Source organism: Pseudophryne corroboree, chromosome 4 (genome assembly GCF_028390025.1).
Source record: "Pseudophryne corroboree isolate aPseCor3 chromosome 4, aPseCor3.hap2, whole genome shotgun sequence".
NCBI classification, from domain to species: Eukaryota; Metazoa; Chordata; class Amphibia; order Anura; family Myobatrachidae; genus Pseudophryne; species Pseudophryne corroboree.
In genome coordinates, this window is record NC_086447.1 from 371554431 (window position 1) to 372131146 (window position 576716).

At 46.8% G+C, this 576716-nt stretch overlaps 1 protein-coding gene and 1 long non-coding RNA gene across 7 annotated transcripts; one reads left to right on the forward strand and one right to left on the reverse strand.

Annotated features, from left to right (window-relative positions):
• Positions 1-21554: 21554 nt before the first annotated feature.
• On the reverse strand, positions 21555-86518 carry LOC134909584 (uncharacterized). The gene is made up of 4 exons (XR_010175977.1): positions 86440-86518; positions 32260-32370; positions 29586-29663; positions 21555-21671 (listed from the first exon to the last, which is right to left on the reverse strand). It is a non-coding gene; the product is annotated as an uncharacterized LOC134909584 (long non-coding RNA).
• On the forward strand, positions 86517-475633 carry CCDC150 (coiled-coil domain containing 150). Of its 6 annotated transcripts, XM_063916595.1 has the most exons (24): positions 86517-86722; positions 102654-102802; positions 170935-171143; positions 204757-204935; positions 228549-228665; positions 228756-228885; positions 229203-229246; positions 236669-236752; positions 269341-269457; positions 269548-269677; positions 276562-276605; positions 276761-276853; positions 293464-293571; positions 293685-293809; positions 342419-342512; positions 381666-381835; positions 381915-382038; positions 382360-382551; positions 396597-396665; positions 396802-396945; positions 397032-397118; positions 415342-415428; positions 448141-448309; positions 474762-475633. In XM_063916595.1, the coding sequence occupies exons 2-23, from the start codon at positions 102657-102659 to the stop codon at positions 448300-448302; spliced, it is 2655 nt and encodes an 884-aa protein (XP_063772665.1). In that variant the 5' UTR covers positions 86517-86722; positions 102654-102656; the 3' UTR covers positions 448303-448309; positions 474762-475633. The 6 variants fall into 6 exon arrangements, with proteins under 6 accessions (XP_063772665.1, XP_063772664.1, XP_063772666.1 ...); XM_063916594.1 differs by lacking the exon at positions 474762-475633 and having other exon boundaries at positions 448141-448447; XM_063916596.1 differs by lacking the exon at positions 474762-475633 and having other exon boundaries at positions 86517-86697; positions 448141-448447.
• The last annotated feature ends 101083 nt before the right edge of the window (positions 475634-576716 follow it).

Consider the following 576716-nt stretch of genomic DNA (forward strand, 5'->3'; position numbering starts at 1 on the left):
GCAGTTTCAGAGTAGCTCCACACTTACTCGGCATCTGCGATCAGTTCAGTGCTTGTCGTTCCTGGTTTGACGTCACAAACACACCCAGCGTTCGCCCAGACACTCCCCCGTTTCCCCGGCCACTCCTGCGTTTTTTCCGGAAACGGTAGCGTTTTTTCCCGCACGCCCATAAAACGGCCTGTTTCCGCCCAGTAACACCCATTTCCTGTCAATCACACTACGATCGCCGGAGCGATGAAAAAGCCGTGAGTAAAAATACTATCTCCATTGTAAAATTACTTGGCGCAGTCGCAGTGCGAATATTGCGCATGCGTACTAAGCGGAATTTCACTGCGATGCGATGAAAAATACAGAGCGAACGACTCGGAATGAGGGCCAATATGAAGCTACTACAAAACTGTTGCAACTGGGCAGATATTTGTAGTGGTCCAGCCACACACTACATAGATCTGCTCAGTCACTCACAATGCTGATCATTTCTCTGACAATTAATATGCAATATCCAGGATTAGAACCCACAACCTAGTACACTGGAAGCATGAACCTTACTGATGGAGAGATTTGCTCTTGCATAGGAAGTATTAGAATTCTAACTATATGAAGTTACTTGTAATTGTCAGAGAAATAACTTCATATAGTTAGAATTCTCATGCTTCCTTTGTAGGAGCAAATAGCTTCATCAGTAAGGTGTCTGCTTCCAGTGTATCTATAATAAAGAGAGTGTGATTTGTAAGGTGTAGTGACTAGTGGGGAAGTCGGCTACGGAAGAGATACCGGCTGCTGTCAATTAACTTAATTGATTAATGTCACTGAACACACAGAATCGGAGGAGAAGTGCCCCCCTTCAAAGCAGGAGCCCGGCGGCAGTTGACTCCGTTGCCTCCCAGAGTTCTGCCTCTGCATACACACTAGAAGACTTGAAAGATGTGAAAGATGAACAATGTGGAAGATGAGCAATTTCCCTTGAACTCCCTGACAAACGAGAATGAGTGCATGCACTGAACTTTTTTACAAATGCTCCGAATGATAAACAATCTAACTGGGATTGAGGGGATTAAGCTGCATGCATGGACGACTGGCAACCTGCTCTAAATGACCACGGGTGCACACATCGTTCATCATTTGCTGTGTACACACTAGAACGATCTGAATGATTTGATCGTTCATAGCCATCGTTGTCGCTCATATCTATGAAAGATATCTTCTAGTGTGTATGGGCCTTTAGAATGTTCTTAATTTGGCGGATGCTGAGGTCTTTTAGCAGGAAACCCATCCACAGAAGCAAAGCATCATACATTGTCTATGTTATGGCAGAAGCATCCCGGCAGTCAGGATGCCGGCGGTCATGTGGGCAGTACGGATGGTGTAATGGTTAGCATTACTGCCTCACAGCACTGAGATCATGGGTTCGATTCCCACCATGGCCCTAACTGTGTGGAGTTTGTATATTCTCCCCGTACTTGCGTGGGTTTCCTCCGGGTACTCCGGTTTCCTCCCACAATCCAAAAATATACTGGTAGGTTAATTGGCTCCCAACAAAATTAACACTAGTATGAATGTGTCTGTATACATGTGGTAGGGAATATAGATTGTAAGCTCCACTGGGGCAGGGACTGATGTGAATGGGCAAATATTCTCTGTACAGCGCTGCGGAATATGTGTGCGCTATATAAATAACTGGTAATAAATAAATAATAAATAATAAATAAATAAATGTGACCAACGCCAGAATCCCGACACCACTCAGTAGAACGGCATAGGAACACCAACAGCCAACATCCCAAAGGTAAGTATCAGGGTTCTCCTTAGGGTTAGGGCCTGGGAGGGGGCTGGTGGTTAAAGATAGGCACTAAGGGGGTGTTATCCCTAGCCACCAACCCCCAAGGGTTAGCCCTAGCTGCCATTACCAGAGGGTTAAGGTAGGGGACGGGGGAGGGTAAAATAGGATTTTAATTACCGGTAAATCCTTTTCTCGTAGTTCATAGAGGATACTGGGGTCCATGTGGTATAGACAGATCCACTAGGAACCATGGGCACTTTAAGAATTTAATAGTGTGGGCTGGCACCTCCCTCTATGCCCCTCCTACCAGACTCAGTCTAGGAAACTGTGCACGAGACAGACATACTTTGAGAGAAGGATAGATAAGGATAGTGGTGAGATTCCGAACCAGCACACACAAGAGGAAAGCCAAGCTAACCAAACTTGAAACAGGAAAAGCAACGGCTGAACCAACATTACTTAACCAAGACCAGTGTAGGAAGAACTAAGCACTTGGCGGGCGCCCAGTATCCTCTACGGACTACGAGAGAAGGACTTACCGGCAGGTAATTAAAATCCTATTCTCTCTTACGTCCTAGATGATACTGGGTTCCATTTAGTACCATGGGGATGTACCAAAGCTCCCAAACCGGGTGGGAGAGTGCTGAGGTTCCTGCAGGACTGATTGTCCAAACTGAAAGGCCTCAGAGGCCAAAGTATCGAACTTGTAGAACTTAGCAAACGTGTTTGAACCTGACCAAGTAGCTGCTCGGCAGAGCTGTAAAGCCGAGACACTTCGGGCAGACGCCCAGGAAGAACCCACTGACCTAGTAGAGTGGACCTGTACAGATTTAGGACATGGCAAATCTGCCGTGGAATAAGCATGCTCGATAGTAAGCCTGATCCAGCGTGCAACGGACTGCTTTGACGCAGGACACCCAATTTTATTGGGCTCATAAAGAACAAACAGCGAGTCCGATTTCCTGTGACAAGCTGTTTGCTTGACATACACGTTCAAAGCTCTCACAACATCCAAGGACTTTGAAGTAGCAGAGGTGTCGGTGACAACCAGAACCATAATAGGTTGGTTGATGTGAAACGCGACACCACTTTAGGAAGAAATTGCTGACGAGTTCCGAGTTCAGCTCTGTCCTCATGGAAAATTAAATAAGGACTTTTGTGAGACAAAGCCCCCACCTCTGACACATCTTGCTGAAGCCAAGGACAACAGTGTGACGGTCTTCCACTTAAGATATTTTACATCCACCTCCTGTTACGGTTCAAACCAGTTCGATTGGAGGACCTGCAGCACCAAATTGAGATCCCAAGTTGCCGTGGGAGGCACAAAGGGAGGTTGGATGTGCAGAACACCTTTCAAGAACGTCTGGACCTCAGGGAGAGAAGCCAATTGTTTCTGAAAGAAAATGGACAAGGCCGAAATCTGGACTTTTATGGAGCCCAGACGCAGGCCCACATCCACACCTGACTGCAGAAAAAGCAGGAAACGTCCCAGATGAAATTCCACCGCAGAATCATTTCTGCTCTCACACCAAGATACGTATTTCTTCCAAATACAATGGTAATGCTTAGATGTTACAACCTTCCTGGCTTGGATTATAGTCAAAATAACCTTGTTAGGGATCCCTCTCCTGGCTAGAATCAGCCGTTCAACTTCAATGCCGTCAAACGTAGCTGCGGTAAGTCCTGATAGATGAATGGGCCCTGTTGCAGAAGATCCTTGCGAAGAAGTAGAGGCCACGGATCTTCGCGGAGTATCTCCAGAAGGTCCGCGTACCAGGCCCTTCTTGGCCAGTCCGGGCAATGAGTATTGCTTGAACCTTTTCCCTTTTTATTTGCTTAAGAATTCTTAGGATCAGAGGAAGTGGAGGAAACATGTTCACCATCTGATAGACCCACGGAGTCGTCAGAGCGTCTACCGCCACTGCCTGTGGGTCTCTCTAGCTGGAACAATACTGCCTGAGCTTCTTGTTGAGACGAGAGGCCATCATGTCGATCTGTGGATATCCCCATCGACGTGTCAAGCACCTGAACACTTCCGGGTGAAGGCCCCACTCCCCCGGGTGCAGGTCGTGTCTGCTGAGGAAGTCTGCTTCCCAGTTGTCTACTCCCGGAATGAAGACCGCTGACAATGCCACAGCGTTTCTTTCTGCCCAGAGGAGAATTCTTGACACCTCTGACATTGCTGCTCTGCTTTTCGTTCTGCCTTGTCGGTTTTTGTACGTTACTGCCGTCACATTGTACGACTGGACCTGAGTGGCCCGATCTTGAAGAAGTTGTGAGGCCTGCAGAAGGGCATTGTATATGGCCCTGATTTCAAGAATGTTGGTTGGAAGGATGACTTACTGACATGACCATCTTCCTTGAAACTGCACCCCCAGAGTGACTGCTCCCCAACCCCTGAGGCTTGCGTCTGTGGTTAACAGAATCCAGTTCTGAATTTCGAACCTCCGACCCTCGATATGGTGAAGTCTGTAGCCACCACATAAGGGAGATCCTGGCTTTTGGCGACAGACGGATCCTCTGGTGCATGGGAAGATGCGATCCGGACCATTTGTCCAACAGATCGAGCTGGAAGGGTCTTGCGTGAAACCTTCCGTATTGAAGTGCCTCGTAAGAGGCCACCATTTTCCCCAGAAGGCGAATGCAAAGATGCACCGATATCCGGGTTGGCTTCAGGACATCCTGAACCATCGACTGGATTACCAATGCCTTTTCCAATGGAAGGAACACTTTCTGTGACTCCGTGTCCAGTATCATATCCAGGAATGGGAGCCTCCGTGTTGGCTCTAGGTGAGATTTCGGAAGGTTCAGAATCCACTAGAGATGAGCCTACCGGACTTTGCCTTCCGAGCCCGGATCCGAGTCAGGCTCGGATTTTCCCGCCTGACTCAGAAACCCGAACAAGGCAAAATGTCAACATCCCACTGTCGGATTCTCGCGGGATTTGGATTCCATATAAGGAGCCGCGCTCCTTGTGTCAAAGTGTCAAGTTGTGAAACTTTGGGTAAGAGCATAAGCAGTCCACTGACACCTAAATCCCTTCTTCCTGCTGTACCCAAGCTCCTGCAAGCCACACCACCAACTCCCTCAACGTCAACTTTCTCCCCAGTCAGGAACGTCCGTAATCCAGCAGGCCATGTCACTGTCAAGACTGAGGAGTCCTCTCCTAACCGGGATTCCTCCAGAGGATCCTGGAGTGGTATGCCTGCTGTTGCTGCCGCTGTTGTTGTTGTTGCTGCTGGGAGTCGACCGTCATCCCAGAGGGGAAGTCGGAAGACCACTTGTACTACTTCCAGTAAGCAATTGACTGTCCAACAGTCCTTTGTGAGGAAGATGAAATATGACAGCAGTCATCCTTTTGCAAAGCGGATAACTGAGGCCTTGACAGCTATGTTGGTGTTAGAGGTGCATCCGGTATCCACCATTAGTTCAGTGGGACTTAGAGAATTGATGGAGATAGTGTGACCCCGGTATCAAATCCATCTAGGTTATACTTCTCTAGGCAGGCGATACCGAGAATGTACACAGACGTCAAAAACAGAGTCACCAGTGTCCTACAAAATGCAGTTGTATCCAGTGTCCACTTAACCACGGACATGTGGTCAAGTGGAACAGGGCAGACTAAGGACTATATGACTGTAACAGCCCACTGGGTAGATGTATGGCCTCCCGCAGTAACAACAGCTGCTGAACCACTAGCAGCATCTCGCAAATGCCAACTCGTTCCTAGGCAGGCTACGCTATGTATCACCGCTTTCTATAAGAGGCACACAGCTGACAACCTCTTACGGAAACTGAGGAACATCATCGCAGAATGGCTCACCCCAATTGGACTCTCCTGGGGATTTGTGATATCGGACAACGCCACCAATATTGTGCGTGCATTACATCTGGGCAAATTCCAGCATGTCCCATGTTTTGCACATACAATTAATTTGGTGGTGCAGAATTTTTTGAAAAATTACAGGGGTGTGCAGGAGATGCTGTCGGTGGCCCGAAAAATTGCGGGCCACTTTAGGCATTCTGCCACTGCGTGCCGAAGACTGGAGCGCAAACACTCCTGAACCTGCCCCGCCATCAACTGAAGCAAGAGGTGGTAACAAGGTGGAATTCAACACTCTATATGCTTTAGAGGATGGAGGAGCAGCAAAAGGCCATTCAAGCCTATATATCCACCTACGATCTAGGCAAAGGAGGTGTAATGCAATTGACTCAAGCGCAGTGGAGAATAATTTCTGTCTTGTGCAAGGTTCTCCAACCCTTCGAACTTGCCACACGTGAAGTCAGTTCAGACACTGCCAGCTTGAGTCAGGTCATTCCCCTCATCAGGCTTTTGCAGAAGCAGCTGGATAAATTAAAGGAGGAGCTAAGACGGAGCGATTCTGCAAAGTATGTGGGACTTGTGGATGGAGCCCCTCATTTACTTTGCCAGGATTCAAGGGTGGTCAAATCTGTTGAAATCAGAGCACTTCATTTTGGCCACCGTGCTCGATCCTAGGTTTAAAGCCTACGATTGTATCTCTCTTTCCAGCAGACACAAGTGTGCAGAGGTGCAAAGACCTGCTGGTTAGTAAATTGTCAACTCAAGTGAAACGTGACCCGTCAACAGCTCCTCCTTCAATTTCTCCCCCCACTGGGGCTGCAAGGAAAAGGATAACATTTCCTAGCCCAGGCATTGATGCAGGGCGGTCAGGAGCGAAAGCGGACATCTAGTCCGGACTGAAGAACCTGCCAACGATTACTGACATGTCTACTGTCACTCCATATGATTCTGTCCCCATTGAAAGAATGGTGGAGGATTATATGAGTGACAGCATCCAAGTAGGCATGTCAGACAGTCCGTACATATACTGGCAGGAAAAAGAGGCAATTTGGAGGCCCTTGTACAAACTGGCTTTATTTTACCTAGGTTGCCCCCCCTCCAGTGTGTACTCCGAAAGTGTTTAGTGCAGCCGGTAACCTTGTCAGCAATCGGCGTAGGAGGTTACTTCCACTAAATGTGGAGAAGATGATGTTCATCAAAATGAATTATAAATTCCTCTTGGATAACCTTTACCAGAAATTGCCTCCAGAAAGTACACAGAGACCTGTGATGGTGGATTCCAGTGGGGACAAATTAATACTCAGTGAGGAGGATGTACACAGTGAAAGGGGTGAGGAATCGGAGGATGAAGATGAGGTCGACATCTTGCTTCTGTAGAGACAGTTCGTGCAAGGAGAGATTGATTGCTTCTTTTTGGTGAGGGCCCAAACAAACCAGTCATTTCAGCCAGTCGTGTGGCAGACCCTGTCGCCGAAATTATGGGTTTGTTTAAGTGTGCATGTCCTGTTTATACAATATAAGGGTGGGTGGGAGGGCCCAAGGACAATTCCATCTTGCACCTCTTTTTCTTATTTGCATCATGTGCTGTTTGGGGACTAGTTTTTTTAAGTGCCATCCTGTCTGACACTGCAGTGCCACTCCTAGATGGACCAGGTGTATGTGCCGTCCACCTGGGTCGCTTTGCCTAGTCATACAGCTACCTCATTGCGCCTCTTTTTCTTCTTTGCATCGTGCTGTTTGGGGCCTATTTTTTAAATCTGCCATCCTGCCTGTAACTGCAGTGCCACTCCTAGATGGGCCAGGTGTTTGTGCCGCACACTTGTGTCACTTAGCTTGGCCATCCAGCTACCCAATTGCACCTCTTTTCTTCTTTGCATCATGTGCTGTTTGGGGACTAGTTTTTGAATAGTGCCATCTTGTCTGCAACTGCAGTGCCACTTCTAGATGGGCCAGGTGTTTGTGTCGCTTAGCTTAGTCATACAGCCACCTTGGTTCAAATTTTAGGCCTAAAAACAATATTGTGAGGTGTTAAGAATGGACTGGAAATGAGTGGAAATGAATGTTATTGAGGTTAATAATACTGTAGGCGCAAAATTACCCCCAAATTCTGTGATTTTAGCTATATTTATGTTTTTTTCAAAACACATCCAGATCCAAAACATGAAAGGGTGGTTTTGGCAAAATCAAGCCAAAACCAAAACACAAAACACGAAAAGTGTCAGCCGCACATCTCTAGAATCCACCCGTGATCCTGGAGGAGTTTGGTTGAGAGACCAATGCTGTCCTTTCCCTGGACCGTGCTTTTATGAGGCGATCATCCAGGTACGGAATTATGTTCACTCCCTGTTTGCGGAGTAGAAACATCATCTCTGCCATCACCTTGGTGAACACCCTCGGTGCCGTGGAGAGACCAAAATTACAGGGCCTGGAACTGATAGTGACAGGCCTGCAGTGTAAACTGTAGATAAGCCTAATGAGGCGTCCGATCGGAATGTGAAGGTACGTATCCTTGATATCCAGAGACACTAGGAATTCCCCTTCCTCCAGACCTGAGATCACCGCTCTCAGAGACTCCATCTTGAATTTGAACACTCGTAAGTACGGGTTCAACGACTTGAGGTTCAAAATTGGTCTGACCGAACCGCCCTGTTTCGGTACTACAAACAAGTTGGAATAACACCCCTTGTTTTGCAGATGAGGTGGAACTTGAACAATGACTTGAGATCATTCCTTTTAGAGCATTAACCCACACCGGTTCAGCCCCGCTATTCTGTGAACCCTGAGTACCCAGTAGTGAGTGACACACTCCGCTGTACAAGAAACACACTCTTTGCCTGACATAATGTAAATGTGACAGTACACACACACACACACACACACACACACACACACACACACACACACACACACACACACACACAAAAAGGTTAAGCACAAGTAACTCACAAAGAGCCCTTCAGGGAGACACAGAGTTGTTTGGAGCCAGCCCCCACCACGCCCTTACCGCTAATGCCAAGCTTAGCCGGGTCGCAGACTAAGTACCCTGATAGGGGACTTAGTACACTAATAGTCGCTCCCCCCCTGCTATGACTCCCTGGTACTGCTGAGGTAATCTGGAGTCACACTGGACGAGCTGTGCATCCATGTCAGTCAGCGCCTGTGTCCACTGCAGAGGGAAAATGGCGCTGGTGAGCTGCTGAATCCTCTAATAGTGAAGCCCCGCCCCTTAAATGGCGTGCGGTCTTCCCACTTTTTTTTATACTGGCTGAGGTAATTTTTGTGCTTTAAAATGGAGCAGAACCGTTTTAAGGCTGTGTTTGCCAGTTTGGTTACTGTGTACAGTGTACTGAGACGCAGTTGTGTACTGTGTCTGGAGACGCATTCCGCCCCGTTTAGAAGCCGTGCATCTCCGTACCCTCATGCCACCATAATGGCCGGCGTCTTGCTAACTGGGGCGCCGGCTCAGTACTCACCACTCTTCATTCTTCTGGCTGTTAGGGGTGGTGGTGTGCTGCGGTAATGTATGCTCGCCGTGGTGGGGCTTGCAAATAATTCCCTCAGGAGCTCAGTGTCCTGTCAGCGGGGAATGGGACCATTAACCCTTCAAGAGTTTGGGCCGTTTTCCCCACCCTAAGTCCCACGAAGCAGGCAGGCTGGTGCCAACCAGCCTTGCCTGAAAATAACAAACAGAGAAAATAAATGCAGAAAGCTCTTCAGGAGCTTCCTTCAGAGTGACTGACTCCTCCGGGCACATTTTCTAAACTGAGTCTTGTCAAAGTCGAAAAATATAGCGACCTATGATGCCTTGTACTAACCCCATGCGCTTGCCCGCTGCACGTGCACATTCTCTCCCGTGCGTGCGCATATTCACAGTTGCGTGACGGCGCCTCCACGGTTGTGCGCTCAGGCGCGTGGTATGTGCATTTACGGTAGAGTTTGTGTGCGTCTGGTGGGCGACTCGATCATTACATATTTAATCCAAATAATGTATTTTATAGGTAATATTCCCTTTAATAATATCTGTAAGTATGATTAGTGTAACTGGTTCAGGGACAGAGAGATTCCTCTTTGCATGCTGGGAGGGCTCAGACAAAGGTTGGAGGGTAGTGTATGGTGTCCAGCTGTGGGGTATTGAAGGGGTGTTGTGCCTATGATAATTGGGAGGGATTCGCATAGTTCCTGCTCATGGTTATGCACAGAAGTAGAAAATAAGAATTTACTTACCGATAATTCTATTTCTCGGAGTCCGTAGTGGATGCTGGGGTTCCTGAAAGGACCATGGGGAATAGCGGCTCCGCAGGAGACAGGGCACAAAAAGTAAAGCTTTAGGATCAGGTGGTGTGCACTGGCTCCTCCCCCTATGACCCTCCTCCAAGCCTCAGTTAGGATACTGTGCCCGGACGAGCGTACACAATAAGGAAGGATTTATGAATCCCGGGTAAGACTCATACCAGCCACACCAATCACACTGTACAACCTGTGATCTGAACCCAGTTAACAGTATGATAACAGCGGAGCCTCTGAAAGATGGCTCACAACAATAATAACCCGATTTTTGTAACTATGTACAAGTATTGCAGATAATCCGCACTTGGGATGGGCGCCCAGCATCCACTACGGACTCCGAGAAATAGAATTATCGGTAAGTAAATTCTTATTTTCTCTATCGTCCTAGTGGATGCTGGGGTTCCTGAAAGGACCATGGGGATTATACCAAAGCTCCCAAACGGGCGGGAGAGTGCGGATGACTCTGCAGCACCGAATGAGAGAACTCCAGGTCCTCCTTAGCCAGGTTATCAAATTTGTAGGATTTTACAAACGTGTTTGCCCCTGACTAAATAGCCGCTCGGCAAAGTTGTAAAGCCGAGACCCCTCGGGCAGCCGCCCAAGATGAGCCCACCTTCCTTGTGGAATGGGCATTTACATATTTTGGCTGTGGCAGGCCAGCCACAGAATGTGCAAGCTGAATTGTATTACACATCCAACTAGCAAAAGTCTGCTTAGAAGCAAGAGCACCCAGTTTGTTGGGTGCATACAGGATAACAGCAAGTCAGTTTTCCTGACTCCAGCCGTCCTGGAACCTATATTTTCAGGGCCCTGACCACATCTAGCAACTTGGAGTCCTCCAAGTCCCTAGTAGGCGCAAGACACCACAATAAGCTGGTTCAGGTGAAACACTGACACCACCTTAGGGAGAGAACTGGGGACGAGTCCGCAGCTCTGCCCTGTCCGAATGGACAAACAGATATGGGCTTTTTTGAGAAAAAAAAAAAACCACCAATTTGACACTCGCCTGGTCCAGGCCAGGTCCAAGAGCATGTTTACTTTTCATGTGAGATGCTTCAAATCCACAGATTTGACTGGTTTTAAACCAATGTGTTTTGAGGAATCCCAGACTACGTTGAGATCCCACAGTGCCACTGGAGGCACAAAAGGGGGTTGTATATGCAATACTCCCTTGACAAACTTCTGGACTTCAGGAACTGAAGCCAATTCTTTCTGGAAGAAAAATCGACAGGGCCGAAATTTGAACCTTAATGGACCCCAATTTGAGGCCCATAGACACTCCTGTTTGCAGGAAATGCAGGAATCGACCGAGTTGAAATTTCTTCGTGGGGCCTTCCTGGCCTCACACCACGCAACATATTTTCGCCACATGTGGTGATAATGTTGTGCGGTCACCTCCTTTCTGGCTTTGACCAGGGTAGGAATGACCTCTTCCTGAATGCCTTTTCCCTTAGGATCCGGCGTTCCACCGCCATGCCGTCAAACGCAGCTGCGGTAAGTCTTGGAACAGACATGGTACTTGCTGAAACAAGTCCCTTCTTAGCGGCAGAGGCCATAAGTCCTCTGTGAGCATCTCTTGAAGTTCCGGGTACCAAGTCCTTCTTGGCCAATCCGGAGCCATGAGTATAGTTCTTACTCCTCTACGTCTTATAATTCTCAGTACCTTAGGTATGAAAAGCAGAGGATGGAACACATACACCGACTGGTACACCCACGGTGTTACCAGAACGTCCACAGCTATTGCCTGAGGGTCTCTTAACCTGGCGCAATACCTGTCCCGTTTTTTGTTCAGACGGGACGCCATCATGTCCACCTTTGGTAATTCCCAACGGTTTACAATCATGTGGAAAACTTCCCCATGAAGTTCCCACTCTGCCGGGTGGAGGTCGTGCCTACTGAGGAAGTCTGCTTCCCAGTTTCCATTCCCGGAATGAAACACTGCTGACAGTGCTATCACATGATTTTCCGCCCAGCGAAAAGACCTTGCAGTTTTTGCCACTGCCCTCCTGCTTCTTGTGCCGCCCTGTCTATTTACGTGAGCGACTGCCGTGATGTTTTATCCCACTGGATCAATACCGGCTGACCTTGAAGCAGAGGTCTTGCTAAGCTTAGAGCATTATAAATTTACCCTTAGCTATATTTATGTGGAGAAAAGTCTCCAGACTTGATCACACTCCCTGGAAATTTTTTCCTTGTGTGACTGCTCCCCAGCCTCTCGGGCTGGCCTCCGTGGTCACCAACATCCAAAACTGAATGCCGAATCTGCGGCCCTCTAGAAGATGAGCACTCTGTAACCACCACAGGAGAGACACCCTTGTCCTTGGATATAGGGTTATCCGCTGGTGCATCTGAAGATGCGATCCGGACCATTTGTCCAGCAGATCCCACTGAAAAGTTCTTGCATGAAATCTGCCGACTGGAATTGCTTCGAAGGAAGTCACCATTTTTTTTTTACCATGGCCCTTGTGCAATGATGCACTGATTTTAGGAGGTTCCTGACTAGCTCGGATAACTCCCTGGCTTTCTCTTCTGGGAGAAACACCTTTTTCTGGACTGTGTCCAGAATCATCCCTAAGCACAGGAGACTTGTTGTCGGGATCAGCTGCGATTTTGGAATATTTAGAATCCACCCCTACTGTTGTAACAGTATCCGAGATAGTGCTACTCCGACCTCCAACTGTTCCCTGGACTTTGCCCTTATCAGGAGATCGTCCAGTAAGGGATAATTAAGACGCCTTTTCTTCGAAGAAGAACCATCATTTCGGCCATTACCTTGGTAAAGACCCGGGGTGCCGTGGACAATCCAAACGGCAGCGTCTGAAACTGATAGTGACAGTTCTGTACCACGAACCTGAGGTACCCTTAGTGATAAGGGCAAATTTGGGACATGGAGGTAAGCATCCCTGATGTCTCGGGACACCATATAGTCCCCTTCTTCCCGGTTCGTTATCACTGCTCTGAGTGACTCCATCTTGATTTGAACCTTTGTAAGTGTTCAAATTTTTTTAGATTTAGAATAGGTCTCACCTAGCCTTCTGGCTTCAGTACCACAATATAGTGTGGAATAATACCCCTTTTCTTGTTGTAGGAGGGGTAATTTAATTATCACCTGCTGGGAATACAGCTCGTGAATTGTTTCCCATACTGCCTCCCTGTCGGAGGGAGACCTTGGTAAAGCAGACTTCAGGAGCCTGCGCAGGGGAAACGTCTCGACATTCCAATCTGTACCCCTGGGATACTACTTGTAGGGGGTTCACTACGGGTGGCCGGCGGTCGGGCTCCCGGCGACCAGCATCCCGGCGCCGGGAGCCCGACCGCCGGCTTACCGACAGCTTGGCGAGCGCAAATGAGCCCCTTGCGGGCTCGCTGCGCTCGCCACGCTACGGGCACGGTGGCGCGCTACGCGCGCCACACTATTTTATTCTCCCTCTATGGGGGTCGTGGACCCCCACGAGGGAAAATAAGTGTCGGTAAGCCGGCGGTCGGGCTCCCGGCGCCGGTATACTGAGCGCCGGGAGCCCGACCGCCGGCAAACAGAAGACCACCCCTTGTAGGATCCAGGGGTCCTGTACGGTCTCAGCGTCATGCTGAGAGCTTGTCAGAAGCGGTGGAACGCTTCTGTTCCTGGGAATGGGCTGCCTGCTGCAGTCTTCTTCCCTTTCCTCTATCCCTGGGCAGATATGACTCTTATAGGGACGAAAGGACTGAAGCTGAAAAGACGGTGTCTTTTTCTGCAGAGATGTGACTTAGGGTAAAAACGGTGGATTTTCCAGCAGTTGCCGTGGCCACCAGGTCCGATGGACCGACCCCAAATAACTCCTCTTCCTTTATACGGCAATACACCTTTGTGCCGTTTGGAATCTGCATCACCTGACCACTGTCGTGTCCATAAACATCTTCTGGCAGATATGGACATCGCACTTACTCTTGATGCCAGAGTGCAAATATCCCTCTGTGCATCTCGCATATATAGAAATGCATCCTTTAAATGCTCTATAGTCAATAAAATACTGTCCCTGTCAAGGGTATCAATATTTTTAGTCAGGGAATCCGACCAAGCCACCCCAGCTCTGCACATCCAGGCTGAGGCGATCGCTGGTCGCAGTATAACACCAGTATGTGTGTATATACTTTTTATGATATTTTCCAGCCTCCTGTCAGCTGGCTCCTTGAGGACGGCCCTATCTATAGACGGTACCGCCACTTGTTCTGATAAGCGTGTGAGCGCCTTATCCACCCTAAGGGGTGTTTCCCAACGCGCCCTAACTTCTGGCGGGAAAGGGTATACCGCCCATATTTTCTATCGGGGGGAACCCACGCATCATCACACACTTCATTTAATTTATCTGATTCAGGAAAAACTACGGTAGTTTTTTCACATCCCACATAATACCCTCTTTTGTGGTACTTGTAGTATCAGAAATATGTAACACCTCCTTCATTGCCCTTAACGTGTGGCCCTAATAAGGAATACGTTTGTTTATTCACCGTCGACACTGGATTCAGTGTCCCTGTCTGTGTCTGTGTCGACCGACTAAGGTAAACGGGCGTTTTAAAACCCCTGACGGTGTTTTTGAGACGTCTGGACCGGTACTAATTGTTTGTCGGCCGTCTCATGTCGTCAACCGACCTTGCCGCGTGTTGACATTATCACGTAATTCCCTAAATAAGCCATCCATTCCGGTGTCGACTCCCTAGAGAGTGACATCACCATTACAGGCAATTGCTCCGCCTCCTCACCAACATCGTCCTCATACATGTCGAGACACACATACCGACACACAGCACACACACAGGGAATGCTCTGATAGAGGACAGGACCTACTAGCCCTTTGGAGAGACAGAGGGAGAGTTTGCCAGCACACACCAAAAACGCTATAATTATATAGGGACAACCTTATATAAGTGTTTTCCCTTATAGCATCTTTTTTATATATTTTTAACGCCAAATTTGTGCCCCCCCTCTCTGTTTTAACCCTGTTTCTGTAGTGCAGTGCAGGGGAGAGCCTGGGAGCCTTCCCTCCAGCCTTTCTGTGAGGGAAAATGGCGCTGTGTGCTGAGGAGATAGGCCCCGCCCCTTTTTCGGCGGCCTCGTCTCCCGCTCTTAACGGATTCTGGCAGGGGTTAAATATCTCCATATAGCCCCCGGAGGCTATATGTGAGGTATTTTTAGCCAAAAATAGGTTTTCATTGCCTCCCAGGGCGCCCCCCTCCCAGCGCCCTGCACCCTCAGTGACTGCCGTGTGAAGTGTGCTGAGAGGAAATGGCGCACAGCTGCAGTGCTGTGCGCTACCTTAAGAAGACTGAGGAGTCTTCATGCCGCCGATTCTGGACCTTCTTCTTGTTTCAGCATCTGCAAGGGGGCCGGCGGCGAGGCTCCGGTGACCATCCAGGCTGTACCTGTGATCGTCCCTCTGGAGCTAATGTCCAGTAGCCAAAGAAGCCAATCCATCCTGCACGCAGGTGAGTTCACTTCTTCTCCCCTAAGTCCCTCGTTGCAGTGATCCTGTTGCCAGCAGGACTCACTGTAAAATAAAAAACCTAAGCTAAACTTTTCTAAGCAGCTCTTTAGGAGAGCCACCTAGATTGCACCCTTCTCGGCCGGGCACAAAAATCTAACTGAGGCTTGGAGGAGGGTCATAGGGGGAGGAGCCAGTGCACACCACCTGATCCTAAAGCTTTACTTTTTGTGCCCTGTCTCCTGCGGAGCCGCTATTCCCCATGGTCCTTTCAGGAACCCCAGCATCCACTAGGACGATAGAGAAAATAAGATTAATTGCATTCCGAATAAATTACACATAAGTGCAGGGTAGGTGAATGGAATTCAGTCATTTCTTTCCCACAGACTGAATACAATAGCCTTATTTACACTAAGCTTTGAGATTCTATGAAGAGGGCTTACACCTTTGTTTATGAATAGAACCAGGTTTCTCTCCAGAATAATGAGTGCTGAGTAGTCAATTGTCTCAACTGAAGGTGGGGTAAACAAAGCCCAGAGACAGAGTTTGTTTGGAAGATCCAAAACAATAGCTTTCCTCAATATAATCAGACAAAGAGGAATTTAGAATACTAACAAGTCCTAGCCATCGCCCACTTCTTGAACTAACCAATGATCCCAGGTGCAGTACATGTCCCACCCCCTAACCAATGGAAAGAGAGCACACAGTATCTATTGTAGTATGTCTTGAGTAAGTAAATAAATATAGCTTGCAATAGGCTTGGTGACACAAGACTCTGCAAGGTTTTCACACTGAAGGCTAGAGCCCTGGTCCAGGTTGCGCCGGCGAAGTCATTCCCACGTGTGTAAGTTTTTCTCTGTAACCAACTTATTCTCTGTTTGTATTTGCCATACTCTCTCTCTCTCTCTGTTATTGTTACGCTGTTGTATATTGTATATTTTCAGTTATTCTGTGTAGGTGTTTTATGTTAGTGCTGTAGTGTATAAGCTGTAACTGTTTTCCCCTTTTTACATACTAAAATCATCTAGATAAAGGTTTTGGAACCTTACAAGGTATTGTGTGTTTATCATTACAATGCTAAGGGTAATCAGAGTGTCTCAATCGATCAAGCAACTTTTACATAACGGAGGTTAATCAGCGTTACATTGTGTTGCATACAAGGTTTACTGTGTGTCATCCTGAGAGCGTCTGCGCCGCTCGTGTTCCTCTTGTGGGCACAGCGTCCGCTACGCTAGTAGCGTAGCATTACGGTACTCGGACCGCCTATAGCGTGCTCGATACCCAGCGTAAGCCATGAGCGAATGTACTGCTCGTGCGTCTCAACCACAGCCTAGCGTCTGCTACGCTAAGTGCGTACCCTTACGGTACCCCGTACGCCCATTGCGTACTGAGTCTCTTACCAGTATATAGAGAATGTTATAAGATAAATATTTAGCTTTATCAGTCTGGTAGGAGGGGCATAGAGGGAGGAGCCAGCCTACACTATTAAATTCTTAAAGTGCCCATGGCTCCTAGTGGACCCGTCTATACCCCATGGTACTAAATGGACCCCAGTATCCTCTAGGACGTAAGAGAAACATACTTACCCTCTCCGGTGTCAGGATCTTCAATGTCAGGATGCTGCTGTCGGCCATGTGACCAACGACATCCTGGTGGCCGGCAAGCCATACCGAACCCGGCAGAAGCTATTACCTCAGCCTCCTTCAAGTATAAATCACTAGGTGTGGCCATTTAAATTAAACAAGGTACAACATACAATGGGAGATTTTACATTCGTACAAACAGTTCCAGATTAAGGTCCACATGGGCCTGGAGCTTCCTCGGGGGGTACAGTATCTAACTGCACTATCTCTTCACACTACAGGGTCTATTCATGTGCAAAAGGAAAACGGAATTGTTTCGAATTCATGTATACTCACCTTTCTGGCAACACGATCTTGAATCCTGGGCTCCATTGGTTCTGTCTGCTCATGTGGTCCCCTCTGCAGTGCTTGGACTCAGCCAGCAGGTCCCCTTTGTGCATGCGCCAGCGGCTGAGGTTCCGGGAGGTTGCAGGGAGCTAGCACCGGGTGCTGGGCAGAGAGCAAGGAAGCGCTGAGCTTCCCTGCCATTTACGCACCGAAGTTCAGATTACTCCATCCTGAGACGGCGAGTCTGAACTCCATGGAGAAGCGGAAAGCTGAGCTTTCCATTCCTTCATGAATCGCACTCACCAAACAAAAGTGATGCGATACAGGCACAGAGCAGGGTTGCTGCTAAAGAAGTTGGGAACTTCTCTACGGTAACCCACTCTGTGAATGACCCAAAGTAGAGAAAAGCCCTGTTTTCCACAAAACAGGGCTTTTCTCTGCTTTAGGACTAGATCCCTACATCACTATGCTACCTCCCCACACTATATCACTGCACTGTATCACTGCAGTACTTCCTTACACTTTACTACTACACTACCCCCTACACTACATCTTTACAAGTCAGGTTATAATTAGTTCTAGAAAATTGAAGCTTGAAGATAACTGCCTTTCAGGGCAGATAAGTTGAATTATGTTTGTTTATGCGTTAACATCACACAGACCCCTGCACTATCACTTCATCTTAGCTTTATCTGGAGTAGTGGAAGAAGACAGTGCATTACTTGACATTGAGTGATCAGTGTTGTAGTGCTGGGTATGGCGGGATCATTTATGTAGGGCTAAGTGATGTAGCGCAGTAAAGTAGTGCTGGTTAAGGATACATCAGTTATGTAGTGCAGAGAGGTAGTTCCGGGTATGGTGGAGTCGGAGGAGGGGGGCAATGCAGAGAGTTAATGGTGGGTATGGGAGGAGTCAGGGAAGAATTGTAGAGGAGGAACTGATGGGTATGGAGGGAACATGGTAGTGCAACATGGTAGTGGTCATAGCCGGCCCTAACCAATATGATGCCCTAGGCAAGCTTTTGGTTGGTGCCCCCTAGCACCGCCGCTAGTTCCACCAATGACCCTGCACCACTTCCCCAGCACCATCATCCCTCACCCATAGCAGTCCTCATATTGGTGCTCCTACCCCCTGTATTTTAAATAAGAACAATGCGCACATTCGGTGCACAGCTGAAAAAGGGGCGTGTTCTTGCTGAGAAGGGGCATGGCCACACAATAGTACCCCCAATTCAGATTTCACCACAAAGTAATGCAACTTTATTCACATTTTATCATTCGATAGTGTCCCTTATTCACGTTACATCACACAGTAGTACCACTTTACCTTATATATGTTATTCCACACAGTAGTGCTCCTTATTCATATTACATTACACTGAATTGCTCGTTATTCACATTAGACCACACAGTAGTGCCCATTCTATGTTACGCCATACAGTAGAGCACCTTATACACATAATGCAACACATTAGTAATGCATTTATACACATACCACACATTAATGCCCCTAGACATATCACACACATTATTAATGTCCTTATAAACATAATTACACCTTATGCCAACCTTATTAATGCCCCTATACACATAATGCCCCTTACACATATGTTGAACACCCGCACACAGCACTCACATGGCTGCTAACACTGTGACCTCTGCCTCTGCTTGGCTACAGATGTGTCCTCATACATCTTGCCTCAATATGCCATGCAGCAGGAGATGCCTGGCATGAGTCAGCTGGAAGCTCTGCTAATGTCAGGCACCTTTTTTGATGAAAATGCATTACTATGTGGCTAGGATGCAAAAGCAGATTATGCTGATTAAAATTATATACAGCATGCCTATATTCTGTGTGCGTCTGTGGCTGTATCTGCATATGAATTGCTACGTTACCGTGATTTCCAGGAATATACTGTGATGTAGCATTTCGTATGCAGATACAGCCGCTGTCACACACAGAATATAGGCATGCCGCATATGATTTTAATCAGTAGAAGCTGCTTGTGCTCCTAGGCATACAAAATGCCCTAGGCATTTGCCTAGTTTGCCTATGCCTAGGACCGGCTCTGGTAGTGGTGGGTCAGGGAGTAGTGCAGATATGTAGTGGTGGGTATGGATGGGCTCTGCACACAGACTGGGTGGCAGGCTGTGACATGTCTCTACCTTTAGTTGCATGTAAGTAATATGTATGATAGGTGATGAGGTACACTTTAGTCAAACTGATACTGGTCACAGCCAATCAGTAGCTGCTCAAGTGTACAGACGCCCCCATCCCCCTTGATGTCATGCAGCTGGTCTTGGGAAGGCGGGTAAGGAATGGAGTGAAAAAGTCCATGTCTGTTCTCCGTAATGGCTAGTACATGTTAGTGAGGGCTGGCACTGCAGTCAAACTTCTACCTCCCACTTTATGACTACAATGGCATAAGAACAATGATGGCAACCACTAGTGACTGGACCTGCACAGTAGGTGGTGGAGCTCCGAAGGATTTACTCAGCTCTTTGCCTGGCCAGTCTTATAAAACAAAACAGAGCTACGGCATGTTGAATATAGAACAAATAAGCACAAAAAGCAAGCAGAGTTCATCAGGAGGGCAAGCCACTAGTAAACGGGGAATAATATAAATGATGTCTTCACCAACAAATATCTAACTTAAGACAGTAGAAGGCCACTCAGTAAAAAAAAAATAAAGGAGAGGAGATGTACTCATGAAAATTAATAAAGAGACTGACGGAAAGAAGCGAACAGGAATAGAGGTGTGGTGTGGAGAGGAGGCGAAAGAGAGGGGAAGTGTAAGTAAGGTGGGGGAGGAGTGGAGGAGGGAGAAAGAAAAAAGTGGTAAGGACTTCCTGGTAAGTAAAAAACACAGTAGAGCGACAATGTGCTTAATAGTCAGCTCGATGATGAGGTTAAATGGCATTTTGCAAGACAGCAATTGAGCCCAAATAGCAAATTTGTCAGGACGCTCATGTACACTGCCGGATATGTATTGAAGGTGATGGGTGTTCCAGATGAAGTTGTACAGAGTTGAGAGAGGGGGAGTAACAATTGGCAGTGCTAAAGACATGGTGAATTAGCTGTTGTGTACAGTGGGGATTCAAAGTTTGGGCACCCCAGGCAAAAATTAATTTTAATGTGCAAAAAGAAGCCAAGGAAAGATGGAAAAATCTCCAAAAGGCATCAAATTACAGATTAGACATTCTTATAACATGTCAAAAAAAGTTTGATTTTATTTCCATCATTTACACTTTCAAAAGAACAGAAAACAAAAAATGGCGTCTGTAAAAGTTTGGGCACCCTGCAAAGGGGGCAGTACAAGGTATTAACTCTGCAGGGTGCCCAAACTTTTGCAGACGCCATTTTTTGTTTTCTGTTCTTTTGAAAGTGTAAATGATGGAAATAAAATCAAACTTTTTTTGACATGTTATAAGAATGTCTAATCTGTAATTTGATGCCTTTTGGAGATTTTTCCATCTTTCCTTGGCTTCTTTTTGCACATTAAAATTAATTTTTGCCTAACTTGTGCCCAAACTTTCAATCCCTACTGTATATTTGTGTACTGTATATCAGGAATAGAACTAGGCATGAGGGAGTAAGAAGAGCATTGTGGCATGATGATACCATTGATTGTGGCAATAAGGCAGTGAACTGCTAGCCAAAATCTACAAACACAGAATTTGACTGCAGATAAGAACCACTTCGCCCATCTAGTCTGCCCCTTTTTTTTTTTAAATCCTTTTGGTAACCTCAATCCTTTTTGATCCTAAGTTCTTTGTAAGGATATTCATATGCTTATCCCAAGTATGTTTTATTTGCTCTACTGTGTTAGCTTCTAACTGGGAGGTTATTCCAATTGTCCACTACCCTTTCTGTGAAGTAATTTTTCCTCACATTTCCCCTGATCCTACCTCCCATCAATTTCCGTGCATGTCCTCGAATTCTAATGCGTCTCTTCCTTTGAAGACTATTTCCCTTCTGTACCTTGTTAAAACCTGTGGTATATTTGAAAGTTTCTATCATGTCCCCCCTTTCCCTTCTCTGCTCCAAACTATACATGTTAAGATCTTTTAATCTTTCCAGGTAAGTAGTGTGATGTAGGCCATGCAACATTTTAGTTGCTCTTCTTTGTATGCTTTCTAATGTATTTATATCGTTATGCAGATATGGTCTCCAGGACTGTACATACAGTAGTATTCTAGCAGAGGCTGTGCCAATGACCTATACAGTTTCATTATTACTTATTTTTTTCCCTGCTACTGATTCCTCTCCCAACCAAGCATCTAACTTACCTTTCTCATTGCTTTGTTGCATTGCTTCTCTGCCTTTAAGTCACTTGAAATAGTGACTCCTAAATCCCTTTCCACCTCAGTATTTTCAATTATAGTGCCTGTAGCGGGTAGGTTCCAGACGACCTATAGGAGGCAGAGGTATTGCAAACAAGAAAACTTTTATTTCCAGCTGACAGGCATGGCTACTGTAATAGCTTCTTACAATGGGTACCATCGACAGTTCAAAATAACAGTTCAGCTTACTTGAAGACAGCAGTGTAAACAGGCAGAGTATTCACAGCAGGTTTCAGGGTGCAGATTTCTCCAAGACAGAGACAGTTGCTAAAGGTGGAGCCTCTCCCACACATTCCCCCCTAAACTCATCTGGCCTGGTTTTTATACCTTAGCTGGTCCTAATTAAGGAAAGGGTGTAGATCCTCCCTGAGCTGCAGGTGATTAACCCGTTCCACACAATGTGGAAGAGAGCCACTCTGCCACAGTGCCCTTGATACTACTGTATTGTATTTAGCCTTTGGGTTTTGAGACCCAAGTGCATGATTTTGCATCTTTTAACATTAAACTCTAGTTGCCATGTTCTTGACTAGTCTTCAAGTCTACCTAGATCATCAATAATAAGAATTTACTTACCGATAATTCTATTTCTCGTAGTCCGTAGTGGATGCTGGGAACTCCGTAAGGACCATGGGGAATAGCGGCTCCGCAGGAGACAGGGCACAAAAGTAAAAGCTTTAGGACTACCTAGTGTGCACTGGCTCCTCCCCCTATGACCCTCCTCCAAGCCTCAGTTAGGATACTGTGCCCGGACGAGCGTACACAATAAGGAAGGATATTGAATCCCGGGTAAGACTCATACCAGCCACACCAATCACACCGTACAACCTGTGATCTGAACCCAGTTAACAGCATGATAACAGAGGAGCCTCTGAAAAGATGGCTCACAACAATAATAACCCGATTTAGTTAACAATAACTATGTACAAGTATTGCAGACAATCCGCACTTGGGATGGGCGCCCAGCATCCACTACGGACTACGAGAAATAGAATTATCGGTAAGTAAATTCTTATTTTCTCTGACGTCCTAGTGGATGCTGGGAACTCCGTAAGGACCATGGGGATTATACCAAAGCTCCCAAACGGGCGGGAGAGTGCGGATGACTCTGCAGCACCGAATGAGAGAACTCCAGGTCCTCCTCAGCCAGGGTATCAAATTTGTAGAATTTTACAAACGTATTTGCTCCTGACCAAGTAGCTGCTCGGCAAAGTTGTAAAGCCGAGACCCCTCGGGCAGCCGCCCAAGATGAGCCCACCTCCCTTGTGAAGTGGGCATTTACAGATTTTTGGCTGTGGCAGGCCTGCCACAGAATGTGCAAGCTGAATTGTACTACAAATCCAACGAGCAATAGTCTGCTTAGAAGCAGGAGCACCCAGCTTGTTGGGTGCATACAGGATAAACAGCGAGTCAGATTTTCTGACTCCAGCCGTCCTGGAAACATATATTTTCAGGGCCCTGACAACGTCTAGCAACTTGGAGTCCTCCAAGTCCCTAGTAGCCGCAGGTACCACCATAGGTTGGTTCAGGTGAAACGCTGAAACCACCTTAGGGAGAAACTGAGGACGAGTCCTCAATTCCGCCCTGTCCGAATGGAAAATCAGATAAGGGCTTTTACAGGATAAAGCCGCCAATTCTGACACGCGCCTGGCCCAGGCCAGGGCCAACAGCATGACCACCTTCCATGTGAGATATTTTAACTCCACAGATTTAAGTGGTTCAAACCAATGTGACTTTTGGAACCCAAAAACTACATTGAGATCCCAAGGTGCCACTGGAGGCACAAAAGGAGGCTGTATATACAGTACCCCTTTTACAAACGTCTGAACTTCAGGGACTGAAGCTAGTTCTTTTTGGAAGAAAATTGACAGGGCCGAAATTTGAACCTTAATGGACCCCAATTTCAGGCCCATAGACACTCCTGTTTGCAGGAAATGTAGGAATCGACCCAGTTGAAATTCCTCCGTCGACCTTACTGGCCTCGCACCACGCAACATATTTTCGCCAAATGCGGTGATAATGTTTTGCGGTTACATCCTTCCTGGCATTGATCAGGATAGGGATGACTTCATCCGGAATGCCTTTTTTCCTTCAGGATCCGGCGTTCAACCGCCATGCCGTCAAACGCAGCCGCGGTAAGTCTTGGAACAGACAGGGTCCTTGCTGGAGCAGGTCCCTTCTTAGAGGTAGAGGCCACGGATCCTCCGTGAGTATCTCTTGAAGTTCCGGTTACCAAGTCCTTCTTGGCCAATCCGGAGTCACAAATATAGTGCTTACTCCTCTCCATCTTATAATTCTCAGTACCTTGTGTATGAGAGGCAGAGGATGGAACACATACACTGACCGGTACACCCACGGTGTTACCAGAGTGTCTACAGCTATTGCCTGATCTGCTGAGGAAGTCTGCTTCCCAGTTGTCCATTCCCGGAATGAACACTGCTGACAGTGCTATCACATGATTTTCCGCCCAGCGAAGAATCCTTGCAGCTTCTGCCATTGCCCTCCTGCTTCTTGTGCCACCCTGTCTGTTTACGTGGGTGACTGCCGTGATGTTGTCCGACTGGATCAACACCGGCTGACCTTGAAGCAGAGGTCTTGCTAAGCTTAGAGCATTGTAAATGGCCCTTAGCTTCAGGATATTTATGTGAAGTGATGTCTCCAGGCTTGACCATAAGCCCTGGAAATTCCTTCCCTGTGTGACTGCTCCCTAGCCTCGCAGGCTGGCATCCGTGGTCACCAGGACCCAGTCCTGAATGCCGAATCTGCGGCCCTCTAGAAGATGAGCACTCTGCAACCACCACAGGAGGGACACCCTTGTCCTTGGTGACAGGGTTATCCGCTGATGCATCTGAAGATGCGACCCGGACCATTTGTCCAGCAGGTCCCACTGGAAAGTTCTTGCGTGGAATCTGCCGAATGGGATTGCTTCGTAGGAAGCCACCATTTTTCCCAGAACCCTTGTGCATTGATGCACTGAGACTTGGCTCGGTTTTAGGAGGTTCCTGACTAGCTCGGATAACTCCCTGGCTTTCTCCTCCGGGAGAAACACCTTTTTCTGGACTGTGTCCAAGATCATCCCTAGGAACAGAAGACGAGTCGTCGGAACCAGCTGCGATTTTGGAATATTGAGAATCCAACCGTGCTGCCGCAACACTACCTGAGATAGTGCTACACCGACCTCCAACTGTTCTGTGGATCTTACCCTTATCAGGAGATCGTCCAAGTAAGGGATAACTAAAACTCCCTTCCTTCGAAGGAGTATCATCATTTCGGCCGTTACCTTGGTAAAGACCCGGGGTGCCGTGGACCATCCAAACGGCAGCGTCTGAAACTGATAGTGACAGTTCTGTACCACAAACCTGAGGTACCCTTGGTGAGAAGGGTAAATTGGGACATGAAGGTAAGCATCCTTGATGTCCCGAGACATCATGTAGTCCCCTTCTTCCAGGTTCGCAATCACTGCTCTGAGTGACTCCAACTTGAATTTGAACCTCCGTATGTAAGTGTTCAAAGATTTTAGATTTAGAATCGGTCTCACCGAGCCGTCCGGCTTCGGTACCACAACAGTGTGGAATAATACCCCGTTTCCTGTTGCAGGAGGGGTACCTTGATTATCACCTGCTGGGAATACAGCTTGTGAATGGCTTCCAAAACTGCCTCCCTGTCAGAGGGAGACGTCGGTAAAGCCGACTTTAGGAAAACGGCGAGGGGGAGACGTCTCGAATTCCAATTTGTACCCCTGAGATATCACCTGAAGGATCCAGGGGTCTACTTGCGAGTGAGCCCACTGCGCGCTGAAATTCATTGAGACGGGCCCCCACCGTGCCTGATTCTGCTTGTAAAGCCCCAGCGTCATACTGAGGGCTTGGCAGAGGCGGGAGAGGGCTTCTGTTCCTGGGAACTGGCTGATTTCTGCAGCCTATTTTCCTCTCCCTCTGTCACGGGGCAGAAAAGAGGAACCTTTTGCCCGCTTGCCCACGAAAGGACTGCGCCTGATAATACGGCGTCTTCTTATGTTGAGAGGCGACCTGGGGTACAAACGTGGATTTCCCAGCTGTTGCCGTGGCCACCAGGTCTGAAAGACCGACCCCAAATAACTCCTCCCCTTAATAAGGTAATACTTCCAAATGCCGTTTGGAATCCGCATCACCTGACCACTGTCGTGTCCATAACCCTCTACTGGCAGAAATGGACAACGCACTTAGACTTGATGCCAGTCGGCAAATATTCCGCTGTGCATCACGCATATATAGAAATGCATCTTTTAAATGCTCTATAGGCAATAATATACTGTCCCTATCTAGGGTATCAATATTTTCAGTCAGGGAATCCGACCACGCCAACCCAGCACTGCACATCCAGGCTGAGGCGATTGTTGGTCGCAGTATAACACCAGTATGTGTGTAAATACATTTTAGGATACCCTCCTGCTTTCTATCAGCAGGATCCTTAAGGGCGGCCATCTCAGGAGAGGGTAGAGCCCTTGTTCTTAAAAGCGTGTGAGCGCTTTATCCACCCTAGGGGGTGTTTCCCAACGCACCCTAACCTCTGGCGGGAAAGGATATAATGCCAATAACATTTTAGAAATTATCAGTTGTTATCGGGGGAAACCCACGCATCATCACACACCTCATTTAATTTCTCAGATTCAGGAAAACTACAGGTAGTTTTTCCTCACCGAACATAATACCCCTTTTTGGTGGTACTCGTATTATCAGAAATGTGTAAAACATTTTTCATTGCCTCAATCATGTAACGTGTGGCCCTACTGGAAGTCACATTTGTCTCTTCACCGTCGACACTGGAGTCAGTATCCGTGTCGGCGTCTATATCTGCCATCTGAGGTAACGGGCGCTTTAGAGCCCCTGACGGCCTATGAGACGTCTGGACAGGCACAAGCTGAGTAGCCGGCTGTCTCATGTCAACCACTGTCTTTTATACAGAGGTGACACTGTCACGTAATTCCTTCCAACAGTTCATCCACTCAGGTGTCGACCCCCTAGGGGGTGACATCACTATTACAGGCAATCTGCTCCGTCTCCACATCATTTTTCTCCTCATACATGTCGACACAAACGTACCGACACACAGCACACACACAGGGAATGCTCTGATAGAGGACAGGACCCCACTAGCCCTTTGGGGAGACAGAGGGAGAGTTTGCCAGCACACACCAGAGCGCTATATATATACAGGGATAACCTTATATAAGTGTTTTTCCCCTTATAGCTGCTGTATTTTTAATACTGCGCGTAATTAGTGCCCCCCTCTCTTTTTTAACCCTTTCTGTAGTGTAGTGACTGCAGGGGAGAGCCAGGGAGCTTCCCTCCAACGGAGCTGTGAGGGAAAATGGCGCCAGTGTGCTGAGGAGATAGGCTCCGCCCCCTTCTCGGCGGCCTTATCTCCCGTTTTTCTGTGTATTCTGGCAGGGGTTAAATTCATCCATATAGCCCAGGAGCTATATGTGATGCATTTTTTGCCATCCAAGGTGTTTTTATTGCGTCTCAGGGCGCCCCCCCCAGCGCCCTGCACCCTCAGTGACCGGAGTGTGAAGTGTGCTGAGAGCAATGGCGCACAGCTGCAGTGCTGTGCGCTACCTTGTTGAAGACAGGACGTCTTCTGCCGCCGATTTTCCGGACCTCTTCTGTCTTCTGGCTCTGTAAGGGGGCCGGCGGCGCGGCTCTGGGACCCATCCATGGCTGGGCCTGTGATCGGTCCCTCTGGAGCTAATGTCCAGTAGCCTAAGAAGCCCAATCCACTCTGCACGCAGGTGAGTTCGCTTCTTCTCCCCTTAGTCCCTCGATGCAGTGAGCCTGTTGCCAGCAGGACTCACTGAAAATAAAAAACCTAACTTAAACTTTTTCACTAAGCAGCTCAGGAGAGCCACCTAGTGTGCACACTTCTCGTTCGGGCACAAAAATCTAACTGAGGCTTGGAGGAGGGTCATAGGGGGAGGAGCCAGTGCACACCAGGTAGTCCTAAAGCTTTTACTTTTGTGCCCAGTCTCCTGCGGAGCCGCTATTCCCCATGGTCCTTACGGAGTTCCCAGCATCCACTAGGACGTCAGAGAAAATATGTTTTACCCGTCCCTCTGTGCAGGGGTGGATTTAGGGGTCATGGCGCCTCTAGGCACAACAGTAACGGCTGCCCCCCTCTACCTAACTTTATTATTTTAATTGATTGGTTCTAAGCCCTCATTTTATGATTGCCAATTTAATATAATAATAATAATAATAATAATAATAATTATTAAAATAAAAAGCCATGAACTATGAAATTTTGTTTAATTTTTAATTATGTATGCATATTTACTAAGTAGGACAGCATACTGGGGCAGTCCTACCCATTTACACTTCACTCAAGATGCCGCATGGTACAGTAGAGTAGAAATATTTTGCAGTTACTTGCAAATTTTGGTCTGACAGTACTAAAACAAGCATCCAAGTACCGCCCCCTAGGCACGTGCCTAATCGGAAATGCACTACTGCCTGTGTGTCTACCTTGTTGTATATCTTTGAGTCATCTGCAAAAAGGCATACTTTCCTTTCAATTCCATTTGCAATGTCATCAAAGACATTAAAGAGCACTGGTCCAAGTATAGATCCCTGGGGTACTCCACTGGTAACATTTCCCTCCATAGAATGCACTCCATTTGCTACAACTGTATGTTTCTTATCCTACCACCAGGTTCTTAATTATTCAACTGTTTTAAAATCCAATTCCACACTTCTGACTTTATTTAGCAGTCTGCGATGTGGGACCATGTCAAATATTTTCATCAGAAAATCCAATAAGATTTGTTTGGCATGATTTCCCACCAGTAAAACCATGGTGTTTGGGATCATATAAGTTGTTTGATTTAAGATGTTTCCATTACTTTCCCTACTACTGATGTAAGGTTTACTGGTCTGTAGTTACTTCTTCCTTGCTTTCACTTTTGTGCAGTGGTACTACATTCACTCTTTTCCATTCCTCTGGAATTGCAACTGTAGCTAGTGATTGGTTGAATAATTCAGGTATTGGTGCTACCAACATATTCTTTAAGCTCTTTGAGTATCGTTGGATGTATTCCATCTGTCCCCATTGATTTATCTACTTTCATTTTTGGAGAGTTCTGCTAGGACCTTCTCCTCTGTAAATGTGCTTTTAGCTACCTTATTTTTATGAATGTCCTTGCAATTTAACCATGGACGCTTCCCCATGTGTAGTGAATACTGAGTAAAAATAATGATTTAGATGACCTGCTATTGAGTTGTCTCCCTCTAACAAACTCTCACTCTCTGTGTTAAGTCTTATTATTCCTCCATTTGATTTCTCCTTTCACTTATATACGAAAAAAAAACAAGTTTTGCCTCATTATCTACTGACTGGACCATTTTCTCCTTTGCATGCCTGATAACTTCTTAGACTCCTTCCTTCTGGCAAGATACACCTCTTTGTCATGATTATGAGTCTAATATACACTAATAAAAGAGTGAATCCCGCATCAGTTATAGATAAATGTCTCAGTTATTTTTATATTGGTTCTCTCTCACATTTTTGCATAGAATAGGCCAAACTATGTCAGCCACATTACTAAGGGCTTATCATGAGGCGCTACCCACTACTTAATTCTGACACAAAACTAATAATTGCAACAAATGTTTATCCATGTGTCAAGAATATAAGAATATAAAACGACACATAACTTCAGTAAATAAAGCACAACAATCTAATCAGAAAGAAATACAGGCGATTGTGTCAGAATCTTTAAATAGTGAAATGTGCTATGTGAATGCAATGATAACAATTCCCATTGAAAGCCCTAGGAATGAATTAGCTTAGACAAACAAGCATGACATATCAGCATGGCAGACAACTGGAGATGAACAAAGAAGACAAAAAAAAAAAAAAAACTATTCAATTTACCTATGCAACATAAACACTGCTATGCAATATAATCCTATTTCACTTTCATCCGATGGGAGTAGTGACTGTTGCATTTACCTATAAACTATAAACACTGCTATGCAATAGAATCCCATTTTACTTGCATCCGATGGGAGTAGTGACTGTTCAGTTTACCTGTTGATGAGAAGGAGTGATAAGGAGACAATTCACAATCGTGAACAGCTGACAATATAACTAATAATGCCCCTGTTAATAGACGCCTCCATTGGCTCCATAACTTGGTCGGACCATGCCCCGGATTTATGTCCCTTTTGATCCCGTTTCGGCCCCCTGGCCCATGGACTTGGCACCTAAATGAATCCCTTCTCCATGACAAGTACTGCAAGGGTGAATTAGATAAGATGCTGTCTGATTATTTCACCATTAATGACACTGAGGGGATCTCAAAAATTACTCTCTGGGAGGCACATAAATGCGTTCTTTGGGGCAAATTGCTCCAATTAGATTCTCGTGTGAAAAAGAACAGGTTGGCCCTAACCACCACATTGTTACATAAAATTAATTCCTTGGAGACTCTTCCCAAATCCTCCCCTGATCTGATAGACTTGACTGAGACCCGATCCCAGCTGAAGACACTTCTTAATAACAAAACCCAATTTTCTATGCGTAAATGCAGCAATAAATATTATCAGTGGGGTAATAAACCAGGCCATTTACTAGCTCAGGCACTCAGAACCCAGAGGGCGGCTTCCTTTATTCCCTCCATGAAAAACAGTGCAGGCTCTCTTCGTTTTAAATCTCCTGCGATAGCGGCTTGTTTCAAACATAGTTATTCCACTCTATATAATCTAGGTACTCCCTCTCCTGCCCACAACCCCCTTTCTAATATGTTGAAATACAAGCTATATCTGGAAAAAGTGGCATACCCTAAACTGGCCCCCTGTGATAGGGACTCTTTAGAAAAAACTTTTACTTTGCAAGAGGTGCAGCGTGTTATATCCTCTACGCCCTCGGGTAAAAGTCCAGGCCCGGATGGCTTTACAACAGTTTACTATAAAATATTTAAAGGTGTCCTTGCCCCCAGGCTTTTACAAGCCTTTAACTCTATTTCGGCTGATACCCATTTCTACAATTAATCCCTAGAAACCCAAATCACGGTAATTCCCAAACAGGGGAAGTACCCCTCAGTGTGCTCCAGTTGTAGACCCATTTCCCTGCTTAATGTGGACCTTAAACTTTTTGCAAAGTTGATGGCTCTTAGGCTGAATGAATTTCTCCCTTCCCTTATCCATAATGATCAAGTGAGGTTTGTCCCAGGCCGTGAGGCAAAGGACAATACCACAAAGATCCTTAGCCTTATCCACTTAGCTTCTAAGAGTCAGATCCCTACCATATTGTTATCCACAGATGCCGAAAGGGACTTTGATAGGGTCAATTGGGATTTCATGAGGCTGTACTGGAGCACATTGGGATGGGTCCACTGGCGCTCCATAGAGTGTTGTCTCTTTACACACGACCATCAGCTCGAGTTTGAGTTATTGGAGTTTTGTCTGATAATTTCCCTACAAGCAATGGGACATGGCAAGGATGCCCATTATCCCACCTATTTGTACTTTGTATTGAAGCATCGGCGAGGGCAATTAGGGCGAATGACCAACTTACAGCCCTCCAAGTGGGTGATACAAATTATAAATTAGCCTTATTCACCGATGACTTGCTGACAATTCTCACGGGACCCACCCACTCCCTCCCACACCTCATGTGTGCATTGTATACTTTCAGCTCGCTTTCTAATTTTAAGGTTAATTCGTCCAAATCATATGCCCTTAATATCTCTACTCCTTCCTCAATATTAGTTACTCTAAAAAGACCTATCCATTTATATGGAAAGACTCCCATATAACATATTTAGGAGTCCAACGCCCCAGCGACTTATCATGTTGACTGTCCCTGAATTTTTACCCTTTAATCCAATCAGTCAAAAAGGATTACTGTAGATGGCAACCCCACAGTATTTCCTGGCTGGTAGAACTAATGTGGTGAAGATGAACACCCTGCCCAAACTGCTCTATCTCCTCCAAACATTACCAATCCGGATCCCGGATGCTTGGTTCCGCTCCATACGATCCTTGATCCAGCAATTCATATGGTTCCGAAAAAAGCCCAGGATTAATAATAGGTCCATCTTGTTGTGCTCTCCTCGACAGGGCGGATTCAAACTCCCTGATGTAAAAAATTATTACCATGCAATTTTGCTGGGCAGGATCTTGAACTGGACCTGATATTGGGAAGTCAAACCGTGGGTGGTTTTGGAGGGCTTATATGTCCAACAATATCCTGAAATATTTCCGTGGCTCCCGACCTTACCCAAACTCCTAAGCCCTCACCCGACTGTCTCCCCTACACTTTCCTTTTGGAATGTCTCTTCAGATTTTGGCCCTCTCACCTCTTTTTTAGGTAACCCAAATTTTGTTCCCAGCCTCACATCCTTTTCTTACCGAAACTGGGCCCCGGAGGGACTTTTTAGAATGGGTCAGTTGGCACAACCATCTGGGGTTAAGCAATTTTTCAGATATACGGGCAAAATGGGATGCCCCACAAGCTGATTTTTGGAAGTACTTGCAAGTACGGCACTTCCTGTTTACATGTAATGCCCATCGACAGGCCTCTAGGGAACTGACTCCATTTGAAAATTTGGCCTTTCCTCTACTTGTTTCTACCAATTTCTTCATTACCACATCTACTCCCCTCAGTTTGGACCACAACGTACTCCTTTAGAGACCTTTTGTCCGCAGTGCATGAATTCTCGTGGCCTCATATCATCTCTCTATAGTCTCTTGACTTGCCACAATCAACCTACTAGGAATTTCCATGAATTGACCTGGGAGAGAGAGAGAGGGTAGATCTGATGCTGTAGGACTGGGAAAGCATCAAGCAAAGCACCGTTATATGCATACAAATCAAACAAAACACCTACAAACACATGTTCCATTGATGTTTTAGATTACAGTGGTAGCCAACCCTGGTCCTAGAGAGCTACCAATAGTTCATTTTTTTCCATGCCACCTGTGGATCTGTAGAATGTAACATAATGAATCAGTTAAGCACCACAGTTATTAAAATGGGACAGTAATGGCTACACCTATGCACCAGCTAGATGGTCTGGAAAATGTAAACTGTTAATAGCTCTTGAAGACCGGATGACTATCCCTGATTTAGAACCATTGATGGCCATCTCTAGCTCTAAAGAATACGTGAGTGCTGGCAGCAACGGGGTTACACCTTAGGCACCTTAAGGATAAAGAATAATACTTATTCTATGACTGATAACTTTCTAATAGTCAACTCACTAATTGTGAGAAGTCAGTAGGGATTGAACCTGTGTGTCTAAGGGACCATGGGGGTCATTCCAAGTTGTTCGCTCGTTATTTTTTTGTCGCAATGGAGCGATTAGTCGCTAATGCGCAATGTCCGCAGTGCGACTGCGCCAAGTAAATTTGCTATGCAGTTAGGTATTTTACTCACGGCATTACGAGGTTTTTTCTTCGTTCTGGTGATCGTAATGTGATTGACAGGAAGTGGGTGTTTCTGGGCGGAAACTGGCCGTTTTATGGGTGTGTGCGAAAAAACGCTACAGTTTCTGGGAAAAACGCGGGAGTGGCTGGAGAAACGGAGGAGTGTCTGGGCGAACGCTGGGTGTGTTTGTGACGTCAAACCAGGAATGAAACTGACTGAACTGAACGCAGATGCCGAGTAAGTGTGGAGCTAATCAGAAACTGCTAAGAAGTGTCTATTCGCAATTCTGCTAATCTTTCGTTCACAATTTTGATAAGCTAAGATTCACTCCCAGTAGGCGGCGGCTTAGCGTGTGCAAAGCTGCTAAAAGCAGCTTGCGAGCGAACAACTCGGAATGACCCCCCATGTTCCAATCTGCATTGTTTTGGAGAGCTCTGCTGCTATTGGTGATCTTAAACATTGGCTTCCCCACAAGTGTGGCCTCCTATCAGATATTAAAAAGCATGTAGGAATCATTATGGCATGGTTATTATATTTTAGCACTGAACATCTATTTACTGTCATTCTTTTTCTGGCACTGAGAAGACTATTGCAGGGTGAGATCATTTCCTTTTCCATGCAATTTTGGAAGCAACAGTCTGAGGCGTACCATAAGGCCAGTGGCGTAACTAGAAATTTTTGTCCCCCAAGCCAAAAAATCCTTTGGCGCCCCCCCCCCCCCCCCCATAACCCCCGTAATTGGCACTAGCAAAGGTAGAAAAATGCGCGCGCCGGCAAAAAGGGTGTGTGGCTTTGTCGAAATGGGCGTGGCTTTGCGTGGAGGGCGTGGCATTGCAGGAAAAGACTACCTTATACCCCAGTTTTGCAACCTGCACGCCCAGACGTTGGCCACCACAGGAAAGAAAAATAATCCTGATTCATGCCCCTTACATTATTTGTCATTTTTCCTCCTTATAGTAATGCCCAGTATACATTATTCCACATACTGCAATGGCCCTTAGACATTATTCCACACACAATAATGCACATGACACAATATGCACACACTGTAATGCCCCAGACACATTATGCCACACACCGTAATGCCTGTGACACATTATGACAGGAATCGCAATGCCCGTTATACATTATGCTACACACTGCAATGCCCCTGATACATTATAGCACATACAATGTCTGTGACACAGTATGACACACCACAATGATCCTGAGACATTATACCACATACCACAATGCCCGTGATATAGTATACAACACACCGTAATGCCTGATACATTATGACACACACCGCAATGTCCGTGATACATTATGCCACACACCGTAATGCCCATTACACATTAAGTTCTACAGTAAGGCTTCTAATTACTTTTAAATTACCTGCTCGTTGCCAGGGGTTTCATGCTCTTGGTTCCATGCACGGTGCCAGGGGTTTTCATGCTCAGGGTGTCATGCTCGTTGCCAGGGGTTTCATGCACTGGGTGTCATGCTCGTTGCTAGGGGGTAGTGCTTGTTGCTAGGGCCATGCTCCCAGTGCCACATATGCCCCCAGTGCCAGATATTCCCCCACAGTGCCAGGTATATGCCCCTAGTGCCAGATATTCCCCCCTAGTGCCAGGTACATGCCCCCAGTGCCACATATACCCCCCCCCCAGTGCCACATATGCCCCCTCAGTGCCTGCTCCCCCCAGTGCCAAATATTCCCCCACAGTGCCACATATGCCCCCTCAGTGCCTGCTCCCCCCAGTGCCAAATATTCCCCCACAGTGCCAGGTATATGCCCCCAGTGCCAGATATTCCCCCACAGTGCCAGGTATATGCCTCCAGTGCCAGATCTTCCCCCCACAGTGCCAGGTATATGCCCCCAGTGCCAGATCTGCCCCCACAGTGCCAGGTATATGCCCCCAGTGCCAGATCTGCCCCCACAGTGCCAGGTATATGCCTCCAGTGCCAGATCTTCCCCCCACAGTGCCAGGTATATGCCCCCAGTGCCAGATCTGCCCCCACAGTGCCAGGTATATGCCCCCAGTGCCAGATCTGCCCCCACAGTGCCAGGTATATGCCCCCAGTGCCAGATCTTCCCCCCACAGTGCCAGGTATATGCCCCCAGTGCCAGATCTGCCCCCACAGTGCCAGGTATATGCCCCCAGTGCCAGATCTTTCCCCCCCCCACAGTGCCAGGTATATGCCCCCAGTGCCAGATCTTCCCCCCACAGTGCCAGGTATATGCCCCCAGTGCCAGATCTGCCCCCACAGTGCCAGGTATATGCCCCCAGTGCCAGATCTCCCCCCCCCCACAGTGCCAGGTATATGCCCCCAGTGCCAGATCTTCCCCCCACAGTGCCAGGTATATGCCCCCAGTGCCAGATCTGCCCCCACAGTGCCAGGTATATGCCCCCAGTGCCAGATCTGCCCCCCACAGTGCCAGGTATATGTCCCAAGTGCCTGCTCCCCCGCCCCCCCCCCTTCCATGTGTTGGAGGGACACGGAGCGCATCGCGCGTCTCTCCTGTGTCCCTCCTGGCTCTCCCCCGCTGGTCTAATAAAGGAAGTGCCGGTTCGTGAGCCAATCAGAGCTCACGAACGGCACTTCCTTAGACCGGCCGGGGGAGAGCCAGGGAGGGACACAGGAGAGACGCGCGATGTGCGTTCCGTGTTCCTCCAACACAGCAGGGAGGGAGAGGAGACCGCAGATTGACATGCGGACGCTCATCCGCATGTCAATCTGTTCTAAGTCAGTGGCGTCCCCGCAGCCCCTCGCCCCCAAGCCACCGCGAGGACTGCGGGAGCAGTAGTTACGCCACTGCATAAGGCACAAGCCCATCTTAATAACTACTACTGACTCCTACTCCACCATCTCTACTTCCAAAAATGCGATACCAGGAATCTAGGTTTCTGCAGCGGGGTACACTGGTATTCCACAGGGAATAACATCGGGGGTGTAGAGTTGGATCTTGATCCGAGGCACCAACAGGCTAAAGCTTTGACTGTTCCCAGGATGCACTGCACTGCCTTCTCTATAGCCCTGCCTCCAGACACTGCAGCTCAGTTTGTAAGTTGGTGCCTGCAGTGCAGGTCACTAACAGGTGGGGCTGCGCTAGGCAGCCCTGAAAAGAGCTTTTTAGAAGACTTCAAGGGCCACTGCACTTTCTAAGTCTTTATGACATGCTGTGCTGCCGCTCCATCACCTCCCTCAGCGGCGCTGCATACTCCCGCAGCCTGGTTCCCGGGTACTTGCAGCGGAGATACACCATTTTTTTCAGGCACACCACCGCTGTCATTCTCCAGGATCGCGTGGCTGCACTAAAGGGAGGAGGTAAGAGAGCGTCCCCCAGGCGGGACCCGCCGGTAAATCGCAATCCGGTCACGGTCCCAGGAGATGGACCGCGCCGCTGGTGTGGACACTGTGTCACACAGGGACCCTACTATATCCACCAGGGCAAGGAGCACAGGTCGGATTTATTAAAATCCGTTTGTAAAAGGCTCCACAGTACCCGGTGGTGAAGTCCAGCAGAGGAGATAAGGCGCTGACCTGTAGCCCCTCCCCCAGCTCCAGGCACCATCTATTGCTGGTGTTCCCATCCTGGAGCTGCATCTCTCTCCCTGAAGAGATTTTGGCGCCATTACATAGCTGGGCTCATCTCCAGGACTGCTGGGCACTGTCTCCTATGTAAATCCGCCTGTATCATCAGCGCTGTGCATTTACAGACACTTAAGTATTCTACGTCATTTTAGACAGTGATAGTTAAGAACAAGTGTACTGCTATCTGAATATTTAGTACAAGTATTCTGTGATATACATCCAGTGTTTACTGTGCATTGTTATATCTGTATACATACATACCTATGTGTAATTACTAGTCCAGTGCAGTTTTATTGTTTATATGTAATAATTCCTGCATTGTACCTGTGACCGAGTGTGCCTGTAGCTGCTGTGTGGATTCCATTCTTGTGTATCACTGGTTTGCTATCACTATATTCTGTACCCTGGGGAACTAGATGCGTCAGGGTCTAATATAATATATAGTGCTACACAGGGTATACGGTTTGTATTTCTCACTGTGTTTTTCAGTCACCCCACACCACTTAAATCCTCTGTTTGTGCTCTGTATGTACTGTCACAAAACACAGGGGATTATTGTACTGTTACCTCCTAAGGCTACATCCCATATAATGTCTGCTGGGGTGGGACATCCGCAGATGCTCCTGCATCATGTAGTGCTATCATCACGGATTCACCAGTGGGGGAAGTGTTAGCTGCTGGTTCAGGCGCTGGGGGTCATACATCTCCCAGTCCGTCTGTGGCACCTGTGGTCAATCAGAGCCTACCTTAGGCAGCTTTTTCAAATATGTTGACTATGCTGGTAACGCATCTCACGCCCCCTGTGGGGTCTGCTGTGCCATTACAGCCACATATTGTCCCTGTAGTTAATCCGCCATGGGCGGATACCTTTTCTACCCAGTTACAGCAATTAAATCAGACTTTGGTTAGACAAAATTCCACCCCACATCCCTCTGGGGCCAAGGGGTCATCTAAGCTGGCCATTTCTTCCTCACAATCCACTAATATTTTGGATTATTCTTCCGATGAAGATGGGGAATATACTGATCTGTCAGACACTGATACAGTTGCTTCTGATGAGGAATCTACAACCAAGGTTGATGTTCCTTGTGGAGGCTATCAAGCTGATTCTCCAAATTGATGATGACATTGAGCCTCCTGTTACATCCAGTGGTTCCCAAACTGTGCGCCGCGGCTCCCTGGTGTGCCGCAGCGCTGTCACAGGGGTGCCGCAGCCTAGCAGCCACATCTTCATGTTTTTTTTTGTTTTTAGTGTGAGCGGCCAACGCTGGGGGTGTGTGGAGTGTGGACTGCAGTAACCTGAGCGCACGGGCAGTGTGAAGTTAGCCGGCGCCAGGGGGGAAAGGGGAGGAGAGTGTGTGCGGCAGGAGTAGCTGGGCTGAGTGAGTAGCGGGAGGGGGGGGAGGAGAGTGTGTGCGGCAGAAGCAGCCGGGCTGAGTGAGTAGCGTGAAGGGGGGGGGGGGGGGTTTGCGGGCGGCTGGAGCAGCCAGGCAGTAAGTAGCGGGGGGGGGGGGCAGTGCGGGCGGCAGGAGCGGCCACCAGTGTGTGGTTATCGGGGGGGAGTGTGGGCGACAGGAGCGGCCACCAGTGTGTGGTTATCGGGGGGGAGTGTGGGTGACAGGAGCGGCCACCAGTGTGTGGTTATCCGGGGGGGAGAGCGGGCGGCAGGAGCGGCCGTAGGGATGTACATCGATGGTCGATGTTTGGCAATCATCGATGTTTTCTCTCTCGATGTTGGTGGTTTTACCATTCGATTGTGTCATTCCGATGTTTGTCACCATCGAATGGTAATGATTCGATGGTTTGCTGTTTCTTTAATTCCTGACAGCTGCAGAGTCCCTGGCTCCTTCCTGGCTGCTGTGTGTCTGCTTCAGGGCATCTTGGGCTCGTTGAAGGCTGTCCCTGTCACTTTCTGTCTGCCTCAGACATGCCTGCTCTGATCCCTCCCCTCCCTAGCCTGCTGCTAGGCAACAGGGCACAAATCAAGCTCTGATTGGCTCTCTGAGGGAGTGAGAACCAATCAGAGTGCATCCCTCGCCCCTGCAGCTGCAGCAGCGAGCTACACAGCTCATGATGAGGTTGTCATTGTTGAGAAAAGTTAACCACTAGTAAAAACCCTCTGCTGGGAGTCGGGATTGGAAGACACTGTCCTCCTGAGTCCTAGCATGTCACACATGTCTGTGTGTGCTGTTGTGGTCCAGTCCAACTCTGGCAACTGTGAGACATCCTGCAGCGACTGCTCCACCTCCGACTCCTCCCACTGCTGACAGACGCTCTGTCTAACTCCACCCCCTCTCCGGCCGTGTGGTTATATTGCATATAACAGCATCAGTTACAATTCCGGGCCCTACCCCTAACCCCGCCCCCTGACAGCTTCGCTGAAGGGGTATTGCGCATGCGCAAATGTTTTTTTGCATATGCGCATATCATATGAATAGTTTTTTCCATCGAATACTTTTGTTGTGATGGTTAGTTACCATCGCATCAAAAGTTTTGATGGTGGAAGCCCAGCCATCATTTGATGGTTGGCTTCTGATGTCCATCCCTAAGCGGTCAGGCAGTGTGTATTTAGCCGACGCGGGGGAAAGAAAGAGTGCGGGATGTGTAAGAGTTGCTGGCGGCTGTGCCCAAAGTAAGCCAGCGGCTCGGGATGTCGCTTGTCATGTAGTCACCCGGCGGAGGTGGGATGTTTTGCTCGGCGCAGGGGGGGGGGGGGGGGGGGGTAAACGGTGACTGGAGTCACCTGACAGGGAAGGGATGGTGTTGTGCAGGATGTGCTTCGGTGAAGGGGGTGAGGGAAACTGTGACTGGAATCAGTGGAGGGTGCAGGTGCAAGCAGGCTGGAGTGACCAAGGAGTGCGCTGGGCAAGGATCCTGACGGCTGATTGAAGTCCTGGCCGCCGTGACATAGGAGCTGGCTGAAAAAGTGGCTGAAAAAGTGAGTAGTAAAATATTAATACATGATACTGTATGTGAGATGCTGCATAAGGAAATCTATAGGAGAGGGGAGGGGTGCCTGCTGTAAGTGACTTAGGGCCCTACACACTCGACGACCCGCCGCCAAGCTGCCCGACGGCCGGTACGGCCGTCAAGCGACCCGACGGCGGAGGGGGGGGGGGGTGACGGGGGGAGTGAAGTTTCTTCACTCCCCCTGCCACCCGGCTCCATAGCCCTGCATGCTAATATGGACGAGATTGTCCATATTGGCCTGCAGGTATGAACGAGCCGGCACCAACGATGAACGAGCGCTGAACGAGATGAACGAGAACGTTCATCTCGTTCAGTAAAATCTTTAAGTGTGTATGTAGGGCCCTTTATATGAGGACAAGCTGGTAAGCAGGTGGGGGGTGGGGGGGGGGCTGGTCTTGGTGCATGGATGCACAGGAACCTTTTTAGATTAATTTATTTGACTGCAAAAAGAATCTGTTATTTTATATAAAGCCTGTGTGTGTTTTTTGTTTTTTTAATGGATGTAGGTGACCAGTATTGCACTGCAAAAAGACATGGCGGTCATTCCGACCTGATCGCACGCTGCGGATTTTCGCAGCGCAGCGATCAGGTAATAACGGAGCAATGCGCAGGCGCGTCGTACGAGTACACAGCGGGTCATTGCACAGCGAAGGATTCTACGACGAATCTGTTCGCACGGAGATTGACAGGAAGAAGGCGTTTATGGGTGTCAACTGACCGTTTTCCAAGAGTGATTGGGCAAACGCAGGCGTGTCCAGGCATTTGCAGGGCGGGTGTCTGACGTCAATTCCGGGACTGAATTAAATCATCTAAATACTGATAGCATTGTTTTGACCCAACTACTTTAAAAAAGGGACAGTTCGGTAATTATTTTGGTGTAAGGGTGCCTTGAAAAAGTCAGGGAGACCCAAAGGGTGCCTTGGACTAAAAAAGTTTGGGAACCACTGTGTTACATCTAAGAAACCTGATAAGTTTAAACGTCAGAAGGTTGCTAAAGTAGTATTACCACATTCTGACCTTTGAATTGACATACATCAGGAATCCTGGTCATCTCCAGCAAAGAAGTTTTCCCTGTCTAAAAAGATGTTAGCTTGTTATCCTATCCCTGCGGAGTTGAGTAACAAGTGGGAAACTCCACCGCCGGTGAACTCTCGTGTCGCCCGTCTTGTGGTCTCATCTACTCTGCCTGTCACCACTGTCACCTCACTGAAGGAACCAACAGATAAGCTTGTGGAGGGATGCCTGAAGCCTATTTACACTCGTACCGGTGCTCTACATAGACCCACTATGGCTGCCTCTTGGGCAGCAAAAAGAATTGAAGCATGGGTTCAGGCAATGGAGGATGAGCTACCTCAGGATATTTGACACTGCCAGACAATATCTGTCATACATTACCACAGCCTCTCACTATATTCAGGAGGCGGCCACTGATGCAGGGGTCCATAGCGGCCAGGGCGTCTACTACGTCTATCCTGGCTCACCAGATTCTGTGGTTGAGGTCCTGGAAAGTGGACCTGGACTCTAAAAAGACCTTGGAGGTACTTCCTTTCAAGGGAGACATACTTTTTGGGGAGGATCTGAACAAGATTGTGACTGACTTGGCGACGGCCAAGACTAAGTTTTTCCCAAGTACTAATCCTTCTGCTCAGAAGGCTAAGAGTACCACATTTCGTTCCTTTCGGCCTCCAAGTAAAGCAAAAGAGACAGGCTCGTACTTCCAAAACCACTAAGCCCAAATCTAAACTTCTACAGTTCGCTCAGGCCTGGTTAAAGACCACTTCAGTCACCTGGGTGTGGAAAGTTGTCTCTCATGGGTATGCAATCTCTTTCAAGAGACGTCCCCCTCGCCAGTTCTGTTCAACGGTTATTCCTTCAGATCCATTGAAAGCGCAAGCTTTACACCTGGTTGTACAATCTCTCCTGGAAACAGGAGTGGTAGTGCCGGTACCTCTGTCCCAGAGAGACAGGGGATACTATATGATCCTGTTTCTAGTTCCGAAACTGAATGGGTCTTTCCAGTCTATCCTCAACCTCAAATCATTGAACAAATTTGTGAGAGTGTTCAAATTCTGTATGGAAACGCTGCACTCTATTGTACTGGCCGTGGAACCCGAGGACTATATGTTATCCCTGGACATACAGGATGTTTACCTGCACATACCTATTGCCACATCGCATCGGCAATATCTGCGGTTTGCTATTGGCAACCTTCATTTTCAGTTCCAGGCTCTGCCATTTGGACTGTCCACGGCACCTCGGATTTTCATCAAGGTCATGGCCATAATGATGGCTTTCCTCCGTCGTCAGGGAATTAGGATCTTGCTGTATCTGGACGATTTGTTGATTCTGGCGAACTCCCAAGATGTCCTCCTCAGTCAACTGGAGATGTCGGTCCAATTCCTACAAGCCTACGGGTGGCTCATCAATTGGAAGAGAAGTCCTCGCTAGTCCCTGCTCGGAGCATGGTTCCCCTAGGGGCGCTGCTGGACACACACAGCCAAAGACTGTTTCTGTCTCCAGAGAAGGTCCTGAAACTTCAGGAAAATATCAGATGCTTCCTCTCTCACCAGAGAGTGTCGATACACTCGGCGATGCAAGTACTAGGCATCATGGTGTCGGCCTTCAACATAGTGGAGTAAGCTCAATTTCATTCCTGTCCTCTGCAGAGGTTAATCCTTTCCAAATAGGATGGCCTGCCTCATTGGATCAGGTCTCAAATGATCTCCTTGACTCCGGAGGTTCGTCTGTCACTGAGCTGGTGGCTACAGGACCAACAGTTGAGCAGGGGCCATCACTTCTGGATCTCCAACTGGGTCCTCCTGACAACGGACGCCAGTCTGCGAGGTTGGGGTGCGGTGCTGGAGCAACACTCTCTCCAGGGTCGGTGGACCAGGGAGGAATCTCTCCTTCCGATAAATATTCTGGAATTGCGGGCAGTGTTCAATGCTCTGGTACAGAACAGGCCTGTGCAAGTACAGTCAGACAACGCCACCTTGGTTGCGTACATAAATCATCAAGGCAGCACTCGAAGCCAGATAGCAATGATGGAAGTGTCAAAAATTCTCCAACGGGTGGAACGCCATCTGCCAGCCATATCGGCAGTGTTCATTCCGGGGGTCCTCAACTGGGAAGTAGACTTCCTCAGTCATCAGGACGGGCACGCCGGAGAGTGGAGTCTTCATCCCGAAGTCTTTCAACTCCTAGTGGGGCCTACCAGATGTAGACCTGATGGCATATCGACACAATCACTAGGTTCCGGTCTTTGGAGCAAGGACCAGGGATCCTCAAGCAGCATTCGTGGATGCACTGGGAATTCCATGGAACTTTCGGCTGCCATACGTGTTCCCTCCAGTGTCACTCCTGCCCAGGGTAATAAGGAAGTTCAAGCAAGGAGGAATACTACTTCTAGTCGCTCCAGTGTGGCCCCAGGCGGCATTGGTTCTCAGACCTGCAGGATCTCTCGATAGAGTGTCCTCTTCTACTTCCTCAACGGCCAGACCTCCGCGTTTAAGGCCCTTGTGTCGACCCGACCTGATCAGACTGGCTTTGATGGTGTGGCTCTTGAAGCATCACTCCTGAGGGCAAAAGGAATCTCTGAGGCAGTCATTCAAACTATGTTGAAAGCCCGTAAACCAGCTTCGGCTCGGATTTATTACAGGGTCTGGAATTCTTACTTCACCTGGTGTGCTGCTAAGAATTATGATGCACATACTATCAAAACTTCCAGACTGTTGGCTTTTCTACAGCAAGGCCTAGACTTGGGCCTTCGTCTCGCCTCCCTCAAGGTTCATATATATGCCTTGTCGGTGTGGTTTCAGAGAAAAATTGCGTCTCTACCTGACATTCACACTTTCACTCAGGGTGTTCTACAGATTCAGCCTCCCTATGTCCCTACTGTGGCTCCATGGGATCTGTCTGTCTTCTTGAATGTCCTGCAAGAGTCTCCATTTGAACCTCTTGAGTCTGTGGACCTTAAATGCCTTACGCTTAAGGTCATATTTCTGTTGGCTATTGCCTCAGCTAGGAGGGTGTCGGACTTAGGCGCTTTGTCCTGTCGTCCACCCTTTCTGATTTTTCACGTGACCGGGCTGTTCTTCGAACTCGCCCAGGTTATTTGCCTAAGGTGGTATCATCTTTTCACCTTAACCAGGAGATTGTGGTTCCGGCCTTCACTTCTTCTGGTCTATCCTCCAAAGAAATTTTTTTGGATGTGGTACGGGCTCTCCGTGTTTATGTGGAAAGGACAGCCTCCTTCATGAGGTCGGATTCCCTTTTTGTACTTTTTGGTTTTCACAAACGTGGCTGGCCTGCGAATAAGCAAACCTTGGCCAGATGGATTAGAATGGTAATTGCACAAGCTTATGCGCAGGCTGGGCTCCCAGCTCCTGCTGCTATCAAGGCCCATTCTACTCGGTTGGTTGGACCTTCTTGGGTGGCCCGCCGTGGCGCTTCCGCAGAACAATTGTGCAAGGTGGCTACGTGGTCCTCTGTGAATACGTTCCTTAGGTTCTATGCTTTTGATACTTCCACCTCCCAAGATGCTTCCTTTGGACGCTGGGTTCTTGTGCCCACTATAGTGCGTCCCCTCCCATGAGGAACTGCTTTAGGACATCCCCGATGTTTCCCTGTGGAATACTAGTGTGCCCCGCTGCAGAAATGGAGATTTATGGTAGACTAACATTGTTAAATCTCCTTCTGCGAGGTACAATGAATTCCACAGGGCGCCCACCCTGATGCACTTAGCTCCTTTGGGTTTGTATGGCATTAGCCGCTAGTCCCTTTTCTAATCGTGAGAATGTGGTTCTATGTGACTAACATCTACCGTCTCCCTTACCTGCTACTGCATTGGACTGGTTAACAAAACTGAGCTCCAGTGTCTGGAGGCAGGGCTATAGAGGAGGCGGTGCAGTGCATCCTGAGAACAGTCAAAGCTTTAGCCTGTTGGTGCCTCGGATCAAGATCCAACTCTACACCCCCAATGTTATTCCCTGTGGAATCCAGTGTACCTCGCAGAAAGAGATTTAACAATGGTAAGTTTACCATAAATCTCCTTTTTATTACGATGACACGCTCCAATAAACACATTTAGGCTAGTAGACCGTGGTTTTATTGTCATGGAAACAAAGTAGCGCACCTACTATCTAACCTCCTGAAGGGGAAGTGGACTACTTCTCTGATCCCCTCTGTATGTAATGACTCTGATCAGTAATGTCATGACAGAAAAGGGGTCCTCTGTATTTTACACTCCTTCTGTGAGGGGTTGTATGCACTGAATATCATTGATGTAAATGACAATGCTATTCTTTAGTGCAACCTACACGCATCAGCCATAACTTTTAAAATCACTGACAGGTGAAGTGAATAACTTGTGATTATATTATTACAATGGCACCTATCAAGATGCGGGATATATTATGCAGTAAGTGAACAGTCAGTTCTTTAAGTTGATGTTTTGGAAACAGGAAAAATAGGCAAGAGTAAGGATATAACAAAGGCCAAATTCTGATGGCTAGATGACTGGGTCAGAGCAGGTGTTGTGAGGTGTTCTCTATGGTTGTTCAGAATGTCCATCGAAAATAAGCTGCTGGAGCCTTCACAGCTGTGTACAAAGACGCAGTCCCAGGTTCAGACCCCCCCCTTGCCCCCAGAAATGGTCACAACAGGTCTGCATTTTTGCGCCACAGCCCTGTTACATCCCACATACGCTCACTATCAGTCCTTACTGCGTCCGCTGTCGCTAATCAATTGTCGCACATGCACAGTGTGACTAAGGCATGCATAGTACATGCACGTGCACTTTTGTTTTCCTTGGATGCCAAAAAACACTTTTGTTCTAGAACTAAAGAAACTGGAAAGAGGTACCGTGTCATGGTCAAGCTCCTTCAGTTGTCACATGGATTTGAGAAGTCATCATCAAGGTTTATAAGAGACATGGCTTAGAAGTTCCAAAAATGATAAGGGTGCATTCAACACAAGCAATGGCATAATCCCAACTGTCCCAATTTTGGCGGGGCAGGCATGTTTTTGTGGGACTGGTCCACGGACGGGCTGCAGTGTTACGCTGTGAATGGGGGGCAGCTGGGAGACCTGTCTCACTTTCTGCTCTGCAAAGCAGTAGTGAATAGATGCTGTACACATGAGCACAGCGTCTATTCACTGAAAGAGAGGGGCTGTGGGCATGGCCACCAGCTCACACAGCACTGGGCATGCTCCAATAGTGTCGAAAAAAGTCACTGTGAAGCCACACTATCTTTTCCAGAGGCCACACCTCTTTTCAGGCTCACACACCTTCAGGGCACAGAAGAGACCAAGCATGGGGATGAAGAATGTTGGGAGGTATGCAATGGCAACTTCACTGGTAAGGAAAGCAAAAACGAGTTTTATGGTAAGAACTTACCTTTGTTAAAACTCTTTCTGCGAGGCACACTGGGCTCCACAAGGATAGACACTGGGGTGTAGAGTAGGATCTTGGTCCGAAGCACCAACAGGCTCAAAAGCTTTGACCTTCTTCCCAAGATGCAGAGCGCCGCCTCCTATATCACCCCGCCTCTGTGCACAGGAGCTCAGTTTTGTTAACCAGCCCAATGCAGTAGCAAGCAAAAGAGATGACAACTGCCAGTTGCCACAAACACCACACTCTCCCGACAGGAGAAGTGTCAGCGGCTAATGCCATACCAACCCAAAGAAGCGTCAGGGTGGGCGCCTTGTGGAGCCCAGTGTACCTCGCAGAAAAAGTTTTAACAAAGGTTAAGTTCTTACCATAAAACTCGTTTTCTGCTGCGGGTACACTGGGCTCCACAAGGATAGACATTGGGGATGTCCTAAAGCAGTTCCTTATGGGAGGGGACAAACTGTAGGGGGCACAAGAACCCGGCGTCCAAACGAAGCATCCTGGGAAGCGGCGGTATTGAAGGCATAGAACCTAATGAACGTGTTCACTGAGGACCACGTAGCCGCCTTGCACAATTGTACAAGGGTCGCACCATGTTGGGCCGCCCAAAAAGGCCCAACAGACAGAGTAGAATGGGCCGTAATGTGAGCAGGAGCTGACAGACCAGCCCTCACATAAGCATGTGCAATCACCATTCTAATCCATCTGGCCAAAGTCTGCTTGTGAGCAGGCCTGCCCCGTTTGTGAAATCCAAACAGAATAAAGAGAGAATCAGATTTCCTAACAGAAGCAGTTCTCTTCTCATAGATACGGAGAGCCCGTACCACATCCAAAGACCGCTCTTTGGGAGACAAATCAGGAGAGACAAAGGCTGGAACCACAATCTCCTGATTAAGGTGGAACGAAGAAACCACCTTAGGTAAATATCCGGGATGAGTACTAAGAACCGCCCGGTCACGGTGAAAAATCAGATATGGGGAACTACAAGACAAGGCACCCAAATCCGACACTCTTCTAGCAGAGGCAATAGCCAGCAAGAACACCACCTTAAGGGAAAGCCACTTAAGGTCAGCTGAACCAAGGGGTTCAAACGGAGGCTCCTGCAACGCCTCCAAAACCACCGACAAGTCCCAAGGAGCCACAGGCGGGACATAGGGAGGTTGGATATGCAACACACCCTGAGTGAAAGTATGAACATCAGGTAAAGTCGCAATTTTTCTCTGAAACCACACCGACCAGGCAGAAATATGAACCTTGAGGGAGGCCAAACGCAGGCCTAAATCCAGGCCCTGCTGCAGAAAAGCCAAAAGTTTGGCTGCACTAAACTTGGAAGAGTCATAATTGTTAGATGCGCACCAAACAAAGTAGGAATGCCAGACCCTATGGTAAATCTGAGCAGAAGCCGGTTTCCGGGCCCGCAACATAGTTTTAATGACCTCTTCAGAAAAACCGTTAGCCCTCAAGACGGAAGCTTCAAGAGCCACGCCATCAAAGACAACCGGGCTAGGTCCTGGTAGGCACAGGGGCCCTGAACGAGGAGGTCTGGGCGTTGTGGAAGTAAAATTGAACGCTCTGACGATAGGCCCTGCAGGTCTGAGAACCAGTGCCGTCTGGGCCACGCTGGAGCTATGAGAAGCAGAATTCCTCTTTCTTGCTTGAACTTCCGAAGTACCCTGGGCAGGAATGTCACCGGGGGGAACACGTATGGCAACCGAAACCTCCACGGCACCGCCAGCGCATCCACGAATGCTGCTCGAGGATCCCTTGTCCGTGTTCTGAAGACCGGAACTTTGTGATTGTGTCGAGATGCCATCAGATCTACGTCTGGAAGGCCCCACTTTTCTACTAGGAGTTGAAACACTTCTGGATGGAGGCCCCACTCGCTGGCATGCACGTCCTGACGACTGAGAAAGTCCACTTCCCAATTCAGGACTCCCGGAATGAAGACTGCCGATATGGCCGGTAGATGGCGTTCCGCCCAATGTAGAATCCGTGAGACTTCCTTCATTGCCAAACGGCTTTGAGTGCCGCCTTGATGATTTATGTAAGCCACTGTGGTGGCATTGTCCGACTATACTTGAACAGGACGGTTCTGAATTACATGCTGGGTGTCACGATCCGGGTATCTGGACGCCATTTCTTACCCATCAGATGCCTCCTAAGGCTGGCTCAGCGCTCCAGGACCGGATCCCATCTGTTATCCTGATGTGTACATTCCTGTATCCTCTCCTGTCACTCTGGGACGCTGTCACAGTAAACGCCATATTACACCTGGCATGGCGTCTCCCGCGGCCTCCGCCGCCGTCCCTGAACTTCTGCATGCAGAGTGTCTGAGTGGCGATTACATCAGCCGCGGCCTCCGCTGTGTCCGCGTGGTTGGATGTGCATCTGTCAGCCTGGCGCCTCCTGTCTCCGGTGGCCGGCGCCGCCATTACTGTTTTCATTACCACATGGATTACAAACCAAACTTCCCTCCAAGTGTCTGCATGGGCGCAGCCATCTTGGATTCTGTCAGCTGATCATTTCCACCAATCTGTTCTCAGTATTGATAATCTGCATAATTGCCTAGCCAATCCCTTCCTTGCTGCAGGTATAAATACACTGTGCCTGAGCAAGGAAGGCGTCAGTGCTTTGGTTGTCAAACCTAGTTCCTGTTTGTCTCTCTCCTGTGATTGTCTTCCAGGTTCCAGCTCCTGTCTAAAGACTTCCACCATAGAGACCCGCACCAGCATTCCACCTGCGGTGTAGCCTGACTCTCCGATCCATTGTGGATTCATCTGTTTCCAGCTACAACATTACCTGCTTCCAGCCCAGCTTCCAGCAGAGTACAGCTTCTCTTAAAGGGCCGGTGTCCTTTCTACACTTTACCACTCTCCACCGGTATTATAATTTCACCGCTCTCAAACTCCTAACTTCAGCTCATATTTCATCGCTCCCAAGTTCATTTATTATTTAACTGGTTCCAGCCAGTATCCACTCCGTGCCAACAACAGTCTGGTTCCAGCCAGTATCCACAGCAGCCGTTTTATCTACAGCAGCCCAGCTTTTCCTGGAACACCAGCTGGTACAATCCTGGGTTATCTCCATTGCTACAGTCAGGCCTGGTAAGGACTTTCCATCTAGAAGATTATAAGAACTATCTCACACTACCAGTGCCCTGTGGCTCCTACCACCCTGTAGTTCCCAGGAACTGTATTTATTCTTTGCTGACTTTTATGTTTCTTTTACTGCTACTGTGATGCATGGAGTTTGTCATAAATAAACATCATTGACTTTTATTCAAGTTGTCGTGGTCACGCCTTCGGGCGGTTCTTCTTCATGTTACTTACATGTCCAGGGGTCTGATACAACCTCCCAGGTTCCGGTACATCTCAGCCCCTACAACTGAGGCTGCCTCCCGTCAGCTCAGGCCCTCAGTTGTGACACTGGGCCAGGTTCAATGCATTGAAGACCGCCCGCAATTCCAGAATGTTGATCGAGAGGAGAGATTCCTCCTTGGTCCACCGACCCTGAAGGGAGTGTTGCTCCAGCACTGCGCCCCAACCTCTTAGACTGGCATCTGTCGTCAACAGGACCCAGTTGGATATCCAGAAGGGACGGCCCCTGTACAATCGTTGGTCCTGGAGCCACCAGTGCAGCGACAGACGGACCTCCGGAGTCAATGAGATCATGTGAGACCTGATTCGGTGGGGCAGGCCGTCCCACTTGGCTAGAATCAGCCTCTGGAGGGGGCGAGAATGAATTTGAGCATACTCCACCATGTCGAATGCTGATACCATGAGGCCCAGCACCTGCATTGCGGAATGTATCGATACTTGCGGACGAGAAAGGAAGCAACGAATCCTGTCCTGAAGCTTCAGGACTTTCTCCTGAGACAAGAACAACCGCTGGTTGAGAGTGTCCAATAGCGCCCCCAGGTGCACCATGCTCTGAGCAGGGACCAGGGAGGATTTCTTCCAGTTGATGAGCCACCCGTGGGCTTGTAGAAACGGGATAGTCATATCCAGATGACGCAGGAGAATATCTGGGGAATTTGCCAGGATTAACAAGTCGTCCAGATACGGCAGTATCCTGACCCCTTGACGGCAGAGTACCACCGTCATCACTGCCATAACTTTGGTGAAGACTCGCGGAGCCGTAGTTAAACCAAAAGGTAACGCCCGAAACTGGTAATGGAGGTTGCCAATCGCAAACCTCAGGTATTGCGGATGTGACACTGCTATAGGAATATACAGGTAAGCATCCTGTATGTCCAGGGAGACCATGTAATCTCCAGGTTCCAAGGCCAGAACTATAGAGCGAAGGGTTTCCATACGTAACTTGGAAACTTTCACAAACCTGTTCAATGCCTTGAGATTGAGAATGGGCCGAGAGGACCCGTTCGGTTTCAGGACTAGAAACAGCGTAGAATAGTACCCCCGGCCCCTCTTAGCAAGAGGCACCTGTACTACGACTCCTGTATCCAGGAGGGTCTGTACCACCGAATGTAGAGTGTTTGCCTTCACCTGATCCGAAGGGACGTCTGTCAGGCAAAATCGATGAGGGGGACGTTTTTGAAGGCTATGGCGTAACCTCGAGTGACGACTTCCCGTACCCAGGCATCTGAAGTGGTCTTCAACCATTCCTGGGTATACCCTAGAAGCCGGCCCCCCACCCTGGGATCCCCGAGGGGGAGGCCCGCCCCGTCATGCGGCAGGCTTATCCGTCTTGGACGCTGGCAGACGGGCATCCCAGGCTCTTTTGGGCTTCGGCTTACCAGGTTTGGAAGTGCGGGCCTGCTTGTTGTATGCCTGTGCTTTACCTGAAGGACGAAAGGGGCGAAAGGAGGTACCTTTAGCCTTCGACACAGAAGGAGCGGTACTTGGCAGACAGGCAGTTTTGGCGATAGCCAAGTCAGCCACTATCTTATTTAATTCTTCCCCAAACAGAATATCTCCCTTGCAAGGGAGTACCTCCAGGGTTTTTCTAGACTCCAGATCCAAAGACCAGGATCTCAGCCACAATATCCGGCGAGCCAGGCCTGATGTAGTAGAGGCCTTGGCTGCTAGAATACCGGCATCAGAAGCCGCCTCTTTAATATAGTGAGAAGCTGTGACAATATATGACAAGCATTGTCTAGCATGGTCAGAAGAGATTTCAGCTTCCAACTCCAGGGCCCATGCTTCAATAGCCCTTGCAGTGTTACTGCAATAGAGGGCCTTTGTGCAGCACCCGTGAGGGTGTAAATCGCTTTCAGACAACCCTCCACACTTTTATCCGTAGGCTCTTTTAGAGACGTGACGGTAGTGACAGGTAGAGCTGAGGAAACCACCATCCTAGCCACATGTGAGTCTATTGGAGGAGGCGTTTACCAATTTTTAGACAGCTCTGGTGCGAGGGGATAGCGAGCCAGCATCTTCTTTGAGGCACAAACTTCTTTCCCGGGTTTCCCCAGGGTTCCTGACGTATCTCCACTAGGTGGTCAGAGTGAGGTAAAACTTGTTTAACCACCTTCTGACGCTTGAACCTATCTGGTTTCTTAGGAGGGACGGATGGCTCGGGATCATCCGTAATCTGTAAAATCAACTTAATAGCCTCCAAAAGATCAGGAACATCCACATGTGAACTACCCTCCCCATCAGCAGTATCTGTGTCAGAAACTGTGGGGTCAGTGTAAGCGCCATCTTCATCAGACGAGGTGTCGGTGACAGCAGTGGATTGTGAGGATAAGAGCTCGCTAAGAGGACCCCTTGGTCTTAGGCGAGCGAGGGTCAGACTTTTTAGTAGTCAAGGACTGGTTCAACTTCTTCAATTGAGCAGACAAATTATCCGCCCACGGCAGGTTAGCTGCGGGGACCACACACACGGATGCACCGGCATAGGAGGTCCCATAAGGGGGTTAGTTTAGTAACTAGTGTATGTAGAAGCGTGGAGAAAGTAGCCCACGGTGGGTCATTATGTACCCCCGTTGCTACAATCCCACTGGGGGGCCAGGAGCCCCCAGCTGCTATATTTTCCTCATAGATATCTGTGGCTTCAGCAACACTGGCAGTGTGTTCAGCCCCAGAACCGTTACCCTCAGAAGCAGACATGATATAACTTGCAGTATCAGGTAACACAGTACAATTGGCAGCAGCACAATACCTCTTACCCAAACCCCTGCGCAGTGTAGTCAGCACTAGCAGAGATAAAAGAGAGATATGGTGACTAAAATCACAGAGAAAAATACGAATTAAAGTATATCTTTGTGAAAATCTTATATCAATATAAAACCTGACGCACCAAGCCCCCTCAGGTTATAGAATATAGGGATAGCAAGTTGAGTGAAAGACACGAAATGGACACCACTCAGCTAGCTAATGCACACACATATAGTCACAGTTTGTACAATGCAGAGGTTATTACTAACAATAATACTGCACTGGACTAGCTTATATATATAGCTGTATAGTCAATAGATATAACACTGCACAGTAAGAACTGGATGTATATCACAGGGTAATTGTACTAGAAAACCCTGACTAAATGCACTCTTTCTTAACTATCACTGTCTAAAAAATAAGATTTTACTTACCGATAAATCTATTTCTCGTAGTCCGTAGTGGATGCTGGGGACTCCGTCAGGACCATGGGGATTAGCGGCTCCGCAGGAGACAGGGCACAAAAAATAAGATTTTACTTACCGATAAATCTATTTCTCGTAGTCCGTAGTGGATGCTGGGGACTCCGTCAGGACCATGGGGAATAGCGGCTCCGCAGGAGACAGGGCACAAAAAGTAAGCTTTTAGGATCACATGGTGTGTACTGGCTCCTCCCCCTATGACCCTCCTCCAAGCCTCAGTTAGGTACTGTGCCCGGACGAGCGTACACAATAAGGAAGGATCTTGAATCCCGGGTAAGACTCATACCAGCCACACCAATCACACCGTACAACCTGTGATTTGAACCCAGTTAACAGTATGATAACAACGAAGGAGCCTCTGAAAAGATGGCCCACAACAATAACAACCCGATTTTTGTAACAATAATTATGTACAAGTAATGCAGACAATCCGCACTTGGGATGGGCGCCCAGCATCCACTACGGACTACGAGAAATAGATTTATCGGTAAGTAAAATCTTATTTTCTCTAACGTCCTAGTGGATGCTGGGGACTCCGTCAGGACCATGGGGATTATACCAAAGCTCCCAAACGGGCGGGAGAGTGCGGATGACTCTGCAGCACCGAATGAGAGAAACTCCAGGTCCTCCTCAGCCAGGGTATCAAATTTGTAGAATTTTACAAACGTGTTCCCCCCTGACCACGTAGCTGCTCGGCAAAGTTGTAAAGCCGAGACCCCTCGGGCAGCCGCCCAAGATGAGCCCACCTTCCTTGTGGAATGGGCATTTACAGATTTTGGCTGTGGCAGGCCTGCCACAGAATGTGCAAGCTGAATTGTACTACAAATCCAACGAGCAATAGTCTGCTTAGAAGCAGGAGCACCCAGCTTATTGGGTGCATACAATATAAACAGCAAGTCAGACTTTCTGACTCCAGCCGTCCTGGAATTATATATATATATATATATATATATATATATATATATATATATATTTTCAGGGCCCTGACAACGTCTAGCAACTTGGAGTCCTCCAAGTCCCTAGTAGCCGCAGGCACCACAATAGGTTGTTTCAGGTGAAACGCTGACACCACCTTAGGAAGAAACTGGGGACAAGTCCGCAGTTCTGCCCTGTCCGAATGGAAAATTAAATATGGGCTTTTGTAAGACAAAGCCGCCAATTCTGACAATCGCCTGGCCGAGGCCAGGGCCAACAGCATGGTCACTTTCCATGTGAGATATTTCAAATCCACAGATTTGAGCGGCTCAAACCAATATGATTTGAGGAATCCCAACACTACGTTGAGATCCCACGGTGCCACTGGAGGCACAAAAGGGGCTGTATATGCAATACTCCCTTGACAAACTTCTGGACTTCAGGAACCGAAGCCAATTCTTTCTGGAAGAAAATCTACAGGGCCGAAACTTGAACCTTAATGGACCCCCAATTTGAGGCTCATAGACACTCCTGTTTGCAGGAAGTGCAGAAATCGACCTAGTTGAAATTTCTTCGTGGGGCCTTCCTGGCCTCACCCACGCAACATATTTTCACCACATGTGGTGATAACGTTGTGCGGTCACCTCCTTCCTGGCTTTGACCAGGGTAGGTATGACCTCTTCCGAAATGCCTTTTCCCTTAGGATCCGGCGTTCAACCGCCATGCCGTCAAACGCAGCCGCGGTAAGTCTTGGAACAGACATGGTACTTGCTGAAGCAAGTCCCTTCTTAGCTCCCGAGGCCATTAGTCCTCTGTGAGCATCTCTTGAAGTTCCGGGTACCAAGTCCCTCTTGGCCAATCCGGAGCCACGAGTATAGTTCTTACTCCTCTACGTCTTATAATTCTCAATACCTTGGTTATGAGAAGCAGAGGAGGGAACACATACACCGACTGTTACACCCACGGTGTTACCAGGACGTCCACAGCTATCGCCTGAAGGTCTCGTGACCTGGCGCAATACCTGTCCCGTTTTTTGTTCGGGCGGGACGCCATCATGTCCACCTTTGGTCTTTCCCAACGGTTCACAATCATGCGGAAAACTTCCCGATGAAGTTCCCACTCTCCCGGGTGGAGGTCGTGCCTGCTGAGGAAGTCTGCTTCCCAGTCGTCCACTCCCGGAATGAACACTGCTGACAGTGCTATCACATGATTTTCCGCCTAGCGAAAAATCCTTGCAGTTTTGCCACTGCCCTCCTGCTTCTTGTGCCGCCCTTTCTGTTTACGTGGGCGACTGCCGTGATGTTATCCCACTGGATCAATACCGGCTGACCTTGAAGCAGAGGTCTTGCTAAGCTTAGAGCATTATAAATTTGCTCTTAGCTCCAGTATATTTATGTGGAGAGAATTCTCCAGACTTGATCACACTCCCTGGAAATTTTTTCCCTGTGTGACTGCTCCCCAGCCTCTCAGGCTGACCTCCGTGGTCACCAGCATCCAATCCTGAATGCCGAATCTGCGGCCCTCTAGAAGATGAGCACTCTGTAATCACCACAGGAGAGACACCCTTGTCCTTGGATATAGGGTTATCCGCTGATGCATCTGAAGATGCGATCCGGACCATTTGTCCAGCAGATCCCACTGAAGAGTTCTTGCGTGAAATCTGCCGAATGGAATCGCTTCGTAATAAGCCACCATTTTTACCAGGACTCTTGTGCAATGATGCACTGACACTTTTCCTGGTTTTAGGAGGATCCCGATTAGCTCGGATAACTCCCTGGCTTTCTCCTCTGGGAGAAACACCTTTTTCTGGACTGTGTCCAGAATCATCCCTAGGACCAGCAGACGTGTCGTCGGAACAACTGCGGTTTTGGAATATTTAGAATCCACCCGTGCTGTCGTAGAACTACTTGAGATAGTGCTACTCCGACCTCCAACTGTTCTCTGGACCTTGTTCTTATCAGGAGGTCGTCCATTTTCTTTGAAGACGAATCCTCATTTCGGTCATTACCTTGGTAAGGACCCGGGGTGCCTTGGACAATCCAACGGCATCGTCTGAAACTGATAGTGACAGTTCTGTACCACGAACCTGAGGTACCCTTGGTGAGAAAGGCAAATTTTGGGACATGGAGGTAAGCATCCCTGATGTCCCGGGACACCATATAGTCCCCTTCTTCCCGGTTCGCTATCACTGCTCTGAGTGACTGCATCTGGATTTGAACCTTTGTAAGTGTTCAAATATTTCAGATTTAGAATAGGTCTCACCTAGCCTTCTGGCTTCAGTACCACCATATAGTGTGGAATAATACCCCTTTCCTTGTTGTAGGAGGGGTAATTTTATTATCACCTGCTGGGAATACAGCTTGTGAATTGTTTTCAATACTGCCTCCCTGTCGGAGGGAGACATTGGTACAGCAGACTACAGGAACCTGCGAGGGGGAAACGTCTCGACATTCCAATCTGTACCCCTTGGATACTACTTGTAGGATCCAGGGGTCCTGTACGGTCCCAGCGTCATGCTGAGAACTTGGTAGAAGCGGTGGAGGGCTTCTGTTCCTGGGAATGGGCTGCCTGCTGCAGTCTTCTTCCCTTTCCTCTATCCCTGGGCAGATATGACTCTTATAGGGACGAAAGGACTGAGGCTGAAAAGACGGTGTCTTTTTCTGCAGAGATGTGACTTAGGGTAAAAAACGGTGGATTTTCCAGCAGTTGCCGTGGCCACCAGGTCCCATGGACCGACCCCAAATAATTCCTCCCCTTTATACGGCAATACATCTTTGTGCCGTTTGGAATCTGCATCACCTGACCACTGTCGTGTCCATAAACATCTTCTTGCAGATATGGACATCGCATTTACTCTTGATGCCAGAAAGCAAATATCCCTCTGCGCATCTCGCATATATAGAAATGTTATAGTCAATAAAATACTGTCCCTGTCAAGGGTATCAATATTTTTAGTCAGGGAATCCGACCAAGCCACCTCAGCTCTGCACATCCAGGCTGAGGCGATCGCTGGTCGCAGTATAACACCAGCATGTGTGTGTATACTTTTTAGGATATTTTCCAGCCTCCTATCAGCTGGCTCCTTAAGTACGGCCCTATCTGTAGATGGTACCGCCACTTGTTCTGATAAGCATGTGAGCGCCTTATCCACCCTAAGGGGTGTTTCCCAACGCGCTCTAACTTCTGGCGGGAAAGGGTATACCGCCAATAATTTTCTATCGGGGGAAACCCACGCATCTCACACACTTCATTTAATTTATCTGATTCAGGAAAAACTACAGGTAGTTTTTTCACATCCCACATAATACCCTTTTTTGTGGTACTTGTAGTATCAGAAATATGTAACACCTCCTTCATTGCCCTTAACGTGTGGCCCTAAAGGAAAATACGTTTGTTTCTTCACCGTCGACACTGAAATCAGTGTCCGTGTCTGGGTCTGTGTCGACCGACTGAGGTAAATGGGCGTTTTACAGCCCCTGACGGTGTTTGAGACGCCTGGACAGGTACTAATTTGTTCGCCGGCCGTCTCATGTCGTCAACCGGCTTGCAGCATGTTGACATTATCACGTAATTCCATAATTAAGCCATCCATTCCGGTGTCGACTCCCTAGAGAGTGACATCACCATTACAGGCAATTTGCTCCGCCTCCTCACCAACATTTTCCTCATACATGTCGACACACACGTACCGACATACAGCACACACATAGGGAATGCTCTGATAGAGGACAGGACCCACTAGCCCTTTGGGGAGACAGAGGGAGAGTTTGCCAGCACACACCAAAACGCTATAATTATACAGGGACAACCTTTATATAAGTGTTCCTCCCTTATAGCATTTTAATATATATTCATATCGCCAAATCAGTGCCCCCCCTCTCTGTTTTAACCCTGTTTCTGTAGTGCAGTGCAGGGGAGAGCATGGGAGCCTTCCCACCAGCATTTCTGTGAGGGAAAATGGCGCTGTGTGCTGAGGAGAATAGGCCCCGCCCCCTTTTCTGCGGGCTTCTTCTCCGGAGTCTGTGATATCTGGCAGGGGTTAAATACATCCATATAGCCTCAAGGGCTATATGTGATGTATTTTTCGCCATACAGGTATTATACATTGCTGCCCAGGGCGCCCCCCCCTGCGCCCTGCACCCTCCGTGACCGCTGTGTGAAGTGTGCTGACAACAATGGCGCACAGCTGCAGTGCTGTGCGCTACCTGATGAAGACTGAAAGTCTTCTGCCGCCTGGTTCCGGACCTCTTCAATCTTCAGCATCTGCAAGGGGGGTCGGCGGCGCGGCTCCGGGACGAACCCCAGGGCGAGACCTGTGTTCCGACTCCCTCTGGAGCTAATGGTGTCCAGTAGCCTAAGAAGCCAATCCATCCTGCACGCAGGTGAGTTCACTTCTCTCCCCTAAGTCCCTCGATGCAGTGAGCCTGTTGCCAGCAGGACTCACTGAAAATAAAGAACCTAAAAACTTTTTCTAAGCAACTCTTTAAGAGAGCCACCTAAATTGCACCCTGCTCGGACGGGCACAAAAACCTAACTGAGGCTTGGAGGAGGGTCATAGGGGGAGGAGCCAGTACACACCCTGTGATCCTAAAAGCTTACTTTTTGTGCCCTGTCTCCTGCGGAGCCGCTATTCCCCATGGTCCTGACGGAGTCCCCAGCATCCACTAGGACGTTAGAGATATAAAGCTTTAGGATCAGGTGGTGTGCACTGGCTCCTCCCCCTATGACCCTCCTCCAAGCCTCAGTTAGGATACTGTGCCCGGACGAGCGTACACAATAAGGAAGGATTTTGAATCCCGGGTAAGACTCATACCAGCCACACCAATCACACCGTACAACTTGTGATCTGAACCCAGTTAACAGTATGACAACGTAGGAGCCTCTGAACAGACGGCTCACAACAAGAACAACCCGATTTTTTTGTAACAATAACTATGTACAAGTATTGCAGACAATCCGCACTTGGGATGGGCGCCCAGCATCCACTACGGACTACGAGAAATAGATTTATCGGTAAGTAAAATCTTATTTTCTCTAACGTCCTAGTGGATGCTGGGGACTCCGTCAGGACCATGGGGATTATACCAAAGCTCCCAAACGGGCGGGAGAGTGCGGATGACTCTGCAGCACCGAATGAGAGAACTCCAGGTCCTCTTTAGCCAGGGTATCAAATTTGTAGAATTTTACAAACGTGTTCTCCCCCGACCACGTAGCTGCTCGGCAGAGTTGTAATGCCGAGACCCCTCGGGCAGCCGCCCAGGATGAGCCCACCTTCCTTGTGGAATGGGCCTTGACAGATTTAGGCTGTGGCAGGCCTGCCACAGAATGTGCAAGTTGAATTGTGCTACAAATCCAACGAGCAATAGTCTGCTTAGAAGCAGGAGCACCCAGCTTGTTGGGTGCATACAGTATAAACAGCGAGTCAGATTTTCTGACTCCAGCCGTCCTTGAAATATATATTTTCAATGCCCTGACAACGTCCAGCAACTTGGAATCCTCCAAATCGCTAGTAGCCGCAGGCACCACAATAGGCTGGTTCAGGTGAAACGCTGACACCACCTTAGGCAGAAAATGAGGACGCGTCCGCAGTTCTGCCCTGTCCGAATGGAAAATCAGATATGGGCTTTTATACGATAAAGCCGCCAATTCTGACACTCTCCTGGCTGAAGCCAGGGCCAGTAGCATGGTTACTTTCCATGTAAGATATTTCAAATCCGCCGATTTGAGTGGCTCAAACCAATGGGATTTGAGAAAATCCAAAACTACATTAAGGTCCCACGGAGCCACTGGGGGCACAACCGGGGGCTGTATATGTAGTACTCCTTTTACAAAAGTCTGGACTTCAGGAACTGAAGCCAATTCTTTCTGGAAGAAAATCGACAGGGCCGAAATTTGAACCTTAATGGACCCCAACTTGAGGCCCATAGACAATCCTGTTTGCAGGAAATGTAGGAATCGACCCAATTGAAATTCCTCCGTGGGGGCCTTCCTGGCCTCACACCACGCAACATATTTTCTCCAAATGCGGTGATAATGTTGTGCAGTCACCTCCTTCCTGGCTTTAACCAGTGTAGGAATGACCTCTTCTGGAATGCCTTTTTCCCTTAGAATTCGGCGTTCAACCGCCACGCCGTCAAACGCAGCCGCGGTAAGTCTTGGAATAGACACGGTCCCTGCTGAATCAGGTCCCGTCTTAGAGGTAGAGGCCACGGATTTTCCGTGAGCATCTCCTGAAGTTCCGGGTACCAAGTTCTTCTTGGCCAATCCGGAGCCACAAGTATCGTTCTTACTCCCCTTTGCCGTATAATTCTCAGTACTTTGGGTATGAGAGGCAGAAGAGGAAACACATACACTGACTGGAACACCCACGGTGTTACCAGAGCGTCCACAGCTATTGCCTGAGGGTCTCTTGACCTGGCGCAATACCTGTCCAGTTTTTTGTTGAGGCGAGACGCCATCATATCCACCTTTGGTTTTTCCCAACGGTTCACAATCATGTGGAAGACTTCTGGATGAAGTCCCCACTCTCCCGGGTATAGATCGTGTCTGCTGAGGAAGTCTGCTTCCCAGTTGTCCACTCCCGGAATGAACACTGCTGACAGTGCTATCACATGATCTTCCGCCCAGCGAAGAATCCTTGCAGCTTCTGCCATTGCTCTCCTGCTTCTTGTGCCGCCCTGTCTGTTTACGTGGGCGACTGCCGTGATGTTGTCCGACTGGATCAACACCGGCTGACCCTGAAGCAGGGGTTTTGCCAGGCTTAGAGCATTGTAAATCGCTCTTAGCTCCAGTATATTTATGTGAAGATACATCTCCAGGCTTGACCATACTCCCTGGAAGTTTCTTCCCTGTGTGACCGCTCCCCAGCCTCTCAGACTGGCATCCGTGGTCACCAGGACCCAGTCCTGTATGCCGAATCTGCGGCCTTCTAACAGATGAGCACTCTGCAACCACCACAGAAGAGACACCCTTGTCCGTGGCGATAAGGTTATCCGCTGATGCATCTGCAGATGCGATCCGGACCATTTGTCCAGCAGATCCCACTGAAAAGTTCGTGCGTGGAATCTGCCGAATGGGATTGCTTCGTAAGAAGCCACCATCTTTCCCAGGACTCTTGTGCATTGATGCACAGACACTTTTCCTGGTTTTAGGAGGTTCCTGACAAGTTCGGATAACTCCTTGGCTTTCTCCTCCGGAAGAAACACCTTTTTCTGAACCGTGTCCAGAATCATTCCCAGGAACAGCAGACGTGTTGTCGGGGTCAACTGAGATTTTGGAAAATTCAGAATCCACCCGTGTTGTTGCAGCACTACTTGGGTTAGTGCTACTCCGTCCTCCAGCTGTTCTCTGGACCTTGCCCTTATCAGGAGATCGTCCAAGTAAGGGATAATTAATACGCCTCTTCTTTGCAGAAGAATCATCATTTCGGCCATTACCTTGGTAAAGACCCGAGGTGCCGTGGACAATCCAAACGGCAGTGTCAGAGTCGGTTTAATTTGTGTCCCCGGAGGGGGCGCTAGTGGGTCAGTGGAGGTAGGTGGAATGAAGTGAGGAGGCAGTATTGGGTTTCTGCGCATGTGCACAATGTAGATTTATTAATAACAGAAAGTCCAGATAATAATGCAGCAGAAAGTAAAACAAACGAATGCAATGGAAATGACAATGGTAACGGCAATGGTAATGGCAATGATATAATATGGTTTGAAACTGAAAGTCTATGGCAGAGTTTGTAATGCAGAAATGGAACCAGAGTAATTAAAACGTGGAGCCAGCAGAGGTGGAATAATGGTAGCAAACCTGGTAGCAATGCAGGAGACTGGATGGTAATGTTCACTGTGCTGTTGGAAGTGCACAATCAGCATGCAGGCTGAATCACAGGTGAGATGACGGAATGCACCTGGAGAGGGAGTCTCTACTGCTGTAGGCTGGAGCACACTGCAGGTGTAGAAGGTGTGAAGCCAGAAAGGTATTGCTGGTGCTGGTACTTGTAGTTCCACGGAAGTAACAGGTACAGAAGAATATCCAGGAACACGGAGGATCAGGAGAATATCCAGGAACACGGAGGAACAGGAGAACAGGTCTAGACACACGGGTCGCAGGAGTGACACAAAGTTCAGGACAACCTCTGACTCACCCTGCAGCTCCTGATATACCCCCTGACCGGCAGGTATTGGCTGGAGTGAGACGAGGAGGTGCGGCCAAGCTCCGGATTGGCTGCCGCACTTACACTGGGGAAAACTGTCATGGCGGCGCCCATGACGCGGCCCGGCTGGGACGCGGCGCGCCCACACGCCCGTTGACTCCAGGGGCGCTCCCAGGCCTGAGATGGTATCCACGAGCAGGGTGACAGGTGACAGCAACATGCAGTGACCCCGGACGGAGTCCGCTCCGGCGGACAGACATAACAGCGGTAAGTCGATTCCTGACAGTACCCCCTCCCTTATGGGTGGGCACCGAACACCCACGTGGCTTGGAAGGATGAGACCTGTGGAAAACACGGACCAACCTGGGAGCGTGGACATCAGCAGAGTTCACCCAACTCCTCTCCTCAGGACCATAGCCGGCCCAGTCGATGAGATATTGCAGACGACCATACCGGTGACGGGAGTCCAGGATCTTCTCTATCTCGAACTCTATGCCCCGCTGAGTTGGAATGCTGGGGCCAGCTGGAAGAGCTCTTTGGAAGCGATTTAGGACTAATGGTCTGAGGAGAGAGACATGGAAAGCATTAGGAATACGCAATGAAGAGGGTAACTTGAGCTTGTAAGCCACAGGATTTAGAACTCTTTCGATGGAGAAAGGACCAATGAAGCGTGGTGCAAACTTCATCGAAGGCACTTTAAGACGAAGATTCCGGGTTGACAGCCAGACTTTATCCCCAGGTTTCAAGCTGGGAACTGCACGTCTCTTGCGGTCGGCAAAGAATTTGTACCGAGCAGAAGCCTTTTTGAATGAAGTATGAATCTTCCTCCAGATTGTTGAGAACTGACTGAGGACAGTAGTGGCAGCAGGAACATCGATGCTAGGAAGGTCTTGAAAATCAGGAACTCGTGGATGCTGCCCATAAACAGCGAAGAACGGAGTAGTTTCAGTAGCTGTGTGGTAGCGGAAATTGTGAGCGAATTCAGCCCACGGGAGCAAATCTACCCAGTCATCTTGGGAAGATGATATGTACAGTCTCAGGAAAGTTTCCAACTCCTGGTTTACCCTCTCTGTCTGCCCATTCGTCTGAGGATGATACGCTGACGAGAACTTGAGATGGACCTGCATGGCAGAACAGAGAGCTCTCCAAAACCTTGCCACAAACTGAACTCCACGGTCAGATATTATTTCAGTGGGTAGTCCATGTAAACGGAAAATCTCCCGTAGGAAGATTTGAGCCAGTTTTGGAGCGGAAGGAAGTCCTTGGAGTGGAACAAAATGAGCCATTTTGGTAAATCTGTCGACCACTACCCAGATGGTATTGAATCCTTGGGAGGAGGGAAGGTCAGAGATGAAATCCATAGACAGATGTGACCAAGGACGGCTGGGAATGGATAATGGCTGTAACTGACCTGCTGGAGACTGACGAGGAATTTTGTGCTGCACACATTTAGGGCAAGACGCCACAAAGTCTTTGATGTCGACTTTCATCTTCGGCCACCAGTATGTTTCAGAGAGAAATTTAAAAGTCTTTAGGACACCAGGATGCCCAGTAAATTTAGACTGATGAGCCCAAGACAACAACTTAGAACGGAGTTCAGGAGCAACAAAAGTCTTACCAGGAGGCGGAGCTGGAGAAACTTGTGAAGAAGCAAAGGCAACAGAATCCAGGATGGAGCGTGGTACTGGATCGGATATCTCGTCCTCAGATTCCATGGATCGAGACAAGGCATCTGCTTTGGTATTCTGAGAACCTGGGCGGAAATGGAGCTTGAAATTAAAACGGGAGAAGAACATAGCCCATCGGGACTGGCGAGGATTAAGGCACTGAGCTGCCTTCAAGTAGAGCAGGTTTTTATGATCCGTATAGATATTAAATGGAAACTTCGCCCCTTCCAGGAGATACCTCCATTCCTCAAGGGCCAGTTTAATCGCCAGAAGCTCTTGATCTCCGATGGAATAATTAACTTCTGCAGGAAGAAATTTACGGGAAAAGAATCCACAGGGATGAATCTTCCCGTCAGCTCCCATCTGAGAGAGAACAGCTCCCACTCCTACTGTGGAAGCATCCACCTCCAACTCGAATGGCTTATTAATATCGGGCTGTAACAAAACTGGAGCGGTAACAAAAGCCATCTTGATTTTTTGAAACGCAGCCAGGGCATCTTCTGACCAGTTGGAATGATCTGCCCCTTTCCGAGTTAAGCTAGTAATAGGAGCAATGAGAGTTGAAAAGCCTCGGATGAATTTCCTATAATAATTGGCAAAGCCCAGGAATCGTTGAATGGACTTGAGAGTGTTCGGAATGGACCAATTGGCAATAGCTTCCAATTTTGCCGGGTCCATCTGGAGATCCGATCCAGAAATGATATACCCCAGGAAGGGTATGGAGGTAACCTCAAAGGTACACTTAGATAATTTGCCGTAAAGACAATTCTCACGAAGACGTCGGAGGACTTCACGGACTTGGAGACGATGAGAAGGGAGGTCTTGAGAGAAGATGAGGATATCGTCCAGGTAAACAACGAGATACTTGTACAGAACGTCACGGAAAATTTCATTAACAAAGTGTTGAAACACTGCTGGAGCATTGCTCAACCCGAATGGCATTACCAGGTACTCGTAATGGCCATCCCGAGTATTGAAAGCTGTCTTCCATTCGTCACCGCTGCGGATTCTGATGAGATTATAGGCACCGCGGAGATCTAACTTGGTGAAGATGCGGGCTCCTTTGACTCTATCAAATAACTCGGTAATAAGAGGTAACGGGTAGCTGTTCTTAACGGTAATATCATTAAGTCCCCGGTAGTCAATACATGGACGTAGTCCTCCATCTTTCTTTTTAACAAAAAAGAAACCTGCCCCAGCAGGTGATGATGAGGGACGGATGAATCCTTTCTGTAGGTTTTCTTTGATGTATTCGCTCATCGCTTCGGTTTCAGGAACAGATAACGGGTAGGTGCGTCCCCTAGGTGGTTTTTTGCCAGGAATGAGGTCGATGGGGCAATCCCACTCTCTATGGGGCGGCAGGACATCAGCGGCCTTCTCGCTGAAGACGTCAGCGAAATCTTGATAGGCCATAGGAAGAGTAGACTGGGTCTTGATTTCAGAAGTCTTGACAGGAACAACTTGGGCTAAACAGGACTGACGGCAATGTGAACCCCAAGCAGTTAGTTGTAAGGTAGCCCAATCAATCTGTGGGTTATGTAGCTGGAGCCAGGGCATACCTAACACAATCTCCTGAGTTGCCTGAGGAATAACTAGAAATTTTATTAACTCAGAATGCAGGAACCCAACCCCCAGTATCACTGGCCGGGTTTGTTGAGTGATATACCCCTTAGAAATACGACTACCATCAACTGCCGTGATGTAGACTGGATATGGAAGTTCATAGACCGGCAGATGAAACTTGTCTACCGCAGCTTGAGTGATGAAATTCCCCGCTGCACCACAGTCTACCAACGCAGTTGCAGATTGGAGTCCAGCCGCCGTCTCTAAGGTCACAGGAAGAATGAAATCTTGGGTTGAAGGAGCTTGCTTGAAAGATCCCAACTTGACTCCTCCCCTACAAGTCAGGATCTGGCGTTTCCCGAACGCACTGGACAAGAATTTATTTGGTGACCTACTGCCGCACAATAAAGACACAGTCTCTCACGAAGTCTCCTTGACCGCTCCTCAGAGGTTAAGCGGGACCTATTAATTTGCATAGGCTCGTCAGAAGGTGGAGGCTGAAACTGTACAGGAGGTACCATTCTTGGTTTGCGACACTCAGCACGAGCACGCTCACTATTGCGTTCGCGGATGCGAGAGTCCAACTTGATACATAGGGAGATTAATTCTGGTAATTGCACAGGGATATCACGGGTTGCCAGTTCATCTTTTATCCGTTCCGAGAGTCCATGCCAGAAGGCTGCTACCAAGGCTTGGTTATTCCACTGAACCTCTGCGGCTAACGTCTGGAACTGGATGACGTATTGGCCCATACTGCGAGTCCCTTGACGGAGCTGGAGAAGATCTGCGGAGGCTGATGTTGCACGACCCGGTTCATCAAAGATGCGTCTGAAGATGGAAACAAACTCGGCATAGTTGTTCATCAACGGGTCGGCACGTTCCCACAGAGGAGACACCCAACTCAGGGCTGATCCGGAGAGCAGTGAAATAATATAAGCAACCTTGGATCTTGGCGTGGGAAAATTATGAGGTAAAAGTTCAAACTGGACTTCACACTGGTTGAGGAACCCACGGCATAACTTCGGACTGCCATCATACCTGCTAGGCACAGGCAGGTGCAAACGAGATACAGGAGCAGATGCAGCCGGATAAGAAGAACCCCCTACACTTGCATGTGCAGGGGTAACAGGAACTGGAGGTGCAGGCGCACTTAGCAGAGATTGTTGTAACGTATCAATCCGGGAGGACATCCCTTGCAGAAACTGGAAGATCTGCTGCTGCACAGCCTCTTGTCCATCCAAACGGGAGACCAGGTTTTGTAAGGCCCCTGACCCCACACTCTGACCACCGTCCGAGTCCATCGGTCCTGAACTTACTGTCAGAGTCGGTTTAATTTGTGTCCCCGGAGGGGGCGCTAGTGGGTCAGTGGAGGTAGGTGGAATGAAGTGAGGAGGCAGTATTGGGTTTCTGCGCATGTGCACAATGTAGATTTATTAATAACAGAAAGTCCAGATAATAATGCAGCAGAAAGTAAAACAAACGAATGCAATGGAAATGACAATGGTAACGGCAATGGTAATGGCAATGATATAATATGGTTTGAAACTGAAAGTCTATGGCAGAGTTTGTAATGCAGAAATGGAACCAGAGTAATTAAAACGTGGAGCCAGCAGAGGTGGAATAATGGTAGCAAACCTGGTAGCAATGCAGGAGACTGGATGGTAATGTTCACTGTGCTGTTGGAAGTGCACAATCAGCATGCAGGCTGAATCACAGGTGAGATGACGGAATGCACCTGGAGAGGGAGTCTCTACTGCTGTAGGCTGGAGCACACTGCAGGTGTAGAAGGTGTGAAGCCAGAAAGGTATTGCTGGTGCTGGTACTTGTAGTTCCACGGAAGTAACAGGTACAGAAGAATATCCAGGAACACGGAGGATCAGGAGAATATCCAGGAACACGGAGGAACAGGAGAACAGGTCTAGACACACGGGTCGCAGGAGTGACACAAAGTTCAGGACAACTTCTGACTCACCCTGCAGCTCCTGATATACCCCCTGACCGGCAGGTATTGGCTGGAGTGAGACGAGGAGGTGCGGCCAAGCTCCGGATTGGCTGCCGCACTTACACTGGGGAAAACTGTCATGGCGGCGCCCATGACGCGGCCCGGCTGGGACGCGGCGCGCCCACACGCCCGTTGACTCCAGGGGCGCTCCCAGGCCTGAGATGGTATCCACGAGCAGGGTGACAGCAACATGCAGTGACCCCGGACGGAGTCCGCTCCGGCGGACAGACATAACAGCGGTAAGTCGATTCCTGACAGGCAGCGTCTGAAACTGATAATGACAGTTTTGCACCACGAACCTGAGGTACCCTTGATGTGAAGGGCAAATTGGGACATGCAGGTAAGCATCTTTTATGTCCAGGGACACCATAAAGTCCCCTTCTTCCAAATTCGCTATCACTGCTCTGAGTGATTCCATCTTGAACTTGAATTTTTGTATGTACAGGTTCAAAGATTTCAGATTTAGAATAGGTCTTACCGAGCCGTCCGGCTTCGGTACCACAAATAGCGTGGAGTAATACCCCTTTTCCCGTTGTAGGAGGGGTACCTTGACTATCACCTGCTGAGAAAACAGCTTGTGAATGGCTTCCAATACCGTTGCCCTGTCTGAGGGAGACGTTGGCAAAGCAGACTTTAGGAACCGGCGAGGGGGAGACTTCTCGAATTCCAACCTGTAACCCTGAGATACTACCTGCAGGATCCAGGGGTCCACCTGTGAGCAAGCCCACTGCGCGCTGAAATTCTTGAGTCGACCCCCCACCGTTCCTGAGTCCGCTTGTAAAGCCCCAGCGTCATGCTGAGGGCTTTGCAGAACCCGCGGAGGGCTTCTGTTCCTGGGAAGGAGCTGCTTGCTGCCCTCTCTTACCCTTTCCTCTGCCTCGGGGCAGATATGACTGTCCTTTTGCCCGCTTCTTATAGGACCGAAAGGACTGCGGCTGAAAAGACGGTGTCTTTTTCTGTTGGGAGGGGGTCTGAGGTAAAAAGGTGGATTTCCCGGCAGTTGCCGTGGCCACCAAATCCGATAGACCGACGCCAAATAATTCCTCCCCTTTATACGGCAATACTTCCATATGCCGTTTGGAATCCGCATCACCTGACCACTGTCGTGTCCATAAACTTCTTCTGGCAGATATGGACATCGCACTTACTCTCGATGCCAGAGTGCAAATATCCCTCTGAGCATCTCGCATATAAAGAAAAGCATCCTTTAATTGCTCTAAAGTCTGTAAAATACTGTCCCTATCCAGGGTATCAATATTTTCAGTCAGGGAATCCGACCAGACCACCCCAGCACTGCACATCCAGGCTGAGGTGATGGCTGGTCGCAGTATAACACCAGTATGTGTGTATATACTTTTTAGGGTAGTTTCCAGCCTCCTATCAGCTGGAACCTTGAGGGCGGCCGTATCAGGAGACGGTAACGCCACTTGTTTTGATAAGCGTGTGAGCGCCTTATCCACCTTAGGGGGTGTTTCCCAGCGCGCCCTAACCTCTGACGGGAAAGGGTATAATGCCAATAACTTTTTTGAAATTAGCACTTTTCTATATGGGTTAACCCACGCTTCATCACATACATCATTCAATTCCTCTGATTCAGGAAAAACTACAGGTAGTTTTTTCACCCCCCACATAATACCCCTTTTTGTGGTACTTGTAGTATCAGAGATATGCAAAGCCTCCTTCATTGCCGTGATCATATAACGTGTGGCCCTACTGGAAAATACGTTTGTTTCTTCACCGTCGACACTAGATTCAGTGTCCGTGTCTGGGTCTGTGTCGACCGACTGAGGTAAAGGGCGTTTTACAGCCCCTGACGGTGTCTGAGACGCCTGGGCAGGTACTAACTGGTTTGCCGGCCGTCTCATGTCGTCAACTGATTTTTGTAATGTGCTGACATTATCACGTAATTCCATAAACAAAGCCATCCATTCCGGTGTCGACTCCCTGGGGGGTGACATCACCATTACCGGCAATTGCTCTGCCTCCACACCAACATCGTCCTCATACATGTCGACACACACGTACCGACACACAGCAGACACACAGGGAATGCTCTATTGAAGACAGGACCCCACTAGCCCTTTGGGGAGACAGAGGGAGAGTTTGCCAGCACACACCCAAGCGCTATAATATATATGGGAACAACCCTATATAAGTGTTGTATCCTTATAGCAGCTTAAATATAGTAATATCGCCAAAAAAAGTGCCCCCCCTCTCTGTTTTACCCTGTTTCTGTAGTGCAGTGCAGGGGAGAGTCCTGGGAGCCTTCCTCACAGCGGAGCTGAGCAGGAAAATGGCGCTGTGTGCTGAGGAGAATAAGCCCCGCCCCCTATTTCGGCGGGCTCTTCTCCGGAGTTTGTGAGATCTGGCAGGGGTTAAATACATCCATATAGCCTCAAGGGCTATATGTGATGTATTTTTTAGCCATAAAAAGGTATTATACATTGCTGCCCAGGGCGCCCCCCCAGCGCCCTGCACCCTCCGTGACCGCTGTGTTAAGTGTGCTGACAACAATGGCGCACAGCTGCAGTGCTGTGCGCTACCTCAGGAAGACTGAAAAGTCTTCTGCCGCCTGCTTCTGGACCTCTTCCATCTTCGGCATCTGCAAGGGGGGTCGGCGGCGCGGCTCCGGGACCGGACTCCATGGCTGGGCCTGTGTTCGATCCCTCTGGAGCTAATGGTGTCCAGTAGCCTAAGAAGCCAATCCATCCTGCACGCAGGTGAGTTGACTTCTCTCCCCTAAGTCCCTCGATGCAGTGAGCCTGTTGCCAGCAGGACTCACTGAAAATAAAAAACCTAAAAACTTTTTCTAAGCAGCTCTTTAGGAGAGCCACCTAGATTGCACCCTGCTCGGACGGGCACAAAAACCTAACTGAGGCTTGGAGGAGGGTCATAGGGGGAGGAGCCAGTGCACACCACCTGATCCTAAAGCTTTATTTTTGTGCCCTGTCTCCTGCGGAGCCGCTAATCCCCATGGTCCTGACGGAGTCCCCAGCATCCACTAGGACGTTAGAGAAAGGCAGGTAGAATACTTAAGTGTCATGTAAAGTCACAGCACTGACAACCAGGCGGCTTTACACAGGAGGATTTGCCCAAGCAGTCCCAGGAACAGTGAAGCTAAGAGATAATGGCGCCCAGACACTGACAGGGAGTGAGGGAAAGACAGATATGCAGCTCCAGGGCGGGAACATTTGCGAGAAATGGCGCCCTGGGGCTGGGGGAGGGGCTTCAGGTCTAAGCCTTATCCCCTCTGCTGGCAAAACCACCGGGTACTGCGGGCTACTTGTAAAAAGGTTTAGAGAGAAAACCTGACCTGCACCCATGCCCTGGTGATCTAGTGGGATCGCCTGTACTGCCACAGTGTCCACCGCCAGTGCGCATGGCCCGCCTCCCACCGGTCGCGCCGGATCGCGATAAAGTGCGGGTCCCGCGAGCGGGAACCACTTACCTCCTCCCAAAGTGCGCCCACGCGATGCCGGAGAGCCCTAGCCGTGTGTGACTAACTCTGAAGAAAACCGGAGCCTCCTGCTGTAGGTACCCGGCAACCAGGGCACGGGAGTGTACAGCGCCGCTGGGGGAGAGATGGAGCTGCAGCAGGCAATGTCTACTGACATCCAACATAATCTGTGCCTCTGCTGCAGCCCTTGTAGTCTTTTTTCCTCAGAAAAAGCTTTTTCTAGAGCTGCTGTAAGCAGCTCTTCCTGTTACATGCTTGCACTGCAAGCACCAACTACAAACTGGGCTCCTGTGTACGGAGGCGGGGTGATATAGGAGGCGGCGCTATGCATCTTGGGAAGAAGGTCAAAGCTTTTGAGCCTGTTGGTGCTTCGGATCCTACTCTACACCCCAATGTCTATCCTTGTGGAGCCCAGTGTACCCCGCAGCAGAAATCTTCAGTAACCATTTGTAAAGCAACAGGGTGGTCATCACACCACACTTTTGCTAAAGCACTATGGGTTTGATTTATGTTTGTAAGTAAAGCAAAACAAAAAATAAGATTTTACTCACCGGTAAATCTATTTCTCGTAGTCCGTAGTGGATGCTGGGAACTCCGTAAGGACCATGGGGAATAGCGGGCTCTGAAGGAGGCTGGGCACTCTAGAAAGATTTATGACTACCTGCTGTGCACTGGCTCCTCCCACTATGACCCTCCTCCAAGCCTCAGTTAGGACACTGTGCCCGGACGAGCTGACATAATAAGGAAGGATTTTGAATCCCGGGTAAGACTCATACCAGCCACACCAATCACACCGTACAACTCGTGATACTATATCCAGTTTGACAGTATGAAAACAACTGAGCCTCTCAACAGATGGCTCAACAATAACCCTTTAGTTAGCAATAACTATTTACAAGTATTGCAGACAATCCGCACTTGGGATGGGCGCCCAGCATCCACTACGGACTACGAGAAATAGATTTACCGGTGAGTAAAATCTTATTTTCTCTGACGTCCTAGTGGATGCTGGGAACTCCGTAAGGACCATGGGGATTATACCAAAGCTCCCAAACGGGCGGGAGAGTGCGGATGACTCTGCAGCACCGAATGAGAGAACTCAAGGTCCTCCTCAGCCAGGGTATCAAATTTGTAGAATTTTGCAAACGTGTTTGCCCCTGACCAAGTAACAGCTCGGCAAAGTTGTAAAGCCGAGACCCCTCGGGCAGCCGCCCAAGATGAGCCCACCTTCCCTGTGGAATGGGCTTTCACTGATTTAGGATGCGGCAGTCCAGCCGCAGAATGCGCCTGCTGAATCGTGTCACAGATCCAGCGAGCGATAGTCTGCTTAGAAGCAGGAGCACCCAGCCTGTTGGGTGCATAAAGGATAAATAGCGAGTCAATTTTCATGACTCTAGCCGTCCTGGAAACATAATTTTTCAAGGCCCTGACTACGTCCAGTAACTTGGAATCCTCCAAGTCCCTAGCAGCCGCAGGCACCACAATAGGTTGGTTCAAGTGAAAAACTGATACCACCTTAAGGAGAAACTGGGGACGAGTCCTCAATTCTGCCCTATCCATATGGAAAATCAGATAAGGACTTTTATATGACAAAGCCGCCAATTCTGATACACGCCTGGCCGAAACCAAGGCCAATAACATGACCACTTTCAACGTGAGATATTTTAGATCCACGGTTTTTAGTGTTTCAAACCAATGTGAAATTAAGAAACTCAACACCACGTTGAGATCCCAAGGTGCCACTGCAGGCACAACTGGGGGCTGAATATGCAGCACTCCTTATACAATGTCTGAACTTCAGGTACTGAAGCTAATTTTTTCTGGAAGAAAATCGACAGAGCCGAGATCTGTATCTTAACGGAGCCTAATTTTAGGCCCATAGACACTCCTGCTTGTAGGAAATGCAGAAATCGACCTAGTTGAAATTCCTCTGTTGGGGCCTTTTTTGGCCTCACACCAAGCAACATATTTCCGCCATATGCGGTGATAATGTTTTGCAGTAACATCTTTCCTGGCTTGAATCAGCGTAGGAATGACTTCCTCCGGAATGCCCTTTTCCTTTAGGATCCGGCGTTCAACCACCATGCCATCAAAACGTTGCCGCGGTAAGTCTTGGAACAGACAGGGCCCCTGCTGCAGCAGGTCCTGTCTGAGCGGCAGAGGCCATGGGTCCTCTGATATATAGTTTCTTGAAGTTCTGGGTACCAGGCTCTTCTTGGCCAATCCGGAACCACGAGTATCGTTCTTACTCCTCGCCTTCTTATTATTCTCAGTACCTTTGGTATGAGAGGCAGAGGGGGGAACACATAAACCGACTGGTACACCCACGGTGTTACCAGAGCGTCCACAGCTATCGCCTGAAGGTCCCTTGACCTGGCGCAATATCTTTTATAGCTTTTTGTTGAGGCGGGACGCCTTCATGTCCACCTGTGGCCTTTCCCAATGGTGTACAATCCTTTGGAAGACTTCTGGATGAAGTCCCCACACTCTCGGGTGGCAGTCGTGTCTGCTGAGAAGATCTGCTTCCCAGTTGTCCACTCCGGGAATGAACACTGCTGACAGTGCTAACACATGATTTTCCGCCCAGCGGAGAATCCTTGTGGCTTCTGCCATCGCCATCCTGCTTCTTGTGCCGCCCTGTTGGTTTACATGGGCGACTGCCGTGATGTTGCCTGATTGGATCAGGACCGGCTGGTTTTGAAGTAGAGGCCTTGCCTGACTCAGGGCATTGTAAATGGCCCTCTGTTCCAGAATATTTATGTAGGGAAGTCACCTGACTTGACCAAAGTCCCTGGAAGGTTCTTCCCTGTGTGACTGCCCCCCAGCCTCAAAGGCTGGCATCCATGGTCACTAGGACCTAGTCCTGTATGTCGAACCTGCGGCCCTCTTGAAGATGGGCACTCTGCAGCCACTACAGTAGAGATACCCTGGTCCTTGGAGACAAGGTTATCAGCCTAATGCATCTGAAGATGCGACCCGGACCACTTGTCTAACAGGTCCCCCTGAAAAGTTCTTGCATGGAAACTGCCGAATGGGATTGCTTCGTAGGAAGCTATCATTTTTCCCAGGACTCGCGTGCAATGATGCACCGATAACTGTTTTGGCTTCAGGAGGTCTCTGACTAGAGATGACAGCTCCTTGGCTTTCTCCTCCTGGAGAAACACTTATTTCTGGTCTGTGTCCAGAACCATCCCCAGGAACAGTAGACGTGTCGTAGGAACCAGCTGTGACTCTGGACTGTTTAGAATCCAACCGTGCTGTTGTAGCACTTTCCAAAATAGTGCTACCCCGACTAGCAACTGCTCCTTGGACCTCGCCCTTATGAGGAGATTGTCCAAGTACGGGATAATTAAAAGCTCCCCTTTTCGAAGGAGTATCATCATTCCGGCCATTACCATGGTAGCACCCTCGGTGCCATGTACAGTCCAAACGGCAGAGTCTGGACTTGGTAATGGTAATCCTGTACCACAATCTGAGGTACTCCTGGCGAGGATAGTAAATAGGGACATGCAGGTAAGCATCCTTGATGTCCCGGGATACCATGTAATCCCCCTCGTCCAGGCTTGCAATAACCGCCCTGAGCGATTCCATCTTGAACATGAATTTTCTTTGTATGTGTTCAAGGATTTTAAATATAAAATGGGTCACACCGAACCATGCGGTTTCGGTACCCCAAACCGTGTGGAATAGTAACCCCGTCCTTGTTGGAGTAGGGGCAACTTAAGTATTACCTGCTGGGAATACAGCTTATTAATTGCCTCTAGCACAGCCTCCCTGCCTGAGGGAGTTGTCGGCAAGGCATATTTGAGGAAACGGCGGGGGGAAGACATATCGAATTCCAGCTTGTACCCCTGAAATACTACTTGAATGAAACAGGGATCCACCTGTGAGTGAGCCCACTGATCGCTGAAATTTTTGAGACGGCCCCCCACCGTACCTGGCTACACCTGTGGAGCCCCCGCGTCATGCTGTGGACTCAGAGGAAACGAGAGAAGAATTATGATTCTGGGAACAGGCACTGGTGCAGCTTGTATATACAATATTGCGCCTAAATTTAGTGCCCCCCCTCTCTTTTTAACCCTTTGAGCCTGAAAACTACATGAGAGAGCCTGGGGAGCTTTCTTCCAGTTGCACTGTGAAGAGAAAATGGCGCCAGTGTGTCTGAGGGAGATAGCTCCGCCCCTTTTCCGCGGCCTATTCTCCCGCTTTTTTCTGGATTCTGGCAGGGGTATTTACCACATATATAGCCTCTGGGGCTATATATTGTGGTATTTTTGCCAGCCAAGGTGTTTTTATTGCTGCTCAGGGCGCCCCCCCCAAGCGCCCTGCACCCTCAGTGACCGGAGTGTGAAGTGTGCATGAGGAGCAATGGCGCACAGCTGCAGTGCTGTGCGCTACCTTGGTGAAGACTGATGTCTTCTGCCGCCAATTTTCCGGACCTCTTCTTGCTTCTGGCTCTGTAAGGGGGACGGCGGCGCGGCTCCGGGACCGAACACCAAGGACTGGGCCTGCGGTCGATCCCTCTGGAGCTAATGGTGTCCAGTAGCCTAAGAAGCCCAATCCGGCTGCAAGCAGGCGAGTTTGCTTCTTCTCCCCTTAGTCCCTCGCTGCAGTGAGCCTGTTGCCAGCAGGTCTCACTGAAAATAAAAAACCTAATTCTATACTTTCTATCTAGAGGCTCAGGAGAGCCCCTAGTATGCATCCAACCTCGGCCGGGCACAAGATCTAACTGAGGCTTGGAGGAGGGTCATAGTGGGAGGAGCCAGTGCACACCAGGTAGTCATAAATCTTTCTAGAGTGCCCAGCCTCCTTCAGAGCCCGCTATTCCCCATGGTCCTTACGGAGTTCCCAGCATCCACTAGGACGTCAGAGAAACAAAACTAGCAATAATAAGCTCGTCATGTTACATGCTGTGTTTGAAAAATGTTAGGAGCTGGTTGAATGGTACTTTGGGGTCTGTGTACTAAGCCCTGGAGAAAGATAGAGTGGACGGCAGTGTTTAAAGTGGTCCTGGAGACGTGGTTGAACTCACCCCCCCCCCTAAGAGACAATGTGCGTGCCGTACACGCGTGCTGCAAAAAAGGGACATGGTCTCAAAACAGAAAGGGGCGTGGTCACCCAACATGACCACAGCAGTAGCATCCCTTATTCAATGCCCTCAGTAGTAGTGCCCCTTATGCAATGCCCACTGTAGAGGTAGTGCCCACAGTTGTAGTGCCCCTTATGTAAAGCCCATAGTATTGGTGCCCCTTATACAGTGCCCCAGTAGCAGTGCCCCTTATGTCCCCAGGTGTGATGCCCCTTATTAAGTGCCCCCTATGTAATGCCCTCAGTAGTGCCCCCAGTAGATATGCCTCCAGTGGTAATGCGCCATGTAGTATTGCCCCCTGTAGTTATGCCCCAGTACAGATGCCCCCTGTAGTTATGCCCCAGTATAGATGCCCCCAGTACAGTTGACCTCAGTAGTTATGCCCCAGTAGAAGCTGCCCCCAGTACAGTTGCCCGCAATAGTTATGCCCCAGTATAGATACCCCCAGTAGAAGATGCCCCCAGTACAGTTGGCCCCTGTAGTTATGCCCCCAGTAGTTATTCCCCAGTATAGAAGCCCTCAGTAGTTGTCCCCAGTATAGAAGCCCTCAGTAGTTGTCCCCAGTACAGATGCCCCCAGTAGAAGATGCCCCCTAGTCACGCGGTTCACACACAAACCCCCCCCCCCCCCCAAAAAAAAAAACCCCCACAATACTCACCCGCCCCGCTCCTGCTTTCGGACCGCTGACCGCTGCCTGGCTGCCCACTCCTCGGATCTATGGGAGAGACGTTATGACGTCTCTCCCATAGCGCCGCACACAGTCGGAGCTCAGGAGCGAGCTCCGGCTGCCGCTGAGGGGAAGGTGCCGACGCCCGCTGGTAACAGAACCTCAGCGGGCGCCCGGCATCCCCATGCTGCTCCGGGCTCACATTCTGGGTTAGGTGAGCCGGAACTGCGTGCCAGGGAGCAGTTCGGCCCTGTTCCAGCTCACTTTAACCTCTGGTGGATGGAGATAAAGTAACAGCCAATCAGCTCCTAACTCCCATGTTACAGGCTATGGGGGTCATTCCGAGTTGTTCGCTCGCAAGCGGATTTTTGCAGATTTGCTCATGCTAAGCCGCCGCCTACTGGGAGTGAATCTTAGCATCTTAAAATTGCGAACGATGTATTCGCAATATTGCGATTACACACCTTGTAGCAGTTTCTGAGTAGCTCCAGACTTACTCGGCATCTGCGATCAGTTCAGTGCTTGTCGTTCCTGGTTTGACGTCACAAACACACCCAGCGTTCGCCCAGACACTCCCCCGTTTCTCCGGCCACTCCTGCGTTTTTTCCGGAAACGGTAGCGTTTTTTCCAACACGCCCATAAAACGGCCTGTTTCCGCCCAGTAACACCCATTTCCTGTCAATCACATTACGATCGCCAGAACGAAGAAAAAGCCGTGAGTAAAAATCCTAACTGCATAGCAAATTTACTTGGCGCAGTGCGGACATTGCGCATGCGCATTAAGCGGAAAATCGCTGCGATGCGAAGATTTTTACCGAGCGAACAACTCGGAATGACCCCCTATGTTTGAAAAATGACAGGAGCGGTTTGGCTGGTACTTTATCTCTCTCTATTTCATCTCTCTCTCTCTCCAAGGCTTAGTACATAGAGGATTGTTCAGTTATTTAATTGTATTTTCCCCGTCACTTTAAACGGGGTGGTATGCAACTGTTTGGGTGCCCATTGTTTTATTGCACTGGTCACACCCTGCAGTACCGGGTTTAGGGGGTGATTCAGACCTGATCGCACGCAGGTGTTTTTTTGCAGTGCTGCAATCAGGTAGTTGCCACCTACAGGGGAGGGGATAGTTGATGTGCAGGGATACGAACGCTTGTGTAGAGAGTCTCTGCACAGCTCAGGACTTACTCAGGCGCTGCGATGATCCGGCCAGGAGCTGACATCAGGAATCCTCCCTCCAAATGGCTGGACACGCCTGCGATTTTCCGGACACTCCCAAGAAACGGTCAGGTGACACCCACAAACAGCCTATTCCTGTCAATCTTCTTGCGATCGCTTTCTTCGTAAAATCCGTCGCTGTCCGGCGATGCCCATCGCCGGTTGCCGATGCATTGCGGTGCATACGCAGTTCAGACCCGATCGCACCGCTGCGAAAAAAAAGTTAGCGTGCGATCGGGTCTGAATGACCCCGTGCCCAGTAAAATGGCTAATCTCTACTAAAGTGCTGGGCGCAATGCGAAAAGTGCCATTTGGGTGCTCAAATCGGTAACTTTTTGCACATTTCTGCTTGCTAGTACAGGCGGCAGTGAGCAGAAATGATGTTAGCGCACCTGTTGACAGAAACAATTGAAAAGCTGGTGGTGAACGCGCATGGGTTTGGGGTGATAACAATTGAATTGCCCCCATATGCTAAAATGGCCAGATGTTATGTTGTCCTCAGTGATACATTCTGGATAAAAAATTATCCAGGCAAAGGAGCAATATATATTTGAGTAGCATTACATGTTTGGTGATGGTATTATTAGAAGCCCATTATTTTTTCACTGTTGGCAACATCACAATACTTAGGGCTGCCAAAAAGTCTGAAGCAGAAAGTGGAAATTTTTTGCCTACAATTTATTTTAGTTGATGGCTCAATGTCAGCCCAATATATCAACCTTGTTCTGATAGTACTTTAAACAGAACTTGGACACATAAAGACACCTATAAAAGCAATTCTGTACATTGTTTCGACTCCTACAGTGTTGCTTTTACTGTCTAAGCTTAGCTAACCTTGGGCTTAATTCAGAGTTGATCGCTGCAGCAAATTTGTTAGCAGATGGGCGAAACCATGGGGGTAATTCTGAGTTGATCGCAGCAGCAAGTTTGTTAGCAATTGGGCAAAACCATGTGCACTGCAGGGGGGGGGGGGGGCAGATATAACGTGCAGAGAGGGTTAGATTTGGGTGGGTTATTTTGTTTCTGTGCAGGGTAAATACTGGCTGCTTTATTTTAACACTGCAATTTAGATTTCAGTTTGAACACACCCCACCCAAATCTAACTCTCTCAGCACGTTACATCTGCCCCCCCCTGCAGTGCACATGGTTTTGCCCAACTGCTAACAAATTTGCTGCTGTGATCAAGTCAGAATTAGGCCCCATGTGCACTGCGGGGGGGGGGGCAGATATAACATGTGCAGAGAGAGTTAGATTTGGGTGGGGTGTGTTCAAACCGAAATCTACATTGCAGTGTAAAAATAAAGCAGCCAGTATTTACCCTGCACAGAAAAAAATAACCCACCCAAATCTAAAGGACCATACACACTAGACGATTTTTTTTACAGATATGGACAAAGTCGTCTAGTGTGTATGGCCCCCCCGATGGCCGATGCACGCACCCGTGCTCGTGAAGAGCAGGTCACGGGTCAGCCGGGCATGCAGCTTTATGTGAGCAATGTCACTTGTGACATCACTCATCACGGCATGTGTGTATGGAGCCGCGATGAGCGATGTCCACAATGTGACATTGCTCACCTCCCTATAGGTGGCTCCCTCCCCGCCAGAGGCTTCATATCTGAGCCGCAGACCGCTCAGCGCGTCTCCCCTCCAGCGGCTCCCTCCCTGCCATCGGCTTCATTGTAGCTGAGCCGCTGACGGGAACCGCTGGAGGGGAGCCGCTGACCGCTCAGAGTCTCCGTCCACTGCCCCACCAATGAAGTTATAAACCCACTGTGCCACCAACGTAATTAAAAATTAATTATAATGGGTTCTATATACGTATACATATATTTATATACATATATATATATATATATATATATATATATATATATATATATATTATTGAACCCATTATAATTAATTTTTTATTAAGTCGGTGTCATAGTGGAACTATAATTGGTGGGGCAGTGGGTGATAAAAAAACTTCATTGGTTCCCCCTTCTACAGCCCTGCCCACACACCCAGAAATGCCTCCCCAATTTTAAAATATGTAAATAAGGTGCCAATTCCAAAGACATCTTTCGTCTTTCAAATTGTTTGAAATATTGCTTAGTGTGTACACTCAATTTCGTTTGTCAGCGTTCTGGGAAGTTCAAGGGAAATTGCTCATCTTCCACATTGTTCATCTGTCACATTGGTCATGTCTTCTAGTGTGTAGGGCCCTTGACTCTCTGCAAATGTTATATCTGCCACACCTGCAGTGCACATGGGGGGTAATTCCAAGTTGATCGCAGCAGGATTTTTGTTAGCAATTGGGCAAAACCATGTGCACTGCAGGGGAGGCAGATATAACATGTGCAGAGAGAGTTAGATTTGGGTGGGGTGTGTTCAATCTGCAATCTAATTTGCAGTGTAAAAATAAAGCAGCCAGTATTTACCTTGCACAGAAACAAAATAACCCACCCAAATCTAACTCTTTCTGCACATGTTATATCTGCCTCCCCTGCAGTGCACATGGTTTTGCCCAATTGCTAAAAAAAATTCCTGCTGCGATCAACTTGGAATTGCCCCCATGGTTTTGCCCAACTGCTAACAAATTTGCTGCTACGATCAGATCTGAATTACCCCCTCTACCCCTTGACTTAACAATTAGCTAGGGTTGCCATGAAGCCCTTGCTTGAGGGAAATATTTTTTAGATTCAATATTTGTTACACATTTTTCTACATTCCATGTATTTCCATACTGAGATGTCAGACCCATTTGGCTAAAACAATTTAAAAGCCTTTTGCCCTTACACCCCTACCACATACTTGCCTACCTGACCCTCTCCATGAGGGAGAAAATGCTCTGTTCCTGGTCTTTCCTGGTAATGTATGATTGCCATCACCTGTGGTGAGCTAGTTAATTGATAAGAAAGGTGTTTCTCTAACGTCCTAAGTGGATGCTGGGGACTCCGTAAGGACCATGGGGATTAGCGGCTCCGCAGGAGACTGGGCACAACTATAAAGAAAGCTTTTAGACTACTGGTGTGCACTGGCTCCTCCCACTAAGACCCTCCTCCAGACCTCAGTTAGATTCTTGTGCCCGGCTGAGCTGGATGTACACTAGGGGCTCTCCTGAGCACCTAGAAAGAAAGTATATTTAGGTTTTTTATTTTCAGTGAGATCTGCTGGCAACAGACTCACTGCAGCGAGGGACTAAGGGGAGAAGAAGCGAACCTACCTAACAGGTGGTAGTTTGGGCTTCTTAGGCTACTGGACACCATTAGCTCCAGAGGGATCGACCGCAGGACCCGACCTTGGTGTTCGTTCCCGAAGCCGCGCCGCCGTCCCCCTTACAGAGCCAGAAGCACGAAGAAGGTCCGGAAAATCGGCGGCAGAAGACTTCGGTCTTCACCAAGGTAGCGCACAGCACTGCAGCTGTGCGCCATTGCTCCTCATGTACACCTCACACTTCGGTCACTGATGGGTGCAGGGCGCTGGGGGGGGGCGCCCTGAGGGCAATAAATAACACCTTGGCTGGCAAAATATACATCATATATAGTCTCAGAGGCTATATAGATGTAAAATTACCCCTTCCAGTATCACAGAAAAAGCGGGAGAAAGTCCGCCAAAAAGGGGGCGGGGCTTCTCCCTCAGCACACTGGCGCCATTTTTCCCTCACAGTTCCGCTGGAAGGAAGCTCCCTGGCTCTCCCCTGCAGTCTGAGAATACTACAGAAGGGTAAAAAAGAGAGGGGGGGCACTAAATTTAGGCGCAGTATAGATATATATATATATGTAATATATATAAAAAAGCAGCTATAGGGAAAACACTCATTGATAGTGGGATCCCAGTGTTATATAGCGCTCTGGTGTGTGCTGGCATACTCTCTCTCTGTCTCCCCAAAGGGCTTTGTGGGGTTCTGTCCTCTGTCAGAGCATTCCCTGTGTGTTTGCGGTGTGTCGGTACGGCTGTGTCGACATGTTTGATGAGGAGGCTTATGTGGAGGCGGAGCAGATGCCTGTAAATGTGATGTCACCCCCTGCGGGGTCGACACCTGAGTGGATGGTGCTGTGGAAGGAATTACGTGATAGTGTCGACTCCTTACATAAAAGGTTTGACGACATACCTAATGTGGGACAGCCGGCTTCTCAGCCTGTGCCTGCCCAGGCGTCTCAAAAACCATCAGGGGCTCTAAAACGCCCGCTACCTCAGATGGTTGACACAGATGTCGACACGGATACTGACTCCAGTGTCGACGACGAAGAGACTAATATAACTTCCAGTAGGGCCACACGTTACATGATTGAGGCAATGAAAAATGTGTTGCACATTTCTGATGTTACCCCCGGTACCACAAAAAAGGGTATAATGTTTGGAGAGAAAAAACTACCAGTAGCTTTTCCTCCATCTGAAGAGTTAAATGAAGTGTGTGAAGAAGCGTGGGCTTCCCCTGATAAAAAGATGGTAATTTCTAAGAGGTTACTAATGGCGTACCCTTTCCCGCCAGAGGATAGGTCACGCTGGGAAACATCCCCTAGGGTGGATAAAGCGCTCACACGCTTGTCAAAGAAGGTGGCACTACCGTCTCCGGATACGGCCGCCCTGAAGGAATCTGCTGACAGAAAGCAGGAGGCTATCCTGAAATCTATATATACACACACAGGTGTGATACTGAGACCGGCTATAGCTTCAGCCTGGATGTGCAGCGCTGCTGCTGCGTGATCAGATTCCCTGTCAGAAAATATAGATACCCTAGACAGGGACACTATTTTGCTAAACGTAGAGCATATAAAAGACGCACTTTTATACATGAGGGATGCACAGAGGGATATTTGCCGGCTGGCATCCAAAATTAGTGCAATGTCCATTTCTGCCAGGAGAGGGTTATGGACTCGGCAGTGGACAGGTGATGCAGATTCCAAACGACACATGGAAGTTCTGCCTTATAAGGGTGACGAATTGTTCGGGGATGGTCTCTCGGACCTCGTTTCCACAGCAACAGCTGGGAAGTCTACATTTTTACCCCATGTTCCCTCACAACCAAAGAAAGCACCGTATTATCAGGTACAGTCCTTTCGGCCCAATAGGGGCAAGCGGGTTAAAGGCGCGTCCTTTCTGCCCAGAGGCAGAGGTAGAGGGAAAAAGCTGCAGCATACAGCCAGTTCCCAGGAGCAAAAGTCCTCCCCCGCTTCCTCTAAGTCCACAGCATGACGCTGGGGCTCCACAGGCGGAGCCAGGTACGGTGGAGGCCCGTCTCAAAAATTTCAGCAATCAGTGGGCTCGCTCACGGGTGGATCCCTGGATCCTTCAAATAGTATCTCAGGGGTACAAACTGGACTTCGAGACGTCTCCCCCCCGCTGTTTCCTCAAATCTGCCTTGCCAACCACTCCCTCAGGCAGGGAGGCAGTGTTACAGGCAATTCAAAAGCTGTATTCACAACAAGTGATAGTAAAGGTGCCCCTACTTCAACAAGGAAGGGGTTACTATTCCACAATGTTTGTGGTACCGAAACCGGACGGTTCGGTGAGACCCATTTTAAATTTGAAATCCTTGAACACATATAAAAAAATTCAAGTTCAAGATGGAATCGCTCAGGGCGGTTATTGCAAGCCTGGACGAGGGAGATTACATGGTATCGCTGGACATCAAGGATGCTTACCTACATGTCCCCATTTACCATCCTCACCAGGAGTACCTCAGGTTTGTGGTACAAGATTGTCATTACCAATTCCAGACGTTGCCGTTCGGTCTCTCCACGGCTCCGAGGGTCTTTACCAAGGTAATGGCGGAAATGATGATACTCCTTCGAAGGAAGGGAGTTTTAATTATCCCGTACTTGGACGATCTCCTGATAAAGGCGAGGTCCAGAGAGCAGTTGTTGGTAGGGGTAGCACTATCTCGGGAAGTGCTACAACAGCACGGCTGGATTCTAAACATTCCAAAGTCACAGCTGGTCCCTACGACACGCCTGCTGTTCCTAGGGATGGTTCTGGACACAGAACAGAGAAAAGTGTTTCTCCCGGAGGAGAAGGCCAAGGAGCTGTCATCTCTAATCAGAGGCCTCCTAAAACCAAAACAGGTGTCGGTGCATCACTGCACGCGGATCCTGGGAAAAATGGTAGCTTCTTACGAAGCGATTCCATTCGGCAGGTTTCATGCAAGAACCTTTCAGTGGGACCTGTTGGACAAGTGGTCCGGATCGCATCTTCAGATGCATCGTCTGATAACCCTGTCTCCAAGGACAAGGGTGTCTCTGCTGTGGTGGCTGCAGAGTGCTCATCTTCAAGAGGGCCGCAGATTCGGCATACAGGACTGGGTCCTGGTGACCACGGATGCCAGCCTTCGAGGCTGGGGAGCAGTCACACAGGGAAGAAACTTCCAAGGACTATGGTCAAGTCAGGAGACTTCCCTGCACATAAATATTCTGGAACTAAGGGCCATTTACAATGCCCTAAGTCAGGCAAAACCCCTGCTTCAAAACCAGCCGGTACTGATCCAGTCAGACAACATCACGGCGGTCGCCCATGTAAATCGACAGGGCGGCACGAGAAGCAGGACGGCGATGGCAGAAGCCACAAGGATTCTCCGATGGGCGGAAAATCACGTGTTAGCACTGTCAGCAGTGTTCATTCCGGCAGTGGACAACTGGGAAGCAGACTTCCTCAGCAGGCACGACCTCCACCCGGGAGAGTGGGGACTTCATCCAGAAGTCTTTCAAATGATTGTAAACCAGTGGGAAAAACCACAGGTGGACATGATGGCGTCCCGCCTAAACAAAAAGCTAGAAAAATATTTCGCCAGGTCAAGAGACCCGCAGGCGATAGCTGTGGACGCTCTGGTAACACCGTGGGTGTACCGATCGGTTTATGCGTTCCCTCCTCTTCCTCTCATACCAAAGGTACTGAGGATAATAAGGAGAAGAGGAGTAAGAACTATACTCATTGTTCCGGATTGGCCAAGAAGAGCGTGGTATCCGGAACTTCAAGAAATTATGTCAGAGGACCCATGGCCTCTACCGCTCAGACAGGACCTGCTGCAGCAGGGGCCCTGTCTGTTCCAAGACTTACCGCGGCTGCGTTTGACGGCATGGCGGTTGAACACCGGATCCTGAAGGAAAAGGGCATTCCGGAGGAAGTCATTCCTACGCTGATAAAAGCTAGGAAAGAAGTAACCGCGAACCATTATCACCGCATATGGCGAAAATATGTTGTGTGGTGTGAGGCCAGGAAGGCCCCAACGGAAGAATTTCAGCTGGGCCGGTTCCTGCACTTCCTACAGTCAGGGGTGACTATGGGCCTTAAATTGGGTTCCATTAAGGTCCAGATTTCGGCTCTATCGATTTTCTTCCAGAGAGAATTGGCTTCACTACCTGAAGTTCAGACTTTTGTTAAGGGTGTGCTGCATATTCAGCCCCCTTTTGTACCTCCAGTGGCACCTTGGGATCTCAACGTGGTGGTGGATTTCCTAAAGTCACATTGGTTTGAGCCACTGAAAACCGTGGATTTGAAATATCTCACGTGGAAAGTGGTCATGTTGTTGGCCTTGGCTTCGGCCAGGAGTGTTTCAGAATTGGCGGCTTTGTCATGTAAAAGCCCTTATCTGATTTTCCATATGGATAGGGCAGAATTGAGGACTCGTCCCCAGTTTCTCCCCAAAGTGGTATCAGCTTTTCATCTGAACCAACCTATCGTGGTGCCTGCGGCTACAAATGACTTGGAGGCTTCCAAGTTGTTGGATGTAGTGAGGGCCCTAAAAATGTATGTTTCCAGGACAGCTGGAGTCAGGAAGACTGACTCGCTCTTTATCCTGTATGCGCCCAACAAGTTGGGTGCACCTGCTTCTAAGCAGACTATTGCTCGCTTGATCTGTAGTACGATTCAGCTTGCACATTCTGCGGCTGGACTGCCGCATCCTAAATCAGTGAAAGCCCATTCCACGAGGAAAGTGGGCTCTTCTTGGGCGGCTGCCCGAGGGGTCTCGGCTCTTCAACTTTGCCGAGCTGCTACTTGGTCAGGGGCAAACACGTTTGCAAAATTCTACAAATTTGATACCCTGGCTGAGGAGGACCTTGAGTTCTCTCATTCGGTGCTGCAGAGTCATCCGCACTCTCCCGCCCGTTTGGGAGCTTTGGTATAATCCCCATGGTCCTTACGGAGTCCCCAGCATCCACTTAGGACGTTAGAGAAAATAAGAATTTACTCACCGGTAATTCTATTTCTCATAGTCCGTAGTGGATGCTGGGCGCCCATCCCAAGTGCGGATTGTCTGCAATACTTGTATATAGTTATTGCTTAACTAAAGGGTTATTGTTGAGCTATCTGTTGAGAGGCTCAGTTGTTATCATGCTGTTAACTGGGTATTGTATCACGAGTTATACGGTGTGATTGGTGTGGCTGGTATGAGTCTTACCCGGGATTCAAAATCCTTCCTAATTGTGTCAGCTCTTCCGGGCACAGTATCCTAACTGAGGTCTGGAGGAGGGTCTTAGTGGGAGGAGCCAGTGCACACCAGTAGTCTAAAAGCTTTCTTTATAGTTGTGCCCAGTCTCCTGCGGAGCCGCTAATCCCCATGGTCCTTACGGAGTCCCCAGCATCCACTACGGACTATGAGAAATAGAATTACCGGTGAGTAAATTCTTATTTTCACCACAGGTGATGGCAATCATACATTACCAGGAAAGTCCAGGAACAGAGCATTTTCTCCGGGTCAGGTAGGCAAGTATGCCCTACCAGCATTTCCAGTTTTTATCACATGGATGCCTTTTATAAAAAGATACACTGTTGTTATATGGCATGTAATGTACTTCAAGCAAAAAACATCCCTGTTTTATTCCTGTGCTTGTTTTTAAGCATTTTCCCAGTATGGGTTCGGTATGGATGACCGGCGGACTGGATGCCGGCTGTCAATATCCTGCCCGCCAGAATGCTGGCAGCGGGGCGAGCGCTTATAGTCCCCTTGCCACGGATCTGTGGACACCCACGAGTGGGAATAGTACTGGTGTGTCGAAATTCTGTCTGTCGGGATTTCGGCGTTGGTATCCTGGATCCCAACCGCCGGCAAATTGACTGCATCCTATATACTACAGTATACTATAGTCAGTGAGCAGCAGTTTAGGATTGAATAGCAGAGCCTGTGCCATTACTGGGCAAGGATCACACACCGGAATAGCTGTCACAGTGAAACAAAACAAAACAAAATAAAAATTACGAATATAAGAGGACGTAGTTTGCATCGTTGCCTAGGAAACCCGTCTCTCTCTTCCTCTTCCCAGCACCGCCAGCCTGTGTGGAGACATCTGGCCAGTCGATTGGAGACCCAGAGGAAGCGCCGGCCAGGATTCCTCGCTCTGAGTTCCCAGGGTGCTTTTCGTGTTTGGCGCATGCGCGCGGAAGAAACGATGGTGGTGCCGGTGATGCCCGCTGAGTGCGGCGGCGGGATAGTTTGAAGAGAGAACGGCAGCCCCCTGTAACAGACTTGTGTATATAGATTGGTATGCAGTGTCCGGGTGGCTCGTAATGCTTTAATCATTTATGGCAAACACGATTACCCGTTTTTACGTCACATTATGATAACTCTTACCTGGCCCCTGTGCCAAAGTCCGCAGTGGTGTTTCATATCAGTGCTTTGTGGCGATAGTCGTCTGGCCATAGTGCTGGTGATGCTGTCATTCGCTATAATGTGAATGTTAAATATTCAGTCAAAGCTATTTATATACATAGCACACGCATATTACGCAGCCCTTTTCACAGAAGGGTGGTATTGCCCGACATTCGGCATACAGAAGACCACCCGGTATTTGATATGCTGGCTGGCTGTTGGGATCCCGGTGCTCAGTATACCGGTGCCGGAATCCCGACAGCCGGCATACCGACAATTATTCTCCTGGAGGGAGAATAAATAGCGTGGAGTGGACCGTGTCCGCAGTGGAAAAGGGGTTTTATTGTGTTACTGGTTTCATTATATAACCAGTAACCATTACTATTGTGAAGCCACGTCATTTCTATTTGTCTACAGAGTAGTTTAAAGCAGTGACGTGCGGTGAGGTCATTGGCTGGGGAGGCACTGAGATATAGATATATATATATATATCTATCTATGTTATATAGTGGTCGAACTGGAAATTTTGAAGTGGGGGAATGCAAAAGTCAAGGATGCAATTATTTCGGCGCGCGCGCTCCAGAAAAGGGGGCGTGGTTACCCAAGAAGGGGCGTGTCCAGTGTAGTAGAACCCCTTATACTATCTAGTACTGGTGCCCCTTTCACCTTATAGCACACGGTACGAGCCGAAATTCACATTGTAGCATACGGTACGAGCCGAAATTCACATTGTAGCACACTGAATGAGCCGAAATTCACATTGTAGCACACTGAATGAGCCAAAATTCACATTGTAGCACACTAAATGAGCCGAAATTCACATTGTAGCACACTGAATGAGCCGAAATTCACATTGTAGCACACTGAATGAGCCAACAGTCACATTATGCCACACTGAATGAGCCAAAATTCACATTGTAGCACACTAAATGAGCCGAAATTCACATTGTAGCACACTGAATGAGCCGAAATTCACATTGTAGCACACTGAATGAGCCGAAATTCACATTGTAGCACACTGAATGATCTGAAATTCACATTGTAGCACACTGAATGAGCCAAAATTCACATTGTAGCACACTGAATGAGCCAAAATTCACATTGTAGCACACTGAATGAGCCAAAATTCACATTGTAGCACACTGAATGAGCCAAAATTCACATTGTAGCACACTGAATGAGCCAAAATTCACATTGTAGCACACTGAATGAGCCGAAATTCACATGATAGCACACTGAATGAGCCGAAATTCACATTGTAGCACACTGAATGAGCCGAAATTCACATTGTAGCACACTGAATGAGCCGACATTCACATTGTAGCACACTGAATGAGCCAAAATTCACCTTGTAGCACACTGAATGAGCCAAAATTCACCTTGTAGCACACTGAATGAGCCGAAATTCACATTGTAGCACACTGAATGAGCCGAAATTCACATTGTAGCACACTGAATGATCTGAAATTCACATTGTAGCACACTGAATGAGCCGAAATTCACATTATAGCACACTGAATGAGCCAAAATTCAAATTATAGCACACTGAATGAGCCGAAATTCACATTATAGCACACTGAATGAGCCGAAATTCACATTATAGCACACTGAATGAGCTAAAATTGTGACAGCAGGGACAGCCAGAGTGACAGCAGAGACAGGGAGAGAGAGAGTGACGGCAGGGAGAGAGAGAGTGACGGCAGGGAGAGAGAGAGAGTGACGGCAGGGAGAGAGTGACGACAGGAGGAGAGAGAGTGTGACGACAGTGACAGCAGGGAGAGAGAGAGTGACAGTAGGGAAAGTAACGACAGGGAGAGAGGGTGACGGCAGGGGAACATTACCTGAATGTGGTCAGCGGAGGCACCCATGGGCAGCGGCGGTGATAAGGAGTCCTTTGGTGCGATGAGGTCCTTCTGACCGCCATTTGTTGCGGCTGGTGGCTGACGGCGGTGAGCAGCGGGCGGCTGGCGGCGGTGAGCGGCTGGCCAGGGGCGTAAGTTAATACCAGACGCCCGGAGGCGAAAAAGATCATATTGCTCCCCCCCCCACTCAGCACAGTTCAGGTATACACACAAAGACACATATACACGCATACACACACTTACATATATAAAAATACACACCCAGCCACATTTACAAACAGACAGACACACACACACACACACACACACACACACACACACACACACACACACACACACACACACACACACACACACATTATACCACTTATACACAAATAGCCACACATATATAGCCACATATCTACATACTCACAGTCACACACGCAGCCACATTTATACACACACACACACACACACACACACACACACACACACACGTCCCCACACTGACACTCTCCTCCGTTTGTTCCAGAATGAGCTGTCAGTGGGGCAGGAGCCGGGCTAGCGGGCGGGGCCTTTCATTTGAAAGTCGGGCGGTGGTGAGCTGTCAGTGGGGCGGGGGACGGGAGCCGGGCTGGCGGCGGCTGGGCCGCTGTGAGCTGCGGCGTTTCATGGGGGAGCCGGGCGGTGGTTAGCTGTCAGTGGGGCGGGGGGCGGGAGCCGGGCTGGCGGCGGCGGGCGGCTGGGCCGCTGTGAGCTGCGGCTTTTCATACGGGAGCCGGGCGGTTGTGAGCCGTGGGAGCCGGGGGCAGGTGATGAGTGGAGCGGGGATGGGACATGGGAGAGGGGAGGAGCTATGAGCTAGTAGGTGGTGTCACAGTGATGGGCATGCTTTCAGATACGCTGAAAGCACGCCCCTGCTGTTTAGCGGCACTTGGACAGGTGCCGCTTTCATTAGTTTTTTCAATGGGCTTTTACAGCCCTCTGCTTGTCCCCGCCCCCTGCTTCCGGCCGATCGCAATGGAGAGCGGGAGGGACCGTTCTCGTTGCCGCAAAATACATTTCATCAGCCATTTAAACGGAAAAATTATTTCTCTATCGTCCTTGTGGATGCTGGGGTTCCTGAAAGGACCATGGGGGATAGCGGCTCCGCAGGAGACAGGGCACAAAAAGTAAAGCTTTCCGATCAGGTGGTGTGCACTGGCTCCTCCCCCTATGACCCTCCTCCAGACTCCAGTTAGATTTTTGTGCCCGGCCGAGAAGGGTGCAATCTAGGTGGCTCTCCTAAAGAGCTGCTTAGAGAAAGTTTAGCTTAGGTTTTTTATTTTACAGTGAGTCCTGCTGGCAACAGGATCACTGCAACGAGGGACTTAGGGGAGAAGGAGTGAACTCACCTGCGTGCAGGATGGATTGGCTTCTTGGCTACTGGACATCAGCTCCAGAGGGACGATCACAGGTACAGCCTGGATGGTCACCGGAGCCGCGCCGCCGGCCCCCTTGCAGATGCTGAAGTAAGAAGAGGTCCAGAATCGGCGGCTGAAGACTCCTGCAGTCTTCTAAAGGTAGCGCACAGCACTGCAGCTGTGCGCCATTTTCCTCTCAGCACACTTCACACGGCAGTCACTGAGGGTGCAGGGCGCTGGGAGGGGGGCGCCCTGGGAGGCAAATGAAAACCTTTTTTGGCGAAAAATACCTCACATATAGCCCCCAGAGGCTATATGGAGATATTTAACCCCTGCCAAGATTCACTAAATAGCGGGAGACGAGCCCGCCGAAAAAGGGGCGGGGCCTATCTCCTCAGCACACAGCGCCATTTTCTCTCACAGAAAGCCTGGAGAGAAGGCTCCCAGGCTCTCCCCTGCACTGCACTACAGAAACAGGGTTAAAACAGAGAGGGGGGGCACTGATTTTGGCGATATTGAGATATATATAAAGATGCTATAAGGGAAAACACTTATATAAGGTTGTCCCTATATAATTATAGCGTTTTTGGTGTGTGCTGGCAAACTCTCCCTCTGTCTCCCCAAAGGGCTAGTGTGGGTCCTGTCCTCTGTCAGAGCATTCCCGGTGTGTGTGCTGTGTGTCGGTACGTGTGTGTCGACATGTATGAGGACGATGTTGGTGAGGAGGCGGAGAAATTGCCTGTAATGGTGATGTCACTCTCTAGGGAGTCGACACCGGAATGGATGGCTTATTTAGGGAATTACGTGAGAATGTCAACACGCTGCAAGGTCGGTTGACGACGTGAGACGGCCGACAAACTATTAGTACCGGTCCAGGCGTCTCAGAAACACCGTCAGGGGCGTTAAAAACGCCCATTTACCTCAGTCGGTCGACACAGACACAGACACGGACACTGAATCCAGTGTCGACGGTGAATAAACAAACGTATTTCTCATTAGGGCCACACGTTAAGGGCAATGAAGGAGGTGTTGCATATTTCTGATACTACAAGTACCACAAAAAAGGGTATTATGTGGGAGTGAAAAAACTACCTGTAGTTTTTCCTGAATCAGATAAAATAAAATGAAGTGTGTGATGATGCGTGGGGTTACCCCGATAGCAAATATTGGCGTTATACCCTTTCCCGCCAGAAATTAGGGCGCGTTGGGAAACACCCCTTAGGGTGATAAGGCGCTCACACGCTTATCAAGTGGCGTTACCGTCTCCAGATACGGCCGCCCTCAAGGAGCCAGCTGATAGGAAGCTGGAAAGATATCCTAAAAAGTATATACACACATACGGTGGTTATACTGCGACCAGCGATCGCCATCAGCCTGGAGATGCAGTGCTGGGTTGGCTTGGTCGGATTCCCTGACTGAAAATATTTTATTCATATAGAGCATTTAATAGGATGCATTCTATATATATGTACGTGAGATGCACAGAGGGATATTTGCTCTCTGGCATCAAGATAAGTACGTTGTCCATATCACCCAGAAGATGTCATGGACACGACAGTGGTCAGGTGATACAGATCCCATACGGCACATGGAAGTATTGCCGTATAAAGGGAAGGAGTTAGTTGGGGTCGGTCCATCGGACCTGGGGACCACGGCAACAGCTGGGAAATCCAACCTTTTTACCCCAAGTTACATCTCAGCTGAAAAAGACACCGTCTTTTCAGCCTCAATCCTTCCTTTCCCATGAGGGCATGCAGGCAAAAGGCCAGTCATATCTGCCCAGACATAGAGGTAAGGGAAGTAGACTGCAGCAGGCAGCCCCTTCCCAGGAAAAGAAGCCCTCCACCGCGTCTGCCAAGTCCTCAGCATGACGCTGGGGCCATGCAAGCGGACTCAAGGTGGGGGGGTAGTCTCAAGAGTCTCAGCGCGCAGTGGGATCACTCGCAGGTTGACCCCTAGATAGTACAAGTATTATCCCAGGGGTACAGATTGGAGAGTCGAGACATCTTCTCCTCGCAGGTTTCTGAAGTCTGCTTTACCAACGGCTCCCTCCGACAGGGAGGCAGCATTGGAAACAATTCACAAGCTGTATATCCAGCAGGTGATAATCAAAGTACCCCTCCTACAACAAGGAAAAGGGTATTATTTTTCCACACTATATTGTGGTACTGAAGCCAGACGGCTTGGTGAGACATAGTCTAAACTGAAATCTTTGAACACTTACATAAAAGGTTCAAATCGAGATGGAGTCACTCAGAGCAGTGATAGCGAACCGGAAAAAAGGGGACTATATGGTGTCCCTGGACATCAAGGATTACCTCCATGTCCAAATTTGCCCTTCTCAACAAGGGTACCTCTGGTTCGTGGTACAGAACTGTCAATATCAGTTTCAGACGATGCCGTTTGAATTATCCACGGCACCCCGGGCCTTTTACCAAGGTAATGGCCGAAAAGATGTTTCTTCAAAGAAAAAAGGCATCTAAATTATCCCTTACTTGGACGATATCCTGAAAAGGGCAAGTTCCAGAGAACAGTTGGAGGTCGGAAGAGCACTATCTAAAGTAGTTCTACGACAGCACGACTGGATTCTAAATATTCCAAGAATCGCAGCTGTTTTCCGACGATACGTCTGCTGTTCCTAGGAATGATTCTGGGCATAGTCCAGAAAAAGGTGTTCCTCCGGGAGGAAAAAGCCAAGGAGTTATTCGACCTAGTCAGAAACCTCCTAAAACCAGGCCAAGTATCAGTGCATCAATGCACAGGAGTCCTGGGAAAAATTGTGGCTTCTTACGAAGCGATTCCATTCGGCAGATCTCAGGGGATTTGCTGGACGAATGGTCCGGATCGCATTTTCAGATGCATCAGCGGATAATCCTGTCTCCAAGGACAAGGGTGTCTCTTCTGTGGGGGCTGCAGAGTGCTCATCTTTTAGAGGGCAGCACACTCAGCATTCAGGACTGTGTTCTGGGGACCACGGATACCAGCCTGAGAGGCTGGGGAGTAGTCACACAGGGAAAAAATTTCCAAGGAAGTGTGGTCAAGTCTGGAGACTTCTCTCCACATGAATATACTGGAGCTAAGGGCAATTTACAATGCTCTGAGCCTAGGAAGACTCCTGCTTCAAAGTCAACCGGTGCTGATCCAGTAGGACATCATCATGGCGGTCGCCCACGTTATCAGACGGGGCGACACAAGAAGCAGGAGGGCAATGACAGCAAGGATTCTTCGCTGGGCGGAAAATCATGTGATAACACTGTCAGCAGTGTTCATTCCGGGAGTGGGCAACTGGGAAGATTTCCTCAGCATAAATGAATTCCACCCGGAAAAGTGGAAACTTAATCTGGAAGTTTCCACATGATTGTAAACCGTTGGGAAAGACCAAAGGTGGTTATGATGGCGTCCCACCTGAAGCGCCAGGTCAAGAGACACTCAGGCAATAGCTGGGACGCTCTGGTAACACCGTCGGTGTACCAGTCGGTGTATGTGTTCCATCCTCTGCTTTTCATACCCAATGTATTGAAAATGATAGGAAGGAGAGGAGTAAGAACTATACTCGTGGCTCCGGTTTGGCCAAGAAGGACTTGGTTCCCGGAACTTCAAGAGATACTAAGAAGGGTCTTGATTCGGCAAGAACCGTGTCTGTTCCGGGACTTACCGCAGCTGCGTTGACGCCAAGGCGGGTGAACGCCGGATCCTAAGGGAAAGAGGCATTCCGGAAGAGGTCATCCCTACCCTGGTCAGAGCCAGGAAGGAGGTGACCGCACAACATTATCACCATTTAGGTGAAAATATGTGCCAGGGTGTGAGTCCAAGAAGGCTCCACGGAAGAATTTCAACTAGGTTAATTTCTACATTTCCTGCAAACAGGAGTGTCTATGGGTCTCAAATTGGGTCCATTAAGGTTCAAATTTCGGCCTGTTGATTTTCTTCCAGAAAGAAATTGGCTTCAGTTCCTGAAGTCCAGAAGTTGTTAAGGGAGTACTGCATATACAGCCCCTTTGATGTCTCCAGTGGCACTGGGCGATCTCAACGTAGTTTTGGGATTCCTAAAAAATCACATTGGTTTAAACAACTCAAATCTGTGGATTTGATATATCTCACATGGAAAATGACCATGCTGTTGGTCCTGGCCTCGGCCAGGCGAGTGTCAGAATTGGCGGCTTTATCTCACAAAGCCATATCTGATTGTCCATTCGGACAGAGCAAAGCTGCGGACTCGTCCCCAGTTTCTCCTTAAGGTGGTGTCAGCGTTTCACCTGAACCAGCTTATTGTGGTACCTGCGGCTACTAGGGACTTGGAGGACTCCAAGTTGCTGGATGTTATCAGGGCCCTGAAAATATAGTTTCCAGGTTGGCTGGAGTCAGGAAATCTGACTTGCTGTTTATCCTGTATGCACCCAACAATGCTGGGTGCTTCTGCTTCTAAGCAGTCGATTGCTCGTGGGATTGGTAGCACAATTCAACTTGCACATTCTGTGGCAGGCCTGCCACAGTCTAAATCTGTTAAGGCCCATTCCACAAGGAAGGTGGGCTCATCTTGGGCGGCTGCCCGAGGGGTCTCGGCATTACAACTTTGCCGAGCAGCTACGTGGTCGGGGGAGAACACGTTTGTAAAATTCTACAAATTTGATACCCTGACAAAAGAGGACCTGGAGTTCTCTCATTCGGTGCTGCAGAGTCATCCGCACTCTCCCGCCCGTTTGGGAGCTTTGGTATAATCCCCATGGTCCTTTCAGGAACCCCAGCATCCACAAGGACGATAGAGAAAATAAGAATTTACTTACCGATAATTCTATTTCTCGGAGTCCGTAGTGGATGCTGGGCGCCCATCCCAAGTGCGGATTATCTGCAATACTTGTACATAGTTATTGCTAACTAAATCGGGTTATTGTTGTTGTGAGCCATCTTTTCAGAGGCTCCGCTGTTATCATACTGTTAACTGGGTTCAGATCACAGGTTGTACAGTGTGATTGGTGTGGCTGGTATGAGTCTTACCCGGGATTCAAAATTCCTCCCTTATTGTGTACGCTCGTCCGGGCACAGTACCTAACTGGAGTCTGGAGGAGGGTCATAGGGGGAGGAGCCAGTGCACACCACCTGATCGGAAAGCTTTACTTTTTGTGCCCTGTCTCCTGCGGAGCCGCTATCCCCCATGGTCCTTTCAGGAACCCCAGCATCCACTACGGACTCCGAGAAATAGAATTATCGGTAAGTAAATTCTTATTTAACATAATATAAATAAAATACTTATGACACAGAATCTGTGTCATAAGTATCTTCTTTGTATTATTTTAATAATTAATCACAGGGGAGGCACTGCCTCCCCTGCCTCCCCTGACTGCACGTCCCTGGTTTAAAGAGCATATTTATAGTACAAACCATACACTGTTGTAAAGTGGCAAACATTTAAAAGCCAAAATCAACCTGGTTTTCCTTTTAATTGATTGCCACATTAAAACAGGCAGACTCGTTGGAATCACGCTGATGACTACATCTCGCAGGCTATTTAATTGTAAACCGTGTCATGCAATTCATAGTAATTTGAGTAAGTATGTATACTATACAGTTTTAGTATTCACTTTAGGGGGTAAATTTACTAAGATGGGAGTTCTATTTAAGATGGGATGTTGCCCATAGCAACCAATCAGATTCTACTTCTCATTTACCTAGCACCTTCTAAAAGATAATACCTGGAATCTAATTGGTTGCTATGGGCAACATCCCATCTTAAATAGAACTCCCATCTTAGTAAATTTACCCCTAGGATTTGGGCAGGGCAGGGCGCTGGACTGAGAGGGGCACAAGTGAGTGCACGTGCGGCTTTGCTGCGCGCGCCGGAAAAGGGGCGTGACCATGCAAAATAGGGTGTGTGGTCATTTTGTGTAATAAAAGTAGGCGGTTCAGCCCACAGACGTTAAAAATGTAATGCTTGTATCCTAATTCAACAAATGGTTTTAGTGGATTCAGGCCACAACTAATATATCATTTGATGTATATAACAGTCACTGTTCCGGTACCTCAATTTATATAATGATGATGAATTATCCAAACGTCAAATTAATTAAATCAAATACAGACACAGTTTAGCATGTTAACACTTGCAGTTTGTGTTAATGAAATTACACCTGTCATCTGATACCAGACTCCAAGGCATCCCAGCTGACCAGCCAGGGCTGAGGTGATGACTTGGGAAGTATTTCTCTTTCTGCTGCAGGGTACACTGGTCTCCACAGGGAATGACATTGGGGTGTAGAGTAGGATCTTGATACGAGGCACCAACAGGCTCAAATATTTGACTGTTCCCAGAATGCATAGCGCCGCCTCCTCTGTAACCCCGCCTCCGTGCACAGGAGCTCAGTTTTGGAGTTGGTGCCATGCAATAAGCAGGCATACAACAGGGGGGCTGCTCCAGCAGCCTTGAGAAGAAGCTTTTAATGAAAAATGAAGACTTCAAGGGCTGCAGCAGAGACACTGGCTGTGTTAGATGTCAGTCAGACATCTGCTGCAGCTCCATCACCTCCCCCAGCGGCGCTGTATACTCCTGCGCCCTGGTTGCCAGGTACTTACAGCTGTTCTCCTGGATCGCGTGGCCGCACTCAGGAAGGAGGTAAGTGGGTCCCCTCGGTGGGACCCGCTGTAAATCGCGATCCCACGCTGACGGCGGGGGCCGGCCGCGCGCGCTGATGTGGACACTGTGGCAGTACAGGGACCCCACTAGACCACCAGAGCAAGGGCACAGGTCGGTTTCCTCTCATAAACCGGTTTTATAAGCCCAATGTACCCGGTGGTGAAGTCCAGCAGGGGGATAAGGCTTTGACCTGTAGCCCCTCCCCCAGCCCCAAGGCGCCATTTAGAGTAAATGTTCCCACCCTGTAGTTGCATCTTTCCCTCACTCCCTGTCAGCATGTGGGCGCCATTAGGACAAGCTGAGCTGATCCTGGGACTGTTTGGGCAAATCCTCCTCTGTAAAGCTGCCTGCATGTCAGCGCTGTGCATTTTACAGGACACGTAAGTATTCTACATGTCTGCTGACAGTGTTAGTTAAGAAAGAATGCATTCAGTCAGGGTTATATAGTACAAGTACCCTGTGATATACATCCAGTCTTTACTGTGCATTGTTGTATCTACTGAGTGTATAGCTATACTTACTACTACTTTGTATTGCTAGTCCAGTGCAGTTTTATTGCATGTCATAATCTCCGCATTGTGTAATGTGACTGTGTGTGTGCATATAGCTGCTGTGTGACCTCCATTTCGTGTATCTTACTCAGATTGCTATCCCTATAGTCTATAACCTGAGGGGGCTAAGTGCGTCAGGTTTATCATTTAATATAGGTATATCACAAGATATACCCAGTGTGTATTTTTATCTGTGATTTTTTGTCACCATATACCTCTTGAATTCCCTGTTTGTGCTGTTACACTGCACAGGGGGTTCTTGTCAGGTATTGTGCTGCTGATATTGTACTGAGTTGCCCTGCATTGAGCTTTCGGATATGTCAGCTACAAGGGACAACAGAGCTGGGGCTGATCCCACATTGTGTGGTGGTGACGTTGCAAACGCATTTGAGGAAAATATAGCAGCTGAGGGTTCAGGTTCTGGGGGCTTCTTACCCCCCCCCCCCCCCCCCCAGTGGGATCGTAGCAATGGGGGTTCAAAATGACCCGCCTTGGGCTACTTTCTCCACGCTATTGAATACGCCGGTAACTAGATTAACGCCCCCTATGGGACCTCCTGTGCCGGTACTACCGCTTATGGTCCCCGCGGTTAACCCGCCTTGGGCAGATCAACTGTCTGCTCAGTTACAGCAATTGAAACAATCACTCTCTACTCAGAAGTCTAACCCTCGCCCGCCTAAGACCAAGAGGTCCTCTAAGCGGGCTATTACTTCCTCACAATTCACCAACGTCCCAAACACCTAGTCTGATGAAGAAGGCGTTTATACTGACCCCACAGATTCTGATCCTGACGCTTCTGATGGGGAAGTTGTTTCACAGGTGGATGTTCCTGACTAGTTGGAGGCTATCAGGCTCATTCTTCAGATTACTGATGACCCAGAGCCTGATGCTGCCCCTAAGAAACCGGACAGATTTAAACGTCAGAAAGTGGGTAAACAAGTTTTACCTCATTCTGATCATTTAGTTGACATACGTCAGGAGTCCTGGGAAAATCCAGGAAAGAAATTCACGCCTCACAAGAAGACGCTGGCTCACTATCCCCTCGCTGCGGAGCTAAGGAAAAATTGGGAAACACCCCCGCCAGTGGATTCGCAGGTGGTGCGGCTAGTGGTATCCTCGGCTCTGCCTGTAACTACCGTCACATCTTTAAAAGAACCAACGGATAAGCGTGTAGAGGCTTGTTTAAAGGTGACTTACACCTTAACAGGTGGGCACCGGCCCACCATTGCAGCGATATGGGCTGCAGAGGCTATTGAAGCGTGGGCTCAGGAGTTGGAAGCTGAGATGTCTTCCAACGCTTCTGATCATGCTAGACAATGCTTATCGTATATTGTCACAGCTTCTCATTACATTAAAGAGGCGGCTTCTGATGCCAGTATCCTGGCGGCCAAGGCTTCTACTACGTCCATACTGGCTCGCCGGATTCTATGGTTGCGGTCCTGTTCCGTGGAGGTACTCCCTTTTAAGGGAGACATCCTTTTCGGAGAAGACCTCAACAAGATTGTGGCTGACTTAGCTTCTGCTAAAACAGCTTGTCTACCTAGTACTGCTCCTTCGGTACTGAAGGCTAAGAGTACTTCCTTTCGCTCCTTTCGTCCTTCAGGGAAAACAAAGGGTCAGGCGTACCCGAAACAGGCTCACACTTCCAAACCCAATAGGGTCTCTCGATCTACTTCCACAGCGCCCAGATCTTGTTCAGGGCCCCTTGTTCAGGGCCCCTTGTTCAGGGCCCCTGTGTATATCAGGAGTTAGCCCGGTTGGCTTTGACGGCGTGGCTCTTGAAGCTTCCATCTTGAGGACCAAAGGATTTTCTGAGGCGGTCATTCAAACTATGTTTAAGGCCCGGAAACCGGCTTCTGCTCGGATTTACCATAGGGTCTGGAAATTCTTACTTTGCTTGGTGCGCATCTAACAATCATGACGCTTACAAGTTTAGTACGGCCGAACTTTTGGCCTTTCTACAATTGGGCCTGAATTTGGGCCTTCGTCTGGCCTCCATCAAGGTGCATATTTCTGCCTTTTCGGTTTGGTTCCAGAGGAAAATTGCGACGTAACCTGATGTACATACGTTCACTCAGGTTGTGTTGCGGATTCAACCTCCCTGTGTCCCGCCTGTGGCCTTTTGGGACTTGTCGGTGGTTTTGGAGGCCTTGCAAGGGTCTCCGTTTGAGCCTCTTGAATCTGCAGACCTTAAGTGGCTTTCTCTTAAGGCATTGGTTTCCAAACTTTTTTGAATCACTGCGCCCTAGACTATCAGAATTTTATTCACGGCACCCCTAGGCCAAAAATTTCTTATTGAGAAATTTAGAAAGAAATATTACATTAAGTAGATTGCGTTTCTGTGTCATCCTTAGGGTCAGTTATGTGGTGAGGGACAAGATTTGCTTCTGTTTGGCCACATATTGTATGACTGGCAGCCACCAGCACTGGTTTTGCCTATTATATTGACCATGAATAATTTGAATTGGTCCTCGACCACCAACCCAGGGCACCCCTGCAAGTGTCCCGAGGCACCCCAGGGAGCCACGGCACACAGTTTGGGAACCTCTGTCTTAAGGTGTTGTTTCTGCTGGCTATTGCCTCTGCTATAGACGGGTGTCGGATTTAGGTGCCTTATCTTGTAGATCACCATATCTGTATTTCACCGTGATTGCCCGGTTCTTAGAACACGTCCCGGGTATTTACCTAAGGTGTCTTCTTTCCACCTTAATCAGGAGATTGTGGTTCCGGCCTTTGCCTCTCTTGAATTGTCTTCCAAAGAGCGGGCTCTCCGTATCTACGTGAAGAGAACTGCCTCCATCAGGAAGTCGGATTCTCTCTTTCTCTGACGTCCTAGTGGATGCTGGGAACTCCGTAAGGACCATGGGGAATAGCGGCTCCGCAGGAGACTGGGCACAACTAAAGAAAGCTTTAGGACTACCTGGTGTGCACTGGCTCCTCCCTCTATGACCCTCCTCCAGACCTCAGTTAGAATTTTGTGCCCGGCCGAGCTGGATGCACACTAGGGGCTCTCCTGAGCTCTTAGAAAAGAAAAGTTATATTTAGGTTTTTTATTTTCAGTGAGATCTGCTGGCAACAGAATCACTGCTACGAGGGACTTAGGGGAGAGAAGCGGACCTACCTGCTTGCAGCTAGCTTGGGCTTCTTAGGCTACTGGACACCATTAGCTCCAGAGGGATCGAACACAGGCCCAGCCTCGGTCGTCCGGTCCCGGAGCCGCGCCGCCGTCCCCCTTGCAAAGCCAGAAGCAAGAAGATGTTCCTGAAAATCGGCGGCAGGCTTACAAGCAGACCCTAGCCAGATGGATTAGAATGGTGATTGCACATGCTTATGTACAGGCTGGCCTTCCAGCTCCTGCTACCATAAAGGCCCGTTCTACTCGGTCGTTTGGACCTTCTTGGGCGGCCCGCCGTGGTGCGACCCTTGAACAGTTGTGCAAGGCGGCTACGTGGTCCTCAGTGAACACGTTCATAAGGTTTTATGCCTTTGATACTTCAGCCTCCCAGGATGCTTCCTTTGGACACCGGGTTCTTGTGCCCGCTACAGTGCGTCCCCTCCCATAAGGAACTGCTTTAGGACATCTCCAATGTCATTCACTGTGGAGCCCAGTGTACCCCGCAGCAGAAAACGAGATTTATGGTAAGAACTTACCGTTGTTAAATCTCTTTCTGCGAGGTACACTAGGCTCCACGGGGCGCCCGCCCGGACGCACTTAGCTTCTTTGGGTTGGTATGGCATTAGCCGCTGACACTTTCTCCTGTCGTGAGAATGTGGTGTATGTGGCTACTAACAGTTGTCTCTTTTGCCTGCTACTGCATTGGGCTGGTGAACAAAAACTGAGCTCCTGTGCACGGAGGCGGGGTTATAGAGGAGGTGGCGCTATGCATTCTGGGAACAGTCAAAGCTTTGAGCCTGTTGGTGCCTCGGATCAAGATCCTACTCTACACCCCAATGTCATTCCCTGTGGAGCCCAGTGTACCTCGCAGAAAGAGATTTAACAACGGTAAGTTCTTACCATAAATCTCGTTGTATTATTTTCCGCACATAGGGGGTCATTCTGACCCGTTCACACGCAGCGGTTGTTCGCTGCAGTGCGAACAGGTCAGAACTGCGCATGCGTGCCGTTGCCCGGCGACAGATTTTTGCAAATGTATTGAAAATAAAAAACTAAGAAATCACATGTACATAAGTATTCACAGCCTTTGCTTAAAACTTTGTTGATGCACCTGTGGCAGCAATTACAGCCTCAAGTCTTTTTGAATATGATGCCACAGGCTTGGCACACCGATCTTTGGGCAGTTTCACCCATTCCTCTTTGCAGCACCTCTCAAGCTCCATCAGGTTGGATGGGAAGAGTCAGTGCACAACCATTTTCAATCGGATTCAGTCTGGGCTCTGGCTGGGCCACTCAAGGACATCCACAGAGTTGTCCTGAAGCCACTCCTTTGATATCTTGGCTGTGTGTTTAGGGTCGTTGTCCTGCTGAAAGATGAACCATCACCCCAGTCTGAGGTCAAGAGCGCTCTGGAGCAGGTTTTCATCCAGGATGTCTCTGTACATTGCTGCATTCATCTTTCCCTCTATCCTGACTAGTCTCCCAGTTCCTGCCGCTGAAAAACATCCCCACAGCCTGATGCTGCCACCACTATGCTTCACTGTAGGGATGTTAATGACCTGGTGATGAGCTGTGCCTGGTTTCCTCAAAACATGATGCCTGGCATTCATGCCAAAGAGTTCAATCTTTGTCTCATCAGACCAGAGAAGTTTGTTTCTTATGATCTGAGAGTCCTTCAGGTGGATTTTGGCAAACTCCAGGCGGGCTGTCATGTGCTTTTAGTAAGGTGTGGCTTCCGTCTGGTTACTCTATTGGTGGATTGCTGCAGAGATGGTTGTCCTTCTGGAAGGTTCTCCTATCTCCACAGAGGAATGCTGTAGCTCTGACAGTGACCATTGGGTTCTTGGTCACCTCCCTGACTAGGGCCCTTCTCCCCTTCCCCAGATTTGTGCCTCGAGACAATCCTGTCTCGGAGGTCTACAGACAATTCCTTTGACTTCATGCTTGGTTTGTGCATAGACATGCGCTGTCAAGTGTGGGACCTGTCCAAATCATGTAAAATAAACTGAATTTACCACAGGTGGACTCCAATTAAGCCGTAGGAACATTTCAAGGATGATCAGTGGAAACAGGATGCACCTGAGCTCATTTTTGAGCTTCATGGCAAAAGCTGTGAATACTTATGTACATGTGATTTTGGAATAAGGCTGTAACATAACAAAATGTGTAAAAAGTAAAGCGCTGTGAATACTTTCCGGATGCACTGTATATAAATATATGCATCATAAAAAAACTAGTATGTGAAAATAAGTGCGCATTTAATCTCTTTTAATCCATACACAGGAGATGGCACGGCCAGTGCTCCAACCTCTCCGTATACATCCTACTGTTCCCGAGACGTTCACTGTACTTGAGCAACGGTTGCGTATGGCAGAGGAACAAGCAGAAACACTAATCATTGACCTTGAGGCACTGGGTGTTACTTGTCACAGGTGAGAACTTAATGAGTTAGTGTAATTTATTCGGTGGCTATACACATGATCCAGGTTTTTCAGATTTTTAAAGTCTTTTACCCAAATAAAATGGAACAACATGGGTGGTCATTCCGAGTTGATCACTCATTAGCTGTTTTCTCTAACGTCCTAGTGGATGCTGGGGACTCCGTCAGGACCATGGGGATTAGCGGCTCCGCAGGAGACAGGGCACAAAAATAAAGGTTTAGGATCAGGTGGTGTGCACTGGCTCCTCCCCCTATGACCCTCCTCCAAGCCTCAGTTAGGTTTTTGTGCCCGTCCGAGCAGGGTGCAATCTAGGTGGCTCTCCTAAAGAGCTGCTTAGAAAAAGTTTTTAGGTTTTTTATTTTCAGTGAGTCCTGCTGGCAACAGGCTCACTGCATCAAGGGACTTAGGGGAGAGAAGTGAACTCACCTGCGTGCAGGATGGATTGGCTTCTTAGGCTACTGGACACCATTAGCTCCAGAGGGATCGAACACAGGCCCAGCCATGGAGTCCGGTCCCGGAGCCGCGCCGCCGACCCCCCTTGCAGATGCCGAAGATTGAAGAGGTCCAGAAACAGGCGGCAGAAGACTTTTCAGTCTTCATGAGGTAGCGCACAGCACTGCAGCTGTGCGCCATTGTTGTCAGCACACTTCACACAGCGGTCACTGAGGGTGCAGGGCGCTGGGGGGGGCGCCCTGGGCAGCAATGTATAATACCTTTTTTATGGCTAAAAATACATCACATATAGCCCTTGAGGCTATATGGATGTATTTAACCCCTGCCAGATCTCACAAACTCCGGGAGAAGAGCCCGCCGAAATAGGGGGCGGGGCTTATTCTCCTCAGCACACAGCGCCATTTTCCTGCTCAGCTCCGCTGTGAGGAAGGCTCCCAGGACTCTCCCCTGCACTGCACTACAGAAACAGGGTAAAACAGAGAGGGGGGGCACTTTTTTGGCGATATTACTATATTAAGCTGCTATAAGGATACAACACTTATATAGGGTTGTTCCCATATATATTATAGCGCTTGGGTGTGTGCTGGCAAACTCTCCCTCTGTCTCCCCAAAGGGCTAGTGGGGTCCTGTCTTCAATAGAGCATTCCCTGTGTGTCTGCTGTGTGTCGGTACGCGTGTGTCGACATGTATGAGGACGATGTTGGTGTGGAGGCAGAGCAATTGCCGGTAATGGTGATGTCACCCCCCAGGGAGTCGACACCGGAATGGATGGCTTTGTTTATGGAATTACGTGATAATGTCAGCACATTACAAAAATCAGTTGACGACATGAGACGGCCGGCAAACCAGTTAGTACCTGCCTAGGCGTCTCAGACACCGTCAGGGGCTGTAAAACGCCCTTTACCTCAGTCGGTCGACACAGACCCAGACACGGACACTGAATCTAGTGTCGACGGTGAAGAAACAAACGTATTTTCCAGTAGGGCCACACGTTATATGATCACGGCAATGAAGGAGACTTTACATATCTCTGATACTGCAAGTACCACAAAAAGGGGTATTATGTGGGGTGTGAAAAAACTACCTGTAGTTTTTCCTGAATCAGAGGAATTAAATGATGTATGTGATGAAGCGTGGGTTAACCCAGATAGAAAAGTGCTAATTTCAAAAAAGTTATTGGCATTATACCCTTTCCCGCCAGAGGTTAGGGCGCGCTGGGAAACACCCCCTAGGGTGGATAAGGCGCTCACACGCTTATCAAAACAAGTGGCGTTACCGTCTCCTGATACGGCCGCCCTCAAGGATCCAGCTGATAGGAGGCTGGAAACTACCTTAAAAAGTATATACACACATACTGGTGTTATACTGCGACCAGCCATCGCCTCAGCCTGGATGTGCAGTGCTGGGGTGGTCTGGTCGGATTCCCTGACTGAAAATATTGATACCCTGGATAGGGACAGTATTTTATTGACTTTAGAGCAATTAAAGGATGCTTTTCTTTATATGCGAGATGCTCAGAGGGATATTTGCACTCTGGCATCGAGAGTAAGTGCGATGTCCATATCTGCCAGAAGAAGTTTATGGACGCGACAGTGGTCAGGTGATGCGGATTCCAAACGGCATATGGAAGTATTGCCGTATAAAGGGGAGGAATTATTTGGCGTCGGTCTATCGGATCTGGTAACCACGGCAACTGCCGGAAAATCCACCTTTTTACCTCAGACCCCCTCCCAACAGAAAAAGACACCGTCTTTTCAGCCGCAGTCCTTTCGGTCCTATAAGAACAAGCGGGCAAAAGGACAGTCATATCTGCCCCGAGGCAGAGGAAAGGGTAAGAGAGGGCAGCAAGCAGCTCCTTCCCAGGAACAGAAGCCCGCCCCGGGTTCTGCAAAGCCCTCAGCATGACGCTGGGGCTTTACAAGCGGACTCAGGAGCGGTGGGGGGTCGACTCAAGAATTTCAGCGCGCAGTGGGCTTGCTCACAGGTGGACCCCTGGATCCTGCAGGTAGTATCTCAGGGTTACAGGTTGGAATTCGAGAAGTCTCCCCCTCGCCGGTTCCTAAAGTCTGCTTTGCCAACGTCTCCCTCAGACAGGGCGACGGTATTGGAAGCCATTCACAAGCTGTTTTCTCAGCAGGTGATAGTCAAGGTACCCCTCCTACAACAGGAAAAGGGGTATTACTCCACACTAATTGTGGTACCGAAGCCGGACGGCTCGGTAAGACCTATTCTAAATCTGAAATCTTTGAACCTGTACATACAAAAATTCAAGTTCAAGATGGAGTCACTCAGAGCAGTGATAGCGAATCTGGAAGAAGGGGACTTTATGGTGTCCCTGGACATAAAAGATGCTTATCTGCATGTCCCAATTTGCCCTTCACATCAAGGGTACCTCAGGTTCGTGGTGCAAAACTGTCATTATCAGTTTCAGACGCTGCCGTTTGGATTGTCCACGGCACCTCGGGTCTTTACCAAGGTAATGGCCGAAATGATGATTCTTCTGCGAAGAAGAGGCGTATTAATTATCCCTTACTTGGACGTTCTCCTGATAAGGGCAAGGTCCAGAGAACAGCTGGAGGACGGAGTAGCACTAACCCAAGTAGTGCTGCAACAACACGGGTGGATTCTGAATTTTCCAAAATCTCAGTTGACCCCGACAACACGTCTGCTGTTCCTGGGAATGATTCTGGACACGGTTCAGAAAAAGGTGTTTCTTCCGGAGGAGAAAGCCAAGGAGTTATCCGAACTTGTCAGGAACCTCCTAAAACCAGGAAAAGTGTCTGTGCATCAATGCACAAGAGTCCTGGGAAAGATGGTGGCTTCTTACGAAGCGATTCCATTCGGCAGATTCCACGCACGAACTTTTCAGTGGGATCTGCTGGACAAATGGTCCGGATCGCATCTGCAGATGCATCAGCGGATAACCTTATCGCCACGGACAAGGGTGTCTCTTCTGTGGTGGTTGCAGAGTGCTCATCTGTTAGAGGGACGCAGATTCGGCATACAGGACTGGGTCCTGGTGACCACGGATGCCAGTCTGAGAGGCTGGGGAGCGGTCACACAGGGAAGAAACTTCCAGGGAGTATGGTCAAACCTGGAGATATCTCTTCACATAAATATACTGGAGCTAAGAGCGATTTACAATGCTCTAAGCCTGGCAAAACCCCTGCTTCAGGGTCAGCCGGTGTTGATCCAGTCGGACAAGATCACGGCAGTCGCCCACGTAAACAGACAGGGCGGCACAAGAAGCAGAAGAGCAATGGCAGAAGCTGCAAGGATTCTTCGCTGGGCGGAAGATCATGTGATAGCACTGTCAGCAGTGTTCATTCCGGGAGTGGACAACTGGGAAGCAGACTTCCTCAGCAGACACGATCTACACCCGGGAGAGTGGGGACTTCATCCAGAAGTCTTCCACATGATTGTGAACCGTTGGGAAAAACCAAAGGTGGACATGATGGCGTCTCGCCTCAACAAAAAACTGGACAGGTATTGCGCCAGGTCAAGAGACCCTCAGGCAATAGCTGTGGACGCTCTGGTAACGCCGTGGGTGTTCCAGTCAGTGTATGTGTTTCCTCCTCTGCCTCTCATACAAAAAGTACTGAGAATCATACGGCAAAGGGGAGTAAGAACGATACTCGTGGCTCCGGATTGGCCAAGAAGAACTTGGTACCCGGAACTTCAGGAGATGCTCACGGAAGATCCGTGGCCTCTACCTCTAAGACGGGACCTGCTTCAGCAGGGACCGTGTCTATTCCAAGACTTACCGCGGCTGCGTTTGACGGCATGGCGGTTGAACGCCAAATTCTAAGGGAAAAAGGCATTCCGGAAGAGGTCATTCCTACACTGGTAAAAGCCAGGAAGGAGGTGACTGCACAACATTATCACCGCATTTGGAGAAAATATGTTGCGTGGTGTGAGGCCAGGAAGGCCCCCACGGAGGAATTTCAATTGGGTCGATTCCTACATTTCCTGCAAACAGGATTGTCTATGGGCCTCAAGTTGGGGTCCATTAAGGTTCAAATTTCGGCCCTGTCGATTTTCTTCCAAAAAGAATTGGCTTCAGTTCCTGAAGTCCAGACTTTTGTAAAAGGAGTACTACATATACAGCCCCCGGTTGTGCCCCCAGTGGCTCCGTGGGACCCTAATGTAGTTTTGGATTTTCTCAAATCCCATTGGTTTGAGCCACTCAAAACGGCGGATTTGAAATATCTTACATGGAAGGTAACCATGCTACTGGCCCTGGCTTCAGCCAGGAGAGTGTCAGAATTGGCGGCTTTATCGTATAAAAGCCCATATCTGATTTTCCATTCAGACAGGGCAGAACTGCGGACGCGTCCTCATTTTCTGCCTAAGGTGGTGTCAGCGTTTCACCTGAACCAGCCTATTGTAGTGCCTGCGGCTACTAGCGATTTGGAGGATTCCAAGTTGCTGGACGTTGTCAGGGCATTGAAAATATATATTTCAAGGACGGCTGGAGTCAGAAAATCTGACTCGCTGTTTATACTGTATGCACCCAACAAGCTGGGTGCTCCTGCTTCTAAGCAGACGATTGCTCGTTGGATTTGTAGCACAATTCAACTTGCACATTCTGTGGCAGGCCTGCCACAGCCTAAATCTGTCAAGGCCCATTCCACAAGGAAGGTGGGCTCATCCTGGGCGGCTGCCCGAGGGGTCTCGGCATTACAACTCTGCCGAGCAGCTACGTGGTCGGGGGAGAACACGTTTGTAAAATTCTACAAATTTGATACCCTGGCTAAAGAGGACCTGGAGTTCTCTCATTCGGTGCTGCAGAGTCATCCGCACTCTCCCGCCCGTTTGGGAGCTTTGGTATAATCCCCATGGTCCTGACGGAGTCCCCAGCATCCACTAGGACGTTAGAGAAAATAAGATTTTACTTACCGATAAATCTATTTCTCGTAGTCCGTAGTGGATGCTGGGCGCCCATCCCAAGTGCGGATTGTCTGCAATACTTGTACATAGTTATTGTTACAAAAAAATCGGGTTGTTCTTGTTGTGAGCCGTCTGTTCAGAGGCTCCTACGTTGTCATACTGTTAACTGGGTTCAGATCACAAGTTGTATGGTGTGATTGGTGTGGCTGGTATGAGTCTTACCCGGGATTCAATATCCTTCCTTATTGTGTACGCTCGTCCGGACACAGTATCCTAACTGAGGCTTGGAGGAGGGTCATAGGGGGAGGAGCCAGTGCACACCACCTGATCCTAAACCTTTATTTTTGTGCCCTGTCTCCTGCGGAGCCGCTAGTCCCCATGGTCCTGACGGAGTCCCCAGCATCCACTACGGACTACGAGAAATAGATTTATCGGTAAGTAAAATCTTATTTTTAGCAGCCATGCGAACGCATAGTCGCCGCCCACAGGGGAGTGTATTTTAGCTGTGCAAGTGTGCGAACGCTTGTGCAGCCGAGCAGTACAAAAACAGTTTGTGCAGTTTCTGAGTAGATCTGAACTTACTCAGCCGCTGCGATCACTTAAGCCTGTCCGGTCCCGGTCTTGACGTCAGACACCCGCCCTGCAAACGCTTGGACACGCCTGCGTTTTTCCAAACACTCCGAGAAAACGGTCAGTTGACACCCACAAACGCCTTCTTCCTGTCAGTCTCCTTGCGATCGGCTGTGCGAAAGGATTCTTCGTACAATCCATCGCCCAGACACGATCCGCTTTGTACCCGTGCAACGCTCCTGTGTATTGCGGTGCATACGCATGCGCAGTAGTGACCTGATCGCTGCTCTGCGAAAAGCTTCAGTGTGCGATCAGGTCGAAATGACCCCCATGTTCTGTGTTTAGATCAGTCTATTGAAATGATGGTTTCTAAGGTTATGGAAAAACTCTGGTGTTAAGCAGATTAATGCATGTTAAAGAGAACATATAGTATATCTAGTGTTCCTTCTAGAATTTGTGTCAGGCAGGATGCAGATGCGGCGGGGGCACTAAGTGGGCATGGTTGAAAAGGGGCATGGGAGGGGTGATGCAGTCCCCTTAACATCACTAAAGGGGGTAAGCCTCCGTCGTCGTTGTCACTATGGGCATACCTCCCACTTTTGCGCAGCGTAGCCCCGCCGAGAAAGGCGACGTGGCCTCAGGAAAGGGGCATGGCTTTGTGGTAGTGCCACGATTGCGAGCCACGCCCCCAATTTCATCACTGAGTGGGCATGCCCAGCGCTCTGTGAGCTATTGGCATGCCCTCTCCCTCTGTCTCCCCGTGAATAGACGTTGTGCGCCGCTGCTGCGAGTGCAGGAGCCTCCCAACTGCCCCCCCACACACACACAGCGGGACACTGCGGGCCGTGGGTGGGACATTCCCGCATTCCCAAAAATACGGGACTGTCCCGCGAAAAGCGGGAAAGTTGGGAGGTATGCTATGGGTGTGTGCCCAGCATCTACAGATGTGCTGGGCTTCCCCCAAGCTCTCCCTTTAACATGAATAGATGCCGTGCATGTGCACATAGCATCTATTTGCGCTGCAGTGTAGCCGCCGGCTGCTAAAGGCTCAGGGCGCACTTTGCCCTTTAAAAATCTCCTGCACAAGGAAATAGATGATGGGCTGTTTTGTGAGTACATGTATAAATCATTCATGACGCTTTCAGACACGTGACCTGGGAATTTGCTAGGTCTAGCAAGCCGGAAAATTCCTGGGTCTCAGCTCCGTGACCTGGGAGCAGTGAAGTCCCGGTCATTTGCTTTCATGCGCACAAAATTCCTGGGCTGATACATGTTTATGTGTAAAAACCCGGGATATTCGTGCTAGTGTGAAAGGGGTATTGGTGAAATCAGTGAAATTAAGTCTGGTTGTGGCAGTATGTATTTTAAATTTACAGCGGTTCATATCAAAATGTATCATATCAATCTATCTGTTCATCGCATATATGATTGATCAGTTGCTAATTGTAGCGAGACAAGTAATACTGTGTAATATAATCGTTTATACCGCTGATCCCTGCAAAAGAGGAGTCACTGTTATAACTGCTACTCGGTACAGGATGAGATTCAATTGCCACTCCCTCCCTCCCTCCCTCCCTCCCTCCCTCCCTCCCGTGATCACGGTGCCGGCAGCTATTCAATTGTTGTTGTCAGCATTTCAGCTCTGTAACCCCGGGGGGCGCCCAAATGGGACTTTCTCTAACGTCCTAGTAGATGCTGGGGACTCCGTAAGGACCATGGGGAATAGACGGGCTCCGCAGGAGACATGGGCACTTTAAGAAAGAATATAGATTCTGGTGTGCTCTGGCTCCTCCCTCTATGTCCCTCTTCCAGACCTCAGTTAGTTTGAATCTGTGCCCAGACGAGCTGGGTGTTGTTCAGTGAGCTCTCCTGAGCTTGCTGTAAGAAAGTATTTTGTTAGATTTTTTTTATTTTCAGGGAGCTCTGCTGGCAACAGACTCCCTGCATCGTGGGACTGAGGGGAGAGAAGCAGCCCTGCTCTCTGAAGATAGGTCCTGCTTCTTAGGCTACTGGACACAATTAGCTCCAGAGGGATCGTACACAGGATCTCACCTTCGTCGTCCGATCCCAGAGCCGCGCCGCCGTCCCCCTCGCAGAGCCGGAAGACAGAAGCCGGGTGAGCATAAGAAGCAAGAAGACTACGAAATCGGCGGCAGAAGACTCCAGTCTTCACTGAGGTAGCGCACAGCACTGCAGCTGTGCGCCATTGCTCCCACACACACCTTACATACTCCGGTCACTGTAAGGGTGCAGGGCACAGGGGGGGGGGGCGCCCTGGGCAGCAATTGGGACCTCGTTGGCAAAAGTTTAGCATATCTACAGTTGGGCACTGTATATATGTATGAGCCCCCGCCAAGAAAATGTATATTTAAGCGGGACAGAAGCCCGCCGTCGAGGGGGCGGGGCTTCTTCCTCAGCACTCGCCTGCGCCATGTTTTTTCTCCACAGCACCGCTGAAAGGAAGCTCCCCAGCCTCTCCCCTGCAGATACACGGTAGAAGAGGGTAAAAAGAGAGGGGGGGGGGCACATAATTAGGCGCAAAAATCAATATAAACAGCAGCTACTGGGTTAACATTAAGTTACTGTGTTATTCCTGGGTTAATAGCGCTGGGGTGTGTGCTGGCATACTCTCTCTCTGTCTCTCCAAAGGGCCTTGTGGGGGAATTGTCTTCAGATGAGCATTCCCTGAGTGTGTGGTGTGTCGGTACGTGTGTGTCGACATGTCTGAGGTAAAAGGCTCCCCTAAGGAGGAGATGGAGCAAATATGTGTGTGAGGGGTGTCTCCGTCGACAACGCCGACACCTGTTTGGATATGTGTAATTAAGTGCTAAGGTGAATTTATTGCACAAAAGATTAGAGAACAGACAGGGAATCTACCCATGTCTGTCCCGATGTCGCAGAGACCTTCAGAGTCTCTCAATGCTCACTATCCAAAATAATAGACACTGATATCGACACAGGGTCTGACTCCAGTGTCGACTACGATAATGCAAAGTTACAGCCAAAAGGGCAGGAAAGTATTCAATATATGATTATTGTAATAAAAGATGATTTGCATATCACTGATGACTCATCTGTCCCTGACACAAGGGTACATATGTTTAAGGGGAAGAAAGCTGAGGTAAATTTCCCTCCTCTCATGATGAAAAAGAGCGGGAATCTCCAGACAAGAGACTGCAGTTTCCCACAAAGAATTCTCAGGGAGTACCCTTTCCCTACTAGGGCCAGGATGCGATGGGAATCTTCCCCTAGGGTGTCACGTTTGCCCAAAAGGTAGCCATGACTTAACAGCTATCCTCAGGGATCCTGCAGATAGCGTGCACATTCTGGTACACTACTCAGACCGGCGATTGTGTCAGCATGGGTTTATAGCGCTGTAGCAGCGTGGACAGGTACCTTATCAGCAGAGATTGAGACCCTAGTATGTATAATTATATATATATATATATATATATATATATATATATATATATTATAAGGTCCAGAAAAGAACGGCACTGGAGACGGTCACATGCAGTGAAAAAAGATGTATTTTAAACAGGCTACAGCTGTTTCAGGGCTTCTGCCCTTTCCTCAGGCCAAATACATAAGAAGACAAACACACATAGATCACTTACCCCATTAAATACCCACGAGAGCACACCCGCCGCCGCGTCTCCTCCACGCCGTCCTGCTTCCGGGTATAGAGCCGCCAGGTCATTTCCGCCCAGCACGTAGCTCGTCGCCATGGTAACCCGGCGCTTGCTAGTCACTCAGGCGCAGCCGCTCTGACTCGGAAAGCCACAGACCGCTCCCCCTCGTAATCAGGCACTGGATGGATGCAGACTTCAAGGGTGCTCCCTATGTAAAAGATATAAACACAGACATTAAACCATAGTGCAAAATAAAAACAGTAAAAGCATGCATTATTTACGTGACACTTTCTAAGTATATATATAATATAATATATATATATATATATTAAAGATGCTGTCTTAAGATATATATATATATATTAAACATGCCCAAAGAGACATTAGTCTACTGGGTTCTAGAGTCAATGCTATGTCGATTTCTGCTTGACGTGTCCTGTAGAATATGCAATGGACAGGTGATGCCGACTTAAGAGGCATATGGAAGGCTGAGGATTGTGTGGAGAAGGGATCTCGGACCTGGTCTCCACAGCTATAGCTGGTAATTCTGATCTTTTGCCTTATATTCCTGCACAGCCTAGGAAAGCACGACATTATCAAATGCAGCCTTTCGAACACAAAGAAACAAGAAAGTCCGAGGTGCGTCCTTTCTTACCAGAGGCAGGGGCAGAGGAAAGAAGCTGCACAACACAGCTAGTTCCCAGGAACAGAAGTCCTCCCCGGCCTCTACAAAATCCACCGCATGTCGCTGGGGCTCCACAGGCGGAGCTAGACCCGGTGGGGGCACGTCTTCGTAATTTCAGCCACAAGTGGGTTCACTCCCTGTTGGATCCCTGGGCAATAGATATTGTGTCTCAGGGATACAAGCTGGACTCCGAGGAGATGCCCCCTCACCGACGGCCCTGCCGGCTTCCCCCCACGAGAGGGAAATAGTGTTAACTGCAATTCACAAATTGTATCTTCAACAGGTGGTGGTCAAGGTTCTCCTCCTTCAACAAGGAGGGTTTATTATTCGACCATGTTGCAGTCCCGAAACCGGACGGTTCGGTCAGACCCATATTGAATTTAAAATCCCTGAACATATACCTGAAAAGGTTCAAGTTCAAGATGGAATCGCTAAGAGCGGTCATCGCAAGCCTGAAAGGGGGAGATTTTATGGTGTCTCTGGACATAAAGGATGCATACCTTCATGTCCCCATTTATCCACCTCATCAGGCGTACCTCAGATTTGCGGTACAGGATTGTCATTACCAATTTCAGACGTTGCCGTTTGGTCTCTCCACGGCCCCGAGAATATTCACCAAGGTAATGGCGGAAATGATGGTGCTCCTGCGGAAGCAAGGTGTCACAATTATCCCGAACTTGGACAATCTCCTCATAAAAGCGAGATCAAGAGAGCAGTTGCTGAACAGCGTATCACTTTCTCTGGAAGTGTAACGGCAACACGGCTGGATTCTATATATTCCAAAGTCGCAGGTGGTTCCTACGGCTCATCTGCCTTTCCTAAGCATGATCCTAGACACAGAAAAGGGTTTATCTCCCGATAGAGAGAGCTCAGGAGCTCATGACACTGGTCAGGAATCTATTAAAACCAAAACAGGTGTCAGTGCATCACTGCACTCGAGTCCTGGGAAGGATGGTGGCATCATACGAGGCCATTCCCTTCGGCAGGTTCCATGCGAGGACCTTCCAATGGGACTTAATGGACAAGTGGTCCGGATCACAACTTCAGATGCATCGGTTAATCACCCTGTCCCCCAGGGCAAGGGTGTCACTCCTGTGGTGTCTGCAGAGTTCTCACCTTCTAGAGGGACGCAGTTTCGGAATTCAGGACTGGGTCCTGGTGACCACGGACGCTAGCCTCCGAGGGTGGGGAGCAGTCACACAGGGAAGAAATTTCCAAGGTCTGTGGTCAAGTCAAGAGGCTTGCCTTCACATCAACATCCTGGAACTAAGGGCCGTATACAACGCCTTCGCGACCAACCGGTTCTGATTCAGTCAGACAACATCACCGCAGTGGCTCAGGTGAACCGCCAAGGCGGCACAAGGAGCAGAGTGGCGATGGCAGAAGCTACCAGAATTCTTCGCTGGGCGGAGAATCACGTAAGCGCTCTGTCAGCAGTGTTCATCACGGGAGTGGACAACTGGGAAGCAGACTTCCTCAGCAGACATGACCTCCACCCGGGAGAGTGGGGACTTCATCAGGAAGTCTTCATACAGATCACATATCGGTGGGAACTGCCACAGGTGGACATGATGGCATCCCGCCTCAACAAAAAACGACAGAGGTATTGCGCCAGGTCAAGAGACCCTCAAGCAATAGCGGTAGACGCCCTGGTAACACCGTGGGTGTTCCAGTCGGTCTATGTATTTCCTCCTCTTTCTCTCATTCCCAAGGTGCTGAGGATAATAAGGAAAGGAGGAGTGAGAACAATCCTCATTGTTCCAGATTGGCCACGAAGGACCTGGTATCCAGATCTGCAAGAAATGCTCACAGAGGACCCGTGGCCTCTTCCTCTAAGACAGGACCTGTTGTAACAGGGGCCCTGTCTGTTCCAAGTCTTACCGCGACTGCGTTTGACGGCATGGCTGTTGAACGCTGGATCCTAGCAGAAAAGGGCATTCCGGACGAGGTCATTACTACGCTGATAAAGGCTAGGAAGGACATGACAGCTAAACAATATCACCGCATATGGCGAAAATATGTTTCTTGGTGTGAGGCCAGGAATGCTCCTACAGAGGAATTCCAGCTGGGCCGTTTCCTTCACTTCCTACAGGCAGGAGTGAATTTGGGCCTAAAATTGGGATCCATTAAGGTCCAGATTTCGGCCCTATCCATTTTCTTGCAAAAAGAGTTGGCTTCTCTACCAGAAGTTCAGACGTTTGTAAAGGGAGTGCTGCATATTCAGCCTCCTTTTGTGCCTTCAGTGGCACCTTGGGATCTTAACGTGGTGTTAAGTTTCCTGAAATCACACTGGTTTGAACCACTTAAAACGGTGGAGTTAAAATATCTCACGTGGAAGGTGGTCATGCTATTAGCCTTGGCTTCGGCTAGACGTGTGTCAGAATTAACGGCTTTGTCACATAAAAGCCCCTATCTGGTTTTCCATATGGATAGAGCAGAATTGCGGACCCGTCCACAATTTCTGCCAAAAGTGGTGTCATCTTTTCATATGAACCAACCTATTGTGGTGCCTGTGGCTACTCGTGACTTGGGGGATTCCGAGTTACTGGATGTGGTCAGGGCTTTGAAGGTTTATGTAGCAAGAACGGCTAGAGTCAGGAAAACGGAGTCGCTGTTTATCCAGTATGCATCCAACAAGCTGGGTGCTTCTGCTTCAAAGCAAACTATTGCTCGCTGGATCTGTAACACGATTCAGCAGGCTCATTCTGCGGCTGGATTGCCGCTGCCAAAATCAGTTAAAGCCCATTCCACTAGGAAGGTGGGCTCTTCTTGGGCGGCTGCCCGAGGGGTCTCGGCATTACAACTATGCCGAGCTGCTACTTGGTCAGGTTCAAACACTTTTGCAAAGTTCTACAAGTTTGATACCCTGGCTGATGAGGACCTATTGTTTGCTCAATCGGTGCTGCAGAGTCATCCGCACTCTCCCGCCCGTTTAGGAGCTTTGGTATAATCCCCATGGTCCTTACGGAGTCCCCAGCATCCACTAGGACGTTAGAGAAAATAAGATTTTACTTACCGGTAAATCTATTTCTCGTAGTCCGTAGTGGATGCTGGGCGCCCGTCCCAAGTGCGGACTTCTTCTGCAATACTTGTATATAGTTATTGCTGCAGTAAGGGCTATGTTATTGTTGCATCAGGGTTGAACTGATGCTCTGTTGTTGTTCATACTGTTGACTGGGTAAGTTTATCACAAGTTATACGGTGTGTTTGGTGTGGCTGGTATGAGTCTTGCCCTGGATTTCCAAAATCCTTTCCTTGTACTGTCAGCTCTTCCGGGCACAGTTTCTCTAACTGAGGTCTGGAGGAGGGACATAGAGGGAGGAGCCAGAGCACACCAGAATCTAAATTCTTTCTTAAAGGGCCCATGTCTCCTGCGGAGCCTGTCTATTCCCCATGGTCCTTACGGAGTCCCCAGCATCCACTACGGACTACGAGAAATAGATTTACCGGTAAGTAAAATCTTATTTTTCGTGTCGCGCTCAATAGTTTAGTCGGGTTTAGCCCTTTACGCGGCTTAACCCGACTGCTTTGGGCATGATCAGTGCAAAAATGGGTGATATTTGTATATCGCCTCCTACGATCTCCCAACACTTTAGACAGGAGATAGGGGGCGATAACATTTGAATCTTGTCCAAAGTTGTCAAGATGCTGAGACAAATTGATTAGATATAGTTAAACATCATTTCAGGAAGTAGTTGTGAAACTTTATTCCATTTGTTAATGCGTGTATTGTACATACAGCTGGTTCCCATACTCCAGATCACGGGCCGGATGTAATAGCTCCCGTGTTTGGCAACCGTGCGGGATGCCGGCCGAACTCAGACATTTTTTTAAAGGGACATTCATGTACAAGTCACGGTTTGCCCCTTTAAAAAAACATCAGAGTTCGGCCGGCATCCCGCACGGCTGCTGAACTCGGGCGCTGTTACATCCGGCCTCACATATAAATCTCTTTAGTTTTCAGTGTATTTCGTTACAGTAACCCGAATCTGAGGTGCAATGACTCCAATTTTATCCAGTGATGTTAAGGGTATATGGCTAACCTTGTCATATGAATAGCATTGCATCTGATTGATTTACGTATCAAGGTATAAACTGTCAGTACTACTACAGGTTGAGTATCCCATATCCAAATATTCCGAAATTCGGAATATTCCGAAATACGGAATTTTTTGAGCGAGAGTGAGATAGTGAAACCTTGGTCTTCTGATGGCTCAGTGTACACAAACATTGTTTAATACACAAAGTTATTGAAAATATTGTATTAAATAGCCTTCAGGCTGTGTGTATAAGGTGTATATGAAACATAAATGAATTGTGTGAATGTACACACACTTTGTTTAATGCACAAAGTTATTAAAAATATTGTATTAAATGACCTTCAGGCTGTGTCTATAAGGTGTATATGAAACAAATTAATTGTGTGAATGTACACACACTTTGTTTAATGCACAAAGTTATTAAAAATATTGGCTAAAATGATCTTCAGGCTGTGTGTATAAGGTGTATATGTAACATAAATACATTCTGTGCTTAGACTTAGGTCCCATCGCCATGATGTCTCATTATGGTATGCAATTATTCCAAAATACGGAATCCGATATCCAAAATACTTCTGGTCCCAAGCATTTTGGATAAGGGATACTCAACCTGTATATAAACTGTCAGCACTACTATATAAACTGTCAGTACTACTCATCTGACAGTAACAATAAAATGTCAGAGCTGTAATTTGGTTTGGGAATAGTTATATTCTCAAAGGGGATCAGTATGATATACCAACGGTCGGGATGCCGGCCGTCAGTATACCGACAACTGCATCCCACTCAAAGATTTGCCAAACAAATTTTAAGTTATCTGTCTTGTCTACTTTTTCTGTTAGAGCACTTTGAAATTGCTCTTGCGTCCTAGAGGATGCTGGGGTTCCATTTAGTACCATGGGGTATAGACAGGTCCCTTGGGAGCCATTGGCACTTTAAGAGCACAACATAAGAAATATGGAGACTGAGACTTAACTAGCGCTTCTTATTCTTGCTGATGCTTATTCACAGGCTTCCATCACTCGTATTAGAAGTATCATGTAAATAAATATAAAGTGCATATAGTGAAATACCGTTTTAATAGCATACATATATGACACACATTTATTTAAAAATATCAAAGGTCAGGTATTTGTGCAAATATCTGCAAGCAGCAAGGAATGACAAACTAATTACCAGATCATTCAGAACTGTTTTTAGGCAGTTCTAAAAGTGCATGGGAGATGGTATAGGGATTTCCGGATAATCCCACCATACATGGATCTTACTGGATACTGGTCTTTAAGTCCGTCCTCAGGCTTGTCAGAAGGTAACCGACGCGTTTTGGAGGATACACTGGAAAGGAATACAGACAGGGCACTATGACAACAAGCCCGCCCCCTACAGAAATTCCAGACGAGGATTGGAGTTTCCATGACGATAGGGACGCCCACAGCAAAGGACCATGGGACTTGTAGTTTTTTTATGTATAGGGTCCAGCTGGGCAATTAGGATTCCAATTGGTGCTGCATTTAAATAACAGCCAGAATGAGGAGGTCAGCATTCAGACTTTTTTGAACCTTGACAAAGACCCCAGCTCGGGGTGGAAACGCGTCGGTTACCTTCTGACAAGCCTGAGGACGGACTTAAAGACCAGTATCCAGTAAGATCCATGTATGGTGGGATTATCCGGAAATCCCTATACCATCTCCCATGCACTTTTAGAACTGCCTAAAAACAGTTCTGAATGATCTGGTAATTAGTTTGTCATTCCTTGCTGCTTGCAGATATTTGCACAAATACCTGACCTTTGATATTTTTAAATAAATGTGTGTCATATATGTATGCTATTAAAACGGTATTTCACTATATGCACTTTATATTTATTTACATGATACTTCTAATACGAGTGATGGAAGCCTGTGAATAAGCATCAGCAAGAATAAGAAGCGCTAGTTAAGTCTCAGTCTCCATATTTCTTATGTTGTGCACTTTGTTGGTGAGGGTTGAAGGAAACCTCTAGGAGTATTTGAGACAATACCAGCTGCTATAAGTATTGCGCACGAACTGTTCTCAAAATATTTTCTTAGTGGCACTTTAAGAGTTTAATAGTGTGCGCTGGCTCCTCCCTCTATGCCCCTCCTACCAGACTCAGTTTAGAAAATTTGTCCGGAGGAGCTGGTTACAGCTAGGGGAGCTCTTAGGAGTTTTTCTAGTTTTATTATTTTCTGAGTTAGTTAGGTACAGGCAGGCTGCTGGCAACCTCCTCCCTGCTTCGTGGGACTTAGCGGGGGAGTAGGAACCAACTCTAGAAGTTAATAGTTCTCACTCCCGCAGCACGGCCGCCACCCCCTAACAGAGCCAGAAGAAAGAAGAGTGGTGAGTATGACGCCGGCGGCCCGGGAAGCGGGCCGCCGACGGGAATGGCGGCACAAGGGTGGGAGCGCAGCTCTAACAGGCTGCACTCCGGAAGGCTCAGCGGCACTTGGTGTATGGCGCTGTGAGGGGCGTCATGAGGGGCGTCCTGGGCCAGCGTACATACCCTACACTGGTCAAATATGCTAACAGTGGCTAATCCCACTGTTAGCAGCACAAATACCTCAGGCCGGTATAATCTATTAAGTGCGGGAAGACGTGCCATTACAGGGGGCGTGACTTCTCCTCAGAGCGGATCCAGCACTTGCCAACACCATTTTCTCCTTGCAGATCACACAGATGAGACGCTGACAGGGAGCGCTGCCCTCCTCATAACTCCAGCATACCTCTGCGATACCAGGGTGTTTTAGACAGGGGAGGGTGGAGTGTTATAAGAACTGTTTATCCTATTAAGGTTAATCAGTAAGTGCCAACCGTTTATTCTATTAACTGCCTACTGGGACGCTGTGTGGCTGGCTCCTTATACTCTGTGACTCTCTGAAGGTACTCTGGGGCAACTTTGTCTGACATTTTCCTGTGTGTGTGCCTGTGTCTATATCTCACATTACCATGTCTAAGGACTCTGTGTCTTGCACTGCAGAGTGTGTATCTTCTCCTGAAGAGTCTTCCATGTACTCATGACTGCCATATTCCGAACCCCCATGGGTGGATTCTATAAGGGAAATTATATCCCAGATTTCTCTTACGTCCTAGAGGATGCTGGGGACTCCAAAAGGACCATGGGGTATAGACGGGATCTGCAGGAGACATGGGCACACTAAAATACTTTTTTACTGGGTGTGAACTGGCTCCTCCCACTATGCCCCTCCTCCAGACCTCAGTTTGATTCTGTGCCCAGGAGTGACTGGACACACACTAGGGGAGCTCTACTGAGTTTCTCTGGAAAGACTTTGTTAGGCTTTTTTATTTTCAGAGAGACCTGCTGGCTACAGGCTCCCTGCTTCGTGGGACTGAGGGGAGAGAAGTCAGACCTACTTCTTCTGAGTTAAGGGCTCTGCTTCTTAGGCTACTGGACACCATTAGCTCCAGAGGGTTCGATCACTTGGTGCGCCTAGCTGCTTGTTCCCGGAGCCGCGCCGTCACCCCCCCTCACAGAAGCCAGAAGTAAGAAGCCGGGTGAGTATTAGAAGAACAGCAGACTTCAGTGACTGCAGAAGACTTCAGTAACGGAGGTACAGCGCAGCGGTCGCGCTGCGCTCCTTGCTCCCACACACCAACGGCACTCACAGGGTGCAGGGCGCTAGGGGGGAGCGCCCTGGGCAGCAGGTTACTGTGGGTCATTTCACTGGCAAAAGAGGCATATTCGGTGCCTGGGCACCGTATACGATACCCCCGCCAGTATAAAAAATTTCAAATTTAAGCGGGACTACAGCGCGCCGGGAAGGGGCGGGGCTTAGCCGCACAGCTCACCAGCGCCATTGTATCTCTTCACAGCCGTTGCAGAGACGCTGGCCCGGACCTCCACTCTCCTTTCAAGTACTGGGGAGCAAAACTGAGGTGGGGCACAAGCAATTTGGTGCTATATATGTATATACACTGCCCAAAAAAAATAAAGGGAACACTAAAATAACACATCCTAGATCTGAATTAATGAAATATTCTTATTAAATACTTTGTTCTTTACATAGTTGAATGTGCTGACCACAAAATCACACAAATGATCAATGGAAATCAAATTTATTAACCCATGGAGGTCTGGATTTGGAGTCACCCTCAAAATTAAAGTGGAAAAACACACTACAGGCTGATCAAATTTTGATGTAATGTCCTTAAAACAAGTCAAAATGAGGCTCAGTAGTGTCTGTGGCCTCCTCGTGCCTGTATGACCTCTCTACAATGCCTGGGCATGCTCCTGATGAGGTGGCGGATGGTCTCCTGAGGGATTTCCTCCCAGACCTGGACTAAAGCATCCGCCAACTCCTGGACAGTCTGTGGTGCAACATGGAATTGGTGGATGGAGCGAGACATGATGTGCTCAATTGGATTCCGGTCTGGGGAACGGGCGGGCCAGTCCATAGCATCAATGCCTTCATCTTGCAGGAACTGCTGACACACTCCAGCCACATGAGGTCTAGCATTGTCTTGCATTAGGAGGAACCCAGGGCCAACCGCACCAGCATATGGTCTCACAAGGGGTCTGAGGATCTCATCTCGGTACATAATGGCAGTCAGGCTATCTCTGGCGAGCACATGGAGGGCTGTGCAGCCCCCCAAAGAAATGCCACCCCACACCATTACTGACCCACTGCCAAACCGGTCATGCTGGAGGATGTTGCAGGCAGCAGAACGTTCTCCTTGGCATCTCCAGACTCTGTCACGTCTGTCACATGTGCTCAGTGAGAACCTGTTTTCATCTGTGAAGAGCACAGGGCGCCAGTGGCGAATTTGCCAATCTTGGTGTTCTCTGGCAAATGGCAAATGTCCTGCACGGTGTTGGGCTGTAAGGACAACCCCCACCTGTGGGTGTCGGGCCCTCATACCACCCTCATGGAGTCTGTTTCTGATCGTTTGAGTAGACACATGCACATTTGTGGCTTGCTGGAGGTCATTTTGCAGTGCTCTGACAGTGCTCCTCCTGTTCCTCCTTGCACAAAGGCGGAGGTAGCGGTCCTGTTGCTGGGTTGTTGCCCTCCTACGGCCTCTTCCACGTCTCCTGATGTACTAGCCTGTCTCCTGGTAGCGCCTCCATGCTCTGGACACTACGCTGACAGACACAGCAAACCTTCTTGCCACAGCTCGCATTGATGTGCCATCCTGAATGAGCTGCACTACCTGAGCCACTTGTGTGGGTTGTAGGGAGGTCATACAGGCACGTGGAGGCCACACACACTACTGAGCCTCATTTTGACTTGTTTTAAGGACATTACATAAAAGTTGGATCAGCCTGTAGTGTGTTTTTCCACTTTAATTTTGAGGGTGACTCCAAATCCAGACCTCCATGGGTTAATAAATTTGATTTTCATTGATAATTTTTGAGTGATTTTGTTGTCGGCACAATCAACCATGTAAAGAACAAAGTATTTAATAAGAATATTTCATTCATTCAGATCTAGGATGTGTTATTTTAGTGTTCCCTTTATTTTTTTGAGCAGTGTATAATTACAGCGCAGCCATCATATATTATTTCTTTAGTAGTATATGGGCGCTGGGGTGTGAGCTGGCATACTCCCTCTGTGTTCTCTCTACAGGCTTCCCTGTGGGTCTGTCCCCTTTTGACCGGTGTGAGTGTGGGTGTGTCGGTACTGCGTGTCGACATGTCTGAGGCTGAGTGTTCCTCCCCGGAGGAAGTTACTGGGGGCGCAGAGAAAGATTTGGGAATGACTCTGTCGGCACAGCCGACTGCTGATTGGGTAAATATGTTGAGTACATTGAATGCAAATGTGGCATTATTGTCTAAAAGGCTGGATAAATCTGATTCTCAGACACAAACATGGAGAAAATCCATGGAGGACGATTTGTCTCAGGTACAGACCCCCTCAGGGTCACAAAAACGTTAATTTACCCAGATGGCAGATACAGATACCGACACAGACTCTGATTCCAGTGTCGACTTCAATGAGGCCAGTTTACATCCAAAAGTGGTTAAGAGTATTCAGTACATGATTGTGGCTATTAAAGATGTTTTACATATTTCTGAGGAACCTCCTGTTCCAGATAAGAGGGTTTGTTTATTTAAAGGGAAAAAGCCTGAGGTGAAGTTTCCCCCCTCTCATGAACTGAACGCTCTTTGTGAAAAGGCTTGGGAGTCGCCTGACAAAAGGTGTCAGATTCCCAAGAGAATTTTTATGGCATATCCTTTCCCTTCTGACGACAGGGAGAAATGGGAGTCGTCACCCAACGTGGACAAGGCTCTGTCCCGACTGTCCAAGAAGGTAGCGCTTCCGTCTCCTGACACGGCTGCCCTCAAGGATCCGGCGGATCGCAAGCAGGAGATGACATTGAAGGCCATTTTCGTTACTACTGGTGCATTACTCAGACCTGCTGTGGCATCGGCGTGGGTGAGTAGTGCTATTGCTAAGTGGGCTGATAATTTAGCTTCTGATATGGATACCCTTGATAAGGATAACATTCTTTTGACTCTTTGCTATATCAAGGACGCTGCAGATTACCTGAAGGATGCGGCGAGGGATATTGGCCTCTTTGGATCAAGGGCCAATGCCATGGTGGTCTCGGCCAGGAGGGCGCTGTGGATTCATCAATGGAATGCTGATGCCGACTCAAAGAAAGCTATGGAAGCTCTCCCTTTTAAAGGTAGTGTCTTGTTTTGGTGACGGCCTTGCTGACCTGGTGTCTACCGCTACTGCGGGTAAGTCATCTTTTCTTCCTTATGTTCCCGCACAACAGAAAAAGGCACCCCATTATCAGATGCTGTCCTTTCGGCCTAATAAATGCAAAAAAGGAAGGGGTTCGTCCTTCCTCGCTTCAAAAGGTAAAGGAAGAGGCAAAAGGTCGCCTGCTGTGTCTGGCGCCCACGACCAAAAGTCCTCCCCCGCCTCTACCAAGTCCACCGCATGACACTGGGGCTCCCCTACGTGAGTCCGTGCCGGTGGGGGGCCGTCTCCGAATCTTCAGTCAGGTCTGGTTTCAATCGGCCCTGGATCCTTGGGTCTTAGACATAGTGTCCCAAGGGTACAAACTGGAGTTTCAGGAGATACCCCCCCGCCGCTTTTTCAAATCGGCCTTGCCAGTTTCTCTTCCAGAAAGAGAAGTAGTAAACACTGCGATACAAAAGCTGTGTCAACAGAGGGTCATTGTCCCTGTTCCCCTGTCCCAAGGGTTCTATTCGAGCCTCTTTGTCGTGCCGAAGCCGGACGGTTCGGTCAGACCGATTCTGAACCTAAAATCCCTCAATCCATTCTTGAAAACTTTCAAGTTCAAGATGGAATCTCCTCGAGCTGTGATCTCCAGCTTAGAAGGGGGGGATTTTATGGCGTCAGTCGACATAAATGATGCCTACTTACACGTCCTGATATATCCTCCTCATCAGGCCTTCCTAAGATTTGCGGTGCAGGATTGTCATTACCAATTTCAGACGTTGCCGTTTGGGCTTTCCACGGCCCCGAGGGTCTTTACCAAGGTGATGGCGGAAATGATGGTACTCCTACGCAAGCAAGGTGTCACAATTATCCTGTACTTGGACGATCTCCTGATAAAGGCGAGATCAAAGGAACAGTTGCTTAGAAATGTGGAACGCTCCCTGTCGGTTCTGCGACATCACGGTTGGATTCTAAATTTGCCAAAGTCTCAGTTGATCCCGACAACTCGGCTGCCCTTCTTGGGCATGATCCTAGACACTGAACTACAGAGAATGTTTCTTACGCCGGACAAAACGCCGGACAAAGCTCTGGAAATACAGACCATGGTCAAGGAGCTTCTGAGACCGACAAGAGTGTCGATTCATCAATGCACTCGAGTGCTAGGGAAGATGGTTGCGGCTTACGAAGCCATTCCGTTTGGCAGGTTTCATGCCAGGGTGTTTCAGTGGGATCTGCTGAACAAATGGTCCGGGTCTCACCTGCACATGCACCGGAAAATAAGTCTATCTTCCAGGACCAGAATTTCTCTTACGTCCTAGAGGATGCTGGGGACTCCAAAAGGACCATGGGGTATAGACGGGATCCGCAGGAGCTTGGGCACACTAAAAAGACTTAATCTGGGTGTGAATTGGCTCCTCCCTCTATGCCCCTCCTCCAGACCTCATTTAGACTTTGTGCCCAGGAGTGACTGGCTGCACACTAGGGGAGCTCTACTGAGTTTCTCTAGAAAAGACTTTATGTTAGGTTTTTTATTTTCAGGGAGACCTGCTGGCTACAGGCTCCCTGCAGCGTGGGAGTGAGGGGAGAGAAGCAGACCTACTTCTTAGTTAAGGGCGCTGCTTCTCGGCTACTGGACACCATTAGCTCCAGAGGGTTCGATCACTTGGTGCGCCTAGCTGCTTGCTCCCGGAGCCACGCCGTCGCCCCCTCACAGAAGCCAGAAGACAGAAGTCGGGTGAGTATGAGAAGATCAGAAGACTTCAGGATGGCAGAAGACTTCAGTAAAGGTACAGCGCAGCGGTAACGCTGTGCTCCATGCTCCCACACACATCACCAACGGTTTTCACTGGGTGCAGGGCGCTGGGGGGGCGCCCTGGGCAGCATGTTACTGGAGTTTGTTGGGCGGCTTAAAGATTGTTGGTGCCTCGGCACCGTTTACAGACCCCCGCCGGCATCTTTTTTCAGATTTAAAATTGGCGGGCCGAAGAGCGCCGGGAATGGGGCGAAGCTTCGTCCTGCAGCTCACAGGCGCCATTTTCCCTACAACACGCGGCTGAGGGATAGACGCTCCCGGGACCTCCACGCTTCTCTCCCAAGTAACGGGGGGCATTTTCAGAGGGGGGCCGCAGTGTGGTGCTTAATATTAACATAAGGCAGCGCTGGGTACATATGTCGTTTCTTGCGATATATGGGCGCTGGGGTGTGAGCTGGCATACTCCCTCTGTGTCCTCTATCTGGGCTTTATTGTGGGCCTGTCACCAAGCTGGGACGTTCTATGTATTGTGGTGTGTCGGTACTACGTGTCTGCATGTCTGAGGCTGAAGGTTATTCACCGGAGGAGGTTATTGGGGGAGCGGATGCGGGGCTAGAGTTGGGACTGTCGACGCAGCCGACACCTGATTTGCTAGCATTGCTCAGTACGATAAATTCAAATGTATCTTCCTTATCAAAGAGGTTAGATAAGTTTGAGTCACAGACGCAGGTGTGGAAAAAGTCCATGGAAGAGGCTTTGTCTCAGGTACAGACCCCAACCGGGTCGCAAAAGAAGCCATTTACTCAAGTGGTAGATACTGATACCGACACGGACTCTGATTCCGAGGTCGATTTCACTGAGGCAGCTTTACATCCACGGTTAGTTAAGAGTATTCAGTACATGATTGTGGCTGTAAAAGGTGTTTTACACATTTCTGAGGAACCTGCGGTGCAGGAAACAAGGATTTGCTTGTTCAAGGGAAAAAAACCTGAGGTGAAGTGTCCCCCCTCTCATGAAATTAATACTCTTTGTGAAAAGGCTTGGGAGTCGCCGGATAAGAAATGGCAGATTCCCAAGAGGATTTACATGGCGTATCCTTTCCCCTCTGATGACAGGGAAAAATGGGAGGCATCTCCAAATGTTGACAAAGCTCTATCTCGTTTGTCTAAGAAAGTGGCACTTCCGTCTCCTGACACGGCAGCTCTCAAAGATCCGGCGGATCGCAAATTGGAGACGTCTCTGAAGTCCATTTTCGCTAATTCGGGTGCATTGCTCAGACCCCCTGTGGCGTCGGTATGGGTGAGTAGTGCTATTGCTAAATGGGCTGAGAATTTAGCTAACGATATGGATACTCTTGATAAAGATAATGTCCTTTTAACTCTCGGTTATATTAAGGACGCTACAGATTACATAAAGGACGCGGCGAGGGACGTCTGTCTCTTGGGTTCAAGAACCAATGCCATGTCGATATCAGCCAGGAGGGCGCTGTGGATCCATCAATGGAACGCTGATGCCGACTCCAAGAGGGCTATGGAAGCGCTACCCTTCAAAGGTACTGTCTTGTTTGGGGACGGCTTGGCTGACCTGGTCTCGACCGCGACTGCGGGTAAGTCCTCTTTTCTTCCTTATGTTCCCACACAACAGAAAAAGGCACCACATCAGCAAATGCAGTCCATTCGTCACAATAAATACAGGTGTGGAAAAGGTTCGTCCTGTCTCGCTTCAAAGGGTAGAGGAAGGGGAAGAAAACCTCCTGCAGGCTCAGGCGCCCAGGACCAAAAGTCCTCCCCTGCTGCTACCAAGTCCACCGCATGACGCTGGGGCTTCCCTGGGGGAGTCCGGACCGGTGGGGGGCCGTCTACGAATATTCAGTCAGGTCTGGATTCAATCAGGCCTGGATCCTTGGGTACTAGAGATCGTGTCTCAGGGATACAAACTGGAGTTTCAGGAGATGCCCCCTCACCGGTTCTTCGTTTCGGCATTACCAGTAGTTCTTCCGGACAGGGAGGTGGTGCTAGCAGCGATTCAAAAACTGTGTCTACAGAGGGTCATTATTCCCGTTCCCTCGTCCCAGCGGGGGGAGGGTTTCTACTCGAGCCTCTTTGTTGTGCCGAAACCGGACGGTTCGGTCAGACCAATTCTAAATCTAAAATCCCTCAATCCATACTTGAAAGTTTTCAAGTTCAAGATGGAATCCCTTCGAGCGGTGATTGCCAGCCTGGAATGGGGGGATTTTTATGGCGTCAGTCGACATCAAGGATGCCTACTTACATGTCCCGATATATCCTTCACATCAGGCCTTTCTCAGGTTTGCGATACAGGATTCTCATTACCAATTTCAGACGTTGCCGTTTGGGCTTTCCACGGCTCAGAGGATTTTCACCAAAGTCATGGCGGAAATGATGGTTCTCCTTCGCAAACAAGGGGTTACAATTATCCCGTACTTGGACGATCTCCTGATAAAGGCGAGGTCCAAGGAACGGTTGCTGAGAAAGTGTAGAGTTGTCACTGTCGGTTCTGCGACAGCATGGTCGGGTGCTCAATTTGCCAAAATCCCAGTTGATTCCGACCACTCTGCTTCCTTTTCTGGGCATGATTCTGGACACGGAATTACAGAAGGTATTTCTTCCAGAAGAAAAGGCTCTGGAACTGCAGACGATGGTCAGGGAACTTCTGAGGCCGACGAGTGTGTCGATCCATCAATGTACTCCGGTTCTGGGGAAGATGGTTGCGGCGTACGAAGCCATTCCATTCGGCAGGTTTCACGCCCGGGTGTTTCAGTGGGACTTGCTGAGCAAACGGTCCGGGTCTCACCTGCACATTCACCGGAAGATAAGTTTATCTCCCAGAGCCAGAATTTCTCTCCTGTGGTGGCTACAAGGTCATCACCTCCTAGGGGGACGCCGATTCGGTATCCAGGATTGGGTACTTCTAACAACAGATGCAAGTCTCCGGGGCTGGGGCGCAGTCACCCAAGGAAGAAACTACCAGGGGAAATGGTCGCTTCAGGAAGCCTGTCTCCACATAAATGTTCTCGAGTTAAGAGCCATTTACAACGGCCTGCTGCAAGCAAGAAGCCTTCTTCAGGGTCGACCTGTCCTGGTGCAGTCAGACAACATCACAGCGGTGGCGCATATAAACCGTCAAGGCGGAATGAGGAGCAGAGCGGCAATGGCGGAGTCCACAAGAATCCTTCGCTGGGCAGAACAACACGTGTGCGCCCTGTCAGCAGTCTTCCTACCGGGTGTGGACAACTGGGAAGCAGATTTCCTCAGCAGACACGATCTCCATCCGGGAGAGTGGGCTCTTCACCAAGAGGTATTTGCAGAGGTGACAAGACGCTGGGGAATTCCGTTGATCGACATGATGGCGTTTCGTCTCAAGAAGAAGCTCCCGAGGTATTGTTCCAGGTCAAGGGACACCCTAGCCACTGCAGTGGACTCCCTGGTGTCTCCGTGGGTGTTCCAGTCGGTGTATGTGTTCCCTCCACTTCCTCTCATTCCAAAGGTACTGGGGATCATTGGACGAGCAAGGGTTCAGGCGATTCTCGTCGTTCCGGACTGGCCAAGAAGGGCCTGGTACCCGGATCTTCAGGACTTACTGGTGGAAGATCCGTGGCCGCTTCCTCTTAAGACAGGATTTGTTGTTGCAGGGGCCATGCGTGTTTCCAGACTTACCGCGGCTGCGTTTGATGGCATGGAGGTTGAGCGCCAGATCTTAGCTCGTAAGGGTATTCCCAGGGAGGTCATTCCAACTCTCCTTAAGGCTAGGAAGGAGGTTATGGCGAAACATTATCACCGTATTTGGAGAAAGTATGTTTCCTGGTGCGAGTCTAAAATGGCTCTTGCGGAAGATTTTCACTTGGGTCGCTTTCTCCACTTTTTACAGGCAGGGGTAGATGCAGGCCTGAAATTGGGTTCCATCAAAGTGCAGATTTCGGCTTTGTCTATTTTCTTTCAAAAAGAGTTAGCTGCCCTCCCAGAGGTTCAGACTTTTGTGAAAGGAGTAATGCATATCAATCCTCCGTTTGTGCCTCCTGTAGCTCCATGGAACCTTGATGTGGTCTTACGGTTTCTCATGTCTTCCTGGTTTGAACCTTTGCGTAAGGTTGAGTTGAAGTTTCTCACTTGGAAGGTAGTTATGCTTTTGGCGCTGGCGTCTGCCAGGCGGGTGTCAGAGTTGGCGGCTTTATCTCATAAGAGCCCGTACTTGATTTTTCATTCGGATAGGGCGAAATTGAGGACTAGTCAACAATTTCTGCCGAAGGTGGTTTCTTCATTTCACATTAACTAACCTATTGTGGTTCCGGTGGCTACGGAAGCGGTGGCGATTCCAAAATCTCTGGATGTTGTAAGAGCGTTGAAGATCTACGTCACTAGGACAGCTGTTGCTAGGTTGTTTGTCTTGTATGCTGTCAACAAGATTGGTCATCCTGCTTCAAAACAGACTATTGCACGCTGGATTTGTAGTACGATCCAGCAGGTTCATTCTTCGGTCGGACTACCGGTGCCGAAGTCGGTGAAAGCCCATTCTACCAGGAAAGTGGGCTCATCTTGGGCGGCTGCCCGAGGCGTTTCGGCGTTACAACTTTGCCGAGCAGCTACTTGGTCGGGTTCTAACACGTTTGCTAAGTTCTATAAGTTTGATACCCTGGCCAATGAGGACCTGGCGTTTGCTCAGTCGGTGCTGCAGAGTCGTCCGCACTCTCCCGCCCGTTCTGGAGCTTTGGTATAATCCCCATGGTCCTTTTGGAGTCCCCAGCATCCTCTAGGACGTAAGAGAAAATAGGATTTTGGTACTTACCGATAAATCCTTTTCTCCTAGTCCGTAGAGGATGCTGGGCGTCCGTACCGGTGCGGACTATTACTTGCAGTGTTTTCTTGCTGGTTAAATTATTTTATACACGGGTTGTGTATTGTTTTGTTTCAGCTTGTTGCTGGTGTTAATGCATACTGTTATCTGGTTTAAAGTTACTCCGGTTGTACGGTATGTTTGTGGTGTGGGCCGGTCGGTTTGTAGCCCTTAGTTTAAACAAAAATGTTTTCCATGAAATGTCCGTCTCTCCTGGGCACAGTTCCTATAACTGAGGTCTGGAGGAGGGGCATAGAGGGAGGAGCCAGTTCACACCCAGATTGTCTTTTTAATGTGCCCAAGCTCCTGCGGATCCCGTCTATACCCCATTGTCCTTTTGGAGTCCCCAGCATCCTCTACGGACTAGGAGAAAAGGATTTATCAGTAAGTACCAAAATCCTATTTTCTCTCCTGTGGTGGCTGCAAAGTTCTCATCTTCTAGAGGAACGCAGATTCGGAATCCAGGATTAAGTCCTGCTGACCACAGATGCAAGTCTCCGAGGCTGGGGTGCAGTCACACAAGGAAGAAGTTTCCAGGGAAAATGGTCAAGCCAGGAATCTTGTCTCCACATAAATGTTCTAGAGTTAAGAGCCATTTACAACGGCCTTCTGCAAGCGAAGAACCTTCTTCAAGGTCTACCTGTCCTGATCCAGTCAGACAACATAACAGCGGTGGTGTACATAAACCGCCATGGCGGAACAAAGAGCAGGGCGGCAATGGCGGAGGCCACAAGAGTTCTCCGCTGGGCGGAACAGCAAGTGAGCGCTCTGTCAGCAGTTTTCCTTCCGGGCGTGGACAACTGGAAAGCAGACTTTCTCAGCAGACACGATCTCCATCCAGGAGAGTGGGCCCTTCATCCAGAGGTGTTTGCAGAAGTGACAAGGCGTTGGGGAATTCCTCAAATAGACATGATGGTGTCTCGCCTCAACAAGAAGCTTCCGAGGTATTGTTTCAGGTCAAGGGACCCCCAAGCCAGTGCAGTGGACGCCTTGGTAACTCCGTGGGTGTTTCAGTCGGTGTATGTGTTCTCGCCGCTTCCTCTCATTCCAAGAGTGCTGAGGATCATAAGACGAACAAGGTTTCAGGCAATACTCATCGTTCCAGATTGGCCACGGAGGGTCTGGTATCCGGATCTTCGGGAATTACTCATAGAAGATCCTTGGCCGCTTCCTCTAAGAGAGGACCTGTTACTGCAGGGGCCATGCGTGTTTCCAGACTTACCGCGGCTGCGTTTGACGGCGTGGAGGTTGAACGCCAAATCCTAGCTCGTAAAGGTATTCCCGGGGAAGTCATCCCCACTCTCCTTAAGGCTAGAAAGGAGGTCACGGCAAAACATTCTCACCGTATTTGGAGAAAATATGTGTCGTGGTGCGAAACCAAAGCAGCTCCTGCGGAGGAGTTTCACTTGGGTCGATTCCTCCATTTTTTGCAGGCAGGCGTGGATGCAGGCCTGAAATTGGGTTCCATCAAAGTGCAGATTTCGGCTTTATCTATTTTCTTTCAAAAAGAATTGGCCGCCCTTCCTGAGGTTCAGACTTACGTGAAGGGAGTACTGCATATCCAGCCTCCATTTGTAGCACCATGGGATCTTGAAGTGGTGTTACAGTTTCTTATGTCTCACTGGTTTGAACCTTTGCGAAAGGTTGAGTTAAAGTTTCTGACTTGGAAAGTGGTCATGCGTTTGGCCTTGGCATCTGTTAGGCGAGTGTCAGAATTGGCGGCTTTGTCTCACAAGAGCCCATATTTGATTTTTCATGTGGATAGAGCGGAATTGAGGACTCGTCAACAATTTCTGCCGAAGGTGGTTTCTTCATTTCACATAAATCAACCTATTGTGGTACCTGTGGCTACGGATGCTGTGGCAGTCCCAAAATCTCTTGATGTCGTAAGAGCTTTGAAAATTTATGTCGCCAGAACGGCTCTTGTTAGGAAAACGGAGGCTCCGTTTGTCCTGTATGCTTCCAACAAGATTGGAAATCCTGCTTCCAAGCCGACTATTGCACGCTGGATTTGTAATACGATTCAGCACGCTCATTCTTCGGCTGGGTTGCCGTTGCCGAAGTCAATAAAGGCCCATTCTACCAGGAAGGTGGGCTCTTCTTGGGCGGCTGCCCGAGGGTTCTCGGCACTTCAAGTTTGCCGAGCAGCTACGTAATTGGGTTCAAACACTTTTGCTAAGTTCTATAAGTTTGATACCCTGGTTGAGGAGGACCTCCTGTTTGCTCAATCGGTGCTGCAGAGTCGTCCGCACTCTCCCGCCCGGTCTGGAGCTTTGGTATAGACCCCATGGTCCTTTTGGAGTCCCCAGCATCCTCTAGGACGTAAGAGAAAATAGGATTTTAATACCTACCGGTAAATCCTTTTCTCCTAGTCCATAGAAGATGCTGGGCGCCCATCCCAGTGCGGACTGTTACTTGCAGTTTTATTGATACTTGTTGTTTTCGGTTACACGGAGGTTGTGTATCAGTTATATTCAGCTTGTTGCTGTTGTTAGTTCATACTGTTATCTGGTATTCCTGCTAATCCAGTTGTACGGTGTGTTTGTGGTGTGAGCTGGTATGTCTCTCGCCCTTAGTTTAACAAAAATCCTTTCCTCGAAATGTCCGTCTCCCCTGGGCACAGTTCCTATAACTGAAGTCTGGAGGAGGGGCATAGAGGGAGGAGCCAGTTCACACCCAGTAAAAGTCTTTGTGTGCCCATGTCTCCTGCGGATCCAGTCTATACCCCATGGTCCTTTTGGAGTCCCCAGCATCCTCTACGGGCTAGGAGAAAAGGATTTACCGGTAGGTATTAAAATCCTATTTTCATCTAGGATGTCACATAATGAGAATGAAAAGCAGGTATTAAAACAATCTGTAGTGGTTTTGAAGTGTTCAGCTCCCACTACCTCATCTAAGGCCCCCATTAGATACCCTAAAAAGCATGCTCTGGCCCATATAATGCAGGCTGACACGGACGCCAACTCTGATACAGGGAACGGTGATGGGGATATGCAGGAGGGAGATGCATCCCTTGCTAAGGGGGTGCAACTAATGATTGAGGCCATTAGGAACATTTTACACATTACTGAAAAAGTACCTGAGCAGGTAGAGGAGACTTACTTTACAGACAATAGGAATTCCTCCCTTACCTTCCCAGCTTCTAAGGAGTTAAACTCCTTGTTTGAAAAATCCTGGGAAAACCCAGAGTAAAAATTCCAAATCCCAAAAAGGGTTCTCATTGCTTTTCCCTTCACCGAAGAGGAAAGGAAAAAGTGGGAAAACCCGCCTATAGTAGACGCTTCCGTATCTAGGTTGTCTAAAAAGGTGGTTTTATCCGTCCCTTGTTCAACCGCTTTAAATGAGCTGACGGACCACAAGATTGAGACTAGGCTAAAATCACTATACACAGCTACAGGCGTGGCGTTAAGGCCCACTATTGCTTGTGCGTGGATTTCTAAGACCATAGTAAGGCGGTCAGGCATATTACTAGAGGAATTAGATACTATGGATAGGAGTGACATTGAATTGTTTTTGCGTCACATACAGGATTCCGCAGGTTTTATGGTGGAGGCCATGAAGGACCTTGGCCTACTTAATGCAAGGGCTTCTTCCATGGCTGTCTCAGCACGCAGAGGACTCTGGCTGCGCCAATGGTCTGCGGATGGGGAATCCAATTAAAGTGTGGAGAACCTACCCTTCACAGGTCATGCTCTGTTTGGGAACACATTGGATGCGTGGATCTCCACGGCAACTGCGGGTAAGTCGACCTTCCTTCCCTCAGCTACGCCACCGACTAGGAAGTCTTATCCTACGTATACAATGCAGTCCTTTCAGACCGCGAAAATTAAAGAGTTCAAATCCCCTTCCACTTTCTTTAGAGGCGGTCGGGGAAAATCCAGAAAACCTGCAACAGGTTCCCAGGAACAGAAGCCAGGTTCTGTTTCCTCTAAGTCTTCAGCATGACAGTGGACCTCCCAGCCTGGTAATCGGGCAGGTGGGAGCCAGACTAAAAGATTTCAGTCACATCTGGGCGTCTTTTTGCCTAGACCACTGGGTAAGAAATATTGTTGCCCAGGGGTACAGACTGGAGTTTCAGGAACTCCCACCTCACAGATTCTTCAAGTCAGGCTTGCCAGCTTTGCTGACAGAAAGTGCTATCCTACAGGAAGCCATTCAAAAATTGTTACACACAAGTGTCATTGTTCCAGTTCCACTTCACCTAAAAGGCATGGGGTATTACTCCAACCTATTTGTGGTGCCGAAACCGGCCGGTTCGGTAAGGCCAATTTTAAACCTAAAATCCTTAAACCCCTATTTGAGGGAATTCAAATTCAATATGGAGTCTCTGAGAGCGGTGATCTCAGGTCTGGAGGAGGGGGAATTCATGATATCCCTAGATATCAAGGATGCGTACCTTCACGTTCCGATCTGGCTTCCTCACCAGGCCTATCTAAGATTTGCGCTACTGGACTGTCACTATCCGTTCCAGGCACTGCCATTTGGCCTCTCCACAGCACCGAGGGTGTTCACCAAGTTCATGGCAGAGATGATGCTACTCTTCCGCAAGCGGGGAGTGAACATTGGCCCTCATTCCGAGTTGTTCGCTCGCAAGGCGATTTTAGCAGTATTGCACACGCTAAGCCGCCGCCTACTGGGAGTGAATCTTAGCTTCTTAAAATTGCGAACGATGTATTCGCAATATTGCGATTACACACCTCGTAGCAGTTTCAGAGTAGCTTCAGACTTACTCGGCATCTGCGATCAGTTCAGTGCTTGTCGTTCCTGGTTTGACGTCCCAAACACACCCAGCGTTCGCCCAGACACTCCTCCGTTTCTCCGGCCACTCCCGCGTTTTTCCCGGAAACGGTAGCGTTTTTATCCACACGCCCATAAAACGCCGTGTTTCCGCCCAGTAACACCCATTTCCTGTCAATCACACTACGATCGCCGGAGCGAAGAAAAAGCCGTGAGTAAAAATCCTATCTTCATAGCAAATTTACTTGGCGCAGTCGCAGTGCGGACATTGCGCATGCGCACTAAGCGGAAAATCGCTGCGATGCGATGAAATTTACCGAGCGAACAACTCGGAATGAGGGCCATTATTCCATATCTGGACGATCTGCTGATAAAGGCATCTTCCAGGGAGAAGCTGTTACAGAGCATTGCTCTCTCAACTCAACTACTCCAGGATCATGAGTGGATCCTGAACCTTCCAAAGTCACATTTGGAGCCGACAAGGCGTCTGTCCTTCCTGGGGATGATCCTCGACACGGAAGTGCAGAGGGTGTTTCTACCTGTGGAGAAAGCGTTAGTGATACAATCAATGGTCTGGGAGGTCCTGAAACCTGCCCGGGTATCGGTTCATCAGTGCATTCGCCTTCTGGGGAAGATGGAGGCTCTACAGTACGGAAGATTTCATGCACGGTCCTTCCAACTGGATGTCCTGGACAAATAATCGGGATCTCATCTTCACACGCACCAGCGGATTCGCCTGTCGCCGAAAGCCAGAATTTCGCTCCTCTGGAGGCTACAAACTTCTCACCTTCTCGGGGGCGAAGGTTCGGGATTCAGAATTGGATCCTTCTAACCACGGATGCAAGTCTCCAGAGGTTGGGGAGCAGTCACCCAAGGGAAAAATTTCCAAGGAAAGTGGTCGTCTGGAATCCATTCTTCCGATAAACATTCTGGAACTAAGAGCCATGTACAACGGCCTTCTGCAGGCGGCACATCTTCTACAAGATCAGGCCATTCAGGTTCAGTGGGACAATGTAACGGCAGTGTCCTAAATAAACCGACAGGGCGGAACGGCAATGTCAGAGGTAACAAGAATCATCCTCTGGGCAGAAAAGCACACAGTGGCACTGTCAGCAATCTTCAATCCGGGAGTGTACAACTGGGAAGCGCGGACTTCCTCAGCAGACACGATCTCCACCCGGAGGTGTTCGCAGGGGTGACAAGCTGATAGGGTGTCCCTCACGTAGATATGATGGCCTCTCGCCTCAACAAGAAGCTTCGGAGGTACTGTTCCAGGTCGAGAGACCCGCAAGCAGTGGCGGCGGACGCACTGGTGACTCCGTGGGTGTTCCACTCAGTGTATGTGTTCACTCCACTTTTGCTCATCCCAAGGATTCTCAAACTAATAAAAAGAACAAGAGTACAGGCGATCCTCATTGCTCCGGACTGGCCAAGAAGGGCTTGGTACGCGGATCTTCTGGATTTACTCCTGGAGGATCCGAGGCCTCTTCCTCTTCGTGAGGACCTTCTTCAACAGGGGCCGTTCGCTTATCAAGACTTACCGCGGCTATGTTTGACGGCATGGAGATTGAACGCCAGATCTTAGCTCGGAAGGGCATTCCGAATAAGGTAATTCCTACCCTGATACAGGCTAGGAAAGAAGTAACGTCTAAACATTACCATCGGATTTGGAAAAAGTATGTGTCTTGGTGTGAATCCAAGAAGTTTCCTACGGTGGAGTTTCAACTAGGATGGTTTATCCTCTTTCTGCAGGCAGGTGTGGATGTGGGCCTGCGCTTGGGCTCCATAAAAGTCCAGATTTCTCTTACATCCTAGAGGATGCTGGGGTCCATATTAGTACCATGGGGTATAGACGGGTCCACCAGGAGCCATTGGCACTTTAAGAGTTTAGTAGTGTGGGCTGGCTCCTCCTTTTATACCCCTCCTACCAGACTCCGTTTAGAAAATGTGCCCGGAGGAGCCGGTCACAGCTAGGGGAGCTCTACAGAGTTCTATTGGAAAAAGTTTTTTCTTTCTTTCAGAGTTTGTTATTTTACAGGGAGGCTGCTGGCGACAGCCTCCCTGCAGCGAGGGACTGAGAGGGGGGGGAGCAGTGTCCGCCCTGCGGGGTCTTGAGCCACTGCCCCCGCTGACTGGACATTGAGCTCCAGAGGGGTCCAATCGCGCCCCGCCACAGGGGAACGTTCGCCCCGGCAGTCAGCCGCCACCCCCTCAGGGTACTGCGTTGCGGTGCGGGGAGGGGCGCCCTGGGCCAGCTCCGGACCCTACACTGACCACTACAAGCCTATCGGGGTCTGTGGATCCAGGCCAGCACCAATCCTCCGGCCAGTATAATCTTTCAAAGAGCAGGAAGACAGCGCCATTGAGGGGGCGGAGCTTCTCAGAGCGGACCCAGCAGCGTTCAGCGCCATTTTTCCTCCTTGCACTCACTACCAAGTGGATCCAGGACCCCCTAGAACAATCTCCAGCTATCTGTACGGTACCAGGGGGTTGTAGAAGGGGGGGGGGGGGGGGGGGCTGTATAAAGGCTGTGTCACCTATTGAGGGACACAGTCAGCGCTGGTTAGGGACTCCCTATACCTCTAATAGCGCTGTGTGTGGGTTGGCTCCAATCTCTGTGTCTCTCTGCCATTCTTGGGGGAGAAACTCTGTCTACATAATACCCTGTGTGTTTGTGGGGTGTTTGGTGGGTGTGTGGCAACATGTCTAGGGACACTGTTTCATATGCTGCAGAGGATTTGTCTACCCAGGAAGACTCCATTCCATGTAATCAGGATTGCACAGTTTTAGCACAGATCCCAGCTAGAGAGCCAGAGTGGTTAGTCTTTCTGAGGGGGACTGTTTCTCAGATTTCTGATAGAGTTGCTAGGACTGCAGTCCTCTATGGTTGTATGGTCTGATACTGCATCCTCTGAGTCCCCTGCGGTACATTCTCACAAACGTGCACTTGCAATTTTGCAGGATGACACCGACTCTGATGCTGCAGACGGTGACGGGGATGTGTTGAGGGGGACAGCATCACTTGCCAAGGGGGTGCAGTTGATGATTGAGGCTGTTAGGGATGTTTTACATATTTCGGAGACAGCTCCGGAACAGGTGGAGGAGGCCTTATTCACAGATAATAAGAAGCCTCCCCCTCACTTTCCCGGCATCCAAAGAATTGAATGCTATCTTTGAAAAGGCATGGGAAACTCCGGAAAAGAAATTCCGGATTCCCAAGAGAGTCTTGGTGGCTTTTCCCTTCCCAGAGGAAGATAGGAAGAGATGGGAGTCCCCACCGATAGTCGACGCCTCTGTCTCCAGGCTGTCCAAACAGGTGGTGTTACCGGTCCCGGGATCTACCGCGTTAAAGGACCTGGCAGATCGCAAGGTGGATGCTACGCTGAAATCCATTTACACGGCTTCAGGGGCTATATTGCGGCCTTCTATAGCCTGCGCTTGGATTTCTAAAGCTATTGCCAGGTGGTCAATCACTCTGCAGGAGTGATAAAGGTGGACGTTGATTTATTTTTACGTAATATTCAGGGTTCTGCAGGGTTCCTGGTGGATTCCATGAAGGACCTGGGTTCCATGGCTGCGGGGATCTCCTCCATGTCCGTCTCGGCTCGCAGGGGTCTCTGGCTGCGCAACTGATCTGCGGACGCGGAATCCAGGAAGTGTGTGGAGGGCCTACCATACAAAGGTCAGGCTCTCTTTGGGGCTGCTGGGCTGCTTATCACTTCATTATCACATAATGCTTCTCAGGACCTGACACTCACATCTGTAGGGTTGGTACATAGTATATCAGCCATGTCCAATTTATCACCAAATAAATATATAATTATATATAATAATAAAAAATTATTAATTTATACATCTTTAATATTGCAAATTACAAGCAGATATGGCATAGGAGGATCAATATTGTGGATCCGCTTATATATAAAGACCATTTCAACAGCGATCATTAATTGGCTGAATATTAGTGTAGTGACCAGAGACATGCAGAAGGGAGTTGAAGGATAGTAAATCTACATTAGAGTTATTTTTAATTAATTCTAATCACCTCTATTTTATCAAGGTCCGCCGAGGTATAGGAGTTCACACTGTTTAGAAAATTAATTGAAGGGGACATTGTGGTATATCTCATTTATACATCGGGATCTGGATATTAATGAAGAAATCTGGAATTTGAATATCAATTACTTAAAATCAACAATTAGATTTGGAGTCACTTTACAAATACCGGGAATATGTCAGAGAAATATTAATTTTAGGTGTAGGTAAAGCTCTGTGCGAATAGGATATGAATTGACTGCATATTAAAGTAATCACAGAACACATGCTTTGAGGTCAGTGATGCCTCATACGGCCGTGTAGTATAATGCAATTAAGGATAGTCTAACACGGTCCAGAATATCACCTGGGAGTGACGGACTAGTATTGGATAAGAGGGCCATGTGATCTCAGAATCATATGTGATTGGCTCATTGTATAGGAATAAATGAATAAATATCTTGTCAGAAATCACAGTCGGGTTAAGCCTCGACAAAGCTATACGCGAAATGCGCGCATCGGCATTTCTCTCCGCTCTGATGTTTTTACATTAACTACCATATTTGTTATGTCTACGGGGGTTGGACTGCTGCACGGCAAACGGGAATGCCAGTTAATCGGACAAATGCCGATTCACTAGGTGCCGCTGTAGCATGTTCACCCTCATAGTCTCCAGTGTCTGAATCACTTTTCCTTTCAGCATATGTATAGAAAGGTGATACCTTGTTACATGGCTTATTCGGGAATGCCCGGACGTTTGTATGCTGATTGAACATATACCAAGGCAGCCTAAATTACCTCTGTGTGTTAACAGGCTATTATTTTCAAGGAGTGTGGGGGTCGGACTGCTGCACGGCAAACGGGAATGCCCGTTAATTGGACAAATGCCGATTTATTAGGTGCCGCTGCAGCATTTTCACCCTCATAGTCTCCGGTGTCCTGCATATCTCTTTCTTTAACACACACACAGAAGGCTGACAACTTGCTATACGGCAAACACGGGAATGCCCGTTTTGATGTATACTGATTGAATAGATGCCGATATAGCATACCTACCTGTGTGTCTCACAGTGTTATATTAATCCTTTTTTTTTTTTTTTTACAAACACACTAATACTAATTGAATGTGTCTCATTTATTCTATATTTCATAAACTATCAATGCCTTTGGAATCACTTAACCATTCATATACCTATGACAGCAAATAAGATCATACCAACAAGTTCATGGAATATTTGATAACTAGATCAAGATTACATCAACACATACTGGTATGTTCATTGATCTGTGTTCACGGGAGGCTGTCACATTGAGGGTACCTAATTTAACAGTAAAAACAAGGTACTAAATTAGAGCTGTTTAATAAGCCTTTCTATACCTACTACTCACTCCCTCTATTAGTATCTACAATCAGCCTCAAGAACGTAGGGCAGGAATTGACTGGAGTTTACTAGTGAATTCCAGTGCATATACTGCCGTTATATGCAGTAAATGTGACATGTGATTTCACTATAATTCCAATATTAGGCACAAGAGATTACTCCAGTTTGCATATGTAACATCAATATATAGATTTAATCAACTCCATTCGGACACAATCCATCTCTGAAAAGGTGCTGGAAGTGGCAGCAATTGCTGTATACACAGTATTTCAGGAATAAAATGATACATTTGTAATAATAAGAAATCTCCCACAGAATTGGTTCTTATATTCCATGACACTTGCTCAATAAATTACCAATTATCGATTAATATGTTTTGGAGACTCCACGTGGCTGGTGATATATTTGTGTAGACACTGGGAGTGATTACCCAGGAGAAATTGGTATAGTAAATTCAAGACACACAAATCAGTATTATCATTATTTTGTTTATTTCATACTTCCAAAGTTTCCCGTGACACATGCAGGCTGCTCACGGTAGACTATTGTACTCAGACAGAGAATATATAACAACATCTACATCATAGAGGACACTGGGAGCTGACAATTTGTGGTAGCCACGAATTGTGGTTTTACCAATTATTCAATAATTGATCTATTTACAGTACAAACAACAGATCCATTTGTCAATGGACTAGTATTTCAAGTACATTTCATTGGTAGCTTTTGCATCCATCAGAGTGGATACATTTTAAATCTTTTTCACTTTCTATCTTAGAGCACTTGATCTTTCTAATTTCTTTCTGTAATTTTAACCATATATTTCGCCACGCTGACCGAGCTACGGCCTTTAATGTGATAATAAAAGTTATATTTTAATTTATTATTCTTCTCAGTGCACCTCATTAGTACAACCCCATTCTCTTTTCCCCATAATATCTCTTTGGGGGAGGCCCTGGATGCGTGAATTGCCACGGCTACCGCTGGTAAGTCTCCTTTTCTCCCCTCAGCTTCACCGGCTACGAAGAAGCCTTTTTCATCAACCACGTCACAGTCCTTTTGGCCCGAGAGGCCTAGAAAGAATAAGCCTTCAAACACCTTCAGAAGTGGTCGTGCCAAAGGAAAGAAACCTGCTCCCGCAGGTTCCCAGACCCAGAAGCCCGCTTCTAATGCCCCCAAGTCCTCCGCATGACGGTGGAAGCTAGGTCTGGAGGAGGGTCAGGTGGGGGCAAGATTCCGTCAGTTCAGCCAAGACTGGGTGTCCTCGGGTCTGGACCTCTGGGTCCTGGATATAGTGTCCAGAGGGTACAGACTGGAATTTCGAGATCCCCCGCCTCACCGTTTCTTCTCATCATGCTTGCCATCCCTGCTGGCAGACAGGACAATTCTTCTGGAGGCCATCAGAAAATTGGTGGTGTCAGAGGTCATTGTTCCGGTCCCACTTCAGCAGTGGTTATTAATAATGGTTATTATTCGAACCTTTTTGTGGTACCAAAACCGGATGGTTCAGTACAGCCTATTCTAAATTTAAAGTCTTTGAACCCATATCTCAGGGAGTTCAAATTCAAGATGGAATCTCTGAGAGCTGTCATCTCGGGACTGACGGAGGGGGAGTTCCTGGTATCGCTGGACATCAAGGATGCTTACCTCCACATTCCCATTTGGTCGCCGCATCAGGCATATCTCAGGTTTGCACTGTTGGACGATCACTATCCGTTCCAAGCGCTGCCGTTTGGCCTCTCCACAGCACCAAGGTGATGGCGGTGATGATGGTTCTCCTCCGCAAGCAGGGGGTGAACATAATTCCATATCTGGACGATCTCCTGATCAAGGCGTCGTCCAGGGAGAGGTTGTTGCGATCCATTGCGCTCACAATGCAGCAGCTCAGGAAGCACGGTTTGATCCTGGACCTTCCGAAGTCTCATCTGGAGCCGACAAGGAGGCTGTCTTTCCTGGGAATGATCCTCGACACGGAAGTGCAGAGGGTTTTTCTCCCGGTGAAGAAAGCATTGGTGATTCAAACAATGGTCCGGGATGTCTTAAAGCCTACCCAGGTATCGGTTCATCAATGCATCCGCCTTCTGGGGAAGATGGTTGCCGCCTACGAGGCTCTGCAGTACGGCAGGTTTCATGCTCGACCTTTTCAGCTGGACCTATTGGACCAGTGGCCGGGCTCTCACCTACACATGCACAAGAGGATACGCCTGTCTCCGAAAGCCAGGATTTCACTCCTCTGGTGGCTACAACTTCCACACCTTCTGGAAGGCCGAAGGTTCGGAATTCAGGACTGGATCTTTTTAACCACAGATGCAAGTCTAAGACGTTGGGGAGCAGTCGCTCTGGGGGAAACCTTTCAGGGAAGGTGGTCGAATCAAGAATCCCTTCTCCCAATAAACATCCTGGAGCTAAGGGCCGTGTACAACGCCCTTCTGCAAGCAGCGCACCTTCTACAGGATCGGGCTGTTCAGGTGCAGTCGGACAACGTGACCACGGTGGCCTACATAAACAGACAAGGCAGAACGAAGAGCAGAGCTGCCATGTCAGAGGTGTCAAGAATTCTCCTCTGGGCAGAAAGACACGCGGTGGCAATGTCAGCAATCTTTATTCCGGGAGTAGACAACTGGGAAGCAGACTTCCTCAGCCGCCACAATCTCCATCCGGGAGAGTGTGGCCTCCACCCGGAGGTGTTCGAGGAGGTAACCGGTTGGTGGGGGGTTCCTCACATAGACATGATGGCCTCCTGCCTCAACAAGAAGATGGGGAGGTACTGTTCCAGGTCAAGAGACCCACAGGCAGTGGCGGTGGACGCACTGGTAACACCGTGGGTGTCCAAGTCAGTGTATGTGTTCACTCCACTTCCTCTGATACCAAAGGTTCTTCAGCTGGTCAGAAGAACAAAGGTTCTGGCAATCTTCATTGCTCCGGACTGGCCAAGGAGGGCTTGGTACGCGGGTCTGCTGGATCTTCTGTTAGAAGATCCAAGGCCCTTACCTCTTTGGGAGGATCTGCTACTGCAGGGGCTGTTCGCTTATCAAGACTTACCACGGCTACGTTTGACGGCATGGCGGTTGAGCGCCAGATCTTAGCTCGGAAAGGTATCCCGAGTGAGGTTATGCCTACCCTGATACAGGCTAGGAAGGGGGTAACGTCTAAACATTACCATCGTATTTGGAAAAAATATGTTTCTTGATGTGAATCCAAGAAATTTCCTGCGGTGGAGTTTCAACTTGGATGTTTGCTCCTTTTCCTGCAAGCAGGTGTAGATATGGGCCTGAGATTGGGCTCCATCAAGGTCCAAATCTCTGCTTTGTCCATCTTCTTCCAAAAGCAATTGGTTGTCCTCCCTGAGGTCCAGACCTTTTTGAAAGGGGTTCTGCACATCCAGCCTCCCTTTGTGGCGCCTACGGCTCCCTGGGATCTGGACGTGGTGCTGCAGTTCCTGCAATCTGCTTGGTTTGAGCCTCTGCTGGAGGCTGACATCAAGTTTCTCACGTGGAAGGCGGTCACTTTGTTGGCCTTGGCTTCTGCTCGACGCGTGTTGGAATTGGGGGCTCTATCTTCTAAGAGTCCCTATCTGATCTTCCATGAAGATGGGGCGGAACTTAGGACTCGTACACAGTTCCTGCCTAAGGTTGTATTGGCTTTCCATATCAACCAGCCTATTGTGGTGCCAGTGGTTGCTCACTCCTCAATTGCTTCAAAGGCCTTGGATTTTGTGAGGGCTTTGAAGATTTATGTGAAGAGGACAGCTCGTCATCGAAAGACTGACTCCCTGTTTGTCCTCTATGATCCCAAGAAAATTGGGTGTCCTGTTTCTAAGCAGTCGATTTCACGCTGGATCAGGTTCACCATCCAGCATGCATATTCTACGGCAGGATTGCCGTGTCCAAAATCTGTAAAGGCCAATTCTACTCGTAAAGTGGACTCTTGGCGGCTGCCCGGTGTGTCTCGGCTGTACAACTTTGCCGAGCTGCTACTTGGTCTGGATCGAACACGTTTGCCAAGTTTTACATGTTCGATACTTTGGCCTCTCATGACCTTGAGTTTGGTCAAGCAGTCTTGCAGGAGCCTCCGCGCTCTCCCTCCCGTACTGGGAGCTTTGGTACATCCCCATGGTACTAATATGGACCCCAGCATCCTCTAGGACCTAAGAGAAAATATGATTTTAATTACCTACCGGTAAATCCTTTTTGCGTAGTCCGTAGAGAATGCTGGGTCCCGCCCAGCGCTTCGATTTCGTGCATTGGTTTTTATAGTTCAGTACTGCCTGGTTCCTAGGTAAGTTCTGCGTTATTTTTCTGTTTCAGTACTGTTTCAGCTGTTGCTGAGTTGTTCCGTCATGTTGGCCGGATTTGCCTGTTGTGTGAGCTGGTATGAATCTCGCCACTATCTGTGTAATTCCTTCTCTCGAAGTATGACGTCTCCTCGGGCACAGTTTCTAGACTGAGTCTGGTAGGAGGGGCATAGAGTGAGGAGCCAGCCCACACTATTAAACTCTTAAAGTGCCAATGGCTCCTGGTGGACCCATCTATACCCCATGGTACTAATATGGACCCCAGCATCCTCTACGGACTACGAGAAAAGGATTTACCGGTAGGTAATTAAAATCCTATTTTTGGCCTTGTCCATTTTCTTCCAGAAACAATTGGCTGCTCTCCCTGAGGTTCAGACATTCTTGAAAGGGGTTCTGCATATCCAACCACCCTTTGTGCCTCCTACGGCACCTTGGGATCTTAATGTGGTGCTGCAGTTCCTGCAATCGGATTGGTTCGAGCCTTTACAGGAGGTTGATGTCAAGTTTCTTACTTGAAAGGCGGTCACACTGTTGACATTGACATCTGCTAGACGTGTGTCAGAATTGGGGGCATTGTCCTGCAAAAGCCCCTACTTGATTTTCCATGAACATAGAGCTGAGCTCAGGACGCATCAGCAATTTCTTCCAAAGGCTGTGTCGGCTTTTCATATCAACCAACCTATTGTGGTGTCAGTGGCTACTGACTCCTCAAAGTCCTTGGATGTTGTGAGGGCTTTGAAGATTTATGTGAAGAGAACTTCTCGTCACAGAAAGTCGGACGCTCTGTTTGTCCTTTATGATCCCAACAAGGTTGGGTGTCCTGCTTCTAAGCAGACGATTTCTCGCTGGATCAGGTTTACTATCCAGCATGCTTATTCTACGCAGGCTTGCCGTGTCCAAAATCTGTTAAGGCCCACTGTACTCTTAAAGTGGGTTCTTCCTGGGCGGTGTCTCTGCTTTACAACTTTGCCGAACAGCTACTTGGTCTGGGTCGAACACATTTGCTAAGTTCTACAAGTTCGATACTTTGGCCTCTGAGGACCTTCAGTTTAGTCAATCTGTTCTGCAGGAGCCTCAGCGCTCTCCCTCCCGTACTGGGAGCTTTGGTACATCCCCATGGTACTAAATGGAACCCCAGCATTCTCTAGGACGTAAGAGAAAATAGGATTTCTCTTACGTCCTAGAGGATGCTGGGGTCCATTTTAGTACCATGGGGTATAGACTGTTCCGCAGGACCCTCCGGCACTTTAAGACTTTTCAACAGTGTGAACTGGCTCCTCCCTCTATGCCCCTCCTCCAGACCTCAGTTTAGAAAATGTGCCCGGGAGTCTGGCTGCACATCAGTGAAGCTCTACTGAGTTTGACTGAAAAAAGACTTTAGGGGTCATTCCGACCCGATCGCACGCTGCACTTCTTCGCAGCCGTGCGATCGGGTCGGAACTGCGCATGCGCCGGCGCATGGCAGTCATCGTTGCTTAGCGATCGCCTCTGAGACAAAGGCGGTCGCTAGGCAGGACGGGGCTGAACGGCGGCGTTTTGCCTCCGTTTAGGGGGAGCGGTCCGGCCAACGCAGGCGTGGCCGGACTGTTCGGGGGCGGGCCGCGGTGGCTGCGTGAAGTGTCACGCAGCCGCTGCGGCCAGCTGGAGCGACGAGTAACTCCCGGCCATCCGCAGGATCTGCGCTGGCCGGAAGTTACTCCTCAAATACAAAGGCATCGCCTCTGTGCGATGCTTTTGTATTTGTGCAGGGGGGCCGGCACTGACATGCGGGGCGGGCTAGCCCTGTGCTGGGCGTCCCCCCGCATGTCTGAGTTAAGGATCGTAGCTGTGCTAAACTTAGCACAGCTACGATCAACTCGGAATGACCCCCTTTGTTAGGTTTTTTATTTTACAGGGAACCTGCTGGCAACAGCTTCCCTGCTTCGTGGGACTTAGGGGGAGGGGGAGTAGGAACCAACTTCTCAGTTAGTTTAATGACTCTGCTTCCGCTGACAGGACACCATTAGCTCCTGAAGGGTACTGAACACAACCCTTGCTTGGCTGCTGCTCACTCCCACAGCACTGCCGCCACCCCCTACACTGAGCCAGAAGTCAGAAGGCTGGTGAGTATTAACCGGAGACCTGCAGAGAGGGGCCCTCCGGTCATCATGGTGGCATAAAGGTACCAGCGCAGCGCGGGACGCTGCGCAGCAACATGTCTCTCAGCACAGGGTGCAGGGCGCGCGGGGAGGTGTGGGGGGGGGCGCTCTGAGGGACATGATAAATCCTTACTCTCACTGGCAAAATGTACATACATGTGAGCCGCTGATGTACACTACCCCCGCCAGTATAAATATTGCTGTTGCTGAACCGCGTCATTACAGGGGGCGAGGCTTCACCTCAGAATTGCTTGTAACACTCATTTGGCGCCATTTTCTCCTCACAGAGACGCCGGAGCGCTGATCCTACGGGCTGCTTCTCCTCACACATCGCTGATACAAGTACCAGGGTGTTATAGAAGGGGAGGGGAGCACATAATTTATTGAAGTCTGCGGGCTTCACATTGGATAAAATGTGCTGTTTTGGTATATATGTATATTCATTGTATGTAATACATATAGGGTGCATGGAGTGGACTGGCAATCCCCTCTGGGTCTCTCTGACAGAGTTTAGGTAGATCTGTCCCCAATAGCTCCCCTGTGTGTGTGAGTGGTGTGACTGTACACGTGTGTAACAGGTCTAGAGAAAGTTCTTCCCCAGAGGAAACCATTTTGGAGGCACAAGAGTGTTCTGAGCCTGTGTGTGTTTGAAAGCTGCAGAGTAATATGTAAATTCTCTGAGTCTTAACAACAGACAAAGCAAGACAGTCTGTGGAGGATGCTCTGTTTGCTGATTCCTCCACGTCACCCACTCGTGACTCCTCCTGTTCCCAGAAAAGGTCTCTGACCCAAATTATGCAAAGGGACACTGACACAGATTCCGACACTGAAGTCGACACTGGAGATTTGAGAGGGGTAGCTCCCAAACTGGCTAAGAGCATTCAATGTATGATAGTCACTATAAAAGAGGTGTTGGAATTTTCTGACACAACACCTCCACCTGAGGAAAAAGATTATTTTAAATTAAATAAAAAACAGGTGGTGACTTTTCCTCTGTCTAAGGATAGCGTACCCTTTCCCTGAAGAGGATAGGCGTAAGTGGGAGTCACCCCCAATGATAGACACCTCAGTCTCTAGGTTGTCAAAGAAAATAATTTTACCTGCCCCAGGGTCAGCTTCATTAAAATAACCTGCTGACCGCATATTAGAGACGACTTTAAAGTCCATCTATGTTGCTACGGGTACGTTACTCAGGCCCGCGATTGCTTCAACGTGGGTAGATAACGCAGTGGAAAAGTGGGCAGACAATTTAATTGTTAATATTGACACGGTCGATAAAGATGATATGCTGCAAATTTTAGGTCATATCAAAGATTCTGCAGGTTACTTGGTTGAGGCTATGAAGGACATAGGCTTACTGGGCTCAAGGGCCTCTACTATGGCGATTTCAGCCGCATGGCGCTCTGGATCTGCCAATGGAATGCTGATGCTGAATCCAAAAGAAATATTGGGTGCCCCCCTACAATGGTGAGGCCCTCTTTGGAAACTAGATGCCATGATATCAACTACTACATCTGGCAAGTCAGCATATCTGCCGTCTGCAGCTACACCGGCTAAAAAAAAAAAAAAGTGTATAATTTTCGTACTATGCAGTCCTTTTCGGCCCAACAAGTACAAAAAGGCTAAGAGTACCCCCTTTGTCACAGGAAAAGGGAGAGGAAAAGGTAGAAAATCTACAACACCGTCAAGCTCCCAGGAGCAGAAATCAGCAACTACTTCTGCAAAAGCTACAGCATGACGCTGGGGCTCCTCTGCAGGAGTGCGATCGGGTGGGGGCACGTCTTTTATATTTCAGCCAGGTCTGGCTTCACTCAGACCTGGATCCTTGGATATTACAGATAGTATCCCAAGGTTACAGGTTGGAATTTCAAGACCTTCCCCCATGCCGATTTTTTTCAAATCAGCCTTGCCAGTTTCTGTTCAGGACGGCACAAATGTCCTGAACGCAATACACAAATTATGTCAAGATAAAATAATTTCCTTGGTTCCTGCCGAACAAAGAAAGCAAGGTTTTTTATTCAAGCCTGTTTGTGGTGCCGAAGCCGGATGGCTCGATCAGACCGATTTTAAACCTAAAATCTCTGAATCTTTATTTGAAAAGGTTCAAATTCAAGATGGATTCCTTGAGAGCGGTGATTTACAGCTTGGAAGAAATGGAATTTCTGGTGTCGGTGGACATCAAGGATGCTTACTTGCATGTCCCCATTTACCCGCCACATCAAGCATACCTGCTGTTTGCTGTTCAGGATTGCCACTACCAATTCCAGACATTACCGTTCGGGCTTTTCACGGCTCCGAGAATATTCACCAAGGTGATGGCGGAGATGATGGTTCTCCTTCGCAAACAAGGAGTCAACATAATTCCATAATTGGACGATCTCCTCATAAAGGCGAAATCCAGGGACAAGCTACTCCAGAACGTAGCATTGTCCCCGAAGGTACATCAACTTTCCAAAATCGTAGTTCGAATCGACAATGAGATTATCATTTTTGGGAATGATACTGGACACCGAGATACAGAGAGTATTTCAACCGGTGGAAAAGGCTCAGGACATCCAGAGCATGGTCAAACAACGTTTGAGACCAGGAACAGTACCAATTCATCAGTGCATTCGACTGTTGGGGAAAATGGTAGCAGCTTACGAGGCACTACAATATGGCCGTTTCCATGCCAGGGTCTTCCAGTGGGACCTACTGGACAAGTGGTCAGGGTCGCATCTCCACATGCATCAAAGGATAATCTTGTCAGCGAAAGCCAGAATTTCGCTCCTGTGGTGGCTACAAATTTCTCACCTCCTGGAGGGACGCAGGTTCGGGATTCAGGCTTGGATCCTGGTGACCACGGATGCAAGTTTCCGAGGATGGGGAGCAGTCACGCAAGCGAAAGCTTCCAAGGAAGAGGGTCAAGTTAAGAAACTCGCCTTCACATAAACATTCTGGAGTGGAGAGCTGTGTACAACAGTCTTCATAAAACGGCACACCTTCTTTAAGGTCGTCCCATACAGATCCAGTCAGACAATGTAACGGCAGTAGCTTACATAAACCGTCGAGGTGGAACAAAAACAGAGCAACAATGGCAGAGGTGACAAAGATACTCCTCTGGGCAGAAAGATATTTCAAAAGCTCTGTCGGCAATTTTCATTCCGGGAGTGGACAACTGGGAAGCAGACTCCCTCAGCAGACACGATCTCCATCCAGGAGAATGGGGCCTCCACCAAGAAGTCTTTGCGGAGGTGGCAAGTTGTTGGTGTGTTCCTCAAGTGGATATAATGGCATCACACCGCAACAAGAAGATTCAGAAATATTGTTCCAGGTCAAAAGACCCACAAGCAATAGCGATAGATACACTGGTGATCCAGTGGGTGTTTCGGTCGGTGTATCTGTTCCCTCCACTTCCACTTACTCCAAAAGCTTTCAAGATCATCAGAAGAACAGGAGTTCGAGCAATACTCATAGCTCCGGACTAACCAAGGAGGGCTTGGTTTCCAGATCTTCAAGAGTTATTAATGGAAGATCCTCGGCCTCTTCCTCTTCGCGAGCACCTGTTTCAGCAGGGGCCGTTAGTTTATCAGGACTTACCGCGGTTGCGTTTGACCGCATGGCTGTTGAGCGCCAGATCCTAGCCCGTAAGGGTATTCCCAATGAAGTCATTCCCACACTTATTCTGGCCAGGAAAGGGGTAACGTCCAAACATTACCATCGTATTTGGAGGAAATATGTATCTTGGTGTGTAACCAAGAAGTCTCCTGCGGTGGAGTTTCAATTAGGACGACTTCTCCTATTTCTACAGGCAGGTGTGGATGCTAGACTGAGATTAGGATCTATCAAAGTTCAGATTTCGGCCTTGTTAGTTTTCTTTCAGAAACAATTGACTTCTCTTCCTGAGGTCCAGACGTTCGTGAAAGGGGTTCTGCGCATCCAACTTCCCTTTGTGCCTCCTGCGGCGCCATGGGATCTTAATGTGGTTTTGCAGTTCCTTAAATAAGACTGTTTTGAACCTCTACAAGAGGTGGAGTTAAAGTTCTCACTTGAAAAGTGGTCATGCTGTTGGCCTTGGCTTCAGGCAGACGAGTGTCTGAGTTAGAAGCTCTGTCACAGAGTCCTCATTTGATATTTCATGAAGATAGGGCTGAACTGAGAACACGTCAGCACTTTCTTCCGAAGGTTGTGTCTTCTTTTCATATCAACCAACCAATGGTGGTGCCAGTAGATTCTGACACCTCAGCCGTCTCAAGGTCCTTGGATGTCGTCAGAGCGCTGAGGACTTATGTTGCAAGAACGGCTCGGATAAGGAAAACAGTATCTCTGTTTGTCCTCCATGACCCCAACAAGAGTGCTAATTTTTCCTGCTGATTACGTTTATCTTTTTGCACATTGTTTTATGTGTTCAGGTTTTAACAGCTGTTGCTGTTGCGTTATGCATGCTGGTTGGCATGACTTATGTTAAAGGCCATGTTAGCCGACATGTTTATGGATGGTGTGAGCTGGTGTGAATCTCGCCACAAGTTTAATAGTAATTCCTCTCTCGAGAATGTCCGTCTCCTCGGGCACAGTTCCTATACTGAGGTCTGGAGGAGGGGCATAGAGGGAGGAGCCAGTTCACACTGTTGAAAAGTCTTAAAGTGCTGAAGGCTCCTGCAGAACAGTCTATACCCCATGGTACTAAAATGGACCCCAGCATCCTCTACCGACTACGAGAAAAGGATTTACCGTCAGGTAATTAAAATCCTATTTTTAATTACCTACTGGTAAATCCTTTTCTCGTAGTCCGTAGAGGATGCTGGGCGCCCGCCCAACGCTTCGTTTTCCTGCATTGTTACTTGGTTAAGTACTGCATTGTTACTTGGTTAAGTACTGTTGTTCGGCCGTTGTTGAATCGTTTCAAGCTAGTTAGCTTGACTTTCTGTTGTTATGTGTGAGCTGGTATGAATCTCACCACTATCTGTGTATTTCCTTCTCTCGAAGTATGTCCGTCTCCTCGGGCACAGTTTCTAGACTGAGTCTGGTAGGAGGGGCAAAGAGGGAGGACCCAGCCCACACTATTAAACTCTTAAAGTGCCCATGGCTCCCAAGGGACCCATCTATACCCCATGGTAATAAATGGAACCCCAGCATCCTCTTCGGACTACGAGAAAAGGATTTACCGGTAGGTAATTAAAATCCTATTTTTTTCATTTTTCACCTAAATAGGCCTGTTATATATCTGGTGGGGGACCTGAAAACATATTCACAGCATACACGGTACTTTATGAGGGGTAACTGCAAAAAAAATGGAGTTTGATATTCCATTTTCTGCAGCGGGGTACACTGGTATTCAACAGGGAATAACATCGGGGTGTATAGTTGGATCTTGTTCCGAGGCACCAACAGGCTAAAGCTTTGAGTTTCCAGGAAGCCTTGCACCGCCTCCTCTATATCCCTGCCTCCAGGCACTGGAGCTCAGTTTGTAAGTTGGTGCCTGCAGTGCAGGCAGCTAACAGGATGGGCTGCTCTAAGCAGCCCTGAAAAGAGCTTTTCTGAGAAGAAAGAAGACTTCAAGGGCCGCAGCACAGGCACTAGATGCTATATGTCACACTCCGCCAGCGGCGCTGTATACTCCCGCGCCCTGGTTGCCGGGTACTTACAGCGGAGGCTCTCCAGTTCCCATAAGGCACACATAACCGCTGCAGCTTTCCAGGATCGCGTGGCCGCATCATCGGGAGCAGGTAAGAGGGTCCCCCTGGCGGGATCCTCCAAAATCGTGATCCGGCGCGGTCTCCGGAGAAGGATTGTGCCGCTAGCGTGGACACTGTGGCCGTGCAGGGACCCCACTATATCCACCAAGACAAGGGGCACAGGTCAGATTGACCAAAATCCATTTACTATAGGCCCCGCAGTACCCGGTGGTGAAGTCCAGTAGAGGGGATAAGGCGCTGACCTGTAGCCCCTCCCACAGCCCCAGGCGCCATCTACAGCAGATGTTTCCGCCCTGGAGCTGCATCTCTCTCTCCCTCACTCCCTGTCAGTGTTTGGGCACCATTACACACAGCTGCGCTGATTCTGGGACTGCTGGGCACTATGTACTCTGTAAAGCCACCTGCCTCATCAGCGCTGTGCATTTACACTTAAGTATTCTACAGGTCGTTTAGACAGTGTTCGTTAAGAACAAGTGCATAACTATAGGGTTATTTCAGTACAAGTATCCTGTGATATACATCCAGTATTTACTGTGCATTGTTATATCTGTATACATATATATCTTTTATTAGTATTGCTTGTCCAGTGCAGTTTTATTGTTGTTTGTAATAGTCGCATGTACAATGCAGAAATTGTGTGTGCCAATAGCTGCTGTGTGGTTCCTATTCCGTGTATCTCACACATATTGTTATCCCTATATTCTGTACCCTGAGGGGGCTAAGTGCGTCAAGGTCATATACTGTATATATAGTGTTTCACAGGATATACTTCCTTGGTATTTTTCTCTGTGTATTTCAGTCACCATATACCACTTAAATCCTCTGTTTGTGTTCTGCATCTGCAGTCACACTCCACAGAGGGTTTTTGTATAGTACTTTGTCTGGCTAATTGTGCTGTTACTCCATAAGGCTACGTTTCCAAATAATGTCTGCTAAACAGAGAGGGAGATCCGTGGCGGATCCTGCGGCATGCAGTGCTGACGCCGCGGATGCACCTGAGGAAAATATTCCAGCTGCGGGTCCAGTACCCCTCAGTCAGCCTTCAGCTCCGGTGGCACACCAAAACCCACCTTGGGATGCTTTTTCTAATCTAACTACGCCAGTAACGAGACTTACGCCCCCTGTGGGACCTCCTGTGCCATTGCAGCCATACATTGTCCCTGCAGTTAATCCGCCATTGGCAGCTACTCTGTCAACTCAGTTACAGCAATTAAATCAGTATTTGGTTAGACAAAACCCTAACCCTCTCCCTCCTAGGCCCAAAGGTCATCTAAGCGGGCCATTACTTCCTCACAATCCACGCATGTTTCGGATACTTCATCCGATGAATATGGCGTATACACTGACCCCCTCAGACATTGATGCAGATGCTTCTGATGGGGAATCTATTTCGCAGGTGGATGTTCCTGACCTTTTGGAGGCTATCAAACTGAGATTGATGATGAATCTGAAACCCAGATACATCTAAGAAACCCGATAAGTTCAAACGTCAGAAGGTCACTAAATTAGTTTTGCCCCATTCTGACTATTTAGTTGACATACGCCAGGAATCCTGGGAGTCTCCAGGAAAGAAATTCTCCCTGTCTAAGAAGATGTTAGCTCATTACCCCCTCGCTGCAGAGTTAAGTAAAAGTTGGTAAACACCGCCACCGGTGGACTCACATATCGCGCGTCTGGTGGTGTCATCTACTCTGCCTGTCACTACCGTCACCTCTCTGAAGGAACCGACGGATAAGCATCTGGTGGGTTGCTTGAAGTCTATTTACACCCTTGCAGGTGCTGTGCATAGACTCACTATAGCGGCTTCTTGGGCTGTAAAGGCTATTGAAGCCTGGGCTCAAGAAATTGAAGCGGAGCTACCTTCTACTTTCTCTGATAATGCCAGACAGTGTCTTTCATAAATTATCACAGCCTCCAATTATATTCAGGAGGCGGCCTCTGATGCTGGTGTCCTGGCGGCCAAAGCATCTACTACGTCTATTCTGGCTCGCCGGATTCTGTGGTCGCGGTCCTGGTCTGTGGATCTGGACTCTAAACAGACCTTGGAGGTGATCCCTTTTAAGTGAAACTTCCTTTTTGGGGAAGATTTTAACAAGATTGTTGCTGACTTAGCGTCTGCTAAAACTGCATGTCTGCCAAGTACTAATCCTTCGGCTCCGAAGGCTAAAAGTAGCACCTTTTGTTCCTTTCAACCGCCAAATAAAGCAAAGGGTCAGGAGTACCCGAAACAGGCTCGCACTTCCAAAACCTCTAAGCCCAAACCTAAACGTTTCTGGGCTGCCCGTCAGGCTGCTTCCAAACCAGACAAGCGTGCTGCATGATGGGGTGGGCCTCCCCCTGGGGGATCCCAGGGTGGGAGGCCGACTTCTACGGTTTGCCCAGGTATGGTTACGGACCCCTTAAGACGCCTGGGTAAGGGAAGTCGTCACTCACGGATACGCCATTTCTTTCAAGAAACGTCCCCCTCGCCAGTTTTGCTCAACAAATATCCCTTTGGATCCGTTGTAAGCAAAAACTCTCCATTTAGTGGTACAATCCCTCCGAGACACAGGAGTGGTAGTGCTGGTGCCTCTGGCTCAGAAAGGCAGGGGGTACTATTCAATGTTGTTCCTTGTTCCGAAACCGAATGGTTCCTCCCGGCCCATTCTCAACCTCAAGTCTTTGAACAAATTTGTGAAGGTATCCAAGTTCTGTATGGAAACTCTTCGCTCTATTGTTCTGGCCTTGGGGCCCATGGACTATATGGTATCCCTGGATATACAGGATGCTTACCTACATATACCTATTGCCATATCGCATCAGCAGTACCTGCGGTTTGCTATTGGCAACCTACATTATTAATTCCAGGCCTTACCTTTTGGATTGGCCACAGCTCCGCAAATCTTCACCAAGGTTATGGCGGTTATGACTGCACTGCTTCACCGTCAGGGTATCAGGATCCTGCCGAATCTTGACGACTTGTTGATCCTGGCAAACTCCCCAGAGGTTCTCCGTCATTTTGAACTGAGGGTCCAATTCCTGCAAGCCCACAGGTGGCTCATCAACTGGAAGAAATCCTCCCTGGTCCCTGCTCAGAGCATGGTGCACCTGAGGGCATTGTTGGACTCCCACAACCAAAGGTTGTTCTTGCCTCCGGAGAAGTCCTGAAGCTTCAGGACAGGATAAGATACTTCTTTTCTCGCCCAAGTGTGTCGATACACTCGTCAATGCAAGTACTAGGCCTCATGGTGTCTGCTTTCGACATGGTAGAGTACGCTCAATTTCACTCTCGTCCTCTGCAAAAGCTAATCCTTGTCAAGTGGGGACGGCCTGCCTCACCGGATCAGATCTCACATGATCTCCTTGACTCCGGAAGTTCGTCTGTCACTGAGCTGGTGACTACAGGACCAACAATTGGGCAGGGGTTGTCCCTTCTGGATCCTCAACTGGGTCCTTTTAACGACGGATGCCAGTCTGCGGGGTTGGGGCGCGGTTTTGGAGCAACACTCTCTTCAGGGTTGGTGGACTAGGGAGAAATCTCTCCTCCCAATAAATATTCTAGAGTTGCGGTCAGTGTTCAATGTTGTGGAACTGGCCCTGCCTCTGGTACAGAACTATTCAAGTACAGTCGGAAAACGCCACCACAGTGGCGTACATAAATCATCGAGGCGGCACTCGAATCCGCATGGCGATGTTGGAAGTGTCAAAAATTCTTCGATGGGCGGAACGTCATCTGCCAGCCATATCGGCAGTGTTCATTCCGGGAGTCCTCATCTGGGAAGCGGACTTCCTCAGTCGTCAGGACGTACACGCCGGAGAGTGTAGCCTTCATCCAGAAGTATTTCAACTCCTAGTGGACAAGTGGGGCCTACCAGATATTGAGGACAAGGGATCCTCAAGCAGCGTTCGTGGACGTACTGGCAATTCTATGGAACTTTCGGTTGCCATACGTGTTCTCTCCAGTGTCACTCCTGCCCAGGGTATTTCGGAAGTTCAAGCAAGGAGGAGGAATACTACTTCTAATCGCTCCAGCGTGTCCCAGACGGCATTGGTTCTCAGACCTGCAGGGTCTCTCGATAGAGCATCCTCTTTTACTTCCTCAACGCCCAGACCACCTCGTTCAGGGCCCTTGTGTATACCAGGATTTGGCCCGACTGGCTTTGACAGCGTGGCTCTTGAAGCTTCAGTCCTGAGGGCCAAAGGTTTTTCTGAGGCGGTCATTCAGACGATGTTGAAAGCCCGCAAACCGGCTTCAGCTCGGATTTATTATAAGGTCTGGAATTCTTACTTCACCTAGTGTGTGGCTAAGAATTTTGATGCATACAAGTTCAGTACTGCCAAACTTTTGGTGTTTCTGCAACAGGACCATGACTCAGGCCTTCGTCTGGCCTCCCTCAAGGTTCATATATCTGCCTTTTCGGTGTGGTTTCAGAGGAAAATTGCGACTAAGCCTGACGTTCATACCTTCACTCAGGGTGTTTTACGGATTCAACCTCCCTATATTCCTCCTGTGGCTCCTTGGGATTTGTCGGTTGTTCTGGGTGCCCTACAAGAGTCTCCGTTTAAACCTCTTGAGTCTGTGGACCTTAAATGGCTTACGCTTGAGGTCTTGTTTTTGCTGGCTCTTGCCTCTGCTAGAAGGGTTTCAGACTTAGGTGCCTTATCCTGTAGGTCTCCCTTTCTGATTTTTCACTGTGACTGTGCGGTTCTTAGAACTCGCCCTGGTTATCTGCCTAAGGTGGTGTCATCTTTCCACCTTAACCAAGAGATTGTGGTTCCGGCCTTTATCTCTCCTGATTTGTCCTCCAAAGAGCTGTCTTTGGATGTGGTACGAGCTCTCCGTATCTATGTGAAGAGAACAACCTCTCTTAGGAGATCTGATTCTTACTTTGTCCTATTTGGTGTTCACAAACGTGGCTGGCCTGCGAATAAGCAGACCTTGGCTAGATGGATTAGAATGGTGATTGCACATGCTTATGTACAGGCTGGCCTTCCAGCTCCTGCTGCTATCAAGGCCCATTCTACTCGGTCTGTTGGACCTTCTTGGGTGGCCTGCCGTTACGAGTCCCTAGAACAATTGTGCAAGGCATCTACGTGGTCCTCCGTGAACACGTTCATCAGGTTCTATGCCTTTGATACTTCCGCCTCCCAGGATGCTTCCTTTGGACGCCGGGTTCTTGTGCCCGCACAGTGCGTCGCCTCCCTGTGGAATACCAGTGTACCCCGGTGCAGAAAAGGAGAATTATGGTAAGACTTACCGTTGTTAAATCTCTTTCTTCGAGGTACACTGGATTCCACAGGGAGCCCACTCTGACGCACTTAGCTTCTTTGGGTTTGTATGGCATTAGCCGCTGGTACCTTCTCCTGTCGTGAGAATGTGGTTCGCTGTGGCTATTAACTGTTATCGTCTTTTACGTGCTACTGCATTGGACTGGTTAACAAAACTGAGCTCCAGTGCCTGGAGGCGGGAATATAGAGGAGGCGATGCAAGGCATCCTGGGAACAGTCAAAGCTTTAGCCTGTTGGTCGCCTCGGATCAAGATCCAACTATACACCCCGATGTTATTCCCTGTGGAACCCAGTGTACCTCGCAGAAAGAGATTTAACAAAGGTAAGTCTTACCATAAGGCTCCTTTTTATATTTTTATATATATATATATATATATATATGTCTATCTGGGTAGTGACCGTAGCCCTGGGTGGGAGTGTAGCCTATTAGTCTCAATTCAATCCTATCCTCCGTGATAAGGGAATGTCAGCCACAGCTTCTAGCAGAAGTACAAAGCATCGCTGAATGTGTGTTTGTGTACCTTGGCCGGGGAGTTTGCTGCAGTTTCTATCATCAGTCAGAAGCACCCGTGTGTGGCTAGATGTTGTCTGATAGCTCCGGAGACACCACACCTCCCGTCAATCGATGTTACCTCGGAGCGCTGATGGAATACAGCTCTTGTGGACATGCAAGCAGCAGCCCTCACTTAAGTGGTCTCTTCTACTAAGACGTCTCCTGTATGTCCCTCATGGAGATCGAATGAAAATACAGTGCTGCTTACATGCTGCATTGCATTTCCGTCCATCTCTGAATCAGGCCCTTAGACCCATATTGGCTAGGAGTAATTAGACAATTATAAGATGTACAAAGCAACTCAGTGAGGACATTCAGTCAGCGTTGTTTTTTGGCTGAATTGTTGTATTTTGTAGATCATATCAAGGAGGCATCAGAATGTATTATAGAATCAGTCTTACATGTGGTCCTCTGCCTCTCCAGAACCTCCGCTTATACAAGCGGTGTGCAAAAAGTTTCCGGATGTGCAGTGCATAGGTAAAGTTCTTGTGAAATATCAAGGCACAGAACCGTATATGAGCACTTCCCTCACACCGAAGATGTTGGTATGTTCACTTCCTTCACAAATTTGTTATGGAGGCCACTGGAAAGCCATGATCTTCTACAACTGAAAGAGTGGTCTGCAACAGTAGGAGAGTTTTGACCAACTACAAGCTGCTTTTGTGTAGGAAACACTGTCCTGAAACACTGTGTTTGAGTGGTTTACAGAACTTCTGCATGGGAATCTGTCCCTGGAAGTCTAGGAGTGCTGCGGCTAGCCTATGTCCACCATCACAAATGGCAACGTTGCTGATGTTCATGCGGGACATAATTGAGGTGGACACCAGGGTGTCCTTGGCCCAGTTAGAGAAGTAGATAGGCATTTCATCGCCATCAATTCACTTAATCCACGAAAAACGTGGCCTGAGTAACGTTTCTGCACACTGGATGCCCCATCAGCTGACTTGAGAGCGGAAGCATGCTTCCGTGACTTTGCAATGTGACGTGTTGGGTAGATTTGATGGTGGTCGCTCGAACACTGTCTGGGAGATCATCAGTGGCGATTAAATCCTGGATATATAGTTTTTACCCCAAGATAAAATCCACAAAGAAATATAAGTAAGCGCTAGTGTACTGGCTATGAGACAATGATGATATTAATACTGACTGCAGCTTCACTTATTCGAGGTGCTGAGCCTCAAAAAAACACCAAAATGATAAAAAACCACAAAGAGAAGCGCTGTCACTAGAAGTATTAATATATTTTATTAAAATACCTTAATCACATTATTAAGAATTATAAGAAAACCTAAACATCCTGTGACTTTAAAAAATACTTTAGCAGCAAAACGTCAAACATTTATAAATGTAGCAATTCGTATTCCTCACTGAGGACCTCCTTTGGAACAATGTATCAATCTACCCTCTAAATGATATATAGTAACTCTTGTAGTTATAAGGAATTCCTTGAAATAAGCTCCACGCGTGGGCTAATTGAAACACTTGAGACCATATATTAGTTGAGGGTTTGTGAGTTCATCCGTGGTGCATGTAGGAATTATTCACATTGATATTCTCCGCTCAATTATTCGTGAGATCCCTATTAGCCCTTTATTCCCAATGATGCCGTCCAGAATTTGGCATGCTTTTCTTAAGGAAACTTATAGTAGCACAATAACAGATTAAGCATACACCGCTATTTGGAAGTCTGTTATTTTGTCACTTAATGTCCGTAGGGCGCCGGCTGCCCACTCTAGGATACTGCTATAAGATGAACAGGGCTTGTAGGTGATAATAGATGGAGCGCTCACAATCTCATTCAGAGCGGCATGAACATTCAAACACTATAATGCTCTCTCACCACATTCCATAAGGCTTCGTCAGGAACGTGCTGTTGGCTGTCAGGAGCTGAATCTCCGTTTGGTGCGGTCAGCCAAATGCCGAACAAGTGCTGGGTGAGACGCTGAGCGGCGGAGGCCGTCAGAGACGTGCTGCTGGAATCAGTCTCTGTGTGTAATGGTCAGCAGGATGCCGGGCAGAATGTCGAGCAGTGTACCGGACGGGATGCTTGACGCTTTTCTCAGCCTCAATCCTGGGGCTGTTTCCTCAGCTACATAAAACAGCCCAGTGGACCCCAGTTGGATGTGTGCCGCCACAGAAGTTACGACATGAGTGTAGTGTGGTCAAGCAGATGGTGGCTGTTTTTGTGGCCAAGACTGGTCATGTAGCTACAGTACCAATTGTGCAGCGTACAGTCATTGGGGACTGGTACACCAACCAATGCCTGCCGCAAGTGCTGGAAGCCATTTCCAAGTGCCTTTCAAGAACTTGTGCTAGTGGTGCTTTCTCCATAATGACAATGCACCTGCCCAGAAGTCCAGGAAAATGGTAGATTTTCTGCCTCATAAACACAACCAGGACATTGGTCATCCGCCTTACAGTCCAGAACTGGCCCCCTGCATCTTCTTTGTGTTGCTAAACCAAGTGCAAGATGACACCTCTGGCGAATACTTTAAAAAAAATTTTTAATGTTCACTTTGTTTATAAGTATAATACTTTTTGTACATCTGGAAACTTATTGCACAACCCTTGTATCTGTTGTTGACAGACACTTCCTTTGATCACCGTATTCGGAGGTTAAATGGAACAGTGGAGGCATTACCATTTGATTGGTTCTTTTTGGGACAGAGCTACAGTAGATAAGTTTATTTCTTAAGCTCATGCAGGAATGCGTTTATTTCTCTAACGTCCTAGAGGATGCTGGGGACTCCGTAAGGACCATGGGGATAGACGGGCTCCGCAGGAGACATGGACACTTTAAGAAAGACTTTGACTCTGGGTATGCACTGGCTCCTCCCTCTATGCCCCTCCTCCAGACCTCAGTTTGATACTGTGCCCAGTGGAGACTGGGTGCATTTCAGGAGCTCTCCTGAGTTTCCTGTAAAGAAAGCATTTTAGTTAGGTTTTTTATGTTCAAGGAGCCTGCTGACAACAGACTCCCTGCATGGAGGGACTGAGGAGAGAGAAACAGACCCACTTCTCTGAGTTTCAGGGCTCTGTTTCTTAGGCTACTGGACACCATTAGCTCCAGAGAGATCGGTACGCAGGTCTCACCCTAGCCGTACGTCCCAGAGCCGCGCCGCCGTCCTCCTCGCAGAGCCGGAAGATAGAAGCCGGGTGAGTATTGAGGAAAAGACATCAGAGGCGGCAGAAGACACCTTGATCTTCATAGAGGTAACGCACAGCACTGCAGCTGTGCGCCATTGCTCCCATTCACCTCACACACCTCGGTCACTGTAAGGGTGCAGGGCGCAGGGGGTGTGCCCCGGGCAGCAATATAAACCTTCCCTGTGGCATATGTATGTGTGTGTGTGTGTGTGTATATATATATATATATATATATATATATCAAGAAATAGTATATCTCTGTGGAGCGCACTTAATGACTGAAATAAATATATTTATGTATAATACAATTTAATATGGTTATATTGGTTTCTGACAAAAAGAGGATGACATCACACAAACACCCTTTAAACTTTAAAACATCTATTGCTCTTTATTGCTAAAATAATTAAATTTCAATACTGATAAAAAATGATGTACATTTTTACAATGTGTTATTGTTTATTACAGCCAAAAAATTGAATAGCAACTTTTCCAAACAATAAAAGATTTTTACACTCAACGCGTTTCGTCGTACAGTATGTCGACTTCTTCAGGAGTGTTTTTTTATGAAAAGGCAATTAATTCGTTTGAAACAGCTGTATTTTCACAAAATTATAATCCATATTTTACTAAGAATTATTATGTATAATTAACTTCCATAGTTTTGTAGTATTTAATGAATCTTCCTATTTGCGACCATCTGATGGTTAATATTAATCTTCCAAAGGCTTGTAATTAATTTGTCCAAATTTTTATTTAATTTACCTATAATACTTTCATATGTCCAAAAAATATATATGAGGATCCGGCAATGGGATAAATAATATTAAGCTTCTTTTATTTCCCAGCAGCTTTCCTTGTGTGTCCTGCTGGGAAATAAAAGAAGCTTAATATTATTTATCCCATTGCCGGATCCTCATATATATTTTTTGGACATATGAAAGTATTATAGGTAAATTAAATAAAAATTTGGACAAATTAATTACAAGCCTTTGGAAGATTAATATTAACCATCAGATGGTCGCAAATAGGAAGATTCATTAAATACTACAAAACTATGGAAGTTAATTATACATAATAATTCTTAGTAAAATATGGATTATAATTTTGTGAAAATACAGCTGTTTCAAACGAATTAATTGCCTTTTCATAAAAAACACTCCTGAAGAAGTCGACATACGACGAAACGCGTTGAGTGTAAAAATCTTTTATTGTTTGGAAAAGTTGTTATTCAATTTTTTGGCTGTAATGAACAATAACACATTGTAAAAGTGTACATCATTTTTTATCAGTATTGAAATTTAATTATTTTAGCAATAAAAAGCAATAGATGTTTTAAAGTTTAAAGGGTGTTTGTGTGATGTCATCCTCTTTTTATCAGAAACCAATATAACCATATTAAATTGTATTATACATAAATATATTTATTTCAGTCATTAAGTGCGCTCCACAGAGATATACTATTTCTTGATTTCTATTTTTGGTCTTGTTCGACAGGGGACCATCTCTGTGTAGAAGCTTGCCCCTTAATAAAATTATTGAGTACAATCAAAGGTATAGGTCCAATTTTAGAGCGCAAAAAGGATCTCTTATTCTCATATATATATATATATATATATATATATATATATACATGTACAGCTGGGCACTGTACATGTATATAAAGATCCCCCGCCATGTTATTGAGAAATTTGAGCGGGACAGAAGCCCGCCGCCGAGGGGGCGGGGCTTCTCCCTCAGCACTCACCAGCGCCATTTTTCTCCACAGCACCGCTGAGAGGAAGCTCCCCGGACTCTCCCCTGCTTAACACACGGTGAAAGAAGGGTTTTAAAGTAGAGGGGGGGGGGGCACATAATTGGCGCATATACATAACAAAAGCGCTTCTGGGTAAACATACTGTGTTTTTTCCTGGGTCATATAGCGCTGGGGTGTGTGCTGGCATACTCTCTCTCTGTCTCTCCAAAGGGCCTGGTGGGGAACCTGTCTTCAGAAAAGAGCTTCCCTGTGTGTGTGTGTGTGGTGTGTCGGTACGCGTGTGTCGACATGTCTGAGATTGAAGGCTCACCTAAGGAGGAGGGGGAGTGTATGAATGTTAGGTCTCCGTCGGCAGTGCCGACACCTGACTGGATGGATATGTGGAATGTTTTAAGTGCTAATGTTAATTTATTGCACAAAAGATTAGACAAAGCTGAAGCTGGGGTACAGTCAGGGAGTCAACCCATGCCTGCCCCAATGTCGCCTGGACCTTCGGGGTCTCAGAAGCGCCCACTATCCCAAATAGTTGACACAGATAACGACACGGATTCAGACTCCAGTGTCGACTACGATGATGCAAAATTACAGCCAAAGGTGGCTAAATGTATTCGATATATGATTATCGCAATAAAAGATGTTTTGCAGATCACTGAGGAACCCCCTGTCCCTGACACGAGGGTACACATGTATAAGGGAAAGAAACCTGAGGTCACCTTTCCCTCCTCACATGAGCTGAACGAATTATGCGAAAAAGCGTGGGAAACTCCAGACAAAAAACTGCAAATTCCCAAAAGGATTCTAATAGCGTATCCTTTCTCGTCGCAGGACAGAATCCGGTGGGAATCCTCCCCTAGGGTAGACAAAGCTTTGACGCGCTTTTCAAAAAAGATAGCGCTTCCATCCCATGATACGGCTACCCTCAAGGATCCTGCTGACCGCAAGCAGGAGGTTACCTTGAAGTCAATTTACACACATTCTGGTACGTTACTCAGACCGGCTATTGCGTCGGCCTGGGTTTGTAGTGCTGTAGCAGCATAGACAGATTCCTTATCAGCGGATATTGAGACCCTTGATAAGGATACCATTTTAATGACCCTAGGGCATATAAAATATGCTGTCTTATATATGAGGGATGCTCAAAGAGACATTAGTTTACTGGGTTCCAGGATAAACGCTATGTCTATTTCTGCTAGGCGTGTCTTATGGACCCAACAGTGGTCAGGTGATGCCGACTCCAAGAGACATATGGAGTTGTTGCCTTACAAGGGTGAGGAATTGTTTGGAGAGGGCCTCTCGGACCTCGTCTCCACGGCTACGGCAGGTAAATCGAATTTTTTGCCATATATTCCCTCACAATCTAAGAAAGCGCCTCATTATCAAATGCAGTCCTTTCGTTCCAATAAAAGCAAGAGAGTACGTAAATCGTCCTTTCTTGCCAGAGGTAAGGGCAGAGGGAAAAAGCTGCACAACACAGCTAGTTCCCAGGAACAGAAGTCCTCCCCGGCCTCTGCAAAATCCACCGCATGACCCTGGTGCTCCTCTGAGGGAGTCCGCTCCTGTGGGGGCATGTCTTCGACTGTTCAGCCACATCTGGGTTCACTCACAGGTGGATCCCTGGGCAATAGAAATTGTTTCCCAGGGTTACAAGCTGGAATTCGAAGAGGTGCCTCCTCGCCGGTTTTTCAAATCGGCCCTACCTACTTCCCTCCCTGGAAAGGGAGATAGTGTTACATGCGATTCGCAAATTGTGTCTTCAACAAGTGGTGGTAGAGGTTCCCCTGCTTCAAAGAGGGAAGGGGTACTACTCAACTCTGTTTGTGGTCCCGAAACCGGACGGTTCGGTCAGACCCATTTTGAATTTAAAATCCATGAACCTTTACTTAAAACGGTTCAAATTCAAGATGGAATCGCTCAGAGCGGTCATCGCCAGCCTGGAAGGGGGAGATTTTATGGTATCTCTAGACACAAAGGATGCATACCTGCATGTTCCCATATATCCTCCTCATCAGGCGTACCTCAGATTTGCGGTACAGGATTGTCATTACCAATTTCAGACGTTGCCGTTTGGGCTTTCCACGGTCCCGAGAATTTTCACCAAGGTAATGGCGGAAATGATGGTGCTCCTGCGCAAACAGGGTGTCACAATTATCCCGTACTTGGACGATCTCCTCATAAAAGCGAGATCACGGGAGAAGTTGCTGAACAGCGTATCACTTTCACTGAATGTGTTACAGCGACACGGCTGGATTATCAATATTCCAAAGTCGCAGCTGAATCCTACAACTTGTCTGCCCTTCTTGGGCATGATTCTGGACACAGACCAGAAGAGGGTTTTTCTTCCGATAGAAGAAGCGCAGGAACTCATGACTCTAGTCATGAACCTGTTGAAGCCAAAACAAGTGTCAATGCGTCATTGCACTCAAGTCCTGGGAAAAATGGTGGCGACATACGAAGCCATTCCCTACGGCAGATTCCATGCAAGGACCTTCCAATGGGACCTATTGGACAAATGGTCCGGGTCACATCTGCAAATGCATCAGCGGATCACCCTGTCCCCCAGGGCCAGAGTATCTCTCATGTGGTGGCTGAAAAGTGCTCACCTTCTAGAGGGCCGCAGGTTCGGCATTCAGGACTGGATCCTGGTGACCACGGACGCGAGCCTCCGAGGTTGGGGAGCAGTCACACAGGGAAGAAATTTCCAAGGCCTTTGGTCAAGTCAAGAGACATGTCTTCACATCAACATCCTGGAACTAAGGGCCATATACAACGCCCTACGTCAAGCGGAGATCTTACTTCGCGATCGACCAGCTCTGATCCAGTCAGACAACATCACCGCAGTAGCTCATGTAAACCGCCAAGGCGGCACAAGGAGCAGAGTGGCAATGGCGGAAGCCACCAGAATTCTTCGCTAGGCGGAGAATCATGTAAGCGCTCTGTCAGCAGTGTTCATTCCGGGAGTGGACAACTGGGAAGCAGACTTCCTCAGCAGACACGACCTGCATCCGGGAGAGTGGTGACTTCATCCAGAAGTTTTCGCGCAGATTGCAAGTCGGTGGGGATTGCCCCAAATAGACATGATGGCGTCCCGTCTCAACAAAAAGCTACAAAGGTATTGTGCCAGGTCAAGAGACCCTCAGGCGGTAGCTGTGGATGCCCTAGTGACACCGTGGGTGTTGAGGATAATAAGAAAAAGAGGAGTGAGAACAATACTCATTGTTCCGGATTGGCCACGAAGGACCTGGTATCCGGATCTGCAGGAAATGCTCACAGAAGATCCGTGGCCTCTTCCTCTAAGGCAGGACCTGTTACAACAAGGTCCCTGTCTGTTCCAAGACTTACCGCGGCTGCGTTTGACGGCATGGCGGTTGAACGCTGGATCCTAGCGGAAAAAGGTATTCTGGATGAGGTTATTCCTACGCTAATAAAGGCTAGGAAGGACGTGACATCTAAACATTATCACCAAATATGGAGAAAATATGTTTCTTGGTGTGAGGCCAGGAATTCTCCTACGGAAGAATTCCATCTAGGCCGTTTTCTTCACTTCCTACAAACTGGAGTGAATTTGGGCCTAAAATTAGGCTCCATTAAAGTTCAGATTTCGGCCTTATCCATTTTCTTTCAAAAGGAATTGGCCTCTTTACCTGAAGTACAGACTTTTGTGAAGGGAGTACTGCATATTCAGCCTCCTTTTGTACCTCCGGTGGCGCCTTGGGACCTTAACGTGGTGTTAAGTTTCCTTAAGTCACATTGGTTTGAACCACTTAAAACAGTGGAGTTGAAATATCTCACTTGGAAGGTGGTCTTGTTGTTAGCCTTGGCTTCGGCTAGGCGAGTTTTGGAATTGGCGGCTTTATCACATAAAAGCCCCTATCTGGTTTTCCATATGGATAGAGCGGAATTGCGGACCCGTCCTCAATTCCTACCTAAGGTGGTCTCATCCTTTTCATATGAACCAACCTATTGTCGTGCCTGTGGCTACACGTGACTTGGAGGATTCCGAGTTCCTGGATGTGGTCAGGGCTTGGAAAATTTACGTGGCCAGAACGGCTAGGATCAGAAAAACAGAAGCACTGTTTGTCCTATATGCAGCCAACAAGGTTGGCGGCCCTGCTTCAAAGCAGTCTATTGCTCGCTGGATCTGTAACACGATTCAGCAGGCGCATTCTACGGCAGGATTGCCGTTACCGAAATCGGTTAAGGTCCATTCCACCAGGAAGGTGGGCTCTTCTTGGGCGGCTGGCCGAGGGGTATCGGCACTACAGCTGTACCGAGCTGTTACTTGGTCGGGGTCAAACACCTTTGCAAAGTTCTATAAGTTTGATACCCTGGCTGAGGAGGACCTCCTGTTTGCTCAATCGGTGCTGCAGAGTCATCCACACTCTCCAGCCCATTTGGGAGCTTTGGAATAATCCCCATGGTCCTTACGGAGTCCCCAGCATCCTCTAGGACGTTAGAGAAAATAAGATTTTAAACCTACCGGTAAATCTTTTTCTCGTAGTCCGTAGAGGATGCTGGGCGCCCGTCCCAAGTGCGGACTACTTCTGCAAGACTTGTATATAGTTATTGCTTACATAAGGGTTATGTTATAGTTTCATCGGTTTTGGACCGTTGATATGTTGTTTTTTCATACTGTTAACTAGATAGTATATCACAAGTTATACGGTGTGATTGGTGTGGCTGGTATGAATCTTGCCCTTGGATTAACAAAAATCCTTTCCTCGTACTGTCCGTCTCCTCTGGGCACAGTTTCTCTAACCGAGGTCTGGAGGAGGGGCATAGAGGGAGGAGCCAGTGCACACCCAAAGTCAAAGTCTTTCTTAAAGTGCCCATGTCTCCTGCGGAGCCCGTATATCCCCATGGTCCTTACGGAGTCCCCAGCATCCTCTACGGACTACGAGAAAAAGATTTACCGGTAGGTTTAAAATCTTATTTTTCCAGTCAGTGACCCCAAGTTTGGAAGTCTACTGTTCCAGGCTAGTCATCTATGAGGAAGGTAGAGATTTTTCTGGTTTAGGCCACAGTTACTTCATCAGAGGAGGGGTGCTGGGACTCCAGGTCGACAACAAAAAGGTCGACACGCCTTAGGTCGACGCCAATTGGTCGACACACCTTAGGTCGACATGGACAAAGGGTCGACATGGACAAAAGGCCGACAGGAACAAGGTCGACATGGAAAAAGGTCGACATGAGTTTTTTATGTTTTTTTGGTGTCGTTTTCTTCGTAGAGTGCCCGGGAACCCCAATTAGTGCACCGCGTCCCCTCGCTCGCCATGCTTTGGGCATGGTGCCTTCGCTCGGCACAGATTACCGTTCCAATCGTAGTCCACGTGGATCGTTAAGTATGAAAAGGTTACAAAAAATAAAAAAATTGTGAAAAACTTATGTCGACCTTTTGTCCACGTCGACCTTTTGTCCATGTCGACCCAAGGTGTGTCGACCAATTGGCGTCGACCTAGAGTCCGGATACCAGAGGAGGTACCCAGAGGGGAAGACAGCCATGGCTGGGTAAACACTCAAGACCAAAGCCCTCCGAAAACGACGCCCACAATATTCTCCAAGGTGATAGCTGTCATGGTAGCTCTTTTGTGATCCATGTGGTCATCTCTACCTGACCGTGACAACAATTGAGTCACTTGGCTGGACAATAATAAATCACTCAAAGTCTCAAAGCTCACCAGATTGTCTTTCTTCTCCTGGGTTTATTATTTGACACCAGATGCCATAGTGTTTTAATTCCAGTGGTGAAGATTCAAATGCTCCAGTTCCAGGACAAGTCACTGTTGGCTCACATACACATCTCCATCCTACACTTCCATTTAACACTTTTTTTCTTTTTTTTTTAAATAAAATTTTATGTTGGTCGTTGAGGTACAGATTTTGTGCCTCTCTGCAAAAGTTCGACAATCTGTACTGTGGTGCTTAAAACTACAGAATCTTAGCATAAGGATGTCCAGTGCAGGAGTACTGGTGAAATAGTTAGCAGTCTCTCCATTGTCTAGACTTGTTGAGAGCATTGTGTATTTATGTGGACAGGATTTTGCCTTTCTTTAAGGCAGAATCTTTCCTAGTACTGTATAACTGTCCTGCTTCTTAAAGGAATGTCAATTCATAGGTGTAATCCTCTATGTCCGAAAAGGTTCTGATTCCTAATCAGGTCTTGGCTCATACGTTTCTTAAGCGGTAAGCCATTGGCCCTCATTCCGAGTTGTTCGCTCGGTATTTTTCATCGCATCGCAGTGAAAATCCGCTTAGTACGCATGCGCAATGTTCGCACTGCGACTGCGCCAAGTAACTTTACTATGATGAAAGTATTTTTACTCACGGCTTTTTCTTCGCTCCGGCGATCGTAATGTGATTGACAGGAAATGGGTGTTACTGGGCGGAAACACGGCGTTTCAGGGGCGTGTGGCTGAAAACGCTACCGTTTCCGGAAAAAACGCAGGAGTGGCCGGAGAAACGGTGGGAGTGCCTGGGCGAACGCTGGGTGTGTTTGTGACGTCAACCAGGAACGACAAGCACTGAAATGATCGCACAGGCAGAGTAAGTCTGGAGCTACTCTGAAACTGCTAAGTAGTTAGTAATCGCAATATTGCGAATACATCGGTCGCAATTTTAAGAAGCTAAGATTCACTCCCAGTAGGCGGCGGCTTAGCGTGTGTAACTCTGCTAAAATCGCCTTGCGACCGATCAACTCGGAATGAGGGCCATTGTCTTGGTGGAACAACTGTGATAGGCAGCTGTTTGGTCCTCTCACGCACACTGAGCATTCCCTCCCTTAAGTGGCAGCTTTTGAATATCCCATGGTACAGTAACATCTCCCGAAATAGATGAATGAGAAAATAGGAATTAAGGATTTACCATAAAATTTGTTTCTTTTAGTCTATATGGAGAATACTATGATCCTGCCTTTTTTTTTTTTTCTAGTTGGTGTTCTGTTTCTTGTTCATTACTAATACCTTATGGGTTCTGTTAAGAAACTGAATTTATCTAGTGGGGGGGGGGGGGGGGGGGTTATTGAGGGAAGGGGCTTTGATTAGCGAGTAGTCAGTGCTCTTTACACCTCAAGGTACAGCAGTGTCCACCAAATGGCCTCAGAAACAGATTTTACAGTATATCCAATGCTGGTTTTGGACACGACACTTTTTTTTGTTACTCGCTTCATCTGTTTCTGTCCTGTGGGTGTTGCTGAGTAAAGAATTTATTCCCATCAGGCTAGGTGATATAGAGGGAGAAGTGTTTCAGAGGCTATGTCCAGTGGGTTCTAGTAACCCTTAGAGCAGGGCTGGCCAAACCAGTCCTCGAGATCTACCAACAGTACACATTTTCCAGACCACCTAGCTGGTGCACAGGTGTAGTCATTCCTAATTAAGATGTGCTGCATTCATTCCTAACTGACAATTCTACAGATCTCCAGGAGGCCTGGAAAACATGAACTGTTGGTAGATCTCGAGGACCGGTTTGGCCAGCCCTGCCTTAGAGGATTAACAGAAATGGAGATTTATTTACAAAAATCTATTTTTTTCCCCTGCTTATAGTTTCTTTTTTCTTTTCTTCTTCTTCTCTCATTTGTTTTGTACTTGTTAAATTTGTAAGCACGAAATTGGAATACCAAAAGTCTGCAGAGGGTCTTCCCCCAATCAGTCCTGTAAGGGCCCGACCAGCATTCACTGGAGAAAGTATATTATGGAGTAACTGTGAGAATCTTGTCAGTCGGACGTGTCACATTGAAAGCATGCTGCAGACACTGAAAGCTGCTGTTTTGCAGCTACAGACAAGGCAGGAATTGGATACAAAGCACTGTGGTAAGAAATAGCTAGACCTAATCCTTTTTAATGATGGAACCTAGGCCCTTGTATGAGTGAAAATCCTCAGCTCCTGTAACTGTAATCAAATGGTCAGTGACTTGCTTCACTAATTATACAATGTGGAGAGACACCTACAGTATAAGGCAAGTCACCTGGAAGAATACTAGTTAGGTTCTGGTGAAATTATGCCCTTTAAGTACTTCTATCAATATTTGTAAGACTGATATAGATCTGATAAATTGCAGTCACTATAAGGAGAGACACCTACAGATGTGTCCTCATACATCTTGCCTCATTAAGCCATGCAGCAGCAGATACCTGACGTGAGTGAGCTGACATGTCCTGTGCACAAGGGCATAGCTACCATAGGTGCAGCTGCTGTGGGGCCCAGAGCTGAGAGGGGCCCACCTTCCCTGCCAAACTTACATGTGTTATATAAATTTTTCGCCATTGGATGGTACGTAGGGGTCCTTTCAAACTTTTTCCTTGGGGCTTGCAATATATCTAGATATGCCCCTGGACCTGCTCATTGTAGTGTGGTATAAAATGAACTGGAGGGCATTTTAATGTTATATAATATGAACCGGGGCACTGTAATAAGGCACAATATGAACGGGGAGCACTATATATTGTAATGTGAATTGGGGGTACTGTGCGGCATAATGTGTACTGGCAACTCTGAAATGTGACATATGGTTAACTTAAGCACTACTGCGATTCATAAAATAATATACTAGGGCACTACTATGGGGCATAACATTAAATAAGGCTCTACTATGGTTCAGAAAATTATTGGGCATAAAATTAACAACTGCTGCAGAGAAGTGTCTCTTTAGAAGCATTGGGACAGGGGCCCCTTCAAAATGTTGCTATGGGGCTCACAAAGTTCTGGCTCTGCCCCTGCCTGTGGAACTCGGTTAGCGTTGGGCATCTGTTTTTGCCGAAAATGCATCTTATTTGCTTCACCATGTGAAAAAGACACACAAGCAAACTCTGCTGATAAAAATGATATGCAGCATGCCTATGTTCTGTGTGGCCGTGGCTGTATCAGCCTACGAAATGCTGCGTTACATTTCATATATGCAAATACAGCCACAGTCGCATACAGAATATAGGCATGCAGCATATAATTTCAATCAGCATAAGCTGCTTGTGCTTCCTATTTGCATCATTTTGTGAATAAGACACATTTTAATGGAAAAAAAGTCACACGAAAAGACACTATCGGGTCACGGCATGGCGTGACTAGAAGGGCTGTTTAACGTGCAGGGAGGCAAGAAGTGAGTGGACACATCTGTATACGGCAAGTCACCTACAGGAATGTTAGTTTGGTTCTAGTGAAATTATGTCCTCTGGTTGGTTACTTCTATCAATCTCTGTAAGACTAATATAGTACTGATAAGTTGCAGTCACGTTGATAAACAACGAAGGGAGACCAGTAGTAACCTAGGGTGGGGTGTGTTCAAACTGAAATCTACATTGCAGTGTAAAAATAAAGCAGCCAGTATTTACCCTGCACAGAAACAAAATAACCCACCCAAATCTAACTCTCTCTGCACATGTTATATCTGGCCCACCTGCAGTGCACATGGTTTTGCCCATTAGCTAACAAATTTGCTGCTGCGATCAGATCTGAATTACTCCCTAGGGCCTTTTATGCCCACATGATCTCTACAGTGAATGGAAAACTGTATGCATTCCAAGCCTCCGTTTCAGATGATCACATGATCGTTTGTAAGAAAAGCCAATCTGGCCAAAACTGAACACAGCTATTGCAGTACCACTCTTGGCTATTGTGTGCACTGCGAGCACTACCATCTTTTTTTTTTTTTTTCCTTTTCCTTTATAGAAATTGTCACTTTCTCTTACGTCCTAGAGGATGCTGGGGTCCACATTAGTACCATGGGGTATAGACGGGTCCACCAGGAGCCATGGGCACTTTAAGAGTTTAATAGTGTGGGCTGGCTCCTCCCTCTATGCCCGTCCTAACAGACTCAGTTTAGAAAATGTGCCCGGAGGAGCCGGTCACAGCTAGGGGAGCTCCATAGGAGTTTTTCTAGTTTTCCTATTTTTATTAGAGTTAAGCACAGGGAGGCTGCTGGCAACAGCCTACCTGCTTCGTGGGACTTAGGAGGGGAGTAGTGTCCAACCCTCTGAGGTTAATGGCTACTAGCTCCGCTGACAGGACACTGAGCTCCTGAGGGTGCAGATCGCAAGCCTCCGAGGCGACCGCTCGCTTCCGCAACACTGCTGCCACCCCCTAACAGAGCCAGAACACGTCGGCTGGCTCCATAACTCTATGTCTCTCTGAAGGTACTGGGGGAAGCTATGTCTGACATTTTCCTCTGTGTGTGTGTGTGTATGTGTGTGTATGTTTTATATCTCACATTACCATGTCCAGAGACTGTCTTGTGCTGCAGAGTATGCATCTTCTCCAGAAGAGTCTATTCCATGTATTCAGGAATGCAATACACTGTCTCAGCCCTCTGAACCCGAACCCAAGTGGGTGGCTTCTGTTAAGGGTATGATATCCCAGATTTCATCTAGGATAGCTCATTATGAGACTGAAACACAGGTTTTAAAACAATCTGTAGAGGTGTTGTCGTATTCAGCTCCCACTACCTCATCTAAGTCCCCTGGTTTATGCCCCCAAAAGCGTGCTCTTGCCCAAGTAATGCAAGTCGACACGGATACCGACTCTGATACGGGTGACGGTGATGGGGACATACTGCGGGGGGGTGGCATTCCTTGCTAAAGGGGTACATCTAATGATTGAGACCATTAGGGATGTTTTACACATTACTGACAAAGTTCCTGAACAGGTCGAGCAGGCTTATTTTACTGACAATAAGAAAGTCTCCCTTACCTTTCCTGCATCTAGGGAATTAAACGCTATAGTTTAAAAATCCTGGGAAAACCCAGAGAAAATACTCCAGATCCCAAAGAGAGTTCTGGTTGCTTTTACTTTCCCTGAAGAGGATAGGAAAAAGTGGGAAAACCCCCCTATTGTAGACGCTTCTGTTTCTAGATTGTCTAAAAAGGTGGTTTTACCTGTCTCTGGGTCTACCGCTTTGAAAGAACCGTCAGACCGCAAAATTGAGACTACGCTCAAATCCATATACACTGCTCCAGGCGTGGCGCATAGGCCCACTATTTCTTGTGCATGGATTTCTAAAGCCATAGTAAAGTGGTCAGGCATGTTATTAGAGGATTTAGATACTGTGGATAGAAGTGACATTGAATTGTTTTTACATCCGGATTCTGCGGGTTTCATGGTGGAGGCCATGAAGGACCTTGGTAATCTGACTGCACGGACGTCTTCCATGGCTGTGTCGGCACGCAGGGGACTCTGGCTGCGCCAATGGTCTGCAGATGCGGAATCCAAGAAGAGTGTGGAGAACCTACCCTACACAGGTCAGGATCTCCACGGTAACCACGGGTAAGTCAGCCTTTCTTCCCTCAGCCACTCCGACGCCAAATAAATCCTTTTCTGCGTCTACAATGCAGTCCTTTCGGATCGCAAAGGTTAAGAAGTCCAAATACCCGGCCACCTTCTTCAGAGGTGGTTGAGGACAATCCAGAAAACCTGCACCGACAGGTTCCCAGGAACAGAAGCCCATCCCTGTTTCCTCAAAATCCTCAGCATGACTGTGGACATCCCAGCCTGGAGGTCAGGTAGGTGGGAGCACGTCTATGAAATTTCAGTCAGGACTGGGCGTCCTCAGGCCTGTACGCCTGGGTACAAGATATTGTATCTCAGGGGTACAGACTGGAGTTTCAAGAGCTCCCACCTCACAGATTTTTCAAGTCAGGCTTACCAGCTTTGCTGACAGAAAGATCTTACAAGAAGCCATTCAAAAATTAGAAAGGGCAAATGTCATTGTTCCAGTTCCATCTCACCTGGAAAACAAGGGTTACTATTCAAACCTCTTTGTGGTGCCGAAGCCAGACAGTTCGGTGAGACCAATATTGAACCTCAAATCGTTAAATCCATATTTGAGGAAGTTCAAGATGGAATCTCAGAGAGCACAATGACTGGCCTGGAGGAGGGGGAATTCCTGGTATCCTTGCATATCAAGGATGCATACCTTCACATTCCTATTTGCCCGCCACACCAGGCTTATCTAAGTTTGCACTGTTGAACTGTCACTATCAGTTCCCGGCGCTGCCATTCGGCCTATCCACGGCACCGAGGGTGTTCACCAAGGTAATGGCAGAGGTGATGCTTCTACTCCGCAAGCAGGGTGTGAACTTAATTCCATATCTAGACGATCTGCTGATAAAAGCATCATCCAGGGAGAGGTTGTTGCAGTCTATTGCTCTCACAACTCGACTGCTCCGGGATCATGGTTGGATCCTGAATCTTCCAAAGTCACATTTGGAACCGACGAGAAGACTGTCCTTCCTGGGGATGATTCTCGACACGGAAGTGCAGAGGGTGTTTCTGCCGGTGGAGAAAGTATTGGTGATCCAATCGATGGTACGGGATGTCCTGAAGCTAGCCCGAGTATCTGTTCATCAGTGCATTCGCCTTCTGGGGAAGATGGTTGTCTCCTACGAGGCTCTACAGTACGGAAGATTTCATGCACGGTCTTTCTAGCTGGATCTCCTGGACAAATGGTCAGGGTCTCATCTTCACATGCACCAGAGGATACGTCTGTCACCGAAAGCCAGAATCTCGCTCCTCTGGTGGCTGCAAACTTATCACCTACTGGATGGCCGCAGGTTTGGGATTCAGAATTGGATCCTACTAACCACGGATGCAAGTCTCAGAGGTTGGGGAGCAGTCACCCAGGGGGAAAACTTCCAAGGAAGGTGGTCAAGTCTGGAATCCAGCCTTCCAATAAACATTCTGGAACTAAGAGCAGTGTACAATGGTCTTCAACAGGAGGCTCATCTTCTAAAAGATCAGGCCATTCAAGTTCAGTCGGACAATGTAACGACAGTGTCCTACATAAACCGACAAGGCGGAACGAAGAGCAGAGCTGCGATGTCAGAGGTAACAAGAATCATCCTCTGGGCGGAAAAGCATGCGTTGGCGCTGTCAGCAATCTTCATTCCGGGAGTAGACAACTGGGAGGTGGACTTCCTCAGCTGACACGATCTCCATCCGGGAGAGTGGGGCCTCCACCCAGAGGTGTCTGCAGAGGTGACAAGTCATTGAGGCGTACCTCAAATAGACATGATGGCCTCATGCCTCAACCAGAAGCTTCTGAGGTATTGTTCCAGGTCGAGGGACCCACAGGCAGTGGCGGTGGACGCACTGGTAACTCCGTGGGTGTCCAAATCAGTGTATGTGTTTCCTCCACTTCCGCTCATCCCAAGGATTCTCAAAATAATCAAAAGAACATGAGTTCTGGCGATCCTCATTGCTCCAGACTAGCCAAGAAGGGCTTGGTACGCGGATCTTCTGGAGCTGCTACTACTAGAAGATCCGAGGCCTCTTCCTCTTTGCGAGGACCTTCTACAGCAGGGGCCGTTCGCTTATCAAGACTTACCACAGCTACGTTTGACGGCATGGAGGTTGAACGCCAGATCTTTGCTCGGAAAGGCTTTCCGAAAAAGGTTATTCCTACCCTGATAGGAAAGTAGTAACGTCTAAACATTACCATCGCATTTGGAAAAAGTATGTGTCTTGGTGTGAATCCAAGAAGTTTCCTACGGTGGAGTTTCAACTTGGGCGGTTTTTCCTCTTCCTGCAGGCAGGTGTGGATGTGGGCTTACGTTTGGGCTCCTTTAAAAGTCAAGATTTCGGCCTTGGCTTCCCACCCTGAGGTTCAGACCTTCTTGAAAGGGGTGATGCACATCCATCCTCCCTTTGTGCCTCCTACAGCACCTTGGGATCTTAACGTGGCGTTGTAGTTCCTGCAATCGGATTGGTTTGAATCTCTACAGGAGGTTGAGGTCAAGTTTCTCACTTGGAAGGTGGTCACATTGTTGGCATTAGCTTCGACTAGCCATGTGTCTGAATTGGGGGCATTGTCCTGCAAGAGCCTCTATTTGATTTTCCATGAAGATAGAGCTGAGCTCAGGACGCGTCAGCAGTTTCTTCCAAAGGTTGTGTCGGCTTTTCATATTAACCAACATATTGTGGTGCCAGTGGCTACTGACTCCTTAATTACCTCAAAGTCCTTGGATGTTGTGAGGGCTTTGAGGATTTATGTGAAGAGGACTTCACGTTACAGAAAGTCAGACTCTCTGTTTGTCCTCTATGATACCAACAAGATTGGGTGTCCTGCTTCTAAGCAGACAATTTCTCGTTGGATTAGGTTCACTATCCGGTATGCTTATGCTACGGCAAGCTTGCCGTGTCCAAAATCTGTTAAGGCCCACTCTACTTGTAAAGTGAGTTCTTCCTGGGCGGCTGCCCGGGGTGTCTCGGCTTTGCAACTTTGCCGAGCAGCTACTTGGTCAGGATCAAACACGTTTGCTAAGTTCTACAAGTTAGATACTTTGGCCTCTGAGGACCTAAAGTTTGGTCAATCTGTTCTGCAGGAGCCTCCCCGCTCTCCCTCCCGTACTGGGAGCTTTGGTACATCCCCATGGTACTAATGTGGACCACAGCATCCTCTAGGACGTGAGAGAAAATAGGATTTTAATTACCTACCGGTAAATCATTTTCTCGTAGTCCGTAGAGGATTCTGTGCTTCGGTTTCCTGCAGTTGTTCCTTGGTTCAGTACTGCCTTGTTACTAGGTTTCCTACTGTGTTGTTACTTGTTTAAGTACTGTGTTCAGCTGTTGCTGAGATTGTTCAGGCTGTTGAGCCTGGTTTGCCTTGTTATGTGTGAGCTGATATGAAGCTCACCACTATCTGTGTAATTTCTTCTCTCGAAGTATGTCCGTCTCCTCGGGCACAGTTTCTAGACTGAGTGTGGTAGGAGGGACATAGAGGGAGGAGCCAACCCACACTATTAAACTCTTAAAGTGCCGATGGCTCCTGGTGGACCCATCTATACCCCATGGTACTAATCTGGATCCCAGCATCAAAATACGTTCAGCGGTTCTCCAGATTAGCCCGAACAGATAGACAGGCGCCTACTAGGAACTATATTTTATATACTGTATCTAGAGATACAACAATGTGTATATATATATAACGGGTGGTCTTCTGTATGCCGACTGACGGGATCCCGGCGCACAGTATACCGGCGCCGGGATCCCGACAGCCGGCATACCGACACTTATTCTCCCTCGTGGGGGTCCACGACCACCCTGGAGGGAGAATAAAATAGTGTGGCGCGCATAGCGCGCCACCATGCCCGTAGCGTGGCGAGCGTAGCGTAGCGAGCCCGCAAGGGGCTCATTTGCTCTCGCCACACTGTCGGTAAGCCGGCGGTTGGGCTCCCGGCGCCGGTATGCTGGTCGCCGGGAGCCCGACCGCCGGCATATCGTAGTGAACCCATATATAACACGTATATTTATATTTCTGCAGCGTGGTACACTGGTATTCCACAAGGAATAACATCGAGGTGTAGAGCTGGATCTTGATCCGAGGCACCAACAGGCTAAAGCTTTGACTGTTCCCAGGATGCACTGCACCGCCTCCTCTATAGCCCCGCCTCCAGGCACTGGAGCTTATTTTGTAAGTTGGTGCCTGCAGTGTAGGCATCTAACAGAGAGGGCTGCGTTAGGCAGCCCTGAAAAGAGCTTTTCCGACAAGAAAGAAGAGTTCAATGGCCGCAGCATAGGCACTTGGTGCTATATGTTATGCTGACATATCGTGCTACGGATCCCTCACCTCCCCCAGCAACGCTGTATACTCCCGCGCCCTGGTTGCCGGGTACTTACAGCGGAGGCGCTCGGGTCTCATCATGCACACATACCGCCGCTGTTCTCCAGGATTGCGTGGCCGCAAGATAGGGAGGAGGTAAGAGGGTCCCCCAGATGGGACCCGCCGAAATCGCGATCCGGACGCAGTCTCCAGAGATGGACCGCGCCACTGGCGTGGACACTGTGGCCTTGCAGGGTCCCCACTATATCCACCAGGACAAGGAGCACAGGTCAGATTTACTAAAATCTGTTTCGTACAGGCTCCATAGTACCTGGTGGTAAAGTCCAGCCGAGGGGATAAGGCGCTGACCTGTAGCCCCTCCCCCAGCCCCAGGCGCCATCTACAGCAGATGTTCCCGCCCTGGAGCTGCATCTCTCTCTCTCCCTCACTCCCTGTCAGCGTTTGGGCGCCATTACACAGAGCTGCACTGATTCTGGGACTGCTGGGCACTGTTTCCTCTGTAAAGCCGCCTGCCTCATCAGCGCTGTGCATTTGCAGGACACTTAAGTATTCTACATGTCGTTTAGACAGTGTTAGTTAAGAACAAGTGCATAACTACAGGAATATTTAGTACAAGTATTCTGTGATATACATCCAGTATTTACTGTGCATTGTTATATCTGTATACATACATACTTAGCTTTACGTAGTATTGCTAGTCCGGTGAAGTTTTATTGTTGTTTGTAATAATTTCTGCATTGTACATGTGACTGTGTGTGCCTATAGCTGCTGTGTGGTTCCTATTCCATGTGATAATGCTGATTATCTTTACAGGAATGAAAGCTATACCTTAAACACACCTTAAATACACTTTAAACCTTTAGCCGCTGCGGCCGCTATACTTAATTCGCACTACGCACCTTTTACGCTATTAGCGTGAAAGGGTTCCATAGTGTACGGACTTTGCGCACACACGCCGCGCTGACGGTACAAAGTACTCACAGCGCATACACACCCATAAACCTTCTACAGCAATGCTATGCAATAATAGTACACTTTAAACCTTAGCAGGGCAATTCTATGCAATAATAGTACACTTTAAACCTTAGCAGGGCAATGAGGACACAACACCAATTGTGATTTTACCGCTGGGTTCCGACACCACAGTGGATTAATTCTGAATGGGGGTTAACAATACAAATTCTACACTACAATACAAAACAATATAACAGAATAATGGCTACAGTCAATGTACATACGTGAGTGGATTCGCTTGCGCAACCCGGCCGGTTCCCGGTCATCTGATAAATAACTTTGTGAGTCTTGTGTGTGGCCAGGCTGCAGCAGGCTTTACTTATACAATTCTTCAAAAAGCAATACAATGGTTACTGTAATCCCTTTGTCCATTGGACACAGGAATGCACCTTTACAGTACAGGAGAGGTCATAGGTTGATTTGAAAAGGTAGGCGATGTCTTTCTCAACTGCTCTTGTGGGTGGTCTCCTCTGAATTCCCGCCGCATACATAATATACAGTTTATATCTATATTCTGCACATAACTATCCGCAGGAACATGCGATCTTCCGCAGACCAACGCCGGAATGTTACCCTTAAAATACCCTACAGCTGCATACCAAATACCACCTTATAACCTTAGTCTGTCCCCTCTTATCCTGTAAAGGTGAATCCCTTTGTTCTGCAACCATTTAAACAGCTATAACTTTCTGATGTGGTGCAAGGAGACTATGTGTACATTGTGCACTATTTGGATTAAATATGTAATGTGTTCTGATGGCCCTCCATGTGTACACAAACTCTGCCGTAAATACCCATACCACGCGCCGATGCGCAGGACCGCGGGAGCGACCATACGCAAAGTGCGTACATGTGCACGCACTGCAGAACAAGTGCACGCGCAGTGGGCATGTGTGTGCAGTTTGTACGTGATGTGTGTTCTGTAATATTTTTCGACTTTGACAGTCCACCCTTTGGCAGTCACCAATAACTGCCACTATCTAATCACTAAACAGAAAAATATCAATACAATATCTACAGACGATTGGATGGTCGGAGGAGAGTTGTAGGCGGGAATTGTATGACCTAGTGGGATAGTAAAAAGCATGTATGTATGAATCCATGTCTGAGAGGCATGTATCATCGTGTCGTATATGTTTTAGATAAGCTTCGAGGTATTGCGAAGTATACATTAAATCCTTCTTATCCCGTATTAAGGGTCTGTAAGTGGGCCAACAAACACTACCGAGCTCTTTTTCGGCTTCTTGTTCCAACAAATGGGGTGCACATTTAGTTGATGATACATGGAGGCGGAACATATGTGAGTGCTAGTATATGTGGATATCACCTGTCGACTATGTGTGTCATTAACTGAAGGTTGTAGAGATGAAGATAAGACACATATCTAAAATACATTCACATAACATTTACATAAACATTCTTGGGTAGGGCTGATGCCTTTTCCGGATGGGTGTATCTGGGCAGAGGGGGAGAAAAAAGAAAAACGAGTGAAAGAAACAGGCCATGGAATTCATTTGCAATCCTTATCATAACATTGTCTCTATGGATGGGTCGTAAATTAAATCTGCTGCTATGACAATGCCCTCGCTCCTTAAACTCATCAAATTTGTGCCGTGCCGCGCCGCGTCAGAATTCGAACACACCTAAATATCAAGCCAATAATTATGACGACTCCTAGGATACAAAGGAGAAACTTCCCTACACTCATAATAACATTTTGAGCCCACTCTCCTAATCCTGAGAACCAATTTCGTGAGTTCAACCATGAGACCCAGCCGATCAGCTCATTACCCACAGCGGTCAGGGTAAGGTTGTGTCTCCTCCGGAACTCCCACTTCAACTGCAATATATCATCCATCTTTTGATCGATAATCTCTGTGGGGGTCGTCAGTGCTGTTTGTAATATACTGGGTTTGGGCAGAACTCTGAAGGACCTAGGCATGTGGAGTTTGAACTGTACTTGGGTCCATGTTTTGTACCACCTATGTGAACGCAAAAGATGAAGAGGAAACTGTAGAGAAACAGAATAGAGGTTGGTGACAGATGAGTTTGTAGAGGTGAAGAAGATTTTATAAAAATTTGACAACTGGATTGGGCACTACGGGGAAAGTGATTCTCTACTTGGTCTACTTTCCTTAAAAAAACATTTCTGTGTGTCTTATCTCTACTGGGACTATCCCAGCCATCAATCCAGTGTCCTGTCCATCCTAAGTTCATAGGGAACCCGGTATCTGTGAGATAATTTCCTCTACCTGTGATGGACATGCATCTAGAACAGTGAAATGTAACATTAGTAAATTGCATTTATTTCTCTGACGTCCTAGTGGATGCTGGGAACTCCGTAAGGACCATGGGGAATAGACGGGCTCCGCAGGAGACTGGGCACTCTAAAGAAAAGATTAGGTACTATCTGGTGTGCACTGGCTCCTCCCTCTATGCCCCTCCTCCAGACCCCAGTTAGAATCTGTGCCCGGCCAGAGATGGGTGCTCCTAGTGGGCTCTCCTGAGCTTACTAGTAAAGAAAGTATTTATTAGGTTTTTTATTTTCAGTGAGCTTCTGCTGGCAACAGACTCACTGCTACGTGGGACTAAGGGGAGAGAAGCAAACCTTCCTGCTTGCAGCTAGCTTGTGCTTCTTAGGCTACTGGACACCATTAGCTCCAGAGGGTTCGAACACAAGCACCTGTTCTCGATCGTCCGTTCCCGGAGCCGCGCCGCCGTCCCCCTCGCAGAGCCAGAAGAACAGAAGCTTGAAGACGACGAAATCGGCGGCTGAAGACTCCTGTCTTCATTAAGGTAGCGCACAGCACCGCAGCTGTGCGCCATTGCTCCCAGCACACTTACACACTCCGGTCACTGTAGGGTGCAGGGCGCTGGGGGGGAGCGCCCTGGGCTGCAATTTAAGTACCTTTTGGCATAAAAATACATATATACAGTCTGGCACTGTATATATATATATATATATATATATATATATATTTCTCTGACGTCCTAGTGGATGCTGGGACTCCGTAAGGACCATGGGGAATAGCGGCTCCGCAGGAGACAGGGCACAAAATAAAAGCTTAAGGATCAGGTGGTGTGCACTGGCTCCTCCCCCTATGACCCTCCTCCAAGCCTCAGTTAGATTTTTGTGCCCGGCCGAGAAGGGTGCAATCTAGGTGGCTCTCCTGAGCTGCTTAGAATAAAAGTTTAGTTTAGGTTTTTTTATTTTCAGTGAGTCCTGCTGGCAACAGGCTCACTGCATCGTGGGACTAAGGGGAGAAGAAACGGACTCACCTGAGTGCAGAGTGGATCGGGTTTCTTAGGCTACTGGACATTAGCTCCAGAGGGACGATCACAGGTTCAGCCTGGATGGGTCACCGGAGCCGCGCCGCCGTCCCCCTTACAGAGCCAGAAGAGACGAAGAGGTCCGGTGAAATCGGCGGCAGAAGACATCCTGTCTTCAGACTAAGGTAGCGCACAGCACCGCAGCTGTGCGCCATTGCTCTCAGCACACTTCACACTCCGGTCACTGAGGGTGCAGGGCGCTGGGGGGGAGCGCCCTGAGACGCAATATAACAGTATATACCTTAGGTGGCAAAAAGAATACATCACATATAGCTCCTGGGCTATATGGATGTATTTTAACCCCTGCCATTTTTACACAAAAAAGCGGGAGATAAGGACGTCGTGAAGGGGCGGAGCCTATCTCCTCAGCACACAAGTGCCATTTTCCCTCACAGCTCCGCTGGAAGGACGGCTCCCTGACTCTCCCCTGCAGTCCTGCTTCAGAATCAGGGTAAAAAAGAGAAGGGGGGGCATTTTTGGCAGCAAATAACGATAATAACAGCAGCTATAAGGGAATAACACTTATATAAGGTTATCCCTGTATATATATATAGCGCTGGGTGTGTGCTGGCAGACTCTCCCTCTGTCTCTCCAAAGGGCTAAGTGGGGTCCTGTCCTCTATCAGAGCATTCCCGGTGTGTGTGCTGTGTGTCGGTACGCGTGTGTCGACATGTATGAGGAGGAAAATGATGTGGAGGCGGAGCAGTTGCCTGTGTTGGTGATGTCACCCCCTAGGGAGTCGACACCTGACTGGATGATTGTATTTAAACAATTAAGTGATAATGTCAGCAATTTGCAAAAAACTGTTGACGACATGAGACAGCCGGCAAATCAATTAGTGCCTGTCCAGGCGTCTCAGACACCGTCAGGGGCGCTAAAACGCCCGTTACCTCAGTGGGTCGACACAGACCCTGACACAGATACTGAGTCTAGTGTCGACGGTGACGAGACAAACGTAATGTCCAGTAGGGCCACACGTTACATGATCACGGCAATGAAAGAGGCATTGAACCTTTCTGACACTACAAGTACCACAAAGAAGGGTATTATGTGGGGTGTGAAAAAACTACCAATAGTTTTTCCTGAGTCAGAGGAAATAAATGAGGTGTGTGATAAAGCGTGGGTTTCCCCCGATAAAAAAAAAAAAAAAAAATTATTAGCATTATATCCCTTCCCGCCAGAGGTTAGGGCGCGTTGGGAAACACCCCCTAGGGTAGATAAGGCGCTCACACGTTTATCTAAACAAGTAGCGTTACCGTCTCCTGATACGGCCACCCTCAAAGAACCAGCTGATAGAAGGCTGGAAAATATCCTAAAAAGTATATACACACATACTGGTGTTATACTGCGACCAGCAATCGCCTCAGCCTGGATGTGCAGTGCTGGAGTCGCATGGTCGGATTCCCTGACTGAGAATATTGATACCCTGGATAGGGACAATATTTTGTTAACTATAGAACATTTAAAGGATGCATTACTATATATGCGTGATGCACAGAGGGATATTTGCACCCTGGCATCAAGAGTAAGTGCTATGTCCATCTCTGCCAGAAGAGCGTTATGGACGCGACAGTGGTCAGGGGATGCGGATTCCAAACGGCACATGGAAATATTGCCGTATAAAGGGGAGGAGTTATTTGGGGCTGGTCTATCGGACCTGGTGGCCACGGCAACGGCTGGAAAATCCACCTTTTTACCCCAGGTCACTTCACATCAGCAGAAAAAGACACCGTCTTTTCAAACTCAGTCCTTTCGTTCCCATAAGTACAAGCGAGCAAAAGGCCACTCCTTTCTGCCCCGGGGCAGAGGAAGAGGAAAAAGACTGCACCATGCAGCCGCTTCCCAGGAGCAGAAGCCCTCCCCTGCTTCTGCCAAGTCTTCAGCATGACGCTGGGGCTTTACAAGCAGACTCAGATATGGTGGGGGCCCGTCTCAAGAATTTCAACGCGCAGTGGGCTCACTCGCAAGTGGATCCCTGGATTCTACAGGTAGTATCGCAGGGGTACAAACTGGAATTCGAGGCGTTTCCCCCTCGTCGGTTCCTGAAGTCTGCTTTACCAAAGTCTCCCTCCGACAGGGAGGCAGTTTTGGAAGCCATTCACAAGCTGTATTCCCAGCAGGTGATAATCAAGGTACCCCTCCTGCAACAAGGAAAGGGGTATTATTCCACGCTGTTTGTGGTACCGAAGCCGGACGGCTCGGTGAGACCAATTTTAAATCTGAAATCCTTGAACACTTACATAAAAAGGTTCAAATTCAAGATGGAGTCACTCAGAGCAGTGATGGCGAACCTGGAAGAAGGGGACTATATGGTGTCTCTGGACATCAAAGATGCTTATCTCCACGTCCCAATATACCCTTCTCACCAAGGGTACCTCAGGTTTGTAGTACAAAACTGTCATTATCAGTTTCAGACGCTGCCGTTTGGATTGTCCACGGCACCTCGGGTCTTTACCAAGGTAATGGCCGAAATGATGATTCTTCTACGAAGAAAAGGCATTTTAATTATCCCTTACTTGGACGATCTCCTGATAAGGGCAAGATCCAGGGAACAGTTAGAAGTCGGAGTAGCACTATCTCAGGTAGTGTTACGTCAGCACGGGTGGATTCTAAATATTCCAAAATCGCTGCTGATTCCAACGACACGTCTACTGTTCCTAGGAATGATTCTGGACACAGTCCAGAAGAAGGTGTTTCTCCCGGAGGAGAAGGCCAGGGAGTTATCCGAGCTAGTCAGGAACCTCCTAAAACCAGGCCAGGTCTCAGTGCATCAGTGCACGAGGGTCCTGGGAAAAATGGTGGCTTCTTACGAAGCGATTCCATTCGGAAGATTCCATGCAAGAACGTTTCAGTGGGATCTACTGGACAAATGGTCCGGATCGCATCTGCAGATGCATCAGCGGATAACCCTGTCGCCAAGGACAAGGGTGTCTCTCCTGTGGTGGCTGCAGAGTGCTCATCTACTAGAGGGCCGCAGATTTGGCATTCAGGATTGGATCCTGGTAACCACGGATGCCAGCCTGAGAGGCTGGGGAGCAGTCACACAGGGAAGGAATTTCCAGGGCTTGTGGTCAAGCATGGAAACCTCTCTTCATATAAACATTCTGGAACTAAGGGCCATTTACAATGCCCTAAGTCAAGCAAAACCTCTGCTTCAGGGTCAGGCGGTGTTGATCCAATCGGTCAACATCACGTCAGTCGCCCACGTAAACAGACAGGGCGGCACGAGAAGCAGGAGGGCAATGGCAGAAGCTGCAAGGATTCTTCGCTGGGCGGAAAATCATGTGATAGCACTGTCAGCAGTGTTCATTCCGGGAGTGGACAACTGGGAAGCAGACTTCCTCAGCAGACACGACCTTCACCCGGGAGAGTGGGGACTTCACCCAGAAGTCTTCCACCTGATTGTAAACCGTTGGGAAAAACCAAAGGTGGACATGATGGCGTCACGTCTAAACAAAAAACTGGACAGATATTGCGCCAGGTCAAGGGACCCTCAGGCAATAGCAGTGGACGCTCTGGTAACGCCGTGGGTGTACCAGTCAGTGTATGTGTTCCCTCCTCTGCCTCTCATACCAAAAGTACTGAGAATCATAAGAAGGAGAGGAGTAAGAACTATACTCGTGGTTCCGGATTGGCCAAGAAGGACTTGGTACCCGGAACTTCAAGAGATGCTCACGGACGAACCGTGGCCTCTACCTCTAAGAAAGGACCTGCTACTGCAGGGGCCTTGTCTGTTCCAAGACTTACCGCGGCTGCGTTTGACGGCATGGCGGTTGAACGCCGGATCCTGAGGGAAAAAGGCATTCCAGAAGAAGTCATCCCTACTCTGGTCAAAGCCAGGAAGGACGTAACCGCAAAACATTATCACCGCATTTGGCGTAAATATGTTGCGTGGTGTGAGGCCAAGAAGGCCCCTACAGAGGAATTTCAACTGGGTCGTTTCCTTCATTTCCTGCAAACAGGAGTGTCTATGGGCCTAAAATTAGGGTCCATTAAGGTTCAAATTTCGGCCCTGTCGATTTTCTTCCAGAAAGAACTGGCTTCAGTACCTGAAGTTCAGACATTTGTAAAAGGGGTGCTGCACATACAGCCTCCTTTTGTGCCTCCAGTGGCACCTTGGGATCTCAATGTGGTGTTGAGTTTTCTAAAGTCACATTGGTTTGAACCACTTTCCACTGTGGACTTAAAATATCTCACATGGAAGGTGTCGATGCTGTTAGCCTTGGCTTCAGCCAGGCGTGTGTCAGAATTGGCGGCTTTATCATATAAAAGCCCTTACTTAATTTTTCATTCTGACAGGGCGGAATTGAGGACTCGTCCTCAATTTCTACCTAAGGTGGTTTCTGCATTTCACATGAACCAACCTATTGTGGTACCTGCGGCTACCAGGGACTTAGAGGACTCTAAGTTGCTTGACGTTGTCAGGGCCTTGAAAATATGTTTCCAGGACGGCTGGAGTCAGAAAATCTGACTCGCTGTTTATCCTGTATGCACCCAACAAGCTGGGTGCTCCTGCTTCTAAGCAGACGATTGCTCGTTGGATTTGTAGTACAATTCAGCTTGCACATTCTGTGGCAGGATTGCCACAGCCAAAATCAGTAAAAGCCCATTCCACAAGGAAAGTGGGCTCATCTTGGGCGGCTACCCGAGGGGTCTCGGCTTTACAACTTTGCCGAGCAGCTACTTGGTCAGGGGCAAACACGTTTGCTAAATTCTACAAATTTGATACCCTGGCTGAGGAGGACCTGGAGTTCTCTCATTCGGTGCTGCAGAGTCATCCGCACTCTCCCGCCCGTTTGGGAGCTTTGGTATAATCCCCATGGTCCTTACGGAGTCCCAGCATCCACTAGGACGTCAGAGAAAATAAGATTTTACTTACCGATAAATCTATTTCTCGTAGTCCGTAGTGGATGCTGGGCGCCCATCCCTAGTGCGGATTGTCTGCAATACTTGTATATAGTTATTGTTACAAAAATTCGGGTTATTATTGTTGTGAGCCATCTTTTCAGAGGCTCCTTTGCGTTTATCATACTGTTAACTGGGTTCAGATCACAAGTTGTACGGTGTGATTGGTGTGGCTGGTATGAGTCTTACCCGGGATTCAATATCCTTCCTTATTATGTACGCTCGTCCGGGCACAGTATCCTAACTGAGACTTGGAGGAGGGTCATAGGGGGAGGAGCCAGTGCACACCACCTGATCCTTAAGCTTTTATTTTGTGCCCTGTCTCCTGCGGAGCCGCTATTCCCCATGGTCCTTACGGAGTCCCAGCATCCACTACGGACTACGAGAAATAGATTTATCGGTAAGTAAAATCTTATTATATATATATATGTAAAAACCCCCGCCATTTTTTCACACAGAAAGCGGGACAGAAGCACGCCGCTGAGGGGGCAGGGCCTTCTTCCTCAGGACACCAGCGACATTTTCTCTTCACAGCTCCGCTGGAAGCAGCTCCCCAGGCTCTCCCCTGCAGTATCCAGGTACAAGACGGGTTAAAAAGAGAGGGGGGGCACATAAATTTAGGCGCAAATAAGACATATAAAGCAGCTATTGGGTATATCACTTATTAGCAGTGAAAATCCCTGTTATATAGCGCTGTGGTGTGTGCTGGCATACTCTCTCTCTGTCTCCCCAAAGGACTTTGTGGGGTCCTGTCCTCAGTCTGAGCATTCCCTGTGTGTGTGCGGTGTGTCGGTACGGCTGTGTCGACATGTTTGATGAGGAAGGTTACGTGGTGGCGGAGCAAGGGCAGATAAGTGTGGTGTCGCCCCCGTCGGGGCCGACACCTGATTGGATGGATATATGGAAGGTCTTAAATGACAATGTAAACTCCTTACATAAAAGGTTTGATGACGCTGCAGCCTTGGGACAGCCGGGGTCTCAGCCCGCGCCTGCCCAGGCGACTCAGAAACCGTCAGGGGCTCATAAACGCCCTCTATTTCAGATGGTTGACACAGATGTCGACACGGAGTCCGACTCCAGTGTCGACGATGATGAGGCACATTTACAGTCTAAAATGACCAAGGCCATCCGATACATGATTTTTGCAATGAAAGATGTATTACACATTTCTGAGATTAACCCTGTTAATACCAAGAGGGTTTATATGTTTGGGGAGAAAAAGCAGCCAGTGACTTTTCCCCCATCTGATGAATTAAATGAATTGTGTGAAGAAGCGTGGAGTTCCCCTGATAAGAAATTAGTGATTTCTTAGAGGTTACTGATGGCGTACCCTTTCCCGCCAACGGACAGGTTACGTTGGGAAACATCCCCTAGGGTGGACAAGGCACTGACATGCTTATCTAAAAAGGTGTCCCTGCTGTCTCAGGATACGGCCGCCCTAAAGGAGCCTGCGGATAGAAAGCAGGAAGCTATCCTGAAGTCAGTGTATACACACTCTGGTACTCTACTGAGACCTGCTATTGCTTCAGCCTGGATGTGTAGTGCTGTAGCAGCGTGGACAGATACTCTGTTAGACTACATAGATTCCCTCGACAGAGATACTGTTTTGCTAACCCTGGGCCATATCAAAGACGTCGTCTTATATATGCGGGATGCTCAGAGGGACATTTGCCTGCTGGGCTCTAGAATTAATGCTATGTCCATTTCTGCCAGGAGGGTCTTATGGACTCTGCAATGGACAGGAGATGCTGATTCTAAAAAACACATGGAGGTTTTGCCTTATAAGGGTGAGGAATTGTTTGGGGACGGTCTGTCGGACCTCGTGTCTACAGCGACAGCTGGAAAGTCGACTTTCTTTCCTCAGGTTTCCTCACAGCCTAAGAAAGCACCGTATTATCAAATGCAGTCCTTTCGTTCCCAAAAACGCAAGAGGGTCAGGGGCGCATCCTTTCTTGGCAGGGGTAGAGGTAAGAAGCTGCACCATGCAGCCAGTTCCCAGGAACAAAAGTCCTCCCCTGCTTCCACTAAGTCCACCGCATGACGTTGGGGCTCCACAGGCGGAGCCAGGTGCGGTGGGGGCGCGTCTCCGAAACTTCAGCAACCAGTGGGTTTGCTCACAGGTGGATCTCTGGGCTGTACAAATTGTATCTCAGGGATACAAGCTGGAATTCGAAGCGACTCCCCCCCGCCGTTACCTCAAATCAGCCTTGCCAGCTTCCCCCATGGAAAGGGAGGTAGTACTGGCGGCAATTCACAAGCTGTACCTCCAGCAAGTGATTGTCAGGGTTCCCCTCCTTCAACAGGGAAGGGGTTACTATTCCACAATGTTTGTGGTACCGAAACCGGATGGTTCGGTGAGACCCATTCTGAATTTAAAATCCTTGAACACTTATATAAAGAAATTCAAGTTCAAAATGGAATCGCTCAGAGCGGTTATTGCAAGCCTGGAAGAGGGGGATTTTATGGTGTCGCTGGACATCAAAGATGCTTACTTGCATGTCCCCATTTACCCACCTCACCAGGAGTACCTCAGGTTTTTGGTACAGGACTGTCATTACCAGTTCCAGACGTTGCCGTTTGGCCTGTCCACGGCACCGAGAATATTTACCAAGGTAATGGCCGAAATGATGATACTCCTTCGGCAGAAGGGAGTTATAATTATCCCGTACTTGGACGATCTCCTCATAAAGGCGAGGTACAGGGAGCAGTTGTTGATCAGCGTAGCACTCTCTCAGGAAGTGTTGCAACAGCACGGCTGGATTCTGAATGTTCCAAAGTCGCAGCTGATTCCTACGACGCGTCTGCTTTTCCTGGGCATGATTCTGGACACAGAACAGAAGAAGGTGTTTCTCCCGGTGGAGAAGGCCCAGGAATTAGCATCTCTGGTCAGGGACCTCCTGAAACCAAAACAGGTATCTGTGCATCACTGCTCGCGAGTCCTGGGAAAGATGGTGGCTTCATACGAAGCCATTCCCTTCAGCAGGTTCCATGCGAGGATCTTTCAGTGGGATCTGTTGGACAAGTGGTCCGGATCGCATCTTCAGATGCATCAGCTGATCACCCTGTCCCCAAGGGCCAGGGTGTCTCTTCTGTGGTGGCTGCAGAGTGCTCACCTTCTCGAGGGCCGCAGGTTCGGCATACAGGACTGGGTCCTGGTGACCACGGATGCAAGCCTCCGAGGATGGGGGGCAGTCACTCAGGGAAGAAACTTCCAAGGGCTATGGTCAAGTCTGGAGACTTCTCTACACATAAATATACTGGAACTAAGGGGCATTTACAACGCCCTGAGTCAAGCAGAGCCCCTGCTTCGAAACCGGCCAGTACTGATTCAGTCAGACAACATCACGGCGGTCGCCCATGTAAACCGTCAGGGCGGCACAAGAAGCAGGATGGCAATGGTGGAAGCCACAAAGATTCTTCGGTGGGCGGAGAATCACGTGCAAGCACTGTCAGCAGTGTTCATTCCGGGAGTGGACAACTGGGAAGCAGACTTCCTCAGCAGACACGACCTCCACCCGGGAGAGTGGGGACTTCATCAAGAAGTCTTCACACAGATCGCAAAGCGATGGGAACTGCCACAGGTGGACATGATGGCGTCCTGCCTCAACAAAAAGCTAAAAATATATTGCGCCAGGTCAAGGGACCCTCAGGCGATAGCTGTGGACGCCCTAGTGACACCGTGGGTGTACCAGTCGGTATATGTGTTTCCTCCTCTTCCTCTCATACCCAAGGTACTGAGAATAGTAAGAAAGAGAGGAATAAGAACAATACTCATTGTTCCGGATTGGCCAAGAAGGACTTGGTACCCGGAACTGCAAGAAATGCGCACAGAGGACCCATGGCCTCTGCAACAAGGGCCCTGTCTGTTCCAAGACTTACCGCGGCTGCGTTTGACGGCATGGCGGTTGAACGCCGGATCCTAGCTGAAAAAGGCATTCCGGATGAAGTTATTCCTACGCTGATAAAGGCTAGGAAAGACGTGACAGCAAAGCATTATCACCGTATATGGCGAAAATATGTTTCTTGGTGTGAGGCCAGGAAGGCCCCTACAGAGGAATTCCAGCTGGGTCGTTTCCTGCACTTCCTACAGTCAGGGGTGACTATGGGCCTAAAATTGGGGTCCATAAAGGTCCAGATTTCGTCCCTATCCATTTTCTTTCAAAAAGAACTGGCTTCACTGCCTGAGGTTCAGACGTTTGTTAAGGGAGTGCTGCATATTCGGCCCCCTTTTGTGCCACCAGTGGCACCCTGGGATCTTAACGTTGTGTTGGATTTCCTGAAATCCCACTGGTTTGAGCCACTTAGGACCGTGGAACTAAAGTATCTCACGTGGAAAGTGGTCATGCTGTTGGCCTTAGCATCGGCTAGGCGTGTGTCGGAATTGGCGGCTTTGTCATGTAAAAGCCCATATCTGATCTTCCATATGGACAGGGCAGAATTGAGGACTCGTCCCCAATTTCTCCCAAAGGTGGTATCATCGTTTCATTTGAACCAACCTATTGTGGTGCCTGCGGCTCCTCGGGACTTGGAGGACTCCAAGTTACTGGACGTAGTCAGGGCTTTGAAAATATATGTTTCCAGAACGGCTGGAGTCAGGAAGACTGACTCGCTCTTTATCCTGCATGCACCCAACAAGCTGGGTGCTCCTGCTTCTAAGCAAACTATTGCGCGCTGGATCTGTAGCACGATTCAGCTAGCTCATTCTGCGGCTGGATTGCTGCATCCAAAATCAGTAAAAGCCTATTCCACAAGGAAGGTGGGCTCTTCTTGGGCGGCTGCCCGAGGGGTCTCGGCTTTACAGCTTTGCCGAGCGGCTACTTGGTCGGGTTCAAACACATTTGCAAAGTTCTACAAGTTTGATACCCTGGCTGAGGAGGACCTTGTGTTTGCTCATTCGGTGCTGCAGAGTCATCCGCACTCTCCCGCCCGTTTGGGAGCTTTGGTATAATCCCCATGGTCCTTACGGAGTTCCCAGCATCCACTAGGACGTCAGAGAAAATAAGAATTTACTCACCGGTAATTCTATTTCTCGTAGTCCGTAGTGGATGCTGGGCGCCCGTCCCAAGTGCGGACTTTCTCTAATACGTGTATATAGTTATTGCTTAAATAAGGGTTATTGTTGTGAGCCATCCGTTGAGTGAGGCTTAGTTGTTGTTCATACTGTTAACTGGGTAAGGTTATCACAAGTTGTACGGTGTGATTGGTGTGGCTGGTATGAGTCTTACCCTGGATTCAAATTTCCTTTCCTTGTAAAGTCAGCTCGTCCGGGCACAGTTTCCCTAACTGAGGTCTGGAGGAGGGGCATAGAGGGAGGAGCCAGTGCACACCAGATACAGGTTGAGTATCCCATATCCAAATATCCGAAATACGGAATATTCCGAAATACGGACTTTTTTGAGCGAGAGTGAGATAGTGAAACTTTTGTTTTCTGATGGCTCAGTGTACACAAACTTTGTTTAATACACACAGTTATTAAAAATATTGTATTAAATGACCTTCAGGCTGTGTGTATAAGGTGTATATGAAACATAAATGAATTGTGTGAATGTAGACACACTTTATTTAATGCACAAAGTTATAAAAAAATATTGGCTAAAATTACCTTCAGGCTGTGTGTATAAGGTGCATATAAAACATAAATGCATTCTGTGCTTAGATTTAGGTCCCATTGCCATGATATCTCATTATGGTATGCAATTATTCCAAAATACGGAAAAATCCGATATCCAAAATACCTCTGGTCCCAAGCATTTTGGATAAGGGATACTCAACCTGTAGTACCTAATCTTTTCTTTAGAGTGCCCAGTCTTCTGCGGAGCCCGTCTATTCCCCATGGTCCTTACGGAGTTCCCAGCATCCACTACGGACTACGAGAGATAGAATTACCGGTGATTAAATTCTTATTTTTGTTCTTCCCATTAGCCTAATCTGTGTTTTTTTTATATGGCTTATGATTCTTTACTATATGTCCCTTGGTCCAGTCTATGTGTTTAATAATGTGGCTTGTGTTTTCTGTCTAGGGTATCTATATTGACTATGTGTCCTACTACTCCTACAATCTCTGGCAAAATGCCCTTCCTTCCTACAAGTGTAACATATTATTGACAATTAGGGGTCTGGGGTTTGGACTGATGGGTCTTTCCTGTATGTGCCGGTATACTTACCGTCCTCAACCTCTCCACCTGTTGGTCTCTGCGCCTAACACTATTCTTGTGATGTTTAATAGCACACTATCTAAGATTAGCTACTGTGACCCCTCTCCAATTAGGCAAAGATGTTTGTACTCTGTCCCTTACTGTTTTATCGAGTCCGTCCATTAGCACAGAGACAGCCACCTCCCTGTAATTCGTATTGTTCCCTGTATCTGATACCCCAATGTATCTATCCATTATTTGCAGGGCCCGATGGAAATATTCAGATGTCATTTCATTTTCCCTCTGCTTTATGGAGAAAATTCTTCTCCACTTAACAGTTGTGGGGAAATACAACTCTAGTTGCCGGTTAATTTGCTCTAAGTTCTCCTGATTGTGTTTGTCAGTCATAAGACTATCCGACTCTAATCTACAATCAGTGATACATTTTTGGGTGTCAATATTAGGGGGTAGGCACGCTTTCAAAAATATCCGCTAATGTTGGTTTGTCGGTTCATACGCATTACCCAGATCTCTGATAAATTTCTGACATTTGGCTAAATGTTACAGAGGGTCGGGGAATTCTGAAATGATTGATCGCAGCTCATCTCTGGGCCACGGGCAATACATTGCATTATTCCTGGTGAGGACTACTCCCTGACTATCGGTTCCCCCATTGGGAGTTACTATTTCCAAGACAGGGTGTAATCCTACCATTCCGTTCCTAATCTGTTTACTGTGTGGTGTTGTCTCTGTGCAATGAACTGTCTCATACTTACCGGTAGCTGTGACCTCAACAGTTCTTTCGTTGGGGAATATTGTTTCTGCACTACCTGGTTGGACAGGCCCCACCTGATTGTCCTGCAAAGTGACTGCTTGGAGGAGAGCTGCGATTTGGTTGGATCCTTCATCTTCCTGTGACCTATAACCTGGAAAAGACTTCAAAACAGGATACATATTGCAAAAATTAGGGTTAATGCATTGTTTTTGCATACTGCTATCGCTTACGGATATACCATTGACTGTAGCCATCTCTTCCCCTTCGACCTGTGTCGACACTGGTGTGTTTGTGTTCTCATTCCCGCTAGGTTTTGAACCTGTTGTGCGAATCTGTTCTCTTTGCATATCCCCCTCCTGTTGCCATAATTTTAAACAATCATTATGTCTAATCCTTTGTTTTCTGGATTTTAGAAGACATATTTTACTGCTTACATTCTGCAGTACCTCTGGTACAAAGCTGCCCACCTTAGGGAATGGTTTCCTATCTTTGTCAGTCACACGTTCCCATTCAGACAAAAAGTCTTCAATACTTTTTCCTTTAAACTCCGCTGACCCCATGGGCCGCGGCTCTACAACCTGAACCCTGGTTAAACGTCCCTTACTTGAGCAACTGCCTCCCATAATTGTGGGCCTTTTCCCACAAACACCAAAATACTCAATATAAGGTAACGGTGAAAGTTCTCTGAGCGCTCTTCACCCGCCCACGTTGGCCAGTACTACCATACACTGTCGATAGCGAAGGCAATGTACCCAACTTAGGGCCCTATGTGACCTATATTTACTGGAAGTTTTTAGGAATAACTTACCCTTTCCAGTAAAGTATCGGCCGTTGGAGATTTTCCTGAGAGAGACCAGCGAAAACTCCCTATGCACTTTATTATATACAAATCACGCTTGCGTATGCTCTATACAGCGCTGATGATACAGCGATTTTACGCAAAAGCTCGTAAAAAGGATATCACGTTGCGCTATATATCGCACCCACAAACGCGCGGTCCAATCGCACAGCGTATAGGTACTTGTTACTTATCTGCCGTACGACCACTGGAATAGATTTTCAGGCTGCGAAACCTCAGCCGGAGCGTATAAAAAAAAAAAAACTATATGGGTCACACAGTTCATAATTCACAATTCCCTACCACGCTCCTGTGTAAGTCTCCTCACGACTTACGTATTAAACCTTATACTAACGTGAGTCAGCCGCCTCACGCCACCAAGTCTCCACTCACTTGATGTACCACACGATGAGATTCCGAATTCCGGGGTTCAAATTTCCATTCGCTCCTACGTTCACTCACTCAAATACACTTTGGTTTTTGTTTTGTTTTCTGTACAGAAAATTATCATTCATTCAGATAAGCAGTTTTACTCCCAGAGACAATACAGTAAATAAGAGTTTTATACTAAACTTTGTTTTTATACAAAATTTCTTTAGAAATTGGGTAGTTTGGTGCTATTGTAGCGTGGCTACTGTCCCACCTTTAAACTAAACGTACTATTGTGTAATTTGTACTTAGCGACCGTATTCTTACGCAATTTGCGTAAACGCGACCGTGCTTACGCCGCGTGTGCAGTTCCGTACTTTGTCCGAGACACGTGTACAAAACCGTACGTCCGCAATAGCACAAATCATACAATTTCTGTAAATGTGAGCAATATTAACTCTAATTGCTCACTTAACACGCCACACAGTTTCTTTCTGTATTAACCTTTATGCAGAACTGCGTTTGTGTCTTTACGCTTACTTACTCTAGCAATAATCAATAATTTAAATGATATGATTCAGATTGGATAGCTATCTTGCAGAACATACACTGATATAAATATACACACAATTATAATATTATATATATGTATCATTCACTGGTCTCCTATGAAACTCATTTACCCATTTAGTGCTTCTAATTTGCATATCAATGCTGTGTGCTTTTGGCTGCCTGTAAACGTGGTTTTCACTGCTAAGAAAAAGAAAAAGCATTTACACAGGTTAATTTGCATTTCAATGGCTATCTTATAGCAAGCAGAGTTAACTGAATCCTATAGGTAGAAGGGAAAAAAAACAAAAAAAACTTTGTTTTTTTTAATCTGTGTGTACTTCTTACATCAAGTATTCATCTCACTATTAACTTTCACTAAGCCCCATTGAAACTATTTGTAATTGACTATGGCATGGGTTAAATAAATGCATTGGTAACTCATTAATTGTTTCATGTGACCAAGGAAAGCTAATTATTCTTGAGCAGACTGAAAATCAGCCATTTAGAAAAATGACCTTCCCAAAATGGCCGCTGCTCCTCCCCCTTCCACGTCCATGAGGGTTACACAAAATGGTGGACAGGCCATGTGGTTAGTCCAAAATGGAGGACAGACCATGCGGCTTCCTTTGTCACAAAGAAATCACACACCATGCAAGCACCTGAAGTTATTTTAGGCCTGAGTTAAACATAAAAACTATATCAATGCTATGCAGCAACTTTTAAATGTACTTTTAACCCTACTTAACAGATAAGCAATCCAGTCTGAATCAAACACAATATGACTTATTTGAACCTTGTTTTGCAACAATGTGAGAGAGTATGCAAAGAGTATGGGTGCTGTGTACGCTTTTTGGCGCCCAGAAAAAAATTAACAGATTTTAAATCACTTTTTTCCTGCTTACCGTACGAGTTCTACCAGCATCTCTACAAACCATACAGAGCAGACTCCATCTAATCAGCAATTAAGTAGGGTTTTCAGTGTCTCCACCGACCAAGAAAAGGATACTTAGGATCCCTGTCCACCCTTATGCTGATAGATTAAGTCTGCTTGTGACCTATTAAGCAGTAAAAAAGTGGAAAACCGGATGATGCCCCCAATTGATAATGCTGATTATCTTTACAGGAATGAAAGCTATACCTTAAACACACCTTAAATACACTTTAAACCTCTAGCCGCTGCGGCCGCTATACTTAATTCACACTACGCACCTTTTACGCTATTAGCGTAAAAGGGTTCCGTAGTGTACGGACTTTGCGTACACACGCCGCGCTGACGGTACAAAGTACTCACAGCGCATACACACCCAGAGATACACTTTAAACCTTCTACAGCAATGCTATGCAATAATAGTACACTTTAAACCTTAGCAGGGCAATGAGGACACAACACCAATTGTGATTTTACCGCTGGGTTCCGACACCACAGTGGATTATTTCTGAAAGTGGGTTTACAATACAAATTCTACACTACAATACAAAACAATATAACAGAATAATGGCTACAGTCAATGTACATACGTGAGTGGATTCGCTTGCGCAACCCGGCTGGTCCCCGGTAATCTGATAGATAACTTTGTGAGTCTTGTGTGTGGCCAGGTTGCAGCAGGCTTTACTTATACAATTCTTCCAAAAGCAATACAATGGATACTGTAATCCCTTTGTCCATTGGACACAGGAATGCACCTTTACAGTACAGGAGAGGTCATAGGTTGATTTGAAAAGGTAGGCGATGTCTTTACCAACTGCTCTTGTGGGTGGTCTCCTCTGGATTCCCGCCGCATACATAATATACAGTAAATACAGTTTATATCTATATTCTGCTTCTGCACATAACTATCCGCAGGAACATGCGATCTTCCGCAGACCAACGCCGGAATGTTACCCTTAAAATACCCTACAGCTGCATACCAAATACCACCTTATAACCTTAGTCTGTCCCCTCTTATCCTGTAAAGGTGAATCCCTTTGTTCTGCAACTATTTAAACAGCTATAACATTCTGATGTGGTGCAAGGAGACTATGTGTACATTGTGCACTATTTGGATTAAATATGTAATGTGTTCTGATGGCCCTCCATGCGTACACAAACTCTGCCGTAAATACCCATACCACGCGCCGATGCGCAGGACCGCGGGAGCGACCATACGCAAAGTGCGTACATGTGCACGCACTGCAGAACAAGTGCACGCGCAGTGGGCATGTGTGTGCAGTTTGTACGTGATGTGTGTTCTGTAATATTTTTCAACTTTGACACATGTATCTCACACATATTGCTATCCCTATATTCTGTACCCTGAAGGTGGGGGCTGAGTGCGTCAGGATCCTATATATATATATATATATGGTTTTTCACAGGATATACTGTTTGGTATTTTTCTCTGTGTTTTTCAGTCACCTTTTATCACTTAAATTCTCTGTTTGTGATCTGCATTGCAATCACACTCCACAGGGTTTTTTTTGTCAGGTACTGTGTCTGGCTATATTGTACTGTTATGCCCTAGGGCTTCATTCGCCAATAATGTCTGCGTCACAGGCCGGGAGATCCGTGGCTGATCCTACATCATGCAGTGCTGACGCCGCAGATTTATCTGAGGAAATTATTCCAGCTGCGGGTCCAGGTATTGGGAGTTCTGTACTCCTCGGTCAGCCTGCAGCATAGGTGGCACACCAAGACCCACCTTGGGCTGCTTTTTCTAATATACTGACTACGGTAGTAATGAGACTTGCGCCCCCTGTGGGACCTCCTGTACCTGTACAATCACATATTGGGGGTCTTTCCGAGTTGATCGCTAGCTGCCGTTGTACGCAGCGCAGCGATCAGGCTAAAAAATTGCATTTCTGCGCATGCGTACGGGCCGCAGTGCACACGCGCAATGTACTTTCACACAAAACTATGCAGTTTCACACAAGGTCTAGCGACGCTTTTCAGTCGCAATGTTGATCGTTGAATGATCGACAGGAAGTGGGTATTTCTGGGTGGTAACTGGCCATTTTCCGGGAGTGTGCTAAAAAACGCAGGCGTGTCAGGCAAAAACGCAGGCGTGCCTAGGGAAACGGGGGAGTGGCTGGCCGAACGCAGGGCGTGTTTGTGACGTCAAACTAGGAACCAAGCAGACTGAATTGATCACAAGGAAGGAGTAGGTCTGCAGTTACTCTGAAACTGCTGGAAAAAATTTGAGCACTATTCTGCTAACCTTTCGTTCGCACTTCTGCTAAGCTTAGATACACTCCCAGAGGGCGGCGGCTTAGTGTTTGCACTGCTGCTAAAAGCAGCTAGCGAGCGATCAACTCGGAATGAGGGCCATTGACCCTGTTGTAAATCCACCATGGGTGGATACTCTGTCGACTCAGTTACAGCATTTAAATCAGACTTTGGTCAAACAAAAGCCTGACCCTCGCCCTCCTAGGACCAAAGGGTCATCTAAGCGGGCCATTTCTTCCTCACAATCCATGCATGTTTCGGATACTTCATCCGATGAAATTGGCATATATACTGACCCATCAGATGTTCCTGACCTCTTGGAGGCTATAAAACTGATTCTTCAGATTGATGATGAACCTGAACCTCCAGATACGTCTAAGAAACCTGATAAGTTCAAACGTCAGAATGTTACTAAATTAGTTTTGCCACATTCTGATAATTTAGTTGACATACATCAGGAATCCTGGGAGTCTCCAAGAAATAAATTCTCCCTGTCTAAAAAGATGTTAGCTCGTTATCCCCTTGCTGCAGAGTTAAGTAAAAATTGGGAAACACCGCTGCCAGTGGACTCACATGTCGCGCGTCTGGTGGTGTCTTCTACTCTGCCTGTCACTACCGTTATCTCTCTGAAGGAACTGACGGATAAGCGTGTGGAGGGTTGTTTGAAGTCTATTTACACTCTTGCGGGTGCCGTACATAGACCCACTATAGCAGCTTCCTGGGCTGCAAAAACTATTGAAGCCTGGGTTCAAGCTGTTGAAGTGGAGCTACCTCCGAATTTTTCTGATAATGCTAGACAGTGTCTTTCATATATTACCACAGCCTCTCATTACATTCAGGAGGCGGCCTCTGATGCCGGTGTGCTGGCGGCCAAAGTGTCTACTACGTCCATTCTGGCTCGCCAGATTCTGCGTTTGCTGTCCTGGTCTGTGGATCTGGACTCTAAAAAGACCTTGGAGGTGATCCCTTTTTGGGGAAGATCTGAACAAGATTGTTGCTGACTTAGCATCTGCTAAAACTGCATGTCTGCCGAGTACTAATCCTTCGGCTCCGAAGGCTAAGAGTACCTCCTTTCGACCTCCAAGTAAAGCAAAGGGTCAGGTGTACCCGAAAGAGGCTCGCACTTCCAAAACCTCTAAGCCCAAACCTAAACGTTCCTGGGCTGCCTGTCAGCCTTCTTCCAAACCAGACATGCCTGCTGCATGACGGAGTGGGCCTCCCCCTGGGGGATCCCAGGGTGGGAGGCCGACTTCTGCGGTTCACTCAGGTGTGGTTACAGACCACTTCAGACTCCTGGGTGAGGAAAGTTGTCACTTACGGATACGCCATCTCTTTTAAGAAATGTCCCCCTCGACAGTTTTGCTCGACAAATATCCCTTCGGATCCGTTGAAAGCTAGAATCCTACATTTAGTTGTACAATCCCTCCGAGACACAGGAGTGATAGTGCCGGTGCCTCTTGCTCAGAGAGGCAGGGGGTACTATTCAACGCTGTTCTTATTTCCGAAACCAAATGGATCCTCCAGGCCCATTCTCAACCTCAAGTTTTTGAACAAATTTGTGAAGGTATCCAAATTCCGTATAGGAAACTCTTCGCTCTATTGTTCTGGCCTTGGAACCCAAGGACTATATGGTATCCCTGGACATACAGGATGCTTACCTACATATACCTATTGCCATGTTGCATCAGCAATATCTGTGGTTTGCTATTGGCAATCTACATTATCAGTTCCAGCTCTCGCCTTTTGGACTGACCACGGCTCCGCGAATCTTCACCAGGGTCATGACGGCCCTTCTCCGCCGTCAGGGTGTCAGGATCCTACCATATCTGGACGAATTGTTGATCTTGGCAAACTCCCCAGGCGTTCTCCTCCTTCATCTGGAATGGACGGTCCAAATCCTGCAAGCCAACGGGTGGCTCATCAACTGGAAGAAGTCCTCACTGGTCCCTGCTCAGAGCATGGTGCACCTGGGGGCGTTACTGGACAAACACAACCAACGGTTGTTCTTGTCTCCGACGAAGGTCCTGAAACTTCAGGAAAGGATAAGATGCTTCCTGTCTCGCCCACGTGTGTCGATACACTCGACGATGCAAGTACTAGGCCTCATGGTGTCTGCTGTCGACATGGTAGCGTACGCTCAATTTTATTCTCGCCCTCCTACAGCGGTTAATCCTTTCCAAGTGGGACGGCCTGCCTCACCGGATCAGGTCTCACATGATTTCCTTGACTCCGGAAGTTCGTCTGTCTCTGAGCTGGTGGCTCCAGGACCAACAATTGAGCAGGGGTTGTCCCTTCTGGATTTCCAACTGGGTCCTCCCAACGACGGATGCCAGTCTGCGGGGTTGGGGCGCGGTGTTGGAGCAACACTCTCTTCAGGGTCAGTGGACTAGGGAGGAATTTCTCCTTCCGATAAACATTCTGGAGTTGCGGGCAGTGTTCAATGCTCTGAAATTGGCCCTGCCTCTGGTAGAGAGCAGGCCTGTTCAAGTACAGTCTGACAACGCCACCACAGTGGCGTACATAAATCATCAAGGCAGTACTCGAAGCCGCATGGCAATGTTGGAAGTGTCAAAGATTCTACTATGTGCGGAACGCCATCTGCCAGCCATATTGGCAGTGTTAATTCCGGGGGTCCTCAACTGGTAAACGGACTTCCTCCGTCATCAGTACGTACACGCTGGAGAGTGGATTCTTCATCCGGAAGTCTTTCAACTCCTAGTGCACAAGTGGGGCCTACCAGATGTAGATCTGATGGGATCCTCAAGCAGCGTTCGTGGCTGCGCTGGCAATTCCATGGAACTTTCGGTTGCCGTCTGTGTTCTCTCCAGTGTCACTCCTGCCCAGGGTAATAAGGAAGTTCAAGCAAGAAGGAGGAATATTACTTCTAATCGCTCCAGCGTGGTCCAGACAGCATTGGTTCTCAGACCTGAAGGGTCTCTCGATGGAGCGTCCTCTTCTTCTTCCGCAACGCCCAGACCTCCTCGTTCAGGGCCCTTGTGTCTACCAGGATCTGGCCTGACTGGCTTTGACGGCGTGGCTCCTGAAGCTTCAGTCCTGAGTGCAGCTAAGAATTTTGATGCATACAAATACAGTCCTGCCAAACGTTTGGCTTTTCTGCAACTGGGCCTGGACTTAGGCCTTCTTTTGGCCTCCCTCAAGATCCATATTTCAGCCTTGTCAGTATGGTTTCAGAGAAAAATTGTGTCGCTACCTGACGTTCATACTTTCACTCGGGGTGTTTTACGGATTCAACCTACCTATGTCCCTCCTGTGGCTCTTTGGGATTTGTCAGTTCTGGATGCGCTACAAGAGTCTCTGTTTGAACCTCTTGAGTCTGTGGACCTTAAATGGCTTACACTTAAGGTCCTTGCTTTCTATTGCCTCTGCTAGAAGGGTTTCAGACTTGGGTGCTTATCCTGTCGGTCACCCTTTCTAATTTTTCACCGTGACCGTGCTGTTCTTAGAACTCACCCTGGTTATCTGCCTAAGGTGGTGTCATCTTTCCACCTTAACCAAGAGATTGTGGTTCCGGCCTTTATGTCCTCTAAAGAACGGTCTTTGGATTTGGTATGGGCTCTCCTATATATGTGAAGAGAACCGCCTCTCTTAGGAGATCTGATTCTCTCTTTGTCCTTTTTGGTTTTCACAAACATGGCTGGCCTGCGAATAAGCAAACCTTGGCCAGATGGATTAGAATGGTGATTGCACAAGCTTATGCGCAGGCTGGACTTCCAGCTCCTGCTAATATTAAGGCCCATTCTACTCGGTCTGTTGGACCTTCTTGGGCGGCCCGCCATGGCGCGTCCCTAGAACAATTGTGCAAGGCGGCTACGTGATCCTCAGTGAACACGTTCATTAGGTTCTATGCCTTTGATACTTTTGCCTCCCAGGATGCTTCCTTTGGATGCCGGGTTCTTGTGCCCGCTGCAGTGCGTCCCTTCCCTTGAGGAACTGCTTTAGAAAAGGAGATTTATGGTAAGACTTACCATTGTTATCTATTTCTGCGAGGTACACTAGATTCCACAGGGCGCCCACTCTGATGCACTTAGCTTCTTTGGGTTTGTATGGCATTAGCTGCTGGTACCTTCTCCTGTCGTGAGAATGTGGTTCTCTGTGGCTACTAACTACTGTCGTCTGTTTTACCTGCTACTGCATTAGACTGGTTAACAAAATTGAGCTCCAGTACCTGGAGGCGGGGATATAGAGGAGGCGGTGCAGTGCATCCTGGGAACAGTCAAAGCTTTAGCCTGTTGGTGCCCCTGATCAAGATCCAGCTCTACACCCCCATGTTATTCCCTGTGGAATCCAGTGTACCTCGCAGAAAGAAATTTAACAAAGGTAAGTCTTACCATAAGGCTCCTTTTTATATATATATATATATATATCTGGGTAGTGACCGTAGCCCTGGGTGGGAGTGTAGCCTATTAGTCTCAATTCAATCCTATCCTATCCTGTTGTCTGATAGCTCCGGAGACACCACACCTCCCGTCAATCAATGTTACCTCGGAGCGCTGATGGAACACAGCTCTTGTGGACATGCAAGCAGCAGCCCTCACTTAAGTGGTCAGATTTTCCACTTGTGTGATATGCAAATGTAGACTATAAAAGATATTTTATTGTCACTAAAGAAAATGAAACCTTACTTGCTATGCTGTCCCATTCACAAAGTGTCACCCCTGACCAAGTATGGCCGCTGACTAAATGCAAATGAGTTTTAACCAATTACATGTTCAGCTGTCTAAGATATTATGCCTCTAGGTGAACTAGAACAACATATGCATGAAATGCAAGAAAAGCATGCTAAAGAACTCAAAAAGGCACAACTAGAAATCATGAGACTGCGTCAGTACTTTAACAGTACGACTAAGGCACGGGAAAAAGAAGAGGAAACAAAAGAGAGGTTGAGTGCTGCACTGGAGTTTGAATCAATGACTAAGGTACATGAAAATATATGTTAGACTGACAACTATGTGAGCATGCACACTGTATTTGTTAGGAATGGTTTGAAACGTAGGGCGGACCAACCCTCTGTGGGGATGCGGTCAAGATCCCGCCGGACGGAATCCCGGCGGTTGAAATACCGACGTCGGAATCCCGACCGGCACAATCCCGACATATTCTCCCTCCGTGGGTGTCCACGACACCCATAGAGGGAGAATAAATTAGTGTGCCGAGCGTGGCGAGTGAAGCGAGCCCGCAAGGGGCTGCGTTCCGCTCGCCACCCCTGTCGGGATTGTGTGGTCGGGATTCCGGCGTCGGTATTTCGACCGCCGGGATCCCGTCCAGCGGGATTTAGTACTGATCCCCCCCCCCCTGTGGGTGGGTTTATCTGAAGAGGCAGATTCTGTTTTTCAGTAATGTTAAATTAGTCATTATGGTTTCTTTTTCATTCACTAGGGGCCCCTGGAGTACTCTTGGGATATGGATGGGGCGTTAACAGGGATAGGCACATTTAAATATTGAAATGTGTAATCCTCCACCCTCTCCATGCTCCCATCATGCACCAGTGTTTTTTGTGCCTAGCCAGGGATGGCACGTTCTGGAACAGCTCCAGACTTACTTTTATGTTTTCTTCAAAATACTTTTATTTTTTCTCTATCGTCCTAGTGGATGCTGGGGTTCCTGAAAGGACCATGGGGAATAGCGGCTCCGCAGGAGACAGGGCACAAAAGTAAAGCTTTCCGATCAGGTGGTGTGCACTGGCTCCTCCCCCCACGACCCTCCTCCAGACTCCAGTTAGATTTTTGTGCCCGGCCGAGAAGGGTGCAATTCTAGGTGGCTCTCCTAAAGAGCTGCTTAGAGAAAGTTTAGCTTAGGTTTTTTATTTTACAGTGAGTCCTGCTGGCAACAGGATCACTGCAACGAGGGACAGAGGGGAGAAGAAGTGAACTCACCTGCGTGCAGGATGGATTGGCTTCTTGGCTACTGGACATCAGCTCCAGAGGGACGATCACAGGTACAGCCTGGATGGTCACCGGAGCCGCGCCGCCGGCCCCCTTGCAGATGCTGAAGTAAGAAGAGGTCCAGAATCGGCGGCTGAAGACCCTTGCAGTCTTCTAAAGGTAGCGCACAGCACTGCAGCTGTGCGCCATTTTCCTCTCAGCACACTTCACACGCAGTCACTGAGGGTGCAGGGCGCTGGGGGGGGGGCGCCCTGGGAGGCAAATGTAAACCTATATACTGGCTAAAAATACCTCACATATAGTCCCCAGAGGCTATATGGAGATATTTAACCCCTGCCAAACTTCACTAAAGAGCGGGAGACGAGCCCGCCGGAAAAGGGGCGGGGCCTATCTCCTCAGCACACAGCGCCATTTTCTCTCACAGAAAGGCTGGAGAGAAGGCTCCCAGGCTCTCCCCTGCACTGCACTACAGAAACAGGGTTTAAACAGAGAGGGGGGGCACTAATTGGCGATATAAATATATATATAAAGATGCTATTAGGGAGAAACACTTATATAAGGTTGTCCCTATGTAATTATAGCGTTTTTTTGGTGTGTGCTGGCAAACTCTCCCTCTGTCTCTCCAAAGGGCTAGTGGGTCCTGTCCTCTGTCAGAGCATTCCAGGTGTGTGTGCTGTGTGTCGGTACGTGTGTGTCGACATGTATGAGGACGATGTTGGAGGAGGCGGAGAAATTGCCTGTAAGGGTGATGTCACTCTCTAGGGAGTCGACACCGGAATGGATGGCTTATTTAGGGAATTACGTGAGAATGTCAACACGCTGCAAGGTCGGTTGACGACATGAGACGGCCGACAAACAATTAGTACCGGTCCAGGCGTCTCAGAAACACCGTCAGGGGTTTTTAAAAAAACGCCCATTTACCTCAGTCGGTCGACACAGACACACACGGACACTGAATCCAGTGTCGACGGTGAATAAACAAACGTATTCCTCATTAGGGCCACACGTTAAGGGCAATGAAGGAGGTGTTACATATTTCTGATACTACAAGTACCACAAAAGATGGGTATTATGTGGAAGTGAAAAAACTACCTGTAGTTTTTCCTGAATCAGATAAAATAAAATGAAGTGTGTGATGATGCGTGGGTTTACCCCGATAGCAAATATTGGCGTTATACCCTTTCCCGCCAGAAGTTAGGGCGCGTTGGGAAACACCCCTTAGGGTGGATAAGGCGCTCACACGCTTATCAAGTGGCGTTACCGTCTCCAGATACGGCCGCCCTCAAGGAGCCAGCTGATAGGCAGCTGGAAAAATATCCTAAAAAGTATATACACACATACGGTGGTTATACTGCGACCAGCGATCGCCATCAGCCTGGAGATGCAGTGCTGGGTTGGCTTGGTCGAATTCCCTGACTAAAAATATTTTATTGATATAGAGCATTTAATAGGATGCATTCTATATATATACTGTATGCGAGATGCACAGAGGGATAATTGCACTCTGGCATCAAGATAAGTGCGTTGTCCATATCTCCCAGAAGATGTCATGGACACGACAGTGGTCAGGTGATACAGATCCCATACGGCACATGGAAGTATTGCCGTATAAAGGGAAGGAGTTATTTGGGGTCGGTCCATCGGACCTGGGGGCCACGACTACAAAATCCAACCTTTTTACCCCAAGTTACATCTCAGCAGAAAAAGACACTGTCTTTTCAGCCTCAATCCTTCCGTTCCCATGTGGGCAAGCGGGCAAAAGGCCAGTCATATCTGCCCAGACATAGAGGAAAGGGAAGTAGACTGCAGCAGGCAGCCCCTTCCCAGGAAAAGAAGCCCTCCACCAGTGGGGGGGTGGTCTCAAGAGTCTCAGCGCGCAGTGGGATCACTCGCAAGTTGACCCCTAGATCGTACAAGTATTATCCCAGGGGTACAGATTGGAGAGTCGAGACAATTTTTCCTCGCAGGTTCCTGAAGCCTGCTTTACCAACGGCTCCCTCCGACAGGGAGGCAGTATTGGGAAAAAAATTCACAAGCTGTATTTCCAGCAGGTGATAATCAAAGTACCCCTCCTACAACAAGGAAAAGGGTATTAGTCTTCCACACTATATTGTGGTACTGAAGCCAGAAGGCTTGGTGAGACATAGTCTAAATCTGAAATCTTTGAACACTTACATAAAAAGGTTCAAATCAAGATGGAGTCACTCAAAGCAGTGATAGAGAACCGGAAAAAAGGGGACTATATGGTGTCCCTGGACATCAAGGATTACCTCCATGTCCAAATTTGCCCTTCTCAACAAGGGTACCTCTGGTTCGTGATACAGAACTGTCAATATCAGTTTCAGACGCTGCCGTTGAATTATCCACGGCACCCCGGGCCTTTACCAAGGTAATGGCCGAAAAGATGATTCTTAAAAGAAGAAAGGCGTCTTAATTATCCCTTACTTGGACGATATCCTGAAAGGGGCAAGTTTCCAGAGAACAGTTGGAGGTCGGAAAAGAACTATCTAAAGTAGTTCTACGACAGCACGAGTGGATTCTAAATATTCCAAAAATCGCAGCTGTTTTCCGATGATACGGCTGCTGTTCCTAGGAATGATTCTGGGCATAGTCCAGAAAGAGGTATTTCTCCTGGAGGGGAAAGCCAGGGAGTTATCCGACCTAGTCAGAAACCTCCTAAAACCAGGCCAAGTATCAGTGCATCAATGCACAGGAGTCCTGGGAAATATGGTGGCTTCTTACGAAGCGATTCCATTCGGCAGATCTCACGCAAAAACTTTTCAGGGGGATTTGCTGGACGAATGGTCCGGATCGCATCTTCAGATGCATCAGCGGATAACCCTGTCTCCAAGGACAAGGGTGTCTCTTCTGTGGGGGCTGCAGAGTGCTCATCTTCTAGAGGGCAGCACATTCAGCATTCAGGACTGTGTTCTGGTGACCACGGATGCCAGCCTGAGAGGCTGGGGAACAGTCACACAGGGAAGAAATTTCCAAGGAAGTGTGGTCAAGTCTGGAGATTTCTCTCCACATGAATATACTGGAGCTAAGGGCAATTTACGATGCTCTGAGCCTAGGAAGAACTCTGCTTCAAAGTCAACCGGTGCTGATCCAGTAGGACATCATCATGGCAGTCGCCCACGTAAACAGACGGGGCGGCACAAGAAGCAGGAGGGCAATGACAGCAAGAATTCTTCGCTGGGCGAAAGATCATGTGATAACACTGTCAGCAGTGTTCATTCCGGGAGTGGACAACTAGGAAGATTTCCTCAGCATGAATGAATTCCACCCGGAAAAGTGGGAACTTCATCTGGAAGTTTCCACATGTTTGTAAACCGTTGGGAAAGACCAAAGGTGGTTATGATGGCGTCTCACATGAAGCGCCAGGTCTAGAGACCCTCAGGCAATAGCTGGGACGCTCTGGTAACACCGTGGGTGTACCAGTCGGTGTATGTGTTCCCTCCTCTGCCTTTCATACCCAGTGTATGGAGAATGATAGGAAGGAGAGGAGTAAGAACTATACTCGTGGCTCCGGTTTGGCCAAGAAGAACTTGGTACCCGGAACTTCAAGAGATACTAGAAAGGATCTTGATTCAGCAAGAATCATGTCTGTTCCATGACTTACCGCAGCTGCGTTGACGCCAGGGCGGGTGAACGCCGGATCCTAAGGGAAAAAGGCATTCCGGAAGAGGTCATCCCTACCCTGGTCAGAGCCAGGAAGGAGGTGACCGCAAAACATTATCACCGTTTAGGTGAAAATATGTTCCATGGTGTGAGGCCAGGAAGGCTCCACGGAAGAATTTCAACTAGGTTAATTCCTACATTTCCTGCAAACAGGAGTGTATATGGGTCTCAAATTGGGGTCCATTAAGGTTCAAATTTCGACCGGTCGATTTTCTTCCAGAAAGAAATTGGCTTCAGTTCCTGAAGTCCAGAAGTTGTTAAGGGAGTACTGCATATACAACCCCCTTTTGATGTCTCCAGTGGCACTGGGCGATCTCAACGTAGTTTGGGATTCCTAAAATCACATTGGTTTAAACAACTCAAATCTGTGGATTTGATATATCTCACATGGAAAGTGACCATGCTGTTGGTCCTGGCCTCGGCCAGGCGAGTGTCAGAATTGGCGGCTTTATCTCATAAAGCCATATCTGATTGTCCATTCGGACAGAGCAAAGCTGTGGACTCGTCCCCAGTTTCTCCCTAAGGTGGTGTCAGCGTTTCACCTGAACCAGCTTATTGTGGTACCTGCGGCTACTAGGGACTTGGAGGACTCCAAGTTGCTGGATGTGGTCAGGGCCCTGACAATATAGTTCCAGGTCGGCTGGAGTCAGGAAATCTGACTTGCTGTTTATCCTGTGTGCACCCAACAAGCTGGGTGCTCCTGCTTCTAAGCAGACTATTGCTCGTTGGATTTGTAGTACAATTCAGCTTGCACATTCTGTGGCAGGCTTGCCACAGCAAAAAAATATGTAAATGCCCATTCCACAAGGAAGGTGGGCTCATCTTGGGCGGCTGCCCGAGGGGTCTCGGCATTACAACTCTGCCGAGCAGCTACGTGGTCAGGGGAGAACACGTTTGTAAAATTCTACAAATTTGATACCCTGGCAAAAGAGGACCTGGAGTTCTCTCATTCGGTGCTGCAGAGTCATCCGCACTCTCCCGCCCGTTTGGGAGCTTTGGTATAATCCCCATGGTCCTTTCAGGAACCCCAGCATCCACTAGGACGATAGAGAAAATAAGAATTTACTTACCGATAATTCTATTTCTCGGAGTCCGTAGTGGATGCTGGGCGCCCATCCCAAGTGCGGATTATCTGCAATACTTGTACATAGTTATTGCTAACTAAATCGGGTTAGTGTTATTGTGAGCCATCTTTTCAGAGGCTCCCCTGTTATCATACTGTTAACTGGGTTCAGATCACAGGTTGTACAGTGTGATTGGTGTGGCTGGTATGAGTCTTACCCGGGATTCAAAATTCCTCCCTTATTGTGTACGCTCGTCCGGGCACGGTGTCTAACTGGAGTCTGGAGGAGGGTCGTGGGGGGAGGAGCCAGTGCACACCACCTGATCGGAAAGCTTTACTTTTGTGCCCTGTCTCCTGCGGAGCCGCTATTCCCCATGGTCCTTTCAGGAACCCCAGCATCCACTACGGACTCCGAGAAATAGAATTATCGGTAAGTAAATTCTTATTTACAACACAGTCCCTTCCCAGCTTACTAAGAAGCTTGGGTCCGGGGCTGTGTGCTGCTGACATGCAGCAAAAGCTTGTTGGCGCTTAAAGAAGAAGCCCCGCCATAGACCTTTTATCAGCTTTAGCTGATGGAGATGGTCGGAGCTTACAGAGGAGCCCCGACATATACCTCCAGGCACAGGGACCTCCGTTTATTACTGTGCCGATTCATTGCCTGCGGTGCCACTTCAAAAGAGCTTCTGTAAACAGGGCAGCGCTGCTTCATGTGGGGCTGCAGTCTAGGCGGTGCTGTTCCACAGTGTTACTGACGGATGCGGCGCTGCTTCACGGTACATGTGTGCACATAGCTTGTGGCACTGTAGGGGTGTCAGTAGCGCTCACAGGACCGTGGTAATAACGAGTGGGCTAATAAAGCTGTTGCCCATTCCAGCAGATGCCCGATCCCCGCAGTGAGCGGCAAGGCGGCCATGGGATAGCTGGGTTCATACGCTCCCTGTGGTATTTTAAGGGCTATTAAGCCTAAGAGGCAATATATGTTTTGCAGTAACAGCATGCATGCATAGTAAAGGGCTTTTAAGACTAGGAGACAGTAAGAGACATGACACTACATACAGCATGTGTGATCACTGGCTCTGCTATGCAAAGGTTTAGAATATATGTAATAGCTGCTAATGCTGTTCCTGTCTCTGCAATACATGTTATGCAATGACATATCAACATATGTTTAAGCATTCATATGTATGTGTATTTAAAATGTACAGGCACATGGTGTGGAACTTCCTGCTTCTTGCAGGAACTTTGGGGTCGGTCCTACTAAACACGGCCACCGGAGGGGACAGGGGTGTTAGTAGGTTCAGTGAAGCACCAATTTATAACACATAGTTTTGTAACAGGGTGCGGTGCACTCGGCTTACACACACTTCAGTGATTTTTACTGAGTTGTGTGGACATTTGTTTCACTGTATTACTGTCTGTCTGTGTGCATGATGATTGGAAAAGCAAATGCAAAATCTTGAAAGCAGCTTGTCTGTGATAATTGTGATAATGTGTTACATGATGGAACTTCCACTTGCACAGTATGTCTGGCAAATTCGGGTCCAACTTAAGATCTCTGCCCTGATCCTCCTTGGGCTATGATGGCAGGTGTGATGGCTAATTTGGTGTCTATTTTGTCCGCGGCATGGAAGGACCGTGAGTCGGCAAAATCTGATGCAAGGTCAGTGCCATCTGAATAGCCAGAATGGCCTCAGTATATTATTGGAACTTTGCATGATTTACAAAAGTCCATGAATAGTCCAAAACCTCACAGTAGTCATCGTATGTCTAATAAATTACCTATTTCGTCGATTTTACAATCTGACGTTTTTATGCCAGACCTTGGTTTTCTGAAAAATAAGAAGAAAGTTGGCCAGGAACCAGATAGTGACGACATGCAGATTCCTGGTCAGTCATTGAGATTCTCATCAGGGCTGTACGCCAGGTGTTAGATTTCAGAGACGGAAGAGCTTCTGTAAAAAGATGAGGTTTCATTTGTTAATAGACAAGGGCAACTGTGTGTTGTTGTTTTTTTTGGTGTTTTTTTTTTTTCAGATTCTTTTAATACACAGTTGACAGAAGCATGGCAAGATCCAGATAACGGTTTTCAGTGCCAAAACGGTTTCTGTCTATTTACCCTTTTCTATACTCTATGATGGCTAAATGAGAAAATCTGCCACCAGTGGATTTTTCATTTTCCAAACTTCCTAAAAAATTAACAATTCCTGTTCCAGGTCCATGCTAAACATCAATGCGGTTTTTCAAAACTGGAAGCAGTTCTGCAGACCGTTTTCAGTCCATCTATACAGCAGCAGGTGTTGCTTAGACCTGCTTTATTTGGAGTTTGGGTTAACAAAGCTGTAGTAGCATGGGCAAAACAGCTCAGGTTAGGCCTACAACAGAGTCCTTCCTCTGACCAGTTTATTCTTTAACCGATCACAATTCTGTATTGGCTGAGTTTTTAGTTATGGCATCTATGGATGTTTGACAAATCAGTTTGCGGATTTCAGCTTCTACTATTGTGGCCGTAGAGTGCTTTGGTTGTGTTCTTGGCAGGCCGAGGCAGAGTCAAAGCGGGGAATAGAAGTGCTCTCTTATACTGGCAATATTTTATTTAGTCCTGAATTGGACAAATGGATTTCTAAAGGTGCGGGAGGAAAATCTCTTTCTCTAACGTCCTAGTGGATGCTGGGGACTCCGTAAGGACCATGGGGAATAGACAGGCTCCGCAGGAGACTGGGCACTCTAAAGAAAGATTAGGTACTATCTGGTGTGCACTGGCTCCTCCCTCTATGCCCCTCCTCCAGACCTCAGTTAGAATCTGTGCCCGGCCAGAGCTGGGTGCTCCTAGTGGGCTCTTCTGAGCCTGCTAGTAAAATAAAGTATTTGTTAGGTTTTTTATTTTCAGTGAGCTTCTGATGGCAACAGACTCACTGCAGCGAGGGACTGAGGGGAGAGAAGCAAACCTACCTGTCTACAGCTAGGTTGCGCTTCTTAGGCTACTGGACACCATTAGCTCCAGAGGGTTCGAACACAGGCATCTGTCCTCGATCGTCCGTTCCAGGAGCCGCGCCGCCGTCCCCCTCGCAGAGCGAGAAGAACAGAAGCTTGAAGACGGCGAAAACGGCGGCTGAAGACTCCTGTCTTCATTTAAGGTAGCGCACAGCACCACAGCTGTGCGCCATTGCTCCCAGCACACTTTCACACTCCGGTCACTGTAGGGTGCAGGGCGCTGGGGGGGAGCGCCCTGGGCAGCAATTGCAGTACCTTTTTGGCATAAAATACATATATACAGTCAGGCACTGTATATATGTAAAAACCCCCGCCATTTTTTCACACAGAAAGCGGGACAGAAGCCCGCCGCTGAGGGGGCGGGGCCTTCTTCCTCAGCACACCAGCGCCATTTTCTATTCACAGCTCCGCTGGAAAGAAGCTCCCCAGGCTCTCCCCTGCAGTATCCAGATACACAAAGGGTGAAAAGAGGGGGGGGGCACATAAATTTAGGCGCAAATTTGTATATACAGCAGCTACTGGGTAAACACTGAGTTGTAGTGTAATCCCTTGGTTATATAGCGCTGGGGTGTGTGCTGGCATGCTCTCTCTCTGTCTCTCCAAAGGGCCTTATGGGGGAACTGTCTTCAAATAGAGCATCCCCTGTGTGTGTGGTGTGTCGGTACGCGTGTGTCGACATGTCTGAGGTAAAAGGCTCCCCTAAGGAGGAGATAGAGAAAATATGTGTGTGAGAGGGTGTCTCCGTCGACAACGCCGACACCTGTTTGGATATGTGTAAGTGCTGAGGTGAATTTATTGCACAAAAGATTAGAGAACAGACAGGAAATCTACCCATGTCTGTCCCTATGTCACAGAGACCTTCAGAGTCTCACAATGCTCACTATCCAAAATAATAAACACTGATATCGACACGGAGTTTGACTCCAGTGTCGACTACGATAATGCAAAGTTACAGCCAAAATGGCTGAAAGGTATTCAATATATGATTATTGTAATAAAAGATGATTTGCATATCACTGATGTCTCATTTGTCCCTGACACAAGGGTACACATGTTAAGGGGAAGAAAGCTGAGGTAAAATTTCCCTCCTCTCATGAGGAAAAAGGGCGGGAATCTCCAGACAAGAAACTGCAGCTTCCCACAAGGAATTCTCAGGCAGTATCCTTTCCCGACTAGGGCCAGGATGTGATGGGAATCTTCCCCTAGGGTGTCACGTTTGCCCAGACGGTAGCACTAGCTGTTCTCAGGGATCCTGCAGATAGCGTGCACATTCTAGTACACAAGTGGGTTCACTCCCTGTTAGATCCCTGGGCGATCGATATTGTGTCTCAGGGATATAAGCTGGACTTTGAGAAGATGCCCCCTCACTGACGGCCCTGCCGGCTTCCCCCCACGAGAGGGAAACAGTGTTAACTGTAATTCACAAATTGTATCTTCAACAGGCGGTGGTCAAGATTCCCCTCCTTCAACAAGAAGGGGGTTATTATTCGACCATGTTGTAGTCCCGTAACCTGACGGTTCGGTCGGACCCATATTGAATTTAAAATCCCTGAACATATACCTGAAAAGGTTCAAGTTCAAGTTGGAATCGCTAAGAGCGGTTATTGCAAGCCTGAAAGGTGACTCTGGACATAAAGGATGCATACCTTCAGGTCCCCATTTATCCACCTCATCAGGCGTACCTCAGAATTACGGTACGGGATTGTCATTACCAATTTCAGAGGTTGCCGTTTGGTCTCTCCACGGCCTTGAGAATGTTCACCAAGGTAATGGCGGAAATGATGGTGCTCCTGCAGAAGCAAGGTGTCACTATTATCCCGTACTTGGAAGATCTCCTCATAAAAGCGAGATCAAGAGAGCAGTTGCTGAACAGCGTATCACTTTCTCTGGAAGTGTAACGGCAACACGGCTGGATTCTATATATTCCAAAGTCGCAGTGGGTTCTTACAGCTCATCTGCTTCTCCTAGGCATGATCCTAGACACAGACCAGAAATGGGTTATCTCCCGATAGAGAGAGCTCAGGAGCTCGTGACACTGGTCAGGAATCTATTAAAACCAAAACAGGGATCAGTGCATCACTGCACTCGAGTCCTGGGAAGGAGGGTGGCCTCATACGAGGCCATTCCCTTCGGCAGGTTCCATACGAGGTCCTTCCAATGGGACTTACTGGACAAATGGTCCGGATCACATCTTCAGATGCATCGGTTAATTACCCTATCCTCCAGAACCAGGGTGTCTCTCCTGTGGTGGCGGCAGAGTGCTCACCTTCTCGAAGGTCGCAGATTCGGCATTCAGGACTGGGTCCTGGTGACCACCGATGGAAGCCTCCGAGGGTGGGGGGCAGTCACACAGGGAAGAAATTTCCAGGGGCTGTGGTTAAGTCAGGTGACTTGCCTTCACATCAACTAAGGGCCATATACAACGCCCTAAGTCAAGCGGAGATCCTGATTCGCGACCAACCGGTTCTGATCCAGTCAGACCGCAGTGGCTCATGTAAACCGCCAAGGCGGCACAAGGAGCAGGGTGGCGATGGTAGAAGCCACCAGAATTCTTCGCTGGGCGGAGAATCACGTAAGCGCACTGTCAGCAGTGTTCATTCCGGGAGTGGACAACTGGGAAGCAGACTTCCTCAGCAGGCACGACCTCCACCCGGGAGAGTGGGGACTTCATCAGGAAGTCTTCACGCAGATTGCAAATTGGTGGGAACTGCCACAGGTGGACATAATGGTGTCCTGCCTCAACAAAAAGCTAAAAAGGTATTACGCCAGGTCAAGGGACCCTCAGGCGATAGCTGTGGACGCACTAGTAACACCGTGGTGTTCCAGTCGGTCTATGTGTTTCCTCCTCTTCCTCTCATACCAAAGGTGCTGAGAATTGTAAGAAAAAGAGGAGTGAGAACAATACTCATCGTTCCGGATTGGCCAAGAAGGACTTGGTACCCAGAACTACAAGAGATGATCACAGAGGACCCATGGCCTCTGCCTCTCAGACAGGACCTGTTGCAACAGGGGCCCTGTCTGTTCCAAGACTTACCGCGGCTGCGTTTGACGGCATGGCGGTTGAACGCCGGATCCTAACGGAAAAGGGCATCCCGGATGAAGTGATTCCTACGCTGATAAAAGCTAGGAAGGATGTAACAGCTAAGCATTATCACCGTATATGGCGAAGATATGTTGCTTGGTGTGAGGCCAGGATGGCCCCTACAGAGGAATTCCAGCTGGGTCGATTTCTGCACTTCCTACAGTCAGGTGTGACTATGGGCCTGAAATTAGGGTCCATAAAGGTCCAGATTTCGGCCCTATCCATTTTCTTTAAAAAAGAACTGGCTTCACTGCCTGAGGTTCAGACGTTTGTAAAGGGAGGGCTGCATATTTAGCCCCCATTTGTGCCACCAGTGGCACCTTGGGATCTTACCGTTGTGTTGGATTTCCTGAAATCCCACTGGTTTGAACTACTTAAGACCGTGGAACTAAAGTATCTCACGTGGAAAGTGGTCATGCTGTTGGCCTTAGCATCTGGGAGGCGTGTATCAGAATTGGCGGCTTTATCATGTAAAAGCCCTTATTTGATCTTCCATATGGACAGGGCAGAATTGCGGACTCGTCCCCAATTTCTCCCAAAGGTGGTATCATCGTTTCATTTGAACCAACCTATTGTGGTCCCTGCGGCTACTCGGGACTTGGAGGACTCCAAGTTGCTGGAAGTAGTCCGGGCTTTGAAAATATGTTTCCAGAACGGCTGGAGTCAGGAAGACTGACTCGCTGTTTATTCTGTATGCACCCAATAAGCTGGGTGCTCCTGCTTCAAAGCAAACTATTGCTCGCTGGATCTGTAGCTCGATTCAGCTGGCTCATTCTGCGGCTGGATTGCCGCATCCAAAATCAGTGAAAGCCCATTACACAAGGAAGGTGGGCTCTTCTTGGGCGGCTGCCCGAGGGGTCTCGGCTTTACAGCTTTGCCGAGCGGCTACTTGGTCGGGTTCAAACACTTTTGCAAAGTTCTACAAGTTTGATACCCTGGCTGAGGAGGACCTTGTGTTTGCTCATTCGGTGCTGCAGAGTCATCCGCACTCTCCCGCCCGTTTGGGAGCTTTGGTATAATCCCCATGGTCCTTACGGAGTCCCCAGCATCCACTAGGACGTTAGAGAAAATAAGAATTTACTCACCCATAATTCTATTTCTCGTAGTCCGTAGTTGATGCTGGGCGCCCGTCCCAAGTGCGGACTTTCTGCAATACGTGTATATAGTTATTGCTTAATAAAGGGGTTATTGTTATGAGCCATCCGTTGAGTGATGCTCAGTTGTTGTTGTTCATACTGTTAACTGGGTAAGGTTATCACGAGTTGTACAGTGTGATTGGTGTGGCTGGTATGAGTCTTACCCTGGATTCCAAAATCCTTTCCTTGTAATGTCAGCTCTTCCAGGCACAGTTTCCCTAACTGAGGTCTGGAGGAGGGGCATAGAGGGAGGAGCCAGTGCACACCAGATAGTACCTAATCTTTCTTTAGAGTGCCCAGTCTCCTGCGGAGCCCGTCTATTCCCCATGGTCCTTACGGAGTCCCCAGCATCCACTACGGACTACGAGAAATAGAATTACCGGTGAGTAAATTCTTATTTTTCCTACCGTTGGCTGCATCATTACCTAAAAGGAAGATACTCTGGACCAGTGTTCAGATCATTTAGACCTCAGTCCTTTAGAGGCCGGCCTCAACAACAACCGTACGAGGTAGAGGCCGTGGTTTTAAAAAAACACTAGCCGTCTTCAATAAACAAAGCCAGCTTACGAACCAAAGGCATAATGGGCTTCCAGCCCATCTCGGATCTTCTATTATAGGAGCACGTCTTTTAAAGGATTTCGTTTGGCGTGGTTTCAGACATCCAGACATGGGCGGATCCACAATTTACTGCTCAAAGTCTATCACAATGCGGTTTTCAAGACAGGGGCTGCCGATGTCCGTAGATAAGGAAGCATTTCTGCAGACCGCTATTCAATCTCTCATAAAGTTAGCAGTTGTGATTTGGGTACCAGTACACCAATAGTGTCAAGAATTTAATTCCAATCTTTTGTAGTACCGAGGCTGGATGGCTTGGTCAAACCAATATTGAACCTAGAAGGGATCAATCAGTACGTCACTTACTACAGATTCTAGATGGATTTGCTGCGGTCAGTGATTAATGGTGTAAAACCACAGGAATTCATGATTTCTCTGGATCTCAAAGACCAATTTTGCCACCACATCAGGCGTTCCTGAGGTTGCAATTTAACTGAACCATTATCAATTTCAGGCACTACCATTTGGCCTGTCCTCAACGCCTCGAGTATTCACAAAGGTCAAGTCAGTGATGATTGCTCATCTCAGATTCCTGGGACTGATAATAGTTCTGTACTTAGACGGTCTCCTCATCAAGGCTTCATCTCAACAAATGCTTCTTCAAAATGCCTTACTAAATGTCCTAGTTTAGCAGTTAGTGCTCAAACCGAGGCAATCTCGGTGCACTTCTGCATTCGACTGTTAGGAAAGATGGTGGCGTCTTTCAATGCAATCCAGTTCGGAAGATTCCACTCACATTCTTTTCACCTAGACTTTCTCGCACAGGGGTCAAGGTCTCATCTACAAATTCATCAGACAGTGCGCTTGTCTCCAAGGGCCAGAGTTTTCTCTACTCTGGTGGCTCCAAACAAGAATCTCACAGTAGGAAAGCGGCTCACAGTCTGAAATTGAAATTCTGACGAGGGATGCAAGTCTCTAAGGTTTGGGAGTAGTGGTCCTGCATTGTCAGTTTCAGGGTCTATGGTCAGACCAAGAAAGATTATTGACAATTAATTTCTTGGAACTCAGAGCAATTTTCAATGTTCTGCACCGGGCAGTCCACTTACTCCAGTCTCAAACTGTTCAGGTTCAGTCAGGCAATGCGATGGCTGTGGCATACGTCAACAAACAAAGATGGCCATGCGGAAAGGGCCGAACATCATGAAGTGATTCTATCAGCTGTGTTCATTCCAGGCGTAAACAACTGGTAAGCAGATTATCTCAGTCATCAGGATTTTCATCAAAGGACATGGGTATTGCATCCACAAGTGTTTCACATGTTAGTCCAGCGGTGGGGTTCCCCACAGGTGAATCTAATGGCATCTCGCCAAAATCATCAAACACAAGTATGTGTCCAGGAGAAGAGAACTAAAGGCGGAGGTAGTGGATGCTCTCACGATAGCTTGGCCGTACAGCCTGGTATCTATTTCATCCATTTTTGCCGCTTCCTCGGTTGCTAAAGCGGATCAAAAGAGAATCCACAACCGTCATACTAGTGGCGCCTCATTGCCCTCGGAGAGCTTGGTTCTCAGATCTCCGTGATTTATTCTCAGACGATCCGTGGCCGCTACTTCTTCATTCACACCTTCTGTAACGGTCCGTTTCGTCACCCCGATTTAGCGCAGTTGCGTTTGGCGGAGTGGCTGTTGAGACCGCACTCTTAAGGAAAGAGGGTATTCCAAAATTAGTTATACCAACCATGCTGCAAGCTAAAAAGCCGGTTACCGCAGCTCTCTATCATCACATTTGGCAAGCTTGTATAGTGTGGTGTGAAACACTGAAGTTTCGACATTTTCATTCAAGTTATCCCGTCTTTTACTGTTTTTACAAATGGGATTAGATGAAGACTACATTTAGCATCTCTAAAAGTGAAGGTATCCGCTTGTCAATTTTCTTACAGCGGTGTTTGGCTTTTTTGTCAGCAGTTCAGTTTCCTGCAACGTGTAATTAGAGTTCAACCTCCGTTTATACCACCTGCAGCTCCATGGAACTTAAATCTAGTTTTAGATTTTTTGCAGTCTTCAAATTTTTTTTTTTTAACTCTTACAACAAGTGTAGGTTAAGTTATAGCTTGGAAAACAGATTTTCTCTTAGCCTTAGCTTCTGCAGGGCGTGTTTCCAAATTGGGTGCGTTGTCATGCTGAGCACCATATCTGGTGTTTCCTGATGAGAAAGCAGAGCTTTGAAAAAATCCTGGTTTTCTACCAAAGGGGGTGTACGCTTTTCACATAAATCAGCCAATCAGGGTTCCTGTTTGATCAGAAGATTCAGGAACTCCAGCTACTTTGGATGTGATTCGCGCTGTTTGTATATATGTGGCACGAACATCAACAGTCCGTAAACCAGATATTTGTTCTCTCTGATGTAGTTAAGGTACGTTGGCCACCTTCCAAACAAACCTTGACTACAGAAATTAAGCTGAACATTCGTCAAGCTTATTTTCATGCTAGTCTACAATCGCCTGCATCTATTTTAGAACACTCCACGTGTTCAGTAGAAACGTCATGGGCAGCAGGTCGTGGGGTTTCCACAATGCAACTTTGCCATGCAGCTACATGGTCGCTGGTGCACACGTTTGTGCGCTTTTACAAGTTTAATACTTTTGCTGCATCAGCATCTAGCTTTGTCGTCTAGGATTACAGGTGCCAACCAGCTCTCCCGCCCAAGGGAGAAACTTTGGTATGTCCCAAGAGTACTCCAGTGGCCCCTAGTGGATGAAAAAGAAAATGGGATTTTGGTTCTTACCAAATAAATCCTTTTCTTTGAATCCATAGGGGACACTGGACGCCCTCCCAGAGCAGTTTCACCTGTCTCGTGGTAAGTTCTGTTTCTCTTATGATAAAATATTATAACCTGCGTGTTTCCATGTTCAGGTGATTGTTATCTATTGCCGTTTCAACTTCTAGTTGTTCGTTATGTTACATGTAATTCTCCACTGTTCAGTCTCTTTTGTCTCCTGTTCGGTACAGTAAAAACACTGGTGCATGATGGGAGTATGGAGAGGGTGGAGGGCTACACATTTAAATATTTCTCTAACGTCCTAGTGGATGCTGGGGACTCCGTAAGGACCATGGGGAATAGACGGGCTCCGCAGGAGACATGGGCACTTTAAGAAAGAATTTAGATTCTGGTGTGCTCTGGCTCCTCCCTCTATGTCCCTCCTCCAGACCTCAGTTTGAGACTGTGCCCGGACGAGCTGGGTGCGGTTCAGTGAGCTCTCCTGAGATTGCTGTGAGAAAGTATTTTGTTAGGTTTTTTATTTTCAGGGAGCTCTGCTGGCAACAGACTCCCTGCATCGTGGGACAGAGGGGAGAGAAGCAGCCCTACTCTCTGAAGCTAGGTCCTGCTTCTTAGGCTACTGGACACCATTAGCTCCAGAGGGATCGTACACAGGATCTCACCCTCGTCGTCCGATCCCAGAGCCGCGCCGCCGCCCCCCTCGCAGAGCCTGAAGACAGAAGCCGGGTGAGTATGAGAAACAAGAAGACTTCGAAATCGGCGGCAGAAGACTCCGTTCTTCACTGAGGTAACGCACAGCACTGCAGCTGTGTGCCATTGCTCCCACACACCTCACATACTCCGGTCACTGTTAGTGTGCAGGGCGCAGGGGGGGAGGGGGGTCGCGCCCTGGGCAGCATATGGACCTCTTTTGGCAAAAGTACACATATATACAGTTGGGCACTGTATATATGTACGAGCCCCCGCCAAGAAAATTTATATTTAAGCGGGACAGAAGCCCGCTGTCGAGGGGGCGGGGCTTCTTCCTCAGCACTCACCTGCGCCTTTTTTTCTCCACAGCTCCGCTGAGGGGAAGCTCCCCAGGCTCTACCCTGCAGATACACGGTAGAAGAGGGTAAAAAGAGAGGGGGGGCACATAATTAAGAGCAAAAATCAATATAAACAGCAGCTACTGGGTTAACATTAAGTTACTGTGTTATTCCTGGGTTTATAGCGCTGGGGTGTGTGCTGGCATACTCTCTCTCTGTCTCTCCAAAGGGCCTTGTGGGGGAATTGTCTTCAGATGAGCATTCCCTGAGTGTGTGGTGTGTCGGTACGTGTGTGTCGACATGTCTGAGGTAAAAGGCTCCCCTAAGGAGGAGATGGAGCAAATGTGTGTGTGAGTGGTGTCTCCGTCGTCAACGCTGACACCTTTTTGGATATGTGAAATTAAGTGCTAAGGAAAATTTATTGCACAAAAGATTAGAGAACAGACAGGGAATCTACCCATATCTGTCCCTATGTCGCAGAGACCTTCAGAGTCTCTCAATGCTCACTATCCAAAATAATAGACACTGATATCGACACGGAGTCTGACTCCAGTGTCGACTACGATAATGCAAAGTTACAGCCAAAATGGCAGGTATTCAATATATGATTATTGTAATAAAAAATGTTTTGCATATCACTGATGACTCATCTGTCCCTGACACAAGGGTACACATGTTTAAGGGGAAGAAAGCTGAGGTAAATTTCCCTCCTCTCATGAAGAAAAAGAGCGTGAATCTCCAGACAAGAGACTGCAGTTTCCCACAAAGAATTCTCAGGGAGTATCCTTTCCCTATTAGGGCCAGGATACGATGGGAATCTTCCCCTAGGGTGTCACGTTTGCCCAGAAGGTAGCGCTGACTTAACAGCTATCCTCAGGGATCCTGCAGATAACGTGCAGTAAAAGTACTTTGAAGTTCATTTACACACATTCTGGTACACTACTCAGACCGGGGATTGTGTCGGCATGGGTTTATAGCGCTGTAGCAGCGTGGACAGATACCTCATCAGCAGATATTGAGACCCTAGTATGTATGTGTATATATATATATATATATATATATATATAAAAGATGCTGTCTTAGATATATATATAAAACATGCCCAAAGAGACATTAGTCTACTGGTTTCTATGTCGATTTCTGCTTGACGTGTCCTGTGGAACATGCAATGGACAGGTGATGCCGACTTGAGGCATTTGGAAGGTTTACCTTACAAGGCTGAGGATTATGTGGAGAAGGGATCTCGGACCTGGTCTCCACAGCTATAGCTGGTAATTCTGATCTTTTGCCTTCTATTCCAGCACAGCCTAGGAAAGCACGACATTATCAAATGCAGTCCTTTCGATCACAAAGAAACAAGAAAGTCCGAGGTGCGTCCTTTCTTGCCAGAGGCAGGGGCAGAGGAAAGAAGCTGCACAACACAGCTAGTTCCCAGGAACAGAAGTCCTCCCCGGCCTCTTCAAAATCCACCGCATGTCGCTGGGGCTCCACAGGCGGAGCTAGGCCCGGTGGGGGCATGTCTTCGAAATTTCAGCCACAAGTGGGTTCACTCCCTGTTGGATCCCTGGGCAATAGATATTGTGTCTCAGGGATACAAGCTGGACTTCGAGGAGATGCCCCCTCACCGACGGCCCTGCCGGCTTCCCCCCACGAGAGGGAAATAGTGTTATCAAATTGTATCTTCCACAGGTGGTGGTCAAGGTTCCCCTCCTTCAACAAGGAGGGGGTTATTAAGAAAGCAAATTAATCAACACCCAAGGCGCAAATACACTTATGCAGCTTATTGAGCAAATGAGGGCCACCTAACCCTCGTATGTGACGACAGTAAACAAAAAAACCCCTCAAATAATAGCGCTCAGTGTGGTTTCATATGAAATAGCTGGAAAAATACTTATAGTCCATATGTATAAAATAGAGTTCAATCCCAGGGTGACTCCTCCTGTTGTTATCTAGGGACGATCAGATCTTCCACTCCATACGATGTATCAACCATATATGTGAACAAAAGTAAAAATATGCGTCATGGTGTAGTACGTCTTTAAATGCTGAATATACACAATGCAACCAGGAAACCAACTGTCAAAGAAGATGGATGGCGTACCCCACTCACAGTTATTATGAATGTTCTTCACACATAAAGGTATCTTTCATTCCACCCAATGGTTATAAGTAAGGTATATAGTACAATGCGTACCGTTACTCACTCAGAACGGAATGCGAATCCTCACGTAGCGGTTTCTTTATATATGGCTCCAAGAATATCCACAGAAGTGTAATACTTTAAAAACACTTTAATATCCACAGAAGTGTAATACTTTTTTTTTTTTTTTGTTTACTAAGGAGGGGGTTATTATTCGACCATGTTGTAGTCCCGAAACCGGACGGTTCGGTCAGACCCATATTGAATTTAAAATCCCTGAACATATACTTGAAAAGGTTCAAATTCAAGATGGAATCGCTGAGAGCGGTCGTCGCAAGCCTGGAAGGGGGGGATTTTATGGTGTCTCTGGACATAAAGGATGCATACCTTCACGTCTTCATTTATCCACCTCATCAGGCGTACCTCAGATTTGTGGTACAGGATTGTCATTACCAATTCAGATGTTGCCGTTTGGTCTCCACGGCACCGAGAATATTTACCAAGGTAATGGCGGAAATGAGGGTACTCCTGCGGAAGCAAGGGGTCGCAATTATCCCATACTTGGACGATCTCCTCATAAAAGCGGGATCAAGAGAGCAGTTGCTGATCAGCGTAGCACTTTCTCTGGAAGTGTAACGGCAACACGGCTGGATTCTAAATATTCCAAAGTCGCTGTTGGTTCCTACGGCTCGTCTGCCTTTCCTAGGCATGATTCTAGACACAGACCAGTAAAGGGTTTATCTCCCGATAGAGAGAGCTCAGGAGCTCATGACACTGGTCAGGAACCTATGAAAACCAAAACAGGTGTCAGTGCATCACTGCACTCGAGTCCTGGGAAGGATGGTGGCATCATACGAGGCCATTCCCTTCGGCAGGTTCCATGCGAGGACCTTTCAATGGGACTTACTGGACAAGTGGTCCGGATCACATCTTCAGATGCATCGGTTAATCACCCTATCCCCCAGGGCCAGGGTGTCTCTCCTGTCTCTCCTGTGGTGGCTGCAGAGTGCTCACCTTCTGGAGGGCCGCAGATTCGGCATTCAGGACTGGGTCCTGGTGACCACGGATGCAAGCCTCCGAGGGTGGGGAGCAGTCACACGGGGAAGAAATTTCCAAGGTCTGTGGTCAAGTCAGGAGACTTGCCTTAACATCAACATCCTGGAACTAAGGGCCGTATACAACGCCCTACGTCAAGCGGAGACCCTGCTTCGCGACCAACCGGTTCTGATTCAGTCAGACACCATCACCGCAGTGGCTCATGTAAACCGACAAGGCGGCACAAGGAGCAGGGTAGCGATGGCTGAAGCCACCAGAATTCTTCGCTGGGAGTAAAATCACGTAAGCGCACTGTCAGCAGTGGACATCTGGGAAGCAGACTTCCTCAGCAGACACGACCTCCACCCGGGAGAGTGGGGACTTCATCAGGAAGTCTTCGCACAGACTGCAAGTCGGTGGGAACTGCCACAGGTGGACATGATGGCATCCCGCCTCAACAAAAAACTACAGAGGTATTGCGCCAGGTCAAGAGACCCTCAGGTGATAGCTGTAGACGCCCTGGTGACACCGTGGGTGTTCCAGTCGGTCTATGTATTTCCTCCTCTTCCTCTCATACCCAAGGTGCTGAGAATAATAAGAAAAAGAGGAGTGAGAACGATACTCATTGTTCCATATTGGCCACGATGGACTTGGTATCCAGATATGCAAGAAATGCTCACAGAGGACTCGTGGCCTCTTCCTCTAAGACAGGACTTGTTGCAACAGGTGCCCTGTCTGTTCCAAGACTTACCGCGGCTGCGTTTGACGGCATGGCGGTTGAACGCCAGATCCTAGCAGAGAAAGGCATTCCGGATGAGGTCATTCCTACGCTGATAAAGGCTAGGAAGGACGTGGCAGCTCAACATTATCACCGTATATGGCGAAAATATGTTGCTTGGTGTGAGGCCAGGAATGCCCCTACGGAGGAATTCCAGCTGGGCTGTTTCCATCACTTCCTACAGTCAGGAGTGATTGGGGTCCATTAAGGTCCAGATTTCGGCCCTATCCATTTTCTTTCAAAAGGAGTTGACTTCTCTACCTGAATTTCAGACGTTTGTAAAGGGAGTGCTGCATATTCAGCCCCCTTTTGTGCCTCCAGTGGCACCTTGGGATCTTAACGTGGTGTTGAGTTTCCTGAAATTCCACTTGTTTGAACCACTCAAAACGGTGGAGTTGAAATATCTCATGTGGAAGGTTGTCATGCTATTAGCCTTGGCTTCGGCTAGGCGTGTGTCAGAGTTGGCGGCTTTGTCACATAAAAGCCCCTATCTGGTTTTCTATGCGGATAGAGCAGAATTGCAGACCCGTCCACAATTTCTGACGAAAGTGGTTCATCCTTTCATATAAACCAACCTATTGTGGTGCCTGTGGCTACTACGGACTTGGAGGATTCCGAGTTGCTTGATGTAGTCAGGGGTTTGAAGGTTTATGTAGCCAGAACGGCTAGGGTCAGGAAAACAGAGTCTTTGTTTATCCTGTATGCTTCCAACAAGCTTGGTGCTCCTGCTTCAAAGCAGACTATTGCTCGCTGGATCTGTAACACGATTCAGCAGGCTCATTCGGCGGCTGGATTGCCGCTGCCAAGATCAGTTAAGGCCCATTCCACTAGGAAGGTGAGCTCTTCTTGGGCGGCTGCCGAGGGGTCTCGGCATTACAACTTTGCCGAGCGGCTACTTGGTCAGGTTCAAACACTTTTGCAAAGTTCTACAAGTTTGATACCCTGGCCGAGGAGGACCTTGTGTTTGCTCAATCGGTGCTGCCGAGTCATCCGCACTCTCCCGCCCGTTTGGGAGCTTTGGTATAATCCCCATGGTCCTTACGGAGTCCCCAGCATCCACTAGGACGTTAGAGAAAATAAGATTTTACTTACCGGTAAATCTATTTCTCGTAGTCCGTAATTGATGCTGGGCGCCCGTCCCAAGTGTGGACTTTTTCTGCAATGCTTGTATATAGTTATTGCTTAAATAAGGGCTATGTTATGGTTGCATCAGGGTTGACCTGTTGCTCTGTTGTTGTTCATACTGTTGACTGGGTATGTTTATCACAAGTTATACGGTGTGGCTGGTATGAGCCTTGCCCTGGATTTCCAAAATCCTTTCCTTGTACTGTCAGCTCTTTCGGGCACAGTTTCTCTAACTGAGGTCTGGAGGAGGGACATAGAGGGAGGAGCCAGAGCACACCAGAATCTAAATTCTTTCTTAAAGTGCCCATGTCTCCTGCGGAGCCCGTCTATTCCCCATGGTCCTTACGGAGTCCCCAGCATCCACTACGGACTACGAGAAATAGATTTACCGGTAAGTAAAATCTTATTTTAAATGTGCCTATCCCTGCTAATGCCCGGTCCATATCCCAAAAGTACTCCAGTGTCCTCTATGGATTCAAAGAAAAGGATTTATCTGGTAAGCACCAAAATCCCATTTTTATGTTCCTTTAACTCAGTGTCTTGGGGACTGGGAGTGCATTTTATGGAACTAAGGGGCAGTGAAAAAGTTTGGGAACTACTGGCCTATGATAAGTTTACGTGTTGTGTCCTGTATATGAACCATTTATGTTTGTTATAAACTAAAAGGGAAAATGCACACAAAGCAGGCCAACTTGTGTCCTTTTGACTCTGCACAGTCACATATCTATCTATCTATCTATCTATCTATCTATCTATCTATCTGTCTGTCTGTCTGTCTGTCTGTCTGTCTGTCTGTCTGTCTGTCTGTCTATCTATCTATCTATCTATCTATCTATATAACTTTTTTTATTTATGTACTTTTATATTTTACTTAGACAGATGTGGCGATCATACTACAATATAAGCAGTTACAATCCTCAGCTGTACAAAACATATCAGTATAGATTTTAGAAAATATAGCATCCCCAAAATAGTAGAGAAAATGTTTAAAACGTCTTATTCAAACAGTTGTATAAATTTGAAAACGATTAATGTTTCACTATAAATATCACCATGACAAAGAAAGCTACCCCATGTGTGTATTTCCCTTGGTGCATATATTATGAAAATTATCCTCAAAAGAATGTGTAGTTATTAATATTATTGCAGTGCTTTTCACTAACACATGGTGCTGTTGGTGGCAATGGAAAGTCTCTTTCTGAAAACGATAGCTGATCATTTTATTAATTGAATTATAATTCTTTCTCCCCAGTTACAAGAGAAGCTATCAGAAGAGAATTCTCTGCGGACTTTGCTTGAGGAGGAGCGGGATGTTCTGTTGCTTACATTGCAGGACCTGACAAAAGCTATTGAAAAGGAGCGAAAACATGTAAGCAGTATATGCTGTTTTATTATCCTGGATCCGTAAGATATACACAGTCAGTAATAACACCTATTTCTATCTGTGAATGCATTACAGATACAGGAGCTACAGCTGCACTGCCAGACTGTGTACAGAGAAGGACAGGAAGTGAGGGATAAATTACAGGAGGTAGAACCAAGGTGTCAGAAACTGGAAATAAAGAATGAGGAGCTTCAATCTGACTTGGGTATACAGGAAAAGTAGAACATGTGTTGTATGCAACGTGTTAATTACATTAAAAGTAGAGTAATGCGTTATCTTTGGTTCCATAGTTGGCAATGGTGACTGTGCACCTAAAGTTTAAAGTTTTCTTCAGGACTTGTTTTCGTCTAATTCACTCTTCCAACGTATTCACTCTGTATCTCTTGTTAGAATACCTCTTGGTTGTCTTTTGCAATTTCCTATTTCCTTTTTTTTTTTTTTCTCGTACCCCTGTCCCCTCTATATGAGCATTGGAATCCTGTGTAGTGTTCTGTCTGATGTGCATGTATTGTTATTTCACAGAGGCAAAAGACTCACTTGTAAGCCAGCTGCAGGAGGAAGTTAAGGTATGAAACAAGGGCATCAGTGACATAGTGGTGGGATAATTTTGCTACTATTACCTTGTTGATGAGAATATGTATGGTGACAGTTGAGCATTACAGACAGCAGTCACTGCAGTGTGTATATTATATTTAATGTGGTTGGGCACATACACAAATAATGCAAATTGAATGTACACTATTACCAGTGGAACATAATCCACTGAGTTTAGGTAGATTATACTGCTTGAAATTGCACCATTTGATATAAAAAAACAACAGTCTTTTATTGTTTTTTTGTGATAACATTAGAAAGTCACAACGAAGTTTCAGTCTTCTAATGAGCGTGACTCTGCATTACTTTTAGATTATAAAAACCCTAATATTTTTAGTGTTACACAATTGGTAATTTTAAATAATGGGGGTGCAACCACAGATCACGTATGATGCAAACACAAAAGAAAAAGAAAGTGATCTGTTTGGGGTGCACTTTGAGTTTAAAATATAACGTTTATTAGTATCCTTAAAAGTGGATGGTATTCTGTATCACACTAGACAAAACAACATTTATGCGAAATATTGGTAAAAACATTGAGCACGGTAGGCATTGAATGACTAACACATTCAGTGTAGGTGCATTCGTATTATCAATCTAATTACAGCACAACACAAACTAATAGAATCCTCACTGATATAAGAGTGTAAATAGGGGATCAATACTATTAGTCATCCTCACATCTGCTATGCAGCACCATCGGCACTCTTCAATATACTCCCACTCACGGGGATCTGCTAGCTGTACCGCATTGTATCATAAGGCAGAAGGGAACCTCTCAATATCAGAGCATAGGACCCATGCTCTTTGCCTAAGGGATCACTAGTTCTACAGGATATCTCTAACACACATTGGCATTATTGAACCAAGCATTTTACTGTACGAGAGACATCTGAAGATGCCGAGTACTTATATTTTTGGTTCATGAGAGGTTATGAAATTATAAAAGAACTATAGTACAGAAAAATAATTACTGTACTTCTCTCCCCCTTTTCTCTGACGTCCTAGTGGATGCTGGGAACTCCGTAAGGACCATGGGGAATAGCGGGCTCCGCAGGAGACTGGGCACTCTAAAAGAAAGATTAGGTACTATCTGGTGTGCACTGACTCCTCCCTCTATGCCCCTCCTCCAGACCTCAGTTAGAATCTGTGCCCGGCCCGAGCTGGTTGCACACTAGGGGCTCTCCTGAGCTCCTAGAAAAGAAAGTATTTGTTAGGTTTTTTATTTTCAGGGAGATCTGCTGGCAACAGACTCACTGCTACGAGGGACTAAGGGGAGAAGAAGCGAACCTACCTGCTTGCAGCTAGCTTGGGCTTCTTAGGCTACTGGACACCATTAGCTCCAGAGGGATCGAACACAGGCCCAGCCTCGGTCGTCTGGTCCCGGAGCCGCGCCGCCGTCCCCCTTACAGAGCCAGAAGCAAGAAGAACGTCCTGGAAATCGGCGGCTGAAGACTTCGGTCTTCATTAAGGTAGCGCACAGCACTGCAGCTGTGCGCCATTGCTCCCTATGCACACCACATACTCCGGTCACTGATGGGTGCAGGGCGCTGGGGGGGCGCCCTGGGCTGCAATTAGAGTACCTTAACTTTGGCAAACAACACATAATATAGCCTAATAAGCTATATATGTGTAAAAATCCCCTGCCATAATACAATTATAAGAGCGGGAGAAGTCTGCCGAAAAAGGGGCGGGGCTATCTCCCTCAGCACACTGGCGCCATTTTCTTTTCACAGTGCAGCTGGAAGACAGCTCCCCAGGCTCTCCCCTGCAGTTTCCAGGCTCAAAGGGTTAAAAAGAGAGGGGGGGCACTAAATTTAGGCGCAAACTATATAAAAAGCAGCTATAGGGATAAATCACTTTCTATTAGTGTAAATCCCTGATTAAATAGCGCTGTGGTGTGTGCTGGCATACTCTCTCTCTCTCTGTCTCCCCAAAGGACTTTGTGGGGTCCTGTCCTCAGCCAGAGCATTCCCTGTGTGTGTGCGGTGTGTCGGTACGGCTGTGTCGACTTGTTTGATGAGAAGGCTTATGTAGAGGCGGAGCAGGTGCCGATAAATGTGATGTCACCCCCTGCGGGGCCGACACCAGAGTGGGTGGATATGTGGAAGGTATTAACCGACAGTGTCAACTCCTTACATAAAAGGCTGGATGACGTAACAGCCATGGGACAGCCGGCTTCTCAGCCCGCGCCTGCCCAGGCGTCTCAAAGGCCATCAGGGGCTCAAAAACGTCCGCTACCTCAGATGGCAGACACAGATGTCGACACGGAGTCTGACTCCAGTGTCGACGAGGTTGAGACATATACACAATCCACTAGAGGCATCCGTTGCATGATTTCGGCAATGAAAAATGTGTTACACATTTCTGACATTAACCCAAGTACCACTAAAAAGGGGTTTTATGTTTGGGGAGAAAAAGCAGCCAGTGTTTTGTTCCCCCATCAGATGAATTGAATGAAGTGTGTGAAGAAGCGTGGGTTTCCCCCGATAAGAAACTGGTAATTTCTAAAAAGTTACTGATGGCGTACCCTTTCCCGCCAGAGGATAGGTCACGTTGGGAGATATCCCCTAGGGTGGATAAGGCGCTCACACGTTTGTCAAAAAAGGTGGCACTGCCGTCTCAGGATACGGCCACCTTGAAGGAGCCTGCTGATAGAAAGCAGGAGGAAATCCTGAAGTCTGTATATACACACTCGGGTACTATACTGAGACCTGCAATTGCCTCAGCATGGAGGTGTAGTGCTGCTGCAGCGTGGGATGATACCCTGTCAGATAATAGTGTTACCCTCGACAGGGATACTATTTTGCTAACCATAGAGCATATTAAAGACGTCGTCTTATATATGAGGGATGCACAGAGGGATATTTGCCGGCTGGCATCCAGAATTAATGCAATGTCCATTTCTGCCAGGAGGGTATTATGGACCCGGCAGTGGACAGGTGATGCTGATTCTAAAAGGCACATGGAGATTCTGCCTTATAAGGGTGAGGAATTGTTTGGGGATGGTCTCTCGGACCTCGTATCCACAGCAACAGCTGGGAAGTCAACATTTTTACCTCAGGTTCCCTCACAGCCTAAGAAAGCACCGTATTATCAGGTACAGTCCTTTCGGCCTCAGAAAAGCAAGCGGGTCAAAGGCGCTTCCTTTCTGCCAGAGGCAAGGGAAGAAGGAAAAAGGCTGCACCAGACAGCCTGTTCCCAGGATCAAAAATCTTCCCCTGCTTCCTCTAAGTCCACCGCATGACGCTGGGGCTCCACAGGCTGAGCCAGGTGCGGTGTGGGCGCGTCTCCGGAACTTCAGCGACCAGTGGGCTCGCTCACAGATGGATCCCTGGGTTCTGCAAGTAGTATCACAGGGATACAAGCTGGAGTTCGAGGCGATTCCCCCTCGCCGTTACCTCAAATCAGCCTTGCCTGCTGCCCTCAGAGAAAGGGAGGTAGTACTGGCGGCAATTCACAAGCTGTATCTTTAGCAGGTGATAATCAAGGTACCCCTCCTTCAACAGGGACGGGGTTACTATTCCACAATGTTGTGGTACCGAAACCAGACGGTTCGGTGAGACCCATTCTAAATTTAAAATCCTTGAACATTTATATAAAAAAGTTCAAGTTCAAAGTACCTCAAGGGTGTGGTACAGGACTGTCATTACCAATTCCAGACGTTGCCGTCTGGTCTGTCCACGGCACCGAGGGTATTTACCAAGGTAATGGCCGAAATGATGATGCTCCTTCCGAAAGAAGGGATGCATGATTATTCCGTACTTGGACGATCGCCTTATAAAGGCGAGGTCCAAAGAGCAGTTGCTAGTCGGTGTGGCACTATCTCAGGAAGTGCTGCATCAGCACGGCTGGATTCTGAATATCCCTAAGTCGCAGCTGATTCCTGCGACGCGTCTGCTGTTCTTGGGCATGATTCTGGACACAGAACAGAAGAAGATATTTCTCCCGTAGGAGAAGGCCCAGGAATTATCATCTGGTCAGGGTCCTCCTGAAACCAAAGCAGGTGTTGGTGCATCACTGCACGCGAGTCCTGGGAAAGATGGTAGCTTCTTACGAAGCAAGTCCCTTCGGCAGATTCCATGCGAGGATCTTCCAGTGGGATCTGTTGGACAAGTGGTCCGGATCGCATCTCCAGATGCATCGGTTAATCACCCTGTCCCCGAGGGCCAGGGTGTCTCTGCTGTGGTGGCTGCAGAGTGCTCATCTGCTCGAAGGCCGCAGATTCGGCATACAGGACTGGGTCCTGGTGACCACGGATGCAAGCCTCCGAGGTTGGGGGGCAGTCACCCAGGGAAGAAACTTCCAAGGACAATGGTCAAGTCAGGAAACTTCCCTACACTTAAATATTCTGGAACTAAGGGACATTTACAACGCCCTGAGTCAAGCAGAACCCCTGCTTCAAAACCAACCGGTCAGTCAGACAACATCACAGCGGTCGCCCATGTAAACCGCCAGGGCGGCACAAGAAGCAGGGTGGCAATGGCAGAAGCCACAAGGATTCTTTGATGGCGGAGAATCACGTGATAGCACTGTCAGCAGTGTTCATTCCGGGAGTGGACAACTGGGAAGCAGATTTCCTCAGCAGGCACGACCTCCACCTGGGAGAGTGGGGACTTCATCCAGAAGTCTTATAGCTGATTGTGAACCGTTGGGAACGGCCACAGGTGGACATGATGGCGTCCCGCCTCAACAAAAAGCTAAAAAGATATTGCGCCAGGTCAAGGGACCCTCAGGCGATAGCTGTGGACGCTCTAGTGACACCGTGGGTGTACCAGTCGGTTTATGTGTTCCCTCCTCTTCCTCTCATACCCAAGGTACTGAGAATAATAAGAAGGAGAGGAGTAAGAACTATACTCATTGTTCCGGATTGGCCAAGAAGAGCTTGGTACCCAGAACTTCAAGAAATGATCTCAGAGGACCCTTGGCCTCTGCCGCTCAGACAGGACCTGCTACTGCAGGGGCCCTGTCTGTTCCAAGACTTACCGCGGCTGCGTTTGACGGCATGGCGGTTGAACACCGGATCCTAAAGGAAAAGGGCATTCCGGAGGAAGTCATTCCTACGCTGATTAAGCTAGGAAGGATGTGACCGCAAAACATTATCACCGCATATGGCGGAAATATGTTGCTTGGTGTGAGGCCTGGAAGGCCCCAACGGAGGAATTTCAGCTGGGTCGATTTCTGCACTTCCTACAGTCAGGGGTGACTATGGGCCTCAAATTGGGTTCCATTAAGGTCCAGATTTTGGCTCTGTCGATTTTCTTCCAAAACGAACTGGCTTCACTGCCTGAAGTTCAGACTGTTGTTAAAGGAGTGCTGCATATTCGGCCCCCTTTTGTGCCTCCAGTGGCACCTTGGGATCTCAACGTGGTGTTGGATTTCCTAAAGTCGCATTGGTTGAGCCACTTAAAACCGTGGAGCAAAAATATTTCACGCAGAAAGTGGTCATGCTGTTGGCCTTGGCTTCGGCCAGGCGTGTATCAGAATTGGCGGTTTTGTCATGTAAAAGCCCTTATCTGATTTTTCATATGGATAGGGCGGAATTGAGGACTCGTTCCCAATTTCTTCCTAAGGTGGTATCAGCGTTTCATTTGAACCAACCTATTGTGGTGCCTGCGGCTACTCGGGACTTGGAGGATTCCAAGTTGCTAAACGTAGTCAGGGCCCTGAAAATCTATGTTTCCAGGATGGCTAGAGTCAGGAAAACTGACTCGCTATTTATCCTGTATGCACCCAACAAGCTGGGTGCTCCTGCTTCAAAGCAGACTATTGCTCGCTGGATCTATAGCACGATTCAACTTGCACTTTCTGCGGCTGGACTGCCGCATCCTAAATCAGTAAAAGCCCATTCCACGAGGAAGGTGGGCTCTTCTTGGGCGGCTGCCCGACGGGTCTCGGCTTTACAGCTTTGCCGAGCTGCTACTTGGTCGGGTTCAAACACATTTGCAAAATTCTACAAGTTTGATACCCTGGCTGAGGAGGACCTTGAGTTTGCTCATTCGGTGCTGCAGAGTCATCCGCACTCTCCCGCCCGTTTGGGAGCTTTGGTATAATCCCCATGGTCCTTACGGAGTTCCCAGCATCCACTAGGACGTCAGAGAAAATAAGAATTTACTCACCGGTAATTCTATTTCTCGTAGTCCGTAGTGGATGCTGGGCGCCCATCCCAAGTGCGGATTGTCTGCAATACTTGTATATAGTTATTGCCTAACTAAAGGGTTATTGTTATGAGCCATCTTTTCGTGAGGCTCAGTTGTTATTCATACTGTTAACTGGGTATAGTATCACGAGTTGTACGGTGTGATTGGTGTGGCTGGTATGAGTCTTACCCGGGATTCCAAATCCTTTCCTTATTGTGTCAGCTCTTCCGGGCACAGTTTCCCTAACTGAGGTCTGGAGGAGGGGCATAGAGGGAGGAGCCAGTGCACACCAGATAGTACCTAATCTTTCTTTTAGAGTGCCCAGTCTCCTGCGGAGCCCGCTATTCCCCATGGTCCTTACGGAGTTCCCAGCATCCACTACGGACTACGAGAAATAGAATTACCGGTGAGTAAATTCTTATTTTTTGCCAGATATTACCAGCAGTGATACCATTTATTGTGTAAAATATTTACAATATAAAATAGAGGCTGACTGCCAAGAATTACAGCTGAGCTCAAAACAGCAACATGTGTTGCGAATTTTTCATATATTGAATAGCACAGATTGAAACAATATTTAACAAGTGTTAGTAATTGTATACATAACCAGTAGACACAATAGAGACACTAAAGGCCCGTACACACTGGTCGATGTATCGGCCGTTCTCTTGAACGGCCGATACATCGCGGGACCGTCGGCCAGTGTGTACGGGCGATACGTCTGTGAACTCCGTCGTTCACAGACGTATCGCGTCGGCCGCGCAGCACAGCCGACAGCCAATATATCTAACAATATATTGGCCCGTCGCTGTGTGTGTACGGGGCGGTCGTCCGACCGCCCGTACACATGCTGCGGCGGCCGGCGGTGATTGTCAGGTGAACTGGGCGGGCGCGAGCGCCCGCCCAGTTCATGACGTCAGTCCCCCGACGGATCGGGCTGTGTGTATGCACAGCACACTGCCCGATCCGTACATAGATATATCTGCAGATCAATTGATCTGCAGATATATCTAATAGTGTGTACCCACCTTAAGGCTTTTTTAAACACTTTCTTTATTAATTTTTCTCTGTAACTCTCACATTGTCTTTATCTCTTCACGACTATATATGTTTTATACCAATATTTCGCATAAATGTTGTTTTGTCTAGTGTGATATATCATCCACTTTTAAGGATACTAATAAACGTTATATTTTTAACTCAAAGTGCACCCCAAACAGATCACTTTCTTTTTTCTTTTGTGTTTACTTTTAGATTATCCAGCAAAAGTGTGATGCAGAACTTGCTGAGGTGCGTAAGGATTCTGTTGCTCTGCAGGAAGGAGCAGAAACAGTTCAGGTAAAAAAAAACGAAAAGCTCTTACTAGTTGCACCAGTTTAAAAGGTCCTTTTCACTATCATAGTACAAGTATAATTAATTATAGATAAGTGCTTTTTTATGTCTTTTTCTGCTGCGGGGTACACTGGGCTCCACAAGGAATGGACAATGGGGTGTAGAGTAGGATCTTGATCCGAGGCACCAACAGGCTCAAAGCTTTGACTGTTCCCAGAATGCATAGCGCCGCCTTCTATATCACCCCGCCTCCCTGCACAGGATCTCAGTTTTGTAGTTGGTGTTGCAGTAGCAGGCACTTAACAGAGGAGCTGCTCCAGGCAGCCCTAAGAAGAGCTTTTTTTCTGAGGAAAAAAGTGAAGACTTCAAGGGCAGCAGCAGTGTTACATGTCAGTGGACATTCATGGCTGCAGCTCCGGCTCTCCCCAGCGGCGCTGTACACTCCCGAGCCCTGGTTGCCGGGTAACTACAGCTGGAGGCTCCGGTTTTCTTCTTGTCAGGCACACACGACGGGGGCTCTCCGGGATCGCGTGGCCGCGCTTCGGGAGGTGGTAAGTGGGTCCCGCTTGCGGGACCCGGTCTTTAAAGCGATCCGGCACGGTCAGTGGGAGGCAGGCCGCGCGCGCTGGCGGTGGACACTGTGGCAGTACAGGCGATCCCACTAGATCACCAGGGCATGGGACAGGTCAGGTTTTCTCTATAAACCGTTTTATTAGAGCCCGCAGTACCCGGTGGTTTTGCCAGCAGGGGGATAGAGCTTGGACCTGAAGCCCCTCCCCCAGCCCCAGGGTGCCATTTTCTGCAAATGTTCCTGCCCTGGAGCTGCATATCTGTCTCTCCTTCACTACCTTGCAGTGTCTGCGGCGCCATTATCCCTCAGCTCACTGTTCCTGGGAATGCTTGGGCAAATCCTCCTATGTAAAGCCGCCTGGTTGTCAGTGCTGTGACTTTACAAGACACTTAAGTATTCTACCTGCCTTTTTTAGTCAGTGTTAGTTAAGAAAGAGTGCATTTAGTCAGGGTTTCCTAGTACAATTACCCTGTGATATACATCCAGTTCTTACTGTGTACTGTTATATCTATTGTTATATAGCTGTGTAAGCTAGTCCAGTGCAGTATTCTTGTTAGTAATAACCTCTGCATTGTACAAACTGACTATTTGTGTGTGCATTTGATAGCTGAGTGGTGTCCATTTCGTGTCTTTCACTCAACCTGCTATCCCTATATTCTATAACCTGAGGGGGCTTGGTGCATCAGGTTTTATCTAATATAGGATTTTCACAAAGATATACTGTATTAAGTATTTTTCTCTGTGATTTAGTCACCATATCTCTCCTTTATCTCTGCTGGTGCTGACTACACTGCGCAGGGGTTTGGGCTAGAGGTATCGTGCTGCTGACAAATTGTACTGTGTTACCTCATACTGCAAGTTATATCATGTCTGCTTCTGAGGGTAACGGTTCTGGGGCTGAACACACTGCCGGTGTTGCTGAAGCCGCAGATACCTATGAGGAGAATATAGCAGCTTTGGGCTCTGGTTCTGGGGGCTCCTTGCCCCCCAGTGGGACGGTGGCAACGGGGGCAAATAATGACCCGCCTTGGGCCGCTTTTTCCACGCTTCTGCATACGCTAGTTCATAAACTAACACCCCCTATGGGACCCCCAATGCCGGTACAACCGTTTGTGGTCCCTGCAGCTAACCCGCCGTGGGTGGACGATTTATCTGCTCAAATTAAGAAGTTGAACCAGTCCCTGACTAATAAAAAGTCTGACAGTCGCTCGCCTACGTCCAAGGGGTCCTCTAAGCGAGCGCTTGTCTCCTCACAATTCACTGCTGTCACTGACATCTCGACGGATGAAGACGGCACTTACACTGACCCCACAGGTTCTGACTCAGATACGGCTGATGGGGAGGGTGGTTCACATGTGGATGTTCCTGATCTCTTGGAGGCTATTAAGTTAATTTTACAGATTAAGGATGATCCCGAACCATCCGTTCCTCCTAAGAAACAAGATAGGTTCAAGCGTCAGAAGGTAATTAATCAAGTTTTACCTCACTCTGACCACCTAATTGATATACGTCAGGAACCCTGGGAAAACCCGGGTACGAAGTTTGTGCCTCAAAAGAAGATGCTGGCTCGCTATCCCCTCGCGCCGGAGCTGTCTAAGAATTGGGAAACGCCTCATCCAGTGGACTCACATGTGGCTAGGATGGTGGTTTCCTCAGCTCTACCGGTCACCACCGTCACGTCTCTAAAAGAGCCTACGGATAAACGTGTGGAGGGTTGTCTGAAAGCGATTTACACCCTCACGGGTGCTGCACAAAGGCCCACTATTGCAGCTACTTGGGCTGCAGAGGCCATTGAAGCATGGACTTTGGAGTTAATGTTGAAATCTCCTCTGACCATGTTAGACAATGCTTGTCTTATATTGTCACAGCTTCTCGTTATATTAAAGAGGCGGCTTCTGATGCTGGTATCCTGGCAGCCAAGGCCTCTACTACATCAGTCCTGGCTCGCCGGATATTGTGGCTGAGATCCTGGTCTGTGGATCTGGACTCTAGAAAAACCCTGGAGGTACTCCCTTTTAAGGGAGATATTCTGTTTGGGGAGGATTTAAATAAGATTGTGGCTGACTTGGCTACTGCCAAAACTGCCTGTCTGCCAAGTACTGCTCCTTCTGTGTCGAAGGCTAAAGGTACTTCCTTTCGCCCCTTTCGTCCTTCAGGCAAAGCAAAAGGTCAGGCGTACAACAAGCAGGCCCGCACTTCCAAACCGGGTAAGCCTAAGCCCAAAAGAGCCTGGGTGGCCCGTCAGCCAGCTTCCAAGACAGATAAGCCGGCCGCATGACGGGGCGGGCCTCCCTCTGGGGGATCCCAGGGTGGGGGGCTGGCTTCTAGGGTATACCCAGGAATGGTTGAAGACCACTTCAGATGCCTGGGTACGGGAAGTCGTCACACGAGGTTACGCCATATCCTTCAAAAAATGACCCCTCATCGATTTTGCCAGACAGATGTCCCGTTGGACAAGACAAAGGCAAACACTCTACATTCGGTGGTACAGACCCTCCTGGATACAGGAGTCGTAGTACAGGTGCTTCTTGCACAGAGGGGCCGGGGGTACTATTCTCCTCTGTTTCTAGTCCCGAAACCGAATGGGTCCTCCCGGCCCATTCTCAACCTCAAGGCATTGAACAGGTTTGTGAAGTTTTCCAAGTTCCGGATGGAAACCCTTCGCTCTATAGTTCTGGCCTTGGAACCTGGGGACTTCATGGTCTCCCTGGATATACAGGATGCTTACCTGCATGTTCCTATAGCAGTGTCTCATCAGCAATACCTGAGATTTGCGATTGGCAACTGCCATTACCAGTTTCGGGCGTTACTTTTTGGTTTAACAACGGCTCCGCGAGTCTTTTTAAAAGTCATGGCGGTGATGACGGTGGTACTCCGCCGTCAAGGGGACAGGATACTGCTGTATTTGGACGACTTGTTAATCCTGGCAAATTCCGCAGAACTTCTCCTGCGTCATCTTGATGTGACGGTCCGGTTTCTGCAAGCCCACGGGTGGCTCATCAACTGGAAGAAGTCATCCCTGATCCCTGCTCAGAGTATGGTGCATCTGGGATCACTATTGGACAACCAGCGGTTGTTCCTGTCTCAGGAGAAAGTCCTGAAACTTCAGGACAGGATTCGTTGCTTCCTATCTCGTCCGCAAGTGTCGATACATTCGGCGATGCAGGTGCTGGGCCTCATGGTGTCATCATTCGACATGGTGGAGTACGCTCAATTTCATTCTCGCCCTGTCCAGAGGCTGATTCTAGCCAAATGGGACGGCCTGCCTCACCGGATCAGGTCTCAAATGATCTCATTGACTCCGGAGGTCCGTCTGTCGCTGCTCTGGTGGCTCCGGGACCAACAACTGTGCAGGGGCCGTCCGTTCTTGATATCCGACTGGGTCCTGTTGACGACAGATGCCAGTCTAAGAGGTTGGGCCGCTGTGCTGGAGCAACACTCCCTTCAGGGGCGGTGGACCAAAAAGGAGTCCCTCCTCTCGATCAATATTCTGGAGTTGCGGCCGGTCTTCAATGCCTTGAACCTAGCCCAGCATTTAATTCAGAACCGTCCTGTTCAAGTACAGTCGGACAACGCCACCACAGTGGCTTACATAAATCATCAAGGCGGCACTCGAAGTCGCCTAGCAATGAAGGAAGTCTCACGGATTCTACAGTGGGCAGAACGCCATCTACCGGCCATATCGGCAATATTCATTCCGGGAGTCCTGAATTGGGAAGCGGACTTTCTCAGTCGTCAGGATGTGCATGCCGGCGACTGGGGCCTCCATCTAGAAGTTTTTCAACTCCTAGTGGAAAGGTGGGGCCTTCCAGACAAAGATCTGATGGCGTCTCGACACAATCACAAGGTTCCGGTCTTCTGAGCAAGGACAAGGGATCTTCAAGCAGCATTCGTGGATGCGCTGGCGGTGCCGTGGAGGTTTCGGCTGCCGTACGTGTTCCCTCCGTTGTCACTCCTGCCCAGGGTAATTCGGAAGTTCAAGCAAGAAAGAGGAATTCTGCTTCTCATAGCTCCAGCGTGGCCCAGACGGCACTGGTTGTCAGACCTGCAAGGCCTATCGTCAGAGCGTCCATTTCTACTTCCACAACGCCCAGACCTCCTCGTTCAGGGCCCCTGTGTCTACCAGGACCTAGCCCGGCTGTCTTTGACGGCGTGGCTCTTGAAGCTTCCTTCTTAAGGGCTAAAGGGTTTTCTGAGGCGGTCATTCAAACTATGTTGTGGGCCCGTAAACCTGCTTCAGCTCGGTTATACTATAGGGTTCTGGCATTCTTACTTTGTTTGGTGCGCATCTAACGATTATGACGCTTCCAAGTTTAGTATAGCCCAGTTGTTGGCTTTTCTTCAGCAGGGCCTGGACTTAGGCCTGCATCTGGCCTCCCTCAAGGTTCAAATATCTGCCTTGTCGGTGTGGTTTCAGAGAAAAATTGCGACCTTACCTGATGTGCATACCTTTACTCAGGGCGTGTTGCGTATCCAACCTCCCTATGTCCCGCCTGTGGCTCCTTGGGACTTGTCGGTGGTTTTGGAGGCGTTACAAGAGTCTCCGTTTGAACCCCTTAGTTCAGCTGATCTTAAATGGCTTTCCCTTAAGGTGGTGTTTCTGTTGGCTATTGCTTCAGCTAGAAGAATGTCGGATTTGGGTGCCTTGTCCTGTAGTTCCCCATATCTGATATTTCACCGTGACCGGGCGGTTCTTAGGACTCGTCCCGGCTATCTACCTAAGGTGGTTTCTTCGTTCCACCTTAATCAGGAGATTGTAGTTCCGGCACTTGTTTCTCCTGATCTGTCTTCCAAAGAGCGGTCTTTGGATGTGGTACGGGCTCTCCGTATCTATGTGAAGAGAACTGCTTCTATTAGGAAATCGGATTCTCTTTTTGTTGTGTTTGGGTTTCACAAACGTGGTTGGCCTGCTCACAAGCAAACTCTGGCCAGATGGATTAGAATGGTGATTGCACATGCTTATGTGAAGGCTGGTCTCTCTGCTCCTGATCACATTAAGGCCCATTCTACTCGGTCTGTTGGACCTTCTTGGGCGGCCCAACGTGGTGCGACCCTTGAACAATTGTGCAAGGCGGCTACGTGGTCCTCTGTGTACACGTTCATAAGGTTCTATGCCTTCGACACTGCCGCTTCCCAGGATGCTTCCTTTGGACGCAGGGTTCTTGTGCCCGCTACAGTGCGTCCCCTCCCATAAGGAACTGCTTTAGGACTTCCCCATTGTCCAATCCTTGTGGAGCCCAGTGTACCCCGCAGCAGAAAACGAGTTTTATGGTAAGAACTTACCTTTGTTAAAACTCTTTCTGCGAAGTACACTGGGCTCCACAATGCGCCCACCCTGACGCACTTAGCTTCTTTGGGTTGGTATGGCATTAGCCGCTGACACGTCTCCTGTCGCGAGAATGCGGTGTTGTGGCTACTAACCGTTGTCGTCTCTTTTCCTGCTACTGCATTGGACTGGTTAACTAAAAACTGAGATCCTGTGCAGGGAGGCGGGGTGATATAGGAGGCGGCGCTATGCATTCTGGGAACAGTCAAAGGCTTGAGCCTGTTGGTGCCTCAGATCAAGATCCTACTTTCCACCCCATTGTCCATTCCTTGTGGAGCCCAGTGTACCTCGCAGAAAGAGTTTTAACAAAGGTAAGTGCTTACCATAAAACTTTTTTTTTTTTTTTACTCTGGGTTATCTGTAATAAATTTCAAGTAAATCTGTATCCATACAGTATTTCTCCACTTTTGTTTTGTGATTGAATAGCTGCAGCCAACATCTACGGGTGGTATTCATGTGACCGCCGGTCAGCTGACCGACAGTCACATGACCTCCTCCACCAGCCCGACGGGTCACTATGCCGATGGTCGGCATGCCGACCAACAGGGACTATTTCCACTCGTGGGTGTCCACGACACCCATAGAGTGGGAATAGAACCCGTGGCGACCGCAGGTCGCCACCGAGCCCGCAAGGGGCTTGCTGCACTCACCCCTCCCCGCCGGGATCCCGGCGTCGGTAAGCTGACCGGCGGTCAGGAGACCGCCGGTCAGCAGTACTACACCCACATCTACAACTATTGCATCCACCACAAACCATGTTCTGTATCTTAATTTCTTTTTCATCCACTAGGGGTCACTGGAGTACTCTTGGTATATGGACTGGGCGTAGCCGGAAATGGCACATATTTAAATATTTAAATTAGTAACTGGCCATCCCCTCCATAATCCCATAGAGCCTTCAGTATTTTTCTGTGCCTCTAGCGGAAGGTACTGTGGACTGAATGTCCTGCGATTCTTCAAGCAAGATTATATTTGTTTTTTTCTACCTGATCCCTTCCCAACTTATCAGAGAAGTTCGGATTAGGGATCATTGGTGCTGCATTAGCAGCAGATGGTCTGCCGGCGCTCATACAAAGGGCCCCGCCATTGACCAAAATCAGCGCAGCTGATTGCAGCCACGGGCTGCACAAGGACGCAGGACGGCGCTTACAGGAAAGTCCCGTCATGGCCTCCGCAGGTGGTGCAGGTACTGAGCGGTAGGCAGCTCTCACTGCCGCCGCTCACTTACTTACTTTTTCTGTCTATTGCGGGCGGTCAGCTCACGCTGCCGCCCAGTATGGGGGGACTGTATGTGTTTATATACTATAACTGTAAACGTTCCCCTGCTGCCTGCCACTAGATACACCTTGCTGCCACTATAATGCTCCACTGGGTTTGCAGAGGGAGCCAGCGAGCGAACCCCGGCACTTCCGCAGGGCCGCTCGACCTTCCCCGGATCCCTTCATTGTCAGCACCCGGCGCCGCGGGGCGCTTGCAGTAACTAGCGAGCAGTTCCCGCCACTACCGCCGGAACGCTCGCCTCTCTCCGGCGTCCGCGCAATCCGTCCTCCTCCCTACGGCTCTGGTGGGGTGAGCGGCCGAGATGACCTCAGCTGCTGCCGCGGCCCGCACTGGCGGCCGCTCACCAATCTCCGGCGTGCAGTCCTTCACACGGCCGCGGTAAGACTCGCACTCCCCGTCTCCCGTCTGCTGAACAACGGGGGGGGGGGGGGGGGGGAGCAGTAAAAGAAGAAAGTGGGGGAAGTCGGCAGCCAGAATAAAGGCTGCACCTGCAAATAATACTCTTCTGCAGGAGAGAGAGGGGGGAGGAAACCTGCAGGGAGGCCCCAATAACTAAGCTGCGTTTAGGCAGCAAAATAATCAGGATTTTAAGCCTGTGGCCAATATCAGAGTCTCTGTTACTTATACAATATACCTGTCGGTGTGTATCTGTGTATGTATATATATGATATATATATGTATATGTATTTGTGTGTTTACACACTGATGGTATACAGATATGTATCTGCATATACATGTATTAATATATATCTATATGTTCATGGTTAAATATATATATATATATATATATATATATATGGAACTTGGTGTATCGGCAATCTTGCAATAAGCAAGCACATGGCCGGACACCATTTTAACATTACTTCCTGGTTCTTCCCAGGAAGTTGCTGCCCTACAACACTCGGCCTCTAGAGGAGCCGGGGTGTTAGGAATTTTATTTTCTTGGTTTTGTACAGCACAAGATGAACACGTGTGCTGTAATGTAGATTTATACACACTTTATTTACGTGGTAATAAGTCACGGTACTGGTCTATCCTTCTGTACTTGCTTGTCCGTGTACATAAGGAGTAAGTCTTAGGGTGTGTACACACGGTGAGATCCTTGCTATGTTCGATTTTTACTTGCGATTTCCCTTGAACTCCCCGGAGCCCAGATAGGACAGATTTTGACTAACTTTTCTTAAGATATGGACTATGTGTGCTTACGATTTTGGCTTATGTGAGATTTTGGCTTATGTGAGATGTCATTGACATGTGGGATGAACTAGATAGTACACCGATCTAGCAAGGATTGACTTGCCTGCACAGTCTATCTTTTCTTGCGATGCCGACCTGGCGAGGCCGCGCATCGGGATCGCAAGGTGACTTTCACCTTGCGATTTGCACTAACTTTTCTTGCGATTTTGACTATATAGTCAAAATCTCAAGAAAAAATCTCACCGTGTGTACACACCCTAAGACATAGCAGCTTTGCTGCAGAGTCCGTCGGACAAATAAGACTGCACATACGCACTATTGCCATTCCTCGTTGGGGGAGGCTGGCGTATATACTGACTGTGAACAATTGTTATTATTGTTTTATAATTTGACAGTTTCAGAGATACCCGTTGCAGTGTGTCCTACAGTATACAGCAGTAGGGGTGTTGTTTAACCTGGTTTGGGCCCGGTTTCGGCTTAACAGGGCAGTGGTTGCATGGCAAAACAGTTCACGTTTGCCCTACAAGAAGAACACCTTACGCTTCTCGCTGATCACACTTGTGAATCTGCTCAATATCTAGGTACAGTTTCTGTGGACGTCAGCCAGTTTAGTTCTCGCTTTTCAGTTTCACTAGTGCGGCACGACGTGCTTTTTCGCTACGTGCTTAACAGGACGGTGTCCGTTTCTAAACGAGAATAGAAACATTACCTTACGCTGCCCACAGGTTTCGTCCTGTCTTGGACAAATTCCTGAATAAATATACTCAGGATATAGTCTTTACATCTCGGTCCTTTCGGGCCCGTGCTACAGAAACAGCCACAGGCGGGTCAGGTGGCAGTGAACGTGGTTTTCGTTAACCTCTAATTGACTGATTGTCGTCAATATACGGTTAAAGTGCTGCTACCTACTTCCAGGCATCTTTAACCAGGGTTTCAGTGGCGTTTACAGCTAAGCCACTGAAAAGCCAGGGCTAGAATGAGTTTCCAGGCCATCGCCGATCGTCAGTTGTGGGCATCCACAGTTGGGGGATCCGCAATTTTGGGTTCGCAGTTTACCAGACAAAGGTTGATTGCTTTCCACCATTGCAATTTGCAAGACGGGTCTGCCTGGGTCAGAAGATAAAATCGCGGTTCTGCACACCGCCATACAAGCTCTAGTAGATTGAGCACTTTGACTGCAGTCAACAACAGAGTCACGGTCATTATTCCAGTTTGGGGTAGTTCCAAAGCTGGCTGAATCTGTCAGTCCGATACTGACCCTTCAGGTCAATCAGGGCGTCGCTTACTACACATTCATGAATACCTGCAGTTGGTGACTACAGGTTGAAATCCACAGTGATTCTGGATTTCAACAAGAATAAGTACTTAGACGCATCAGGCCTACTTAAGTTTGCAGTAAAAACCATTCTCGCTTTCAAGCGCTAACGTTTTGGCTTCGTATGGCGTCTAGGGTTGTCACAAGTAATGGCTATCGTGATAGCTCATCCCTGGAAGTGATAACAGTTCCGTGTTTTGCAGATCTGCTCATTAAAGCTCCGTCTCAAAACTTCGTCATGCAACGGCCCTTACTAACGTACAATAGCGTCGTTCAGCACGGTTAGATTGTTAACCTAGAGATATCAAGCCTCATTCCGTAACAACGGACTCATGCATAGGGATAATTCCGTGATTACACGGATTTACCTGCCTGAACATACCACACAAACTGTTCGTCATCACGTACAGTTCGTACGCAAGCCACGGACAGTCTTGATCCGTTTGGCCTTTTGCCTATTGGAAAGGAGAGTGACGTCTTTCGACTCACTCTACTTCGCAAGGAGTCACTCAGGTCATTTTCACCTGGAAGTTCTTGCACGCTCCTACATGTTCATCAAATAGTACGGTTGTCTCTAAGGGCCAGAGTTTCACTACTCTAGTGGCTCCAAGTACATAATTTTACCGCAGGGACAATGTTCGGCGTCTGGAATTGGATAATTCTAAATATGAACGCGAGTCTCAGAGGTTGGGGACCTGGGGTCCCAACTGATCAACTTCACAAATCACGGAAGATTTCGGTCAAACGCGCTGCGGCAAGCGGGCCACATGCTCCGTTCTCAGACTGTCCAAGTGCGGTCAGACAACACAACGGCGATCGCATATATCACCGATCAAGGACGGAATCGAAGTCGCATGACCATGCGGCAAGTTGCTCGATGTTCATTCTGGGAGTGAACAGCTGGAAGGCAGCTTATTCCAGGACACTGAGCATTGAATTCTTAAGTGTTCCAGATGTTGGTCCAGCGGTGGAGTTACCCACAGGGGTATCTATTGGCATCTCGCAAAAACAAATAAAAAAAAAACATCCAAGTATGTGTCCATCCCAGTATGTGTCCAGTACAAGAGCTCCGAAGGCAGCAGCTGTGGATGCTCTCACGATCGCGTGGCTGTACAGCGTTGTGAATCTGTTACAACATTTACGCTGCTTCCTCGGGTACTAAAATGGATCATACAAGACTCCATGACAGTCATACTAGTGGCGCCACATTGGCCTCAGAGGCCATGATTCTCGGATCTCCGCGAACTACTCGCAGCCGATCCTTCACCGCTCTCGCCACGTCCGGACCTGTCCCACTAGGGTCAGTTCTTTTACCCCGATTTAGCGCGGCAGCGTTTGACGGGGTGGCTGTTCAAAGCGCTCTCTTAAGAACGGATGGCATTCCAGAATCTGGTATACAAACCATGTTAGGGGCTGGGAAGCCAGTACGGCAGCTCATTATCACAAGGTTTAGCGTGCCTCTATAGGTTGGTGTGACGCTCAGAAGTTTCCAACATCATTTTCAAGTTGAAGAGAGAGTAGAGGTAATGGTGGCGCTGGCAGGCCTGTGTGTGTGTGCACCCTGGGATTAGCTGCCACCTGGTAAGGAGGTAGCCGGCCTCCTCAAGAGCAAAACAATTAAGAATAAATTACCAGGTGGGCGCTCAATACCAATTGATGGACACAATAATAAAAAAAACAATTTATTACATACATTAACAACATATAACACATAAAAATAAACTAAAAAATAAATATAACACATAAAAATAAAGACCACAATGCAGTATTCATATAAAACTGAGGAACATTGTTCCAAATAGAGGTTTCCGGAACCTCAGTTTTATATGAATACTGCATTGTGGTCTTTATTTTTATGTGTTATATTTATTTTTTAGTTTATTTTTATGTGTTATATGTTGTTAATGTATGTAATAAATTGTTTTTTTTATTATTGTGTCCATCAATTGGTATTGAGCGCCCACCTGGTAATTTATTCTTAATCATTTTCAATTTATCCCGTCTTTTAATATTTTTACAGACTGGGTTTGGTGAAGGATTATATTCTACACTCAAGGTGCAGGCCTCTGCATGTCAATTTACCTGCAAAGGTGTTTGGCTCCTTTGCCGATTGTACACACTTTCCTGCACGGTGTCCTCAGACGACCTCCATTTATACCACCTACAGCGCCATGGGACGTGATCTAGTTTTAGGTTTTTATTTACAGTCTTCATTTGTTGAATTCTTACAACAAGTGGATGTTACGTTTATCAATTGGTAAACACTTTTCTCTAACGTCCTAGTGGATGCTGGGGACTCCGTCAGGACTATGGGGAATAGCGGCTCCGCAGGAGACAGGGCACAAAAAGTAAGCTTTTAGGATCACATGGTGTGTACTGGCTCCTCCCCCTATGACCCTCCTCCAAGCCTCAGTTAGGTTTTTGTGCCCGTCCGAGCAGGGTGCAATCTAGGTGGCTCTCATAAAGAGCTGCTTAGAAAAAGTTTTTTAGGTTTCTTATTTTCAGTGAGTCCTGCTGGCAACAGGCTCACTGCTACGAGGGACTTAGGGGAGAGAAGTGAACTCACCTGCGTGCAGGATGGATTTGCTTCTTAGGCTACTGGACACCATTAGCTCCAGAGGGATCGAACACAGGCCCAGCCATGGAGTCCGGTCCCGGAGCCGTGCCGCCGACCCCCCTTGCAGATGCCGAAGTTGAAGAGGTCCAGAGGTCCGGAAACAGGCGGCAGAAGACTTTCAGTCTTCATAAGGTAGCGCACAGCACTGCAGCTGTGCGCCATTGTTGTCGGCACACTTCACACCAGCGGTCACTGAGGGTGCAGGGCGCTGGGGGGGGCGCCCTGGGCAGCAATGTATAATACCTTTTTCTATGGCTAAAATACATCACATATAGCCCTTGAGGCTATATGGATGTATTTAACCCCTGCCATATATCGCAAACTCCGGGAGAAGAGCCCGCCGTTTTAGGGGGCGGGGCCTATTCTCCTCAGCACACAGCGCCATTTTCCTGCTCAGCTCCGCTGTGAGGAAGGCTCCCAGGACTCTCCCCTGCACTGCACTACAGAAACAGGGTAAAACAGAGAAGGGGGGCATATTTTGGCAATATTTTTATATATTAAGCGCATATAACAGAAACAACACCTTTTAGGGTTGTTTATATACATTTTTATAGCGCTTTGGTGTGTGCTGGCAAACTCTCCCTCTGTCTCCCCAAAGGGCTAGTGGGGTCCTGTCTTCGATAAGAGCATTCCCTGTGTGTCTGCTGTGTGTCGGTACGTGTGTGTCGACATGTATGAGGACGATGTTGGTGTGGAGGCGGAGCAATTGCCGGTAATGGTGATGTCACCCCCTAGGGAGTAGACACCGGAATGGATGGCTTTAATTATGGAATTACGTGATAATGTTAGCACGCTGCAAAAGTCAGTTGACGACATGAGACGGCCGGAAAACCAGTTAGTACCTGTCCAGGCGTCTCAGGCACCGTCAGGGGCTGTAAAACGTCCCTTACCTCAGTCAGTCGACACAGGTACCGACACAGATGAATTTAGTGTCGACGGTGAAGAAAGAAACGTATTTTCCAATAGGGCCACACGTTATATGATCACGGCAATGAAGGAGGCTTTGCATATCTCTGATACTGCAGGTACCTCAAAGGGGGGTATTATGTGGGGTGTGAAAAAACTACCTGTAGCTTTTCCAGAATCAGAGGAATTGAATGACGTGTGTGATGAAGCGTGGGTTAACCCCGATAGAAAACTGCTAATTTCAAAGAAGTTATTGGCATTATACCCTTTCCCACCAGAGGTTAGGGCGCGCTGGGAAACACCCCCTAGGGTGGATAAGGCGCTCACACGCTTATCAAAACAAGTGGCGTTACCGTCTCCTGATACGGCCGCCCTCAAGGATCCAGCTGATAGGAGGCTGGAAACTACCCTGAAGAGTATATACACACATACTGGTGTTATACTGCGACCAGCAATAGCCTCAGCCTGGATGTGCAGTGCTGGGGTGGTGTGGTCGGATTCCCTGACTGAAAATATTGATACCCTGGATAGGGACAGTATTTTATTGACTATAGAGCAATTAAAGGATGCTTTTCTTTATATGCGAGATGCTCAGAGGGATATTTGCACTCTGGCATCGAGAGTAAGTGCGATGTCCATATCTGCCAGAAGAAGTTTATGGACGCGACAGTGGTCAGGTGATGCGGATTCCAAACGGCATATGGAAGTATTGCCGTATAAAGGAGAGGAATTATTTGGGGTCGGTCTATCGGATCTGGTGGCCACGGCAACAGCCGGAAAATCCACTTTTTTACCTCAGGTCACCTCCCAACAGAAAAAGACACCGTCTTTTCAGCCGCAGTCCTTTCGTTCCTATAAGAACAAGCGGGCAAAAGGACAGTCATATTTGCCCAGAGGCAAAGGAAGGGGTAGGAGGGTGCAGCAAGCAACTACTTCCCACGAACAGAAGCCCTCCCCGGCTTCTACAAAGCCCTCAGCATGACGCTGGGGCTGTGCAAGCGGACTCAGGGGCGGTGGGGGGTCGACTAAAGATTTTCAGCACACAGTGGGCGCGCTCACAGGTGGACCCTTGGATCCTGCAGGTAGTATCTCAGGGTTACAAGTTGGAATTCGAAAAGTCTCCCCCTCGCCGGTTCCTAAAGTCTGCTTTACCAACGTCTCCCTCAGAAAGGGCGATGGTATTGGAAGCCATTCACAAGCTGTATTCTCAGCAGGTGATAGTCAAGGTACCCCTCCTACAACAGGGAAAGGGGTATTATTCCACACTATTTGTGGTACCGAAGCCGGACGGTTCGATAAGACCTATTCTAAATCTGAAATCCTTGAACCTGTACATACAGAAATTCAAGTTCAAGATGGAGTCACTCAGAGCAGTGATAGCGAATCTGGAAGAAGGGGACTTCATGGTGTCCCTGGACATAAAAGATGCTTATCTGCATGTCCCAATTTACCCTTCACACCAAGGGTATCTCAGGTTCGTGATACAAAACTGTCATTATCAGTTTCAAACGCTGCCGTTTGGTTTGTCCACGGCACCTCGGGTCTTTACCAAGGTAATGGCCGAAATGATGGTTCTTCTACGAAGAAAAGGCGTATTAATTATCCCTTACTTGGACGATCTCCTGATAAGGGCAAGGTCCAGAGAACAGCTGGAAGTCGGAGTAGCACTAACCCAAGTAGTGCTTCAACAACACGGGTGGATTCTGAATCTTCCAAAATCTCAATTGACCCCGACGACACGTCTGCTGTTCCTGGGAATGATTCTGGACACTGTTCAGAAAAAGGTGTTTCTCCCGGAGGAGAAAGCAAGGGAGTTATCCGAACTTGTCAGGAACCTCCTAAAACCAGGAAATGTGTCAGTACATCAATGCACAAGAGTCCTGGGAAAGATGGTGGCTTCTTACGAAGCAATTCCATTCGGCAGATTCCACGCACGAATATTTCAGTGGGATCTGCTGGACAAATGGTCCGGATCGCATCTGCACATGCATCAGCGGATAACACTGTCACCAAGAACAATGACAGAAGCTGCAAGGATTCTTCGCTGGGCGGAAAATCATGTCATAGCACTGTCAGCGGTGTTCATTCCGGGAGTGGACAACTGGGAAGCAGACTTCCTCAGCAGACACGACCTCCACCCGGGAGAGCGGGGACTTCATCCAGAAGTCTTCCACATGATTGTGAACCGTTGGGAAAAACCAAAGGTGGACATGATGGCGTCCCGCCTCAACAAGAAACTGGACAGATATTGCGCCAGGTCAAGAGACCCTCAGGCAATAGCTGTGGACGCTCTGGTAACACCGTGGGTGTACCAGTCCGTGTATGTGTTTCCTCCTCTGCCTCTCATACCAAAGGTACTGAGAATTATACGGCTACGGGGAGTAAGAACAATACTCGTGGCTCCGGATTGGCCGAGACGGAACTTGGTACCCGGAACTTCAAGAGATGCTCACGGAAGAGCCGTGGCCTCTACCGTTAAGAAGGGATCTGCTTCAGCAGGGACCTTGTATGTTCCAAGACTTACCGCGACTGCGTTTGACGGCATGGCGGTTGAACGCCGGATTCTAAAAGAAAAGGGCATTCCAGAGGAAGTTATTCCTACCTTGATTAAAGCCAGGAAGGAAGTGACCGCACAACATTATCACCGCATTGGAGAAAATATGTTGCGTGGTGTGAGGCCAAGAAGGCCCCAACGGAGGAATTTCAATTGGGTCGATTCCTACATTTCCTGCAGGCAGGATTGTCTATGGGCCTCAAATTGGGGTCTATTAAGGTTCAAATTTCGGCCTTATCGATTTTCTTCCAGAAAGAATTGGCTTCAGTGCCTGAAGTACAAACCTTTGTCAAAGGTGTACTACATATACAGCCCCCGATTGTGCCTCCAGTGGCACCGTGGGATCTCAACGTAGTTTTGGATTTTCTCAAATCCCATTGGTTTGAGCCGCTCAAATCGGTAGATTTGAAGTATCTTACATGGAAAGTAACCATGCTACTGGCCCTGGCTTCAGCCAGGAGAGTATCAGAGTTGGCGGCTTTATCGTACAAAAGCCCATATCTGATTTTCCATTCGGACAGGGCAGAACTGCGGACGCGTCCTCAGTTTCTGCCTAAGGTGGTTTCGGCTTTTCACTTGAACCAGCCTATTGTGGTGCCTGCGGTTACTAGCGACTTGGAGGACTCCAAGTTGCTGGACGTTGTCAGAGCATTGAAAATATATATTTCAAGGACGGCTGGAGTCAGAAAATCTGACTCGCTGTTTATCCTGTATGCACCCAACAAGATGGGTGCTCCTGCGTCTAAGCAGACGATTGCTCGTTGGATCTGTAGCACAATCCAACTTGCACATTCTGTGGCAGGCCTGCCACAGCCTAAATCTGTAAATGCCCACTCCACAAGGAAGGTGGGCTCATCTTGGGCGGCTGCCCGAGGGGTCTCGGCATTACAACTTTGCCGAGCAGCTACGTGGTCAGGGGAGAACACGTTTGTAAAATTTTACAAATTTGATACTCTGGCTAAGGAGGACCTGGAGTTCTCTCATTCGGTGCTGCAGAGTCATCCGCACTCTCCCGCCCGTTTGGGAGCTTTGGTATAATCCCCATGGTCCTGACGGAGTCCCCAGCATCCACTAGGACGTTAGAGAAAATAAGAATTTACTTACCGATAATTCTATTTCTCATAGTCCGTAGTGGATGCTGGGCGCCCATCCCAAGTGCGGATTGTCTGCAATACTTGTACATAGTTATTGTTACAAAAATCGGGTTATTATTGTTGTGAGCCATCTTTTCAGAGGCTTCTTCGTTGTTATCATACTGTTAACTGGGTTCAAATCACAAGTTGTACGGTGTGATTGGTGTGGCTGGTATGAGTCTTACCCGGGATTCAAGATCCTTCCTTATTGTGTACGCTCGTCCGGGCACAGTACCTAACTGAGGCTTGGAGGAGGGTCATAGGGGGAGGAGCCAGTACACACCATGTGATCCTAAAAGCTTACTTTTTGTGCCCTGTCTCCTGCGGAGCCGCTATTCCCCATGGTCCTGACGGAGTCCCCAGCATCCACTACGGACTATGAGAAATAGAATTATCGGTAAGTAAATTCTTATTTTCTCTTAGCCTTAGCCTCTCAGCAAGGCGTGTTTTAACATAGGGTGGCTTGCATGACAAGGCCCCAATCTGGTGTTTTATGGTCATAGGGCGGAACTTCGCACAAATTCCGTGTTCCAGTTAAAGATCGTATAATGTCACGCATCAATTAATTAATGTAGTTCCTCGGTTATCAATATGTTCGAGAACTTAAGTTACTTTGAATGTGGTACACGCACTACGCGTTTATGTAACCCAAACAGTTGTACGTAGAACAGACACATTGTTCTCTATGGGTGGTCTTCTGTATGCCGGCGGTCGGGCTCCCGGCGCTCAGTATACCGGCGCCGGGAGCCCGACAGCCGGCATACCGACACTTATTTTCCCTCGTGGGGGTCCACGACCCCCATAGAGGGAGAATAAAATAGTGTAGCGCGCCACCGTGCCCGTAGCGTGGCGAGCGCAGCGAGCCCGCAAGGAGCTCATTTGCGCTCGCCACGCTGTCGGTAAGCCGGCGGTCGGGCTCCCGGCGCCGGGATACTGGTCGCCGGAAGCCCGACCGCCGGCCAGCCGTAGTGAACCCTTCTCTATAATGTAGTGAAGATGGCTTTACAAGCTTCCAAGCAGCCCTTATGTCATACGTCAGGCTTAGCTTCATAATAAGCTACAACGCCTACATCAGGGTCAGACCATTCCAAACGTTCTAGTGAACGTCATAAGCGGGCTTCAACCGCCTACATCAGTGTCAGACCATTCCATACGTTCTTTGGGAACGTCAGGAGCAGCAGGTCGTGGAGTTTCTACGAAACGGCGTAGACGAGCTGCTACATGGTCATCAGTACATGACCATCAGTGCGCATGTTGGTGCGCTTTTACAGGTTGGCTACGTTTGCGGCATCAGCATTTAGCTTTGGCCGTGTAGTGTTACAGGTGCCAAACAGCTCTCCCACCCAACGGGAAACTTTGGTACGTCCCAAGAGTACTCCAGTGACCCCTAGTGGATGAAAAAGAAAATAGGATTTTGGTACTTACCAGGTAAATCCTTTTCTTTGAATCCATAGGGGGCACTGGACGCCCACCCAGAGCAGTTTACCTGTCTTGTGGTAAGGTCTGTGGATCTTATGGTAACACTTTATCACCAATGCATTCGATGTTATGGTATCAACTGATTGTTATCAGTTCCGTTATGTGTCAACTTTAGGGTTGACCATTATATTATAATGTTATAGGTTCATATAATGTTATATGTAATTCTCTATGGTTCATCCTCTCTATCACTCCTGTTCGGCCCAGTAAAAATACTGAAGGCTCTATGGGATTATGGAGGGGATGGCCAGTTACTAATTTAAATATTTAAATATGTGCCATTTCCGGCTACGCCCAGTCCATATCCCAAGAGTACTCCAGTGCCCCCTATGGATTCAAAGAAAAGGATTTACCTGGTAAGTACCAAAATCCTATTATTCATGGCGAGAACAGGATAATGTAGTTGTCCTCATTTTTGTGAAGTTTTTTTTTTCCTCCTAACACACATACAGTTAGTTTGTTCTGATTATCATGCTATAAGATTTTGCATGGCAGATTGACTGACTATATAGCCTATCATAATTGTTCTTAATGGCTGAATCCAGTATAATCATATGAAACTTCCTAGTTCATGCGATGAAGCCATATATGCACCACTGTACATAATTGCGCTGGATTTTCCATCCTTTCCAGTTGATCTTGATATGACTGTATCGGATTTAGATTGTATATGGTGGAAAGCAGAGTTCGTCTTGTTTAATTAATGCTTCTTTTTTGTCTGCCTTGTACTTGGCTAGTTACAATTCTTTACATCAGGGGTGGGGAACCTTTTATCTACCAAGGGCTATTTGAATAATTATAAAATGCTTCAGGGGCCATACAAAAATTATCAACTTAAAAATGAGCCTTCTCCCTGTAGTTATGCCCCAAGTCAGTAGTTATACCCCCAGTAGTAATGCCCCCAGTCAGTAGTTATGCCCCCAGTCAGTTGTTATGCCCCAGTAGATATGCCCACAGTACATATGCCCCCAGTCAGTTGTTATGCCCCATTAGATATGCCCCCAGTCAGTTGTTATGCCCCATTAGATATGCCCCCAGTCAGTTGTTATGCCCCATTAGATATGCCTCCTGTAGTTATGCCGCATTAGATATGCTCCCTAGTAGTGCCGTTCACACACAAATATTAAAATAAAAAACCACAATACTCACCAGCCCCGCTCCTGCTTCCGCACCGTTGCCCTCCGCCTGGCCGCCCGCTCCTCGGAACTATCGGAGAGACGTCATGACATCTCTCCCATAGCGCCGCACATGTACATTGCCTGAGCCGGAAGTCAGAGCCAAGGAGTGAGCTCCTGCCTCCGGCTGCTGCTGAGGAGAAGGAACCTGGTGCCCACTGGTAACAAAATCTCAGCAGGCGCCTGGCATCTCCCTCGGTTAGGTGAGCCTGGCCGGGCCGGATCAAGTGCCTTTGCGGGCCTTATACGGCCCGCAGGCCTGAGGTAACCCACCCCTGCTTTACATTATGACAACTGAGATGCTACCTTGCTTACTGATGCCAAATCCTTTGCAGTCAGCCTAATTTGGTGAAAAAAGAAACATATAGAAAAAGAGAAAAAAAATAATGCAGCATAATTTTTTGGAACATATTTTGTGAATGTCTTTTTTTATTCAACGTTAGATGAGATTTGTTGTTAAGTCATTATTTGTAATGATTCCAGAAAGTTACTGTCATGGTTGTCCGGTAAAATGTTGAACCATAACATATTTGGTGTTTGTATTTATAAGTGGGGTTACTTAAACCTATTTATTAATATTATACCTTTACAACTTTAGAGCATTTTAATGCAAACATCTTTAGGGTAATGTGCTGTTGCCATATAAAGCTGATTTAATTCCAACTATGGGTGCATAATCTGTGATAAGTGGCTGCCTGAGCCGCGATAACACATGGGATCCGGGACTTATCCCCGATCCCATGTGTTTTCACACGATCGCAGGTACGTTTTCAGGCGATAGAAATGGACCCTAATTGGATACCACGATAATGACCATTGGTCAAAATTCACGATATTGAGCCGTTTCGATCCGCTGAAAATTGGAAAACCCTCCATAACCTCAATAATCATTTTATAGTGCAAACAAAAGGTAAGATTGCACTGCAGTAAAAGTGGTGACAAATTTTCTTTAGCTACATTCGTGAAAGAGTGTGAAGTCTGTGTACTGAAGGTGATACAAAATTGCAGACTGCCTAAATAAAGGCCTCCATACATCTGCAACGCATTTTCGCAATTTCCCGATCCCCCAACGCCTGGGTCGGGGAATTGGAAATATTCAACAAGTTTAAAATTTTTGATTCTCTTACTGAAAACGGTTATGATCAGCAAATCAGGAATTTTTAACATGAAGAATTTTCCCGACGGATTGCCAATCATCGATGGCCCTCGATCGGCAGTTCTAGGTGTATCAGAGCAATAGCAAGCAGGTGTATGGGTGCCTTAACTGTATGCTATATATTTAGTGTAGAACATTCAACGAGGATACTTATACAAGAAGTGTAAGATATTGCCACCTCTTCTGTAGACTTAACTATTTTTACTACAGAAAAGCTGTTTATTGAACTCTTAAAATTATTTGTAGATAAATCAATGTGTCCATATAGTTTGTAAGGGTGTACTACTGCTGACCGGCGGTCTCCTGACCGCCGGTCAGCTTACTGACGCCAGAATCCCGGCAGCATACCGACGCCGGGATCCCGGCGGGGAGGGGCGAGTGCAGCAAGCCCCTTGTTGGCGACCTGTGGTCGCCACGGGTTCTATTCCCACTCTATGGGTGTCGTGGACACCCACGAGTGGAAATAGTCCCTGTTGGTCGGCATGCCGACCATCGGGATAGTGACCCATCGGGCTGGTGGAGGAGGTCATGTGACTGTCGGTCAGCTGACCGGCGGTCACATGTATACCACCCGTTTGTAATATACAGGTGTTGCAACCGTTCGTTATTCCAGGTGTTTGGAGAAAAACAAGTGTAGTTCCACTACACAAAGGCCAAATATTTACAAAGTAACTCTGTATCTAGAACAAACAATGTTGTTTTGAAAGAGGTGCAAATACATGTTTGTTTTTTTCCATGCAGGGTAAATACTGGCTGTTTTTGCATGTCGTCCACAAATGTTAGCTTTATTTGTACACTGTAATTTAGATTTGATTTTGGAAATGCCGATCCCAAATCATAAGGTCCATGCAAACGGTGAGATTCGGGCTGACTGTGTTTTCGATACTGGCTTTTTCCGATTTTTGCTAAGTGTAAATTTTGACTATCTTTTCTACGAGATGCACAGTCTATCTAGGCTTGCGATGCCGACCGTGCATCGGCATTGCATCTGGATCGCAAGGTGACTTTCACCTTGCGATCTGCACTAACTTTCCTTACGATTTTGACTATATAGTCATAATCGTAAGAAAAAATCTCACTGTGTGTACACACCTTAACTCTTTCTGCACACGTTACATCTGCCCCACCTGCAGTGCAGCATGGTTTTACCAAGGAGCACAGTTACTTACCGTTTTTGCTTTGTTCTCAAGTAAGATCAGCCCCTCAGTGTTTTATTTTTTATCTTTAAGATTCAGTAAGGTAGTTGATACAGTTAGTATTTGATTAGGTTCTTGCCACAATAAATTAATTCAGGGACTGAAAATCCTTGGATTGTAAAATAGATTAAGCTTTTGCTAAAGAACTGGAGACAGAACACAGTAGTGAATGGTGGATATAGTTGTGTGTACAGTACTAGGAGGATTCTGAAAAACTTAATAAATGTTTTATTTTCTCTTACGTCCTAGAGGATACTGGGGTCCACATTAGTACCATGGGGTATAGACAGGTCCACTAGGAGCCTTGGGCAATTTAAGAAATCAATAGTGTGCACTGGCTCCTCCCTCTATGCCCCTCCTACCAGACTCAGTTTAGAAAATGTGCCCGGAGGAGCCGGTCACGCTTAGGGAAGCTCCTGAAGAGTTTGCTGCATTTATTTTCTGTTTGTTGTTTTCAGGCAGGACTGATTGGCACCAGACTGCCTGCTTTGTGGGACTTAGTTGGGAGAACGGCCCAACTTCCTAAAGAGGTAATGGTCCCATTTCTCCGCTAACAGGACACTGAGCTCCTGAGGGAGTCATTCGCAAGCCCCAACACGGCGAGCGTACCCTCCCGCAGCACGCCGCCACTCCTAACAGAGCCGGAAGATAGAAGAGTGGTGAGTACAGCGCCGGCGTCCCGGTTAGTGGGTTGCCGGCGGGAATGGTGGCACAAGGGTAGGAGCGCAGCTTGCACTCCAGGGGGCTCAGAGGACATACACAGCCGTGTGTCCCACTGTGAGGGGTGCGCTGAGCCACCAATGCATACCCACACTGTCTATCATACCTAACAAGGGTTTTAACCCTCTGTTAGGCATAAAAATTACCTCAGGCCAGTATAAAAAAGCGGGAAGCCGAGCGCCATTAAGGGGGCGGGGTTTCACTATGAGCAGATCCAGCAGCTCATCAGCGCCATTTTCCCTCTGCAGCTTACACTGACAGGTATCACAGGGAAGCGCAGCTCCTCCACAAAGACTCCACGTCTCCTCAGCGGTACCAGGGGGTCTTAGAAGGGGGGGGGGGGGGGGGGGGGAGTGTTGTAGTATACTAAGCCCTATTAAGGGACTTAATGTGGCGACCCAGCTAAGTTTTACTTGGCTACAAGGGCGCTGGGGGACTGGCTCCAATTTCTGTGTCTCCCTGAGGGCTCTGTGTGGGTTAAACTGTGTTTTCACCTTCTGTCTGTGGGTGTGTGTGTGACCCTTCACGTTACCATGTCCAGGGACTGTTTCCTTCCCCGGAGACTCACTACCCTGTACTCAGGATAGTGCACATTCTCAGGCTAGTGGGGCTGAACCCCCATGGTTAGCTTCCGTTAAACGGATGATATCTAATATTTCTACTAAATTATCCCATAATGAGAAAGAGACGCAATTCTTAAGACAGTCTATGGATGACCTGATGAATAGAGATTCAGTTCCCATACCAGCGTCTTAAACCCCCACCATTTGCCCACAAAAGCGTACTCTGGCGCAGCTCATGCAGGATGATACTGATGACGATACATCAGATCCAGAGGAGGGTGAAGTGGATGCGAGTGGGGGGGATGCGGCCCTGTCACAAGCAATACAGGCCCTGATAGAGGCTATCAGAAATGTCCTGCACATTCCTGACAAGACGGCGGAGATAGAGGAGGAATCTTATTTTAATGTAAAAAAAAAATCCTCAGCTACTTTTCCTGAATCAAAGGAACTAATGGCCCAGTTTGAAGAAACTTGGGCTAACCCTGACAAAAAATTTCAGAACCCTAAAAGATTAATTACATCCTTTCCCTTTCCTCTGGAAGATAGAAATGGGAAAACCCGCCGATTGAGGACGCATCAGTATCTAGGTTGTCACGTAAGATAGTCTTACCTGTTCCTGGGGCAGCATCCTTAAAGGACACAGCTGACCGCAAGATTGAGAACACTCTCAAATCGTTATACACTGCTGCTGGGGTGGCCCAGAGTCCCACTATTGCTTGCGCACGGATCACTAAAGCCATTGCAAAGTGGTCAAGTAACCTAATTGACGAATTGGATACCCTACCCAGGGGGGAGATAGTTTTACTCCTGCAGCATATTTAAGACTCTGCTAACTTTATGGTGGAGGCCATAAAGGAAATTGGTTTGCTCAACGCACGCACCACTGCCATGGCAGTGTCAGCACACAAGAGCTTGTGACTATTCCAGTGGACTGCGGATTCCAGGAAAGGCGTGGAAAACCTACCATTCACAGGTGAGGCCTTTTTTTGGAGATGAACTGGATAAGTGGGTATCCAAGGCTACGGCGGGTAAGTCTACGTACCTTCCTTCAGTCGGACAATGTGACTTCAGTAACGTACATAAACCGACAGGGCGGAACGAAGAGCAGAGCAGCAATGTCAGAGGTAACAAGAATTCTCCTCTGGGCAGAAAGACACTTGGTGGCGCTGTCTGCAATCTTCATTCCGGACGTAGACAACTGGGAAGTGGACTTCCTCAGCAGACACGACCTCCACCCGGGAGTGTTGGGGCCTTCACCCAAAGGTGTTCAAGTCCTTAACACGTGGGTGGGGAATTCCACCGATAGACATGATGGCCTCTCGTCTTAACAAGACGCTAAAGCGGTATTGTTCCAGGTCGAAGGACCCGCAAGCAGTGGTGGTAGACAAAGACTCCATGCGTCTACCAAATGGTTTACGTGTTTCCACCTCTTCCACTGATCCCAAGAATTCTCAAACAAATAAAAAGGGAAAAGGTTCAAGCAATTCTCATTGCTCCAGATTGACCAAGAAGGCCCTGGTACGCGGATCTACTGGAGATGCTCCTGGAGGACCTGTGGCCTCTACCTCTGCAAGAGGATCTTCTACAACAGGGGCCGTTTGTCTATCAAGACTTCCCGCGGCTACGTTTGACAGCATGGAAGTTGAGTGTCAGATTTTAGCCTGGAAAGGCATTCCGAACAAGGTTATTCCAACTCTGATCCATGCCGGGAAAGGGGTAACGTCTAAACATTACCACCGTATTTGGAAAAAATGTCTCGTGGTGTGAAAGCAGGAAACTTCCTGCAGTGGAATTTCAACTGGGACGTTTTCTCCTTTTTCTACAGTCAGGTGTGGATGTGGGCCTACGTTTGTGCTCCTTGAAGGTCCAGATTTCGGCCTTACCCATTTTCTTCCAGAAACAATTGGCTTCCCTCCCTGAGGTTCAGACGTTCCTGAAGGGGGTTCTGCACATCCAACCGCTCTTTGTGCCTCCCACGGCACCTTGGGATCTGAACGTGGTGTTGCAGTTCCTACAGTCGGAATGGTCTGAGCCTTTACAGGAGGTTGACGTAAAGTTTCTAACGTGGAAGACCGTTACACTATTGGCCTTAGCTTCTGCAAGGCGTGTGTTCGAACTGGGGGCGTTATCTCACAATACCCCCTATTTGATTTTTCATGAAGATAGAGCTGAACTCAGAACTCGTCAGCAATTTCTTCCTAAGGTGGTGTCTGCATTTCATATCAACCAACCTATTGTGGTTCCGGTGCTTACTGACACCTCTGCTACCTCAAAGTCCTTGTATGTTGTGAGGGCTTTGAAGATCTACGTGAAGCGGACAGCTCGTCACAGGAAATCTGACTCGCTGTTTGTTCTCTATGATCCCAAGAAAATTGGGTGTCCTGCTTCAAAGCAGTCTATTGTTCGCTGGATCAGGCTTACTATCCAGCATGCTTATTCATCAGCAGGATTGCCGGTTCCTAAAGTACAAGCCCACTTTACTAGGTCAGTGGGTTCTTCTTGGGCGGCTGCCCAGGGTGTCTCGGTTTTACAACTCTGCCGAGCAGCTACTTGGTCGGGTTCGAACCTGTTTGCTAAGTTCTACAAGTTCGATACTTTGGCCTCTGAGGGCCTTCAGTTTGGTCAATCAGTTCTGTAGGAACCTCTGCACTCTCCCACCCGGTTTGGGAGCTTCGGTACATCCCCATGTGGACCCCAGTATCCTCTAGGACTTTAAAATCCTATTTTCTCTAATTACATACCGGTAAATCCTTTTCTCGTAGTCCGCCCAGTGCTTCGTTTTTCCTGCACTGTTACTTTGTTAAGTAATGTTGGTTCAGCTGTTGCTGTTCCTGTTCAAGTGGGTTAGTATGGCTTTCCCCTTGTTTGTGTGTGCTGATTCGGAATCTCACCACTGTTCTGTTACATCCTTCCTCAGGATATGTCTGTCTCCTCTGGCACAGTTTCTAGACTGAGTCTGGTAGGAGGGGCATAGAGGGAGGAGCCAGTGCACACTATTGATTTCTTAAAGTGCCCAAGGCTCCTAGTGGACCCATCTATACCCCATGGTACTAATGTGGATCCCAGTATCCTCTACGGACTACGAGAAAAGGATTTACTGGTAGGTAATTAAAATAGTATTGTTGGTACACACTTTTTATATCCTTGCACGTAGTAGTATTTTGACTGACACAGTACACCAGGGGTGGTGAACCTTTAGCCCTCTAGCTGTTGTTGAACTACACAAACCAGCATGCCCTGCTACAGTTTTGCTATTTGGCCATGCTAAAACTGTTGCAGGGCATGCAGGGATGTGTAGTTCAACAACAGCTGGAAGGCCGCAGTTCATTACACTATTAGGTGTTGTCTCTGTATATTGTTTATTTGTAGATTTTGGCATCATGATTTCAGTGAGGAAAGGACTGTTATGTATAATGCAAGTGTTCTGTTCTCATTCAAAACAGTTTTTTGTTCGTTTGCACACTTTATATGCTTTGTACCAAGGAATATCAATATTTGTGGAGACCGGTGCACCATTAGTATCAGATTTGATATCAGAATTAGAAAAAGAAGATAAAATGCTCTGTTATAATTAAAACTATCTTGCAAATTTCTTATTTTATATTGAAGTTTTATTAATGAATTGTTCTGAGAAACTGGTTGCTGATAATAAGTTGTTTCTGTAATCCATAAGAGAACTAACAAGTTTCAGAAAGTTCTCATCCTATATAAAAAAAGGATAACAGGTTTAGTCTCATATCTGAAGTGCTAGGTACCAGAAGTATTTTTTATTTTCTAAAATTTTTCTGTATTTTGGAATATTTGCATATCATAATGAAATATCTTGGCCAGGGGCTTAACTACCTATGGGCCAGCGGTGCCTGGCACACAGCGCAAAAGCACTGTGGGCGCAGGACCGCCGCCAGAACCTGTGGGGCCGCGACTACCACCGCTAGCTGCAGCGCTGGCAGCAGTGACTGGTGAGGTACGCCTGGCCCCTTCTCCCGCAATTACCGCGATGGTTGTGTGTATGTTGTTCCCTTAGTGATTAGCGCTACGCTACCTTGCCGCGACCACCAGCGCTGCAGCTGCCCGCTTCCCACACCCGGCTGCAGCTCCTCCAGCTGCCCAAAGCCCCGCCTACTTACCTCCTTGAGACACGCCCCCCCATATGTCTGTCTGCTGTATGTAGATTACAGCAGCAGGCAGTAAGAGAGTGCTTCCCATGCGATCAGATCACCGTCCCCCCGCGCTGCCAGTCTTGCTGTGTGTGGAGAGGGATTTCCAGGGGACAGAACAGAAGCTGGCAGCTGAAGTAAGTAGTGCAATACACACTCTCTCTCTCTTTGCATACACACACACAAACACTCTTTGCGCACATATACACACACTCACTCCTTTACCTAGCTAGCATAATGTGTATAAGGGGCTTTTCTATGGTGTAACACAAATAAGGTGACAGACGGACGCTGCTGCGCTGTGTAATGTGACTGACGTATGCTGCTGCACTGTGTAATGTGACCGACGGACGCTACGCAATGTGACTGACGGACCCTGCTGTGCACTGTAATGTGACTGAAGGACGCTGCTGCACTGTGTAATGTGACTGACGGACACTACTGTACGGTGTAATGTGACCGTCGGACATTACTGTACGGTGTAATGTGACCGATGAAGGCTACTGTGCAGTGTAATGTGACCGATGAATGCTACTGTGCGGTGTAATGTGACCGACGGACGCTACTGTGCTGTGTAATGTGACCGACGGACGCTACTGTATGGTGTAATGTGAACAACGGACGCTGCTGCGCTATGTAATGTGACTGACGGATGCTACTGTGCTGTGTAATGTGACCGACGGACACTACTGTACGGTGTAATGTGATCGACCCGACTCTACTGTGCAGTGTAATGTGACCGACGGAAGCTACTGTGCGGTGTAACGCGACCAACGGATGCTACTCTGTGGTGTAATGTGACCGACAGATGCTACTGTGTGGTGTAATGTGATCGTTGGACGCTACTGTGCGGTGTAATGTGATCAATGGATGCTAAGTTGCGGTGTAAAGTGACCGTTGGATGCTACTGTGTGGTGTAATGTGACCGTTGGACGCTACTGTGTGGTGTAATGTGACCGTTGGACGCTACTGTGTGGTGTAATGTGACCGACGGATGCTAATGTGCATTGTAATGTGATAGACGGATTCTACTGTCTGGCGTAATATGAATTGGTACAATTCTATGGCGATGCCCCGTCCCCATAAAGCCACGTCCCTAAATATTTGGTGCACGCCTGCGGCACGCACTGCCCTATTTTAATTAGGGGGGGGGGCACCAATTCTCTCTTTGGCACAGGGCACCAAAGGCCTAGTTACCGCTCTGGCCTGCCTTATGTGTAAAAAAAAGGGGGATTGCCTGCCATAATGTGTAAAAAGGGGGACTCTACCTGCTTAATGTGTAAAAAGGGGGACTCTGCTGCTGTAATGTGTAAAAAGGAGATCTTTGGCCATGCACCTTCCCCATGAAACAACGTCCCTATATTTGTGGCGTACACTGGCCTTGTTTTGTATATGGTGGGGGGCGATGCTGTTTCTTGCACACAGCGCTAAAATGTCTAGTTACGGCACTGATCTTGGGGATGGTACCCAAGTCTAATCATGAAATTCATTTATGTGTGTTATACACCTTATACACAGTTTGTGTACACTTTGTTATACACAGTTTGTGTACACTTGTATGATACAAAGTTTGTGTACATTGAACTATCAGAGAGCAAAGGCATCATTATCAGTCGCACTCAAAATATGTCTCAATTTTCTCGCAATTTTCACTTTGTAATCTTACAGAAAGGACAACATTTACTTCACATATAAATAGCAGTCAGATTAATCCAGCAAATTATTAACCTATTTGGTCTTTCATTAATTATACCTACAGGTGCACCTTCCCTTGTAGAGCACAAACAATATCATAAATACATACGTACATTCAATAAAACAATTCAAAATTGTAATTGTAATGTGCATAATTCAAAGAGCTCCTCTTCCCTGATGACGTTTGGACTACCTAGACAAAACACATAGCAAACCAAGTTGCACCAGCCTCTCACAAGCACAGGACACCTGACAGTTCTGCATCAGATTGCTATAACAAATACATGCTGAGTCTGACATATTCAAAAATCTGATATCCAAATGTTGTTGTTCTCTTTAGTGTAACATAATAAAGGTAATCATTCATTACAGTTTAGTCTTGTTATTTATGTGTCCATTTTCACATTGTACAGCACCATTGGTGACTTTTTGCACTGAATTTTCTTTTTGTGGAATCCTGCTTTGCATGTCCCAATTAATCTCCCTACCAAATTTGTTGATATTCTAGTTGTTAGATGAAAGGTACTGACTGCTTTGAATAGGGGACATTTAATTATGGCCATCCTGTGTATATGTAAACAGATGCTTGTAAATGAAGGCAGCATAACTTTAGGATCTAATTGAAGAGTGCATGCCATATAATCAATTACCATGTAAAAAACAAGAAGGCAGAACATCAATACGCCTATGGAATACAATGCATAATGTAGAAATCCAAATAACACATGGCATTGTATAGACAACACATTGTATTAGGGCAGTGGTTCCCAAACTGTGTGCCGTGGCACCCTGGTGTGCCTCAGGGGAATTGGAGGGGTGCCTTGTATTGGGGGTCCACGATCAAATACATTTATTCATGGTCAATGTAATAAGCAAAACCAGTGCTGGTTGCTGCCAATTATAAAATATTAGGACAAACAGAAGCGAATCCTGTCCCTCATCACACAACTGACCCTAAGGATTACATAATTTAGAAGCATGATTACCTTGATTTAATATCTTTTTTTCAAAATTTCCCAGTAAGATTCTTTTGGACTATGGGTGCCGTGATTCTGAAACTCTAGGGCGTCGTGATAAAAAAAAAAAAAAAGTCATCCTGAAGTGATACAGTGGCACAATGGCACTGCGGTGTGGTACATGCACCTTTTTCAAGGGCTCTTGTATGTGCTTATAGTGTGTACAGTTTCTATATTCTCCCTGCATGGTTTCTTCCCACATTCCAAAAACGTACTGGTAGGTTGCTAGGATTCTGACAACAAATGAAGCCTAGTTTATATGTATGCCCATGTAATAGGGAATATGGACTAACTAATGACTACCTTTTCTCTATAAAGAAAAAACGAATACAGGAACTGCGCAATCTATTCTGTTGTGGATATTTAATCTCACATAAAATGTAATCTTTACATACACACATACATATAATACTTGATACCGGCCAGCATCACATACAATGTTAATACATAAAACCAATTAATAGATAATTATGCTCAATAATATCTAATAATATTCAACTCCAAAATATATTACTTTCGTTCTGAGTCGCTCAAGACCACATTTAGCACCTCTGTTCTGAATATGCTGTTTATATTTCCCTTCTATATATATAAACATGCAATGTTAGTGAGGTTACTGCAGTTAGTAAAACCAATCAAGCAAGGATAGATTGTCCAACGTTGATAATTAGTAGCAAAAAGACATGCAAAAAGTCTCTTATTCCAGATGTTAATAATTCAGCATAGCATGCATTGATAGGGATCCTTATTGCCAGATGAACCTTCTTTTCACATTAATAGGGACTACAAAACGTCACAAACGTCCATCAATTAGAAGCACTTTCCATAATATAAAGGCTCCTGCTGTTTAGCCAAGCAGATCATGCGTGATTTTAGCCTCTTATATAACAGTTTGTGTCATTCATATAGTCCAAAATATATTATACTGTGCCTGTATGGTGTCTTTGAACAACCCCTCCTGGCTGGATCAGCCTTCTCTGGAGCCTCCGGGTATTTTTCAAAGGCGCACTTTTTCTCTCCCAGCCAACGATGGAGCTGTCACTCCTGCGGCCGGCTCGCTGATATCTTTTGCTGCTGGATCCTGTATGTGGAAGTGATGACAGACACATTTCCCCGCCTATAATTACGTCAGCGGCTTCCTCAGTGTCTAATACTCCCACTTTCATTCATCTGGTTTAAATACGCAATCGCGCCAATCGTGCATGCGCAGAACTACTGCGGGTCAAGCCTCATTTTGATTATAGATTTCAGCATATAGACGTCTCCGTTTTTGTACTCAATTCTGTTTTGTATATACACTGTATGTTTATTAGTATGATTTCGCTTATATATTCTACTCTATTTGGAGCCTATGGATAATTATTAGATTCATTAAAATAATATAAATACACAACAGTATTCTAATACATATTTATATATCTTACTCATCATTGGCATCGCTCAATATTCCCACAAACTACCTACTACCGCCATCTAGTGGTTAAAAATGATATCCTATTTTTGTGAATTCCAAACCATCTCTACTGGATATATGTATACTCTAATTTATACTTATCTATACTCGGCATTTAGCCACCTATATCATCAATTTCATATATATTTATTCTTATCAATTACCCCCCTCTTGATAGAGAACAACTAATAGTTATAAATTATTCTTACACATTTTTAACATTTACATATAGAGCCACGAGAATCCTACATATATACCCCTTGATACGGTATTATCCCCATCTACACCCCATTAAGTTCCACCATATCATTAAGACCTGACTGTACTAATGTATCCAATCTAAAGATCCAGAGGCTAAAATCACGCATGATCTGCTTGGCTAAACAGCAGGAGCCTTTATATTATGGAAAGTGCTTCTAATTGATGGACGTGTGTGACGTTTTGTAGACCCTATTAATGTGAAAAGAAGGTTCATCTGGCAATAATGATCCTTATCAATGCATGCTATGCTGAATTATTAACATCTGGAATAAGACTTTTTGCATGTCTTTTTGCTACTAATTATCAACGTTGGACAATCTATCCTTGCTTGATTGGTTTTACTAACTGCAGTAACCTCACTAACATTGCATGTTTATATATATAGAAGGGAAATATAAACAGCATATTCAGAACAGAGGTGCTAAATGTGGTCTTGAGCGACTCAGAATGAAAGTAATATATTTTGGAGTTAAATATTATTAGATATTATTGAGCATAATTATCTATTAATTGTTTTTTTTGTATTAACATTTTATGTGATGCTGGCCGGTATCAAGTATTATATGTATGTGTGTATGTAAAGATTAAATTTTATGTGAGATTAAATATCCACAACAGAATAGATTGTGCAGTTCCTGTTTTCGTTTTTTCTTGGTTACTATATAAAGGGTTAAAACCAAAAACCCTTGGGGATTGCAGCATCTATCTGTAATCAATCACAGCGCCAGGAGTGTGTGGTTTTGGATTGTTTTCTCTATAAAGCTCTGCATAATATGTGTGCGTTATATATTTTACTGTTAATAAATAATGACGTCCTCCCCAGTTACAAGAGAAGCTATCACAAGACGCTGATCTGCGGGCCGTGCTTGAGAAGGAGCGGGATGTTCTGTTGCTTATGTTGCAGGACCTGACAAAAGCTATTGAAAAGGAGAGAAAACATGTAAGCAGTATATGCTGTTTTATTATCCTAGATCCGTAAGATATACACAGTCAGTAATAACACCTATTTCTATCTGTGAATGCATTACAGGTACAGGAGCTACAGCTGCACTGCCAGACTGTGTACAGAGAAGGACAGGAAGTGAGGGATAAATTACAGGAGGTAGAACCAAGGTGTCAGAAACTGGAAATGAAGAATAAGCAGCTCCAGTCTGACTTGGGTATGCAGGAAAAGTAGAACAAGTGTTGTATGCAACGTGTTGAATACATTAAAAGCAGAGTATTAATCTGTTATCTTTGGTTCCTTAGTTCGCATTGGTGACTGTGCACCCAAATGTTAAAAAAACAAAAAAGATTCTTCCGGACTTGTGTTCCATTTTTCTTGCCCTTTTACCTGTCCCCACAATATGAGCCTAGTTCATGAAGTTTATAAACACAGTTTATACATCTACCCCAGGTCTTGTCAAAATTCTGAGGACATCCATAACAAGTGCATGTTGCTCTGGGTCTCTTACATGCGGAATGGCTGTTTTCTCACATACACATGTATATGTGTATGTATATTTACAAATGAAAAAGAGTATATGTGGATCCTTACGGTTTATATGGTAGAGTCTGACATGAGTAAAGTTTGCTTTACTAAGCATACCCAGTGCTCAGTATTAGTGCTGAGGAAGCCTGAGTCCTGTGAGGTGTTGAAGACACACACGTGCAGATTGTGGTCATTGGCTGAAAGTATTAATTTGCTTTATAAAAGCTTACAGTCTGATTTGGGGTTAGATGTTTGGTTGGCTTCAGGCATTTTTCTCAAACAACCAAACTGCTCAGTCTATTTGCCAAATGAGGAAGGAAGAAATAGGAGGGAAATACCCTCTGCATGCAGATGATAGTGCTGGACACTCAAACAGATGCAGGACATCTGCATACTGCAAGTGCTATATTCTGTGTTCTCTGTGGAAAAGTGACCGGTTATCTTTAAAGACAAATATTTTCTCTGTATGGTCATTTATTCAATGTATTATTTTTTCAAAGCTTTTTCTTTTTTTAATGGGGGTGATTCTGAATTGTGCATAACAAAAACAAACACTTTCATCTTAGAACTTTTCTCTAACGTCCTAGAGGATGCTGGGACTCCGTAAGGACCATGCTGGGACTCCGTAAGGACCATGGGGATAGACGGGCTCCGCAGGAGACATGGGCACTTTAAGAAAGACCTCCCTCTATGCCCCTCCTCCAGACCTCAGTTTGATACTGTGCCCAGTAGAGACTGGGTGCATTTCAGGGAGCTCTCCTGAGTTTCCTGTAAAGAAAGTATTTTAGTTAGGTTTTTTATGTTCAGGGAGCCTGCTGGCAACAGACTCCCTGCATTGAGGGACTGAGGAGAGAAAAACAGACCCACTTCTCTGAGTTTCAGGGCTCTGTTTCTTAGGCTACTGGACACCATTAACTCCAGAGGGATCGGTACGCAGGTCTCACCCTCGCCGTCCGTCCCAGAGCCACGCCGCCGTCCTCCTCGCAGAGCCGGAAGATAGAAGCCGGGTGAGTATGAGAGGAAAAGGCTTCAGAGGCGGCAGAAGACAGCATGATCTTCATAGAGGTAACGCACAGCAGTGAAGCTGTGCGCCATTGCTCCCATTCACCTCACACACATCGGTCACTGTAAGGGTGCAGGGCGCAGGGGGGGGGCGTCCTGGGCAGCAATATAAACCTCTCCTGTGGCAAATGTACATATATACATGTACAGCTGGGCACTGTACATGTATATAAAGAGCCCCCGCCATGTTTTTAACAATTTTGAGCGGGACAGAAGCCCGCCGCCGAGGGGGCGGGGCTTCTCCCTCAGCACTCACCAGCGCCATTTTTCTCCACAGCACCGCTGAGAGAAAGCTCCCCGGGCTCTCCCCTGCTTGATACCACGGTGAAAGAGGGTTTTGAAGTAGAGGGGGGGGCGGGCACATAATTGGCGTATATACATACTTGAAAAGCGCTACTGGGTAAACATTCTGTGTTTTTTCCTGGGTCATATAGCGCTGGGGTGTGTGCTGGCATACTCTCTCTTTGTCTATCCAAAGGGCCTGGTGGGGAACCTGTCTTCAGAAAAGAGCTTCCCTGTGTGTGTGTGGTGTGTCGGTACGTGTGTGTCAACATGTCTGAGGTTGAAGGCTCACCTAAGGAGGAGGGGGAGTGTATGAATGTAAGGTCTCCTTCGGCAGTGCCGACACCTGACTGGATGGATATATGGGAATGTTTTAAGTGCTAATGTTAATTTATTGCACAAAAGATTAGACAAGGCTGAAGCTAGGGTACAGTCAGGGAGTCAACCCATGTCTGTCCCAATGTCGCCGGGACCTTCGGGGTCTCAGAAGCGCCCACTATCCCAAATAGTAGACACAGATACCGACACGGATTCAGACTCCAGTGTCGACTACGATGATGCAAAATTACAGCCAAAAGTGGCTAAATGTATTCGATATATGATTATTGCAATAAAAGATGTTTTGCATATCACAGAGTAACCCCCTGTCCCTGACACGAGGGTACACATGTATAAGGGAAAGAAACCTGAGGTCACCTTTCCCTCCTCACATGAGCTGAACGAATTATGCGAAAAAGCGTGGGAAACTCCAGACAAAAAACTGCAAATTCCCAAAAGGATTCTTATAGCGTATCCTTTCCCGCCAAAGGACAGAATACGGTGGGAATCCTCCCCTAGGGTAGACCAGGCTTTAACACGCATATCAAAAAAGATAGCGCTTCCATCCCAAGATACGGCTACCCTCAAGGATCCTGCTGACTGCAAGCAGGAGGTTACCTTGAAGTCCATTTACACACATTCTGGTACGTTACTCAGACCGGCAATTGCGTCGGCCTGGGTTTGTAGTGCTGTAGCAGCATGGACAGAGTCCATATCAGCGGATATTGAGACCCTTGATAAGGATACCATTTTAATGACCCTAGGGCATATAAAAGATGCTGTCTTATATATGAGGGATGCTCAAAGAGACATTAGTTTACTGGGTTCCAGAATAAACGCTATGTCTATTTCTGCTAGGCGAGTCTTATGGACCCGACAGTGGACAGGTGATGCCGACTCAAAGAGACATATGGAGTTTTTGCCTTACAAGGGTGAGGAATTGTTTGGAGAGGGCCTCTCGGACCTCGTCTCCACAGCTACGGAAGGTAAATCAAATTTTTTGCCTTATATACCCTCACAATCTAAGAAAGCGCCTCATTATCAAATGCAGTCCTTTCGTTCAAATAAAAGCAAAAGAGTACGTGGATCGTCCTTTCTTGCCAGAGGTAAGGGTAGGGGGAAAAAGCTGCACAACACAGCTAGTTCCCAGGAACAGAAGTCCTCCCCGGCCTCTGCAAAATCCACCGCATGACGCTGGGGCTCCCCTGAGGGAGTCCGCTCCAGTGGGGGCACGTCTTCGACTTTTCAGCCACATCTGGGTTCACTCACAGGTGGATCCCTGGGCAATAGAAATTGTTTCCCAGGGATACAAGCTGGAATTCGAAGAGGTGCCTCCTCGCCGGTTTTTCAAATCGGCACTACCGACTTCTTCCCTGGAAAGGGAGATAGTGTTACATGCGATTCACAGATTGTGTCTTCAACAAGTGGTGGTCGAGGTTCCCCTGCTTCAAAGAGGGAAGGGGTACTACTCAACTCTGTTTGTGGTCCCGAAACCGGACGGTTCGGTCAGACCCATTTTGAATTTAAAATCCCTGAACCTTTACTTAAAACGGTTCAAAGTCAAAATGGAATCGCTCAGAGCGGTCATCGCCAGCCTGGAAGGGGGGGATTTTATGGTATCTCTGGACATAAAAAATGCATACCTGCATGTTCCCATATATCCTCCTCATCAGGCGTACCTGAGATTTGCGGTACAGGATTGTCATTACCAATTTCAGACGTTGCCGTTTGGGCTTTCCATGGCCCCGAGAATTTTCACCAAGGTAATGGCGGAAATGATGGTGCTCCTGCGCAAACAGGGTGTCACAATTATCCCGTACTTGGACGATCTCCTCATAAAAGCGAGATCACGGGAGAAGTTGCTGAACAGCGTATCACTTTCACTGAAGGTGTTACAGCGACACGGCTGGATTCTCAATATTCCAAAGTCGCAGCTGAATCCTACGACTCGTCTGCCCTTCTTGGGCATGATTCTGGACACAGACCAGAAAAGGGTTTTTCTTCCGATAGAAAAAGCGCAGGAACTCATGACTCTAGTCAAGAACCTGTTGAAGCCAAAACAAGTGTCAGTACATCATTGCACTCAAGTCCTGGGAAAAATGGTGGCGACGTACGAAGCCATTCCCTTCGGCAGGTTACATGCAAGGACTTTCCAATGGGACCACCTATTGGACAAATGGTCCGGGTCACATCTGCAAATGCATCAGCGGTTCACCCTGTCCCACAGGGACAGGGTATCTCTCCTGTGGTGGCTGCAGAGTGCTCACCTTCTAGAGGGCCGCAGGTTCGGCATTCAGGATTGGATCCTGGTGACCACGGACGCGAGTCTCCGAGGTTGGGGAGCAGTCACACAGGGAAGAAATTTCCAAGGCCTTTGGTCAAGTCAAGAGACTTGTCTTCACATCAACATCCTGGAACTAAGGGCCATATACAACGCCCTACGTCAAGCGGAGATTTTACCTCGTGACCGACCAGTTCTGATCCAGTCAGACATCGTCACCGCAGTAGCTCATGTAAACCGCCAGGGCGGCACAAGGAGCAGAGTGGCGATGGCGGAAGCCACCAGAATTCTTCGCTGGGCGGAGAATCATGTTAGCGCACTGTCAGCAGTGTTCATTCCGGGAGTGGACAACTGGGAAGCAGACTTCCTCAGCAGACACGATCTGCATCCGGGAGAGTGGGGACTTCTTCAGGAAGTCTTTGCACAGATTGAAAGTCGGTGGGGACTGCCCCAAATAGACATGATGGCGTCCAGTCTCAACAAAAAGCTACAAAGGTATTGCGCCAGGTCAAGAGATCCTCAGGCAGTAGCTGTGGACGCCCTAGTGACACCGTGGGTGTTCCAGTCGGTCTATGTATTTCCTCCTCTTCCTCTCATACCCAAGGTGTTGAGAATAATAAGAAAAAGAGGAGTGAGAACAATACTCATTGTTCCGAATTGGCCATGAAGGACCTGGTATCCGGATCTGCAGGAAATGCTCACAGAAGATCTGTGGCCTCTTCCTCTAAGACAAGACCTGTTGCAACAGGGTCCCTGTCTGTTCCAAGACTTACCGCGGCTGCGTTTGACGGCATGGCGGTTGAGCCCCAGATCCTAGCGGAAAAAAGTATTCCGGATGAGGTCATTCCTACGCTAATAAAGGCTAGGAAGGACGTGACATCTAAACATTATCACCGAATATGGCGAAAATATGTTTCTTGGTGTGAGGCCAGGAATGCTCCTACGGAAGAATTCCATCTAGGCCGTTTTCTTCACTTCCTACAAACTGGAGTGAATTTGGGCCTAAAATTAGGCTCCATTAAAGTTCAGATTTCGGCCTTATCAATTTTCTTTCAAAAGGAATTGGCCTCTCTACCTGAAGTACAGACTTTTGTGAAGGGAGTACTGCATATTCAGCCTCCTTTTGTACCTCCGGTGGCGCCTTGGGACCTTAACGTGGTGTTAAGTTTCCTTAAGTCACATTGGTTTGAACCACTTAGAACAGTGCAGTTGAAATATCTCACTTGGAAGGTGGTCATGTTGTTAGCCTTGGCTTCGGCTAGGCGAGTTTCGGAATTAGCGGCTTTTATCACATAAAAGCCCCTATCTGGTTTTCCATATGGATAAAGCGGAATTGTGGACCCGTCCTCAATTCCTACCTAAGATGGTCTCATCCTTTCATATGAACCAACCTATTGTCGTGCCTGTGGCTACACGTGACTTGGAGGATTCCGAGTCCCTTGATGTGGTCAGGGCTTTGAAAATTGACGTGGCCAGAACGGCTAGGATCAGAAAAACAGAAGCACTGTTTGTCCTGTATGCAGCCAACAAGGTTGGTGGCCCTGCTTCAAAGCAGACTATTGCTTGCTGGATCTGGAACACGATTCAGCAGGCGCATTCTACGGCAGGATTGCCGTTACCAAAATCGGTTAAGGCCCATTCCACTAGGAAGGTGGGCATGTCTTGGGCGGCTGCCCGAGGGGTCTCGGCACTACAGCTGTGCCGAGCTGCTACTTGGTCGGGGTCAAACACCTTTGCAAAGTTCTACAAGTTTGATACCCTGGCTGAGGAGGACCTCCTGTTTGCTCATTCGGTGCTGCAGAGTCATCCGCACTCTCCCGCCCGTTTGGGAGCTTTGGCATAATCCCCATGGTCCTTACGGAGTCCCAGCATCCTCTAGGACGTTAGAGAATATAAGATTTTAAACCTCCCGGTAAATATTTTTCTCGTAGTCCGTAGAGGATGCTGGGCGCCCGTCCCAAGTGCGGACTACTTCTGCAAGACTTGTATATAGTTTTGCTTACATAATGGTTATGTTATAGTTTTCATCGGTCTTGGACTGATGCTATGTTGTTTTCATACTGTTAACTGGTTAGTATATCACAAGTTATACGGTGTGATTGGTGTGGCTGGTATGAATCTTGCCCTTGGATTAACAAAAATCCTTTCCTCGTACTGTCCGTCTCCTCTGGGCACAGTTTCTCTAACGGAGGTCTGGAGGAGGGGCATAGAGGGAGGAGCCAGTGCACACCCAGATCCAAAGTCTTTCTTAAAGTGCCCATGTCTCCTGCGGAGCCCGTCTATCCCCATGGTCCTTACAGGGTCCCAGCATGGTCCTTACGGAGTCCCAGCATCCTCTATGGACTACGAGAAAAAGATTTACCGGTAGGTTTAAATTCTTATTTTCAAATAAAAAAAGAATGTTACATATGTGTTTCACTTCATACTATTACCATGTGCTATTGCAAAAGTTGATTTTTTTTTTTTATACAGTAAATTCCTGAGACAAGCCCCACTACTTAGTGGTAGGAGAGATTTTTCTTTGTCAGGCGAGTCAGCGACATGAAGCAACCCTGTGGTACTTAGGGAAACAGATACGATTTTCAGTAGTGTAGTGTGCTCTCTTATGTGTGTATCTTGTTATTTGACAGAGGCAAAAGACTTGCATGTAAGCCAGCTGCAGGACGAAATTAAGGTAAGATAGAGGGTCAGTGACCTAGTGGCGGATAGTGTTGATACTATGCTACCTTTCTGATAAGAATATGTACTGTATGGTGACAATGGGCATTACAGACAGCAGTAACTGAAGATGGTTCAGTCTTCTCATGACTGTGATTCATTTACTTTTAGATTATCCAGCAGAAGTGTGAGGCAGAGCAGGCAGAACTCGCTGAGGTCCGTGGGGATTCTGTTGCTCTGCGGGAAGCAGCAGAAAAAGTTCAGGTAAAATAAACACCCCCGTAAACCATTGTCCTGTATGTTATTATTAATGGAGAGAACAGGAACATTTTATTTGTCATTCTTTCTCTCACACATACTGTATACGCTTGTTTGTCATGATTGCTATACTAGGGGAAAAGGCATCTTAGATTTAACCATTACTGTATGTAGCCTAACAAAATTGGACCAAATGGTTGAATCCAGTATAGTCATATGGCACTTCCTTCCTTGTTCAGGCGATGAGGCCATACAGTATATATGCTCTATTGTACGTCAATGGATTTTTATTTTTCATCCTGTCCAATTGATTTTGATCTGACTGCATGGATTTAGATTGTATATGATGGAAGGCAGAGTGACCATGGCCACTCTGATGTTGGTGTCATGGACCAATCCACAGATTCCTGTTTCTCTTGCCTAATTTATTGTAATCTCCTTGCTATTTGTCCTAGTGTTACCTTTGTACCATACCAGCTTGTCTTTGATTACATCTTCACTCAGTTACCATGCACTAAGTTCGACTTGTTTAATTTGGCATCATTTCTGTCTGCTTTGTACTTGGCTTGTTACAATTCTTTACATTGTGACAACTAAGCTGTTACCTGACTTACTGAGGCCAAAAACATTGCAGTTTGCTGAATATGATTAAGGTTTACCAAGCATACTGGCCACATTAGTCCATATATGACCATGTTATGTGGCAGCAAGATGACCACAGTCCACTGAACTGTGCCTGTGGTTTATACTCTGATTGCCTTAGTGCTGAATTCTAGGTCTGTCGTACAGTATGTCCACTTGAAAAAGTCCAGGAGCATTTTAAAGAATGGGAAGCAGCCAAACTTGAACTTTATACAGGTTTAGCCGATGTGCACCCAACGTGGACAACAATTGAATAGCCACTGTGGCCATCCAATACGTTTGGGCACCCACAAAACAACTGAATCGGTACCCTAGAGTCCATCCATAATTTGACCATGTATCACAATATTAGAAGTTTTTTATTAGATAACCTGTTGTTTGGATTATATACCACCTGTATAAGCCGACTTTTAGATGCTATAATTGGCTGGAAAGTAACGTGACCACTGAGTAGTAAGAATATCAGGTCGGGTCCAGAGAGATGGCAGCAGTTCTTGATAAAGAGGACAGTGCTTCTTGAAACGCTTTGAGGCCGCTAAAAGGAGTATCCGGGATGCCAGGGAGAAAACACGCTGAACTATACTCCATCTGACCAATGTCTACAGCACGGGACTTGGAGTATATGAAATAAATGGGTTTCTCTACAAATATAGGGCCAAGTTCTGATCTGATCATAGCTGTGCTAAATTTAGCACATCTACGATCATTTTCTCAGACATGCAGGGGACGCCCAGCACAGGGATAGTCTGCCCCAGATGTCTGGCTCTGCCCCCCTCTGCACTGGTGCAAAAGCATCGCAATGCTTTTGCACCCGGCGAGTAGCTCCCTGCCTGCGCAGCTCCTGCGCTCTGGTAGGGAGCTACCCATCGCATCCCGGGTCGCAGTGGCTGCGTGTGACGTCATGCAGCTGCCGTGGCCCATAACCCCCAATGGTCCAGGCACACCTCCTTTGTCCAGACCGCGCCCTTCCAACGGCACTCTAACGCCATTGCCCCTCCCGCCCCGTGACCGCCTGTGTCTGTCAATCAGACAGAGGTGATCGCAGCCCAGAGATGCTTTTAGCATCTCACTGGGCTCTCGGGGTGCGCGTGCGGACTCCACGAAAAAAAATTTAGACTGCGATCGCTGCCGCGATGCAGTATGAATTACACCCATAGTTTGAGGATATCTGAGACCCTGCTTGATTACATACCAATAAAGAAAACAGGATTTTGACACCTACCGGTAAATCCTTTTCTCCTAGTCCGTAGAGGATGCTGGGGTCCACTTCATGACCATGGGGTATAGACGGTACCGCAGGAGCCATGGACACTCTTAAGACTTTTCAATGGGTGTGAACTAGCTCCTCCCTCTATGCCCCTCATCAAGACCTCAGTTATAGGAACTGTGCCCAGGGAGACGGACATTTAGAGGAAAGGATTTACTTTAATACTAGTGGTGAGATTCATACCAGCTCACACCTCAACCATGCCTCACAACATGGCATTCAACAGAACACACGCCAACAGGCATGAACCAATGACAGCAACATGCTGAAACTAAATTAACACAACTTGTGTAACTCTAATAACAAAACTGCAGGTAAAGTACGCACTGGGATAGGTGGCCAGCATCCTCTACGGACTAGAAGAAAAGAATTTACCGGTAGGTATCAAAATCCTGTTTTCTCATACGTCCTAGAGGATGCTGGGGTCCACTTCATGACCATGGGGTTTATACCAAAGCTCTAGTACGGGCGGGAGAGTGCGGATGACCCTGCAGCACCGATTGACCAAACTTAAGGTCTTCATCGGCCAAGGTGTCAAACTTGTAGAATTTTGCAAATGTGTTTGACCCCGACCAAGTAGCTGCTCGGCAAAGTTGCAATGCCGAGACCCCCCCGGGCAGCCGCCCAGGATGAGCCAACCTTCCTAGTGGAATGGGCCTTCACCGACGTCGGCAACAGCAATTCAGCCGTAGTATGAGCGTGCTGAATCGTACCTCTGATCCAACACTCAATAGTCTGCTTGGAAGCAGGACACCCAATCTTGTTGGGAGCATACAGGACAAACAAAGACTCTGTTTTCCGTATTCGAGCTGTTTTAGCGACATAAATCTTCAAAGCCCTAACCACATCTAGAGACTTTGACTCAGTGAACGTGTCAGTAGCCACTGGCACCACAGTAGGTTGGTTTATGTGGAAAGATGAAACCACCTTTGGAAGAAAATGTTGACGACTTCTCAACTCTGCCCCATCTTCATGGAAGATCAGGTAAAGGCTCTTGTGAGACAAGGCCCCTAATACAGACACCCGCCGTGCGGATGCCAATGCCAAAAGCATCACCACTTTCCAAGTAAGAAACTTCAACTCTATCTCTTGTAGCGGCTTAAACCAATCCGATTGAAGGAACTGCAACACCACGTTAAGGTCCCATGGTGCCACTGGAGGCACAAATGGAGGCTAGATGTGCAGAACCCCTTTCACGAAGGTCTGAACCTCTGGAAGAGAGGCCAATTGTTTTTGGAAGAACACTGACAAGGCTGAAATCTGGACCTTGATTGACCCCAATTGGAGGCCCGCCTCCACACCAGCCTGCAGAAAATGGAGAAAACGTCCCATCTGAAACTCTTCCGTAGGAGCCTTCTTGGATTCACACCAAGATGCACATTTTCTCCAAATACAGTGGTAATGTTTCAACGTTACTCCTTTCCTGGCCTGAATAAGGGTGGGGATGACTTCCTTGGGAATCCCCTTTCGGGCTAGGATCCGGCGCTCAACAGCCATGCCGTCAACCGTAGCCGCGGTAAGTCTTCATGCACGCACGGCCCCTGCTGCATGAGCAACTCCTGAAGATCTGGGTACCAAGCCCTCCTTGGCCAGTCAGGGCAATGAAGATTGCTCGAACCCTTGTTCTTCTTATGATCCTGAGAACTTTTGGGATCAGCCGAAGTGGAGGGAAGACATACACTGACCGGAATATCCACTGGGTCACTAGCGCAACCACTGCTACTGCTTGAGGGTCTCTCGACCTGGAACAATATTTCTGAAGCTTCTTGTTGAGACGAGATGCCATCATGTCTACTTGAGGAACTCCCCAAAGACTTGTCACCTCTGTGAAGACTTCTTGGTGGAGGCCCCACTCTCCTGGATGGAGATCGTGTCTGCTTCCCAATTGTCTACTCCCGGAATGAAAATTGCAGACAGAGCCTTTACATGTCTTTCTGCCCAGAGGAGGATCTTCGTCACCTCTGCCATTGCCGCTCTGCTTTTCATTCCGCCCTGCCTGTTTATGTGCGCGACTGCTATTACATTGTCCGACTGGATCTGCACGGGACGATCTTGAAGAAGATGTACCGCTTGTTGAAGGCCATTGTAAATGGCTCTCAATTCCAGCACGTTTATGTGAAAGCAGGCTTCCTGACTTGACCATTTTCCTTGGAAGCTTTCCCCCTGAGTGACAGCTCCCTAGCCTCGGAGACTTGCATCCGTGGTTACCAAGACCCAGTCCCGGATCCCGAACCTGCGGCCCTCTAGTAGGTGAGAACTGTGTAGCCACCACAGGAGCGAAACCCTGGCTTTTGACGACAGGATTATCTTCCGGTGCATGTGTAGGTGGGATCCCGACCACTTGTCCAACAGGTCCCACTGGAATACTCTCACATGGAACCTGCCAAACTGTATGGCCTTGTAGGCTGCCACAATCTTCCCCAACAATCAAATGCACTGATGGATCGACACACTTGATGGTTTTAATATCCGTTTTACCAATTTCTGGATTTCCAGAGACTTTTCCACCGGAAGAAATACTCTCTGAACTTCTGTGTCCAGAAACATCCCGAGAAAAGACAATCTTGTCGTCGGTTCCAACTGTGACTTTGGATAATTTATGATCCAACCGTGTTGTTGGAGTATTGACATGGAGAGTGTGATGTTTTGTAACAACTGTTCCCTGGATCTCGCTTTTATCAGGAGATCGTCCAGATAAGGATTATATTGACTCCTTTTTGACGAAGGAGGACCATCCTCTCCATCACCTTGGTGAATACCCTCGGTGCCGTGGAGAGTCCGAACGGCAACGTCTGAAACTGGTAACGGCAATCCTGTACTGCGAATCTCAGATAAGCTTGGTGAGGAGGATAAATGGGAACATGCAAGTAAGCATCCTTTATGTCTACTGACACCATGAAGTCCCCCTCCTCCAGACTGGAAATCACTACCCTCAGGGATTCCATCTTGAACTTGAACCTTTTCAGGTAGAGATTCAGATTTTTCAGGTTTAAAATCTGTCTGACCGAGCCGTCCGGCTTCGGAACTACAAAGCGGCTTTAATAAAAACCTTCTCCTTGTTGTGACAAGGGTACCAGGACAATGACCTGATCCTGACATAATTTTTGAATTGCCGTTGTTACTGCCTCTCTTTCTGGAATAGAAGCTGGCAAGGTTGATTTGAAAAATCGGCATGGGGGACGTCTTGAAACTCTAGTTTGTACCCATGGGACACTATTTGTAAGACCCATGGGTCCAGGACAGATTGAATCCAGATTTAACTGAAAAGTTTCAGACGTGCTCCCACCCGAGCGGACTCCCGCAAGGGTGCCCCAGCGTCATGCTGCGGATTTGGCAGAAGCAGGGGTGGACTTCTGCTCCTGCGATCCGGGAGACGCTGCAGATTTCTTTCCTTTTCCCATTCCCCTACCTGCAAAAAAGGGGTAACCTTTGGCCTTTTTGTATTTGTTGGCCAAAAGAACTGCATGTGAGAGTGATGTGTCTTTTTCGCTGGTGTAAGAGCATAAGGCAAGAATGTCGACTTACCAGCGGTAGCCGCCAAGACTAACGCATCCAGCCCATCCCCAAACAAGGCCTCACCTTTATACGGGAAAGCCTCCATATTTCTTTTGGAATCTGCATCAGCATTCCACTGGCGAATCCACAACGCCCTCCGAGCCGATACTGCCATGGTAGCGGTTCTTGATCCCAAGAGACCAATATATTTCATGGTTTCTAGTACGTACGCAGCAGCGTCTTTGATATGACCTAACGTTAGGAGTATCTCGTCTCGATCTATTGTGTCAATGTCTAATGACAAGTTTTCGGACCACTTCTCAATAGCACTACTCACCCACGCACAGACAATGGTAGGCCTGAGTAGTGTCCCATTGGCCACATCAGTAGATCACCTCACTCACTTGCGCCTGTCTGCTCCTTAAGTGAAGCCATTCCAGGCGCAGGGAGAAACACCTTTTCTCTTTTATGACAGGGCCCTGTCTAAAATGCGGGGTGACTCCCACCTTTTGGAAAAAGGTAAGCTGCCTGAATTCCTTTTGGGAATCTGAAATTTCTTTTCAGGTTAAATCAGACTCCCTCCAAGAGACTGTTACTGAGGTGGAGGGAAAATCACTTTACTTCTTTACTAAAGTAAACCCTCTCCTTGTGGTAAAAGAGGGGCTTCGTAACTTCTAACACCACCTTTATAGCTAAAACATGTTTCTCTAACGTCCTAAGTGGATGCTGGGAACTCCGTAAGGACCATGGGGAATAGCGGCTCCGCAGGAGACTGGGCACATCTAAAGAAAGCTTTAGGACTATCTGGTGTGCACTGGCTCCTCCCCCTATGACCCTCCTCCAAGCCTCAGTTAGATCTTTGTGCCCGAACGAGAAGGGTGCACACTAGGGGCTCTCCTGAGCTTCTTAGTGAAAGTTTTAGTTTAGGTTTTTTATTTTCAGTGAGACCTGCTGGCAACAGGCTCACTGCATCGAGGGACTAAGGGGAGAAGAAGCGAACTCACCTGCGTGCAGAGTGGATTGGGCTTCTTAGGCTACTGGACATTAGCTCCAGAGGGACGATCACAGGCCCAGCCTGGATGGGTCCCAGAGCCGCGCCGCCGGCCCCCTTACAGAGCCAGAAGGCAGAAGAGGTCCGGAAAATCGGCGGCAGAAGACGTCCTGTCTTCAACAAGGTAGCGCACAGCACTGCAGCTGTGCGCCATTGCTCTCAGCACACTTCACACTCCGGTCACTGAGGGTGCAGGGCGCTGGGGGGGGGCGCCCTGAGACGCAATAAAAAACACCTTGGATGGCAAAAAATGCATCACATATAGCTCCTGGGCTATATGGATGCATTTAACCCCTGCCAGAATACATAGAAAAACGGGAGATAAGGCCGCCGATAAGGGGGCGGAGCCTATCTCCTCAGCACACTGGCGCCATTTTCCCTCACAGCTCCGTTGGAGGGAAGCTCCCTGTCTCTCCCCTGCAGTCACTACACTACAGAAAGGGTTAAAAAAGAGAGGGGGGGCACTAATTCCGCGCAGTATTAAAGATACAGCAGCTATAAGGGGAAAAACACTTATATAAGGTTATCCCTGTATATATATAGCGCTCTGGTGTGTGCTGGCAAACTCTCCCTCTGTCTCCCCAAAGGGCTAGTGGGGTCCTGTCCTCTATCAGAGCATTCCCTGTGTGTGTGCTGTATGTCGGTACGTTTGTGTCGACATGTATGAGGAGAAAAATGATGTGGAGACGGAGCAGATTGCCTGTAATAGTGATGTCACCCCCTAGGGGGTCGACACCTGAGTGGATGAACTGTTGGAAGGAATTACGTGACAGTGTCAGCTCTGTATAAAAGACAGTGGTTGACATGAGACAGCCGGCTACTCAGCTTGTGTCTGTCCAGACGTCTCATAGGCCGTCAGGGGCTCTAAAGCGCCCGTTACCTCAGATGGCAGATATAGACGCCGACACGGATACTGACTTCAGTGTCGACGGTGAAGAGACAAATGTGACTTCCAGTAGGGCCACACGTTACATGATTGAGGCAATGAAAAATGTTTTACACATTTCTGATAATACGAGTACCACCAAAAAGGGGTATTATGTTCGGTGAGGAAAAACTACCTGTAGTTTTCCTGAATCTGAGAAATTAAATGAGGTGTGTGATGATGCGTGGGTTTCCCCCGATAACAACTGATAATTTCTAAAATGTTATTGGCATTATATCCTTTCCCGCCAGAGGTTAGGGTGCGTTGGGAAACACCCCCTAGGGTGGATAAAGCGCTCACACGCTTGTAAGGGCTCTACCCTCTCCTGAGATGGCCGCCCTTAAGGATCCTGCTGATGGAAAGCAGGAGGGTATCCTAAAATGTATTTACACACATACTGGTGTTATACTGCGACCAGCAATCGCCTCAGCCTGGATGTGCAGTGCTGGGTTGGCGTGGTCGGATTCCCTGACTGAAAATATTGATACCCTAGATAGGGACAGTATATTTTTGCCTATAGAGCATTTAAAAGATGCAATTCTATATATGCGTGATGCACAGCGGAATATTTGCCGACTGGCATCAAGTCTAAGTGCGTTGTCCATTTCTACCAGTAGAGGGTTATGGACACGTCAGTGGTCAGGTGATGCGTATTCCAAACGGCATTTGGAAGTATTGCCTTATTAAGGGGAGGAGTTATTTGGGGTCGGTCTTTCAGACCTGGTGGCCACGGCAACAGCTGGGAAATCCACGTTTGTACCCCAGGTCGCCTCTCAACATGAGAAGACGCCGTATTATCAGGCGCAGTCTTTTCGTGGACAAGCGGGCAAAAGGTTCCTCATTTCTGCCCCGTGACAGAGGGAGAGGAAAAAGGCTGCAGAAATCAGCCAGTTCCCAGGAACAGGAACCCTCTCCCGCCTCTGCCAAGCCCTCAGTATGACGCTGGGGCTTTACAAGCAGAATCAGGCACGGTGGGGGGCCCGTCTCAATGAATTTCAGCGCGCAGTGGGCTCACTCGCAAGTAGACCCCTGGATCCTTCAGGTGATATCTCAGGGGTACAAATTAGAATTCGAGACGTCTCCCCCTCGCCGTTTCCTAAAGTCGGCTTTACCGATGTCTCCTTCTGACAGGGAGACAGTTTTGGAAGCCATTCACAAGCTGTATTCCCAGCAGGTGATAATCAAGGTACCCCTCCTGCAACAGGGAACGGGGTATTATTCCACACTGTTGTGGTACCGAAGCCGGACGGCTCGGTGAGACCGATTCTAAATCTAAAATCTTTGAACACTTACATACAGAGGTTCAAATTCAAGATTGAGTCACTCAGAGCAGTGATTGCGAACCTGGAAGAAGGGGACTACATGATGTCTCGGGACATCAAGGATGCTTACCTTCATGTCAAAATTTACCCTTCTCACCAAGGGTACCTCAGGTTTATGGTACAGAACTGTCACTATCAGTTCAGACGCTGCCGTATGAATGGTCCACGGCACCCCGGGTCTTTACCAAGGTAATGGCCGAAATGATGATATTCCTTCGAAGGAAGGGAATTTTAGTTATCCCTTACTTGGACGATTCCCTGATAAGGGTAAGATCCAGCGAACAGTTGGAGGTCGGTGTAGCACTATCTCAGGTAGTGTTGCGGCAGCACGATTGGATTCTCAATATTCCAAAATCGCAGCTGGTTCCGACGACTCGTCTTCTGTTCCTAGGGATGATCCTGGACACAGTCCAGAAAAAGGTGTTTCTCCCGGAGGAGAAAGCCAGGGAGTTATCCGAGCTAGTCAGGAACCTCCTAAAACCGAGCCAAGTCTCAGTGCATCAATGCACAAGGGTTCTGGGTAAAATGGTGGCTTCCTACGAAGCAATCCCATTCGGCAGATTCCACGCAAGAACTTTCCAGTGGGACCTGCTGGACAAATGGTCCGGGTCGCATCTTCAGATGCATCAGCGGATAACCCTGTCACCAAGGACAAGGGTGTCCCTCCTGTGGTGGTTGCAGAGTGCTCATCTTCTAGAGGGCCGCAGATTCGGCATTCAGGACTGGGTCCTGGTGACCACGGATGCCAGCCTACGAGGCTGGGGAGCAGTCACACATGGAAGGAATATCCAGGGCTTATGGTCAAGCCTGGAGACATCACTTCACATAAATATCCTGAAGCTAAGGGCCATTTACAATGCTCTAAGCTTAGCAAGACCTCTGCTTCAAGGTCAGCCGGTGTTGATCCAGTCGGACAACATCACGGCAGTCACCCACGTAAACAGACAGGGTGGCACAAGAAGCAGGAGGGCAATGGCAGAAGCTGCAAGGATTCTTCGCTGGGCGGAAAATCATGTGATAGCACTGTCAGCAGTATTCATTCCGGGAGTGGACAACTGGGAAGCAGACTTCCTCAGCACGACCTCCACCCGGGAGAGTGGGGACTTCACCCAGAAGTCTTCCACATGATTATAAACCGTTGGGAAAAACTCGACAGGTATTGCGCCAGGTCAAGGGACCCTCAGGCAATAGCTGTAGACGCTCTGGTAACACCGTGGGTGTACCAGTCAGTGTATGTGTTCCCTCCTCTGCCTCTCATACCCAAGGTACTGAGATTGATAAGATGGAGAGGAGTAAGCACTATATTCGTGGCTCCGGATTGGCCAAGAAGGACTTGGTAACCGGAACTTCAAGAGATGCTCACGGAGGATCCGTGGCCTCTACCTCTAAGAAGGGACCAGCTCCAGCAAGGACCCTGTCTGTTCCAAGACTTACCGCGGCTGCGTTTGACGGCATGGCGGTTGAACGCCGGATCCTGAAGGAAAAAAGGCATTCCGGATGAAGTCATCCCTATCCTGATCAAAGCCAGGAAGGATGTAACCGCAAAACATTATCACCGCATTTGGCGAAAATATGTTGCGTGGTGCGAGGCCAGTAAGGCCCGACGGAGGAAATTCAACTGGGTTGATTCCTACATTTCCTGCAAACAGGAGTGTCTATGGGCCTGAAATTGGGGTCCATTAAGGTTCAAATTTCGGCCCTGTCAATTTTCTTCCAAAAAGAACTAGCTTCAGTCCCTGAAGTTCAGACGTTTGTAAAAGGGGTACTGGATATACAGCCTCCTTTTGTGCCTCCAGTGGCACTTTGGGATCTCAATGTAGTTTTTGGGTTCCAAAAGTCACATTGGTTTGAACCACTTAAATCTGTGGAGTTAAAATATCTCACATGGAAAGTGGTCATGCTGTTGGCCCTGGCCTGGGCCAGGCGCGTGTCAGAATTGGCGGCTTTATCCTGTAAAAGCCCTTATCTGATTTTCCATTCGGACAGGGCGGAATTGAGGACTCGTCCTCAGTTTCTCCCTAAGGTGGTTTCAGCGTTTCACCTGAACCAACCTATTGTGGTGCCTGCGGCTACTAGGGACTTGGAGGACTCCAAGTTGTAGACGTTGTCAGGGCCCTGAAAATATATGTTTCCAGGACGGCTGGAGTCAGGAAATCTGACTCGCTGTTTATCCTGTATGCACCCAACAAGCTGGGTGCTCCTGCTTCTAAGCAGACTATTGCTTGTTGGATTTGTAGTACAATTCAGCTTGCACATTCTGTGGCAGGCCTGCCACAGCCAAAAATCTGTAAATGCCCACTCCACAAGGAAGGTGGGCTCATCTTGGGCGGATGCCCGAGGGGTCTCGGCTTTACAACTTTGCCGAGCAGCTACTTGGTCAGGAGCAAATACGTTTGTAAAATTCTACAAAATTGATACCCTGGCTGAGGAGGACCTGGAGTTCTCTCATTTGGTGCTGCAGAGTCATCCGCACTCTCCCGCCCGTTTGGGAGCTTTGGTATAATCCCCATGGTCCTTACGGAGTCCCCAGCATCCACTTAGGACGTTAGAGAAAATAAGAATTTACTTACCGATAATTCTATTTCTCGTAGTCCGTAGTGGATGCTGGGCGCCCATCCCAAGTACGGATTGTCTGCAATACTGGTACATAGTTATTGTTACCAAAAAATCGGGTTATTACTGTAGTGAGCCATCTTTTCTAGAGGCTCCTCTGTTATCATGCTGTTAACTGGGTTCAGATCACAAGTTGTACAGTGTGATTGGTGTGGCTGGTATGAGTCTTACCCGGGATTCAAAATCCTTCCTTATTGTGTACGCTCGTCCGGGCACAGTATCCTAACTGAGGCTTGGGAGAGGGTCATAGGGGGGGGAGCCAGTGCACACCAGATAGTCCTAAAGCTTTCTTTAGATGTGCCCAGTCTCCTGCGGAGCCGCTATTCCCCATTGTCCTTACGGAGTCCCCAGCATCCACTACGGACTACGAGAAATAGAATTATCGGTAAGTAAATTCTTATTTTTGAATGCTTTTTTGCTAATTTAGGACCTATTCCCCTGGAATCACTAGTGTCGACACAGGAAAAGGAGTCTGTGTCGGTATCAGTTTGTACTTGCAAATTTGTATGTGACCCAGAGCGGTCCCTGTGGATGAAAGGCAGAACTATTATAAATCACATCTTCAACAGATTATATTCAGTTTTCTGTATGAGATTCAGTAGTGATTCACACTATCATGTAAACTTTCACCCAGTCAGGCTCTTAGTGTCATATTACACCTCTGTGTCTCTAACCTGTTTTCCACAGAGGAAGAGATTCCCTGCCACAGACATGTCACACACGTGCTCAACCACACCACAGACACCCCGGGACTTATAGGGGACAGACCCATAGTAAAATCTGTCAGAGGGACACAGGATTTGCCAGCTCACAACCCAGCGCCAGTAACACAATGTCTGTGAACACAAAATGCCCACTGACATGCACCGCTTTTATAATGCTAATCACACAATTATATAGCACCAAATTCACTGTTTTGCACCCTGGAGGAGGACCAGCGTTGTCTCTGCAGCCTGAGGAGAGCGAGAAAATGGCGCTGAGCAGTGTGCTGGCTGACTGAGGAGGAAGCTCCACTCTTCAATGGCGTGTTTCTCCTCAGCTTTTAAGAGGTAATTTTTTATACTGGCGGGGGTTGGACTGTGCCTCAGCAACTTATGCCCCTTATTTATGCCAGTTTCCATAGGTTTCATGCTGCCCAGGGCGCCCCCCCCCCCCCCGCGCCCTGCCCCCTGCAGTGCCTGTGTATGTGTGGGCAACATGGCGCGCTGCGCTCCCCCTAGCAGCGCTGTACCTCAGCCGTCACTTTACTTGATAGAAGACCTGTCTTCTTCTACTCATTTGACTAGTGGGTCTGTGAGGGGGGTGACGGCATGCTGTGGGAGTGAGCATCTAGACACGGCTAGTGTTCAGTACCCTTCAGGAGCTAATGGTGTCCTGTCAGCCAGAAGCAGAGCCATAAAACTCTTCAGGAAGTTGGTTCCTACTTCTGCCCCCTCAGTCCCACGAAGCAGGGAGACTGTTGCCAGCAGTTCTCCCTGAAAATAAAAAACCTAACATAAGTCTTTTCAGAGAAACTCAGTAGTGCTCCTCAGAGTGCATCCAGTCTGCCTGGGCACATTTCTAAAACTGAGGTCTGGAGGAGGAGCTAGTTCACACCCATTGAAAAGTCTTAAGAGTGCCCATGGCTCCTGCGGAACCGTCTATATCCCATGGTCATGAAGTGGACCCCAGCATCCTCAAGGACGTATGAGAAACATAGATTGGAATGCAAGACAAAAAGATAATGTGTGTCTTTACACCAGTGAGAACTAGGATGTTACTATACACAAACACGTGAAGGATCTAAAGAAACCATTATCTGAACGCAAGATTGAATACTAATGTGAGTGTCAGTCCATTTGTTGGCATGTGGAACAATAGATAATTCCTGGATAAGAACCAGTAAATGCAGATTTATGGATTCATATTATCTCATCAAGAAAATAGTTTATGTAGTTGCACTGATAGCGCTAGTGGCTTTTCTCATTGTTTTAATAAAGGCAATAGATTTAGGGTAGAACTGAAAATACAATACGGTTTCTGAATAAGGAACTGATGTAAAAAAATAGCCTAGATTTCTATCTGCTCCTTGAAAAGGGGCAATGCCACCCCACCCCCTGTTTAGAGAGACTTGATAACCTTAAGGCCCATACACATTAGACGATGTCGCTCTGTGAGCGACATCGTCTAACGTCTCCCCCTCCCGGGCCGGCCGGTCGGCGGCCACCTGTACGCACTGAGCGATATGACCGCTCATATCGCTCAGTGACGTCACGCCCCCACCAGCCCTGCATGAAGGTCGTGGACGACAGTCCACATCCTTCATGCATGCCCTACCGACAGCGACGATCGTTGCCGACCCACGGGGCCGCGCATCGATCGTCGCTGGCGGCATACACACTTAACGATATAATGAGCGACGTCGCTCAAGGAGGGGGGAAATGAGCGACGTCGCTCATTATATCGTTAAGTGTGTATGGACCTTTACAGTAGGACTGCATTGCATACCAGGTCTCTAGAAACTAGAGTGTCGAAGTCCCTTATTTATTTATTTATTTATTTATTTTTGATGGGTGGGGGTGGTTGTAGCTTGAAAGATAAACATGTTGAGCACTATACAGGTTGAGTATCCCTTATCCAAAATGCTTGGGACCAGAGGTATTTTGGATATCGGATTTTTCCGTATTTTGGAATAATTGCATACCATAATGAGATATCATGGCAATGGGACCTAAATCTAAGCACAGAATGCATTTATGTTTCATTTACACCTTATACACACAGCCTGAAGGTAATTTTAGCCAATATTTTTTATAACTTTGTGCATTAAACAAAGTGTGTCTACATTCACACAATTCATTTATGTTTCATATACACCTTATATACACAGTCTGAAGGTCATTTAATACAATATTTTTAATAACTGTGTGTATTAAACAAAGTTTGTGTACATTGAGCCATCAGAAAACAAAAGTTTCACTATCTCACTCTCGCTCAAAAAAGTCTGTATTTCGGAATATTCCGTATTTCGGATATTTGGATATGGGATACTCAACCTGTACCGGTAACTGAGCATCTGCAAAAGACTTGATCCAGTGGTCTCTGAAGCATAACAGAGACCACTGCCGCAGAAGAGACTAGGTGGGGTATGTGATCCTTTCCAGACCTATGTTCCTCTGCGAGAGCTCCTCTGGAGGGAGTGCTCTGTCCCATTGTAAATTACCTCTCCAACCTGCATGTTTGCCAAATTACTGGAGTCCTCAGCCATTAGAGTTTTTGTGTATTAACAGAAAGCACTTAACTTTCTTTCCTGTGACTTGTGAGATTGTTTTGGCATGAGAAAACCACTCAACCAACGGTAATACCTCCGTGGGCTTTTGGAATTTTGTATCTTCTTCCTGGAAACACATTGGAAACACCCAGGCCTGCATCAACTATCGCATCACACAAGTGTTCTGAGGCTTTCTTGGAATGATACATCAACTCGGCACTGGATATCCCTGCTTGCAGACCTTCACAGAGGTGTTACGTCCAGTGGATAATAGCTGTATAAAGTGAATAAAATAAGTTTTCCCAGTATGGATGAAAGAGAAACAATGGGGGGTATCCAATTAGATCCGATCTGTTTTCGGCGGGTGTAAACGTCAGATATCACAATTAATAACCGATCGCAGGAAATTGGATACCCCCTCTTCCCTTCTCACCAATGTATTTATCTTTTGAGATTCGCATCACAAGATATTACTTTTCACTTTACGTGATTATTTAATAACTAGCTGGATTACCCGGCGTTGCCCGGGATTTTAAGAATGAAATAACATAGTATAAAAAAGCATGCTTAATGTTATACACATCAATAAAATAAAAACCCAATGTGCTGCTGGGGGACCGTGCAACTTCCACTATATAACTCTCAGTGTGTGGGTTCGTGCTACCTCCATTCCCCTCCTCACATCATGTCACTGCCCCTGTCACATGCAGCCCTGTTATCACTGACGTATCATGCATGTCCTGACATAGTCTGTGCTGCTGGCCCACCCCTAGGGGTGCTAGTGCTGTGTTACCCACACAGTGTTTGTTCCCAGAGTGTAAGTAATATGTGTAGCAAGTTTGGTGTAAATTGCTCCAGGCATTCCAGAGTTATGCTGTCTGCTGAAAAACTCTGTGCTGCTACCTGAACCCTAGGGATGTCTTACCCCCACAGTGTTTGTTCCCAGCTTGTAAGTCATATGTGCGCCAAGTTTGTTGTAAATTGGTCTAGGCATTCTGAAGTTATGCTGTCTCCTGAAATACTCTTGTGCTGCTGTCCCACCCCTAGGGGTGTCTAACCCCCACAGAGTTTGTTCTCGGATTGTAAATGAGATGTGTACCAAGTTTGGTGTAAATTGCTCCAGGCTTTCCACAGTAATGCTGTCTGCTGACATACTCTGTGCTGCTGTCCCACCCCTAGGGATGTTAGGGGTGTCTGACTCCCACATTGTTTGTTTCCCGAGTGTATGTCATATGTGTACCCAGTTTGTTGTAAATTGGTCTAGCCATTCAGGATTTATGCTGTCTCCTGAAATACTTTGTGCCGCTGTCCCACCCCTAGGTGTGCTAAGGGTGTCTAACCCCCACAGAGTTTGTTCCCAGATTGTAAGTGAGATGTGTACCAAGTTTGGTGTATATTGCTCCAGGCCTTCCATAGTTTGGCTGTCTCCTGAAATACTCTGTGCTGCTGTCCCACCCCTAGGGGTGCTCAGGTGTCTGACCACCATAGTGTTTGTTTCCCGAGTGTAAGTCATATGTGTACCAAGTTTGTTGTAAATTGCTGCAGGCATTCCAGAGTTATGCTGTCTGCTGAAATACTCAGTGCTGCTGCCTCATCCCTAAGGGTGCTAGGGGTGTCTTCCTCTCACAGTGCTTGTTGCCAGATTGTAAGGCATATGTGTACCTATTTTTGAGTACATTGTTCCTGCAATTCCGGAGTTATGCTGTCTCCTGATATACTCTGTGCTGCTGTCTGCCCCCTAAGAGGTGCTAGGGATTTCAAATTGTTTTGGTTGCCTCCGCCATGTTTTAATACGCTTGTATGTGAAATTTCACGATCTTCGCTTGTAAACTGTGGCTTTATATAGAAAGACAGAAGGACAGATTTTAATTTTTATATATTAGATTCATTTCGTTATAATTTCCCCCTCCTAATCTATTACACTGCGCAAACCAGTTATTTTAACAAATACTAGTTTATTTTCGCCTCACACATATATATATATATATATATATATATATATATATATATATATAAAAAAATAAGTTTCTCTTTTTATGTGTCTCTTGCAGGCTTTAAACAAGCAACTGGAGGATCAGTGCTCAGAACTAACTGTGAACATGCAAAAACTTAATAATGACAATATCCGTCTTATGACAGATCACCAACAAGAGCTCAAGGTACATATCTCTTTCAAAGCTCTACTTTTTCCCTATACTCTACCATGTTACCTTTCACACTGGCCCAAATGTTCCTGCAATTATTTGATTCCTCTGTCTACACTCCCTAACAGGTAGTGAAAGACACTATGGCGCAAAAGCTGCAGGTAAAAGAACATTTGCTGAGCGCAGTCCAGGCAAGCCTGACTGGGAAACTGCAGGGTTTGCAGAGTCATCGCACACAGCTAGAGAGTGAACTGTGAGTTACTCATCAACTATAGGTTTAGAATACAATACTTTGTACAATATTTCTCTATCGTCCTAGTGGATGCTGGGGTTCCTGAAAGGACCATGGGGAATAGCGGCTCCGCAGGAGACAGGGCACAAAAAGTAAAGCTTTTCCAGATCAGGTGGTGTGCACTGGCTCCTCCCCCTATGACCCTCCTCCAGACTCCAGTTAGATTTTTGTGCCCGGCCGAGAAGGGTGCAATCTAGGTGGCTCTCCTAAAGAGCTGCTTAGAAAAAGTTTAGCTAGGTTTTTTATTTTACAGTGATTCCTGCTGGCAACAGGATCACTGCAGCGAGGGACTGAGGGGAGAAGGAGTCAACTCACCTGCGTGCAGGATGGATTGGCTTCTTGGCTACTGGACATCAAGCTCCAGAGGGACGATCACAGGTACAGCCTGGATGGTCACCGGAGCCGCGCCGCCGGCCCCCTTGCAGATGCTGAAGTCAGAAGAGGTCCAGAATCGGCGGCTGAAGACTCCTGCAGTCTTCTAAAGGTAGCGCACAGCACTGCAGCTGTGCGCCATTTTCCTCTCAGCACACTTCACACGGCAGTCACTGAGGGTGCAGGGCGCTGGGAGGGGGGCGCCCTGGGAGGCAAATGTAACCTATATAAAGGCTAAAAATACCTCACATATAGCCCCCAGAGGCTATATGGAGATATTTAACCCCTGCCTGATTTCTCTAAATAGCGGGAGACGAGCCCGCCAGAAAAGGGGCGGGGCCTATCTCCTCAGCACACGGCGCCATTTCCTCTCACAGCTCCGCTGGTCAGGACGGCTCCCAAGTCTCTCCCCTGCACTGCACTACAGAAACAGGGTAAAACAGAGAGGGGGGGCAAATTTATGGCGATATTTTGATATAACAAAGCAGCTATAAGGGAGCACTTATTATAAGGCTTTCCCTGATATATATATATAGCGCTTTTGGTGTGTGCTGGCAAACTCTCCCTCTGTCTCCCCAAAGGGCTAGTGGGTCCTGTCTTCGTTAGGAGCATTCCCTGTGTGTCTGCTGTGTGTCGGTACGTGTGTGTCGACATGTATGAGGACGATATTGGCGTGGAGGCGGAGCAATTGCCAAATATGAGGATGTCACCCCCTAGGGAGTCGACACCAGAATGGATGCCTTTATTTATGGAACTACGGGATAGTGTCAACACGCTAAAGCAGTCGTTTGACGACATGAGACGGCCGGACAATCAATTAGTGCCTGTCCAGGCGACTCAAACACCGTCAGGGGCTGTGAAACGCCCTTTGCCTCAGTCGGTCGACACAGACCCAGACACAGGCGATGACTCCAGTGGTGACGGTGACGAATCAACCGTATTTTCCAGTAGGGCCACACGTTATATGATTTTGGCAATGAAGGAGGCGTTACATTTAGCTGATACTACAGGTACCACTAAACAGGGTATTATGTGGGGTGTGAAAAAACTACCTATAGTTTTTCCTGAATCAGAAGAACTAAATGACGTGTGTAATGAAGCGTGGGTTGCCCCTGATAAAAAGCTGATAATTTCAAAGAAATTACTGGCATTATACCCTTTCCCGCCAGAGGTTAGGGAGCGCTGGGAAACACCTCCTAGGGTGGACAAGGCGCTAACACGCTTATCTAAACAAGTGGCGTTACCCTCTCCTGAGACGGCCGCACTTAAAGATCCATCAGATAGGAGGATGGAAAATATCCAAAAAAGTATATACACACATGCAGGTGTTATACTACGACCAGCTATAGCGACTGCCTGGATGTGCAGTGCTGGGGTAGTTTGGTCAGAGTCCCTGATTGAAAATATTGATACCCTGGACAGGGACAATATTTTACTGTCGTTAGAACAAATAAAGGATGCATTTCTTTATATGCGTGATGCACAGAGGGATATCTGCACACTGGCATCACGGGTAAGTGCTATGTCCATTTCGGCCAGAAGAGCTTTATGGACGCGACAGTGGACAGGCGATGCGGATTCAAAACGGCATATGGAAGTTTTGCAGTATAAAGGGGAGGAGTTATTTGGAGTCGGTCTATCAGATTTGGTGACCACGGCTACAGCCGGGAAATCCACCTTTCTACCTCAAGTCACTCCCCAACAGAAAAAGGCACCGACCTTTCAACCGCAGCCCTTTCGTTCCTTTAAAAATAAGAGAGCAAAGGGCTATTCATATCTGCCACGAGGCAGAGGTCGAGGGAAGAGACAGCAACAGGCAGCTCCTTCCCAGGATCAGAAGCCCTCCCCGGCTTCTACAAAAGCCTCAGCATGACGCTGGGGCTTCTCAAGCGGACTCGGGGACGGTGGGGGGTCGTCTCAAAAATTACAGCGCGCAGTGGGCTCACTCGCAAGTAGATCCCTGGATCCTGCAGATAATATCTCAGGGGTACAGGTTGGAATTAGAGACAGATCCACCTCGCCGTTTCCTGAAGTCTGCTTTACCAACGTCCCCCTCCGAAAGGGAGACGGATTTGGAAGCCATTCACAAGCTGTACTCTCAGCAGGTGATAGTCAAGGTACCTCTTCTGCAACAAGGGAAGGGGTATTATTCCACTCTTTTTGTGGTACCGAAGCCGGATGGCTCGGTAAGGCCTATTCTAAATCTGAAGTCCTTGAACCTGTACATAAAGAAGTTCAAGTTCAAGATGGAGTCACTCAGAGCAGTGATAGCGAACCTGGAAGAGGGGGACTTTATGGTATCCTTGGACATCAAGGATGCGTATCTCCACGTTCCAATTTACCCCTCACACCAGGGGTACCTCAGGTTCGTTGTACAAAACTGTCACTATCAGTTTCAGACGCTGACGTTCGGATTGTCCACGGCACCTCGGGTCTTTACAAAGGTAATGGCCGAGATGATGATTCTTCTTCGAAGAAAAGGCGTATTAATTATCCCATACTTGGACGATCTCCTAATAAGGGCAAGGTCCAGAGAACAGCTAGAGATGGGATTAGCACTGTCTCAAGAAGTGCTAAAACAGCACGGGTGGATTCTGAATATTCCAAAATCCCAGTTAATGCCGACAACTCGTCTGCTGTTCCTAGGGATGATTCTGGACACGGTTCAGAAAAAGGTTTTTCTCCCGGAGGAAAAAGCCAAGGAGTTATCCGAGCTTGTCAGGAACCTCCTAAAACCAGGAAAGGTGTCTGTACATCAATGCACAAGAGTCCTGGGAAAAATGGTGGCTTCTTACGAAGCAATTCCATTCGGCAGATTCCACGCAAGAATTTTCCAAAGGGATCTGTTGGACAAATGGTCAGGGTCGCATCTTCAGATGCACCTGCGGATAACCCTGTCTCCAAGGACAAGGGTGTCTCTTCTGTGGTGGTTGCAGAGTGCTCATCTATTGGAGGGCCGCAGATTCGGCATACAGGATTGGATCCTGGTGACCACGGACGCCAGCCTGAGAGGCTGGGGAGCAGTCACACAAGGAAGAAACTTCCAGGGAGTATGGACGAGCCTGGAAACGTCTCTTCACATAAACATTCTGGAACTAAGAGCAATCTACAATGCTCTAAGCCAGGCAGAACCTCTGCTTCAGGGAAAACCGGTGTTGATCCAGTCGTACAACATCACGGCAGTCGCCCATGTGAACAGACAGGGCGGCACAAGAAGCAGGAGTGCAATGGCAGAAGCTGCAAGGATTCTTCGCTGGGCAGAGAATCATGTGATAGCACTGTCAGCAGTGTTCATCCCGGGAGTGGACAACTGGGAAGCAGACTTCCTCAGCAGACACGATCTTCACCCGGGAGAGTGGGGACTTCATCCAGAAGTCTTCCACATGCTGGTAACCCGTTGGGAAAGACCAATGGTGGACATGATGGCGTCTCGCCTCAACAAAAAACTGGACAGGTATTGCGCCAGGTCAAGAGATCCGCAGGCAATAGCTGTGGACGCGCTGGTAACGCCTTGGGTGTACCAGTCGGTGTATGTGTTTCCTCCTCTGCCTCTCATACCAAAAGTATTGAGAATTATACGGCAAAAAGGCGTAAGAACGATACTAGTGGTTCCGGATTGGCCAAGAAGGACTTGGTACCCGGAACTTCAAGAGATGATCACGGAAGATCCGTGGCCTCTACCTCTAAGGAGGGACTTGCTTCAGCAGGGTCCCTGTCTGTTTCAAGACTTACCGCGGCTGCGTTTGACGGCATGGCGGTTGAACGCCAGATCCTAAAGGAAAAAGGCATGCCGGAAGAAGTCATTCCTACTTTGATTAAAGCAAGGAAGGAAGTAACCGTGCAACATTATCACCGAATTTGGCGAAAATATGTTGCGTGGTGCGAAGATCGGAGTGCTCCGACGGAGGAATTTCAACTGGGTCGATTCCTACATTTCCTGCAATCAGGATTGTCTATGGGTCTCAAATTGGGATCTATTAAGGTTCAAATTTCGGCCCTGTCGATTTTCTTTCAAAAAGAATTGGCTTCAGTCCCTGAAGTCCAGACCTTTGTTAAGGGAGTGCTGCATATACAGCCTCCTGTGGTGCCTCCAGTGGCACCGTGGGATCTCAATGTGGTTTTGGACTTTCTAAAATCTCATTGGTTTGAACCACTAAAAAAGGTGGATTTGAAATATCTCACATGGAAAGTGACCATGCTTCTAGCCCTGGCTTCGGCCAGGAGAGTGTCAGAACTGGCAGCTTTATCTTACAGAAGCCCATATCTGATTTTCCATTCGGACAGGGCAGAACTGCGGACTCGTCCGCATTTTCTCCCTAAGGTGGTGTCAGCATTTCATCTGAACCAGCCTATTGTAGTGCCTGCGGCTACAAGTGACTTGGAGGACTCCAAGTTACTGGACGTTGTCAGAGCATTAAAAATATATATTGCAAGGACAGCTGGAGTCAGAAAATCTGACTCGTTGTTTATATTGTATGCACCCAACAAGATGGGTGCTCCTGCGTCTAAGCAGACGATTGCTCGTTGGATCTGTAGCACAATCCAACTTGCACATTCTGTGGCAGGCCTGCCACAGCCTAAATCTGTAAAGGCCCACTCCACAAGGAAGGTGGGCTCATCTTGGGCGGCTGCCCGTGGGGTCTCGGCATTACAACTTTGCCGAGCAGCTACGTGGTCAGGGGAGAACACGTTTGTAAAATTTTACAAATTTGATACTCTGGCTAAGGAGGACCTGGAGTTCTCTCATTCGGTGCTGCAGAGTCATCCGCACTCTCCCGCCCGTTTGGGAGCTTTGGTATAATCCCCATGGTCCTTTCAGGAACCCCAGCATCCACTAGGACGATAGAGAAAATAAGATTTTACTTACCGATAAATCTATTTCTCGGAGTCCGTAGTGGATGCTGGGCGCCCATCCCAAGTGCGGATTATCTGCAATAATTGTACATAGTTATTGTTAACTAATTCGGGTTATTGTTGAAGGAAGCCATCTTTCAGAGGCTCCGCTGTTATCATACTGTTAACTGGGTTTAGATCACAAGTTGTACGGTGTGATTGGTGTGGCTGGTATGAGTCTTACCCGGGATTCAAAATCCTCCCTTATTGTGTACGCTCGTCCGGGCACAGTACCTAACTGGAGTCTGGAGGAGGGTCATAGGGGGAGGAGCCAGTGCACACCACCTGATCTGGAAAAGCTTTACTTTTTGTGCCCTGTCTCCTGCGGAGCCGCTATTCCCCATGGTCCTTTCAGGAACCCCAGCATCCACTACGGACTCCGAGAAATAGATTTATCGGTAAGTAAAATCTTATTTTTAGGCTGTAGCATATTTGTCTTACTGATCTATTTGCAGTTCCTGTAATGAAGGTTAAATCTGACCTTTCTTCTTTATGGCCTGCACTGAGTTAACAGCAAATTAATAGTGTAATATCCAGACAATCTGTGTAATGAATCTGCTTTGAGGACATAATTACATATAATGATTTAAATTCACAGAGGTAATTTTAAGGTGTATTTTGGAAAAGAAAGTCCACTTTTCTCCTGAGGTAGAGTGATACAGGTAATGGGATATCCTGTATGCTGAGAGGAATACTCAATGTATAATTGCTTTGAGGACCTTCTTGCTTTGTTGTCCTCCTACTGAAACAATGGCAAGGAAGAAGGCTGCACTTCCAAGGAAGGAAGCAAAAAGAAAGAGATTAATGCCAAAAATGGTTCACACTTTAGTATCAAGAATCATCACCCACTGGCATTGGAAACAATACTGACAAGTCAGAAAGCCTTGAGTTAGCTGAGGGCCAAACCTTTTTCCAAAGCCCCCTTTTTTGTCCTTCGTATAGGACTAGGGAATCCAATCCTGGGCCGTTCTTTCAATCCCGGGTATTTTGGAACTGAAAAAATGGCCAATCCCGGGATACCCGGGATTGGCATTTAACTATGTGGCCGCCCCCTCACCCCGCCCCTCCTGCTCCGCACACATAACTAACCGTATATCACAGGTGGGAAACTCCACGTTCTCTCCCCCAACAGCAGCTGACGGCGCAGTGTGACCTCATGCTGCGCCGGGGGAGCCGGAAGGAGGAAGCCGGGCAGCATCTGAGCGTCCTGTGGACGCTCAACACTGATCCCTCAATCCCCGGGATTGGACCTGCCAATACCGGGATTGAATCCCGGCCGTTTTTGGCCCTATATCCAGGGATCCCGCCAATCCCGGGATTGGCCTCCCATTATAGGACACTCACCCAACAATACTTGCAGTCTTTTCTGTTTTGCATCTTTGGTGGGCCTTGTCGAGCAGGAGAGAGAAGGGGTCATTTTATTTCCCCCAATGCCCTGCCTCCCAGGGGTGGAACGTAACCAACCAGCTCTGTTATTCTTCAGCATCTGAGAATTGGATTTTATTTTAATGCAAAAATAAAAATAAAATTTCTTCTTCAGGGTTCATAGCCATCCTCAAGGAAGACGCTGGGTATGATGGTGGAGACCAGGATCGGGGCACAAACAGTTAAGATTTTTGCTCCCAAGATGCACTGGTCCTTCTCCCCTCATACACATCTCAGGCTCTTCAGTTTAGTTTTGTTGCCAGCAGGAGCTGCACCCCAAGCTTTCTTTTATTCTTTCATTTTATTTTACTTTTCTTCTACTGAGCAGACATCGGTAGGCAGTCCCTTGTGCGCCTGCACTGCTGCTCCTACACCCCCACCAGCGACGAAACACCAGCTCCGGCAAGGTACTTTCGTTGGACGCAGGACACCTTCACTAGCAGGTGCACCCATACATCCCAGGACTGCGGCCGGACAACGAGAGCAGGTAAGGCGGGCTCCTGCTTTCAGGACCCACATGCTGGCAGTCCGCACTTCCGGTTCTGGGAGATGGACTGGAGATGCTGATGTGTACCTGGGTTCTGGCAGCAGACTACACTAGACCACCAGGGCACAACTATGTTGGCGCTTGGAACCATTTTAACAGGCTAGGGTACTGGTGGCTTAAATCAGCAAGGAGAGGTAAGCGCTTCTCCAGTGGCCCCTTCCCAAGCCCAGGGCGCAATTTAACAGCAATTTTCCCACCTCTGAGCTGCTCCGCCTCCACCCTCCTTCCTCTGTGAGACAACAGGTAGCCATTTCTCTGCATAGGTCTCCGGGAACACTGGGTCCAGTCTCCCTGTATACCTCTCTCAGAATAAGGTTATACAGTGCTATTTCCTACCAACCACTGCAGTTGAGTAGTTGATTATAGTGCGCACTGCAGTTTTATATTCTGCATTGTATGTGACTTATGCTAGTTCTGCTGTTTGACTTCCTTCTGTCAGTTATTTCTTTCCACTCACTTTCTCAATTGTAACCCTTGAATGCTGGTGTGTATATGATTTACTGGGCTCCACATTTCACTGAAGTTGTGGTGCTTTTATTTCTGTATATTGTACATTTGCACGCTGCTTATCGCCATATTGTGTTATAACTCCTTGCAGTTATGTCTAACAATGGCAAGGGAACTAAACAGGTTCTGGCACCTACTTTAGTATCTTGTAGATCCTGCTCACAAGATGGTCAGTGTGCTTCTTGTTACTGCTCTGCCGGCCTGTCAGCTCCTTCATTACCAGCACAAGAACCCCCATGGGCTTCTTTTTCACAATTTCTCGCTAAAATTGCAGACTGCATTGCAGCCCCGGCAATAGATCCCCCTACGGATGTGCCACTACAGGTCTCACAACAGGTACCTCAGACTGTCCTAGCTGCACCAGTCTTTCCCCCTTGGATGAACATGTTCTCTGCTTCTGTGCAGAGTTTGGCTGCCTTTTCTGCAGCATTTCACCAGTTGTTGCAATACTAGTGCTAAGCGTACTGTGCCATCCTCAGTCTACGGCCTTATCAGATTTTGAGGAATCTTTGGTCGAGGCAGACAATACAGTTCTCTCTAATGACTCCCCCTCAGGGGAGGATGACTACCAATCACAATTTAATCTATCTGCTGTTAAGGTTGATTAACATACAGGACAGAAAAAGCAATACCTTTTACACTAAAATTCGAGCAGCTGTGGCTGCTGGATGTAATCTTTAACATACGTACTTTTTACTAACTTAGCGTACACACACACCAACACGCTGAAAGCACAATGCAGCTACACGTGTGGCTGAAATACACTTTAAACCTTAGCAGGAAAGAGACACGACACCAATTGTATTTAAAATGCTGGGATCCAACCCACCAACATATAATTGCAAAAAGGGGGTTACAATAACAATACAATCACAATAAGAGAAAAGAGGCTACAATCAATGGTACAAACGTTTGTTTCGCCAGCACCATACGGTCCCGGTGCTCAGTCAATCAAGCAAGATGACCTTCAGAGAGAGAGAGAGACCGGCCAGGCAGCTTGGCTTTTTATACATTTGGCTAAAACATAATACAATAGAAACTGTAATCTCTTCACCTATAGGTCAAAGGGCTGGTCATTTACAGTACAGGAGGGGTCATAGGTTGGTTTGAATAGGTGGGCGATGCCTGGTTCAGGTGCACTTGCAGTTGGTCTCCACTGGGTTCCCTCCGAATATCAGAGTACAGTAAATACAGTATAATAGTAATATTCTGTTCCTGCGCATATCTATGCGCAGGAGCGTGCTATTTTCTGCAAACTGCTACCGGATTGTTGCCCTTAAAATACCCTACAGTTAGATACCAAACACCACCTCCTAACCTAATGCTGTCCCTTCATATCCTGTAAAGGTGAATCCCTTTGTTGTTGTACCTTTTAAACAAGTATAACTTGCTGGTGTGGTGCATGTGGGCTATGTGTAAATTTTGCACTATGTGGATTAAATATGAGATATGTCTTTGTGGCTTTTCCATGCGAATACAAATGCTACCGTAATTACTCATACCACGCGTTAATACGCACTACCGCGTGAGCGGTCATACGCAACTTGCGATTATGCGCACGCACGGCAGAACAAGTACGCGCACAGAGGCCATCTGTGTGGTGTTTCTACGTGATGTGTGTACCATAATATTTTCCGACTTCGACAGTCCAGCCTATGGCAGTCATCAATAACTGCCACTCTTAACTAATAAACTGAAAATATTATTTATACAATATACTGTATACAAAGTTTGGATGATCGGGGGAGAGTTGTAGGTGGGAAATGTATAGCCTAGTGGGATAGTAAAAAGCATGTATGTATGAATCAATGTCTGAGGGGCATGTATCATCGTGCCGTATATGTTCTAAGTAAGCTTCGAGGTATTGCGAAGTATACATTAAATCCTTCTCATCCCGTATTAAGGGTCTGTAAATGGGCAAACAAACACTACCGAGCTCCTTTCGGGTAAGGGCTTTTGATCCTCACCTTTTCGGCTTGTAGTACCAACAAATGGGGAGCACATGTAATTGATGATACAAGGAGGGGGAATATAATAAGATTTTACTCACCGGTAAATCTATTTCTCGTAGTCCGTAGTGGATGCTGGGGACTCCGTAAGGACCATGGGGAATAGACGGGCTCCGCAGGAGACTGGGCACTCTAAAGAAAGATTTAGGACTATCTGGTGTGCACTGGCTCCTCCCCCTATGACCCTCCTCCAAGCCTCAGTTAGGAACTGTGCCCGGAAGAGCTGACACAATAAGGAAGGATTTTGAATCCCGGGTAAGACTCATACCAGCCACACCAATCACACCATATAACACGTGATAGGAACCCCGGTTAACAGTATGATAACAATTGGAGCCTCTGAAGAGATGGCTCACAACAAAACCCGATTTTTGTAACAATAACTATGTACAAGTATTGCAGACAATCCGCACTTGGGATGGGCGCCCAGCATCCACTACGGACTACGAGAAATAGATTTACCGGTGAGTAAAATCTTATTTTCTCTGACGTCCTAGTGGATGCTGGGGACTCCGTAAGGACCATGGGGATTATACCAAAGCTCCCAAACGGGCGGGAGAGTGCGGATGACTCTGCAGCACCGAATGAGAGAACTCCAGGTCCTCCTCAGCCAGGGAATCAAATTTGTAGAATTTAGCAAACGTGTTTGCCCCTGACCAAGTAGCTGCTCTGCAAAGTTGTAAAGCCGAGACCCCTCGGGCAGCCGCCCAAGATGAGCCCACCTTCCTTGTGGAATGGGCTTTTATTGATTTAGGCTGCGGTAATCCTACTGCAGAATGCGCCAGCTGAATAGTGCTACAAATCCAGCGCGCAATAGACTGCTTAGAAGCAGGAGCACCCAGCTTGTTGGGTACATACAGGATAAACAGCGAGTCAGTTTTTCTGACTCCAGCCGTCCTGGAAACATAAATTTTCAGGGCCCTGACTACGTCCAGCAACTTGGAATCCTCCAAGTCCCTAGTAGCCGCAGGCACCACAATAGGTTGGTTCAAGTGAAAAGCTGAGACCACCTTCGGGAGAAACTGAGGACGAGTCCTCAATTCTGCCCTATCCATCTGGAAAATCAGATAAGGGCTTTTTCAAGACAAAGCCGCCAATTCTGAAACCCGCCTGGCCGAAGCCAGGGCCAACAGTACGACCACTTTCCACGTGAGATATTTTAATTCCACAGTCTTAAGTGGTTCGAACCAATGTGATTTCAGGAATGCCAAAACCACATTGAGATCCCAAGGTGCCACTGGGGGCACAAAAGGAGGCTGAATATGCAGAACTCCTTTGACAAAAGTCTGAACTTCAGGCAGTGAAGCCAGTTCTTTCTGGAAGAAAATCGACAGAGCCGAAATCTGGACCTTGATGGACCCCAATTTGAGGCCCAACGTCACCCCTGCTTGCAGGAAGTGTAGGAATCGACCCAGTTGAAATTCCTCCTTCGGGGCCTTCATGGCCTCACCCCAAGCAACATATTTCCGCCAAATGCGGTAATAATGACTTGCGGTGACATCCTTCCTGGCTTTGATCAGGGTAGGGATGACTTCCTCCGGAATACCCTTTTCCTTTAGGATCCGGTGTTCAACCGCCATGCCGTCAAACGCAGCCGCGGTAAGTCTTGGAACAGACAGGGTCCCTGCTGCAGCAGGTCTTGTCTGAGCGGCAGAGGCCAAGGGTCCTCTGCCAGCATCTCTTGAAGTTCCGGGTACCAAGCTCTTTTTCGCCAATCCGGAACCACGAGTATGGTTTTCACTCCTCGCATTCTTATTATTCTCAGTACCTTGGGTATGAGAGGTAGAGGAGGAAACACATAAACCGACTGGTACACCCACGGTGTCACTAGAGCGTCCACAGCGATCGCCTGAGGGTCCCTTGACCTGGCGCAATATCTTTTCAACTTTTTGTTAAGGCGGGACGCCATCATGTCCACCCGTGGTCATTCCCAACGGTTTACCCGCATTTGGAATACTTCTGGAAGAAGTCCCCATTCTCCCGGGTGTAGGTCGCCCATCGGAGAATCCTTGTGGCTTCTGCCATCGCCATCCTGCTTCTTGTGCCGCCCTGTCTGTTTACATGGGCGACCGCCGTGATATTGTCTGATTGGATCAGTACCGGCTGGTTTTGAAGCAGGGGCCTTGCTTGGCATAGGGCATTGTAAATGGCCCTTAGCTCCAGAATATTTATGTGAAGCGAAATCTCCTTGGAAATTTCTTCCCTGTGTGACTGCACCCCAGCCCCGAAGGCTGGCCTCCGTGGTCACCAGGACCCAGTCCTGTATTCCGAATCTGCGGCCCTCTAGTAGATGAGCCCTCTGCAGCCACCACAGCAGCGACAACCTGTTTCTTGCCGACAGGGTTATCCGCTGTTGTATCTGTAGATGGGACCCGGACCATTTGTCCCACAGGTCCCACTGGAACGTCCTTACGTGGAACCTTCCGAATGGAATTATGCTTCGTACGAAGCTACCATTTTTTCCAGGACTCGTGTGCTTCCACTGGAAGAAACACTCTTTTCTGGTCTGTGTCCAGAATCCTTCCCAGGAACAGAAGACGTGTCGTCGGGACCAGCTGTGAATTTGGAATATTGATAATCCAGTCGTGCTGTTGTAGCACTTCCCGAGAGAGTGCTACCCCCACTACCAACTGTTCTTTGGACCTCGCCTTTATCAGGAGATCGTCCAAGTACGGGATAATAAAAACTTCATTCTTGCGAAGGAGTATCATCATTTCGGCCATTACCTTGGTAAAGACCTTCGGTGCCGTGGACAACTCCAACGGCAGCGTCTGGAACTGATAGTGACAGTCCTGTACCACACATCTGAGGTACTCCTGGTGAGGAGGGTAAATGGGGACATGCAGGTACGCATCCTTGATGTCCAGGGAGACCCTGTAATCCCCCTCGTCCAGGCTCGTAATAACCGCCCTGAGCTATTCCATCTTGAACTTGAATCTTCTGATATAAAAGTTCAAGTATTTTAATTTTAAGATGGGTCTCACCGAACCGTTCTGTTTCGGTACCACAACCATTGTGGAATAGTAACCCCTTCCTTGCTGAAGGAGGGGCACCTTGACAATCACTTGTTGTGATTATAGTGTTGAATAGCCACCAACACCGCCTCCCTGGCAGAGGGAGGTGCCGGTAAGGCAGATTTTAGGAAACGGCGGGGGGAAGAACGTCTCGAACTCCAGCCTGTACCCCTGAGATACTACTTGAAGGACCCAGGGATCCATGTGAGAGAGCACACTGGGCGCTGAAATTTCTGAGACGGGCCCCCACCGTACCTGGGTCCGCCTGAGCAACCCCAGCGTCATGCTGTGGACTTACCGGACGCAGGAAGGACTTCTGCTCTTGGGAACTAGCTGTGTGCTGCAGCTTTTTCCTCTACCTTTGCCTCTCGGCAGAAAGGATGAGCCTCTAGCCCTCTTGCTTTTCTGGGTCCGAAAGGACTGTACTTGATGATACGGTGCTTTCTTTTGTTGTGGGGTAGCCTGTGGCAAAAAAGTCGATTTCCCAGCAGTAGCTGTGGAAACGAGGTCTGAAAGACCATCCCTAAACAGTTTTACCCCCTTATAGGGCAAAACTTCCATGTGCCGATTCGAGTCGGCATCGCCTGACCATTGCCGAGTCCATAACCCCCGTCTGGCGGCAATGGACCTAGCGCTTATTTTTGATGCCAGCCGGCAAATATCCCTCTGTGCATCACGCATGTATAAGACCACGTCTTTTATATGCTCTATTGTCAGCAAAATATTGTCCCTATCCATAGTAATTTTCCGACAGGGAATCTGACCACGCAGCGGGAGCACTGCACATCCATGCCGAAGCAATGGCTGGTCGCAATATAATGCCCGAGTGTGTGACTATATCTTTCAGGGTAACCCCCTGCTTTTTATCAGCAGGTTCCTTCAGGGCGGCCGTATCCGGAGACGGTAGTGCCACCTTTTCTGATAAGCATGTAAGCGCTGTATCTACCCTATGGGGTGTTTCCCAACGTGACCTATCCTCTGGCGGGAAAGGGTACGCTGCCAATTACCGTTTAGAAATTATCAATTTCTTACCGGGGGAAGACCACGCTTCCTCACACACCTCATTTAATTTCTCAGATGCAGGAAAAACTACTGGTAGTTTTCTCTCACCAAACATAATACCCTTTTATGTGGTACCTGGGGTATTATCATAAATGTGTAATACATTTTTCATTGCCTCAATCATGTAACGGGTGGACCTATTTGGAGGGTACACTAGTCTCATCGTCGTCGACACTGGAGTCGGTATCCGTGTCGACATCTGTTTCTGCCATCTGAGGTAGCGGGCGTTTTTAGAGCCCCCCATGACATTTGAGACGCTGGAACAGGCACAAGCTGAGTAGCCGGCTGTTCTGTGTCGTCGACCTTTTGTGTAAGGAGTTGACACTTTCACATAATCCTTCCATAAGTCCAACCACACCGGTGTCGATCCCGCAGGGGGTGACATCACATTTACAGGCATTCGCTCCGCCTCCACATCATTATCCTCCTCATACATGTCGACACAGCCGTACCGACACACAGCACACACACAGGGAATGCTCTGACAGAGGACAGGACCCCACAAAGCCCTTTGGGGAGACAGAGGGAGAGTATGCCAGCACACACCAGGGCGCTATATATCACAGGGATATCACATATAAGAGTGTTTTCCCTTATAGCTGCCTATATATATTGTATACTGCGCCTAAATTGTGCCCCCCCTCTCTTTTTAACCCTTTCTGTAGTATTGACTGCAGGGGAGAGCCAGGGAGCTTCCCTCCAACGGAGCTGTGAGGGAAAAATGGCGCCAGTGTGCTGAAGGAGATAGCTCCGCCCCTTTTTCGCTGACTTTCTCCCGCATTTTTATGGATTCTGGCAGCGGTTAAAAAGCACCTATATAGCCTCTGGGGCTATATATGGTGTCAGTTTGCCAGCCAAGGTGTCAGTATTGCTGCTCAGGGCGCCCCCCCCCCCCCCCCCCCAGCGCCCTGCACCCATCAGTGACCGAAGTGTGGTGTGCATGAGGAGCAATGGCGCACAGCTGCAGTGCTGTGCGCTACCTTGGAGAAGACAGAAGTCTTCAGCCGCCGATTTTCCGGACCACCTTCTTGCTTCTGGCTCTGTAAGGGGGACGGCGGCGCGGCTCCGGGAACGGACGACGAGGTCGGGTCCTGTGTTCGATCCCTCTGGAGCTAATGGTGTCCAGTAGCCTAAGAAGCCCAAGCTACCACCACTTAGGTAGGTTCGCTTCTTCTCCCCTTAGTCCCTCGATGCAGTGAGCCTGTTGCCAGCAGGTCTCACTGAAAATAAAAAACCTAACAAACACTTTCTTCCTAGGAGCTCAGGAGAGCCCCTAGTGTGCATCCAGCTCAGCCGGGCACAGAAATCTAACTGAGGCTTGGAGGAGGGTCATAGGGGGAGGAGCCAGTGCAAACCAGATAGTCCTAAATCTTTCTTTAGAGTGCCCAGTCTCCTGCGGAGCCCGTCTATTCCCCATGGTCCTTACGGAGTCCCCAGCATCCACTAGGACGTCAGAGAAATGTGAGTGCTACTATATGTGGATAACACTTGTCGACTATGTGTGCCATTAACTGGAGGTTGTAGAGATGAAGATAAGACACATATATAAAAATACATTCACATAAACATTTGAGTAGGGTTGACGTCTTTTCCGGTTGGATGTTTCTGGGTAAAGGGGGAAACAGAGAAAAATGGTGTAAGAAAACAGGCCATGAAATTCGAAACCAGCAATTTGAAACTCTGTCATATACCACAAGCGCTAAGATCAATTATCACCATAACGTCCCTTTAAGACTGAGTGATGAATCCTTTCCTCTCAGACGTCTCTCCCATTCAGGTAGACAACATAGGATTCCCAAATGTCGATGTCATAAAAAAGAAGTAGACAACCAATGTGTAGTACGTAATATCACAACCTATTATTGTACGTATGCTGTCTTTAGATGGATGAAGTTAATTCAGAGCGTACCCCACTCACACTAAAAGTGGAAGTATGAAACGTATCAAGGTTTCTTTTATGATGGTGCCCTTTATTCATTCATATCACAGCCAATGTATTGAAGATAGGGTCACACTTAAAACTCTAGGTTAATTATGATGATTCTCTGTGGCAAGTGATGCGTACCCCAACACTCACGCTCTATAGGTGGGCTGTAAGCATGTAAAGGTATCTTTCTCTCCTTTAGGGATAGTCCAAAGAAAATGCGTACCAAAACTCACAGTATGGGGAGCTGTATGACTCCTATCAAGGTATCTTTCAATTTTCGTATGTAGATAACCACTGGAAACTTCACAAACAAAGGCATATGCACAGTACTTATAGTCAGTAAATCACAGTGTCTCACAACAAGCTTGCTGCCCGTTTTCCAGGTAGCCATGAAATTCATTTGCAATCCTTATCATAACACTGTTTATACAGATGGGTCATAAATCAAATCTGCTGCTGTAACAACGCCCCCGCTCCTTAGACTCTTCAAATTTGTGCTATGCTTGCGCCGCGTTAAAATTCGAACACACCTGAATATCAGACCAATAATTATGATGACTCCCAGGATACAAAGGAGAAACTTTCCCACACTCATAATAACATTCTGTGCCCACTCTCCTAACCCTGAGAACCATTTGCGTGGGTTCAACCATGAGACCCAGCCGGTCAGTTCATTATCCACAGCCATCAAGGTAAAGTTGTGCTTACTCCTGAACTCCAACTTCAACTGTAAGATCTCATTCATTTTTTGATCGATGATCTCCGTGGGGTCTTCAGTGCTATTCGTAATATACGTATAGCACTTCACGCCATATTGAGTTGCCAGGGTAACACAGTACCCACCTGTCACAGCTGTAACGTAATTAAGGACCATCCTGTGCTTAATCAGTTCCTTCTTGTAGGCTTGTAACTCCCTTCCCTGAAGGTGTCATCATACATCTCGGTGATATTATCTATCAAGTTCGTTAGCGCATGGATGTACCTATAATTTATAGTTCCTCTGGCAGTACAGGTGATATCTAATGCGAGAAGGAACTGAATCCCGGTGGTTTCGTGGATCAAATCAGAGGCTGCGTGCTCTGCCCTATCTATGAGGTGTCTCTTGATGATGTGTTCATAATGGGTATGAGTATAAGGAGCCTGAGCGTTGCGGTGAACATCTTTCATTTTGTCGTGGGTTATGGTCATGACCTCTGGTAGTACTCTCCCAATATAAAACAATCCCTCAGAGCTCGGAGTAAGCCACTTGTACGCTTTCCTCCCACATATAAAATAGGCATCGTCTGGGAGACTATAGGGGACAAAATGTAACAACACCATATTGCAAATCTTCCATGTAAAGAAACCAATCCCTAGTTCTCTCATTTGTTCAGTTCAAGTATCTGGCTGGATGACATGGGCACAATACCCCTGCGATACCTTTCCAACCCACATGGTTTTACTTCCACGTGTATACCGGTACCGAAAATACTTCCCACTGTTGGCTATCTTGCGTACAAGTTCAGAATCGATAGGTATCCTATCAGCTCTGTGCGAAAAGGTCATTGTCTGGTTATTCCACGTCACTTCCCAATTTCCTGGTTTTCGGAAATTGTAAATATTTAAACGCACTAGTGATCTATCTACATGATACTGGTGGAGCTTCAAGCTAGGGGGCCTAGATATATTGAATTTCTTGTCCACCGGTCTCTCACCCCGTAATTCGAGTACCTCATCTATCGTTAAAGGGTACGGCACTAATCCTGACTTACTCTGTCCTTGTGGTACCTGTGAGCACACCCAGCATTCTGTCTGGCTTAAGACCTTACCGACTAGTGAGTGGTAATCACTCAACGGATGTCGGTCCATGTTGATATTAATGTTGGACTGACATCTCTTGATGCACCCATCTTCGACTATATTCTCGCAATACCTACAAATACAATATTCATCAGACAATAACCCCTCACATTGCCTCCGAGCTCCGTGACTACCAGAGCACTTACTGATACCAGCCTTTACTAGAGTGATGTGCTGCTTCTGAGATCCTACAAATCCGTACTCGCCATCAGAACCCATTTCAGATCCTTGCTCGACGTCTCTGGGACCCTCACCAAAACGGATTGTCCTGATCAAAAACAGAATTACCAGAAAAACCCGAAACGCAGTCTCTTTAGGTAGATCCATTTCGTTAAGGGAAAAAGAAGGAAAATAAGAAGGGGGAAAGAGAGAAAAATGCAGTGGGAGGTGAAAAAAAAAGAAAAATGGTACGACAACTGTCTTTGATTCTGTTGTTCTCCGCGCTTAGGTGCCGTTTCAACAGTCCTGCCTCTCAGCTCTCCCGGAATAAACACTCTAGTGATACGAGGTTCTCTTCACCTTGCTCTTTGTCACGAGTTTTCTCCGGGTCAGCGACTATCTTGCAGTGGGACGAGTGGACCCAAGTCTCTCTTTCAGCGACCTTTAGTGCTGTTGTGCTGGTTAACAAAACTTGATACGGTCCTTCCCACCTGTCTATGAGGCAACCTGAGCATAAAAAATTTCGAATCATCACATAATCCCCAGGCTCAATGTCATGACAATTACTGTTCGGTAGGTCAGGAATCACCAGCTTTAGATCTCTTTGTTGATTTCTCATCTGCTGGCTCATCCTAACCAAGTATTGCACAGTTATTTCGTTATTGCATTTAAAATCATCCTGGGGGTCTATCATTACATGGGGTTGTCGACCAAAAAGAATTTCAAAGGGTGATAAGTTAAGCGGTGACCTGGGAGTGGTTCTGATGCTGTACAACACTAGTGGTAATGCTTCTGGCCACAACAATCCAGTTTCAGCCATTACTTTGCTCAGCTTATTCTTAATAGGGCTGTTCATTCTCTCTACTTTCGCACTCGCCTGTGGTCGGTACGGAGTGTGCAGCTTGCTATTAATTCCTATCAGTTTGCACATGACCTGAAAGACTTCACCTGTAAAATGGGTGCGCCTATCACTTTCAATCATTCTAGGGATACCATATCTGCACACAAATTCCTGCACGATTTTCTTTGCAGTGAACACAGCAGTATTTGTGGCAGCGGTGAATGCTTCTACCCAGTTGGAAAACACATCAGTACATACTAATACATATTTTAAATTCCTACAGGGTGGTAACTGTATGAAGTCGATTTATATTACCTGAAACGGTCCGTCTGTAGGAGGAATATGGGATGGCTCCGTTGACATTGCCTTGCCAATATTCTTCCTTAAGCAAGTAAGACATGTCATTGCTTTCCTACCTGCATGAGAAGAGAATCCTGGTGCACTCCAGTAGGCTCTTACCAGCTTGCACATATCCTCCTTGCCCAGATGAGTCAGACCGTGTGCCGCCTCAGCTAGACTTGCAAGATATGTTCTGGGGGCCACTGGCTTACCATGTCCATCTGTCCAAAGTCCTGAGGAGTCTTGGCCATATCCCTTCGCCTTCCAAACTGCCTTTTCCAGTAGGGAACACAAATTTTGCATTTCAATTAACTGTTGCATGTTAACTGTTTCAAATGTCATCAGTGATGTGATGTTCGTTTGTATGGTTGTGCTTGCTGCTGATTTAGCAGCTTCGTCTGCCCGGCTGTTACCAAGTGAGATTGGGTCTTGGTTGTAAGTGTGTGCTTTACACTTGATAACAGCCACTCTGTCTGGTTTCTGTATTGCTGTCAGAAGCCTTTTGATGTGGGATGAATGCGCTACAGGTGTGCCAACTGCCGTCATGAAATTTCTGAGGCACCACAGGGCCCCAAAATCATGCACCAGTCTAAAAGGTGTACCTAGAGTCCGTGTATATATTAGCTTACTTACCTTTGGCCAACTCACATGCTCTGGTCAGGGCGACCAGCTCAGCGACTTGTGCTAAGTGTGGTGGGCCAGGGGGTTCAGCTTCTATGATACCTTCGTCATCTACAACTGCATATCCGGTGCACAGGTCTCCCGAATCCATCTGTCTGTGGCAACTACCGTCAGTGTAGAAGGTAAAGTCTACTCCTTCCAGTGGGTTGTCACTAATGTCAGGTCTTGCTGTGAAAATTTGGTTCAGGTATTCCATACAATCATGCGTATCAGTATCTGCACTAAATCCTCCTTCACCATCGTTCTCATCCTCCACCCTTTGTGCATGACCAGGCACACTTGGCAAGTATGTTGCAGGATTTAGTGAGCTGCATCTCTTAATGGTGATGTTTACCGGGGCCATCAGTGATCATTCCCACTTTGTAAACCGAGTCGATGAGACATGTCTGGTTTGGGTGGAGTTTAGCAAGGCTGATACTGCATGAGGTGTATGGATGGTCAAGTCGTGTCCTAACACTACGTCCTCGCTTTTACTTACCAGCAAAGCTATCGCTGCAACACTTCGCAAGCAAGTGGGTAGAGACCGTGCTTCAGTGTCCAACTGTGCACTGTAGTAGGCTACCGGTCTGCTGGCATCACCATGTCTCTGTGTTAAAACTCCTGCCGTGCACCCAGCACTTTCAATACCGTACAATTCAAAGGGCTTCTCATAATCTGGCATTCCCAACGCAGGTGCCTGTGATAAACACTGTTTAAGTCTCTCAAACGCCAGTTCGGACTAATCTGTGTGAGAGACCCGTTCTGGTTTGTTCGAAGAGACCATCTCCTGTAAAGGTAGTGCCAGTATGGAGAACCCTGGAATCCAATTCTGACAGTACCCACACATTCCTAGTACAGTGCAGATCTGTTGCTGAGTTTGTGGCAGAGTCACGTCGCGAATCGCCTATATCCTATCAGCGGTCAGGTGCCTAAGTCCTTGTGTCAAGCAGTGTCCCAAGTATTTAACCCTGGTCCGGCACAACTGCAGCTTATCCCTTGAAACCTTGTGTCCTGTCTGGGAAAGATGAAACAGAAGCTGTTTAGTATCTGCCAAGGACGACTCGAGTGAGTCAGAACACAACAGCAAGTCATCAACATATTGTATTAGCACTGATCCACTCTCAGGTTGAAAGAATTGCAAACAGTCATGCAAGGCCTGGGAGAAAATACTCGGGCTGTCAATGAATCCTTGGGGGAGACGAGTCCAGGTGTACTGTACTCCCTTGTAAGTAAAGGCAAAGAGGTATTGGCTGTCAGGGTGAAGAGGGACAGAAAAGAAAGCAGAACAGAGGTCAATGACAGTGAAGAATTTTGAGGTAGAGGGAATCTGCATGAGGATGACATCTGGATTGGGCACTACGGGGAATTGGCTCTCAACTATTTTGTTTATCCCCCTTAGATCCTGCACTAGCCTGTAACCCCTCCCCCCACTCTTTTTCACAGGGAAGATGGGACTATTGGCGGTGCTGGACGTCCTGACTAGGATGCCCTGCTGTAGCAGCCGCTCTATGACTGGGTACACTCCTCATTCTACCTCTGGCTTCAGAGGATACTGAGGGATTTTTGGAGCTATCCTGCCATCTTTTACTTATACTGCTACTGGAGCTACATTCGCCATTAATCCAGTGTCCTGTCCATCTTTGGTCCATAGGGAACCCGGTATTTGTGAGATCATTTCCTCTACCTGCGATGGACACGTGTCTATAACAGTAGAGTGCGACATTAGCCTTTGAGGGGTGTCTAATATATCTTGCACTTCTTGAGCATGGCTCTCGGGTATATCTAAGAACACACCCTCAGGAGTACAGTATATGACACACCGCATTTTACACAACAAATCTATGCCGAGTAGATTAGTTGGAGCCGATGCAGCCAGCAGAAAGGAATGTTTTGTCTGCAAGGGCCCTATCGTAATCTCTGCAGGTCTACTCAAAGGGTATTGTTGCACCGTTCCTGTTACTCCCATTGCCGAAATCGCTTTACCCGTGGTTTTTACACCTGCTGTGGAATTCAACACTGACCTGGCCGCCCCTGTATCTACAAGAAAAGGTAATGGTACACCAGCTACATCAACCATGACCTCAGGTTCACTACCAAGGCTAGCAATCAACTTCACTGGCTGCAGACTACAGGTGTGGCCCAACCCCTATTGTGTAGTGGGACCCTCCTGCAGCGCATTGGCAGCTACAATATGTGAGGGGGGTAGCTGTGAGTTTTCGGAGGCCTGCCAGTCTCTCCTGGGTGGGTACCTCCTTGTTTCCCCTCTATGTGGCTCGTAATCTCTTCTATGTGGTCCCTGATCCCAATTATGTGAATTGTAGTGTGGTTCGTATTCAGGTCTAGGGGGTCTGTATACGTTATGTGTCCTACTACTCCTGCAATCCTGGGCAAAATGTCCTTCCTTTTTACAAATGTAACATATTCTCTGCCTTTTCTAAACATCAGGGGTCTGGGGTTTTGGCTGATGGGGTTTTGCTGTAAGAGCCTGTATACTTACCGTCATCAGCTTATCTCCTTGCGACTCCCTGTGCTTACTGATGTTACGATCATGCTCGATAGCGGACTCTCTCAGCGCAGCCACCGAGATACCTACTCCAATTTGGCAGAGAGGTTTGCACTCTGGTCCTCAGTGCCTCCTTTAATCCATCCATTAGTACAGAGACAGCTACCTCCCTGTGGTGTGCATTCTCTTTAATATCCTCGATCCCAGTGTATCTTGCTATTTCCTGCAGTGCTCTATGGAAATATTCGGATGCCATTTCACCTTCCTTTTGTCTTATGGAGAAGATTTTACTCCATTTAACAACAGTAGGGAAATACACTCCTGATTGCAGGTTGATTTGCCGTATATTCTCCTGATTGTACTCATCAGTGAGAGGTACCTCTGCATCTAATTTACAATCCGTTATGAATTTTGGGATGTCAATATTTGAGGGTAAACTCGCTCTGAGCACTGTCCGACAATCCTTGTTTGTGGGCTCATGGGCGTTACCTTATTCTTTAATGAATTTCTGGCATACGACTAGATCTTTTCTGGGATCGGGGAATTCTGACATAATTGACCTTAACTCTGCTCGGAGCCAAGGACAATGCATGGCAATGTTCCTGATGGGAGTTACTCCCTGACTGTCAGTTTTCCCATTGGTGACTGCAATCACCCTGACAGGATTTAGTTCAACGATATCATTTTGGTTTGATTCTATAATATGAGGAGCTATTGTCTCTGCATAGTGTATGGTACCGTACTTACCGATGGACCAAACCTCACTCACCCCTCCGCTGGGGGGTATTGCTACTACTCTTTGTGGTTGGGCCGTGCCCACCTGGGTGTCCTGTATGGTGGCTGCTAGAGAGAGTGCCGATATCGTGCTGGGCTTATCCTCCTCCTCACAATCCTGGGGAAAATTTAAAATGGGATACAACTGGCAAGGGTTAGGGTTAACACATTGATTAATAACTTTTCTATCCTTTACCAATGCACCATTGTTTGTAGCCAATTTCTCCCCATTGACATATGGTGGCGGTGGTGCGCTCGCAATCGCTTTCCTGCTAGGTGTGGAACTCTTTTGCACCTCCCCCTCTTGTTGCCACAGATTTAAATAATCGGTATGTCTGATCCTTTTGTTTTCTAGATTTAATCAGACATATTCTAATCCTTATGTTCTGCAATACCTCTGGTTCAAAAGTACCCATCCCAGGGAATGGTGCCCTATCTTCAGCAGTCATACGCACCCATTCATTGCAAAAAGCCTCCGCGTGTGGACCATATTTCTCACACATAATAAACCTTGCTGACCCTTTTGGCCGCACTTCTCCTGCCTGAACCCTGGCTAAACGTCTCTCGCTTGAGCAACTGGCTTCCATATTTGTGGGCCTTTTCCCACAAACACGAAAATACACAATACAAGCAGACGGTGAAAGTTACTCGAGCACCTTTTACGCGCTCTCGACCACGCTGGCCAGTACTACGATACACTGTTGATAGTGGATCGCGATGTACCCAACTTAGGGCTCCTATCAGACCTTACAGCACGGCAATTTCTCATATGTCCTAGAGGATGCTGGGGATGCTTCAAGAACCATGGGGTATAGACGGGATCCGCAGGAGACATGGGCACACTGTAAGACTTTGAATGCGTGTGAACTGGCTCCTCCCTCTATGCCCCTCCTCCAGACTCCAGTTAGATTCTGTGCCCAGTGAGACTGGCTGCACACTGAGGAGCTCTCCAGAGTTTCTCAGAAAAATACTTTTATTAGGTTTATTATGTTCAGGGAGACCTGCTGGCAACAGGCTCCTTGCATCGTGGGACTGAGGGGAGAGAAGCAGACCTACTTCTCTGAGTTCAAGGGTTCTGCTTCTTAGGCTACTGGACACAATTAGCTCCAGAGGGTTCGATCACTTGGTGCGCCTAGCTGCTTGTTCCCGGATCTGCGCTGTCACCCCCCTCACAGAGCCAGAAGACAGAAGCCGGGTGAGTATGAGAAGATCAGAAGACTTTAGTGACGGCAGAAGACTGCGGTTGAGGTACCGTGCAGCGGCCACTCTGGAGGAGGGGGATTTTATGGTGTCGGTCGACATAAAGGATGCCTACTTGCAAGTCCCCATATATCCTCCACATCAGGCTTACCTGAGGTTTGCTGTTCAGGATTGTCATTACCAATTTCAGACGTTGCCATTTGGTCTGTCCACGGCTCCGAGGATTTTCACCAAAGTGATGGCGGAAATGATGGTTCTCCTGCGCAAGCAGGGTATCACAATTATCCTGTACTTGGACGATCTCCTCATAAAGGCGAGATCCAAGGAGCAGTTGCTGAAAAATGTTGCCTTTTCACTGACGATTCTGCAAAAGCATGGTCTGCTCCTAAATTTGCTAAAATCACAGTTGGATCCGACGACATGCCTGTCGTTCCTGGGTATGATTCTGGATACAGAATTACAGAGAGTTTTTCTTCCAGTGGAAAAAGCTCTGGAAATACAGAACATGGTAAAACCGATTCTGAAACCAGCAAAGGTGTCAGTTCTTCAATGCACTCAGTTGCTGGGGAAGATGGTGGCGGACTACGAGGCCATTCCGTATGGCAGGTTCCATGCCAGGGTGTTTCAGTGAAACCTGTTGGACCAGTGGTCCGGGTCTCACCTGGACATGCACCGGAAAATAATTCAATCTCCCAGGACCAGAATCTCCCTTCTGTGGTGGCTGCACAGTTCTCACCTTCTGGAGGGACGCAGGTTCGGGATTCAGGATTGGATCCTGGTGACCACAGATGCAAGCCTCCGAGGCTGGGGAGCAGTCACACACGGAAGAAACTTTCAGGGAAAGTGGTCGAGCCAGGAAGCTTGTCTACACATAAACATTCTGGAATTAAGGGCCATTTACAACGGCATCCTGCAAGCAGAACATCTTCGAGGTCTGCCTGTCTTGATTCAGTCAGACAACATGACAGCGGTGGCGTACATAAACCGCCAGGGCGGAACAAGGAGCAGGGCGGCGATGGCCGAGGCCACGAAGATTCTTCGCTGGGCGGAAGACATGCCAGCGCTCTCAGCAGTCTTCATTCCAGGAGTGGACAACTGGGAAGCAGACTTCCTCAGCAGACACGATCTCCATCCAGGAGAGTGGGGTCTTCATCAAGAAAACTTTGCAGAAGTGACAAGTCGTTGGGGAGTTCCTCAAGTAGACATGATGGCGTCTCGCCTCAACAAGAAACTTCAGAGATATTGTTCCAGGTCAAGGGACCCTCAAGCGATAGCGGTGGACGCCCTAGTGACACCGTGGGTGTTTCAGTTGGTATACAGATGTAGCCACCTTTATCTTGACTGGCTGAGGCGTTTGTCCCGATCGAGCATACGCAGCGTAGGGAGGCGCGCCTAGTCACAGAGAGGCGTACCTAATCGCACGGAGGCAGACAGAGCGTTTGGCGTTACCTTTACGTGTAGTACCTGCGATCATCCACCAGATGTCGCCTTTTACAATCACCACTGCGCATGCGTGTGGTCTCCCGTAAAATACAATACTGAAATATATAATAAGGACTACTTTACTAAGCTTCTCATTACGCTGCATACAGTAAATACTCATTACGCTGCATTATTTAATACAGTAAATACTCATTATGCTGCATTATTTAATACAGTATATACGGTACAGACGCAAATAGTACAGCATACAGTATATGATCCATCTACAGTACTTTATGAATATGTGAGCGTCCAAGTCCCGCAGACAAAACAACATAAAACCAGTAGTTTACACTGTCGCAAATGGACGTGTTAGAAGTTCACTATTGCCTCTTGAGATTAGGAATTTTGTACAGTATGTTAGCGTCCTAATCCCATAGCCATTACAGCATAATCAAAACCAATGGATTTATTCATCTGTCTGCGGCGAAGTGGTGAAGTGTTCCGCTTCCTATACTCAGAGTCCCGAGTTAGATTTCTAAAGTACGAATGCATGTTAGTTTTTTCCAGACACTTTATTATTTTTTTATTCACATAAACCAGGGCAAAGCTGCAGGAGCGGTTCTGTTAAGGTTCTATGCACCGTACAGTACACAGACTCAATTGAAATGGCTACCACCTATGACTCCTTGCTCCACGGAGGCCCTAGGCTACGGAGCAAGTAACAGTCCAGATTGTGCAGGCTATGGGGCAATGCTGAAGGAGCGTCACAATCCCCTAGATAAAATACACAGGGGCGATAGGACTAAGCGAGGTATATGCACATAACGATACACTGCAAAGTTCCCCATGGTTTTAATTATGCCTTTTCTTTGAACACAGTATTTTCGACTGCCTCGCCCTACACCCATCCCACTTTCCCCTTCCCCCCTGGGAGCCTGCAATGTACATGCAGTAGACAGGGAGGGAGTTCCGATCAGGTTACAAGACGTGCAACAGTATACTACTGTATGTAGGAAAATCCCCCGCCCACTGATTTATGTGAAACCTGTGTGCACCCTTCCATTGAATGTATAACAAAGAAAAAAAATAATAATAAAGTGAATGTTACAGGAACACATTAAAAAAAGGTTGGCACTTCCTTCCCATTGGTGTTGGTTTATGCCTTAGGGGACTCGGACGCAAATACTTGTATTTGAAAAGCACGTATTTTCCACTGCCTCTCCCTACCCCCATTGCCCTTCCCCCCCTGGGAGCCTGCACAGGTCATGCAGTGGACAGGGAGGGAGTTCAGATCAGGTACAATACACAAATGCCGACAATCTACAGTACTGTGTTGCTCAGTTAGTTGCGTCGGAATACACTAGTTTATACTCATTACCGCTGTGTATTTGTATATAGCGGAATGAATCGCTGCTGCAGATTTACTTTGATTTATGTGAAACCTGTGTGCACCCTTTCATTGAATGTATAACAAAGAAAAACAATAATAAAGTGAATGTCACGGGAACATATAAAAAAAAAAAGGTTGGCACTTTGGGACTCAAAGCTGGGACTCTCAGTGTGGGATGTAAGAGCCTTCATCGCTAGGTTGGTATGGAAGAGGAGACAATTAGCTACCAGAGGGTACCAACTCCAAGTTTCTGTGACCCCCACAAGGCTCATGGCAAGCGTCGGAACCCATGGTGGGTCTGAATTAACGGGCCCATTATAGTCTATGGAAAAATGAGTCCACTTTGCGTACTGATATCTCTGGTTCTGGGTGTCCCAGAGACTCGGGACTGGTACCATTTAAAAGAGGAGACTCTTGGCTTTCAGGGCAGACCAACTACTAGTTTATGTGACACTGGAAAGGGAAACAGTAAGCAACCGTATATCGGGTCCCCTCCAGTTGTCCGCCTAGCTTGCACAGGATGCAGGGTTTCTGGCTAGCTAGGAAATACTGTACAGAAATGCTAAGCATGGTAATTTGACATCCAGGAACATAGGGAGGAGTTTATCTCTCTCCATTATACTTAGAAAAATTACACTTGCCACTGTACGTTACAAGCTGTTCGTGCTAATTAGTACAATAGTAGAACATACTGTACAGAGATACTAAGTACAGTGATTTGGCATCCACAAACTTAGGGAGGAGCTTTAATCTCTCTCCATTGTAATCTTTCTAAGCATAATGGAGAGAGATAAAAGCTCCTCCCTAAATTCCTGGATGTTAAATTGCCATCCAGAGTATCGCTGTACTCTATGTTCTACTAGTGTACTAATTAGCACGAACAGCTTGTAACATACAGTGGCAAGTTTAATATTTCTATGTATAATGGAGAGAGATAAAAGCTCCCCAGTAAGTTCCTGGATGCCACATCACTGAACTTAGTATCTCTGTACAGTATTTTCTGTTAGGGTACTAATTAGCTGTTCGTGCTAATTAGTACCCTAATAGAACATACTGTACAGAGATACTAAGGACGGTGATTTGGTATCCAGGAACTTACTGAGGAGCTTTTATCTCTCTCCATTATACATAGAAAGATTAAACTTGCCGCTGTATGTTACAAGCTGTTCGTGCTAATTAGTACCCTAATAGAACATACTGTACAGAGATACTACAGACAGTGATTTGGCATCCAGGAACTTAGGGAGGAGCTTTTATCTCTCTCCAATATACTTAGAAAGATTACAGCGGAGAGAGATAAAAGCTCCTCCCTAAGGTTCCTGGATGCCAAATCACTGTCTGTAGTATATCTATACAGTATGTTCTACTAGTGTACTAATTAGCACGAGCAGCTTGTAACGTACAGTGGCAGTTTTGATCTTTCTATGTATAATGTAGAGAGATAAAAGCTCCTCCCTCAGTTCCTGGTTGCCAAATCACCATCCTTAGTCTCTCTGTATAGTATTTTCTATTAGGGTACTAATTAGCACGAACAGCTAATTAGTACCCTAATAGAAAATACTGTACAGAGATACTAAGTACAGTGATGTGGCATCCAGGAACTTACTGAGGAGCTTTTATCTCTCTCCATTATACATAGAAAGATTAATCTTGCCACTGTACGTTACAAGCTGTTCGTGCTAATTAGTACACTAGTAGAACATACTGTACAGAGATACTACATACAGTGATTTGGCATCCAGGAACCTTAGGGAGGAGCTTTTATCTCTCTCCATTATGCTTAGAAAGATTACAATGGAGAGAGAATAAAGCTCCTCCCTAAGTTCGTGGATGCCAAATCACTGTACTTAGTATCTCTGTACAGTATGTTCTACTAGTGTACTAATTAGCACGAACAGCTTGTAACGTACAGTGGCAAGATTAATCTTTCTATGTATAATGGAGAGAGATAAAAGCTCCTCAGTAAGTTCCTGGATGCCACATCACTATACTTAGTATCTCTGTACAGTATTTTCTATTAGGGTACTAATTAGCTGTTCGTGCTAATTAGTACCCTAATAGAAAATACTATACAGAGATACTAAGGACGGTGATTTGGCAACCAGGAACCTAGGGAGGAGCTTTTATCTCTCTATATTATACATAGAAAGATTAAACTTGCCACTGTAGGTTACAAGCTGTTCGTGCTATTTAGTACACTAGTAGAACATAGAGTACAGCGATACTCTGGACAACAATTTGGCATCCAGGAATTTAGGGAGGAGCTTTTATCTCTCTCCATTATACTTAGATAGATTACATTGGAGAGATTAAAGCTCCTCCCTAAGTTCGTGGATGCCAAATCACTGTACTTAGTATCTCTGTACAGTATGTTCTACTAGTGTACTAATTAGCACGAACAGCTTGTAACGTACAGTGACAGTTTTGATCTTTCTATGTATAATGTAGAGAGATAAAAGCTCCTCCCTCAGTTCCTGGTTGCCAAATCACCATCCTTAGTTTCTCTGTATAGTATTTTCTATTAGGGTACTAATTAGCACGAACAGCTAATTAGTACCCTAATAGAAAATACTTTACAGAGATACTAAGTACAGTGATGTGGCATCCAGGAACTTACTGAGGAGCTTTTATCTCTCTCCATTATACATAGAAAGATTAATCTTGCCACTGTACGTTACAAGCTGTTCGTGCTAATTAGTACACTAGTAGAACATACTGTACAGAGATACTAAGTACAGTGATTTGGCATCCAGGAACCTTAGGGAGGAGCTTTTATCTCTCTCCATTATGCTTAGAAAGATTACAATGGAGAGATTAAAGCTCCTCCCTAAGTTCGTGGATGCCAAATCACTGTACTTAGTATCTCTGTACAGTATGTTCTACTAGTGTACTAATTAGCACGAACAGCTTGTAACGTACAGTGGCAATTTTAATCTTTCTATGTATAATATAGAGAGATAAAAGCTCCTCCCTAAGTTCCTGGTTGCCAAATCACCATCCTTAGTATCTTTGCATAGTATTTTCTATTAGGGTACTAATTAGCACGAACAGCTTGTAACGTACAGTGGCAATTTTAATCTTACTATGTATAATATAGAGAGATAAAAGCTCCTCCCTAAGTTCCTGGTTGCCAAATCACCATCCTTAGTATCTCTGCATAGTATTTTCTATTAGGGTACTAATTAGCACAAACAGCTAATTGGTACCCTAATAGAACATACTGTACAGAGATACTAAGTATGGTGATTTTGTATCCAGGAACTTATTGAGGAGCTTTTATCTCTCTCCATTATACATAGAAAGATTAAACTTGCTGCTGTACGTTACAAGCTGTTCGTGCTAATTAGTACCCTAATAGAACATACTGTACAGAGATACGAAGTATGGTGATTTGGCATCCAGTTAAAAGCTGTTCGTGCTAATTAGTATACTAGTAGAACATACTGTACAGAGATACTAAGAATGGTGATTTGGCATCTGGGAACTTCCAGAGGAGCTTTTATCTCTCTCCATTTTACATAGAAAGATTAAACTTTCCGCTGTACTTTACAAGCTGTCCGTGCTAATTAGTACCCTAATTGAAAATACTATACAGAGATACTAAAGACGGTTATTTGGCACCCAGGAATTTAGGGAGGAGCTTTTATCTCTCTCCATTATACTTAGAAAGATTACAATGGAGAGAGATAAAAGCTCCTCCCTAAGTTCGTGGATGCCAAATCACTGTCCTTAGTATCTCTGTACAGTATGTTCTACTAGTGTACTAATTAGCACAAACAGCTTGTAACGTACAGTGGCAAGTGTAATTTTTCTAAGTATAATGGAGTGAGATAAAAACTCCTCCCTATGTTCCTGGATGTCAAATTACCATGCTTAGCATTTCTGTACAGTATTTCCTATCTAGCCAGAAACCCTGTATCCTGTGCAAGCTAGGCGGACAACTGGAGGGGACCCGAAACACGGTTGCTTCCCGTTTCCTTTTCCAGTGTCACATAAACTAGTGGTTGGTCTGCCCCAAAAGCCAAGAGTCTCCTCTTTTGTATGGTACCAGTCCTGAGTCTCTGGGACACCCAGAACCAGAGATATCAGTACGCAAAGTGGACCCATTTTCCCATAGACTATAATGGGACCGTTAATTCAGACCCACCATAGGTTCCGACGCTTGCCATGAGCCTTGTGGGGGTCACAGAAACTTGGGGTTGGTACCCTCCGGTAGCTAATTGTCTCCCCTTCCATACCAACCTAGTGATGAAGGCTCCCACCTCCCATGCTGAGAGTCACAAAGTGCCAACCTTTTTTTTTCTATGTTCCCGTGACATTCACTTTATTATTTTTTTTCTTTGTTGTACATTCAATGAAAGGGTGCACACAGGTTTCACATAAATCAAAGTAAATCTGCAGCAGCGATTCATTCCGCTATATACAAATACACAGCGGTAATGAGTATAAATTAGTGTATTCCAACGCAACTAACTGAGCAACACAGTACTGTAGATCGTCAGCATTTGTGTATTGTACCTGATCTGAACTCCCTCCCTGTCCACTGCATGACCTGTGCAGGCTCCCAGGGGGGAAGGGCGATGGGGGTAGGGAGAGGCGGTGGAAAACACTGTGCTTTTGAAATACAAGTATTAACGTCCGAGTCCCCTAAGGCATAAACCAACACCAATGGGAAGGAAGTGCCAACCTTTTTTTAATGTGTTCCTGTAACATTCACTTTATTATTATTACAGGTTGAGTCTCCCTTATCCAAAATGCTTGGGACCAGTGGTATTTTGGATATGGGATTTTTCCGTATTTTGGAATAATTGCATACCATAATGAGATATCATGGTGATGGGACCTAAATCTAAGCACAGAATGCATTTATGTTACATATACACCTTATACACACAGCCTGAAGGTCATTTTAGCCAATATTTTTTATAACTTTATGCATTAAACAAAGTGTGTCTACATTCACACAATTCATTTATGTTTCATATACACCTTATACACACAGCCTAAAGGTCATTTAATACAATATTTTTAATAACTTTGTGTATTAAACAAAGTTTGTGTACATTGAGCCATCAAAAAACCAAGGTTTCACTATCTCACTCTCACTCAAAAAAGTCCGTATTTCGGAATATTCCGTATTTCAGAATATTTGGATATGGGATACTCAACCTGTATTTTTCTTTGTTATACATTCAATGGAAGGGTGCACACAGGTTTCACATAAATCAGAGTGGGCGGTGGATTTTCCTACATACAGTAGTATACTGTTGCACATGTCTTGTAACCTGATCGGAACTCCCTCCCTGTCTACTGCATGTACTTTGCAGGCTCCCAGGGGGGGAAGGGGAAAGTGGGATGGGGGTAGGGTGAGGCAGTGGAAAATACCGTGTTCAAAGAAAAGGCATAATCAAAACCATGGGGAACTTTGCGGTGTATCGTTATGCGCAAAGACCTCACTTATCCCTATCACCCCTGTGTATTTTAGCTAGGGGATTCTGACGCTCCTTCTGCATTGCCCCGTGACCTACCAAATCTGTGCTGTTACTTGCTCCATAGCCGAGGGCCTCCATTGGGCGAGGAGACACAGGCGGTAGCCATTTCAATTGAGTCTGCCCTGCTATAGAATTGTATGTATACCATATGGTGCATAGACCCTAAACAGTACAACTGCTCCTGCAGCTTTGCCCTAGTTTACGTGAATAACTCCCTCCCTGTCTACTGCATGACCTGTGCAGGATCCCAGGGGGGGAAGGGCGATGGGCAAGCGGGAGGCGGTGGAAAATACTGTGCTTTTGAAATGCAAGTACTGTATGAGTCTGAGTCCCCAGTAGCCTCCTGCTAGCCTATTGCCCTTCCCCCCTGGGAGCCTGCACAGATCATGCAGTAGACAGGGAGGGAATTCAGGTCATGTGCAATACACAAACGCCGAATATCTACTGTATAGTACTGTTTTGCTCACAGTAGCGTCAGAATACACTCATTTCTACTCATTCCCGCTGTTTAGTTGCATTTAGCGTAAAGAATCGCTCCTGCAGATGTACTCTGATTTATATGTAACTTGTGTGCACCTTTCCATTGACTGTCTTACAATGTAGATAAAATAATACAGTGTATTATTACAATTAAAAAAAAAAAAAGAAGGCACATCACGTCTCGAACCCTGGACCCCCAGCGTGGGAGGTGGGAGCCTTCACCCCTAGCCCACGACGCCTCATGAGAGACTCCCAATTTCATGTGTGAAAGTACTGCAAACAGCGCCCGGCCCCCACCCCATTGGTGTTGGTTTATGCCTTAGAGGACTCGGACGCTCGCATTTGTAAAGCACGGTATTTTCCACCGCCTCCTGCTAGCCTATTGCCCTTCCCCCCTGGGAGCCTGCACAGATCATGCAGTAGACAGGGAGGGAATTCAGGTCATGTGCAATACACAAACGCCGAATATCTACTGTATAGTACTGTTTTGCTCACTTAGTAGCGTCAGAATACACTCATTTCTACTCATTGCCGTTGTGCAGTTGCATTTAGCGTAAAGAATCGCTCCTGCAGATGTACTTTGATTTATGTGAAACCTGTGTGCATCCTTCCATTGGATGTATTAGAGAGAAAAACATTTTTTTTAAATGAATGTCACGGGAACACATAAAAAAAATGGTTGGCATTTCCTTCCCATTGGTGTTGGTTTACAGTATGCCGTAGTGGACTCGGACGCTCATGTAATTGCATTTCAAAGGCACAGTACAGTATTTCCCATCGTCTCCCCCTACCCCCATCGCCCTTCCCCCCTGGGAGCCTGCACAGGGAGGGAATTCAGGTCATGTGCAATACACAAACGCTGAAGATCTACAGTACTGTTTTGCTCAGTTAGTAGCGTCAGAATACCCTCATTTCATTCCCGCTGTTTAGTTGCATTTAGCGTAAAGAATCGCTCCTGCAGATGTACTCTGATTTATATGTAACTTGTGTGCACCTTTCCATTGACTGTCTTACAATGTAGATAAAATAATACAGTGTATTATTACAATAAAAAAAAAAAAAAAAAGGCACATCACGTCTCGAACCCAGGACCCCCAGCGTGGGAGGTGGGAGCCTTCACCCCTAGCCCACGACGCCTCATGAGAGACTCCCAATTTCATGTGTGAAAGTACTGCAAACAGCGCCCGGCCCCCACCCCATTGGTGTTGGTTTATGCCTTAGAGGACTCGGACGCTCGCATTTGTAAAGCACGGTATTTTCCACCGCCTCCTGCTAGCTACTGTAGCCCTCCATTCCCAGACGCTCATGTATTTTAAAAGCACGGTGTTTATACATTGTCCTGTACATTCTTCCTTTTACACAATTACTGTAGTTGCGTCTCCATACACATACAGTACTCCATACTTTTTCCACCGCCTCCCGTTACGCCTACAGTATTGCCAGAGCTGTAGATCAATCCGCCGCTATACTGTACGATCGAAAGTACTGGATTAGTGGAGCATTAGCCACACAGTGGTGGAGATGTGTAATGCATGATGAGTATCTAGATCGCCTCAACGCGCCTACCTGTGATTAAACTCAGCTATCGCCTTAGCGTGACTAAACGCCCGTCTCGGCGGAGAAACAGTCAAGATAAAGGTGGCTACATCTGTATGTGTTCCCTCCACTTCCACTCATTCCCAAAAAATTATAAGAAAAACAAGGGTTCAGGTGATACTCATTGTTCCGGATTGGCCAAGAAGGGCCTGGTATCCGGATCTTCAAGAGTTGCTCATAGAAGATCCCTGGCCTCTTCGGGAGGACCTATTGCAACAGGGGCCGTGCGTGTATCAGGACTTACCACGGCTGCGTTTGACGGCGTGGCGGTTGAACGCCAAATCCTAGCCCGAAAGGGTATTCCCAGTGAAGTGCTTCCCACACTTCAGGCTAGGAAAGAAGTAACGGCAAAGCATTACCACCGTATTTGGACAAAATATGTGTCTTGGTGTGAATCCAAGAAGGCTCCTACGGAAGAGTTTCACCTGGGGCGTTTGCTCCATTTTTTACAAGCAGGTATGGATGTGGGCCTAAAATTAGGCTCCATTAAAGTACAGATTTCGGCCTTGTCGATCTTTTTTTCAGAAAGAATTGGCCTCCCTTCCAGAAGTTCAGACCTTCGTGAAAGGCGTTCTACACATCCAACTTCCATTTGTGCCTCCTGTGGCACCGTGGGATCTTAATGTGGTGTTGCAGTTCCTGGAATCACATTGGTTTGATCCTTTGCGCAAGGTTGAGTTAAAATTCATTACTTGGAAAGTAGTCATGTTGTTGGCCTTGGCGTCCGCAAGGCGAGTGTCTGAGTTGGCGGCTTTGTCTCACAAAAGCCCCTATTTAAATTTCAATGCTGATAGACCGGAGTTGAGAACTCGTCAGCAATTTCTACCAAAAGTGTTTTCATCTTTTCACGTGAACCAGCCTATTGTGGTGCCAGTGGCTACTGATGCCTTGGCAGATTCAAAGTCTCTCGATGTGGTCAGAGCTTTGAAGGTCTATGTCGCCAGAACGGCTCAGATTAGGAAAACAGAGGCTCTGTTTGTCCTGTGGGCTCCCAACAAGATTGGGGCTACTGCTACTAAGCAGACTATTGCGCGCTGGATTTGTAATATGATTCAGCAGGCTCATTCTACGGCAGGATTGCCGTTACCGAAATCGGTGAAAGCCCATTCTACCAGAAAGGTGGGCTCATCCTGGGCGGCTACCCGTGGAGTCTCGTGTTACAACTTTGCCGAGCTGCTACTTGGTCGGGTTTAAACACCTTTGCGAAGTTTTACAAGTTTGATACCCTGGCTGAGGAGGACCTCTTGTTTGGTCAATCGGTGCCGCAGAGTCAGCCGCACTCTCCCGCCCGTTCTAGAGCTTTGGTATAAACCCCATGGTTCTTGAAGCATCCCCAGCATCCTCTAGGACGTATGAGAAAATAGGATTTTAATACCTACCGGTAAATTCTTTTCTCTTAGTCCGTAGAGGATGCTGGGCGCCAGTCCCAGTGCGGGCTGTATCTGCAGTTTGGTTATAGTTACGCTCATGTTGCGTTGAGTTCAGTCAATCTGTGACTGTTGTTGGTCATGCCGTTGCATGCGTTGTTGTTGAATGCCATGTTGTACGGCGTGTTGGAGGTGTGAGCTGGTATGTATCTCACCTTAGTTTAAAATAAATAAATCCTTTTCCTCGAAATGTCCGTCTCCCTGGGCACAGTTCCTATAACTGAAGTCTGGAGGAGGGGCATAGAGGGAGGAGCCAGTTCACACCTATTCAAAGTCTTATAGTGTGCCCATGTCTCCTGCGGATCCCGTATATACCCCATGGTTCTTGAAGCATCCCCAGCATCCTCTACGGACTAAGAGAAAAGGATTTACCGGTAGGTATTAAAATCCTATTTTCTTTCGTTGGAATTTCTGTTGGAATATTTTCCTGAGAGAGGCAGCGAAAAACTCCTTTTCGGTATCTTTCCACTGGAATTTTTGTAGGGTGAAAAATATAATACTTCAATAACTATTGCTCACCCTTTCCAGTGGAAGCCCACCAGGGAGATTTCCCGACGTTATCAAAGAAAAACCCCTTGTTTACACAATCACGCCTGTGTATGCTTTCCACAGCGCATATGATACAATAGTATCACGTTGTGCTGTGTAGAACACACGGGCGTGCGGTTCAATCGCACAGCGTATAGATACTTGTTATCTATCCGCCCTACGATCGCTGTTAACTGAAACACCTAGACTACCTAGATTTGGGCCACCTAGATCACCTAGACCACTTCAGACCACCTAGATCACCTAGACAATACATAGGGTTGTGAACCCTTACGCCGCTGAGCCTCTACTAACTCAGTGTTTCCACGGGACCCTGATTTCTCCTTGGGGTTCAATACATCCACTCCTACTTTCACTCACTCAAATACACTGTTTTTCTTTTCTATACAGAAAATATCACTCCTTTTGACTAGTAGTTTTATCCCAGAGGTAATACAGTTTAAACAAAGTATTAAGGTAACCTGCTTTTGAAATCGGATAGTTATGTGCTATTGTATTAAATGTATACTATCCCGCCTTTAATTGAACAGCTATCGTGTGATTTGTACTTTGCGTCCGCAATCCTATGCAACCTTGCGTAAACACGCGACCATGCGTGCCTTTCCTGTACTTTGTCCGTACCACGTGTACAAACGTGCTTCCGCAATTCAACAAACCACACAGTCTCTATAAATGTGAGCAATAAAAGCTACTATCGCTCACAAACACACCCCACAGTTTTTCTGTATAAACCTTTAACGACTAGGCCAGAACTGCGTTTTGGTTTTATAATTATACACTTATTTCAAATTTATCTATATAGCAAACAAATGTATCCGATTTCACACAGGTCTAAAATGACTAGTAACCTATGGCAACAATATGTGAGAGAGTATGCAAAGTATCAGTACACTCTGTGTATGCCTTTTGGTGCCCAAAAAATTTGACACAGTTTTTAAATAGCCTTTTTTTCTGTTTACACATGGATTTTTAAATAGCTTTTTTTTCCTGTTTCTTCCGGGTTCTATAAGCACTTCTGTAGACTAGACAGAGCCGACGTGATCTAATAAAGCACAAAAGAGAGTTTTACAACACCCTAGCAACCAGGAAAAGGTTTCACTTAAAGATGCGTCTCCACCCTTTGCTAATAGATCAAAGTCTGCTATGGTCTGCCAGTCTATGAATGTGTGAAAACCTGCCGAGCCACCAATTGTGGCTCGGCAGGACAGAAAAAGCAATACCTTTTACACGGAAATTCGAGCAGCTGTGGCTGCTGCATGTAATCTTTAACATACGTACTTTTCTCTAACGTCCTAGAGGATGCTGGAGACTCCGTAAGGACCATGGGGAATAGACGGGCTCCGCAGGAGATAGGGCACTTTAAGAAAGACTTTAGGATTCTGGGTGTGCACTGGCTCCTCCCTCTATGCCCCTCCTCCAGACCTCAGTTTTAGACTGTGCCCAGAGGAGAATGGGTGCACTGCAGGGAGCTCTCCTGAGTTTCCTGCTTAGAAAGCATTTTTGTTAGGATTTTTCTCTTTTTCAGGGAGCACTGCTGGCAACAGGCTCCCTGCATCGAGGGACTGAGGAGAGAGGAGCAGACCTACTTAAATGTTAGGCTCTGCTTCCGCGGCTACTGGACACCATTAGCTCCAGAGGGAATGAACACAGGTTCGTCCTGGGCGTTCACCCCAGAGCCGCGCCGCTGTTCTCCTCACAGAGCCAGAAGAAACGAAGACAGAAGACGTCTCAGGCGGCAGAAGCCTTCGGTGCTTCACAGAGGTAAGGCGCAGCACTGCAGCTGTGCGTCATTGCTCCGCTACACCTCACACACTCCGGTCACTGTAAGGGTGCAGGGCGCAGGTGGGGAGCCCTGGGCAGCAATAAAACACCTCTCCTATGGCAAAAGTGTATATACATGTACAGGTGGGCACTGTACATGTATATAAAAGAGCCCCCGCCATTTTTTAATAAGTTTGAGCGGGATAGAAGCCCGCCGCCGAGGGGGCGGGGCTTCACTCTCAGCACTCACCAGCGCCATTTTCTATACACAGCACCGCTGAGAGGAAGCTCCCCGGACTCTCCCCTGCTTGACACACGGTGAAAGGGGGTTTTAAAGTAGAGGGGGGGGGGGGGACCATCATTGGCGTTTATACACTACAGCAGCGCTACTGGGTAAACATTCTGTGTTTTTCTCCAGGGACATATAGCGCTGGGGTGTGTGCTGGCATACTCGCTCTCTGTCTCTCTAAAGGGCCTCAGGGGGAACCTGTCTTCAGAAAAGAGATTCCCTGTGTGTGTGAAGTGTGTCGGTACGTGTGTGTCGACATATTTGACGAGGAAGGCTCACCTAAGGAGGAGGGGGGGTGCATGATGGTCAGGTCGCCGTCGGCAATGCCGACACCGGACTGGGTGGATATGTGGAATGTCTTGAATGCAAATGTTAATTTACTGCATAAACGATTAGACAAGGCTGAAGCTAGGGATCAGTCAGGTAGTCAGACCATGCCTGTCCCTGTGGCACCAGGACCTTCGGGGTCTCAAAAACGCACCATATCCCAGATCACTGACACAGATACCGACACAGAGACTGACTCTAGTGTCGACTATGAGGATGCAAAATTACAGCCAAAGGTGGCGAAAGGTATTCGTTACATGATTATGGCCATTAAAGAGGCTTTGCATATCACTGAGGAACCCCCTGTCCCTGACACGAGGGTACACATGTATAAAGGGAAAAAGCCTGAGGTCACTTTTCCGTCCTCATTTGAACTAAGCGACTTGTGCGAAAAGGCTTGGGAATCTCCAGATAGGAGACTACATGCCTTCTCAGGATACAGCTTCCCTCAAGGATCCTGCTGATCGTAAGCAGGAGGTTACCATGAAGCACATTTACACACATCCCGGTACTATCGTTAGACCGGCTATGGCATCGGCCTGGGTGTGTAGTGCTATTGCAGCATGGACAGATTCCTTATCTACGGAACTTGAAACCCTAGATAAGGATTCCATTCTAATGACCCTAGAGCATATCAAAGATGCTGCTTTTATATATGAGGGATGCTCAAAGAGACATTTGCTTACTAAGCTCCAGAATAAATGCTATGTCTATTTCTGCTAGGCGACTCCTGTGGACCCGACAGTGGACGGGGGATGCCGACTCAAAGCGGCATATGGAGTCGTTGCCTTACAAGGGGGAGGAGTTGTTTGGAGAAGGCCTCTCGGACCTTGTCTCTACTGCTACGGCCGGTAAATCGAATTTCTTACCTTATGTCCCCCCGCAGCATACTAAAAAGGCACCTCATTATCAAATGCAGTCCTTTCGTTCCAATAAAAGCAAGAAGGTACGGGGATCGTCCTTCCTTGCCAGAGGAAAAGGCAAGGGAAAAAAGCTGCATGCAGCTAGTTCCCAGAGCAGAAGTCCTCCCCTACATCTGCAAAGTCCACCGCTTGACGCTGGAGCTTCCCAGGGGGAGTCAGCTCAAGTGGGGGGCGCGTCTTCGATTTTTCAGCCAGGTCTGGGTTCACTCACAGGTGGATCCCTGGGCTATGGAGATTGTTTCTCAGGGATACAGGCTAGAATTCGAAGACGTGCCTCCTCGCCGGTTTTTCAAATCGGCTCTGCCAGCTTCCCCGTCAGAGAGGGAGTTAGTGTTGACTGCAGTTCAAAAATTGTATTTTCAACAGGTGATAGTCAAAGTTCCTCTTCTCCAGCAAGGAAAGGGGTATTACTCAACCCTGTTTGTGGTCCCGAAACCGGACGGTTTGGTCAGGCCCATTTTGAATCTAAAATCCCTGAACTTGTACTTGAAAAAGTTCAAGTTCAAGATGGAATCGCTCAGAGCGGTAATCGCCAGCCTGGAGGGGGGGGGGATTGGATGGTGTCCCTGGACATAAAGGATGCATACCTTCATGTTCCGATTTTCCCTCCTCATCAGGCGTTCCTGAGATTTGCAGTACAGGACTGTCATTACCAATTTCAGACGTTGCCGTTTGGGCTTTCCACAGCCCCGATAATTTTCACCAAGGTAATGGCGGAAATGATGGTGCTCCTGCGCAAGCAGGGGGTCACAATTATCCCATACTTGGACGATCTCCTCATAAAGGCGAGATCTTGGGAGAAGTTGCTGGACAGCGTGTCGCTGTCGGTGAGGATGTGGCAGGGGCACGGCTGGATTCTCAATTTACCGAAGTCCCAGCTAGTCCCTACAACGCGCCTGACCTTTCTGGGTCTGATTCTAGACACAGACCAGAAAAAGGTTTTTCTTCCTATGGAAAAGGCTCAGAAGCTCATGGCCCTGGTCAGGAACCTATTAAAGCTAAAAACGGTTTCAGTGCATCATTGCACACGTGTCCTGGGGAAGATGGTGGCATCGTACGAGGCCAACCCCTTCGGCAGGTTCCATGCGAGGACCTTTCTCAGGGTATCTCTCCTGTGGTGGCTGCACAGTGCTCACCTCCTAGAGGGCCGCTGGTTCGGAATTCAGGACTGGATCCTGGTGACCACGGACGCAAGCCTCCGAGGTTGGGAAGCGGTCACACTGGGAAGAAATTTCCAAGGTCTCTGGTCAAATCTGGAGACTGGTCTCCACATCAACGTCCTGGAGTTGAGGGCCATATACAACGCCCTACGCCAAGCGGAGGCATTGCTTCGGGACAAACCGGTTCTGATTCAGTCAGACAATGTCACGGCAGTGGCTCATGTATACCGCCAAGGCGGCACAAGGAGCAGAGTGGCCATGGCAGAAGCGACCAGGATTCTTCGCTGGGCGGAAGGACATGTTAGCGCCCTATCAGCAGTATTCATCCCGGGGGTGGACAACTGGGAAGCGGACTTCCTCAGCAGACACTACCTGCACCCGGGAGAGTGGGGACTTCATCCAGAAGTCTTCGCACAGATCGTGGGTCGGTGGGGACTGCCTCAGATAGACATGATGGTGTCCCGTCTCAACAAAAAGCTAAAGCGGTATTGCGCCAGGTCCAGGGACCCTCAGGCGGTAGCGGTAGACGCTCTAGCGACACCTTGGGTGTTCAGATCGGTCTATGTGTTCCCTCATCTACATCTCATACCCAAGGTGTTGAGAATAATAAGGCTAAAAGGAGTCAGAACGATCCTCATTGTTCCGGATTGGCCACGAAGGACTTGGTATCCGGATCTGCAAGAGTTGCTCAGAGAAGATCCGTGGCCTCTGCCCCTAAGGCAGGATCTGCAGCAGGGGCCCTGTCTGTTCCAAGACTTACCGCGGCTGCGTTTGACGGCATGGTGGTTGAACGTCGGATCCTAGCGGAAAAAGGTATTCCGGAGGAGGTCATTCCTACCCTGATCAAGGCTAGGAAGGACGTGACATCGAAACATTATCACCGTATATGGCGAAAATGTGTCTTGGTGTGAGGCCAGAACTGCTCCTACGGAGGAGTTCCATTTGGGCCGTCTGCTTCACTTCCTGCAAACGGGAGTGAATTTGGGCCTAAAATTAGGGTCCATAAAGGTCCAAATTTCGGCCTTATCCATTTTCTCCCAAAAAGAATTGGCTTCTCTTCCTGAAGTACAGACATTTGTGAAGGGGGTACTGCATATTCAGCCTCCCTTTGTACCTCCGGTGGCACCTTGGGATCTTAACGTGGTATTAAGTTTCCTCAAGTCACCTTGGTTTGAACCACTCAAAACGGTGGAATTGAAATATCTCACTTGGAAAGTGGTTATGTTATTGGCCTTGGCTTCTGCAAGGCGTGTTTCTGAATTGGCGGCTTTGTCGTATAAAAGCCCCTACCTGGTTTTTCATGTGGATAGGGCAGAATTGAGGACTCGTCCTCAATTTCTGCCAAAGGTGGTCTCATCTTTTCATATGAACCAACCTACTGTCGTGCCTGTGGCTACGCGGGACTTGGGGGATTCCGAGTCCCTGGATGTGGTCAGGGCTTTGAAGATTTCTGTGTCCAGAACAGCTAGGATCAGGAAGACTGAAGCTCTGTTTGTTCTGTATGCAGCCAACAAGGTTGGCGCTCCTGCTTCAAAGCAGACTATTGCTCACTGGATCTGTAACACGATTCAGCAGGCGCATTCTACGGCAGGATTACCATTGCCTAAATCGGTTAAGGCCCATTCCACTAGGAAGGTGGGCTCTTCTTGGGCGGCTGCCCGAGGGGTCTCGGCATTACAGTTGTGCCGAGCAGCTACTTGGTCGGAGTCAAACACCTTTGCAAAGTTCTATAAGTTTGATACCCTGGCTGAGGAGGACCTCCTGTTTGCTCTATCGGTGCTGCAGAGTCATCCGCACTCTCCCGCCCGTTTGGGAGCTTTGGTATAGTCCCCATGGTCCTTACGGAGTCCCCAGCATCCTCTAGGACGTTAGAGAAAATACGATTTTACTTACCGGTAAATCTATTTCTCGTAGTCCGTAGAGGATGCTGGGCGCCCGTCCCAAGTGCGGACTTCTGCAAGACTTGTATATAGTTATTGCTTACATAAGGGTTATGTTATAGTTTCATCGGTTCGAACTGAGTCTATGTTGTTGTTCATGCTGTTAACTGGATAGTTTATCACAGGTTATGCGGTGTGATTGGTGTGGCTGGTATGAATCTTGCCCTTAGGTTAACTAAAATCCTTTCCTCGTACTGTCCGTCTCCTCTGGGCACAGTTTCCCTAACTGAGGTCTGGAGGAGGGGCATAGAGGGAGGAGCCAGTGCACACCCAGAATCCTAAAGTCTTTCTTAAAGTGCCCTATCTCCTGCGGAGCCAGTCTATTCCCCATGGTCCTTACGGAGTCCCCAGCATCCTCTACGGACTACGAGAAATAGATTTACCGGTAAGTAAAATCTTATTTTTACTACACGTGTGGCTGAAATACACTTTAAATCTTAGCAGGAAAGAGACATGACACCAATTGTATTTAAAATGCTGGGATACGACCCACCAACATATAATTGCAAAAAGGGGGTTACAATAACAATACAATCACAAAAAGAGAAAAGAGGCTACAATCAATGGTACATACGTTTGTTTCGCCAGTGCCACACGGTCCCGGTGCTCAGTCAATCAAGCAAGATGACCTTCAGAGAGAGAGAGAGAGAGACCGGCCAGGCAGCTTAGCTTTTTATACATTTGGCTAAAATATAATACAATAGAAACTGTAATCTCTTCACCTATAGGTCAAAGGGCTGGTCATTTACAGTACAGGAGGGGTCATAGGTTGGTTTGAATAGGTGGGCGATGCCTGGTCCAGGTGCACTTGCAGTTGGTGTCCACTGGGTTCCCTCCGAATATCAGAGTACAGTAAATACAGTATAATAGTAATATTCTGTTCCTGCGCATATCTATGCGCAGGAGCGTGCTATCTTCTGCAAACTGCTACCGGAATGTTGCCCTTAAAATACCCTACAGTTAGATTCCAAACACCACCTCCTAACCTAATGCTGTCCCCTCATATCCTGTAAAGGTGAATCCCTTTGTTATTGTACCTTTTAAACAAGTACAACTTGCTGGTTTGGTGCATGTGGGCTATGTGTACATTTTGCACTATGTGGATTAAATATAAGATATGTCTTTGTGGCTTTTCCGTGCGAATACAAATGCTACCGTAATTACTCATACGACGCATTAATACGCACTACCGCGTGAGCGGTCATACGCAACTTGCGATTATGCGCACGCACGGCAGAACAAGTACGTGCGTATTTTCCGACTTCGACACTGCATTGGCAAGAGCAGTTAAGTTTACTTTCCAACTGGAGAACGAGGAACCAGCTTCTAAGGCAAAGGCTCTACTATGTAAGCGTCAAAAAGTAGTTCTGGCAGAATTTCCATACTCGGATCGCTTTACTGAGGTCATGGCTGAAGCTTGGAAAACTCCCAGTAAGAAGTTCCATGTTGCTGAAAGGCTGTCCTCTACCATCTACTGATTGTACTAAGTGGGGAACTCCTCCAGCTGTGGATTCTCACATCACTCGTTTGGGTGAAGAGCTCTACCTTACCTATCCCAACTGCATCCTCCCTTTAAGAACACTAAGGATAGGCAGGTAGATGCATGTCTCAAATCCATGTCTCTCACTGGAGCTATTTCTCATCTGGCTACTGCCTGGGTGGCCAATACTATTGAGAGCTGGTCGGATGCCTTAGAGAACAGCCTCCCTTCAGATGCCTCACCAGAACAACTATCTTTTATTGACAACATTAGGGACACTGCATTTTATATAGGCGAAGTAGCTCTGGATACTGCTCTACTAACCTCCAAAGCTTTGGCTTCATCAGTGGGGGCTCGCAGGATCCTTTGGCTTCGCTCCTGGAATGCTGACGCAGACTACAAGAAAGCCCTTGAAGCGCTCCCCTATTCATGGGAACGTCTTTTTGGAACTGAGCTGGAAAAGATTGTCACTACGCTTGCAGCATTTAAAACAACTTTCCAAACCCTCAACCTCCTTTTCCCGACCTAAGGCTTCCTCCTTTCGGTCCTTTCGCCCCCAGGGCAAAGCCAGGGATCAAGCCTTTCCTCGGCTGTCACAATCCACCAAGGCCTCTAAGCCCAAAACAAAGCAGGCATGTGCTACTAGTTGTCCAGCTACCAAGCCAAAGGATAAGCCCTCAGCCTGACAGGACGGGCCTCCTCCTGGGAGATCCCAGGGTGGGAGTCCAACGTCTTAAGTGCACACAATTGGCGTCAGGTCACAACAGACGCCGGGGTGCAGGATACGTCCTTTCTTTTATGAGACAACCTCCCTGTCAGTATTTTCCCACAAGCTCTCCCGCAGACCTCAATAAAGCTAAGGTGTTCCAGGCGGCTATTCACTCCCTACTGCAATCCGGAGTGAATGTTCCAGTTCCAACATCACAATGGAGGAAGAGTTTTACTCAACCCTTTTCTTGGTTCAGAAACCCAATCGGTCCCATCAGCCCATTCTCAACCTCAAATTTTTCAGAGTGCCCAGGTTTTGTATGGAAACCCTCTGTTCCATTGTGCTAGCTATGCAGCCTGGGGACTTTATGGTCTCTCTGGATATTTAGGATACTTACCTACATGTGCCTCTAGCGTCCTCTCAACAGCAGTACCTTCGGTTTGCTGCTCTGGACCAGCATTTCCAATTTTAAGCTGTGCCTTTTGGACTTTGCACTGCTCCAAGAGTCTTTACCAAACTCATGGCTGTCATGGTGGCTCAGCGTTGTTGTCAGGGGATCAGAATATTCCCTTATTTGTATGACCTGCTACTCTTTGTGCCCTCTCCGGATGTCCTTAGCCACCATCTACAACTTACTATTGCCTTCCTGCAGAGACACGGTTGGCTAATCAACTGGCAAAAGTCTTCTCTGATCCCTTCTCAGAGGATGGTACATCTGGGAAGCTATTTTAGATGCTCAAGTACAGAGAATCTTCCTCCCGCAGGACAAGATTGCTGCTCTGCAACTACGGGTGCGCAAATTGCTCCACAGTAGCAGGGTGTCCGTTTACACAGCAGTGCAGACATTGGGTTTGATGGTTTCCGCGTTCAACATGGTGGAATACACTCAATTCCACTCCAGGCCCCTACAACGCTTGGTCCTGTCCTAGTAGAACGGACACTCGGAGTAGATAAAGTTCCAAACAATGATCCTCTCTGCAGAAGTTCGGACATCCCTCTGGTCATTCTGGATCCTGGAATGGGTTTGTCTCACCATGGATGCAAGTCTTAGAGGGTTGGGAGCAGCAACCAGATCCCACTCCTTTAAAGGGTATGCGTTCAATTAGCCGGCTGTCGGGATCCTGGCGGTCAGGATACAGACACCAAAATCCCGCCTGCCAGTATTCCGGCAAAACAGGACTATTCCCACTTATGGGTGTCCACGACGCCCTTAGAGTGTGAAAAGATCCTGTTGCGACCCACCGAGCCCACAGCATGGCGAGTGCCGCGAGCCTGCAAGGCGACTCTTTGTGCTCGCCCTGCTGCCAGTATTCTGTTGGACGGGATGCCGCTGTCGAGATATGCTGTAGCCAGCAGGTAAATCAATCAGGGCCGCTGGACTCCAGCAGAAAAGGATTTACCGATAAATGTTCAGGAGATTCGGGCTGTCTACCAAACCCTCACTCTGGCACAGGACATACTTCAGGATTGTCCGGTTCAAGTCCAGTCAGACAATGCCACGGCAGTGGCTTATCTCAATCATTGGGCAGGTACTCGCAGTGCAGCGGCAATGACAGAAGTAGCACGGATTCTCCAATGGGCAGAACTCCCATCTTCAGGCAATCTCTGCAGTCTTCATCCCGGAAATGCACGTCGGTAGGACGTGCATGCCGGAGAGTGGTCTCTGCATCCCGACGTCTTTCATCTTCTTGTAGACAAATGGGATCTCCCAGACGTGGATCTCATGGCCTCACAGCACAACTACAAACTTTCCCTATACGGGTCCAGAACAAGGGACTGTGACGCAGCCTTTGTGGATGCGCTGGCAATTAAATGGACCTTCCATCTAGCATACCAATTCTCTCCTTCCCAGGGTGCTGCGCAAATTCAAACAGGAAGGCACCATTGGTTCACGGTTCTCCACATTCTCTCCATACATGCCCCCTTTCCACTCTCTCTGCGACCAGGCTTCTTGTCTCAAGGTCCTTGTCTGCACCCGGACTTGGCCCACCTGTCTTTGATGGCGTGGCTCTTGAGTCATCTCTCTTATGATCTAAACGTTTCTCCAGTTCAGTTGTGCAGACAGTGATCTGGGCCTGTATCTATTACAGAGTGTGGCATACTTACTTCCAGTGGTGTGCTCGACGTCACTATGATTCATTTGTTTTTCGGACTTTCAGGCAAGTTTGGACCTTGGACTTGGCCTTACTACTTTTTAAGGTACAGGTCTCTGCTCAATCTGTTTGGTTCCAAATGCGGATATCGGATTTGCCGGATATTTGTACCATCCTACAGGGAGTTCTGAGGATCCAACCTCCCTTTGTGCCTCCGGTTGCTCCGTGGGATCTATCCATAGTTCTCCATGCTTTGCAGCAGTCTGCGTTTTTCAGTTGACCTCAAATAGTTAATGGCAGAGACTCTTCTTGTCTATCTTTGTGGACCATACTAGCTCCATCAGGAAATCGGATTCCCTCTTTGTTCTATATGGATTCCACAAGCGGGTCTGACCAGCTAACAAACCAACTTTGGCAAGATGGCCTTGCAAAACTATCTCACAGGCTTACACACAGACTGATGTCCCTGTACTGGATTCCGTCTCTGATCATTCTACTCGATCTGTAGGACCTTTCGTGGGCAGCCCATTGTGGCACATCTGCTGAATAGCTATGCATGGCAGCCATGCGGTCTTCTGTCCGCACATTTCTTAGGGCCTGTGCCTTTGATACCTTTGCCTCTCAAGAAGCCCCTTTTGGATACAGCATTCTCTCAGCTTAGGAGCATCCCCTCCCTATTTCTACTGCTTTGCGACATCCCAGCGTCTTCCCTGTGGATGGCTATGAAACCTGAAGAAGAAAATAAGAGTTATGATAAAACTTACCTTGGTTAACTCTTTTTCTTTGAGGTTCATAGCATCCACAGGGCTCCCACTCTGTTGCACCTAGCTTCAAAGGGTTAATCTTCTTAGTCGCATGTTCCCGTCACCTGGTTGTGAGAGCATGTTTTCTGTGTGTACCATTCTTCCTTCTCTCCTCTTCAGCTTCTTCTTTTGGCTTGTTAACTAAACTGAAGAGCCTGAGCTGTGGGCGGGGTATGAAGTGAGAAGGACCAGTTCTTCTTGGGAGCAAAAAGCTTAACTGTTTGGTGCCCTGATTCTGGTCTCCACCATCATACCCAGCGTCTTCCCTGTGAATGCTATGAACCTTGAAGAAAAAGATTTAACCAAGGTAAGTTTTACCATAACTCTTATTTTCTCTTTTATGTCGGGTATCCAAATAGCTGCAAAGAAACATCGGGAGCGGAAAATTTTTTTTTTCCAGATGTCTCTATGATCTTCCGAAAACACACAGGTTCGGTGAAACCTGTGTGATTTTTTGTCGCTGGCCGCATATGTGAAAACGGGTCTCTTGTCGGGGATTTGGTTTTGCCTGCCTGAGGCAGCTGAAACACAATCCCAGATAAGCCGCAGCCCCCGATGGCTTATCGTGGCTACGTTTAGCCCCTGGCAAAACAATTACCCTTGATAATTTGCCGCAGGTAATTGGATACCCCCTTGGTTTCATTGTCTTCTACAGAGCTCAGAGCCAGAAGCAAGTTCAGAAACTGGAGGCAGAGCTTTCAGGGTACCAGATGAAGCTGCAGACAGCAGAGTCTCAACAACTTGCAAAGGTGATTTGTAGTCAACGTTTTGCTATTGTTTATCAGTGGTGCTGCATGTGTATAACCTATTGTCTTCTTTTCATAGGGGGCACAGGCTTTATGCTGGATATAGGCTGTGAGTCTGGGCAACAATAGTTATCTCTTCTTTCCCAGCAGCACAGGCTTCTACTCCCCTATACCCCACCCCCAGACAGACCGTTTATAGTTTGGCGCTAGCAGGAGTGTACACTCTCTTATTGGGCTGCTTTTAAGCAGCCTCTGTTCTTCTTTCCTTTTATTTAATTTTTTGTTGATTTTTACTGAGTGAACATCGCTAGGTGTCCTACAGGACACCCATGCTGCTACTTCACCGACGCCGGTGGCTGCAACACTGGCAACTGGGTCAGCGTCTTCGGCCGGGCTCCACAGCACACACCAGGAGCCGCAGCCAGACACTTAGTGGGACAGATAAGAGTGGCTCCCTGCTTGCAGTGAGCCACATTGTAGCGGCTAAGAAGGGAGACCACCGGCAGGGCTGACAGTGGGCGTCCAGGTCACCTCCACCTCCACTAGACTACATGGCAGTTAGGCATTAATGTGGCAGCCTTTTGCACTGGGCTCCACTTCAGGGGGAGGTAGGATCACCCTGTAAGTTCCTCCTCACCCCTTGACGTTTTCCATCAGTGCAGGCATCCCACCACAGTGTGACTCCTCCCTTTTCTCCTCTCCCTCACAGAAAAGCTGAGTGGCCATTTTACTCAGTGCCTCACTCTTAGTGGGCAGGTTATACAGTTAGCTCCTTTCTTCTGTTTGGGATTTGGATTGTTGATCAATTACTGCCCATTATTGCCTTGCTTTGATTGTTTCTGTATGCATGTTGAGGCCGCACATCGTTCATCGTTGGTGCCTACAATGATAGCACTACTTCATATCTTTAGTAATAGGGTATGCAGTCCGGGCCCCCTCCTCCTTTTTCCTCTATATGTGTGTATATATTGTACACTTGAAGGTGAGGCACCTTCACTCTGGCATTGGCACCCCTCCCATTTACCCTCAGATGTTTGAATTAGCAAAAGATTTCTGCAATGCAGATCACACATTTATAAGGGCTCTATTGGAAGGTAAGACCTTGATAAATTTATATAAGTGATAGTATTAGAGATGTTAGGGATCCATGTTATGAAGTCACCTGGTCGTGGTACATGGGCCCACATATTTGCGCAAATGTGTACTAAGAACTTCACTTATACTCCATGTTAATTGTGAGGGTTTTTCTAAATTATTTTTATTATCGGTGTTCTTAGTGCTAGGAGCGTGCATCATCTTTTCTCTTCCTCCAGCATATTATTACTGTGCAGATAGATAATTGTTATGGGGTTCATTATTATATACCCTATTCTGCAGAGCTCAATTCATTTGTGGTGTGTTAACATTCATTGCACTATGGGGGTCATTCCGAGTTGATCGCTCGCTGTCGATTTTTGCAGTTCAGCGATCAGGTAAAAAAAATGGCAAAACTGCACATGTGTATGCATTGCAATGCGCACGCGCATCGTACAGGTACAAAGAGCATTGTTGCTGTGCGCTGTTCTGTAAATGCCAAATTGCTTTCTATCAAATATTTAAAATGCCCAGTCTAATATATACTGCGGACCCCAGGCGCCTCTTATTACCATATATGATAAAAGTGCGCTGTACGTCGCAAAACACTACATCCCTTAAGAGAAAACAATACACCCACACATTGTCTGAGTTCCAAAGCTCATTGATGTATATATTTGTTATTAAAAGGATATGTATTCAATATATCACAATGTACAGTATATATATATATATATATATATATAGTTACATGGTTACAATTTATACAGTAAGCAGTTAATACAAACTAAATCAAATACATACAGTTACAGGCCAGCGATACAATTACCATATTTTGTTCAATGCTTTCTACGCTCCAGTTCCTCCATCTTTAGCTCTCAACTCCAGCTAGCAGAAGCAAAATATTACCAACACTCCATCTCGCTCAGGACCCAGGGGAAAAAGGACAGAGACTTCTGTGTGTCTCATCAGCAATGTACTATGTAGTTTGGGGGAGTGCACAGACTAGTCTAGGGGAGGCAACTTTCTCATTCATGATGAGTCACTGGTCAATTCATATGCAAACGAGGTTCAGCCTTGATGGACAAATTACCCGAGATAGCCACTGGTCAAGCATGCTGTCTTCCAGGAAATCCATTGTTCTAATAAGAGTGACTTTAGCTTTCATACATTTAATCATATCTACTTGTTGCAATGAGCTACAGCTTAATAACAGGCATGAAATTGCTATACACATTAATCTGGTTGCTTTAATACCAAACACGACATGTCTATCTTGCTTTGTTCCAATAATACACATACATGACGTTACTCCATTAAATACATTTAAAACATTATGATGTCTGGCGCTTGATATGTTCAAATTATGGGGCAGATGTATTAACCTGGAGAAGTCATAAGGAAGTGATAAACCAGTGATCTGTGCAAGGTGATAAAGGCACCAGCCAATCAGCTCCAATATGTAAATTAACAGTTAGGATCTGATTGGCTGGTGCCTTTATCACCTTGCACACATCACTGGTTTATCACTTACTTATGCCTTCTCCAGGTTAATACATCTGCCCCTATGTGCTGTATGAAATGTGTCGAATCTATCTCTGTGGCATGTCTGTGTAAATGCGTATGGTACCGTATATTGCTGTGCTCGCTGCGCGTATTTGCAAGCATAGCGACTCATATGTGTGGAGTCTGTATGTTCTCTCTATGTAATATTTTTGACTTAGACAGTCCACCCTTTGGCAGTAAACAATAACTGCCATCAATTACTAACATAAGAAAAAAATATTTCAGACAATAATCGGTGACCTATACACACGTATGTATTCATTTTGCAAATCAGACATTTGACTATATTTGGGGAAGACAGGGAGGAGGACGAGACATCCTCTATATGCACTCGGCGGTCACGGGACCACTGGTTGGGTGTGGGACAACATTCAACCTATAGAGTATGCTGGAACAGTGCTTTGGCCTATAATGTCTGATCTGGGCGAACATTTCACACATACATGTACCCACATCCTTGTACACTGATGTTCGGATTCGATTGAGGTTCTGCTGGGTAGATGAAGAAGACACAAACAAATCGTGAAAGTGACATATAAAATTTTCAAGATTTACATATTCCTATAATTTTTTGAACATTGTTTCCATTTCTGGAATGTATGCTAGGTCTGTTTAGTGTCCTTCCTAAATAACATAAACCTTCGGCGTTCGGGGGGAGCCACTCATAAAGCTTTCTTCTACATATATTAATGAGCTCTTTATCTGCAATGTGTGAATAGCCATTGTCTGATTGTTCCGGATTACCTCCCAATTTCCTGAAATTGTTGAGATTTAAACATTCCAAGGATTTATCTATGGTACTGGTGGATCTTAAGGCTAGGGGGTCTAGTTATATTATATTCTTTGTCCACCGGTCCCCTCCCCCTTCCGTGTAATTCAAGTACCTCAGCTAAAAAAAAAATATGGCACTAATCCTGCATCTTTTCGTCTTAGAGGTACCTGTGAGCACATCCAACATTCCGTTTGGTTTAAGACCTTTACCCACTAGTGAGTGGTAATCACTCAAGGGATGTCTGTCACCTTATTGCTAGACTGACATCTCTGGATGCTCTCATCTTCAAATATGGGGTCACAATAACTACAAAATATTGTATTCCTCAGACAATAGCCTATCACGTTACCTCCGAACTCCGTAACTACTAGACCTTTGATTTTCTCTGGCTTTAACAAACTGATCGGCTAATCTTGGGATCCTATAAGGAAATCACTCCTTCCTCCAGAACCAGTTCCAGTCCCACACTCGACTTCTTATGAAAAACCTCGCAAAAATAGAATGTCCTGAAAAAAAATGTTTGTCAGCGGGAAAGAGAGAAAAGAGAAATAGAACAAAACAACTCTTGTCCACAGCAAATCAATTACGACGACTGGTCTTTCTGTGATCCTGTAGCATGCTCAGGTAGTGTTCAACAGTGCCGCCTCTCAGTCTTCACGGAACAGACTCTCTGGTGATACTTTTGCGATCTCACTCCATTTACGAGTTCCTTCCAGACTACCGACTTTCCTGCAATGGGAATCGTGGACCCAAATCGTTCTCTCGGCTACTTTCACTGGGATAGTGCTGCCAACAAAACTTAGTACGGTCCTTCCCACCTGTCTATTAGGCAAGCTGAGCGTAAGAACAATCACACAGCCTCTTGGTTCACAATCAAGACAGCTAGTATTTGGCATACCAGCAATCAACAGTTTCAAGTTCTTTTGTCAAGTTCTCAAATGCTGGCTCATCTCGATAAAGTACTGTACTATCACCTCATTGGTGTATTTCTGATCATTGTGCGGATCAATCATGACATGAGGTTGTCTTCCAAAAAAAAAGGACACAAAAACCAAAACAAAAATTTCGAAGAGGGTGATTCGTTAAGTGAAGATCTGGGAGTGGTTCCGATGCTACATAATACTAGTGGCAGTATCTATGATCACAGTAGTCCAATTCCAAGCTTTGCTCCTACTTCTAGGGGTACCATTATCTACACACAAATTTCTGTGCAATTTTTCTTTGCGGTAAACATAGCAGCATCCGTGGCGGCAGGAAATGCCTCTACCCAGTTTGAGAAAACATCAGTGCACACCAATACATAACATTAATTTCTCTATCGTCCTAAGTGGATGCTGGGGTTCCTGAAAGGACCATGGGGGATAGCGGCTCCGCAGGAGACAGGGCACAAAAGTAAAGCTTTTACAGGTCAGGTGGTGTGTACTGGCTCCTCCCCCCATGACCCTCCTCCAGACTCCAGTTAGATTTTTGTGCCCGGCCGAGAAGGGTGCAATTCTAGGTGGCTCTCATAAAGAGCTGCTTAGAGAGTTTAGCTTAGGTTTTTTATTTTACAGTGATTCCTGCTGGCAACAGGATCACTGCAACGAGGGACAGAGGGGAGAAGAAGTGAACTCACCTGCGTGCAGGATGGATTGGCTTCTTGGCTACTGGACATGAAGCTCCAGAGGGACGATCACAGGTACAGCCTGGATGGTCACCGGAGCCACGCCGCCGGCCCCCTCACAGATGCTGAAGCAAGAAGAGGTCCAGAATCGGCGGCTGAAGACTCCTGCAGTCTTCTTAAGGTAGCGCACAGCACTGCAGCTGTGCGCCATTTTCCTCTCAGCACACTTCACACGGCAGTCACTGAGGGTGCAGGGCGCTGGGAGGGGAGCGCCCTGGGAGGCAAATGAAAACCTATTTGGCTAAAAAATACCTCACATATAGCCCCAGAGGCTATATGGAGATATTTACCCCTGCCTAAATGTACTAAATAGCGGGAGACGAGCCCGCCGGAAAAGGGGCGGGGCCTATCTCCTCAGCACACGGCGCCATTTTCTGTCACAGCTCCGCTGGTCAGGAAGGCTCCCAGGTCTCTCCCCTGCACTGCACTACAGAAACAGGGTATAACAGAGAGGGGGGGCAAAATAAATGGCAATATATCAATATAAAAGCAGCTATAAGGGAGCACTTAATCATAAGGCTATCCCTGTCATATATAGCGCTTTTTGGTGTGTGCTGGCAGACTCTCCCTCTGTCTCCCCAAAGGGCTAGTGGGTCCTGTCTTCGTATAGAGCATTCCCTGTGTGTCTGCTGTGTGTCGGTACGTGTGTGTCGACATGTATGAGGACGTTATTGGTGTGGAGGCGGAGCAATTGCCAAATATGAGGATGTCACCTCCTAGGGGGTCGACACCAGAATGGATGCCTTTATTTGTGGAATTACGGGATAGCGTCAACTCGCTTAAGCAGTCGTTTGCCGACATGAGGCGGCCGGACACTCAATTAGTGCCTGTCCAGGCGCCTCAAACACCGTCAGGGGCTGTTAAACGCCCCTTGCCTCAGTCGGTCGACACAGACCCAGACACAGGCACTGATTCCGGTGGTGATGGTGACGAATCAACCGTATTTTCCAGTAGGGCCACACGTTATATGATTTTGGCAATAAAGGAGATGTTACATTTAGCTGATACTACAGGTACCACTAAACAGGGTATTATGTGGGGTGTGAAAAAACTACCAGTAGTTTTTACCGAATCAGAAGAATTAAATGACGTGTGTGATGAAGCGTGGGGTGCCCCGATAAAAAACTGCTAATTTCAAAGAAGTTATTGGCTTTATACCCTTTCCCGCCAGAGGTTAGGGAGCGCTGGGAAACACCTCCTAGGGTGGACAAAGCGCTAACACGCTTATCAAAACAAGTGGCGTTACCCTCTCCTGAGACGGCCGCACTTAAAGATCCATCAGATAGGAGGATGGAAAATATCCAAAAAGGTATATACACACATGCAGGTGTTATACTACGACCAGCTATTGCGACTGCCTGGATGTGCAGTGCTGGGGTAGTTTGGTCAGAGTCCCTGATCGAAAATATTGATACCCTGGACGGGGACAATATTTTACTGTCGTTAGAACAAATAAAGGATGCATTTCTTTATATGCGTGATGCACAGAGAGATATCTGCACACTGGCATCACGGGTAAGTGCTATGTCCATTTCGGCCAGAAGAGCTTTATGGACACGACAGTGGACAGGCGATGCGTAGAGGAGTTATTTGGGGTCGGTCTATCGGATTTGGTGGCCACGGCTACGGCCGGGAAATCCACCTTTCTACCTCAAGTCACTCCCCAACAGAAAAAGGCACCGACTTTTCAACCGCAGCCTTTTCGTTCCTTTAAAAATAAGAGAGCAAAGGGCTATTCATATCTGCCACGAGGCAGAGGACGAGGGAAGAGACAGCAACATGCAGCTCCTTCCCAGGAACAGAAGCCCTCCCCGGCTTCTACAAAAGCCTCAGCATGACGCTGGGGCTTCGCAAGCGGACTTGGGGGCGGTAGGCGGTCGTCTCAAAAATTACAGCGCGCAGTGGGCTCACTCGCAGGTAAATCCCTGGATCCTGCAGATAATATCTCAGGGGTACAGGTTGAAATTAGAGACAGAGCCACCTCGCCGTTTCCTGAAGTCGGCTTTACCAACGTCCCCCTCAGAAAGGGAGACGGTTTTGGAAGCCATTCACAAGCTGTATTCTCAGCAGGTGATAGTCAAGGTACCTCTTCTACAACAAGGGAAGGGGTATTATTCCACTCTTTTGGTGGTACCGAAGCCGGATGGCTCGGTAAGGCCTATTCTAAATCTGAAGTCCTTGAACCTGTACATAAAGAGGTTCAAGTTCAAGATGGAGTCACTCAGAGCAGTGATAGCGAACCTGGAAGAAGGGGACTTTATGGTATCCTTGGACATCAAGGATGCGTATCTCCACGTCCCAATTACCCCTCACACCAGGGGTACCTCAGGTTCGTTGTACAAAACTGTCACTATCAGTTTCAGACGCTGCCGTTTGGTTTGTCCACGGCACCTCGGGTCTTTACAAAGGTAATGGCCGAGATAATATTTCTTCTTCGAAGAAAAGGCGTATTAATTATCCCATACTTGGACGATCTCTTAATAAGGACAAGGTCCAGAGAACAGCTAGAGATGGGTTTAGCACTATCTCAAGAGGTGCTAAAGCAGCACGGATGGATTCTGAATATTCCAAAATCCCAATTAATGCCGACAACTCGTCTGCTGTTCCTGGGGATGATTCTGGACACAGTTCAGAAAAAGGTTTTTCTTCCCGAAGAAAAAGCCAAGGAGTTATCTGACCTGGTCAGGAACCTCCTAAAACCAGGAAAGGTGTCTGTACATCAATGCACAAGAGTCCTGGGAAAAAATGGTAGCTTCTTACGAAGCAATCCCTTTCGGCAGATTCCATGCAAAGGGATCTGTTGGACAAATGGTCAGGGTCGCATCTTCAGATGCACCTGCGGATAACCCTGTCGCCGAGGACAAGGGTATCCCTTCTGTGGTGGTTGCAGGAGGCTCATCTATTGGAGGGCCGCAGATTCGGCATGCAGGATTGGATCCTGGTGACCACGGATGCCAGCCTGAGAGGCTGGGGAGCAGTCACACAGGGAAGAAATTTCCAGGGAGTGTGGTCGAGCCTGAAAAAGTCTCTTCACATAAGCATTCTGGAACTAAGAGCAATCTACAATGCTCTAAGCCAGGCGGAACCTCTGCTTCAAGGAAGACCGGTGTTGATCCAGTCGGACAACATCACGGCAGTCGCCCATGTAAACAGACAGGGCGGCACAAGAAACAGAATGGCAGAAGCTGCCAGGATCCTTCGCTGGGCGGAGAATCACGTGATAGCACTGTCAGCAGTATTCATCCCGGGCGTGGACAACTGGGAAGCAGACTTCCTCAGCAGACACGACCTTCACCCGGGAGAGTGGGTACTTCATCCAGAAGTTTTCCACATGCTATTAAACCGTTGGGTAAAACCAATGGTGGACATGATGGCGTCTTGCCTCAACAAGACACTGGACAGTTATTGCGCCAGGTCAAGAGATCCGCAGGCAATAGCTGTGGACGCGTTGGTAACACTTTGGGTGTACCAGTCCGTATATGTGTTTCCTCCTCTGCCTCTCATACCAAAGGTATTGAGGATTATACGGCAAAGAGGAGTAAGACTAGTGGCTCCGGATTGGCCAAGAAGGACTTGGTACCCGGAACTTCAAGAGATGGTCACGGACGATCCGTGGCCTCTACTTCTGAGAAGGGACTTGCTTCAGCAGGGTCCTTGTCTTTTTCAAGACTTACCGCGGCTGCGTTTGACGGCATGGCGTTTGAATGCCAGATCCTAAAAGGAAAAGGCATTCCGGAAGAAGTCATTCCTACCTTGATAAAGGCAAGGAAGGAAGTCACCGCGAAGCATTATCGCCGTATTTGGCGAAAATATGTTGCGTGGTGCGAGCAGCGGAGTGCTCCGATGGAGGAATTTCAACTGGGTCGTTTTCCTACATTTCCTGCAATCAGGATTGTCTATGGGTCTCAAATTGGGATCTATTAAGGTTCAAATTTCGGCCCTATCAATATTCTTCCAAAAAGAATTGGCCTCAGTCCCTGAGGTCCAGATTTTTATCAAAGGAGTACTGCATATACAGCCTCCTGTGGTGCCTAAGGTGGCACCGTGGGATCTAAATGTAGTTTTTAGATTTCCTCAAATCCAATTGGTTTGAACCACTAAAGAATGTGGATTTGAAATATCTCACATGGAAAGTGACTATGTTACTGGCCCTGGCTTCGCCCGGGAGAGTATCTGAACTGGCGGCTTTGTTTTATAAAAGCCCTTATTTAATTTTCCATTCGACATAGGGCAGAGCTGCGGACGCGTCCGCATTTTCTCCCTAAGGTGGTATCAGCGTTTCACCTGAACCAGCCTATTGTAGTGCCTGCGGCTACAGATGACTTGAAGGACTCCAAGTTGTTGGACGTTGTCAGAGCCTTAAAAATATACATTTAAAGGACGGCTGGAGTCAGAAAATCTGACTCGCTGTTTATACTGTATGCACCCAACAAGTTGGGTGCACCTGCTTCTAAGCAGTCGATTGCTCGTTGGATTTGTAACAAAATTCAACTTGTACATTCTGTGGCAGGCCTGCCACAGCCTAAATCTGTTAAGGCCCATTCCGCAAGGAAGGTGGGCTCATCTTGGGCGGCTGCCCGAGGGGTCTCGGCATTGCAACTCTGCCGAGCAGCTACGTGGTCAGGGGAGAACACGTTTGTAAATTTTTACAAATTTGATACCCTGGCAAAGGAGGACCTGGAGTTCTCTCATTCGGTGCTGCAGAGTCATCCGCACTCTCCCGCCCGTTTGGGAGCTTTGGTATAATCCCCATGGTCCTTTCAGGAACCCCAGCATCCACTTAGGACGATAGAGAAAATAAGAATTTACTTACCGATAATTCTATTTCTCGGAGTCCGTAGTGGATGCTGGGCGCCCATCCCAAGTGCGGATTATCTGCAATACTTGTACATAGTTATTGTTAACTAATTCGGGTTATTGTTTAGGAAGCCATCTTTCAGAGGCTCCTCTGTTATCATACTGTTAACTGGGTTTAGATCACAAGTTGTACGGTGTGATTGGTGTGGCTGGTATGAGTCTTACCCGGGATTCAAAATCCTCCCTTATTGTGTACGCTCGTCCGGGCACAGTACCTAACTGGAGTCTGGAGGAGGGTCATGGGGGGAGGAGCCAGTACACACCACCTGACCTGTAAAAGCTTTACTTTTGTGCCCTGTCTCCTGCGGAGCCGCTATCCCCCATGGTCCTTTCAGGAACCCCAGCATCCACTACGGACTCCGAGAAATAGAATTATCGGTAAGTAAATTCTTATTTCCTAAAGGGTGTTAACTGTACGAAACTGTTGTGTGTTTGCAATGTAGAGTACCATGAGCATAACTCAAAAAAGAAAAAAGAGAGAAAAAAAAGCATCTCTAGAGGAGAGAAAGAAAATGAAAAAGAAAAATGTCAGGTTTGCCATTCACCAACAGGCATATCAGTGTCTATACAAAATTTCCCTTCACCAGTATTCTCATCCTTCCTCCACCCTTTGTGCATGACAAGGCACACTGCAGTAATACTGGTTTTATCGTGCTGGTGAGATATACTGGGTTCGGGCAGAACTCTGAAGGACCAATTAGGCATGTAGTGTTTGAACTGTAATCTGGTCCATGTATTGTACCACCCTGTGTGAACGCAAAAGATGAAGAGGAAACTGTGGAGAAACAGAATAGAGGTTGGTGACAGATGAGTTTGTAGAGGTGGAGAAGATTTTATTAAAATTTGACTACTGGATTGGGCACTACGGGGAAGTGATTCTCTACTTGGTCTACGACCCTTAAAAAAATTCTGTGTTTGTTGTATCGCTATTGGGACTATCCCAGCCATCAATCCAGTGTCCTGTCCATCCTAAGTTCATAGACAACCCGGTATCTGTGAGATAATTTCCTCTACCTGTCATGGACATGAATCTAGAACAGTGAAATGTAACATTAGTCTTCGTGGGTGTCTAACATACTTTGTACTTCCTGAGCGGGAGCACATTATATGTATATCATATCTAACAAAGCTCCTGTTAAGTTAATCAGGGGCCATTTCTGCTAGGAAAAAGAAGCAAAAGTTTAGAGGCCCCATCCTAACCCCAGCAAGTTTTGTCAAAGGGTAATGTTGCATTTATTTTGTTCTACCCATTAGCCGAATCTTTGTTTTCTATATGGCTTGTGATTCCTTACTATATGTCCCTTGGTCCCGTCTATGTGTTTAATAATGTGGCTTGTGTTTTCTGTCTAGGGGTCTAGATTGACTATGTGTCCTACTACTCCTACAATCTCTGGCAAAATGCCCTTCCTTCCTACAAGTGTAACATATTATTGACCGTAACTTACCATTAGGGATCTGGGGTTTGGACTGATGGGTCTTTCCTGTATGTGCCTGTATACTTACTGTCCTCAACCTCTCCTCCTGTTCTCTGCGCCTAGCAATATTCTTGTGATGTTCAATAGCGCACTCTCTAAGATTAACTACTGTGACCCCTTTCCAATTTGGCAAAGAAGTCTGCACCCAGACCCTCAATGCCTTATTGAGCCCGCCCGTTAACACAGAGACAGCCAGCTCCCATTTGCCGAATTAGTGTTTACCAGTGATCTTATCCAGTCGGAGATTTTTCTATTACTGCAAAAGACAAAAAAAATGTTTAACAAGCTTCTAGGTCATGCGAAGTATTCATTCAATCCTTCTCATCCCATATTAAGGGTCTGTACATGGTCCAACAAACATTTCCGAGCTCATCTTGACTAGGGGCATTACTAGGAATGAATACTTCTTATATGGTAACTAAAAGAAATACCCAGGGGTTACCCTGTCTCTGTCCGCTTTCCTACTGGCAAATACTAATGTGCGGACAGATTTTTCTCCATTTCTGATGTTACTTTCTTGATTTCTCTTATGTCATAGAGGATGCTGGGGACTCCGTAAGGACCATGGGGGGGGTATAGACGGGCTCCGCAGGAGACATGGGCACTATAAAGAACTTTTAGTATGGGTGTGCACTGGCTCCTCCCTCTATGCCCCTCCTCCAGACCTCAGTTAGATTTTGTGCCCAGACGAGATAAGGTGCATTACAGAGGAGCTCTCCAGAGTTTCTCTGAAAAATAATTTTGTTAGGTTTTTTATTTTTAGGGAGCACTGCTGGCAACAGGCTCCCTGCATCGTGGGACTGAGGAGAGAGAAGCAGACCTACTTAAATGATAGGCTCTGCTACTTAGGCTACTGGACACCATTAGCTCCAGAGGGAGTCGGAACGCAGGTCTCACCCCGCCGTTCGTCCCAGAGCCGCGCCGCCGTCCTCCTCGCAGAGCCGGAAGATAGAAGCCGGGTGAGTATAAGAAGAAAAGAAAACTTCAAGGCGGCAGAAGACTTCAGATCTTCACTGAGGTAAGCGTGCAGCGGTAACGCTGCGCGCCATTGCTCCCACACGCTACACACACAGAACGGGCACTGATGGGTGCAGGGCCCAGGGCGGGCAGCAATAAACTTCTGGTCTGGCAAAAAAGGGTACATTAGGCTGCGGAGGCAGTAAATGAAGAGATCCCCCGCCATTTTTTGAATATTGCAGCGGGACCAAAGCCCGCCGCTGGAGGGGGCGGAGCTTGATCCCTCAGCACCAACAGCGCCATTTTCTTCACAGAACGCTGCAGATAAGCTGGCTCCCCGGACTCTCCCCTGCTGAACTCGGTGACAGAGGGCTAAAAAGAGGGGGGGCATGTTTAAGGCGCAGTGAGTGTATAACATTGATTATATATATAAAAAGAGCTATCTGGGTTTTCTCTGACGTCCTAGTGGATGCTGGGAACTCCGTAAGGACCATGGGGAATAGCGGCTCCGCAGGAGACTGGGCACAACTAAAGAAAGCTTTAGGTCACCTGGTGTGCACTGGCTCCTCCCACTATGACCCTCCTCCAAGCCTCAGTTAGATTTTGTGCCCGGCCGAGGTTGGATGCACACTAGGGGCTCTCCTGAGCTTCTAGAAAGAAAGTATAGAATTAGGTTTTTTATTTTCAGTGAGACCTGCTGGCAACAGGCTCACTGCAGCGAGGGACTAAGGGGAGAAGAAGCGAACCTGCCTGCTTGCAGCCAGCTTGGGCTTCTTAGGCTACTGGACACCATTAGCTCCAGAGGGATCGACCGCAGGCCCAGCCTTGGTGTTCGGTCCCGGAGCCGCGCCGCCGTCCCCCTTACAGAGCCAGAAGCAAGAAGAGGTCCGGAAAATCGGCAGCAGAAGACATCAGTCTTCACCAAGGTAGCGCACAGCACTGCAGCTGTGCGCCATTGCTCCTCATACACACTTCACACTCCGGTCACTGAGGGTGCAGGGCGCTTGGGGGGGGCGCCCTGAGCAGCAATAAAAACACCTTGGCTGGCAAAAATACCACAATATATAGCCCCAGAGGCTATATATGTGGTAAATACCCCTGCCAGAATCCAGAAAAAAGCGGGAGAAAAGTCCGCGAAAAAGGGGCGGAGCTATCTCCCTCAGACACACTGGCGCCATTTTCTCTTCACAGTGCAGCTGGAAGAAAGCTCCCCAGGCTCTCCCCTGTAGTTTTCAGGCTCAAAGGGTTAAAAAGAGAGGGGGGGCACTAAATTTAGGCGCAATATTATATATACAAGCAGCTATTGGGGAAATTTCACTCAGTTATAGTGTTAATCCCCACATTATATAGCGCTCTGGTGTGTGCTGGCATACTCTCTCTCTGTCTCCCCAAAGGGCTTTGTGGGGTCCTGTCCTCAGTCAGAGCATTCCCTGTGTGTGCGGTGTGTCGGTACGGCTGTGTCGACATGTTTAATGAGGAGGCTTATATGGTGACGGAGCAGATGCCGATAAATGTGATGTCGCCCCCTGTGGGGCCGACACCAGAGTGGATGGTTAGGTGAAAGGTATAAACCGACAGTGTCAACTCCTTACATAAAAGGGTGGATGGCGTAACAGCTGTGGGACAGCCGGCTTCTCAGTCCGCGCCTGCCCAGGCGTCTCAAAGGCCATCAGGGGCTCAAAAACGCCCGCTCACTCAGATGGCAGACACAGATGTCGACACAGAGTCTGACTCCAGTGTCGACAAGGTTGAGACATATACACAATCCACTAGGAACATCCGTGACTTGATCCCGGCAATAAAAAAAATGTGTTACACATTTCTGACATTAACCCTCTAAAAATGGGTTTTTATGTTGGGGAGAAAAAGCAGGCAGTGTTTTGTTCCCCCATCAGATGAATGAATGAAGTGTGTGAAAAGCGTGGGTTCCCCTCGATAAGAAACTGGTAATTTCTAAAAAGTTACTGATGGCGTACCCTTTCCCGCCAGAGGATAAGTTACGCTGGGAGATATCCCCTAGGGTGGATAAGGCGCTCACACGGTTGTCAAAAAAGGTGACACTGCCGTTTTAGGAACGGCTACTTTGAAGGTACCTGTTGATAAAAAGCAGGAGGCTATCCTGAAGTCTGTATTTACACACTCAGGTACTAGACTGAAACCTGCAGATCGTGCTGCTGCAGCGTGGTCGGTGACCCTGTCAAACATAAGAACATATTAAAGACGTCGTCTTATATATGAGGGATGCACAGAGGGATATTTTGCCGGCTGGCATCCAAAATGAATGTAATGTCCATTCTGTCAGGAGGGTATTAGAGACCTGTCACTGGACAGGTGATGCTGACTTTAAAAGGCGCATAGAGATTCTGCCTTATAAGGGTGAGGAATTATTTGGGGATGGTCTCTGGGACCTCGTATCCACAGCAACAGCTGGGAAGAAATATTTTTACCTCAGGTTTCCTCACAGACTAAGAAAGCACTGTATTATCAGGTACAGTCCTTTCGGCTTCAGAAAAGCAAGCGGGTCAAAGGCGCTTCCTTTCTGTACAGAGACATGGGAAGAGGGAAAAAGCTGCACCAGTCAGCCTGTTCCCAGAATCAAAATTCTTCTCTCGCTTCCTCTGAGTCCACAGCATGACGCGGGTGCTCCACAGATGTAGCCAGGTACGGTGGGGGGCCGTCTCAAAAATTTCAGCGATCAGTGGGCTCGCTCACAGGTGGATCCCTGTTTCATTCAAGTAGTATTTCAGGCGTACAAGCTGGAATTCGAGATGTCTCCCCCCCGCCGTTTCCTCAAATATGCCTTGCCGACAACTCCCTCAGGCAGGGAGGCTGCGCTAGAGGCAATTAATAAGCTGTATTCCCAGCAGGTAATACTCAAGGTGCCCCTACTTCAACAAGGATGGGGTTACTATTCCACACGGTTTGGGGTACCGAAACCGCATGGTTCGGTGTGACCCATTTTATATTTAAAATCCTTGAACACATACATAAAAAAATTCAAGTTCAAGATGGAATCGCTCAGGGCGGTTATTGCAAGCCTGGACGAGGGGGATTACATGGGATCCCGGGACATCAAGGATGCTTACCTGCATGTCCCCATTTACCATCCTCGCCAGGAGTACCTCAGATTTGTGGTACAGTATTACCATTACCAAGTCCAGACACTGCCGTTTGGACTGTACATGGCACCGAGGGTGTTTACCAAGGTAATGGCCGAAATGATGATACTCCTTCAAAAAAAGGGAGTTTTAATTATCCCGTACTTGGACAATCTCCTTATAAGGGCAAGGTCCAAGGAGCAGTTGCTAGTCGGGGTAGCACTATTTTGGAAAGTGCTACAACAGCACGGTTGGATTCTAAACAGTCCAAAGTCACAGCTGGTTCCTACGACACGTCTACTGTTCCTGGGGATGGTTCTGGACACAGAACAGAAATAAGTGTTTCTCCCGGAGGAGAAAGCCAATGAGCTGTCATCTCTAGTCAGAGACCTCCTGAAGCCAAAACAGGTATCGGTGCATCATTGCACGCGAGTCCTGGGAAAAATGGTAGCTTCCTACGAAGCAATCCCATTCGGTAGGTTCCATGCAAGAACTTTTCAGTGGGACCTGTTGGACAAGTGGTCCGGATCACATCTTCAGATGCATCGGCTGATAACCCTGTCTTCAAGGACCAGGGTATCTCTACTGTGGTGGCTGCAGAGTGCCCATCTTCAAGAGGGCCGCAGGTTCGGCATACAGGACTAGGTCCTAGTGACCATGGATGCCAGCCTTTGAGGCTGGGGGGCAGTCACACAGGGAAGAAACTTCCAGGGACTTTGGTCAAGTCAGGTGACTTCCCTACACATAAATATTCTGGAACAGAGGGCCATTTACAATGCCCTGAGTCAGGCAAGGCCTCTGCTTTAAAACCAGCCGGTACTGATCCAATCAGACAACATCACGGCAGTCGCCCATGTAAACCAACGGGGCGGCACAAGAAGCAGGATGGCGATGGCAGAAGCCACAAGGATTCTCCGATGGGCGGAAAATCATGTGTTAACACTGTCAGCAGTGTTCATTCCCGGAGTGGACGACTGGGAAGAAGATCTTCTCAGCAGACACGACCTCCACCCGGGAGAGTGGGGATTTCATCCAGAAGTCCAAAGGATTGTACACCATTGGGAAAGGCCACAGGTGGACATGATGGCGTCCCGCCTCAACAAAAAGCTATAAAAGATATTGCGCCAGGTCAAGGGACCATCAGGCGATAGCTGTGGACGCTCTGGTAACTCCGTGGGTGTACCAGTCGGTTTATGTGTTCCCCCCCTCTGCCTCTCATACAAAAGGTACTGAGAATAATAGGAAGGCGAGGAGTAAGAACGATACTCGTGGTTCCGGATTGGCCAAGAAGAGCTTGGTACCCAGAACTTCAAGAAATTATATCAGAGGACCCATGGCTTCTGCCGCTCAGACAGGACCTGCGGCAGCAGGGGCCCTGTCTGTTCCAAGACTTACCGCGGCTACGTTTTGACGGCATGGCGGTTGAACGCCGGATCCTAAAGGAAAAGGGCATTCCGGAGGAAGTCATTCCTACGCTGATTCAAGCCAGGAAAGATGTAACTGCAAAACATTATCACCGCATATGGCAAAAATATGTTGCTTGGTGTGAGGCCAAAAAAGGCCCCAACAGAGGAATTTCAACTAGGTCGATTTCTGCATTTCCTACAAGCAGGAGTGTCTATGGGCCTAAAATTAGGCTCCATTAAGGTACAGATCTCGGCTCTGTCGATTTTCTTCCAGAAAGAACTAGCTTCAGTACCTGAAGTTCAGACATTGTAAAAGGAGTGCTGCATATTCAGCCCCCGGTTGTGCCTCCAGTGGCACCTTGGGTTCTCAACGTGGTGTTGAGTTTCTTAAAATCACATTGGTGTGAGCCACTAAAAACCGTGGATCTAAAATATCTCACGCGGAAAGTGGTCATGTTATTGGCCTTGGCTTCGGCCAGGCGTGTATCAGAATTGGGGGCTTTGTCATATAAAAGTCCTTATCTGATTTTCCATATGGATAGGGCAGAATTGAGGAATCGTCCCCAGTTTCTCCCTAAGGTGGTATCAGCTTTTCACTTGAACCAACCTATTGTAGTGCCTGTGGCTACTAGGGACTTGGAGGATTCCAGGTTACTGGACGTAGTCAGGGCCTTGAAAAATTATGTTTCCAGGACGGCTAGAGTCAGGAGAACTGACTCGCTGTTTATCCTGTATGCACCCAGCAAACTGGGTGCTCCTGCTTCTAAGCAGACTATTGCTCGCTGGATTTGTAGCACAATTCAGCTGGCGCATTCTGCGGCTGGACTACCGCAGCCAAAATCTGTAAAAGCCCATTCCACAAGGAAGGTGGGCTCATCTTGGGCAGCTGCCCGAGGGGTCTCGGCTTTCCAACTTTGCCGAGCTGCAACTTGGTCAGGGGCAAACACGTTTGCTAAATTCTACAAAATTGATACCCTGGCTGAGGAGGACCTGGAGTTCTCTCATTCGGTGCTGCAGAGTCATCCGCACTCTCCCGCCCGTTTGGGAGCTTTGGTATAATCCCCATGGTCCTTACGGAGTTCCCAGCATCCACTAGGACGTCAGAGAAAATAAGATTTTACTCACCGGTAAATCTATTTCTCGTAGTCCGTAGTGGATGCTGGGCGCCCATCCCAAGTGCGGATTGTCTGCAATACTTGTATATAGTTATTGCCTAACTAAAGGGTTATTGTTGAGCCATCTGTTGAGAGGCTCAGTTATATTCATACTGTTAACTGGGTATAGTATCACGAGTTATACGGTGTGATTGGTGTGGCTGGTATGAGTCTTACCCGGGATTCAAAATCCTTCCTTATTATGTCAGCTCGTCCGGGCACAGTGTCCTAACTGAGGCTTGGAGGAGGGTCATAGTGGGAGGAGCCAGTGCACACCAGGTGACCTAAAGCTTTCTTTAGTTGTGCCCAGTCTCCTGCGGAGCCGCTATTCCCCATGGTCCTTACGGAGTTCCCAGCATCCACTACGGACTACGAGAAATAGATTTACCGGTGAGTAAAATCTTATTTACTCTAACGTCCTAGTGGATGCTGGGGACTCCGTAAGGACCATGGGGAATAGACGGGCTCCGCAGGAGACAGGGCACTTTAAGAAAGAATTTGGATTCTGGTGTGTTCTGGCTCCTCCCTCTATGTCCCTCCCCCAGTTTGAATCTGTGCCCGGACGAGCTGGGTGCTACTTAGTGAGCTCTCCTGAGCTTGCTAAAAAGAAAGTATTTTGTTAGGTTTTTTATTTTCAGAGAGATCTGCTGGCAACAGGCTCTCTGCTACGTGGGACTGAGGGGAGAGAAGCAGCCCTACTCACTGAAGATAGGTCCTGCTTCTTAGGCTACTGGACACCATTAGCTCCAGAGGGATCGTACACAGGATCGCACCCTTGGTCGTCCGATCCCATCGCACCCTTGGTCGTCCGATCCCGGAGCCGCGCCGCCGTCCCCCTCGTAGAGCCAGAAGACTGAAGCCGGTGTCAGAAGCAAGAAGACGTTGAAACCGGCGGCAGAAGACTCCAGTCTTCACATGAGGTAGCGCACAGCACTGCAGCTGTGCGCCATTGCTCCCACACTAAACCCACATACTCCGGTCACTGTAGGGTGCAGGGCGCAGGGGGGGGGCGCCCTTGGCAGCAATTAGGAACCTCTTGGCAAAAAGCAGCATATATACAGTTGGGCACTGTATATATGCATGAGCCCCCGCCATTATTTTACACACAAACGCGGGACAGAAGCCCGCCGCTGAGGGGGCGGGGCTTCTTCCTCAGCACTCGCCAGCGCCATTTTCTCTCCACAGCTCCACTGAGAGGAAGCTCCCCAGGCTCTCCCCTGCAGAATCACGGTAGAAGAGGGTAAAAAGAGAGGGGGGGCACATAAATTTGGCGCAAAAACAATATATACAGCAGCTATTGGGTTAACACTAAGTTACTGTGTGACTCCTGGGACATATAGCGCTGGGGTGTGTGCTGGCATACTCTCTCTCTGTCTCTCCAAAAGGCCTTGTGGGGGAACTGTCTTCAAAAAGAGCATCCCCTGTGTGTGTGGTGTGTCGGTACGCTTGTGTCGGGATGTTTGACGAGGAAGGCTATGTGGAAGCAGAGCGGGAGCAAATGAATGTGGGGTCGCCGCCGACACCCGATTGGATGGATATGTGGAAGGTTTTAAATGATAATGTCACTTCCTTGCATAAAAGGTTGGATAAAGCTGAAGCCTTGGGACAGCCGGGGTCTCAGCCCATGCCTGATCCTATGTCGCAGAGGCCGTCAGGGTCTCCGAAGCGCCCACTATCCCAAATTGTTGACACAGATGTCGACACGGATTCTGACTTCAGTGTCGATGGCGATGATGCAAAATTACAGTCTAAAATGGCTAAAGCCATCTGTTACATGATTATAGCAATGAAGGATGTGTTGCACATCACAGAGGAAACCCCAGTCCCTGACAAGAGGGTTTATATGTATGGGGAAAAAAGGCAAGAGGTGACCTTTCCCCCTTCACATGAGTTAAATGAGTTATGTGAAAAGGCTTGGGAATCTCCAGATAGAAAACTGCAGATTTCCAAACTGATGCTTATGGCGTATCCTTTTCCGCCAACGGACAGGTTACGCTGGGAATCCTCCCCTAGGGTAGACAAAGCTTTAACACGCTTGTCCAAGAGGGCAGCCCTACCGTCACAGGATACGGCCACCCTAAAAGATGCTGCGGATAGAAAGCAGGAGGGTATCCTGAAGTCCATTTATACACATTCAGGTACCCTACTAAGGCCGGCGATTGCGTCTGCCTGGATGTGTAGTGCTGTAGCAGCATGGACAGATACCTTATCTGAGGAACTTGATACCTTGGACAAGGATACTATAGTGCTGACCCTGGGGCATATAAAAGACGCTGTCCTATGCTCAAAGAGACATTAGCCTGCTGGGCTCTAGAATAAATGCAATGTCGATTTCTGCCAGAAGGGTCCTGTGGACTCGGCAATGGACAGGCGATGCCGACTCAAAAAGGCACATGGAGGTTTTACCTTACAAGGGTGAGGAATTGTTTGGGGACGGTCTCTCGGACCTGGTCTCCACAGCTACGGCTGGAAAGTCCAATTTTTTGCCATATATTTCCTCACAACCTAAGAAAGCATCGTATTATCAAATGCAGTCCTTTCGATCGCAAAAAGGCAAGAAAGTATGAGGTGCGTCCTTTCTTGCCAGAGGCAGGGGTAGAGGAAAGAAGCTGCACAATACAGCTAGTTCCCAGGAACAGAAGTCCTCCCCGGCTTCCAATAAATCCACCGCATGACGCTGGGGCTCCACAGGCGGAGCTAGGCCCGGTGGGGGCGCGTCTCCGAAATTTCAGCCACAAGTGGGTTCACTCCCAGGTGGATCCCTGGGCTATAGAGATTGTGTCTCAGGGATACAAGCTGGAATTCGAAGAGTTGCCCCCTCACCGTTACCTCAAATCGGCCCTGCCAGCTTCCCCCTTAGAGAGGGAAATAGTGTTAGCTGCAATTCACAAATTGTATCTTCAGCAGGTGGTGGTAAAAGTTCCCCTCCTTCAACAGGGAAGGGGTTACTATTCGACCATGTTTGTGGTACCGAAACCGGACGGTTCGGTCAGACCCATATTGAATTTAAAATCCCTGAACATATACCTGAAAAGGTTCAAGTTCAAGATGGAATCGCTCAGAGCGGTCATCGCAAGCCTGGAAGGGGGGGATTTGGCCATAAAGGATGCTTACCTTCATGTCCCCATTTATCCACCTCATCGGGCGTACCTCAGATTTGTGATACAGGACTATCATTACCAATTCCAGACGTTGCCGTTTGGTCTCTCCACGGCACCGAGAATATTTACCAAGGTAATGGCGAAGATGATGGTGCTCCTGCGGAAGCAAGGGGTCACAATTATCCCATACTTGGACGCTCGCCTCATAAAGGCGAAGTCCAGAGAGCAGTTGCTGATCAGCGTAGCACGCTCTCGGGAGGTGTTACAACAGCACGGCTGGATTCTAATTATTCCAAAGTCGCAGCTGATTCCTACGACTCGTCTGCCCTTCCTGGGCATGATTCTGGACACAGACCAGAAGAGGGTTTATCTCCCGATGGAGAAGGCTCAGGAGCTCATGACACTGGTCAGAGACCTATTAAAACCAGAACAGGTGTCGGTGCATCACTGTACGCGAGTCCTGGGAAAGATGGTGGCATCATACGAGGCCATTCCATTCGTCAGGTTCCATGCGAGGACCTTTCAATGGGATCTGTTGGACAAGTGGTCCGGATCACATCTACAGATGCATCGGCTGATCACCCTATCCCCCAGGGCCAGGGTGTCTCTCCTGTGGTGGCTGCAGAGTGCTCACCTTCTCGAGGGCCGCAGATTCGGCATTCAGGACTGGGTCCTGGTGACCACGGATGCAAGCCTCCGAGGGTGGGGGGCAGTCACACAGGGAAAAAACTTCCAAGGTCTGTGGTCAAGTCAGGAGACTTGCCTTCACATCAATATCCTGGAACTAAGGGCCATACACAACGCCCTACGTCAAGCGGAGTCCCTGCTTCGCGACCAACCGGTTCTGATTCAGTCAGACAACATCACCGCAGTGGCTCATGTAAACCGCCAAGGCGGCACAAGGAGCAGGGTGGCGATGGCGGAAGCCACCAGAATTCTTCGCTGGGCGGAGAATCACGTAAGAGCACTGTCAGCAGTGTTCATTCCGGGAGTGGACAACTGGGAAGCAGACTTCCTCAGCAGGCACGACCTCCACCCGGGAGAGTGAGGACTTCATCAAGAAGTCTTCACGCAGATTGCAAGTCGGTGGGAACTGCCACAGGTGGATATGATGGCAACCCGCCTCAACAAAAAGCTACAGAGGTATTGCGCCAGGTCAAGAGACCCTCAGGCGATAGCTGTAGACGCACTAGTGACACCGTGGGTGTTCCAGTCAGTCTATGTATTCCCTCCTCTTCCTCTCATACCCAAGGTGCTGAGAATCCTAAGAAAAAGAGGAGTGAGAACAATACTCATTGTTCCGGATTGGCCAAGAAGGACTTGGTATCCAGATCTGCAAGAAATGCTCACAGAGGACCCGTGGCCTCTGCCTCTAAGACAGGACTTGTTGCAACAGGGGCCCTGTCTGTTCCAAGACTTACCGCGGCTTCGTTTGATGGCATGGCGGTTGAACGCCGGATCCTAGCAGAAAAAGGCATTCCGGATGAGGTCATTCCTACGCTGATAAAGGCTAGGAAGGAAGTGACGGCTAAACATTATCACCGTATATGGCGAAAATATGTTGCTTGGTGTGAGGCCAGGAATGCCCCTACGGAGGAATTCCAGCTGGGCCGTTTCCTTCACTTCCTACAGTCGGGAGTGACTTTGGGCCTGAAATTGGGTTCCATTAAGGTCCAGATTTCAGCCCTATCCATTTTCTTTCAAAAAGAACTGGCTTCTCTTCCTGAAGTTCAGACGTTTGTAAAGGGAGTGCTGCATATTCAGCCCCCTTTTGTGCCTCCAGTGGCACCTTGGGATCTTAATGTGGTGTTGAGTTTCCTGAAGTCACACTGGTTTGAGCCACTCAAAACGGTGGAGTTAAAATATCTCACGTGGAAGGTGGTCATGCTATTAGCCTTGGCTTCGGCTAGGCGTGTGTCAGAATTGGCGGCTTTGTCACATAAAAGCCCCTATCTGGTTTTCCATATGGACAGGGCAGAGTTGCGGACCCGTCCACAATTTCTGCCAAAAGTGGTGTCATCTTTTCATATGAACCAACCTATTGTGGTGCCTGTGGCTACTCGTGACTTGGAGGATTCCGAGTTACTAGATGTGGTCAGAGCTTTGAAGGTTTATGTAGCCAGAACGGCTAGAGTCAGGAAAACTGAATCGCTGTTTATCCTGTATGCATCCAACAAGCTGGGTGCTCCTGCTTCAAAGCAAACTATTGCTCGCTGGATCTGTAACACGATTCAGCTGGCTCATTCTGCGGCTGGATTGCCGCTTCCAAAATCAGTAAAAGCCCACTCCACAAGGAAGGTGGGCTCTTCTTGGGCGGCTGCCCGAGGGGTCTCGGCATTACAGCTTTGCCGAGCGGCTACTTGGTCAGGTTCAAACACTTTTGCAAAGTCTACAAGTTTGATACCCTGGCTGAGGAGGACCTTGTGTTTGCTCAATCGGTGCTGCAGAGTCATCCGCACTCTCCCGCCCGTTTGGGAGCTTTGGTATAATCCCCATGGTCCTCACGAAGTCCCCAGCATCCACTAGGACGTTAGAGAAAATAAGATTTTACTTACCGGTAAATCTATTTCTCGTAGTCCGTAGTGGATGCTGGGCGCCCGTCCCAAGTGCGGACTTCTTCTGCAATGCTTGTATATAGTTATTGCTTAAATAGGGTTATGTTTGGTTGCCTCAGGGTTGATCTGATGCTCCGTTGTTGTTAATACTGTTAACTGGGTAAATTTATCACGAGTGATACGGTATGATTGGTGTGACTGGTATGAGTCTTACCCTGGATTCCAAAATCCTTTCCTTGTACTGTCAGCTCTTCCGGGCACAGTTTCTCTAACTGAGGTCTGGGGGAGGGACATAGAGGGAGGAGCCAGAACACACCAGAATCCAAATTCTTTCTTAAAGTGCCATGTCTCCTGCGGAGCCCGTCTATTCCCCATGGTCCTTACGGAGTCCCCAGCATCCACTACGGACTACGAGAAATAGATTTACCGGTAATTAAAATCTTATTATTCCAGTGTCAGTTTGGCGCTGGGTTTGTGCTCGCATACTCTCTCTCTGTCTCTCCAAAGGGCCTTGTTGGGGAATTGTTCCCTTATAGATGTATCCCTGTGTGTGTGGGGGTGTCGGTACGTGTGTTTCGGCATGTCTGAAGCGGGAAGGCTCGTCCAAGGAGGAGGTGGAGCAGATGTGTCGTGTGTCTTCGTCGGCAACGCCGACTCATGATTGCATGGACATGTGGCATATGTTAAATGCGAGCGTGGCCTCATTACATAAAAGACTGGACAAAGCAGAGTCCAGGGAGAAAGCAGGGAGTCAATCCACGGATTGGACTGGGTCACAGGGCCCTTCTGGGTCTCAAAAACGTCCCCTATCCCAAATAGTGGACACTGGTACCGACACGGATTCTGACTCCAGTGTCGACTACGATGATGCAAAATGACACCCAAGGGTGGCAAAAAGTATTCAGTGTATGATTATTGCAATAAAAGATGTTTTGCATATCACTGATGACCCCTCTGTCCCTGATACGAGGGTGCGCATGTATAAGGAAAAGAAACCTGAGGTAACCTTTCCCCCATCTCATGAGCTTAACGAGTTATTTGAAAAAGCTTGGGAAACTCCAGATAAAAAACTGCAGATTCACAAAAGGGTTCTTATGGCGTATCCTTTCCCTGCACAGGACAGGGTACGTTGGGAATCCTCTCCCAGGGTGGACAAGGCTTTAACGCGCCTGTCCAAGAAGGTGGCGCTGCCGTCTCCGGACACGGCAGACCTCAAGGATCCTGCTGATCACAGACAGGAGACTACTTTAAAGTCTATTTATGCGCATACGGGTGCTTTGCTCAGACTGGCAATAGCATCGGCATGGGTATGTAGCGCAGTTGCAGCATGGACAGATACCTTGTCAGCTGACCTTGATACCCTAGACAGGGATACCATTTTATTAACCTTAGCCCACATTAAAGACGCAGTCTTAGATATGAGGGACGCACAAAGAGACGTTAGGCTGCTGGGTTCCAGAGCCAATGCCATGGCTATTTCTGCGAGACGAGCTCTATGGACCGCCAATGGACGGGTGATGCAGACTCGAAGAAGCATATGGAGGTTTTACCTTACAAGGGTGAAGTGTTGTTTGGGGAGGGGCTCGCGGACCTGGTTGCCACAGCTACCGTGGGTAAATCTACCTTTTTACCTTTTGTTCCCCAACAGCAAAAGAAAACTCCACAGTATCAGATGCAGTCCTTTCGGTCGCATAAGTCCAGAAGAGGTCGGGGGTCCTCTTTCCTTGCCAGAGGTGAGGGTAGAGGAAAGAGAACACCTGTTTCGGCGAGTTCCCAGGAGCAGAAGTCCTCCCCGGCTTCTACAAAATCCACCGCATGACGCTGGGGCTCCCCTAAGGGAGTCCGCACCAGTGGGTCGCGCCTTCGACTTTTCAGCCAGATCTGGATTCTTTCAGACGTGGATCCTTGGGTGATGGAAATTGTTTCCCAAGGCTACAAGCTGGAATTGGAAGAGGTGTCCCCTCGCCGATTTTTCAAGTCAGCCTTGCCAGCTTCACCCCCGGGGAGAGGGAAGTAGTGTTAGCTGCAATTCAAAAGCTGTGTCAACAGCACGTGGTGGTCAAGGTTCCCCTAGTCCAACAGGGAAAAGGGTATTATTCAACCCTGTTTGTGGTACCAAAGCCGGATGGTTCGGTCAGACCCATTTTAAATTCAAAATCCCTAAACCTGTACTTGAAAAAGATCAAATTCAAGATTGAATCTCTCCGAGCTGTAATATCCAGCCTGGAAGGGGGGGATTTGATGGTGTCACTGGACATAAAGGATGCATACCTTCATGTCCCCATATACCCCCCTCATCAAGAGTACCTGAGATTCGCTGTACAGGACTTTCATTACCAGTTTCAGACGTTGCCGTTTGGGCTTTCCACGGCCCCGAGGATTTTCACCAAGGTATTGGCAGAGATGATGGTGCTCCTGCGCAGGCAGGGAGTCACAATTATCCCATACTTGGACGATCTCTGATAAAGGCGAGATCGAGAGAACAGTTGCTGAAGAGCGTGTCGCTCTCCCTAAAAGTGCTGCAACAGCACGGTTGGATTCTGAATCTGCCAAAGTCACAATTGGTTCCAACGACTTGGCTATCATTCCTAGGCATGATTCTGGACACGGAACAAAAGAGGGTATTTCTCCCATTGGAAAAAGCTCAGGATCTCCAGAACATGGTCAGAGACCTGCTAAAACCAAAAAGAGTGTCTGTTCATCAATGCACTCGAGTTCTAGGGAAAATGGTGGCAGGCTACGAGGCCATCCCCTTCGGCAGGTTTCATGCGAGGACTTTTCAGTGGGACCTCACGTAAGCGCTCTGTCAGCTGTCTTCATTCCGGGAGTGGACAACTGGGAAGCAGACACGATCTCCATCCGGGAGAGTGGGGACTTCATCAAGAAGTTTTTGCAGAGATAACAAGTCTGTGGGGAATTCCTCAAATAGACATGATGGCGTCACACCTCAACAAAAAGCTTTGGAGGTATTGTGCCAGGTCTCGGGACCCTCAGGCAGTAGCAGTAGACACCCTGGTGACACCATGGGTGTTTCAGTCGGTCTATGTATTTCCTCCTCTTCCTCTCATCTCAAAAATATTGTGCATCATAAGACAAAGAAGAGTGCAGACAATACTCATTGTCCCAGATTGGCCTCAAAGGGCCTGGTACTCAGATCTTCAGGAAATGCTCACAGAAGATCCGTGGCCTCTTCCTCTCAGGGAGGACCTGTTACAGCAGGGGCCCTGCGTGTTCCGAGACTTACCGCGGTTACGTTTGACGGCATGGCGGTTGAACACCGAATCCTAGCTGGGAAAGGTATTCCGGAGGAAGTTATCCCTACTCTGATAAAGGCTAGGAAGGAGGTGACGGCAAAGCATTATCACCGTATCTGGAGGAAGTATGTATCTTGGTGTGAAGCCAAGAATGCTCCTACGGAAGATTTCCATCTGGGCCGGTTTCTCCACTTTCTACAGACAGGAGTGGATATGGGCCTGAAGTTAGGCTCCATTAAGGTACAGATTTCGGACCTATCTATATTCTTTGAGGTCCAGACGTTTGTGAAGGGAGTGCTGCACATCCAGCCCTCCTTTGTGCCCCCAGTGGCACCGTGGGACCTTAACGTGGTGTTAAGTTTCCTGAAATCTCACTGGTTTGAAAAGCTTCAAACAGTGAAATTAAAATTTCTCACATGGAAGGTGGTCATGTTATTGGCCTTGGCATCTGCAAGGTGGGTGTCCGAATTGGCGGCCTTGTCCCACAAGAGCCCCTATTTGATTTTCCATGTGGACAGAGCAGAGTTGAGGACACGTCCTAAATTTTTGCCTAAGGTGGTTTCTTAATTTCATATGAACCAACATATTGTGGTGCCTGTGGCTACGGGGGACTGGGAGGACTCCAAGTCCCTGGATGTAGTCAGGGCCTTAAAGATTTATGTAGCCAGGATGGCTAGGGTTAGGAAAATAGAGGCTCTGTTTGTCCTGTATGCAGCCAACAAGGCTGGCGCTCCTGCTTCTAAGCAGACTATTGCTCGCTGGATCTGTAACACGATTCAGCAGGCTCATTCGACGGCTGGATTGCCGTTACCAAATTCGGTAAAGGCCCATTCCACTAGGAAGGTAGGCTCTTCTTGGGCGGCTGCCCGAGGCGTCTCGGCATTACAGCTTTGCCGAGCAGCTACTTGGTCGGGTTCAAACACTTTTGCTAAATTCTACAAGTTTGATACCCTGGCTGATGAGGACCTTGCGTTTGCTCAGTCGGTGCTGCAGAGTCATCCGCGCACTCCCGCCCGGTTGGGAGCTTTGGTATAATCCCCATGGTCCTTACGAAGTCCCCAGCATCCTCTAGGACGTAAGAGAAAATAAGATTTTAAACCTACCGGTAAAATTTTTTTCTCCTAGTCCATAGAGGATGCTGGGCGCCCGTCCCAGTGCGGACTGCATCTGCAAGACTTGTATATAGTTGTTGCTTTCATAAGGGTTATGTTACAGTTGGAATCGGTCTTTGACTGATACTATTTTTGTTCATACTGTTAACTGGTTGTGTGTATTCCAGGTTATATGGTATGATGGGTGTGGGCTGGTTTGAATCTTGCCCTTATATTAACAAAATCCTTTCCTCATATTGTCCATCTCCTCTGGGCACAGTTATCTAACTGAGGTCTGGAGGAGGGGCATAGAGGGAGGAGCCAGTGCACACCCATACTAAAAGTTCTTTATAGGGCCCATGTCTCCTGCGGAGCCCGTCTATCCCCCCCCCCCCCATGGTCCTTACGGAGTCCCCAGCATCCTCTACGGACTAGGAGAAAAAGATTTACCGATAGGTTTAAAATCGTATTTTTTATTTTATTTTTGGGTTTTACTGTATATGTACACGAATGATACCATACTTACCAGTTCCACTGGTCTCAGCCACTTCCCCCGCAGGCTACTGCTCTTCTTTTACCGGTTGGATAGTACTCTGAGTGCATGAGAAATGGCTGAAACCAATCAGGTCGCCTTCTCCTCCTAAATAAAACTTCAACATTCTTTAGTACATGTATAGGTTACAGTCATATTTTTCATATTTTTATTATTTTCTATAGTTTGTATGCTGGCCGTAACTGCTTCCACATCTACATATGGCGGTGTACTTGCTTTCTCTTTTTCTTCCTACTTGTTTATTGTTGCTACAAGTTCAAACAGTTCTTATATTTCCATTCTTGTCTAATATGACTTTGGTTAGACATACCACCTGCAATACCTTAGGATCAAACTCACCAACCCCTCTTGCTGCCACAGGTTTAAACAATTTGTATGTCTGACCCTTTGTTTTCTAGATTTTATCAAGCATATTCTACTACCTACATTCTGCAGTACCTCTGGTTCAAAGCTGCCCATCCTAGGGAATGATGCCCTATCTTTTTCAGTCATACGTACCCATTCGTCACATTAAACTTCAGCGTGTGGACCATATTTCCCACACATAATTAACCTCACTGACCCCTTGGGCCGCGGCTTTCCAGCCTGAACCCTGGCTACCATACATCTCTTACTTGAGTAACTGGTTCCCATAATTGTGGGCCTTTTGCCACAAACACCAAAATACTCAATGCAAGCAGACGGTGAAAGTTCTCTGAACGCTCTTCACCCACTCTCGCCCACGTTGGCCAGTACTACGATACACTGTTGACAGTGAAGGCAATGTACCCAAACTAGGGCCCCTAACTGGCTTCTATTCACTGGAAGTTTTTAGGAGTGACTTACCTTTTCCAGTGAATATCTACCGTTGGAGATTTTCCTGAGAGAGACCAGCGAAAACTCCCTATGCTGGCTGTGAAAAATAAGATATAAAAAGACTGTTTGCTTATATAAATAAAATAACAATTTATTGTACCATTAAAAAAAACAGGAATCGATTCTTATTACCTAATATTATTAGCACTTGCAGTCATAGTCTCTCCCTGGATGAGATCTAATATAAATCCACTCTCCTCTAGGATGTATATTGTTCTTTACGAGGAAGCTGGATTACACTGTTGCCAGCAAAACGCGTTGAGCCTATTCACCCACCTGGACACCACTCTCCGACGTTACTTATTGGGACTTTGACATCTTTGGCAACAATTGGACACTTTCCAATTACTGGGAATTTCTACAAACAAGGACCTGATCCACATATACAGCAAGCAATGGACTCTTCCTAAAGCTGATGCCATCATATACACCTACTGTGGAACTGGTAATTATCTTGTGTTACAGTGAGTGCCATCTGGAGACTGTCCTAGCCGTAAAGAACAATATACGTCTTAGAGGAGAGTGGATTTATATTAGATATCATTCAGGGAGAGACTATGACTGCAAGTGCTAATAATATTAGGTAATAGGAATCGATTCCTGTTTTTTAATGGTACAATAAATTGTTTTTATTTATATTAGCAAACCGTCTTTTTATATCTTATTTTTCACAGCCAGCGCTGGTACTTTGTGGGTTTTTTTCACTTTAGTATATTGGGGTACTTGACCATCCCCTTACCAGCTGCTGCTGACTGCGCACTTACACACTCCTCTATTTTTGAAAACTCCCTTTGCACTTATACACAAATCACGCTTGCGTATGCTCTACACGGCGCTAATGATACTGCAGTTTGCGCAAAAAGTTCGCACAAGGGTATCAAGTTGCGTCACAACCCACAAACGCTAGGTCCAATCGCACAGCGTATATAGGTACTTGTTATGTATCCGCTCTACGACCACGAGTCGAATATACAAACTGCGACCCTTCAGCCGGAGTGTAACAAAAAAAACTATATGGGTCACAATTCACAATTCCCTACCACGCTCCTGTGCAAGTCTCCTCACGACTTGCGTACTTTACTATCTATACTAACGTGAGTCAGCCGCCACACGCCGCCAAGCCTCCACTCACTTGGTGTAACAACGACGGGATCCCGAATTCCAGGGTTCAAATCCACTCACTCCGCTTTCAGCTCACACATATGCACAGTGTTTTTCTGTACAGAAAATTTCGACTCTTTCTGATTGGCAGCTTTACCCCAGAGGCAGTACAGTTTAAACAAAAGTCTTATACTAAGCTGCTTTTGAAATCGGATAGTTATGTGCTATTGTATTTAAGGTATACTACCCCACCTTTTAATTGAACAAACTATTGTGTAATTTGTACTTAGCGTCCGCACTCTTACGCAACTTTGCGTAAACACGCGACCGTGCGTGCCTTTTACGCTGCGTGCGCGGTCCTGTACTTTGTCTGGGCCACGTGTACAAAACGTGCGTCCGCAATAAAACAAATCACACAGTTTCTATAAATGTGAACAATACTAACTATAATCGCTCACTTAACACAACCCACACTTGTTCTGTATAACCCTTTACGACTGGGCCAGAACTGCGTTTTATAGTAACATAGTAACATAGTATCTGAGGTTGAAAAAAGACAATTGTCCATCGAGTTCAACCTATTTGTGGTCTCCTATGCATGATGATTTGACTAAAATTTCTGACTGATGCTGCTGTCAGCCGTTGCATTTTATCCCTATTTATAGTAACTATAATGCATGACTATGCACCATACCCCTGGATATCCTTATCCATTAGGAATTTATCTAACCCATTCTTAAAGGTGTTGACAGATTCCGCCATTACAACTCCCTCGGGTAGGGAATTCCAAACACGTATTGTCCTTACCGTGAAAAAGCCTTTACGCCGTATTGTGCGGAATCTCCTTTCCTCTAACCTGAGCGAGTGTCCACGAGTCCTCTGTGTTGATCTAACCAAAAACAGGTCCCGCACAAGCTCTGTGTATTGTCCCCTTATATATTTGTAGATGTTGATCATATCCCCTCTTAGTCTCCGCTTTTCCAATGTAAACATGCCTAGTCTTTCAAGCCTTTCCTTGTATTCCATCGTCTCCATGCCCTTAAATAGTTTGGTCGCCCTCCTCTGTACCTTTTCAAGCTCCAGGATATCCTTTTTGTAGTACGGTGCCCAGAATTGTACACAGTATTCAAGGTGTGGCCTCACTAGTGATTTATATAACGGGAGTATAATACTCTCGTCCCTAGCATCAATACCCCGTTTTATGCATGCTAATATCTTATTAGCCTTCTTTGCTGCAGTCCTACTTTGGGTACTACTGCTTAGCTTGCTATCTATGAGGACACCTAAGTACTTTTCCAGTACAGAATCCCCTAATTTTACCCCATTTAGTAGGTAGGTGTAGTTTTTGTTCTTGTTACCACAATGCATTACCTTACACTTGTCTGTGTTGAAGCGCATTCTCCATTTGGCTGCCCATGCTTCTAATTTAACTAAGTCGTTCTGAAGAGACTCGGCATCCTCCTCTGTATTTATAGCCTTACACAATTTGGTATCATCTGCAAAAATTGACACCATGCTCTCTAGACCTTCTGTTAGGTCGTTAATGAAAATATTGAACAATAGCGGTCCTAATACTGAGCCTTGCGGCACACCACTTAGCACTTCAGTCCAAGTTGAAAAAGATCCATTAGCCACAACGCGCTGCTCCCTATTATCTAACCAGTTTTTGACCCAAGTGCATATTGTGCTTCCTAGCCCTGATTCTTGTAGCTTGTAGATAAGTCTCATGTGTGGTACAGTATCGAACGCTTTGGCAAAGTCTAAAAAGATTACATCCACGTCTTTACCCTGATCTAGGTTTGCGCTTACTGTTTCATAAAAGCCAAGTAAGTTGGTTTGACAGGATCTGTCCTTCATAAACCCATGTTGATTCCTTTTAATGACCTTATTGGTTTCAAGGAACTTCTGAATACTATCTCTTAGAATACCTTCCAATACTTTCCCCACTATAGATGTAAGACTAACTGGTCTATAATTACCTTGTTCAGCTTAACTTCCCTTTTTGAATATAGGCACTACTTCCGCTATACGCCAGTCTTTGGGAACCATACCTGATATAACTGAATCCTTAAAGATCAAAGATAGCGGTTTTGCCAGTTCAGAGTGAAGCTCCATTAGAACCCTTGGATGAATGCCATCGGGCCCTGGTGATTTATTAATCTTTAAATGTTTTAATCGGTCACAGACTACTTCCTCGCTTAAATAAGTACCTATCAGTGTCATATTCTCATTATTGAGATTGTGTGTCAGTCCCTGAATTGGGTCCTCTCTAGTGAATACTGTTGAAAAAAACTCATTTAGTGTGTCCGCTATGTCATTATCATTTTTGCTTAAGACTCCCAACTTGTCTTTTAAAGGGCCTATACTCTCCTTCTTTAATCTCTTGCTATTAATGTATTTAAAGATTTTTTTGGGATACGCTTTGCTTTCCTTTGCTACTAGTTTTTCAGTTTCTACTTTAGCCGCTCTTATTTCCTTTTTGCAAATTTTGTTACATTCCTTATAGTGCTGAAATGACTCTGCTTCCCCATCAGATTTGTATTTTTTAAATGCTCGCCTTTTCTTGCCCATAAGTTCCTTAATCTTTTTGTTAAGCCACATCGGTTTATGATTTTTATTCCTTTTTTTGCTACTCATAGGAATACATTTGAGTGTATTTTTAGCTAGCAGGAATTTTAGTACCTCCCATTTCTCCGTAGTATTTTTTCCTAAAAACAAACCTTCCCATTCAATATCCCTGAAAAATACTCTCATCTTTTCAAAATTTGCTTTGCTAAAGTTTTAAGTCCTAGTTGAGCCAGTATAGGGCTGTTTATAGAAACTGATATTGAATGTGACCATATTGTGGTCGCTGTTTCCTATGGGTTCCCCTACTATAATACCTGATACCAAATCCCCATTGTTTGTTAATACCAGGTCTAAGATTGCAGATATGTTTTTATAATTACTCCCTTAAATACATTTACTTCAAATTTATATAGCAAACAAATGTATCCGATTTCACACAGCTCTATAATGACTAATAACCTATAATTTAAATGCTATGATTCAGATTGGATAGCTGATATAAATATACACATAATTACAATAATATTATATATATGTATCATTTACTGGCCTCCTATGAGACACCTTACCTCTTCACTGCCTCTAATTTGCATATCAAAGATATTTGCTGTTCACTACTAAAAAAAAAAAAAAAGTAGATACACAGGTTAATTTGCATTTCAGTGGCTAATCTCCACAAGTCTAGGAAGAAAAAAAAGAGAAAAAAACCCAAAACTCTTTTTTTTTTTTTTTTCACAGACAAGAAGGAAAAAAAAAACATTCACTTATCTCACCATTTACTCTCACTAGGCCCAATTGAAAATATTTGTAATTGACTATGGCATGGGCTAAATAAATTCATTGGTAACTCATAAATGGTGCTGAATGTGACAAAGGAAACTGATTGTTCTGAGCACACTGAAAATCAGCTATTTAGAAAGTGACCTTCCTAAATTGGCCACTGCTCCTCCCCCTTCCACATCCATGAGGTTTACACAAGATGGTGGACAGGCCATGTGGCTAGGCCAAAATGGAGGACAAACCATGCGGCTCCTTTGTCACAAAGAAATCACACTCCACACAGGCACCAAGGTTACTTTAGGCCTGAGTTTTTAAAAAAAATATACAAAATTTCTCAGCATGCTAACACAGCTATATCATGGCTATGTAGCAACTTTTAAATCTGCTTAACAGATAAACAATCCAATCTGAATCAAACACAATATGACTTATTTGAACTTTGTTTTGCAACAAAAATACGCTGTAGCATCTTAAATATTTTGAGAAACACATTGTCCCTTGAATTTCATATCAGCGACTTACTGGTAACACAACAGAACACACGGATGTGATGTGTCAGTGTCACGATGCGTCCACCGTTAGCTGATCGACCACAGCGTCACGTTTGTAATATACAGTGCACCATTAAGAACGTGATATCCCGGACGAGCGCCCATCTGTAAATGCCAAATTGCTTTCTAACAAATATTTAAAATGCCCGCTCTAATATATACTGCGGACGCCAGGCGCATCTTATTACCATATACGATAAAAGTGCGCTGTACGTCGCAAAACACATCCCTTAAGAGAAAACAATACACCCACACATTGTCTGAGTTCCAAAGCTCATTGATGTATATATTTGTTATTAAAAGGATATGTATTCAATATATCACAATGTACAGTATATATATATATATATATATAGTTACATGGTTACAATTTATACAGTAAGCAGTTAATACAAACTAAATCAAATACATACAGTTACAGGCCAGCGATACAATTACCATATTTTGCTCAATGCTTTCTACGCTCAAGTTCCTACATCTTTAGCTCTCAACTCCAGCTAACAGAAGCAAAATATTACCAACACTCCATCTCGCTCAGGACCCAGGGGAAAAAGGACAGAGACTTCTGTGTGTCTCATCAGCAATGTACTATGTAGTTTGGGGGAGTGCACAGACTAGTCAAGGGGAGGGAACTTTCTCATTCATGATGAGTCACTGGTCAATTCATATGCAAACGAGGTTCAGCCTTGATGGACAAATTACAGGAGATAGCCACTGGTCAAGCATGCTGTCTTCCAGGAAATCCATTGTTCTAATAAGAGTGACTTTAGCTTTCGTACATTTAATCATATCTACTTGTTGCAATGAGCTACAACTTAATAACAGGCATGAAATTGATATACACATTAATCTGGTTGCTTTAATACCAAACACGACATGTCTATCTTGCTTTGTTCCAATAATACACATACATGACGTTACTCCATTAAATACATTTAAAACATTATGATGTCTGGCGCTTGATATGTTCAAATTATGTGCTGTATGAAATATGTGTAGAATCTATCTCTGTGGCATGTCTGTGTAAATGCGTAGGGTAGTGTATATTGCTGTGCTCGCTGCGCGTATTTGCAAGCATAGCGACTCGTGTGGAGTCTGTATGTTCTCTCTATGTAATATTTTTGACTTTGACAGTTCCTAGCGACGATTCCATTTGCACAGCCGATCGCAAGGAGATTGACAGGAAGAGGGCGTTTATTGGTGTCAACTGACCGTTTTCTGGGAGTGGTAGGGAAAACGCAGGTGTGACAGGGCATTTACAGGGCGGGTATCTGACATCAATTCCGGGACCTCCGACGCTGGAATCAACTCACAGGATAAGTAACTACAGGGCTGGTCTTGTTTTTGCTGCACATGCGATCACACACTTGCAAAGAGAAAATACACTCCCTCTTGGGCGGTGACTATGCATTTGCACGGCTGCTAAAAGTAGCTAGCGAGCGAACAACTCAGAATGAGGGCCTATGCCTTAGTTGCACACCACTGTTTGCATAACTTTTTGTGAGGGGACTGCCTTGGATTTCTGTACCATGTCTTCGAAGAGCAAAGCTCCTAGGGAGGTTGGCGCTTCGGTGTTGCATAACTGCAGGGATTGTACCACTGTACTTTCTCCCCAGGCTATTGTCTCTAGTGCAGAATATCAAGGAGGCAGACACCTGTCTTGGTGAGGCAGCAATAGACACTGGTAACCTAACCTCGAAATTGTTGGTTTCTTCCATGTCAGCTGGGAGAGCCTTCTGGCTTTATTCCTGGGGCTTTGACACAGACTCTAAAAAGGCCCTTGAGGCTCTGCCTTATTTAAAGGATTTTCTCTTTGGTCCAGAATTGAACCAGATTGTGGCCATGGTGGCAGCATCCAAGACGGCCTTCCTCCTTCTTCGGTAGCCCCTAGATCGCATACGTGTAATTTTTACTCCTTTTGTCTGCAGGAGAAAATCAGAGGCCAGCCTTTTTCTGGGTTCCAGGGTTCCTCATCCAATGGCTCCATGCCCCGACGTAAACAGTCCTGGTCTACCAGACACCCTGCCACAAGCTATCTGACAAGCTGTCAGCATGATGGGGTGGGCCTCAACCTGGGGGAGGCCATTGTGTTTTTCTCCGAAACCTAGATGAAGACCATGTCGGACACCTGGGTACGAGGTGTAGTCTTCCAAGGCTATGCTTTAACCTTTCGGGAGTTTCCTCTGACCCAGTTTTTTTCCCACAGACCTTCTAATAGATCCAGGAAAAGCAGTATCACTACCTCTAGCTTGCAAAGTAATTATTCCAGTTCCCCTGTCTCAGAGAGGCTCAGGTTTCTATGCTAACCTTGTCTTGGTACAGAAGACGGAAGGGCCCTACACATTAGGCGATCCAACGCCCGATACCGCAGACGGGCCACCCGACGGCGGCTTGGAGGTGAAGTGGGGTGTGAAGTTTCTTCACTCCCCCTCCCCGTCACCCGTCTCCATATGCGTGCATGCTGATATGGGCGAGATTGTCCATATTGGCCTGCATGCACAAGCGACCTGGCACCAACGATGAACGAGCACAGGGCCGTTCATCTTGGGGCCTACACACTGACCGATATGAACGAGTTCTCGTTCATTAATGAACGAGGTCGTTCATATCGATCAGTGAAATCGCTAAGTGTGTAGGGCCTAGAACAGTTCATTTCGACCAATCCTTAACCTGAAAGCACTCAACAAGTACTTGAGAGTCTCCAAGTTCCATATGGAGCCTCTACATTCCATCTTACTGACTCTGGAGCCGGGGATTTCATGGTCTCTTTGGCTCTCTAGTCTCCACCTTCAACATGGTGGTTTGTGCTCAATTTCACTCCCAGCCACTTCAGTTGGAAGTTCTGGCCGAGTGGAACAAATCCCATCTGCAGCTCAAGATACAAACAATCATCTTTTCTCGGGAGGTCTGACACTCCCTCTTGTGGTGGCTCCAGGGGTCCCATTTAGACAAGGGCCATCCCTTTTGGATTCAGGGATTGGTTTGCCTCACCATTGACGCAAGTCTTTGCGGGTGGGGGGCAATAATGTGTCAACAGACATAAACCATCAGTATGGCAGTAGTGGCGTCTTGAAGGAGGTCAGTTGCATTCTCAATTGGGCAGAGCGCCATCTTCCAGGGCTTAGTAATCGGATCTCCTAGGCCTCTCCATTGAAGCTCCAATGCTTATTCCTCTACTGTAAGATCATCTGTCTCAGGGCCAGTGCTTCCATCCGGACCTATACCTTCTCGCTTTAATGGGGTGGCTCGTGAGATATCCATCCTAAGGGCTTAATGCCTGTAAACCACCTTCTTCCAGGATTTATCTCCAGGTTTGGTGGACTTACGTCACCTGGTGTTTGGCTAGAGCATGGGTCTTCAACCTGCGGCCCTTCAGCTGCTGTGAACTACACATCCCAACATGTCCTGCCTCCATTTTAGCATGCCTTAATAGCAAAACTATTGCACGGCATACTGGGATGTGTAGTTCCACACAGCTGGAGGGCCACAGGTTGAAGACCCATGGGCAAGAGATTTTAACACCAGATCGTTTTGACTCTCGGGAGTTTTTTCCTTTCTGCAGACGGGTGTGGATTTAGGTCTTCTTCTTTGAAGATGTAGGTTTCAGCCCTTCTAGAGACAGATTGCGCTGTTGCCTAATGTACAGACTTTCCCACAGGGTGTCCTCCACGTGCAGCTCCTGTTTGTTCCCTTGGAGTATCCATAGAACTTGATTTAGATTTTTAGGGCTCTTCAGTCGTCACCTTTAAGCCATTGTACACTGTGGCCATTTGTTAGCTTACTTGGAAGATTGTCTTCCTGCTTGCCATAGCGTCGGCCCAGCGGGTGTCGGACTTGAGCACATTGTCTTGTTGCTCTCCATTTCTGTTCTTTCACTCCAACCAGTCTGTTCTTCGGACACAATTAAGCTATTTCCCTAAGGTAGTTTCTCGGTTTTAGATCAACCAAGAGATAGTAGTCACTGCCTTTTAAGCCTCCTTGGATGTGGTGCGGGCTCTATGTAGATTGAACAAGGTATCTCCATAAGACAGCGTCGTCTTTTGTCTTTTATGACTTTTAGAAACGGGGCTGGCCGGTTACTAAGCAGACTTTGGCCAGTTGGCTCAGTTTGACTATCAAGGTCGATGGAAACTTCTTGGGCAGCTTGACGTGGTGCTCTGCGGAGTAGATTTCTAAAGCGGCCATATGGTCCTCTGCCCATACTCAAATTCTACTCCTTTGACACCTCCTCTGCAAGAGGCGGCTTTTGTGCGAAGGGTTCCCAGCACAGCTCAGAAGCGTCTCCTCCCTCGGTGAATAGCTTTGGGATGTCTCAACATAAAGCCTGTGTCACTTATGGAAAGAAAAAGAGATTTGTGTCCTTGCCTGTTAAATCCTTTTCTTCAAATCTATAGGGGACAAAGGGCGCCCACCGTGAGGCACTTCCCTTGTAGGGTTTTGCTCTGCTTTCAGTCTGTGTGTTTGGTCCTTAGTGTATGCTGGTCTTCCTTCTCCTTCTTCTTACTCCTGCATTGGATTTGCTAACTTAACTGACTGCCTATGGCTGGGGGTGGGGTATAGGAGATAAGGAGCCTGGGCTGCTGGGAAAGAAATGTTAACTATTTGGAGCCCAGATTTCTCCCCACAGCCTACACACAGTATAAAACATGTGTTCCCTATGAATTCAAAGAAAAAGATTAAACAGGTAAGAACATTAAATACATTTTCTCTTTCTCTTATAAACAGATAAATCTACTTCAGAGGTCCATGGAAGTTGCTCACCAAGATAACCAGAAGCTGGCATGTGCATTGGAAAAGGCTCTTCAGATAAATACTGCTTTACAGAATGATATGGGTGAACTAGCAAAGGAGGTGCAAAACAAAGTGGCCGAGGAAAAGCAGCTACTTATGATCAGGTAAAATCTTTGAGCTGTTGGCAGAATCTCACACAGACTACAAGATCACACTGAGTATTCATATGAGTAATGTTTGCAGGGCACAGGCTGAAGAAGATATCAGGATAAAGGCACAGCTATCAGAAGAGCATCTTGCGTCTCTAACAAAACACCAGTTACAATGTAGTGAAGCAAAGAAAGCTGCACAAAAGGAGGTGGCAGAGGTACATAGCTTATTATAACACAATTTTCCTGTTCCAGGAATATTTTTGTGTTTTTATAAAGACAATATGCATACCCTATAATCTTTTTTTTTTTTTTCTTTTTTTTTTGCCATTTCCATGTCAAGGAGTTAGACTGTTAAAGGACAGAATAAGAAATCAGATTGAAAAGTATGGCACATTAATTGGTAGATAAACTGATAGCTGGATTCATTGTTACCATTCTACATGTAACAGGACTGCACCACAATTGTTGCAGTTATTATTTGTAATTATCAATAAATGATCTAATCTTTTGCTTCCATCCTGTCCTATTCTATACAGCTGAAGAAAGCATTAGCATGTGCTAGTGTAAAGTCAGCTGCGATCTCAAGAGCAAACAGAGAGCTGAGAAGCAGAGAATCACTGCTAGAGAAGGAGACTTTGCATCAAAAAGACCTGATATGTGGGTTTAAAACACAGCTCAGATCTTGCATACAGAACAAAGAGACCAAAAAACAAGCTGAAAGAACACAGGCATGTCACTTACCTTTAAATAAACATTAAAAAAAGATACTCCATTGCAGAATTTTTCTCAAAGGTGTCATTGAGGGATTGGGTGTAGGGCCTTTCTCCAGGAGGTTAGAAAGTGTGAGGTGATCAACAGTTAGCCGCCCACAGGTAATACAAAAATGACTTAATCTCGTGTCCATCTCATAAACCCTCCACATGGCTACATCTCCTCATTATTAGCTGTTACATTGCAAGTGCCTTGGTATCGACTGAAATATTCACCTTTGTCTCACCAAGGAACCAATCTTAACATGCGCAAATGTCCACATTGTAAAGAAATTGTCGCTTCTGCCATTCCTGCCCTCCAGATACTGATTCGTTTTTTACTGCTTTTTTCCTCAATACCTGAGGTCCTTGTTTACAGTAGATTGCCACTCTCTTCTTTTACTTGTTAAACAGTCTTCAGTAACACTTTTGTTCAGCATACATCACAGAAACTGACCTCTGTAATGTAGCCAGTAACATCTTTGCAGCAAACTCAAAAGATGAATCTTTCTTCTTTAAACACTCCCATTTCTACAAAGAAACCGGTCTCTCTTTTTCCTGTATAATAATAGTAATACAGATGTGTCCACTTACACCTATCCACAATTGCGCTATATAGCGTTGATTAGCATGCCACTGACTTTGCGACTTAGCCATGCCAAACACTAATACTCGGTACCCAGTATACTCTAATCACAGTAAGACACCATGCACCGTTGTGCTTAATCTGTGACTTTATACAAATTCCTTTGTAAGAAAATATACTAATCCTAAGCACCTAGTGTACTGTGGGCTATTCAGAGGTGAACGTGGACACAGCCGCAACTGTGTCTATTGGCAGTCGGCTGTCTGCAAATTAATCCAGCTATCAAGCTCCTCCCTGGTGTACATCCATGCATATGACTGTGCAAGGCCTGAGATGCCCACTGAGCGTCTGTACACCGTAATACCGCATGCTGCATCTTTAGATGCCACCGTCAGTCGCAACTTGCACCTGTCCTATGGCAGGTGGTGATTTGCCGTCTGAGTATGGTCTCCAGAGTAAACTATTGCGCACCTGTGTACACAAACATTTCAGTGACCTGCCTGTGACACTCCCACAGCACACCCAGAAGACAGTCCATCTGTGTGTCTGTTTAGTCACCGACCAGGAATGACAAGACATCTCTGTTACCGTGCATCTCAATCGCAACTGCGCCTTTGTGCTTACACACTGTGCAAAGCATGCGCCGTAGGAGTTGTTAGGAACTCGCGTAGTAGCAGAACGTCGTTCAACTTCGTGAACAGTGGCATTATGTACTACTCCCAATCAGGCTCTATATGCAAACTAAGACACACTGAGGAAAAAGAGCACATCACAGGAATCATGCCAGGCGTCGCATGAGGACACATCCATAATACCGATAATAACATGAGCTAATCTGTGACCCATCCCAATTCTCTCTTTTACATAAGGGCTGAATTAACGAGTTTTAAAATTGCGTATGATATATGGTGCTCCAGCCAATCAGCTCCGAATTCTTCTATGTTTGAAAAATGACAGTTGGGAGATATTGGTTGGAGCACCATTTATCGTATGCAATGAATTTTAAAACTTGTTGCGTATGATAACTGGCTGAAGGCAAGGAGTAAGACTTTTGTACGGTCTGAATTCTTCCATCCATACATAATTGGATGTAGAAAAAAAAAATTATATTTATTTATTATATTGATTTATATCTCATTGTATGTTTAATATACAAGTTACATTCACACCCTTTTTGTAATTATATATAGAATACACTTCATTGTTTGTATGTTATTCATCCATTAAATATGATGTTTGCTAGTTGACTGTGTTTGGTAATATATACCAACTCTTATTCTAGTCCTTACTTTCACTTAGAAGTAACTCAGCCATCAAGATGCAAAACCATGTTGTGCTGAAGGGGTCTAATTTAAGATGTGGGGACAGATTTAAAGTTGTGATGGGGGCGTATCCTAGCTCAAATCTAAGTTGCATAGTAAGCTGCTGATTATTTGTTTGCTACATTGAAAAGCAGGCTGTATTTGTATTCCTCTTATGGGGACACTGGAGACATCGGGGTTTAGTTTGTGCTGGGAGGAGCCAGGGCACTTTCAAAATTTTCTAACTCTGGCTCCTTCCCTTTATTAAGATTGATTGCTGTACTATTCAGTTTTTCTCTAGCATCCATAAGGGATATTGGGGACACATTAGTACGATGGGGTATTGACGGGGTCCAAAGGAACTTTAAATTTCTTCACTGGGTAAGCTGGCTCCTCCTCTCTATGTCCCCTCCCACAGGCAGTTTAGATAAAGTGCCCTCAGGAGAGGATGCACATCTCTGCAGCTCCAGAGAGTTTTCTTCAATTTCTTTTGAACTTTTATTATTTTCGGTATGCTGTTTGGTCAACAGCATACCTGCACCGTGGGAGTTAGGGGTGGGATGGTCACCGGCCTTGTGAGGTTCAGAGCCGCTTCTCCGCTGCAGGACCACTGTACTGAGAGGATGTGTGTTCAGCGGGGCACTGCGCCTTGGCTGTCGCAATCGCAGCATGCCGCACACCCCTATCAATGCCTGAAGGTGTTGTCTGTGGTGAGTACAAACCGGGGCCCCCCGGTTCAAAGTGCGACTGAACGCGGGCGCGTCATACGGATCCCTCCTGGGGGGGACCTGCAAGAGCCCCCGTGTAGACTAGCTTCAGATAGCTTAAACTAGCACTTGTGTGATGTTTTAAGCCTAACAATAGACATTGCCAGTATAAATAATCACTGTACCTCCGGCGCCATTAGAGGGGGCGGAGCTACCTCAGAGTGGGACCAGAGGCATTTTGGAGCCTTCCTCTGCTTAATGTAGCAGCAGCCAACGCACACAGCGCTTCCTGCCTCACAGGACACCTTAGAAAACTGGTACAGGGTGTAGCAAATGGGGAGAGCCGCTATTGTACAAGACCTGTGTCCTCTACAGGACAGGAATTATTAGTGTTTACTGTGATATATTTAGCTGTCAGCCTCTCTGGGGCTGTGCAGCTTAGGGGTGTGCTAGTGTCTTCTCTGCGTGTCTCTTCTCACATGCAGTAAGGGCAGGCTTGAAAAGTATTACTGTCTGTGTATGTTTATGTCATTGTGCTTACTGTAAACATGGGTAAACACAAGCTGTGCAGTGTATGCCGCACCAGATTCTCTCCATTATCATCTGATTCTGTTTCATGTGAACAATGCAGCCAATATTCACAGATCAGTGAAGGGGCTGGGGGAGAGGGTCCAGAACCCTCCTGGCTAGGATCTCTTAAAACTATGATGTCTGATATGTCATCATAGCTCACTGCTAATGTTCAGAAAACTCAGCTACTACAACAAGCTGTTACAGACTTAGCTGCTAGGGCAGATGTTACACTGCCCCCCCTTCCCCCCTCTCATGCAGGACCACAGAAGCATGCTTTACCTGCTCTACTCTCTGATTCAGATGAGGATATACAGGAGGATGGGGAGGACTTGGATCCCTTTAGTGGGGATTCCGATTCTGCTCAGTGTATTGAACCCCTAATTCTGACTATACGGGACGTGTTAAAGCTCCCTCTAGAGGACGCTGCGTCACAGCAGTCATTTTTCTTTACACAAAACAAGCCTAATGTCACTTTCCCTGAGTCTACAGTTAGATGACCTATTCAAGTTGGCCTGGAAAAATCCAGACAAAAACTTCCAAGTGTCAAAAAAGTTTTTGCGCACTTTCCCATTTGCTCCTGAAGATAGAAAATTTTGTGAGGAACCCCCGGGAGTTGATGTATCAGTCTCTCGACTGTCCAAAAAGGTTGTGCTGCCTGCCCCGGCCTCCTTTACCATAAAGGATCCTGGGGACAGAAAAATAGAGGCTACACTCAAATATATTTACATGGCAGCAGGTGTATCGCAAAGGCCAGTCATTGCGGGTTGCTGGATGACCCATGCCATTCATTTGTAGGCTACTCAAATTCAGCTATGCCTCTGGTCACTGAGATGGGCAATATTAATGCTAGGACTTCTGCCATGGCAGTGTCAGCGCACAGGGCTTTGTGGTTGCGTCTGTGGGTAGCGGACGCAGAGTCAAAGCGCAATGTGGAATCCCTCCCCTTTTCTGGGGAATGGCTGTTTGGGGTTGAGTTGTATACATGGATTTCCAAAGTCACTGCTGGGAAATCCACGTTTCTCCCCTCTGGGGCACCGCCGGCGAGACGCTCCTACCCGGGCCCATCTGTTCAAACCTTTCGGTCTAACCGATTTCGATCTAGGGCCAGAGGTGCCTCCAATGTGGTTATAGGCACCAGAGGTAAGACAAGAAAGCCTGCAAACACTGGTTCTCAGGAACTGTCCACTAGTTCTGCTTCCACTATGGCCTCAGCATGACAGTGCCTACCCCGAGGGGATCTCGAGGTGGGAGCTCGACTGCGTCACTTCAGCCGAGTCTGGGAGGTTTCCTGCCAGGAAACCTGGGTCAGGGATCTCATTTCTAAGGGCTACAAGCTGGAGTTCGACGGTGCTCCTCCCCAACGATTTTTCAAATCAAGCTTACCAGCTTTGGAGGTTACGCAGGTTACGTTACGACAGGCCATTCAAAAGTTGGTCCAGTCCCACGTCATTGTCCCAGTACCAATACCACAACGAGGCAAGGGTTATTACTCCAACCTGTTTGTGGTACCGAAGCCGGACGGTTCAGTAAGACCCGTTTTGAATCTAAAGTCCTTGAATCCATACTTGAAGGTGATCAAATTCAAAATGGAACCCTTGCGAGCAGTGATTGCAGGCCTGGAAGAACAGGAATTCATGGTTTCCTTGGATATCAAGGACTCCTATCCATATTCCAATTTGGCCACCTCATCAGGCTTATCTGAGGTTTGCCCTACTGGACGATCACTAACAGTTCCAGGCACTGCCCTTCGGCCTGTCCACAGCTCCGAGGGTATTCACAAAGGTGATGGGTTAGATGATGTTCCAGCTCCGGGTCCAGGGTGTCAATGTTGTCCCTTACCTGGACGATCCAGGGAGCTTTTATTGTTCCATATCGACCGCACTAGACCAATGTCTGTCGCACCATGGGTGGATCCTCAATTTACAGAAGTTCCACCTGGATCCAACTCAGTGGCTCCTGTTTCTGGGGATGTTGCTGGATACTATGGCCCAGAAAGTGTTCCTAACGGAGGACAAAGCAAGAACACTTCAGGAGATGGTCTGCATGGTGCTCCGACCTACTTGAGTGTCCATACATCTTTGCATAAGATTGTTGGGAAAAATGGTAGCCTCCTACGAGGCGATCCAATATGGGAGGTTCCATGCCAGAACATTTTAGTTGGATCTCCTGAGCAAGTAGTCCGGATCACGTTTACAGATGCACCGGATGATTCGGCTGTCCCCTCAGGCCAGGATTTCCCTCCTGTGGGGGCTGCAGTCCTCCAAACTACTGGAAATCAGGATTGGACCCTCCTCACGACGGATGCGAGGATGGAGTGCTGTAACCCAAGGGGCACAGTTCCAGGGCAGGTGGTCAGCCCTCGAAGCCCTCCTTCCGATCAACATTCTGTAACTTCGGGCGATTTACAATTATCTGCTTAGTGCTCTCCTCTGCTCACGAATAATGTGATCCAGGTTCAGTCGGACAACGCCACAGCGGTGGCGTACATCAGTCGGCAAGGAAGGACAAAAAGCAGAGCCTGCATACGAGAAGTGTCAAAGATACTCCTCTGGGCGGAAAGAAATACAATAGCAATGTCATCAATCTTCATTCCGGGTGGGGACAACTGGGAAGTGGACTTCCTAAGTCATCACGATCTCCACCCGGGAGAGTGGGGACTCCACTATTAGGTGTTCCAGCAAATCATCCACCGGTGGGGCTGCCCACAGATTGACATGATGGCTTCTCGACTCAACAAGAAGCTTCCCTGGTATTGCTCACGAACCAGGGATCCTCAGGCGAGGGCAGTGGATGCACTGACGTCGCCTTATCGGCTGGTCTACCAAGGAGTCCAGGCAATTCTGATTGCCCTGGATTGGCCTCGGAGGGTGTGGTACGGGGATCTTCTGGACATGTCCGTCGAAGACCTTTGGCCACTACCACTAAGAAGCGATCTTCTTCAACAAGGGCTGTTCGTCTACCCGGACTTACAGCGATTTCGTTTGATGGCATGGAGGTTGAGCAGAACATCCTAACTAACAAGGGCCTTTCCAAGAAGGTCATTGCTACCATGGTTCAGGCCAGGAAACCTGTGACGTCAAAACACTATCATCATATCTGGAGAAGATCTGTCTCTCGGTGCGAGGAACACACGTATCCGCCTGCGGAGTTCCACTTGGGACGTTTCCTGCAAGCTGGCGTGGATAAGGGCTGACGTCTGGGTTCCATTAAGGTCCAGATTTCAGCTCTCTCAATTTTCTTCCAGAAGAAATTGGCAGTGTTGCCAGAAGTTCAGACCTTCTTACAAGGGGTACTTCACATATAACCTCCTTTTGTGCCGCCTACGGCACCCTGGGATTTGAATGTAGTGTTGGAATTTCTACAGTCCTCCTGGTGTGAACCACTGATGACTGTAGAAGACAAGTACCTCACGTGGAAAACGGTGATGGTATTGTCCCTGTCTTCTGCTCGGCATGTCTCAGAATTGGGGGCCTTATCGTGTAAAAGTTCCTACCTGGTCTTTTACGAGGACAGAGCGGAGCTCAGGACTAGACAGCCGTTCCTGCCGAAGGTCGTCTCTGCGTTCCACTTGAATCAACCTATTGTGGTTCCGTAAAGTTCTGGCACTTCTGCTCCTCTGGAGGCATTGGATGCTGTGCGAGCCTTGAAGATTTATGTCAAGCGTACAGCTCGGATCAGAAAGACGGATTCTTTGTTCTTGCTCTATGATGCACAAAAAAAGGGTTGGCCTGCTTCGAAGCAGTCCATTGCTCGTTGGCTTAGGCTTACTATCTAACAGGCCTATGTGTCGGCAGCCTTACCTGTTCCTAAGTCTCTGAAGGCCCACTCTACATGATCAGTGGGCTCTTCCTGGGTGGCTGCCCGTGGAATCTCGGTCTTGCAATTATGCCAAGGTGCTACCTGGTCGGGGAAGAACACCTTTGTGAAGTTTTACAAGTTTAATACCCTGGCCAAAGAGGATTCCCAGTGTGGGCAGGCGGTGCTGCAGCAGTCTCTGCACATTCCCGCCCATTCTGGAAGCTTTGGGACGTCCCCATCGTACTAATGCGTCCCCAATATCCCTTATGGATGCTAGAGAAAATAGGATTTTAATACCTACTGGTAAATCCTTTTCTCGTAGTCCATAAGGGATATTGGGCTCCTGCCTCAGTGTGTTGACTTTTCTTCATGTTGTCTCTTATTTGGTTACCTGTTCAGCTGTTGCTGTTGATGTTCCCAGCCGTTGCTGGTTGTTTTATGTTCGTTGTGTGCCGGTATATAAATCTCACCACTCTTTGTTATCATGTTTCCTTCTCATATATGTCCTTTCTCCTTCGGGCACTGTTTTACCTATAACTGCCTGTGGGAAGGGGCATAGAGGGGAGGAGCCAGCACACCCAGTGAAGAAATTTAAAGTGCACTGGCTCCTTTGGACCCCGTCTATATCCCATCGTACGAATGTGTCCCCAATATCCCTTATGGACTAGGAGAAAAGGATTTACCGGTAGGTATTAAAATCCTATTTCTCATACGTCCTAGAGGATGCTGGGGTCACATCAAGAACCATGGGGTATAGATGGGATCCGCAGGAGACATGGGCACTTTAAGACTTTCAAAGGGTGTGAACTGGCTCCTCCCTCTATGCCCCTCCTCCAGACTCCAGTTTAGAATTGTGCCCAGTGAGACTGGATGCACTCTGAGGAGCTCTACTGAGTTTCTCTGAAAAGACTTATGTTAGGTTTTTTATTTTCAGGGAGAACTGCTGGCAACAGACTCCCTGCTTCGTGGGACTTAGGGGAGAGAAGTCAGACCTACTTCTGTGAGTTTAAAGGCTCTGCTTCTTTGGCTACAGGACACCATTATATCCTGAGGGTCTGATCGCTAGGTACGCCTAGATGCTCGTTCCCAGAGCCGGCCGTCACACCCCTTGCAGAGCCAGAAGTCAGAAGACAGGTGAGTAAAAGAAGCAAAGAAGACTTCAGTGACGGCTTCTGAGGTACCGCACAGCGATCGCACACTGTGCGCCATGCTCCCACACACAGTGGCACTACAGGGTGCAGGGCGTGGGGGGGCGCCCTGGGCAGCATATAGACCTCCATATGAGACTGGCAACAGGGGACATAGTGCCAGGGCACTGTCCTAGCCCCCGCCAGTATAAAGATTTGTTTAAAAATAGCGGGACTGAAACGCGCCATTACGGGGCCGGAGCTTAGCCCTCACAGCTCACACAGCCCAGCGCCATTTTCTCTACACAGGCTGCAGAGACGCTGTTCCTTCCTCTCACTGCTAAACAAGTATCAGGGTGCAAAACGGTGGGGGGCACAGTTATTTTGGTGCAGTATAAGTTTATTATAAAAGCGCTGCAGGTCTGGGACATTCTGTAGTGTTTCAGAACCGGGATTGAGCGCTGGGGTGTGGGCTGGCAAACTCCCTCTGTGTCTCTCTGACAGGCCTTACTGTGGGTCTGGCCCCTATTTGCCCAGTGTGTCTGTGGGTGTTTGGTACACGTGTGTCGGCATGTCTGAGGCTGAGTGCTCTTTCCAGGAGGAGACTGTATTAGGGACACAATCGGCTGTGGGAGTGACCCTGTCTGCACCGCCGACCCCTGATTGGGTAAATGTGTTGAAGCTTTGAATGCTAATGTGGCTATGATAAATAAGAGATTGGATAAATCTGAATCTCAGAACCAGGCATGGAAGAAATCTGTGGAGGATTTGTTGTTACAAGTCCAGACCCCTCGGGGTCACAAAAACGTTAATTTGCCCAGCTGGCAGACACGGCTACCGACACGGACACTGACTCCAGTGTCGACTATAGTGATGCCAGATTAGATCCAAAACTGGCAAAGAGCATTCAGTACATGATTGTGGCGATCTGCGTGGGTGAGTAGTGCTATCGAAAAATGGGCAGATAACTTGTCATCTGATATAGATACCCTGGATAGGGATAGCATTCTTTTGACACTAGGTTATATCAGGGACGCTGCAGTCTACCTAAAGGAAGCTGCGAGGGATAATGTCCTTTTGGGATCAAAGGCCAATGCCATGGCAGTCTCAGCTAGGAGAGCATTGTGTATTCATCAATGGAATGCTGATGCTGACTCTAAGAAAAATATGGAGTCTCTACCGTATAAAGGTGGTGTCTTGTTTGGTGACGGCCTCGCTGATTTGGTATCTACGGCTACCGCGAGTAAGTCATCGTTTTTACCTTATGTTCCTGCACAACAAAAGAAAGCACACCACTATCAGATGCAGTCCTTTCGGCCCAATAAATACAGAAAAGGCAGAGGTTCTTCCTTCCTTCCTTGCTACTAGAGGAAGGGGAAAGGGCAAAAGATCACCGGCCGTGGCTGGTTCCCAGGAGCAGAAGTCCTCTCCGGCTTCTGCCAAATCTACCGCATGACGCTGGGTCTCCTCTGAGGGAGTCCGCACCGGTGGGGGCACGTCTCAAACTCTTCAGTCAGTTCTGGGCTCGTTCGGCCCTAGACCCATGGTTTTAGAAATAGTGTCCCAGGGGTACAAACTAGAGTTTCAAGATGTTCCCCCTCGCCGATTTTTCAAATCGGTCTTACCAGCTTCTCTTCCGGACAGGGAGGTGGTATGCGACGCAATACAAAAATTGTGTCAAAATCAAGTAATTATCAGGGTTCCCCCGTCGCAACAGGGAGAAGGCTTTTATTCGAGCCTGTTCGTGGTCCCGAAGCCAGACGGCTCAGTCAGACCAATCCTGAACCTCAAATCCCTCAATTTCTACCTGAGAAAATTCAAATTCAAGATGGAATCTCTCCGGGCAGTGATCTCCAGTCTGGAGGAGGGGTATTTTATGGTGTCGGTAGACATAAAGGATGCCTACTTACATGTTCCCATTTATCCTTCGCATCAGGCTTATCTGAGGTTTGCAGTTCAGGATTGTCATTTCAATTTCAGACGTTGCCGTTTGGTCTGTCCACGGCTCCGAGGGTTTTCACCAAAGTAATGGCAGAAATTATGGTTCTCCTGCGCAAGCAAGGAGTCACAATTATCCCGTACTTGGACGATCTCCTGATAAAGGCGAGATCCGGGTACAAATTACTGCAGAACATTACGCTCTCCCTGACAATTCTGCAACTACATGGTTGGCTCCTAAACTTGCCAAAATCACAGTTGGTTCCGACGACACGGCTGTCGTTTTTGGGAATGATTCTGGACACAAAATTACAGAGAGTTTTTTTTCCAGTGGAAAAGGCTCTGGAAATTCAGAACCTGGTCCAAACAAATTCTGAAACCAGCAAGAGTGTTTATCCATCAATGCACTCGGTTGCTGGGGAAGATGGTGGCGGCCTACGAGGCCATTCAGTTTGGCAGATTGCATGCCAGAGTGTTTCAGTGGGACCTGTTGGACAAGTGCTCCGGATCCCACCTGCACATGCACCAAAGAATAATCCTGTCTTCCAAGACCAGAATCTCACTCCTGTGGTGGCTGCACAGCTCTCACCTCCTAGAGGGGCGCAGGTTCGGGATCCAGGACTGGATCCTAGTAACCACGGATGCGAGTCTCCGAGGCTGGGGAGCAGTCACACAGGGGGAAAACTTCCAGGGAAGGATGGTCAAGCCAGGAAATTTGTCTACACATAAACGTTCTGGAGTTAAGGGCCATTTACACCGACCTTCTTCAAGCGGAACATCTTCTTCGCAATCTACCCGTCTTGGTCCAGTCGGACAATATAACAGCAGTAGCATACATAAACCCGCCAGGGCGGAACAAAGAGCAGAGCGGCAATGGCAGAGGCCACAAAAGTTCTCCGCTGGGCGGGAAGGCATACAAGCGCTCTGTCATCGATCTTCATTCCAGGAGTGGACAGCTGGGAAGCAGACTTCCTCAGCAGACACGATCTCCATCCAGGAGAGTGGGGTCTTCATCAAGAGGTCTTTGCAGAAGTGACAAGTCTTTGGGGAATTCCTCAAATAGACATGATGGCGTCTCGCCTCAACAAGAAACTTCAGAGATATTGTTCCAGGTCGAGGGACCCTCAAGCTATAGCAGTGGACGCCCTAGTGACACCGTGGGTGTTTCAGTCGGTGTATGTGTTCCCTCCGCTGCCACTCATTCCAAAAGTGTTAAAGATCATAAGAAGAACAAAGGTTCAAGTGATCCTCATTGTTCCAGACTGGCCAAGGAGGGCTAGGTATCCAGACCTTCAGGAATTACTCATAGGAGATCCCTAGCCTCTTCCTCTAAGAGAGGATCTGTTACAACAGGGGCCGTGCGTGTACCAAGACTTACCGCGGCTACGTTTGACGGCTTGGTTGAACGCCAGATCCTAGCCCGAAAGTGTATTCCCAGTGAAGTCATTCCCACACTTCTTCAGGCCAGGAAAGGAGTAACGTCTGGACATTACCACCGTTTTTGGAGAAAATGTGTGTCTTGGTGGGAATCCAAGAAGGCTCCTACGGAAGAATTCCAGTTAGGACGTTTTCTCCATTTTCTACAAGCTGGTGTGGATGCGAGCCTAAAGTTGGGCTCAATTAAAGTACAAATTTCAGCACTATCAGTTTTCTTTCAAAAACAATTGGCCTCCCTTCCAGAAGTTCAGACTTTCGTGAAAGGCGTGTTGCACATCCAACCTCCCTTTGTGGCCCCAGTGCACCATGGGATCTTAACGTGGTGTTGCAGTTCCTTCAATCTCATTGGTTTGATGCTTTACAGGAGGTGGAGTTGAAATTCGTCACTTGGAAAGTAGTCATGCTGTTGGCCTTGGCATCCGCAAGGCGGGTGTCTGAATTAGCGGCTTTGTCTCACAAGAGCCCTTATTTGATCTTCCATAAAGTTAGAGCGGAGTGGTTTCGTCGTTCCACATGAACCCAACCTATTGTGGTGCCAGTGGCTACTGACACCTTTGTGGAATCGAAGTTTCTCGATGTGGTCAGAGCTTTGAAAATTTATGTCACCAGAACGGCTCAGATTAGGAAAACGGAGGCTCTGTTTGTCCTGTATGCTTCCAACAAGAATGGGGCTCCTGCTTCAAAGCAAACTATTGCGCGCTGGATCTGTAATACGATTCAGCATGCTTATTCTACGTCTGGTTTGCCGATACCGAAATCGCTGAAGGCCCATTCTACCAGAAAGGTGGGCTCGTCCTGGGCGGCTGCCCGGGGGGTCTCGGCATTACAACTTTGCCGAGCAGCTACGTGGTCGGGTTCAAACAAGTTTTACAAGTTTGATACCCTGGCCGATGAGGACCTCTGGTTTGGTCAATTGGTGCTGCAGAGTCATCCGCACTCTCCCGCCCGTTCTAGAGCTTTGGTATAACCCCATGGTTCTTGATGTGACCCCAGCATCCTCTAGGACGTATGAGAAAATAGGATTTTAATACCTACCGGTAAATCCTTTTCTCTTAGTCCGTAGAGGATGCTGGGTGCCCGTCCCAGTGCGTACTGTATCTGCAGTTCTTAGTTATGATTTCACACATGATGTGTTACGTTTATAGTCAGCCTGTTGCTGACGTTGTTCATGCCGTTGACTTGCGTTATGTTGAATGCCACGTTGTACGGCGTGCTTGAGGTGTGAGCTGGTATGTATCTCACCTTAGTTTAACAATAAATCCTTTTCCTCGAAATGTCCGTCTCCCTGGGCACAGTTCCTAAAACTGGAGTCTGGAGGAGGGGCATAGAGGGAGGAGCCAGTTCACACCCTTTGAAAGTCTTAAAGTGCCCATGTCTCCTGCGGATCCCGTCTATACCCCATGGTTCTTGATGTGACCCCAGCATCCTCTACGGACTATGAGAAAAGGATTTACCGGTAGGTATTAAAATCCTATTTTTAGTTAGTGCCAGGAGCCAGGCGCATTTTTCTGAGCTACCTCACAGCCTTTTTAAATTTTATTTTATAGTTTATTTTTATAAAATTGAAATGGACATCGGGTTATACAGTGGTGGTCTAGAACAGGCTGTTAAGAAACCTATGACTGTTTTTACACAGCCTATCTCCTCTTGGTGGGCTGTGCCACATCTGTCAGTGGTGGATCCAGGGGGGGTATCAGGGCAATCACCTCTCGTAACACACACTCCCCTTCTCCAGATTAGCACTTTGGGTGGCCTCCCTCTCCACCCTGGTGCCTCCTCTCTTTCCTGGACCCAACCCAACCCAGCACACAGCAATGTTTTCTGGACTGGGGAAAGAGGCTGCTGCCGCTTATCCTCAGCAGTCTCCTCTCTCCCTGTATGATGTACCGCTGCATGGTGCTGCACACAGCACAAGAGCGTTTCTCTCCCTTGAGTACAGCTTTCCAGTGTCGTCTTCTCTTTGAGTATAATACATGCATTTAGTATTTCTATCTCGGTTAACAGCTGGATCTTATGGTCCTCATATATGTGCCTGCAAAATGTATATAAAGAGAATGCAGTTTTTCCTTGCATGATTTCACGTATGGGTGACCAATCTTGGGTTGTGAACTAATGTTTCCCATCTGTTTTCTATTACTGCTTAGTGTATTATCAAGATTCTGATATACTTTTCTTGCTATTACATTTGGCCCTTCACTGTACATTCTTTGTTTTCTTCTGATTTCATTAGTATTGTGCAGGTGTGAGGAGTTGCTTACCAGTAAGGGTACCTCCACTGACCCAGCTGCAGGTTGCCAAGAGTACAAGGTGCACCAACCTCTTGGATGCTGATGATGACATATGTCAAATATATAAATCAGTAAAGGTAGTTTCTGCCAAAGGTAGATGGAGCTTGGTCATTTGGATGTAAAGTTCCTAGGCTCCTATCATTGATTTGTATTCCCCAGCATATCCAGTGTCCCCCAGTAAGATGAATTGTCTTGTGTGACCGATCTCTCCCTCTGTAAATTATTTTTAGAGGTGAAACTGATTCAGTGATTTCAAATATGTTGTTTAGGCATTAGAGGTTGAGCTGGAACGCATGCAGAAAATGAAGGATGAATATGAAAAGAGCAATAATGAGCAGGTGAGACTGGCTCCAACAGTTTAGCATAAATTAAAATGTAATAATTAAGGTAGCTAGAGGGTAAAACGAACATAATTTACAGATGTGTAAGTGCGTAATAGAACATGCAGTGCTCATGTCTCCCTTTCTGCTGTAGTGTAAGCGTATTGAACGGTTTATGAGTGAAGTTAGCAGCTTGCGCAAAGAGATAGCGGCAGCAGCATCCCAGAGAGAGAACACCTTGCAGAACCAGTTGGAGAAGGAGATGAAGTTCAGGCAGGAGCTGGAGGAAAGATACATGGTAATAGATCAATCATATAATGTAATCCTAGGCAGATTTTTTTCCCCATAACTTTACATGTGTAAGATTTTCCATCTGTTTCTCAGGATCTGGAAAACAGAGTTAAGACGTTCCAGTATGAGAAGACAGTCACAGACAGGAAACTAAGAGAAGCTAGTGTGGAGTCTGAAGAAGTGAGAATTAATTAATGTACTAAATTGTGGCTTAGATTACAGTATATGAAGTACAGGTTGAGTATCCCTTATCCAAAATGCTTGGGACCAGAAGTATTTCGGATATCGGATTTTTACGTATTTTGGAATAATTGCATACAATAATGAGATTTCATAGTGATGGGACCCAAGTCTAAGCACAGAATGCATTTATGTTTCATATACAACTTATACACACAGCCTGAAGGTAATTTTAGATATTATTTTTAATAACTTTTCTCATACGTCCTAGAGGATGCTGGGGTCACCATTAGAACCATGGGGTATAGACGGGATCCGCAGGAGACATGGGCACTTTAAGAATTTCAAAGGGTGTGAACTGGCTCCTCCCTCTATGCCCCTCCTCCAGACTCCAGTTTTAGAATTGTGCCCAGTGAGACTGGACACACTACAGGGGAGCTCTACTGAGTTTCTATGAAAAAGACTTATGTTAGGTTTTTTATTTTCAGGGAGGCTGCTGGCAACAGTCTCCCTGCTTCGTGGGACTTAGGGGAGAGAAGTATGACCAACTTCTAGTGAGTTCAATGGCTCTGCTTCTGGCTGACAGGACACCATTAGCTCCTGAGGGTGCTGATCGCTGGGTACGCCGAGATGCTCACTCCCACAGCCTGCCGCCACCCCTTTACAGAGTCAGAAGACAGGTGAGTAGCAGAAGAAAAGAAGACTTCTTCAGTGACTGCATTCTGAGGTACCGCGCAGCGAGCGGAACACTGCACGCCATGCTCCCACACACACAGCACTGCGGGGGGGCGCACCCTGGGCAGCAAAAATCCTCAATTTCCACTGGCAAGAGGGGACATTAGTGCCAAGGCACTGTCCTAACCCCCGCCAGTATAATTATTTATTAAAATAAGCGGGACAGAAGCGCGCCTTTAAGGGGGCGGAGCTTCTTCCTCACAGCTCACTCTCAGCTCGGCGCCATTTCCTCTCCACAGGGCTGCAGAGACGCTGGTCCTTCCTCACACTGCTGGCAAGTATCAGGGTGCAAAACGGGGGGGGGCACAGTATAATTTGGTGCAATATATTTGATATTTAAAGCGCTACAGGTCTGGGGCATTTTTTAGTGTTTTCAGACCCGTTAATTTGGCGCTGGGTTGTGAGCTGCAAATCCCCTCTGTGTCTCTCTGACAGACTTTTCTGTAAGTCTGTCCCCTATATGCCCGAAATTGGTCTCTAGGTCGACAATGTTTAGGTCGACCACTATTGGTCGATATTACCTAGGTCGACAGGGTTTCTAGGTCGACATGTTCTAGGTCAAAAGGTCGACATGAGTTTTTCAATTTTTTTCTTTTTTTGAACTTTTTCATACTTAACGATCCACGCGGACTATGATTGGGAATAGTAACCTGTGCTGAGCGCAGCGAGGCACCTTGCCCGAAGCATGGCGAGCGGACACGGTTCACTAATTGGGGTTCCTGGTCACTGTACGGAGAAAACGACACCCAAAAAAAATTGAAAACTCATGTTGACCTTTTGACCTGTTGACCTAGCAACCCTGTCGACCTAGTTAATGTCGACCAAACATGGTCGACCTAGACACTGTCGACCCTATGAACCACCAAAACACTGTTGTGCAAAAGTTACTTTAAATGGTTTTCAGAAACCTAAGCATCTGTTTTGGCCGCATTTGTTAAAAAAGAACTTGTATATTAAAAAGAAATAACCTTCTCAATCATACATGTTAACAATTAAATATTGGTTACTGACAGATCGGAAGAGTATTGTCTATAGTTAGAAAAATTATGAGCATAAAAAACCATGCTCAAGTGTGCGTTTAGGTACAGTCTTCTGTTTTTGTCATTTACATTTATGTGTAATAAATAAAGAACTCTAGAATAGATCAGGTTGCTCCACATTTATATTAGTCTTTTATCAGAAAGAACCCCTTGCTAGTTGGTAAGTTTTGGTGTTAAACTAATATATGTGATAAAATATTCTTGCAGCTGATTAGCTGTTAATTAATGACAGGCACAGTACAAATTAGCTAGTGTTATATCTTCATACATTTCTAATAAATGACTTAATGCATATTCCGGAATCCTGTATTAATTGAACAGTAGGGATATTATCAACCCCTGATGCTGTGTACACACGCTGCTATATTTCTTTCAATTTTCACTATATAGTCAAAATCGTAAGAAAATATAGTGTATATTGCACCGTGTGTATAGTCCTTGTGATGCCGATGCGCGGTCCCGCGGGATTGGCATCGCAAGGAAAAATAGTATTAAAATATGGCATATGCTCTCTTCAGCATGTGTAGAGATACTAGATAAAGGATTGTAGTTTTTTTTATTCACGTTATTGGTTATTCTGCGAGCGGTATCTCTTAAACATAAGGGCTAAAATTCTCTTAAAATGGATACATATTGTAAATATTTGTTGTGTCTGAGTTATGTTACATTAGTAACTTGTGTCAAAGTCAGAAAAATATCACGATGCACACTGCCATATTTGCACCTCATATGTGTCCCTGCTGCGCATGCGTGCGCTCTCCCGTGCGTGCGCATACTCGCTGTTGCGGGCACCCGCAGGCGCACGGTATGCGCATTTACGGTAGAGATTGTATGCGTCTAGCGGGCGACTCTTTCGTTACATATTTTCACCATATAATGTATTTTGTAGATTATGGTCCCTTTGATAGAATCTGAAAGTTTGGTTAATGTAGAATGTTCATGGACGGAGAAATCCCTCTTTGTTTGATACGAAGGGTCAGACAGGATTAATACAGTGGTGTTTAGTATCCATCGGAAGAGTATTTAATTAGCAATATTCCGGTGTTGGTTTGAAACAGATTAATCGCTCGTGCGAATAGTTATGGACATAAGAAGTTTATGTCCATTTACTATTATTTGCACTTACTTATCCATGCGGCGGGAAACCTAGTTTCCCACCCACCTGAGCAGTTGGAAATTGTCACAGCCCACCTGCATGAATCAACCTATGACCTTTTGTTATAATGCGAGGAGGAATTCCTGTGTCCAATGAACAATGAGATTGTAGGGACCATTGAATTGTATTGTGTGTGGGGCATAAATAGACAAGCCGATCACATCCAGCTCTCACTCTTCAACGGTTCTCATTGCTGATAATCGGGAGCTGGATGTCCAGAGGCGCATGCGATCGTTCCCCTTTGTGCGTAAGTTATTCTCCGCAATCATATTGTCTTTCTTGTTATTGTGGGCCATATCTCTCTCTCTCTCTTCTCTTTCTCTCTCGTTTCTCTTATATAGTTATTGTACTGATATTGTATTTCACGTGTAGTTTTCTGGTTAGTTAGTCTATGTTATAATGTAGTGTATGACTTGTATTGTATTATTCTTTTTGCAAGTATAACATATTCATAAGGCGTTAGACCCTAAGCCCGGTAGTTGTGTGTTCATTATAGTGTTAAGTATTCTCAGAGCGTCGGTGACGCTCGAACAGCTTTTAAGTTAATAAGGTTACACTGTGTTGCATCTACACCCTATCTCTACACTAAGGTTTTACTGCATATTACATTGTTTATGGTTTAGATATAAAGGTTTAACATTGTGAGCGTCTGCGCCGCTGGTGATCTCCTCGTGGTCCCGAGCGTCCGCTACGCTATAGCGAACCATTACGTTAGTCAGCAGCCAATAGCGTGCCTGCCTGTGATCTCTTGGCCGTGAGCGAACGTGACGCTTGAGCGTCTCGACCACGGCTAAGCGATTGTTACGCAACGTGCGTACCCTTACGGTACTCCATACGTCAATAGCGTACAGTGTTCTTAGGCCTCTTAAAGGGTTTTAAATAAGATAAATATTTAGCTTTATCAATTGGCGGCTCGTCCGTCCTTCACATATCTCTGCTAGGTAATTTCAGCAGACATTATCCATCAGCAAAGGGCGGGAGAAGATCATATTCTTCACAGTGCTGACGGGATAAGCGTCTGCTTTGCTTAGTAAAGGGTGCTGAGGGAATCCGGAACCGGAGGTAAGAACAACACGCTAGTGTCTTTTAAAACTGTTTATTTCTGTCTTGCGTACGCACGCACATATCTGCATTTCTTTTTCATTCGTGTATTTTCATATATCACTCTCCTGTTTGCCATTTTATAATTGATAAAACGTGCTAAGAGAGATTTGTCGCTATTTCATAGTAAGTGTAAAAGTAATATATTAAGGGATAAAGTGTAAAGCACACACGCAGCTCTACCTAAAGGTACAAGGAGAGATTGGTGTGAGGTTCAGTAGAGGATCGAGGATCATCTACATTGATAAACGTGTACATTGTGTTACGGTGGACATTGGTTTTGTGTACACGTGTCTCTAACAAAGGGCTGAGACTCGCGTACGCAAAGGCCGACGCACGCAGCGTAAATTACGCAACGGAGCGTCTGGGTACGCCCACGTAACTCAAGTCACACGATAGTGTTGATTTTCAACAGGCGATAAATAGCGCAACAGGCGATAAATAGCGCAAATCTATTTTATTATCCGAAATTTAAATTAACAGATCCTTCTCCAAATTCACAACACATCTGGGTTAAAGAAAATTTCTGCGCAGAAATAGAAATAGAAACAAAAGTGTACATGTGGTGAGTGAGTGTTTGCAATTATATAAGTTTTACAATTTTGGGGATTGAACCACAGAAATCATCGAGTTCTCGTGAAAGTACATACGTGTAAGTGACATGCACGGTGGCTAGGGAGGCATCCCTTGTTAAACATATAAAGAGCATTAGAGTGTAGCAGACCAGGAGGTCATACTGTAATAGACCAGGAGGTCAGACCAGGAGGTCGCATAACAGACCAGGAGGTCCAGGTACAGCAGACAAGGAAGTCCGCTATAGAGTCAAGTAGCCCAACACCAAGAAGGGTTGGAGCGGAACCCATATAGGCCATAAAGCTCAGGCTGAAGGAATTCGCAGCTGCTGAATGTCGATTCCACTGGTCGCTCCGTACATAAGATTAGTTGCTTATGTACTGAACGATTGTACCGCACGTAATTGTGTGCATTAGTTAGTCTGACCAGTACCATTTGTGTACGAACCCGGTCATAAACACTATTTGTACATTCTGACGTGATTTGTGTAATTTTTTATTTTTAAAAGGGAAGTTCGCTGGTCACTCAGGAATTATCCAACAACCCCACAGTTACTGGAAAGGGTTAATGCTCTGCGGATCACACCCACATGTTCCAGTAAACAAAGGTTCATAGGGGCCCTAGGTCGAGTACGCCAGCGCTAAAGCAGTGTGTGGGCGTATTGGTCGGCGTGGGCGCGTAAGTGGGGTACTCGGTAAACCGCCACCGTCAGCCTATCGTGAACATTTTGGTTTTTTGTAAGGGTTCGCTGAAGACCCTGATATAAAAGTCAGAGGTAGAGCAAGCAACACCTGCAAATTATGGGGGCCAGTTGTTCAGGAAGGGGGCGATCAACCTCGGTTCGGGTTGATTTAGTGAACCGACCAATCGGGTCGGCAAGGTACGTAATGTGTGAAAAATACGGCTCACACACAGAAGTTTTATGTGATGAATGGGAAAGAATGACAATGCATGACGGGGAGAAATTCCCAAGAGTAGGCAGCTTTAGCCCAGAAGTGTTACAAAATCTAAGGAGAAGGATATGTCTCATTAAATCAACAAAGAGACGAATCCAACATTATGATTATTTGCAGCTATGGCAACAGGAGGGTGAAATACAGAGAGGATTGGCTCAGGCGGCGGGATCTAATCCTATCAGGAAACTGGTAGCCACGGCCCCGCCGCCACCATACATATCAGGAGAGAAATTGGTTGCGGAGAATGACGCATCAGGGGGTAACAAACAGGCACTTAGCAACTGTATAAATGTTAAGGATAATGTTAATAAGTTAACCAATGCAAGTATTAACCCTTGCAAGTTGTACCCTGTTTTGAACTTTCCCCAGGAGTGTGATCAAGAGGACGAATCGGCAACAATATCGGCGCTCTCTCTAGCAGCCACTATATCAGAAACAACAGTAGGCACGGCCCAACCCATAAGATTAGTAACAAAGCCCCCTAGCGGAGGGACAGGTGAGGTCGTATCAACGGGTAAGTACGGCACCATACACTATGCTGAAACCATTTCACCACAGACTGTAGAATCTACACAGAATGATGTTGTTAAACTTGCTCCCGTGAGGGTAATAGCAGTTCCAAATGGGAAAACAGACACTACAGGAGTCACTCCTATCAGGAACATTGCCATGTACAGCCCGTTTTCCCGAATGGAATTAAGAACCATAGTGTCTGAATTCCCTGATCCTAGAAAAGACTTAGTTGCTAGCCAGAAATACATCAGAGACCTAGGGAACACTTTAGAGCCCAATAACAAAGACTGGCAGGTATTGCTGAGGGCATGTTTACCCTCCAATGTCGACGCAGCTCAATTTTTAGCTGACTGTGGACTGGATCAGGATGTACCTCTTACAGATGTGTACAACAAAGACAATGTAAAAAGAATAAATTTACAGTTAAAGGAGTATTTCCCAGCTGTAGCCAAATGGAATAGAATTTTTTCCATTAAACAAAAAGAGTCAGAAACAGCTGCTGATTATTTTCACCGGGCATTATTAGAAATGGCAAAATACACTGGCATAGAGGACATTAGGACCAATGCAAATCATCAAGAAGTAGCAGTATCTGTGCTAATGGATGGTTTAAAAGAGGCATTAAAGACAAGGGTACAGACCACGCAACCATGTTGGCGAGGTCTGTCGGTGGCTACTTTGAGAGAGGCTGCTATTGATCACGACCGGAATATCACCAGACACAGGGAGTCACAAGGTGATAAGTTAATGGCCGTAAGTATACAGGCCCTGACCACAAAGCAGCCTTTGTATAGATCACCAAACCCTGTGGGTAAGTCAAATGTGGTAACATGTTATTTTTGTCATAAACAGGGACACATAGCACGAGACTGTAGAGCGAAAAATTCACAAAGATCATACCAACCCCCTAGACAACGACATGACACACGAGATTGGGATCAGGGTCCACAGAGACGGAGTTATGAGCCACATACAGGGGAAACAAAAAGATATCCCCCAAAAGGAGACTGGCAAACTTCTGGCAGTTCCCATTTAACCCCTTCACAAGTAGTTGCTGCCAGCGGGATTCAGGGAGGTCACCATACCCAATAGGGGTGTGGCCATACCTGTAATCTGCAGCCAGTAAAATTGATTGCAAATCTTGGAAGTGAACCCGAAATTGCAATAAATGTAGCTGGTAAATCATTAAACTTTCTTGTAGATACGGGGGCGGCCAAATCAGTGATAAATTCGACAGTGGGCATGAGAACCACTGGTAAGACAATTCCAGCCATAGGAGTAACAGGAGTAGTCCAGCACTACCCTGTTAGCAAACCAGCCGAGATTACAATAGGGCCTTTACATACCAAGCATTCCTTTTTGCTGGCTGCATCGGCACCGACTAATCTCCTGGGAAGAGACTTATTGTGTAAAATGGGGTGCGTCATTTATTGTACTCCTGAAGGTGTATTCTTGGACATACCTGAGAATCACGCTCAGGAAGTGCGAGACATGTTAGACTCCCCATCAAAATTAATGTCACATACCATTATGACAAATAGGACTCCATCCCAAGTAGAAGAAATGACATCCCAGATACCAGAGTCACTTTGGACTAAAGATGGACAGGACACTGGATTAATGGCAAACGTAGCTCCGGTAGTTGTACAAGTAAAAGATGGTAGGATAGCTCCAAAAATCCCACAATACCCTCTGAAGCCAGAGGTGGAGTTAGGAGTGTATCCCGTAATAGAGCGCTTGCTACAACAGGGCATTCTGGTAAGAACGTCCAGCACTGCCAATAGTCCCATCTTCCCTGTGAAAAAGAGTGGGGGGAGGGGTTACCGGCTAGTGCAGGATCTAAGGGGGATTAACAAAATAGTTGAGAGTCAGTTCCCCGTAGTGCCAAATCCAGCTGTCATCCTTATGCAAATCCCTCCCACTGCGAAATTTTTCACTGTTATTGACCTCTGCTCCGCTTTCTTTTCGGTACCTCTGCACCCTGACAGCCAATATTTGTTTGCATTTACATACAGAGGAGTCCAATACACATTACCACAAGGTTTCATAGACAGTCCAAGTATATTTTCCCAGGCTTTGCATGATTGTTTACAGTCTTTCCAACCAGAGAGTGGATCAGCATTAATACAGTACGTGGATGATCTACTACTGTGTTCTGATTCAGTGGAAGCATCCCTGAAGGATACGAAACAGCTCCTGTTTCATCTTTCAGACACAGGACACAAGGTTTCCAAAGACAAGTTACAATTATGCCAAACTAAAGTAAAATACTTGGGACACTGTCTAACACAAGGGCTGAGACACCTGACCGCTGATAGAATTCAAGCAATTAGAGACATGACTCTGCCACAAACCCAGCAACAGATCAGAACATTTTTAGGAATGTGTGGATATTGCCGTAACTGGATCCCAGGGTTTTCCATTCTAGCGTTACCTTTGCAGGAGATGGTCTCCTCAAACAAACCTGATCGGATTTCGCATACAGACGAGTCCGAGATGGCATTTGAGAGACTTAAACAGTGCCTAACGCAGGCACCAGCATTAGGTATGCCAGACTATGGGAAACCCTTTGAGCTGTACGGAACAGAAAGTGCTGGTTGCGCAGCAGGCGTCTTAACCCAAAATCACGGTGATGCCAGCAGGCCAGTAGCATACTACAGCGCTCAGCTAGATACGGTAGTGCGATCCCTCCCCACATGCTTGCGAAGCGTTGCTGCGATAGCATTGCTAGTAACGAAAAGCGAAGATGTAGTGCTAGGTCACAACCTCACAATTCATACACCACATGCAGTGTCAGCCTTGCTAAATTCTGCCCAAACCAGGCACGTCTCATCAGCGCGGTTTACAAGATGGGAATTGGCACTAATGGCCCCCGTAAACATCACCATAAGGAGATGCAGTGCATTAAATCCTGCAACATATCTCCCAGGTGTGCCTGGACAGGCACAAAGGGTGGAGGATGAGAGTGGTGGGGAAGGAGAATTTAATACAAAGGAGGACACACATGATTGTATGGAATATTTGACCCAAAATTTTACCGCAAGGCCTGACATCAGTGACAACCCACTGGAAGATGTAGATCTAACTTTCTACATGGACGGTAGTTGTCACAGACAGTCAGACTCGGGAGACTTGTGTACTGGATACGCAGTCGTAGATGACCAAGGCACCATAGAAGCAGAACCGCTAGGCCCACCTCACTCAGCCCAGGTTGCTGAACTGGTCGCCCTAACCAGAGCATGTGAATTGGCTAAGGGCAAATCAGCCAATATCTACACCGACTCTAGATACGCATTCGGGGTAGTCCATGATTTCGGAGCCCTATGGCGCCTCAGAAATTTCATGACGGCAGCTGGTACACCGGTAGCGCATGCAGCTCACATCAAAAGGCTTCTAACAGCGATACAGGAACCCGACAAAGTGGCTGTTATCAAGTGTAAAGCACACACATATAGCCAAGACCCAGTATCACTTGGTAACAGCCGAGCAGACGAAGCAGCTAAGTTAGCAGCTGGTACCCCCAGACAGACAGACACCACACAATTGATGGTATTTAATACCATCAACACACAGAAGCTGTGTGAGATGCAAAATTTGTGTTCCACACAGGAAAAGGCAGTCTGGAAGGCAAAGGGATATGGCCAGGAGTCCTCAGGACTCTTGACGGATGGACAAGGTAAACCAGTGGCCCCCAGAGCATATCTTCCATGTTTAGCTGAGGCAGCTCACGGGCTGACTCATCTGGGCAAGGAAGGAATGTGCAAGTTGGTAAGAGCATATTGGTGCGCCCCAGGATTTTCATCTCATGCAGGTAAGAGAGCAATGTCATGCCTTACATGCTTGAGAAAGAATATCGGAAAGGCAATACCAACAGAACCATCTCATATCCCACCTACAGGCGGTCCTTTTCAGGTAATACAGATTGACTTTATTCAATTACCCCCTTGTCGAAATTTGAAATATGTACTTGTTTGTATAGATGTTTTTTCAAATTGGGTCGAAGCATTTCCTGCGGCCACAAATACTGCTATGTTTACTGCTAAGAAAATTGTGCAGGAATTTGTATGTAGATATGGTATCCCTAGAATAATTGAAAGTGGTAGGGGTACCCATTTTACAGGGGATGTCTTCCAAGGAATGTGTAAGTTGATGGGAATTGATAGCAAGCTGCACACTCCATACCGTCCACAGGCGAGTGCGAAGGTGGAAAGAGTGAACAGCACTATTAAAAATAAACTGAGCAAAGTTATGGCAGAGACAGGATTGACATGGCCAGAAGCTTTACCCATTGTACTGTACAGCATCAGAACCACTCCCAGGTCCCCTCTTAATCTGTCTCCCTTTGAAATCTTGTTTGGTCGACAACCGCATGTTATGATTAACCCTCAGGATGATTTGAAGTGTAACAATGAAGTGACTGTAAAATACTTGATTAACATGAGTAAACAGTTAAGGAATCAAAATGATAATTTGAAGTTGGTGATTCCTGATTTACCAGATAGTAATTGTCATGACATTGAACCTGGGGATTATGTAATGATACAGAATTTTCTACGCTCAGGTTGCCTTATTGACAGATGGGAAGGACCATACCAAGTCTTATTGACTAGCACTACAGCATTGAAGGTTGCCGAGAGAGAGACTTGGGTTCATTCGTCCCGTTGTAAGAAGGTTGCTGATCCAGAGAGGTCCCGTGATAAGGAACAGACGGTAGAGGAAGTTGTATCACTGGAGTGTCTGTTCCAGGAGGACTGAGGCGGCACCTGAGCATTGAAAATCACAAGATCAAAAGCAGTTGTCGATTCCCTGTTCCCTTTTATTGTTTTTCTCCACTTCCCATCCCCTCTCCCTCAAATAATTTTTTCCCCCTTCTCATTCTTCTTCGTTTCCTCCTAAGATGGACTTGCCTCAAGAGACTGTGATCCGGATTTTCCTGTTGACCATGATGTTGACCAGAGCAGTCTGTTCCGGCGAGAATACCATGGAGGTCGAGAGAGGTTCTGGAATGGGTTCTGATGACAGAGATGGAGGCGTAGTTTCCCAAGAACAACATAATCACCAAGCAAAGGCGAGTATCAGAAAACGATCCGATAGCATTGACCATAGAAGGAATTGTGAAGGATTGTTAGCTGAAGAAAACTGTATCTGTAGGCTCTGTGACAATGTGGTTGAGGATGGGTGCATCAAGAAATGCCAATCCAGTTTTAATATCCACATGGACCGGCATCCCTTGAGTGACTATCACTCCTTAGTGGGTACTGTGTTAAATCAAACAGATTGTTGGGTATGCTCCCAAGTACCTCAAGGCCATAGTAAATCAGGACTAGTACCATTTCCTTTAACGATAGGTGAGGTACTTGAGCTAAGTGGTGGGAGGCCGGTGGACAGGAGGTTTAATATCTCCAGTCCTCCTAGTTTGAAGCTCCACCAATATCATGTGGATAGATCCCTAATATGTTTTAACATTTCCAATCCCCGAAAGCCGGGAAATTGGAAAGTGTCATGGAGTAACCAAACCATGACCTTTTCATATAGAGCAGATAGAATGCCGACAGATACAGAGCTTATACGCCACATAGCCAGTAGAGGAAAATCTTTCCGATATAGGTATACCCTAGGAAGTAGGATTACGAGAGTTGGAGAGGTATCACCAGGATACTGTGCACATATCGTACAAGCTGATACGTGTACTAGACAGATGGGAGAATTAGGGTTAGGAGATTTCACATGGAAAATGTGTAATATGGTTATGTCCTACTCCGTCCCATATGTTCTCCCCGATGATGCATATTTCATATGCGGGAGGAAGGCGTATAAGTGGCTTGCCCCAAACTCTGAAGGATTGTGTTATATTGGAAAAGTACTGCCTGAAGTAATGACTGTATCACATGCCAAAATGAAAGATATACACCGTGTTGCCCAAGCTCCTTATACTCATACCCACTACGAGCACGTAGTTAAACGGCACCTGATAGAAAGAACAGAGCATCCGGCCTCTGACATGATCCATGAATCCACCGGGATTCAGTTTCTAATTGCGTTAGACATCACTCGCACCGCCAGAGGAGTGTTGAATTATAAATACATATCTGCGCTCGCAAATTTGTTAGACAATATCACAGAAATGTATGATGACACGTTTAGGTATACTGGAAGAGAACTTCAAGCTTATAAAACAGAACTGGTTCAGCATAGAATGGTTCTCAATTATCTCACGGCAGTAACAGGTGGATATTGTGTCACACTGGCAACACAGTACGACGTGAAATGCTGCACATATATAACGAATAGTACCGAGGACCCGGTCGAGGTCATAGACCAAAAGATGGACGATATTCTCCAATTGAAGTGGGAATTTCGCAGGAGACACAATCTCACCCTTGCTGCTGTGAGTAATGAGCTGACTAGTTGGGTGTCATGGTTGAACCCGCAAAATTGGTTCTCTGGTTTAGGAGAATGGGCTCAGGGAGTCATAATGGATGTAGGGAAGTTTCTCCTATGTATCTTAGGTGTTATCATAACGATTGGCTTGATATTTAGATGCGGTCAGGCTTTAACGAAGTGTAAACGAAGTACCAGGGTGATGAGTCTAAGGAGTGAGGAAATTGTAATTCCAATGGATTTGATTTATGACCCAACTGTAGAAACAATGATGTGATGAAAATGCGATTTCTACGGTCCGTTTCTTTCACCTGTTTTTCTGGTTTTTCCAAGGTAAAAAGACCTACTTTTGACGAGGAATTTGATGATCCTGTATACAGACAACTGATGGATTAAAGAAGAAGTTTTGACAACCTTACACACAGAGATTTGATGAACTATGCCATAGACCCCCAGTTTCCCTAGAAATTTTAAAATCACGCTAGCCCAACACTTTTGTAAGCCTATGGACATTGACAAAGCTTTTTGCTTGCACCTTTTGGGCAAAAGCACAAAGAAGACAGCATTCAACAGACACCGAACAAGACTTCAACCGACAAATGTTCATTAACCTGACATAGAATACCACTGCATTTACCGTAATTATGTCTTTTCTTCATCTCTACAACCTTCAGGTAATTACACACATAGTCGATAGGGAATACAGGCACAGATATCAGCAATCACATATTCCCCCATTCATGTATCATCAACTAAAATGTGCTCCCCATTTTGTTACAACCACAGCCGAAAAGAGCTCGGTAAAGTTTGACAGCCCATCCACAGACCCGTACCACGGGATAAGAAGGAATTCAAATGTATACTTCGCAATACCTCGAAGCTTGATTTAAAACACGTACGGCACGATGATACATGACCCCCAAACACGGATTCATACACACATGCTTCTGCTATCTCACTAGGACATACCCTTTTCCTACCTTCTCCTCTCCTCCCCTACCCAACCATGGAAATGTATTTACACTTGACATATATTTTTCTCTTTTTGAAATGTTTTAGGAAGTGGCAGTTATTGTTGACTGCCAAAGGGTGGACTGTCAAAGTCAGAAAAATATCACGATGCACACTGCCATATTTGCACCTCATATGTGTCCCTGCTGCGCATGCGTGCGCTCTCCCGTGCGTGCGCATACTCGCTGTTGCGGGCACCCGCAGGCGCACGCTATGCGCATTTACGGTAGAGATTGTATGCGTCTAGCGGGCGACTCTTTCGTTACATATTTTCACCATATAATGTATTTTGTAGATTATGGTCCCTTTGATAGAATCTGAAAGTTTGGTTAATGTAGAATGTTCATGGACGGAGAAATCCCTCTTTGTTTGATACGAAGGGTCAGACAGGAGTAATACAGTGGTGTTTAGTATCCATCGGAAGAGTATTTAATTAGCAATATTCCGGTGTTGGTTTGAAACAGATTAATCGCTCGTGCGAATAGTTATGGACATAAGAAGTTTATGTCCATTTACTATTATTTGCACTTACTTATCCATGCGGCGGGAAACCTAGTTTCCCACCCACCTGAGCAGTTGGAAATTGTCACAGCCCACCTGTATGAATCAACCTATGACCTTTTGTTATAATGCGAGGAGGAATTCCTGTGTCCAATGAACAATGAGATTGTAGGGACCATTGAATTGTATTGTGTGTGGGGCATAAATAGACAAGCCGATCACATCCAGCTCTCACTCTTCAACGGTTCTCATTGCTGATAATGGGGAGCTGGATGTCCAGAGGCGCATGCGATCGTTCCCCTTTGTGCGTAAGTTATTCTCCGCAATCATATTGTCTTTCTTGTTATTGTGGGCCATATCTCTCTCTCTCTCTCTCTTCTCTTTCTCTCTCGTTTCTCTTATATAGTTATTGTACTGATATTGTATTTCACGTGTAGTTTTCTGGTTAGTTAGTCTATGTTATAATGTAGTGTATGACTTGTATTGTATTATTCTTTTTGCAAGTATAACATATTCATAAGGCGTTAGACCCTAAGCCCGGTAGTTGTGTGTTCATTATAGTGTTAAGTATTCTCAGAGCGTCGGTGACGCTCGAACAGCTTTTAAGTTAATAAGGTTACACTGTGTTGCATCTACACCCTATCTCTACACTAAGGTTTTACTGCATATTACATTGTTTATGGTTTAGATATAAAGGTTTAACATTGTGAGCGTCTGCGCCGCTGGTGATCTCCTCGTGGTCCCGAGCGTCCGCTACGCTATAGCGAACCATTACGTTAGTCAGCAGCCAATAGCGTGCCTGCCTGTGATCTCTTGGCCGTGAGCGAACGTGACGCTTGAGCGTCTCGACCACGGCTAAGCGATTGTTACGCAACGTGCGTACCCTTACGGTACTCCATACGTCAATAGCGTACAGTGTTCTTAGGCCTCTTAAAGGGTTTTAAATAAGATAAATATTTAGCTTTATCACTTGTTACACATAATGATACAGTGTATGGTTATTACATGTATTACGTAACAGCATAGGGTAAGTGATCTGCTGACAACCAGTTAATGACTGGCTGTTTATGTTGTGTGTTACCAAGAGTAAATACAGTATCTGCAATCATAAATTTCTAGTGTTTAGCGGAGATCCAATTTTTATGATGGTCAATATAATTTTATTTCTGATCTAAAATACTAATTCCATACAGAGGAATATGCTGGATATAGTTTATATATTAAATGTAACATGATTCGGACACAACAAATCTTTATACTTTGTATCCATTTTAAGAGTATCCTTAACCCTGAGGTTTAAGAAATGCTTCACAGAAAAACCACTGATTGTTCTGCACATGCTGAAGAAAGAATATGTCATATCATACAGGTTGAGTATCCCATATCCAAATATTCCGAAATACGGAATATTCCGAAATACGGACTTTTTTGAGTGAGACTGAGATAGTGAAACCTTTGGTTTCTGTTGGCTCAATGTACACAAACTTTGTTTAATACACAAAGTTATTAAAAATATTGTATTAAATGACCTTCAGGCTGTGTGTATAAGGTGTATATGAAACATAAATGAATTGTGTGAATGTCCACACACTTTGTTTAATGTACAAAGTTATAAAAAATATTGGCTAAAATTACCTTCAGGCTGTGTGTATAAGGTGTATATGAAACATAAATGAATTGTGTGAATGTCCACACACTTTGTTTAATGCACAAAGTTATAAAAAATATTGTCTAAAATTACCTTCAGGCTGTGTGCATAAGGTGTATATGAAACATAAATGAATTGTGTGAATGTAGACACAACTTTGTTTAATGCACAAAGTTATAAAAAATATTGGCTAAAATTACCTTCAGGCTGTGTGTATAAGGTGTATATGAAACATAAATGCATTCTGTGCTTAGATTTAGGTCCCATCACCATGATATCTCATTATGGTATGCAATTATTCCAAAATACGGAAAAATCCCATATCCAAAATACCTCTGGTCCCGAGCATTTTGGATAAGGGAGACTCAACCTGTAATAGGAAATACATACGGGTGTCACTACAATGACAGCGGAATCCCGGTAGCGAGTCGGCCCGCTACGCTCGCTATGCTATTGGCCCAGTGGCGAGCTTTGCTCACAACAGGTAATATTCTCACTCAGGCGGTTGCGTGGATCCACACCCCGAGTGGAATATGGGGCTGCGGTCAGCATTTTCCCACCTGTCGGGATTCCAGCGTCTGTATCATGGAAGCCGGGATCCCGACAGGCAGTATATTAACCGCATCCCCTTAAAACTGTATAACAAGTATACTTGAACACTTGATTATACTAGGTCAGTGGTTCTCAAACTCGGTCCTCAGGACCCCACACAGTGCATGTTTTGCAGGTAACCCAGGAAATGCACAGGTGTATTAATTGCTCACTGACACATTTTAAAAGGTCCACAGATGGAGCTAATTATTTCACTTGTGATTCTGCGAGGAGACCTGCAAAACATGCACTGTGTGGGGTCCTGAGGACCGAGTTTGAGAACCTTTGTACTAGCTAATAACTCGTTGAGAAGAAATTTAATCTTCTGACTAATGGCCCAAGTGAACAAATCAATCTAAGGGGTTAATAATATCCCTATTGTTCAATTAATATAGGACTCCAGAATGTATATTTAGTCCGCTACAGCACAGGTTCTCAAACTTGGTCCTCAGGACCCTACACAGTGCATGTTTTGCAGCTCTCCTCACAGAATTGCAAGTGAAATAAAGATGGCACCTAAACACAGTTGAACATTATCATTAATTTTCATGTCATTTTTCTAACTATAGACATTATTCTTACTATATGTAATTTTTAATTGATATTTTACTGTTTACCTGAATGTTTTGAGCATCTGAAGATTTCTTTTTAATATACTTTACAAATAAAAGTTATATATTAACCATTTGCCCAAAGCAGTTGCTTCTCTTTCCAAATGCAATTAGCTCTTTTTTGGTCTGTGGCAGCATTCCTTATCAAGTAATCTATAACTGTAATACAAATGGTTGGTATTGAAGGGGTTAGCACGGAGCTTGTATCATATCAGTAACAATGTCTCTGTGCTATAGGCACTCTGACTCTCCTGCTGTATATTATATGATCTTGTGCAAATATCCTCTCCAGGGAGGGAGCTTTATGAAGCAGTGTTTTGGCATGTTATAAAGCTTTCACCAAGTTGCATTACAAGAGGTAATGTCATTCTTCTGCTTTTCTACTTTCTCAGACTACATCATAGCCCACAGTCCTTACCTGTTGTGGTACAACAATACACTGGTATAATCTGAATGAGTTTCTGCTGTTGTCAGTAGAGACATTATCTTGACATAAGTTTATAGCTGTAGAAAGACACATATTGGAGCTGGTCCAGAGTTGTACATAAGACAGACACTACTGCACTCACATTGCATGTATGTCATTAAATGAGGGTCTTCACCTCTATTTTGAGTCTTATGCATCTATGCGACACCACCGCTTCTATCTGTTTTTTTAGCTGTCATTATTATCAGCACTCACCAGAACCAGACCTATCCTTGGTGCAAGAGATCCAGCAGAAAACAAGTGTAACTCCATGTACGAACAACTCTGCATAGCCCGCAGTTCTGCCTACATGCTTTCGGCATGCCCTCACTAGTTTATTCTACTCATGATCGCCCTGTCGCCCATTTAGCCACAAGTGAAGATGTGTTGAGTTGTTTAAGACTCTTCCGTGGAGATGTGCACTCGGCTACAGAATGTGCACATTGTTAAATACCACAAAATGCAAAATGGACTTGTGTACAACTCTACACCATCCCTTTGTGTATGCTACAAAAGTTAATAACCTACTCCTGTTCTTTATGTTAGGAAACACAATGAATCCTAGCAATGGCGTCTCGGCATGCTGCTACCGGAAAGTCCAAGCAATATAGATTGTAAGCTTGTGAGCAGGGCCTTCCACCTCTATGTCTGTCTGTTTTTACCCAGTTTTGTTCTATTACTGTTGTTCTAATGGTAAAGCGCAACGAAATATGCTGCGCTATATAAGAAACTGTTAATAATAAATAAATATTGCTTGCTCTTACGTTGCCAAATTAATAATTAGCATCCAGATACGCAATGATAGTTTTAAACCCTGAATTTTAAAATGGAAAGATCAAATAAAGATAATGCAACTGCTTAGATTTTACATATACCATGCTGGGCCACAGGGACTGTATAATACATGCACAAGAGGTTTTTACTGTTCATTGACTTGCAGATAAGTCTTACCCTTCAGGAAGCTCAGAGCTGGTGTCATTCTGCTGAGCCGCAGTTGGAGCTGTTGAAGAATAGAAGAGGCAAGGAGGTGAGAAACCTGCGTCTTCTCTAGTATAGTGTACGATGACTTACATCTCTCTGTGTATGCCAGACAGTGTTGTGTTACCACCAGTGGCTGACAGAAAGAGGAGAGGCTCATTCTGCAGGAACATTATAGCCTTCTCCTTTTCATTGGCTGGATTATACTACTGACCCTTAAGGCATATGTACTTCATTCAGTGTTGTATTTTATTGCCACTTTAGCTGAGAACGTGTTCTCAGATACTGTGCAAAATATGCAGTTGCTGCAGCGCCCTCTGCAGGTCAGTCAGTTATCAAATTTCTAAGTAGCCCTGTGTTCACGCAGCTTGGCTGTAGGAAGAAAGACCCCGGAGCCACTGTTATTGCGCATGGGATCGCAGACACAGCTGAGACATGCTTTAAACCGGTCATGACACACTTGGTTTTTGCCTCCATTGCCCATTACTTCCCGTAAATGGTCCTGACTGTCAATCACTTTGCAAATTATTAATATTACTACTATTGTTATTTTTTATTTATGTAGCACCACAAGGGTTCTGTAGCACATAAACGAGTGAGCAAAACAAGAAAACTGACAGTACAAAACAATGCAGGACAAGGACATGGTTTCTAAACATTTCTGCATCAGTGATCATAGCACTCACATATGCAGCAGGGCAACCGCAACCAAGGGTCAGGTGCCGTTGTAGGCAGTATGGAGTAGATGATAGTGAAAGTAAGTGACGGACAAGCACATGAGTGAAGAGGGCCCTGCTCATAAGAGCAAGGAACAGTGCGTTAGGATAAGATATGGATGGCATTGACGAAAAAGTTGATCTTAAGAGTCCTTTTTAAGAGAGGTGGAGTCTGATATGGAGAGGTAGAGATTTCCAGAGATAGGGAGCAGCAAAGACAAAAACTTGGGCAGGAGTGGAAGGAAGTAATCAGTAGTCAGGAGAGGCAGCATGCATATGTGGAATGAAGTGGGTGGGTGGCAGTGTGAAGGGAGATTAGAAAATAGGTGAGAGTTTGTGAGTGCAAGAAGCTTAAATGGGGGTCTGAAGGGGAAGGAGAGCCAGTATAGTGCTTGTGTGTGTGGTGTGGGGTGGGGGGGTTTGGCGGTAGTAAGTTTGGAAAAGGAGATGAGCCGGGCAGCAGCATTGAAGACAGATTGGAGTGGAGAGTGTTGGAAGTTTGGGAGGCCAGATAGTAGGAGGTCACAGTAGTCCAATCAGGGTGAGAAAGGGTCTGATCCATTGGCGTATCTATAATGGGTGCAAGGTGCGCATTGCCCACGGGCACCTAGAGGTCCACACTGCACCCCCTGCACCCATATAAATTTACTTGTCCCTCTGACGTCCTGTGGTGGCCGGCACTACAGACAGAAAACACTGGGAAAATGGTGCTGCAACCATTTTCACGATGATTTGCGCTTGCGCAGTAGAGATGTCATGGGAAGAAAATGCAGGCGCTATGTTTCCAGAGACTTGCGCATGCGCAGTAAACTCTGGCATAGATCCCGCGTCTCTTGCTCTGCCAGAGACCGCCCTTGGTCCTATTAGTTAGTATTTCTGAGATGGAACCGGCAGGACTGCGAATGGTACTGAATGTGTGGTTTGAAGGAGAGGGAAGAATCAAGGATAACTCCAAGACAGCCGATTTGTGGCTAGAGGAGATGGTAGTGCTCTCAATAGATGATGAAACAGCGGGAGTTCAGGCTATGCAGGAGGGTGAGATGATCAGCTCAGTCTTAGACATGTTAAGTTTAAGAAAACAGTGGGACATCAAGGAAAAATCCTCTCTGCGACTGGCATTGCAAGACCATTGCGGCACATGCGCAGTGCGACTCCGTGTGCACAGTCAGTCCGCTCAACTGTGAAGACATTGCTTTACGAACTCTGAATCCGGCCATATTTACCCCCATTTAAATATAAGCATACCAATTGCAGACTACCTATTAACTTGTTAAGGTATTGGCCTTCTGGTACATTACATTATCAGGGATCAGGGTGTTGATCATAAGTGTTTTCAGCATCTGGATTTTTTTTTTCTTAGATTTGTTTTTGGGACTGTACATCTGCCCACACAACCGCACAAGGGCAGATGCTACCCGCCAAATATGATCTTTGTTTAATGTAGCCAACCAACTGGGCGATCGGACTATACAAATCTGTTGCAAATGTAGGCGCTGGACAGGGCCACGGACCACATTAGATGCTGCTCTGTTAGAGCCGCGATCATCAACCAATTACATTTCTCGAACGTCCTAGTGGATGCTGGGGACTCCGTAAGGACCATGGGAATAGATGGGCTCCACAGGAGACATGGGCACTTTAAGAAAATTTAGATTCTGGTGTGCTCTGGCTCCTCCCTCTATGTCCCTCCTCCAGACCTCAGTTTGAATCTGTGCCCGGACGAGCTGGGTGCTGTTCAGTGAGCTCTCCTGAGCTTGCTATAAGAGAGCATTTTGTTAGGTTTTTTATTTTCAGGGAGATCTGCTGGCAACAGACTCCCTGCATCGTGGGACTGAGGGGAGAGAAGCAGCCCTACTCTCTACAGATAGGTCCTGCTTCTTAGGCTACTGGACACCATTAGCTCCAGAGGGATCGTACACAGGATCTCACCCTCGTCGTCCGATCCCAGAGCCGCGCCGCCGTCCCCCTCGCAGAGCCGGAAGACAGAAGCCGGGTGAGCATAAGAAGCAAGAAGACTTCGAAATCGGCAGCAGAAGACTCCAGTCTTCACTGAGGTAGCGCACAGCACTGCAGCTGTGTGCCATTGCTCCCACACACACACCTCACATACTCCGGTCACTGTAAGGGTGCAGGGGGGGGGGGCGCCCTGGGCAGCAATTGGGACCTCTTTGGCAAAAGTTTAGCATATATACAGTTGGGCACTGTATATATGTATGAGCCCCCGCCAAGAAAATGTATATTTCTCTGACGTCCTAGTGGATGCTGGGAACTCCGTAAGGACCAGGGGGAATAGACGGGCTCCGCAGGAGACTGGGCACTCTAAAAAAAAGATTAGGTACTATCTGGTGTGCACTGGCTCCTCCCTCTATGCCCCTCCTCCAGACCTCAGTTAGAATCTGTGCCCGGCCAGAGCTGGGTGCTCCTAGTGGGCTCTCCTGAGCTTACTAGAAAAGAAAGTATTTTAGGTTTTTTATTTTCAGTGAGTTTCTGCTGGCAACAGACTCACTGCTATGTGGGACTAAGGGGAGAGAAGCAAACCTAACTGCTTGCAGCTAGCTTGTGCTTCTTAGGCTACTGGACACCATTAGCTCCAGAGGGTTCGAACACAGGCACCTGTCCTCGATCGTCCGTTCCCGGACCCGCGCCGCCGTCCCCCTCGCAGAGCCAGAAGAACAGAAGCTGGAAGACGTCGAAATCGGCGGCTGAAGACTCCTGTCTTCATTGAGGTAGCGCACAGCACCGCAGCTGTGCGCCATTGCTCCCAGCACACTTACACACTTCGGTCACTGTAGGGTGCAGGGCGCTGGGGGGGAGCGCCCTGGGCTGCAATTGAGATACCTTTGGCACAAAATCATACATACATACAGTCTAGCACTGTATATATGTAAAAACCCTCGCCATTATTATACACTGAAAGCGGGACAGAAGCCCGCCATTGAGGGTGCGGGGCCTTCTTCCTCAGCACACCAGCGCCATTTTCCCTTCACAGCTCCGCTGGAAGCACGCTCCCCAGGCTCTCCCCTGCAGTATCCAGGTACAAGACGGGTTAAAAAGAGAGGGGGGGCACATAAATTTAGGCGCAAATCGATACAGACAAGCAGCTATTGGGAAAATCACTTATTAGCAGTGTAAATCCCTGTGTTATATAGCGCTGTGGTGTGTGCTGGCATACTCTGTCTCCCCAAAGGACTTTGTGGGGTCCTGTCCTCAGTCTGAGCATTCCCTGTGTGTGTGTGCGGTGTGTCGGTACGGCTGTGTCGACATGTTTGATGAGGAAGGTTACGTGGAGGTGGAGCAAGGGCAGATAAGTGTGGTATCGCCCCCGTCGGGGCCGACACCAGATTGGATGGATATGTGGAAGGTCTTAAATGACAATGTAAACTCCTTACATAAAAGGTTTGTTGACGCTGCAGCCTTGGGACAGCCGGGGTCTCAGCCCGCCCCTGCCCAGGCGACTCAGAAACCGCCTGGGGCTCATAAACGCCCTCTAGCTCAGATGGTTGACACTGATGCCGACACGGAGTCCGACTCCAGTGTCGACGATGATGAGGCACATTTACAGTCTAAAATGACTAAGGCCATCCGATACATGATTATTGCAATGAAAGATGTATTACACATTTCTGAGAGTAACCCGGTTAATACCAAAAGGGTTTATATGTTTGGGGAGAAAAAGCAGCAAGTGACTTTTCCCCCATCTGATGAATTAAATGAATTGTGTGAAGAAGCGTGGAGTTCCCCTGATAAGAAACTAGTGATTTCTAAGAGGTTACTGATGGCGTACCCTTTCCCGCCAACGGACAGGTTACGTTGGGAAACATCCCCTAGGGTGGACAAGGCCCTGACACGCTTATCTAAAAAGGTGGCCCTGCCGTCTCAGGATACGGCCGCCCTAAAGGAGCCTGCGGATAGAAAGCAGGAAGTTATCCTGAAGTCGGTGTATACTCACTCTGGAAGTCTACTGAGACCTGCTATTGCTTCAGCCTGGATGTGTAGTGCTGTAGCAGCGTGGACAGATACTCTGTTAGACGACATAGATTCCCTCGACAGAGATACTGTTTTGCTAACCTGGGCCATATCAAAGACGTCGTCCTATATATGCGAGATGCTCAGAGGGACATTTGCCTGCTGGGATCTAGAATTAATGCTATGTCCATTTCTGCCAGGAGGGTCTTATGGACTCGGCATTGGACAGGAGATGCTGATTCTAAAAAACACATGGAGGTTTTGCCTTATAAGGGCGAGGAATTGTTTGGGGACGGTCTGTCGGACCTCATGTCTACAGCGACAGCTGGAAAGTCCACTTTCTTGCCTCAGGTTTCCTCACAGCCTAAGAAAGCACCGTATTATCAAATGCAGTCCTTTCGTTCCCAAAAAGGCAAGAGGGTCAGGGGTGCATCCTTTCTTGCCAGAGGCAGGGGTAGAGGTAAGAAGCTGCCAGTTCCCAGGAACAAAAGTCCTCACCTGCTAAGTCCACCGCATGACGTTGGGGCGCCACAGGCGGAGCCAGGTGCGGTGGGGGCGCGTCTCCGAAACTTCAGCAGCCAGTGGGTTCACTCACAGGTGGATCTCTGGGCTATACAAATTGTATCTAAGGGATACAAACTGGAATTCGAAGCGACTCCCCCCCGCCGTTACCTCAAATCAGCCTTGCCAGCTTCCCCCATGGAAAGGGAGGTAGTGCTGGCGGCAATTCACAAGCTGTACCTCCAGCAAGTGATTGTCAGGGTCCCCCTCCTTCAACAGGGAAGGGGTTACTATTCCACAATGTTTGTGGTACCGAAACCGGCCGGTTCGGTGAGACCCATTCTGAATTTAAAGTCCTTGAATACTTATATAAAGAAATTCAAGTTCAAAATGGAATCGCTCAGAGCGGTGATTGCAAGCCTGGAAGAGGGGGATTTTATGGTGTCGCTGGACATCAAAGATGCTTACTTGCATGTCCCCATTTACCCACCTCACCAGGAGTACCTCAGATTTGTGGTACAGGACTGTCATTACCAATTCCAGACGTTGCCGTTTGGCCTGTCCACGGCACCGAGAATATTTACCAAGGTAATGGCCGAAATGATGATATTCCTTCGGCAGAAGGGAGTTATAATTATCCCGTACTTGGACGATCTCCTCATAAAGGCGAGGTCCAGGGAGCAGTTGTTGATCAGCGTAACACTCTCTCAGGAAGTGTTACTACAGCACGGTTGGATTCTAAATGTTCCAAAGTCGCAGCTGATTCCTACGACGCGTCTGCTTTTCCTGGGCATGACACTGGACACAGAACAGAAGAAGGTGTTTCTCCCGGTGGAGAAGGCCCAGGAATTAGCATCTCTGGTCAGGGACCTCCTGAAACCAAAACAGGTATCGGTGCATCACTGCACGCGAGTCCTGGGAAAGATGGTGGCTTCATACGAAGCCATTCCCTTCGGCAGGTTCCATGCGAGGATCTTTCAGTGGGATCTGTTGGACAAGTGGTCCGGATCGCATCTTCAGGAAAGAGCGGGATGCATTGAAGAATTTGAAGGAGCAGACTTCCATTGTAATAAAACCGGCCGATAAGGGGGGTGGAATTGTCATTTTGAATCAGAGAGATTACGAAGAAGAAATCATGAGGCAACTGGGAGATGAATATACGTACAAGAAGCTAAGAGGAAATCCATCAGAACAGATAAAGAAAAAACTAACCACTTTCCTGGACAAGTATCGACAACGGGATGTCATCACGGAGAAAAATCACAAATATATGTTGATTCAGAATCCCTCGATACCGGTGTTCTACATCCTACCGAAGCTTCATAAGAACCCGCACAAACCACCCGGAAGACCTATAGTAGCGGGAACCGAATCTTTGATGTCCAATCTGTCACAATTCATAGACCACCAGTTGCAACCTTTAGTTATAAAAACACCTTCATATCTAAGAGATTCGACGGATCTGATTAGAAAATTGGAAGGCATTGAGTGGAACACAGAGTACCTCCTGGTGACGGCGGATGTTTCATCGCTGTATACCATCATCAAACACACTGATGGTCTGGAGTCAGTGTCCTACTTCGTATCTAAAGAACAAAATCTCAATTCACTACAAGATTTTCTTCTGGAGGGAATAGAACTCATACTCAGGAATAATTTCTTCTTCTATAATCAATCCTATTACCTACAAGTCAATGGCACGGCAATGGGGACCAGGTTCGCCCCAAGCTACGCAAATTTGTTCATGGCCAAATGGGAACAGGAAGTCATGGACGTTTGGGGAGGCGAGGGGGCGGGCCTGGTCACCTGGGTTCGTTACATAGACGACATCTTTTTTGTATGGCATGGTACGGATACATCTCTACAGGAGTTTTGCCAGTCTCTGAACAGTAATAACAAAAATATCCTTCTCACGTTTGATATCAGTGAAAGGTCGGTACATTTTCTAGATCTTGAGATCTTCATAGAAGGTGGAACCCTGCATACACGTACGTACTCGAAACCTACGGATTGTAATTCGTTTATACCCTCAAATAGCAACCACCACAAAAACTGGCTAGCGTCCGTACCGAAGAGCCAGTTTCACCGGATTAGAAAAAATTGCTCCAGATTAGAAGACTACCAAAAACAAGGGATCCATCTCAAGAAGCAATTTACAGATAAGGGATACGCAGCTGGAACATTAGAAATCCCTTTCCAAGAGTATCAGACCAGTAATAGAGAAGACCTTCTTATACCAAAAAAGGACTTGGAGAATCCCTCAGAAGAAATGGGAATACCATTTATAACAAAGTACAGTAGTCAACATAAACAAATGGAATCCATCATTAAAAGACACTGGAACATCTTATTACGTGATCCAGTACTGAAAGGAACATTGAGGGAAAAGCCCAGGTTCATATATAGAAAGGCAGACAATCGGGGGCGTGGTCTGGGTGCTGAAGGAGACTGACGTACCTGGTATGAGCTCCTGAATAGCATAGCCCAAACTGCTTATCCTGCAGCCTCCTGCAACTTTTCACCCACCCTATCAAACTGCTGCCCTCCGTGCACCCCCGGCTGTGACCCCTGAAGTGCTGCGGAATCGGGGAGCAGTTTTAACTGCTCCTGCGGATTGCGGCCTGCGGGGCTAGGAGAAGCCGGGACCTCGAGTCAGGCCTTAGGCCGGAAGCGGCTCCGGCACCCGCTGCACGGGCCGCCGACGTTAGCTGGAGCTTCGTTCTTTCCGCGGCCGCTAGCCGCCGGCCGCGATTAGAGGTGTCCCCCTGTCCCCGGCCCCGACAGATACATACCCGCCCGACGGGGACTCATAAACCCGGCAAGAGAGGCAGCGCCGGCAGGCGCCCGGCGGCCATATTGGATCTCCTGAGACGCTGAGATCTCACTGCGGCCAGACTGTGGAACGGGGCTGCGGTCCCTAGGCTGCAATCTGAGGCACCTAAGTGTGAGGGAAGGTAGGGAGGCCCATGAGGCTTGAAGTACAACACAATTAATTGTAGCACTCCCTCCACCCATACATCAATACAGCCATCCATCCATCCACATATCAAATCTGTGTTGGCTGATAACTTGCTTGGCGGCCTGGGGTCACGCAGTTATACCCCCATCGGGCCATATCAGATATACTACCTCTACAAGCGAACGAATGGGTTCCTAACCTTGTGCACGTTCGCCTGATGCCACCCTAAGACCACGTGGGGGCTTTTGCACGGCGACGACCCTCATGCTTCACAGTGCCGAGGATATGTGAAAGGGTAATTATACACTGCTTTATTTAAAGACCGATCTCATGGTGAGAGGGATAAAGAAAAAAAAGGCCAAGACCAAGCCGGACGCGATACCGCTCCCCGCGAACCGACGCTCATCAGATCTACGCCAATTCCTAACTTCCCCTACCTCATCCCCCGCTGCTTCTTCTACTGTTCCGACCTCCCCGAGTTTACACGATCCGGCGGACAACATGACCTCTCCTGGGACTCCGGTGCCCCCACAGGCCCTCTCTCTGTCTGCGGAGATAAGCGAGATATTGTCTCATGTACGGACACTTCCTACGAAACAAGATTTTTCAGCCTTGGAGACTCGCCTACTTTCCACCATAACTCAGGAAGTGACAGCGCTCCGACAAGATATGTCTCAAATCGCGACAAGAGTGGATGTCCTGGAACGCCACGAATCATCTACAGTGGACTCTCTGACCAAATTCCGGGAAGTGCTATTTCACCAGCAGGACGATATCTCCTTCCTAAAATCACGTATTGAGGATATGGATAATCGCGGCCGGCGAAATAATATTAGAGTCAGGGGCCTGCCTGAGAGCGTCCAGCAAACAGACCTTGTAGCCGCATTATCTAAGATATTTGGGGAACTTATTGACCTGGATCCGAACAAGGACATTATATTCGATAGAGCTCACAGAGCCCTCCGTCCTCGAGGCTTACCCTCCGACAGACCACGGGACGTGATTTGTAGGCTCCATTATTATGCCCAAAAAGAGGAAATAATGAGGGCGGTCCGTCAACTGGTCAGCATTGACTTTCAAGGCGACAAGATTCAGATATTTCCCGACCTTGCCTGGTCGACCTTACAACAACGTCGCGCCTTGAAACCTCTTACAGACTCTCTCAGGAAACTCGAGCTGAAATACAGATGGGGTTTTCCTTTCTCCCTCCAGGTCTCTCATGGCGGAAAAATCGCAAGTCTCTCTAGACCGTCGGACCTACAGGCTTTCTTCACGATCCTGGGAATCCCTCCGGTTCCGGTGCCAGACTGGGACGCCTTTCATCACCTTCCAGACCTGCCTGTTGTACTCCCTCCAGACGACGCGTGGCAGCAAGTTCGTTCCCCACGGATGCGGGGATCTACTCCTGGCCCACGTCCTTCAAAGCCTCCCTGAATGAGAAGCCTCGTCCCGAATGGCCGTATATTTGCCTGTTACTTATGTTATACATTGAGACTTTTTCTCTCTTAATAGTACTATGAGTCGCTCACGAATGAGATCGGTTCTTTGTTTCTTGTTTTTTTTTTGTTTTTTTTTTTTGCTTTTTGATTTTTGTTTTTATAGATGGATGATAGTGTGCAGATGTTATAGTTCCATGGAACCCGGTTTGACAATTTGAGGATTGTCTGTACACTCTTATACAAATTGATATGCTTATATATCTATATACTTTTATTTTTCATGTTCCACATGTGCCTAATGCACACCTCGGTAATATTGTATATTAATCTAGTTTCTATCTTGGGAGTGGTCGTTGTCCTGAGCCCCCCGCAAGACCCCACTATGCTGCATCCCCTGTTTCTTTGGATCGGGAGTCGGCAGGATTCCGCTCCTGTCCTTCTTGCAGCAGTTCTTTTGGTAGTAATACCGCTTCTGGTTAATATCAAAGTATTTTTTGGCGGGGATTTCCACGCCACAGCTTTCTTTTTCTCTTTCCTTGCTTTTCTTTCTTTCCTATCTCCCCCCCCTGCTATTCTTCCCTCACCCTTTCCAGAGTCTGCCGAAGAGAAGACTAATGTGAAGCGATTAGATGTGTGTGATAATGGGGGTGAATGATCTACACGTAACTACCCTTAACGTCAAAGGGCTGAATGTTCCTGAAAAAAGGTCTAAACTTCTCAAATGGCTTAGAGATGAGAAAATTGACGTTGCTTTTATTCAGGAAACACACTTCAAGATAGGGCATGTGCCGTCCCTAAAATGTCACTATTACCCGCACGTTTTCCTATCTAACAATTCTGCTGGCAAGACATTAGGCGTAGCCATATTGCTTGCGCGCCACCTGCCTGTCCTCAATGTTGCCTCCCACAGAATAGCTGAGGGTAGGGGGTTGCTGGTGAAATGCGACATATACGGCCAACGTTTCTCTTTTTTAAATATATATGCCCCTAACGCTAAACAACCCTCCTTTATATCCTCAGTTCTAGAAGACGCGGAACCTCTTTTGGAGGGGGTGGTCGTGATGGGAGGTGATCTGAATTGGACCCTGGATCCCCGCCAGGACAATTCTAAAAAGATTTCCTACAGGTCGGAGGGGGAGCATAGGGGGATGAGACGTGCCCTGCTCGACCACCAGCTGATCGACACATGGAGATTGACACACCCTTCTGATATAGATTACACCTATTTCTCACACCCACACCAGACTTATTCCAGGATTGATTACTTATTTTTGAGTCACCGACACTTACACCTTCTGTCTGATGCCTCTATAGGACAGATTGTATGGTCCGATCATGCCCCAGTTAATCTCACCCTACGCTTACCCCCCAACACACATCGCCAATGGTCCTGGCGTTTTAACGACACTTTCCTACAAGACGCAGACTGTAAGTCCCGAATTGACAACGCTTTGGACTCTTACATTAGTACCAACGACTTAGATGACATTTCCAAAGTCTCAGTATGGGAAGCTCATAAATGTGTCATTAGGGGGGTTTGTGTTCAAATAGGATCCTTCCGCAAAAAGCAGAGAGAGAAACTTCGAGAAGATTTACTGTCCAAGATACAATCTCTCGAGCTTCTACATAAAAAATCCCAAACCCCACAACACTACGCTGATCTCGAAACTGCTAGGGCGGCTCTGAATAAGTTACTCTCTGATAGAGTCAAGTTTTCCTATCGAAAATGCCGTAGCAGATACTATCAATGGGGCAATAAGCCTGGAAAACTATTGGCCAAAGCACTTAGAGAACAACGTGCCCTTACTTTTATTCATACAATTAAGAACGAGCATGGCCAACCCCAACACCAGACACCCCACATAGCCAGGGCCTTCAGGACATATTATTCCACTCTGTATAACCTCTCCGGCCCAACCGGAAGAATTGACAGGTCGTCCCATCAAAAAGCCATAGCTGACTACTTACGGTCCTTACATTTCCCCACATTAACCACAACAGAAGTGGAAGATCTAGATGCCCCGTTTTCTGCTGAGGAGGTTCAACAAGCTATTGAATCCTCTCCTAATGGCAAGAGTCCCGGCCCCGATGGATATACTATTGCCTACTACAAAGCTTTTAAAGAGAAATTAATTCCTATACTCACAAGAGCCTTTAACACCATATCAGATCAATCACCCTTCTCCCCACAATCTCTCGAAGCCCATATTGCAGTTCTACCCAAAGAGGGTAAGGATCCCAGCCTTTGCTCCAGTTACCGACCAATCTCATTATTAAATATAGATATAAAACTTTTCGCCAAATTGATTGCAAACCGCCTTAAACTTTTGTTACCTGGCTTGATACATGGAGATCAAACTGGATTTGTTTTAGGCCGAGAAGCTAGGGACAATACTTCTAAAGTGCTCAGCATGGTTCACTATGCCGGCCAGCTTTCATCCCCATCGATCCTACTGTCGACTGATGCAGAAAAAGCTTTTGACAGAGTTGACTGGGATTTTTTGACCGGTATATTGAGACATCTAGGACTTGGTAATGTCTGTCTTCACAGAATCTTGTCCCTCTATGCCTCCCCGTCCGCCAAAATTAGGCTTAATGGCTCCCTTTCTGACCCCTTTCCAATTCTCAACGGTACGCGACAGGGATGCCCGCTATCTCCATTGCTCTTCGTCCTTTGTATGGAAACATTAGCCCGAAGTATTAGGGCTAACCCATGTATTTCGGGCCTGCTGGTAAGGGGGTCCGAATACAAACTGGCATTATATGCCGATGATCTACTCGCAATAATCACGAACCCGGTCACCTCTTTACCAAACTTAATGGCAGAGTTTGAGAAGTTTGGAGCTCTCTCTAACTTCAAAATAAATTATTCCAAATCCATTGCCATGAATTTAACTACTCCTCCTGCTATAGTTGAAAGCCTGAAACAAGCCTTCCCCTTCACCTGGCACGATCACAAATTAAAATATTTGGGGGTGTTACTGACCAACGATTTATCAAAAGTGTTCTCCCTAAACTTTAAACCCTTATTGACTAGGCTTCGCCTAGACTTCCTGAAATGGAAGAAATTGAGACTGTCCTGGTTCGGGAGGATCAATGTAGTTAAAATGAACGCCCTCCCTAGGATTTTATTCTTTCTCCAGTCCCTTCCGATATACATCCCCCTGCTCTGGCTTCGTGACGTCCAGAGGCTTATCCGTACATTTGTATGGGGTAGTAATACACCCAGGTTCAAACACGACATTTTGTTCAGGAGAAAACATCAAGGGGGGCAACAACTCCCACACATCCCTAACTACTACCACGCGGTACACCTGAATAGGATTCTGGAATGGACGCGTGCCAAAGACCGCAAACAATGGGTCCTCCTAGAGGAAGGTTGTCTCCCGCATTATATTGAAATTGCACCTTGGCTCCCTACCCTCCCGAAAGTATCTCACCCCACGGTCTCCCCCACGCTCAAATTATGGACCAAACTGAGATCCCAGAGTCACATATCCTCCAAATGGTCCCCCTTAACCTCCTTTCTCTATAACTCCGAATTTGCCCCTGGCTTCCAAGGGACTGCTTTCGCCCCATGGGCAGAAGCCGGGATCTTTAGAGTCGGTCAGCTGGTGAGCTCGGGTAGGGTGCGCTCCTTTTCAGATGTTCAATCCTCTTGGAACCTACACAGTGCTGAGTTTTGGAGGTTCTTGCAGGTCCACCATTTCATATCATCTCCTAAGAACTTCTCTGACGTAACTAGGGAACTCACCGGGTTTGAGAAACTATGCACCTCCCCCAAATCACCTACGCATACTATTTCACAAATCTATACGATGATTATGGAAAACTTTTTCCCACAATCTCCTACCTTCCTGACTTCCTGGGAGAAGGAATTGTCAGGGCTACCTACACAGATTAACTGGGATTCTGTGTTTAAGAACGCTCAGGCAAGTTCTTTATGCATCTCGACATTAGAGACCCTCTATAAACTTATATATAGGTGGTACAGGACCCCTCGTGTTCTCAATAAAATGTTCCCCTCTCTTTCGAATCTATGTTGGAGATGCAAAAATGCCCCAGGGAGTTTTATACATATTTGGTGGGATTGCCCTCTTATAACTCCATTCTGGACAGGAGTACTTAAATGCACCGAACAGATATTGGGAGATGAGATTCCGAAAGACCCAGATTTCTGGCTCCTTAATCACACCTCCGCAGGGTCACACTCCTACAAATATTCCCTGCTAAGACACCTTAGCAACGCAGCTAAAGCGGTGATTCCAATCCTTTGGAGATCCACCTCCCCACCCTCGATTAAAATGTGGTTCGCAAAGATTGATCACTTTTTAGACATGGAAGACCTTGTCTCCTTCTCATCTGGGAAAACAGTTGACTTCATAGCTATCTGGTTTCCCTGGTATGACTTCAAGGACACACCGATGTATCGGTCCTATATTACGATATAACCCCCTTCATATTTATAAACATGCTCATATTCATGCTTGTATTATTATTCATATCCATACTCATATTCCGACAATGATGTCTCTATGGTATGGTCCAGACTCATAATTGGTGGGGGAGGCCCCTCCATCCCCCAATTGGTCTGCCCTTACTTGCAGACACTTACACCTGACTCTGCCTACCCTAATTTTCCCTTACTTCTCCTCTCTTCCTCATCTCTTCTCTCTCTTGTTTCTCTTTCCCATTCATCAATGCTGTTTTGATAATATGTTTTCTTTTATAAGTTTTTAATGCAGTCAGTAATGCAGACAGATATTTTTCTACTAAGGGCGCTTTATGTGTAGTGTACTGCCGAATATATGTCACGCGATATTTTTGTATGCCCTACTTTTGTTTTTGAAAATATTTCTGTAATGTTTTTGACTGCTGCTTTAACTAATAACTAATAAAAACAGTTTACACAAAAAAAGAAAGGCAGACAATCTCAAAAATCACTTAGTAAAGAGTGTGATAAATGAAAAAAGAAAACCGGGTACGATTATGACGAAGGGATTCCACAGATGTGGCACTTGTAGCATGTGCAGGAACTGTAAGAGTTCTGTATCCAAGATTACGGAATACACCTCAGCGTCTAATGGAAGAGTAGGACATATCAAGCATTTCATCACCTGCAATAGTAATAATGTAGTATATCTCCTTACCTGTTCATGCAATAAGCAATACATTGGAAGGACAGGGAGAAAGTTAAAAGAACGGATGGCTGAGCACGTTCGTAATATTAAGAAAGGAGTAACCACACACGGTGTTTCAGCCCACTTTAAGGAGTTCCATCAATGTCAACCCACAGACTTGATCGCCTTTTGTGGGATTCATATCATAAAGGGAAACTGGAGGAAGAATAGTATGGAGGAGGACCTAGCCAAGAAAGAAATGCGGAGCATTTTTGAAATGGGCACCCTATATCCAGCAGGTCTCAACCTGGATTTCGAGACCAAATGGTTCTTGTGACTCTTTTAACCAAAAGAATCAAAAATAATAGGACTAGGCTTGAGTATACTCTAGGTAGGGGGTTTAAATATGCATTCATCAAAACATTCAATCCATGCATTTTTTTGTAAGATAACACCTTTTTTTTTTTTTTTTTCAAAATGTTTTTATTTTAAATTTTTTTTTCCCTTTAAAACATTTTCAATACAATGCCAACAAAGCATTAAGTGGGATAATACTTAAGAGAACAATACAGTAGAAAATGATTGTAATACAAATTGTCGTATCCAAATTATAAAGACCGCATATTATCAAAACTTTTTGTAATCGATCAAGAAAAGAAGAGTAGAGGAAAATTTATTCTTCCAATGAGAAAGAGTAGAGAGAAAGAAGAGAGAAGAGAAGAAGGAATAGAAGAGTAGGAAACGGCAAATGAACGTTTGTATGATGTAAAGAGAGGAAGGTGGGAAAGGGATCGCCTGTAGCCCTGTGACAAAAAAAAAAGGGGGGGGGGGGGGAAGGGGCACTAAGGAAATGGGTGTTAACTCAATCGAATGGGAGGTTCAGATAGAAATACTGCCGTTTCATACCATAGAGTTGTACGAAAACAGTTATGAATCTGAGTTTTTGTTGAAATGTTTAAAGTGTCAATAAAAGAGTCCCAAATCTCAAAAAATTTCTCTATGCGTTGTTCTTTATGTAATGAAGTTTCCATCCAATCCATTTTGAATACATGAAAGAGTTTATCTTTAAACATTTGTAAGGAAGGAGGGGATGGATGTATCCATTGTTGTAATATGCATTTTTTTGCCACAGCTGATAAAATCAACAGTAGTTTGCGACAACCCGGAGATATTCTAGAAGTGGTTGTCAATATGCCAAAAACGGCCCATTCAGGGGACAATGGTAGAAAATTAACCAAGTCTGAAATAGCGAATTGTTTTATTTGAAGCCAGAATTTTTTGATATAAATACAATCCCACAGACAGTGATAAAGAGTAGCTTCAGGTCGAGTGCATTTTGGACATGTCGAAGTGGAAGACATCCCCACTAACTGACAACGAGAAGGTGATAGGTATCCTCTATAAAAGATTTTAAAAAACATTTCCTGGTACATAATGGTTGGAAGGGTACGATTGGAATATAAAAGCGCTTTTAGAATGGTTGCTTCACTAAGATCAGGAAAGTGTCTCTGCCATCTGGTGATGCCTGTATCGTAGTGGCCTTCATAATATGGTGTCCGCAATATTTTATAGAACCTTGAAATAGCTCCTTTAGTGTTAGATGTAGATCGAAGGGAGATATCCAATTGGTTCCTCCAGTCCATGGGAGAAAGATAAGAGGTCACTTTAGAAACATAATGCTGTGCTTGCAAAAAGGCTAAATTGTGAATTTTTAAGAAAGAAAATTTAGATTGAGCCTGAGAAAAAGTAAGAGTACGTTGTATGGTTGTATCAGTAAGTTGATGAATTGTGGTAAGCCCCTGTTGGGCCCACAAAGAAAAGGGGCCAGATGCCAAACCATGTTGAAAGTTTACATTGCCAAGCCAAGGAAGAAACAAAGAGTACGAGGCGTTAAGTTTCCATTTATTACGAATTGTATGCCAAACTGACCACGCTGACATTAAGAGAGGGTTGTCTAGTACTCCTGCTGGTATGTCGGATTTATGGAGGTGTAAAAAACAAACTAAATCTATATTGGTTAGGAAGGACTGTTCTACTAAATAATTGGAATATAATTCAGAATGTGAGATCCAATCCTTAATATGCCTGCATACAGCAGCATAATTATAGATTTCCATATTTGGAAAATTAATACCTCCTTCTGATTTAGTTCTTTGTAGCAATCGGAGACTAAGGCGAGGTTTCATTTTTTTCCAAATAAATTGTCTGAAAGCTGCATCAATTCGTTTAAGATCCGTCTTGGTAAACACGAGTGTTAGAACCTGAATAGGATACAGCAGCTTCGGGAAGGTAATCATCTTTATAAGGTTGGCTCTTCCTAGAAAAGATAGCTTTAAATGTTGCCACCCATCCAATTCTTTAAGGACTGTATCAATAGTACTTTTAATATTAATGGTATATAAATCATAAATATTTCTAGGGAGGCGAATCCCTAAGTAAGAGATGTAAGCATCTGCCCATTTCAGATCACCAACCGATAATGTATTTCTACGAAAGGAAGCGCTTAGGGCCATGATGGTAGATTTGGAGTGATTTATGGTAAAACCTGATATCCTACCAAAATCTTCTAGTTTAGAGAGAAGGGGCATTAAACATTCGTGTGGATTAGAGATAAACAGGAGAAGGTCATCTGCAAAAGCAGCTATCTTGATTTCTGTATTGTCATAGGACATACCTCGGAAAAGGGGCCAGGATTGGAGAACTCTTAACAAAGGATCTAATGCAAGATTGAAAAGTAAGGGGGATAAAGGGCATCCCTGTCGAGTTCCCCTAAACATTTGAATAGGATCGCCTAAAAGTCCATTGATTAATAATTTTGTCTTGGGGGAGCTATATAGATTTTTGAGTAGATTAATAAAGGAAGAACCAAACCCTCGTTGTTGTAATATAGCATATAAATGTGGCCATAAAACTTTATCAAAAGCTTTTTCGGAATCTAAACTCAACAATATATTAGTGGAGTGGCCTTGAGTTGTTGAAGAATATAAAGCCGCTATTGCCATGCGGACATTGCGAACCATGTTCCTGCCATGAGTAAATCCAGATTGGTGGGGTGTCAGGAGAGAAGGAAGGATTGTTTGCAAGCGAAAAGCCAAAATTTTAGAAAGAATTTTGTAATCCTGATTCAGGAGAGTAATGGGTCTATATGAGGCTACTAAATCCGGGTTTTTATTGGGTTTCAATAATAATATGGTATAGGAATCATTAAATGTAGGGTAATTAAGTTTTCCCTCCTGAATCTGTTTGAAAACATGAGTCATGGAAGGAATAATATCATCTTTTAGTATCTTATAATAGTTCCCATTAAATCCGTCAGGACCCGGTGACTTGTTGAGATGTAGGCTATCAATGGCAAACCTAACATCTTCCTCTGTTATGTCACTAGAAAGGAATTCTTTCTGTTGAGCTGTTAAATATGGTAAGTTGGCTTCTTTAAAAAAGGAGTCTGACAAAAGGGGGTCGACTGGTGCGTCTTCATAAAGAGAAGTAAAATATGAATGAAATATATTGTTAATGTCAGCAGGTTTAGCGGCCATTACATTAGAGTTTGGATCTAGGATTTTTATAATGAATTGTTTCTTCCGTTGTCGACTTGCCATGTAAGCCAGAATTTTTCCCGACTTACCCCCCCAGCGGTAATAAGTATTTTTAGAGTAATCCAATTTGATTTGAGCCTCCTTTAAAAGGAAAGATTCCAAAATTTGTTTATGATGTAAATAATTAGATTTATTATCTGCTGTTGAAAATCGCAAATAGTGACGGTAAGCTTCCTTCAGTCTATTTTTCAAAGAAAGTAATGTCTCCCTGTGGGTCCGGTTACGTTTGGCTATGTAAGATATCACGTGCCCTCTCATCACCGCCTTTGAGGCCTCCCAGAATAAAACAGGATCGTTCCAATGTTCTAAGTTATCGTCTACATATTCCCTCCACTTGGTTTTCAAATACAATTGAAAATCGTCATTCTGGGAGAGGAAAGATGGGAAGCGCCAAAGGCGTGAGGAATGCCAAGGAGTATGTCTAGTTAGGTCAAAAAGTATGGGGGCATGATCCGATATAATGATAGGATCTATTATAGTATTACAGACTCGCTGGAATAGGGTATCCGCTACTAGTATATAGTCTATTCTGGTAAATACATCATGAACCTTAGAATGAAATGTGAAGTCCTTGCAAGAAGGATTATGCAGTCTCCATTGATCAACCACATCATGGTTGGAACAGAGAAAATCAATCCCACTTACACGATTGGAAGGGATGGGGGAGGCATGGGCGGAGTGATCCAATAGGGGATTATGTAAGCAATTAAAATCGCCACCAATTATTAGATTAGGGTTATCATATTTCATAAGAAGATTTGATAGTTTTTTATAAAAGGTTAAATTAGACGTGTTGGGAGCATAAATATTTAAAATCGTAAATTTCTCACCATGAACTGAAAGATGTACCAGCAAAAACCGCCCCTCCCTATCAGCCACTACATTATCAATAGTATATTGAAGATGTTTACTAAATAAAATTGCCACACCACGTTTCTTTTTATCGAAAGAGGCTGAGACACATTCCTGAATCCATGTCGCTTTAAGGGTCGTATGGGGACCACGCAGCCAGTGCGTCTCCTGTAATAAAGTGATATCAGGGGTTAATCGTTTGAGATGAGATAATACCCGACGTCGTTTGCATATGGAATTCAATCCAGCTACATTCCATGACAGAAACCGGATAGAAGTCGATGATAGTTGGGGGGCTAAATTAGAAATGTCAGCATGGGCCGTCATCCAATTCCACACCTACCAAAGGAGAATGTAAACAGTGTATCTTTGATTCGGGTGCCCGTCACATCCCAGCGAGTGAGACCGGCGTTCTGAATGTAAGTTGAAGATGGTAACTGCATGGGGAAAATGGAAAGGGGCCACAGGCGATTCAGGAGAATGGGAGAAAGGGAAAAAGAAGAAGATAAGAAAGAAAATAAAGAGCACCAAAAATAACACATGAACAAACTGTAATGCATCATAAAAATAGTAAGCATGTAACTACTGCAATAATTCCGACAACTTATTAATAATAGACCAACCCCTCCTTCACAAAGAGGGTAAGAAACTACTATTTTGCCGGGAGACCCGGATAAATCGTAAATAGCCGAGATGGTAATCCATCGATTCATCCATTTGGAGGTGGATTTTTAGAGGAACCTTGCAATGGAATCTTTAGGTGATCTCTAGCTTGGTCAGGATTATCAAAAGTAAGGGTCCTCCCATCAGTGAAGACCCGCAGTTTAGCTGGGTAAAGAAGGGCGAATTTAACATTCTCAGTGAACAAATGTTTGCATATTGGGGTGAATTCTTTTCTCCTCTGAGCCACAGAGGCCGAAAAGTCTTGAAATATCAGCACTTTAAAGTTTCGTACTTCAAGAGTGCGTTTTTTCCTGTATGCCATGAGTATGTTCTCTTTATCTCTAAAATTAAGAAATTTGGCAATAACAGGACGGGGGCGTATTTGGGATGAGGGGGGACCTCTATCAGGGCCAATTCGATGCGCCCTTTCAATAATCACTGTTCCCGAGGTACTAGGAACATTAAGGATTTGAATTATATCAACACTGAGTAAATCAAAAAGATCTGAACCTGATATTGATTCTGGGATTCCTATAAATCTGAGATTGCTCCGCCTATCTCTGTTTTCAAGTTCATCAATCTTTGAGGTCAGGAAAGCTACTTGTTGATAGTGGGAATCATCAGAATTTTGCAGAGATACAATAGCATCCACTGCCGTACTAACACGTTGTTCCACTTCCACTAATCGTTTGGTATGTGATTCTAAATGGAACAGGACCGTATTCAAACTTGTTTGGATTGCATCCAATTTTTTCTCCAGAGTTGGGTTTAAAGGTACGGAGCTTTCCACAGGGAGAGAGGGTATAATGGGTGAGGAGGAAAGATCTTGGGAGGCTGAGGGAGGTGAGCGGTTGGGTTGGGGTGCATTTGCCTTTTCCCTAACAGAAGGGGTTTTGGATTGAGATTTCCCGTTCTTGACCATAGTATCAGTTGGATATTTGTCTACAAACTTGTCCATACTACGGGACAATAACCAGATTAGCTAGAGATTCTGTACCACCTATGGATGTAGATCTTTGAGGCAGCTACATATCTATAAATATATATCTAGAATCAAGATTGAATTCAATCACTGAATCTGTAAAAATTAATCTGCACTTATTGGATTGTACGCAAATTATCAGGATCAGTACCTTTGGGTCATTTATAGCAACACAGTTATTCAGCAGTAGTTCTGCAAGGTTTAAAACCAATGGGGGGGAAGAAAAGGAAAAAAAAAAAAAAAAAAAGGGGGGGGGGGAAAGGGTGAGGGGGGGAATAAACCTCTAAAACAATATCCAATGAGACTTATACCAATATATAATTGGAAGTAGATGTAGTGTATAGAGGATTATGATCCTAGAATCAGCGTAATTTGTATTGAATACCAGTAATGTAGGGTATATTATTTATCCATAAACCACGTCACTTTTGCGGGGAGTTAAGTGACATACGATGGTAACGTCTGTCTTCTGTGATCAGTGCTATTTATCGTATTGGGAGAGTAGCATATAGCACATATGACTAGAAATTACAGTAATGACTGCTTCACTAATTAACAGTAACCAAAACAATATAGATATGAAACGATATAGTATATGAATATGTCACTATGTGCAGAATTTTAGTCAAAGGCGTTTGTCACCACTTTAACCTTTGTTATGATAAATTATTTGGAAACAACCTCCTTACAATCACCAATTACAGCATGTTTTCTAATACATGCCAGATTAGATGGATAATGCTGGCTTTTATGACTGAACACCACCAGATGGCAGTGTGTGCTTTCTGTAGCAAGGTTGAGTGACGTAGTATTAATTTATGGAACAGTGAGCTGTAGTGGGTCTCGAAAATATTTGCAATAATATAATTATTACATACAGTAGTTTTACAGTCACACTAAGCCATAAGTTCCTTGGGTAAAAGCAGGTTGTGTTCTGGCTTGAGGTATAGAGTGGAGATGAGAATATATAGCAGAAGTATAGACGAGAAGAGGGCTAGAAATAGAGAGAAAGTGAAAGGGAGAGATGGGTAATCAATACCAGATTAATCAATACGTGGGTATTAGAGGCAGTATCGCTCCGTTCGTCACCGATTCTGGTATCGATGGTTCCGATGGATGAGTGATGGGTAGAGGAGATTAAGGAGAAACTCTGCAGTAAAGGTGGGATCCGTCTTCTTAGGGCTGGATTCTTAATTGCCAAGACAGGAGATCCTCGCATAGGGGTCTGAGTCCACCGCAATTAGGGTTCGATGGTTGGTATTGATTGCAGGCTCACCATCCATCCACAAGTCATCACCCGGGTTCTCAGCAGCAGACATACATCCGAGATCTGGGTGTCAGCAGGGGCGGGCAGCACGCCGATCAGTTCTAGTTGACACAATCACCAGTCCAGTAGGCAGCCCCGCCAGCACTTCACACACTACACCAGCAGGTAAGTTCAGCGGGTAGCCGGGCAAAGCTGTGTTCCTGGGGGGTATGCCCGTTGTTACCGGAGCGCTGCTGCGTTATCTTCATACGGGGGAATAGGAGGCATGCATCCGACGCGTCTCTGAGGTCTTGTGCAGGGCTTAGTGATCCTCCGTCCCCTCTCTCCGCCCGACAGTAGTAGGTTGTATAGCCGCCACTATGGTTACGGGGAGTGGGCTCCAAGGGCAGTCGTCTCCGGCAGTGCCCGCCAGACCGCGCCAACCAACCAGGTCCCGGTCACTGCTCACTCGGCTCCGCTACTGAACGGGAGGTAGTCACAGGATTCCGCTGCTTTCCCTGATATTTAACCAGGGTCTCCCGCAAGGCTGCTCAGAGCCACATCGAACAATGGCTGTTCCTCGCCACGAGGCACGTAGAGGCCCCGACTGTGTGGGCTGGATTCCAGTGGAAATGTTTCTCCGCTGTCCCCGATATATGGCTTGTTGCGTACAGCCAGTCCTCCCACGGCTCTCAGTATGGATTATATTTGTTAATCAGCCGTTTTAAGGAAGGATGGTGGAGGATTCTGTACAGGGGAGACGGAGAGAGGACTAAAACGCGGCCATCTCGATGCTCCGCCCACCGGAAGTCAAGATAACACCTTTTAAAGAATTATCGGGGTATTTTATGCTCCATTTATGATAGACTTTTCCAACAATGGACTACAAGGGTCAGGTGTTACCTATACCCAAATTTAGTCTAGTGTAGTCATGTTTTACATTATGACTCACTGGAAATATCCAAGTTCTCCATATTAAGATAATTCCATAACATATACTTTTTTTTTTTTTAAGAAAGTCCATTTATCCCTGACTCCATTTCACCCTGATGCCTGGTCATTTTCATTCGTATTTTTCCTTACATGTACCTACCCTGGAAAGGGGATTTTTACATGTTTATATAAAAAAAGAAGAAATCTTCAAGACCCACCTAATAACATTAGATAGTACACTATACATCTTTTTGTGTTAAATGTTTGCAATTCATAAGGCCAGTTAAGTGTGCTTATATATTTAAGCACATTTCATTGATATGCTTTATGTTTACCTGCGCTCCATTACATTTGGAACGCAGGAAATAAGAAGCATCACGGTAAGATCAGGATGGTGACGGGTCACGCGACCACAATGCGGGATGACGTCACCATCGAACGGGACGTTACACCGCATAACCATAGTAACCAGGCAGCACGGGCACCGCACTGTTTAGCGGTACCATGACAACCACGTCTTAGAGCGTGATCATGGTAAGCCGCTCACTGTAGCGTCGCCTCGGATCATATGCCAGGTCACTTCCGCCGGATGTCCGGCGGAAGTAACGTGCGTTCCAGGAGAAATGGAACGCGGAACACACTATCTTCCGTTTAGAACTCTCTTCAACTCTATTTTTTAATCTATTTTTTAATCTTTGTGATAATAAAGTATTTTATTTCTGTAGTATATTTACTATGGGATCTATTCATACAATAAGGAGTTTGTAAAGGCCTCACATTAATTTATGTAACAAGACCCGCCCAGGAAGGGGCGGAGGTTAGATACCATGCCAGGTATAAATAGATGGGCATGGCACACTTCACATGCACCTTGACAAAGACTGATAGTAGAAACGCGTTGGTGGGAGCATGTGACAAGTTGGATCACCACAGCAACCAGTTTTTCCAACCAGAAAGCGGTGAGATTTCCCAGGATAACATCTTGTCTTACTGTCTGACTGTGCTGTATTGAGATATTTGATTTCTGGTTTCCTTGTGGGGATCCTACTTTTGTTTTATCTATGGAAATAAATTTTTAATTGTTTTATAAATAAATCCATTACGAATCCTCATACGTCTCCACATTTGCATGCTTTTTGTCGAGCAAATTACAAAGTGAGGAGACATTTGAGGACGACAGGACGACTTACCTATAAAGAAACCGCTACATGGAAGAACGGCATCTTTTGAAGTAAGCCTGAATGTGAGCGGCCAATTTTAAAGATTATGTGTATTGTTGGAACATATAAAGTTCATAAATCAAGAATCTAAAGAAACCTTTATAAGCATGTTTGGAAATAATTTTAAGTAAGCATACATGTGAGGAGCCCCTATCACCTTGCACACCGAGGTGAACCTGTATGGCTAGAACACCACTTCCCATAGACGTTTCATTATAAAGGAATCCGGGAAGAAGCATTTTCTATTTTCACATCTGGGATGTTTTTTCTGAACTAGTGTGTACCAATTATGTTTTTTTACATGTTACCATTTGGTTTTGGACACTAACGAAAAACCCAATTGAGAGGTCCTTGGACTCTGGACTTTTACCCATAAGGACATTGCCTAGTTTCAGCTGTGTCTAGGTAATTCTCATTTTTTCTCGTTGAATTGTTTGCGCCACCAGTTGGTCCCCATCCCATTGTTTTGTATTGTATATATCCTTTAGGTGTGTGTGGTGACACATCAGGGTAAGGAACCACTAAAGGCTGCAACAGAGTGCGCAGGTTTTTTACCTTAAACCCAATTGCATTCCCTTCGGCAGGTTCCATGCTAGGATCTTTCAGTGGGATCTGTTGGACAAGTGGTCCGGATCGCATCTTCAGATGCATCGGCTGATCACCCTGTCCCCAAGGGCCAGGGTGTCTCTTCTGTGGTGGCTGCAGAGTGCTCACCTTCTCGAGGGCCGCAGGTTCGGCATACAGGACTGGGTCCTGGTGACCACGGATGCAAGCCTCCGAGGGTGGGGGGCAGTCACTCAGGGAAGAAACTTCCAAGGGCTGTGGTTAAGTCTGGAGACTTCTCTACACATAAATATACTGGAACTAAGGGCCATTTACAACGCCCTGAGTCAAGCAGAACCTTTGCTTCAAAACCGGCCAGTGCTGATTCAGTCAGACAACATCACGGCGGTCGCCCATGTAAACCGCCAGGGCGGCACAAGAAGCAGGATGGCAATGGCGGAAGCCACAAGGATTCTTCGATGGGCGGAGAATCACGTGCAAGCACTATCAGCAGTGTTCATTCCGGGAGTGGACAACTGGGAAGCAGACTTCCTCAGCAGACACGACCTCCACCCGGGAGAGTGGGGACTTCATCAAGAAGTTTTCCAACTAATTGCAAACCGATGGGAACTGCCACAGGTGGACATGATGGCGTCCCGCCTCAACAAAAAGCTAAAACGTTATGCGCCAGGTCAAGGGACCCTCAGGCGATAGCTGTGGACGCCCTAGTGACACCGTGGGTGTACCAGTCGGTATATGTGTTTCCTCCTCTTCCTCTCATACCAAAGGTGCTGAGAATAGTAACAAAGAGAGGAATAAGAACAATACTCATTGTTCCGGACTGGCCAAGAAGGACTTGGTACCCGGAACTGCAAGAAATGCGCACAGAGGACCCATGGCCGCTGACTCTCAGACAGGACTTGTTGCAACAAGGGCTCTGTCTGTTCCAAGACTTACCGTGGCTGCGTTTGACGGCATGGCGGTTGAACGCCGGATCCGAGCGGAAAAAGGCATTCCAGATGAAGTTATTCCTACGCTGATAAAAGCTAGGAAAGATGTGACAGCAAAACATTATCACCGTATATGGCGGAAGTATGTTGCTTGGTGTGAGGCCAGGAAGGCCCCTACGGAGGAATTCCAGCTGGGTCGATTCCTGCACTTCCTACAGTCAGGGGTGACTATGGGCCTAAAATTGGGGTCCATAAAGGTCCAGATTTCGGCCCTATCCATTTTCTTTCAAAGAGAACTGGCTTCACTGCCTGAGGTTCAGACTTTTGTAAAGGGAGTGCTGCATATCCAGCCCCCTTTTGTGCCACCAGTGGCACCCTGGGATCTTAACGTTGTGTTGGATTTCCTGAAATCACACTGGTTTGAGCCACTTAAAACCGTGGAACTAAAATATCTCACGTGGAAAGTGGTCATGCTGTTGGCCTTGGCATCGGCTAGGCGGGTGTCGGAATTGGCGGCTTTGTCATGTAAAAGCCCATATCTGATCTTCCATATGAACAGGGCAGAATTGAGGACTCGTCCCTAATTTCTCCCAAAGGTGGTGTCATCGTTTCATTTGAACCAACCTATTGTGGTGCCTGCGGCTACTAGGGACTTGGGGGACTCCAAGTTGCTGGACGTAGTCAGGGCTTTGAAGATATATGTTTTGTTTCCAGAACGGCTGGAGTCAGGAAGACTGACTCGCTGTTTATCTTGCATGCACCCAACAAGCTGGGTGTTCCTGCTTCAAAGCAAACTATTGCTCGCTGGATCTGTAGCACGATTCAGCAGGCTCATTCTGCGGCTGGATTGCCGCATCCAAAATCGGTAAAAGCCCGTTCCACGAGGAAGGTGGGCTCTTCTTGGGCGGCTGCCCGAGGGGTCTCTGCATTACAGCTTTGCCGAGCTGCTACTTGGTCGGGTTCAAACACAGTTGCAAAGTTCTACAAGTTTGATACCCTGGCTGAGGAGGACCTTGTGTTTGCTCATTCGGTGCTGCAGAGTCATCCGCACTCTCCCGCCCGTTTGGGAGCTTTGGTATAATCCCCATGGTCCTTACGGAGTTCCCAGCATCCACTAGGACGTCAGAGAAAATAAGAATTTACTCACCGGTAATTCTATTTCTCGTAGTCCGTAGTGGATGCTGGGCGCCCGTCCCAAGTGCGGACTCTCTGCAATACGTGTATATAGTTATTGCTTAACTAAGGGTTATTGTTATGAGCCATCCGTTTAGTGAGGCTCAGTTGTTGTTCATACTGTTAACTGGGTAAGGTTATCACAAGTTGTACGGTGTGATTGGTGTGGCTGGTATGAGTCTTACCCTGGATTCAAAATTTCCTTTCCTTGTAATGTCAGCTCTTCCGGGCACAGTTTCCCTAACTGAGGTCTGGAGGAGGGGCATAGAGGGAGGAGCCAGTGCACACCAGATAGTACCTAATCTTTTTTTAGAGTGCCCAGTCCCCTGCGGAGCCCGTCTATTCCCCCTGGTCCTTACGGAGTTCCCAGCATCCACTACGGACTACGAGAAATAGAATTACCGGTGAGTAAATTCTTATTTTAAGCGGGACAGAAGCCCGCCATCGAGGGGGCGGGGCTTCTTCCTCAGCACTCACCAGCGCCATGTTTTTCTCCACAGCACCGCTGAGAGGAAGCTCCCCAGGCTCTCCCCTGCAGATACGCAGTAGAAGAGGGTAAAAAGAGAGGGGGGGCACATAATTAGGCGCAAAAATCATTATAAACAGCAGCTACTGGGTTAACATTAAGTTACTGTGTTATTCCTGGGTTAATGGCGCTGGGGTGTGTGCTGGCATACTCTCTCTCTGTCTCTCCAAAGGGCCTTGTGGGGGAATTGTCTTCAGATGAGCATTCCCTGAGTGTGTGGTGTGTCGGTACGTGTGCGTCGACATGTCTTAGGTAAAAGGGCTCCCCTAAGGAGGAGATGGAGCAAATATGTGTGTGAGGGGTGTCTCCGTCGACAACGCCGACACCTGTTTGGAAATGTGTAATTAAGTGCTAAGGTGAATTTATTGCACAAAAGATTAGAGAACAGACAGGGAATCTACCCATGTCTGTCCCTATGTCGCAGAGACCTTCAGAGTCTCTCAATGCTCACTATCCAAAATAATAGACACTGATATCGACACGGAGTCTGACTCCAGTGTCGACTACGATAATGCAAAGTTACAGCCAAAATGGCAGGAAAGTATTCAATATATGATTATTGTAATAAAAAATGTTTTGCAGATCACTGATGACTCATCTGTCCCTGACACAAGGGTACACATGTTTAAGGGGAAGAAAGCTGAGGTAAATTTCCCTCCTCTCATGATGAAAAAGAGCGGGAATCTCCAGATAAGAGACTGCAGTTTCCCACAAAGAATTCTCAGGGAGTATCCTTCCCCTACTAGGGCCAGGATACGATGGGAATCTTCCCCTAGGGTGTCACGTTTGCCCAAAAGGTAGCCCTGACAGCTATCATCAGGGATCCTGCAGATAGCGTGCACATTATGGTACACTACTCAGACCGGCAATTGTGTCGGCATGGGTTTATAGCGCTGTAGCAGCGTGGACAGGTACCTTATCAGCAGAGATTGAGACCCTAGTATGTATATATATATATATATGTATATATATAGATATATATATATATATTAAAGATGCTGTCTTAAGATATATATATATATATATATATATAAAACATGCGCAAAAAGGCATTAGTCTACTGGGTTCTAGAGTCAACGCTATGTCAATTTCTGCTTGACGTGTCCTGTAGATATGCAATGGACAGCAGATGCCGACTTAAGAGGCATATGGAAGGCTGAGGATTGTGTGGAGAAGGGATCTCGGACCTGATCTCCACAGCTATGGCTGGTAATTCTGATCTTTTGCCTTATATTCCTGCACAGCCTAGGAAAGCACGACATTATCAAATGCAGCCTTTCGATCACAAAGAAACAAGAAAGTCCGAGGTACGTCCTTTCTTGCCAGAGGCAGGGGCAGAGGAAAGAAGCTGCACAACACAGCTAGTTCCCAGGAACAGAAGTCCTCCCCGGCCTCTACAAAATCCACCGCATGTCGCTGGGGCTCCACAGGCAGAGCTAGGCCCGGTGGGGGCACGTCTTCGTAATTTCAGCCACTAGTGGGTTCACTCCCTGTTGGATCCCTGGGCAATAGATATTGTGTCTCAGGGATACAAGCTGGACTTTGAGGAGATGCCCCCTCACCGACGGCCCTGCCGGCTTCCCCCCACGGGAGGGAAATAGTGTTAACTGCAATTCGCAAATTGTATCTTCAACAGGTGGTGGTCAAGGTACCCTTATTATTATTCGACCATGTTGTAGTCCCGAAACCGGACGGTTCGGTCAGACCCATATTGAATTTAAAATCCCTGAACATATACCTGAAAGGGTTCAAGTTCAAGATGGAATCGCTAAGAGCGGTCATAGCAAGCCTGAAAGGGGGAAATTTTATGGTGTCTCTGGACATAAAGGATGCATACCTTCATGTCCCCGTTTATCCACCTCGTCAGGCGTACCTCAGATTTGTGGTACAGGATTGTCATTACCAATTTCAGACGTTGCCGTTTGGTCTCTCCACGGCCCCGAGATTCTTCACCAAGGTAATGGCGGAAATGATGGTGCTCCTGCGGAAGCAAGGTGTCACAATTATCCCGTACTGGGACGATCTCCTCATAAAAGCGAGATCAAGAGAGCAGTTGCTGAACAGCGTATCACTTTCTCTGGAAGTGTAACGGCAACACGGCTGGATTCTAAATATTCCAAAGTCGCAGTTGGTTCCTACGGCTCATCTGCCTTTCCTAGGCATGATTCTAGACAAAAGGGTTTATCTCCCGATAGAGAGAGCTCAGGAGCTCATGACACTGGTCAGGAACCTATTAAAACCAAAACAGGTGTCAGTGCATCACTGCACTCGAGTCCTGGGAAGGATGGTGGCATCATACAAGGCCATTCCCTTCGGTAGGTTCCATGCGAGGTCCTTTCAATGGGACTTACTGGACAAGTGGTCCGGATCACATCTTCAGATGCATCGGTTAATCACCCTATCCCCCAGAGCTAGGGTGTCTCTTCTGTGGTGGCTGCAGATTGCTCATCTTTTCGAGGGCCGCATATTCGGCATTCAGGACTGGATCCTGGTGACCACGGATGCAAGCCTCCGAGGGTGGGGAGCAGTCACACAGGGAAAAAAGTTCCAAGCTCTGTGGGTAAGTCAGGAGACTTGCCTTCACATCAACATCCTGGAACTAAGGGCCGTATACAACGCCCTACGTCAAGCGGAGACCCTGCTTCGCGACCAACCGGTTCTGATTCAGTCAGAAGCCACCAGAATTCTTCGCTGGGCGGAGAATCACGTAAGCGCACTGTCAGCAGTGTTCATCCCGGGAGTGGACAACTGGGAAGCAGACTTCCTCAGCAGGCACGACCTCCACCCGGGAGAGTGGGGACTTCATCAAGAAGTCTTCACGCAGATTGCAAGTCGGTGGGAACTGCCACAGGTGGATATGATGGCATCCCGCCTTAACAAAAAGCTACAGAGGTATTGCGCCAGGTCATGAGGCTCTCAGGCGATAGCTGTGGACGCACTGGTGACACCGTGGGTGTTCCAGTCGGTCTATTTATTTCCTCCTCTTCCTCTCATACCCAAGGTGCTGAGGATAATAAGAAAAAGAGGAGTGAGAACAATCCTCATTGTTCCAGATTGGCCACGAAGGACCTGGTATCCAGATCTGCAAGAAATGCTCACAGAGGACCCGTGGCCTCTTCCTCTAAGACAGGACCTGTTGCAACAGGGGCCCTGTCTGTTCCAAGACTTACCGCGGCTGCGTTTGACGGCATGGCGGTTGAACGCCGGATCCTAGCAGAAAAGGCCATTCCGGACGAGGTAATTCCTACGCTGATAAAGGCTAGGAAGGACGTGACAGCTAAACATTATCACCGTATATGGCGAAAATATGTTTCTTGGTGTGAGGCCAGGAATGCTCCTTCACTTCCTACAGTCAGAAGTGAATTTGGGCCTAAAATTGGGTTCCATTAAGGTCCAGATTTCGGCCCTATCCATTTTTTTTTCAAATAGAGTTGGCTTCTCTACCAGAAGTTCAGACGTTTGTGAGGGAGTGCTGCATATTCAGCCTCCTTTTGTGCCTCCAGTGGCACCTTGGGATCTTAACGTGGTGTTAAGTTTCCTGAAATCACACTGGTTTGAACCACTTAAAACGGTGGAGTTAAAATATCTCACGTGGAAAGTGGTCATGCTATTAGCCTTGGCTTCGGCTAGGCGTGTGTCAGAATTAGCGGCTTTGTCACATAAAAGCCCCTATCTGGTTTTCCATATGGATAGAGCAGAATTGCGGACCCGTCCACAATTTCTGTCAAAAGTGGTGTCATCTTTTCATATGAACCAACCTATTGTGGTGCCTGTGGCTACTCGTGACTTGGAGGATTCTGAGTTACTGGATGTGGTCAGGGCTTTGAAGGTTTATGTAGCCAGAACGGCTAGAGTCAGGAAAACGGAGTCACTGTTTATCCTGTATGCATCCAACAAGCTGGATGCTTCTGCTTCAAAGAAAACTATTGCTCGCTGGATCTGTAACACGATTCAGCAGGCTCATTCTGCGGCTGGATTGCCGCTGCCAAAATCAGTTAAGGCCCATTCCACTAGGAAGGTGGGCTCTTCTTGGGCGGCTGCCCGAGGGGTCTCGGCATTACAACTATGCCGAGCTGCTACTTGGTCAGGTTCAAACACTTTTGCAAAGTTCTACAAGTTTGATACCCTGGCTGAGGAGGACCTATTGTTTGCTCAATCGGTGCTGCAGAGTCATCCGCACTCTCCCGCCCGTTTGGGAGCTTTGGTATAATCCCCATGGTCCTTACGGAGTCCCCAGCATCCACTAGGACGTTAGAGAAAATAAGATTTTACTTACCGGTAAATCTATTTCTCGTAGTCCGTAGCGGATGCTGGGTGCCCGTCCCAAGTGCGGACTTTTTCTGCAATACTTGTATATAGTTTTTGCGTCAATAAGGGCTATGTTATTGTTGCATCAGAGTTGAACTGATGCTCTGTTGTTGTTCATACTGTTGACTGGGTAAGTTTATCACAAGTTATACGGTGTGATTGTTGTGGCTGGTATGAGTCTTGCCCTGGATTTCCAAAATCCTTTCCTTGTACTGTCAGCTCTTCCGGGCACAGTTTCTCTAACTGAGGTCTAGAGGAGGGACATAGAGGGAGGAGCCAAAGCTCACCAGAATCTAAATTCTTTCTTAAAGTGCCCATGTCTCCTGTGGAGCCCGTCTATTCCCCATGGTCCTTACGGAGTCCCCAGCATCCACTACGGACTACGAGAAATAGATTTACCGGTAAGTAAAATCTTATTTTTCTTCCAGTCAGATGTTAGTTGAGATTACTTGTTCTTTCCCTTCCAAATTATTGCTTGTATGGGTAACTCAGCTGATCCTTCATTAATACCCCTTTTACAGTCGCACACCTGGGTCACTCCCGGGATGCTACCCAGGATGCATTCCCGGGACTGACCCCTTTCACACTGCACTAAGACCTGGGATCGACCCGGGACAGCCCCATTTACACTGATCCCGGGATATCCCTGCAAATGCATATGTATGTCATTAGAAATGGTCTTGGGGTCAGAAAAGATGACATCTTCTTTTCTGAGCCCAAGAAATCTCCAATCCGAGGCCTTTTAACAGTCCCGGGATAGTGAATCCCGGGACGGGCCCTTTCACACTACACAGCTTCCCGGGACCAACCCTGGTCGAGACCTGGGTTGAAATCCCAGGATGCTCGTCCCGGGAAATTGACCCTGTACCCTTTCACACTTAGAAAAATCCCGGGATGATGCGCGTTCACGTGCAAAATCCCGGGATTTTCATGCGAGTGTAAAAGGGGTATAAAGTCACTGCAATGTGTCCCTGCTATGCACCTGTTATGCACTTTCATTACTTACTGTATACTTGAAAATGGAATTGGGTTTATAATTGTTTGATTGAAGTTTCCTTCCTCCTGTAGGATGTTCCAGAATGTTGCCATGTGAAACATCCACAGTTTCTTACCCACTCTACTATGGAACACTGGGCGACCAAACAGAAGCTTAAGTTGATTTCCAGAAACTTTCAGTTGAATGAGAAAAGAAAACCACCTGGAGATCAGGCTCCGCACACTGCATCCTAGAGCTCATGTAAGAGCAGTTTCCTATGTCACTGAAACAACTCAGCAGACATTACTGTGACAATTTGCAGAAGTTACATGGATTTGTATAAATCTGTATATATATATTTTTATATAATTATGAAATGTGGATCATAGATTTATTTTCGTACCGAAATACAGATTAATCTTTCTTGAGTACTTTTTTTTGTTTTGTTATTTTTTAACTTGTGCAGTGAAACAAGGGAATTACGGTTGTTTCAGATGTGGTGATCCATATATTGACTGCTTAGTGGGTACTTCAGTTGGGAGCAAGATGTAGCAAGGTAAAAACCTTGCTTACCTCGCGCCCAGTTTTGGATTATTATGGGTATACGCGCCTCTGATACTCGCGGTATCCAATGTTTCAAAAATGGTAGCTGGATTTTCACAGTTGAAAACCCCTCAGCCCATAAAAAAAAATTAAACTCGCCTGTCTGGAGGTCTCCCCTCAATCTTCCGACTCAGGGGTCAGGAGAGTCCCAGTGGTTGCTGGGAGACTCAAGGGGGGCTGGGAGGCGCAAGGGCTGCTGGGAGATGTAGTTCTCCCATTGGCCAGCTCGGTGGGGGGAATCGCACAAACACTCATGCACACACTCACACATACTTACTCACATATTTACACACACTGATGTGAATGGGCAAATATTCTCTGTAAAGCACTGCGGAATATGTGTGCGCTATATAAATAACTAAAATACAGTAAATAAATAAAATACACTCACACACACTACATACTCACCCTGCTGCAGAAGACCTGGCTCCTGATGCTGGATGCAGAAGACCCTGCTTCGGAAGGTGAGTAATTACTGACTAATTGAGCTAATCGGAAACTTCTTATTACTTAATAAGCCCTCGGAGGGGGGGGGGGGGGGGGGAGGTGTACCACTGAGAGGCCTGAGAAAGTCCAGCTGACTTTTCCTAAAATGAACCCCTTTATCAAAAATCTGGCTTGCTCCAGAAGTGCGTGAAAAAAGTCAGCATCCCAATTGAATAACTAAAATCCTGTGACTTTGGGAAAAACCCTTCACCGTGGTGTTTTTTTTTATCCCTTATTAGTAGTCTTATCACAGGGAGCAGCATTCAGTGTGTTCGCTGGTGACCAAACATGCCGGTGAGGTCATGCAGATAATGGTACATGCCTTTGGCAGTTGATGGTGCTACTTTAATTTCATCAGAATAAAATAGTTTTTCACAGACTGAGATCCCTGCTAAACTATTCCGACCTGCTATAGGTGTCGGGCAGCACCAGCTAAAATATTCCTGATAAACAAATATTCCAAATCTTACTTCTGGAGTCTACCAATGCCAAGATGGAGCTAGGTCCCAGTGTTATGAGGAAAATAATCTCAGTGCTAACTTCCTCTATCATCTATCTGGTATCCGTTCAGATGGTCGACAGTCATTAGGTCGACCACTATTGGTCGACATTGACACATGGTTGACACATGAAAAGGCCGACATTAGTTTTTCACATTTTTTTTCTTTTGTGGAACTTTTCCATACTTTACGATCCACGTGGACTACGATTGGGAACGGTAATCTGTGCCGAGCGCAGCGGTAGCGGAGCGAGGCACCTTGCCCGAAGCATGGCGAGCCATGCGAGGGGACGAGGTGCACTAATTGGGGTTCCCCGTCACTTTACGCAAAAAACGACACCAAAAAAAGTAAAAAGACGCATGTCGACCTTTTCATGTGTCGACCATGTGTCCATGTCGCCCATGTCAGTGTCGACCAATAGTGGTCGACCTAATGACTGTCGACCATAACATGGTCGACCATTCGTACCGGAACCCATCTATCTGGGGGACGCTGCGTCAAGACCCCTGGGTTATAGTGTGGGCTATGGAGGTTAGGCACAAAAAACACTAAAAGCTGACTCTTCTCCCCTCTAACCCATCCCACCTCCAGCAGGGACTCAGTCTAGTTGTTTGGTGCCTTGGAGGAAGGCATACTTTTTCTTTCTTCCTAGGTTTTTAGGTAGGTTTAGTTTCTGTTATTTTACTTTGATATGGGTACTTAGGGCCTGATTCAGACCTGATCGTAGCAGCAAATTTGTTAGCAAATGGGCAAAACCATGTGCACTGCAGGTGGTGCAGATATAACAATTGCAGAGAGAGTTAGATTTGGGTGGGCTGTATTCAAACTGAAATCTAAATTGCAGTGTAAAAATAAAGCAGTCAGTATTTACCCTGCACATAAACAAAATAACCCACCCAAATCGAACTCTCTCTGCATATGTTATATCTGCCACACCTGCAGTGCACATGGTTTTGCCCAACTGCTAACAAATTTGCTGCTGCGATCAACTCTGAATTACCCCCATAGACCTGACGTTAGACACTCTCCAATCTCTCGGTTGGCTGATCAACTTTCCCAAGTCAAGACTTCTACCATTGCAAAGAATGGTGTTCCTGGGCCTTCTCTTCAACACCAAGGTTCAGAGAGTTGGCTAATCTTCTGGATGTCCACTGCTTTCTTTAGGGTGTTCTAAGGATACAGCCACCATATGTGCCTCCTGTTCCTCCTTGAGATTTAAATTTGGACCTTATGGCCCTTCAAAAACTGCCATTCGAGCCTCTGGATTCGGTGGACTTGCGTTTTCTGACTTTAAAGGTGGTGTTTCTCTTGGCCATTGCTTCTGCTCGGCGGGTCTCCGAGCTGGGTGCCTTGTCTTGCAACGCACCTCTTCTCATTTTTCATTCTGACCGTGTGGTTTTGAGGACGAAGCCCTCTTTTTTTGCCTAAAGTGGTGTCTGCGTTCCATCTGAACCAAGACATTGTTCTGCTGGCCTACAATCCACCTTCATCATCGCAGGATGCCTCTTCCCTGGCATTGTTGGACGTTGTTTAGGCTTTGAAGATATACTTGTCTCGCATGGTGTCGTTACTCCGCACGGAGAGTCTTTTGGTCTTTGTGGATGCTCCTAAGCGGGGTTGGCCAGCCTCCAAGAACACCATGGCTCGTTGGGTCACATCGACTATCCGTTAGGCTTATGTGTCTACTGATTTACATGTTCCGGCTCTACTGAGGGCTCATTCGACTAACGCGTCTTGGCCAGTTTGCCGTGGTGTCTCTGTGGAACAGCTGTGCAGGGCTGCGACCTGGTCATCTGTGCGCACCTTTACTAAATTTTATTGGTTCTATACCTTTGGTTTGGAGGAATCTCAGTTTGGCCGTACTGTCTTGTGTACGGCTGCACCGGATGCCCCCCTTCTCTGTTAGCTTGCTTTGGGAATTCCCAGAGGTCATGACTCAACGTCCCCCAGAAGGATGATGGAGCAAATGGGATTTTCTCTGACGTCCTAGTGGATGCTGGGGACTCCGTCAGGACCATGGGGAATAGCGGCTCCGCAGGAGACAGGGCACAAAATTTTAAAAGTTTGACCACTAGGTGGTGTGTACTGGCTCCTCCCCCTATGACCCTCCTCCAAGCCTCAGTTAGGTTTTTGTGCCCGTCCGAGCAGGGTGCAATCTAGGTGGCTCTCATAAAGAGCTGCTTAGAGTAAAAGTTTTGATAGTTTTATTATTTTCAGTGAGTCCTGCTGGCAACAGGCTCACTGCAACGAGGGACCTAGGGGAGAAGAAGTGAACTCACCTGCGTGCAGGATGGATTTGCTTCTTAGGCTACTGGACACTAGCTCCAGAGGGACGATCACAGGTACAGCCTGGATGGGTCACCGGAGCCGCGCCGCCGGCCCCCTTGCAGATGCCGAAGTAAGAAGAGGTCCAGAAACCGGCGGCTGAAGGCTTTTCAGTCTTCATGAGGTAGCGCACAGCACTGCAGCTGTGCGCCATTGCGCTCAGGCACACTTCACACCGGCGGTCACTGAGGGTGCAGGGCGCTGGGGGGGGCGCCCTGGGCAGCAATGTTAATACCTTTCTGGCTAAAAAGAATACATCACATATAGTCCATGAGGCTATATGGATGTATTTCACCCCTGCCAGGTCTCAGAAAAACCGGGAGAAGAGCCCGCCGGAATAGGGGGCGGGGCCTATCTCCTCAGCACACAGTGCCATTTTCCTACACAGCTCCGCTGCTAGGAAGGCTCCCAGGCTCTCCCCTGCACTGCACTACAGAAACAGGGTAAAAAACAGAGAGGGGGGGCATTTTTTGGCGATATATATATTTAAGCAGCTATAAGGAAACAACACTTATATGTGTGGAGGCGGAGCAATTGCCGGTAATGGTGATGTCACCCCCTAGGGAGTCGACACCGGAATGGATGGCTTTGTTTATGGAATTACGTGATAATGTCAGCACGCTGCAAAAGTCGGTTGACGACATGAGACGACCGGCAAACCAGTTAGTACCTGTACAGGCGTCTCAAACACCGTCAGGGGCTGTAAAACGCCCTTTGCCTCAGTCGGTCGACACAGACCCAGACACGGACACCGAATCTAGTGTCGACGGTGAAGAAACGAACGTATTTTCCAGTAGGGCCACACGTTATATGATCACGGCAATGAAGGAGGCTTTGCATATCTCTGATACGGCAAGTACCACAAAAAGGGGTATTATGTGGGGTCTGAAAAAACTACCTGCAGTTTTTCCTGAATCAGAGGAATTGAATGACGTGTGTGATGAAGCGTGGGTTACCCCTGATAAAAAACTGCTAATTTCAAAGAAGTTATTGGCGTTATACCCTTTCCCGCCAGAGGTTAGGGCGCGCTGGGAAACACCCCCTAGGGTGGACAAGGCGCTCACACGTTTATCCAAACAAGTGGCGTTACCGTCTCCTGATACGGCCGCCCTCAAGGATCCAGCTGATAGGAGGCTGGAAAATACTCTAAAAAGTATATACACACATACTGGTGTTATACTGCGACCAGCAATCGCCTCAGCCTGGATGTGCAGTGCTGGGGTGGCTTGGTCGGATTCCCTGACTGAAAATATTGATACCCTGGATAGGGACAGTATTTTATTGACTATAGAACAATTAAAGGATGCATTCCTTTATATGCGAGATGCACAGAGGGATATCTGCACTCTGGCATCAAGAGTAAGTGCGATGTCCATATCTGCCAGAAGAAGTCTATGGACACGACAGTGGTCAGGCGATGCGGATTCCAAACGGCATATGGAACAGGTGGACCCCTGGGTCCTGCAGGTAGTATCTCAGGGTTACAGGTTGGAATTCGAGAAGTCTCCCCCTCGCCGGTTCCTAAAATCTGCTTTGCCAACGTCTCCCTCAGACAGGGCGACGGTATTGGAAGCCATTCACAAGCTGTATTCTCAGCAGGTGATAATCAAGGTACCCCTTCTACAACAGGGAAAGGGGTATTACTCCACGCTATTTGTGGTACCGAAGCCGGACGGCTCGGTAAGACCTATTCTAAATCTGAAATCTCTGAACCTGTACATACAAAAATTCAAGTTCAAGATGGAGTCACTCAGAGCAGTGATAGCGAATCTGGAAGAAGGGGATTTTATGGTGTCCTTGGACATCAAGGATGCTTACCTTCATGTCCCAATTTGCCCTTCACACCAAGGGTACCTCAGGTTCGTGGTACAAAACTGTCATTATCAGTTTCAGACGCTGCCGTTTGGATTGTCCACGGTACCCAGGGTCTTTACCAAGGTAATGGCCGAAATGATGATCCTTCTTCGAAGAGAAGGCGTATTAATTATCCCTTACTTGGACGATCTCCTGATAAGGGCAAGATCCAGAGAACAGCTGGAGGTCGGAGTAGCACTAACTCAAGTAGTGCTCCAACAGCACGGGTGGATTCTGAATTTTCCAAAATCCCAACTGATCCCGACGACACGTCTGCTGTTCCTAGGGATGATTCTGGACACTGTTCAGAAAAAGGTATTTCTTCCGGAGGAGAAAGCCAGGGAGTTATCCGAACTCGTCAGGAACCTCCTAAAACCAGGGACAGTGTCTGTGCATCAATGCACAAGAGTCCTGGGAAAAATGGTGGCTTCTTACGAAGCGATTCCATTCGGCAGATTCCATGCACGAATTTTTCAGTGGGATCTGCTAGACAAATGGTCCGGATCGCATCTGCAGATGCATCAGCGGATAAAATTGTCGACAAGGACAAGGGTCTCTCTGCTATGGTGGTTGCAGAGTGCTCATCTGTTAGAGGGCCGCAGATTCGGCATACAGAACTGGGTCCTAGTGACCACGGATGCCAGCCTGAGAGGCTGGGGAGCGGTCACACAAGGAAGAAACTTCCAGGGCGTGTGGTCAAGCCTGGAAACGTCTCTTCACATAAATATACTGGAACTAAGAGCAATCTACAATGCTCTAAGCCTGGCAAAACCTCTGCTTCAGGGTCAGCCGGTGTTGATCCAGTCGGACAACATCACGGCAGTCGCCCACGTAAACAGACAGGGCGGCACAAGAAGCAGGAGGGCAATGGCAGAAGCTGCAAGGATTCTTCGCTGGGCGGAAAATCATGTGATAGCACTGTCAGCAGTGTTCATCCCGGGAGTGGACAACTGGGAAGCAGACTTCCTCAGCAGACACGATCTTCACCCGGGAGAGTGGGGACTTCATCCAGAAGTCTTCCACATGATTGTAGTCCATTGGGAAAGACCAATGGTGGACATGATGGCGTCCCGCCTCAACAAAAAACTGGACAGGTATTGCGCCAGGTCAAGAGACCCTCAGGCAATAGCTGTGGACGCTCTGGTAACACCATGGGTGTACCAGTCAGTGTATGTGTTCCCTCCTCTGCCTCTCATACCCAAGGTACTGAGAATTATACGGCAAAGGGGAGTAAGAACGATACTAGTGGCTCCGGACTGGCCAAGAAGGACTTGGTACCCGGAACTTCAGGAGATGCTCACGGAAGATCCGTGGCCTCTACCTCTAAGAAGGGATCTGCTTCAGCAGGGACCGTGTCTATTCCAAGACTTACCGCGGCTGCGTTTGACGGCATGGCGGTTGAACGCCGGATCCTAAGGGAAAAAGGCATTCCGGAAGAGGTCATCCCTACCCTGGTCAAAGCCAGGAAGGAGGTGACTGCACAACATTATCACCGCATTTGGAGAAAATATGTTGTATGGTGTGAGGCCAGGAAGGCCCCGACAGAGGAATTTCAACTGGGTCGATTCCTACATTTCCTGCAAACAGGATTATCTATGGGCCTCAAATTAGGGTCCATTAAGGTTCAAATTTCGGCCCTGTCGATTTTCTTCCAGAAAGAATTGGCTTCAGTTCCTGAAGTCCAGACTTTTGTAAAAGGAGTACTACATATACAGCCCCCGGTTGTGCCCCCAGTGGCACCGTGGGATCTCAATGTAGTTTTGGATTTTCTCAAATCCCATTGGTTTGAGCCACTCAAATCGGTAGATTTGAAATATCTTACATGGAAAGTAACCATGCTACTGGCCCTGGCTTCAGCCAGGAGAGTGTCGGAATTGGCGGCTTTATCGTATAAAAGCCCATATCTGATTTTCCATTCGGACAGGGCAGAATTGAGGACGCGTCCTCATTTTCTGCCTAAGGTGGTATCAGCGTTTCACCTGAACCAGCCTATTGTGGTGCCTGCGGCTACTAGCGATTTGGAGGATTCCAAGTTGCTGGACGTTGTCAGAGCATTGAAAATATATATTTCAAGGACGGCTGGAGTCAGAAAATCTGACTCGCTGTTTATACTGTATGCACCCAACAAGCTGGGTGCTCCTGTTTCTAAGCAGACGATTGCTCGTTGGATTTGTAGCACAATTCAACTGGCACATTCTGTGGCAGGCCTGCCACAGCCTAAATCTGTCAATGCCCACTCCACAAGGAAGGTGGGCTCATCTTGGGCGGCTGCCCGAGGGGTCTCGGCATTACAACTCTGCCGAGCAGCTACGTGGTCAGGGGAGAACACGTTTGTAAAATTCTACAAATTTGATACTCTGGCTAAGGAGGACCTGGAGTTCTCTCATTCGGTGCTGCAGAGTCATCCGCACTCTCCCGCCCGTTTGGGAGCTTTGGTATAATCCCCATGGTCCTGACGGAGTCCCCAGCATCCACTAGGACGTCAGAGAAAATAAGAATTTACTCACCGGTAATTCTATTTCTCGTAGTCCGTAGTGGATGCTGGGCGCCCATCCCAAGTGCGGATTGTCTGCAATACTTGTACATAGTTATTGTTACAAAAAAATCGGGTTGTTTATTGTTGTGAGCCATCTTTTCAGAGGCTCCTACGTTATCATGCTGTTAACTGGGTTCAGATCACAAGTTGTACGGTGTGATTGGTGTGGCTGGTATGAGTCTTACCCGGGATTCAAAATCCTTCCTTATTGTGTACGCTCGTCCGGGCACAGTATCCTAACTGAGGCTTGGAGGAGGGTCATAGGGGGAGGAGCCAGTACAGACCACCTAGTGGTCAAACTTTTAAAATTTTGTGCCCTGTCTCCTGCGGAGCCGCTATTCCCCATGGTCCTGACGGAGTCCCCAGCATCCACTACGGACTACGAGAAATAGAATTACCGGTGAGTAAATTCTTATTTTCTCTTACGTCCTAGAGGATGCTGGGGTCCACATTAGTACCATGGGGTATAGACTGGTCCACCAGGAGCCATTGGCACTTTTAGAGTTTGAGAGTGTGGGCTGGCTTCTCCCTCTATGCCCCTCCTACCAGACTCAGATTAGAAAATGTGCCCGGAGGAGCCGGTCACAGCTAGGGGAGCTCTACATAGCTTTTCTAGTAAAGTTTATTTTTAGAGTTTATTTTTTTTACAGGGGGCTGTTGGCAACAGCCTGCCTGCAGCGAGGGACTAAGAGGGGGAGCAGTGTCCGCCCTGCGGGATCTGAGCCACTGTCTCCGTTGACTGGACATTGAGCTCCAGAGGGGTCAGATCGTTCTCCGCCACAGGGGACCGCTCGCCCCAGCAGCATGCCACCAACCCCTTACAGAGCTGAAGAGTGGTGAGTGGGACACCGAACCCCCTAGCAAGCGGGGGGCCGGTGTGAAGATGGCGGCAACGGGGTGGGAGCGCAGTATTAACTGCGCTCCTGGGAGGCTCAGAGGCACATAGTGCGGCGCTGTGAGGGGCGAAGTCTGTCGGGATCCGCGGATCTCAGCCAGCACATTTTACCTCAGGCCAGTATAATCCTTGAAGAGCGGGAAGACAGCACCATTAGGGGGGCAGAGCCTCTCCTCAGAGCGGACCCAGCAGCGTTCCAGCGCCATTTTCCTGCCTGCACAGCACTGAGAGGAAGAACAGGTCCCTCCACAGCAACTCCAGCTATCTGTACACGGTACCAGGGGGTTGTAGAAGGGGGGGGGAGGCTGTAAAATGACTGTGTATCCTATTAAGGTGCACAGTCAGCGCTGATAAGGGGTCTTCCTTTACTAAAAGCGCTGTGTGTGGGTTGGCTCCAATCTCTGTGTCTCTTTTGCCATTCTTGGGGGGGAAACTCTGTCTGCCCCCACGTGTGTGTGTGTGTGTGTGTGTGTGTGTGTGTGTGTGTAGTGTTTTGTGGTCTCCTTTAGCTATGTCCAGGGACACTGTCATATGCTGCAGAGGATTTATCCTCCCAGGATGAGCTCATTCCATGTAATCAGGATAGCACTGGTTTAGCACAGATACCTGCAAGGGAACCAGAGTGGTTTTCCTCTATCAAATCTTGGATTTCTCAGATTTCTGACAGGGTTGCAAGTAATGAATCTGCAACCCAGGTATTACAGAGCTCTATGGCAGTATGGGCGGTTTCTGGTACCTCAGGACACCCCACTATGTACCCCCACAAACGTGCGTTTGTGCATGTCACACAAGACGAAACGGAAAACCGATTCTGACACCACAGACGGTGATGGGGATGTTTTGCGGTGGTCCGCATCTCTTGCAAAGGGGGTGCAATTGTTGATAGAACCAATCAGGGATGTGTTGAATGTTAATGATACCACACCTGAGCAGGTTGAGGAGGCTTTTTTCACTGAAAATAAAAAAGCCTCGCTAACCTTCCCTGCGTCAAAGGAATTGAATGCTATATTTGAAAAGGCATGGGTAAACCCTGAGAAAAAATTCCAGGTCCCTAAAAGGGTGCTGGTGGCGTTTCCTTTCCCTGAGGAGGATAGGAAAAAATGGGAAAACCCCCTGATTGTTGACGCATCTGTGTCCAGACTCTCAAAGAAGGTGGTTTTGCCTGTTCCAGGATCCACCGCCTTAAAGGAGCCGGCTGATAGAAAAATTGATAACACGCTTAAATCAATGTACACTGCTTCAGGGGCCATATTACGTCCCACTATTGCTACTGCATGGATTGCAAAGGCTATAGTAAAGTGGTCGGCTACCTTACTTGAGGATTTGGATACGATGGAAAGGGATGACGTTGCTTTATATTTACGCAACATACATGATTCAGCAGGTTTTATGGTAGAATCTATGAAAGACCTGGGTTCCATGGCTGCGGGAATATCTTCCATGTCTGTTTCAGCTCGTTGGGGACTGTGGCTGCGTCAGTGGTCGGCCGATGCGGAATCCAGGAAAAGTGTGGAGGCCCTACCCTATACAGGTCATGCCCTCTTTGGGGTAGCTCTAGATGCGTGGATATCCACGGCTACAGCGGGCAAGTCTCCGTTTCTTCCCTCAGCAGCACCTGCTCCGAAGAAGTCTTTCTCTTCACCTGCAACACAGTCCTTTCGGCCTAACAGGCCTAGAAAGGCCAGAGCGTCCAATACCTACTTTAGGGGAGGTCCAGGTAAGCCCAAGAAACCTGCAGCTGCAGGTTCCCAGGAACAAATGCCTGCTTCAGGTACGCCAAAGTCCTCCGCATGACGGAGGACCGCGCGGCCTGGAGATGGAGCCAGTGGGAGCCAGACTCAGACACTTCAGTCACGTCTGGGTATCGTCCGGCCTGGATCCCTGGGTGATAGATATTGTATCCCAGGGATACAGGCTGGAATTTCAAAGTCTCCCTCCTCATCGTTTTTTCAAATCAGGCTTGCCGACTCTGTTGGCAGACAGCACTGTACTACAAGACGCTGTCCAAAAACTGGTGGAGACACAGGTCATTGTACCAGTACCACCTCACATGCAGAACAAAGGTTATTATTCGAACCTTTTCGTGGTACCGAACCCGGATGGTTCGGTCAGGCCCATTCTGAACCTAAAATCGTTGAACCCCTTTCTAAAGGAGTTCAAGTTCAAAATGGAGTCTCTCAGGCGGTGATATCAGGTCTGGAAGAGGGGGAATTCCTGGTATCCCTGGATATCAAGGATGCGTACCTCCACATTCCGATATGGCTGCCGCATCAGGCTTATCTCCGTTTCGCATTGCTGGACTGTCATTTCCAGTACCAGACCCTGCCATTCGGGCTTTCCACAGCACCAAGGGTGTTTACCAAGGTGATGGCAGAAATGATGATTCTCCTCCGCAAACAGGGTATGAACATCATTCCATATCTGGACGACCTGCTGATAAAGGCATTGTCCATGGAGAAGCTGCTGCAATCCATTGTTCTCACAACACGCCTCCTCAGGAGTCATGGTTGGATTCTGAACCTTGCAAAGTCACATTTGGAACCAACCCAGAGGTTGTCCTTTCTGGGAATGATCCTGGACATGGAAGTGCAAAAGGTGTTTCTTCCGCAGGAAAAGGCGTTGGTAATATAAACTATGGTCCGGGATGTCCTGAAGCCAGCCCGGGTGTCGGTTCATCAATGCATTCGCCTGTTGGGAAAGATGGTGGCCTCTTACGAGGATCTCCAGTACGGGAGGTTCCACGCTCGGACCTTCCAACTGGATCTCCTGGAGAAGTGGTCGGGATCTCATCTCCACATGCACCAGAAAATTCGTCTGTCGCCAAAGGCAAGGATTTCACTCCCCTGGTGGCTCCAATTGCCTCACCTTCTGGAGGGCCGCAGGTTCGGGATTCAGGACTGGGTCCTCCTAACCACGGATGCGAGCCTTCGGGGCTGGAGAGCGGTCACTCAAGGAGTAACCTTCCAAGGATGGTGGTCAAGCCTGGAAGCCGGCCTGCCAATCAACATCCTGGAACTAAGAGCCGTCTACAACGGTCTTCTTCAAGCGGCCCCTCTTCTAAGAAATCGGGCTATTCAAGTGCAGTCGGACAACATAACACCAGTGGCTTACATAAACCATCAAGGCGGAACGAAGAGCAGAGCGGCAATGTCAGAGGTGACAAGAATACTCCTCTGGACAGAAAAACACGCGTCAGCGCTGTCAGCCGTCTTCATTCCGGGAGTAGACAACTGGGGAGCAGACTTCCTCAGCAGACACGATCTCCATCCAGGGGAGTGGGGTCTCCATCCAGAGGTGTTCGCAGAAAGAAGACACCTTTTGGGGTTTGCTCCAAATAGACATGATGGTCTCTGGTCTCAACAAGAAGCTTCGGCGTTATTGTTCCAGGTCGAGGGACCCACAGGCAGTGGCAGTGGACGCCCCGGTCAGTGTACGTGTTTCCACCACTCCCACTCATCCCAAGAATCCTCAAGCTCATAAGGAGAACAAGGGTTCAAGCGATCCTCATTGCCCCAGACTGGCCAAGAAGGGCTTGGTACGCGGCCCTTCTGAATCTACTGCAAGAAGAGCCAAGACCTTTTCCTCTTCGGGAGGACCTGCTGCAGCAGGGGCCGTTCGCCTATCAAGACTTACCGCGGCTACGTTTGACGGAATGGAAGTTGAGCTCCTGATACTTGCTCTGAAGGGTATTCCAAATAAGTTTATTCCTACCCTCATACAGGCTAGGAAAGGGGTAACGTCTAAACATTACCATCGTATTTGGAAGAAATGTCTCTTGGTGTGAATCCAAGAAGTTTCCTACGGTGGAGTTTCAACTGGGACGTTTCCTCCTATTCCTACAAGCAGGAGTGGATATGGACCTGAGGTTAGGATCTGTGAAGGTCCAGATTTCGGCCCTATCCATTTTCTTTCAGAAACAATTAGCTGCCCTCCCTGAGGTTCAGACCTTTTTGAAGGGAGTTCTACATAGCCAACCTCCCTTTGTACCGCCTACGGCGCCCTGGGACCTTAACATGGTGTTGCAGTTCCTCCAATCGGATTGGTTTGAGCCCCTACAGGAGATAGAGGTCAAGTTTCTTACATGGACGGCGGTCACGTTGTTGACCTTAGCTTCTGATAGATGTGTGTCCAAGCTGGGGGCTTTATCCTGAAGAAGCCCTTACTTGATCTTCCACGAAGAAAGTGCTGAGCTCCGGACTCGTCAGCAGTTTCTTCCGAAGGTTGTGTCGGCATTTCATATCAACCAACCTATTGTGGTGCCAGTGGCTACTGACTCCTCAATTACATCAAAGTCCTTGGATTTCGTAAGGGCTCTGAAGATATATGTGAAGAGAACTTCTCGTCACAGAAAGTCGGACTCTCTGTTTATCCTATATGATCCCAAGAAAATTGTGTGTCCTGCTTCTAAGCAGACGATCTCTCACTGGATCAGGTTCACTATCCAGCACGCTTATTCTACGGTTGGACTACCGTGTCCAAAATCTGTTAAGGCCCACTCTACTCGTAAGGTGGGGTCTTCCTGGGCGGCTGCCCGGGGTGTCTCGGCAGTGCAACTTTGCCGAGCTGCAACTTGGTCTGGGTCGAAAACGTTTGCAAAGTTTTACAAGTTCGATACTTTGGCCTCTGATGATCTGAAGTTCAGTCAATCAGTTCTGCAGGAGCCTTCGCGCTCTCCCTCCCGTTCTGTAAGCTTTGGTACATCCCCATGGTACTAATGTGGACCCCAGCATCTTCTAGGACGTAAGAGAAAATAGGATTTTGGTACCTACCGGCAAATGCTTTTCTCGTAATCCGTAGAGGATGCTGGGTGCCCGCACATCGCTTCATTTTCCTGCAAATGTTATTTGGTTCAGTACCACTTAGTTTTAGTTATGTACTGCATTGTTACTTGGTAAGTAATGTTTCAGCAGTTGCTGAATGTTCAAGCTACATTGGCTTGGCGTGCCTTGTATGTGTGAGCTGGTATGAATCTCGCCACTATCTGTGTATAATCCTTCTCTCGAAGATGTCCGTCTCCACGGGCACAGTTTCTAGACTGAGTCTGGTAGGAGGGGCATAGGGGGAGGAGCCAGCCCACACTCTAAAACTCTTAAAGTGCCAATGGCTCCTGGTGGATCAGTCTATACCCCATGGAACTAATGTGGACCCCAGCATCCTCTACGGACTACGAGAAAAGGATTTACCGGTGGGTACCAAAATCCTGTTTTCTCTTACGTCCTGGAGCAGGGGTGGGCAAATATTTCAGCTGGGGGGGGGGGGGGGGGCGCTCGAGTGAATAGTCGAGGGCCACACACAAAATATCTTGTAAATCGGGTCTGAACTGAGCATGCACCGCAATGTGTAGGCGCGTCGGTCTGCAGCGTCAGGCAGTGACAGGATGGTACGAACAAAGCGATCGCACGGGCGATCGCAAGGTGATTGAGAGGAAGAGGACGTTTGTGGGTGGCAATTGACCGTTTTAGAGGAGTGTCTGGAAAAACGCAGGAGGGACCAGGTGTTTGGAGGGAGGGTTTCTGACGTCCACTCCTGCTCCTATCATCGCACTGGAAGAGTAAAGGCCCGTACACACTGGTCGATGTATCGGCCGTTCTCTTGAACGGCCGATACATCGCGGGACCGTCGGCCAGTGTGTACGGGCGATACGTCTGTGAACTCCGTCGTTCACAGACGTATCGCGTCGGCCGCGCAGCACAGCCGACAGACAATATATCTAACGATATATTGGCGCGTCGCTGTGTGTGTACGGGGCGGTCGTCCGACCGCCCGTACACATGCTGCGGCGGCCGGCGGTGATTGACAGGTGAACTGGGCGGGCGCGAGCGCCCGCCCAGTTCATGACGTCAGTCCCCCGACGGATCGGGCTGTGTGTATGCACAGCACACTGCCCGATCCGTACATAGATATATCTGCAGATCAATTGATCTGCAGATATATCTAATAGTGTGTACCCACCTTAAGTCCTGGGCTGTGCAGAGACTGTACAAACTTTTGTTTGTGCAGCTCTCTGCAGATGCAGTCACACCACTGCACAGCGAATACCCCCTCCCCCTGTAGGCGGCGTCTACCTGATCGCAGCAGTGCAAAAATCGCCTGCTAGCAATCAGGTCTGAATTAGGCCCATAGTTATGTATATAACTATAAAAACAAGTGTGTGTGTGTATACTATATATATACACCACAATATACATTGTGACGGTAGTTTTTTACAGGCAAAATACAAAATGTCTAAAAAAACACAGTAATAAAAATAAATAAATTAAAAAAACTGTGCTGAAAACAAACAGAATCCTGTGTAATGCTGGTATTCACAGCTCCTGTCTCTCCCTGGGCACAGTTACCAGCTCCCCCCTCCCCTGGACCCATATAGCAGTCTCTACCCCCCTCCCTGCTGGACCCATATAGCAGTCTCTATCCTCCCCTAAACCCATATAGCAGTCCCTCCCCTCGTAACCCCCCCTCCCGAGAACCTATATAGCAGCTTTTAAGGTTAAGCACAGATCCCTTTACCTTTTTTCACAGTGGCAGATCCGCTGCCTGCTGCCAGATCCCCGCTGCCCGCTGTGCCGCACGGAGTCGCTGCTGCTGCCCGCTCCTGCCGTGGCCCCGCCCCCCGTGCCACCCAGCGCTTGACGTCACAGGGGAAATCCCAGTCAGCAGACCCAGTGACGTAACCGGGATTTCCTCTGCGGCGCCGCATCTGGGAGCTATGTAGCAAAATGACGAGCGGCTCAGCCAGTCGGGCTGCTTTTGTCATTGCACACTGGTGTGGGACAGCGGGGCCAGGCAGGATCGGTTCGGCCCACGGGCCGCACATTGCCCACCCCTATCCTAGAGGATACTGTGGTCCATTTAGTACCATGGGGTATAGACGGGTCCACTAGGAGCCATGGGCACTTTAAGAATTTGATAGTGTGGGCTGGCTCCTCCCTCTATGCCCCTCCTACCAGACTCAGTTTAGAATATGTGCCCGGAGGAGCCGGTCACGCTGAAGGAAGCTCCTGAAGCGTTTTCTGCATTTATTTTCTGTTTGTTGTTTTCAGGCAGGACTAGTTGGCACCAACCTGCCTGCTTTGTGGGACTTGGGGGGGGGGGGGGGGGGGACGGCCCAACCTCTTGAAGGGTTAATGGTCCCGTTCCCCGCTGACAGGACACTGAGCTCCTGAGGGATCTATTCGCAAGCCCTACCACGGCGAGCGTACAGTCCCGCAGCATGCCGCCACCCCTAACAGCCAGAAGAATAAGGAGTGGTGAGTACTGAGCCGGTTCCCCGGCTAGCGGGGCGCCGACCATTATGGCGGCATGAGGGTACGGAGACTCACGGCTTCTACACGGGGCAGAATGCGTCTCTGACACAGTACACAACTGCGTCCCCGTACACTGTACACAGTACGCAGACTGTCACAACAGCCTTAAACCGGTTCTCTCCATTTTAAGCACCAGATTCCTCAGCCAGTATAAAAAAAGCGGGAAGACCACGGGCATTGAAGTAGCGGGGCTTCACTATGAGAGGATCCAGCAGCTCACCAGCGCTATTTTCCCTCTGCAGTGGACACAGACGCTGACTAACAGGGACACGCAGCTCCTCCAGTGTGACTCCAGATTACCTCAGCGGTACCAGGGGGTCATAGCGAGGGGGGGCAATTATTGGTGTGCTAAGTCCCCTATCAGGGTACTTAGTCTGCGACCCGGCTAACCTTGGCATTAGCAGTAAGGGCGCGGTGGGGGCTGGCTCCAAACAACTCTGTCTCCCTGAAGGGCTCTTTGTGGGTTAATTGTGCTTAACCTTTCCTGTGTGTGTGTGTGTGTGTGTGTGTGTGTGTGTGTGTGTGTGTGTGCTGTCACATTACATTGTCAGGCAGAGAGTGTGTGTCTTGTACCGCAGAGTGTTCCTCTTCACCAGAGTGCTCACTACTAAGTACTCAGGGTTCACAGGCTAGCGTGGCTGAACCGGAATGGGTTAATTCTCTTAAGGGAATGATCTCCACTCTTTCTACAAAATTGTCCCGCAATGAGAAAGAGACGCAATACTTAAAACAGACTGTGGATGAGTTTATGAACAGAGACTCAGTACCCAATACAGCGTCTCAGTTCCCTCCCATTTGTCTGCAAAAGCGATCTCTGGCCCATATCCTACAGTCTGACTGACGCTGACAGGTTAGACATGGAGGAGGGAGAGGTGGACTTAGAGGGGTGGGGGGGGGGGAAGGTTGATCTCATTGTTTCCTTTTCCTATGGAGGATAGGAAAAAATGGGAAAATCCACCGATAGTGGACGCATCAGTCTCTTGGCTGTCACGTAAAATTGCATTTCCTGTTCCTGGTGCAGACTCCCTGAAGATACGGCTGATCGTAAAATTGAGACTACACTAAAATCATTGTACACAGCTGCTGGGGTGGCCCAGAGACCCACTATTGCATGTGCGTGGATCACTAAAGCCATTGCGAAATGTTCAGGTAACCTAATTGAGGGGTTAGATTCCTTATCTAGGGGGGATGTTGTCTTACTCCTGCAGCATATACAGGTCTCTGCAAACTTTATGGTGGAAGCCATAAAGGAAATAGGAGCGCTTAACGCATGCACCACTGCTATGGCAGTGTCGTCACGCAGGGGCTTGTGGCTACGCCAGTGGACTGCTAACGCGGAAAGGCATGGAAGGCCTACCATTCACAGGAGAGGCCTTGTTCTGAGATGAATTAGACAAATGGATCTCCACAGCTACTGCGGGTAAGTCCACGTATCTTCCTTCCGCAGCCCCCCCAAAACAAGAAGACTTATTCAGCTTCTAAGTTACAGTCCTTTCAGATGGCCAAGTTCAAGGGCAAATCCAGAGGTGCTTCTACGTCCTCCAGCGGCGCAAGAGGTAAACCACGCAAACCAGCAACAGCAGGTGCACAGGAACAGAGCTCAGGCTCTGCTTCCTCAAAGACTTCAGCATGACGGTGGACCGCAATGCCTGGAAGGCTGTCAGGTGGGAGCACGCCTACAATTCTTCAGTCGGATCTGGTCAAATTCGTGCCAGGATCCCTGGGTCATAGATCTTATTTCCCAGGGCTACAGACTGGAGTTCCAAGAGCTCCTACCTCACAGATTCTTCAAATCAGGCTTGCCAGTTTCACAAGAGGCAAGTATAACTTTACAACATGCCATCCAAAAACTGGTACAAACTCACGCAATTGCTCCAGTTCCACCTCATCAGCTAAACAAGTGGTACTATTCCAAATAATTTGTAGTACCGAAACCGGACATTTCAGTAAGACCAATTTTGAACCTCAGGTCGTTGAACTCGTACTTACGAGTGTTCAAATTCTTGATGGTGTCTCTGAGAGCGGTGATCTCAGGTCTGGTGGAGGGGTAATTCCTAGTGTCTCTGGATATCAAGGATGCGCACCTTCACTTTCCAATCTGGCTGCCTCATCAGGCTTACCTATGATTTGCACTGCAGGACTGCCACTACCAGTTCCAGGCCCTGCCATTTGGTCTCTCCATGGCACAGAGGGTGTTCACCAAGGTGATGGCAGAGATGATGATTTTACTCCGCAAACAGGGAGTGAACATAATTCCGTACCTGGACGATCTCCTGATAAAAGCACCGTCAAGTGAAAGGTTGCCAGGACAGCATTGCTCTCTCAACCAAACTTCTCCAGAATCATGGGTAGATTCTGAACCTTCCGATATCTCACCTAGAGCCAACACTGAGGCTCTCATTCCTGGGAATGATACTGGACCAACCCAGATATCGGTGCATCTATGCATTCGCCTTCTGGGGAAAATGGTGGCCTCTTACGAAGCTCTTCAATACGGAAGGTTTCATGCAAGACCCTTCCAGCTCAATCTGTTGGACAAATGGTCAGGATCGCATCTTCACATGCACCAGAGGATCCGTCTGTCGCCAAGAGCCAGGATCTCCCTTCTGTGGTGGCTACAGACTTCTCACCTCGTCGAGGTTCGGAATTCAAAATTGGATTCTGTTAACCACAGACGCAAGCCTCAGAGATTGAGGAGCAGTCACCCAGGGGGTGCAGTTTCAAAGAAGATGGTCCAGTCATAAAGTCATCCTACCAATCAACATTCTGGAACTCGGGGCCATATACAACGCCCTTCTGCAGGCCTCACATCTTCTTCAAGATCGGGCCATTCAGGTCCAGTTGGACAATGTGACGGTAGTAACGTACATAAACCGACAGGGCGGAACGAAAAGCAGAGCAGCAATGTCAGAGGTGTCAAGAATTCTCCTCTGGGCAGAGAGAAACGCTGTTGCGTTCTCAGCGGTCTTCATTCCGGGAGTGGACAACTGGGAAGCAGATTTGCTCAGCAGACAAGACCTGCATCCGGAGGAGTGGGGCCTTTTATCCAGAGGTGTTCAGATGCTTGACAAGTCGATGTGGATATCCACAGAACGACATGATGGCCTCTCGTCTCAACAGGATGATCAAGCGGCATTGTTCCAGGTCGAGAGACCCACAGGTGGTGGCGGTAGACGCCCTGACAACTCCATGGGTCTATCAGAGGGTATACGTGTTTCCTCCACTTCCTCCGATCCAAAGAATTCTAAAGAGAATAAAAAGGGAAAAGGTTCAAGCAATTCTAATTGCTCCAGACTGGCCAAGGAGAGCCTGGTACACGGACCTTCTGGAGATGCTCCTCGAAGATCCGTGGCCTCTTACTCTTCGCGAGGATCTTCTGCAACAGGGCCTGTTCGTCTGTCAGGACTTACCGCGGCTACGTTTGACGGCATGAAAGTTGAACGGCTGAATCTAGCCAGGAAAAGGATCCCTAACAAGGTTATACCGACTATGATCCAAGCCAGGAAAGTGGTAACGTCTAAGCATTACCATCGTATTTGGAAGAAATACGTCTTTTGGTGTGAGAGCAGAAAATTTTATGCGGTGGAATTCCATCTGGGATGTTTCCTGCTTTTTCTACAAGCAGGAGTGGATGTGGGCCTACGTCTGGGCTCTGTAAAAGTCCAGATTTCAGCCTTGTCCATTTTCTTTCAGAAACAATTGGCTTCTCTCCCTGAGGTCCAGACGTTCTTGAAAGGTGTTCTGCACATCCAACCTCCCTTTGTGCCTCCCATGGCACCTTGGGATCTCGATGTGGTGCTGCATTTCCTCTAATTGGACTGGTTTGAGCCGTTACAGGAGGTGGATGTAAAATATCTTACGCGGAAGACTGTCACACTGTTGGCCTTAGCTTCAGCAAGACGTGTGTCGGAGCTGGGGGCTTTGTCTCACAAAAGTCCCTATTTAATTTTCCATGTAGACAGAGCTGCACTCAGAACTCGTCAGCAATTTCTTCCTAAGGTGGTGTCTGCGTTTCACATCAACCAGCTTATTGTGGTTCCTGTTGTCACCGACACCTCTGCTACTTTAAAGTTTTTGGATGTTGTGAGGGGTTTGAAGGTGTACATTATGTTAAAAGAACAGCGTGTCACAGAAAGACGGACTCACTGTTTGTTCTTTATGATCCCAATTAGATTGGGTGTCCTCCTTCAAAGCAGACTATTACATGCTGGATCAAACTTACTATCCAGCATGCTTATTCCACGGCAAGTTTGCCATGTCCAAAATCTACACAGGCCCACTCTACTAGGTCGATGGGTTCTTCCTGGGCGGCAGCCCGGGGTGTCTAGGCTTTACAGCTCTACCGAGCAGCTACTTGGTCAGGTTCGAACAGGTTTGCTAAGTTCTACAAGTTCGATACTTTGGCCTCTGAGAACCTTCAGTTTTGTCATTCAGTACTGCAGGAACCTCAGCACTCTCCCACCCGGTTTGGGAGCTTTGGTACATCCTCATGGTACTAAATGGGCCCCAGTATCCTCCAGGACGTAAGAGAAAATAGGATTTTAATTACCTACCAGTAAATCCTTTTCTCGTAGTCCGTAGAGCAGGGGTGGGGAATTATTTCAGCCAGGGGGCCACTTAACACTTTCCAGTGATTATTCGAGGTCTCCACACTCAAAATATGCCCCTTTTTATTTATATAGTGGCATTTTTCGGCTGCAACTCCAGAACCCCCCTTCCCCCTTCACCCGTGTATGCAAAAAAGAAAAAAAAAATATATATATATATATTCACATGGGGGCTGGCAAAAATAAATAGCAATGTCTAAAAAAGAAAGAGTCTTCTTTCAAGTAAAGAGACACTATAAGTGAATAATAAAATAAAAATAAAAACTGCTGAAAACAAAGAAACAGCATCCAGTATATTAGCAGCTTCTCTCCCTATCTCTCCCTCCACTTAGCAGCTCTTCCTCCCACCCCCTGCATACTGGGCACTGGCAGACTTACGGTAGCATTGACAATCCACAGACAGCGCGCCGCTCCCCCACTGCAGACAGTGCAGGTTCATTTAAATCTCCCGGGTCTGAGTGCTGTCGTTTGCTTCACCCCCAACTCCGAGTCTCCCCCCAATGCCTGACGTCTACCTGGTCCTTCTGTCCACTGCACTGCGTCCAGTACACCCGACTGCACACAGTGAGTGACCTGTTCTCTCCACACTCAGCGGTGGCCGCGGCTTGAAGCTATTGTAGCACAGTGACAAGCAGTCGGTCGAGCCGCTTGTCATTGCTCAGTGGTGGGAGCCAGCGGGCCAGGAAGAATCTGTTCCGGCCAGCGGGCCGTAGTTTGCCCACCCCTGCCGTAGAGGATACTTGGCCCCGCCCAGTGCTTTGTTCTTCCTGCACTGTTACTTGGTTAAGTAATGTTGGTTCAGCCGTTGCTGTTCCTGTTTCAAGTTTGGTTAGCTTGGCTTTCCTCTTGTTATGTGTGCTGGTTCGAATCTCACCACTATCCTTTATCTATCCTCTCCAAGTATGTCCGTCTCCTCGGCCACAATTTCCTAGACTGAGTCTGGTAGGAGGAGCATAGAGGGAGGAGCCAGCCCACACTATCAAATTCTTAAAGTGCCTATGGCTCCTAGTGGACCCATCTATACCCCATGGTACTAAATGGACCCCAGTATCTTCTACGGACTACGAGAAAAGGATTGACCGGTAGGTAATTTAAAATCCAATTTTTTTTACTCACCATAAAATCTCTTCCTCGGAATCCACCTGGGGGACACTGCGATCCCTCTCTTCTTGTTTGGTTTTCTTGCGTTGTTTCTTGTATGCTTCCTCCATGCGCCTTAACTAAACGTAGACTGAGGCTCTGCTGGCGGTGGGAGGGTTAAAAGGGGGGAGGAGTCAGCTTTTATTTTTTTTTGTGCCTAACCTCCATAACCCACACTATAACCCAGAGGTCATGATGCAGCGTCCCCCAGATGGATTCCAGGAAGAGATTTTACGGTGAGTAAAAAATCCCATTATTTAGCAATACCACAAGAACTATTTGTTGCAGCGATAAAAGCCCTAAAGCTGAAATATGGGCCCTGCGCATGCGCCCGCCGGGTGAACGCAAAAATTCCGGTTGGAAAACGATTTGCGATCCAACATGAATTAGGCTTTAAATGCACAATATTTTTCAACTACGCTTGCGTCTAAGCTTCTAAAAATTCACACGTGCAGTTGTGATTGAGATGCACGGGAATGTATTGGGCATACCTGGGTGGTGACTACACGGTGGCTATTTACATGCATGGAATTGCACTATCTTATTGGTGTGTTATGGGAGTGTCACAGCAGTTGTTGCGAACTCAGGTTGTTAATAGCTAATATTACAGGCCATACTCTGATAGAGAATCTTCTCCTAGTGTAGGGCCGGTGCAAGTTTCCATTGTGCAGCTAAAGAAACAAAGTGGGCACATCAGTCTTTGCACATTCAGACTATACTACAGCAACAGACACTAAAGCAGTCTCAGTGTGACTCAGAATCAGTCCCTAATTGTCTCTGTGTGATATTAACTCTCATTTCACTGTGGAGAACTCCCTACTCACTCCGCAAACTACATGACATCCAAGTCTTCTAAAGGCAAACTTAGACTGCAAAGACATCATTGTATGGCAGTTGCTGTCACATTTAATAATGATATATTATAGGTTAAATATGTTCTATTTGACCTTCTGACCCTGCTAGCTTCTTCTACCCAGAGATGTCGGGAAAACACAACAAAGCATGGGGACACAAACGCCGCAATTCCATTATGGCCTCCGACCCAGACGCTCAGATGGGAGCCGTGATTTCTCCACCGTTTCAACTCTCACTAAAGCAGACAATTAGAGCCCAGTGACTTATTCCTCGATGGAGCAGGCCATAAGAGATACTATGGACCCCCCTTGCAGGACCAAACTGCTACATTCTCGCGGGTTAATGAAGGTGGATGCAGCCAGTGTCTTCAGGCTAGATAAACTTATGGAAATAATTGATAATAGAGTGAGCACTAATTTCCATGATATTGCTGACCTCAAGTCTCGCTTTACACACTTATGGGCCCTACACACTGGCCGATTTGCCGCCAAGTTGCCCGACTGCAGATACGGACAACGGACGACCCGGCGGCTGTGGAGTGACAGGGGTAGTGAAGTTTCTTCACTCCTTGATGTCATTCGGCACCATAGCCCTGCATGCTAATATGGACGATATTGTCCATATTGGCTTGCAGGTATAAACGAGTCGGTACCAACAATGAACGACCGCACGACCGCGCATCATTCATCGTTGGTGCCTACACACTGAAAGATATGAACAATTTCTCTTACGCCCTTGGGGATACTGGGAATCCATGTAGTACCATGGGGTATAGACGGGTCCACTAGGAGCCTTGAGCACTTTAAGAATTTGATAGTGTGGGCTGGCTCCTCCCTCTATACCCCTCCTACCAGACTCTGTTTAGTAAATGTGCCCGGAGGAGCCGGTCACGTCGCTGGAAGCTCCAGAAGAGTTTTCTGCATTTATTTTATTTGTTGTTTTCAGGCAGGACTGCATGGCACCAGCCTGCCTGCTTCGTGGGACTTAGGGGGGAACGGCCCAACCTCTTGAAGGGTTAATGGTCCCGTTCCCCCCTGACAGGTCACAAGCTCCTGAGGGAACTTTTCGCAAGCCCCACCATGGCGAGTGTACATTCCCGCAGCACGCCGCCACCCCTAACGGAGCCAGAAGATAGAAGAGTGGTGAGTACTAAGCTGGCGTCCCAGTTAGCTGGTTGCCGGCCATTATGGCGGCATGAGGGTACGGCGACGCACGGCTTGTACATGGGGCGGCTGGGTCTCCAGACTCGGTACACAGTGCAGACGCACAGTTTCTGAGGGAGCGAACTGAGTCTCACTACACTATATGTGTACAGAGTAACCAGACTGGCATTACAGACTTAAAAGGGGGCTGACTCCATTTTAGGCACAAAATGACCTCACCCAGTATAAAAAAGTGCAGGAAGACCGCGTGCCATTGAAGGGGCGGGGCTTCACTATGAGAGGATCCAGCAGCTCACCAGCGCCATTTTCTCTCTGCAGTGGACACAGATGCTGACTGACAGGGACGCGCAGCTCCTCCAGAGAGACTCCAGATTACTTCAGTGGTGCCCCTCCTACCAGACTAAGTGTAGAAAAATGTGCCCAAGGAGCCGGGTGCACTTCTCTGGAGCTCCAGAAATGTTTCTTTAAATTTAATTTAGGTTATTATTTTCAGGTAGCTCTGCTTGGCAAACAGACTACCTGCTTTGTGGGACTTAGAGGGGGGACTGAAACAACCTCCAGAGGGTTAATGGTTCGTAATCCCAGCTGACAGGACACTGAGCTCCTGAGGTAATGATCACACATCGTTAGTATGTGTACCCACGCCAGCAGCTAGCCGCCACCTTGAAGACCAGATGCGGTGAGTGTTACACCGGGGTCCCGGTTAGTGGGTCCCCCTGCAGTTTTGGCGGCATGACACACGGCGGTCACGGGCCCAGAGCTGTGGTGCCACCGCAGACAAACTGGCTCTGGGCTCACTGTCTCAAGGCTTTGTGTGTACTGTTTGAGATACATCTACTTGTAGCCATTACAAGGGGTGGATCTTCTCGGAGCGGGACCAGTGGCGGGATGGCGCCATTTCCTGCTGCTACGGATCTGACAGGCTGCATGCACGCTGCTCCTCCAGCACCCATGCTGTCACAGGCTGTACAACTGGTACCAGGGGGTCATAGGAAGTGGGGAACACTCCAGCGGTAGCGCCGCTGCACTGTTGTTAGGTCGGTCATACACATACTTTAACACATTGTGCTGCTGTGTTCTGTGTGCTGGTCTCCGTTCCTCAGTGTCACTCCAGGATCTGTGCGGAGCTGGTCTCCGTTCCTCAGTGTCACTCCAGGATCTGTATTACAGTTGTGAAGGATGTCTGTGGACATGGTTATGTGTGCTGCTTATAACTCTACCCCGTCTTCTGCGGGGTCACTTATGTGTGAGCAATGTTCCTTATCTCCACAGGGACACAGTTCACAAGCACCTGACTGGTTGCATAGCTTTAAAAGCATGATTCAAAATGTAAATTCAGAATTAGCTGATACCCCTTTTCTACTAGCTTTTTTTACCCGTGTTTTTGCATGGGGGCGCGCATCGACACGGGTTTTTAGTAGGTGGAAACGGGTCAACACGGGTTGAGTGACCCGGGAATCCTACCCGGATAGCTACCTGGGTAGAACACGGTAATGACCCGGGTAAGTGTGCAGTGGAAACGGTCATTACCCGTGTTTTCAGACCCGAGTAATGCTCTGAGACGCTGATTGGTTCTACTGGGGCACAGGAAGATGATGTCATCCCTGGGAGACACGCTGGGCACATGCAGGCACCGCAGCAGCTTGCAAACAACACTACTCTGGGCACATGCAGGCATTGAGGCAGCTTGCAAACAAAACACTCTGAAGTCACGCTGGGTACATACAGATATTTTTATTGCAGCAGCTTCCAAACAAACAGACACTATACAGCAGCAGAAACTTCAGCACAGCTATGACTACCCATACCTGGTCAGACACAGAGATCAAAGAGCTGCTTAATATTCGGGGAGAGGAAGAAATTAGAAGGCAGGTGACTGGAACAGTTAAGGATGCTATAGCCTACAAGAACATATCCCTTATGCTGGCAGAAAGGGGCATCCAAAAAACCCAGCAACAAGTCGTTAACAAATTGAAGGCACTACGAAACACAGCACAGCCTTCCCAGCTCACAATGCAGCCCATCATCTCCGCTGCTTATATCGGACAGCAGTTTTGAAGACTCGACCGTCAATGATGATTCCATCAGTGCCACTATTGAGGACGTACCACAGTCTCAGGCGGAGACGTCGCAACCCCCCAAGACCACAACTTTGCGCTCAAATAGTAAGTATTACCATTACAAATACAGTTGCAGCAGTCCCTATACAGAATCTATGTAAAGGCATGGTAATGTTGCAGAGTATAGCTAGTGTGCAGGTGGGAGAAGGCCACAAACACGTATATGCTACCACTGCTATTTTTTAATAGAATCATGGTAATGTTGCAGAGTATAGCTAGTGTGCAGGTGGGAGAAGGCCACAAACACGTATATGCTACCACTGCTATTTTTATATTGTTGCTTACATTCTGTTTCATCCCCTTTACATTCTACAACGTTCCACAGTGGAAAAAGAAACAAAACAAAACAGAACAAACGGTCAGAGCAATGGCGTCCATTATCGTGGATCACCTGCGTGAGGCGGATAGTGAGCTCAATGCCCAGGAAGATGCACGGCTTGAGAGATTTCTTGCGTCAGAAAAGGAAATGCATCAAACTTTTATGACGCAGTTAATGATAATGCATGATAGGCAGATGACATTTTTTGAAGGCACGTTTGCACGTACCATAGGGAATACCACACAAGCACAACAGCAAGACACAGCCTACCCACAGCACCCATATGGTCCATACAACTATGAGCCTCCCTCAAATCCCCCAACACAAATCCCGCAATCCTCAGAATATCGGGTATATAGACAACTGCCTTAGAGCAGCGGGTGATAAAACAATGTTTGTGTTTTAAGGTTCTGTTTGCACTGTATCCTCAACCCTGATACCTACAAATCCAAACATTATTTTTATTTTACATAGTGCCCTGTTGGCACTTTAAACTTTTATCATTTTATATTGTTACCTCAGAAAATGGGCAGTGGGATCCAGATATTGGGGCTACCTTTTATATTGTTACCTCAGAAAATGTGCGGCAGTGTGATCCAAATATTGGGGCTACCCTGATACCTGCCAAATCAAACATTAGGTTTTTTTTTACAGAGTGCCCTGTTTGCACTTTACTCTTTTATATTGTTACCTCAGGGCAGGTGTCTTCACCATGTAGCCCTCTAGCTGTTGTGGAAATACATAGCAAGACATGCTGATACATGTAGTTCCACAACAGCTGGAGGGACACATGTTGAAGACCCCTTGCGTTATCTGGAATTTTACAGAGTGTTATGTTTGCACTTAAATATTTTATATTGTTACCTCAGAAAATGTGTGCCAACTGTTTAAAAGACAACATATAATAACTTATAACTTTTGAACAAAATTTTTATAACTGAAAAACAAAATAAACAATGTTTGCACACAAAAACTTGTCTGTCTTCTCTACTGCAACATTGTTTGAAGATTAGCTGCAATGGTGGCCCTTATGCACTCGCTGGCAGTGTCCTACCCCCCCCCCCACCAAGCCTGGTGCATCATGTACAGTGACCCCCGCCCCATGATCATGTACATTCCACTCGGGGAGAAAGTTTTCCTTTTGAATCTCACATATGTTATGGAGAATGCAGCAGGCTGCTACTATATCTGGCATTATTTTCAAGTCCACATCATTCCTCTTGATGAGGCAGCGCCAGCATCCTTTTAAACGCCCAAACGCATTCTCCACTGCCATACGGACCGAACTTAGGGCATGGGTATATGATGTCTGTTCGGGAGATAAGTGAACATGCTGAGTGTAGCCCTTCATTAGCCAGCGCTGTAATGGGTATGCTGCATCACCAATGAGGTGGACTCGGATGTCCACACCATGTACGATCACCGATTTCTGTTAATAAAACATTAATATTATTACAGGGGTAAAACTTGACTATTGGTTTATGGGCGAACATTAGTTTAAGTAGTAAATAATCTTACCTCTTGAGGGAAAAGCCATCCACCAAGCTTGTCCTCAGCAATACCATAAAGATCGGAGTTGGCGAGAACCCTTGCATCATGTGACCGTCCGGGCCACCCTATGAAGACATCTGTGAAACTAAAAATAAAGGTAAATTACAATTTATGCATTATCATAAAACAGCCCAAGCCTATTTCAAACACATTAGTGAAACAGTGCTTACCAGTATTTGTGGTCCACTACAGCTTGCAGAACAATGGAATGCCAACCCTTACGATTGTAATAGTCTGCTGGGTTGTCACGGGGGGCGATGATGGGGATGTGGGTCCCATCTGTGGCACCAGCACACTGTGGGTAGCCACTCTTCTTAAATCCTTTTATAGTCGCATCTAGCCGCTGTCCTTGTGGCAAGGAAATAAAGCGATGGTACATGGTATCCAGCAATGCCCCCGTGACCTGGTAGACAATCTTGCAGACCGTGCCAATCCCTACTCCAAATAAATTGGAAACTGTGCGATACTCTCCAGGGGTTGCAATCGCTAATCTCCTGGCTGGCTCAATGGGCTTCCGGAACCTGGTGGTCTGCATGGTTATTGCGGGAGACAGTAGTTCCAAAACATACTCGAATGTAGCGCGAGACATCCTGAAGTTTTCCATCAACTGCTCCTCCTGATATGCTAGAATGGTCTGCATGAATGCTTCTCCATGTCTGCGATCTCTCACCCACATTCTTCGGCTTGGTGTAGAGTTCATTGTTATGAGAGAAATAACAGTGGATGATATAAGCGCTCCCCTCCTTTTCAAATATTTGTGTCGATAGGTAGCCCTCTCTGCAAAGAACTGAGCCCTCCTTCTCCAGCTCAGCAGTAGGTAGCACAAGGTGAGAAGCTGCATCAAGTTGTCTGTAGCAGAAATAAGCAGCAGTAAACTGCAAACAGTCTGCGACTCCATGCTAGACACAGCTACTGCACCGGCGTCCATTGCTGCAATGCTGTGAGCAGGCCCCACCCCTCCCTTTTGGTCCTTTTTGGTGACATCATCTGGAGACAGTAAAAAGTCCATTTGTAATTACATCAATAGGCTTTTACAGAGCTTACCCGGGTTAGGTGGAAACAGATCCGACCCGGGAATAACCCGTGTCGAAGTGCAGTGGAAACGGGGGGGCCGACACGGGTTGTAGCCGGGTTAAAAATCCCGGATCGGACACGGTACTCAGGTGGAAAAGGGGTATAAGAGAGAGAGACAGGTGTTAAAACACTCAATTGATTGTGTGGCTAAAGCAGCAGATACCAAGAAGGCTTTTCAGCCCCCTCTAGTGGCTTCACATAAACTCTCACTGCCACAGGTTCTCCAGTCTGATTCTGATCAGCCAGATGTGGATGACGATGATATGGATGAGGGGACAGCTCTCTGTCCCCTGGGGTGGAGGCTCTTAAATTTGCGGTAAGGGAGGTCCTCCACATACCGGATTAGGAGGCGGAACCAGATGAGGAATTATACTTGAATGTTAGAATAAAGAGTTCAGCTACCTTTCCGGTGTCTAAAGAGTTAAACTCTCTGGCCAGGGAGGCTTGGTTAAACCCTGATAAAACATTTTTTAATTTCCTCAGAGGTTTTTATCTACTTTTCCCCTTCCAGTTGAGTACAGGAAGGTCTGGGAAAAACCCCCGTCAGTCGATACATCTGTGTCCAGATTGTCTAAGAAATTAGTACTACCTGTTCCTGTGGCTATATCCATGAAGGAGCCAGCTGACCATAAAATTGAGACAACGCTTAAGGCAATTTATACGGCAGCAGACGCAGCACAACGCCCCACAATAGTTTGCGGGTGGATCTCAAGGGCGGTTGTCAAGTGGTCTGATAATGTTATTGATGGTTTAGACTACCCAGGGATGAGGTCATTACTCTGCTGCAACATATACAGGATGCTGCAAATTTTATAAGCGAGGCTATTAAAGAATTATGTAAGATAAATGGCCGCACTACTGCTATGGCTATTTCAACGCGCAGAGCTCTGTGGTTACGTCCGTGGTCGGCTGACGCTGATTCCAAAAAGGGTGTGGAAAATCTTCCCTTTACAGGTGATGCCTTGTTTGGAGACAAATTAAATAAATGGATCTCCCAAGCAACGGGTGGGTAAGTCTACCTATCTGCTGTCGGCTGCGCCACCTGCTAGACGTTTTTACACCGGACCCTCTTTGCAGTCCTTTTCGTGTGGCGAGGTTCAGAGGCAGGGGCCGAGGGGTCTCCACCACTACCAGAGGATCTCATGGTAACTCCCGTAAACCTGCATCTGCTGTCTCCCTTGACCAGACCACCGGATCCCTTGCCGCTAAGCCTTCTGGGTGACGGTTGGACCCAGCAGCAAGGCAACTTTCAGGTAGGTGCTCGTCTGCTGGGATCCTTGGATGAGGGATCTCATTTCCCAAGGATACTGGCTGGAATTTCAAACACTACCTCCTCACAGGTTTTTTAAGTCGGGCTTACCAGCTTTACCCGCAGCACAAGTTACCTTGCAAGAGGCTATTCAAAAGCTTTTGCAGACTGGGGTGGTAGTTCCTGTACTTCCTCCTTTATGCAACAGGGTTTTTTACTCCAGTCTTTTTCTCGTTCCCAACCCATACGGTTTGATGCGACCCATCTTGAACCTGAAGTCTCTAAACCCGTATTTGCGGGAGTTCAAATTCAAGATGGAATCCCTGCGGGCGGTGGTGTCTGCTCTGGAGGAGGGGTAGTTCCTGGTGTCTCTGGATGTCAAGGATATTTATCTACACATTCCCATGTGGCCCTCTCATCAGGCTTGCCTCAGGTTCACCATTTTAGACGACCATTTCCAGTTTCAGGCCATACCCTTTGGAGTATCCACAGCTCCGAAGGTCTTCACCAAGGTCATAGCGGAGATGATGCTGCAACTACACATGATGGGAGGGAACATAGTTCCCTATTTAAACGATCTCCTAATAAAGGCGGTGTCCAGGGAGCGTTTACTGCATGGCATCGATCTAAGTAGTCGCCTACTTACGGATCATGGGTGGATCCTAAATTTTCAGAAATCTCACCTGGAACCGACCCAACGTCTTCAGTTCCGGGGGATGATTCTGGATACGGTATCTCAAAAGGTGTTTCTCCCGATGGACAAGACCTTGACTATCCAGGCTATGGTCCGCTCGGTATTCAGTCCTCGCAGGGTGTCCATACATCTTTGCATCTGCTTACTGGGCAAGATTGTGGTTTTGTACGAGGCACTCCAATACGGCAGATTTCATGCCCGACCATTTCAACTGGATCTGCTAGACAAATGGTCGGGTTCTCACCTTCATATGCATCAGGATGTGTCCCTATCTCCGAAGGCCCGGATTTCTCTATTATGGTGGCTTCACGTTCCTCACCTGATAGAGGGCAGAAGTTTCAATCTCCACTCGTGGATTATACTGAAAACGGATGCCAGCCTCCGGGGTTGGAGAGCGGTGACCCAAGGGGCCCAGTTCCAGGGGTTATGGTCAGTGCAGGAATCAGCTTTGCCGATAAACATCCTGGAATTGAGGGCAATTTACAATGCTCTTCTGCAGGCTTCTCATCTCCTGAAGAATCAGGCGATTCAGGTTCATTCGGACAATGCCACGGCGGTGACGTACATAAACCGACAAGGGGGAACAAGAAGCAGAGCGGCAATGCGAGAAGTGTCAAGGATTCTCGTCTGGGCGGAGATCAAAACAAGGGCCATCTCAGCCGTATTCATTCCAGGAGTGGACAACTGGGAAGCAGACTTCCTCAGCAGGCATGACCTCCATCCGGGGGAGTGGGGCCTACATCCCCAGGTGTTTCAACAGGTGATTCACCAGTGGGGCTGTCCACAGATAGATCTGATGGCTTCTCGTCTCAACAAGAAGCTTTGCCGTTACTGTTCCAGGACGAGGGATCCACAGGCTGTAGCAGTGGACGCGCTGACATCACCGTGGACGTACCAGTTTGTGTACCTGTTCCCTCCTCTACAGCTGATCCCCAGAGTGCTAAAAAGGCTAAGAAGGGAAAGTGTTCAGGCAATTCTACTTGCCCTCGATGGGCGTGGTACTCGGCCCTCCTAACCATGACTCTGGAGGATCCATGTCCTCTATCACTCTGAGACGATCTTCTTCAGCAAGGTCCGTTCGTCTATCCAGACTTACAGCGGCTACGTTTGACGGTTTGGAAGTTGAGAGGGAGATTCTAGCAAGAAAGGGCCTTCCCTCGGGTTATTTCTACCATGGTCCAGGCCAGGAAGATGGTTACGTCACAACATTATCATCGTATCTGGAAAAAGTATGTTTCTCTTACGTCCTAGAGGATGCTGGGGACTCCGTAAGGACCATGGGGAATAGACGGGCTCCACAGGAGACATGGGCACTAAAAAGAACTTTAGGAATGGGTGTGCACTGGCTCCTCCCTCTATGCCCCTCCTCCAGACCTCAGTTTAATACTGTGCCCAGAGGAGACTGGGTGCACTACAGGGAGCTCTCCTGAGCTTCCTGTAAAAAAGTATTTTGTTAGGTTTTTTATTTTCAGGGAGACCTGCTGGCAACAGGCTCCCTGCATCGTGGGACTGAGGAGAGAGAAGCAGATCTACTTAAATGTTAGGCTCTGCTTCTTAGGCTACTGGACACCATTAGCTCCAGAGCGAGTCAGAACACAGGTCTCCCCTAGCGGTTCGTCCCGGAGCCGCGCCGCCGTCCTCCTCGCAGAGCCGGAAGATAGAAGCTGGGTGAGTATAGGAAGGCAGAAGACTTCAAAGGCGGCAGAAGACATCAGATCTTCAGTGAGGTAATGCTGCGCGCCATTGCTCCCACGGACACACACACAGCGGACACTGTTGGGTGCAGGGCGTGGGGGGGGGGGGGGCGCCCTGGGCAGCAATGTGGACCTCGACACTGGCAATAGGTATATACAAATTTTTAGTATTATTTCAGACCCCCGCCAGTTTAAAGAAAGAGCGGGACCGAAGCCCGCCACTGAGGGGGCGGGGCTTCTCCCTCAGCACTCACCAGCGCCATTTTCTCCACAAGCACACGCTGAGAAGCTGGCCCCCCGGACTCTCCCCTGCTGATCACCGGTGACAGAGGGTTTTAAAGAAGGGGGGGGGGGGCACATAATTTGGAGCAGTGAATAGCGCTGTATCTGGTTAATATTTTTTCTTTTCCCAGGGTTATTGGCGCTGGGTGTGTGCTGGCAGACTCTCTCTCTGTCTCTCCAAAGGGCCTTTTGGGGGAACTTTCTCCAGATAGAGTTTTCCCTGAGTGAGTGGTGTGTCAGTACGTGCGTGTCGGCATGTCTGAAGCGGAAGGCTCTCCTAGGGATGAGGTGGAGCGTATAAGTGTGGTGTCTCCGTTGGCAACGCCGACACATGACTGGATGGAAATGTGGAATATTTTAAATGCCAATGTTAATTTATTGCACAAACGTTTGGGCAAAGCAGAATCCAGGGACAGTACAGAGGGTCATACCCTGCCTTTCCCTACGTCACAGGGGCCTTCTGGGTCTCAAAAACGCCCACTTTCCCCGGTAGTTGACACAGATACCGACACGGATTCTGAATCCAGTGTCGATTATGATGATGCGAGGTTGCAACCAAACTTGGCAAAGAGTATTCATTATATGATTATTGCTATTAAGGATGTGCTGCATATTATAGATGACCCCGCGGTGACTAATCCGAAAATCCACATGTTTAAAGAAAAGAAGCCTGAGGTTACTTTTCCACCTTCTTTTGAATTAAATGAGTTATTTGACAGTGCTTGGGAAACTCCAGACAAGAAGCTGCAGATTCCCAAAAGGATTCTTATGGCGTATCCTTTCCCGATCAAGGACAGGATACGGTGGGAATCATCCCCAAGGGTGGATAAAGCGTTGACGCGCCTGTCCAAAAAGGTGGCGCTGCCGTCGCAGGATACTGCTGCCCTCAAGGATCCTGCTGATCGCAAGCAAGAAACTAAAGTCAATTTACACGCATACCGGTACATTACTCAGACCGGCAATAGCGTCGGCTTGGGTTTGTAGCGCTGTACTAGCGTGGACAGATACCTTATCTACTGATATGGATACGATGGATAGGGATTCTATCTTATTGACCCTGGGTCATATTAAGGATGTGGTCCTTTATATGAGAGAGGCTCAGAGGGATATAGGCATACTGGGGTCCAGAGCGAACGCTATGGCAGTTTCTGCCAGGCGAGCACTGTGGACCCGACAGTGGTCGGGTGATGCCGACTCAAAACGGCATATGGAGGTTTTACCTTACAAGGGTGAGGAGTTGTTTGGGGAAGGTCTCGCGGACCTAGTTTCCACAGCTACTGCAGGTAAATCAACCTTTTTACCTTACGTTTCTTCACAACCTAAGAAAACGCCACATTATCAGATGCAGTCCTTTCGGCCATATAAATCCAAGAGGGCTTGGGGATCTTCCTTTCTTGCCAGAGGTAAGGGCAAGGGGAAAAAGCTACCAACTACAGCCAGTTCCCAGGTTCAAAAGTCCTCCCCGGCCTCTACTAAATCCACAGCATGACGCTGGGGCTCCGCGGATGGAGTCCGCTCCGGTGGGGGCACGTCTTGGTCTTTTCAGCCAGGTCTGGATTCATTCTCGGGTGCACCCCTGGGCAATAGACATTGTTTACTGGGGGTACCAGCTGGAATTCGAAGAGGTGCCCCTTTGCCGGTTTTTCAAATCGGCACTGCCGACTTCTTCCCCAGAGAGGGAGGTAATTTTGGCAGCAATTAAAAAATTGTGTCTCCAACAAGTGATGGTCAAGGTTCCCCTGCTGCAGCAGGGGATGGGCTATTACTCAACCCTGTTTGTGGTCCCGAAACCGGACGGTTCGGTCAGACCCATTCTAAATTTAAAATCCTTAAACCTAGACTTAAAGAGGTTCAAGTTCAAGATGGAGTAGCTCAGGGCGGTCATTGCAAGTCTGGAAGAAGGAGATTATATTGTGTCTCTAGACATAAAGGATGCATACCTTCATGTCCCCATTTATCAACCTCATCAGGCGTTCCTGAGATTTGTGGTGGAGGATTGTCACTACCAATTTCAGACGTTGCCGTTTGGGCTGTCCACGGCCCCGAGAATTTTTACCAAATTAATGGCGGAGATGATGGTGCTCCTGCGTTAGCAGGGGGTCACAATTATCCCATACTTGGACGATCTCCTGATAAAAGCGAGATCGAGAGAACAGTTGCTGGTCAAAGTATCACTCTTTTTGAGGGTGTTACAACAACACGGTTGGATTCTAAACCTGCCAAAGTCACAGTTAGTTCCATTAACCAGATTGCCTTTCTTAAGCATGATTCTGGACACGGAACAAAAGAGGGTCTTTCTCCCGTCGGAAAAGGCCCAGGAACTGCAGGACTTGGTCAGGGACCTGTTGAAGCCAGACAGGGTGTCGGTACATTACTGCACGCGAGTGCTGGGAAAAATGGTGGCGTCTTACGAGGCCATTCCATTCGGCAGGTTCCATGCCAGAACTTTTCAGTGGGACCTTCTGGACAAGTGATCCGGGTCACATCTACAGAATCATCAGATGATCCGCCTGTCCCCCAGGGCCAGGGTATCTATCCTGTGGTGGCTGCAGAGTACTCACCTTCTAGAGGGTCGCAGGTTCGGAATCCAGGACTGGGTTCTGGTGACCACGGACGCGAGCCTCCAAGGATGGGGAGCAGTCACACAGGGAAGAAACTTCCAGGGTCTGTGGTCAAGCCAGGAGGCTTGTCTACACATCAACATTCTGGAATTAAGGGCCATATACAATGGCCTTCGTCAGGCGCAGACCTTACTTCAAGGTCTACCGGTTCTGATTCAGTCAGACAACATCACAGCAGTGGCTCATGTAAACCGCCAAGGCGGCACAAGGAGCAGAGTGGCAATGGCAGAAGCCTCAAAGATTCTTCGATGGGCGGAGAGTCATGTAAGCGCTCTGACAGCAGTCTTCATTCCGGGAGTAGACAACTGGGAAGCAGACTTCCTCAGCAGACACGATCTACATCCAGGAGAGTGGGGACTTCATCAGGAAGTCTTCGCAGAGATTGCAAGTCAGTGGGGTCGGCCTCAAATAGACATGATGGCTTCACTTCTCAACAAGAAACTTCCGAGATATTGCGCCAGGTCAAGGGACCCTCAGGCGTTTGCAGTGGACGCACTGGTGACACTGTAGGTGTTTCAGTCGGTCTATGTGTTCCCTCCTCTTCCTCTCATCTCAAAGATACTGAGAATCATAAGACGAAGAGGGGTTCAGGCGATTCTCATCATTCCAGATTGGCCTTGCAGGGCCTGGTATCCGGATCTGCAGGAAATGCTCTCAGACGATCCGTGGCCTCTTCCTCTCGGGGAAGACCTGTTACAACAAGGGCCCTGTCTGTTCCAGGACTTACCACGACTGCGTTTGACGGCATGGCGGTTGAACGCAGGATCTTAGCGGAAAAGGGCATTCCGGAAGAGGTCATTCCTACTCTAATAAAGGCAAGGAAGGAGGTGACATCGAAACATTATCACCGTATCTGGAGGAAGTATGTGTCTTGGTGCGAAGCAAAGACTGCTCCTCCGGAAGAATTCCATCTGGGCCATTTTCTCCACTTTTTGCAAACTGGAGTGAATTTGGGCCTAAAGTTAGGCTCCATTAAGGTTCAGATTTCGGCCCTATCCATTTTCTTTCAAAGGGAATTGGCTTCTCTTCCAGAAGTCCAGACTTTCGTGAAAGGGGTGCTGCATATCAAGCCTCCTTTTGTGCCTCCAGTGGCACCATGGGACCTTAACGTGGTGTTACGGTTCCTTAAGTCTCACTGGTTTGAACCGCTTCAAACAGTTGAATTAAAGTATCTCACTTGGAAAGTGGTCATGTTGTTGGCCTTGGCTTCGGCGCGGCGAGTGTCGGAGTTAGGGGCTTTGTCTCACAAAAGCCCTTATCTGATTTTCCATGTGGATAGAGCTGAGTTGCGGACTCGTCCCCAATTTTTGCCTAAGGTGTTTTCTTCTTTTCATATGAACCAACCTATTGGGGTGCCTGTGGCTTCAAGGGACGTGGGGGATTCCGAATACCTGGATGTGGTCAGGGCATTGAAAATTTATGTGGCCAGAACGTCTCGAGTTAGGAAAACAGAGGCTCTGTTTATCGTGTATGCTGCCAACAAGGTTGGTGCTCCTGCGTCTAAGCAGACTATTGCTCACTGGATCTGTAACACGATTCAGCAGGCTCATTCTACGGCTGGATTGCCGTTACCGAATTCTGTTAAGGCCCATTCCACTAGGAAGGTGGGTTCTTCTTGAGCAGCTGCCCGGGGCGTCTCGGCTTTACAGCTTTGCCGAGCAGCAACTTGGTCGGGTTCAAACACCTTTGCAAAATTCTACAAGTTTGATACCCTGGCCGATGAGGACCTAATGTTTGCTCATTCGGTGCTGCAGATTCATCCGCACTATCCCACCCGTTTTGGAGCTTTGGTATAATCCCCATGGTCCTTATGGAGTCCCCAGCATCCTCTAGGACGTAAGAGTAAATAAGATTCTAAACCTACCGGTAAATCTTTTTCTCGTAGTCCGTAGTGGATGCTGGGCACCCGTCCCAGTGCGGACGACATACTGCAAGACTTGTATATAGTTGTTGCTTACATAAGGGTTATGTTTCAGTTGAAATAGAAAAACCTATGCGCTCAGGTGGGTAGCACTGCACTTGGTTGTCAGCAGCCTCTTGAAAAAGGGAATTGCCAATCCCTTAAAACAAAACCTATAAAACAATAAACAAGTGGCGCTGGACAACCAGAATGAAATAAAACATTTATTTTCTAAAATGCATGTAGAAATTACAACAACCTCCCGGGGGTAATAAATCTTAAAACATCACAATATCTGAATTAACACTAAATGAGCCTAATTAATAGCATATAATTAATTTGTAAATAACACCTGGAAGGTAAACAGCCTTTTGTGGGTTATGTATGTGCACACTGATAATACTAGTTGATAGAACAAAAGTCACTAGCAACTGTCTTCTATTAGCCAATTGCAAAAATCATAAGTTCATGACAGTAGGTAGCTATTGCAGAAAAAAGACACGTGTGTATTAATAGCTGTGTGCACACAGTTACCACTGGGCAGGAGCTCCTTCGGTCTCTGCTCCCTGGTGCTGTCCCACAGTCCGGATGGAGACACTCACCAGAGCCTCAGTGGACAATCTGGAAGCCGTGCCGTGCGGGGTATCTCAATGCGCCGTCCTAGCCCAATTCACACCGTCTCCGGTACCTCCGTACTTTGCAAACGGGGGCTAATAGCTGGTAAATCCGGAGTTGAATAGGGTAAACGTTCCTGGTGTGTATGACCCACAAAGAGCCTATCTTCTATTGGGCGGGCATCCGACAGGGGCTCCGTTCGCCGGTCTGCGCCGGACTTGGAGAGGCGGCACACGTAGCTTCCACCGCTCAACTTGACGTGTGCGGTATGTATAAAGCTCCCCGTAGCTTTAGGGTGTAAATCCTTGTAATAGGAAGCCTGTATCCTTAACGCGTTTCAACGCCAGCAGGGCGTCTTTCTCGAAACGCGTTAAGGATACAGGCTTCCTATTACAAGGATTTACACCCTAAAGCTACGGGGAGCTTTATACATAACAGCGACAAGGTACCGGAGACGGTGTGAATTGGGCTAGGACGGCGCATTGAGATACCCCGCACGGCACGGCTTCCAGATTGTCCACTGAGGCTCTGGTGAGTGTCTCCATCCGGACTGTGGGACAGCACCAGGGAGCAGAGACCGAAGGAGCTCCTGCCCAGTGGTAACTGTGTGCACACAGCTATTAATACACACGTGTCTTTTTTCTGCAATAGCTACCTACTGTCATGAACTTATGATTTTTGCAATTGGCTAATAGAAGACAGTTGCTAGTGACTTTTGTTCTATCAACTAGTATTATCAGTGTGCACATACATAACCCACAAAAGGCTGTTTACCTTCCAGGTGTTATTTACAAATTAATTATATGCTATTAATTAGGCTCATTTAGTGTTAATTCAGATATTGTGATGTTTTAAGATTTATTACCCCCGGGAGGTTGTTGTAATTTCTACATGCATTTTAGAAAATAAATGTTTTATTTCATTCTGGTTGTCCAGCGCCACTTGTTTATTGTTTTATGTTTCAGTTGAATCAGTTTTGGACTGATACAACTGGTTCATATATTCCATGTTATATGGTGTGGCTGGTATGAATCTTGCCCTTGGATTTACAAAATCCTTTCCTCGTACTGTTCGTCTCCTCTGGGCACAGTTTCTCTAACTGAGGTCTGGAGGAGGGGCATAGAGGGAGGAGCCAGTGCACACCCATACCTAAAGTTCTTTTTAGTGCCCATGTCTCCTGCGGAGCCCGTCTATTCCCCATGGTCCTTACGGAGTCTCCAGCATCCTCTACGGACTACGAGAAAAAGATTTACCGGTAGGTTTAAAATCTTATTTCCCTGGTGTGAAAGTAGAAAGGTCTCTCCTGTGGAATTTAGAATTGGTCGTTTTCTAATTTTCCTGCAAGCGGGAGTGGATATGGGCCTACGTGTAGGCTCCATCAAAGCCCAGATTTCGACCCTTTCTATTTTCTTCCAGAAACAGCTTGCCGGGTTACCGCAAGTACAGACTTTCTTAAAGGGAGTTCTTTATATGCAACCGCCCTTTGTACTGCCCATGGCTCCGTGGGACCGCAATGTGGTTCTGTCCTTTCTCCAATCGGATTGGTTTGAACCCCTACAGAGGGTGGAGTTGAAATTTCTCACCTGGAAGACAGTGATGTTATTGGCATTGGCGTCTTAAGGTGCCTTATCCTGTAAGAGCCCTTATTTGATTTTCTCTAACGTCCTAGTGGATGCTGGGGACTCCGTAAGGACCATGGGGAATAGACGGGCTCCGCAGGAGACTGGGCACTCTAAAGAAAGATTCAGTACTATCTGGTGTGCACTGGCTCCTCCCTCTATGCCCCTCCTCCAGACCTCAGTTAGAATCTGTGCCCGGCCAGAGCTGGGTGCTCCTAGTGGGCTCTCCTGAGCTTGCTAGAAAAGAAAGTATATTGTCAGGTTTTTTATTTTCAGAGAGCTTCTGCTGGCAACAGACTCTCTGCTACGAGGGACTGAGGGGAGAGAAGCAAACCTACTCACGGCAGCTAGGTAGCGCTTCTTAGGCTACTGGACACCATTAGCTCCAGAGGGATCGAACACAGGTACCTAACCTTGATCGTCCGTTCCCGGATCCGCGCCGCCGTCCCCCTCGCAGAGCCAGAAGTACAGAAGCAGCAGAAGCATGAAGACATCGAAATCGGCAGCTGAAGTCTCCTGTCTTCACTTAAGGTAGCGCACAGCACTGCAGCTGTGCGCCATTGCTCCCACAGCACACCGCACACTCCGGTCACTGTAGGGGGCGCCCTGGGCAGCAATTAATTACCTTATTGGCAAAAATAGACATATATACAGTTTGGCCCCCGCCATTTTTTACAAATTAAAGCGGGACAGAAGCCCGCCGCTGAGGGGGCGGGGCCTTCCTCAGCACACCAGCTCCATTTTCTCTTCACAGCTCCGCTGGAAGGACGCTCCCCAGGCTCTCCCCTGCAGTATACAGGTGCAATAAAGGGTAAAAAAGAGAGGGGGGGCACATAAATTTAGGCGCAGAGATCTATTTAACAGCAGCTACGGGGTAAACACTAAGGTACAGTGTAATCCCTGGGTTATATAGCGCTGGGGTGTGTACTGGCATACTCTCTCTCTGTCTCCCCAAAAGCCTTTGTGGGGTCCTGTCCTCAGTCAGAGCATTCCCTGTGTGTGTGCTGTGTGTCGGTACGCCTGTGTCGACATGTTTGATGAGGAAGGATACGTGGAGGCAGAACAAGTGCAGCTGAGTGTGGTGTCGCCACCGACGGTGCCGACACCTGATTGGATGGATATGTGGAAGGTGTTAAATGATAATGTAAACTCCTTGCATAACAGATTGGATAAAACTGTAACCTTGGGACAGTCAGGGTCTCAACCCATGCCTGATCCTACAGCGCAGAGGCTCTTAGGGTCTCAAAAGCGCACACTATCCCAGATAGTTGACACAGATGTCGACACGGAATCTGACTCCAGTGTCGATGACGATGAGGCAAAGTTGCAGCCTAAAATGACAAAAGCCATCCGCTACATGATTGTAGCAATGAAGGATGTATTACACATTTCTGAGGAAAATCCTGTCCCTGACAAGAGGATTTATATGTATGGGGAGAAAAAGCATGAAGTGACTTTTCCCCCTTCACATGAATTAAATGAATTATGTGAAAAAGCGTGGGATTCCCCTGACAGGAAGGTGATAATTTCCAAGAAATTACTTATGGCGTATCCTTTCCCGCCAACGGACAGGTTACGCTGGGAATCCTCCCCTAGGGTAGACAAGGCGTTGACACGCTTGTCTAAGAAGGTGGCCCTGCCGTCTCAGGATACGGCCGCCCTAAAGGATTCTGAGGATAGAAAGCAGGGAGCTATCCTGAAGTCTGTTTATACACATTCTGGCACACTGCTGAGACCAGCAATTGCTTCGGCCTGGATGTGTAGTGCGGTAGCTGCATGGACGGATCCTCTGTCTGAGGAGATAGATACCCTGGACAGGGACACTGTTCTACTGACCCTTGCACATATCAAGGACGCGGTCCTATATATGCGGGATGCCCAGAGGGACATTTGCCTGCTGGGCTCTAGAGTAAACGCAATGTCCATTTCTGCCAGAAGGGTCTTATGGACTCGGCAATGGACAGGGGATACCGACTCTAAAAAACACATGGAGGTTTTACCTTATAAGGGTGAGGAATTGTTTGGGGACGGTCTCTCGGACCTAGTTTCCACAGCTACGGCTGGGAAGTCAAATTTCTTGCCTTATGTCCCTCCACAGCCTAAGAAAGCACCGTATTACCAAATGCAGTCCTTTCGTTCTCAGAAGAGCAAGAAGGTCAGAGGTGCGTCCTTTCTTGCCAGAGGCAGGGGTAGAGGAAAAAAGCTGCACCATGCAGCTAGTTCCCAGGAACAATTAGTCTTCCCCGGCTTCCACTAAATCCACCGCATGACGCTGGGGCTCCACAGGCGGAGCCAGGAGCCGTGGGGGCGCGTCTCCGACATTTCAGCCACCAGTGGGTTCGCTCACAGGTGGATCCTTGGGCTATACAAATTGTGTCTCAGGGATACAAGCTGAAATTCGAGGTGACGCCCCCTCACCGTTACCTAAAATCGGCCTTACCAACTTCCCCCATGGAAAGGGAGATAGTGTTGGCGGCAATTCACAAACTTTTTCTCCAGCAGGTGGTGGTAGACGTTCCCCCCCTTCAACGGGGAAGGGGCTACTATTCCATTATGTTTGTGGTACCGAAACCGGACGGTTTGGTCAGACCCATTTTAAATTTAAAATCCCTGAACATTTATCTGAAGAAGTTCAAGTTCAAAATGGAATCGCACAGAGCGGTCATTCCAAGCCTGGAAGAGGGGGATTTTATGGTGTCTCTGGACATCAAGGATGCTTACTTGCATGTCCCCATTTATCCGCCTCATCAGGAGTACCTCAGGTTTGTGGTACGGGACTGTCATTACCAATTCCAGACGTTGCCGTTTGGCCTGTCCACGGCACCGAGAGTTTTTACCAAGGTGATGGCGGAAATGATGGTGCTCCTTCGGAAGCAAGGGGTTACAATTATCCCATACTTGGATGATCTTCTCATAAAGGCGAGGTCCAGGGAGCAGTTGCTGATCAGCGTAGCACACTCTCAGGAAGTGTTGCGTCAGCACGGCTGGATTCTGAACATTCCAAAGTCGCAGCTGATTCCTGCGACATGTCTGCCCTTCCTGGGCATGGTTCTGGACACAGACCAGAAGAAGGTGTTTCTCCCGGAGGAGAAGGCTCAGGAGCTCGTGACTCTGGTCAGAGACCTCCTAAAGCCAAAACAGGTGTCGGTGCATCACTGCACACGAGTCCTGGGAAAGATGGTGGCGTCATACGAAGCCATTCCCTTCGGCAGGTTCCATGCGAGGATCTTTCAGTGGAATCTGCTGGACAAGTGGTCCGGATCGCATCTTCAGATGCATCGGATGATCACCCTGTCCCCCAGGGCCAGGGTGTCTCTTCTGTGGTGGCTGCAAGGTGCTCACCTCCTCGAGGGCCGCAGATTCGGCATACAGGACTGGGTCCTGGTGACCACGGATGCAAGCCTCCGAGGGTGGGGGGCAGTCACTCAAGGAAGAAACTTCCAAGGGCTGTGGTCAAGTCAGGAGACTTGTCTACTTGTCTGCACATAAATATCCTGGAGCTACGGGCCATATACAACGCCCTGAGTCAAGCGGAGCCTCTGCTTCAAGACCAACCAGTGCTGATTCAGTCAGACAACATCACGGCAGTCGCTCATGTAAACCGCCAGGGCGGCACAAGAAGCATGGTGGCAATGGCGGAAGCCACCAGGATTCTTCGTTGGGCGGAGAATCACGTGCAAGCACTGTCAGCAGTGTTCATTCCGGGAGTGGACAACTGGGAAGCAGACTTCCTCAGCAGACACGACCTCCACCCGGGAGAGTGGGGACTTCATCAAGAAGTCTTCATGCAGATTGTAAATCGATGGGAACTGCCACAGGTGGACATGATGGCGTCCCGCCTCAACAAAAAATTAAAGAGGTATTGCGCCAGGTCAAGAGACCCTCAGGCGATAGCTGTGGACGCACTGGTGACACCGTGGGTATTCCAGTCGGTCTATGTGTTTCCTCCTCTTCCTCTCATACCCAGGGTACTGAGAATCGTAAGAAAAAGAGGAGTGAGAACAATACTCATTGTTCCGGATTGGCCAAGAAGGACTTGGTACCCGGAACTGCAAGAAATGCTCACAGAGGACCCATGGCCTCTGCCTCTCAGACAGGACCTGTTGCAACAGGGGCCCTGTCTGTTCCAAGACTTACCGCGGCTGCGTTTGACGGCATGGCGGTTGAACGCCGGATCCTAGCAGAAAAGGGCATTCCGGATGCAGTTATTCCTACGCTGATAAAGGCTAGGAAGGACGTGACAGCAAAACATTATCACCGTATATGGCGAAAATATGTTGCTTGGTGTGAGGCCAGGAAGGCCCCTACAGAGGAATTCCAGCTGGGTCGATTCCTGCACTTCCTACAGTCAGGTGTGACTATGGGCCTAAAATTAGGGTCCATAAAGGTCCAGATTTCGGCCCTATCCATTTTCTTTCAAAAAGAACTGGCTTCGCTGCCTGAGGTTCAGACGTTTGTTAAGGGAGTGCTGCATATTCAGCCTCCTTTTGTGCCACCAGTGGCACCTTGGGATCTTAACGTGGTCTTGGGTTTCCTGAAATCCCACTGGTTTGAGCCACTTAAGACAGTGGAGCTATAGTATCTCACGTGGAAAGTGGTCATGCTGTTGGCCTTAGCTTCAGCTAGGCGTGTGTCAGAATTGGCAGCTTTGTCATGTAAAAGCCCCTATCTGGTTTTCCATATGGATAGGGCAGAATTGCGGACTCGTCCGCAGTTTCTGCCAAAGGTGGTGTCATCTTTTCATTTGAACCAACCCATTGTGGTGCCTGCGGCTACTCGTGACTTGGAGGATTCCAAGTTGCTTGATGTAGTCAGGGCTTTGAAGATCTATGTTGCCAGGACGGCTGGAGTCAGGAAAACTGACTCGCTGTTTATCCTGTATGCGTCCAACAAGCTGGGTGCTCCTGCTTCAAAGCAAACCATTGCTCGCTGGATCTGTAACACGATTCAGCAGGCTCATTCTGCGGCTGGATTGCCGCATCCAAAATCAGTGAAAGCCCATTCCACAAGGAAGGTGGGCTCTTCTTGGGCGGCTGCCCGAGGGGTCTCGGCATTACAGCTTTGTCGAGCTGCTACTTGGTCGGGTTCAAACACATTTGCAAAATTCTACAAGTTTGATACCCTGGCTGTGGAGGACCTGGTGTTTGCCCATTCGGTGCTGCAGAGTCATCCGCACTCTCCCGCCCATTTGGGAGCTTTGGTATAATCCCCATGGTCCTTACGGAGTCCCCAGCATCCACTAAGACGTTAGAGAAAATAAGAATTTACTCACCGGTAATTCTATTTCTCGTAGTCCGTAGTGGATGCTGGGCGCCCGTCCCAAGTGCGGACTTTCTGCAATACGTGTATATAGTTATTGCTTAACAAAGGGTTATGGTTATGTAGCATTGGTTGAGTGATGCTCAGTTGTTGTTCATACTGTTAACTGGGTAAGTTTATCACAAGTTGTACAGTGTGATTGGTGTGGCTGGTATGAGTCTTACCCTGGATTCCAAAATCCTTTCCTTGTAATGTCAGCTCTTCCGGGCACAGTTTCCTTAACTGAGGTCTGGAGGAGGGGCATAGAGGGAGGAGCCAGTGCACACCAGATAGTACTGAATCTTTCTTTAGAGTGCCCAGTCTCCTGCGGAGCCCCGTCTATTCCCCATGGTCCTTACGGAGTCCCCAGCATCTACTACGGACTACGAGAAATAGAATTACCAGTGAGTAAATTCTTATTTTTCATGAGGACAGGGCCCGTCCTACCGGTAATTTCTTTTCTCCTAGTCCATAGTGGATACTGGGCGCCCGCCTCAGTTCTTCGGTCCTGCTTACCTATGTAAGTACTTGGTTGGACCGATGTTGTGGTCCCGTTATGTTGTTGGGATAGCCTTGCTATCCGGGTTAGGTTGGTGTTGCTACCCTCTGCTCAGGTTAACACCCTCCTTACTTTCATGGTTGTGTGTTGGCTTGTTACCTCTCTGCTGTTGTATTGTTCTTCTCTCATATGATGTCCGTATCCTCGGGCACAGTTTTCCTAGACTGAGTCAGGTAGGAGGGGCATAGAGAGGAGGAGCCATCACACACATCTATAACCCATGGTACTAAAGTACAAGACCCCAGTATTACTACGGACTAGGAGAAAAAGAATTACCGGTAGGTATCAAATTCCTTTTTTTTTCTCTTTCATGTGTACATTTTTTTTGTCATGTGCAAATTGATCTCTACATTTCAATTATTTATGTATACAGTGAACTTTAGATGTCTTTTTCTTTGGTTCCACCAATACAGAGTCTCTTATTCTAGTCCGATATGGGCATGTAATTCATATTGGTGGTCAGTTGCTAATTTTATATGTTTCGTCAATTACTTTACTTTCTCTTACGTCCTATAGGATGCTGGGGTCCACATCAGTACCATGGGGTATAGACGGGTCCACCAAGAGCCATTGGCACTTTAAGAGTTTGAGAGTGTGGACTGGCTCCTCCCTCTATGCCCGTCCTACCAGACTCAGTTTTGAAAATGTGCCCGAAGGAGCCAGTCACAGCTAGGGGAGCTCTTCTGAGATTTTCTGGTAAAGTTTGTTTTTAGAGTTTATTTTTTTACAGGAGGCTGTTGGACTAAGGGGGGAGCAGTGTCCGCCCTGCGGGGTCTGAGCCACTGTCTCCGCTGACTGGACACTGAGCTTCAGAGGGGTTGGATCGTTCTCTGCCACAGGGGACTGCTCACCCCAGCAGCATGCCACCAACCCCTTACAGAACCTGAAGATTGGTGAGTGAGACACCGACCCCCCTAGCAAGTGGGGGGCCGGTGTGAAGATGGCGGCAATGGTGAGGGAGCACAGTACTAACTGCGCTCCTGTGAAGGTTCAGAGGCACATAGTGCAGCGCTGTGAGAGGTGCCCTGTACACACTGGTCAGCAAGTCTGCCGGGGTCCGCGGATCTCAGTCAGCAAGTTTCTCCTCAGGCCAGTATAATCTATGAAGAGCGGGAAGAAAGCGCCATTTAGGGGTGGAGCTTCTTCTCAGAGTGGACCCAGCAGGGTTCCAGTGCCATTTTCCTGCCTGCACAGCGCTGGATGGAAGAACAGGTCCCTCCACAGCAGCTCCAACTGTCAGTACACGGTACCCAGGGGTTGTAGAAGGGAGGGGAGGCTGTAAAACGACTGTGTATCCTATTAAGGTGCACAGTCAGCACTGATAAGGGGTCTAACTTTGATAAAATCGCTGTGTGGGGGTTGGCTCCGATCTCTGTGTCTCTCTTGCCATTCTTGGGAGGAAAACTCTGTCTGCCCCCACCTGTGTGTGTTTGGTGGTCTCCTTTAGCTATGTCCAGGGACACTGTGTCATATGCTGCAGAGGATTTATCCTCCCAGGATGATCCCATTTCATGTAATCAGGATAGTACTGGTTTAGCACAGATACCAGCAAGGGAACCAGAGTGGTTTTCCTCTATCAAATCTTGGATTTCTCAGATTTCTGACAGGGTTGCAAGTAATGAATCTGCAACCCAGGTATTACAGAGTTCTATGGCAGTATGGCCCGATTCTTGTACCTCAGGACGCCCCGCTATTGTCGAAGTCACATATATTACATACAGGAAACATACAAACTCCAAACAGATGAGTCGCTGTGCGTGCGAATACATGCAGTGTGCACAGCGATATATGGTAGCATATGCATTCACACAGACAAGCCACAAAGATATATTCAACACTTATTTCACACCACATAAATTAAACGTGTCAAGCACCAGACATTATAATGTATTAAATTATATAATAGAGTATAAAACCAGATATATATGTATTAATGGAACGGAACAAGATAAACATGTCATACTTGGTGTCAAAATAATCAGGGGAATGTATGGATTAATTTGATAGCTGTGGTTAGTGTGTAGCTCATTGCAACAATTAGTTATGATTAAATGTAGGAATATGAAGCCACAATTCTAATGACAACAAAGAACATTCCAAAGAAAGCATGTGGGCAGGAAACCAGTGGCCAACCCCTATAATGTCATCTTCAAGGCTGAACGTTGCTTGCATATGAACTGACCAATAACACATCATGAATGAGAAAGTTCCCGCCCCTGGACCAATAACAGAAGACTTAGTCCCAGACATGTACTCCCCCATAATACACAGGATATAGGTGATTCCAGTCACACAAGCAGTTCTGTTTGCTGTTTTTTATGCTGCTGGCAGTTGCTGTTTGTTTGCTGTTGAGGGAGAGCTAAAGATGGAGACAACTGTTCACTGAGCATTGAGAGAGAGGGAGAGATGGAGGAAATGTTCTATGGGAAAGGGTAATGTATGTATGCTGGCTGTAACTGTATGGATTCTTTTGTAACAACTGCTTCCTGTGTAATTGTAAATCTGTAACCATATATATACTGTACATGTGTTATATTGTATGCATATCCTTTTAATATCAAATATATACATCACTTAGCGTTGGAACTCAGACAATGTGTGCGAGTGCTTGTTTTCTCTTAAGGGATGTAGTGTTTGTGACGAACAGCGCACTTTTATCGTATATGGTAATAAGATGCGCCTTACGTCCGCAGGCTATATTAACACTGGCATTATAAATATTCATTAGAAATATATTTGAACTTAACAGTTGGGGGCTCGCAAATGGGATATCACGTACTTAATGATGCACTGTACAGACGCCGCTGTGGTCTACCAGCTAACGATGGATGCATCTTGATGCTGCTGAACCACATGCCGTTTGTTTTTTTGTGTTATCAGTAAGGCGCTGATATGAAATTCAAGGGACAATATATTTCTCACAATATTGGAAATGCTACAGCGTATTTTTATTGTTGCAAAACAAAGTTCAAATAAGTCATATTGTGTTTGATTCAGATTGGATTGTTTATCTGTTAAGTAAATTTAAAGAGTATTTAAAAGTTGGTGCATAGGTATGATATAGCTGTGTTAGCATTCTGCATCCAATTCGCATACTGCTAACGCAGGCCTAAAGTATCTAACTTCCGGTGCTTGTATAAATTGTGATTTATTTGTGACAAAAGAGCTAGCTGCATGGTCTCCTTCATTTTGTCCATGCACATGGCTTGGAAAAGGGGGAGGAGCAGTGGCCATTTTAGGAAGGTCACTCTATCCACCTAGCTAACAGCTGACTTTCAGTGTGTTTAAAACAATCAGTTTCTTTTGTCACAAATAAACAATATATATGTACAAATCCAACACCATTTAAAAGCTACCAATTAATTTAACTAACCCATGCCATAGTCAATTACAATTAGTTTCAATTGGGCCTAGTGAGAGTTAATAGTGAGATTAAAACTTTTCCCAGGAATTGTTAACTATCTGTTTGCTAGAAGATAGGCATTGAAATGTTAATTAACCTGTTCAACCACCCTCCTGAACAACAAGCATGTGAACAATCTCTTAATATGCAAATTAAAGGCACTGAAGGGGTGAGGGATTTCATAGAATTGTAGAAAATGATGTGTGTGTGTGTGTGTATATATATATATATATATATATATATATATTATGATATAAAATGCGTATATTTATATCAGTGTATGTTCTGCAAGATAGCTATCCAATCTGAATCATAGCATTTAAATTATAGTCAATAGTCATTATAGATCTGCATAGAATCGGATACGATTATTTGTTATACATTTTGTGTATTTGTTTAAGTAGGTAAATTGTAAAACACAAAATGCAGTTTCCGGCCTAAAAGTTTAGGTAAGCACATGAGAAATTCAAATTATATTTCTAATAAATATTTAAAATGCCAGCGTTAATATATGTTGCGGACGCACGGCGCATCTTATTACCATATACGATAAGTGCGCTGTACGTCGCAAACACTACATCCCTTAAGAGATGTACACACACACATGGTCTGAGTTCCAACGCTCAGTGAGGTATATATTTCATATTAAAAGGATATGTATACAATATATCACATGTACAGTATATATCATTCAGTTATAATGTTACAATTACACAAAAGCAGATGGTTACAAAAGAATCCATACAGTTACAACCAGCATACAATTACTCTTGCCCTCAATGCACACTACACTCCATCTCTCTCTCTCTCTCAGCAAAAAACAACATCTCGAACAGCAACCAGCAAACAGAACTTCTTGTGTGTCTGCAATCAGCTATACACTGTGTATATTGGAGGAGTACAGGTCTGGGACTGAGTCTTCTGTTATTGGTCCAGGGGAGGGATCTTTCTTATTCATGTGTTATTGGTCAGTTCATATGCAAGCAACGTCCAATTTGATGGTGTAATTACAGGGGTTGGCCACTGGTTTCCTGCCCACACATACTTTCCTTGGAATGTTCTTTGTTGTCATTAGAATTGTGGCTTCATATTCCTACATTTAATCATAACTAATTGTTGCAAAGTGCTACAACTTAACCACAGCTATCAAACCAACACACTCATTCCCTTGATCATTTTGACACCAAGCATGAGATGTTTATCTTGTTCCGTTCCATTAATACATATACAAGATGTTATACTCCATTATATAATTTAAAACATTATAATGTCTAGTGCTTGACATGTTTAATTTATGTGTGGTATGAAATATGTGTTGAATATATCCTTGTGGCGTGTCTGTGAGTGCGTATGCTACCATATATCGATGTGCACGCTGCGCGTATTTGCACGCACACGACTCATCCGTGTGGAGTTTGTATGTTTTCTGTATGTAATATTTTTGACTTCGACAGTCCACCATTTGGCAGTAAACAATAACTGCCATAAATTATTAACAGAAGAAAAATATTTCAAACATATGTATGTATTTATTTTGTAAATCAGACATTGACCATATTTGGGGAAGACAGGGAGGAGGACGGGACATCCTCTGTATGCACTCGGCAGTCACGGGACCACTGTTTGGGTGTGGGACGACATTCAACCTATAGAGTATGCTGAGACAGTGCTATGGCCTATGATGTCTGATTTGAACGAACGTTTCACACATACATGTACCTACGTCTTTGCACACTGATGTTCGGATACGATAGAGGTTTTGCTGGGTAGAGGGAGAAAACAAATCGTGAAAGAGACATATTAAATTTTCATGGTATATATTCCTATCCCTCCCTGAACATTGTTTCTATTTCTGGAACGTATGCTGGTACTGTTTCATCATTGAACAAGGGTTATTCGTTCAGGTCCTTCCTAGATAACATAAACCTTCGGAGTTCGGGGAGAGCCATTCATAAACCTTTCTTCCACATATATTAATGAGCTCTTTATCTGCTATGTGTGAATAGCCATTGTCTGATTGTTCCTGATTACCTCCCAATTTCCTGAAATTGGTGAGATTTAAACATACCAGGGATTTATCTATGGTACTGGTGGATCTTAAGAACCAGGGGGTTTAGTTATATTATATTCCTTGTCCACCGGTTTCCCCCCCCCCCCCCCCTCTTTCTGTGTTATTCAAGTACCTCAGCTAACTCTAAAGAATATGGCACTAATCCTGCATTATTTTGTCTTAGAGGTACCTGTGAGCACATCCAACATTAAGTTTGGTTTAAGGCCTTGCACACAAGTGAGTGGTAATCACTCAAGGGATGTCTTTCAAATGCTGCCTTATTGCTAGACTGACATCTCTGGATGCACTCATCTTCAATTATGGGGTCAAAATAACTACAAAATTCAGTATTCCTCAGACAATAGCCTATCACGTTACCTCCAAACTCCGTAACTACTAGACCTTTGAATTTTCTCTGGCTTTAACAAAGTGATAGGCTGATCCCAGGATCCTATAAAGACATCACTCCTTTCTCCAGAACCAGTTCCAGTCCCACACTCGACTCCTCATGAAAAACCTCAAAAAAAATAGAATGTCCAGGAAAAAAAATGTTTGTCAACGGAAAAAAAAGAAAGATAGTACAAAACAAATCTTGTCCATAGCAAATAAATTACAACTACTGGTCTTTCTGTAATCTTTTAGTACGCTCAGGTAGTGTTCATCAGTGCCGCCTCTCAGTCTTCACGGAACAGACTCTCTGGTGATACTTCTGCGATCTCACTCCATTTACGAGTTCCTTCCAGACTACCGACTTACCTGCGATGGGAATCGTGGACCCAAGTCTCTCGGCTACTTTCACTGGGATCGTGCGGTCAACAAAACTTGGTTCCCACCTGTCTATTAGGCAACTTGAGCGTAAGAACAATCACACAGTCTCTTGGTTCACAATCAAGACAGTAGTTGGCATATCAGGAATCAACAGTTTCAAGTTCTTTTGTCAAGTTCCCAAATGCTGGCTCATCTCGATAAGGTACTGTACTGTCACCTCATTGGTGTATTTCTGATCATAGTGCGGATCGATCATGACATGAGGTTGTCTTCCAAAAAAAAAAAAAATTCAGAGAGTGTGATTCGTTAAGTGGGGATCTGGGAGTGGTTCCGATGCTACATAACACTAGTGGCAGTGTCTATGACCACAATAGTCCGGTTTCAAGCTATCACTTTGCTCCTACTCCTAAGGTTACCATATCTACACACAAATTTCTTCACATTTTTTCTTTGCGGTAAATACAGCAGTATTCGTGGCAGCAGGAAATGCCTCTACCCAGTTTGAGAAAACATCAGTGCACACCAATACCGAATTCCAATTCTTACAGGGTGTTAACTGTACGAAGTCGATTTGTATTACCTGAAAAGGTCCGTCGGCAGGAGGAGTATGGGATGGCTCTGTTTGTACTAGCTTACCAAATGTTCTTCCTCATGCAAGTAAGACAGGTCATTGCTTTCCTGTTTGCCTGAGAAGAGAACCCTGGTGCATGCCAGTATGCTCTTACCAATTTTCACATACTTTCCTTACCCTATTTGAGTCAGACCATGTGCCGCCTCAGCTAGGCTTGGGAGATACGTCCTGGGTGCCACTGGCTTACCTTGTCCATCTCTCCTGAGGACTCCTGACCATACCCCTTCGCCTTCCATACCTCCTTTTCCTGTAGGGAATACAAATTTGCATCTTAATTTAACTGTAGTGTGTTTGCAATGTGGAATACCATGATCATCACTCAAATAAAATAAAAAACATCTCTAGAGGAGAAAAAGAAGAAGAAAATATCAGGGGGTAAATTTACTAAGATGGGAGTTCTATTTAAGATGTGATGTTGCCCATAGCAACCAATCAGATTCCAGGTATTATCTTCAAGAAGGTTCTAGATAAATGAGAAGTAGAATCTGATTGGTTGCTATGGGCAACATCCCATCTTAGTAAATTTACCCCCAGGTCTGCGTTCACCAATGGGCTGTCACTTATGTCTGGTCTCGTAGTAAAGGTCTGATTCAGATATTCCATACCATCATGCATATCAGTGTCTATACAAAATTTCCCTTCACCAGTATTCTCATCCTCCACCCTATGTGCATGACAAGGCAAACTGCTGTAATATACTGGTGCCATCGTGCTGATGAGACATACCGGGTTCGGGCAGAACTTTGAAGGACCAATACGGCATGTGGTGTATGAACTGTCAAATCATGTACCAGTACTATGTCCCAGGTATTTGACCCTTGTCCTATACAACTGCGATTTATCCCTTGAGACCTGGGGGTAAATTTACTAAGATGGGAGTTCTATTTAAGATGGGATGTTGCCCATAGCAACTAATCAGATTGTACTTCTCATTTATCTAGCACCTTCTAGGAGATGATACCTGAAATCTGAATGGTTGCTACCGGCAACATCCCATCTTAAATAGAACTCCCATCTTAGTAAATTTACCCCCTGGTGTCCTATTTGGAAGAGACGAAACAGAAACTGCTGCGTATCTGCCAGGGACGGCTCAAATGAATCAGCGCACAACAACAAATCATCAACATATTGTTTCAGCACCGACCCATTCTCAGGCTGAAAGGACTGTAAACAGTCATGTAGGGCTTGGGAGAAAATACTCAGGCTGTCACTCGAGACCTTGGGAGAATCGGGGCCATGTATTGTACTCCCTTTGTGAACTCAAAAGATGAAGAGGAAACTGTGAAGAAAAACAGAATAGAGATTGGTGACATAAGTTTGTAGAGGTGGAGAGTATTTTATTAAAATGACAACTGGATTGGGCACTACGGGGAATTGATTCTTAAATACTTGGTCTACCCCCCTTAAAGCTTGTGCTTGCATTGTCACTACTGGGACTACCTCAGCCATCAATCCAGTGTCCTGTCCATCCTAAATTCATAGGGAACCCGGTATCTGTGAGATAATTTCCTCTATGGCTCAGACCTTCAGTTGCATAGACTGCATGTGTGTATTCCAATGAGCACACAAATCTGTGAATTAGCAGCTCCACCATTGTTTGAGTGACAGCAATCTCACTCTGAGAGTGTTGAATCTGCACTTACCCACAGGCTGTGATGGCATACCATATCTGTATTGCGCAAGGAACACGTCCATTAAGGCGTCAGCCTTAATGATCGGAATTTCATTGCTTTTTGTAGTTTGAATGGAAGAGTTACAACAGGTTTCTGAAATTTCAATCATGTCTAAGAAGCCTTAATGGGATATGTGAAACCGTAAGGTTTTTAGTCTATGGAATATATATATATATATATATATATATATATATATATATATATATCTGTCGATATGGGTGGCATTCACAGGACCGTTTCAGTCAGACATCCAAAAAAAAGACAACAGACAGTCTCTGTTGTCTTTTTTTTGGATGTCTGACTGAAACGGTCCCGTGAGTGCCGCCCATATCGGCAGCTATTGTTGGGTCTGTTTGAACTCGTCGGAAGGCACCTGGGCATTATTTGGATAGATGATTGGAGTGCCGGTTTCTGCTATATGTATGTATATATATATATATATATATAGATATATATATAGATATATATATAGATAGGTAGTAGAGAAAATAAGCGCTAATGAGTGTAGTTACAATTATAACGGAAATACTCAGGTGGGTAAAAATTATTATGGCCTTGGACACTTATCTGGTAAGTAAGAACTTCCAGCCGATGTTCATCATTTTAGGATTAACATGTAAAAAGAATAAACAGCAAACATAGTGTGTATCGTTCATGGATTAAAATGATGTCATTTGCAATATAGGGCACGAGTTTAGGGAACTTGCTTATTCCCAATAAAATGTAATCTGTAGCTTCACAACATAAAATACAGATTTAATGAACAATAACATGAAAAACGGCTAGACAACACACGTACAAGATTTAAAATCATAAAAGCTTATCTGTCCATTATGGGAATAGGGAGGTCAGCAACAAACTATCCCAGGGACACAAGATAGCCAAAGATTATGCGTACAGGATAAAAAAGTTCAAACGCTTATCTGTCCATCAAGGGGAGTTCAGCAGCAAACAGTCCCAACGCGTTTCGTCCGTCAAGGTGTGGACTTCTTCAAGGGGACCGCTGCCATCCGTTGGGGTGTATAGATGTTTAAGACGCGGCTTAAAGTCCAGCTAGCGCATGTGGCAGGGATCTAGCAGTCACATTGCCAAGCACCCGGTAATTTGCCACCCGGAAGTGGAAGCCATAAGTCTCTAGAACGGTGGCTATATTACTGAAGTCCTTATCGGGATGTGATTAAGGTAATATATGAGTGTGATGCAAGGTTGCATACACAGCGTATAACATACACTGAAAACACTATATTTCAATATCACCATCATAACAATGGCTTAAGTAGAGTTCTCTGTATTGATTAAGAAGGGTAAAAAAAATATATTTACAACAGCAGGCTTAGAATAACAAGTGACTCATTCAACAAATATAATATTTTATTTTTATATATATATATATATATATATATACACAGTATTTTTATATATATATATATATATATATATATATATATATATATATATGGTAAATGCTCCGGTGGCCTGCCTTCCACTAAATAATATAAAACGAGTTATGGCTTGCACTCATAGAGACTGAGTAACACGATGACACAGTATCTATAGTCAACGTTTCAGGGTTTAAACCCTTTTATCAAGACCAACTGTAAATGAACAAAACACAAACATTTATACGTTACCAAATACACCATGTGCACGACTCCTCCATTGCGCCCAGGGAGACCCAGTTTCGTCATAGGTGAGCGACAGGCGCCGGCGACCCAGCATCACTAGGGAGCATGGATCAAAATGGATGTGTACCATCACCATAGAAACAAATGCTGGAAAAGTATAACAATGCAGTTAAGTGGTCCTGTTTAACTGCATTCCTTTGTTCATTTACAGTTGGTCTTGATAAAAGGGTGTAAACCCTGAAATGTTGACTATAGATACTGTGTCATCGTGTTATTCAGTCTCTTTGAGTGCCAGCCACAACTCTTTTGTGTGTGTGTGTGTGTGTGTGTGTGTGTGTGTGTGTGTGTGTGTGTGTGTGTGTGTGTGTATATATATATATATATAAATAATGCAATAAGAACACCTAGATGTTCAAACTGGACACAGCACTGCAGAACTTGAGCAACATGTATATTTTTAATGCTTAAAAAACAACGACCCGTTAACATCCATGGCAGGAATCAGATATCCACTAATACAGGTCATGGTGTAAGTAAAATACAACACAAGCATAGTTACGATGCAGCATTTCGGGCCACAGCGGGTCCCTTCATCAGGTAATGCAGGTGTTCACAAGTAAGCAGCATATGACTAAACACCATCACAAACTCACCTATACAGCGTCCCCCTGTCAGCGTGCACAGCCGCGGACCAGCGTGGAGCTTCTGGTCAGGACCCGGCGCCTGATGGATGACATCATCGGGAAGCGGCGGTTACCACAGCAACCCGATGCAGGAAGTTCCCCGCGCTGTCACTGGCCAGACAGCCTGACAGGGGGAAAACTACATACATATAAAAACAAACAAAACATAATCGGAAATGTGACCCATACAAAACAGTGTAGATAATACCATAATTAGATACTTAAAAGTTCAAAAACATATCTAACCAGTATTACTACCGTGTCATCACTGTAACATATACAGCACAGCACGCGTTCATACTATTATTTACATAACAAAGACATGATGCTGGATGTAGTAGCAGGAAGAGTATGTCACCACAATATGATTAATAATCAAAGGCCAAAAGTAGAAACATAATTGAAGCGATCCAATGCATTGTTAACCTGTATCTCTAACAATATCCATATACAGAACTGATTCAAAGGCACAAGGTCCTACTTAGTATTTCTCTAACGTCCTAGTGGATCCTGGGGACTCCGTAAGGACCATGGGGATAGACGGGCTCTGCAGGAGACATGGGCACTTTAAGAAAGAATTTAGGTTCTGGTGTGCACTGGCTCCTCCCTCTATGCCCCTCCTCCAGACCTCAGTTTGATACTGTGCCCAGACGAGCTGGGTGCTTTTCAGTGAGCTCTCCTGAGTTTGCTGAGAGAAAGTATTTTGTTAGGTTTTTTATTTTCAGGGAGCTCTGCTGGCAACAGACTCCCTGCATCGTGGGACTGAGGGGAGAGAAGCAGCCCTACTCTCTGAAGCTAGGTCTTGCTTCTTAGGCTACTGGACACCATTAGCTCCAGAGGGATCGGTACGCAGGATCTCACCCTCGCCGTCCGGTCCCGGAGCCGCGCCGCTGTCCCCCTCGCAGAGCCGGAAGACAGAAGCCGGGTGAGTATGAGAAGCAAAGAAGACTTCACAGGCGGCAGAAGACTCCGTGTTCTTCACTGAGGTAACGCACAGCACTGCAGCTGTGCGCCATTGCTCCACACACCTACACATACTCCGGTCACTGTAAGGGTGCAGGGCGCGGGGGGGGCGCCCTGGGCAGCATTTGGGACCTCTTTTGGCAAAGTTAAGCATATATACAGCTGGGCACTGTATATATGTATGAGCCCCCGCCAAAAAATTGCATATTTAAGCGGGACAGAAGCCTGCCGCCGAGGGGGCGGGGCTTCTTCCTCAGCACTCACAAGCGCCATTTTTCTCCACAGCTCCGCTGAGAGGAAGCTCCCCAGGCTCTCCCCTGCAGATACACGGTAGAAGAGGGTAAAAAGAGAGGGGGGGGGCACATAATTAGGCGCAAAAATCATTATAAACAGCAGCTACTGGGTTAACATTAAGTCACTGCGCTATTCCTGGGTTTATAGCGCTGGGGTGTGTGCTGGCATACTCTCTCTCTGTCTCTCCAAAGGGCCTTCTTCAGAGAGGGCATTCCCTGTGTGTGTGGTGTGTCGGTACGCTTGTGTCGACATGTCTGATGAGGAAGGCTATGTGGAAGCAGAGCGGGAGCAAATGAATGTGGTGTCTCCGCCGACGGCGCCGACACCTGATTGGATGGATATGTGGAAGGTTTTAAATGATAATGTTAATTCCTTGCATAAAAAGTTAGAAAAAGCTGAAGCCTCGGGACAGTCATGGTCCCAACCCGTGCCTGATCCTATGTCGCAGAGGCCGTCAGGGTCTCAGAAGCGCCCACTATCCCAAACTGTTGACACAGATGCCGACATGGATTCTGACTCCAGTGTCGATTACGATGATGCAAAGTTACAGCCAAAATTGGCTAAATCCATCCGTTATATGATTATAGCAATTAAGGATGTGTTTCACATCACAGAGGAATCCCCAGTCCCTGACAAGAGGGTGCATATGTATGGGGAAAAGAAGCCGGAGGTAACCTTTCCCCCCTCACACGAGCTAAATGAGTTATGTGAAAAGGCTTGGGAATCTCCAGATAAAAAACTGCAGCTTTCCAAAAGGATTCTTATGGCGTATCCTTTCCCGCCAACGGACAGGTTACGCTGGGAATCCTCCCCTAGGGTGGACAAAGCTTTAACACGCTTAGCCAAGAAGGTAGCCCTGCCGTCACAGGATACGGCTACCCTCAAAGATGCTGCGGATCGCAAACAGGAGGTTACCCTGAAGTCCATTTATACACATTCAGGTACCTTACTGAGGCCGGCAATCGCGTCGGCCTGGGTGTGTAGTGCTGTAGCAGCATGGACGGATACCTTATCTGAGGAAATTGATACCTTAGACAATGATACTGTATTGTTGACCCTGGGGCATATTAAAGACGCTGTCCTATATATGAGAGATGCTCAAAGAGACATTAGTCTACTGGGTTCTAGAATAATTAGAGATGAGCGGGTTCGGTTTCTTTGAATCCGAACCCGCACGAACTTCACTTTTTTTTTCACGGGTCCGAGCGACTCGGATCTTCCCGCCTTGCTCGGTTAACCCGAGCGCGCCCGAATGTCATCATGACGCTGTCGGATTCTCGCGAGGCTCGGATTCTATATAAGGAGCCGCGCGTCGCCGCCATTTTCACACGTGCATTGAGATTGATAGGGAGAGGACGTGGCTGGCGTCCTCTCCATTTAGATTAGATTTAGAAGAGAGAGAGAGAGAGAGATTGCTGTGATACTGTAGATTAGAAGAGAGTGCAGACAGAGTTTAGTGACTGACGACCACAGTGACCAGTGACCACCAGAGACAGTGCAGTTGTTTGTTTTATTTAATATATCCGTTCTCTGCCTGAAAAAAACGATACACAGTCACACAGTGACTCAGTCTGTGTGCACTGCTCAGCCCAGTGTGCTGCACATCAATGTATTGTATATAAAGCTTATAATTGTGGGGGAGACTGGGGAGCACTGCAGGTTGTTATAGCAGGAGCCAGGAGTACATGATAAATAATATTATATTAAAATTAAACAGTGCACACTTTTGCTGCAGGAGTGCCACTGCCAGTGTGACTAGTGGTGACCAGTGCCTGACCACCAGTATATTAGTAGTATTGTATACTATCTCTTTATCAACCAGTCTATATTAGCAGCAGACACAGTACAGTGCGGTAGTTCACGGCTGTGGCTACCTCTGTGTCGGCACTCGGCAGGCAGTCCGTCCATCCATAATTGTATTATAATATATACCACCTAACCGTGGTTTTTTTTTCATTCTTTATACCGTCGTCATACTAGTTGTTACGAGTATACTACTATCTCTTTATCAACCAGTGTACAGTGCGGTAGTTCACGGCTGTGGCTACCTCTGTGTCGGCACTCGGCAGGCAGTCCGTCCAACCATAATTGTATTATATACCACCTAACCGTGGTTTTTTTTTCATTCTTTATACCGTCGTCATACTAGTTGTTACGAGTATACTACTATCTCTTTATCAACCAGTGTACAGTGCGGTAGTTCACGGCTGTGGCTACCTCTGTGTCGGCACTCGGCAGGCAGTCCGTCCATCCATAATTGTATTATAATATATACCACCTAACCGTGGTTTTTTTTTCATTCTTTATACCGTCGTCATACTAGTTGTTACGAGTATACTACTATATCTTTATCAACCAGTGTACAGTGCGGTAGTTCACGGCTGTGGCTACCTCTGTGTCGGCACTCGGCAGGCAGTCCGTCCAACCATAATTGTATTATATACCACCTAGTCAGATTGAAGATGTCAGTGTTGAAGTACACCAGGATGAGGAGGATATGGGTGTTGCTGGCGCTGGGGAGGAAATTGACCAGGAGGATTCTGATGGTGAGGTGGTTTGTTTAAGTCAGGCACCCGGGGAGACACCTGTTGTCCGTGGGAGGAATATGGCCGTTGACATGCCAGGTGAAAATACCAAAAAAATCAGCTCTTCGGTGTGGAGGTATTTCACCAGAAATGCGGACAACAGGTGTCAAGCCGTGTGTTCCCTTTGTCAAGCTGTAATAAGTAGGGGTAAGGACGTTAACCACCTCGGAACATCCTCCCTTATACGTCACCTGCAGCGCATTCATAATAAGTCAGTGACAAGTTCAAAAACTTTGGGTGACAGCGGAAGCAGTCCACTGACCAGTAAATCCCTTCCTCTTGTAACCAAGCTCACGCAAACCACCCCACCAACTCCCTCAGTGTCAATTTCCTCCTTCCCCAGGAATGCCAATAGTCCTGCAGGCCATGTCACTGGCAAGTCTGACGAGTCCTCTCCTGCCTGGGATTCCTCCGATGCATCCTTGCGTGTAACGCCTACTGCTGCTGGCGCTGCTGTTGTTGCCGCTGGGAGTCGATGGTCATCCCAGAGGGGAAGTCGTAAGCCCACTTGTACTACTTCCAGTAAGCAATTGACTGTTCAACAGTCCTTTGCGAGGAAGATGAAATATCACAGCAGTCATCCTACTGCAAAGCGGATAACTGAGGCCTTGACAACTATGTTGGTGTTAGACGTGCGTCCGGTATCCGCCGTTAGTTCACAGGGAACTAGACAATTTATTGAGGCAGTGTGCCCCCGTTACCAAATACCATCTAGGTTCCACTTCTCTAGGCAGGCGATACCGAGAATGTACACGGACGTCAGAAAAAGACTCACCAGTGTCCTAAAAAATGCAGTTGTACCCAATGTCCACTTAACCACGGACATGTGGACAAGTGGAGCAGGGCAGGGTCAGGACTATATGACTGTGACAGCCCACTGGGTAGATGTATGGACTCCCGCCGCAAGAACAGCAGCGGCGGCACCAGTAGCAGCATCTCGCAAACGCCAACTCTTTCCTAGGCAGGCTACGCTTTGTATCACCGCTTTCAAGAATACGCACACAGCTGAAAACCTCTTACGGCAACTGAGGAAGATCATCGCGGAATGGCTTACCCCAATTGGACTCTCCTGTGGATTTGTGGCATCGGACAACGCCAGCAATATTGTGTGTGCATTAAATATGGGCAAATTCCAGCACGTCCCATGTTTTGCACATACCTTGAATTTGGTGGTGCAGAATTTTTTAAAAAACGACAGGGGCGTGCAAGAGATGCTGTCGGTGGCCAGAAAAATTGCGGGACACTTTCGGCGTACAGGCACCACGTACAGAAGACTGGAGCACCACCAAAAACTACTGAACCTGCCCTGCCATCATCTGAAGCAAGAAGTGGTAACGAGGTGGAATTCAACCCTCTATATGCTTCAGAGGTTGGAGGAGCAGCAAAAGGCCATTCAAGCCTATACAATTGAGCACGATATAGGAGATGGAATGCACCTGTCTCAAGTGCAGTGGAGAATGATTTCAACGTTGTGCAAGGTTCTGATGCCCTTTGAACTTGCCACACGTGAAGTCAGTTCAGACACTGCCAGCCTGAGTCAGGTCATTCCCCTCATCAGGCTTTTGCAGAAGAAGCTGGAGGCATTGAAGAAGGAGCTAAAAGGGAGCGATTCCGCTAGGCATGTGGGACTTGTGGATGCAGCCCTTAATTCGCTTAACAAGGATTCACGGGTGGTCAATCTGTTGAAATCAGAGCACTACATTTTGGCCACCGTGCTCGATCCTAGATTTAAAGCCTACCTTGGATCTCTCTTTCCGGCAGACACAGGTCTGCTGGGGTTGAAAGACCTGCTGGTGACAAAATTGTCAAGTCAAGCGGAACGCGACCTGTCAACATCTCCTCCTTCACATTCTCCCGCAACTGGGGGTGCGAGGAAAAGGCTCAGAATTCCGAGCCCACCCGCTGGCGGTGATGCAGGGCAGTCTGGAGCGACTGCTGATGCTGACATCTGGTCCGGACTGAAGGACCTGACAACGATTACGGACATGTCGTCTACTGTCACTGCATATGATTCTCTCAACATTGATAGAATGGTGGAGGATTATATGAGTGACCGCATCCAAGTAGGCACGTCACACAGTCCGTACTTATACTGGCAGGAAAAAGAGGCAATTTGGAGGCCCTTGCACAAACTGGCTTTATTCTACCTAAGTTGCCCTCCCACAAGTGTGTACTCCGAAAGAGTGTTTAGTGCCGCCGCTCACCTTGTCAGCAATCGGCGTACGAGGTTACATCCAGAAAATGTGGAGAAGATGATGTTCATTAAAATGAATTATAATCAATTCCTCCGCGGAGACATTGACCAGCAGCAATTGCCTCCACAAAGTACACAGGGAGCTGAGATGGTGGATTCCAGTGGGGACGAATTGATAATCTGTGAGGAGGGGGATGTACACGGTGATATATCGGAGGGTGAAGATGAGGTGGACATCTTGCCTCTGTAGAGCCAGTTTGTGCAAGAAGAGATTAATTGCTTCTTTTTTGGGGGGGGTCCAAACCAACCCGTCATATCAGTCACAGTCGTGTGGCAGACCCTGTCACTGAAATGATGGGTTGGTTAAAGTGTGCATGTCCTGTTTTGTTTATACAACATAAGGGTGGGTGGGAGGGCCCAAGGATAATTCCATCTTGCACCTCTTTTTTCTTTTCTTTTTCTTTGCATCATGTGCTGATTGGGGAGGGTTTTTTGGAAGGGACATCCTGCGTGACACTGCAGTGCCACTCCTAGATGGGCCCGGTGTTTGTGTCGGCCACTAGGGTCGCTAATCTTACTCACACAGCTACCTCATTGCGCCTCTTTTTTTCTTTGCGTCATGTGCTGTTTGGGGAGGGTTTTTTGGAAGGGCCATCCTGCGTGACACTGCAGTGCCACTCCTAGATGTGCCCGGTGTTTGTGTCGGCCACTAGGGTCGCTAATCTTACTCACACAGCTACCTCATTGCGCCTCTTTTTTTCTTTGCGTCATGTGCTGTTTGGGGAGGGTTTTTTGGAAGGGACATCCTGCGTGACACTGCAGTGCCACTCCTAGATGTGCCCGGTGTTTGTGTCGGCCACTAGGGTCGCTAATCTTACTCACACAGTCAGCTACCTCATTGCGCCTCTTTTTTTCTTTGCGTCATGTGCTGTTTGGGGAGGGTTTTTTGGAAGGGCCATCCTGCGTGACACTGCAGTGCCACTCCTAGATGGGCCCGGTGTTTGTGTCGGCCACTAGGGTCGCTAATCTTACTCACACAGCTACCTCATTGCGCCTCTTTTTTTCTTTGCGTCATGTGCTGTTTGGGGAGGGTTTTTTGGAAGGGACATCCTGCGTGACACTGCAGTGCCACACCTAGATGGGCCCGGTGTTTGTGTCGGCCACTAGGGTCGCTTATCTTACTCACACAGCGACCTCGGTGCAAATTTTAGGACTAAAAATAATATTGTGAGGTGTGAGGTATTCAGAATAGACTGAAAATGAGTGTAAATTATGGTTTTTGAGGTTAATAATACTTTGGGATCAAAATGACCCCCAAATTCTATGATTTAAGCTGTTTTTTAGTGTTTTTGGAAAAAAACACCCGAATCCAAAACACACCCGAATCCGACAAAAATAATTCGGTGAGGTTTTGCCAAAACGCGTTCGAACCCAAAACACGGCCGCGGAACCGAACCCAAAACCAAAACACAAAACCCGAAAAATTTCAGGCGCTCATCTCTAGAATAAATGCTATGTCGATTTCTGCCAGAAGGGTCCTGTGGACTCGGCAATGGACAGGTGATGCCGACTCAAAAAGGCATATGGAGGTTTTACCTTACAAGGGTGAGGAATTGTTTGGGGAGGGTCTCTCGGACCTGGTCTCCACAGCTACGGCTGGAAAGTCAAATTTTTTGCCTTTTATTCCCTCACAGCCTAAGCGAGCACAGTATTAGCAAATGCAGTCCTTTCGATCACAAAGAAACAAGAAAGTCCAAGGTGCGTCCTTTCTTGCCAGAGGCGGGGGCAGAGGTAAGAAGCTGCACAACACAGCTAGTTCCCAGGAACAGAAGTCCTCCCCGGCCTCTACAAAATCCACCGCATGACGCTGGGGCTCCACAGGCAGAGCTAGGCCCGGTGGGGGAACGTCTTCGAAATTTCAGCCACAAGTGGGTTCACTCCCAGGTGGATCCCTGGGCGATAGAAATTGTGTCTTAGGGATACAAGCTGGAATTCGAAGAGATGCCCCCTCACCGATACCTCAAATCGGCCCTACCAGCTTCCCCCCACGAGAGGGAAATAGTGTTAACTGCAATTCACAAATTATATCTTCAACAGGTGGTGGTCAAGGTTCCCCTCCTTCAACAGGAAAGGGGTTATTATTCGACCATGTTTGTAGTCCCGAAACCGGACGGTTCGGTCAGACCCATATTGAATTTAAAATCCCTGAACATATACCTGAAAAGGTTCAAGTTCAAGATGGAATCGCTGAGAGCAGTCATCGCAAGCCTGGAAGGGGGGGATTTTATGGTGTCTCTGGACATAAAGGATGCATACCTTCATGTCCCCATTTATCCACCTCATCAGGCGTACCTCAGATTTGTGGTACAGGATTGTCATTACCAATTTCAGACGTTGCCGTTTGGTCTCTCCACGGCACCGAGAATATTTACCAAGGTAATGGCGGAAATGATGGTACTCCTGCGGAAGCAAGGGGTCACCATTATCCCGTACTTGGACGATCTCCTCATAAAAGCGAGATCAAGAGAGCAGTTGCTGAACAGCGTCGCACTTTCTCTGGAAGTGTTACGGCAACACGGCTGGATTCTGAATATTCCAAAGTCGCAGTTGGTTCCTACGAGATGTCTGCCTTTCCTGGGCATGAATCTAGACACAGACCAGAAAAGGGTTTATCTCCCGATAGAGAAAGCTCAGGAACTCATGACACTGGTCAGGAACCTATTAAAACCAAAACAGGTGTTAGTACATCACTGCACTCGAGTCCTGGGAAAGATAGTGGCATCATACAATGGGACCTTTCAATGGGACTTACTGGACAAGTGGTCCGGATCACATCTTCAGATGCATCAGTTAATCACCCTATCCCCCAGGGCCAGGGTGCCACTCCTGTGGTGGCTGCAGAGCGCTCACCTTCTCGAGGCCCGCAGATTCAGCATTCAGGACTGGGTCCTGGTGACCACAGACGCAAGCCTCTGAGGTTGGGGAGCAGTCACACAGGGAAGACATTTCCAAGGTCTTTGGTCAAGTCAAGAGACTTGCCTTCACATCAACATCCTTGAACTAAGGGCCATATACAATGCCCTACGTCAAGCGGAGACCCTGCTTCGCGACCAATCGGTTCTGATTCAGTCAGACAACATCACCGCAGTGGCTCATGTAAACCGACAAGGCGGCACAAGGAGCAGGGTGGCGATGGCGGAAGCCAACAGAATTCTTTGCGGGGCGGAGTATCACGTAAGCGCACTGTCAGCAGTGTTCATCCCGGGAGTGGACAACTGGGAAGCAGACTTCCTCAGCAGACACGACCTTCACCCGGGAGAGTGAGGACTTCATCAGGAAGTCTTCGCACAGATTACAGGTCGGTGGGAACTGCCACAGGTGGACATGATGGCATCCCGCCTCAACAAAAAGCTACAGAGGTATTGCGCCAGGTCAAGAGACCCTCAGGCGATAGCTGTGGACGCCCTGGTCACACCGTGGGTGTTCCAGTCGGTCTATGTATTACCTCCTCTTCCTCTCATACCCAAGGTGCTGAGGATAATAAGAAAAAGAGGAGTGAGAACAATCCTCATTGTTCCAGATTGGCCATGAAGGACTTGGTATCCAGATCTGCAAGAAATGCTCACAGAGGACCCGTGGCCTCTTCCTCTAAGACAGGACTTGTTGCAACAGGGGCCCTGTCTGTTCCAAGACTTACTGCGGTTGCGTTTGACGGCATGGCGGTTGAACGCCGGATCCTAGCAGAGATAGGCATTCCAGATGAGGTCATTCCTATGCTGATAAAGGCTAGGAAGGATGTGACAGCTCAACATTATCACCGTATATGGCGAAAATATGTTGCTTGGTGTGAGGCCAGGAATTCTCCTACGGAGGAATTCCAGCTGGGCCGTTTCCTTCACTTCCTACAGTCCGGAGTGAATTTGGGACTAAAATTGGGTTCCATTAAGGTCCAGATTTCGTCCCTATCCATTTTCTTTCAAAAGGAGTTGGCTTCTCTACCTGAAGTTCAGACGTTTGTAAAGGGAGTGCTGCATATTCAGCCTCCTTTTGTGCCTCCAGTGGCACCTTGGGATCTTAACGTGGTGTTAAGTTTCCTGAAATCCCACTGGTTTGAACCACTTAAAACGGTGGAGTTGAAATATCTCACGTGGAAGGTGGTCATGCTATTAGCCTTGGCTTCGGCTAGGCGTGTGTCAGAGTTGGCGGCTTTGTCACATAAAAGCCCCTATCTGGTTTTCCATGTGGATAGAGCAGAATTGCGGACCCGTCCACAACTTCTGCCAAAAGTGGTTTCATCTTTTCATATAAACCAACCTATTGTGGTGCCTGTGGCTACTACTGACTTGGAGGATTCCGAGTTGCTTGATGTGGTCAGGGCTTTGAAGGTTTATGTAGCCAGAACGGCTAGGGTCAGGAAAACAGAGTAGTTGTTTATCCTGTATGCATCCAACAAGCTTGATGCTCCTGCTTCAAAGCAAACTATTGCTCGCTGGATCTGTAACACGATTCAGCAGGCTCATTCTGCGGCTGGATTGCCGCTGCCAAAATCAGTTAAGGCCCATTCCACTAGGAAGGTGGGCTCTTCTTGGGCGGCTGCCCGAGGGGTCTCGGCATTACAACTTTGCCGAGCGGCTACTTGGTCAGGTTCAAACACTTTTGCAAAGTTCTACAAGTTTGATACCCTGGCTGAGGAGGACCTCTTGTTTGCTCAGTCGGTGCTGCAGAGTCATCCGCACTCTCCCGCCTGTTTGGGAGCTTTGGTATAATCCCCATGGTCCTTACGGAGTCCCCAGCATCCACTAGGACGTTAGAGAAAATAGGATTTTACTTACCGGTAAATCTATTTCTCGTAGTCCATAGTGGATGCTGGGCGCCCGTCCCAAGTGCGGACTTCTTCTGCAATGCTTGTATATAGTTATTGCTTCAATAAGGGTTATGTTATGGTTGCATCAGGGTTTGACCTGATGCTCTGTCGTTTGTCATGCTGTTAACTGGTTGTTTTCACATGTTATACGGTGTGATTGGTGTGGCTGGTATGAATCTTGCCCTGGATTACCAAAATCCTTTCCTTGTACTGTCAGCTCTTCTGGGCACAGTTTCTCTAACTGAGGTCTGGAGGAGGGGCATAGAGGGAGGAGCCAGTGCACACCAGAACCTAAATTCTTTCTTAAAGTGCCCATGTCTCCTGCGGAGCCCATCTATCCCCATGGTCCTTACGGAGTCCCCAGCATCCACTACGGACTACGAGAAATAGATTTACCGGTAAGTAAAATCTTATTATTACTTATTTATATCTCAAATAATTCCAATTAATTTTCTCATTAAGACCTGAAGGTTGTAAGGTGTTTAACTTAATAATCCACCTAGCTTCCAACCTATGCAAAGCTAGAACCCTGTCTCCTCCTCTCCGTAACGGGGGGACATGATCTATCATTTGATAACGAAGTTCAGATAGTGTGTGTGCTTTCGCACAACAATGTCTAGACACTGGTTGTTCATTAGAATTGCTAGCTAGGGCCTGGCTAATATTGGAACGGTGTAGTGCCATACGTTCCCGTAAAGTTCGGGTAGTAAGGCCTACATACAGTAACTTGCATGGACAAATAATGTAATATATAATGAATTTAGTTGTACAATTCAATACATATCTGATGTTAAATTTTTGTTTCGTTACTGGATGTACAAAAACTGATCCCGTAATAAGGGAAGCACTTGTGATGCAGGAAGGGCACTTGTAGCAGCCAGGTTTTTTAACTGAACCAAAAATACCAGGTCTGGGAGTATAATCTGTGATGTCAGTTTTAACTAAGTGATCCCGTAAATTGCATCCCCTTTTGTAGCTAGTCATAATCTGGGTCTGTTGGAAACATGGAAGGGTCTTATCGGTCTTGATAATTGGCCACAAGGCCTTACTGGCTCGAGGTATAATTGGGCTCGATGTAGAATACCTAGTAGACCATATGAACAACTTTCGTTCATCTTTGTTAACAGGTGTGTCCTGAAGCATCAGAGCACGATCCTGTTGCATTACTCTATTTTTAGCTGATTCAAGGTCACCGATGTTATAACCCCTAGTTTTAAACTTATTAACTACCGTTTGTAATGCATCCTCCAACATCTTGGGGTCACTAGTTATACGGGCTACCCGTAACATCTGAGAATAAGGAAGACCTTTCTTTAGTGATACTGGATGAAGACTACTCGCATCTAATAATGAATTACGGTCTGTTTCCTTATAGAATATGGATTATGTTTATTTTCCTTCTTTCAAATATACGGTTACATCAAGATAATTAATTGAATCTGATGAACAGACAAACGTAAATTTAATGGGACCTGGATTCTGATTAATGTTCTGCATCATTTCATGAAACAACATCACACTGCCCCTCCACAACATAAATAATTCATCTATGTAACGAATGAACCAAACTATGTTGTCCCTGTAAGATACATTATCGAAGAATAATTTTTGTTCTTGATCAAACATATAAACGTTGGCATAAGCCGGGGCCACACTGCTCCCCATGGCACAGCCAGACCTGCTACTACATCCAGTATCATGTCTTTGTTATGTAAATAATAGTATGAACGCGCAGGGCCGTCTTAACAGCAGTGTAGGCCCCTGGGCACAGCAATGCACTGGGGCCCCTACCCATCCTCCAGCAGTAGGGGTCTGGGGTGTTATCAGTGGCAGCTTTGATGTCCCGCAGGTGGTAGGGGGTGTTCTTTCTTCTGCTCAGCATGTAGGACCTCGAGCAGGAATTTCTGTTTATTACTCCTTTACTGCACAGGTGGGGCGGGAGGGAGAACACTAAACTGTAGCAGGGGGCATTGGGCTGAATGAAAGGGCCTGGTACATGACTTCCATGGTGGTAGGGGGTGTTTAATATATAGGGGATGGGTGGGTAGTGAGTGGGCTTAATATTCATCATTTTGCGGTGGGAGGGCAGCTTGCTTGACTGCAGATATCTCAAGTTCCTGGAAACAGATTTCTTAGCTTTTAATGGCATAACAAACTAGAGTGTCTCACCTTTCAGGAGATACTGGGGACTTGGGGATCAGAGTTCAGGAGCCAGAGCAATCCACCAATGAATATATAAATCTGCACATTAGGTGTGTGGAGCTGTAAATGGGACCAGCTGCTGGAAGGCTGATATCTCTGGCTCTGGACATAGTAGAGACAAGCTGCAAGGGTTCAATGAAAGTGTTGAGTCCCAGCTTTTGGAGTATACCCTCATGAAATCTCTAAGTCAGACAGAACCTGAGTTATCTGGCTGAGAAAAACAATTAACAGGCTTGGATGGGGATCACTGCTTTGAAGTAGGATATCTCCAGTTCCCCAGTGCCGATTTTCAAAAATCTGGTACCCCTGGAAAGAGGGGACCCTCAGCTATCAGCATAGGGCCCTTATACTCCTGGGGCCCATGGGCAAGTGCCCATTGAGCCCATATGAAAAGACGGCCCTGTGAACGCATGCTGCGCTGTATATGTTACAGTGATGACACGGTAGTAATACTGGTTATATATGTTTTTGAACTTTTAAGTATCTAATTATGGTATTCTCTACACTGTTTTGTATGTGTCACATTTCCGATTATGTTTTATTTGTTTTTATATGTATGTAGTTTTCCCCCTGTCAGGCTGTCTGGCCAGTGACAGCGCGGGGAACTTCCTGCATCGGGTTGCTGTGGTAACCGCCGCTTCCCGATGATGTCATCCATCAGGCGCCGGGTCCTGACCGGAAGCTCCACGCTGGTCCGCGGCTGTGCACGCTGACAGGGGGACGCTATATAGGTGAGTTTGTGATGGTGTTTAGTCATATGCTGCTTACCTGTGAACACCTGCATTACCTGATGAAGGGACCCGCTGTGGCCCGAAATGCTGCATCGTAACTATGCTTGTGTTGTATTTTACTTACACCATGACCTGTATTAGTGGATATCTGACTCCTGCCATGGATGTTAACGGGTCGTTGTTGTTTTTTGGACATTAAAAATATACATGTTACTCAAGTCCTGCAGTGCCGTGTCCAGTTTGAACATCTAGGTGTTCTTATTGCATTGTATTCATACTTTGGGACAAAGGCACGCTGGCTGCTGTACTTTATTAGGAGTGCCGTCTCTTTTTGGATTGTGTATTTATTGAGGCTCTGTTCCTCTATGTATCAAGGCACCCATTGATCAAGTTGACTGTTTTAGCATAATTGTGTTTGTGATAAACTATCACTATTAGTGAAGATGACCAGCAATTTGGATGATGCTGATGCTGACAGAATGGAAGCAAGTATGCCCATGAATGTGTCATTACAGATGGGTGACACATTAAGTTTCAGTAAAAATCAGACTGAGCGTATTCTATTTGCTGCGGACTGTGTTCCAGAGGCTTTGGATGAAACAGTTGAGGATGTATCCAAACAGTTATTACGTTTGAGAAAACGTGAAACATTGTCTATTGCACGGCTCCACTTTACCCGACTATTTTAGACAAAAATTGATTCCACGTGGATTCCGCGTCCGTAATACCCCAACGATAGGGAGGACGAACCCTGAGTTTTGCCTTTGTTGGGTCTCTGTACTGAACAAATGCAGTTTCGATCTGATGTTGCTTGTCATAGAAGAGTCAGGTCGTGAACTGCAGGTTGCCAAATCAAAAAAAAAGAGACTCTAAATACTACACATGCTGATATCATATCTGATCCGGGACACGCTGCTACTTGGTCTAAGTTGACACAGCAAGTAGATAACTATAAGAAGGAATTATTGAAATTTAAGCAATCTAAATTACGAGTGGTCCAGAATGACTACGAAGATCATCAGGTCTATAGATGGTTAACCGGTACAGATAATGTTAAATCAAATTATAGAACAACCAAACGGACACCATATCGGCAACGCAGAGGACGCCTAGATAGGGGCCATCATTCTTCTAACAGCGATAGCGACTTCATCGTCGCTGACTCAGATGATTCCATCTCTGCTAATCGTCCCCCTTTAGGGGCAACTACCAGGGCCAGGGCAGAGGCTGGCCCAAACCAACGAGACGGAGCAGACAAAATCAAAGGATCAACAAAGGGAAACAGATCCAAGAAAACAACTTGATCTTTAATTTTTCTTCTAGACAATTGACGTCTATAGAAGAATCTGTGCTCAATAAAGGACTTATGTTTGTTCCTACCAGCCATCATAATGCCTTTGAGTGGCAGGCGGACATGCACCAAATGAATAGGAAATTGCGAATAAGAGAATTTTTTCAAAATACTCCCAATAATCCTCAAATGGATCCAACTAACAGAATTATTCGGAAGTACAATGTTTCATCGTTCGATCCTGTCTCCAATAATGCATCGTTGAAAACGTTTGGCCGCCTTATGGATGACTCGGTGAACAGATTCATAGCCACTCCTAAACCTATTTATCATAATTTAACATTAAAACAGAGGAAAGCTCTGAAAGATCTAAGCACTGATACATCTATTGTGATTCGCCCTGCGGATAAGGGCGGGAGCATTGTGCTGCAAGATAAATCTCACTATGGCCCTCATTCCGAGTTGTTCGCTCGTTGCCGACTTCGCTATATTGCGATTAGTCGCTTAATGCGCATGCGCAAGGGTCGCAGAGCGCATGCGCTTAGTTATTTTACTCAAAAGTTAGGTATTTTACTCACGGCATAACAAGGATTTTTCATCGTTCTGGTGATCGGAGTGTGATTGACAGGAAGTGGGTGTTTCTGGGCGGAAACTGGCTGTTTTATGGGAGTGTGCGAAAAAACGCTGGCGTTTTTGGGAAAAACGCGGGAGTGTCTGAAGAAACGGGGGAGTGTCTGGGCGAACGCTGGGTGTGTTTGTGACGTCAAACCAGGAACGAAACTGACTGAACTGATCGCAATGGCTGAGTAAGTCTGGAGCTACTCAGAAACTGCTAAGAAATTTCTATTCGCAAATCTGCTAATCTTTCGTTCGCAATTCTGCTAAGCTAAGATACACTCCCAGAGGGCGGCGGCCTAGTGTGTGCAATGCTGCTAAAAGCAGCTAGCGAGCGAACAACTCGGAATGAGGGCCCATATACAAGAAATTATGAATCAACTTTCATGCACTGAGACCTATATCAAATTGGACACTGATCCTACAATGATTTTTCAGAAGGAACTCAATACCGTATTAGAACAGGCTGTTCAAAATAAATTATTAGATTCCAAACTTAAGGAAGCATTACTTTCTAAAAATTCCATAATTCCGTGTCTATACATATTGCTGAAGGTTCACAAAAGTCTGGTGAACCCCCCGGGCCGACCGATTGGTTCAGCCAGGGGGTCTTTGTACCAACTGTTAGGGTACTTTAACCACTTAAGGTCTGGTCTATTAACTCTCTTCAGTAATCAGTCAGAATTCTGTTCCTTTAGCAACCAGTTGGAGGTCAGTAAATGAAAAGATCACACACAGGATTATGTGTAACCTAGACAGATCATAGCTGACCTGCCCAGGGCTCGTTACAGGTTTATTCTTATAGTTTAAAGACAAAGAAATCATGCTTGCCAATACATTTAGCCAATCAGAATACACCATGTATGTCTAAGAACCTGAAATACATCAATTGTCATACAAGATTTTAATTAGCAATTAGAACATTCTTGAATATGGTTTATTGCTTTGTGATTATCAGTCTCTCGGACATATACTCAAAACATCCTTCCTGATATTCAAAAGGGTCAGGGTTCCAACGTTCTCGATGTTCAGACATATTGGCGATTTGCCTGACTAGCCTTGGACACATATGGCGTTGTATGTCCTTGAACAATTCATGCTTTAAACAAGATATTCGGAGTATACAGTTTTCTGAATATCTGTGCAATATTTAAGGATACATGAACACATTTGTGATTAACAGTAAATATCTTAATCAATGCGAAAAAGCTTGAATCAATATATTTGCTATACTGCGGAAGCTCCTACACCATCATTTCCCCTCTTTTTGATTCCACTTTTTCTCCCTATTCTACCTACACTAGGCTACATTAGTAATCCTTGTCATGATTCCGGCACCTATGTCACCACACTGGGATGGGCAGCCTGCCATTAAATGCCCTCATGGCAAGAAAACTAATGCAACGAGTTCCCTATTCTACAGAAGAACCTCTTGGGCATTTCTGATTGCGTCCATCTTGTTCACATGTTTCCTGAACCTGCAGGAAATATAACAATTCCAAGCAACCAGCCCTATCAATACTATGACTATTGCCAGTAGTGGGTGTAGGACAGTTTTCATTAATCCTGTAGCTGATGGGGATTTTCCTGTGAAAATATTCCACCAGTGATGCTGTAAGTTATTTTTTAGCTGTGTAGCCATGTGTTTCAATTCCCCAGCTTCTACTATTGTTTGTATCTGCGCATGCCTTGTAGAGTAATTAACTTCCCTTAGGTGCTCTTCCAATTTGTCTGTATTGTTGATTATATTAATGATGTCCTGTATGCTTACAGTTATGTTATGGGGGGGAAGAGTTAATGGCTTAAAAGCCTGATCTAGGTAGTCAGTTTGATCCTTATAGATAACAATGGTCTGATTTTTCCATATTAAATGAGTTACATTGAACAGGCATCCTGAAAAAGGGTTTGGTAACTGATATAGCTGACTAATCTGTATGTCATATGTAATCATACAGACTATTTGTGGTGCCACTTCTATGAAGATGTCATCTTTTGGGTCATGCAACTCCCAATTACAAACACTAGTAGGATTTTTAAGCTGACATGATTCTGGTATGTATGTAGTATGAGGACATGCCAGCCCATTATCAGTGCTAGTGTATAGGGATAGGTCATGAGTTTTGTTTTCTGGATCAATGTACTGCCCTCTGAACTGTGGTGTCCATAGATCTGAGTTACCTGCTTTTGTGGTGAAGGGTACTGCTAAAATGAAGTATTTACACATGAGCTTAGGTTCTGTTATGTTGTAGGTTTCTATTTGCCCCCAACACCACCTGTCTGTGCAATAAACCTCATGTTCATATAGCCTGACCCATAACTCAGATGCTATATTAAACATTTTTCTGTAAACCTGTATGTTCCCAGTCATTAACTGGGTCTGGGCCAGATTTTTCTGATGTTCCTGATACACAGTTCTTATGGAGCATTCTGTCCACTTAAACAAACTAGAGATGTTTTTGGTCAATTTTAACGTGTTCATAAAAGAACTATTGACCAAGGTTAGAAAAGAATGATCCCAATTAATGACCTTTAAAATCGGATTGAAGACAGTGGGCATCCATTTTGCCTGCATGTGAACCACTCTTTCCATATCACTGCCTGCATCACTCATTTTGTTTGTCAGTGTTTCTATGTCTATGGAATTTAGTGCTCCCATTGTTGCTCCTGCCCCTCCCAACAGGATATCATACCATTCTCTTTTTATCCGGTTACACTTAGGGCCTTTGGGGAATGAAATATTAAATCGATGTAGTGTTCTAAACTGTTTTATTCCCACCTTCTGACAGGTTGCTGGTATTTTAATCAAAGTGTCATTTCTTATATCTGGCTTATTTTGCAAAATATAAAATTTTGATCTGTGTCCTGTAGCATTACCAGGAAAACTGGATGTGTTAATACACACAATTACTGTGCTTGAATACTCCTGTGCGGACAATTCAGTATTAAAAGGTAGTTCCTTAGAGCCATTTCTACATCTTGATATGGCCTGAACTACCCCCTTATTTCTTATTGGGTTTGTGAATGGCTCTACACAGCATTTCATTTTTATCCTGATACCACGGGACAATGTAAATGTGGTGCGGTTACTTGGCAATAGAAAAAGATGTATTTCTGCACCAATTCTTTTCTTATACATTTTTCCTTCATTTATAATAATCTTAAGAGCTTTACATGCTCTCCCCCTCTTTATAGCTTGCTCTGACATGTTTTTTGGTGTCTCATAAGTGAGAACTCCACCTTTTTTATAAAAGTAAAAACAGACAGAGGGTTGTGTAGTTAGATTATAGTAATTCCACCGTTGGTCATCAAAGCTCCACCAGCAGGAATCTGGTTTTCCCTTATTAACTGTCCCATCATTATGGCACTCCCTTTCAGTAAACCAGTCCCCTGGACTTATAGCCCAAACCTTGGGGATTACCCCTAACAACAACCAAAGGATAAGCAACTTCATTCTTCTGGTTGGAGAGTCACTGTCAACTTCTTCGAGTGGGAGGCGTGTAACCAGGTATCACGACCTTTCACCTTAATTGAGGTAGACGTGGTTAGCAGCACTTGATATGGACCATCATATCTTGGTTCAAAGGTCTTTCTCACATGTCTCTTTAAATAGACCCAATCTCCTGGATTTAGCTTATGCGTAGCTGATCCTTCTGGGTCTGGAATGGAAGAAAACACTCGGCAATGGAGGTTAGTCAACGTTTTACAGACCCTCCTGTACATAACCTGTTAAATCACCATGATTATGTTGTAACTGTTGTGGATAATAACAACCTGTTCTTGGAGCTGATCCAAACAATATTTCATATGGAGTCAGCTTACTAGGTCTCATAGGTGTGGTCCTAATATTGAACAAGACTATAGGTAGGCATTCTGGCCAAGTTCTTTTGGTTTCTGTCATCATTTTCTGTAGTTTTAGCTTAAGGTCAAAGTTCAGACGTTCCACCCTCCCACTCGCCTGGGGACGGTAAGGCATGTGGAAGGCCTGCTGTACCCCCAAATCTTTCATTATATGCTGCATGACTTCTCCTGTGAAATGTGTACCTCTATCTGATTCTATAACTTCAGGTACCCCAAATCTACATACTACTTCTGCTATCAGTTTCTTTGCAGTGGTTTTTGCTGTGGCTTTGCTTACTGGCCAGGCTTCGGCCCAGTGACTAAACATGTCCGTTGCTACTAGTACATATTCATATGGACCGCTTCGTGGCAACTGTATATAGTCGATTTGTAGTCTTTGAAATGGGTAAGAGGCTTTGGGTATAGTTCCTAGAGGTGTCTTGGTTCTTTGTCCTGGATTGCTGATTCCACAGATCCAGCATCCTGCTACAAAGTTTGTTGCAGCTTTATTGAAGCCTGGAGCTATCCAATGCTCTTGTACTCTATTCACCATGGCTTCCTTTGAATGATGTACTTGTCCATGAGCTACTTGTAACATAGGTGGAAATAGAGCTGCTGGTAGACAGTACTTCAATTCTCTTAACTTCCAAAGTCCATGTTCATCTTCTTCTGCCCCCGATCGTGTCCATTTTTTCTTTTCTCCTTGTGATGCTTGTTGTTGAAATTTGATCAACTCCTCTTCACTGGGCATTTGCTTCACATCTTGAGCTACTAAGACTTGCTCAGGTTCTTTTGATTGTAAGGCAATTCTCTTGGCTTCTGCATCTGCAAATGCATTTCCTTTAGCTTCCATGGTTTGGCTCTTAGTATGTGCTTGTACCTTGATTATTCCAATCCTTTTAGGTAGTTCCAATGCTCTGAAGAGTTCCATAATCAAACTGGCATGTTTGATGGGTTTTCCATTTGCACCTTTGAAGTCCCTACTTTTCCAAATAACAGCGTAATCCTGGGACACCCCCAAGCATAGCGTGAATCCGTGTAGATGTTAGCTGTCATGTTTTCATCATGTATGCAGGCTTTGGTCATTGCTATGAGTTCTGCTTCTTGTGCTAACATACTTGGTGGCAATGGTCCAGAATCTATGACTTCAGTTTCAGTTGTTACTGCATATCCTGTCCTTGGGGATCCATTATCATAATATCTTGATCCATCGACGAACAGGTTCATGTCTGGATTGTCCAGTGGTGTATCTTGGACATTAGGAAGAGGTAAAGTCTCTAATTCCATGAGGGCTAGGCAATCATGTGGAGATGTTTGTGTTGTATTTTCTGCGTCTGTAGCAGCATTTTCCTCCTCATCTGACGATTCACCATCATTACCATTTCCCCCTCTCCTCCCCTCTTTTGAATCGTTGATGGGAAGGAGTGTAGCTGGGTTTAGTACAGTGCATCTTGAGATGGTGACATGGGAGGCGCTTAATAGTGCTACTTCATATTTGGTAAGCCTGGCTGCAGAAAGTTGCTTGGTTTTTGCTTGACTTAGTATTTCTGTTACAGCGTGAGGTACTTGTATACACAGTGGATGATCAAGCACAATGTCTGCCACCTTTTCCTTGAGTATTGCTGCTGCTGCCACTGCTCGGACACAGGATGGTGCTCCTCTGATAATTGGATCCAGCTGGGCTGAATAGTATGCCACTGGTCTTTGTTTTGTTCCGTATTTCTGGGTGAGCACCCCTAAAGAATGCCCTCTGTTTTCATGGCAGAATTGGTTAAAAGGCTTTTTGTAATCAGGCAATCCCAATGCTGGGGCTGTTATTATGGCTTGCTTTAGTTTTCTTACTGCTTCTTCAATGGTGTCCCTGTTTTCTGCTGACGCCTCCTTTTTTGTTAATTCATATAGAGGTTGCATCAGTAATGAGGCTGAGGGTATCCATTCTCTGCAGTATCCAATAAGGCCCAGGAAAGCTCTGATTTCTTCTAATGTTCTTGGGGTTTTTGCTTGAGTTATTGCTTTTGTTCTTTCATCAGTAAGGTGCCTTGTTCCTTGGGATATGCAGTGTCCTAAAAAGACAACTTTTTTCTGTACTAGCTGTAGTTTGTCTTTTGACACTCTGCAATCTTCTTCTGCCAAAAAGATGAGTAGTGATACTGTTTCCTTTTTGCACTTCTCTTCTGTCTCTGCAGCAATAAGCAGATCATCGACATATTGAACTAACTGGGTGTCTGTAAAGTGCGGTCTCCATTTCTGCAGGATTAATGCCATTGCCTCTGAGAAATCTGATGGACTGGTTGCTCCCCCCTGGGGTAATCGTGTCCAACAGTATTGTTTACCTTCGTGAGTGAATGTTAGGAACTTCTGGCTTTCTTCTGTATTGGGGACAGAAAAAAATGCGTTCGCGAGATCGATTGTCAAAAAACCATGCAGCTTCGATTGGAATCTGATTGAGCAAAGTGTGAGGATTAGGTACTATTGGAGTATTGACAATCAGTCTTTTATTGATTTCTCTTAAATCGTGCACAAGCCTATATTGAACTTCATTTGTATTAGTTCGTTTTTTCACGGGAAACAAAGGAAAGTTAAAAGGGGATCTGCATTCTTTAATGACCCCCACCTTCTTGTATTGTTCCACTTGCTGGGTTATGGCTTTTGATTGTGCTTCTGTAAGAGGATATTGTCTGATTGATACTGGTTGCGTTCCTGGTTTCAGCTGTAGCTGTACTGGCTGAACCCGCATGTGTCCAACATCATTCTTTCCTTTGGACCAGAGTTTTTCTGGTACTGCCTTTAACCAGTCAGGTACATCAGCCAGATCTTGTTTTGGTGCTGGGTTGGAATCTTGTCTTATATGATATATCTGTATGGCTGCTTCCATCTGTTGATGAACCTTCTCTGGTAATTTACTGGAAAATGTAATTCCTTTTGGTGTGTACTGTATGCAGGCTTGAATCAACTTTAGAACATCTGCTCCTAATAAGTTTACTGGGCAAGTACTAGAGGTGAGGAATTGGATCGGAATGGGAGTTTCAACGTCTTCAATGGTTAATACCATAGGCTTACTTTCCTTTAATTTCACTGTAGTTCCTTCTAAACCAGTTGCTAGAAGTGTCTCAGCGGTCATTAATTCACTTGGTACCTCCTGTTGCTGTAAAATTGTTCGGCTTGCTCCAGAGTCTATGATGCATTGATATTGGTGACCTGTTGGCAGTACAAGAGTCACTTGATCATTTTCTTGTTCAGATGGTGTTTTGGCAGGGAGGTACCTCGGGAAGCTACTTTTTCATGCTTTAGGTTTTTCTTGCTGGTTTTCACACCATTCTTTGTATTTCCTGCAATTCTTTTTGAAACGTCCTTCTTGCTTGCAGAAATAACACTTTCTGTCATCTTGCTTGGTTCCTTCTTTTGAGTTCCTTCCGGTGGCCCCTTGTGATGGGCTTCTGGTCTTCCACTTGCTTTGTTCCTGTACAACGTGTACTGTTACCTTTGGTATTGCATTCTTTTCTTTGGCTTTTCTTATTTTTTCATTCTCCCTTTCCTCCATTCCTTCTAGCACCTGAACTATTGCGTCAAGTTCCATATAAGAGGTTTCTGGCCTGACCTGGAACAACTGAGTTCTGTAAGCTTCTGACAATCCATTTAGGAATTTCGTTTTTAACAGTCTTTTATGTTGAGGGTTATCCGTTGCATAACCTTCATCAGTGTGTCGTATAGTGACTTTATCATAGTAAGTTCTGATGGACTCAGTCTTTTCCTGTTTCAAATCTGGGGCTGCTGGTGCTCTGTGCTTCTGTGCATGACACCATCTCTTAAGTCTTGTCATGTACATCTATCCACTCTCAAACGTTGTTCTATTTTCCTCTGTCGGAGCGTCCGCTATGGCTAGGCAATCATCTACTGCATCTGCTTTTAACATGGTGCTTACTGTTTGGGCAGTTAATGGTCCTAGTATAGCCTCACACAACTGGTGGTAGTCGACCCATGCCGGTGTCCATATGGTTTGAATTCTTTCTATATAGGCATAAAATGCTGCTGGATTTTTTCTAGGATCTGGGGACTTGGCAACTATACTTGCGAGGTCGTTGCCATACCATGGTTTGTGGTGTTGGCTCTGTACGATATATGGTTCGTTCGTCCTGGCTACATCATCTGGGTTGCGTATTCTCTGTACTTGTACTGGATACAGAGAAACAGGCAATGATGACCGTCTTTCAGCATTTCTAGTTGCATAGATATCTTGGCATGGTGATTCATGGGGTGAAATCCAGTTTCCACAATTTGGGCAGTGTTCATATCCTTCTGGAACGCAAAACTGACATACCGGACACAATCTTTCTAGAAAATGTGTCACTTTATTCTGTACATTATGTACCTGGGCATGAAAAGCTGTAGAGGCTGTGTCTTGACCCCCTGCTTCTCCTCTCCGCCTGAATTGCACCCTTTCGCCTATAGTTCCTGATTGTGGACTATTGTTTACTGGACTCATAGCTTGATTCCAGGTGTCCACCACTCGTTTAAACATGAGGGGAGCCTTAGGTGGCCAGTTTCTTTGGTTTGATCTTGTTGGGGTTTCCTGTGATAAAGTATCAGGACACTGGGGCATACGCTGTATACATAGCTCAGGTAAATCATTCGGGTTTTCAACCACAGATTCTTTCAAGATAGGGCTGACTATTCGCCACTCTTTTCCTGGCTCATCTCTTTTCAATTTTACTGTTAGTGAGCTTGTAGATGATTCCATTCTGTTTATACTAGGGGTACCTGGGTGTGCATGCATGTCTGAGTATAGGGGTGGGGCATAGTGTGGAGGTGCTGTTGGAGTAGTTACAGGCAGTGAGTTTAACGCTGGTTGTGGTGCTATTGGGTACTCTGGTACAATGGGGAAATCATTTTCCTCATCTCTTCTTCTATTTTCTGCTTCTAATTCTTTTGCTACAGTGATCCAGATGGATACTTGATCTCTGCAATTATGCTTAATTATCCAACTCTTGTTACAGGAGGCAAATTTTTCCCATTTCTCTAGGTCTAGTGTCCCTTCTGACGGAAAACCTGCTCTTTTGAAAATTTTTCTTATTCCTTTCAGAGCTTTCCTCCCCTCCCTGTTACTAACAATATCCACGGGTTTGTCGGGCCCTGACATCTTTACAGACCGCGCTCCCATGCCTGGGTGAGCGTGTGCGGAACCCCTCCTGATGTGGTATTTTAGTAACCCCGTATGAGGGACTTAAAATCTCCTTGTGAGACGCTGACTCTGAAGAATCTCTTCTATCCTTGTACCTAAAGAGCTCCTTAAATCCGTCTGTGGACAAATGACTGGGGTTGTAGTGTTGCCCCTTCCTCCCTGTATTGGTGGAAAATCTATTAGTACTGCTCCCCAAGTGAGACCTGCATAATAGATTATTTCTTCTGGATCACTGAGATGCGTCCCTAATATTATTGTTAAGTCACTCCAAGGGTCTATCCCCCTGCCTATATAGACTCCTGCTTGTACCAGTACCCCTGTTGTTCCTTGTGTTCTTGGTAAACTCCCCACTATTCTTGGAATATGTTCACCCAGAGCCGGCCATAGGTATAGGCAAACTAGGCAATTGCCTAGGGCATTTGATATGCCTAGGGGCATCAGCAGTTTCTGCTGATTAAAATGATATGTGGCATGCCTATATTCTGTGTGTAGCATTTCATATGCAAATACAGCCACAGTCTCACACAGTATATAGGCATGCTGCATATCATTTTAATCAGCAGAAGCTGCTTGTGCATCCTAGCCACATAGCAATGCAAATAAGATGCATTTTCATAAAAAAGTGCCCGATGCTAGCATTGAGGCAAGATTTATGAGGACACATCTGTATCCAAGCAGAAGAAGAGGTCACAGTGTTAGTGGCAGTGTGAGTGCTGTGTGCATGTGAGTGGGTTGGTTGTGCAGTAGTGTTCAGAATATGTGTAAGGAGCATTATGTGTGTCATGTGTATAAATGCATTAATAATGTGCAACATATGTGTAAGGGGCACTATATGTGTCATTATGTGTATAAGTGCATTAATAATGTGCAGCAAATGTGTAGGGGGCACTATGTGTGTCATTATGTGTATAAGGGCATTAATAATGTGCGGCATATGTGTAAGGAACATTATGTGTAAAAGGGCATTAATAAAGGTTGTCATAATGTGTAAGGTGCATTATGTTTATAAGGACATTACTAAGGTGTCTCATGTGTAAGGGGCATTACTGTGGGGAATTATGTGTATAAATGCATTACTAATGTGTGGCATGTGTATAAGGTGCTCTACTATGTGGCGCTGAGTATAGAAAGGGCACTACTGAGTCGTATAATGTGAATAAAGAGCAATAGGGTGTGGTGTAATGTGAATAACGAGCAATTCAGTGTGATGTAATGTGAATAAGGGGCTCTACTGTGAGGAGTAACTTTTATAAGGTAAAATGATACTACTGTGGGATGTAATATGAATTATGGACACTATCGCATGATCAAATGTGAATAAAGTTGCATTACTGTGTAGCGTAATTGGAATTGGGGTTACTATTGTCTGGCCATGCCCCTTGCCAACAAAAACACACCCCTTTTTGGGCTGTGCGCCAAATGTGCGAGCTGTTTATATTTAAAATATAGGGGGTACAAACACCAAAATAAGGACTGCTATGGGTTAGGGGTGATGGTGCTGGGAAAGAGGTGCAAGGTCAGAGACGGAACCAGCGGTTGTGCTAGGGGGCACCAGCTAAAATCTTGCCTAGGGCATCATATTGGTTAGGGCCGGCTCTGCGTTCACCTTGTGTCTGGAGAATTATGTGTCCTGTGCACCTCGGGCAATCATACCTGAGTCTCCTTGCTATTGGGTCTACCATTAAGTTTATTCCTTGTTTCCTTTCAGACAGTAGCTGTTCTTTGTTACTGACCCAATCCTACCCCTTAACTGTCTTGCATAGGGACATACAATAGGAGAATGCAAATTACCTTGCCTCCCTTGTTCAACTGGGGTGCCAACATGCGTTCCCACTATAAGTGTAAGGTTTTCCCAAGACAAGGATGACAATAAGTGTTATATCGAACAGACTCTCGACCACCTCTTATATCTGGTTTTTCTGTCTTCTGGATACCCTCTTACTGCTATGTCTGTTATCTGTGTGCGCGGCAGCTGTTTGAGGCTGTATGGGCAAATGGGTCTTAGACCTGGGATTATGTGGTTCCTAGGCCAATAGGTTATGATGTTAGACCAATCATTCTCAATGTAATGTTCCAACAATTCCCTTTTTAAATGACAACCTATTGTACAATAAAATTCATCATCATTTTCCACATAACCAAATGAGACTTAAGTGCTTGTAATTGCCACCAATCTCGGTGCTACGGACCCTTTGTATTTTCTTAACACAACAACACAGGTACAAGATTTGCATATACCTCTTTGGTTATTTATCAATTCAAACTGTTTATCAGCATTAGAATACACCTTGGCCATATGCCACCTTTTTTAAAATGTAAAAGTTTCCTGGATATTTGATTAATTCATCTTCCCAACTGGACTTCCCCAGATACATACAAGAAGCGCTGAGTCAAGTGAGCAGGTAGAAATCTACACATTAAATCTCACTTACCATTTTTTTTTATCAGCGGTTCCTGAAAGATCAGAGGATTTGTTACCAGTGGAGGAGATGCTGGAAGATCCCCGGACGATGCTCCCAAAACTGTTAGGGTACTTTAACCACTTAAGGTCTGGTCTATTAACTCTCTTCAGTAATCAGTCAGAATTCTGTTCCTTTAGCAACCGGTTGGAGGTCAGTAAATGAAAAGATCACACACAGGATTATGTGTAACCTAGACAGATCAAAGCTGACCTGCCCAGTTACAGGTTTATTCTTATAGTTTAAAGACAAAGGAATCATGCTTGCCAATACATTTAGCCAATCAGAATACACCATGTATGTCTAAGAACCTGAAATACATCAATTGTCATACAAGATTTTAATTAGCAATTAGAACATTCTTAAATATGGTTTATTGCTTTGTGATTATCAGTCTCTCGGACATATACTCAAAACATCCTTCCTGATATTCAAAAGGGTCAGGGTTCCAACGTTCTCGATGTTCAGACATATTGGCGATTTGCCTGACTGGCCTTGGACACATCTGGCGTTGTATGTCCTTGAACAATTCATGCTTTAAACAAGATATTCGGAGTATACAGTTTTCGGAATATCTGTGCAATATTTAAGGATACATGAACACATTTGTGATTAACAGTAAATATCTTAATCAATGCGAAAAAGCTTGAATCAATATATTTGCTATACTGCGGAAGCTCCTACACCATCACAACCAATAGCTGAATTCCTTGATGCTCTTCTCCAACCACATGTGACCAAGCGACAAACCTACCTTAAGGACACTACAACGTTCCTTAGAAAAATTATGGCGTTTGATGCATTACCATCTGACACACTGTTGTGTACTATGGATGTCTCCTCCCTCTACACTTCCATTCCGCATGAGGGAGGTTTAGAGGCGATGAGCACATTTATTAGTAACTTGGGTGATGAGTTTGGTCTAGACAAAACACTTTTTCTTACATTGCTTGAATTAGTACTAACCAAGAATTATTTTTTGTTTAACGGTTTGTTTTAGTTACAGCGGTCTGGCTGTGCCATGGGGAGCAGTGTGGCCCCGGCTTATGCCAACGTTTATATGTTTGATCAAGAACAAAAATTATTCTTCGATAATGTATCTTACAGGGACAACATAGTTTGGTTCATTCATTACATAGATGATTTATTTATGTTGTGGAGGGGCAGTGTGATGTTGTTTCATGAAATGATGCAGAACATTAATCAGAATCCAGGTCCCATTAAATTTACGTTTGTCTGTTCATCAGATTCAATTAATTATCTTGATGTAACCGTACATTTGAAAGAAGGTAAATTAACATCATCAGTATTCTATAAGGAAACAGACCGTAATTCATTATTAGATGCGAGTAGTCATCATCCAGTATCACTAAAGAAAGGTCTTCCTTATTCTCAGATGTTACGGGTAGCCCGTATAACTAGTGACCCCAAGATGTTGGAGGATGCATTACAAACGGTAGTTAATAAGTTCAAAACTAGGGGTTATAACATCGGTGACCTTGAATCAGCTAAAAATAGAGTAATGCAACAGGATCGTGCTCTGATGCTTCAGGACACACCTGTTAACAAAGATGAACGAAAGTTGTTCATATAGTCTACTAGGTATTCTACATCAAGCCCAATTATACCTCTATCCTGTAAGGCCTTGTGGCCAATTATTAAGACCGATAAGACCCTTCCATGTTTCCAACAGACCCAGATTATGACTAGCTACAAAAGGGGACGCAATTTACGGGATCACTTAGTTAAAACTGACATCACAGATTATACTCCCAGACCTGGTATTTTTGGTTCAGTTAAAAAACCTGGCTGCTATAAGTGCCCTTCCTGCATCACATGTGCTTCCCTTATTACGGGATCAGTTTTTGTACATCCAGTAACGAAACAAAAATTTAACATCAGATATGTATTGAATTGTACAACTAAATTCATTATATATTACATTATTTGTCCATGCAAGTTACTGTATGTAGGCCTTACTACCCGAACTTTACGGGAACGTATGGCACTACACCGTTCCAATATTAGCCAGGCACTAGCTGGCAATTCTAATGAACAACCGGTGTCTAGACATTGTTGTGCGAAAGCACACACACTATCTGAACTTCGTTATCAAATGATAGATCATGTCCCCCCGTTACGGAGAGGAGGAGACAGGGTTCTAGCTTTGCATAGGTTGGAAGCTAGGTGGATTATTAAGTTAAACACCTTACAACCTTCAGGTCTTAATGAGAAAATTAATTGGAATTATTTGAGATATAAATAAGTAATATACTAAGTAGGACCTAGTGCCTTTGAATCACAGTTCTGTATATGGATATTGTTAGAGATATATGTTAACAATGGTTTGGATCTCTTCAATTATGTTTCTACTTTTTGCCTTTGATTATTAATCATATTGTGGTGACATACTCTTCCTGCTACTACATCCAGCATCATGTCTTTGTTATGTAAATAATAGTATGAACGCGTGCTGCGCTGTATATGTTACAGTGATGACACGGCACGGTAGTAATACTGGTTATATATGTTTTTGAACTTTTAAGTATCTAATTATGGTATTATCTACACTGTTTTGTATGTGTCACATTTCCGATTATGTTTTGTTTGTTTTTATATGTATGTAGTTTTCCCCCTGTCAGGCTGTCTGGCCAGTGACAGCGCGGGGAACTTTCTGCATCGGGTTGCTGTGGTAACCGCCACTTCTCGATGATGTCATCCATCAGGTGCCGGGTCCTGACCGGAAGCTCCACGCTGGTCCGCGGCTGTGCACGCTGACAGGGGGACGCTGTATAGGTGAGTTTGTGATGGTGTTTAGTCATATGCTGCTTACCTGTGAACACCTGCATTACCTGATGAAGGGACCCGCTGTGGCCCGAAATGCTGCATCGTAACTATGCTTGTGTTGTATTTTACTTACACCATGACCTGTATTAGTGGATATCTGACTCCTGCCATAAATGTTAACGGGTCGTTGTTGTTTTTTGGACATTAAAATAATACATGTTGCTCAAGTCCTGCAGTGCTGTGTCCAGTTTGAACATCTAGGTGTTCTTATTGCATTGTATTCATACTTTGGGACAAAGGCACGCTGGCTGCTGTACTTTATTAGGAGTGCCGGATCTTTTTGGATTGTATATATGTATATATATATATGTATATATGTGTGTGTATATGTATATATATATATATATATATATATATATACATATACACACTGCTCAAAAAAATAAAGGGAACATTTAAACAACACAATGTAACTCCAAGTCAATCACACTTCTGTGAAATCAAACTGTCCACTTAGGAAGCAACACTGATTGACAATCAATTTCACATGCTGTTGTGCAAATGGAATAGACAACAGGTGGGAATTATAGGCAATTAGCAAGACACCCCCAATAAAGGAGTTGTTCTGCAGGTGGTGACCACAGACCACTTCTCAGCTCCCATGCTTTCTGTCGGTATGCCAGCGGTCGGGCTCCCGGCGCCAGTATGCTGGTCGCTGGGAGCCCGAGCGCCGGCGTACCGTACTACACCCCTGCAAAATGACCTCCAGCAAGCCACAAATGTGCATGTGTCTACTCAAACGATCAGAAACAGACTCCATGAGGGTGGTATGAGGGCCCTACGTCCACAGGTGGGGGTTGTGCTTACAGCCCAACACTGTGCAGGACGTTTGGCATTTGCCAGAGAACACCAAGATTGGCAAATTCGCCACTGGCGCCCGGTGCTCTTCACAGATGAAAGCAGGTTCTCACTGAGCACATGTGACAGACGTGACAGAGTCTGGAGACGCCAAGGAGAACGTTCTGCTGCCTGCAACAACCTCCAGCATGACCGGTTTGTGTTCCCTTTATTTTTGTGTGGGGTGGCATTTCTTTAGGGGGCCGCACAGCCCTCCATGTGCTCGCCAGAGGTAGCCTGACTGCCATTAGGTACCGAGATGAGATCCTCAGACCCCTTGTGAGACCATATGCTGGTGCGGTTTGCCCTGGGTTCCTCCTAATGCAAGACAATGCTAGACCTCATGTGGCTGGAGTGTGTCAGCAGTTCCTGCAAGACAAAGGCATTGATGCTATGGACTGGCCCGCCCGTTCCCCAGCCCTGAATCCAATTGAGCACATCTGGGACATCATGTCTCGCTCCATCCACCAACGCCACGTTGCACCACAGACTGTCCAGGAGTTGGCGGATGCTTTAGTCCAGGTCTGGGAGGAGATCCCTCAGGAGACCATCCGCCACCTCATCAGGAGCATGCTCAGGCATTGTAGGGAGGTCATACAGGCACGTGGAGGACACACACACTACTGAGCCTCATTTTGACTTGTTTTAAGGACATTACATCAACGTTGGATCAGCCTGTAGTGTGTTTTTCCACTTTCATTTTGAGTGTGACTCCAAATCCAGACCTCCATGGGTTAATAAATTTGCTTTCCATTGATAATTTTTGTGTGATTTTATTGTCAGCACATTCAACCATGTAAAGAACAAAGTATTTAATAAGAATATTTCATTCACTCAGATCTAGGATGTGTTATTTTAGTGTTCCCTTTATTTTTTTGAGTAGTGTGTGTGTGTGTGTGTGTGTGTGTGTGTGTGTGTGTGTATATATATATATATATATATACACACACACACACACACACAGATTTTAACATAGGGATGTACATATTCGCATCCCATCTATATGTGTTTATATATATATATATATATATACGTCCTGTAAACTCGCATAATCAGTTCCTACAACCGCTGGGGTGCATTAACCAGAGACCAGTCCATTCCAAACTCGGTCCCAGAAATAGGATAAATAGCGAGGAACGCACTCACCAGACTTCTTCAATAGTGAAAGGTATATTCTTTTTATTCAGCTCACATAGTTTCACAGGGTCAGGACCCTGACCCTTTGAAACTATGTGAGCTGAATAAAAAGAATATACCTTTCACTATTGAAGAAGTCTGGTGAGTGCGTTCCTTGCTATTTATCATATATATATATATATATATATATATATATATATATGGCAAGAGAATGAGCTGGCACTCACAGAGACTTATATTAAAACATGCAAACAACACAGTTTGATGCCAACGTTTCAGGGTATTACCCCTTTTATCAAGACAACCATGTAGTTACAGAATAAGAACATTTATACATTACCAAACACCGCGTGTGCAGTCCGTCCACGGCGCCCGCAGAGACCCGATGACGTCATTGGCGCTGGCCAGCGCCGGCGACCCGGCGTCAGAGGGGGGCGTGTCCGAAATGTAAATACACATACCATATCTGTGTGCACTGCTCAGCCCAGTGTGCTGCATCATCTATGTATATATTATATATCTGACTGTGCTCAGCTCACACAGCTTATAATTGTGGGGGAGACTGGGGAGCACTGCAGTGCCAGTTATAGGTTATAGCAGGAGCCAGGAGTACATATTATATTAAAATTAATTAAACAGTGCACACTTTTGCTGCAGGAGTGCCACTGCCAGTGTGACTGACCAGTGACCTGACCACACTGACCACCAGTATAGTTAGTAGTATACTATATTGTGATTGCCTGAAAAAGTTAAACACTCGTCGTGTGACTTCACTTGTGTGGTGTTTTTTTTTTATTCTATAAAAAACTCATTCTGCTGACAGACAGTGTCCAGCAGGTCCGTCATTATATAATATATATACCTGTCCGGCTGCAGTAGTGATATATATATATTTTTTATATCATTATTTATCATCCAGTCGCAGCAGACACAGTACGGTAGTTCACGGCTGTAGCTACCTCTGTGTCGGCACTCGGCAGTCCGTCCATAATTGTATACCACCTAACCGTGGTTTTTTTTTCTTTCTTCTTTATACATACATACTACGACATCTCTTTATCAACCAGTCTATATTAGCAGCAGACACAGTACAGTACGGTAGTTCACGGCTGTGGCTACCTCTGTGTCGGCACTCGGCAGTCCGTCCATAATTGTATACCACCTAACCGTGTTTTTTTTTTCTTTCTTCTTTATACGTACATACTACGACATCTCTTTATCAACCAGTCTATATTAGCAGCAGACACAGTACAGTACGGTAGTTCATGGCTGTGGCTACCTCTGTGTCGGCACTCGGCAGTCCGTCCATAATTGTATACCACCTAACCGTGGTTTTTTTTTCTTTCTTCTTTATACATACATACTACGACATCTCTTTATCAACCAGTCTATATTAGCAGCAGACACAGTACAGTACGGTAGTTCACGGCTGTGGCTACCTCTGTGTCGGCACTCGGCAGTCCATCCATAATTGTATACCACCTACCCGTGGTTTTTTTTTCTTTCTTCTTTATACGTACATACTACGACATCTCTTTATCAACCAGTCTATATTAGCAGCAGACACAGTACAGTACGGTAGTTCACGGCTGTGGCTACCTCTGTGTCGGCACTCGGCAGTCCGTCCATAATTGTATACCACCTAACCGTGGTTTTTTTTTCTTTCTTCTTTATACATACATACTACGACATCTCTTTATCAACCAGTCTATATTAGCAGCAGACACAGTACAGTACGGTAGTTCACGGCTGTGGCTACCTCTGTGTCGGCACTCGGCAGTCCGTCCATAATTGTATACCACCTACCCGTGGTTTTTTTTTCTTTCTTCTTTATACATACATACTACGACATCTCTTTATCAACCAGTCTATATTAGCTATATGTCTATATGTGCTGATTGGGGAGGGTTTTTTGGAAGGGACATCCTGCGTGACACTGCAGTGACACTCCTAAATGGGCCCGGTGTTTGTGTCGGCCACTAGGGTCGCTAATCTTACTCACACAGCTACCTCATTGCGCCTCTTTTTTTCTTTGCGTCATGTGCTGATTGGGGAGGGTTTTTTGGAAGGGACATCCTGCGTGACACTGCAGTGCCACTCCTAAATGGGCCCGGTGTTTGTGTCGGCCACTAGGGTCGCTAATCTTACTCACACAGCTACCTCATTGCGCCTCTTTTTTTCTTTGCGTCATGTGCTGATTGGGGAGGGTTTTTTGGAAGGGACATCCTGCGTGACACTGCAGTGCCACTCCTAAATGGGCCCGGTGTTTGTGTCGGCCACTAGGGTCGCTAATCTTACTCACACAGCTACCTCATTGCGCCTCTTTTTTTCTTTGCGTCATGTGCTGATTGGGGAGGGTTTTTTGGAAGGGACATCCTGCGTGACACTGCAGTGCCACTCCTAAATGGGCCCGGTGTTTGTGTCGGCCACTAGGGTCGCTAATCTTACTCACACAGCTACCTCATTGCGCCTTTTTTTCTTTGCGTCATGTGCTGATTGGGGAGGGTTTTTTGGAAGGGACATCCTGCGTGACACTGCAGTGCCACTCCTAAATGGGCCCGGTGTTTGTGTCGGCCACTAGGGTCGCTAATCTTACTCACACAGCTACCTCATTGCGCCTCTTTTTTTCTTTGCGTCATGTGCTGATTGGGGAGGGTTTTTTGGAAGGGACATCCTGCGTGACACTGCAGTGCCACTCCTAAATGGGCCCGGTGTTTGTGTCGGCCACTAGGGTCGCTTATCTTACTCACACAGTCAGCTACCTCATTGCGCCTCTTTTTTTCTTTGCGTCATGTGCTGTTTGGGGAGGGTTTTTTGGAAGGGACATCCTGCGTGACACTGCAGTGCCACTCCTAGATGGGCCAGGTGTTTGTGTCGGCCACTAGGGTCGCTTAGCTTAGTCATCCAGCGACCTCGGTGCAAATTTTAGGACTAAAAATAATATTGTGAGGTGTGAGGTATTCAGAATAGACTGAAAATGAGTGGAAATTATGGTTTTTGAGGTTAATAATAATATGGGATCAAAATGACCCCCAAATTCTATGATTTAAGCTGTTTTTTAGGGTTTTTTGAAAAAAACACCCGAATCCAAAACACACCCGAATCCGACAAAAAAAATTCGGTGAGGTTTTGCCAAAACGCGGTCGAACCCAAAACACGGCCGCGGAACCGAACCCAAAACCAAAACACAAAACCCGAAAAATTTCAGGCGCTCATCTCTAGTTTTTACAAGCTTAGAGTGCCGGACTTCTCTTCAATATATATATATATATCAGGGCCGAAACTAGGATTTTTGTCACCCGGGGCAAGGTAGTCATTTGACACCCCCCCCCCCCCCCCCCGGCAAAAAAATAAATACATTTTTACAATAAATAAATAAAAATAATAATAATAAAAATTAAAATAAATAAATACATGAATAAAAATATTATATATATATATATATATATATATCTCTTTCAGAACTTTTTTACCTGAAAAATTGCCTTTTCTAACATGAATTTCATATCCAGGAAAAAGTGTCCCCATTTTACACAGTACGACAGGCAAGTGTCCCCATTCCCCATTTTACACATTGCGGCAGACAGGTGACCCCATTTTACACATTGCGGCAGGAAAAAGTGTCCCCATTTTACACATTGCGGCAGACAGGTGTCCCCATTTTACACATTGCGGCAGGAAAAAGTGTCCCCATTTTACACATTGCGGCAGACAGGTGACCCCATTTTACACATTGCGGCAGACAGGTGTCCCCATTTTACACATTGCGGCAGGAAAAAGTGTCCCCATTTTACACATTGCGGCAGGCACGTGTCCCCATTTTACACAGTACGCTGGCAAGTGTCCCCATTTTACACATTGCGGCAGGAAAAAGTGTCCCCATTTGACACATTGCGGCAGGCACATGTCCCCATTTTACACAGTACGCTGGCAAGTGTCCCCATTTTACACATTGCGGCAGGAAAGTGTCCCCATTTTACACATTGCGGCAGGAAAAAGTGTCCCCATTTTACACATTGCGGCAGGAAAAAGTGTCCCCATTTTACACATTGCGGCAGGCACAGGTCCCCATTTTACACATTGCGGCAGGAAAAAGTGTCCCCATTTTACACATTGCGGCAGGCACAGGTCCCCATTTTACACATTGCGGCAGGAAAAAGTGTCCCCATTTTACACATTGCGGCAGGCACAGGTCCCCATTTTACACAGTACGCTGGCAAGTGTCCCCATTTTACACATTGCGGCAGGCACAGGTCCCCATTTTACACAGTACGCTGGCAAGTGTCCCCATTTTACACATTGCGGCAGGCACAGGTCCCCATTTCACACAGTACGCTGGCAAGTGTCCCCATTTTACACATTGCGGCAGGCACAGGTCCCCATTTTACACAGTACGCTGGCAAGTGTCCCCATTTTACACATTGTGGCAGGAAAAAGTGTCCCCATTTTACACATTGAGGCAGGCACAGGTCCCCATTTTACACAGTACGCTGGCAAGTGTCCCCATTTTACACATTGTGGCAGGAAAAAGTGTCCCCATTTTACACATTGAGGCAGGCACAGGTCCCCATTTTACACAGTACGCTGGCAAGTGTCCCCATTTTACACATTGTGGCAGGAAAAAGTGTCCCCATTTTACACATTGAGGCAGGCACAGGTCCCCATTTTACACATTGCGGCAGGCACAGGTCCCCATTTTACACATTGCGGCAGGACGGTGGTGGAGGGAGAGAGAGAGAGAGGAAGGGAGAGGGGCTGACTTACATTTGAAGCGGTTCTCGCCGCTCTTCAGCCGCCTCTCCCTCCTCGTCCGGTCTGCGCGGCTCCCCCTTCTCCCTCCTCCGGCGGGGGTTTCGTGGAATGACGCGTTTGCGCCGTGACGTCACGACGCAATCGCGTCATTCCGCGAAACCCCGCTCCCCGAGCTGGGCACTCGGGAGAAGGGGGTTTCAACGTTATAAAAGTGCCGCGGCGGGTGTTAGGGGGTCTCGGCGCCCCCTCCAATCCGGCGCCCAGGTCGCCTGCCCCCCTAGCCCCCCCCTAGTTTCGGCCCTGTATATATATATATATATATTTTAGTATAACAGTCTCCATCCCGTCTGGTCCTGCCCTCTATTCTGTCAGACCCTTCCCCCTCTCTTTCTGACCTGCAAACCCCCCTCGTTCTGGCAGAGTTGGAGCCTTTCAAAATTCTGCTATGGGGCTCGCAATGGTCTAGTTACACCTGTGGCTCCCAGTGCCTAAACTGCACTGAACTGAAGGTACAGGCTGATATGTACCAGTGAGGGCCAGGCAGAGCTCCAACCATAGAGCAGTGAGCTGGAGGATGAACTGTCACAGTGCACCTGCACTGACAGTTACTATGGAATCTATCATTACTCCAAGCACATTTTCATATGCCATAGTCTCCAGTGTTGATCTGCAGAGATTTCTAAAAATGCAATGATTTTGGAAGCTATACAGATTCATCTTCTGTAAGTCAGTCTGCTTCTGATATACCCAGTGCTTAAAGTGGTCCTAGAGAGGCGGTCCTCCCCCCGGCGCCTATGCAATAAAGGTATTGCACACGCCGTAGGCGTGTGCCCCAAAAAAGGGGTGTGGTCTCAAAAACAAATGGGCGTGGTCACACAATAGTAATAATGCCCACAGTAATAGCACCCCAATACACATAATGCCCACAGTAGTAGCACCCCGTAATACACAATGCCCACAGCAGTAGCACCCCTTTTACAATGCCAACAGTAGTAGTGCTCCTTATGCAATGTCCACTGTACTGGTAGTGCCCCTTATATAGAGCCCATAGTAGTGGTGCCCCTTATGCAATGCCCCCAGTAGTAGTGCCCTTTATGTCCCCAGGAGTGATGCCCCTTATGAAGTGCCCCCTTTACAATGCCCTTAGTATTCCCCTTATTAGTAATGCCCCTGTAATTATGCCCCCAGTAGTAATGCATCCCTGTAGTTGTGCCCCCATAGTAATGCGCCCCTGTAGCTTGCCCCTGTAGTTTAGCCACATGTAGTTTGCCCCAAGTAGTAATGCCCTCAGTGGTTTAGCCCCCTTGTAATTTGCCCCCAGTAGTAATGCCCCCTTGTAGCTTGCCCCATTCTAGTTTAGCCCCCTGTAGTAATGCCCCCAGTAGTTTAGCCCCTGGAGTTATGCCCCCAGTAGTTTGCCCCCAAGTAGTAATGCCTCCAGTAGTAATGCAACCCTGTAGTTATGTCCCCAGTAGTTTGCCCCCCGTAGCTTGCCCCCTTGTAGTTTGCCCCCAGTATCTTTCCCCCTTGTAGTTTGCTCCCAGTAGCTTTCCCCTTGTAGTTTGCCCCCTTGTAGTTTTCACCCAGTAGATTGCCCCCAGTGGTTAGCCCCTTGTAGCTTGCCCCCAGTAGTTTGCCCCCAGTAGATTTCCCCCAGTGGTTAGCCCCCTGTAACTTGCCCCCAGTGGTTAGCCCCCTGTAGCTTGCCTCTAGTAGTTTGCCCCCCTATAGCTTTCCCCAGTAGATGCGCTGTTAATACAGTCACACATATGTTTAAAAAAAAAAAAACATACTTACTAAGCCTCGCTCCCGCATCCAACCGCTGTGATCCTCCTGGCGTCCGCTCCCCGGCACTATGAGAGAGACATCATGACATCTCTCCCATAGTGCCCACTGACAGAGCCGGAATCAGGAGCTCAGTAGTGAGCTCCTGCCGCTGGCTTCCGCTGTGAAGAGAGAGCCGGGCGCCCACTGGTAACACAATCTCAGCGTGCGCCCGGCATCTCCCTGTGGCGCCTGGCAAACATCGGGTAAGGTGAACCGGAGGAGGCGGAACTGCATTCCGTGTTTGAAAAAATGACAGTTACGAGTTGGTTGGCACTTTACCTCGGACCACTTTATCTTTTTACAAGGCTCAGTACATAGGCCCTCATTCCGAGTTGTTCGCAGCAGTTCATCGCATCGCAAACGGCAAAAATTCGCAAACTGCGCATGCGCGAAAGCAGAAATGTGCGTGCGCAAAGGGAGCGATACGACGCTTGTGCAAAATTACTAACTGAAAATCAGCTTGTACTACACCACCGAAAACAGGGAGTGACGGAGGCGTGACAGAGGCTCGGCTTCGCAACCGGCAGTAGTCGTGTTTTTTGCAGAAATGCGTATCCGATGGTAAAATGTACACAACAAATGTTCGCTATCTTGTCGCAGCCGAGGAGTAAGTCTGCAGCTACTCAGCACTTGCGAAGTACTGTTACAAGTGTGTCTGCCCTAATTAGCAATTAATTTGCAAATGAATTCACCTGCTGACCAATTACTTGGCAAACACTGCTCTGACAAAATACTACAAACAGCAATTGTATGGGCACATAACATTTTTATTGTTAGCACCTATAAATCTGACACGCTCCCAAATAATGCACTGTTTTTTTTATTTAAAAAAAAATACTTTGATGTTAAATGCATGTTTTCATTATTTGTTTAATACTATCAAATGTAATCAAGTGTGAATAAACCAACTTATAAACTACATCAGCTAAATCTTCTCGACATAGACATATTCCTTTGTACATACTAAATAACATGAACAACATAATGCAGCCTACACTTAATGTTACTTAATACAATTTATTTTTAATTTGGTGGGAATATGTGTCCATATCTAATACTATGCCATGTTGCCCCTAGTAACCCAAGGTCCTATTTTTTTATTTTTTTATTTATATGCCCAGTTAAGTGTTGTGCAAGGCATACATGTTTTAAATTATAATATGCAATGTTTGTATGAATATTCTGATTGTTCACTTGTTCCACAAATGTCTATCTGCAATGTTAAAGTTTACAGGGCACAGTTTTCCATAGTGCATAACCTATAATAAAACACACAAACAATTTTGTAATCAATATTTTTTTACTTCAAAAAATAAATCAAATCAGAAACACAACATGGCTACAAATGAGCATCACATACAAAGATGGACATAGCAACAAGCAGATGCCAGTGGCAAACTTCACATAGCAGAACCCAGTACTATGGTATCTTCTGACAAAATATGATGTTTAATCTTTACTAAGTGTATGTTGTTAACCCCCAGCCAGACGAAACTTTTAGGGGAACTGAGGTCGATTCTGGAACCAACACACAAACACAACCATACACAGCACGCTAGGAAGAGGAAGATGGCTCAGGTGTAGACGAAAATAACTCGCAGGCTACAATTTAAATAAACACAAATATACCCTTTCACTTTGAGGGAGTTGTACATTCTGGCCACACAAGCCAAAAAAAAAACAAACATCGAGGCAACATGTAAAACATGGGTGCTGCCCATCTGGAGAGACATCACTTTCTTTTCTTTTTACCCGCCTGATGTAGTTCTTCACAGCTCGGTCTGCGAAGCGACCTTCGAGGGCCCTGCCCAGTGGGATGTTCTTACTGGGCAGAGGGAGGGGAGGGAGCAGATGTGGCTGGCTCTCTGCCACTGTGGGCAAGGGAGACAGCGATTTCCTGGAGCCCTTGCAAAATGAAATTTGCAATTTGTTGGAAGGAGGAGGCGAGTTGCTCTTGGCCCTACCTGATCTCTGCCAGACCTTGGCAGAGTTGAGCTACACCTTGCTCCACACTGGTTCTGTGCTCAGTGAGCCGGACAGGTATCTGGCTTACCTCCCGGATCATCCTGTCCTGAAAAGCATTCAGGCTCTCACCATACCTTGCAATTTGAGACAGGATGTCCGGGATAGCAGAGGGTTGGGTGGGGGTGGGGGGGGGCAGTTGTAATCTGGACGGATGGAATCTGTGGTCCCACAGTGCCAGAGACACTAGGTCCCCCCACCTCAGCCTCAGCCACATAACCCTCCTCTAACTCTATCTGCTCACCCACCTGTGCTGTGTTATGTTCAAAGCAAATATAAGAATGAGTGGAAAAAGAGTAGGAAAAAACAACATGAGACTTTTTGAACCACTAAAATAGTTGTTTAGGAATATGTGTATAAACTTACCTGGCAAGTCATGTGCATTCAGTATTTCAGGCAGGTCCGTGTCCATATGAGACACCCCAACCCCCTCCTCGTAACTCACACAGTCCATCACCATCTCCTCAAGATCTGTGTACTCCACAGTGGCAGCTGGACCTCCCCCTGTTGCCCTCGAGGCATTCCACTCCGCAGACCTCTTGCCTTCAAGCGGGATTTGAAGTTGGCCCAACTACATATGTGATTAAAAATAGGGGCAAGGTACAGAAAAGTTATGAATACCTGCTTTAATTGATAGTACACATGTTATGTATTTGGTTGTTATAGGCAACATCACATCTAGCTAAGTTTTTAATAATACTTGGCTCAGAAAATGGTGTGTCAATATACACTTACCATCTTCTAACTTCCTGTGATGTGCGGACTATTGAGCCGACTTCATTAACAGAATCAGTGATGTCCCTCCAGATTCGATCTTTGGATGCAGCACCCATGTTTTTGGGGCCTCGATTAATTTTTTCCATGGCCTGTGTGACCAAAACACGTAACTGCCTCTTAGTGAAGGCGGGCTGTCTTTTTTTTGGGGATGTAGCCTGTGAGCTATCGTCCTGTCCCTCCTCATGATCTTCCTATTCACTAGCTGCTTGTGTACTTTGTGTTTGAGATGGTAGTCCGGAATCTCCCTCAGTTTCCCCAGTATCTATGTCTGGCAGGGGATTCACTCCTAACTCCTGGGTATCAGAAGATGGAGTTTGTACAGTACTGGGTCCTGCTATTTGAAAATCCGCACTTGCAGCTTCCAGCATCTGCCTCCGCAGCGCTAGTCGCCTATGTGTCAAAGCGGACATCTGCTGCTGCACCTGGTCCATCTCTGCTGCCATCTGCTCACGAGTAGTCATGTTGCTGGTGGCATGTGTGTTTGCACAGGTGTCTAGCGATTTATAGCTGCATGTGGTTTCCAGTGCGGTAATTCCCACAGGTGTCAATTATGCTAATACTTCCAGTAATTGTTGTACAGCCTATTTAAAAGCCTGGATTGCAGCCTGTGTGAGTGGGTGTATGATGCCAAATGCTGTTTGAAGACACAAGCAAGGTGGACGTGTTTCCTCACACATTTCAGAGTGAGTTTTTATTGCAGTATATTGCATAAAAGTATGCGTTTGTTTGCTTGTAAATGTTTTACTGTTGTGTTGCGTAGTGCGTATTTTCTGCATATTTGTTTATTTTATTTTAAATAAATTAGGATATTAACAAACCAAGTATGTATGGGTGTGCAATGGTCCTTTGTAGTGGTTTAAAATGGGTACTTGTAGTTTGGTGGTTAATGTTTTTTGCTATAAATTTAATATCATATTACCTGTAATTTACAGTGTGTCCGTTCTAGTGTTGAGAGTTTTTTTTATTTCTTATTGCCCATTTCTGTCTCTTGTCGGTGTCTCTCTTGTTTGTTTTATTTTATCACATTTTTTTGTGCCAAAGTAGGCCAGATTTCTTTCAAATTTCTACAAAAGGAGAACCTTTATTTATTGAGCAGGTAAGTTGCCTGTCCCTGGGTGTCATGGTGTGTGTTTGTTGCAAGTGTGTATGTTATTTCATATAGCCCATTTTTCTCTTGTATGTGTCTCTTTTCTTGTTTTTTTGCAAACCATTTAGTTGTGCCAAAGTAGGCCAGATTTACTTTTAATTTTCTACAAAAGGAGAACCTTTATTTATTGAGCAGGTAAGTTGCCTGTCCCTGGGTGTCATGGTGTGTGTTTGTTGCAAGTGTGTATCTTATTTCTTATAGCCCATTTCTCTCTCTTGTAGGTGTCTCTTTTCTTGTTTTTTTTACAAACCATTTAGTTGTGTCAAAGTAGGCCAGATTTACTTTCAATTTTCTACAAAAGGAGAACCTTTATTTATTGAGCAGGTAAGTTGCCTGTCCCTGGGTGTCATGGTGTGTGTTTGTAGCAAGTGTGTATCTTATTTCTTATAGCCCATTTCTCTCTCTTGTAGGTGTCTCTTTTCTTGTTTTTTTTACAAAACATTTAGTTGTGCCAAAGTAGGCCAGATTTTCGCTCTATTTGCTACAAAAGGAGCACCTTTATTTTTGGATCTGGTAATTTTTAGGATATTAATGTTTGCATTTTTTAATATTTTTAAAAAATAATACATACTTAGTACTTTTTTAATATATTGTTGCAGTAATTATATGGGTATGTTTTAAATCTCAAAAAGTTTGTGATTTGTGATGGTAACCTATGTTGTAGGTACTTAGCTAACTTTTTTTTTTTTTCATTTATGTGTTTTGGTCCCGTATTTTCATATTGAAGATATGGAGTATGCTCCTGCAGTAAGTGAACACCCATACACTTTGAATTATATTTTGGTTGACAATGTGTGTTGTTAATTGTTTGGGTTTTTTAATGATTCTTACCTTAATTTTAAGTTGGTGATGTCCATTCATGTGGCAGCTGAAGCCCTCCCACCACAACCCACGGAACCACTCCCACCCCAACTGCCGCAAACCCTCCAACCCAACCAGCTCCTCATCCTCCAAGGCAACGGAGGCGTGCTAGGACACCAATTTTCCGTACCCGTTTCCTCCTTTTTGGGATGCCTGATGATGTAGTGTTGCGCAGATACAGACTGCCACCTCATCTAATCCTAGACACTCTCTCCATAATAGAGAGTGATCTAGAACAATCCATTAGGTATCCTACAGCAATACCAGCATTGACACAATTCCTTGCTGTGTTACATTTTGTGGCCACTGGTTCGTATCAGCATGTGATAGGAGATCTGGTTGGCATGTCGCAGGGCCAGTTCAGTAAGGTCCTGCGGCGTGTCAGCCATGCTTTCCTAAAGCGAGTAAAACAATTTATCGCAATGCCTTTGGATGTTGGTGCCCTGGCTGTGGTGAAGCGGCAATTTCAGGAAGGTGGTAGTCGCTTCCCACACGTTATTGGGGTTGTGGATGGAACACATGTAGCTATTGTTGCACCAAGACATAATGAAGAAATTTATAGAAACAGGAAACTGTTTCATTCTCTGAATGTAATGGTTGTTTGTGGGCCATCCCTCCAGATCCTGTCCCTGAATGCTAAGTTCCCTGGGAACTCCCATAATGCACATGTCATTAGACAATCAGGGATATGGCAGAGATTAAGAACGATGGAAGGCCAAGACATGTGGCTATTGGGTGAGTTTTTTTTTAAATGATTTGAACAGTCATATTTTTGGTATTACATTATGTTTATTTATTTTTTCACTATTTCTATTTTCATCTTATCAAACAGGAGACCGTGGATATCCTTGCACCCCCTGGATCATGACTCCTTACAGTAAACCCAGGCCAGGACCACAGACGGCATTTAACTCCGCGCTTACTGCCACTAGACAGCTGGTGGAGCACACGATTGGTGTTCTTAAAGGGCGTTTTCGTGTGCTCCACCGCACTGGTGGCGACATCATGTATTCACCGGAGATGGTAAGTAAAATTGTGGTCCTGTGCGCTATCCTACATAACATCGCTGTAAGGAGTCGCGTAGAGCTTCCCCTAACGGAGGAATTGCCGGATGAGGAGCCAGGGGTTGGTCGGACATTCGGTGGGGGGAGTGTGTCCCGGCGGGGGGATGCAGTAAGGGCAAGAATTGTCCGGGATTATTTCAGGTATTTTTTTTCTTCTTTAGTTTTGTTTACAAAAACTCTCTCTATTTGTTTATTAATTTTGGACTGATGTCATTTAGGGAGCTTGGTATAGTTCATAGTGTGTTGGTTTTGTTTTGTGAGTCTATATTATTGTTTGTTTAATAAATTAATCTGTAATGTTCTCCTTATAATGTATTTTTGTCTAATATTGTTGTTGACAATGTTTTTTTTTGGTAATTTATAATTAATTCTATTTTGGTTAATTGCGTTAATGTCCATATTTTTTTATTTATTTTATGTTTGGCTTGTGCATCTGTTTACATTACAAATGACACAACATATGATCCTAAATGTCGAAAACTTTGACTTTGTGTAGCTGATTGTTCCCGCAAAATGTGGTGAGTAAACAGATTGTTAAATTGTTATTAATATTTTTTTTTTTGTTGTGCCTTTTTGTGTTCTCTCTTTCTCTCTCTCTCTCTCTCTCTCTCTCTCTCTCTCTCTCTCTCTATATATATATATATATATATATATTATTATTTTTTATTATTTTTTTATAAAGTTAAATATATATATATATATATATATATATAATGTTTGTTATAAAATAAACATATATATCTATATATATATATTTAAATATATATATATATATATACAGTTCTAGCGTGGACTGGCACTCCCACTGTTGGAGGACAGTGTGCCCCGGTGCCCTCTGGTACAAATAAGTTAGACGAAAGGCAATAAAGCAATCAGCGGCACTCAGGGTCTTGTTGTAGCAAACGGGTGTATTGAAAAAATCACTACATGATTCCCAACGTTTCGGGACAAACACGTCCCTTTGTCAAGGTGAATAACAAGTGAAAAGAAGAGAAGGACATACCTTTATACCAAGAAGTGAAGGCCCCTCAGGTGCTCGTGCGTCCGGCGCCGCCCGCTGCTCCCCGGCGAGACCCGGCATCTTCCGCTTGCGTCATCCAGCGGCGCCCGCCGGTGCCATGGAGACCGGACAACGCCGGCGCCCTGCGTGACGTGCTGTAGTAAACAAAGAGAGGAAAAAAGGAAACAAAGCGCAAGGATACTGTAATTGATTGTGCCCCTTACCAAGAACTATTGTGGCCATGCTAGACGGACCAGTAGAGTGTCTGGATCCTATTTTGAAGGGTGTAAACATTATGCTCTTGAACAGGAATAAACCTTTGTGCATTGTAGGTGATGTGCCTGCTTCTGGGGGCAAAAAAAATGAATAGATGTGGGGCAAATGAGCTGCCCTGCTGTGATTGGTCCTAAATGCAACCGCAGTGGTCAATGATGAGTAAATAGAGCCTGAGTGTGAGTGCTGTGGGGGTCAATTGAGTGGGATAGGTGAAAGTCATAGCGTGTAAGAGGACTGTAGCCTGCTCATGTGGTCCGTCTGTATGGCCAGTGATGTAACAAGTTAAATAAGAATTAAGTAAAAAGTGCACAGTAGTAGAGGTGATAGGGGTGCACATAGATAAAAATTGAAAAGAGTGCTGAGAGATGTCCCGGATACCGAAGAGAAAGAGACTAGAGGGCAGAGAACAGTAGAGAACATCACATCACTGACATGGAGTTGTAGCTAATAGTTCTCTAGTCAAAATGTCCAGAGTTACATTACAGATAGATAGGAGCAGAGATTCTCAGTAAGGGAATCTTCTGATCTGGGAGGGGTTCTTCTACGCCTCCTGTGTCAAAGTCAGAAAAATGTCTCAATGCACGTTGCCATATTTGCACCGCACACTGGTCCGCGCTGCGCGTGCGTACGCTCTCCCGTGGAAGCGCATACCCGCAATAGCGTGCACACGCAGGCGCGGTATGCGTATTTACGGTAGAGTTTATGTGGTCGTAGCGTGCGACTCATTCGTTACATATTTTCACAATTAATGTAGTTTATACTGATCATGGTCCCTTTGATAGATTCTGAAAGTTTGGTTAAAATACAATGTCCCAGAGCTGAGGAATCCCTCTTTATATCGTACGAAGGGTCTAACAGGAATCATACAGCAGTGTTTGGTACCCATCGGAAGAGTATTTAATTAGCAATATTCCGGTGTTGGTTTGGAGCGTATTAATCGCTCGTGCGAATAGTTATGGACATAAGAAGTTTATGTCCATTTCTATTATTTACACATACTCAGGTATGCGGCGGGAAACCCAGTTTCCCACCCACCTGAGCTGTTGGAAATCGTCACAGCCCACCTGTATGAATCACCCTATGACCTTTTGTTATGATGCAGGGCCGAATTCCTTCGGCCAATGGACAATGGGATTGTAGGACCAGGAGATTGCATTGTGTGTGGGGCATAAATAGGCAGGCCGACCACATCCAGCTCTCACTCTCTCATCAACGGTTATCTGCTGATAGCCGGGAGCTGGATATCGAGGCGCAGGCGATCATACCCTTTGTGCGTAAGTTTCTCTCCGTAATCATTGTCTTTCTGTGAGCCAATTTCTCTCCATCTCTCTCTCTCTCTCTCTCTCTCTCTCTCTCCTCTTTTCTCTTATATCTCTCATAGTATTATAGTATTGTACTGTATTGCATTTAGGTCAGTGTAGTATTGTCTTTTTGTATTTATTGTTTAGTTCTGTGGTTAGGAAGTCTCTGTTATATTGTAGTGTATCATTTGTACTGTTATCCCCTTTTACAAGTATATTAGATATAATACAGTTAATAGGCCTTGGAACCTAAACCAGTATCTGTGCATTTTCTATAGTGTTAAGTGTTCACTTGAGCGTCGGTGACGCTCAAGCAGCTTTGTAGTTAGTCAGGTTACACAAGGTTGCACTTACACCCTGTACTCACATTAAGGTATTCAGTGTATTTCATTGGTATAAGGTTTTAACATAAAGGTATAGTGTTGTGAGCGTCTGCATCGCTGGTGACCTCCTCGTGGTCTCGAGCGTACGCTACGCTACAGCGAATCATTCCCCTAGACATAGCCAATAACGTGTCCTGTGATCACTGGGCCGTGAGCGAACGTGACGCTTGAGCGTCTCGCCTACGGCTGAGCGATCGCTACGCCAATAGCGTACCATTACGGTACTTCTTAAGTAAACAGCGTACAGTGTTCTTAGCTTCATAAAGGGTTGTTTATACGACAAGGAATTTAGCATTGTCAATTGGGGACTCGTCCTATACTTCTCACATCTGCACTAGGTAGATCAGCAGACATTATCCCCCAGCAAAGGGTGGGAGATTGTCTCATAGTGCTGGCGGGATAAGCGTCTGCTTCGCTTAGACAAAGAGTGCTGAAGGAACCCGGTAACCGGAAGTAAGAACAAAACGCTTGTGTCTTTTTAAAACTGTTTATTTTTCTTTTGTCTTGCGTACGCACGCATATATCTGCATTTCTGTTTCATTTTCGTATATCACTATTCCTGTTTGCCAATTTTATAGTTGATAGAAAGTGCTAAAAAGAGATTTGCTGTTATTTCATAGTAAAGGTAATAGTTAAAGTATAGAACAAACACACGGTTTGTCTGAGATACAAGGCAGTCAGTGTGGATTGCGGTAGATGATCAGGGATCATTTACATTGATAAAAATATATTGTGTTACGGTGGATCTTTGCATTGCGTACACGTGTCGCTAACAAAGACTAGCGTACGCAATCCAAAGGCAGACGCACGCAGCGTACATTACGCAACGTAGCGTCCGGTTACGCCCACGTAGCTCAAGTTGTGATAAAGTGAAGTAACGCAAAGGCGATAATTAACGCACAGCGGTAGATAACGCGACGCGGTAAATAACGCAAATCTATTTTTGGAAAAATCTGAAATTTAGTTTAACAGATCCTGCTCCTAATTGGTAACACTTTTGGCCTAAAGACAATTTCTGCGCAGAAATAGATATAGAAACAAAGTGTACATGTGTTGAGTGAGTGTGTTTTGTATACAAAAGTTTATATAACTTTAAGGTGGAACCAAAAGGAAAGCCGGGTACTCGTCAAGGGACATACGTGTAAGTGACATATACGGTGGCTAGGGAGGCATCCCTGGTTAAATAATATTTGAGCATTAGAGTATAGCGGACCATAAGGTAACAAGACCAGGAGGTCATAAGGGAACAAGACCAGGAGGTCATAAGGTAACAAGACCAGGAGGTCATAAGGAACAAGACCAGGAGGTCGTAAGGTAAAAGGTCCGCTATAAAAGTCCAGTGGCACAACGCCTGGGGTGTTGGTGCAGAACCCATATAGGCCATAAGCTCTTGCTGAAGGAATCGCGGCCGGAAACATCGATTCCATTGGTCTTTCAGTACATGACAAGTAGTGCTCGTGTACTGAACGATTGGACCGCACGTAATTGTGTGCAGTAGTTAGTAATCTGACCTAATACCATTAGAGTAAAGTGGTCACAAACGCTATTTGTACATTCTGACGTGATTTGTGTAATTTTTTATTTTTAAAGGGAAGTTCGCTGGTCACTCAGGAACTATCTAACAACCCCACCTTTACTGGAAAGAGTAAGTGTCCTGCGGGTAACCCTCATATGTTCCAGTAAACTGAAGGTTCCATAGGGGCCCTGTATCGAGTACGCCAGCACCACGTCGGTGTGATCAGGTCGTATTGGTCGAGGTGGGCGAGTGAGTGGGGTACTCGGTAAACCGCCACCGCCGGCCTACTGTGGAGTAATTTGGTTGTCTGAAAAGGCTTGCTGAAAACCTTGATACAGAGATCCAAGGAGGACTAAGCAACACCTGCAGACTATGGGGGCCAGTTGCTCAGGTAGGGGGCGATCAACCCTGGTTCAGGTTGATTCTGTGAACCGACCAGTTGGGTCGGCACGATATGTAATGTGTGAAAAATACGGTAGTCACACAGAGGTTTTATGTGATGAATGGGAGAGAATGACTGTACAAGACAGGGACAAATTCCCAAGAATAGGTAGCTTCAGTCCAGAAGTGTTACAAAATTTAAGGAGGAGGATATGTCTCGTAAAATCAGCAAAGAGACGAATTCAGCATCATGATTGTTTACAGTTATGGCACCAGGAAGGTGAGATACAGAGAGGTTTGGCTCTGGCGGCAGGATCTGGGGCAGTCAGGAAGTTGATTGCCACAGCTCCTCCCCCACCATACATTGCAGGAGAGAAGTTGATTGCGGAGAGAAACGCACTGGGTTGTAAAACACAAACTCTTAGTAACACTGTAAATGTTAATGATGTTAACCAAATAACTCATGCAAGTATTAACCCGTGCAAGATGTACCCTGTTTTGAACCTTCCTCAGGAGTGTGATCAAGAAGACGATTCAGCAACAATTTCAGCTCTCTCTCTTGCAGCCACCATAGCAGAGACCACAGTAGGCACAGCGACACCCACGAGATTAGTGAAAGCCCCTAGCGGAGGGATAGGTGAGGTCATGTCAACGGGTAAGTACGGCACCATGCACTACACTGAAACAATTGTACCACAACAAGCTGTAGAATCTACACAGGAAGAGGCTGTTAGAATTGCTCCTGTAAGGGTAATAGCAGTTCCCAATGGAAAAACAGATGTGTCTGGAGCCACTCCCATAAGGAACATTGCCATGTACACTCCATTTTCCAGAATGGAATTAAGAACAATAGTGTCCGAATTTCCTGACCCCAGGAAGGATTTAGTTGCTAGCCAAAAATACATCAGGGATTTAGGTAACACGGTAGAACCCAACAACAAGGATTGGCAGATACTGCTAAGAGCTTGTTTACCTTCCAATGTTGATGCAACTCAATTTTTAGCTGATTGTGCATTGGATAAAGATGTACCGCTTACAGACGTGTACAACAAGGATAATGTAAAAAGGATAAATTTACAGCTAAAAGAGTATTTCCCTGCCATTGTTAAATGGAATAAAATATTTTCCATTAAGCAAAAGGAGTCCGAAACGGCAACAGAATATTTTCACCGGGCACTATTAGAAATGGCAAAGTACACTGGTATAGAAGACATTAAGACCAACCCAAACCATCGAGAAGTAGCAGTATCTGTACTGATGGATGGTTTGAAAGAAACATTAAAAGCTAGGGTACAGACCACGCAGCCATGTTGGCGAGGTCTGTCAGTGTCCACCTTGAGAGAGGCTGCTATTGATCACGACAGAAATATCACTAGGCACAGGGAGTCGCAAAGTGATAAGTTGATGTCCGTAAGTATACAGGCGCTGACCACAAGGCAGCCTGCGTATGTACCACCGAATCCTGTGGGTAAGACAAGTGTAATAACATGTTTTTCTTGTAACAGACCGGGACACTTTGCACGAGAATGTAGAACAAAGAATGTACAAAGATCTTTTCAACCCCCTAGACAACAACACAACACACGACATTGGGAGCAGGGTCCACAGAGGCGGAGTTTTGAGCCACATACAGGGGAAACAAAAAGATATCCCCCGAACAGAGATTGGCATGCCTCTGGTAGTTCCCAGCTAACTCCCTCACAAGTAGTTGCTGCCAGCGGGATTCAGGGAGGTCAGCATACCCAATAGGGGTGTGGCCATACCTGTAATCTGCAGCCAGTTAAGTTGATTGCCAGTCTTGGAAGCGAACCAGAGATTGCAATCAATGTAGCTGGTAAAACTTTAAACTTTCTTGTAGACACAGGGGCGGCCAAGTCAGTGATAAATTCGACAGTGGGCATGAGAACCACTGGTAGGACAATTCCAGCCATGGGAGTAACAGGAGTAGTCCAGCACTACCCTGTTAGCAAACCAGCCGAGATTACAATAGGGCCTTTGCATACCAAGCATTCCTTTTTGCTGGCTGCATCGGCACCAACCAATCTCCTGGGAAGAGACTTACTATGTAAAATGGGTTGCGTCATTTATTGTACTCCTGAAGGTGTATTCTTGGACATTCCTGAGAATCACGCTCAGGAAGTACGAGACATGTTAGACTCCCCATCAAAATTAATGTCACATTCCATTATGACAAATAGGAATCCATCCCAAGTAGAAGAGATGACATCTCAGATACCAGAGTCGCTTTGGACAAAAGATGGACAGGACACTGGATTAATGGCAAATGTAGCTCCAGTAGTTGTGCAAGTAAAAGATGGTAGGATAGCTCCAAAAATCCCACAGTATCCTCTGAAGCCAGAGGTGGAGTTAGGAGTTTTTCCCGTAATAGAGCGCTTGCTACAACAGGGCATTCTAGTAAGAACGTCCAGCACAGCAAATAGTCCCATCTTCCCTGTTAAAAAGAGTGGGGGGAGGGGTTACAGACTAGTGCAGGATCTAAGGGGGATTAACAAAATAGTTGAGAGTCAGTTCCCAGTAGTGCCTAATCCAGCTGTCATCCTAATGCAAATTCCTCCCACTGCCAAATTTTTCACTGTTATTGACCTCTGCTCCGCTTTCTTTTCGGTACCTCTGCACCCTGACAGCCAATATTTGTTTGCATTCACATACAGAGGAGTCCAATACACGTGGACTCGGTTACCCCAAGGTTTCATAGATAGTCCAAGTATATTTTCTCAGGCTTTGCATGATTGTTTACAGTCTTTCCAACCGGAAAGTGGATCAGTGTTGATACAGTACGTGGATGATCTACTACTGTGTTCTGATTCATTGGAGGCATCCCTGAAGGATACGAAACAGCTCCTGTTTCATCTTTCAGACACAGGTCACAAGGTCTCCAAAGACAAGTTGCAATTATGCCAAGCTAAGGTAAAATACTTGGGACACTGTCTAACACAAGGACTGAGACACCTGACCGCTGATAGAATCCAAGCCATTAGAGACATGACACTGCCACAAACCCAGCAACAGATCAGGACGTTTTTAGGAATGTGTGGGTATTGCCGTAATTGGATCCCAGGGTTTTCCATATTGGCGCTACCTTTGCAGGAAATGGTCTCTTCAAACAAACCTGATCGGATTTCGCATACAGACGAATCCGAAACAGCATTTGAGAGACTCAAACAGTGCCTAACGCAGGCACCAGCACTAGGTATGCCAGACTATGGGAAACCCTTTGAACTATACGGAACAGAAAGTGCTGGGTGCGCAGCAGGTGTACTAACACAAAAACACGGTGATGCCAGCAGGCCAATTGCATACTACAGCGCTCAGCTAGACACGGTAGCGCGATCCCTCCCCACATGCTTGCGTAGCGTTGCGGCGATAGCATTGCTAGTGACGAAAAGCGAAGATGTCGTGCTAGGCCACAATCTCACAATCCATACACCGCATGCGGTATCTGCCTTATTGAATTCTGCCCAAACCAGACACGTCTCATCAGCAAGGTTTACAAGATGGGAATTGGCATTAATGGCCCCCGTAAACATCACCATAAGGAGATGCAGTGCATTAAACCCTGCAACATTTCTCCCAGGTGTGCCTGGTCAGACACAAAGGGTGGAAGGTGAGAGTGATGGGGAAGGAGGATTTAATGCAAAGGAAGATACACATGATTGTATGGAATATTTGACCCAAAATTTTACCGCAAGGCCTGACATCAGTGACAATCCACTAGAAGATGCAGAACTCACGTTCTACACGGACGGTAGTTGTCACAGACAGTCAGACTCGGGAGACTTGTGTACTGGATACGCAGTCGTAGATGACCAAGACACCATAGAAGCGGAACCGCTAGGCCCACCTCACTCAGCCCAGGTTGCTGAACTGGTCGCCCTAACCAGAGCATGTGAATTGGCTAAGGATAAGTCTGCCAATATCTACACCGATTCTAGATACGCGTTCGGGGTAGTCCATGATTTCGGAGCGCTATGGCGTCTCAGAAATTTCATGACGGCAGCTGGTACACCGATAGCGCATGCAGCTCACATAAAAAGGCTTCTAACAGCGATACAGGAACCCGACAGAGTGGCTGTTATCAAATGTAAAGCACATACATATAGTCAAGACCCAGTGTCACTTGGTAACAGCCGAGCAGACGAAGCCGCAAAGCTTGCAGCTGCTACCCCCACACGGACAGACACCACACAGTTGATGGTATTTAATACCATCAACACACAGAAGTTGTGTGAGATGCAGAATTTGTGTTCCACACAGGAAAGAGCAGTCTGGAAGGCAAAGGGATATGGCCAGGAGTCCTCAGGGCTCTGGACGGATGGACATGGTAAACCAGTGGCCCCCAGGGCATACCTTCCATGTCTGGCTGAAGCAGCTCACGGGCTGACTCATCTAGGCAAGGAGGGGATGTGCAAATTGGTAAGAGCATACTGGTGCGCCCCAGGATTCTCCTCTCATGCGAGTAAAAGAGCAATGTCATGCCTTACCTGTCTGAGAAAGAATATTGGAAAAGCAATACCTACAGAACCATCCCATATCCCACCTGCCGGCGGCCCTTTCCAGGTAATACAAATTGACTTCATTCAATTACCCCCATGTAGAAATTTGAAATATGTACTTGTTTGTATAGATGTTTTCTCGAATTGGGTCGAAGCTTTTCCAGCAGCTACAAATACCGCTATGTTTACAGCTAAGAAAATTGTGCAGGAATTTCTATGTAGATATGGTATCCCTAGAATCATTGAAAGTGATAGGGGTACCCATTTTACAGGTGATGTCTTTCAAGGAATGTGTAAGTTGATGGGAATTGATAGCAAGCTGCACACTCCGTACCGTCCACAGGCGAGTGCGAAGGTCGAAAGAGTGAACAGCACTATTAAAAATAAATTGAGTAAAGTAATGGCAGAGACAGGATTGACGTGGCCAGAAGCTTTACCCATTGTTTTGTATAGCATCAGAACCACTCCCAGGTCCCCTCTTAATCTGTCTCCTTTTGAAATCTTGTTTGGTCGACAACCGCATGTCATGATTAACCCTCAGGATGATTTGAAATGTAACAATGAAGTAACTGTAAAGTACTTGATTAACATGAGTAAACAGTTGAGGAATCAAAATGATAATCTGAAGTTGGTGATTCCTGATTTACCAGATAGTAATTGTCATGACATTGAACCTGGGGATTATGTAATGATACGAAATTTTCTACGCTCAGGTTGTCTTATTGATAGATGGGAAGGACCATACCAGGTCTTATTGACTAGCACCACAGCATTGAAGGTTGCTGAGAGAGAGACTTGGGTCCATTCATCCCACTGCAAAAAGGTTGCTGATCCAGAGAAGTCCCGTGATAAGGAACAGACGGTAGAGGTTGTATCACTAGAGTGTCTGTTCCAGGAGGACTGAGGCGGCACCTGAGCCTTGAAGACCGAAAGCAGCTGTCGACTCCCCTCTCCCTTTTATTGTTTTCTCCACTTCCCATCCCCTCTCCCTTAAAATTTCTTTTTCCCCCTTCTCATTCTTCTCTATTTCCTCCTCAAAGATGGACTTGCCCCAAGAGACTGTGATCCGGATTTTGATGTTAACCATGATGTTGACCAGAGCAGTCTGTTCCGGCGAGAGTACCATAGAGGTCGAAAGAGGTTCTGGAATGGGTTCCGATTATGATGATGGAGGCGTAGTTTTCCAAGATCAACCAAACCAACAAGCAAAGGCGAGTATCAGAAAACGATCCGATAGAAGAAATTGTGATGGATTGTTAGCTGAAGAAAATTGTATCTGTAGGCTCTGTGATAATCTGGTTGAAGATGGATGCATAAAGAAATGCCAATCTAGTTTTAATATCCATATGGACCGGCATCCATTGAGTGACTATCACTCTCTAGTGGGTAACGTGTTAAACCAAACAGATTGTTGGGTATGCTCTCAAGTACCTCAGGGTCACAGTAAATCAGGGCTAGTACCATTTCCTTTAACGTTAGGGGAGGTACTTGAGCTAAGTGGTGGGAGACCGGTGGATCGGAGGTTTAACATCTCCAGCCCTCCTAGTTTGAAGCTCCACCAATACCATGTGGATAGGTCCCTCATATGTTTTAACATCTCCAATCCCAGAAAACCGGGAAATTGGGAAGTGTCATGGAGCAACCTTACCATGACCTTTTCACACAGAGCAGATAGAATGCCTACAGATACAGAGCTCGTACGCCACATAGCCAGTAGAGGAAAATCTTTCCGGTATCGATATACCTTAGGAAATAGGATTACTAGAGTTGGAGAGGTATCACCAGGATACTGTGCACATATCGTACAAACCGATACGTGCATTAGGCAGATGGAAGAATTAGGGTCAGGAGATTTCACCTGGAAGGTTTGTAACATGGTCATGTCCTTCTCCGTCCCATATGTTCTCCCCGATGATGCATATTTCATATGCGGGAGAAAGGCGTACAAGTGGCTTGCCCCAAACTCTGAAGGATTGTGTTATATTGGAAAAGTATTGCCTGAAGTGATGACTGTTACACATGACAAAATGAAGGACATACACCGTGGTGCCCAAGCTCCTTACACTCACACTCATTACGAGCACCGAGTTAAAAGACAACTGTCAGAAAGGTTAGAGCATCCGGCCTCTGATCTTATCCATGAATCCACCGGGATTCAGGTTCTGGTAGCGTTGGATTTCACTCGCACCGCTCGAGGTGTGATGAATTATAGATACATTTCCGCACTCGCCAATTTGTTAGATAATATCACTGAAATGTATGATGACACGTTTAGATACACTGGAAGAGAACTTCAAGCTTATAAAACAGAACTAGTTCAGCATAGGATGGTTCTTAATTATCTTACAGCAGTAACAGGCGGATATTGTGTTACATTGGCAACACAGTACGGCATAAAGTGTTGCACGTATATCACAAATAGCACCGAGGATCCGGTAGAGGTCATAGACCAAAAGATGGACGATATTCTGCAATTAAAGTGGGAATTTCGTCGAAAACACAATCTCACCCTTGCTGCTGTAGGTAATGAGCTGACTGGTTGGGTGTCATGGTTGAACCCGCGAAATTGGTTCTCCGGTTTAGGAGACTGGGCTCAAGGAGTCATAATGGATGTTGGAAAGTTTCTACTATGTATCTTGGGTGTCGTTATATCGATTGGATTGATATTTAGATGCGGGCAGGCTTTAATGAGGTGCAAACAAAGTACGAAAGTGATGAGCTTGAGGAGTGAGGAAACTGTAATTAACCTGGATTTGATTTATGACCCAATGATAGAAACCAGAATGTGATGAAAATGCGATTATACGGTCCGTTTCTTTCACCTATTTTTTCTGCTTTTCTCCAAGATACAAAGACCCCCTTGGACGAGGAAGCTGACAAGACGAGATGTATACAGACAACGGATTGACCAAAGAAGAAGATTTGACAACTTTAAATATGGACACTTGATGAACTTTGCCATGGATCCCCAGTTTCCCTAGTACTTTTAAACTCACGCTAGCCCAACATTTTTTTTGTAAATCTGATGGCTCAGACAAAGCTATTTGCTCATGCCCAAGGAGCAATACAGCGCAAAGAAGACGACTCTCAACAGATACCGAAAACAACTTCGACGACAGATGTACATTTCCCTGACATAGAATATCATTGCATTTTTCGTAAGTGTTCTTTATCTTCATCTCTGCAACCCCCAGGTAACGACACACATAGACGATAGGGAATACAGGCACAGATAGCAGCAACCACATACCTCCCCCATTCATGTATCATCAACTAAAATGTGCATCCCCATTTTGTTACAACCACAGCCGAAATGAGCTCGGTAGAGTTTGACAGCCCATCCACAGACCTGTACCACAGGACAAGAAGGAATTCAAATGTATACTTCGCAATACCTCGAAGCTTGATTTACCACACGTACGGCACGATGATACATGACCATCCAAACATGGACTCATACACACATGCTTCTACTTTCTCACTAGGTCATACCCTCTTCACACCTACTCCACTCTTCTCCCCTACCCAACCATGGAAATCAATTAACCCCTGACTTACATTTTTCTCCTTAAATGTTTTGTGGCAGTTATTATTGACTGCCAAAGGGTGGACTGTCAAAGTCAGAAAAATGTCTCAATGCACGTTGCCATATTTGCACCGCACACTGGTCCGCGCTGCGCGTGCGTACGCTCTCCCGTGGAAGCGCATACCCGCAATAGCGTGCACACGCAGGCGCGGTATGCGTATTTACGGTAGAGTTTATGTGGTCGTAGCGTGCGACTCATTCGTTACATATTTTCACAATTAATGTAGTTTATAGATCATGGTCCCTTTGATAGATTCTGAAAGTTTGGTTAAAATACAATGTCCCAGAGCTGAGGAATCCCTCTTTATATCGTACGAAGGGTCTAACAGGAATCATACAGCAGTGTTTGGTACCCATCGGAAGAGTATTTAATTAGCAATATTCCGGTGTTGGTTTGGAGCGTATTAATCGCTCGTGCGAATAGTTATGGACATAAGAAGTTTATGTCCATTTCTATTATTTACACATACTCAGGTATGCGGCGGGAAACCCAGTTTCCCACCCACCTGAGCTGTTGGAAATCGTCACAGCCCACCTGTATGAATCACCCTATGACCTTTTGTTATGATGCAGGGCCGAATTCCTTCGGCCAATGGACAATGGGATTGTAGGACCAGGAGATTGCATTGTGTGTGGGGCATAAATAGGCAGGCCGACCACATCCAGCTCTCACTCTCTCATCAACGGTTATCTGCTGATAGCCGGGAGCTGGATATCGAGGCGCAGGCGATCATACCCTTTGTGCGTAAGTTTCTCTCCGTAATCATTGTCTTTCTGTGAGCCAATTTCTCTCCATCTCTCTCTCTCTCTCTCTCTCTCTCTCTCTCCTCTTTTCTCTTATATCTCTCATAGTATTATAGTATTGTACTGTATTGCATTTAGGTCAGTGTAGTATTGTCTTTTTGTATTTATTGTTTAGTTCTGTGGTTAGGAAGTCTCTGTTATATTGTAGTGTATCATTTGTACTGTTATCCCCTTTTACAAGTATATTAGATATAATACAGTTAATAGGCCTTGGAACCTAAACCAGTATCTGTGCATTTTCTATAGTGTTAAGTGTTCACTTGAGCGTCGGTGACGCTCAAGCAGCTTTGTAGTTAGTCAGGTTACACAAGGTTGCACTTACACCCTGTACTCACATTAAGGTATTCAGTGTATTTCATTGGTATAAGGTTTTAACATAAAGGTATAGTGTTGTGAGCGTCTGCATCGCTGGTGACCTCCTCGTGGTCTCGAGCGTACGCTACGCTACAGCGAATCATTCCCCTAGACATAGCCAATAACGTGTCCTGTGATCACTGGGCCGTGAGCGAACGTGACGCTTGAGCGTCTCGCCTACGGCTGAGCGATCGCTACGCCAATAGCGTACCATTACGGTACTTCTTAAGTAAACAGCGTACAGTGTTCTTAGCTTCATAAAGGGTTGTTTATACGACAAGGAATTTAGCATTGTCACCTGGATCATCCCGTTCATTTTTGCAGGAACAAATTCCACGGCATCAATTCGTTTAGGCCTTTTGGACTAATAGTGTCAAGCTTGAAGATCCATTTGGCCTCAGTGCGTAGCAGTTTCTTCTCCCGGTCGCCACCTCTTATGGATTTGGTCACATGATCTATCAGAATATGTTTAAAGTCATTGATGGAATGTCTTTTTTCAGCGAAATGTCTCGCTACTGGTTGGTCTGAGGGCTTGCCAGCTAATGCCTGTTTTATAGCTGACCGGTGAAGGGCCATCCTTTCTCTGGCTGTCCGGATTGATTTGCCAACGTAATACAGATTGCATAGGCATATTATCAGGTATACAATGTATGAAGAAGTGCATGTTAAAACATGTTGGATCTTCAATGAAGAATCATTGTGCGGATGTTTGAATGTAGTGCCCGTCAGCATGTGGCCACATGTGGTGCATTTGGGGCACTTGTAACAGCCGGAAGGTCTGGTAAGAAACCCTTTGGGACGTTCTGAATGTAATCTGAAACCTGTGACGTCTGTGTGTACTACTATGTCTTTGATGTTGCGGCCCCTGGTGAAGCAGGGCATGGGGCGCCGGTCTCTAAATGTGGGCAAGGACTTGTCGGTTGCAAGTCCTTGCCCACATTTAGAGAACCATAAATCAATACCGATATAAAAGAACCAATTTCATAAATCTAGGAAGGTATATTAAAAGATAGAGATAAAATGTGTGATAAAAAAGGATGTGATAAATTAATGTGGTAAAAGAATACAAGGATGAAGCATCAGAGGAAAGGGGCAATTTCAAACGCCTCATTCAGTCCTAATGGGGATAAGGTCTTGAGTTCATATATCCAGAACATTTCCCGTCTCGACAACTTGTTTAGGACATCACCTCCTCTTTCTCCAAGTTTAACCAATTCAATTGCATTATAATTGTACCCTATGCGCCTATTAGCGCCACTAAATTTAGGTCCGTTCGATAGTATATCACTTCCGCATCGCATCACGGAAGTGACGTCAGCGACATAGCGGTGCGTTCCACCGCTATGTCATGTCTCCCTCCATTTCAATGGCGGTGCGTTCCACCGTCCTATTGAGCCCACTTCCGTGCATCGTCATAGCGGTGCGTTCCACCGCTATCTTCACTTTAATGGCGGTGCGTTCCACCGCCGCACTACGCTCCTTTCCGTGCTTCTCACGGATACGGGGTGGGTGCTGTGGCGGTACACACCGCTAATCACCACTTCTTTTTCTCCATGAGATTTAGCACTCCACTGGGTCATTCTAAATAGTATAAATAACTCACTATATAAATACATATCACGCCGGACCGGAAATGACGCATGCGTTCCACATGCGTTCCACCACCATTTCCGACGGAAAATAGATATTCCTTCACTCTTTTCACTACTGATTCATGTTATATATAAAAGTTTGGTTCTTTCTTACTTTACTACAACTCTAATTATGTCATACTGTTTTGAGTGCATATTAGATTGTAGTTATACGAATTTTTCAACTAAATTAATGACAATCACAGGAAGTGATGTCATGGTCAATTTCCTCCCTCTGGGCATAAATAGAGCAAAGGTTGCTCAGTGTGGTTATCCCCTTGATGAAGTCCTGTTGCTTACGGACGAAACGCGTTGGGAGTACCTGCAGACACCTCCTCTTGATGGACAGATAAGCATAAAACTATTTTAAATCCTGTACGCATGCATTTCAGTCATTTCATGGACAGATAAGCCTGATTTAATTTTTATCCTGTACGCATGCTATACAGCCATTTCTATGTGTGTTTTTATGTGATTATGTTATTAAAAACCTGTTTGTATTTTTAATCCATACACTGTTCAGGCTATAAATTGTTGATCTGTGGAAATAAGCTAAAGTTCCCTAATAAGGCCTGTGAAACTAAACAGTAACATAATATGCAACATAAACGGTACACACTATGTTAGTTTTTTCTGTTTTATCCACATGTTCTTAATCCTCAAAAAGACCACTACTTGAGTCAAGTCTCTACCTGCCAGATAAGTTTTTTTAAATCGATTCTTATCAAACATTGTTTATACCTTCATTTTCCCTAACCCTAATAACTTCACTCTTGGGCGCTTGTTTTTCCAATTCTTGCAACAAATTTTATATGCATGCCAAGCATATTTATATGTATTACAAGCTGCCGCTCTAATAATCTATTGAGAAGTGCTTTTATATGAAATAGGGATTTTTTACCTCACGTATCTTACTTTTTTATCATATTCAATATCTTTTACTATATTTCTAAATAATATTTTTTTATTGTGCACTACTACCACATAAATTGCACCCGAGCGCCGTAGTCTTCAATTCTATATTTTAGTTCTGTGGTTCTTTTCTGTCGGCAGCTGGGGCTATTTTTGTGTGTATCTACTAAAAATGTTTAAAAACAGAGGTCATGAGAAGAGGAATGATCTCTGTCACCAAATATTTAATGAAGGTTCTACAAATGTTGATACAAATACTCATAATGAGACTGACATAGATTCCTTATTCTGGGAAGCAGAAAGACTTCTCACCAAAGAAATTAAAGCATGGTGGGAAATAAAGGGTCTTGAACAATATATAAAAGTCAATAGGATCCCAAGAGGCCTAAGACTAATAAAAAGGCCTACCTTTGGCCTAGATAACACCGAATTTATATCTAAGTGGGATGAGATTCTGCACAATTGCTCAATCAACCTGATGAATCTCATAATCCTAGAAAAACAAAAAATTCTGGCTAAAATTGAGGACGAACTCAAGGTGAAGGAACAACAATTAGTCTTACATAAAGACAAGGAGGAATTCAAGGCAAATGATCTTACATTAACAAAGAAACTTGAACACATTGAGGAGGATGTCATTAAAGGTAAACAAAAGAAATTTTTTAGAGATAAGCAAGATTATCTGCACAACAAAATACAAAACTGGAGCAGATTTCAAGACAAACAATACCAGCACATTCCTGTATATCAGGACCCAGGAGCGAGAAAATGGAAAAAGACACCATATAAGAATAAAAACTATCATAATCAAAATCGACAACTAATACACCATGAAAAAGAAAGAACTTATCCTACAACTTCAAAAAATACAGCTACATACAACAGATTTTCAGCATTACAAAGACTAGAATCAAACAGTGACTCCGATTTTTTATCCCCGGACCCGACAACAGACAACATCTTCTCTACAAGGAAAACATTCTTCAGAGAGAGACTGAAAGGGAATTCCCCCATGAAAAGAAGCCTCCAAGAAGAAGAGGGACAAGGGGCGGGCACAGGAAGAACAAACAAAAGACGTTATCAACCATAAAGAACCCGATGGAACAAGGAATATTTAACCTTTCGGGCTATATTCTTAATGAAGCAGAGATATCACTTTTAAGCAAAGGATTAAAATTTGCACCTGACAAACAGATGAACAAATTCGATACTTTCATAGACCTTAACAAGTTCTCAAGGGCACTTACCTTGAAGAGACATTTTGCAAAGAAAGAACAACAACCGGATCTAATGGAACCATCAAAATCAGGACTAAAAAGGAAATCGAAGTACTACCCTCTTGAATCGAAAGGGAATCACATAAACGTGTTCCAGGAATTAGTAAGAAAGGACCTTTGTGATGTCGAGTTTAAAAAATCCACTTTCTCAAATCTAAAGAACAAAGAAAAAGAAGCTCTCAAAAAAATTACAAGACAACAATGATATTATCATAAAACAAGCAGATAAAGGAGGTGGTATTGTTATCCTCGACAGAGAGGCATATGAATGCGAAGCTTTACGTCTTCTACATGATGCCTCATCCTATAAACAGCTTCCACAAGATCCTACTAATCCTTTTGTAGAAGAACTCAGAATACTATTGGTACACTACTTCCAAAAAAATACCCTTGATAAGAATGAATTCCAGTACCTTATGACAACAACACCGGTAATACCAACTTTCTATCACCTTCCAAAGATACACAAGAATCTCTCAAAACCTCCTGGCAGACCTATCATCGCAGGGATTGATTCCCTCACTAGCCACCTATCAGAATACGTTGATATATTTTTGTGTAAATACGTGACCAATTTACCATCATTTTTGAAGGATACTAACAGCGCGATCAACATACTGTCCACAGTGGAATGGAAAGATTCTTACTTATGGATTACGATTGACGTGCAAAGCTTATATACTTCCATTATCCATGATAAAGGAATAGAAGCCTGCAGAAGATTCCTGGATAAAGACCTTGAACTATCAATAAATCATAGGAATGCAATTTGTGATTTTATAAAATTTATTTTAAGTCACAACTACTTCACATTCCAGCGGACCTTTTATTTACAAATCTGTGGAACAGCCATGGGCACATCATTCGCTCCCAGTTTTGCTAATTTATTAATGGGCTCATGGGAAGATGAGTGCATCTATAACAACAACCCATTCTTGAAAAATCTGATCATCTACAAACGTTATATAGATGATATATTGATCATCTGGGAAGGAGATGAGGAAACATTCAGAAGCTTCTTTGAAATACTCACTGCAAACCAATATAACTTGAAATTTACTTATGAGATCAGTAAAGACAGTGTGCATTACTTGGATCTTACCCTTTCAAGTGCTGATTCAAAGGTCATAACCAGTAATCACATAAAAGAAGTAGACACTAACAGCTACCTTCATTTCAAAAGTTGCCATGCTCGGAATTGGAAAACAAACATTCCTTACTCCCAGTTCCATCGCATTAAACGTAATTGCAGTAACGAACAGGATTGCAAGAACCAATTATCAACCTATGCTACAAGATTCAAGGAAAGGAGATACCCGGAACACGTGATAAGTGAAGCATTAGAGAAGACGGCCAATGCACAAAGAACGGATTTATTCAAAAAACAAACACAAAAGAAATCTGACAAGTTCATTCCGTTCATCACTACATTTAGTAACCAAGAACGTATCATCAAAAAATCCATTAATAAACACTGGAACATCCTACTAATGGATCCAATACTGAAAGACATTCTCCCATCAAAACCAGACATTGTATTTCGAAAAACTAGTAGCCTGAAAGAGATTCTGGCTCCAAGTCATTTACAGAGTAAGAATAAATCCGGGAATAACACATTTATTAACTGCAAAGGATGTTACAAATGTGGTAGCTGCAACATCTGCAAATTTCTTCACCCAAATAGGAAGAAATTCAGTAACCACGACGGCACCAAAGACTACAACATTAAGGATTTCCTTAATTGTAACTCAACTATGGTAGTATACTTGTTGGAGTGTACATGTGGACTAAAATACGTCGGAAAGACGAAACGAGTTCTTAAGTTACGAATTCAAGAACACATCAGAAATATAAAAAATAAGGTAGACAATCACACCGTCTCCAAACACTTCTCAGAAAAACATAAATCCAACCCGGAAGACATCTCGTTTAAAGCAATTGAATTGGTTAAACTTGGAGAAAGAGGAGGTGATGTCCTAAACAAGTTGTCGAGACGGGAAATGTTCTGGATATATGAACTCAAGACCTTATCCCCATTAGGACTGAATGAGGCGTTTGAAATTGCCCCTTTCCTCTGATGCTTCATCCTTGTATTCTTTTACCACATTAATTTATCACATCCTTTTTTATCACACATTTTATCTCTATCTTTTAATATACCTTCCTAGATTTATGAAATTGGTTCTTTTATATCGGTATTGATTTAAGTCATAAGCCATTTTATGGTCTTTTCCAGTTGAAATATTCTATGGACAATCCTGTAAATAAATATGAAAAGTACCACAAGACCTATACAAGCGATGAATGAGACTGAGTCTATTGATACAACAAAAATTATGGACATCTTCTACAAAGACTAAGGAAGAATGAATCCACATGACTGTTCCGGATAAAGAAGAATTTTTAACTTTTAATTTTTAATTTAAAAACCATTTTTATGAAGTAAAAAATTGCACATATATTTTTAATAATTTTAAAAATCCATTTGCACTCAAAATAAATTAATTTAGCACTCACACTTTAAATTCAAATATAAATTATTTCAGGGCACTGTCACTTTTAATCACCATCACTTATGTGAGATATGTGTATGTATCTACATACACATATGTGTATGTATGTATATATGCATACATGGAATGTGTGTTCATATATACATGCATGAAATCTTTTAAATTCTTCACATCCTGTTCACAGGTGCATTATAATTGTACCCTATGCGCCTATTAGCGCCACTAAATTTAGGTCCGTTCGATAGTATATCACTTCCGCATCGCATCACGGAAGTGACGTCAGCGACATAGCGGTGCGTTCCACCGCTATGTCATGTCTCCCTCCATTTCAATGGCGGTGCGTTCCACCGTCCTATTGAGCCCACTTCCGTGCATCGTCATAGCGGTGCGTTCCACCGCTATCTTCACTTTAATGGCGGTGCGTTCCACCGCCGCACTACGCTCCTTTCCGTGCTTCTCACGGATACGGGGTGGGTGCTGTGGCGGTACACACCGCTAATCACCACTTCTTTTTCTCCATGAGATTTAGCACTCCACTGGGTCATTCTAAATAGTATAAATAACTCACTATATAAATACATATCACGCCGGACCGGAAATGACGCATGCGTTCCACATGCGTTCCACCACCATTTCCGACGGAAAATAGATATTCCTTCACTCTTTTCACTACTGATTCATGTTATATATAAAAGTTTGGTTCTTTCTTACTTTACTACAACTCTAATTATGTCATACTGTTTTGAGTGCATATTAGATTGTAGTTATACGAATTTTTCAACTAAATTAATGACAATCACAGGAAGTGATGTCATGGTCAATTTCCTCCCTCTGGGCATAAATAGAGCAAAGGTTGCTCAGTGTGGTTATCCCCTTGATGAAGTCCTGTTGCTGACGGACGAAACGCGTTGGGAGTACCTGCAGACACCTCCTCTTGATGGACAGATAAGCATAAAACTATTTTAAATCCTGTACGCATGCATTTCAGTCATTTCATGGACAGATAAGCCTGATTTAATTTTTATCCTGTACGCATGCTATACAGCCATTTCTATGTGTGTTTTTATGTGATTATGTTATTAAAAACCTGTTTGTATTTTTAATCCATACACTGTTCAGGCTATAAATTGTTGATCTGTGGGAATAAGCTAAAGTTCCCTAATAAGGCCTGTGAAACTAAACAGTAACATAATATGCAACATAAACGGTACACACTATGTTAGTTTTTTCTGTTTTATCCACATGTTCTTAATCCTCAAAAAGACCACTACTTGAGTCAAGTCTCTACCTGCCAGATAAGTTTTTTTAAATCGATTCTTATCAAACATTGTTTATACCTTCATTTTCCCTAACCCTAATAACTTCACTCTTGGGCGCTTGTTTTTCCAATTCTTGCAACAAATTTTATATGCATGCCAAGCATATTTATATGTATTACAAGCTGCCGCTCTAATAATCTATTGAGAAGTGCTTTTATATGAAATAGGGATTTTTTACCTCACGTATCTTACTTTTTTATCATATTCAATATCTTTTACTATATTTCTAAATAATATTTATTTATTGTGCACTACTACCACATAAATTGCACCCGAGCGCCGTAGTCTTCAATTCTATATATATATATATATATATATATATATATAAATAATTTGTACAATATATATACATAGAGAGAGAGAGACGTATATGTTTATGATAACAAAACAAAAACAGGTATATGTGTGTGTATGTATATATATAACTCTCTAGAGACATATTTTTAAACAGTTTGTTTTAAATGTATCTTTTATCCAGCAAATCTACAATACTAGTAATTTCTAATCCTGTATGTGGACAACAAATTTGCAGCAAGAAGTGTGTGTGTGTGTGTGTATGTGATTGTGTGAGTGTGATTGTGAGTGAGTTTGTGTGTGAATGTGTTTATTTGTTGTTTTATATTTTTTATAAATATTTTCTTTAAATTTTCGCAGGTGCGAATTTCCACTGATGCAAAATGTACACACTGTCCTGCACATTAATGTACACATATCAATAAAGTTTAATACAGATGACACCATCCCACTTCAACCAATTAGAATGCACCCCACACACTATAAATATATGCCCATGTATGGAAAACGCCATTGGCACCATGCGCGCAGCTGCCTTCTCACGCCGGGAGCTGCGCGTGCTTATAGCCATCATGGACCGCCGCGTAGGCCGCGCAGGGCCCGTTATCCCTAATAGGGTTAAGCGTAAGGCCTACGCGGAGGTCTGCCGCATACTGCGTAGAAACACCCGAACTCACCACAGCATAATCCAATTGGAAAGGCGGTGGAGTGACCTCCGCCGTCGCACGCCGGAGCTGTTGGCGGAGCTGCGCCAACAGATACGCATACGGCGTAGACGCAGTAAGTTGAACACATTACATAAAATATGAATATTACACTGAGATTATTTGCAGCACTTTTAAATTGTAGAAAAAGCACTAAGAGGACCTATACTTATAAATTTAGCAGACTGTGTAATGACACTATTGTAGCACAAACCTTACACAAGTTTCTACATTGTGAGTGTTTATGGTTTGCAGTACTGAGTGTGTAGCAAAGTGCTTGTGAAGCGGTTCATGTTGTTGTACTAAGTTGGTACACATGCTATCGGCTCTACCAAATAACTTTATATGTGTATTTAACATGATAACTAACAATGTTTTTTTAACATGATGTTTTGTAAACATTAAAAGCCACAACCTAATTATTACATATGTCATTCTAGGGCAAGCACAGCGGCGAGCAGTGGCTTCAAGGTGCAGAATTATAGGCCCAGCCCAAGCCCCTTCTCCGCACACCTCTACTTCTGTGGACCACTCCCCCTCTCCGCACCCCTCCCCCTCTCCGGCCCACTCCCCCTCTCCGGCCACCTCCCCCTCTCCGGCCACCTCCCCCTCTCCGGCCCACTCCCCCTCTCCGGCCCACTCCCCCTCTCTTTCCCAATCCCCCTCTCTTTCCCAATCCCCCTCTCCGGCCCACTCCCCCTCTCTTTCCCAATCCCCCTCTCCAGCCCACTCCCCCTCTCCGGCCCACTCCCCCTCTCTTTCCCAGTCCCCCTCTCTTTCCCACTCCCCCTCTCCGGCCCACTCCCCCTCTCTTTCCCAATACCCCTCTCCGGCCCACTCCCCCTCTCTTTCCCAATTCCCCTCTCTTTCCCAATTGCCCCCCTCCCCCTCTGTGGCCGAAACCACCTCTCCACTACCCTCACCCTATCAATCTGAACCACCCTCTGTAAGATCCTCCCCCTTCCATCCTCTTTCCCAAATCGACCCTCCTTCCCCCATCCTGCCTCCTTCCCCCATCCAGCCGCCATCCCCCAACCAGCCAACATCATCCATTCAGCCTACATCCCCCAGCCAGCCACCTTCGCCGCCATCGGAATGGGCAGCAGAGGCCCCGGAGCCACTTGAGGGAGGTGGGCAAGTAGCAGAGGAGAGTAAGTTCACACACATTGATATTTATTTTTGAAACATATTTAACGACACATTCTAATAAATGCAGTGTTGTACTGTGGCCAATCTTTTGTCAAGGTTAAATGCTTGTCTTCTTCATCATGGTATGGATGATGCATTTACATTTGTGTGAGGAACATTATATGTACAGTGTCTACGTCTGCAATGTTGAGGATGCCCACTCTGGGTCGACAATCACTATGTTGACAGGTTTGCCTGCACAACAGGGTTTGTATGTGATACATTATATGCAAACATTTAGACCGGAGTGGTATTTTTTTTGTGGTTTTACTTTTACACTTGTGCCTGGGTATTCCAATATTTGCACATTAAAGTCGCAGGATTCACTTTGTTAGGCAGGCTACGGACACAGTGATTTGAGTTGTGAAAGTTAAACTCCTACAATTTAGGATTTATACATTTTGAAAGCTGTTAGACCTTATGTAGTCAGGCAGGCTTCATGGAGTGTGGGCATGCTAGGATATGTGGTCCTTCTGAAGATGTTGATATGCAGTGTGATGATGCAGGGCCAAACACAAAAATAAAATATAAACAATCCTTATATACACACAGATGTCCTGGGTGGTCAATTTAATGTCCCTCCCCGGACGTCTGTGGGTAGACAATATTTCAGGCGCACCAATAAAAGAGTTTTAATAAATATTGCCCCAATTCTATCAAGAAAAGGGGCCGATAGTTTTATACCGATTGCCTCTTATTAAAAACAAGCTGCTCCCACTTATAGCTAGAAGTATACTATACGTAAATCACAGATATATTATAGAGAGAGCGCTAAACACCTGCAGTGTCTATAAACTTATGGTGCAATTTCAGGTAACAATTATACCAACATAGTATATATAAAAAAGTGCCTAAAATATTCTTTATATATTATAAACAATTTATTGGACATAAAAACTAGATATTATAATCTTTCACAACTTTTATGTTAATCACTGATTCACATAAATGGAAATACTCAGAAAGCTAGATGGTTACTAAAATAGCTATTGGGACAGTCCTTGATCTCCAACTCCAGTGAGATACATGTGTTGCCACTCCTAATAACGAACTTTACTTTGTGTCAAGCGACCATAGTTGGTAATTTTGTATCGTTATTATTTCCAGACTCTGATTCAAGTGCTGAACTTTTGATTAGTAGAGTAAGTCAGTGTAGGCTCATGCAGTATTTCAATGTATCAGAGTTTTAGTGGAGGAATGTCATGAAATGGTGGTGCTCTCCTCCCCAGCAGCAGAAGTCCAGATATTATGCTCCGGAAAATGCAGTGCCCGGCTGCGGAAGCACGCCGCTCGATGTGTCTCTGCCGGAGTTGCGTATTCCCGGAGGGATTGCAGCCTCACGTACTAACCTCAGTTCTTCCAGTTGGGGAGTGAGAAAGCAACTCCCAGCTGTGGCTACACGCTGCTCAGCTTCACCTCGTTGGTGCTCTCTGATGAAACCGTTCAATTGATATAACGGATAAACGCGTTAAGGACACTTCTATATTCTATTTGGGAACACCTATGTTTGGGACCACGGAACCGATACCTTGGTAAAGTACCTCCAACATACATCTTGGTGAGGATCTCCTTTAAGAGCACCAACGAGGTGAAGCTGAGCGGCGTATAGCCACAGCTGGGAGTTAATACAAAAATGATTAAAAACAGGCGCTCTCTAAAGTATTAAAACTTTAAAAATACTGGAAAACCACTCCAAATTTCTGTCGTTTTCCTCCAGATCGGTGCACAAGTGTTAGCGTGGGGTTGAAAAGACACTTACATAGCAGTTCAACCTCGCGTTCCTTTAAAGGTATCTTTAAACAGGTTTGGATGAAATTGATCCTATCACAAACAGCAGTCGCACAGAATGACACTTACATTTAGTTTCAGTCTCGAATGCACTGAAAGGTATCTTGATAAAGAGGAAAGAATCCTTGAAACGCGTTGAAGTTATCCATGCTGTGACGAACATTTATCCTCCATTGGACATTTTTTGCTGCAACTTTTATGTTTGTTCCAGTGTATGAATAAAACCTGTGTATGTTTTTATGCACGGTGGTTTTGGCTGCTTCCTACCTATCATATATGGGGATCGTTTGAAAGATACCTTTCAGTGCATTCGAGACTGAAACTAAACGTAAGTGTCATTCTGTGCGACTGCTGTTTGTGATAGGATCAATTTCATCCAAACCTGTTTAAAGATACCTTTAAAGGAACGCGAGGTTGAACTGCTATGTAAGTGTCTTTTCAACCCCACGCTAACACTTGTGCACCGATCTGGAGGAAAACAACAGAAGTTTGGAGTGGTTTTCCAGTATTTTTAAAGTTTTAATACTTTAGAGAGCGCCTGTTTTTAATCATTTTTGTATTTGCTGTATGTGTGTGGGGATTTTGGAGGGTGAATCCCATCGATTTTAAACGGCAGCATTAAACTGTAGCGCAGGATTACAGACGTATATAACTTTTGTACAGCTGGGAGTTGCTTTCTCACTCCCCAACTGGAAGAACTGAGGTCAGTACGTGAGGCTGCAATCACTCCGGGAATACGCGACTCCGGCAGAGACACATCGAGCGGCGCGCTGCCGCAGCCGGGCACTGCGTTTTCCGGAGCATAATATCTGGACTTCTGCTGCTGGGGAGGTAAGCACCACCATTTCACGACATTCCTCCGCTAAAACTCTGATACATTGAAATACTGCATGAGCCTAGACTGACTTACTCTACTAATCAAAAGTTCAGCACTTGAATCAGAGTCTGGAAATAATAACGATACAAAATTACCAACTATGGTCGCTTGACACAAAGTAAAGTTCGTTATTAGGAGTGGCAACACATGTATCTCACTGGGGTTGGAGACCAAGGACTGTCCCAATAGCTATTTTAGTAACCATCTAGCTTTCTGAGTATTTCCATTTATGTGAATCAGTGATTAACATAAAAGTTGTGAAAGATTATAATATCTAGTTTTTTATGTCCAATAAATTGTTTAGAATATATAAAGAATATTTTAGGCACTTTTTTATATATACTATGTTGGTATAATTGTTACCTGAAATTGCACCATAAGTTTATAGACACTGCAGGTGTTTAGCGCTCTCTCTATAATATATCTGTGACAAAAAATAAAAGACTGCTTCACTCCAGATGTGAATGAATCCCTGCATGAGGTTACATTTACTAAGATGGTATTACTATTTAAGTTGGGATGTTGCCCATAGCAACCAAGCAGATCATACTTTTCATTTATTTTGCACCTTCTACAAGATAATATGTAGAATTTGAGTGGTTGCTATGGGTAACGGTACATCTAAAATATAACTCCCATATTACTGTATGAACCCCATGGTGTTGTACACTTTGTTAAAAATAATAAAAAAAACCTTGCTGTGCAGGCTTGTGTGTTGTTCTGCTAATGTTTTCTCATTAAAACATCCATGATGTAGTTACTTGGCCATTAAAGCAGGCCTGTCCAAACTGTGGCCCTCCAGCTGTTGAGAAACTACACATCTCAGCATGGCCAGACACAGCATTTGCATTCTCTGACAGCAAAACTGG

Coding starts and splice junctions, on each gene's coding strand:
- CCDC150 (XM_063916595.1), top strand. CDS start 102,657: ATGGCACGGCCAGTGCTCCAACCTCTCCGTATACATCCTACTGTTCCC. Junction 204,936..228,548: donor AGTTTGAATCAATGACTAAG/GTACATGAAAAT, acceptor CTTTCTCCCCAG/TTACAAGAGAAGCTATCAGA. Junction 269,458..269,547: donor TTGAAAAGGAGAGAAAACAT/GTAAGCAGTATA, acceptor AATGCATTACAG/GTACAGGAGCTACAGCTGCA.